The following is a 561,852-nucleotide window of genomic DNA, read 5'->3' on the forward strand; positions in this document are numbered from 1 at the left end:
CACACACACACACACACACACATTATTGTGTTTATGAATAACTTAAGACAACAAAACTAATATTTGTTCCTCCTCCTATTTTTCCTACAACAACCCTAGGAGGTTGGTTGGGCTGAGGAAAAGTGACTGGCCCAAAATTATCCAGCCAAGTGCTGAAGGCTGGACTAGAATTCACACTCTCCTGGTTTCCAGCATGGTACCTTAAGCACCAGACCAAACTGGATCTCTATATACTCCCCAAAGCCATAAAACCTGGGCACTTCAGAAGAATTGAGAAATATGCAATTTGAGAAACGTAAGTATGAATGTAGAGACCGCTGCTTTTAGCATTATCAAGCCTTTGTGTAACATCTGTTTTTTAGTTTGTTTTTGATATCTGACTCCTGGTTATTTTTAAACTGCTCTTTTATTGAAATAATACAACTTCAAGGATGAGAAAACTACAAAACAGAAAAAAGTAAAGCCTGAAGCAAATGAAACGATTAACTGTAGTCAGTATTTGTACCCAGAAAATATGTCATGTAAACTTAATAAAAACATTAGCATAGGTAAGAAATTGTCTGGATTTTAACACAGCGGTCACTAACTACAATGTCTTAAAGAATCTTTGCAACTGTTAATTTTTCAACTTATGTTGTGGTCCCCAAAACACTCAAGTCAGCATGGAGCTGGCAAGAAACCAGTTCTTGAATTTTGGAAAGAATCATCCAATACCCTTGGCTTTTTTTGCCTCCCCCATCCCCTCCCACAAACCACAAGTACTGTAGGCAAAGGGAAAGGCATTTTATTAAGACTATATATAGGGCACAGAGACAAAGGATACATTTGATATATGTATCAGAAGGCAACAAATCAAATAATAAAAGATATTGATTAGATAGTAGAAAAGACAGACACCCTTAAGATACGTTGCACCTCCTTTTGACGACTTCCAATGCAGCCCCATTGTTTGATTGATGTCCCTGAAAGGGCTAGTTTTTGAACATCAAAGGAAATGGCTTTGGCTCAAAGGAAAAGCATGGTTTCCTAAACTTCAAAAGGAGGCACAGGTGTCAGTGCTCAAATGCTAATATTATTAAAATGGTAATGATGATGCCTAAAATTCCACGTAACAAATCGCCCATTTGGTTTTCAAATTAATAACAGTGTGCTGACCCGTTGTAGCATTTAGTATGCAAGTGAGCAATTAACATCTGAAACTGCATGGGATCCATAGCTGGAGCATTTCTGTAGGGCAGAACCCAGAGAAGAATAGCAACAATGGGTAGCATATATTGAGGGGCACACCGAAGAAGACAATATCCCAAGCAGAGCCAGGGCAATCACAGTCATTACCATCAACAGTAAATGTTTCATTCACCCCAATGTGTCATCCACGTACCAAGTGGGTTTAAAAAAAAATCCCTGGTTTTTTTTTTAATCAGGATAGGAACTATCTTATCTCATTTATGTTGCTGGGTAATTAAGCCTTCATGAAACATATATCATCTCTGATTAATGTTTCCCCCAGTAACTGGTCTAAGACCTGCCTTTTTTGCAATACATTTTCCAGAGAAATTTCCATCCTGAAGTAGCTTACAGCTCTTTGAAGTGTCATTAATGAAGACTTCAAAAGCAATAGATACATTTGCAACAAGATTGTTTATATAGTAAAACCCTGCCTACCAAAGAAGAGGATTAAGCAAAATTGTATGATGTACCCACCAATTAGTACTAAAGAACACAAGAAAAAAATGGGAAGGGGGGGTTTGACTCAGCGCAGTTCTACAAGTTTTATTTTGCAGATCAGCATTTGTGATCGCATGAAGTTTGAGTTAACAAGAGCATTTCTCTCCCAGCTTATCCCACCCCAGTTGCTGCTTTTAAAAAAATGGCAAATAGAGCAAAAGTGCAACAGAAATCATGGTTGCTTAAAAGAAGTCCACAAAGTTTCATCAAGTAGTTCATCAAGTAAGTTCTGAGAGTTGTGCAAAATCAGCAACAGTCTATTCCTAAGTCTGGGAATCCAGGAACTTTTTCCTTCCACATGTACAATATTTTGGAGTAGCCAGCAATATATGGGTGATCTTCCCAGGTTGGATTGAGAGTCCTGTTATGGAACTTTTTAAGGCACAGGAAAACTCCCAGCTGGAATAGATGGATCTGGCACTCAGAGGAACCGATACAGGATAATGTAGCGCAGGGTTGAAATGAAGGGTCCTTGGTGTTCTCTGAGCTTGGTTGTTTTCTTCTTGCAGATGTTTCAACATGCAAGCTAGGTAACCTCATCAGTGCTGAGAGAGCACCAAGGACCCCTCAGAGGAATTGGGACCCCTACAACCATTGCCTTCCAGAGCTCTCTGCTACTGCTGCTTCTGCAAGGATAGAAACTTTGGCATCCTCCTCACCCCAACCACAGATGCACTGACAGGGCAGAGAGTCTCCTCTCCTTTTTGTGAGTCCTCGCCCTAGAAAAAATTCTTGGGATTTTCCACATAAGCTGCAGAGGCAAGCCAGACTACAATAGTTTGGGTATCACAATATCTTTCACATGTAGTTGCTGAGCCAAAAAACAAAAAAATAACATGAGGCAATTGGTCACCCATGAGGAACCATTCAAATAAACATCATAGAGACGTTGCAAGTAGTCCCAGCATCTGAAAGAAACTCCTGATAAGCAGGAGAGTGGGAATTTGAAACAAGTGCAAAGACTGAAACACAAAGTTGTTGAGCAAGCCTGACCATCAAAATGATTCCCTTTAGTAATATAAGGTAAAATGACTGGGTTCGCATGAGCAAATAGATCACCTGAGATGGTGAAGTATCCCCTCAGTTTTCATAAGGAACCAGGACCAAAACATACTTAGAATCAATGAAGATATTAAAAGATTTGTTTCTGGCAGTACAAGATTGAATTTAGGCAATAAGTTCAGGGCTCTCAAGGAAGGTAGCAAGGGTTCTATCTATCTAGCGGGTTTATAAAAAAAAACAAACCACAGACCCTGTTAAACAGACTCCCTCAACCACAAAAGACTTATCAGAAAAGAGTTCAAAGTCAGGAGTTTGCAAGGCCACACAAGTAAGAACTGAGGTTTTCTCTACTGGGTTTATGGTCTGCCAAGAATCGTGGGTAAAGTCACCTGTAGACTTGGGAAGCAGAGGTAGCTGTGGTGGTGCAGTGGTTAGAATGCAGTATTGCAGGCTAATTCTGCCGACTGCCTGCAGTTCGATCCTGACTAGCTCAAGATTGACTCAGCCTTCCATCCTTCCAAGGTCAGTAAAATGAGGAGCCAGATTGTTGGGGGCGATATGCTGACTTTGTGAACTGCATAACGAGGGCTGTAAGTCACTGTGGTATATAATCTTAAGTGCTATTGCTATTGTGGGATTCAAAATTGTACATCGCTACAAAGTCAAGTTTGGAGCAGCAAGAAGTTTTGCTTCATAAGTGACTAAACACTGATCCTTAAAGGCTGGAGTTGGTCATTCCAAGGGAATGGCAGAAACCTCATGAGGAACAAAATAGTCAGTGTCCCAAGGGTGCTTTTTCTAAAAGGCAACTAGACGTTCTTGGTTTTTTTTCCTTTGAAAACAATTTTCTTCTCCTGAAGATGCTTCTTGGCTGAGAAGCAAAATGTTTTCAAAGGAAAAAAATAAATAAAAATAAATTCCAATTTTCTTGGAAAAAGTACCTTTGGGAGAACTATGACTTGGATGATTGGGAATCTCCATAGACAAAACAGTCAATAGAAAATCCATAACCAAATCTTTAGATATTTTTGAACAAGGACAGTAGCAACCAAGGCTCTCAAAGCATCCTATTGACCATGAATGATAGGGTCTGGGGTGTCTAGTGGACCACAGGTTACTTTTTAGCAGTCAGTGACATAAAGATTTCAGTAGCTTGCCAAAGACTGGTATCCAAGGCTTATAGAAGCTTCGATTCCCAAGTAAGGTTCTCACTGGGTGCTTGGCAGAAGACAGTGACAATTGAAAAATAGCATTCATCTTGGCAGGAAAAAGAGTGCATAATAAGGCCCAGTGACTTTAGGTTATGAAATGAAGGAGTCAAGTATTTGGAGTACTTTGGTAGGCTTCATCAGGTTTTAAAAATGTAAAAGTAAAGGACTGACCTCAGATTGATTCATGAACATTTCGAACCTGAGAAGTAATAAAAAAAAAATTCTACCGGCAATCTAAAGAAAGAAGCTAATAGATAAGCCTTATGGTAAGCAAAGGTTTAGGCTATCTAGGGTACTGTGGATACTAGATTCTGTCAACACCCTTCTTCCCCCATCCAAATTATCATTTTTAATCTTTGTAATTTAAAATCAGTTTCCTCTGGGTGCACAGCTAGTAAGGAACAAGATGCTCCATTATCAAGCACTTACTTGTAAACTTTATCCATGGATTGTGCTAAGATAAGGCTCATCTCTATCAAGAATGTTCAATAGGCAAGTTTTCAGCTTTTAAAACAACTTCATAAGCGGGTTCCTTCCCTTCCCACATATTCATCTGGCACAGTGTTGTGTGGTTCTTGCTGGCAGCTGCTATATTGAAGCCATAATTAGATGGAATTGGTCCCTGGCCTTAAGCTCTGGTAGTCTTTTTTTTTTAAATAAAAAAAACATGGCCTGGAAACAAAGTCATAGTTCTGTATGATGGTAATTCAACAGAAATCAATTTTTCGGTCTCAAAAATGCAAGGATAAGGCAATTTAAATTTGTAGAAACACTTGGTGAAATCTTTGTGCAAACTCAAAGAATTAAATTTGTTGAGCATGAGACGTGAAAACAACTAGAAAATCTCAGGAAGTTATGAAACACAGCATGTAAAGTATTGCAAAAGTCCTGAAAAAAGAGGGGGAAGCATGTCAGCCGCCAAAATTTTGGGTGAAGAGCATTGTGTCGTCCCCCCCCTTCATTCTCCTCCTCCTCCATTTGCTCTGATCTTCAACCATGTAACAAGCAGGCAAGAAGATAGACATGGTGAGAGTATGAAGAGGGAAGCCAAGGTGAAGCTGAGGGAAATGGGAGAAACATTTCAAAAAGTGAAGAATAGATGGCAGAAAATCTGAACAACAGAAACCTCTTAACTTTCTTCTAACATGCACTCAACTTACACAAATCACAATGCACAAAATATACACAAGACTCTTACACACCAGAATGAATGGTGGATGCAGATGTGGCCAGATCCTGCATTCACTTTCCAAACACTATTTTATTACTACAGAGATTTAGCTTTTAATGGGACAGACTTGCATAATGTTTAAACTTCCTCTCTGCACAGATCTACACCTTCAAATGCTTACCAAGAGAAAATACTGACACATTCTTTCTATCACCATTAACACTGACAATGTAGCATCTCAAACCCCCCTCCCCCCTCAAAGAAACTCTCCACTTCCCTGCTTGTTCTTGCATACAATCTGTCAATCTGTCTTCAGCCGGGAGGAAAAGATGCTTAATCCTGGTGTACAGGTGGGAAGGTTCTTGTGAAATTCAATCAAACCATTCAACAGGGAGACAGGTAACAAAAACTAAAAAATATTGTTCTATTATTTACATACTAAATAAACTAAAGGCTGATTATGCTGATTGTAATGGCGTGGTGGTAGTATTTGTCTAGGTACCAAATGTTCTATTAGCTTGGATGGTTTCAAATTACAATCTTGCAATAATCTTAATCTTTCCAATTGGCATATTATTCTGCCCTGAGCAATATTTAGAAGGAAAGAAATTACAAATGTCAGTGGCAAATTAATTCACACACACACACACACCTGCTATGGCTTTAAGATCTTTTTTTTATTTTTAGCACTAAGCTGTGCATGCTTAAAAGCCTTTCACATTTTGCATCATGAGTTTCAAAAGCACTCTGAACAATGTTGTGGGTTTTTTTGTTCCTCGTTTGATTTTCTGGTATTTCTGTGAATACTCAAATAGGGTTAACTTTGGTTCTTGGCTAAATTACAAGAACCAAAGCTAACACAGCCTCAAGAAGGCAGCCTTGAGACAGTGTTACAATCGATTTCTGGATTGCAGGGATAAATATCATCTGAAAGTTGTGTCCAGCAGCCCATTTTTATTTCTTTTTTAATTCTTCTCACCAAAAAACTTTCAGAAGTTTCATTGTCAAGTTAAAAGTTCCCCATTTTGACCAATTTTATTTACCATATTTATCTATAAATCTCTGCCAGTTTCTGTTTAGCTTTGTTTCTTATTATTAAACCAGGAGTTTTCCTAATTCTCCAACTTGCAAGACTTTTACTATATCAGGTTGTTGTATGATTCTCAGAGGGAACAGCCCTGCTGCTACTGTGGCAGCGCTGTCCGCTTTCAATTGTGCTAGCTTTTCATGTTGTTTTTGTGATCTCAAGAGTTGTAGTCTAGTTGATTTTCTCCCAAAGCAGGGAGACCCTGGGGCTTACCCCCACCCAACCATGTCCATAACACTATTCCTTGAACCTTTGATCTGTCCAACTACAGCTGATCACAACTCCTTCTCCAATGGGAGAAGGGGAGAGCATCTGCATAACAAAAGACTTGAAGGCTACAGGTCATCCTCTTCCCTTCGGAAGTAGATAGGCATGGCAGATCAAGGGAAAGGGCAATAGGCATCATATTTTGAACCATCATCTGGGCAACTTGCCAGTCAATCATATCAGTCCACTGAACTCAAAAGTCCATTTGAGGGGGGAATGGTTCTGCTTAATTTGCATTTAGACTGCCCCACCCCCCGTAGTTGCAAATCAAAGGCGCCCCACTTTGGTCACTTCTCTCGTGAAAGGTGTCCAAATGTATCTTGTCCACTTCCCTATGCACAGAGGGACTATTTTCTTTTTGGCTAATCTGTGCTGAATGGACAGGGTTCCCTAGTCCCACAAATAGACAGGCTCCCCGAAGATGTGCTCCTCCCCATCCCATATCCTTACCTTTGCGTTCTCTCCCAGGGAATTACCAGTTAACTGCTTACCGTCTCCTGTCTCATTGATTGTCTGCCTTCTCCAAAGATATGGAGATAAACTTACCCTGTGCCAACTGTGGGTGCTCTGTGACTGAGGTGGGCCGGTCTGAGCCCTCAAAGGAGCCACACTGCAATTCTGGACAAGCCCCCAAATTGTCCAAAAAACTCAGGCATCTGAGTTAGCACAGAGCTGGAAAGAACATAGTGTTTGTTTGTTTGTTTGTTTGTTTGTTTGTTTGTTTGTTTGTTTGTTTGTTTAACAAATTTATATATCTTCCCAACTCACACTCAATGACTGAATTTGTTTCGATTAATGACTGCAGCATTTACTTAATCACCACCGCAAAAAAGGCCATAAAATCAAGTTGGTCATATGACTGACCTGTTTTACAACCATTATGGCATACAACTGTAAACAGGCTCCATTATAGTCATATGTCAAGGACTAAAAGGGTAATGATTTTCTCTGTCCAGCCATGGTCGACTGTAGGGGGAGGTGCTCATCTCCATTTGTCCAAAGACATTTCTGTGGTCATGTGGATGTGGACATTTCTGTGGTCATGACACCATGCTGAAGTGCAGAGAACGTTGTTGCCTTCTCACTGAAGTGGTACCTATTTATCTATTTGCATTTGCAGGTTTTCAGACTGCTGGAGGGGCTGGAGTTGGGGCAAGTAACAAGAGCTCATCCTATCTCACGGTGTTCAGGTCTCAAACCCAGCTGTCAGCTTTCTAGCTGACAAGCTCCGCATGGTATGTCAAGGACTATCTGTAATAAAATCAGTGAATTGTTTTTATGGACAGTTTTTGGCAGTTTGCGAAAATTGAAAGCAATTTAATGTCACCAACAAATCAGAAAGTTTTTATGTTCACAAATCTTAGTTTTTTTCAGGCTATGAGTAAAATCTATAGTATTTGATACAAGAATTTCATATTCTATATTGTAAACGAAGTAGGAACACATCAACAACATCCCATGAAAATATATGTATATTTACTGTGCATATAACATGATTATGTAATGAGGCCATAGCATGTGAAACAAATATGCAATGGCATTTTTTTTTTTTTAAATTTGATTTATATGCCGCCCTTCTCCGAAGACTCAGGGCGGCTTACAATGTGCTCAGCAATAGCCTTCATCCTTTTGTATATTTATACAAAGTCAGCTTATTGCCCCCACAAACTGGGTCCTCATTTCACCTACCTTAGAAAGGATGGAAGGCTGAGTCAACCTTGAACCTTGGCGAGATTCGAACCCTGCAGTAATTGCAGGCAGCTGGTCTTAATAAGCTTAATAACAGGGTGCCTTAAACCCCTGTACTACCAAGGCTCTTAGACATTTGAGTGATGTCATGCATGTGCTGTGGATTAAGGCCCCTTCCACCAAATTATCATGGTTTATATCATTCTTCATGTGCTAATTGCTGCAAGTTTGATAAAAGTCAGGTAAGTGTAGGATGAATTTTTTAAAAAATTAAGACGATTTGTTTTGAAAAATGTAGTCAGTAGAAATACATTAATCTCTAACTTTATAGCATTTTCTATTTTTCTATTCCTTGTTTAGGACAAAGGCTTTAAATACATTATTAATTTCTCGGGATCAGAAAGAAATGGTAATTGTCCTGATAACTAAAGAATCTAATGCATGTTTAGTTAATATCAATTGCGCTTTGAATTCCTACTATTATTACTTGTTTTAACCAAAAAAAGTATCAAAATTATGTGCTTTAACTGGTCCAGGGAAGCAAAAGATGCCCTTCTAACATTTATTTATTTATTTATTTTTCAGATTTCTATACCACCCTTGTCCTTTCAGACTCAGGGCGGTGAACAGCCAAAATAAAACATTTGTACACAAAAGTTAAAACCGATTAAAAATAATTAAATAAAGTTTGGCCCATAATTTAAAACATTTCAATTAAAATCAATATCAAATTTTAAAAACCAACCATAAAATCAGGACAGCTCGGCTAACTGAAAAAAGTAGGTTTTAAGGGCCCGACGAAAAGTCCAGAGGTCTGGGATCACTCGTATCTCTGGGGGTAGATTGTTCCAGAGGGTAGGTGCCACCACAGAGAAGGCTCTCCCCCTGGGGGTCACCAGCCGGCATTGTCTGGCCGACGGCACCCTGAAGAGGCCCTCTCTGTGGGAGTGAACTAGGCGGTGGGAGGCAATTGGTGGCAGAAGACGGTCCCGTTAGTACCCCGGCCCTAAGCCTTGGAGCGCTTTAAAGGTGATCACCAACACCTTGAAGCACACCCGGAAGTCCACCGGAAGCCAATGCAGCTCGCGCAGGAGAGGAGTCATGTGGGAGCGCCCCGTCACTCCCATAATCCCCTGCAAGGCCGCATTCTGCACCAGTTGGAGCCTCCGGGTGCACCCCATGTAGAGAGTGTTACAATAGTCCAGACGAGAAGTGACGAGTGCTTGAGTGACCATGTGTAGGGAGTCCCGATCCAGAAAGGGGCACAACTGGCGTATCAGGCGGACCTGATAGAAAGCCCCCCTGGCCACGGCCGTCATATGCTCTTCTAAAGACAGCCGTGCGTCCAGGAGGATGCCCAGGTTGCGGGCCCTTTCCATGGGGGCCAATGATTCTCCCCCAATAACCAGTGATGACGCCAGCTGGCTATACCGGGATGCTGGCAGCCACAGCCACTTGGTCTTGGAAGGGTTGAGTGGAAGCCTGTTTCTCCCCATCCAGACCCGCACGGCCTCCAGGCACTGGGACATCACTTCCAAGGCATCGTTGGGATGGTCTGGGGTGGAGATGTACAGCTGAGTATCATCAGCGTACTGATGGAACTCCACCCCAAAACCACTGATGATCTCACCCAGCGGCTTCACATAAATGTTGAACAGGAGGGGCGAGAGGACCGACCCTTGTGGCACCCCACAAACAAGGCGCCTCGGGGTCGACCGCTGCCCCCGTCAACACAGATTGCGATTGGTCGGAGAGATAGGAGGAGAACCACCGCAAGACGATGCCCCCCACTCCCAGTCCATTGTTAGGGTTAGATGGGAAAATTGGCATAATTATTTTAAGGAGACACATCTTTATGTATTTTTTAACCTGTTTGCGCAATTAAAGGAATTACATTGAAATTCAATTAAGTTTTAGCTGGCCTCACCCTGTTTTCTTAATGGTTATACCTCACGACAGCAATTTTGTGGAAGTGCTGCTGACAGTGCAAATACACCCACATGCACCAACAGCTTACTTGCTTTTGTAGTACACTATATCTGGTATGAGTAGAGGACCCCCAAGGGTTACCTCTTAACATGGTAAAATAATTCAGTAATTCTGGTGACTCTGGGGGTAAATGGGCAATACAGATAGTTCTCGACTTACCACCATTCATTTAATGAACATTCCAAGTTATAACAGCACTGAAAAAAGTGACTTTTGATCGTTTATCACACTTACGGTTGTTGCAGCATCCCCATGGTCACGTGATCAAAATTTGGATGCTTGGCAGCCGGTTCGTATTTATGACAATTGCAGCGTCCTTGGTTTGTGACCCCTTTGGTGACCTTCTGACAAGCGAAGACAATGGGAAAGCCAGATTCACTTTACAATCATTTACTAATTTAACAACTGCAGTGATTCACTTAATTATGTGGCAAGAAAGGTTGTAAAATTCACTTAACTGTCTTGCTTATTGACCAAAACTTTGGAACAATTGTGGCCGTAAGACAAGGACTACCTGTAATATTTTCTGTATTTTCCTCCTCCCCATTTTTTAAAGTGAATAAATCATTAATTAAAATTTGCCTGGAAGCAATGCTAGAGAAAAATTTACTTGCTTTCTAAACTACTTTTAATTTTATGTACCTCTGTCAGGTGTCTCTTTGTCCTCAATGCAAAGCTATAAAGTCTGAGTATTGTCTTTTTTCATAAAGGAGTTGCTCTGTTGATTAATGATGAACTTACTGAGCTATCAACTAATAATCCAGTTTACCCCCATCCCACACAATGGTCTGGTAAGTACCGGCTGAATCACTCACTGATCATGCTGGGTAAAGGGCAGTCTGGATGAATGCTTTTGTTTGTTTGCTCAAGCAACATGCAATGATTAGAGCTTCCTTGTTGGCAAAAACCCAGATGATACATGCAGCTCCACTGTTTCAGGGTTCAGTGGAATGTACAGTATGCTTAATTGTGGCAAATATTGTGTGGGAAGTTAATAAAAGATAAGGCAAGGTTTGCTAAAACAGTTCTTAAAAATATGCAAGTCGGTAAGTTTCCTGTTGTAATGATCTACTATTAAATAAACTCTCTTGCTGTTCTTCCATTTCTTTCACATTTTTGGGGTTTTTTGATGGAAGACACCTGCCTTCTTCATCTGCAAATATGCTAAACCAAATATGAACCTACATGTTTTGATTAGCTAATTTATAGGTGGTAAATGAAGTGGCTGAATCAACATAACCTGGTTAATAAAATGAAAATTTAGTGTAGCATTGACATACTGCCACTGCATCCCCCACCTCTGGATTATTTTGTCCTGGTTTGTTCATAAACATCAAGTCACCGTTGGCATTTTTAAGAAATACAGTATTAGCCCAAGCTGATGTTCACCAGAAAGTTGTGACAAGATATTTTGAGATGTTTTCGCGTTCATCTTTCATCTTTTTTTAGATTTTGATTTTTAAAAACAAAATGGAAACTAGCATGTTGCAAAGCAAAACACCAAGCTGGACTCACTACTGCTGCTAAATGGACTCACAGAGCAGGGGTGGGTTCTACTTACTTTACTACCGGTTCGCAACAGGGCCGTGCATGCGCAGAAGCATTCTGATGATGTCGGGGTCAGTGGGCGGAGCCTCCCGCCAGTTTTACTACCCGTTCTATAGAACCGGTGCGAACCGGGGGCAACCCACCACGGTCACAGAGGCTGTAAACAGCCAGCCCTTCATCAATTTCATCTGTTGCAGTTAACAGACCTTCTGGAAGCATCCAATATGTTCACCTCAGGAGAAACTCTTTGGTTGTATCTCAAAGATGCTTTTTCAAGAGGCAACTGGACTTTCTTGTTTTTCTTTGAAGACGTTTTGCTTCTCATTCAAGAAGCTTCTTCAGCTCTTGGTTGTATCTCACTTCCAGAAAGGGAGGGAAGTCAAGGCCAGGCAATGTTGCTGCTTCATCATCATTGTGGATTTGTGGTACTAGCTTCCCTTTAGAATTAAGGCTTGCCCCCATTTGTTACAATCCTCTGGGGCTCTTTGAAGAGCACTGATGGCTAATGAGCTCTCACCATCTTTAATTTTTACCAATAGTATCAATCACTCTGTACTGTGGAAGTTTTACCTGCTGATTCTCTAATCAGTAAAATAAATAACTTTCAATGTCTCTGAGTCTCATGTAGACTCCAAAAACAAAAGTGCTGAGTGGCTGCAGCCTAATACTTTCCCTTCTAACATAGAATAATTTTGTGACTGGACATCCCTATTATGGCAAACGTTGTGTCCATTAATACTCCCGTGGTGGTTTTAAGAAAATGCTCACATTTGGTTTTCAGGTTCCGTTAAGTGTCATAAAAATCTGTAATTTTCCTCCAGTATGTCTTTTTATGCACTTTTTAAAGGTTAGGAACAAGTGTCATTAAGTCAAACTGGGATTGCATTTTCTTAAGTGTTTACAAGGCAGAAGATATTTATTGGTTAGCTGGAAGTGACCAGTGTGGTTTAATTGCTGTAGCGGTGTGTGTGTGTGTTTTATTGCTCATGAACCCTGGATTGTTTGTCCCAGGTCTAGTTTCTCTAATGGTGGCAGGCAGGCAGGATATGAGAGAGGATAAAAACTTGCTTCATTCTACAAAGGGTGATTGATCTTTTTGCAGAAACAGAGAGACATGATTAGATTACTTTTAAAAGGAGCCTGCAGAGATGATTAACTTTGCTTGTGAAAAAAGGCACGTAATGTGCTCCACAAAGAGATGGCTACTGTCACAGGACTGTACAACTGTTTACTGGGAATACAGTATTATTCTAGTATGTTTTACTAGACTGAACCCATATGATATCTCAGTCTCTCTCTTAACATTATAAAGTTAAGTGCAACTTGCCTTTCTCATTCAGTTTTCCCAGTAGAAATCACATGGATCTGATAGGTAGTTCCTGAAAAGGGATATTCAGCCAGGAACCCAAGAAGCAAGAGTGCCTCTGAGAGTGTGCAGGCTGCATGCCTCCATTCTGAACAGCCACAACCATTCCCATCATACCAGAATGCTTTTCACAGTAAAGAATCTATGGATGTCAATTTGAAGGAATATAAAGCAGATCAATGTGTGTGTGTGTGTGAGAGAGAGACAGACAGACAGACATGGAGAGGGAGAGGGAGATAGATTTTATAGTATCTAATACCACTAGATGGCACCCACTGGCAATTTTTAAAGATTTAGCCAAACTGTCACAAGATTTTGGCCATGTAATTATATTTTTTTGAATTTTTTCTCCTTGCTTGCAAATTTTGCTGACCTCTTTTATAAAGGAACATATGTTTGGCTTATGATGAAATCAATGATTATTTCTTGTATTGTAATCTAATCCAACTTCCCAAGTTTTTAAATGCAACTCCAATATATTTCTTTTTAAAAGGGGAGAGGAGAGCCATTCCTCACAGCACAGTATGTAGACAGGCAACTACTCGTATCCTTGATCCCATCTTCCTAAAAGATTGGCTGAATGATGTATGCAACCTGTAGGTAACCACCAAAATACTTTGGCTAAGATAGCTAGCTTTGTGCACCCCTGAGGGCTGGGGGGAAAAAAAAGTTGAACAGCAATATAAAATTGGTGCATGCTTAAAAGCTTCTTATTCCCGCTGCTTGAATGCAATGAATACAGGTGGTCCTCAACTTAAAACAGTTTATTTAGTAACTGTTCAAAGTTAAAATGGTGCTGAAAAAAGTGACTTATGACCATTTTTCACCTTTGCAGCATCCCCATGGTCATGTGATCAAAATTCAGATGCTCGGCAGCTGGTTCATACTTGCGGTGTCCCAAGGTCACGTGCTCACCTTTTGCAACCTTTTGACAAGCAAAGTCAATGGGGAAGCCAGATTCACTTAACAACCGTGTTACTAACTTGCAGAACTGCAGTGATTCACTTAACAGCTGTGGCAAGAAATGTTGTAAAATGGAGCAAATTTCATTTAACAACTAAACTGAAATTTTGGGCTCATTTGTGATCGTAAGTTGAGGACTACCTACATTATGTACTTCAAATGTGTTGTTTGATACGGGCAATGCTACAAATGAGAGTTCTCCAAGTTCACTGCAATCCCTACCTAGGCCTGATGCAATTTGGATCTACATCTCTTATCTAAAATGAGATTCTTGTTGGGAAATATTCCAGGCCTGCAGCCATCTGTATGACTAGAGAGGATCTCTCTAGATTAGAACCACCTGCAAGTACAGAATGCAGAAAACTTTCCATTGCAGCAAATGTACAACAGAGGATGGCAGTCGTGTTCTTCGCAATCCTTGCTACAAATTACAAGAGACAACTTTACGAACACTTTCCAATATTTTATTACAATCTCAATCCAGAAAATATCATTAGTTCATGAGATATATACATTCTTACATGGAACGCTCTCCCCCCACTTTTTAAGCAGGTAAATCGTATTTCATATACATGATATACATCAAACATTGAAAAATAAATTCAGGGATTCCAAGGCTATTTGTGTTTCCCCAGACAGTCCCCCAGGCTTTCATGCATACATTTGCTTTTCTTGGTCATACATCAGCCGTGAGCAACAAATACATACAAACCCTCCCAAATGTACTGGCCAAGTGGAGAGATCGGCAAGAAATGCTACCAGGAATTACTTTCTTAGTTCAGTAATCTGCAGTTATTAAGAGTCTGTGCTGCCCATTTCAAAACATGGCGTTAACTTTGTCTACTATCAGTGAGACACAATTAGGTTACACAGAACACAGCTCAGTAAAATGTCAGGGTTTTTAGTTGGTTACATTAATGCAACTCCCTTGCGCTACTGTCATAATGCTGTTTAGTATTTAGAAGTAAACTGATTTTGCAAGTTAAGATGGTAGCAAAATGTTAATTACTGAGTTAAGTGCAATAATGTCATTTTTTCCCATTCTAATCGTGTTCCAGACGTCATTTAAAAGTGGTAACACAAACACCACTTGCCTTTAAAAATGTAAGCACTTAAAGGAAAAAGAAAATCTAGGTTTTTTTCTTTAAAAAAAACCTTGTCGAAAGTTCTTTAACTTAAAAAAAAATCGGCTCATTTTTACTGAATGAGTGTCAGTTTATAGAAAGTATTAAATGATAAGTTCTGAATTGTACAAAAATGGCACACAAGTTTGGAAACAAAGAATGGTTTGATTCTCTGTCCAAAACTGATTGTTAGCCTACCTGGGAAGAGCACTTTTAAAAAATATTAAGGATTTCCCCCCCCCTTGGGTAACTACCTCAAAAATGGTTGTACTGGCACAGATGGTATATCTGGAGAATAATCTGGCTCGTTTAGTGTTCCACTAAAGATCACTTTAGCTGTTCCACAGATTAATCAAAGTTCAACATATCCACATCAGTATTCATATAGCTTCTGTGTCTATTCTGAGAGTGGCCAAATACAACCAACAAAGGAAGAAGCTATTGAAAGCAGCCAGAAAGTAATAATCAGAGGACAACATATGTAATTTTGGGCAGTGGCCATCTCACAGATTTGTTCGGGCATGCACATGGCCTCTTTCCTTTCCTTACACTATGTCCAACGGCAACACAAATTGTATTATAAAGCTAAGTTGCTCCTGGGAATGAAAGAGAAGGGTATGTTTTCCTTGCTTTTTGTTGCTTCTTTCAGACTTCTCCTGCCTCGTGTCCTTTGAAATCCTCAAATCAGGTTCCAATACATAGTGAATTAAATACATAGTGAATTAAATGGAGCCAAATTAGCTGCAGCTAGTCAGAGGAACAGAGGTAGCAATATTGGTTCTCTATCCTTAAATCAAAGTAAGTATCTTATTAACAAGAAATACCTTTCAAATGCTATTCAGGCTTTTGCCAAAAGACTGATTGGGGATAGACAAGCTTCACATTTCAGGATGGACTGCAATTCCCATCCATCTCCTATTTTTTGTCATGGTAGCAGTTGAGGAGACTTATAGTCCAAAACACCTGAAAAGTTCCGAATTGCTCATCCTCTGTGGAGACCATAATGTACTGCGGTTCTGTTGCACCATCTCTGCATCGGCCATTCTCTTGTGCAACTCAGAACAATTAACCAACCCAGCAGAAGCTGCTCTGAAAAGAAGAAAGACCCACAGACAAATCCAAGTGTCAGTTGCTCTTAATTTGAAGACAGTTCTTCTTGTGACTGGCTTCCGTTGGAACACATTTATTTCCCACTGTATGCAAGTACCAAGAATTCGTTCACTTGGAAAATTTTATTTTTATATCTTGGGTTTTAGAATAGTCTAGATTCCAGAATTATTATGTGAGAAGAGAATACACATTTTTATGCTGAAGCAATTTATATGCAAAATTACATCATACAACACTGGATGACAAAATACTTGGCATGAGACACAAATGGCAAGACAGGACTAAGCACCTTGATCCTATCTTTTACCAGATCTGAAGGTTTTTTTTAAATATATAAAAGTGTGACTCAGGATCAACCACACCGTAAAAGGCATCTGTGGATGGTCACAAAAACTTCTGTCCCAGAGCAGTATTTCATGTTTTTATATTCTTATCAGGAGTGGAATAATTTCTCTCTCATCAAATTTAAAATAAAATAAAAAAAACCTGTTTACGAAATATAATCATTATCCAACAAAAAAAAAATCATCATCCATAAGAAATGCTCCAGTGCATTGATAGAGTTCAGTAAAGAAATCCGTTTGGTAATGCACACCTCCTTTGTTGGGTAGCTGAATGGATCTAGAGATTTGCTGTTTTCTGCCTTGAACAGTTCTCCAACACAGCTGATTCTTCAGTTCTCCGAAGCAAATGCTATTCAGTCCAAAGCATTGTCTATAGAATGGAGTCTTATATACATTTTCAACAAAACTGTTCCAGTTTTTTCATTTGAAATTATAACAGGCACATTAAAAAAAAAAATACAAGCAGTCTGCTTCCTCCAAAGATCTTTTTTACTTAAAAAAAAAAGCCTGTAAAAATATTCTGCACAACCATCTATATCCATCTAAGAAGGGAAATATACATGTGTAAGAGTTTTATCTGTATATCTGTTATATTTGCAAAACTATCAGTCCTCCTCGGCTGGCCTTTTTACCTCCAGATGCTCTGCTTTGCTGATACAACTGCAAGACACAAAAAAATAAATGAAGCGATCCCATTATTAAAATTGAATGTTTGAGAAACAAAAGGATGATATGTCATTCCATGCAACTGCAGATTTAATGAAAAATAGTGATACTCTTTATGACGATTCCTTCAGAAATAAACTCCAGATTTGGAAGTTGTCACATATTTTAATGATATTTTAAATATATATATACAGTATTTCCGACTAGCACATATGTGTGAGGGGAACCTTTACCTTTACTTACATATTTTAAATAATCCGATATGCAGAAAGTAACTCTTGTTTAGCAACACTTTCTATCTACTGCAAGCCAAAATTGGGATTTCATTATTATGGGCTCCTGGACTTAAAAACAACCTCGAGATTCAACATCCTCCAGCAAAAGAAAAACAGTTTGAGGAAACTAATTTGATTTAACAAAGTAGAACCAAAAGAAAGAGAGAAATACGGAAGACCTGGCTTCTTTATCCTCTTCTTTCTAGGATCATGGTTGAGGGATATACTCAAAGCATTCTAATGAAGGTTCCTGGGATTAAAAATATGATAGCAGAATAATTATTGCAGATTTAAATAAAAGGGCCTTGCACAGGAGAAATAAACAGTACAATATCAGTTTATAGTAATATATTCTCAAAGCATCAGAGACAATTTCACCAATTAAGACCAATTAGGTTTTCCAAGATTAAAATCTGGAGTTTGAGCCTGAACCCTGCTCTGAGTTTATCTAACTCAATGTCATGGAGTAGGAGGTTTTTTTGAGAAGTTACCTTTTTCAGTTGCAACGATTATTCACTATGAACCAGACTGTTTAAAATTATGGTAACTTTCCTTCGAAGTACAACTAGCATTTTTAAAATCAGTGGAATATATTTCCTCAGATGTTTAAACTGTTTTTAAGGACTTTGAATTAAATCCCTTCCTTTCATTTCCTATTCTTTCATTACTTATTTTTTAAAAAGCACTTCAGAAAACATATACAGGCAATCCTTGACTTACAACCATTCGCTTAGTGACCATTTGAAGTTACGATGGTACTGAAAAAAATGATTTATGACTGTTTTTCACACAACCATTGCAGCATCCCCATGGTCACGTGACCAAAAGTTGGACGCTTGGCAAATGACTCATATTTATGATGGTTGCAGTGCCCTGGGGTCATGTGATTACCTTTTCTGACCTTATGACAAGCAAGGTCAGTGGGGAAGCCAGATTTACTTAACAACTGTGTTACTAACTTAACGACTACTGTGATTAAACAACTGTGACACAGCAAGTATGGTCTTAAATGGGGCAAAACTCACTTAACAATGTCTCACATAACAACATAAATTTTGGCTCAATTGTGCCCATAAGTCAGGGGCCATTGTACTACTCTGGTGTACTTTAAAAAAATCAGGACTCGTGTTCTTAACCCATGATATTAAAGTGCTTCTCAAGGAAATACACGGAAGTGGAATAAGAAGGAAAGGCTGTAATACATTTACAAGATATGGCCAATACTGTAAAACAAAAAAAATATACAAACACTCTTTTGCCATCCATTTTTAAAAGTGCAAACACATAAACGAAATCTCGCATACTGAAGGAATTTCGTAGAAAGATCCCAGATGAACAATAAGCACATGTAGGGCAATGACTTTGTTAGTGAATCTGTAAAGCATCCTGAACTAGTGATTGCACAATCTCTCCCCCACACCCAAATCAATTGAACGGACAATGCTAAACTGGCAACTGCTCAAGCAACTCTTCAAACATGATGCAGTTTGAATAACCATAAACAGAATGTTATTAGTAAACATCCGTCCTGCTCAGCTGCCCCCCACCCCCACCCCTTGCCAGGTGTGATGGCTGGCTTTGATAACCATAGAAAGACAAAGCCATTCAAGCTCTAAAGAGGAGAAAAGTGAGAGGCTAAAGCATTTGCAATTTTCTTGTAGCCGGAAGCTACCCCCACCAATGTAAGAACATTAGGTCTGGAGACCTGCTTGACAAGACCAGGCATTAAGAACAAAAGAGACCTTCAAACATACACACCCTCGGGGTTCAAGCTGGACACCAGGGGATTCTGGAGGTTCCGTGGATTGCCGAGGAAATGCTTGGCTGTAGGTCTGGGAGGTGAGTTTCGGTCGAGTTCCAACCAATCTAAGAAAAATGATAGTTTAATAGAGCTTCCTTGAACCCAAAGGTGCATTTCTTTGATCAGATTCGCTTAGCGACCATCTGATTCACTTAAGAACTACAAGGATTCACTTATCACACCTGTAGCAAAAACAGTCATAAAATGGGGCAAATCTCACTTAACAACTGCCTTGTTTAGCAACAGAAATTTTGGGCTCAATTGTGGTTCGAAAGTCGAGGGTTACCTGTAATTTACTTCTGAACCTGAATTTGAAGCCTGATAATTAGGAAGGCAAATATAATCCACAATATCTTTTGCACTTGATGGGTTACGCCAAGATAGAGTCAGGGAAATCAGTAGATCAGCAGGTTTCACAACAGCTTTGGCTCAGATAGACAATACCAATTTTTCAGGAAGTTTAACTCAGGTTAAGTGACAGCTAGTCTTTATGGTGATTGTTTATTTAAACTGAGATTTTTGAAGGCTACGCATCAGGGTTATTATCACAATATTCTTCACTGTTTCTTCTAAAGCAGAGATGAGAAGTTAACACAGATCATATCTCCATAATATTTACTCTAAATTCTAGTCAAGCACAGATCCTGTGTCCAAATGGACACACCCTATGCAGTTTTCTTGGAAGGCTAAGTATGGATTTTTAAAATGTTCCTGGTCTAAACTGCAGTCTCGGAATTCCTGATAGTCTCCTATTCAAGAACTACTGTATTTTTTGGAGTATAAGACGGAGTTTTTAGTTTTTGGGGAGGAAAATAGGAAAAAAAAAATTCTGCCTATCAGGTATTCATCTGGCTAGCGTCCTTAGTCTGGTCAGCTTCAGCACATTAGTTTGCTGGTTTTGAGTGCGTGCAAGCCAGGTTGGGGATAAAAAACAGCTTCTAAAGCACAATTGATCTTCAGAGAGAGAAGCAATGAGAAAAAGCAGGTGAAGCGCGGAAGATGGCTTCACTCACTAGCGCATTAGGGCTGAAAAAAGCTTCGAAAAAGCTATATTCAGAGTATAAGACGCACCCAAATTTTCAGCTTCTTTTAGGGGAGAAAAAAAGTGTGTCTTATACTCCGAAAAATATGGTAAGTACATTTAGCCTTGTTTAACTTCCAAGCCTAGATAAATAACAGTAGTCAAGTTCTGACACCTGCTGAGACCAATCTGAAAAGTAAAAAAGTACTGTAGAAGTAAGAAAGGACACATATTTCAAATACCACTACCAAGACTACAATGTTCCACACTTATGTCTGTCTGCTGCACAGAAAAATTAAAATCTGTATAAATATCATGCCCATTCCCCCAAAAACAAAACACATCTGAAAATGGACTAGGTTGGATGTAAGGTAACTAGGGTTGAATCTCCTCTTCTTGAATTGTTATGCTTAACTCAGAACCTCCATGGTGCACTATCTTGTTTCAATTTTCTGCAGTTTTAGTCCAGTCAATAATGCACTAAATACTCAATAGGGCTAAGCCTCCACATCTATCCAGAATTTTTTTAAAAAGATGGCCAATTAATTGTTCTTTCACATGCTCCATATATTCAGGGTATACCAAAAGCCCAATCACAATATGTTTTATAGATTTAAAAAAAATCTGCAGAGAAAATGTTACTGTACTTCAAAGGTTATGCATTGAGTGTAATGGATTTAACAAGTAAGGAAGTATTTAGAATAAAATAGCAGCCAATTTGAGCATTTAATGAAACTTATAGTTGGTACATTTGTATACAAAAAGGATTTGTTTTTGCTAGTTAGTTACTTCTCTGAAATATGTTTTCACCTTAAGTTTGAATAGAAGTTACTCTCATTCCACTATTTAACTACCATTTCTATGGATTCTATTTACAGCTATCAAAAATGGTTTGATGGAAACACTAATGATAATACTCTTTTTTCTCACATCCTAGTGTTTTCTAGATATATTGGCTAATGCTTCTCATAATGCCTAGCGACATGGCCACTACCTGTATAATCTATAAAGTACCTCTGAAGGGGTACCAGATTGGGAAAGCCTTAAAACAATTCTCCTGTCTCCCTCCTTTTTCCTGCCCACTGAGTTATATTCTGACCTCCATTTCTCTGGTGAGTTGCCAACTCTTGGCTAATTTGATCCAGCTGCGATTCTGCCTCTGATCTGGCCTGTGGAGTAGTCACCATGGCTCCTGTCTGCTGGATGAATTGTTGTAAATTACATTGCCTGAGTTCCTTATTCAATTCCTCCAGCTCTTGGTTCTGGGCCTGAAAGACAGAGGAGGAACAGGCAGAATAAATTCCAAATCTCGTCTTTATTTGAAATAATAATCTGAAATTGCAGGGAATAAAAGTTTTTTTTAAAACTTCATCTAACCTCCATCCAAAGTTTAACTCTTTTCTCTTTGTTCCTCAAATATGTAGTAGAAATCAATCAGAATTTTCAAGGCAAATGGTAAATGCTATCTAGACACGCCCATCTGATCCTTCAAAAATGGAGGAGACAATTGTCTCTTTTGTTATGGAGACAATTAAATTGGCAGCCCATTGTCTGGTATTACCTGTGATGGTGTTTATTTTTTTTTTTTTTTTTTTTTTTTTTTATTGAAAAAGTTTTAAAAACAAACATATTTTCCCCCACAAGCCCCACCCCCAACCCCCCCAACCCCCCCTCCCTCTCCCCGACTTCCCAGAGCAGAACACAAGGTATTTCTATTGATCTTTAACAATAATCTAAATTGCATAACCAATCAATAAACTAACACCCCTATAAAAAAAAATTCTTAACCCCCCATATATAAAATTCTATTTCTTAAAACATAATACATCTAATATCACTTATATAACACTTATACAAATAAGGAAAATCATTCATAAGCTATTTGATATTTTTTGGTCTGATACTTATTTTGTATATAATCAATCCATCTTCTCCAGTCCTGTGTGTACCTTTCTTGTGTGTGATCCTTCAAATATGCTGAAATTTTAGCCATTTCAGCTAAATTAGTTACTTTCAATGTCCAATCTTCAATAGTAGGCAAAAAGTCCTTCTTCCAATGTTGTGCTACCAGCAATCTTGCTGCTGTTATCAAGTTCAAAATCAATTTAGTCTCTGCAACTGTACAATCCATAGTTATACCCAGTAAGAACAACTGTGGAGTAAATTTCAATCTCTTTTTAAGAATATTCTGCATCACCCACCAAATCTTTATCCAAAATGCTCTGATTTTTCTACAAGTCCACCATATATGATAATAGGTTGCATCATCGCAGTCACATCTCCAACATTTAGCTTGCACATTAGAATACATACATGATAATTTTTTAGGATCTAAGTGCCATCTATAAAACATTTTATAAAAATTTTCTCTTAAATTTTGTGCTTGTGTAAATTTCACATTTCTAATCCAAATCTTTTCCCAAGTTTCCATCATTACTGGCTCTTGAAAATTTTGTGCCCATTTAATCATACAGTCTTTAACCAACTCAGTCTCAGAATCTATTTCCAATAAAGCACTATACAACCTTTTAATATGCATTTGTTTTTGATCTCTAATTTGTTTAACCAGATTCTCCTCATTTTGCACAAAGCCAGTTTTTTGATCTTCCTTCCATCTAGCTTGAAGTTGACCATACTGAAACCATGTATAAATTATACCTTCTTCTCTCAGTGTATCTAAAGATTTCAAATACATTACCCCCCTTTCCATAATAAGAAGCTCTTTATAAGTAATCACCTCCTGTTTTTGTTCTATACTTATATTTTCTATTGCATGTCTAGGATTTGCCCATAAAGGTATCTTATAATTTAACTTGTATTGATATTTTTTCCAAACCCTTAACAAAGCATTTCTTAATATATGAACCTTAAATACTTTATCCACTTTTTTATCATATAACAAATAGGCATGCCATCCATATAACAAATCATAGCCTTCTAAATTCAAAATTCTCCCCTCAGTTAAGTTAAACCAATCACTGATTTGTGATAAAACCGCTGCTTCATAATATAGTCTTAAATTAGGCATTTTAAGACCCCCTCTTTCCCGTGTATCTTGTATAATTTTCATTTTTATTCTGGGTTTTTTCCCAGCCCAAATAAAAATATTAACACCTTTCTGCCATTCTCTCAGATTTTCATCTTTCTTAAGCACAGGTATCATTTGGAACAAAAATAAAAATCTTGGTAAAACATTCATTTTAATTGCTGCAATTCTTCCCAATAAAGACAACTGTAACTTTTTCCAATTTTCCATATCCTTCTGTACCTTCTGCCAAAGTACCTCATAGTTATTTTTATATAATTTTGTATTTGAAGCTGCTATGTATACCCCTAGATATTTAACCTTTTTAACTATTTCAAAATCTGTTAATCTTGCTAATTTATCTCTTTCAAATGTAGTCATATTTTTAACTATCATCTTTGTCTTATGTGAATTAACTTTAAATCCTGATACTTTCCCATATTGATCAATTATATCCAATATATATGGAGCCGACTCTATAGGTTGAGATAAAGTAATAACCAAATCATCTGCAAAGGCTCTTAATCTATAATCTTGTTGTCTAATTACAATACCCTTCAATTTTTCTGAATCACGTATCTTATTCAATAGTACCTCCAAAGTCAAAATAAATAATAGTGGAGACAGTGGACACCCCTGTCTTGTTCCTTTCTCAATTTTAAAAGCCTCTGTTAGACCTCCATTAACTATGATTTGTGCCGTTTGCTGCTGGTATATCGCTCTAATTGATTGTGTAAAATATTCCCCAAAGTGCATTTTCTCTATTATTTTAAACAAAAATTGCCAGTTCAAACGATCAAATGCCTTTTCTGCATCCAAAAATATAAACGCTGCAGGGACTTGATTATTTTTTTCCAAATATTCCAGTAAGTTTACAATTTGTCTAACATTATATCTCATTTGTCTACCTTTTATAAACCCTGATTGATCATTATGAATTATTTGTTGCATAACTGGCATTAGTCTATTAGCTAATATTTTAGCAAATATCTTATAATCAGTATTCAGAAGTGAAATTGGCCTAAAATTCTCCGGTTTAATGGAATTTTGATCCTCCTTTGGAATTAGTGAAACAAAGGCTGTTTTCCAAGAAGGTGGTACTCCTCCTCCTAATTGTATTTTATTAAATAAAATTTTTAGTGGTTCTAACATTTCGGATTGTAAATGTTTATAATAAACAGCTGTTAGTCCATCTGTTCCCGGAGCCTTACCTATTTTTAATTGTTTAATTGCCCCAACAATTTCCTCAGAAGTTATTGGCTGATTCAATCTCTCTCTCTGTTCCAACGTTAATTCAGGAGTCTCCATCTTTAAATATCTATCAATATCAACATCTTGAATTGCATCTTTAGCATATAATTTTGTATAAAACTCCAAAAAAGCCTTTTTTATTAAATTCTGTTGATAAATCTCTTTACCTCTAAATTCTATCTTATCTATAATACGTGATTTCTGTTTTTTCCTAATCGTGTAAGCCAACCATCTCCCAGGTTTATTAGCATTACAAAATGTGTTATGTCTGGCATATTGTATGCTGGTTGCTACTTGCCCCGCCATTAACATATTAAATTGCTCTCTTAAAATATTAATCATATCTTTTGCCTTTTTATCTCCCGGGTTAGTTATAAGCAATTGTTCTTTCTTTTTAATTTCCTCCTCTATCTCTTTCCGTCTATTTTGTTGTTTTAATCTATATTTATTATTCAAAAAGATTAATGTTCCTCTCATATAAGCCTTACACGCATCCCATACCATCTCCATCGAAGTTCCTTTGTTCATGTTATTAATAAAAAATTCTTTCATTTGTTTTTTAAGCTCACACAAATTATCTTCGTATCTAAATAAATTCTCATTTAACCTCCAAGACCTCCTTTCCCCTCTCTCCTGCTCTAGTTCCACCCAAACCGGGCTATGATCAGTTAAAGTTCTTGGACATATCTTCGTACTCTTCACCCTGGAAAAAAGATCATTTGTCGTTAATATAAAATCAATCCTCGAAAAAGATTGATGCCTATCTGAGAAAAAAGTAAAATCGCTCTCCAATACGTTCCTTTCTCTCCAAATGTCTCTAAGCTCCATATCCTCCAGAATATCAAAAAAAGATTTAGGCAACTTGGCACGCATGGAGATCTTGGAAAGACTTTTTTTATCTTTTTGGGTATCTAATACCCCATTCCAATCACCCATTAATAATAAAGATCTATAATCCCATTGTAATATTTTGGTATGTAAAAGTTTATAAAATTTATCTTGTTGTTGATTAGGTGCGTATACTCCAATTACAAGCAGCTTCCCACTCTGTGTTGTTAATTCAATTGCAATATATCTACCTTGAGTGTCAGCCTCAATTAAATTGGCCACTAAGCCTCTTTTGACGTATATTACTAGGCCATTTTTCTTTTCTGGTGCTGATGCCACAAAATATGTACCTAATTTCGAATTTATCAAGTACTTTTGATCTGAAGATTTGATATGCGTTTCTTGCAAACAAATAACATCGTTCTGAAATTGCTTCAAATAATGAAATATTTTCTTTCTTTTTTGTGGAGAATTTAAACCGTTAACATTCCAAGATAGAAATTTATTTGCCATCTCTGGGCGTTCCAAGCTTTGAGAGCATCAGCTGAACCTCCTCCGCCATTTTAGACTTCGGCCTAGCTCCTCCCACTGCTTGTGTTTTTTGGGCTTGTTGAGATGGATCTTTTCTCTTTGTTCCTCAAATATGTAGTAGAAATCAATCAGAATTTTCAAGGCAAATGGTAAATGCTATCTAGACACGCCCATCTGATCCTTCAAAAATGGAGGAGACAATTGTCTCTTTTGTTATGGAGACAATTAAATTGGCAGCCCATTGTCTGGTATTACCTGTGATGGTGTTTATTGAGGGAGCTGGATAGATGTAGAAATCCATCAATACTTCAAGGCAACTTATTATAATATGTAAGATATCAAAATGCTCATAATCTCAAAATCAGCTCTCCTCCAGTCAAATTCGTTTTGGCAAAGGCAGCAAAGATAGTCTTGTCCATCTCACACTACATCACACTGGTCAGTCTTCGCGTGTTTTCCTCATTTCAGGGATTTGATTAAGATCAGCTGCTGTAAAACTATCTTTATTTACAAAGTGGAAAAGAGAGGGCCTATATCTATTTTATCATGTACGTAGATAATTCAGTGGACAATGCTAATATTCTACCGTAAAGGAGGAGAAATGCAGGGAGGAGGGCGTATCAGTGCATATAAAAACATGTTTTACAGACAGACGCTGTTTCTAATGTAGTCCCTATGTTAAAAGAAAGACAGAGAGAATCTAGGAATCTGATAACCAGCAACATTTCAGTAGGAGTAGGCAACAGATTAAGAAAGTATTTAGACAAAAATATCTTTGCTTCATAACTGTGCATCCAGTGGAACTAAGCACCCAGAACATGAATAATACTCTAAATAATGTTAAATAAATTACGGGCTTATTATATAGCTGTGCAAAGAATGAAATATGATGCAGGGTTGCAGATAATTTCAGTTTAGAAAGTTTAGAAAGTCTCATCTTTTGCTTTTCTCATCCATTCATAAGTAGTGAAGATCTTTACTACTTTACTTTAGATAGAGGACATAATCAATTAGTATAGATGCCACACTGGATGAATCTTGGAAGAAGTGAGGAAGTAGACAATAGCTAGAAATCATGTGTGTGTTCCTATGGAGTTCTCATTTAGTCAGCCTCCAATCAAAAAAGGCCAACAAGATAGCATATGTATGCTAGTCATATTTTGAGGAGTGAATATAAATTGTATGATGCAAGAAGAAAAAAAAATGTTTATTCTGGGAATAAAGAACTGTCTTGAATCTCCCAATAACCTAGTACAATATGTAGTTACACTTTCCTTTCAGCAAGAATAGAAATTTTCAGATGTTTCTTTGATCACAAAATAGCAAACAAAACTTATATCAAAGAAAACATATTATGGGATGTGGCAGATTTAGAATACATCCAATGCTTTAATCTTCATATTTACTGAAAAATAAATTCATTTATAAGACTTCGTTTATGCCTGGCCGGGCTACTACCAGTATACTTCAGGCATTATATTCTTACATGTCCATTATGCCATAAAATAAAAAGCAACATGATCTTTCAAAACAAAGAACTGTGAAGATAAGAGGTTTATATAATTTACAGAATTTCTGGTCAGTATAAACAATGAATGTGCTGATTGGAAATATTGGGCACTGTAGTGCCTCCATATCAGAACCATAGGAAAGGCAAAATTAGCTTACCTCATGCAATTAATGATAATTAGCCATCCCCCCTCTGCTCAAATCTCATAGGACATGAAAGTAGGTAAAATTGTTTTAACAGTCACCTAACTTTTAATTATAAGATAGCTTCATGATGACATGGAGCATATGTAAAAGGTGGAGAGAGAAGAAATTAATATCCAGCTTAAATTAAAAATGCAGTTTAGTTATTATGTTGATTTGCAACCTTTTTGTTTGGATCACATTATCTCATGCTTGAACATAATTTGAAGGTGGTTCCCAAAGAGATCTACTGTAAGTTTTTAATTCTGCTTTTGTAGCACTATCATGGAGAAAACACATGTACAGAGCAGAGATGCAGTGTGGAGTATCTGTTGCCAAACAGTCATTAGAAGCAAGCAAAATCAGAGAAGCATATCATGAACATATATGGTGGAGAACAATCCTTTGTACTCACACATGGCTTGCTAAGAAAAGGATCATTAGCTCTAAGCACAAACCTGCAGATTGTACTCTGCTTCCTCCAAGGCCTTCCCCACTGTATCCAGGCTGCTTTCAAGCTGGGCAGTTTGCTTGGCCTTGGCTTCCAGATCTCTCTTTATTTTAGCTGCTATCCCCTCTAGCTCAGTAGGATTCTGGGTAGATGTTTCCTTGGTCTTCTTGGCTCTCTCAGCCATTTCCCACTGGATTTCTCTTTCCAAGGTCTCTGTTTTTACCATAAGCTCATGGATTTTTTTGGTGTACTCCTCCATAGTGGCTCTCAGGCTGTGCACTTTCTCCCGCCGCTCCCTTTCATGCTCCTTTTCTGATTGTAGCTCATTCTGCCAAAATTCTTCCTCACTCAGCTGGCTCTCATTTTGGTGGATCAGCTGTTCCAGATGCAAAATCTCATCCTCCCGATAAGAACCTTGACTGCATTCCCAATGCCTGATGTCCATTTCCAAGGCATCACCTTGCATCTCCAGGGTGCAGAGATGCTCCTGTTGGTGTAGGACAGTCTTGAATAGCTCCTCTTTAGAAAGTATCCCCCCTCTGGCTCCATCTCTAACACACATCGGGTCCTTTCTGGGCTGTCTCAGCTTGTTTTTGGCACAGGCATCACTTGAATTCATAGGACCCAAGTTGAAGGTTAAAGATTTTTTGGGTTGCCTGGTTCTAGGTACTTCTGTACTGAGTGGTCTAGGTTTAATAGGCAAGCTAGCTCTGACAAACGTCCTCTCAGGTATCTGGGCAGCATTGTCTGAAGAAGGCCTCTCTATGAGGCTGGGGCCAGTACGTTGCAATATAAATTGCACATCCTGAGCATACTGGCCACATTTTGATAGAGACTCTACAGGACATTCATGTGGGAGAAGCTGTCTCTCCTTCTCACGTAGTCTTTGGATGAGAACATAGCGGCCTGTTTGACCTGAGAAAACAAGACAGATATTATGAGGATAAGATTTCCTCCCTACAAAAACACCAGTAAACTTCCTTTCTCCTATCCAGCTATATCAGGCTCACATTCCACAGTAATTTTCCTTGCCAGCCAACACCCATTACCACCTGAAGGTAAAAAGCTTTGGAGAATGGGGCAGCTGATTCCCAAAGCGACATAATTAAGCCTGTGAATAGTTAAGTAATAAGTAGAATTGCCAATGGTCTTTTTTTCCTTCTTTAATTGCATCTATATACCTAAAAAGAAGAAAACTAAGATCATGGCTCCCAGCCCTCTCAATTCCTGGCAAATAAATGGGGAAGAAATGGAGGTAGTGACAGATTTTATTTTCCTGGGCACCAAGATCACCACTACAGTGTTGGGGACTACAGCCAAGAAATTAAAAGGCGCTTGCTCCTGAGGAGGAAAGCTATGGCAAAGTTAGACAGCATACTAAGAAGCAGAGACATCACCCTGCCAACAAAAGTGCGTATAGTCAAGGCTATGGTTTTCCCAGTTGCAATGTATGGTTGTGAAAGCTGGACCATAAGAAAGGCTGAGCGCCCAAAAACTGAGGCCTTTGAACTATGGTGCTGGAGAAGACTCCTGCGAGTCCCTTGGACTGCAAGGCGATCAAACCAGTCAATTCTACTTACCTTCCCAAGCCTCCTTTTGGCGTGTGCTGCTAAACCCTGCTGCACAGCTGATCATCGGAAATACCAGTCGGAAGAACCGGTAGCTTTTTTTTTACTACTGGTTCGCCCGAACCAGTAGTTTTTATCACTACCGGTTTGCCCAAACCGGAGCAAACTGGTAGCATTTTATCTCTGGATTGTAGGGATGCTATACTATCAGGTCAGAACTACCATTTGTTCAGTGCCATCATATGTTGGAACTGTCACTGAAGAAGTAGTTCACCTGTATTTCCACTCAACATTTAATCTCTATTTTCTTCAATAGAGTCCTTTTTTCTTTCTTTCTGTAGTCGTTCTATAGCAGTATTTGCACTCAAGTTTCCTTTCCTTTTATGCCCTTTCCCCTCCCCCTATCTTCTTTTGACTGTATGAATAGCAGTCTGTCCCAAATTCAACATCACCTTCTCTCAACATTTCATTATAATCAACCAATTCCATTTTTTTTCAAGATTCTTTCCTTTACCGTCTGAATACATGAAAGGACATATGTTTAAACTATGTATTTAAAACAAACAGCTTTTAAAACAAACAGCCCTTCTTCCAACCAGTTATTCATAATCATTCCCATTCATGCCTGGTCACTTTCCCTCCCTTGTACTTTCCTTTTATTTCCAGACTTCTATTCATGCCATTTAACAAAAATCCATCCCACCCTACCTCAACTGCATTCATTCAAAATGTTATATTCCCAAACTTCAATCTTAATTTGTAACATAACTTAAACACTATTACCAACCCTTGAATTCCTACCTATATATTTACCTAAACCAATCTAGATAAGTCATATCCTGTACTTTCTGATACTGAATTTTGCCCTTTCATTAGTAATTAAATTTACATCCTTACTTCCAGGCATCTATTCATGAATTTCATTCCACAATTTCAGAAAATACCTTCATGCAAATCTATTCTGTCCTTTCTTAATTTCATTAAAAATAAATCATTTGTGAATTCAGGATTTTTTATCTTTCATTTCTTTTACATTCCACGTAGTAAACATCTGCATATCACAGTCATTGCTTACTGACCTCTGATATGGTTTTCTTGGTTTTGACATAATGCTTTTTAGTAAGATAAAGGAGCTGTAGTCTACGTGACCAGCTTTTGTTACAGCCATACCACATGCTGTGTTCCATGTTTGTATTATGAACAGTATCAGTCAGTTCTGGCATATTTTGGCCAGCATGCTATGAACACAACCAAAGTCCAGTTTTACCCTAGACTTGGCATGATCACCCCGTTCAATGCAAAGTAGAATTCCAATCTAAAGACTATCTTGTAAGCCAATACAAAGTTTTCCCCTTTGATTTTTTTTCCTGCTGCCACATGGTCACATGAGTGCAAACAATGTAAGGAAGGTGCAATGTAAGGGAGGAGAAAAAGGATTTCACAGCATAAAAGGATATTCTTAGTTTGTGAAAACAAACCTTTATTAGTAAAATCTGTTAAAGATGGAGCAGATGAACCAGTAGAAATGAGTATTTGAAATAATTTTGCAAAACTCAGCAACAATAATTTCTAACAGTGTTTTTCAACTTTGGCAACTTTAAAATGTGTGGACTTCAACTCCCAGAATTCCACAGCCATAATTGTGGGAGTGGGGATCCATATGTCTTAAAATCGCCATGGTTGAAAAATGCTGCTTTAGAAGAAAGAAATGTCGACAAAATCTACACCACATTGTGAAAAAGCATCTATCTAATCATTCAAACTGTTGTATTTATGCAATTGTCAATTGTTTACACAAACAATTTCCTCTTCCCTAAGACATGGATATCACATGAACAAAGCACTATTTTTCTAATCATTTTTAAAAAGAGTTTTGGACAGGAGATTATTCTGCAATTCTATATACACTTATGTTGGAAGTAAATCTCCTCAGTGGTAGATGTTTCTAAGTAAACATGCTTAGGCCTGGACTGCATAAATCCTTTTAGACATCATGCATATAAAAACTACTTACCAATGGCCCGTGCCAGTGCTATGACAACTTCCTGACACGTTGTCTGATCTGAAACACCACATACAATCCGCTGGACTCCATCTACCCAGACTTTCAACTCCATCACAAAAAGGTAGAGAGGATTAAACTTTCTGGATCATTTCTGTGATTTGTTCCTACAACAACAATTAAAAACACAAACAGAAATGTAAGCACAATATGTTTTTTAATTTTATTTACATGTAAGCAGTATGGAGCAAGGAAACATAGAAGTGATGCTTTGGAATGCTTGAACATGTCTTCTTTCCACACTTCACATTTCTAGCTCTTTTGCTCTAAGAGTTTTAGTTCAGATGAAAGGATTAGCCATAAACAAACAAAACTTTTCAGTTTCAATGCTTCATATTCTATCCACTACTCCAAAATGTTACATAATATAAATATGAATGTTCAATAAGCCAGCAACGCCTGACTTGAATCTTTAGAAACCAATCCAATTATGTTACTAACTACAATTAGGCTATTTTTGCTTGTGTATGATTTCTCAAATACAAAACAGTATTGGGGCCTTAAATCAATGAAAAGTAACAGGACTGGTACAATGTAATTCTATTTTTTTTTAGCCATTAGCTCATTGCAATAATGAGCAATACATGTTGCCTGCATGCTACCTGTAAGCAAAAAACTGCTGAAATGAAATAAATTGCTCAGTTTAAGAGGCAGCTGGTAAGCTGTGGAGGTGTAGTCAACTAAACATATATGGGTATATAGTGGCTTTAACTTCTACTGCACATACACATATAATACAGCATAAACCACTAATGCCATAGACCTAGAATACGCCAGGCAGCAAAAATACCTGTACATTAGGTGACATGCTATTAATTGCCAGAAATAGGTTTTGCGTAAATATGAGCTATTATTAGCAGAGAGATTAGTAAAAACTACTAATGTCACTTCCATTCTCTTTAAACATCAAATAAAATGATTTTATCCCTAGCATTAATGCCGTGCTTTTCACATTTACTTAAAGCTTTGGAAGAAAAATGAGTAATTCAGTTGTTTTTTCAATTCCAGAGAAACTGGATTGGGTTGGAGAATGAAACAGATCCATTCTAATAACTTATAACAACTTATAAAGAGCTAAAAATTAGTACAAAACACTTCACAAAGCATTTCTGTGAGTTCTCCATTTCTTTCTTCCAATTTTAATTAAATGTAATTGGCTTAGTTTTCCGGTATCTCAAATAACAAAAACAAACATTGCATAGAATTAATGTTGAATAATGCAAATATGATATAAATGAATCAACCATCAAAACTGAAAATTATGAAGACTTGGAATTTCTGGGCTGATCATCAACTTGTTGGAATTTAGCCCTGACCAAAAAACAATACCGCACCTGAAAAATGCTTCTCCCAACTAGAACAACATGAAGCAAATACATGACCTGAAAAAGGAGAAAACAAATGAAACAAAAACAATAGTCAACAACTTAATAGCCGGCAATCAACACCACAATACACAACTAAAAAGCCACACACAACCAGGCATCATATAAATACCACACACAGAATTGTTGAAAGCACACACTCTGCTAGAGAGACATTTGCTCCAGCATGAGTCCGAAAGCTCAGAAGCCTAAACCTCTGGCCCCAGTGACCAACTCAGATTGGATCCATTATCCTGGGACACATATATTTGCCTTCATTTGTAATAGAAGAACAAAACAGATCCATACACACAATGTCTGCAACCTGTTGAAAATGCCTTTTAAAAAGTATTATTTATCTATCTCAGCTTTTTCTCACCTACTTCAAGAACCAGGTTTTAAGCCCTGTGTCTTATTTTGTTGATAAAATGGGCAATTTTTAATAGGCAAATGGAAGCCAGCATAACATAATCCTCCTTTAAGGATTTTTAGTGGCTAAGAACAAATAAATGTAATTAGGTGTAGATATTTGTATAGAGAGGGAAAAAGGAAATATTGGGGTACAACATACTTTAAATTTGGGGCATCTTAAAATACTCCACTTTAAATTTAAAATGCTCTGTTTTGAATTTAAAACAGCTATTGTGATCTTGCCAGAAGTATTTTGATATTATTGATATTCCTGGAGGCTGGATACAGATAGAATTAGAATGAACTAAGAACTGAAGGATGAAGTTACTGGTAATTCATCAGAAAATCTTGTTCCATGACTTCAGGACTTCTAAAAAGTACATTTTTTAAAGAATGGTTGTCAATTTTTGTTGGCAATGTGAGAAATTCAAAGGCTCTCTGACTTATCATCTGATCTGTTCTATTCTGGTTCTTTTTTGGTTTCAGGTCCTCACTTCTGTAAATACAATTATGGCAAAAAAAAAAAAATCTTAACTGTCATGTAAATGTCATGCTTCAAAAATGTAAATGTCATGCTTCAAAAATACATACTTTGCCACTGTATGCTACTGTGTATCGCGTGGCTATCAAACATGAGTATTATGTTATTGTTGCTTTATTGGCTGTTGTCCTGATAGTTTTATCTTTGAAATTTTATTTTATTTTGGTTTAACTTGTTTATAAACTGCCATGAATCTATATGATTTAGAAGCACGTCTATTGTGAATCGATAAATAAGAGTTGAAGATCTATTCTGAGGTCATATTGTTTTCTTAAGCTTTGAGCCCTTTCTGTTTTGGCTGCCGTACAAGTCAAATAAAGAAAGAAATGTTTGCCCCTAGCCAAGTCAGAATACTCCATTGGAATGTTTTCATGGGGATGTTTTGTTCTGGGTGTAAAGTGAAACGTATTTCTTATTTTTGCACACTTATATTCGCATGGATATTTCCAAAATCATCCTTTTTCAGGGACATTTCTTTAAATATCATGTGTATGGGAGAGTCCCTCAAACAGAGGAACATTTTACCAGAATACATCGCTGTTATCTAATGGATGAGAAGATTCATTTCAATTTCAGGATGCTGATATGTGGGGTTGAGCAAAGTCCAAAGGCACAGCCTAATAGGAAACAATCAGGCTTGGCCAACATACTTTGGACTCAAATGAATAATAAACAAGAAGCAGCAAATATAGAAGCATTTCCAATGACAACAAACTAAAACAAAAAATTATGTAATAAATATGTATAGAATATTATATTTTATAGGAAGCATCAATATCATTTTAGAACAAAACAAATGTTACTCAATCAGTAGCAGAAAATCCTTAAACTGAACTAAAATATTAACAAAACAACAACAATTTTTTTCCCCTCAGCATTCTCTTGAACCTGAATTTAATGAATAGGGTGTATTATATAATTTTTAAAAAATTAAAATCATAGCAATTCACTTCAGAATTACATACTATTTTCCTCTACAAGCTATTGGCTATGAACTATTAAAGATCACAGACATTCTTTTCCTGTCCACTTAATAATCCACCCAGCCATTCCTCATGAAAAATCCCCATTCCCAGTTGATCTGCCTCTATAAACTGTTGTAAAGAACTTCTTGACTTTTGACTTATAATCTTATTATATATTATATTCTTATTTATGGTGCCAAATATAACCTCTCCCCACCCACTCATGAAGGCACTGTGCAGAAAGCTGAGCCAATCTCTTCTGAACAATAAATGGAAAGATACTATAAATAAATACCTCTATTAACATCAAGTTGTTAATGAAGCCACTTTTGGACTTCTTGAACTACGAGATATATTATTTTGATTTTGGGATTTGATGATTAGAATTGTATGAGATTATAGAAATAATATAGACTACTGATAATTTTAGAGTAAAATCTGGATATATTCTTTATCTATACCAAAAAAAGTTGAAAGGCATTCTTCCTTTACTTTTTTTTTGCACGTTTTTGTTGCTTTTTATCTCTTTTTTTCTTATTTACTTTTTATTCATGTTTTTGATACTTAATAAATTATACCTGAAAAACCTATCATAAACTAAGATAACAGAGAAGTGTTCTTAGATAATTACTTTGAATTGAGAAGTTATTTTCTTCTGCCACTTTAAAAAAATGTTATCTGTACCATGCCACAAAACATTATAAAGTTGCATCTTCCAAAATTTAATAATTTGTCAGAGCTCTAATTTGAATCTCTAGTATGTTCCTCCGGTACTGGAAAAAATATTAATTCACAAATTTGTGGTCATTTTTCCAATCATGTCTTATTGATAAATATGACTGCTCTGTGTTAACAGTACAATTCAATGGAATTGACACTGTACTGTATTTTTCGGACTATAAGACGCACTCCCCCCCCCAAAAAAGTGGGTGGAAATATCTGTGTGTCTTATAGAGTGAATATTGAAGGGGGGGAGGAGAGGATACCGATCAACTGTTCTAGCTGGCGGGGATCGCCACCATCATTGCCTATCACTGCCGTCCATTTGCCGATGATTGGCAGCAAATGAGTGGTAGCAAACGGGCCACAGTGATCCCCACCGCCTAGAATAGCTGATCGGCGGTATTCCAGGAGGTAAATCCAATTACCAATCAGGTCCAGTGTTCTCCAGCGGCGGCAGTGGCTCAGCTCAGTTGACCAGTGGTAGGCGCAACAGAGAGGAGCCCTGCCGAACTACGGGCTGGGGCTGCGATAATGTGCTGAAACTGACCAGTCTGTTTGCTGCAAGGACGCCAGTCAGATGAATACCGGATGGATGCCGGTATTACTTTACTGTACTTTAAATATAATAAAAGAAAAATGATTTAAGCTTTTCAAGAGATTTTGTATAAATGTCATCACCAGGGAGGAGGAACCTCAGAAGTTTCAACTCAATCCATAGAGCTAGAGCCTAGAATAACCCAGCCTAGCACCTCCCATTGTCACATTATGGAGAAGTACCCTTTTACAATTGTTGAAAGACAGAAAGCTTAGCAAATCTACATATTCACTTCTTGAGAGAGATAAAGATACAGTTGGGGGAGGTGGTGGAAGAAGAGAAATATTGAGTGCATAAATAGCAGGAACCTGCAGGTGTTTTAGCATCCAATCCAATATATGCCATATATATATACAAGTAACAGTGATTGCCTGTGTGTCTAGTATATATACCACTATGCAATTAAGGGCTTTTGTGCTTCTATATAGTCCCCTCTCCTAAAATGAATTACAATAACTGAAAAGGGTGGGGGGGAGGGGCTTTATTACTTCGTTTTATGAATGTTCCATAGTATCAGAAGCTTTTGTCTCTAAATCGCTTATTTACCGCCTGTAAGATTATCTGCACATTATCTAATGTGCAGCTAAGTTGAACTCAGCTACCAAAGTTTAGCTAGTCAGAAGATATCTTTTGCTGAAGACATAATTAGAAGCTCATATTTTAGGTGAGGTAAAGATTACTTTCCAGTTGCAAAATAGCTTTGCCATTCCTCAAAAATGTTTTGATTCCACAAATGTTTCAGTAAGAATCTCTAAGCATCATCCCTCCTTCCCTCCCATCCATTCAAATAAAAATAGTTGCACAGTTACACATTATATTGCAGAATCATTACTCACAAAAGCAACTGAAATGTTTTAGAAGTAGGGAAGGCATAAGCAATTTATTGGACCTGTTCCAAAGGGATCACACATCTTTCTGTCACCAGAGACTATACAAAAGTTTTTAACTTTTCTTTAGATCAGAGAGAGAACTATGAAGGATTTGATCCACATACAACTATTAGCATCTCTTCCCACTCTGCATTCCCAAGCAGACTCAAAAGGCTTAAAGAAGTTGTCTCTGCCTTCCTTTTCCACTGTATTCCCCCACCCCCCAATTACTCATTTCTTCTCTCTTCCATGCTCAGGAGGGTAGAATGTTCATTTCTTCCAGCAAAGTGCAGATATCAGGAGGGGAGGAAATTTCCATTTCTTTCTTGGCTGGATCTGAAGGGGATTATACCCTCATGGCCTTTTCTAATCCTTTCTCCACTGTCCCTGGTAGCGTGGTCCTGTAATGCCACCTTTCCACTCCCCAATCAGATCCTTATTCCCTCAGAACTGTTAACAGATGCCACGGCCAGAACATGCAGCTTGTCAGGAGGTATAAGTTGTGAGGATACTGCAGCTGCAATTACTGAAAGAGGAAGAGACATATACATCCTATTACCTCCCAGGATCTTTCTGAGGTCTGGGTAACTTTCCAAGTGAATGAAATATTTGCCTCTTCTGTGCTGGGTCAACAATATACACAGCTTTGAATACTTTTTTCCTCCATCAAAACAGGGAGTGATACAGCGGAAGTATTTCAGATACAAAGATGACATTCCAATATTAGGAGGGTAGAGGAAAACAGGATGTATCTTCAGTGTGGGCAGAAGCTACACATAAAACAGGATCAGACCAGCGTGTGTTAATGTAAGAAACTGTTCGGTTCATTTGGCATCCAGGTATGTCCGGGGAAGAAGTTCTGTAGAAAGCCACATGTGGATTTCAACAGCAAAGGGAGGGCCTTCCAGAAATGCCAGTTCCTAAAAACCTAAGGAGGAGGCCTAGCATGATCTACATGCTCTTTGAAATGGTGCTGAGTGGTCTGAAGTTCTGGAGAAAATGGGAAGTCGCTGGGATGGGAAGCATTAAGTAGCAGGTTCAGGCAGTGATTGTGGGTGTGCTGAAATGATGACATCTGATTAAAGATATGACCTGAATTATTTAGTGATCTTAGCCTCAATAAACTATTAGGTCAATTGATAGTTAACCTAGCAATACATGTAGCATTTGTCCTCTCTGTTTACCATCCCACTGTGTATGATGGACACTGAATAGGTGACATTGTACATCCAAGAGATGATATAGAGATTTCCAACAATGTGCTGCAAAGTGTGTGAGCTTCTATCAGAAATCAGATGATTAAGCAAGCTGTGTTTCTGGTAAACTTGTCAAACAAATAGACAAGATGTCTCAGAAGTAAAAGGGAAGTTACAATAAAGAATCAAATAGGCCAGCTTAGAGCCAGGTCAGGCACTGCTAAATGATCCAGGCCCCAGACACAGTAATAAAAGTTTAAGGAAAATGTGTCCCAAGGTCCCTGATGAGATGAATTTGAGATAGATGGAGCCACTTAAGATGTCCCAAATACCAGCTTCAGGGGAACGGCCCAGAGTTACCTTATTTTTTACCTTTGATAAAAATAAACAAAGAAACAAACCTAACAATCAGGCACCTCAGGCTTACATGCAGCTGGATCTAGGATCTCCTCCCAGCCCTCTTCAATTAATATTGAATAAACTTCAATGAATTGAAATAATACAATTTATCAAGATTTATAACAACCTAATAAAGAAAAAGAAACCAAAAACAAACACCTCCCTACTCCTTAGAACCTGGACCAGTTGATGACGTATTTAGATTTCTGGACTAGGATATGACTGCCTACTTTGGACTCTGGCTCTTTGGAACTCAACAGTGGGTAACCTCCCCAAAGATTTGGGAATTTGCTCCTATATATGCACACAAATGACTAGCCTGCTGCTGCCTGTTTTTGCTAAACCCTAAGTAATGCTCCTTGCAAACTACTATTTGGTATTTCTGCACACGTGGCCCGGGAGAGGATACTGAAGAGAGGAGAGCCAACATCACTCCAGTTAGTTTGTGGGTAAGAGGCATGGTGTGGTAGAAAGAAGAATCAATATCACTTTAATGTGAGACCACAGTAAGACATGGAAAAGAAGATGGTTCCTCCAAAGTGTCCAGCTGGCTAGCTGTCAAGGAAGAGATAACAGGTTTTTCCCATCAGATGACAGATATATATTGTTTGTTTTGATGCAGTTCTCTTTGTTCCCAACAAAAGAAGAGGGGGAAGATGTAGGACTCCTAAATATCATTTATTTGAGCTGGCACAAATGGTCTCATGGATGCGGAGTATAGATTAGAGATGTTAGAGAAGAAATGTCCTCTCCAGCTCCAAGCATCTCGCATAGGCAAGAATGGGAGGGAGGGAGGGAGGGAGGGAGGGGAGAGAAGGGGAGGGAGAGAAGGAGTAGGACAAAATGAGCCTTGGTAGTACAGGGGTTTAAGGCACCCTGTTATTAAGCTGGTTATTAAGACCAGCTGCCTGCAATTACTGCAGGGTTCGAATCTCGCCAAGGCTCAAGGTTGACTCAGCCTTCCATCCTTTCTAAGGTAGGTAAATTGAGGACCCAGTTGTGGGGGCAATAAGCTGACTTTGTATAAATATACAAAAGGATGAAGGCTATTGCTGAGCACATTGTAAGCCGCCCTGAGTCTTCGGAGAAGGGCGGCATATAAATCAAATCAAAAAAAAAAAAAAAAGGTTTGGGGAAGTTTATGGAACGAAAAATATGATCTTATGTGACAAAATATTAATCTGTTGTGGAACTAGAAATGTAGAATATATAAAAGGGGGGGGAAAAGGAAAAGGAATTGTGCTTGCTGAACAGCTAGTTGACTGGCCCATCTCGAGTGCACCAATAAGGCATTTGTGACCTGATTCATAAACAACAGGTTTGCAAGAGGATCTATTAATAGTTGCTTAATCTCAGGCTATTCTCTTGTAGTAATGGGAGCAGTATTCTGACAACCTCTCTTCATTTCACCAACAACAATCAGACTTCCTCACTTTGCAAACTAAAAAAGCTTAGATAAATTTATTACATAGAATTAGGAAGCCCCTACAAGAAATGCTCAAACTAAAATAACAACCCAAAAAAAAAAAAAAAAAACCACCACCCCATTCTTTTTTTTTATAGTTTCAAGGTTTAGTTCCAAAGTTTGAACTTGTGTATCCTTCCCATTTTTCTAAACCAACAATTGTGTCACTATTCACTTTGTGATTTTGAAGGTTTCTGTGATCTGCTCCATGGTTAGAAAATGACTTACTTTTGGCAGCAGAATCAGAAACTTTCACCTTACTAGCCTCTACAGAAATCATTGGATTAAAACTTATATAGATTATGATTACTGAAAATGTGGATGGTAGCTGATTGATCACTGATGTTTTATCTGGAAACCTCAAGCTATTAAGCAAGAAGTGAAACAGAAAAATATAAGCTCACTTTGCTTTGCTTCATTCTGTAAGCACAGCAATGGAAGCCTAGTAAAGATTATATTGTTTTTATCACAGTGATGCTAATTTACACTAGTGGCCAAAATTGTGGAAACCTTTTGGGAAAAGTGTATTTTCTAAAACTAGCTAATAACACCACTTTTTTGGAGTAGTACCATAAAATTATATATCAATGGAAAGATAATTTAATCAAGAATGTAATGCAGTGGTGGGATTCAAAAATTTTTACTACTGGTTCTGTGGGCGTGGCTTGGTGGGCGTGGCATGGCATAGCTTGGTGGGCGTGGCAGGGGAAGGATACTGTAAAATCTCCATTCCCTCCCCACTCCAGGGGAAGGTTACTGCAAAATCCCCATTTCCTCCAGGTCAGCTGGGACCTGGGAGGCAGAGAATAGATGAGGGTGGGGCCAGTCAGAAGTGGTATTTACTGGTTCTCTGAACTACTAAAAATTTCCACTACCAGTTGTCCAGATCTGGTCAGAACCTGCTGAATATCACCTCTGATGTAATGCAATAACTTTTATGAAGGATTTGCTATTAGAACAGCAGTTACAGTATATAGAAGAAAAGTGAAATACGTAGAAAAAACAAGATACACAAAAATTATCACCATAGAAAAAACGAGATATACAAAAATTATCACGTCAGTTAATAGTTGGGTAACGTTGAGCATGAATTATGGCCTTACAATGTCTTCCCATGGAGTGAACCAAGTCTTTTAGTTCTGCAGCTGTTATAATGTGAAACCAATATTGAATGATTGCTTCTATTAACTGGGTTTTATTGCTGGATCGCTTCTGACTAACAAGTTTATTTAGTCGTCTCCACAGATTTTCAATTGGGTTAAGGTCTGGGCTATTCCCAGGCCATTCCAGCAGTAGAATATGATTATCTTGAAACTCAAAAAAAAAAAAAAGTGGTGGTGTTAGCCATCAAACCTCAAAAATATACTTTTCCCAAAATGTTTCCACAATTTTGGCCACTACTGTATAATCTATAATCCAGGCCTCCATTATATCTACACACAGGTTCTATAATTAAGGTAATCCATGCAAATGATTCACTTCACTTTAAGATAACATTGTAAGGGATAAAAACCCAGCCTTCTACAAATCAGCACTAATGGGAGATAAGAAGCTCTCTTTGTATGTGTACCTACAGCATCTAGTGTTTACCATTGTTACTTATGGTAATTATGCCTTCTAGGTCCTTTCCCAAAGTCAAATCTCAATCTAATTTCATTATGTGATTTATAAACATGAAGAAAATTGTGCACTTAATGAGTTACCAACAATAAATAGTAGATTGGGAAAGGTAAGGAAGGAAGAAGACAGCAAAGCAAGGCAAGGTAATGTTTAATCATGTGTACAACTAGGAATCTATACATATTCAGATTGAGCTCCCACACACACCACAATGCCCTCCAAGAGTGTGAAAATGCTGGCATTTCTTAGATGGGAAAGCCAACATGAGAACCACCTCTGTATTATTTCCAAGAAACAATGTCTATGTAGTTGCGATCAAGTTGAAGGGATCTTCACTAATCAGCTTCTGCAACTCAGGCCTCTCTTCAAGGGGCTCATTAATCTACTAGCCAAGTATTTACAGAATTTATATATAACAGCTCAGGGAGTACACCAAAAGCATCATTGTGGTATAGAGGTTAAAGTGTTGGACCAGGAGCAGAGCGCACCAAATACTAATTTAGTATCAGCCATGGAAGTTTACTAGGCAACTTTGTGCTAGTTACTCATTTTCAACAATACTAAAATTTCTACTTCCTTATCGATTCAAATGCAAAGTGCACCTTTCTAATTTAGTAAATAACAAAGGAAAACAAAAGGCTGTATTTTGAGCATGTTAATTATTCAAACAACAAACTGACAGAGAATATTTCAATTATAAACCTTTTTCTTTTCTCTAGTCTGCCACAACTAAGCCAACACTTAAATCAGTTATTTTTTGGTCCACTTCATAGTTCTAAGCATTATGTGGCACGTCCTACAAAGAATGCTACATTTCCTGAAAGCAAAACAGCAAATAAAAAAGGCACGCAGTTATTACGAACCATTCAATGCTTCTCTCTTTCTAAGGAAGAAGGAAAGTCAGAAATAAATGGTGGAGTGGGGGCAGGGGAGGAAGCACCATTAAAGAACACAAGCTGCTGCTAACTGCAGCTGTGTTCAACCAGCTATTTTTACATACTTACATTATCAAATTTGTTCCAAACATTTCAAACAGGAAAAATTATCTCGACTTACTGCTTCGTTGCTGTCCTGCCCTAGTCACTCATTTACCCGTGGCAATCATTAACCAGCCTTCTTTTGCAGTACTATTTCCATACAAAATGTAGGAAAAACAGAACGAACTACATTTACTTTTAACATGCAATTGTTTTCACTAAGAATGAAAAGGGAAAAAAACTCCTTCCAAACAACCTGTGTGATCAAAATTGCTCTTTCCTTGTAGGTAATATCACAATGCTCCTTTATTCCCTGCTCTGCTTCCTGTTGGCTCGGCCCATGTGATATACACACAAAAACTATTTCAAGCATTTCAAGAAATTTATTTTTTATCTGGGGTTTTGGTGGAAAATTCCACTCACCAGGTCCATAATTGCCCAGGGTTCCAATCTTCTAACTCAGTTCAAGCTACCAATTGAGTCATTCTTAAAAAGAAAAGAGGCACAACAGCACTTGGAAAGCGGGCAGTTGTATGACTGAACAGATGAATTTGTTCAAAATGAGTTCTGCAGACCGTGTTATTCCCATATGAACAATATTTATCCTCTCTACAGATTTAAGGAGTGAAGAAGGAAGCTTAAAGACAGCAGCCAAGGAAAGATAACAAAACAGGCAACATTGCTCAATAGCAATGATTGTTTGATAAATAACACATCTCTGCTATAAGACCAACTAGACCAGTGAGAGCAAACCTTTTCTGCGCTGAGTGCCAAAAAGGGAGCGTGCACGCACTCGTCTGGGTGCTTTACGTGCGCTTGTCGAGGCCGCAACCAAGAAGAGGAGCTGCCCAGGCACTTACGCGCACCTGAAAATGAACTTCTGGTTTCTGGCATGTGCATGTGCGCTAACCTTTCAGGTTTCTGGCATGCATGCACACATGATGATCAGCTGGCCAGTGCGCATGCTCATGCAGGAAAACTGAAGACCAGCTCTTCCAGTTTCCGGCACTGCTCTATGCAAAAGGCCAGCTGATCGTCACGCGCACATGCGCGCCAGAAACCCAGAAGAGGAACGAGTGATGCTGCGTGTTCCAGGCAACATAGCTCCGGGTGCCACTTTGGGCACGTATGCCATAGATTCACCATCACGGAACTAGACTGCCCTTCAGAGAAACAAAAATGGAAGACAGTGGTCCCAACAGAGTATGAATGGGATCGATATGCCATTAGGTGTTGGAACAGTCACATTAATAGCAATAGAATAGAACTGTTGTATTAATAGCAATATAATTGTAATACTGTGACCAACATGGAGAGAGAGAGAGGAGGATGGGAATGGAAGAAACTCAAATTGCCGTCAGAGGATTAGAGCTAATTTAGTCTAGAGATTAAGACACCAAGCTAGAAAACGTGAGACTGTGAGTTCAAGTCCCGCCTTTATCTATGAAAGCCAGCTGTGTGACTTTGGGCCAGTCACTCTCTCCTAGCCCAACCCACCTCACAGGGTTGTTGTTGGAAAAATAAGTGGAAGGTATGTATGTTCACTGCTTTGAACATACAGTGAACACTGTTAAAAAAAAAGGTTGGGATATCAATAAATAAATTAGCACTGAGAAGTGTTCTAGCAACACTGCATACCTATAGCAGTTACCGTAAGAAAATCTCCTGAAATTGCATTTTTTATTTCCAAAACTACCCTGACTCCCATTAATTAGTCAGTTTCCAATAAATGAACCATTCCCACAGGTAAGATATTAAGAATGTAATAACAATGTCACTATTCAACATATCGGAGAAGGAAACACCTCTAAAATAACAGCTGTTATTCTCAAGTTTATGTTCTGTCAGTTCCAGTATCTGACTTAGTCCCAAATATACTGAGTTATATGACCATATGAACTCAACTTTATCTTCTTAAAAACTTCAGATAGTAATGATGCCAAATATGTGGAAGAAGACAAATTTAGACTCATGTTGAGTAGAAACAGAACAGTGAAAGAACTGACTTTTCCCCAACCTTATTTTTAAGATATATGATCTCAAAGTTTCTGGAGTCAAAGTTCAAATGGCTGTAATCAGGCACCACACCCTTCCCTCAATCAGCTGATCCATTAACAAGTCAACTGGAGTTGCAAGATAGCATTAGATTTTGGTTTTTTGTATGTCTGAATCTGTAACCTCAAATCCTTCTCTAAAAAGCCCTGAAGAAAGATACACGTAGTCCTCGAGTTATTAATGTAATGGAGCCTGCCCATTCCATTCTTAAACCGAGGATTAGTGGGAGTGAATCTCGTACGTTGAACAGGATCACTCCCTTTCGCCCATGCATTTGCTAATTGAATGCACAGTTCGTTAAGTACACATGAGGTATTTCAGGGTAGGGAATGCCATGGGAGGGGGGGCCTCTCCAACCACCTAAAATACCTCATGCTCCCCACAACTGCTTCCCCCCCCCCAACCTGCCATGCCAGGTTACTTACCTTGCCAAGATCTAGCAAGCTGTCTGCTCTCTAGCCTCTCAGACACGTGCGCCCCTCTGTAGCTCGTTTAGGCCTGCACAGGCCTCACCCAGCACTTTGCAGGCCAAAATGGAGGTTTGGAGGGGCAAAAACACTGTTTTGGTTGGCAAAGTGCAGGACAAATGTTGCAGAGCCTCTGTGGTTGTTTGTAAGGGCAAATAACTGCTGTGGTACTCCAAAATTTGTAGTTTCAGGGCTTGTTCGTAAATAACAGGGGGCACTTATTGCGTAACTTCAAATGTTCACTAAACCCGGGGATTACCTGTACCTTCCTTACCTAGGGCAATATGGTACTCTTCAAATGATTGTGACTAGATCTTCTATTACCCAGATAGTTAGGGCATACTAAAATCTAGCTGCAAGCTACTGATTTTCATGAATCAGCAAAATGAGTTTTTGGATGGATTTCTAGTTGACACACGAACATTCCACTGAGCTTCTCTAGAGGAAAACAACTTTTTATGCCATAGACAGTGAATGTACTGAAGATACTATCAACCAGAAGTATCAGGAAAAGATTCAAAAGAAAATGACATACTAGACCAGCGGTGTCAAACTCAATTTCATTGAGGGCCGCATCAAGGTTGTATTTGACCTCGGAGGGCTGGGGTAGGTGTGTGTGGCCGGGGCAGATGTGGCCATGGTGGGTGTTTGACACAGGCTCAAGATGCATTTTTTTCTCTTCTTTCTTACAGTTCTTTACTATAGCCATTTATAAATAGAAATTATAGATTGTTGATTATAAATTAAATGGACCTACAGTATGTAAAATCTGGCATTAAACTGTAGTATTAACATAGGATGTTGCTTGTTTTCTATCCAGATCAGGCACTTACTTGAGGCCACATAATTGTAATCCGGTTCAATCCAGTCCTCCTGCAGCACTCTGCTGGCCAAAAACGGGCTGTGCAGAGCAGTGTTGGGTTGCTCCCAGTTCACACCAGTTCGCAAGAACTGATAGTAAAAATCTGTAGTAGTTCGGAGAACCGGTAATAACATTGGCTGGCTACGCCCCCGAACCAGTCCCCGGCACAGTTGCCGCTCACTTACCTCGCCCACTTCATCAGAGGCTTTTAAAAGTAAAAAAAAATGCTTTCAAAAGTTAAAAAAAAAAGCCTCTGATGATCGCGCGGCTCAGCTGGGATCGTCAGAGGCTTTTAAAAGCAGTTTTTCTACAACCTCTTCAGCTGAAGAGGTTGTAGGAAAAAAATGTCTTTAAAAGCCTCTGGTGAGCCCAGCTGAGTTGCCTGATTGTCAGAGGCTTTTAAAAGCATTTTTTTCTGCAACCTCTTAAGGTTGTAGAAAAAATGCTTTTAAAAGTTAAAAAAAAAAAAAAAGTTGGCCACGCCCACCCAGTCACATTACCCCCCCCAAGCCATGCCCACAAATTAAGCCATGCCCACAGAACCGGTAGTAAAAAAATTTAGAACCCACCCCTGGTGCAGACACACCGCACAACCCGTTTTTGGCCTCCTTGGCCTCCTGAAGCACTCTGCTGGCTGAAAACAGGCCGCACAAAGGCCCTACATGGCCTGTTTTTCGCCTCTCCGGCCTCCAGCAGCACTCTGCCAGCTGAAAACATTTTTGGCTGGCAGAGTGCTGCTGGAGGCCGGGGAGGCCAAAAACAGGCTGTGTGGGGGCTGTGCAGGACCTCTATGTGGCTCATTTTTGGTCAGCAGAGTGCTGCTGGAGCGGGGAAGCTAAAAATGGACTGCACGGAAGCCTCGCAGGGCCTGTTTCTGGAGGCTGGGGAAGCCGAAAGTGGACTTCAGGGGGGCACACGGGGGGCGGGCTGGTCCTTTGAGATTTCAAGGCCAGCCCTGCAGGCCAGATTTAAGCAACCCAGCCACAGGCCTTGAGTTTGACACCACTGCACTAGAGTGTTTATGGAGGTTCTCAATCATCCAGGTCATGGTTGTCCCAAAGGTGCATTTCAAAAAGGTATTAGAAAATGAATATTATCAACAAAAAGAAGATTCAAAACTTTCTGATATATTCTGTACCATCAAACCACTATAGCATATGGAGACATTTTCTATTGATAAAGGAGAATGTTTGTAGCTCAGAATTGAAATGAGGGGTCCCCTTGGTGTTTTCTGAGCTCGGTGTTTTGTTTTGTTTTTTTACTTTTTGCAGATGTTTTATCACCAAAACTGATGATGTTACCTAGTTTGAATAATCTGCAAGAAAATAACCAGGTTCAGAGGGCACCAAGAATCCACATGTAGTATTGTTGTGAATGTTACTATGGTATTGTAGGATGAAAAAGCCCGTATGCCATACTGGTCACCCACCTCATCCCTTGACATCCATATGTTCTATCAAGATGGTTACTGAGGAAGAAAAATCTTTCCTGTTAAATGTAATAAAGAAGCAAAGGCAAGCAAATAAATGACTGGTCAAATATTTTTTCCAGTTTTTTAGAGCTTGACAACTTTGTTCTAAATTATGCTGAGAAATGGAAGAAGTTCAAACTTTATATTTTCCACTTTTTTCTGGACATTGGACACACAATTGAGAAATCCTTCCCAGCAGGGAATTACATTATGAGAAAGCATTACCTGTGGATTTTTTGCCCCACAATCACAATTTTGTAGTCTAAGTGCAGAAAACTGGCCCAGGCTAAAAATAAATACATAAAGGGCACAACAATGCTAGGTTTATTTTGAGGCCTCATTCTGAGGAAGTAATTTTCACACAGAGAGGTGTGTGTGTGTGTTACAAAACAAACAAAAAATCAAGGAGAATTTAGGGAATATGTTTACATTTAAAACATGAATCTGAGGGGATCCAATTGTTTTCAGTTTGGCACACAAATTGGTGTAAAAGAATTTTTAAAATATGACTAAAAGGAGAGCTGGAAACAATTTTTAAAAAGTAACTTAACAAAAGAAATTTCCAAGGATATGGAGTTGGTTTTGTAAGGTGTATTTGTAAGCTTGCCAAATCAGCAAGCAAACACATTCCAAAGACTCATAACTAGAAAAGACGCTGATAACAATGTCAATTAGCAGCCAGATTAAATGCAACCATTCGGGAAAATTTTTAAGACTCCACATTAGCAAAAAAATTGAAATATGCTGTAGTTGTGTAATCTACAGCTGCAACTACCACTTGGGGAACAAGTGGCATTTAAATTAAGGGTAATTTTCCTACTCTTAGAACCAACTATTAAAAGTTGCAGCCAGTTTGCTAAATGAGCAGGAAAGGGAGCCGGCAAGAAGCCTTAGGGCCGTGATGGTGAACCTATGGCACGCGTGCCACAGGTGGCATGTGGAGCTGTATCAGTGGGCACGCGAGCTCAGCTCCGCCAGCTGATTTTTGGGCCTTCCGGGCCCATTGGAAGTTGGCAAATGGGCCATTTCTGGCCTCTGGAGGGCCTCCGGGGGAGTGGGGAAGGCCATTTTCGCCCTCCCCAGGCTCCTAGAAAGGCTCTGGAGCCTGGGAAGAGTGAAAAACGGGCATACCGGGCCCACTGGGCCATCACGTGCCAAAAATGGGTGGACATGTGGGGGGGGGAATCACATGCGCATGCATGGGGGGCATTGAATTATGGGTGTGGGCACACGTGCGGGCGACTCCCCCTGTGCTCCCCCCACTTTTGGCACGCGACGGCAAAAAGATTAGCCATCACTGCCTTAGGGCAAACCTTTTCAGCACCGTGTGTGCATGTGTGCCTGCGTGCCGGATGAGCAGATGATCTTCTGGTTTCCGGCATGCCACCTGGTCTTCTGGTTTCGGGTGCGCATGCGCACGACAAGACCAGCTGTCCAGTGCGGATGTGCTGGCTCTGTCTGGCCTTTTGGGGGTTCTTATGCCTCCCTGCCTGTCCCCTTGGTCCCCATCGGGATGACGGGATATTCCCACCAACAACCTGGTTCTGCAGGCCTGGACAAGGAGAGAAAGTTGGGCAGGGAATGTCATCTCCCTTCGCTGGAAAGCCGGAGCCCCTTCCCGGCCTTGGACAGAAGGGGTGTCAGTGTTCCTGGGGCTTGGGTTGGGAGACCAGCAGGTAGGAGAGCTTTGTTCCAACTCTGGCCAGGATGAAGCGCCGCCCCCAACCTGCTACCAAGAACAAGCCAGCCCAGCCCCCCCTTCCCAGCTGCTTCTCAGCCGGCATGCCTCTTACCCTTTGGCGGTGCCTTCCTGCTTCCCGGCTGGTGCCTGTTACCCCTCACTGGCGCCTTCCCGCTTCTCAGACGGCACACCTCTTAGCCCTTGGCGGTGCCTTCCCTTTTTCCGGCTGACACGCCGCTTACCTCTCGGCAACGTCTCCATGCATGAGCAGCTGTGCTCTCCTCTGGCCCTCCTGGGGCAGCTGGCCTCCCCGATGGGGGCTCCTCCTTTTCCTCCTAGCTGCTGCAGCATCCTGGTCAGAAGCAGCAGTGGGAGAACTGCCGCCAACCCCTTGCCCCTGGCGGCGGCAGCAGCAGCGGGCGGGGCAGCCAGCCAGCCAGAAAATGCTGCCCTGTGGACTCGAGCCAGCCAGGCACTCCGGACCGCGGACGTGTGTTGGTGCTGCGGGCTGGAGGGCTGGGGCTGCACAAGCCCGTTCAGGTGGGGAGGGAGAGAAGCCCTGGCCCGCCCATCCTGGCTGGCAGCTCTGCTCCCCTTGCTCTTCCAGGCTCCAGCGTGCTAGCCACCTGGTCTTCACGCACGTGCGAGCGCCAAAGCCGGAAGAGCAGCCGCCCAGTGCACATGCGCACGCCAGGAAGATGATCTGCTGGTTTCCAGCGGGCGCATGTGCACTGGCCAGCTGATCTTCGTGTGCACATGTGTGCCAGAATGTGGAAAATCATCTTCCTGTAGCCGCATGTGCACTGGGTGGCTGCTCTTTCGGTTTCCAGCGCTTCTGGTCATGTGAAGACCAGCTGGCCAGCGCGCTGGAACCTAGAAGAGTAATGGGGAATGTCTCACGTGCCCAGAGAGATGGTTCTGCATGGCACTTCTGGCACATCTGTCACCATCACGGCCTTAGGGCATGTGTATAACAGCAGATTTGGAATGGACATCTGGTAGCAACTACTATATCTACGTTATCTGCACAGTAATTTAAATTAATATTATTAATCAAATACAGCAAATCAGATTAATTTACTTAGGTACAGTGCGATCAACTTGATCCATTAAGACAAAAGTGCACAAACATAAGGTCTCGGGGCATTATTTGCTTCCAAAAATCTCTGTGTAGTTTCTAATAACCCTTCTAAAATTAATTCCAAAAGGTGATTTTTAATGTTCAAGAGTTATTAAAAATTAGAAAGTATAATATTAACTGTAGTAGTAGTAGTAAATTAATCCAGTGCCATTATACCATTACATTTAAAATTAAATCCATTTAAATGTGTTTCCTAATGTCACCCGGGAAATCTTTTTTTGGCCGATCCTTGTTCTGAGACAAAACAGCAATTCAAAATACATAACTTCCATTCCATTATATATTTCTATTGCCTATAAAACAGGTTCGGTTAGAGAATAATTTATCCTGCTGCTTATAAAGCAATGGGAGATATAATAATTTATCCTGCTTTTTGACTACATGGCACAAAATAATACTCCCCCCACCAATATATAAATGGTTGGCTTTGTCCAAACATCTTCTACCAAGCTATTTTTTTTTCTTTTCTTACTTCTTTGCAATCAAAATCAGCAGAACAATTAGAATACAAAGCCTATTAATCCTTGTGCAAGAGAGTGCAGGGCTTATGTTCAATGTTTATATCATTCACGGGGGTTTAATTAAGTGACTCCCAAGTGGTAGGAAGAGCCATGCCAACATTCCCCACATGTACATTATGTTGTGATTTTTAGCAGCAGTTCACATCAACACTTCCACGATACCAGGAAGTATAACTCAAACCAGATGAGCAAGTGTATTTACATTTAAACAAGTTCTTATAAAGATAAAAGCCTGCAACACTGCTTCAAAGAACAGGTATTTCCAGTTGCTGGGAAACATCAAGTCATCTCAGACTGGGGTTACAGCACTTTTTTTAAAATAACCAGATCACAGGTAACAAAAACCACTTTATCTCAACTGTCAGGCTTTCTTTATTCTCATCCCCAATTTCAGAGAGACTCACTCATTATACAGGATACTCACCCCAGCCCCCACTTCTTTTAAAAGCCTTGTTTCAAGTAAACTGAATCTGCTCGTTTGTCTCCTCAGAATGATAAATTCCTCTTCTATTCTTCATGCCAGTTCCAGTTAGCGGTTCATTTAAAATACATTCTCAAGGATTCCTTTAACAGGATCAGATTTAGAAGAAAATAATGGAATAACTTTCTCTTTGCAACTCAGAAATAAAAAGAGAGGAGGATATGTGATACAAGTCAGGATGATAGTTATCAATAGTATGAAATAGCTTTTCTGAATACTGCAATTGTCTTCTAACACTTCTCCCATAACTTATCAAGAGGCAATTATCAGCAAAACAGGCAATGGAAAGGGAAGGGAAAGAGAAGTAATGATTAATATCAATTCTTTAATAATCTAACAAATTTATACTGCCTGCAAAATCTGGGAGAAAACAATCTCTTAAATACTGTAGATATTTAAATTATAAAGCTTAGTAACTAAATAAAACCAAAAACAAGATAACACTTTCAGGAGATCTGGTTTAGAATCCAATTTAAGGATGCTAAGGAAATGCTGGCAGATATGGCCTCTATGATAGATACCAAAAAACATGGACTCATTCTACAGAAAGAAACAATATGACTTTAGAAACAAAGCATAGATTCTGTCTTCAAAGGCTAAAGATGTGGAGAATCAAGAAAGAGTAAACAATATTATCTTTCCAGAACTTTCAAGCAACCTGGATCTTGAAGGGAGGTATAATCATTTGAACATGGGCACTATTCTAACAATGGCTTTCATTTCTTCCAGAATCCCCTTCATCAGATAAAAAATCTGGAAAACACTTAGTTCATGAGGAAGCTTCTAAGGGCAGTGGGAAACGTAAATGCCAGACTTTTTCTGGGAGTACCAGGGCACACTGTGACATTGATAAAGAACAGAATAAACTATCACTGGGGATTTCCCTTTCATCTTACTGTTTTACAGAACAAAGTTTACACTGCTTAAAAGATAGAATTGTGCAACCTGCTGGTCTTAATACTGATATTCCAAAACATTTGGCACAAGAAGATGTTAATATAGATCAGCAAAGAACTCTGGTTAATGAATGAAAATTGTAATACTGCTTCATAATATTTGCAATATTTCCTTATGCCCTAAAATACTTTTTTTTAGTGTTACTTTTGTAGGACAGATATATGATGCCAGAAATCTTGTTTTATCGAACAATTTTCATTAGCAGATCTTTCCAAAGGATAGAGCATTTTTGTCCTGTCATTCAATGTTTGACTTTAATGGATGCGGTTTTAATAGAAATGTCACTTCATTAGTTAGCAAGGCCACCCATAAAGACCCAGCAAATAATATTCAATATTTACTAAAGAAGGGTAGCAATTTAAACAAACAAGATTGCCTTCAGAAAAATTATTTACTTTTGCTTTTTGCCAAAACAGGTTGTGTTATTAAAACATACACACATTTCAGATATCAGCAATGTGAAACTTGTTATAATCATCTTCATGTCAGCATCCACTGCTCTTCTGCAGCAGATGGTATATTTTGGCCCAATCTACAAGCACTGTCTCTCTACAAACACACACACACACCATCTTTATTCTTAAAATGTTGATCTAATAATACTTCTAGCACAACAAAAAAAGGCCAGATCCTATACATTTGCTAAGTACTGTATAACTAACAGGGCTGCCCATAGTTTCAATAGAAACTGTAAATTTTTACTCACTTCCCAGGCCAGCAAGCATTCCAAATTGCTGATGTATGAGATAAAAGTGGGAGAAGGAAGGTTTCGTTATTTGATTTGATTTTGCAGAAGTAAAGGGTCTAATACAGGTAGTCCTCGACTTACAACAGTTCATTTAATGACCGTTCAAAGTTTACAACAGCACTGAAAAAAATGTCAGTCATATACTTACGACTGTTTTTCATAATTACGACCTTTGCAGGATCCCCATGATCATGTGATCAAAATTCAGATGTTTGGCAACTGGTTCATATTGATGACAGTTACAGTGTCCCAGGTTCATGCAATCCCCTTTTGCAAACTTCTAACAAGCAAAATCAATGGGGAAGTCAGATTCATTTAACAACCAGGTTACTAAATTATCAACTGCAGTGATTTACTTAACAACTGTGGCAAGAAAGGCCATAAAATGGAGCAAAACTCACTTAATAAATGTCTCATTTAACAACAAAAATTTTGGGCTCAACTGTGGTTGTAAGTCGAGGACTACCAGAAGAAAATGCCAGCATTGGGAAAAAAAACAAGATGAAGTCAATTTCATTCCATTTATTTTTGCAATTCATTTTTAAACTGAATATTGTTCAGATTATTATGATGCTGTAAAACATTTTATGTGTTATAAAAACACTTTAAAATGCTATTCGTATCTGATAGGATTTAAACCTTTGTTTTAAAGTTCCAAGCAAATTCACATGTAAGTCAAAAGACTAGTTTAGAATCCCAATCTGGGGACTCAAAACAGTAAGTGCCACTTTAACATCAGTAGTACATAATTTAATCCAAAAGCTTTTTGTTTATTATCCTGGAGAAAAATCCATCTATGTGGTCACTAAGAGTAGACACTGACTTGATGGTACACAATTATCATTTTTTTTGCTTAAAAATGTTGTCAGGTACAGACACTTCAGATAGGAACATCTGAGGCATGTAGAGCAGATGGACTAATGAGATCATACTGTTTGGCTTAAATTAACATTTGGCTTATAATCAAGTGGAAAAACAAGGTGTATGTCTGTACAGCACATATACAAAGTACAGTAGAACCTCTGCTCACGAATGCTTCTGACCACAACCAAATTGGGTTCTGACCAAAAAATTCATACACAATTTTTTTTTCCCCACGGCCGATTTCCCCTTCTGCACCATTTTTTTGTAAGCGCCAAATCTCCAAAATTAGGTTCGGGTTTTTCAAGGGCTTCGGATCACAAACCCAAACTCTGGCTCAGATACGTAGACGACACCTTGGTAATCTGGCCACATGGGAAAGAAAAACTGGACAACTTCCTCACACACCTCAACAGCCTACACCCCAAAATAAAGTTCACCATGGAAACAGAAGCTAACAACCAACTTCCCTTCCTGGATGTCTTAGTCTACAAGAAATCCAATGGCTCCCTAGGACACACCATCTACCAGAAGAAAACACACAAACTGCTATCTGCACGCACACTCACACCACCACCCAGCACAGATCAACTCCGTAGCCAAGACACTCATCTCCAGAACAAAATGCTTAGCTGATGAACAACACCTAAAAACTGAACTACATACTCTCACTAACGTACTAACATCCAACGGATTCCAAAGAAACAAAATAATCAACCTAATCCAAAAAGAGACACCCACTAAAATCCAAGACAAAGAACAAGAAAACGGCAAAGCCCTCCTCCCATACATAAAAGGCACCACAGACAGAATCAGCAAGATCCTCCACAAACACAATATCAAGACAGCATTCTGCACAAACCGAAAAATATCCACCATCCTAAGAAACCCCAAAAACAAAATCGAGTTAGAAAATCAAGGAGTATATGAAATCCCATGCACCGCCTGCATACATCAGACAAACCAACAGAAGAATAAATGCACGCATTGAAGAACACAAAAACTCAGTCAGAAAAGAGGAACCAACTTCTTCCCTAGTCCAACACCTTAAAGCCACAGGACATGAAATTGATTTTAAAAAAACCAGAACTATCACCAAAACTGAACACTTTAACAACAGAACAATCAGAGAAGCCATTGAGCTAGAAAAATGTCCCCACAGCATGAATAAAAGAGATGATACCTCCCGCCTACCAGCCATTTGGAAACCCACCCTTATTCACAAACGAATCCCAAACACAAAGAATAACATCAGACCCACACTCATGAAAACCACACAGGACGTCACCTTCACATATCCACGCAAAAAGCAAGCCCAAATCCACACCGATGATGAGGCACGACCACAAGCCAGAAGCCAGACCACAGCTGCATCATTAACCACTTTAAACCCCTCCTATCCATACATGAAGCAAACTGACACACACCATGAAGATGTAGCACAACCATGAACGCGGAGCCAAACAAAAGCAACGCAGGCCACGAGTTCAAATCCTCCTGCAACTCAGACCAACCTGAGCACAGCCAAGCCCCCACCCTATCAGAACACACCCCCACCCAATCAGAGCACAGCCAACCCCCCACCCAATCAGAGCACAGCCATGCTCCCACCCAATCAGTTCATACCCCCACTGGCAGTTAAAAAGAAGAAACAACCATGATCACACATTGCTCTTAGAAGCACAAGGCCGAAGACAGCAGCCTGAAGATGACGAAATTAAATAATTTGATACCTGCTGCACCCATTTTCCATATAGCTGTGTGAACTGTAACTAAACCACGCATACTTCCCCAAATATTTACCTATCCCTAAACCTACATATGACTCAGGTGTATTTGTTGTTGTAATTAAAATTGTATTTAAGAAAAATGAATTTGCAATACATAGAAACTGTGAAAGTTTAGTAACCCGAAATTTATTTTGCATGTTTAGCTTTCATTTCTAAAATACATTTATGAATATACACATTTTGACTGAAACATTCTGAATTTCATAAAGGAAGGATACAACTCATTCTGCCAATTTCATTCAAGGAGTGAAATGGGTTAGAAAATATGTTAGGAAATCTTTGTTGAAGTTGGTGGTTAGCAGGAGTACAGAATCTTTTTCTAGTTTCTTAAAATGTAAATGGCAATTATGTAGCCATACCGAGGGAGCTCTGGCTTGATTATTTTAAATGCACTTCTTGAAAGAGACTGGGAGAAACCTGTAATTTTCATGCTGTAAATGATTAGCTGCTAAATTGACTTTCAGCGCATCCACCACATGTGCTCCTCAATCCACCTCCTCTGTCTTTGTAATATTTATTGAACAACTTCAAACGATTTTGCTGTTACTTTCATTCTCTTTTCAAGAAAAGAGGAACCCTGCAAAAATCCTTCAAACAGTTTTGAATCAAGTATCAATGAAAGTTGATTCCTGACTATTTCTATCATGATTGTCCAATAATATCACACTAAAATGCTGTTGTGAAGTGCTTTAAAACTTTAAAGAGAAAGCTCAAGCATGATGATGAGAGGGTAAAAGTATATGGTTCTAATAACTAATCTATTACCACAAAAGAAAAAGTTAAGATAAAAAACTGAACATACTTATGTGACATTTTGCTTTGCCAATATTCAAGCCGGAGACATGTTGCTTTGCCAATATTCAAGCCGGAGAGCCACTTTGGTATACTACAGGTAGTCCTCAACTTATGACCACAATTGAACTCAAAATTTCTATTGTTAAATGAGTTTTTGTTAAGTCAGTTTTGCCCCATTTTATGACCTTTCTTACATCAGTTGTTAAGTGAATCGCTGCAGTTGATAAATTAGTAACCCGGTTGTTAAGTGAATCTGGCTTCCCCATTGACTTTGCTTGTCAGGTGGTTGCAAAAAGTGATCACATGATCTTGGGACACAGCAACAGTTATGAATATGAACCAGTTGCCAAGCATCTGAATTTTGATTATCGGGATGCTGTAAAGGTCATAACTGAAAAAAGTCATGTCATTTTTTTCAGTGCTGTTGTAACTGAATGGTCACTAAATGAACTATTATAAGTTGAGGACTATCTGTAGTTAGAAACAAGTAGAACCTGAGATCTAGTCCTGCCGCAGGGATGCAGATGACTTTGAGCCAGCTAATCTCATATAGGAAGAAGACATTGGCAAACAACATCTGAAAAAGTTGCCAAGAAAACTGTTGGGAGCCAAGATTCCCTTGGAGAAACAAAAATCACATCAAATCTTACTATCTTGTAAAGTTGTCTAGAGTTGACTACAAACAGATTAGAAAAATCAAATATGTTATTAGCCTTCTCAAGAATATCCTTGTTCAGTTAAGCTAGGTTTTGAGGTGAGAAATAGATCTGTGTTTTTTATGCATCACATGCTCAAGTATTACTGGTACCAGAGATTTTTGTAAGTGGAAAGAGAAGGATGAAGCAACCTAATAATAACCCCAAAGAGATAGCTATATTGCAACAAGGTGTTGTGAACTTTAAAAAAGTAACAAATGCAACACAGCTAGCAGGCATATAATGAGTGCTGGATGTCTATTCCATATGATTAAATACTATCCATCATAACATTTCCAGATATATATTCCCTAGGGACTGTCATAGGCAGTGTGACTGCAGGAATTAAAAAAAATAAAATTAAATGAGGACATGTGCAATAATTTTATTATATAAATTATTGTTGTATAAAAGTGAAAGGGACCAGGTTCTAAAATAATGTGCTTATTCTTTTTATTATACCCAGAAGGAATAACTCTGGCTTCATATCAATTTTTTGTTCAATAAATTCCTCCAATTTTTTAATTTTTGTCCAATATTCCTTGGCTTTGGGACATGTCCATCATAAGTGGTAGTAGGTTCCTTATTGATGGTTACATTTCCAGAAATTTGGTGGTCTATAGAAACATTTTGGCCAATCTTGCCGGAGGTAAATGCAATCTATAAAACATTTTGTAGATGTTCTCCTTATATGCGGTCGACATCATCATTTTATAATTTTTTCCCCAAAATTTTTCCCAATGCTCCAATTCAATATTATACCCGAATTTTTTAGCCCCAATTAATGTAAAATAATATGATTTACATTCAGATGCTTGATAACTGATTCACATTTATGACGGTTGCAATGTTCCAGGGTCATGTGATCTCCTTCTTTGACCTTCTGACAAGCACTGTCAATGGGGAATCCAGATTCACTTAATAACCATGTTATTAATTTAACAACTGCAGTGATTCACTTAACAACTGTGACAAGAAAAATTGTAAAATGAGGCAAAACTCACTTAACAAATTTCTCATTTAACAACATAGATTTTGGGCTCAATTGTGATCATTAGTTGAGGACTACCTGTACTGGATTTTACAGAACTCTTCTTTGGCAATAAGTATTAAAGCCAAATTAAAACAGCTATTCCACACACACACACACACTCACACTCACATACAGCAGCAATGTAATGAAAGAAAGCGAATGAAGGATCTAAGTAATGACATATGAATTCAATTTGTATATTCATTCTCTCTCTGGGTGTAAACATTTTAGATTTAAAACATCTTGTCTTTTAAAATTCAGGCTACAGATGCTGTAATGTTACATTCTAATTAGAAACAGCATAGACTAAATGGACAAATATCCTCATTCAAATTTGTTTAGGCTGTATTACATGCCACACTTAACCTGATATTATATGGTATGCTTTAAGACAAAAGACAGATAAATGTAATAGGCCTATATTAAGCAGATCAAATGAACTGCAGATTTGCTGCAGCAATGTTACAGATACCAGAAAGTCCTCAATCAAAAAAATTCCAACATGCTCTTTATGCAAGTGTATATATGGTACACAGCATTATTCATAGTACAGAGAAATCAACATATTCCTGCTACAATATGCTCATTCTTCCAACTCTGTTCACCCTCTACTTTACCTAATTTATTCATGCTGAAAATTACTCTACATGCCCAACATCTTTCCCCTACAATGATTTCATCTCTGTAAACAAAAGAGCTCCTCAACAAGATTTCAGGAAAGTTCAATGCCGGTGAAGTTATTGTGCCAGGCTCCTAATCAGTTTTGACTTTTTAAAAAGTGAAGTATGTGTTTCTGTTCATTTATTGAAGATGTTTTCTTAATCATTAAATCATTAAAGCTGGTATCTGCACCAGCTCATTATTTGCCAAATCAACTAACCAATTTTACATAGGCTTCTAAGACAGCCAAAGTGATTGCTAACAATTTACAATGACACAATTGTTTCTCCAATTACATGAGTTTAAATTTTTAAAACGGATGGAAAATCATGTTAAACTTAATTACTATTTGTGTGGAATGGGCTTAGAAGGCACTGGTGAAACTGGGATAAAACATGTTAGACAAGATATATATATATATATATGGGTACACAGCATGCTAATCTTTTTCCTTCATGGTTTATTGGATAAGCTATAATAGGCTTAGTTCATTAAATACCCTACGGTAAACTTTAACATAATTATGTCAGAACAGCCATTAAATGAAATCATCTTGCAACATTATGTGCTCAAATGGGTTTTAGTTCCCAATTACCACTTTTAACACATGGTTTCAAAATTCATCTGAAAAACTGAACTCTTCCCTCCTTCATCATCACTCTTTTAGCTTATTCAAAATGGAAACAAGTGGCAAAAAGTATAAGAAGTTTTTATTCAACCACCACAACAGGAATGGAGCATAATGCTAATGCTTTTCTAATATTATTGCCATTATTGCAATCTCTATTAAGATGGTTTTAGAAGTATCCTATTAAGACAGAAACGGTGTAGCCCACATTATTTTGGTAAAAGGATAAGATAATCCTACACCTTTTTCCCCTAGGAATTATTGGTTTATTTTGTTACATTTATATACCATCTTTCCTTCAAGAACTCAAGGTGATACAAATAATACTCCTTCCTCCAATTTTCCCCCACAACAAACTTGGGAGATATGTAAGTTAAACCGAGGGACTATGACTAGTCCAAAGTAAATTAATGAGTTTGGTATCAGAGCTGGATTTGCACTGTGGGTCCTTCTGGTGCTAGCCCAATACTGTATGTAGACATTAAATAATTTCTAATATATTTAAATATCTAAGAAAAGAGATATTGTAAGGTCCTAAGATATGTTAGCAAGCATTTCACAGAAGCATCTACAATGGTTGTACTGTATTTATCAGTGCTTATCCGCAGTAAGAAGCATGTATTTCCTTATGGACTCATATCTAATCGATAGAATACCTTTGAATTGTTTTTGTCAGCATCTAAAGTATGAAAAAATCAATAAACCACAAATAAAGAAACACAAATCAATAGTATCAATATCAGTAATTCAGTTTCAATTCAGTAATTCATTCAACAACTCTCAATAGGCATCATGATTTAAACAAGACATAAAACATCTTCAGTGAGACAACTGGTAAAAATTCATTCTCGCTGGTCACTCAGTAATCAGCTAAGAAGTATTCTACTTTATGTCATTTAAATCCTACCAATTTACCTTTTTTTAAAAAAAAATGTGAAATTTTAATCAATCCAGAATAATTTATTTTATTTAACTTCAAATCAGTTGACTAATTCTTCAAATAGCACAAATCCTAAATCAGATAAGTTTTAATTTACCTAAAAGATGTACTTATTATTTATTTGGCTACACTTATTTGTTCCTCCAATTGTTGACCAACTCTTGAGTCTCACAAACTTATCATACATAAATAAGACTAAAATCCAAAATGTACAACCTAATTAAATAGCAAAAACTAACAAAATAACAGCAACCTAGTCCTATACCAATGAAATACATATACCCAGAAGGACTCTTTTTCAATTGATCTCCCATGCAAAAAGTCTGATATAACTAGTTTTTAATTTCCTTTCGGTTTCTCAATTATGTCAAGGCGGGTAGAATTTCTGAGAGGATGCCACTGCAGAGAAGTGAGGTAGTGATTAAACAAGGCCTGCCTCTGAATCAATCACCTATCTTTAAAGAGGGAAGTTGGAGGTTGGAAGAACGACCAGAACCAGGTAGTCCTGAATATATCCATATTTAGAACTATGAAGGGCTTTGAAGATCACAATCAACATCTTCAATTGTATCTGGAGTTGTATACCCACAAGGGCTCCTCATATATTCCACCTACTACAGCACGGGTGTCAAACTTGCATCGTCACGTTGTCATCACGTGATGTATCATACAGTACTCCCCTTTGCTAAAACGGGGGTGGGCATGGCCAACACATGATGCCTCCGACCTGCAGACTGCATGTTTGACACCCCTGTGCTATAGTGTCCTTTGTCCATAAAGGGATGTAGCTGCCTTGGGGTGGGGTGAGGTGAGGAACTTCTGTGTGTGTGTATGTCCCTCTCTCTCCCTCCCTCCACTCCCCATGTCTGTCTCTCCCTCCCTCCCTTCTTCCCTCTCTTTCTCTCTGGAGGCTGGGGAGGATAACAGTACTACTTCAATACCACTCTGCCGCCCATAAACAGGCCCGTTTTTCGCCTCCTGAGCCCTCCACGCGTCCCGTTTTTGGCCATGGCCTCGGCCTCCAGAAGGCGGGTGGGGGCTGGTGGGTAGGTGGGACGATGTGGGAGGGGCATCCTCATGGTCCCGCACAGGCCAGATGAATGGCTTCAGTGGGCCATATCCGGCCCACGGGCCGTAGTTTGAGGACCCTTGAGCTAGAAAGAGCAATGGAAGTTTTGCTTTACTCAGGGCAGGAATCTTCATAATATTCTGTCCCCAATGGCTGTCCAACTTTTGTTCCAAAACCTCAAGTGATGGAGCACCCGTAACTCCAGGAAATAGTTTGTACTATTGCTAAATAGGTCATATATTGTGTATGGTTGTTTAACCACATGTTAATTCATCTGACAGTGGTATCGCACATCTCACATTCTTCTGTATATCAAACCCTTTTCTGATTTGTTTTAACTTATTTTATTTGTCTTTTGAAAAATGAGATCTGTGTGTGTCTGTGTAAGGTCAGGGAACAGAAATGTAATGGAAACAGATGTTGCCAGTCTGTTGAACCATATTATCAGTTTGCTAAAGGGCTTCTTTACCGTACCAGGAAAAATAACAGCAACCCTCTGTAAAATGAATAAATGTATGGACACAATTTTTAAGTTCTAATATGGATAACGTAATAAATAAAATATAGAAACCACTTAAAAACATCAGTTAAAAATAGTCTTTTTTACTGTGCTTTAGGCAGATCATTATTAGTGGTCCATGGGATTTAAAATTCTGAGTTTAGTGGTCCCTGAGGTCCGAAAGGTTGGTGACCCCTGCTTTAGCAAACTGCTAACATGGTTCAATTGACTGGCAACAACATTGTCTGTTTCCATTACATTTCTGTTCCTTGACCTTACAGATATATAATTATTTGAAAGACAAGAAATAAAATAAGTTGAAAACAAATTGGAAAAGAGTTTGATATACAGAAGAATGTAAGATGTGTGACACCACTGTCAGCAGTAGTGTCTTCTAAGGAAGAAGAATGCCATACTCCAGAGGAAACGTTGTGCACTGCTCTCTCAAATTTGTAATTTGGATTGTAAAATAATATATTCTGTTATCAAACAAATCTGTGTTACAGCAGCAATGAGTATATTGTTGAAAGAGCTGAAGGAACAGGTTAGGGATACATCACCATGGTGAAAATATGTGTAGTTGCTAGGAGTGATAACTATTTGATGGCATGTAATTACCATCAAACAAATGTGTATTAAGTGGAAGAAAACTGCACAATCACATACTGGAGGAAGTAACAAGTGGATATTATGAATCAAGATTTTTCTGGCGCAATAGAGAATTCAAGGAGCTAGTTTTGTGTTCTTATGTATGACTAATTCCTGCAGTAATTCTAGCAATCATGATGTCCTTGCAGTTTAGATAAACAGGGCCATTCTCTACCGACCGAATGTTAAGAGCAGTTAAAGATGTATAATCTTTATCTCTGAGTTCTTGAAAGGTTATGACTGGCTAGCAAATAATGCTGGAACTACAGGATAATCCTGATCCTTCTTCGTAGATCTAAAGATCGAAGAGAAGAGAAGAGAAGAGAAGAGAAGAGAAGAGAAGAGAAGAGAAGAGAAGAGAAGAGAAGAGAAGCACCAACATTAAAGCCTCTTTCAACATTGCCTTCATTCTCTGCATACAGGTAGTCCTTAGTTAACAACCATTCAAAGTTAGGCTGGCAATGAACGAGTGGTATTTATGCCCTGTCCTTAAAGTTCTGGCCATCCCAGTACCCCTATGGCCATGTGATTGTGATCAGGCTTTTGGCAATTGGCTTGTATTTACAACAATTACAGTGTCCCACCTATGTACCCTCTTGCACTCTGCAGCAGCCCTCTCCTGCCTAGCCATAATCATGCCGCACCCAGACAGCACTCCAGACTAGCCCTCCCCCATCCATCCACGCTTGTGTTGTCACACACACACACACACACACACACACACACACACACACACACACACACACACACACAGCTGCACTCACTCACATGCCAGCCTGCTTGGGACCCATCCAGGATTTCCTGCCAGCTTTTCCATTGGCTTTCCTTGTTGGAAGTCGGAAGATGCAAGTTGCTATTATCTTCATTTAATAACCCATGATCCTTGCTGAACAGTGGCAACAGGGACTGCTGGAATTGTAATCGCTAAGTAATGTGGTCACATGATTTTAGACTTTAGAACTGCATTGCTTAGTGATGGAAATTCTGGTTCCAATTGCTGAAGTTAAGCAAGGTCTACCTGTACATTTAGGTTATTTAATTGTAATTAAATATAAATAAGATACTAGAAGGATGGAGTACGTCTGCCCAATCATGTATTACAGCACAACCAGACATACTCTGCTATCTCCAAAACAGCAGCTTTATTACATCTAATCAAAATGGCTAAATTACAATAATAGCATCGTGAAAGTTCCTATAATTTTAAACAACTTTCTAAGTAAAACCAAGAACCTTATTTTCATAAAATCTGAGGAGGGATTATACATTTTGAAGGATACAAAAAGCCTTCCCAGTCATTAAGCCATTATGAACAGTTTGGCTTGATTTTTTTTTAAAACTATTGGAGCACCTAAAGTTACAAATTAACTTTTTCTGATATACTGTTACAATAGTTCCTATTTTCTGCCAGGCAATGAGTCTGTAAGCTATTTCATTCATTCTTTCAATTCATGTAGTCACCCATCTCACATATGTGACTGTAGGCAAAACATTGTATATAAAATACACAATGTAAAAATTAAAATCCATTGTAGACAAACATTATGAGAAACAACCACCAACAAAGCCAAAAGATGGCCTCCATCACATACCCAAAGCCCCAGGCCATGTTTTGAGAGCCCAATGAAAGGCCAACAGAGTCGAGGCCAGCCTTATCTCAGGTGGAATTATATTCCATAGGTGGGTGCTGTTCTGAACTAGGCTCCCTTAAAACGCGGGAAGCAGGAATTGGTCCCGGCAAAACCTCTTTTATTTACACGACTGTGAATTACTTTCATTCACAGTCAGCAAGGTTTGTCCAAACAGTTTTTCAAAGGAATATTTCTCAACACACCTTATCTCGTTTGGCAAGCTGCCACATAACTTGTTTCCAAACACAAAGTAAGGCAAAACTTGGCACAGAGTCTCTTAAGAGTCACGAACAGAACTTTCCACTCTTGAAACTACCGAACAAACGAATTGTTCCCTGCAAAAGCCTCCCCCCCCCGTTTGCTCTTTTGTTTCCTATGGGAGGGGCCAATCATCTCCAAGGTATGGCTTTACTCCTAAGTCACCCCTACTTTCTGAGTTGTTCTTGTCTTCTGGCAGCTCTGCGCATGCGCACACTGGGAATGGGTCCAGCTGTTCCTCTGCCTCGTTGCTGTCTATCTCCCTCTCTGCCTCCGATGCAGAGCCCTCGTCTGATTTTTCCCCAGCCCCCAGGATTGGCCCATGTTCCTCCCCAACTTCCTCACTGTCTAACTCTGCTGCCAGCTCTGCTGGCTGCCGGCGGGCCACAACAGGTGCCATGGCAATAAAGGCTTTCCTTCCAGTACCCATAGGTAACCTGGTCCCAAACCATAAAGGGGGAAGATAAAGGAATGGATCCAGTGCCTTCCGAAGAGGGGAGCACCATAATTTTCTGCCTGAAAATCCTTGCCCAGAAAAGCAATGTTGGAAATAACAGATTTTAACCCCACCACTATGGACTTGAAGATCTAGGAAGAAAGTTCAAGACTTTAGGGGATGTTTTCCTTTATTTTCCCAATCCATGGAAGAGAACTAGAAGGGAAAATATTGCTAATGGATGGCTGCAGAAATGGCATCAGTGAATAATACTTGACTTCTAAAACTATGGTCAGAATTACTTCAATAATGGTCTGTAAAAGCTTATGCACTGTAGAAGAATGTGGAAGTATTATCTTTTCATCAAGTTAAACCACTTCTAACATTGGCTTTGCCTTGTGATATTTTCTGAAACATCTACACCCTTCTGAACCTGTTACTGCCCAAGTACACGTTGGCTTTCTCCTCAGGGATCAGTGCCAACTGATCTGGTTCAATCTGGCTCTGAGGCTGTTAAGTGAACATTGACATGAACAAATGTCTTCCTCCGTCCTATCCAGTTTAACTGTGGAAAAATATCAAACATGCTCTGCATCTCTTCTACGGTATTTCCAAATTCAAGGATTTGCAAATGAATGTTTAACAGCTTATCCTCTGGAAAATAGAAAGATCATTATCAGTGACTAAGTATAAAATATAATTAATAGTTAGGATTAGATAACCTACTAAAATGCAATGGTGAAAAGACTGAGGCAGAAATCAGATGTTACTTAGATTCTGAAATGAAAAGAAATATACACCCATACTATATGTCCCTCGCTGCAGCTCAAGGTCCATCCACATCACCTTCAGAGCCAGTAATGTGTACAGTATTTGTTTCGAATCAGGTCCCAATTACTTCCAACTATTGCCTCTACAGTAATATGCTGTATGTATATTTACTATCACAAGCTGTTTGCTGTGGACATTCAGTCACAACATTCAGTCACAACAAAAGAAAGGGATGATAATGTTAGCAGCTGCAATCTGCAATTAGGTGATAAAAACCAATCCAGTTTTCATTAGCATATGATAGCCAGCACCAGCACATGAAGGTCTGTTGAATTTGTAGGATGGGAAAAAATGTAAAAGGCTACAGTCATGAATATAGAACGCAAAATAACAAGGTTGGAAAGGACTTGGGGGTTTTCTAGTCCAACCCTCTGCTCAAGCAGGAGACCTTACATCACACTGGACAAATGGTCAACACCAGCTTGATGGTGCATAATAAATCAATAAAACCTATATGCTAAGATAATCTTAGAGTTTATCCATACTAGATTTACTTGTATGTATGATATTGAAAGTGAAATAAACAGAGATCTCCTTGTGTAGAATTTTGAATGACGAGTTCCAAGAAAACATCCTCATACTTGCCTCACCTAGATGGAAACGCCTGCTTTCTTACTATCTGAAATTAGCAAAATTATATCTTGAGAAGAGGATCAATTTTCAAGCTTTAGCTGCTAAGCTTTGGAAAGAAATAGCAGCATATCATGGGAGTGAATTTATTTTCTACAGAGGAAAAAAATGCCTATTTACTTTAAAGGGCGTAGAAAGAAAATTCCAACTTCTCAGAAACCCACTGAAATAAAAATATATTTAGCGGATTATTCACACAGATATGCTAAAGGAGATAAATATAAATAATAAAAGAGGTATTATGTATTTTCCCCAAATGCTATATATCAGTAATACTGAAAGATGCAAAAGTTTCTGTTTCAAATGTAGACACTGAAAATATTAATGGAAGAGCCACTGTGGTCTAGTGGTTAAGGCACCAAACTAGAAAATGAGAGATTATAGTCCCATTTCAGGCATAAAAGCCAGCTGGACAACTTTGGGCCAATCACTCTCCTAGGCCCAACTCACCTCACAGAGTTGTTCTTGGTGGGAAAACAGGAGGAAGAAAGAGTGTTAGGTACGTTTGCGATTTTGAGTTATTTATGAAAATAATGAAGATGGGAAAAACGTAAAACAAAAATAAATATTAAATTATTTATTTATTTACCGTATTTTTCGGAGTATAAAACGCACCGGAGTATAAGATGCACCTACCTTTTTTGGTTGTTTTTTTTTTTTAAAAGTTTTTCTTTTATTTTTTAGACAAACACACATACAAACGTACAATGTATTTTCTTTGAACAGAGTGTTTGGCTGGTTCACAAATTTAAACAGTGTTTAGTCATTTCAATTAAATTTACAATTTCTATATTTCCTTTTTGCCATATTTATTCCTCATCTATTTTTTTAAAAAAACCAATATCACCCTTCATTCTCATCTCTAAACTTAAACAAATTCAATTTTTCCCTTCTATTCTATATTATACCCCTTCCTATTGTCATCTATTTTTATATCCATCCTCACATTGGTTAATTATTTAATATTACAATTGTTTAATACAAATTCAACATTTTTATATAAATCAGTTATAACTATGTTTTTTGTATATTAATCAATATGAACATGAATATTCCAATTATTTCCATGCAATCCAATTTCTTACAAATCAATTAATTATATTTACCAATAATAATAAACCAAATAATTTTCCTCATATATTCCTCCAAACCACAACTTAACCATTTCTGCTTTCAACACAATATACAATTAATAGTATCTCAATTATTACAAATCCCTAGTTAAATAGAGCTTTTTTTCTTTTGTGTTTTAAAATCTTGAACTCTCCTCTTTTGCCCTAAATTTCCCATTGTTTGCACCTACCTTTTTTGGCGAGAAAAAAGAAAAAGAAATCTCTCTCTGCCTCATTTTGTCACGTTGCAGCAAAGAACCTGCTTTACTTTCAGTTTCGCTTTTTCAGCATAGCTAGGGGGGAAAAAATCTGCTCCAGCACTTTTTGCAGCAAGCAGGAGAGCCCTGCGCAAAACAGCTGACAGCAAATCAGCTCAGAGTCGGGAGGCTGATCTAATCAACTTGTGCTAATTAACCTATGCTGAAGCTGAAAGGGGATGTTTTTTCTTGCTGTTTGCTTGCAAGAAGGTAACTGCTGCGAGGCACAGGCCAAAGGGTGGAGGCCAGTGGGTGGGCAGGGCTACATTCGGTGTATAAGGCGCACCTAAATTTTCACCCCCTTTTGGGGGGTAAAAAGGTGTGTTTTATACTCCGAAAAATACGGTATTAAGCAAGTGGCACCAGGATTCGGAGCAATGAAAGGTGTAGGTAGTCCTCCATGTATGACAGTTGAGCCCAAAATTTCTATTGCTAAGCAAGGCAGTTGTTAAATTAATTGTGCCTCATTTTACAACCTTTTTACCACAGTTGTTAAGTGAATCCCTGCAGCTGCTAAGTGAATCATGCACTCATTAAGCAAATTTGCCTTCCCCCATTGACTTTGCTTGTACAAAGCCAGCTGGGAAGCTTACAAATGATGATCACATGACTGAGGAACAGTGCAACTGCCATAAATACATGCCAATTGCCAAGCATGCAAATTTTGACCATGTAACTATGGGGATGATGTAATGGTTATAAGTGTGAAAAACCAGCCGTAAGTCACTTTTTTCAGTTCTAACTTCAAATGATCAAAAACAAATGGTTGTAAGTCAAGTACTACCTTTTGTTAGAAACAACAAAAAGATGCCAGAAGGTGGCAAAGACAAACCGTTTGTGTTTTGCTACTGAGAAAATGTGTGTCATACAGTGGACAAGAATCTAGTTTACCTCAAAGAAGCCTTTATCTTTATATTGGAAGTCATGTGCTTGACAAGGCATTGCGATAAATTCCCATCCCACTCATAAAAGTTAATAATAAATGAAACAAATTTAAATGCCACAGTGTTTTCTAGCTGTGTATAAAAGCAACTTTCCTCTAGATCAGTTATTTTTTGACAAAAATTTTGATGACAGAACTACTTTTTAATGGCTTAGTGACAAACTATGATTGGTCAACTGAAAAATGTTGAATACTTTTCCATTGTGCATTCAGTATACTGCTAGTAACACTTAAAACGATTTAGCTTTTTTTCTATGCTGTATTTATGATTTAGAATGAAACTAAAATAATCTGACTTTAGCAGCATTGACGTTTTGGAGAAGCAGACTACTATCAACTAGGCCACTATTAATTTTATTTCCCAACCAGGATTCTACCTTGACTTGCCATTACTTAAAGAATATTATATTGTCTTTAAACATTTTACATGTGAGCTTTTGTGAGTCTCTACACAGCACATAAACAGAAAGACAAAGGAGGACAATCCCATTTTTTTCTCACACCTCCACATATCACAGATGTTTTTCAGTGCAGCAATATCAGCAACAGCAAGTCAAGACAACTGTGTAAGATACAGATTAGTAAACTAATACTTTCTAAGCTGTAAACATGTGGCACTGAAAATACAAAATACTTTCTGGCAAATGCAATTCATGGGAAAATGTGTATATTTATATCATACTCAATTCTAGAACGGTAATTAGTCACTGTGGATAAATAAGTGTATGTAAAGTGCAAATGGCTGGGTGGAAACACAAAATCTAAAATGACTTCTTTAAAAACATACCAGCCATCAACCTACAACAGTGGCCTCCAACCTTTTGGGCACCAGGGACCAATTCCATGGAGAGGGGTTTTTCTGCAGACCAGAGGGGATGTGGTGTTGTGTGCTGCCTGCATCCCATGGATAGGGCTTCACTGGTTTGCGTTGCCCAGTTTCTGGCATGCCGCGGACTAGGGGGTTGGGGACCCCTGCCTTACAAGTGCATAATAGTTTCAAAGACATAGTTGAGCACAGATAATAGCAAACCTGCACAACAGAGTAGAATTCCATCAAGTAAAAGGGTTTTGATATGTGAAATGCAAAGCTGGTTTTATTGATATTTCTCATGGGATAGCCACACATTTTTCATCCAACTTGGAAGAAAAATTGCCAGGATAGCAATGAAGAAACTGTATATTGTACTATCAATAAAGCTTCTAACATTCTGATTCTGATCTCTTCAGGCCTTATATTACCCTCCTTTAATATCATTTCATTTCATGAACAGAGTAACTTTCAATATTTAACTTTATGGTGAATTACACAGTTTCATGATATTTTTAAAAGGTCTTAAAAGAACTTTTGTTAGTAACATAGAATAATATTTGAATATGAAATCAGACTTTTTGTCCACATTCAGCACATAATGATTCTTCAACAATATTGTTGAACAACACTTAAACATTTGCCATTTCATCTATTTAATTGTGTTCTGCCTGGAAAAATCAGATCAATTAAATGGCATTAAATTGAGAAAAATGAAAATGTTTTCTTTAAATAAAGAAAAGCAGGATAACTGCATTAGAAAATGAAAAACCAAGACTGTCAAATTGTTCAGGCAGTGATTAACATCATCTAAACTAAGGCTTCCCAAACCTTTTCCTTCATTATTCAGTACTGCTTATCAGAAAGTCCTTTATACCACTTATCAGAGAGTCTTTATTTCAATGTCCCTCTTGTGATTGGGTAAGGGGTTTGTGTGCCATTAACCAAAGAAAAACCACTTTTACCCAATTTGGCAATTTATGCAGGTTTGGAAAGCAGTGATCTAAACAATATCCACCTAAATCAATGTAAGAATTTTTCATAGGCCATCAAGATTTATGATACTTCAGTTATTGTGAACAAAAATCACTTCTTTTTAACAAGCATAAGCAATCATTGCCTAACACAAAATACCTTTGATGTGGAGCTGTACCATCTCTAGTCTGCCTAGCATTAACTCAGTTCGGAGCAAAAGGCTCAATGCAACCAATATATAAAAAGTTAATACAGGTAGTCGTTGGGTTAGGACAACAATTGGAACCAGCACTCCTGTTGCTTAGCAATGCTGTCGTAAAGTGCAATGTCCCATGACTGCTTAGCAGCAGCAATCCTGGAAGTCCCAATTTCCATCATAATTCCAGGACCTTGAAGGTTGTTAAGGAGAAGAGATGGGAATCTCAGCCAAGAGCTGTGGTGGTGCAGTGGTTAGAGCGCAGTACTGCAGGTTACTTCTGCTGACTGCCAAATTACCAGCAGTTTGGCAGTTTGAATCTCACCGGGCTCAAGGTTGACTCAGCCTTCCAGCCTTCCAAGGTCGGTAAAATGAGGACTCGGATTGTTGGGGGCAATATGTTGACTCTGTAAACCGCTCAGAAAGGGCTGTAAAGCACTGTGAAGTGATATATAAGTCTAAGTGCTATTGCTATTACAAGGAACATAGAGAGTGCAAGGGGTACTGCAGGATGTGCGTACTGTGGGCAGGTGCTATGGAATGCTATGGTGGGGTGCTACATAGTGTAGGGGGCCATGAGTATTATGGAGCATGTGGGGCCATGAGTACTACGGAGCAGGGGCCAGAAGCAGGGGCCACAGGTGGGTGCCACAGGTGAGCCATCGGGGGCTACTGAGAGAGCAGGGGCAGGGTGGGTGCTATGGAGTATGAGGTGGCACAACTCAGAGTGCAAGCAGGCAGGGGATGTTACAAAGTATAAGATCCCAAGGATTGTGTACCTTGTAGCAGAGCTAAAACTGAAATTTGGCATCCTTTCCAAGGTATATAAATTCAAATATAAATAAATAAATAAACTGTACAAAAGTTCTGGGACAGTTTTCTGTATGTTTGTACTAAGTATGTTTTATACTGCCACCCATTGGCGTGCATGATCTTGGAGTGTTAAGATTCTACACTGAATGGCTGTTACATTTTTGGGATAAATCATATTACTGTGATATTGAACGATATCTAACATCCCTTTTACTCTTATTTTTTGATCAAGCTTCACAGTTTTGATCTAATCAGGATGGATTTCTGGTCAATTTTCCTCTTAAAGATGAACTAAACTAAATAATGCTACAGTAGTTTATGTGCAATGTATTTTTATAAAAGCTACACAATCTTAGCTGATTATTAGGAAGTCCAAAGGCTGTAGAACAGATTGAGAAGTTGAAGAAGCATCCCAGAAGGTGGTAGCAACAAAACCTTGTCCACATTATTGCCAAGTAAATTACGTGGGCATGTGCTACATAGTCAAAAGAAATTGAAGCTTGACAGAAAGGAATCTTTATCTTTATGGTAATATTTTCAATAACATCAGCAGTGCTGATATAATTATCCTGAATCAGTGCAAGCATCTTATAACCACTAACATCATCATTTAGAAAATGTAGAAAACTAATCTCCATCATCACTGGGTTAATTTTTATACTGTTTGTCTTACTTCCTAATTAAACTTACTTCCTTCTACTATCTTTTCTCCTTTGGATGTCTTATTTCTTTTATACTTCATCCCCGTATCACCCTGAGCATCTGCATTAGAGTGATTATAGTTCGCAGCATATGGTGCTCTCTCTATTTTGCTTTTTTGAGTTTCTCAGTTTGACATCAGTAACTGGGCTCACATATTGCATTAAATTATGCCGTATTATCATGCTTTATTATTTAGCACTATATATGAACATCAATTTACACATTCAATAAAGCAATAACTAAAATGTAAACTTAGCAAGATGTTAAGTAACGCATGTAATGTCTACAAGTGATGTCCTCTTCTAAATAACTTTACAGATACATTTTTCCCACATAGCCAATCAGACTGCATACGGCTTTTTTCTGTATCCTTTCTATCTTAGCAATCAAAACAATTTCCAATTCAATCCTTAGGGATAACTCTTTTTGCACCAGGTATTTCCCATTGTCTACTGATATTCTATCTAATCATCAAAACTATTAAATCACAACTTAATTTTTTCCCCATTTTTATACAAGACCACCATAAGAGCAGGGGTATCAAACTGGATTTCATTGAGGGCCACATCAGGGTTGTGTTTGACCTTGGGGCCAGGGTGGGTATGGCCAGTTGGCATCACTCGTGTTGGGGTTGTCTGTAGATGCCCAAGCACTCTGCCAGCGAAAATGAGCTCCCGAGCTCCGTTTTTGACTGTAATGGCCTCCTGCAACCCTCTGCCAGTGAAAACGGAGCTCGGGAGGGATGCATGTGGCCCTCCCAAGCTTCGTTTTTGCTGACAGAGGCACTGTGGGCTGGTCCTTCGCTGTTTCCAGGGCAGCCCACGGGCCAGATCTAAGCACCCCTCGGGCTGGATCCAGCCCCCAGGCCTTGAGTTTAACACCCCTGTATAAGAGGCTTGCAGTCATCAGTAAATATATCTTTTCTCTAAACAAGGAAGTTAAAACTGTCCTTTTCAACAACAAATGATGTTTTAAAGGGAATTATGTCTGAAAGAGTTTGATGCAAAGCAAAATCAATAGTTTATCCTGGAAGTTTATCCTGGCTTTCAATCTTTAATTTAGCAACTAGTATTTGATTTCCAGGACAGAGCTAGATTTCTCCTTTAATACCAACATTTGCAAACTTTGTGCCAGGCAAATAAGTCATCATGGCATCTGACTGCTCTTCCATTACAAGCTGAAGTGTATCAGCCTTTAATAGGCAACACCCAGTACTATCACCCCATTTCCAGAGGCAGAGTTCTGGTAAATAAATTGTCTGTTTATTCCCCAAAGATCAATCTTCAAGATTATTTTTAAGAAGAGAGAAATTATTTTGAAGATTGACCTTCTTCCCCCACCCCACCCCCAAAAAAGCATCCTTTATTAAGACAACAGAGGAGCTATCACTCTGGGAAAAGATCTTTACTGTCACTCTGTGACACAAACATATACACAAAAACACTGACTATTTTATCTTATTTTTCAATTCCAGCTTGGTGTCATTTGTAAGTTTGAGGAAGAAATATTCTATTTTCTGCAGTGTTTTTTTTAATTATACAATAGTTGTCTGGAGATAGAATCCTGTGGTAAATCATATCTTTCCAGGTTCGTAAGAAAACACTGAAAATACCTTTTGGACATGTCTGTCAACCGCTAGCTGACATTTAAACAGCTTTTTGACAAAAATGTGGTGGAAAGTCACATTTAAAAAAACGTGCTGCAATAAACTTTCCCAGCCTGAGGATTTCTAGACTTGTGGATTCTGAATCCCCAAATTATGTAACCAGCATGGCTATTGCTAAATATTTTCATGTCTCATGTACACATAGATTGGAGAAGATGGGAAGACATTTTCATAGTCTTATCTACAAAATTATTGTTTGAAGCAAGAGAAAAGATTAAGCTAGCAAATATAGCTTTTTAGAAATACTGGGTGTTTTTTTTTTGTAATTGCAGCATTCTAAATGCTTACATTTGAAATTGACAATCAATGCATTCAGCTAAGATATATTGCAGTTTGTTAGATACTGGCTTTGGGTCCTTTGTTACCAAATGCCTAATGATAAGCTTAACATTAATTTATGTTCAAAAGATATACGGGTTGAGGTCACATATTACACTAAGCTACTCGTTTTACTTGTTTATTAAATAAATCACAACTGGGTACACACAGCACATAAGCCAATGCTAAATACTCTGAACCTCACTATGATTTATAAATCCGACTGTCAGGATAATCCTCACAACACGTAAATGAAGTGGGTCATTTTCAATTAAAATCAAGTCAAACCAAATTCATCCTCTCCTGGGGTTGTCATTTGTATAGATTTTCACAAGAATTGCAAATTTTGCACAATTTAAATTTTCTGCAGGGGCAGATAACTCTAAATATGACTGTCTAAACTCAAAATCTGATGCAAATTGCCCTTTTTCCCTCACTTGCTGTGAGAAAGCCCTGCTCTATGCTTGTGATCCACATGCAGTGGAATCCTGGGAAAAAAGATTATGTATGATTCACTGCATGTAAATAACAAGCATAGAACAGGGCTTTCTCACAGCAAGTAGGAAATGAAAAAATGTATGAGAACAATCAATATTTCTGGATGGAATTTCAATCCATTAGCAGCAGCACAGTCATTCACAAAATACGATATGTCAGTTGATATACTGGACTAACAATTTGAAAAGTGTAAGACAACTATTTGGTCAGATAAGAAAATTGGTCAACGATCAGAGAAGTTTAAAAAAATCCAGTCAAGTAAATTTAAAGAACTCATTCACTTATTTTGTAATGAATGGGCATGTGCTTTTCTAATCTTTCCAAACCATACTCCTAATCAACAAAATTAGCTGTCTCTTTATCTGCTTTAAGATGCATAATTAGCCATTATACAGGATCTGATATTTAAATGAAAATTAAAATGAAAATTAAATGTAAATTATGTGTGTAAAATATTTATCCTGTCTTTTTTCAGATGGCAAATACTCCTTCCTCCTCCTACTTTCCCCACAATAACAACAACCCTGTGAGGTGGGTTGGACTGAGACAGAGTGACTGGCCCAAAATTACCCAGCTGGTTTTGTATGCCTAAAATGGGACTGGAATTCAGTCCTCTAGTTTCTAAGCTAGCGCTTAACCATTACACCAAACAGGCCAGCACCTTCACCACACATTAGCATAAAGCAGTTTATGACATCATACAAAGTGTCATAAAACATTTCCTGTGCTGTTTGTACTAAACCATTCAACATGGGTTATATTCAAGGCAGACACATCTCTGAATATATCCCAACTTTTCCAATGAAGACAGTACATTAGAAATTGGGTCATTGTTGAAGGCACTGAGGAATCTAGTAAGTAAGTATCTCTGAAAGGATGACCCAATGGTCAGAGGTTCCTACTTAAATAGTAAGGAGTTAGTGATAAGCCATCTGATCATGCTGTAAAAGCAAAAAGCAGTCTGATATTACTTGATAAAATTAACTTCTTTACCAACCAATTATCTTTGGTTACCAAGATAACCAAAACGTTATCTTTAAAGAAGAAAACAAAACCTAACTCCTCCAGCTTATTTTTGCTTATAAAACATATTTTAATTACTTTTGTTTACAGCAACAAACCACTGGCAGCTTAGAGTATGATTCAAACAGAACATGGCCTACAACCTAGTCACATCCCTTTGCACTACAGTATCTTATCTTCAAACCCAAAAATGAATCACAGAATTTTATTTGTATTTAATATCCACTGCTACATCTTGCACTAAGTCTTTCACTGACCAAAAATATTCCTTAGCAACAGTAACATTGCTTCTGCCAGGCTGATTATAATTAGAATCCAGTAAATCTGAGCAATTCAGACTAATCCTGATAATGTTCATTATTAGTTTAACTTTTCTTTAAAAGAGGACGATCAACTTGAATAAGATTACAATTAATGTCAGTAACAGGAATTTGGAAACAAGAGTTTAGAGGATTTCAGTCCTCAGGCACATGATTCAATAGTGTTACCTAATATGGAATATCACTATAGAAAACAGGCAAATATAGGCAAATCCTAAGTGAACAGCCAGATCCGCATAACATACAGCAAAATGACTTAGGCCTCCAATACTTAGGATAGTTTTCTGACATGGAAAATCTTGAAAGAAGATACACACAGTAATTTCTAAAATGCAGCATATATCCTACAAAAGGATAGGGTTCAGTGCCACATTAGGAAAAGTGCAGGCAAATCAACTCCCATCTGAAATGACAGATACTACAGAATTGCCAGCACCTAAAAGATACATTCTTTGCATTGACAGGCAATTTTTCATGTCTACAAATCAGAGCAAGTAGAAAGCAACTGGCACTTCTGCACTGGTTGCAAAGAGATTCAGTTAAAGAGATGCTAAGAACTGTATAAAGTCACATAATAAAAAGCTTATTTTCTTCACCTCCTTAACTTTAGATGGAGCCATGGGAAGACTGAAATCATGTTGCCAGGGTGAGAGCAAATATATTAGCACCATGAAAGCTAAGTCTGCTGCACTGCTGGTGCCACCTGGGCCCACTCATTTCATCATTTACCAATCACTTGCTGAGTACTGAAAGGTAACAATAAAATATTTCTAATTTAGAGCAATTTGAGCAGAAACAAACAAGTACCATAATTGTATCTCTAAAACCTGGCACTTTCAAAAACAGGGGGTAAAAAAAAACGCTACTATCAGTATAACTATTTTACTTGGGGAAAAAGTACATAGGATTGTAATTTTAGACCCTGGTGCTATGCATGTTTGTTTTTATTAAAACTATAATTTCAATTCACATGCTTCTACATACTAGATTACAATAGCTGTTGATACATGCTCTTAAGCCTTAGGGATAGGGTGGGCCAATATCTAAATGGAAGAGTTCAAGGAAGAGGCCACATGCTGACAAATCAAGGGTAACAAGGTATGTACAATGTGTGTTTGTGTTTGAACAATTTGAACCTCATCTGGTTGTGTATGGGCACTAGAGGTTAAAATTTTCATTGCTACACTCAACCTTTAATTCCAATAATTTACTTTCAATAATTTACTTTTTCCCCCCTCAAGGTTTTGATTCAGAGAGAAAACCTCACACTATTGCCAAATAATGCAAGAGGAACTCCAGATAACCCGATGTCATATGTTGCTATAATCATCTAAAATACTAACAAACAATAATGACAGAAAAGTGACTCTGCCCTCCAAAAATATTCGCTAAAATTACCAGGATCTGCAACTCTGACAAGGGGGAGAGGAGGGAGGGGGGGGAGAGAGAATGAAGCAGGAAGAACAGGCTAAGCCACTCATAGAGGACTTAGGAGAGAGGCAGATTGCCAAGCGGCCCCACCCTCCCTCAGAAAGGGACGACAAAATAATAATAACAATAAAAATTAAAAAGCATTAATTTGTCAACTAGCTGAACCCTAACTTGTGGAAGGGCAAGCCTATCCCGGAAGTCAGGTCTGTTAACAGCAGTGAGTCCGACCCTATATTCAAAGACATGGGAAGGAGAAAGGTTATCAGGCTAAGACGATGCGAGTCCAAATTCTACTTGGCGGATCCCTTGAGAAGACCTTGGAGATAAAGCGCAGTCCCATCCTATCCTACTCAGATGGAAGTCCGCACTGACTTCCAGGGATTTTACTCACAGGTGCGTGTTCCGGATTACAAGCCCAGGAGTTTGGGACTGCAAAAGTAAGGACAAAAAAAATAAATAAAAATGCAGACCTGGCGAAATAGGAAGGGGGGAAAACGAGACTTCGGAATCTATTTGTCCGGTGCACTTCAGGTCCTTACCTGGACGAATCAATCCTTCAGCAAAGCAGATTCTCTTCCTCGCGCGGCTTCTTTCCTCCTCCTCCTCCTCCTCCTCCTCGCTCTCTCGGAACGGCCACTCTCCTCCACTGCGCAAGGTCACAGGCTCCGCTCTACTAGGCGAGAGATACTTCGCGTTTCTTTCCTGCTGCTTCTCCGCCGAGGGAGCCCCCGCCAGTTGCAAGTTCGTTGCGCGCCTCCTTCAAGGCGGAGTAGCGGCTGGGCAGCGGAGCGATCGGCTTTTCCTTCCCTGCCCCGCAACCTGCAGCCTCTCCTCGCCTCGCCACAACCGGTCCGGGGAACAAGAGTTCTTCTCTTCGTCTGGTCGGTGAGGCCCCGCCTTCCGTCCCGGACTAAGCTCCGCCCCGAATGCTGCTCTCCGCCAGCAGGTATGGGCAGAGCTACAATGGAACAGGGAAGCCAGAAGGACAGCCCGGCGGACCAACCACCGTTTGCTTCCACTGCCCTACCGGCCGGGACCTGGGCGAAGTTTGGAGGGGAACAAAAGCTTTTTTTAAAAAAAAAATGTTTATGGAACTTGTTAAAGGCGCTCGGTTTAAGCCCATCTCTTTACCTGCCTGTTTTCTTAACCGTCGTAAAAAGCATGGCTTTCAGGACCCGCTTCCTTTCATGGGCCAATTACACGGTTCTAATAGGAGCATTTAAAACACAAGTTAGGACAACTCCACAAGCTCATGTCTAGCTAGAATTCCTGGCACAATTCAGCCAAATCCCAAGAGGGTGCCTTTCAAATTGTTTGAGAATCCAGCAAGGCAAGGCAATAATAACCTCCCCCAGACTTTTAACCAATAATATTGCCGTTTCTCTTTTCACACAGCATTTACAGTACAAAAAGGTACTTGCCTGTATAACCTTGTTAGTCCCATGCAGGGATTTGAGTTGCTTGGCAAATATAACATATGGGAGATCAAGGGTGACATTTCACACAAGAATGCAGGCTATAATGTTGGTGGCATCTCTGTTTTTGAGGTTGCAAAATGATTTCCATGATTCTAAATTTTAGCTGTTAGATCCTTAGTGACAAAATGATTGGCTGGTTCACATATTGCTTACGTGTGGTTACTGAATCATGGTTTATTAATTGATTCAATCTCCTAGTTTGTATGATCCAGTGAAGTATTAATTATGCAGGCTGGATTAATGTAATGTGCTAAACTCGAATATGGCTAGTTATGGCTCAGTATGCCATAAAAATGAGTGATAATTGGATTTTCTGTGAAGTGCCATTTTGGACACCATCTTTTCCAGCTAAAAAGTTTAGCTTTTCCAGTCAAAGCTAAACTTTTTGCAACCCTTTAAGGGACCCTCCTCCCCCCACATACTCTCAATTTCCAATTGTCCCACTGGCTTCTGTTTAAATCTTCTTTGATTCTAAAATCTGTGCCTCCTTCAAATCATTGTCCAACTCAATATGAAAAAAATCCAGCAGCTCTGAAATGCAATCCTCTCCAGTATATTTTCACTATGCTTGATCAACTGCATGCTAAAATGGCCTTCAGAAGGTGTTCCTATTGAAGTTCTTGGCACAAAGATGATGCCATTGTGTGTTTTGGGTGAAGGAAGTGGCCCTGACTCAGAACGGACGTTGTGCTCCTGAACGTCCATTTTCGGGGCGCTGCGACTCCAATCCATGGATGGTAGTATCTCCTAGTTGCTGGGCAGAACTGAGTGCTAATCACTTCCCTTAGTTAGGCCACTCCCACGTCCACCAATCAGCATCAGTCTTTCCTCACGAAGGCGCAGGAACAAGGTCAACAATGAAAACCACAACAAAGCAAAATATACAATAACAGAACAGGAAGCCGAATGGGTGGGTATGGATTGGAGTCGCAGCGCCCCGAAAATGGACGTTCAGGAGCACAACGTCCGTTTTCCATTGCGCTGCTCCTCCAATCCATGGATGGGATGTACCCAAGTTCAGTTGCCCCGGGGGGGAGGCTGACTGGAATTTTCTGTCTGGGACGTGGCCACTTGTTGTAGGACTCTACGGCCAAAGGATGCATCCGACGAGGCGTATTGATCAATTTTATAATGTCGGATAAAGGATGACTCAGACGCCCAAGAAGCAGCTCTACAGATGTCAGACACCGATGCATTGGTAGACCAAGCCGCTGATGCAGCCGCACTTCGAGTTGAATGAGCGTAAATCTTTGATGGTCGAGGACGTGTTCTTGCATCGTAGGCCGTCGTGATGCAAGCCCTAATCCACCTGGCAATAGTATTAGATGACACCTTCCTCCCCATCGAGGATGGAGTGAAAGACACAAGCAAGGATTCCGACTGTCGAAAGGACTCAGTACGTTTGATGTAACGCCGGAGGGCACGTCTAACGTCCAAGGTGTGCCATAAAGATTCCGACTGATGGCGAGGATTCGGGCAAAAATTAGGCAGGACTAATTCTTGAGCGCGGTGAAATCTTGAGTTTATCTTTGGTAAGAAAGATGGGTCCAAACGCAGAACCACTCTATCGCTATGAAAAATACAAAGATCCTTGCGAACAGACAAGGCAGAGAGTTCAGAAACACGTCTGGCTGATGTAATAGCCAGTAGAAAGGTGACCTTAAGCGTCAGAAATTTCAGAGACACTGAGGCTAGGGGTTCGAAGGGCGAAGTGGTAAGCGCTTGGAGTACTAAGGGGAGATCCCAAGATGGGTATCTGTGTATTACAGGCGGAGAGATGTTGGAGGCTCCATGTAAAAAACTCTTGATCCTAGGATTGTGAGAGAGAGCCCGGTGTTTCTCGCATGAGATGACGGTGGATAAGGCTGCCACTTGTCGACGAAGAGTGGCGGGAGCTAACCCCTTAGCTAATCCCTCATGTAGAAAAGCTAGTACATCTGGGATATCCGCCGATGTTGGGTCCACGTGATGGGACAAACACCAGGACGAAAAAGCACGCCAAGAGGCTTCATAAATTCTAGTGGTAGAGGGCCGTCTGGCCGCTTGAATCACCCTAATCACATCTGATGATAATCTGTCCTTTTGTAGCTGGAGCCGCTCAAGCGCCAGGCGGCCAATCGGAGCCAACCTGGATCGGGGTGGAAGATGGCTCCCTGGCAGAGCAAGTCCTTCTCTAGCGGCAGCGGCCACGGAGGAGCTGTAGATAGGCCCATTAAGTCCGCATACCAGGGCCGACGAGGCCACTGAGGTGCAATCAGAATCAACTCGGCTCCCTCCGATAACATCTTCCGAATTAGGCGTGGAATCAACGGTAGAGGGGGGAAAGCATAGAGGAGGTCGTGAGGCCAACGACAGCGCAGAGCGTCGTAACCTTCCGCTCCCCTGGTTGGGTAACGTGTGTAGAACCTCGGTAGCTGGGCATTCAGGGGCGTGGCAAAGAGGTCCACCTGCGGAGGCCCGAAGTGACGTACAATCTGCTGGAAGAGGGCAGGTTTGAGGGACCACTCCGCAGGGTCTATGTGTTCCCTGCTGAGCCAGTCCGCCATGATGTTGTCCTGACCGGAGATGTGGTCCGCCACTAGAGAAGCAGTGTGCCGTTCCGCCCAAGCTAACAGACTTTCCGACTCCACCATCAAGGACTTGGACCGTGTGCCTCCCTCCCGATTTATGTGTGCCTTGGTGGTAACATTGTCCGTCCGGACTAGCACATGTCTCCCCTCTAAGTCGCGGACAAAGTGACGTAACGCGAGACGAACAGCCCTCAACTCCAGCCAATTGATGCTGTTCGCCCGTTCCGCTGGAGACCACTGACCTTGAATCACTGCATTCTGCAGATGTGCGCCCCAGCCCGAGAGACTGGCGTCTGTAATCAGGACCACTCGATCCGTCTCGAGAAAGAAACATCCCTTTTGAAGTGCAGGGGACCTCCACCAAGTGAGCGATAGACGTATCTGAGGAGGTAAGACAATTTGATGCGACGATGTGCTGCGGCGCGCTCTCTGAAAGGGAAGCAACAGCCATTGGAGGGGCCGGGAGTGTCTGCGTGCCCACGGAACGACATGAATGCAGGATATCAACTTTCCCAACAATTGAGTCAACTGAAGGAGGGAAACCTTCCTCTGAGATTGAATGACCTGCACCGTAGATTTGATGTCGTGAACTCGATCTGGAGACAGAAACACCTGTCCTCGCTGAGAATCGATCACCGCTCCCAAGTGCTGAAGTCTCGTCGTAGGTGTCAGATGGCTTTTTTGCCAGTTGATGGTGAAACCATGGTCCCTGAACGTCTGGAGGACCACCTCCATGTCCTTGCGTGCCTGCGTCTGTGATGCTGACATTACTAGTAGATCGTCTAGGTAACAGCTGAGACGTATGGACCGCGACCTGATGGAAGCCGCGACCACCGTCACTAGTTTCGTGAAAGTCCTGGGGGCCGAGGACAGTCCGAAAGGCATCGCCCGATACTGAAAATGCATGTTGTTGTATTCGAAGCGGAGATAGCGACGATGCAACGGGTGTATAGGCACATGCAGGTATGCTTCTCGCAGATCTACAGATTGGAGATAGTCCCCTTGTCTGATGGACGCCAGGATTGAAGTGAGGGAATGCATCTTGAATCTGCGATACAAGATGTACTGATTGAGCCGTTTTAGATTCAAGATGCCCCTGTGGCCCCCCGATGACTTGGGCACCAGAAATAAGGTAGCGTAGAATCCAGTTCTCTCCTGGCCTTTTGGGACTGGCTCCACTGCGTTGATGGAGAGGAGGTGTGAGATTTCTGCTTCCATGAGTTCTCTCTGGACTTTGCAATGAGGAATGGGGCAGCGGCGAAAGGTGGTGGGCGGAAACGTATGGAACTCTAATCTCAAGCCGTGATGAATGGTTGTTAGGATCCAAGAGTCGGTGGTTGAGAGGCCCCATTGGAGGGAGAATTGCTGGAGCCGACCTCCAATGGTGCCTTGTAGCAACAAGTCATTTTCCCCTGCGTGGAGGTCGATAGGAGGAGCCTCGGACTGGACGCCTCGATTGGTATTGGCTCCGGCCCCTGTCTCGAAATGGCTGTCTCTCCGAAGACCGGTCAGGTGCCTGGGAATAGGAGCGCTGGTAGTATGAGCCTCCGGAACCGGAAGATCGAAAGGACTGACGCGGAGCATAAGGCGCGTATCTCCGGTCAGAGCGGCGAAAGGAAGATGGTAACACTTTGCGTTTGTCTTTATCCTCTATCAAAATTGGATCCAGACAAGGACCAAACAGAGACGGAGCTGTAAAGGGCGCTGACGCCAATTTCCATTTGGCTTTGTTATCTGCACGCCAATTGCGCAGCCAGAAAAGGCGTCTGTTGGTAACTGTTGCAGCCATCGCTCTAGAAGCAAATTTTGTTGCCGTCAAAGAGGCATCTGCGGAATATTCCGTTGCTGCCACCAGCTTGTTAATATCCTGGTGCAGCCTGGTATCAGAAGGGGGAAGCCTCTCTTGCAGCTGGCGGAGCCATATCAGCGAGGCCCTATTGAAAAATGATGTAGCCGTGGCCGCTTTTATAGCCCAAGCCACCGCTTGGTGTGCCTTACGAAACCCCATCTCCATTTTGCGGTCCTCCGCCCTAAGGCCATCCACCACGTCAGCTGTCAGCAGAGAAGAAGTAGATAGGGCTGCGACCGGAGCGTCTACAGAAGGTACTGCAAGAAGCTCCTCTAGTTGTGACTCAGCAGAATAAAGGCGTTTGTCCAGGCCACTCGGAGCTGTCAGGGAACCTGGTTGGCCAAAAGCAGATTTAACAACGTTAGAAAATAAGGGAGGACATGGAATCAGATCCTGGTCTTGTGGAGACACTTGGAAAAGAGTATCGTGAGGGTGCTGCAGATCAGCTGGTTTGTCTGCGGACCCTTCAGTAATACCAAATCCTGTAGCCATCTTAGCTTTATGCAATAAAGATTTGAAGACAGAAGGTCTAAACAAATTTGTGAAGGAGGGCTTCTCAGGGGGGAGATCCTCATCCTCTGAGAATTCGACATCCTCTGGACAAATTTCGCCCTCTTCTGACTCGTCTGAAGAAGATTGGACTGGTCGCTGTTTACTGGTACTAGGCACAGCCTCATTGTCAGGGACCTGGGTTTGAGAAGGCTGGCATGGAATATTGGATCTAGCCGTCTCGTGTTGCATGCCCGCTGCCAGGATCTTAGCCAGGGCATCCGATAACATGGCTTGAAAGTTCACAGGAGTGTCAGGAACCTCAGGGCGGAGCCCCGCCGCTGTAGGTGTAAAGGTAGCCTCTGGTATCCGCCTGCAGGCCAAGGATGCATCAGAATGGCTAGAAACATCTGGTAGTGACATTGATACCCCTCTGGAGCGGTGTAGATTTGAAGTTGTGAGCCCTGCTGATGGTTCTGCAGGGGCACCGGCTTGTAGGGTACCAGAAGGTTCTGTAAGGCCCTCAGAAGTGGCAACTTGTCTTGACAGAGCCGCCTGATGTTGTTGGGCCCTCTCGAACTGCTTTTCTAAAGCTTCATGGCGTCTCTGTTCCGCTTTATTGACATTAGCAGATTTAGAAGCCAAACCAGATTTATGTCTCCTGGACTTTGCTTTCTTCTTTCCTGCCTTGAGATGGGCGGCAGGGTAATTGCAGGCGCCCTCTGAGTCCGAAGACAAAGGTATGTCTGCCATGGTATATGAGGGCAGGGTACAGGGCGAGCAGAGTCACAAAGGGAACACAATAGTGCAACACCGAGGCCCCTTCAAGGGAATGCCCACAGTGAGGACTTCGCTTAGTAGGGGTTAACTTAGGCCCAGAAGACGCCGGGCTCAGAACCCAATGAGGCAGGCAGGCAAGTATTTAAGTGCAGCAAAAAAGGCCCCCCAAGGTCACTGCTTTTGATTTAATGTCCCTTTTTTCCTCTTCTTTTTTTTTTTTTTTTTTTTCAAACTGCACTCAAAATGGCGGCCGCCACGCCGACAAAACTTGAAACAAAATGGCGGCCGGCCACAGACTGCGTCCCTGTGAGGCGTCCAGTTAAGCTCTGAGGGGAAGGAGGCTTGTAACTCACGCCCTGCTTGGATGCGTAGAAGTTCAAAACGCCACCGAAGGTCTTCTCCCGGCAAGCGCTTGCTTCCGAAGCCGCTGTGCCCTCTTCGCGCCTCACAGCTGACTAAAGATCATCGGAGGCCGCCCGATTGCAAAGGCAGGCGCTCCGGCGCTGCTGAAGGTGTTGATTGAAGCGACGGCAGCTTTACCGGCTCCCCGGTAGGCTAGCGCGTCGCCAGCAGCTAGTAAAGCGCGGATCCGCCCAGCCGGGTCGGAATCCGGCGTGCTGAAGCCCCGATCGGTGGGGAGATAGGCCGGACGGCTTGGAGCCCCAAGCTCGCCCTCAGCACACAGCACCAGAGGTTTCTTCACACAGAAACTCAAATTAGATGAAGAGAACAGGAAAAAAATAATAAAATAAAATAATAAAAGGGAAGGATTAAAATTCAATTGAAGAGCACTCAAATTGCCAAGTTCTCACAGCAACTGAGTGAGAAAGACTGATGCTGATTGGTGGACGTGGGAGTGGCCTAACTAAGGGAAGTGATTAGCACTCAGTTCTGCCCAGCAACTAGGAGATACTACCATCCATGGATTGGAGGAGCAGCGCAATGGAAAAAGTTTGAATGCAAAAAAGAAAATGCCATTCTTCCACTACTAAACTAAAGCTGAGAACCAAGACTTCCAAGGCCAGAAAGAAATGGTTATGGTACGGTAAGTTCATCAGTGCTCCAAGCATCTTTGTGAATTATTTTTCTCAAGGTAAGAACTAGCAAACACAGACAGTAATCTCTCTGGCCAAAGCAACAAAGCATCAATCCTGTTTACCTCATTATCCTAAAACAAGAAAAGAACCAAATAATTTTCTGCTGCAGCAAACAAACTCATAACCTGCAGTTTTTTGGAAGAGCTAAGGATGGAGCCCTAGTTGGCCTTAGAAAAGCTCTGTTGGCTCAATTAGTCTTCTGTTTTCCACTTGCTTAACAGATGCCACCCCTCTCTGGAGTCCCTTTGATTTGTATTCTCCTGGCTGTTAATGTAAAAATTTTAGAAATCTTGCCCATCCAAAATAATATGCCTCTCCATTGCGTGAGCCAGAGTTTTGAATGTCAAATGCACTAACCTCAACTCCAATTCATGGGGTTCATACTAGGATTAATGCCCCTGAGTTGAGTGGTTCATCAAATGAGTTACCCAATCAGTTAAGCTGGCATTTGTCACAATGTGGTCCTTGACCAACTGCCCGCAATACAGAGTCCCATGCCACAATTATCATTTCCTGTAGTTTTGCAAGGCCCATGAGCAATTTCCTACTGGATGTCAGGACTCCCATAATGTGCTCCTGAGCCTAAGCAAAACAAAATTCTCTTCTGCTTAGTGGTGTTTAGAACCCCCAGGTACAAAATCTGTCCTAAGGAAGGTAAGAAATGTTCTCAAATTCCATAATTCCATCCTCATTTGTACAAGGGCTGAACAGTCTGACTGATGCACAATAATGAACAAATTGTCAAGGTATCCATAAAATATGTCCAAATACTGCCATTAATTTTGTGAACTATCTGGATACCAGTGTAAGAGGAAATGGAAGGGGCCTGGATTTAAGGAAACATGAAGAAGCTGAAGTGCTTTGATCTGATGAAAAGACAAAGGTGCACCTTGGACAGTTCCATTGATGTAAGAAAATTGTTCAAAATGGTAGCTTCATTTGTAGTCCAGTGCCTTTAGGTTTAAAATGGCTCTTCAGATCCCGCTCCTTTTTGGAACTATGGTATGAACATATTGAAAAATAGGCAATCTAACCTCTTGAAAACTATAATTTGCTCTACAATATTGTTTATTCTTAAAGATGGAGTTTTCCTTCTAACATTTTGTGATGCTTCTCTGCTTTCTTGGAAATGGGCTACAAAAGAAACTGTCTCATGAATTTTTGGTCCTCCATATTCCCTGTCCTTGTTCAATTTTTGGTTTGTTTTCTTCCAAAAGCAGGATCTGAAATATTCTGAAGTTGATGGTGTAGGGAAGTAAGGAAAAAAAAAAGTCTTTTTGCATAATTTGACAATGCTCCTTCATCTGGATCTAGCCCCAAAGTTAGACAAGTTGTCATGCCATGTTGTGATAAAATACTATCCATAGTTATATCTGAAGTCAACCAAAGTCTCTGGAATTTGATGAATTGAGCCAGAATCCTTATTTTCTTCTCCCACAGGCTCACGCTCACATAATTACACCATTCTTATTACTCTACAAATTTTTCACTACTGATAGTATGAACTTAATCAGTCTGTCTGAAATTTTTTATGTAATTATGCTATTAAAATGAATTTATTCTGATGAGATTAAAACCTCATAATATATATATAAGAAGTTTTTATTCTCCCTTTGTACTGAACCATTTTTACATAAGAACTGTAATGTGAAAATTAAAATTCCCAAATAAAAATACAATCTCTTGACTCTCCTCCCCTTTATTGCAACTTCTGTCTGCCCTTTTTATGGCACAAATATTTGCTTACTTTCAATTTTGTTTAATATAGCTTATCAGCCTTTTAAAAGCCTAACCCAAAAAAATGCAAGAGAATAGATCAGACGCTACTATGAAAATAGTGTTATTCCTTTGGAAACCCCTTTGGGGAAAAAAATCTACTGTATATTATAGGTTTAAAATATCAGGTATAACACAATATTTTGAAGCATTTTGAATGCAAGTATACCATCTATTTCTTTCCTGAAAGACGTTTATTGAGTTTTAGCAATTGCTTGCAGAAAAAAAGAGTCAAATAAAATTTTGCACCTATCTTCATTTTATTTCGGAAAAGTAAAGAAATTAGCACCCCATTCATGAACAGATGGCAATTACTCATTTTCTTAACTTTATATTAAACAAAGCAACTATAGATCAATGACTAGTGTTAAATAACTAAGATAAAGAATCCTGCTGGAAACCATATGGAATTGTAACTAGAGCTGATAAGACCAGACAGATAGTAAAGGTTATGTAACTCTACAAACATCAGATTCTAGAAGGAAACAACCTGTTATACCATATGATCAGCTGATTTCTTTATTTTTGGTTGAGTCAAATGTATTAATTGATCCATAATTTATTAAAGTCATTAACAAAACAGAAGAAATAAATTAGTGGAACTAATTAAATCATCTGTTCAATTACTATCCTGATATTATATGTGCCACATTTTGGGATTCATTGTCACTTTTAGAATAATGGTAGTGTAGGGCATCAGTAACTGGTGATCTTTAAAGGTACAGCTGCAATATGTGTCCATAGCAAGCCATAACAACAAAACAAATGACAACATGGATCTGGTGATGCCACAGCACAAACCCTAGTCTTGTCTACTTGCATGTCAACATCTAGCCAAAGTTCATAAATCAGGGTTTGCATCATGACATGTTTTGTCAGTTGGCTCCCCTTGCTACCCTCCCTCCCAGATTCTTACTCTTGTTTATGCTATTTATTTTACTTCAGTAGTGCTCTTCCTACTAAAGAAATTCAAAATGTTATATAAAAAGAACAACAAGGAATAAAAATTATTTATCATAAAACAAGACAATGAACCAAGAACACAAACTATTAAAACATTAATATGTTAATTTTAATGTTTGGGAAAATGGCCTTTCATTACATTCACAGTATTGTTGACTTGTTTAGCCCTTTAATTTTACAAATTGAGTTTTATATTCCTCCCTCAAATCTGTTATTTATATTACAGGGAAAATAAAAAGTTAATTGAATGCATATTTTCCCATACAAGTCAAATGCATGTTTTGGGGAAGAGTGATTGTGGGAAAATGAGAGATTAGCCAAGCAAATGACTATTATTTCATTTTGATTTTCATTACTTGACATAAATATTTCACCATAAAAATAGTATCATTTTTTTGTATCAAATAATATCAAATCTTTGTTAAATAAAATCTTTTTCTTAAAATATTAAAATCTTCTATACAGTGTCAATAGGTTTTACCCATCCTTCCCAGAAAGCTTTGATCTTGAAGAGCAGGAGTTAATATTGTGCCTCTGGGCACCTGTTCTTTTAGACACCTCCTTTGGCACTTCCCAGGATCATTGCCCCATCTGACTTTAATTTCCTTTTGTAGAAACATTTCATTAATAAAAGAAATAGGAAATTGGTATACAGAAAAGCAAACATAAGCACCTACAAATTTCTGTTTGCTTTTACAAGGATAAGTTTAAGCTCCACGAGCATATTTAGAAATCACTTAGCACAAATGATTGGCAACAGTCGTTCAGTGTTTTGTCTGGGTATGTGCCAGCTGTGAGATAAAAGTTAAGTAAGCAAGGTACACAGCATCAGAGATACTAGAGGGAGTGGTGGCAGCAGCGTCCTCAGTTGCCTTTCTGAAACATGCATGTTTGTGAACTTTGACTATACTTTATGTGTAGGCAACTCCCATTTATAATATAGGTAATCATTTTATGAGGGCATGCCAATGACATCCTCTTGAAATTTCAGAAGTACTTACCAACACAAATAGGTTGCCTTTATCTGTTGTAAAATAAGTGGAAGAAACAGTAGAAGATGCTAATGATGGATTTCTTGCATTACATTATAAACTAGAAAAAATTGAAAGTTTATACATTTATGAATTTCTGGTCCAATGCCCTGTCACCTGAATGCTGAGTTAAAATTTATAATTTTGTAATGCTGAGCAAATACATTCAAAGGAAATTAAGATTTAAGCCATATCTGACAACCCATTCCCTGTTGGGTCACTTTTTCAGAGATATTTCGTTAATTAAACAGTGGAACAGAATGACCACAAGTGGGCAAAGAATCAGTGGGAGCAGGAGCAACTTCTGAATTCCTGCTGGCTTCCCCATTGAGTTTCTTTTTAAGAAAGGAAGCCTTCCTCTCTCCTCCCTCCTTTCAGCCTTCCTTTCCTCTCTCCTTCCTCTGCTGCTTCCTTCCCTCTCCCTTTCCTTTCCTTCCTTTCATTATCTTCCTTCCTTCCTCCCTCTTCCTTCCTTTCATCCTTCTTTCCTTCTCGTCTTCCTTCCTTCCCTGCCTCTTTCTCTCTCCTTCCCCTTCCTTCCTCCCTTTCATTATCTTCCTTCATTTTTTTTTCTTTCCTCCTTTCCTCCTGCCCTCAAATTACTATTCCAAACAACCCCGGTAAGGTTGAATAAAGAGTTTTTTACAAATTTGGATAGGAGTATATCTAAATTTATCTGGCAGGGAAAGAGGCCGCGGATTAGACTTAAAATGTTACAAGAACCCAAAAATAGAGGAGGATTTGGACTCCCAAATTGGGAGCTCTATCACCAAGCAGCGAACTTGATTTGGGTGAAAGAATGGATGGTCCTACAAAAGAGACGACTTTTGACATTTGAGGGAGCCGGTCTTCAACATGGCTGGCACTATTTTCTATGGCCGGGAGCATCCGGCCGTCCTAGACACTTTGATGATCACTATTTACGTAGGACGCTTGGGTACACTTGGGAAAAGGTTAGAAGAAGAGTATATTCAAAAGTTCCATGTTGGATTTCAGCGCAGGAAGCTCAGGTTTACCCGACATTGTATAAAGGGGAGAAAACCTTGACGTATGAAGGTTTCTTGGATGTTCAGGGTAATCCGAAGTCACGAGAATTATTAACTCTTCAAGGATATAAGATAGACTGGTGGTCTTATTCTCAAGTGCACTCCAGGTATAAAAAAGATTTACATAGTGAAGGAATCTACCGTAAAAGACAAGAATTGGATAAGATCTTATTAGAAGGAGGGAAAGGGATATTATCTAAATGTTATGCATATTTATTGTCTCTGCAGATAGGACAGGATGTAGTGAAGGATTGTATGATAGCATGGGGGCGAAATTTTGGATATCCCCTTGACTTCCAGCAATGGGAACAGATTTGGTTGAAAAATATGAAATTAACCATGGCCTCCTCATATAAAGAAAACATATATAAAATGGTCTACCGGTGGCATCTCCCCCTGGCGAGATTAGCTAAAATGTTTCCCGGGACATCTGCCTGCTGTTGGAAGTGCGGTTACAGTAATGGAACTTATTTTCACCAATGGTGGACCTGCCCGCAGGCGGTTAAATATTGGAAAAAAATACGGCAATGGATTTTGGAAATTACACAGATTAATTTGGAATTAAGACCTGAGACTTTCCTATTGGGGGCAAAACCTTTGAATGTTAAATCAGATATATGGTTCTTGTTAACTCATATTTTCACTGCAGCAAGATTAGCGTATGCGCAGGAGTGGAAAAATCAATACTTACCGATAGATTTGAAAATAATATATAAAATCAATGAGTGTGCGGAATCAGATAGATTAACTAGATTGATCAATGGTAAAAAAGATTCAGAATTTTATAACAGTTGGAAAGTATGGTACGATTGGGTCCAGAAAAGGTGGGATAGAATAGATATATGATGATGTATATATATATGGTGGCAAATATGTATGTATAAAGGAATGATTTTATACTTATGGACAATGTAATCATATTATACCATGGTGGCAGGATTGTATATTTTATTTGTGTATTAGTGTATAGAATATATTAATAAAAATTATTAAAAAAAAAATTACTGCAGGCTTCTCCATTTACTTTGCTTATGGAAAGGTTACCATGAGAAAATCAGTGGGGAAGGCAGCAGAAGTTGCCAGTTTAAAGCCAACAGGCAGGTAATGGTTGCTGCTGGGTGGGGGAGGCAACAAGTAGGTATTGTGGAGGTGTGGCTCAAGTATGGTCCATGGAGGTATATGAGAGAAGCTGTGGGGTTGGGAAGGGTGTGTGGGTCTGCACCAGAGATGCTGCATAGGAAGATATAGGTTGTGAAGGATGCCTGGGTGTGTGTGAGAGATGCTGCATGAGTTGGATGGAGCATGCAGGGAGTGGCAGAAGTTAAGAAGGCTGCGTGGGGTCACGAGGGTGCATGAGAAGTGCTGGTCTAGTAGGACTCATGGAGGCAGTTTGGGTCAGGAAGATGTAATTGCAGCTACAGCCCAGCAGAACAGCAGGAGCCATAGCACTGAAGCAGCCACAACTTCCCCAAATTTCATTCCCTCAAGAGTTATGAGTCCTGGATTTTGGATACATGCTATAAGTTAGCCCATTGAGGTACTTGGTTCAAAAACTGTTGTACTGTGATGCACTGTTTTATTCAGTTAAAGGTCATCACAAGAGTTTTACTAAAAAAACAAATAAATAAATATATTTCTTAACTCATTACTTTTTGTTCTTTAAATGACTATGTCTTATTTTCTTGGAAGTAATATACAAAGCTGTTTTAGGAATAGGACTTGAAGAGCCACTTCAATGAGAAATGTCAACATGTCAAAATAATTAAATCATACGATCTTATAAGAACTGGATTCTTTAATTATAAGCCATAACTGCTGTATTTTTAAAGAAAAAAAATCCCTGTTGCACATCGATTTTGATGATAAATTAAAAGAAAATATAACAAGGAGCTTCTGTTGAGAACTAGTTAAACATACTTCATAAAAATAATTAAAAGCCTGTGTTTTTCTGACGATAGGGCCACACCATCAAACTATCACTTTTCTTGGCAGTAATCAACATGGGGGCTTGAAAAAACAATCTCTGTTTGGAGACCTGCCAAGAATGAAATATGTCTGCTTAATGTTTTCTAAACTCCAGTCATTTGCTAAAGCCTTTGCAGATTAGAAACTTTAAGAAGCTGGGCACTGAATCAAAAGCTTTTCAATTGGCCCTAATTTTCAGGTGCTCTAGAATCCAAATTTTACAGATTATATAAAGGCAGAACCACTAGAAGGGCAAAATGAACAGGAAAATATTAGATTATCCCATTAGAGCAAAGGACTGAAATATTTCCAAGACATGGGCACTACTGTAGATAAGTAGGCCCCCTGCCAGAAAACTCTTTATCACTCATTTGTTCAGAAAACTGGTGTAGAAGGAGCCTTCAAATCACAAAGACTGCATGTTGAGAAGAATCCATTATCATTCGCATTGCAAAAGCAAGCACCAGTGGTTGACAGCAGAGCTAAGTATTTGATTTAAAACATAATGAAATTTGAGATTGTAGTTCCAAATGTATTTATGTGGTAAACCCAATAATAAATTAAATAAATGTAGTATGTGCTACCCTTTAATGTTACAGGCAGATTTACCATCTGGGGTATGCAATTGTAGAGCTGATCCTACATGCAAGTGTTGGTGTTAGTTTCTATATGCCAACTTTATCACAAGGAACTGCATAGTATTATTAACTACAAACTACAACGCCTAATACTATTAAACATTGTTCCATACAGAATATAAATCTGTAAGACCAGACAATAAACAATTTTATCTATTAGGTCTTCACATAGCATGCCATGACATATCTGGGAGGTCATAAAGAAGATTAAAGGCAGTAAAGAATGGAAGTTTGACCTACTGATCTCCAGCACAGATAACACTGGAGGGAACTTCTATTGCAGTAAAAGGCATTGTGCTCTTGAGCATGATACAAAGAGAGGAACTCGTACTTTCCCTGGAAACAATCCTAAAATAAATCCATCAGTCAGTCAGAAAATAACTTCTCTGAGGCATATTATTAGCCTCACACCAAACAAGTTTGGACCTGGCCATTAGTTGGAGAAAATACTAGACAAGAGATACAAAAAGCAGCACTTAACTCCTCGAGGTAAGAGCATAATATGATTTAGGAAATAAAAGAATAGCATGAAGGCAAGGTAATTTTCCATTGACTATAGCTATCTCTAGTTGATGTAATCTGAAAAAAGCAAAATGTGGTCATTTTTTAATGATATTTCTAATAGTTCAGTATTCTGCATATTTCATTTGATTAGTTAAGCAAGTTTTTCTGGAAACTTTGCACATGATGCAAATGCAATAAGGTTTTGGCACTTAATTAGAATAAACTTCCTTGTTATATGGGAACTATCAAATGCATATATTATCTTTCAGGATGTATTTCATTAATTGAAATAAAATCTTAATTGCAAAAAATTGCATATGATATGTCATTCAACAACTTTAATTGCTTCTTTATTTTTATTTGTTTTTATAATGATCAAGGATAAGCAGTACAGTAAAGACGGTATAATTTTGGAAGCACTTATTTCTAAAATGCAGTAAAAAAATTCAAACATGCTGTTAGAATATACAATTGAGATTCAGCAAGACAATTGTGTATGATTTCTCAGTTCATAGTATCATAGGGATGGAAGGGACTCTGGAGATCTTCTATTTCAACCCATGATCAAAGCAGGAGATTTATACCATCCCAATCAAAGTTTGCACCAGGCTACATTTTTAAGGTTTTATCAGAGTATCATAGTAAACTTTAAACTCATCCATGTGATACAGCAGTGACATTTTTCTGTTAAAACTGATTGTGCAATTATGTCCATCCCTTGTAACATTGCTGGAAGATATCTTCAGGAAAGCATATTCAGCCAGATATCATTCAATATTGGGGGGGAAAAATCATACTCTATTGGGGTCATTGCCAGCAGAATTCAAAAGCTAACAAGAGCTCTGACTTGGTCTGCAAAACGAGTAAGGAACTGCCAGTGGAAAAGAAAAGCAGAGTTAACTGCCTTAAATTACCAAGAACCTGATTATGAGATTATGTATGTGTGTATTTTGATCATCAGTCTGGCTATTTTCCATCACTACATAAGTATAAGAATTAGAAAAAAAATGCCTTGTACTCCAATAACAGGGATGCCACAAACCCTAATTCCCTAGCAGTTTTTTCCATTTATCCTATGAGTTAGATAGGCACATCAGATGATTTTTCTAAGAATACAATGCATTTGTCTACCTGACACCCTGAGCCACATCGCTTTTTAAGTTATTTATTTATTTATTGGTTCGATTTATATGCCGCCCTTCTCCGGAGACTCAGGGCGGCTTACAATGCGTTAAGCAATAGCCTTCATACTTTTGTATATACCTGCTTAGTAGGGCTTTCGGGGGCCCCTAAGCGGTATTCTTTTTTATACAAAGTCAGCTTATTGCCCCCACAATCCAGGTCCTCATTTTACCTACCTCGGAAGGATGGAAGGCTGAGTCAACCTTGAGCCTGGTGAGATTTGAACTCACAGTAATTGCAGGCAGCTGGCAGCTAAGTGCTACTTAACAGCACTTTAGTCCGCTGCGCCACCAAGGCTCTAACCCATGCTGCCAGTTATGGGTTGAACCCATAGAGAAAATCCTGAAAATTGGTCTAATTCAATGAACCAAGATTCAGTTAATCAGGAAAAAGTGTGTCATGTGAAGACAGTGTGTTAGCCAATTAAGATTGCTACAGATTTCTGCCTGCTTGAATAAGAGATCAATTTAAGTTTGGTAATTTTTTAATTTATGATAAGGATGAACGTTCCACTCACTGTGTGGTAAGCCCTTACCTAAGATGAAAGATATACAAAAACAGACCTGTTGTTAGGAATCAGCATGTTGGAAGCATTATGAAAAAGGCCTATTAAATTCCACTATTCCTTTCTTTCCTTTGTTATTGTGTTAAGTAGCAGCAGTATTTTTTTTAATTTACTAGCATGAATTCCAGCTGGGCCTGCCTGCTATCTAATTCTCCTACAATGTCTCACAACTCATTTAGTTAATAGTTTTGCACAGCAACAATCCTTCAAGACTACGGATACATCAACAGTTATAATATGTGCAGTAATAACACATGCTCTCTCACAAGTGGCTTTTTTTTTGTTGGACATGTTTCAACAATATAATGGGGATGGTGGTAAGGACAATTATACCAACTTGTTTTTTTCTGCAACTTTCACCAGCTCTTGTATTTTTTCCATTCCCAGGTGAAGAAGAAGGATATTGTCACTCTGACACTTCTGGTACCTGTGGGAATTTCCAGCGTGATCAAGGGAATTTTCTTTGGGCTAAACTACTGAGATGATGAAACCTTTCCCTATGATATACCATATTGGCACCTAGCTTGAATGAAAAAGATGGAATGGGAACAAGCTAAGGAGAATGCACACATCCATTTGTGCATTTGTAAGCTTGCACTGGAATAGGAATTCCCTCTCTCAAACAGTATCTACTCTTGTACTAATCGCCCCATGCATAGTTTAGTTTAGTTTTAGTTTTTAGTTTTTTATTATATTTGTATACTGCCCTTCTCCTGAAGGACTCAGGGCGGTGAACAGCCATGATAAAAAAACATACAAGACAAAATTTAAAAAACATATAAAAACAATTCAATCTTTGGCCAAAATTAAAACTTCCAATTAAAACCATTTTAAACCACTTTTAAAACCCAATTTAAAATAATTTATCCCGTCAGACCAGCTTGCTGAAATAATAGGGTCTTCAGAGCACGATGGAAGGCACGGAGGTCGGGGATCCTTCATATGTCCGGGGGCAATTCATTCCATAGGGCAGGAGCCCGCACAGAGAAGGCTCTCCTCCTGGGGGTCGCCAATAGGATTTCAGGAGAGAGAAAAATGGAAAGGGAGAAAGGTGGGAGACTTACTATCTTCACCTCCAGTCTATAGGGCTATAACTGTTGTGCTGAAAAACCAAATGGTTTGTTGTATGATGAATTGCTTACTGGGATTTTTAAGAATATGTTTCCATCTTAGCTGCCTTGAAAAGTTTTGCATCCTAAAAGAAGTACTAATTGTTACTATTATTTTTACTGCTAATAACAATAATTCAGTTACTCTGTCTCTTACACACCAATACAATGCACACACTAATTTATAGCACTATTCTACATTTGTAAACACTCAGTTGAAAAGTTCAAACAGGTTGAGTCCTGGTTTAAATTAAATTCTGCTGACCTGTGAGAGTAACTCTGCCTGAACAACTCTGTGAATCGTTACCTGATTTGATGTCTACAACTTCAAAGCCTTGTGACCTTTTAGACTGCATGTGAAACCCCCCCACCCCCCAAGTTGCTTTTCTTTTTTATCCCATGACCTTCACAACCTGATGAACTATACCAGTTAGCCATCCTTTTTCACCTCCCTGGCCTAATAACTGAGTCAACGAACAAATCTCTTGGAAAAGGACTTCATATCTCCTGCTATATTTGAGCTAGTTAAGTGTGACTGAAAGCACCATAGATATTTTCAGAGACAGGAAGACACTGGAACTCCAACTAATCTCAGTTGGAAATATTTGTTTAGCACCTGCAATCAAACAATCTTATCTATAAATAGGTTCTTTGGTGCATTTTCATGTACCCAATGAAGGATTGAGGGGCATAGCACTATTATTGGAACATGTTAATAATATGGTATACTAATTACTGAAAGTATATTTTTGCAAAGGTATAAATTAAATTAAATTAAATCATGAAACATATGACAACAGTTTTGAATATCTACTTGCTATAGTGTTGAATATACAGTAAAAATAAGAAACAGAATCTCACATTACTGCTTTTTTATTACTTCTGCTTATGTATTAGAATAAAAAAGGAATACAGTACATTGAGCAATTTGAAGCCTAGTTCATAGGAGTTACCATCTGAGGACAACACATTAACTGGATTCACATCAGTGGTGGGTTGCTTCCGGTTCTGTCCAATTCTTGAGAACCGATAGTAAAAGCGGTGGGAGGCTCTGCCCACCTGCCCGGACATCATAAGGTACAATGTATCCCATTGCAAACCGGTAGTAAAGGTAAGTAAAACCCACCCGTGATTCACATAATGTGCTAGCCACTAATTTGCTTGATCATATTTTACTGAATAAAAGCAATTGTTTGGTTTATATAACAAATTAAACAAAACCAAATTGGCCACATTATTATTTAATGCCATTTATGAATCCAGTCATTATGCTGGAACAGAGTCTAGGCCTTGTAAATTTTAAATCTACCAATATTTAACATGTAGGGCTGCACTTTAGGTTAATGGTTTGGTTCATGCATCATGTTAAGCCAAAAACCAGAGTTTAAAAATGGAATAGTTATGTTCTTACAGCATGCTAAATCAGAGCCAAACAGAAAACATTGAAACTTAGCAGAATGGGTGAATCAGATTTATAAGTAAGGAATGTAAAGCTCACAATGTTCAATGAAGCTTGCTTCCACTTCTATATAGTAGTTTAAAACCAATTGGTGAAGGAAAACAAAGCTGAAGCAACTCAGCTGATTAACATTTATGCTTCATCTGTAGCCCACCAGTGTTTGTTCTTCACGAATACTAACATCAAGCCTCTTTTGCTCTGTGATATAGCAATATTTATTATACTACTCAGTATGGGAATAAAAACAACTTTTAGGGTCTCTGCTTGCAAGGAAGCTGATGACTTGGCCATCTGGATTTCTCAAGCAGTTAGCAATACAATCATATTACTTTAGTTAAGAGTTTAAAATATTTTCTAAGAGAAGCTTCCCCCTTCCCAAGGATATTCAGAATAGTAACCCACTAAACTTAATAACTAGATTCAAAAGCAAACACATTGGCTGTTGACAATTATTCTTTCTTGTCTAGTGCCAGTGTTTGAAGTGTATTAAGGCTATTGTAAAATAACTAGCTATCTTTTTCAAAAATGAAGATAATATTTTATAAGTCTGTTTTGTCCCTCAACCAAAAACTTTCTCTGATAGCCAAATGGTTGGCTACTGTCAAATTCCAAAATCCTCATGGCATCAAGTAGGCAACAGGGATGACTAAACAAAGAACTCTGATCCACATCTTGACTTTGCTCAGAGTTTACTAGATTATGTTACAGAAACCATTTTTCTGATGCTCAATGGTCTAACTAATCTTATTTCCAGAATTGTGATAAACTGCTGAGGGATAAACCACCTACCTGACACGGCCATCAAGGCCATGCCACCTACCATGCTACATTTGTAAAGTGCCACTTTCAGGCAGTGTGAAATCTTAAACGAGTAGATGTTTTTCCTATCATCACATAAATCCCAACCTGGACTAGCAGTAGAAACCGGGAACACAGCAGGCATCTTTATGGGAAGCCCTGCACATTTGATTGACTCAGTTAAATCTGTTAAGGTTTATTTCTAAAGTGCTTTGAATGGACTAAACATATCATTCACAAAGTATACTTATTTATTCGTTTGTTTGTTTATTTAATATGCTGCCCATCCTACTGTCTGAAGTGACTCTGGGAGGCTATGAACCAAAGCTTTATTTAGCCAAAGTATTTAGCTATGAAATGAACTTAAAGGAGGATCAATAAATTGGCAAATTCCCAGTAGTTTTTCATAAAATGTAGATTATAAGTACAGGTAGTCCTCAACCTACAACCACAATCGAGCCCAAAATTTCTGTTGCTAAGCAAGACAGTTGTTAAGTGAATTTTGCTCCATTTCATAACCTTTCTTGCCACAGCTGTTAAGTGAATCATTGCAATTAAGTTAGTAATACAGTTGTTAAGTGAATCTGGTTTTCCCATTGACTTTGCTCATCAAAAGTTCATAAAAGGTGATCACATGACCCCCCAGACACTATAACATCATAAATACACACCAGTTTCCAAGCGTCTGAATTTTGATCACATAACCATGTTGATGCTGCCATGGTTGTAAGTGTGAAAAGTGGTCATAAGTCATTTTTTTCAGTGCTGTTGTAACTTTGAACAGTCACTAAACGAATTGTTGTAAATTGAGGACTATCTATCCTGTATAGGTCCTATAGGTCTTATATATTACATCATCAAAGTTATTCTCTTCCTCAGATGAGTATAAAATATCATTGGGTTGTTAAAAAAGAGAAAAGAGAAACAAAGTGGATTATAAAGTTGTAAAAATTATCAGGCATATTATCACTTTTTTTTTTTTAAGTAGCCATTTCGTCTAGATATATTGCCTTCTATCTTTAAAAAATATGCAAGTATAATAATATGGAACAGAGATACTGGAAGTTCTTCTATAAAAGATAGGTGAAATTATTAAAACCACTTCATTTTAGATTTGATAAATAAATATTATTTAGTAAAAGGTCAATTTATTTCCATACAATTAATATGATATCTCATTTAGCAGATTTTGTTCTGAGGATCATTATTTATTATACAGTTCAATATTACTGTGTTTCCCTGAAGCTTAAGACATATCCGGATAATAAGCCCAATACTTAGACGCATGCGCAGCTGCCGTGCAAACAACACAATGTGAGGAGGCGAGGCCAGAGGGGGTGGTGGAAAGGGAGGGGAACATGACCCACATGCCCCACATGCCCCTGCTATCCATGCGGAATGGCCTTTTCAGTGAGCCGGATGCACCGCTGCCACTCGGGAGAAGAAGAGAGAAAGGAGGCGCTGCAAGAGAGCCCATTTCTGATGTTCTTCTCCTCCAGGGCGGCAGCAGTGCATTCAGCTCCCCAAATCTGGCTTGCTGATCTCGGCCGGTGAGGAGGAGTGGCAGGTGGGGAGGGGTGGGCAAGGAAGGAAATGGAATTGTGTGTTTTGGCACTCCTCTTTCCACCTACAGTCTGACGAAGTGTGTGAGCAGGTTAGTGAGTCTTCAGTAGGATTCTACTTTTTTTCTTTTTTTTCATATAAAGTGCACTGTGAACAGAACATGGTCAGACTGCTCTCCCCTGTCTTAACTTTGGCTGCCTCTGCCACATGCAGAGGAACATGTCGAATTTGTCTTCTCGCCAAAAGACCCAGACTTTTCTTTTTACAAGGAGAACTCTGTTCTTGCAAAGGTACCATGACTTTAACTCTTGAAGCCCCTCACTGGAAGTGTTTTCTTGGATGGCGTAATCCCCCGTCTCTGCGGCGGGCTTTCACTGCGGCCCTTGGACTTGGAACTCTGATTGGGAGCACCTGGCCCATCTCTCTCTCTCGCATCGCCTTTCCAGGAAACGGGCCTCCATCCCGGACCGCCGTGCCTGCCAAGCGGGCCCTTTGTCTCCACGCAGGCTGCGAGCCGCTGGGGGGGCTGTGTGGAGACACGTGAGGGGGGCCTCTTCTTTTCTCACAAAGCCACACTACTCCAGATGATCCCGAAAGAAAGACGCCGGATCCTTGAAATAGGGCCTGTGCGTGGCAGAGGCAGCCAAAGTTTAGACAGAGGAGAGCAGTCTGACCCCCCTCCCCTTATGCGTCATGGATAGCATATCTATTGGATGAATCCAGTTAACCTGAATACCATACTCAAATAGCACTAATTAATTGTTTCTTCTCAGACTGAGGTAGCAAGTCGGGTGCCACTGAGTTTAGCTCTGTGGCTGGCATTCTTCGTTTCATTAATTGCTTGAATAAAGAAGTGCAAGGAAGGCTTACTAAATTTGCAAATGATACAATATTGGGTGGATAGATAATATTTTTGAAGACAGGAACAAAACACATGGATTGATTAGAGAAGTGGGCTGAAAATAACATTTAATCAAGATTTATGCAAAATTCTTCATTAAAGAAAAGGGAGTCAAATTCAGAGGTATAGTAGAGGAGATTGATAGCATATGTGAAAAACTCATGAAACTGTAAAGATAACACACTAAATATGAGCAGGGTGAAATGGCTGTTAAAATGGCATACATATTAGAAGATCAATTTTCAAATCGTAGGATTTTATATTCAACTGCAATGTGTATAGGTCAGATTTCAGTTAAAGACATGGCACAATTCTGCACAACCGATTTTAAGAAGGATTCAGAGCACTAGACCAATAATGAAGATGACTAGTAGGCTGGAAATTAGTTCTTAAAAGGAGTGGCAATATTTCTTGAGAAAAGACAACGAGGATAGGTGATAGTATTTTTTAGCACTTGAAATACCGATGCATAGAAAGTCAATACCTGCTCTTTATCATTCCAGTGTAGGATAGGAAATAATGTCTTTGAGTTACACAAGATAGATTTCAATTGAATATTAGGAAAAGCCTGTAAATAATAAGTAGTTCAATAGGATATCTAATTATCAAGGGAGGTGATAAGTTGCCCTTTGCTGGATGGATTCAATCAGAAGCCAGACACTAATCTATCTGGGATGCTTGTGTTTGGATTTCTGCACAGAGCTGGGTATTAATATTCAGTAACCTAAATTGCTCCTTCAAATTATATGACTGTGATATTTATGGAGCCAGCTCTTTGGTGGCTGTTCAAAATATTTGATTATTATTAATGTAATCTATTAATATATCCAATATTTTGGGAGAGTTGTTCCATAAGCAGGAGAAGGAGGTGGGGAAAACTAGCAGAATTTTGAAAAGGGAATTAACATCAAAAACAAAACAGTATGAGTTCAAGCAGAGATTGACTGTGTAGTGTGGTAGAAACAAGAACCTTAGAACTCATCAAGACATTTTTTAATATAAAAAAGAACTACACATTTAGGATTTCAATTATCTTAAAAGAAGATCAGTGATATTCACAAACCTTATGCACAACACAGGTCTATCTTGAACTTACAACATTCAAGACAGAAATCTAAACTGATTAATAAACTAAAATAATAGGAAAATGCAAACAGTTTTCAAAAGACCATGGCATAGTTTTTCTTTTCAGCCCTAACAAAGTATTTGGTTGGCTCTGGCAAATACAGTATAACAAAAATTCCCCAAAACTATACTATAGAAAGGATTATTGGCAGACATACCGGTAGTATGTTTACTAAACTTTAATAAAACTGAAGTTGGAAAACTTTTGCAAAATAATATTAGTACTAATAAAACTATAAAAAACTCACAGAGACAGTACTAAATTGGGTGGCAATTTATGAAAGGGAGAGATATCTATGTCTTGGTTCCATCCTATATAGATTACTGCAACACAGATTTTTTACGCCTATCCTTGAAAAATATCTTGCAGTTGTAACAAGCTTATCAGGCTGCTAGTCAAACTGGCTATCAGCTAACAAGTGCATGATGTCATGATCACATTAAAGTTGGAATAGATGCGCTGGTTACCAACTTTTCCAAACCCATACAAGGTGTAAATATTTAATTTTATAGCTTTATTTGACAGTGAGGTTGTATGTGACATTATAAGACCAATATCTACCTGAAGTATCCTGTTGATGTCACTTTCATTCACAGAATTCCTGTTTGTCAGGCATGAGGGGGGTTTCTCTTGTTTCACTTCTAAATTACAGAATGTGAATGGAAAAAACTCTCAGTTTTTCAGAAAGAAGTTAAGCTGTATCTACTTAAGTCTTTTTAAAGTGTTAATAGTGTTTCAATATTAGGTTTTTCTTCCTTATTTTTATCATACCACAAAAAAAGAGAAATGTTCTTTTTTATAAAGGTAAATAGCTACAAAAAACAAAGTATGAAATTGGATACTACTTGTAACTATATGCTAGATAACACACTGGGAAATCCATGCCTCCATCTAGTAATGAAATGAAAAGTAGTATTTACATTATAATCTAGAAAAACACAAATTCTTTTTTTTCAACATGATGACTAAGATATATTAAATAATTATTATTTGTTTATTATTATGATTAATTTTAATTAATGTAAACATTATTGTTTTATTTGTAGGTTACTATAAAAAGAAATGATACATCACAGGATGAAAAGAATACTTACTAAATAATAATGGAAATCTTCTTATACTGCTCAGTTTATAATAAAAGGGAAGGTAGAAGGAAAAGAAGTAAGAGACACATATCAGCAAATGAAGTAAAGGAAAAATTGTATAAGATGCTGGTAATGCATGGCCAGTTCTCCTCGTGTATTTCTTTTTCCTCACAAAAGCATAACAAGGAGATTAATTTGGATTAAAGCTGTTCCCCTGGGGAAAGATAATTAGCACTCAATTCCATGGCATTTCTCTAATATAAATCAACACCTCAACATAAACAATAGAAATTTACAATCTGATACATACAGGGATGCACATTCTAAAAATATTTAGCAGAAAAACTAATTTAAAAATTGCTAATTCTGTGTTTTGTTAAATCAACACATAGAACAGTCTACACACTCCTATAAAATTCCTTATAAAATACAGGGAGTCTTCGGCTCACAATCATTTGCTTAGTGACCATTTGAAGTTACAATGGCACTGAAAAATGTGACTTATGACTGGTTTTCACATTTACGACTGTTGCAGCATCCCCATAATCACGTAACCAAAATTCAGACGCATGGCAACTGGCATGTATTTATGACAGTTGTACTGTCCTGGGGTCATGTAATCACCATTTGTAGCCTTCCCAGCTAGCTTCCAACAAGCAAAGTCAACAGAGAAAGCCAGATTCACTTCACGATCGCATGGTTCACTTAACAGCTGCAATTATTTGCTTGACTGTGGAAAAAAAGGTCATAAAATGGGGCAAAACTCACTTAATAACTGTCTTGCATAGCAATGGAAATGTGGGGCTTAATTATGGTCATAAGTTTATCTGTAACAAATTATGTCATTTTGATGTCATCTATGGGCACTGTTTCTCTCACCTTTACCCTCCTCCCAAGTTTTTTAGTCCAACATTATACATTTATTTTCTCTAAAGTATCTTCTTTTTTCAGAGCTTCAGGATCACCTTTTAAAAACTGCTGCAGAAGGTTGAAAAAATGAACCTTCTAACTTAATAATAATAATAATAGGAGGCTCCAGCAGAAAAACGGAAAATCATGGATCAATTACTACAAAGACAGGTTGTCAGTTCCAGCTGATTAGCTGCTACCTTGATTAAATGGTAACAATCTTTCAGCACTCTCACACTTTCATTATCCTAGTTCTATTAAGTGAGCACAGTATTTTTAAAGGGCATCTTTTAAAAAAGGTGAAGAGAAAAATGTGATTTAAGAGTCCGTTTAAAGAAGTAGAATTTAGCTAAGCTGATACATTAATAGAACTCCCAACTCTGCATTACAAGCAACACACATACTCAAATTTGCACCAAAAAGATGGAATAGAAATGGGTAGGTGAAGGAAGGGGATGAGGAAATTCTGTACTACAACTACAGGTAGTCCTCAACTGATAACCACATTGAGCCCAAAATTTACATTGTTAAGTGCGAAATTTATTAAGTGAGTTTTACCCCATTTTACAACTTTTCTTGCCACATTTTCATTGCCACATTTGCTAAGTGAATCACTGCAATACTTAAACTAGTAATGCAGTTGTTACTAATTTGGTTCCCCGTTGACTTTGCTTGCCAGACGGTCACAAAAGAGGATCACATGACCCAGGGGCACGGCAACTGTCATAAATGTGACTCAGTTGTCAAACATCCAAATGTAAATTACATGACCATGGCAATGCTGCAACGGTCATAAGTGTGAAAAATGGTCATAAGTCACTTTTTTCAGTACCGATGTAACTTTGAACAGTCACTAAATGAACTGTTGTAAGTCAAGGACTACCTGTATAGCATTTGAGAAGTTGAAGAGCTTATTGTTCTAAATACACATGATGGAAGACAAAGAAAATACTTATTTTTGCATCCTTTTCCAAAAATGAGATTTTTTATTCCAAGCAGGAGCGCAAGGATAAATTTTTTATGCATTTTTGCTTCTCTTATAAGCCTCTGGAAACTGTGCAAATAGCTACCATTTAACTTATACAACTTTAGGCACATTTGCGTGTAGGAGGAGAGAGGCTAAAGATGCCTGTGACAGCTTGAAACACAATAGATAAAGAAAATTCAGAATGCAAAAGTTCATTTTGCAACAATTTTGCAGATTGCATACTCTCCTCTGGACATTTATTGCTGATAAAAAACATTGAGCAAACACATTTCCAGTTACAACTACCAAATTTTGAACAAGAAAATGTAACTATCTAGTGTGTAAATTTGTGTAAATGTCTCTAAAGAGGTACATTTGCAAAGAAAGTACTGTAAAAAATTGTTGCAAAAAGACATGCATGAACAAATATGTGAAGAAGTGGATAACCTGGATTTGTCATGAACACTTTTGCATTTGAAACGGAAGTTACTCATGAAAATTTCATTTAACATTATATAATACAGAAATATATAATACTAAAGATTGAGAAGGCAGTAGTTTCAAGATAAAAAAAAAAGTTTATGATATGCTATACCAGTTAATAATATCTTAATTCTAATTTATGTAATCTGTTGAAGAGAGAAGAATTTTGTTTAAATTGCAATAGTGCTTTGCCATTGTTCATTCTACAATTCTATATATGCTACATAGTCCTGAAATAATGAATTAAAAGGAAGCTAATGTTTGACTCTGAATCAATAAACACAGCATTTGTTTTGTGAGGCAAAACCCTCAAGCTGAGACATCTGTGGAACTATATTACTATATGCCACTAAATATTATAGTGGAAAATAATAATAATAATAATTACTAACAGTTTATTCATTAAACATGAAACTCAGTCAACTGAACATTTAAAAATGTATCACAAATATCAATGACTGGCGCTGATGGTTGATATGGGTTGCTTCCAGCATCCTAGGTATCAACCAAGTATATTCTTAAAAGTATTGTTGTTGTTATTGTTAATAATAATAATAATAATAATTTTAAGAAGATACTTGATTGATATAAAATATTTTATTATTTACATTCTGCCTAATAGTTTATGCATCCAGTTAATACAACAATTTTATTGTATTATACAGATTGAATGTTTTCTAACTATTTTTGGGCTTTAACTTTTTCAGAACTTGAAAATGTTATTTACTGAATGTAAATGTACTGCAAGGAACATCTATAGAATTTAAGATACTAGTTTGCAAAAAAACCTTGTGGTGCAAAGAAAACTCTTTGAAGAATTGGCTAATTTTTAAATATTCTTTTACTCAAACTCGAATATCATTTCTAACATATGCTTTTCTCCAGCTTCAATGATCCTTTAAAAATCTTGGTTTTCAATTATACAAGCCTCTACCTATTCCACAGGCTCTCATTGACAATTATACCCTTATTTTATGCATTATTCTAACCTAATCAATTTTACCACAAATTTAGAAGTTGTTGATGGAAGATAATTTTCTACCACCCGTACTATTATTGGACCAATAACTTGTATGTGTCATATTAGGTAGAGTGAAACATTGCAAATAACAATGCCATATTGATTTATGGCATTTCATATATACTACAGGGAAAGACAAATGGCAAAACCTGCTGTGACACATTTTATTTAGAAGGGATTTTCTTCACATGTATCTAACTATGGCACAAGTCTGGACCGGTAACTTTATTTACTGCTGCATCCTCATTCCATTGCTTTCATGTGGTCCTTGCTCATAAGTGAGTTGGCCTTAAATTGTCTGTGTGCTTCCCAAATTAGTGTTTTCCTTCTAATACTCCATAATTTTTGCTGGGAATATAATCTGACATGGTTCGCAGGCTATTCCAGTGGCAGTACTGTCAGATGGCTCACCAGGCATTATATCAAGTTGGCACTTATTGTAATGGTACATGGGAAAGACCTTGGGAGAAGGGCCAAAAAGATGCTGCCTTGAAAATGGTCAGATAAATCATAGTCTGAAGCTGGATAAAGGGAAAAGCAAGAGGCTCAGAAGGGATCCTCCCTAGTTTCTTGAACTGTAAAAGAGAATTGTTGTTTCAAACTTGCAAGATTCTGTTAATGTAGCTTTACAATAAAGTAGAATTCGCTTATCATTTTTCTTGTCTGGTCTGACCAATAAGGGGGACACCCATTAATCACTTTAAGATGTGGGGGCATTCTCCTTTCCTCCTTGGGTATTTTCTTTGTCCTGTACCCGTAAATGCCATCAGCTATTGAGGAATGAATAACAGGCTCCTTATTCAAAGTTCTTTTGAATAGCAGCTGATGGACAGTGGTAATACAAAGAACTGTGTGGTGAAACAGCAGAGAGAGTTTCTTCTGGAATGGCACAGAAGAATGCACAGCCAGCTTGTAATAAAACTCATTTATGAATCCACAATTTAATTGTGGTTAACTTTGTTTGCATCATTGAACCTGATTGGCCCAGAGGAAGATACGTTCTGTTGGGTTTCATGTGTGACATCAGCTGCAAACCCAGGCTCAGGGTGAAGGTGTGTGGCAACTGTTAGCTGAGAATCTCTAGTGGCTTTTCAGGGGTGTTGCTTCTTAGATTGCCAGGTGTGAGATGTTGTTTGTGAAGTTGGGCTATAGAGATTAGATGGGTTTATTGCTTGTGTACCACTTCCCCTATGGCATAGCAATCTCCCTACCAGAGTTAGTAGAGTTTGTGGCTGGGTTTGGCCACATTGCCTAGGTTTATGGCCCTAAGGGAGTAAAACCTGCATGAACTGGGCAGTGGCTTGGGAGTTCATGACCATCATGGACCTGACATAAGTTATCCCTGGTCTGACTCATATTGGAGGCTATACATTACACCTGTTTTTTTAATAGCAGAGCAATACCAACCTGCTCTGGAATTGGGAGACGTTACCATCAGTTCTTTGTCATGGACAGATCACTGCCTGTTGATTCTAGACTTATTTGATGCCTCAACTCTTCACAGGGAGGCTGAAGCTATTTGAACAATACTTTCCAGGCACCTGATGGACCTTACTGGGTTCCAGAGACAGGGTGGGGTTGCAGCTGAGATTCTGGTAGAGGGTTTGACCAAGGCTTTCTTCACCACTTGAGAAGTCACTGGCCTTGGATCAGATCAAACTAATGAGGACTCTCTATGCATATGGAGGGTACTCTGGTTTTCAGAGGAAATCCAGATGATGAAAGATACAAGGGACATCTAGAACATCCTGGAGGAAGAGTAAACCTGGCTGAACAAGTAACAGCCTTTCCTCATGATTATAACGGCAGATAATTGTAGTTATTTCTTCACCCTTATTGTGTCTTTGGACAGCTGCTGTATCTCTTTTAGTGTAACTGAATCCCACCTGACTATGGGAATACAGTACAAGTGGCTTACAATCACAACTGAGCCCAAAATTTATGTTGCTAAGTGAAAACTTCATTAAGTGAGTTTTACCCCCATTTTAGGACTTTTCTTGCCACATTTGTTAAGTGAATCATTGCAGTTCTTAAATTAGTAACACGGTTACTAAGTGAATCTGGCTTCCCCATTGACTTTACTTGTCAAAAGATTGCAAAAAGGGATCACATGATCCCAGGACACTGTAGCCATCATAAATATGAATCAGAATGTCAAGCATCCAAATGTAAATCACATAACCATGGGGATGGTACAATGGTCATAAGTGTGAAAAATGGCCATACAACATTTTTGTTGTAACTTTGAATGGTCACTAAACGAACTGTTGTAAATCAAGGAATACCTTATAGCTGCAGGGCTGTTGTGAGGATTATTTTAGTCATTTGCTTAGATTTGTTTGGAATTGGATTCCAGTTGCACAGGTCCTATAGATTTGTCTGAAGTACACTTTTACCTGATTATCTGAGAAGAATTTGAGCTCAGAAAATTTGACAATTGGCTCTCAATCTAGCTGTAGCATTGGCCTTTGACAGGTTTGTCTTCTGCATCATTTCTCCTATACTGGACCAGGAGGCCTTGCTCAGAGGGACTCATGACTTAATCATCTCTTCTTTGGATTACTGTAATGTGCTGTACTTATGCCCTTGAGGGGTACTCGGAAGCAATAGTTGGCAGGTTTTGTACTTCTCATTATGCTCATGTAACACTGCTGTTTTGTAAACTGGGAAGCCCAGCTCCCAGTAGGCTTCCAAGTATGATTCAAGGGCTATTCATCAGGCTGTCTTTCTATCACTGTCTCAGGTTGCTCCCTCAGATTTAGGTGTGAGGGCCTGCTCTGGATCCCTTCCATCAAACAATGCCACCTTGTTGAGTCCTACAGACATGCCTTCTCTATGGCTGCATCTGCCCAGTGGAACAGTTTCCTTCCAGAGATCCAGATGGCCCTGTCCCTGTTAGCTTTTTATAAGGCATTGAAAATGTAGCTGGTATTTGGGCCAGGAAATTAAATGAGTTCTGTTGGTGATGTGGCTTTTGGTTCTGAGGGCTATTATTTTAACCAAAGTGTCATATATTATAGATTCTTATTATGGTTTTAATTTTTGTACATTGCCCAGAGTTGCTGCTGTGAAATGTATCGCTTTATAAATAATATAAAATAAATAAGGAGAAATTCTATACAGATCAGGCATGTGCCATTGTACACTACTTCAAAAATAATTAAGATGCTTCACAATATGTTGCAGCACAAACATACAAAAGTACCTTACTGCAAAAGGGCCACCTTTCCCAAAATCATTCAGCACCATCAACACAATTCTAGAAAAAATGTAGTTGGCATTAAGGATTTAAACTGATGCCAAATTCATGTCCTCTCCTGATTGGAGCACCGAACTGGAGGCACTGAATTTGTAACAATGCATAGCATTTACTGATACAGAGTAAATTGAACACTTTTAAGTGTGAGGAGATATAAGTTTAATATCTAAGTGAATAACCCTACTGGGTGACTTTGAGCCGGTTATGGTAGGTTTAACCTACTTCATAGGATTTCCGTGATGGACAAAACAAGGCTAGAAAAATAGGTATGCTGTTTAACCGATGAGAGGTGAAGTATAAATTTGATAAATGAACTAAAGTTGCCTGAAGCAAAATTTAGGTCACACTTATACAGCAGGATGCATGCTGATTGAATGAATATTCTGCTTAAGGAACCAAACTATTCATATGTATTTTTATTCATGTAAAACAAGGTAAGAGATGAGGAATCATCCTCATTCCTTTGCCTCCAAGGCTTTTTTTCATAGTCAAGCCCTCAGAGCCTGTGTCACTAATTATAGGTTGTAATTGTACACAGGAACAGAAAGAAGGGAAGCATCTCCTCCTCTATGTGCTCCCCATCCATTACTTTAAAAACGGGAAATCATTCAACCTGGTCTTCTTTGGCCTTAAAGGGTCCACGTTTTCCTGAAAATGCGTTTCTCTTCCTGTGTACCATTATAACCTAGAATTAATTGCATAGGCTCCGAGGGCTTTTCAGCATTTCAGGGATTGGGGATGCATTTCAAAAGCTTCCCACTTTCAGCATACTTTTGGAAAGCAAGTTCGAGGAGCACTTGTAGCATTGCTTCCACAGTGGTTGCCCGTGGGCTGCCTGTGCTCCAAGATTGTCACCTAAACTAAGAGCTTTTAGTTCCTTTCTGTTTTAACTCTGCTTTAACAAACCCCCCCGACTGCTCACTGAGAACCAAACTAAGATGCCCCACTTGAATGAGCCAAAAGGCTACAGTCTTGAAAGTAAGGGGCAAGTCACTCTTCTCACAGGCTTTGGAAATTACTTTACTTTGGAAAGTCATTCTTCTCACAGGCTGTGAGGGACAGGTGCAATTCCCAAGAGTGCTGCGCCTCATTCGAAAAAGGGAGGGAGGAAGTGCAAACCCACCCACCCACCCACCCTCGCATTAAACAGAAAGATTGTGGACCCCCGAACCTCACACTGAGTCGTTTTGCACACGGGACACCTGTTATTTCCCACGCCGACGTTTGACTAGAAAGGAAGCCAAAGGCTGATGCATACCTGGATGAAACTCCTGCTGCTGCTGCGGCTGTCGCTGTTGCCGCCGTGTGTGCGTTTTTGGTTTTTCCTCTGCCCGCGTGAGCCCTTCTCCGAAAGGCCAGGAAAGTATGGCTGAGCCGCCTCTGGTTGCCACGGCCACATAAAGCTTTCAAAAAAGGAGCCGGGGACCAATCAGGCCTCGGGGCTAAAACAGCACAGCCCCGGGTCACGTGACAACGGGAGTGAAAAGCATGGCCAGAATCACCAGGACCGAGGCGAGCGGTCTTTGTACCACTTACACCGTTTTCCCGCCCACCCCGCTTTCTCCCTCTCCCCCCATCCCACCCTTCATTGCCGGCCTTTTCTTTAAGCTTGTCCCACAGACATGCGGGGGATGGGGAGATTACAGAGCCCAGGGGAAGAGTCGAGTCAATAGAAGGAACTGGCTTTGTGCAGCTTCCAAAACTCCGATTTTCAACTTTGGGACGGGTTACTGCTGCCCCAAACAGCTGCTTTCATGCGGAAAGTTTACTGACTAAGCTAAGCTAAGACCCAGAGATGAAAGGCCTGTCACTCAAGCTCCCCCCACCCCACCTCCCCAGAGACAAATCCTAGATGCCATCGGTGCTATAGGTCAAAGCCTGCTCCAGCTGCGTTTCAACTTTTGCATGAGCTCCCATTTCCAATGACAGCAGCACACAATTTCGAAGCTTGTCTAGGTTATTCATAGATTCTTACCCTTTCTGAAAATAATAGATGTACGCTCCAGCAAAAAAGACGGGGAGGTGGGGAAGCAGATAACTTTCAAATGATATAAATTTAAACGTTGAAAAATGGCAAGGCACTGTGAGGAAGAAAAAGAAGTTGTGGCTGCCACAAATTTGCCAAAGGATGAGTAGGGCAAAAAAATGACACTTAAGAACACAAATAGCTGCTCTTTCATGAACTTTTTGCTGCTATGCCATCATAGCATCATGGGTTTTTTTTTGCTGCAATGGCCACACGTTCTTGTCAAAGACTACCATAAACGAATTCTCTAGACAGCACCAATTTCCGAGGCTTGTGATTGAAGTTCCTTCACTGGAGATTGTACTCCGAATAGTAATTTCCCCCTGATGCAAACTGGAGGAACAAAAAGTGGCTTAGAGCAAGAAGTGAACACCAGGAGATTAGCAACAATTGAAACATAAATATTCATATTCTACATAAAAACCATTCTGTTTGCACTTTTAGCTAAAGGTTGGGGAGCATAATATTTATTGAAATGCTGTTTTTTTAATTCTGCAGCAATATAGTATCTCAAAAGAGGGAGGGGGGAAACCTTCAAGAAGAAGTATGTGCTAGGTACACAAATTATATGAAAAAGGCCTAATTTCTCCTAATGGGAGCCAAGAAAAAACACTGATTTATATTGAGCACGCCCACAGTAGTTATTATTAACCATATTGACTAATTTGCTTAACTTCTGTATTTTGTTGAATAAATCAGAAGTGAATACATAAGCCATTGATTACACAGGATATTAAGCCAAAACAAAACAACAGGCCAGCATAATAAGATATACAATGTCTTTACACATGTCTTCTTTGAACAAAATGCAAAACTGCACAATACTGTACATTTCCGCTCCAATATAAAATTGTACCTACCTTGTTTTTCAGAGTACTTTATTTATCAATTTGTTTATCAATATTTTTTTAAAATTGCTCATCTCCCTCACAGATGCATACATTCCATCACACATGACCTGGGAAAAGTAGATTTGAGGTTTTCTCCTACTATCATATTTGGGATGGAATCCATCCATTGGAACTAGATGTAAGAAGATTTATATGAGGTAATTGGAAGAACTTATTTATAGAATGCATAATTAACAGAAATGGCTGTCAACAGTTAGCCGATGACTTTCAATTTAGATAATTTTAAAAGGAGACTAAACAATGGTAGAAAGTTGATGGCTGCATACTACCTCTTGAATTAAAGGCAGCATGACTAAATATCAGTTGCTAGGGAACCGAAGTGAGGGAGGACCATTATCCTTAAATGTGAATTTGTTTGTGAATTTCTTGGATGCATCTGTTTGGCTTCTACGTGAGAGAATGTAGAGATAAAATCTAGTAAGGTACCCAACTCCCCATAAGATTCAGTAAATATGGAGCACGCTCACTAGCTCTGAAATGAAAAATTATCAGTGAAACATAATTAGGGATGGGGGAGACAAGTAGAAAGTCCTCCTTAGAGAAAAACATGGAATAGAAATACCATAGACCTTTCTCTTGGGAGAATCCACTGCAATATTCTGCTGAAGACATTCCTTGAATTACAGTCAGCATATTATAAATGCAGTTCATGCACAGTTACTGATGGTTAATGGTAATGGTCAGATACAAAACCCTCTAAATGTTATTAAATTCTTTGGTTTTGCAGAAATCTCTGCCAAAGTACATAATATCCATCATGGGTTTGCAGCAGTGGTGAAATCCAAAATTTTTTACTACCGTTTCTGGGGGCGTGGCTTGGTTGGCTTGGTGGGCCAACCCACCTCACAAGGTTGCTGTTGTGGAGAAAATTGGAGGAGGAAGGTGTGTTGGATATGTTCACTGCCTTGACTTATTTTTTAAACAATAATAAAGGCAGGATATAAATAAATAAAATAATAATAAAAATAAATATTTAGTATCAGGTACTTTCTTGAAAGTACTAGGTGTTTTGATCAGATGAGATGTTCAAACAAAAATTATTTATTTATTCATTCCATTGTCTTGCCTTCCCAATGACAAGATTTTCAATTACTTTACATTGACAATAATGTAGTTGCTGTTGCTTTGCATTTCTAAGCCATCAGGTTACCCTTGCATTCATAAACAATCAACTGCCACATAAAACAACCCAAAAGCTATTATACATTCTCCTGAGTTGACAAAATTCCGGTGTCATATTCCACCCATCAGAAACTATGTCACGCTAATTTTTTCCTTGATTTGCCTGTATGTGTGGTCTGAGATGAAATAACAAGAGAATAAATTATCTTATATGAGCCAAGGTGTGGAATGTAAGAGAATCACGTAATAAGCAAACATCAAGGGACAAGGGAGCATAGTTTTAGAAATGACTCAAGCTATCACTTAAAAACAAAACAGAATTTCTGTGTTAGTGTAAAGGCTAGAGAACCAGGAACTGGGTGGGGTTACACTAGTCCTCTAAAATGGCTCAAGGTTTAGTAATGAAAGAAAGAACAGCTACTGTACCTCAACCCTTGAGATCCTTTGCTGGGCAAATCCCTTTGATTTTGACACTTTGCTCAAATTCCCATCTCTCAGCAGAATTACCTCAAACATAATGTTCCATCTCTCAGCAGAATTACCTCAAAGAAAGATCCTGACAAAATTAAATGTATTACCAGAAGGTCTTCAGTCATTCTCACCACATTTATCTGGATATTGTTCCCTCCTACTCTCTTGGCATGCCATGTATGGTGTGGCCCTTTGTATCCATGTGGTCACTGAGAGTTGACAACAACTTGATGACACATAATCAATAGCACTGTTGAGCAATCAGTAAATACTGGCTATGTGAAGAGGCAACATCATCATGAACAACATCAGCTGGACCCATATCTTAAATGTCAACTCATATAGGCACTCTTAGTTTAGATTGATACAAATTGTACATTATCCAAGGATATATAGGTAGATGATTATCTGGTTACATCCATGAAGCAAACCTAGTATGAGGTTATTTTTGGGGGTGGGTGGGTGTTTGATGTCTATGTGTTTTGTTTCCATAGGTTTTAAAGTGGTTAAAAAGGACTATTATTAAATATTCCATATTTCACCAAATTCTAGAGATAGTCCTATCAAAGGAAAAAGAATAATTTAAAGTATAACGTTTATAGTCAAGAGAAATTTAGATTTTCTCTCAGCAATCAACTCTCATTCTGCAGTCTTTTAAATGTGACAAACATGGTAGAAAGTTATAATGTTATAATAGAAAATGGTTAGAAGATAATCCTATGAAGCCCTTTTAGCTCTCAGTTGAATTGCATTGAGGGCAGAATTGGTTTTGATTATTATCAATATCTTCAACTTCTCGTGAGAAATACGATAAAAATTGATATGTTGTAAGTCTGTCCCATTTTTCAATATTTTCCTTCCTCTTTGACCTAGAGATCCAAACAGTAGAAAAGATGTCCCTGTACTGGGTAGATCTGTCCAAATTATACTGAAATTTATATTTCAAAACTATGCTCCATTCAAATAGTGTTGTACTCAAATCTAACAAATGGAAAGGCTATCTACACTTCAAACAATAATAGAAAATCAGAAATGGTCTTGGAGCTGTGGTATCTTAGTAAATCCATCACTAATGTTATGATTGAAAGAAGAATATAGTAATGAATCAAGAAAACAGAAAAGGCATTGTTGCCTCACTACTCAGCAGTAAAACACCATAATACATGTATGAGTAGGTGTGAGGCTGAACAGCAAGTGGTCATTATGATGCAAAGCAATGGGATGGAAAGGATGATTATTCAGTAATCTAGCCTTGGTTGTTTTGCTACTCAATAATCATCTCTTCATGTGGTTAGAAATATACATATCTAATGAACTGAATGTATATTAAATGAGAAATGCAATCAAATTACAAGTACATGTATAAATATACATCTATATTATGTTTAATTAATGCAGTGGAAAGGTGCTGACAATTGAATGTTTTAGCTCCACAAGCTGGAGCTTTTACAGCTCCTACTAACATTTATTTTATGGAGGCTTTGCCTTTTGTCTCCCTGATTACAAAACAAACTGGAGAGACTCTAGATTGCATTACATTGCTTTAGAGTACAGTTGATCTGTTTTGTTTCAGTTTGTAGGTCTGAAAGCATTTAGTTGGCTTGTACAGCTCTTAGGTGGACTAAACAGAGTCTTGAGGAGATTGACATTTGCTACCACTCATTGCTGAATGTAATATGCTGAATAAACAACCTGAATAAACTTTGTTTTTACAGCAGAGTAGAACTCAAAGATAGTACAAAGTATTCTCTCATTTACCTTGTATCTGATGAAATGATCCATAGTCCATTAACATTTGTACCATAATAAACTTACTTGGCATGTTATCCCCAAACCATTTGTTGCTTCACTATTTTGTATTACTGTTAGTATTTCTGTAATTTATTAGCATGGAGAAAGCAGAACTGCTTAATTCATTCTTTGCATCTGTCTACTGTCCCTGTCCTAATGTTTCCTCTATTTGTATCTATTTTATGTATTCAATTCGTGCTTATACTTATATATATTACTCAATATATTCTTGACAAATAAAATAAATAAATAAATAAATAATTTTTTTTAAAAAGGAAACCATAGTCCAACCTACCAAAAGCAGAATTATAAGAGGCAAAACAAGAATGCGAGTCAAACTAGGCAAGAAAATTGTAAGAGAACACCCATTCACTTTAGATGAGTTCAAATTGCCAGAGACAGATGGATTATATCCCAGAGTTCTAAAAGAGCTGACAGACATGATCACTCAACCACTGAATATAATCTTTCAGAGGTCCTGGAAGATCTACCAGAGGACTGGAAAAGAGCTGATGTGGTTCCAAGCTACAAAAAAGGGTAAAAAGGGAATCCGGGAAACTGCAGACCAATCAGCCTCAATACCTGGGAAGGTCCTGAAAAAAATAATCAAGCAGCGCATTTGTGAGCATCTAGGAATGAACAAGACAATTAATTGAAGCCAGCCTGGATGTGTCAAAACAGATCATGTCAGACAGAAACCTTATTGCCTTCTTTGACAAAGTGACTGAATTAGTGGATAAGGGAAAGCTGTGGACAAAGTTTACTTAGGTATCAGTAAAGCATTTGACAAAGTAAACCAAGGCCTACTTCTTGGTAAGATAGAACAATGTTGGGTAGACAGTACCACCACCAGATGGATTCGCAGTAGCTGACCAACTATATGCAGTGGGTTAGGACAAGAGTTAGCATTAGGATGGAATTACATCTACATGGAGGAAATGCAGTGGGGTACTGCAAGGTTGTATCTTAATCCCAGTACTCTTCAACGCCTTCATAAATGATCTGGATGAGGTGATAGAAGAAGAACTCATCAAATTTGCAGATGACACCAAACTCGGAGAATATCTAAGATGAGAGACTCAAGATTCAAAAGAACCTTGACAGATTTGAACAACTTTAGGACAACCATGACCTGGATGATTGAAAATCTCTATAGACATGTTTGTGTGAAGTAATTCAACATTGTACCATCCGCTTAATATTAGATTATTTCTACATTCTACATGATGCAGTGTTTTTATACAGTGTATCTGTTCAGCCCCATTGACTTTGCTTGTCAGAAGCCAGCTGGGAAAGTTACAAATGGTGATCATAGGACCCCAGGACAACGTAACTGTCATAAATTCATGCCAGTTGCCAAGTGCCTGAATTTTGATCATGTGACCATGGGGATACTGCAATGGTTGTAATTATGAAAACTAAATCATAACTCACTTTTCTTCAGTACCGTTGTAACTTTGAACAGTCATTAAATGAGTGGTTGTAAATCGAGGACTACCTGTAGTCCCAAAAGGAGATTACAATATTCCCTAATCAAGAGCCTGAGGGAAGACCTACCGTAAGTCTTCAAGCCTTCCTTAAAGAAGGTACTAGCTACAGTAAAAGTGCTACTCCTTAAGGTTTCATACCATCATTCAATATAAAAGATTGCTATTCCCATTTAATTCAGTATCAGATCTGTTTAGCTATTGAAATTGTGAGTTGAGTACCACTCCATTCTACCATGTACCTCCTGTGTTAACGCTCACATCCAAGTGAATCTCATTCTGTATTTGGGGGCTGCTTATCTTTCCGAATACAGCTCTTTTTTGTTCAGAGTAAAAGGGTCTCTTTCCCTGAAACAGCTGTCATCATAATTGCAAGTGAGCAGAAAGGCAGATAAAGCAAACAGCTATATATAGCTACAAATTGTCTCAGTTAAGATAAAAAATGTTGTTTTGAATCGCATCCATAGGAACACGGACACTCTGCTGAAAAGTACAAAGACACTGCAGCTAAAAGATAGGAAAAAGAAAATGCAGGCCACAACCTTAGGTTGGATAGATCCAGGATTGGGAAAATAATATTAAGTACGAATGTCTTTTTTCCACTTTCCCCTCCAAATAAATACAATGAGGTGTATTATTCACAGCACGAGCTCACACCTGTGCACTATTATCAAGGCTTTCTATAGGAATGTAAATATTCTGCTTTAACCTTTATAGAAACAACAGATTTTTCATTATAGAAGAATCACCAAAAAGCATCCAGCAAACAAAACATTTAGAAATAAATCGTAGTACATCAGAGTTTGGGTTGTGAAAGAAACCTGAAACCAGAGCACTACTCCACTATATTAAAAGTTTGTCTGGGCTGGTTTATTCCATCTCCCTGATGGTTGCCTGTTCAAAATAACTATTTCTATTTATCCTAGCTGATGTACCTTTCAGTTTTCTTCTGTATCATCTTAACATTTATGCAACAGGCACAACAAAGTAGGAGGCTGTCTGCCATTGAGTCATTCACTCGGCCCACAGTCTGCAATGGAAATTTCTACAAATGCTGCATCCTTACATGATGCTAAAAATTAGTTTAGCAAGGATCAGCCTGTGCAGTAAAGAAATAAGAACTTCAGAAGTATCTGCTTCTACTTTTCATTAAATACTGATGTGCTACCAAGTCAGTACTGTCTCATAGTTACCATATATATGATGACAATCTCTTGTCTTCATGATGATCTCTTCCCAACCTGGCCTGCAACTCTACCCATGGTGCACTCCTTACAGCCTAACTGAGACCATCCATCTTGCTGTTATCCTCTTCTTCTCTTTCCTTCCTTCTTTCTTAGAGTAAACTTTTCAAGAGAGCTAGATTTTTTTCATGTGTCTAAAATATGACAATCTGAGCTGGTCATTTGTGCCTCAATTAATAGGAAACCAAAGGAAGTGTGAAATAAAAACGAAGAAGCTGTTAAGAGTAAATGTGAAAATAGGCTGGCAAAAAATGGAATAGAGGAAAACTAACTGGATACTCGGGGGGAAAATAGTAGAAATTGCCAAGAAGAGAATAGAAACCAAGAAAGGCAAAGATCTCAGGAAGGAACTGAACAAAGAATTCCAAAAGATCTACCAATTCAGAAGGCAGGTCTAGCCTCAACATAGTATGCTAAAGGACAAATTCATAGTAACTTATTCAAAGAAGACCAAACAAGATGAAGGAGTAGCAATATCCAAGATTCTTTAGGAAATACAGTCTACTTATAATCACTTCCAATAATTGTATTGGAAGATAAAGTTGCATCAGCTACCAAGTTAGTAGGCTACAGCAATTGATGGAATATCTAAAATAATCTGGCAAGCAACAAAAGAAGGCACTATATCATTAATTACTTTTGATTTTCTATCTATGTAGTTTTCTTAGGTAAAGCACAGTACAGGTAATCCTTGACTTACAACCACAATTGAGCCCAAAATTGACGTTGATAAGCGAGACATTTGTTAAGTGGGTTTTGCCCCATTTTATGACCTTTCTTGCCACAGTTGTTAAGTGAATGACTGCTGGTGTTAAGTTAATATCACAGATATTAAGTGAATCTGGTTTCCCCATTAACTTTGCTTGAGAGTCGGTCACAAAAGGTGATCTCATGATCCTGGGAACTGAAACTTTCATAAATATGAGTCAGTTGCCAACTGCCTGAATTTTGATCATGTGATCATGTGGGTGTTGCAATAGTCGTAAGTGTGAAAAATGGTCATAAGTCACTTTTTTCAGTCACATAATTTTGAACAATCACTAAATAAACTGTTGGAAGTCGAGGACTAGTAGTAGTGTCTGAGGGAGATGGGCAGTTCAAAAATGTAAAAAATAAATAAATAAAAAGTAGTTTACCATTGCTTTCTGCTACACAACATGAAATGATCCCTTTGCCATTGTCACTACATATCAGTGCTTAGACAACTTCCTTATAAGATATGATTGCTAAAACAAAGCAATTTCATCATTTCAGCTGTGATTTTCCATGTCGGTACTATGCATTTTTGAAAAAGAAACACTACTGTACTGAATTGTTAACTAGTTAAAAGTAGTTAACAGACATTTACATTTTTATACATTTAGGATTGGCAGCTTCTTGCATCAATATTTTATCAGGCAGGATACTAAGAGATTATGTAAGGTAGAGGCATTTTCTTTTGCCTGAGAAATCTATGGAGGTTTCAGTATACATTGGCATTTGACCTGACCAAGAGGCCTAGTAAGTTTAATTCTATATCCATATTTTTTCCTACTGTACAGAACTTATTTTGTTGTAATTTCTCAGCTACCAGAATTAGAGAATTCCACTGATTTGAAGGTGTTGATTATTTATGTTATTTTTCTTAGCATGTGTCCCACATGATTGCTGGGTCTGCTTGTGTGGTTTTTTTTGGGGGGGGGGTTGCACTGTGCTCATCTAATTTTCACAGTGCAGCTATCTATACATGCTGCATGAGGGATTGATTGATTTGCTTGGCTTGTTGCAAAACCTGATCTAATTAGGACTGAGAGGGTGTTACTGGCCCAAAGTCACCAAGTTGGCTTTTGTATCTAACAGAGGACTAAAAAAACCTAGGTCTCCCTACTCCTAGTCCAGCACTAACCATTGCATCTTGCTCACTGTTTTTGTAATGTTATTAGTACAAGCATAGCATCAAAAATGAAAGTTCCAGAAAATCAAAAAGATCACAACAGGATACTGAAGGTATTAATAATAAAACTGAAAGTGTCTCAATCACATTCCACCCTGAATAATTCAATCTATAGACAGGACTAGTGGTGGGATTCAATTTTTTTTACTACCAGTTCTTTGGGCGTGGCTTGGTGAGCGTGGCAGGGGAAGGATACTGTAAAATCTCCATTCCCTCCCCACTCCAGGGGAAGGTTACTGCAAAATCCCCATTTCTTCCCGATCAGCTGGGACTCGGGAGACAGAGAATAGATGGGGGCGGGGCTAGTCAGAGGTGGTATTTACCGGTTCTCCGAACTATTCAAAATTTCCTCTACCGGTTCTCCAGAACTGGTCAGAACCTGCTGAATACCACCTCTGGACAGGACTTTAAAAAAGCAAGGATTATATACAGCAAGCGCCGATAGAAAAAATATTTTAATGGCGCTGTAACCTTCACTCTTACAGCTGGGATATAGGATACTGAGCCAAGTCCCTACTCTGTGCATGAACCTACCTTAAAGTATCTTGAGTAAATAGCTCCCTAGTTTCTGTTTGAAGATTTCCAAAGAGCAGTGAATATCACCTTTATATAATGGGTTCTACTATCAACCTCTTCCCATCGGACCAGAATTTGCCTTTCTAATTTAAGACCATTATTCCCTGCACAGGGGACAATATAGGACAGGTTGTTAATTATTTTTGTGCTTCAAAAAGTATACATATTTTTGTATATAATGTATTGGGAACACTGTCTATGAAAACCAATGCTATACAGTACTAAATTCATTGGTTTATAACATGCTACCGTAGATGATTCTGCTGGGGTTTTTTTCCTGTCACTGACTGATAGTGTTATTTCAATGGAAATTATTCAGCTAAACTGAATAATTAGGTGCTAGATTTCCATTATTAAGAAAACACAAGACAAAGGTATCTTAAATGACAGTGGTAATTTAACTGATTAGCAGACTTTTATAGCAGATGTCCCTTTTATCTCTCCCAAGCTTATTAGTCAGAGATAATTCAGAGAATAAGGTTTGCATCTAAGCAACTAACTCAGTAGTGAAAACAAAATTTGAATAGTTACTCTTAATATACATATGTTTAACTGTCCTACCAGCCAAATATCCAATCTGTAGCATATGATGGATTGCTAGCAAACTACCTTTCTTATAATTGAAACAGTTTGCATGGCTAATTGCTTGGAAGTTATATCTATTTAGCAAAGGAAATTTGCACATTGTTCACAAGTTTATAATCAACCAATACAGATGTGGAATCTCTGGTAAAGTATTATAGATAAAGACTACTTGACTTGTGAGAAGCCACAGCCATAATTAAGACAGTTATCTTGTCAACAATAAACTGCCGTTGCTTTCTTGGGAAGTTTTTTCAACTTTCCAGTATAGCCGGCAGCCTAAAATTTCCTAATAGTTTCTCATCCAACTGCTAACTGGGTCTGACTTTTGCTTGAGATCAATCAAGGTCATTAGATACTATAATTTTGTCAAACTGGAGTGTTCGCAAACAGTGAAAACTTAAGTAAAAAAAAACCCTTATACTTTCTTTAAAAAAAACAACAACAATGGTACAAACCATTCAGTGCATTGGTATATCCAGTTGCAAGAAGGTTAGAACACAATTGACACAAAGTGAAGTGTATTAGAAATGCCTTTTTTTTAAATCATCTATCAAAAACAAGCTACACAGCTATACCAACTCTTCCAAAACAGCTCCAGTAGAAGACACTGAACACTGCAAGGTTCTTCTGCATTCAAATGGAGTTTGAAACAATATGTTAAAATGGGATAAAATATTAAACGGATACTGCAATTGTTTAAACATTTATATTGTATATGTAAGAAGACTAAGCAAAAAATGTAATTGGGAACTCTAAAAGTCAGAACACAAGGATGAAAGAACAAATCTGTGCATGACACAAGTTGAACTGTGCAAACTTTTGATTGGAAAACACCTTTTTCATTACAGTTTGTTTTGACTTATTTTATCCAAGCAGGGCAGAATTTTTTAAAATTCTGCATCAAAACCCAAAGCCTTGCCCACAAATAAATATCTACATATGTCTTATGAAGGCATTTTTTTAAAAAAAATTCAGCAAACCCATTTTAGCTTACCACAACAAAATGAATCAAAATATGACATAAAACTTGGATTTTGTGTTCTTATTTTCTAAATATCACTCCACATGTTTTGTTATTTTATGCACATTTAAAATATACGGAAGGAAAGAATAATGCTGCTGTTCATTTAATTTCCAGCTAAGAGAAGATTACTTTTATAAGCAATTCATAAGTTTTTGTTTATATCGGATGAGCAAGAGTAAAATAGCTTTACTTACACGAAAAGCACTGAGTGTTTTTTCCTCTGCAGTCATAAGATAACAAAATGTCTGGATAATGTTAAAAAGGAACAAAACACATCACTCTTTCTCCAGGGGTAAAGTGCTAAGTGACGAAGGAAAATATAAGCCTATATTACACATCACCTTAATTGCCATTACTGAAATTGAATAGAATCATGGGAAGTGGATTGCAGCCAGAGTGAAACTGAAATCTTTGGACTGCGATAAGAGTTAAGTAGCCAAATTTAACTTCACAGTTCTATCTCACTATTAAAAAACAACAACGCTGTATTGTCTAATTACAACCAGCAGTGAATACCTGTAGAGAATAATGAATAGAACAACACATTAAGCCATAATGTGTTTTATGTTGTTTGGACTTAGTATATTGCATAAGCAAAGGTAGCAAATGTGTGAACCCAGCCATTGTGGTTTGAATAGCGTACAGATGAATGAGCACTGCTATTCTAGATAATTCTTAATTATTTTAATTTCTATTTACCTTTCAGTCTATACGAAAGAGTGTTCAATTAGAATTGGATGCTTGTGTGTGCATGTGTGTGTTTGTATGCATGTAAGAAAGACATTCTGAATTCCAAGCAAAAACAACTCCTGCCCCCAATTTAGTGGTCTCCAGATCCGTGAGTAATTTGCGTATCTGCAGACTCTGCATCAATTCATTTAAACATGCAATCTGGCATTTTCCTCCCTCCCTCCCTCTCTCTTTGCCTGATGAAGAGTTCTTGAAACTTGAAAGCTTCCAGCAATTTTCTACAGAAGCAATTGGCTTATAAAGATATCGCCTCTCTTGGTGTTGTGTTTGGAATAGAGTATGCATATCTGCTTCCATATTCTTTAGCATTTATTTGCAACAAGGAAAAAAGAAAATAACACTGATATTTTTAGAAGGCTAAATGCCAGCTTTCTTGGCTCATTATATAGAAGAGATGAAGAATGTGCTGTACAAATGTACTGTAATTACTCACCTCCTACAAATCTAACATCACATTTGTCTTATTTAAATAAATAACAATACACCCAAGAGTTAAGATTCCCCATTAAGATTGCATTGAATTCCTAGGCACTGCGTAACCAACTCAAATTATTAATGTGGAAATCTGTGATCGTTAAAGGCACACTTAATGCTCCATTGTTGTAAACACAAAAGGGGATAAAGTAGCATTCAAGTCAGATGTGAAGCAAATGACAACTTGCTGCAAATATGCTTTGTTGTATTTTCTTTTCTAAGATTAAAGGAAAGAGGTATAAAGAGGCAAAGTTAAACCTTAACATTAGATCAACAGGCCTTCATTCAGCTAAGAAGATAAAGATCAGAAAATACTAAATAAAAGAAGAATAAAGTAGAAGGAGTCTTGGGGATTATCTTTACCCATACAAATTCTGGAAAACAGCCTAAGGTATTCTGATGGGCAATTTCTGAAACGTGTAGGTTTACCTCGTATTAAGCCATAACCTGGTTGTTTGATTTTGGCTAAGGTGATACATGAACTCACACATTGTGGTTTGTATTCTGGGAACCTATCCAATTGTGGTTTAGTAAAGAGATCATTGTTGAACCATATAGCATGACATGAAAATTAATTGAAACCTGAACCAGCAATTTGTGATGTCATTTCAAAATCAAACTCTTTTCTTTTCCTGGTACTACACTGTATCTGGACATTTACAGACCACATAAACCAGAGGAATGAAAGGTTAAAACTCTCTGGAATCAAGTCACAAATTTAATTAAGTACCTGGATGCAGTCCATATGGTATCCTTAGCAGTTATTTTATATGGAAATAGTTTGCCAACACCCCAGGCATCTGCAGGAGGTGGTTGCAATAGCAGAATCAATGCATAACAGTATGCATATAAAGGGTTTCAATCACACTGTTGCAACCATCATCTTGATTTTTCACACATGCGCGCACACACACACACACACACACACACACACACACACACCCCTAATGGACACCCTACCATCATCATCTTCCTAGATGTTTTTTTTTCTTTTCAGTTTCTCAATGTAACAGAAACCAGCTGGCTATCTCTTTTCAAAGTGCTACCTGGATCTGACCCTCATTAACTTTTTTCAAGATTAGCCAAGACCACGCGGTAGCAAGTAGCAAATTTCATAGCAGAGGAACAGATGGCAAGAAAAAACTTACAAACCAATAAATCTGTGCCGTGGCTAGATGATTGAAATTAGGCTGTTTCTATACTGACAAAGTCCAATTTCAAGCAAATATGAAGTGAATGGCACACAGTTTTGCATATTCTACAAACATTGCAAGGTATGCCAAGATATGTATGTATGTATGTATGTATGCCATCTTTATTATTTTTATAAACAACTCAAGGTGGCAAATATATCTAATACTCCTCCCTCCTCCTATTTTTCCCACAACAAAGTTGTGAGGCAGGTTGGGCTGAGCGAGACAAAGTAACTGTCCCAAAATCAATCAGCTGGCTCTTATACCTAAGGCAGAATTGCTAGCCTGGTGCCTTAACGACTAGGCCAAACTGGCATCCTCTATAATAAAGTTGTAACAAAAATATTTTTATTCATGTATTAGGTGATTTTACTTTGTACCACTCAAGTCATCATGTTGCCTCCTCTGTTTTCCCCACAACAACAACCCTTTGAGATAGATTGATGCTGAGAATGACAGGACTAGAATTCACAGATTCTTAGTTTCAAGTCCTTCATTTTAACCTCTGCATCAAACTAGCTCCTAGAAGCATGGCAATTTTTTGACCATGCTCTGTTCATTTCCCACAAAGTCCCCCACGAAGAAGGACTTCTGTCTTTCTGTAAGTGTTCAAAGGAAGAAATAATACAATGTATGTTGTGGCCCACCAGCGGCCACAGACAGTGAGGTAGTTGGGGAGGAACATGGGCCAGTCCTGGAGTCTAGGGAAGGCTCGAACGATGGCTCTGAGTTGGAGGCAGAGAGGGGGTCAAGGCCATCTGGTAGTTCTTTGCTGCCTCCAGAGTCTCTGGAATCTTACATCAGCGAGGCAAAAGAACAGCATGAGCCTGTTCCCAGTGTGCACATGCACAGAGCTGCCAGGAGACAGGAACAATTAAGAAAACAGGGTTGACTTGGGAGTAAGGCTTGGAGATGATTGGCCCCTCCCATAAGGCATAAAAGAGAAGCAAAAGGAACGTGAGCTTTTGCAGGAAGCAATTAGTTCATCTGGTCGGTAAAAGCTGTGGAAAAGTTCCATTTGACTCTGTGCTACGTTTGGCCTTTCCCTGCATGTGGCAATTAGTTCTCTGGCAGCATTCCAAGGGAGATAAGGTGAGTGTTTGTAAACACTCCCCTGCAAGACTGTTTGATAAGCCTTTCGACTGGGAATGACAATAAGTCACAGACATCTGAATTAAAGAGGTTTGCCGGGACTACGTTTGTGCTGTATACTGCCTAAGGAAGCCTAGGTCAGAACAATGTAGTAATAGACTGAGCAGGGGATAATCAGGGAAAGTGAAAAAACCAAAGCCACCCAAGGCCATAAACCGTTTGCAGGATGCAAAAACACAAAGAAGCATAAAGGAAAGGATCCTTAAAAAGAAACACAAGACGTTCCAAGAAAGAAGATAAAGCTTCCTATTAGAAACAAGTCATACTGAACACCATGAGAAGTGAAGAGATGAAAGACAATATGTGGACAGTAAAAGAGAAGCAAAGGACAAAGGGATTCCTGAAACAAAATCACCGGAGAGTCAACTCAATCTGTGAGAAATTAACTGAGAACACAATCACAGAAATTCTCGAATGGTCTTTTCTATCACAGCCCCTATAGATGCATCAAGCCAACAGCCGAGGTGTCTAGAAATTCTGGAAGTTGTCCTCTTAACATAACTTGAAGGCATAGAACTAAACAAAAGATGCTCCAGGGCAAAAAACAAAAAATGTGCAAGAGAATTATCAACTCCATTGAAAGGAAAAGAGAACTGTGTATCCAAGTGAGAACTCTTTAGTAATACTATAGTGCTTGCAAACGTTTTAATGAAGTACTGAAGTAGAAGCCAGATTGAAAGTGGTCGAATAAAGAATTAGAAGGGGTGGGTTCTAGAGGTTTGCAATAAAATGCAGATAGGGAAGGCTGGTGGTAATTAGAGGACGAGGAAGAGGCAGTAAATTGTGATAATATGAAAATATGGGAAACATTGTAACATTGTGGCTTGCACGTTTAACTAATGGTAATTGACCTAGAAGTCTGAGTCTGGACAACCTCTTTAACCACAGTAAAGCCATTTTAAGCCACATGAGGGGGGAACAGGATAACAGTACATATTATTCACTTTGACAAGCAAAGGGAACAGCAGCATGTTATACGAATGCATCTAGTAGAATGCCTGAATATAGAAAGGATAGAGTCTAAACTGGGTAATAGGGAGAGATGGTAAATCAGTATATGTCATATTGGCACAGCATTCATTATATGAACTAATGAGGAAACGGTTAAATAAGTGTAGGAATAATTCGTTTTTAAAAATAAATTTAGTCTGATTTTATTAAATTTGCAACATTGGCTGCAGACCTATACCGCTACTTCGAACAACTAACTCTCAGTAATGTGTTACCTTGGCTGCTTTATCAATATGACATGCTCCCTTGCAAGCTCAGCAAAAGTATTTGGGAATCTAGCCCAGTAGCATTTGAAGGCTGTTCCAAGCTTGTTCTTAAACCATCTTTGATTAAGCAAAAATGGTCTAACTGAAAAATTCCATCCATTCCTTCCATGTAGGAAGAACCTCATTTTAGTAGCCTTGATATGCTCCTCTTATTCTGAGAAAGATAGTTTAACACTTTCTTTCTTGTATTATTTTAAGGCCTGCTACCTTCTTCTGCCCTTTGTGATCCCTCAGACATCCGGAGTCCTTGGTGTGAATGGGAGGTGGGAAGTGGGTAAGTTCTGACATTATGAAAGTGAGAAAGACGTTTCTGGAAACACATTTTAAGGTCGCTGAGAGTCAATACCAACTTCATAGTCCTCAATCCATCAGTCATGTGTTTGTTACACATTGTATTGTGCCTCTTTTGCCTACCAAGTTAAAAAGCCTCAGGCTGAACTCTATCCTCACAAGGAAGTATTTTCATTATTTTGGTTGCCATGCTTTACACTTTTTCCATCACTTTGACTGATTGGAACAAAGACAGTACTCCAAATATTGCCGCTCCATAGATTTATGCAATGTCATTGCTATCCTGATTGTATTATTTTCCATGCTTCCATGTATTAATTCTAAGCATGGGATTTGCCAATTTTTATAGCAGCTGCAACTTGTGTTGATGTTTTTATTTTGAAATATATCATAGCCACAAAGATCCCATTAATGAATGGGAAGGCTGGATCTTCTGCCTCAAAATGTATCAGCCATTCCTACCAGTTAGAGAAGCTCTTTTGAAGTTCTTTGGAATCCCTGACTGGATAAACTTTACCTCATCCCCAAATATTTATAAAGAAACCCATATATTACTTTCTAAAATGTTTCTATAGTATAATGAATTCTTACAGTACTTACCATACCTTTAGTACATTATTACACTTTACTAAAATAGTTATAAACACATTAAAATACGAAAGCCTCTTTCTTTTCTAGGATACCTCCCCTCACTGGATTAAGACATTCACATTTACCACGCATTTGGTCAAACTTTACACGTGTGAATGAGCCCACAGGTATAGCAGTCGCATCTTTTTAATGCTCACGGTACCATTTCATCATATATGAAACTGAGGGCACTTGCATGCCCACTGCATGCAAACCTAGGTCTTGAGGGATGACCCAAATGAAGCAAATGATTGTCTCTATGTTTCATGAATCTGGAAACCAGGATGGTTATGTGTAGGACAACAATATGAGCAAGAACTAATAACTCCCCAGTGTCACTTACTTACCAATGGTTCAATCAGCCCAACAGCTCAAGAGTTAATTCCTCCTGTGGGTTTTGCTTCCCAGGAGGGCCTAAACCCCTTCTAATAGGGTACTTCCCGTCTCCTTCCTTGCTACAGATTTCATTGGTCCCCCTTCCCTTTTCTTACGTTACCATGGTGACCTCAACAAAGACCTTCCTAGGACTCTGGGACAGAGACACAAGCAATGGGACTTGCATCACAAAGCCTCTAGTGCATCCCCTGCAAGTGGCTACAGCGGCCATAAAATGTGAGTTAAAGGGCAGGGAATAAAAGGAACACTTTATTTGGGAGAAGCACAAACCCAGAGGTTATTTGGGGGTTTGGGTCCTATGGCAAACAATGGGGATGGGAAGGAAGATTCCATACAAACTATTTTTTTAACAGATTTTATTTCTATTACTATAACAAGATGAGTATCTCGAGACATTTAAAAAAATGATGTATCAGAGAGTCTGCCTTTGCAACAATTATGTGAAGGTAATCCTTGTTTTTCACTTGCTACCTACAGGAAATGAAAATGGGAGACAACTTAGTTCAGCAATTATCAGATTGCAGCCTAAAGAGATTTTTGAATATGCTTAGTTACGGTGATTATGCTGTACATCAACTCATTGGTTTACTCTGGCATTTTAAAGCATGTGTAAGATGCGTCTGGTATTGTTAGGGCTCCCAAAGCAATAGCTGAAAACTAACTACTGAAAATTCATGGAATATATCTGGGATTGCCAGTGTTCCTACACAAAGTCAAAGATATTGTACCTTATCATGTAGTTAAGAACTTTATAGCACTTTACATTTTTATTATAGCACACATGGTCAGGCAGCCTTTTGGCTTAAGCAACTACACTTTTGCAGATGGGGTTGAAGAGTGAGTGGGTTGGGGTTAAAATGGTGGGAGATAAGTTGGCAAGGCTAGAATTTGAAGGCTTGTTGAGTCCAGCAAACAATCAAAATTTAAACTTGTATTTCGTAGCAGAAATCCTGGGAAATCCTGCCTCAGTTTTCACAGATTTTCTGTTATATTTTGGTTGCTTTTCTGGCCTCTGAGAAAAAACCCAAAAGTGTGGCGTTAAAGAGGTTGCACTTTATCCACCCCTGTCATAAATGTATAACTTAACAGGCACAGGAAGAGATAGAATGTGAGATAATAATGCACACAGCATGTTGGAATGCAATAAATAGTGAAGTCAGAAGGATATCAAATGCAGATAGAGGTAGTTCCAAGTGCCGAAAAGGTCATGCTCATTGGGGCTGCACTCCAGAAAAGCCAAAATTCTGGGTTCTAGCACGCATGCACACCCAACAATCAGCTGGACGGCGCGCATGTGCAGGCCGGTTTTCAGCACTGCCGTGTGCATGAAGGGATCACACTCTGGAAAGGACAAACTTCTGAGTACTGACGCGCATGGGCACCCGACAATCAGCTGGCCGGTGCACATGCGCACACTGTTTTTTGGCACTGCCCTGCGTGCAAAGGACAGTTGATCATCGCGCACGCATGCGCATCAGAAACCCAGAAAACAGACAGGCAAGGCTGCACGTGCCAAATGACATGGCTTTGTGTGCCACTTTGGGCATGCGTGCCATAGGTTCGCCATCAGGGATATATATAGATAGATGATAGATGATAGATGATAGATGATAGATGATAGATAGACAGACAGACAGACAGACAGATAGCATTCACAGCACCTATAAGATATTTTGTTGTCGTTGTTCACTTCACTACCATTATTTGTTCATAACTGCTTCTATGAGTTCGTCAGCTTGTCCTTCTGACATCAATGATAATATTTGCCCATCTTATTTCTTGACAGCTTCTTTTCTGATAGCTTTCGATTGTTCTAGGTTATGGGATCTTCACCAATGACTCTTGGTTTTGTATTACATGCCCCAAACATTTAAGTTTTAGTTTTATTCTTAATGCTTCCAATGGTTTTACTTACACTAGTAATGAATTGTGAGCGTGGTCCAAATATTCTTAACTATTTTCTCCAGCACCACAATTCAGAAGCTTCCATTTTTCTTCTTTCAGGTTTTCAAATACATCAGATTTCACAGCTATTACAACTAAAAAAATCATTGCCTTGTCTGTACCTTGGTCCATGTGATTTCTCTGTAGGTTAATATTTTATCTAAATGTCTCATAATAGATGTCTTTTTATTTCATGGCTATTGACAGACTCTCTGTGAATTTTTGAACCTAGGAACATAAAATCTTCTGCTCCTTCATCTGTTTGTATTGGCGTTGCCTGTAGATACAACATTAGGTTGTTATTGTTTTTAATTCTAAACAGCCCTGGTTTTGAACATTTTTTTTTTCACATTTAGTAAGGGATTTCTTGGGTTTTCCTCTCTTTACATTATGAAAGCAGTATTATCAACATATCTGAGCTGGTTGATATGTCTCTCAGCAGTTTAAGTCCAGTTCCATTACTTATAGGCTAGTGCTTGTCAATATATATATATATATATATATATATATATATATATATATATATATATATATATATTCTGCATATACATTTTAAAAGATATCCATGTAGAACTGTAGCACACTCCCAGTTTTGAATCATTTTGTTGATTCCTATTTTCTTCTAAATATTGGTTCCTGGTCAATATATTATTTAATAGTCATTTAAGGTAGCCAAATATCCTGATGTTTTTAAGAGCTAGTAAAAGGTTGTTCTACTTTTGTCAATATATAATATGTCTAGCCCTATTTTTGATAATGTTATAAACAGAAAAATATCTAAGAGCAAAGTTGCCTGTTCTGTTTCCCATCAGATGTTAGCAATTTAATTCCAGGATTTCTATCTTTTCTGACTCTAGCTTATATATTTGGAAATCTCATTCTATTATTATTATTATTATTATTATTATTATTATTATTATTATTATTATTATTATTATTATTATTATTATTATAATAAATTTTATACCGCCCTTCTCCCGAAGAACTCAGGGCGGTGTACAGCCATATTAAAACAACATATACCCACAAAATTTAAAAACAGTTTAAAATAGATTTAAAAATTTGGCCCATTATATTAAAAACTACAAACACCCAATTAAAATTCATTTTCTAAGCCAGCCCGGCCTGTTGGAACAAAAGAGTCTTAAGGGCACGGTGAAAGGTACGTAGGTTGGGGATCATGCGAATCTTTGGGGGCAATTCATTCCAGAGGGCAGGTGCCCCCACAGAGAAGGCTCTCCCCCTGGGTGTCGCCAGTCAACATTGTTTGGCCGACGGCACCCTGAGGAGTCCCTCTCTGTGGGAGCGTATTGGCCAGTGGGAGGCTATCGGTGGCAGAAGGCGGTCTTGTACATACCCAGGTCCTAAGCCATGGAGCGCTTTAAAAGTGGTGACCAACACCTTTAATATTCAAGTAACTCCTTGAATTCTATGTGTTACTGAATCTTTATTGCAAAATCTTGAGCTATTTAATTGTGGTAAATACTGTTAAACCTCTTCAGGAAGTCTAGCTCATATATTGGGGAAAGAGTTGGACTAGAATCTTCCAAAGGCCCTTCCCACCCTGTGATTCTATGATTCTATGATTCTATGTTTCCCAGTGAAATCAATTCTGACATAGAATTTTCCAACCCACTCTGTGAAACGTGGGAAAGAAATACGGTATATGTAAATAATAATAAAATTGGGAATGGGATCATATGATTTTTTTAAAAAAAGGAATCCATAATCAGAAAATTGGCAGCTACCTACAAATGTTCAGAGAACCTTCTTCTTGCCAAGCTTACATTAAGGGTGTATTCTGATTTTTGTTTGACTTTCCTGGATTTCTTCCCAAAGATTATGCAAACCCAGAGTACAGTATTTTATTTTTAATTAATTAATTTAATTTTTATAGCTGCCCATCTCAGCTAAGGGTCTCTGAGTGGGCAGATAGTTTTAAAACAATTACAAACAGTACAGAATAAATAGATTGCAGCCGCCAAGAAAATTATCATCATAATTGTCAATAAAGCCAAGAAATGGGATTTTTTAACCTTACAAAAAAGGCCAACAGGACTGGGGCCATCCTTCTATGAAGGAAGGATGTTGCAAAGGACAGGGGCTACTCCAGAAAAGGCATGTCTTCAGTCCCTTTCAATTGACGTTCTTTGGATGATGGGACCTGCAGCATGCTCAATCTGTTGGATGGGATGGGATGGGGAAAACCTATTGAGAAAAGACAGTTCCTTGCATAATCCAAAACAGTTGAGGGGCACTCGGTTGAAGAAGGTCAGAATACCTGGATTGATAGCAAGTCATACATTTCATGCCTCTTTTTTTATCCAAGGGAAAGAGGGGCAAGCCCTCCTTGGAAGGCTGAAGAACAACTTCAAAAAGAAGAAGATGGAGATGATACTAACAAACATGGCGTACAGTGGGAGGAAAACAAGAAACCCTACATCACCAGGGTCAGCATGATGTTCTACCCTGGGACTGGAAGCCGAAGTGATGAAAACTTCTCTGTTGCTTCTTCGCAGTCCAAACTCTTTAAACAGAAGTAAGCTGTCAGATGTAAATGCCTTATTCTCTAATGTGTAAATAGTATATGAACGGGGTATCAGGGGTTAACTTATTCTCCACTTCTTAATGTATTCATAATTCACCACTCCCACATATAGCTCCACCCATCGTATATATAAGGAGCTACATGCACCCTTTTCCTCGCTTCTATCTGTGAATATTCAGTGAATATAGAATGCCTATTGTAAATAAAAGGAAATATATTTAAACCTTTAACTCTTACTAATCTTATTGAGTCTGATCCTGAAAATATTGCAATAAGCTGGTAGCAGAGGATGGTTAATTGACTCAATAAAAACTTAAAAATGTCTAAGAAAGATAGGCCCAACACCAGGGCCTACAGCAAAGAAATGGAAACAGAACAAGAAATAATCAACGAATCCACAAACGCAATTTCGAGAGAATCCGAAGAATACACCACTGAAGACGAAGAAATAATAGATGAAAATGATGACCAGGAGGAAATCGAGATAGAGAATAACGAACTCAGGTCAGAGATATTAAAATTATTAAAGAGCCAGAAGAATGATGAAAGCCTCATCGCGAACCTCCAAGATATGCTGAAGAACAGCGGAGCAGCGAGAGAGAAAAACATCACTAATGAAAAGTCTAAAGACCCAAAAATAGTGAGTGATATGACTGCAGAGAAAATCATTGCGAAGAAGAAAAACAGTGATCCCGCGCGAAATTTTGAATGGCAGCCATCTTGGTTTCAACAGGCCTCCAAGATGAGCGAAGCAGAGCCAATCAAAAAGCTCAATTCAAAATTTCTGGCGCGAAAAACATTACCAGACAACAAAAATGAAAAAGAAGATTCAAACACCTCAGAAGAATCAGAATCAGAAAGTGAAGGTGATTCAACAAACTACCAAATAAAATCAGCAATGAAAACGCTTTTTGCCGCATTTGGGCCAAAACTAAAAATTACTAAAAAGCTAACGAAGAAGTGAGCGAGCAAGCCAATGCCTCAAGACCTGCCCGCTCCCATCCTGACTACGAGAGAGCTGACGCCCGAACCCAGAGAGCCTTGCCGATACCGCCCTACGCCACAGACCGAAGCAAGCACCAACGCCCTCAAAAGAAGAGGAAGAACAGCCGCCGTCGTCAGGACTCCCAAAATCGAACCAGAGACCGATTCGTCCAAGGAGGAGCAGAACGAGCGAGCCGCAATGGGGAGAACCTTCCACGACGACTCCAAAGAAGAAATGGACAACGCGCATGCGCAAGACTACGCAGACGGCCCGGGAAGACATGAACTGACGAGAAGACCGCGCAGACTCGTTGCGAGCATCCCCACGCCGTTTTGCAATTTTCTGCATTTACGAGACCACGGACTACCTCAGGTTGTAAGTAATGGACCCAATAATGTCGGAAATTTACCCAGTGACTTCCCGAAGCTAAGGGTTGATGGCATTAACTTGCAAGAATGGTATCAACAGCTCCAGGTTGTCTTTATGAAGGAAAGCTTACTATTTTTTATCACTAGTCCCCCAAAAAGACCTTGGACTCTAAAAATAGATTGTTTACACCATAGAGCATTTTTCTTAATAATATCTAGTGTGTCTCCTGCAATGTATCACAGCATTAAGCCAAATCTGACTGTTTCAGAAATTATTCAATGCATGTTTAATTTGTTTCACAGTGATAGTGTAGCTACCACCACAAGGATGTCTAAAGATTTCTTTTCATCTAGGATAAAACCAGGGGTTTCCATAAGTGAGCATTTAATATCTTTAAACAAAATAAGAGCTGAGCTGCATTTGAGGGGGGAGGTGATTTCAGACCAAACAATGAAAAGTGTTATTATCAACTCACTTGATCCATCATGGGACAATTTTATGTCACATTTAGACACAATCAATCTAGGATACTTATCCATAGAAAGTCTATCCAATAAATTGATAGCAGAAGACAATTCAAGAAGAAATCGTTCTAACAATCACACAGAACACAAACCATATAGGAAAGTAGCTTTCCAAGAAAAATATAATGAAACATTTAAATGTCACAATTGTGGATCCAGGGAACACAATAGAAGAGATTGCCCCAAGATTTCAAAGGAAAGACATAGGTCAGAATATAGGAACAAATACAATTATAGACAGTCTTCCATAGATAGACATAGATATAGAAGCCCACCAAATTACAAAGAGAATAGAGGGGGCAGAGATAATTCAAAGGATAGAAAATCTGGCTCACTGAATGGGTTAAATAAACAAGACAACACTAACATACAGCAAAATGAGAACAATAATTGGCTTATTGATTCTGGAGCAACTAATCACACCACTAATAACAAAAATATATTGTCTTCATTTACAGAAGATAAATTTATAATAAAGGTAGCTAACCAAGAAAAGGTTCAAGTATTAGGTAGAGGGAATGTAACCCTGCCTGGTCTAGGAAAAATAGAGGGGGTATTGCTAATACCTGAAATACCTCATAACATACTAAGTGCCATAAAACTAAGTAGAGATTCTGACATTAACATTGTTTTTTCAAAAGGAAAAGCGACTTTAGAGAAGAATAAAATAAATATAGGCACTGTGATGATTAAAGGAGGCCTACCTTATCTGATAACAAAGGAAAAATGGCTGCATAACATTGATTCAAATATGGGAGATTGTATTGAAGTAGATGATGAAAATATTAGCAACAGTGATAATGATGAATGTAAAATATCTCATGATCACATAGATGCACACAATAAAAAAAAAACCAAAAATAGGTAAGCCAATTCATGATGAGTGTGCTCACATCTTACATAGGAAGTTAGGACATGCCAATTTTCCTGTAGTACAAAAAATGACTGAACACGCAGAAGGTGTTAAAATAAAAAATTGTGAAAACTATTTGGAATGCTCAGTATGTAAATCTACAAAACTAAAAACTAGTCCCAGGCCAAGAAAATCTACTAGATCAACTAACAAAATTTTTGATTTAGTACACATGGACTTAGTTGGTCCATTAACTCCATCAATCACTTATAGAAAACGTTACTTCTTGACAATAGTAGACGATTATAGCCGCTATGGATTTGTTTATACATTAAAACACAAAGATGAAACCTTTCAAAAATTTAAAGAATTTTACAAACGCATAGAAACACAACACAATATCAAAATAAAACAAATCATGACAGATAGGGGATGTGAATTCATGTCTAAAGAATTCTCCCAATGGTTAAAAGACAAAGGAATGTTACATTATACATCTAGTCCATTTTCTGCGTTCCAGAACGGGATTGCAGAGAGGAAGAATTCAACATTACAAACCATGATTAGATGCACATTGGAAGATGCTGGCTTAAGCAAACAATTCTGGTCAGAAGCCTTACATTATTCAAATTACACACAAAATAGAACCTGGTCCAGCATTGTAAATAAGACACCATATGAAGTGATGTATAATAGGAAACCAAAATTAGCACACATGCACATATTCGGAGTCACTGCAGACGTACACATACCTAAGCAATTAAGAAGAAAGGGAGAAAACGTATCCAGAAGACTCAGATTTATGGGATATGAGACTGGCACTAAAGGGTACAGATTCATTGATAATAATAACAAATTTATAGTCTCCAGAACAGCTGTGTTCCATGAACAGGCCAACTGGTCTAAATTACATCTTAATGAAATATTTCCAAATAAATACAAAGATACAAAATCTCATGAGAAAGGGACCATAGAAAAGCAAAATATCAACAAATATAAAAACAAAACCAAAACTTGGACAAATAGCCAACACAAAATAAAGACAGACACACTAACAAAAAAGGAAGCAAGATATTTGCATGATAACGATAGTAAACCTGAAAAAACTATTAGAAACACCAGAAATCAAATGCCAAATAAATACAAGGATTATATAATGCACATGGATGGTGAGCCAACAACACCCAATACATATGAGGAAGTGTTAAAACTCCCTCGTGAAGAAAAAGAAAAATGGGAATTAGCGATGAAAAAGGAGATGGAAAGTTTACAAGGATTAAATGTATTTACACCTGCAATTGCACCTAAAGATAAAACAATTATTGGTACCAGGTGGATATATAAAATTAAGAACTTAGAGGGAGGCAATACTCTATACAAAGCCAGACTAGTTGCACAAGGTTATGCACAGAAATATCCGGAGGACTATACTGACACGTATTCCCCCACAGTAAGAACAGAGAGTGTCAAAACAGCTCTAGTGGTAGCATCAGCACTCAATCTTGATGTATTTCAATATGACATACAGACTGCGTATCTACACGCAAAACTAGATAAGGAAATATACGTAAGAGCTCCTCACAGTCAATACACAAACAAAAATGAGATTTGGTTGTTAAACAAGAGTTTATACGGGTTAAAACAATCTGGTAAACGATGGTATGATTGTTTAGTAAAAGTACTTAAAACCATGGACTTCAACGCTACCACTGCTGATAACTGTTTCTTTGTCAAAAAGGGTGATGATTACATTGAATTTGTATTGATTTATGTGGATGACATTTTATACATAGGAAAACATAAAGAGAGAAGAGAAACTTTTGTAACTAAGCTAAATGAACATTTCTCGTTAAAATCCCTAGGCAAAGTAAACAAATATCTTGGTGTTCAAATTAATAAGACTAGAAGGGGATTCAAACTTACTCAGAGAGATAAGATCATAGAACTTTTAAATAAATGCAATTTAAACAATGCCAAACCTTGTGATACTCCTATGCAAACTGATTTTCTAAGAAATACTGATGAATCTTCCCCCGAATTCAAGGATAACACATTTTATAGATCAATCATAGGTTCACTTCTTTATATATCTAATTGGACAAGACCAGATATCGCCTTACCACTCAATTTATTATCCAGACATGTCAGCAAACCAACAATGTATCACTGGGAAGCTGTTAAAAGAATTTTAAGATATCTGAAAAGTACACTAGATTTTTGTTTAATGTTAGAACCTAATGACAATAAAGAACCAAAGCTTACATGTTACGCAGATGCGGACTGGGCTGGAGACACCTCATGTAGAAAAAGTACATCTGGTTATATATTCCTCTTAAATGACTGTCCAGTTTACTGGTACACTGGTAAACAGGAACTAGTGGCCACTTCAATGACAGAAGCGGAATATGTTTGTTTATCCAAAGCTGCAAATAACCTTGTATGGTTTAATGATTTAATTTCAGATGTTTGGAAAAAACCTGCTTTGCCTTTTGTTATGCATGAAGACAATAAAGCAGCCATTGAAATATCTAGATCTGATGCTATTGGACAAAGGTCCAGACACATAGATATAAAATTTAAACATGTGAGACAGTTATCTCAGGATGGATTTATCAAAGCAGTGCATTGTGATACTTCAGAACAATTAGCTGACATATTGACAAAGCCTTTACCTTCTAAGCAACATAAATATTTAACTTCTAAGTTGTATGTTTTGTATTGTCCTGAATCTGAATGTAATTGGTGTTGCATAACGAATCGGCATTTAGAGGGGGATTTGTCAGATGTAAATGCCTTATTCTCTAATGTGTAAATAGTATATGAACGGGGTATCAGGGGTTAACTTATTCTCCACTTCTTAATGTATTCATAATTCACCACTCCCACATATAGCTCCACCCATTGTATATATAAGGAGCTACATGCACCCTTTTCCTCGCTTCTATCTGTGAATATTCAGTGAATATAGAATGCCTATTGTAAATAAAAGGAAATATATTTAAACCTTTAACTCTTACTAATCTTATTGAGTCTGATCCTGAAAATATTGCAACATAAACATTGTCCACATACCAATTCTTTCAGAACATTCATAGCACTAACACGGTTTCTAAGCAGTAATGTTGAAATCAGCAGGGATCTTTTGGCACCAGCAAGCTCATCTTATCATCATCCATGTGGTTTCACATATTGCACTAAGCTGTGTCATACTTTGTTGAGTAAACCACTGTTGGATAATATAATATCGCATTCACCCAGAAACAGGTTTACCATCTACAGAGGCCATATTCACACAGTAACCCATGTTGCAAAATTAAACCATGTTATAACCTGGCTAGGGCTATCAACTCTGGGCTGCAAAGAACTGGAGTACTATTATTGAGCATTTGGATTTTTGCAGTGTATATCTATTAGCACAAAGTAAGGTAAAGGTTAAAGGTTTCCCTCACACATATGTGCTGGTTATTCCCAACCCTAGGGGCAGTGCTCATCTCAACTCTAGGGGGCAGTGGTCATGTGGCTGGCATGACTAAATGCCAAAGACACACAGAACGCTGTTACCTTCCCACCAAAGGTGGTCCCTATTTTTTTACTTGCATTTTTTACGAGCTTTCGAACTGCTAGGTTGGCAGAAGCTGGGACAAGTAATGGGAGCTCACCCTGTTACGCGGCACTAGGGATTCGAACTGCTGAACTGCCAACCTTTTGATTGACAAGCTCAGCGTCTTAGCCACTAAGCCACCACGTCCCTTAGAACAAAGCACAGAATAGTTTATGGACTATGGAGTGGGATTGGTTGGACCCAGAGCAATGCAAGTGGAATATTGTTTCGGATATGGAATAAGCTGTAGTTTATCTCACTATAGAAATCTATTTCTTCCTCTGGGTAAGAAAAAGTCCTTTGAATTGCTGGTAAATGTTTATTTTATAGTTTGTATAAAAGTTATAGGATCTTACTTGCCATTTTAAAAAGAAGTACATAGTATGCCATTTTTGTGCAAAAGGAATAATTTGTGGACCTTAATTTCTTTTCTTTGTTGTGGGCTAAGTTGAGAAAAAAAGTTTGTTCTTCTGAAGGAGGGCTGCAGGAGAATAGGACTGGCAAAACTTCAGATGACCAGCAGAGGGATCAATCTTTCTGTATTGCTCTTCTGCCATTTAGAGACTGTCCAGATTTTGGTTGTCCTAGATCTGGTTGTCCTAGGGCAGGGGTCAGCAACCTGCAGCTCTGGAGCCTCATGTGGCTCTTTCACCCCTCTGCTGCGGCTCCCTGTCACTCAAAATATGCATCACAACTGCCAATGTGCGACACCCGCCGGTACGTGATTTATTGAGCTTTTCAACCCCTGGTAGGCCAACCATGGATAAATCCAAGAAAATAAAAGTTTCAGAAGAAAACAGAACATTTAATTCAACTACATATGCTAGTTTGGTGGCCACTCAAGAAATAGTCAGGCACAGGAAGGGTTTTGTGGCTCCCAGTGTTTTCTTTTCTGTGGAAAACAGGTCCAAATGGCTCTTTGAATGTTTAAGGTTGCAGACCTCTGTCCTAGGGAAATCAGCTAATTCTTCCCTTTTTAATTCTCTCACACACACTCCTGCTATGTCTTTTGATCCAGCAGCCAAAGTTATATACCTTCTCTTCCCTGCTTATTCTTTTTCCCCATGGCAACCAAAATATATCAAGATGAAACATAATCACTAGACGGGAGATTGATGAGATCATGTGGAAGGAATGGGAGACAGGTGGAGACAGGTAGAGGAAGTGTGGAGCCTTGAGGAGCCCAGAAACTGTAGAACTATTGCTTGTTGGAGCCCGAGAAGCTGACCCTGGTGGGAGGCTGGAGGAAAGAGAAATAGCAGGCTGTTGAAGAGGGCTAAGAATAGCTGGCAAGCTATAATTAATCCAACATATGGGAGGCCAGGAAGAAATGTCTTGATGCATGTACAGGAACATACAGAGAAAAGATATGGATATATACACAAATACACATATACACATTAGTTGGGAGGAGACATGACCAACAATAAGAGTTCACCATGCCAACATGGAATTAGGGGTGCACCCCACCCCCTAAACTAAGCTGTCTAGCTTGCTTAATGAGACAATACACTACCAACTTATCCAGCCCTTCCTGCTTTTTACCTGAGATAACAGATTAACAGATTAACAGAGTTGGAAGGGACCTTATAGGTTATCTAGTCCAACCCCCCACTCAAGCAGAAGACCTTACACCATTTTTGACAAATGGCAGTCCAATCTTTTCTTGAAAGTCTTAAGTGATGAAGCTCCCACAACTTCCAAAGGCAAGTTATTCCATTGGATGATTGTTCTCACTATCAGAAAGTTCCTCCTCATTTCTAGGTTGAATCTCTCCTTGGTCAGTTTCCATCCATTATTCCTTGTCTGGCCTTCAGGTGCTTTGGAAAACAGCTTGATCCCCTCCTCTCTGTGGCAGCCCCTCAAGTATTGGAAGACGGCTATCATGTCTCTCCTGGTCCTTCTCTTCACTAGACTAGCCATGCTCAGTTCATGTAACCATTCTTCATATGTTTTAGTCTCCAGTCCCCTAATCATCCTGGTTGCTCTCCTCTGCTCTTTTTCTAGAGTCTCAACATCTTTTTTATAGTGTGGTGACCAAAACTGAATGCAGTACTCTAGGTGTGGTCTTACTAGGGCTTTATAGACTGGTATCAGTATGCCACTTGATCTTGATTGTATCCCTCTGTTAATGCAATTTAGGATTGCATTGGCTTTTTTAGCTGCAGCTTCACACTACTGGCTCATATTTAGCACAGTCATTGCTATTAAGGCCTGGTTTCCCCCAGTTTATATGTGTGCTTTTGGTTTTTCTTACCTAAGACTTTACTTTTCTCTACATTGAATTTCATTTTGTTAGATAGGGCCCGGTGTTCAAGTCTGTCAAGATCCATCTGGGTCTTGAGTCCATCTTCTAGAGTGTTAGCTATTCCTGCCAGCTTAGTATCATCTGCAAATTTGCTGAGTTCCCCTTCTATTCCCTCATCTAAATCGTTTATGAAGATATTGAAGAGTACTGGACCTAAGATGGAACCTTGTGGCACCCCTCTGCTTACTTCTCTCCATGTAGACTTAGATCCATTAAGAACTACTCGTTGAGTACAATTTGTCAGCCAGTTGTGAATCCATCTGGTGGTGAAGCTATCTTTTTTCTAGTTTACGAAGATCTGACCTCAGAAGATCAGAAGCTAATTCTATCGTATAAACTTGAAATAACTTGTGTGAGTGGGCTTATGTGATTCAAATAGCCTCAGACAAATCTTTGGCCCGATTAAGTGGCAGCACCAGATAGACGTGTGAATGTATGCACTCTTGCTAATCAGGCTGGTTGATTAGTGTGTTGTGTGAATTGGGCCAACTACAGGTTGGCTTCCGGCTTCCTGCTTAACAGAAGTCTTTCTGACTCTTGAAGAGCATGTTCCCTCAGAGATGATCTCTCAGGAGCTCTGCTGCAGTACGTGGGTCCGGCCTGAAACTGGTGGTTGTCTGGGTCAGGCCAGCTCTTCTTCTAAGCCTTCCTCCTGTAGGGATCTGGTAGTTGCAGAGAAAAAAAGGGTCCCCTGGGACTGTAATTCAGCCAGTTCTATCTGGTTCTGCCGAACTGGTAGTGGCGGCTGTGGGAGTCTCCGCCCACCCACCTGGACGTCATCACGTCCCGTTTTTGATGCTCTGCGTATGCACAGAAGGTTCTGCGCATGCGCTCACATTTGCGAACTGGTAGCGAAGATAAGTTATTACCACCCCTGCTGTACATGTAGGGGACTGAGGGTACCTGATGACCAAGCTGACCATAAAGGGGGGGAGGGGAGAAGTAGGATCAGACCTGATTAGTACTGGGATAGGAGGAATATTCAAGATAGGATAGGAAACCCCAAGACTGTTATTTAGGCTCGGGAATAAAAGATCCCATGAAATAATGTTGCCAAAAAGATTGGCAGGGAATCTACTTTTTTTTTTTTTTTTTTGCCTAGAGCTAATTGCTACTTTAAGCTGCAGAATTTACCGTATTTTTCAGAGTACACCTAAAAGAGGGTGGAAATGTTGGTGCGTCTTATACATTTTTGGCCTCCTGAAGCCCCGCCCTGCTCATCCCATTTTTGTGAAAAATGGCCCTGTTTTTTGCCAAAATGGGGGCATTTTGCCCTCCCCCAGCCCCCAGGAGCACTCTGCAGGCCTCCCAAACCCTCTGTGCACCCCGTTTTTTGAAAAAACGGACAAAAAAACGGGCCAATTTTTGTGGAAAATGGGGCACACAGAGGGGTTGGGAGGCCTGCAGATTGCTCCTGGGGGCTGGGGAGGGCAAAAACCTTTTTTTCCTTATTTACTTCTTCAAAATCTTGGTGCGTCTTATACACCAGTGCGTTTTATAGTCCAAAAAATACAGTAGTTTAATTTTGTTTAACTTTTGCTTCAAAACGTTTTATAGATCATTTTGGGAAGACAGTTGTTGGGGGTATTTGTTTTTTTTTTTTAATGTCAGATAAATTTAAAGAATCCTCAGAATCAAAAATTTGAAAGGTAGACTGGGGTTTCCGGGTCCATTGGGAACACTGAGATCGGATTTTTTTTTTTTTTTTATTTGATTTATATGCCGCCCTTCTCCGAAGACTCAGGGCGGCTTACAATGTGCTCAGCAATAGCCTTCATCCTTTTGTATATTTATACAAAGTCAGCTTATTGCCCCCACAAACTGGGTCCTCATTTCACCTACCTTAGAAAGGATGGAAGGCTGAGTCAACCTTGAGCCTTGGCGAGATTCGAACCCTGCAGTAATTGCAGGCAGCTGGTCTTAATAACCAGCTTAATAACAGGGTGCCTTAAACCCCTGTACTACCAAGGCTCTTGGTAGTACAGGTGCCTTAAACCCCTGTACTACCAAGGATTTATAGGGTAACTTCTTTCTTGCATTTACTGTATTTGCCTCTCTTTCCTCCAAAAACCTCAAGGCGCTGTGGTTTCGCTCACTTCTCCTTTTATTCTCACAACAAACCAGTGAGTGGCTTAAAGTCATCAAATGAGTTTATGGAAACTTGAATTATGAGGATTCGATCCTTTGTTTTTGACTTTCCAGAAAGTACTGCAATTCTGCCCATTACTGCAATATTAACAATGACCAGGGAACAACTGAATTTTAGTAAAGATTCAGGACAAGCAAATTTATTAAAATGATAAAATAGTGTCCCATGGAAAAAAGAAAGAAAATGCAGTACGATAAACCATCCAGGCAGCCTACCCTAATTGTCCTGGATTGTCTGTTTCCAGGTAAATCCAGGCGGGCACTCGGTTTATCTATTTTATGACCATTTTCCTGCAACACAGAGATAAAACAGGGCAGTAACTAAGAGCTGCCTTGGGAAGTTTCCACCTGATGCTAGGGAACAGTAACTGAGTTCACATAGCAATGATAAACTTGTCTTTTTGGCTGGCTGATTACAGAGAGCAGGTGAGAAACTAGCGTAACAATATTTCTTTCCTTCTCTGGGTATAAAAGGCCTGCAAAAAGGGATCACTCTTTCAATATTGAAAATAAACCAGGCAAAAAGGGGGACAAAAGAAAACTAAACAATGGTTAAATTAGGTGGAGAAATATGTAAATAAATGGGAAAATATACATTGTGGAAAGGAAACTAGGTACCTGTTTATGTTAAAAGTAAATAAAATATTTAGATTAAGAGAATATAAATATATGATTTACTAGGAATATATGTATAAGAGATAGATTAAGATAAGAAAGGGAAAATGTATAAATATAGATTACTGATGCGAAGATGTTGAAAAGAAGATGTAAATATCTATTTTTGTTTGTTTGTTTGTAGGTTTGTTTGTTTGTTTGCTCGTATTAAAAAAAATGTTCAATAAACCTAATAGAACAAGCAGGGGGAAAAAAGAAAGAAAATAAATCAGGCTAGAATTGACTGTACCATCTAATTTCCATTTGCAGAAAAGTATGCATTAGCCATACCCTCAAACATTCTGGGCTAGAGATGATGCAGGGGAAATGACCATTGGCTTCAGGCAATGAACCGTCATTTGATAAAATTGGTCATAAATGTTTAAAGATGGTGGAGAATGGCACACCTACGGTATGCTGGAGATGACGGTGTTCTCTTGTCCTGGATTTGTAATATAATAAATCCTTCCTGGGGCATCAGGATGTTATGAATTAGCCTTGCCACTAGCATCTACTCAGAGAAAGGATATGCCCACCTGTCTGCAAGAAGAACCTGTGGTTTATGAACGAGAAGGAATGTCCCTTCATGCTTCTTCCAATTATTTGAAGCAGCAATACCCTATTATCTATTTCTACTCTGACAAGTGATTATGGTAGCTAGTCTACTCCTAAGCCAAAGAGCTCCTCCTTGAGGGTGGCAGCATGGTAACCATTGGGCTCTCTTTCCTTAACAGAGAATCCAATTTTCTGCTTCAGGATTCCAAATTGCTGGAAAACTACCGTTCGCTGGTCCTTTTACTGCATCAGAAAGATCTCGAAATCCAAGGATTGAAGAATGCTGCCCAAAACTATCCAGCTGACCGACTGAGTTACATTTTACAGGAAATTGTGAAGTCGAAACATAAAGGACTGGGGAAGAAGTGAGTTACAGAAGGTTGAGTTTTCCTAAAACCTGGACTTTGTCCAGCCCCAAAGCACAGAGCTGCATGAAAACTTGTCTTGCAGAATTACAGGTAGTCCTTGACTTACGACCACAGTTGATCCCAACATTTCTGTTGCTAAGCAAGGCAATTATTAAGTGGATTTCGCACTATTTTATTATGAACTTTTTTTTTTGCCACAGTTGTTAAGTGAATTGCTGCAGATGTTAAGGGAATCATGCAGTTGTTAAGTGAATCTGGCTTCCCTCATTGACTTTGCTTGCTGGGAAGCCTGCTGGGAAGGTCACAAATGGCGATCTCCCAGTGCAATGATCATAAATGCCAGTTGCCAAGAGCCCAAATTTTGACCACATGACCATGGGATGCTGCATCATCAGCATCAGGTTGTGAGTGTGAAAACGGTCATAAGTAACCTTTTTCGCTGCTGTTGTAACTACAAATGGCCACTAAATAAATGGTTGCAAATTGAGGACTACTTGTATAGATTACCAGAAAGCCATGTCACTGTCATTATCAAGAGCAATAGTGATAGGGGTGGGAATTACAGAGTGGTGATGATGTAAGGCTGGGCCCAGGGGAAGTAACACTGGGTCATAAAATGCTGCTTGGATGGTTTGTATCTGCGCCATAAGTCAACAGGAGGGAGCAGGGCTGGCCTCTGTGCCTTGTGAACTTTCTCCCTATAGAACAGTGTTTCTCAACCTTGGAAGCTTGAAGATGGGTGGACTTCAACTCCCAGAATCCCCAAGCCAGCAGTGCTGGCTGGGGGATTCTGGGAGTTGAAGTCCACCCATCTTCAAGCTTCCAAGGTTGAGAAACACTGCTATAGAAGTTGTCCAAGAGCATAACAATGCTTACATAGCTTATCTCAGGCAAGGTCTCATTTAATTTTGTTTCACATACTAGTCACCTAGGTATCTTCAATGGGCACAGTCACCTCTTCACAATTGGTCCTAACAATTGATACTAGAGACGTGTAGTAGTGGTGGGTTTCAAAATTTTTTACTACTGGTTCTATGGGTGTGGCTTGGTGGGCGTGGCATGGCTTGGTGGGTGTGGCAGGGCAAGGATACTGTAAAATCTCCATTCCCACCCCACTCCAGGAGAAGGATACTGCAAACTCTCCATTCCCTCCCAATCAGCTGGGACTTGGGAGGCAGAGAATAGATGGGGGTGGGGCCAGTCAGAATTTTTATTACTGGTTCTCCGAACTACTCAAAATTTCCGCTACCGGTTCTCCAGAACTGGTCAGAATCTGCTGAAACCCATCACTGACGTGCAGGCTGGGGAATTGAATATATCTGGAGGACGTGTTTGGAGATGGCTGCACTAGGTGAATCAGAAGAATGCCTGCTGGAGAAAAATCCTTCCTTGAAATTCCTAATTATTCCTACTCAGTGGGAATAATTAGATGTGGAAAGTTTGTCCAGCTCAGACGAGTATCCCCCATTTGTTAGGATTTTGATAAATGTTTGACCCACTGATAAAAATGGGTGATAAACACTGTTATGTTTCTGCTACAGAGAACTTTAGGTTTGTGTACGGTTGTCATTTCATATGACTGTTTACAAAAGCAATGAGGATGCTATTTGTAGGAAAAACCCCATTTCATTCATATATATACCATATGTGTGCGTGTGTGTATCCATCCATCCCGTAATATATTTGAGTTATATTTAGGCAAATTGAATAATTGTGATGCACGCAACCATAGAAAGTGCACTGTAAGAGACGATTTCTAATTTTCAAACAGCGATTGTGTAAATAATATTTAATCTATTGCCTAATAAATTGATTCTGGAAAATGATTTTGTAAAATATTCTGGCTTGGCCTTCTAGTACGATTAATCTGCTTGCCTTTCTCAAATGCCACTTAGGACTTGGTTCTAAGTTGTGCATTTTACATCTGGCAGCTAAGTAAGATTTTATGCAGCCTAGGGGCTACAGCATATTGCAAAAAATCCTGCAAGAGATGACATTAATCTTGCAGAGTTGACGTCACAAAGAAGTAAGCCATATTCAATACCTGAACAAGGTTTCCAAGCCTCTCAGAAAGCATTATTTTTTTTCCTAATGTGACATGCTCATCGGTATTAAATTTTAATCCCCCCCCCCTCACCTTTACGAGTCACAAGTAACTGTTTAGCATATAATTGTTATTCGGAGCCTTCACCATTCTAAACAAAAGTACATGAATGACATCTCAAGTGGATACGAGCTGATCACCGTTGGCCATCAAGCAAGCATGATTAATGGATGTAGTTACCACAGTCACTGACTGTTCTATCACAACAGTACACGGTTAAAGGGGAGAGTTGTCACTGTTAACAGTATAACAAACCAGTTGATTGAAGAGCTCTGTGTTTTCTTTCTTTGAAAAGAATACACAATAGATGTTATCTATTAGAAGAACTACACACCTTCCACAGTAGAAAAACTTGTGAGATGTGGAATTCTTTTCGGATGAGATGGAGCTGTTAAAGAGATAATATAAATGTACATGGGGTATACCGGTGCACTGTATTTATTTCCACCAACATTTGTGTTGTGCCGAAATCTGCTGAGCCTAGACCAGGGGTGAAATCCAACAGGTTCTGGAAAAACCGGTAGCAGAAATTTTGAGTAGTTCGGAGAACCGGCAAATACCACCTCTGGCTGGCCCCAGAGTGGGGTGGGAATGGAGATTTTGCAATATCCTTCCCCCTGGAGTGGGGTGGGAATGGAGATTTTGCAGTATCCTTCCCCTGCCACACCTACCAAGCCACATTCACCAAGCCACACCATACCCAAAAAGCCACACCCACAGAACCGGTAGTAAAAAAAATGTGGATTTCACCACTGGCCTAGACATAATCTTGAAGACTTTCTCTTGAAAGTGTACAGGCATGAGGGAGAAGAAACCTTCATGACTAGAAAGCAGGAAACAGGAGGATGAAGAAAAATGTTCTGTACAAAACAATGTGGCAAAAGAGGAAAATCTGAGATATTGTTAGTGTACATACATAAAAAAAATACTCCACACTTTCTAGGGGTACAATTTGTAGCAGCCTTGTGGTCCTGTGTCTGCTGTCATTGTCCACTGAGCCTCAGAAAACGGTTGCCAGCTTATATTTATTTATTTGTATTTTATTTATTTGTTTTGTCAAGCATGTATTACATAGCAGCTATAAGCATAAACATGATTATGAATACAGGATAAGGATATGAGTAAATGGGGACAGTAGGACAGGGACGGTAGGCACGTAGGTGCGCTTATGCACGTTCCTTACAGACCTCTTAGGAATGAGATGAGGTTGACAGTAGACAGTCTAAGGTTAAAGTTTTGGGGGTTTGGGGAAGAAACCAGGTAGAGTCAGGTAGTGCATTCCAGGCATTGACCACTCTGTTGCTGAAGTCGTATTTCCTGCAATCAAGTTTGGAACAGTTTACCTTAAGTTTGTATCTATTGTGTGCTCATGTATTGTTGTGGTTGAAGCTGAAGTAGTCATTGACAGGTAGGACATTGTAGCAGATAATTTTATGTACTACACTTTGGCCAGACGAAGGCGGCGTAGTTCTAAGTTGTCTAAGCCCAAAATTTCAAGTCTGGTGGCATAAGGTATTCTGTTGTGAGCAGAGGAGTGGAGGACTCTTCTCGTGAAATATCTCTGGACACACTCAATTGTATTAATGTCCGATATGCAGTGCGGGTTCCAGACAGATGAGCTGTATTCGAGAATTGGTCTAGCAAATGTTTTGTATGCTCTAGTTATATGTTATATGTAACAATCTAGTTACAAGTAACAATTAAAACTCACAGCAGCCCATCTCTGTTGGCTAGGTTTCCATAGCAAAACAGTGGATTTAATTTGCATTCCATTTCTTTTGCTAATATATTTCTTTTGCTTTAAAAATGGGTATCTCTTCCCATTCTATGTAATTCAGGCAAAGAAGTCTGGCCTTGTCAAATATAGCTTGAGCTAGAGAGAATCCTTTATTATTTACAAAGGATGATTTATTATTAGGCTCATTCGGAGATTTGGAAATAACCTCAATGAAGTTTGAAATGACATTGTTCTAGCAGTAAGCACCACTGAACATTATAATTTGTTTCTTGTCTTCATTGATTTAATGGTGATAATTACAGCTTTGCCCTTTTTAAACAAAACATCTTTATTTGCAGGCTCCCATAAGGTGTCCAGAGCAGTTACCTAAACCTAGGCATAATACATTTTCAATTTTACCCACTAAAATTCCAGAATTTATTCCAGAAGAAGGAGAAATTCTCCAACACGTTCACAAGAGCAGTTTCCCTTTACTGAGAAAATAATGTAGGCTCAACTAATGGCTTTTCCTTATTACTTCTGAGAATTTGAACATCAGATGTGATACGTTATATAGGTCTATAAATCAGAGCCATCTTTGAACTGGGCAAAGTTTATTCCTATAAACAAAGCACAAAATTCTTAGTCCATCTAGTATATCTAGGCTATACAATGTTGTAATGAAGGAGTGAGATCCCAGAATGCTTATATGTTACTGGGATAAAGGAAATATTGAGTGTAAAGAAGCTAGATGCCGTCTTCTTGAAAGCTATCATTTGCTTACAGTGTTTTATTTATGTTGCCTCTTCTGAAGATGGCTTGCTGGGGTTTCTTCTAATGGTTTTCCCACAACAATTTTGTGAGATTTTGGCCTAACAGATTGAAAGTTACCAGATTATCTCAGTTATGGAACTGGGACTTAAACCTGACTTTCTCCAGCCTGAATCCAATGCCTTAACATTTATACTGGCTTTCAATTGCTAATCCTAATTTGCAATGTATCTTTTTAGTGATTTCAATTCTTGATTGCATTTTGGTCTTTCATTGTCTGTAGATTGCTAATTCTGGGATAAAGGGAAATCAAACTTGGTCTATTCCCCCCTCCCTTTGTCACTCCAGTAGATCTCCTGGATTCTCTAGAACAGGATTTCTCCATTTCAGTAACTTTAAAATGTGTGAACTTCAACTCCCAGAATTCCCCAGTGATATTAAAGTTGCTGAGTTGGAGAAACCCTGCTCTGGAGGGTCCCATAATTTCATGGCATGTTTTTCAGGGACAGCAGACAAGAGCAACGAGGATGGTTTCCATCTTATTTAACCTATTAAAAAGCTGTGCCAGATCCAAAAGAACCAGAAGGACCCCTTTGCGGGATCAAATGTGGAGTTCAGCTCAATGTTGGCACCTATTTTAGTGTTACGAATCAGGAGCTTTGGGAAATTCTATTTAATCCCAGGTGATGTGGGCTATGGCACCGACTTCACCATTGGCCATTCTCTATCCTCCCGTACTTAGTCATATTTTTTTTTTAATAATGGAAGAATAACTCCATATGGTTTACACAAACTCTTGTGGTTTCCCTTCCCCCAATCGGTTCACAAGTATGCAATCATGTGTGATCCCTGAGAACGTTGAGCTCTACCCAAGAAAGCTAGAAGGAAATGATTCAAGGACGTATATCTATGATGAAGTAGGTCTAGGGAGATTCTTTGATGAAGTAGTTTTATTACAGATGTTACTAAAGCTGTAACTAGAGCTGACAAACAAGAAGGGCCAACTACAAGCTCAAAGACATGTGGATATGGATAAGAGAGCTTTTCCACACTGTAGCGTTCAAGTCCCTATCTCCTCTGCATAAACAGGTGACAATGAAGCTTGCTTAATCCTGTCTCCATTTTGGCCACAGTGAAGGCAAAGCCTTCTGGTTAAACTGTTGTTAGCACAGACCTTGATTGATGGATTCTCCTGCTGCTTTTTCCCCTCCCAACGACAGCAGGAAAGCAACAGATTGCTTTCCCTCCTGTGGGCAGGTCCCCTAGCTACTTACTGGTGATAAACATACACCGTTTTACAGTTCTCCTTTGCCCATTGAAATGGAAGAGAAAATCGGGCAGAACTCTTGTTCATTTCAAGCAGCTAAAAAAACCAACAGTGGCCACCAAAACAAATGGCCCTCCTTCCATGCTGAGTCTGTTGAAAAAAAAAATAAACAGATGCTCAACTTTTCTCTTCTACTGAACCCCAGTGGGGAATAAGCTCAAGGTCTAGCTAGCTTTTCATGGCAAACAGTATGCGATAGCTCAAAAGTAGAGAGAGGGTGTGCCTGCCACAGCACACACCAGCCAACTAGAATCAAGGGATTTGTGCAAGATGAATGAATCCCATCAGGCTTGTACCAGCGGGAAGTCAGGGAAGGGGAGAGAATTTTTTTTGATGTGGAGCAAGAAAACTCTGGTGGAGTTTGCCTTCTTAACAGTCTTGGGACAGGCTGAGGCTTGAGGGAGAAGGGCGGTCTAGTAACATGAAATAAAAGAAATTAAAAAAGTATCTTGTATAAAATATTTATATAAATATTAAAAATTAAAAAATCATCCACTCCTGCTACCTAAAGCTGTAGGTGGTCTATCCTTGTGCAAACAGGAAATATGGATCAGCCCATAATTAGTCCAGCATTCAAATCTTATGTTTCATTTTTTCCCCCTAGTGCCGTGATGGTGATCCTATGGCACACGTGCCACAGGTGGCACGTGAAGCCATATCTGTGGGCCCATGAGCATTGCCCTAGCTCAGCTCCAGCATACATGTGTGCACCGGCCAGCTGATTTTTGGACCTTTCGGGCCCACTGGAAGTCAGGAAATGGGCCATTTCCGGCCTCCGGAGGACCTGTGGGTGAGGGGATGGGAAGGCTGTTTTTGCCCTCTCCAGGCTCCTAGAAAGCCTCTGGAGCCTGGGGAGGGCGAAAAGCAGGCCTACCAGGCCATCGCCTGCCAAAAGTGGGGGGAACGCGGGGGGGTCATGGTGCATGCATGGGGGTGGGGTGCATTGAATTATGGGGGTGGGCATACATGCACATGACCCTCCCACACTCCCCCCACACTTTTGGCACGCAACGGCAAAAAGGTTAGCCATCACTGCCCTAGTGGATTAAAAACCAATCATTTCTTCACCAAAAACAATATCTCTGGATTGTTATATAATGGATCCACTTAATCTCAGCTTTCATGATCCTTCTAGCCCTCAGAATCCAGGGGAAATCATATTTATAGGATAGGACAGCTTCCTCCAGCTGGTTACTCGATTTCTAATGGACCTTCTTTATAAATACCTTCTTTATGTTCGCTATAATGGTGATGAGTGCAATGTTGGAAGACCTCAAGGACAGCTTAGGGATAGATGGCTACAGTATGTGGTTGCTTGGAGTAAAAAATGATTTCATGGCACTTTCTTTATTTTAGTGCCCTCCAGATGTGTGGAATCACATGCACATCTGGTTTATCTCCCTTGAGAGCAGTGTTTCTCAACCTTGGAAGCTTGAAGATGAATTCCCAGAATTCTGGGAGTTGAAGTCCACCCATCTTCAAGCTACCAAGGTTGAGAAACACTCCTTGAGAACAATAGCAATGTTCTCAAGAAGTTTTAGTGTCTGTGTTACCAAGAACAGACCAAAGAACAAATGAAATTACTAATTTTACGTTAAGCAAAAACATTGTTTTTTATTCCAGAATAGTTGTATAAAGAAATATATCATTTTTAGGAGCCCTCACGAAGAAGCCCTTCAAAAAGAAGTAGATCAATTGAACACTGACCTGAAAGCTGTTAAGGAGGATTATGTACAGGTAAATCAGCATCTAGCAATATTTGCCTGAAGATTGACATCGTGGATATAGCTGTACTTTAAACGGGAATTTGAACACAGGTTTCCTTGAGCCAAGTTCAGCACACTACACTTTTTTTTTTCCCCTAACATTTTCATACCCGTGCAGGATCTGCTTTGTTTTTGGATCAATTAAATGTTAATCCATTTGTTGCAACAGCCTACGTCTGACATTTTGGGCTGGGAGAGAGTGACTAGACCAAAGTCACCCAGCCATTTTTCATACCAAAAGTGGAACTAGAATTCACAGTCTCCTGTTTTTTTCCCTGGCGCCTTAACCACTTACACTAAAATGGCTCCCTCAACCTTAATCACTACAGTACACTATTGCAGAATATTTTGATTTTGACATTTTGATCAATGTCCACATGTTCTCATTTGCTTTGGTCTGTCTTTTTGAAAAGGAGATAGAAGATCTGAAAAATGAACTCTTAAACTTGAAATTGCACATCAAGAATTTGCGGCAGAAAATAAAGACTCTGGGAGTAACGTTAGATGATGAAAATGATACTGATTCTGACATCTCTCTGGTTGAACAGAAGAAACTAGCATGTGAGAGCTTTGAGGTAGGAGCCAAAAGGCTTTACCTAACAAATAATGTCTGTATGCATTCTCTTTATTTCAATTTTATTTTTTTAATCATTAAATAATATTTTAATTATGATTTGTTTCTTTTATCAATTTCTGATTTTGTTTGGAGGAGAAATAGCTTTCAAATGGATTGAAATGTCCTGTAGAATACTAACTGCTTATGAAATCTATCCAGGATTCTCCTCATGATACCTTTGGCTCCCTATCCTGCCTAAACTTGTAATACTTTTTAAAAAAACATTTTAATGAACACAGGTTTCCTTGATTCACGTCCAGGACCTTAATCACTACACTTTTTTTTTTCTTCCTAGCATCTATTGTTTAATCTTTCTCAAGCTTATGTGTAAATAGCACTTCCAGTGGCAACCATTGCACATCTGGAATTGTGCTTAAGAATGCTTAAGACATGCTGCCAAAATGACAGATGTGCCCCCAGTTTCCAGGTCTCTATAGTCAAAGGTTTCTACAGAAGACACACACACACACACACACACACACACACACACACACACACACACTCCAAACTCTAATGTGCTACTTTAATCCAGTAGTGTCAATCCATCTATTAACTTTTTCTCCAAATTTTTGCTCCCAAAACATGCTCTAGAAATTTGAAGTTTTACTCATCTCAGAGCAATTCTAAAAGGATGAGAAAAACTGCTGTTGCGTAAATAAAGGTCGGCTAATGAAATTTTGGAAGAAACCCAGTGTCTGCTTCTAGGTAGGGATTGGGTCAATAGTGAAGCTTGCCTATCAAACATATCTCCTTCCTGAACATGTTTTTAATTATTATAACAATTGTAGAAAAAATATTATATTTGGAAAGAGAATTCTATTTGTCAGGAAAAAATATGACAATTATTTATGAAGTCAAGTTCAAACATGTAAAGTAAAATAGTTTCAGATTTTTACCTTTAGTTGAACAAGTAATCTGAGCATTGGGAACCAACTGGTTTATGCCATCGTGCTACGAATACCTTATTCATTTAATGGAATGTAAATGTATACGTTCTGTCAAACGCTAAAATGGAAGAGTGAAACAGTAAGCAATGAAAGAGAAAGAGGAAAATATTAAGAGATGAAACCGCAGAAATAAATACTGTGTATTTCTCATTCATCAGGATCCAAATAAGGAGATGATGATGACAGATAGACAGGCAGGCAGGCAGGCAGGCAGGCAGGCAGGCAGACATGATAGAAGATGGATTGGGGTCCCCAACCCCTGGGCTGCAGCCCATTACCTGGCCATGGCCTATTCAGAACTGGGCCCTGCGAGTGATGGGTCGATGTGCACATGTGTGCACAGCTCAATTTGCGCAAGCAGTAGGCTGGTGCACGAGCACACACCTGCAGCTCAACTCAACAGAGAGAGAGAGAGAGAATGGGAGGGGTAGAGGAGAAAGAGAGAGATAAATTGCAGGTGGACTCATTTGGCTATTCATTTGTGTGGTAAGGAAGGAAAATCAAAAATCTCTCTGAGAACTCCTCAGTACTCAGAGCAATAGAAGAAACAGATTGACCTTCAGATGAATGGAGTCAATTCTTGTTTGAGAAATGTATAAATATCCATCAGTGGTAACAACTGTCTCACCTTATCTGCATGTGAAAGCTAAGCAGTCAGGCCTGGTTAGTATTAGGTGGGAGAGCCCCGGGGATGTAGGCTAGACTGGAAATTCAAAAACTTACCTCTGAAAAGGCAATGGCAAACCATTTCTATTGTCTTGTCAAGAAACAGACATGCCCATGAATCATCAACCACTATATACAACCGGAAAGTAGTCTTACTTTTTACTGTTGAAAACGGCTGGGAGGGAAAGGAAAGGAAAAGATTGTGGCAAAAAGGCTAGTAATGACATGATGAAGCAGAGCTCTTGGGCAGAATACTGTATTTTATTGTAATTTTCTACCCTATTTTCAGTGCTGGCAGAAATACAGAAATGATCCAACAAAAAACAAAACAAATAGAACAAACCATCACAGCTCAATATTGCTAAAAAATCTCATGATATTAAGCTGGAAAATATGGTGGTGTTAAGACACATAAGTTATTCCCTCCTCAAATTTATTTTCCCAAGAAAAATACACTATCAGCTTAATAGCAGCATTTAACCAGCTTAATTAGGCAACTTGGCTTTTCCCTATCAAATAGGGAAATAAACATTTGGAAGATGCATAACTCCTCTTTCCTCCTCCTCCTCCTCCTCTTCTTCTTGAAAGTTTAATTCAAGATCAAGCCACTTTGCCAATCAACACATCAGTCCTATTAAGGCATTGCCAGAAGTGAAAAATCTTGCAGAGAAATACACAGAATTCCAGGCCTGGCTTACTGTCCAAGAAATCACTAGTTAGTAAACGCTAGAGGAAAATCCAATGCTACTTCTTCTGCCCAAGTCTTTTCTTTGCCCCTACTCCAAGCATTCGGAGAGTGATTGGAGAAGAACCACCTCAGTCTTCTGCTTGGATGCAGGTAAGTAGTAGACTTTCCTGCTCCTGCTTCTTTTTCCACAAGCAGCTTGAATAAGGATTGCTGAAGGCAGCTGGCTGTGGTCGAGTTAATTGGCATTGGAGGGAAAGTCAAGAAAGGTTCATAGGGAAGAAGGAGGCTTGGAGACGTGTGATTGCCCCCTGCTGCTAGATTGCTAGACAGACAGAAGGAAAATGAAATTACAGAGACAAAGACAAAAAAGGAAGATTTTAGTCAGTTTTGGAGGAAAGTTCTCCAAGGTTTAAGGAAGGCTGGGAGTGGTGAAAGAATGATGCCACTATTTTGAGCCTACTTCTAGAAGATCTAGGTGGCCAGAAGAAGGAATTCTAAAGAGGAACTGCTGACATTTTGAAGGAAATAAGTACTGTACATCTGATGGTTTTTGACAGAGCAAGCATCCATTGAGTGCTGAATCTTGATTATTTTCAATTATAAAGGCACACAGGAAATGTTCATTCTTGTGCACATGTAACAGCAGTTGAAGCACAGAGGGGGTGTTAGAAAAGGAGATCTTGAAAAATAGCAGAGGAATTCGAAGATTACGTTTTGTGATGGCTAACTGTGGAGCTTTGAAGTACTGTAGAAAGGAACACAGCTTTTCAGGGTCAATCAGAATTACTGTTTTAAATGAACTGAACAGAGATAGTGAGAAGTAGAGAAATGCTTTACTAAACCTAATTTTCTTGGAGAGAGATGGCTGGTAATTTAGGGTTGGTTTTTTGTTTTTTTTTTACAATTCAGTAAATAGACTTGCAATGAAGTATTACATTGAAAACATGTCCATCTTTTAGGAATACCACTGAAGGAGTATTCACTGACTGTTGACCGTTCCATGACTTTCTAGCTTCCCAATGAAGCCTGCATATACCGTACTTAAATCCCAAAATCTCAAAAAAGTCAAGTCAAGCAAAGATGCATGTCCCAACAGGCAGACTATCAGCAACAATTTGGGAACAATTTTACCATCATCTTCTAGATATGATTCATTATGAACAGGATGGTCTCCATTCTTCTGAGCTTTTCTTCACTAAATGTAGTTCTGCCATCTTTCTGGTATTTCTGGCACCATTTTGGAACAAAGAGAGACCATTCCTTTGGAAAAGGAACCTTGTTTCAAAATATTTTCCCAAATATTCCTCTTTCTTCTTATATCAGTGACTCATGTTGATACATTTCAACTTTTTCTATCTCACTGGTCATTTGAATGGATTCTTGCCCAATCCCATTCTCTGTTGGCAGCCAGATCTCCAAGTTGATTTCTGCTCTGAGACGTGGATCAGCCTGAATAACAGCTGACCAGCAGTTAGAAGTCAGATTTTATAGAGCAGCAGAAAACAGAACTCTCTACAGCTTCTTTCCTTCCTTAAATACCCTTCTGGAACTGCTGGAGCTTGGTAGATGGCTTTTCCAGCAGGAATGTGGGAGGGGAGGTCCTTCCCTGCATGAAATATGTCCTGGAGCTGCAAGCCAGAACAAGGATACCTCTGATCAGGGGTGAAATGCTCCCAGTTTGGACCGGATCGTCTGATCCAGTAGCAATGGAGGCGGGTGGTTCGGAGAACCGGTAGCAAAAATCCCTGCCCCCCCCCCACCATTGCCCAGCTGGGCCACGCAATCATCAGAGGCTTTTTTTTTATTTTTAAAAGCATTTATTCTACAACCTCTTTGGTTGAAAAAATGCTTTTAAAAGTAAAAAAAAAGCCTCTGATGATCGGGCGGCTCAGCTGGGATCCTCAGAGGCTTTAAAAAAAGAAAAAGAAAGCCTCTGCCGATCAGGCAAGTCAGGTGGGATCCTCAGAGGCTTAAAAAAAAAAAAGAAAGCCTCTGCCGATCAGGCAAGTCAGCTGGGATCCTCAGAGGCTTTTTTTTTTTAAAAAAGAAAGCCTCTGCCAATCAGGCAAGTCAGCTGGGATCCTCAGAGGCTTTAAAAAAAGAAAAAGAAAGCCTCTGCCGATCAGGCAAGTCAGCTGGGATCATCAGAGGCTTTAAAAGCATTTTTTTTAACAACCTCTTCAGCCAAAGAGGTTGTAGAAAAAATGATTTTAAAAGTAAAAAAAAAAAAAGTTGGCCATGCCCACTAAGTCATATTACCCCACCACCACCAAGCCACGCCCACAGAACTGGTAGTAACAAATTTTACATTTCATCACTGCCTCTGATTCACAATGGGACTGCCACTTCAGTTTTCTGTTGCACGCAGACAAGTGACCATTTCAACAGAGCTCCAGGAAGAAGCTCTGTGTAAGAATAGATAAACACATCACTAGATTCTGATCCTCGGTCATCCATATAAAGTTGGGTCCAGAAAAATGGAATGTAGCTGTCTGAGCAAAATGTAACCTTTTTTTTTGTGTGTGTGTGTCCAAAATATTTCTGAATTGAATTGGGTTGTAAAGAATAACTTATATATGCTTGACAAATTAATAAATAAAATTAAAATAAAATAAATAAATTCTGCATCTGCAAGGCATATGATTCAAAAGGGAATGGAATAGAGAGCTACTCAGCTCAGCAAACCACAGCTCATAAGACTTGGAGACAAAGCACCTCATGTTCTGGGATCTGATGAAATCATTATTCTCTTGACACATCAATTTAACATGCCTAATAAGGGTAGTGAGAGGAGGTGGGTGGCAGATTCTGTTCCTGCTGCAAACAAACAGAAACCATTAGTCAGGAAATCCAAACAGGAAATCAGAATGTTAATGTATTAGAGGTGGTTTTTTCTGTTGATTACAAGATTTATTAGATGACTTTTTTTTTTAAAAAAAAGGGGGGGTAACAGTCACAAAATTCAAGCTGTTCTTTAATTAATTATATTTACTCATTCATTATTGTCCTTTCAACAAAAAAAGGTACCTCTTGTTCAACCTTTAACAGATTGCATTTCCTTGAGTGAAAAAAAACCTTTGATTTTTCTTTTCTCGTATATCTTTGAACCTTGAATTTTCATCTTTCATTTCTGGAGCGCCTGCATTTTGGGGGTCTATAAATTGCATTAAGTCAAAAACTATTTCCTTGCTTTGGGCAGAGCATCTACTCATTATCATCCACTAAAGTTCCCTTCCCCCACTCCCTCGTCTCCCCACCTCTGAAAGGATAAAATACAGCTCTAGTATACTAAAAGGCTGCCAGTTCCTGTTTTAGTGCAATCAATGAATCCAGCCATCATAGTTTATTCAACACACCCTGGTTTAAACAAACCATGAATGAACACCTTATGTAAACTAGCCAGCATAGGAGAGGCTGACTTGCTTTGCAGAACAGAGATTCACTTCCCAGCATCTCATGTCAAAAGATTCTCAAGACTCCAAGACCAGAGAAGTCACTTTCTGGAAAGGGACAGCTTTACCAGCCAGAACAGTTTGCATCGGAAGGGATGGACTGACTGCACATAGGGTGGTTGTTGTTAGTTGTGAAGTCGTGTCCAACCCATCGTGACCCCATGGACAACGTTCCTCCAGGCTTTTCTGTCCTCTACTATCCTCTGGAGTCCATTTAAGCTCACGCCGACTGCTTCAGTGACTCCATCCAGCCATCTCGTTCTCTGTCGTCCCCTTCTTCTTTTGTCCTCAATCTTTCCCAGCATTAGGCTCTTCTCCAGGGAGTCCTTCCTTCTCATTAGGTGGCCAAAGTATTTGAGTTTCATCTTCAGGATCTGGCCTTCTAAAGAGCAGTCAGGGTTGATCTCCTTTAGGACTGACCAGTTTGATCGCCTTGCAGTCCAAGGGACTCGCAGGAGTATTCTGCAGCACCGTAGTTCAAAGGCCTCAATTCTTTGGTGCTCAGCCTTCCTTATGGTCCACCTTTCACAGCCATACATTGCAATTGGGAATACCATAGCCTTGACTATACACACTTTTGTTGGCAGGGTGAAGTCTGTGCTGCACTTAGGATAACATCATGTATATAGCCAAGTTGGGTTGCACATGACATGTTCTGCTTGGCTTTTCTTATGATAATGCATCTTTGTTCACTTTAGAAGCAAGTGTGTTTCTACTACAGGTGGTCTTCGACTTATAATCATTCATTTAGTGATCATCTGAAATTACAACAGCATTGAGAAAAGTTACTTATGGATGTTTTTCACACCACTGTTGCAGCATCCCTATGGTCACATGATCAAAATTTGGGCGCTTGGCAACTGGCATGTATTTTTGACAATTGCAATGTCCTGGGGTCATGTGATCACTCTTTGCAACCTTCCCAGCTGGCTTCTGACAAGCAAAGTCAATGGGGGAAGTCAGATTCACTTAACGACTGTGGCAAAAATTAATTTTACAACTGCCTTGGTTAGCAGTGGAAATTTGGGGCTCAGTTGTGGATATAAATCAAGGACTTTACCTGTACTAAATTCACCTTGTTTAAATTGTTGCGTTCTTCATTGCCTCTACTTCTTTAAGTGAATTCTTATTTATTTATTTCTCTCTCCCTCCACCCTTTTGTTTAATCATTCTCTGGTTGGCTATTAATGTTGCTGAATTTTCTTTGGTTCCCACAATGATTAAAAATTAAGCAGCTGGATTAAAGTTCCATCCATCAGTGCTAAAGGCCAGGGTGCAGTTGCAAGCTATGACCACTAGAGGACATACATTGCTTGTCAAATTTGGATCCTCCCTTTCTAGTATAAAGTGAACAATACTGAAGCATTTGCATGCACACACATCATCCGTGGGTGCTCTCATATGATCTGTACCTTGCATCATTACAAATGTTGCATAGCCAAGTAATTTTGTTCTGTTTAAACAAGCTCCCAAAGGAAATGAATCCAGTTATAAAACCAGTGGAGCAATTCACCAGATTTTATAATTCGGTTACATTTGCAACGTCTTAATTTACCCCTAAGTCTTTTTTGCTACTTTCTGTCTCTTACTAAAACCTCTCACCCCATTCCTACCTCTTTTGAAGAACTCAGGTGAACTGTTACAATGCCCATGAAGGCACAAAGAGGCAGAAGCCACTAAACAGCTGAATCCCCCAACACATGCAGTCTTTCATTTCAACCAACTCAAGAGCTGTTTCTGGGAAATAGGCATACTCTTAGAGCTGTGGTAGTATAGTGGTTAGAATGCAATATTGCAGGCTAATTCTGCTGACTGCTAGCAGTTCGATTCTCACCGGCTCAAGATTGACTTGGTCTTCCATCCTTCCGAGGTCGGTAAAATGAGGACCCAGATTGTTTGTGGCAATATGTTGAGTCTAAACCGCTTAGAAGGGGTTGTAAAGCACTGTGAAATGGTAAATAAGTCTAATTGCTCTTGCTATTGCTCTTCCATTTTTCAACCCAACAATTCAACTAGTTTGATCTATCCTCCGTGCATTTGCCTAATCCTGTTTTATCTAGCTAGAAAATGGTGACCATCACATTGAAATATGGTTGTGCTTCATCTAGTATTCTGTAATCTAGTATTCTTCACTACAATTCAAAGGCTTCAATTTTTCTTTGTTGAGTCTTTCTGATGATTTAGCATTCACTGACATTGACAGTGAGGAAACTGTAGCTTTGACTATAAAGTTTAATTCATATCTGTTGAGCTTGGGGATCTCACAACATCCATAATAATCATTAATTTGATTTTAAAAATCAATTTTAAATATAATAATAGTTAAATGTTAAGTGAGAACCAGTGTGGTGTAGTGGTTAAGGTAATCTAGTTGGAAACTGGAAGGCCATGAGTTCTGCCCTAGGCACAAAGTCAGCTGGATGACCTTGGACCAGTCATTCTCTCTTAGCCCTAGGAAATAGGCAATGGCAAACCATTCTGAAAAGGTTTGTCAAGAAAACGGCAGAGACTGTCCAGGCAAGAACTGGACAAAGACTCAAAGGAAAAAAAAGGTTTAAGTAAGTTCAAAATCCATCTAGAGAAGGAAAGTATGGGAAAAGAATGAAAGAGAGGAAGCTATCTAACCATTTTCTTTTTCTTTCTTTCATTACAATATCAAATTCCCCCTCCCAAAAGAAACAATTTTAAATGCTTAAAAAATATTCATTGCAAATGATCAGTTGGATAATTTGGATAATGGAGCTGGACTGCTTTGGGTGTGGGTGACATGATTGTGCTATTGTTGGTTTTGTTGTGAACCACCTACCATTATTGTATGCAAGAGATTGTTATAAGTTTAACAAATACAGGTGCAATTAAGCAGAACTAAAACAATTGTTTTCATATGTGTGCCAAATTACTCGTATACTCTTATTGTGGTGCACAAATTGTACTTGGTCTGGAAAAAGCTGTACAAAGCAACTACTTTCGGCACACAGCATGTCAGAAATCTGATCAATAAATCAATAAATCTGATCTATTTATTGAAAGAGTAATAAGTGTTTCAACAAGAATAGAAATTTTTTTTATTCCAGGGTGCTTTACATTCTGATTTATTAGTACACTTGTGTACAGGTAGTCCTTGACTTATGACCACAACTGAGCCCAAAATTTCTGTTGCTAAGTGAGACGTTTGTTAAGTGAATTTTGCCGTCTTTTATGACCTTTTGTGCCACAGTTGTTAAACGAATCACTGCAGTTGTTAAGTTAGTAACACAGTTTTTAAGTGAGCCTGGCTTCCCCTTTGACTTTGCTTGTCAGAAGGTCACAAAAAGTGATCAGATGACCCTGGGACACTGCAACTGTTATAAATAAGAGTCGGTTGCTAAATATCTAATTTTTGATCACGTGACTATGTGGATACTGCAGCGGCCGTAAGTGTGAAAAACGGTCCTAAGTTGCTTTTTTCACTATCGTTGTAACTTTGAATAGCCACTAAGTGAACTGTTGTAAGTCAAGGACTACCTGTATCACGGAGGCCATTACAATTGCAATGTCTCATCTATATATCAAGGGGATCTGGATGGAGTTTGCTCCTGCTTCACAGAGACAGGGGAAACTTAATGAATCACAGTCTTCTCCACCCAGCATGGGAATCAGCTTTGCCCTTAATAAAGTGTATCTGTGTCTTAATTAAAATAATATAGTTCACCCTATAGGAAATAAGATGCTGGATTCTTTTTTTAGAATTTCTTTTCTATGCTGCCTGCTGCTGGAAGTTAGCACAGAATGCCAGTCAAGCTGTCTTTAAAAAATTAAAGCCCTGATAAAAAATACTAAGAGTAAATTAAGAATAAAATGTGAAGACATGCATTCCAACACCTTTGCTATGTAGCTCTAAAGAGAAGGCATTCCTTAATTTGAAAGCCACCCATAAGGATGAAACTACAGGTGGTCTACATTGAACAACTGTTCCTTCGGTGGCCACTTGATGTTACAATGGATGGCACTGATGGGCCTTTGTAGTTGTGGCTGTTGCAATGTCCTCTGGTCACCTGATCACCATTTGCAAACTTCACTGCCAGCTTCCCACAAATAAAATCAACGGGGAAGCTATCAGGAGGTTGCAAATGGGGGATCAGGCGACCGTGGGAATCTGTGACGGCTGGAATTTGCCCAGGGGCGAGTTTCAAAACCCGTCGCTACCAGTTTGCTTGTGGATGTGGGCGTGTTCATGCGCGCTCACGCCGCTTCTGCGCATGTGCAAAAGTGTCTGGGCGGGTGGGTGGAGCCTCCTGCCACTGCTGCTACCAGTTCGCCCAATCCAGGGTGAACCGGTAGCAATCCACCACTGAATTTGGCTAAGAATGACAACTGTCATAAGTGTGTGCGTGGTCTTGTGATTGCATGCATTACAACAGTGGTGGAATTCAATTTTTTTTACTACTGGTTCTGTGGGCCTGGCTTGGTGGGAGTGGCTTGGTGAGTGTGGCAGGGGAAGGATACTGCAAAATCTCCATTTCCACCCCACTCCAGGGGGAAGGATCAGGGGTAAAATGCTCCTAGTTTGGACCAAATCGCCCGATTTGGTAGCGATGGAGGCGGGTGGTTCGGAGAACCAGTAGCAAATTACCTGTAAGGCAGCCTTCAAAAAGCTTATCCTTCATAGAAGATGTGATGGCTTTTAGATAATAAGGCCCTGAGCTTTTCTTCATTTCTGTTTAAAAATGAAAAAAAAAAATAGTAAGCAGTACTTTTTTTTCCCAGTTCTGGGGCTCAATAAGAAGCATTAGTTGTAACTAATGTTTCCTTTCTTGCACAGCTGTGGTCGGAGGTAGGAGAGAAGGCCTTAACAGACCCGAGTCATATAAGGCTTAGGAGAATTCCAAAACACACCAGCTTCGTGGATTCCTTTCCTAAGGTCAGTGACTTCTTCAGTGGGGATGGGGTAGTAAATTGAGCGAGGTTTGAAGAAAGGAGAAGTTTGGGGGTAAAAAGATTCATAGGGGCCGACAATTGGGAAAACAAATATCACAACTGATTCTGAAGCAATAATTTTATTAGGTCAGCCAAAAGTCGAAAAAGATACTTGCAGGCTCTTGAATGTCCAGATACTCTTCATAAGACAAAGTGGTTAAAAACGTAGCACAAATGGAAAAGGAAAAATATGTGGTTGGTAATCAACTCCGCAAACAGTGCCATCTGTAGTCCTCCAGGAGCCTCTGAGTTCTGTGTCAAAATCTGATGGCTGCCCAATCTGTCTTTTTTAGAAAAAAAAATGCTAAAAATTCAGTGAATGCTGAATTTTTAGCCTTTTTCCCCTGAAATTCTCTCCTTTCGGTGCTTCTGCCCTTGTGGCTGTGTCTCTAGCCTTCCAGCTGGTCAGAGGAGTAAGCTTCATTTTCCAATCTACGAAAAAGATTGGCCCAATCTTTGTTTATAGATCTATGAAATATATGTTGTGCAGTGGTGGGTTTCAGCAGGCTCTGCTCCCCTGGCCGGATGTCATCATGGACACTCTGCACGTGTGCAGAAGCGCCAGGCGCAAGCAAAGCAAGTACGCGCACATGTGCGCTCACAGTTCCGTACCAGTAGCGAAGGTAAATGGAACCCATACTGTTGTTGTGGCTTCTCTCCAATCATCATTTGTCAAATGTTAGGCCTGGAGTGAGATTTTTTAAATCGGAGTGATGTTTCTCCATGCAAATTTTTGTTATGGGGGTTGTTTTAGTTGCAAAAGTTATTAAAGTATATTCTGGACACTTTCCTGTAACCTGTTGTTACAGGATTACAGATTGTGAAATAGGGTTGCCAGGTCTGCTTCCAAAAAATAGCGGACAAGCGGGGGGGGGGTTGGGTTGGGTTTAAGTAGTAAATTTTTTTTAAAAAAAAATTACAATTAAATTATATATTTTCTTACAAACATTTTAACACGTATTAAAATAATCACTTCAAACTTTACTTAAAATTCAAAACATCAAATATATTATAATAATATGTAAAATATTAAGTTACATTTTAATTTCATCATAAAGCTTTTGAATAAAAAAAATGTCCACTATTTTGTGAAAAAAAAATAGTGAACATAATGTGAAAAAAGCGGACTGCCTGCTCAAATAGTGGACACCTGGCAACATTATTGTGAAAATGTGATAATTCTACCAGGAGGTCTAGTCTGTTGCTATTTAGCTAATACCTATTATATTCCCTTCTACCATTTATTATTCTTCATTCTGATACTGAAAGCATTTTCCTCTGTTAACACTGAATTTGCTGAGGGTTAGGGTTAGGGTGCATACTTATTGCTTATCATTATTCTAACATGCCATTGTCTTCTTTTTGTTTCAGATTCAAGATGATTCCCTTATCAGTGAAGAAAGAGAAGAATTAATCAACAGAATAACTTCTGATGACTTAAACTCACCACCCACTGTTGATGCTTTAGGAAGGGGGTCACCGGAGAGGTAACAGAAACTCACAAGCTTTCAGAGATAAGGGATGAAAGATATAACCATGGAATTAAGCCTGAAAGGAAGTTGTATCAAAGTGTTTGTTTAAGAAAGTACCCAATAGAAATGGGGAATCATTTAGATGGCCTTCTCGTATTGAACTTCTGGGTTTTGCCATAGGAAAACCAAGACTTATTTTCTGGCTGTGTATATAAGCACACATATCACTTGCAAGATTATAATTTACAAGACTGTGTGTAAAAGTCAGGTGGAAATGTTTACTCACAAGTAGATAGTATGTCGGTTACGCTTTAGTCACACAATCGACATGGTAGTTTTGGAGAACTTTATGTCATAAAGAAACTTGGCCTCCTACCTGCTTATTTGTTATTGGTGGAGTAGTAATTGCTCAATGCCTTGTCTAGTCCAGAAAGCTTCTTTTTTCAATGACCCAAATGGTTAGATTCCCTTCTTTTTATATTTCTTCTCTCTCAATTTTTCTTCTTTCCTTCTCTTTCTCTCATGCACACACAGCCTTCACTTCCACTCTTCTCCCGATATGGAAAGCTAATCAGATATAAATTTGAGGGGGTGGGGAAATCAGAAACAGTTCTACAGGAAGAGGTGAAATAAAGTTGACTGTCTCTAAAGAGACTGTGGCTTTATATTTGTGCAACACAAAAATTGCTTATTCTGGCTAGGATGCTGTTTCCCCAACCCAATTCTTTTAAAGCGGATCTATTAGTTCAGACTAAAATGATTATATTTCTTTGGGTTGAATCTTCTGCTGATGAAAGGCTCTTGAATATAATGAAGGCGAGCAAAAAGAAAAACAGTTTTTCTCTTTCTCCTGTTGTTCCTCTCAACCTATCCTCACCCCACCCTAAAATTTTTCAAAGAATCTTTCAACTTTTGAATCAGATTATGAGGTACAAAAGGCTGCAAAGGAAAGACAAGTTGTTGACACTTGCCTGATGAAAATCTCTATTAGATTCAAAGACCATCACTTGAGGAAGAGCTTACCTTTACAAAGCTCTTCCAGATAAGTCAATAATGTTATTCCAATATTATAAAGTGTCCGATGTGTTTGGCTCAATGAGCAGACTGAAAAACTTGAGACAGTGCTATGAGCTTTCACGCAATATGGTTGCTTAGAGGAACAAAAGTCACATCCTCTGGGATACATCTTTTCCCTCTACTACCTTCAGGAAGGATTAGGAGAGAGTAATGTCTAGTCTTAAAGCCTATTCATGGAGATTGGCAGATTTTTGATATGGCCTGGCCTGGCCGAGGACCTTAAAGAAGACAACTGAGATCAGGTACATCTACATGGAGGACACAAGTCAGAAATGGTCTCTGGAAGAGTAAAGTATCATCAAGACCTAGGAGAGCTCAGTAGAGAAAACAATGGGATTGAATGTCTATGGAGATTCTCAGTCATCCAGGTCATGGTTGTCCTAAAGGTGCTTTTTCAAGAGGCAACTAGAATTTCTGGTTTTTTCTTTGAAGACGTTTCACTTCTCATCCAAGAAGCTTCTTCAGCTCTGCCTGGACAGTGGGGAATGGAGAGGGAAAATCATTTTACAGAACCCAGATAGATCACTCTAAAGAAGGCTGGCTTCCAAGTTCACCATGAATTTGGCAAGTCCCACAGCACAAAGGGAAGGATCTCTCCTCCTGTCCCCACCCTCATCCCCATTCCAGTTGTAGGAGGCATGATGTAATTGAAGTTTTTCTTTAAGGCAACTTGATGTCAAGTTTCTATTAATATTAATACTCTATATTAATATTGGCTTTCTATCTGTCTTGTGAGTGGATAGAAATCTATTGCCCTCTCATTTTTGCTTTATATGCAAGATAAGCATAGAGTATCCATACAGAACTCTCTCTAACCCCACAGCTCAGTAATAGAGAGCAAACTACCTTCTGAACTATCCTCGCAAGCTATCGTCACTTCTTTGAAATCAGATTTTGCCTTATCTGAGAGCAAGATGGCGGAATCTTCTTCCAGCCTACCTTCCTTGGAGGACAAAGGCCCAGAAAAGAAAGGTAGGTGCAAATTTTCCAGTGGGACTTCTGTTGCCTGGCTGAGTCATACATGCATCACACACACAATCACAAAAACCTCTGGTTTGTAATCCAGGTTAATGCCTTGATTTGTTTCATCTCTGGTAAATAAACTACTGCCATCAGTAAAGATGAAATATTCATGTCTTAACTTGGGCCCTGCTAAGCCCTAGTTTTAAACATAAAACTGGAGAATGGGAAATGTCCCTCCTATCCCAATTGGGGTTATGAAATAATTTTTTCCAGCCTTACTCACTTTCATGCAAAAAAGGGAAGTCAGTTTTGTAGAATATACAACCCATATAGGTGTGAATAACAACAAAGTTGGGAAGGACTTGGAGGTCTTCTGGGCCAATCCCCTACTCAAGCAGGAGACCCTATACCAGAGGTTATTTAAGTTGCCTCCACAACTTCTGGAAGTTAGTTGTTCTACTGATCAATTGTTCTAACTTTCAGGAAATTTTTCCTTAAAAAAAGAGTGAAAAAGTAAACATCCCTGATCATCCCCACAAGCTGGTATTGAATGCGTACAGGTATATTAACTATTAACATAGTAATAGAAGAGTGAATGTTATCCTGTGTGGTTTATTTTGTTCGTTGTTTTGTTAGTCACTTTGTTTTTGTTCTTTTAAATTTTGCTGGTAATTGACTGAATAAATATTATTAACTGATATAATTCAGGGTATTCCCAAAGAAAAAAGTCTCTTGTCCCATCTAAAAGTAAGAAACTTGAAAAGAGAGCGGAGATGATTGGAATCACCTTAAGACTTCTCAAGAACAAATTTCATTTCCTTGTTTCCCCACTTCCATATTATATTGTGGAAATAACTGTGGTATAATATATCCTAATTTCAGTGGAAAGTTTAAAAAATTACCTTTTAACTTTATGATTAATAATCTAGTTAAGCATGGCCTGGATGGCATGTCTATTCAATACTTCCATACTTGGACTGAAAATCCTACTCAAAAATGTTAATGATTCTTTTTCTAACTGCAGTTGAAGTGTCAAATAGAGTATCGTTGGATTCAGTCATGGGCCTGACATGCTTCATAATTTTTATAAATGACTTAGGCAAAGAGATGGAATACATCCTTGTCAGATTTGCAGTTGAAAGTTTTCTTGAGCTGTTGGAGAATTGGACTGAAAGGAACAATATATTTTAATCAAGATTTATATTTTTTGCTTAAAAACCTAAGGGCCACTATCTTGAATCGGGCAGATTGATAGACAAAGATATCAAGGGAAAACAAATCCTTCCCTGTCGATTTTTCAAACTTGTTTGTTCTGTTAATTTGTTTCCAGGGCGATTTTCCGACCACTTTCTAACACTAAAGATATATTTTCATTTGCCAGTGTTGTATAATAAGAAATCTTGTAAGACATTAGCAAAGTCTTACGTTATGCTAATTGATATATTTTAGGAAATAAGGATAATATACTAACAGCAGGATTTGCTATGAAATATTGTTAAACAATCTGTTTAATTTGTTCAAAAAAATTTGACTTAAGAAATTGCCTAAACTGTCATTGCTTAAAAATGGTGATTATGCACCAGTTTGACACAATGTAGAAGGCATACTATGCTCCTCCTTTTTGCTTTCGGTGCATCTATTGGTGCTGAATTCCTTTGCACTCCCCACTTCACAGCGTTTAATATTTTTCCCCAACTCCTATGTTTTGTATCTTCAACTTCCCCACACAATTCCCTTCTCCCTTGGGGAGGTCAATAATTTCCTTGCATGCTCTACACCAGGGGTGTCAAACTCAAGGCCCATGGGGTGCTTAGATCTGGCCTGCGGGGCCACCCTGAAAACAGCGAAGGACTGGCCCATGGTGCCTCTGCCAGCAAAAATGGAGCTCAGGAGGGCCACGCACAGCCTTCCCAGGCTCCATTTTTGGCCACGATGGCCTCCTGCAGCCCTCTGCTAGCAAAAACGGAGCTTGGGGAGGCTTCAGGAGGCCATCGTGGCCAAAAATGTGGCCCAGGAGCCCATTTTCACTGGCAGAGCACATGGGCCACCATAGGCGCCCCCAACACAAGTGACATCATCCTGGCCACACCCACCCTGCCCTTCCGAGGTTAAACACAACTCTGATGCAGCCCTCAATGAAATAGAGTTTGACACCACTGCTCTACACTGTCTGGTAAGATGACCCTTTTTTATTTTGATTTTCTCCTATTAATGTTAATTTCCCTGTTTCCTTTACTGATTCTTTTCAATTACCAGCCTGGACATTGAAAAGAATGCCATATCCTAGCAACCAAATTAATTTGCTTCCAGGGTAATGGTACCAATTTTCATGAGATATAGTTATTTTTCAATCCTGCTGTACTCTTCCAGATTACCCTACCATTTAGAATATTCCATCTAGTTTTTTTAAATTGATATAGCAAATAATGCATCTTCTTTCAGAGCAGATGAAGAAGGTGGAAGGAAAAATAAAACCCTTAGATTTCTCTCTCTCTCCTACACCCTCCAAACTGTAATTAGATGAAATTACATGAAAAGTGATAACTCAGTTATGCAGACTACCATCAATGTAGAAATCAAATCTTTCTAGTCAAGATTCATTATTCACTATTCAATGCAAAGCAAAAATATATTTTCCCCCCTGAAGTTTTACTGGCAAAGATAAATGGGTCACACAAGGACAGTGTTTTTGCTTTCCCATAGATTTGGTTTCCGCCCTGTATCCTTCTAAGCTCACTCAGCTTGGTCTTTCTCTTGGACGGCTGTCAGAGGAGGAACTATGTCCCCACTTGGTGCACTCTCCCTTTCTACAGGAATGCAAGAGGTGAGTCCACAGAGTTCAGCTCTCATGGGGGTATTTCTATTATTATTGCCTCATCAGAGTAAGGAGGATTTTTTTATCCATTTATCAATAATATTGATAAAGTTGAGAACTGGTTGGTGTTGCAGCGAGAATGGCTGAAAATAGCAGAGCTCTGGCAAGCTCCGTGAAAACCAGCCAGTATCTGCTTGCTGAAAGACCCTACAGGGTCAAAACTGCCCTGGAGGGGTGGTGAAAGAAGGAGAGGTGCTTCATCAACCACGAGGAGGCTGAATTTCCTTGTTAGGTCCAAAGAAAGCTCTCCTGAATGGCAGCAGGGACGACGGCCATTTTTGGCAAGTCACAAGCTGTGACAACTGGGACAATAAGATTTGTGCTGGAACGGTTTGTGGACAGAGTATTGAAACTGGATGAGACAACTTCCAACTTTTATTCTAGAGACCTAACCAAAGTAAAAGAATTTAAAAAATAATCTCCAAACATCAAGAAAGCGGCGATTGGATTCATGGAGAAAAAGAAAGATTAAAGACCTAGATGAGAAAGAAATATCTAATAGAATTATTAAAATGTATTAATAATTGACTTCTCTGGAGTTTTAAGATATTGGGATACTGGAATATTAGAAGTATATTGAGTAATTTTTAATATATTAAACTGGTACAAAATGACTCAACAGGAGACAATAAAGTTCTATGAAGAAATGTTAGTGATGCTTAAAAGTATTTATGAAAATGTGACAAAGAATCATAGGGAGATGATGGGATTGTTCAAAGATAAAGTATAGTGTGAGTATAGAAGATCCTCAACAAATGGTAGGAAAATATGAACATAATATTCAGAAGACAGATGAGAAATTTGAAGGAGCGATGGAGGAGACAAATCAAAATAAATTACAAGAAGACAACAACACTGAAGAGACAGTCACAATAAGTACTAAGAATGAAATAGATAATTCCTTAAGAGTTTACAATAGAACAGAGAGAAAAAAGGAAGATTTCTAAACTTAATGAAAGGGTTATGGAAGGTTATCCAAATGATGCAGCAGAAGGGGACAAGGGGTAAGGCAGAGGGAACATTCAGGTAGTGCAAAAGTGTTGGGAAGAAATATAGGCTACCAAGAGAGAAATGTAAAAGTCACCAAAAAGTCAATAAATGAGGAAATTCTAAAAAGGCTAAGAGATTGATAGATAGAGATAAAATATTTTGTAATATGGTGATTGTACTAAAAACTAATAGAAAAAAGTAGAAAGTATAAATTGGAAAAACAGTAGCACATATATGAATATATAATAGAATTTATTATAACTACAAATATACTAAGGCTAGGAGGTGGAAGACTATGATTAGGTATATTTAAATGTATTATTATTATTAACAGTGTGTAAAAAATATATTGAAATTTATAGCTTTTAAGGACTATAAATTCAGGGGGCTTAGAGATATAATCTCGGGACTGATCAAACTTTATCAATAATTGGTTTTATTGGTGTTTATAGAAAATTGAAATATTGGAATTATGGGGGAACAGTGAGTAATATCTAAAATATTAAATATTATTGATTCAGCAGGGGTCAACAAATACATTGTATGAAGAGATGTTATTGATGTTTAAATATATTTATGGAGAAAGTGATAAAGAATCATAAAGAGAGAATGGTATTGTTTAAAGGCAAAGAGGAGAAGCTAGAAGAACCCCAACAAATGGGGTGGGGAAAACCCGAGTACAAATTGGGGAAATAATGTTATATATATATATTGATACATAAAGAATCTATTATAATTACAGGGAGCATATTAAGGTTAGAAGTTGGAAGACAAAGATTATGTATATCTAATTGTATTATTATTGTTAGCACTGTGTAAAAACATATATTGACCCAAGTCAATACACTATCCACAAAATATGTTGGTTGTTAAAGGAAAACTATAAATAAAATATATACAAAAAAAAACAACGCACAATAATGTTGATAATGTTGATAATATGGCATTCAAAGAATATAGAATTCCCTGGATATGGTCCTTGCAGCATATCTCTGTACAGTTATGCAATAAAACCTTTGAGTTCTGCTTCACAACGCTCCATTCCATTTGCAAGTCATCCCCGAGGCCCTTTAAAGCCAACTCATATTGACTTTGTATTATACTCCTTGCTATTAGCAGATTGAAAATATATTTGGCATTTTTGCTCACATAGTTCATCACCATCTTGCTTATGCAAACAGCTACTGTTGCTGTTGTGGCTTCGTTGCCTGAGCCTGGGCTATCGACAGATGCAGACTCTGAGAGTGAGGGAGAGGAGTTGGCAAGGCCTCCCTCTCCAGGACCCTCCTCTCTGGCAATGCCTCCGGAGGACACCAAAGGCCAAAAGATAGGCTCAGAGCCAAGCACGTCCCCGCAGCCACAGGTGGACAGCGACAAAGAAGATAAGTGCTGGCTGGACCCTCGGCAGAGGCGCAGGGAGAAGCGTGCGCAGCAGAGGGGAAGGTGTGCCAGAGATTAGCTGAGTCACTGGACCACACACCACAGGGTATAAATGTGGGTGTGGTGGCCGGTTCAGTTTGTGACGAGCAAAAACTGGAAATAATCCATGATCTCCGTGTTACTGGACTTTGCCTGCTTTATCGGAGTGCATTTGGATTAATCCTTGTATTGTTGAAACTCTACCTGTTTTATCGGAATGCTTGCAGTCTAATCTTTGTTTTGTGTGAGTAAAGTCTGAATTGGCAGCTAGCCACTGGGTTGCTGCCAGCTTTATCTTCAAAGAGTTTTGTCATTTGGCTTATTAACTCTGGGCCATCTGTGGGGGTGCGTGTGTGGTACAGGGACAGAACAGTTGCATTGAAACTTTGCTTTGCCATGTTCTGAGTGTTATGAGTGCCAGTGGGCTTCCATCAATGCTACTACTTCTTCCTGGACTTACTCTGGGCTTCATTGCCTCTTCCCCCAAGTTCAAATCCTGTGATCTTCTCTCTCAGCTAGGTTAACCAAACTCATTTGGTTGGGACTCTGAATTAAAGATGTACTGTAGTCTACCGGTCATGTTTTGGTAAGGGCCTTAATTTATACCATTGTCTGTGCAGCATTCCACAACTAGTAGTAATCACAATTGGGCCCCAAACGCTGATCTTCTGAGAAAAGTTTTGATTTTCTGCAATGTACTTCGATTCTCCCAGTACGGTCTCTCCCACTATAGCACTTGGCTTGCTTTGTTCTTTGTTTAATTAACTTTTTAAATCAAGCTTTACTGATTGCTCTGGAAGGTCTGTCACAACATAAAGGCCAGCAGTGTAATCAGCCATGTGGAATTGGTTTTTAATAAAAGTTTTTGAATATCCAACCCATTTATATTTGCTTCATGTCAGGGATGGATTCTACTGGTTCGCAACAGGATCGTGCGCAGTGCTTCTGCGCGTGCGCAGATCACCCATGATGACATCATGGCGAGTGGGCGGAGCCTCCCACCGGTTTTACTACTGATTCTATAGAACCGGACCGAACCGGGAGCAACCCACCACTGCTTCACGTCCTTTGTTCTCTTCTTTTAGATGCCATACTGAAACCAGCTCTCTAAGGATCATCAGTGTGCATCATAAAGGCAAATTTATCAGAATCTTCAACTGCTTATTGACTAAAGAGGTCGACCTAAGTGGCTACATCATCCAGCAGTGGGTTGGAGGATATCCAGTCTCTATCTACCATTTCCCAAAGAATGTTATTCTGCCTGCCCAGCACCACATCACTGTAAGTAACAGAGACCCTTCTCATTTGCCAATGCTACACATGATGGGACATCACTCTCAGGACATGTAAATAGGACCCTATATGTGTGGGAAAACATGCAGGGCATCTGGGTTCAGCACTTGCTGCCGAAAGCCTAATTACTCAAACCACAGAATCTTTTGCACAATCAGCCCCCATTGTTTTCTTTCTTACCCATTAATACAAACAATAAGCCCTTTCAGATAAAGGGTGTATTAAATTACCAATAAAAAAATCCCCAATGTGTGGCTATTTTGTGTTTGCATCAGAAGTGATGAGAAAGTATGAGATGGTAACAAGTGAAAAATGATAAAACTCTGCGCCCAACATAAAATATTATGAATGAGGCAGAGTGATTGCACAATGAAAGCTTTTTTTGGAAGCAAGCGGTGATTCTAATCGTTCTAAAAAGTGATTCATACAATCAGATGCCTTTCCCCACAATGACCTTAGCAAACCCAGCATTGCTGTGGCCACCAAAGGAGATGCTGATGTAATGATGCCATGTCCTGGCACTCTTTGCACTCTTGTTGGTACTGGCAGATTTTTTTCTAATATGGAAATCCAGTGAGTTGAGGATGCAGACATCACATGGTTTACGACTAAAACAAGACTTAGTGGACCAGGGACCAGGATAAAATTGGGGCTATCAGAGCATTCTGATGACCCTGAAAGTATTAGCGAAGAAAGATGTCCCTTGCTTGCTCACTGTCTGAATAGGACAGAGCCTGCCCTGATAGTTTGAAGGAAATGTGGAAACTGAGTATAACAGTCTTTCCAGTTGCTTCTTTTTATTGCTGAGTTGAAGCCTCTGCTGTGGCTCCGTTTCCTCTCCTCTTGGTTCTTGCTGTTTCCTTGTAAAAGAAGAACCCTGCTGGACCACATCAAAAGCCCATCTAATCCAATCTTTTGCTTCCCACAATGGCCTACCAATTGACCCAAAGCACCCTTTTATTCCTGTTAACATATGGAGTCTTGCTGCCTTTGACAGGAACATAATCAGGGCCAATAGCTACTTTCTGTCTTATCCTCTGTGAAAGTGTTTCTTTCCCATTTTAAGACATTTAAGTTGGTGGTCATCATCATATCTAGCAGCAAATGAAGTCCACATTTATCTTAGCCATGAGAGAGCAAAAGTGCTAGAATGTGTTGAGAGAGAGGATTGCATTAGAATCATATGCACAGGAGGTGCACTGAATATGTCTTTTACAAGCCCACCTCTCCTTGGAGCTTGGCAATGTTTTCTCTTCCCCATCAGTAAATGATGTATGCTTCCATAGCATATCTTGGCCCATGGATGTTCCAAGCCAGCAGGAGGCAGTACAGGATCACAACTGATGCTCAAGTTCTAAATATTCCAGTCAAAATGTATACTGCTTGTATAGCATGATACTAAAGTGCAGATTAGGTGCACTTTAGTGCAAAGATAGACTTTAAAATTCCTTGGCAATGAGATTAGCTTTAAGATTATGGAAAAAGTATGGGAGATAGCTTTGGTTTCCATGGTCTTTGCAGATTTTTTTTTTTAATCTACCAGGCAACTTGCATACATTAATCGTTGTGTACTTATTCACATGCATTGTTTAATAGGTTTGGGCTGCGGGGGCCAACTTGGCTCATGAACCACCTTCATTTTCCACCACAAAGTTCTTCAGAGCAGGGCCTGAATGCCTTACCACTCTTAGTGATCGTAATGGCCAGGTGAGCTGTCTTGGCTAATAGTAGGAAAGTGGCTGGCGGGTTGGTTGGTTGGTTGGTTGATTTTATTTATTTATTTATTGTTTAAATTTATATAAATTTAGTTAGTTGGTTTCTGATTGTTAAAATGGAAGCTGCTCCACTTTCTCCTGAGGCTTAAGAAACAAATCAGGGCAAGCCCAGAAGCTCAATAAAAGATTATTGTGGCATATCATGACGATAGCGGTGCTTCCAGGACCCTCCACTGGCTTGTAGAAAAGTTTATAATGAGTCACATGGCTATTATTTGGCCATCTCTGTAAGGCTGATGGCGAGAGAAGACCCAAATCTGTGCCCTACTGGCAAATGATAGCTTTCTCTGAAGCTGGGCAGGCCTTGGAACATTTGGTAGAAATCTGATATATATTTTCTTTATGGGGAAAGTAGCTAAAGAGGTTGATACCTAAACCAGCGTTCCCCTCCCTGAAACAGTTAGAAATGGTTAATCATTCTCTTCCCTGAGAAAGCATGACAAGGCCATAGCTGGGACTGGTTTATTTTTTAAGAAAATGGTGCATTGGCTCTTTTCTATTTCTTCTCCCATCACTGTTTTAGTTACATGGGTAGGCTGGGAGAATCAGATTGACATAGTTTAGAGGAGGCCTCAAGAGTCACTGGCCTTGTGCAGCATTTCTAGTTTGTGGCATTTCCCTTGGTGACACAGGGAAAGCATTTTTGGGCCATGTTACAGTCCTTACCATATCTGGAACAGCTTCACCAGCACTAGTTGCAGAAGATAAGTTGGACAGACATTATCAGTTGTGTCCTGGATTACGGAACCCAGCAGAGTAGAGAAAGGATAGATGGGGTCCCGGAACAGTCAGGATCTGGCATCCTTTGTGGGTCAATGCCACAATAACATACCACAGGAACTGATTTCTGCAGCTTGGGAATGGAGGATGGAAATTGTGAATCCAAATTCCCTGATATTTTGTTGGAAAGATGAAGCAATCCAGCCTTGGATAGCATTGAATAGAAAGAACCAATATAACAGAGTCTGACTTGTCTTTCGCTGTGGCATATCATTAGGGTTCATGTGGTCCAATGGTGAAATGTAAAATTTGTTACTACTGGATCTGTGGGCACGGCTTGGTGGGGGGGTAATGTGACTGGGTGTGCATGGCCAACTTTTTTTTTTTTTTTTTACTTTTAAAACCATTTTTTCTACAACCTCTTCGGCTGTTCCGAAGCAGCTCCATCTCTGCTGGTACTGTGAATGATTGTTGGAACAAAATATGTACCTATATAAACTAGGTGCTCTGGGGAAAAAGCAGAAGAAAAATTGAGGTGAGAGTATTCATAAACAACGAAGAGTCCCAAGAGACTTTATATATTCAGTATATTTCATTGCAATGTTTCTGTATTTTTATTTTGATATCTTACCTTTGAATCTGTTAGGAAAAGGTATTGTGCAAGTGTAAACATTAAAAGCAGCAGAGATATTACCCTGGCCTCTCCCTTGCTTTTTCTCAAGATGGTGTCACAATACGTAAATCCTCACCAATTTACAGCAGCAGCAGCAGCTTACAGTGATAACGTGGAACTTTCCATCGACAAGTTTCCCATTTGGGATGGCAGAGAAGAAATGAATGAAGTCTTGTACTCCAAGATTTCATTCCGCCCAAGGTACAGCAAAGAAAATGCTACTCTCTTTGCAAAGGGAAGGTATTGGTACGATTTGGAAGTGCTCAAAATTATGTCACATTGTGATACAGCACAGTAAAAGGCACTGCAGCAGGTGTTAATTTAATCCGGTTTAACACAGGATTTTCAGACAGCCCATCTCTGAGAAATTATCGTCCAGACCAACCTTGCATCCATCCAATGAAAAGAACTAAACCTGCTTTGAAGCTGGTCATTCCATTATTGAGTTCTCTTACTTTTATAGGAAATTCGAATAATTTGGGTTTCCCTGAAATGTTATAGATTGGCTTAGTGTATTGTGCAAACTTAACCAATTGCAATTTATGTAATAAACCATGCTATTTAACACTTATTCATTTTTAATGGAAAAGTAAGAAACTTTCTATAGAATGTTCTTTTTTTTTTTTAGGCACTCAATACAACTTTCCATAGATTCTTCACCAAGTTTCAATATGTCGTGTGACCGGTCCATCGGAAACAACAGGAAAACAAATGGGGAATGTAACAATTTTTTTTGTGTGTTTTCTTAAAAAAAAAACACCTCTCTTCCTTTCCTATCAGGTGTGGCGATGGTAGGCATATCAAAAAGACCATTTAGCACACAGACTCCAAAATTATTTTGCAACAAATGGAACAACTTATCCTTTCATAAGCAGCCACACTTAATAACTACTAATTTCATGAAGATATATGTGATGAAGCTTAATGTCTTTTTGTGGTGGTGTGTTCAGAAAACCTGAAAAAAAATGAATTGGGAAAGAACAGACAGAATCCAAATATTTATTTTATTTTTAATAAACAATTCCCTAATGAGAAACCACTTTTATTTTTAAAACGCAATTTTCCTAATTTATTCTCCCCTACACTTCTAAAAAAAACTGATGTAATTTTCTCAATTTCAGTCAAACAAAACAAAAATAGAATACAGCCCATCACAAGAATCCCTGTCCTTCTAGAACTAATATCTTACTCTTCATTTATTCTTTACTCTGTTAGCTATCCTTTAGCCAATTAATTGTCCATGAAATGACTTGTCAATTTTTTTAAAAGTCCAAATATATGATGACAGCTGGATCACCTCTTATCTACTCTGTTCTGATCCTTCTTCATGGGAGAAAATTTCTGGTCAGTGTTAGACATGTTAGGACCATCTTTGAGCTCTGATTTTTTTTAAAATGCACATATATAGTCATGCATTCAGAGGTCAGAAAGAGAAACATATTCCATTAAAATATTTCTGATCAACTGCTATATTATAGGGTCAGAAGTATTTGTGGATAGGCTTATCCACTCTAGCCATACAGATATCATTAGATTCTACCAAAAGTTGAGGACAAATTTTCTCCCTTCAACACATTGTGGTTCCAATATATGAAATTCCCCTTCCCCATTACCAAGAACTGTTCGCTTTATCTTTTTTTAAAATGGAATATAAATGTGTAAATGTATAAATTATAAAACCCAATTGATATTGTGCACACGAATACATTTATCCGTATCAGTAATGCTAAATTAGGGCTGCCCTTTTTTTTATTAGTATTAGGCACAGGTGTACATTTGAGCTTTGAGCAGCACACTTACAGCCATCCTCCAAAACATTAAGAGGATAACCCTTTATCTGTTTAATAATGTCACTCTTTGGTCACATTCAACTTTACAATTTGGTAGCATCATTTCTGGAGATTCTAGGAGGGGCACAAAACGTTTTCCTGTCCTGGGGTCAGAAATATTCTAGTATCTTAGATACTTCCAAAGTAGGGAAATGATTTAAATTTTTCTTGTAGCTTGGGGGGGGGGGGTGAGGGAAAGCTCTTCAGAAAGGAGAACTAGCTTTAGGGTTCATAACAATATTTTTATTGATTTTAGCAGATAAAGAAAGCTCTTCGGACAGTGAAGAAGATTTTTCAGTCATGGTTTTCAGTCATGGAAACCGGCACATCAGGAACCAGTAATGAGAGTAAGTAAAGTCCATTGCTATCAGTTGCATAGAGAGAGCATCTTCCTCCTCAAACTTGAGACTTTGGAACAAATAAGACAAGGAGGAAAGAGATAATAGTGGGTTCCATATTAGGAAAATAACTTTTTCCCCAGGTAGCTGCTGATCTTTAAGGACTCTGGGAAGGTTTCTCACACATAAAGAGCTTTTGTGCAAGAGATGTAATTATTTTAGCCAGCAAAATTTTGCTTCCATGTTAGTTTTCTCTGGCTTGGGTGTTTGACTGTACTTTAGAATAGTTGTTACCTTTTCATTCAAAAGAACTCTACAATGTGCATCTTTGCACATCATTGATTTGATAGAAATAAAATATTAAGCATAAAGCAAGTGGAACCTAGGAGACAAAACAGCCATTCAAATACGCATTTGTGTAAGAATTCCCACCAGTGTCCCTCTTTGTATTAGGACAGCTGCTTCTCGTGCGATTTGGAGACTCTGGCATTTGCACAGCCAGTTCAGCTGGAAGGCCAGTAACTTGAGGAAAAGCATACTAGGAAAGTTTCTATTTCCATTATCTTCTAATATATCTTCTGATCCTTCAGACGCAGGAACATCTACCTCATAAAAAAAAGTTGTGCAATTTGAAACAAGCTTTTGCTGATGCTTGTTCTAATTCCCAGCTTTACTGTAGCACTGATTCAGGGTAATCATTTGATATCATAGGCAAGAAAGAAGAATGAGAAAAACATGAGAGCGGGGAACCCTCAGACTTTCTGGAACTGTGCCACCTCAATAAGTCCGTTCCAGCTGAAAAACTCTCTTCTTGGTGATGACTTATTAACTAAAAAATCTTGTTTCCTTTCCTGTGGCTTGCTCTTAGGCAAAGTTTATCAACTTACATAACAATCTGAAAGTGCACAGCTAATCTTATTAACAAAAAAAAAAAAAGGCTTAAAAGACTTTTTGGCCTAAACCACTTTGTGAAGAAATAAAATGTTAACAACACTACCTGATGGTAGTGTCTGATTATATTCAGGTGCAGGTAGTCCTCAAGTAATGACCACAATTGAGCCCAAAGTTTATGTTGCTAAGTGAAACATTTGTCAGTTTGCCCCATTTTACGACTTTTCTTGCCACGGCTGTTAATTGAATCATTGCAGTTGTTAAATTAGTCACCTGGTTGTTAAGTGAATTTCGCTTTCCCATTAACTTTGTCAAAAAGTCACAAAAGTTGATCATGTGACCCTGCGACACTGCAACCGTCATAAATATGAGCCAGTTGCCAAGTGTCTGAATTTTGATCACCTGACCACGGGGATGTTGCAACGGTCAAGTGAAAAACGGTCACAAGTCACTTTTTTCAGCGCCGTTGTAACTTTCAATGGTCACTAAATGAACTGTTGTAAGTCGAGGACTACCTCTACATTGTTCAGTAAAATGAGTTAGGGCAGAATAAACCTGGTGCTCCTTGTGTGTGCTAAGGCCAGATTTAACGGTGCAGAATAAAAAGAAAAAATGAACACAAATATAGCCGTGGTGGTGCTGTACACTGAAGGCTTAGATTTAACTTTCAGGCTTTGAGTAATGTCTTTTATTGAAGAAATGCTAACTGACTTTACATTCCATCACTTTTGCAGCTGTGCAAGTCAGATTGAACATATAAAATGCCTTTTGCATTTAATGTCTTAAAATGGGACTGAGTGGAGAGAGAGGTTATGCTGCTTCAGGCTTTATCTTAAGAGCAGAAAAAAAGGAAGGATGACGTGAGTCTGCTTTTCCCCACTCACGTGCACAGTCATATATTTTGCCAGCATTGTAAATTGTCAAATTACGAAAGGAAAAATAGCATTTGAGTTAAGGGTGTGGCAGAGGCAAGAACATTTTCAGCTTAGTATCTTTTCCCAACTCTTACCTTGATGGCTACAAAGCAACAGCGACAATTAAGAGCAAAATATTTCTGTATAGTTCTACAAGGAGAGTGCTGCACTTTGTGAAGTCCAACAGCAGCACTCAAAGACCTATATGGCCATTATATCATGGACTACAACTCCCTTTTTCATTTTTCAGACATTCAAGGCACCGCTCGACACAACAATTCCCACAGTGTCTCTGATAGGAATAGTGTTCGCTCAAAATATGGTTTCAACTATATGATGTATCTTCCTGCTACAACTGATCTGCATCTAAGAAGATGCTGCAATGCTAAATAGCAAGCTAATGAATAGGAGTGAAGATGAGTGTGTGGATTCTTCAAATATAAAGCAGGCATCATAATTTGTCTGAAAAGGTACACTTACTTTTGTGAGTTGCACTTCCAGTTCTGAGGCAAGTATGGTATTAATATGTGTTTAGCTACTTTGGAAGGAAGAATCATCTTAAAAATTATGAGAAGTGTTTTAGCATGAGATCAGAAGAAGAATCCCGATTCATTGTGAACTTTGTGAACTCTTGCTGTTGATCAACCAAAATGGTGAAGGGTTGAGCTGAAGGAAGGAATGTCCCTGCTAAACTGAGAAGTTGGCAAATAATATGGCGTCTAATAAGGGTCAGATTCTCCAACTGTGATTGATGGCTTCTCCCCCCAGCATCTTCACAGAAATATTTTTTCCCTATATATCACTTTTCTAACAACCAAATTTAGTAAAGAAAAAAAAGAAAAGAAAAAGAAAGAAAAAGAAAATGGGAAGGTTCTTATGGAAGGTCAGGAGGTCTGGAAGGCTTTGGCACCTTTCCCCTTGGTGCTTTTTCACAATTAATATGAGAGAAGTCAACTTTTTTTGCATTGGTAAACAGGAATTGGCAGTTCTACAGTATGTTTAAACATAAAAAAATGAATTCAATTTAATGAAAGCCACTTTTCTTTTCCAATCAAGCCCTAACTTTGCAATCATAACTGAAATTCTGCATTTCCCTATGCATAATGATATGAGCAAGTGAATGGGTTACTACTTGATAGGTTTATTCACTATCTTCATATAAGACTGGAAATAACACTGAGTATTCTGTGGGTTGGAATCAGTGGGAAATTTAGGGAAAACACACAGCAATTCCAAGGTTTTGAGGTTGGTTGGAGTCTCCTTGATTTCAGTATATAAATCCGAATCCAACTTACAAAATATTTTTGCTATATTAAGTTCTTTATAGAGATAGTGTATATGAACATATCAAAGGCTAGATTGCTTCCTTGCTCATATTTTGAATATGTAGAAAAGGCAGACTTTCAATACTACAAAAACTGGATTGAAGAAGAAAATTAATTTATAGGATATGCCTATTCTTAAGGCTGATGTTCCCACATATCATTTTATGAATTTGGGTACAGGTTTCCTATAAACCTATATTCCAGATATGGAATTCAGCAGGACCCCACTATGGCATGAATAGAAGCACAGTTTTGGAGCATCTAACCCTTTTCATGGTTTACAAATATTTAAAAGTTTCAACATAACAACATACTGAAAATTTTATGTAAACATCATTGATACCATTATGCATTTTTAAAAAATCTGAACAAAAACAAGCTTATAGCTTGGATTGTTGCATAATTTTTATCTTTGTAAACTTCACTCCAAAATTATCTAATATTAATTTTGAAAACTACAATACAATACTTGGTTTCAAAATAGTCACAATAATAATTATCTATACATACTTGAGTTCCAATTCACACAAACTTTTGTTTTTTTTGTTAGCAGATACAGTTTGTAGGACTTGTGTGGAGAAATATACAGTATGAACTATGGCAAGTAACAAATCCCATGAATATGGCAGCATTTGCTCCAAATGCCACAATCACAAAACAGGGCCACCTACTAGCCATATGTGGGAGTCCCTGATTCTCATAACAACATGACCCACGTTACAAATCAAAGATCAAGTGATAACTGTACCCATCTATGTGCCAACAGATAGGCAAGACTGCTGGAATAGCATTGCACATCTTACCTGAATGTTGACACTTATGAACAATGCACTTTACTCTTTCAATCTAAAAATGTTCTACAATTTAGGGAAATTTGAACTGAAAATACATTTGTTGTAAAGACATGAAGAGGTTCAGGTAAAGGAGGAATTATTAAGAACCACCCATGTCTGATATAATATGTGGGTATATACTGGTCACCTGACTTGAAGAAAATACAGTCTCGAGGTATGCCACATATTTCTTTCAAGCACAAATAAATTAAAATGATTTGGTCAATTGGTCCTACATTTCTTGCTATTTGGTAATTCCATGCTGAAAATGGTAACCAAGCAACATAGTTTGTTTACGTTAGTTGAAGTAGAAACCAGTACCTGAAACCAATGAGTCTGCTGCTCAAGGAACATGAAAAAAAAAACCCATATCCTTCAGACTAAGCCAAGTGCAGCTGCCTATGTTCCCAGTCTTTTAATCCCTAGGAGAGAAGGCTGACACTTTGGAGCTGCAGCTGGTTACCTGAGGGAACCAGTTGTATCATCCTCCCACTAGCTGAGTCAAGGAAACCACCCTTGCTCCTGAGGCCACTCAAACAGCTGTTCTAAACACCAGTGATGTAGTCATCAGAAGGAGCTACAGTGGGCACAAGTCCTTTCTTCATTCCTTTCAAAGCCTGCTAAAAAGAAAAGTTGCTGGGGTGGGGGTGGGGAGAATGACTGATTCTCTCTTCACAGCAGCAGTTTAATTGGAGAGAAATCAAGTTGTTTCTTTCAACTGCTCTGCTTGCGTAGGGGCACTGTCATCCTCAGCGATGAATCAGGCTGCTGAATCAGAGAAGCTGGCCTGTGTTGCTCATGGGAAAATGAGAAATCAAGTACAGCCAAGACCTGGCAACAAGGTATGCACAGCTGTTTGAGGCATTTCCTACAACTGGGGAGTCTTGCTTTGAGCAATCACTGAGATATCCGGCCTTTTTGACAAGCTCTGCAGGGCAGCTTTGGCGCTCAGAGGGTGGCCCATGTTCAGCACTGCAAATCTGTCTGGCATACTTGTGTATGAATGACTGGCAGGTATATGATGGTTGATTGTCTTAGGTAGGCTTCTATCCATAGTGGCTCTAAAGAGAAGAAATTCAACAAATTAGAAAGTAGGTTTATTGGACCAAACAAGAACAGATATCCTTCTATTCTTCTAAGTATCTCCAATGCTTTGGTCATTAACTGGGCTCCTACTGAAGACTATTTCTAGACTGTTGCTTCCATTAAGTCATGGCAGAGTATTGTCACATTGAATACTTTTCCGCCACACTATAATGAATTGCTGGTTGGTAGTGGCAAAGAATCAAGGTGGCAATAATGTTATAAATTAAAAATGTTATCAGGGAGAGGAACAAAGTGACACATGTAGATTGTTAGTTATGGGAAAAATATTTGTTGAATATGAGGTATCACATTCAAATGTTTTTAAATTCTCTTGTGCTTAGGCATAGCTTAAATTATATTTTAACTATAAGAAAGAATAGATAACTCCTTTCTAAAACTCCAGAAATTAAAAATTTCAGCAGGCTCATCTTCTACAGTGAGCACATTTGCATGTGAGCATGTGAACAAGGACCAAGTGAATCTACTCAAAGACCAGCAATGGCTATTGGAAGGTTGCACACCTAGCCTCCCAGGAGCTAAATGGAGAAGGGTAGAAAAAATGATCACTTCTCTGCCCTGGCTGTGTCTCACAGCTACAGAAGCAAGAACAGGTAACTTCTGTCTCTTTCAATGGATGAGAGACCAAGGGATAGCAGGCAGCAACAGCAACACTTTCAGCAAGAGAAGATCAACTTAGCTTGCAACTTAATAAATAAATATATGTGTGATAATGATTAAGATTTTGGACTAAGGGTGGGATTCTCAGCTCCAAGTCAAATCTCAGTTAAGGATTCTTATTTGGTGACTTCAGGCTGGTTGTTATCTTTTAGCCAGACTTTATAAACGTATCCTTTGACTTGTGACCATTTCAGTTGTAAGTTGTGACTATCATTAAGCAGGCCACCTAATTTTACGATCTTGGTCATAAATGAATGCTGCAGTCATAAAGTAAACCCATTATTTACTATAGGGTGTTTTTTTTGCTGGAATTTAGAAGTAAATATCAGTTTCTGGCAAAAATATTGTAAATTGTAATCATATGATTGCAGGGCATTTCAAACGGCCATAAACGCAGGCCAGTTTCAGAATGCCCAAAATGTGGTCATATGATGGAGGAGGGGGAAACAGCCTAGAATTTTAAATGTAGGTTATAAGTAATCTTTTTAAGGACCCATCATAACTTTGAATGGTTGCTAAACGACCTCTCATAAGTTGAGGACCAGCTGTAGGATGTAATAATAACATTGCCCCAAATTAACACTGGGTCACTAGATTTTTGGCCACTGTGATAGCATTAGGCTAGTGGTTTAAGCAAGCTCAAATATACCTAACCTGGCCCAATATCATAATATGAACCGGCCTTTATTCCATACTTTGGGGGTAAGATCCAAACCTATTTGTTGGTCCAAATGCTGCTGGTCCTGAAATGGGTCTCCTAATCTGTTTGCTGCCACAAACTGTTTGCCTCTGTGTGAAGAGTGCTGCATTAGAGGGTGCATCTGGTTTCCTATGGAGATTCAGAACAGCAGTCCTTTCAGCCATATGCTGCACTTCATCCCTGTTCACAACTAATGGAGGCTGCAGCTTTAACACAGCTTTTTTTGAATTAGGTATTTTCAGGTGTCTAGCTCTCATAAGTCCAGCTGTCACACCCATGGATCCAGGTGAAGGGCATTTTGGAGGAGAAGGTTGGAGAGAGCGCTTTACAATGCTCGGTAATGTATTTGCGAGGCTATGTGATGAATCTGAAATGTAAGGGAAAAGCACACCATCAGTGTAGCAACAAAGTATTTCATCCAAAAGATTGCTGGGTTCTATAAGAGGAATTTACCCGGATGGAATGGTCTGAATTCCCAACTTTAATAATTTCAAAATTCTAAACTGATAATTTTATACATCACATTCAATTTCAGTGCAATATCTGTCTTTTCTGAATATTTTAGATAGCCTAATAATAAAGAATATTTAGATTTGCAGTTCTGAAAATAGTTTTTTTAGAATCTGTACTGAATAGCTTCTTCTACCACATTTTTAGCAGGTGCTAAGCAGAACTTGAGAACCAATTTTATGTAGAGTGGTTAAGGCCATCAGGTCAGAAACTGGGAGACCATGAGTTCTAGTATCACCTTAAGCAAAAAAAGCCATATGGGTAAACCTTGGGCTAATCCCTTTCTGTAATCCCACTTCGGGAAAAACTGCAGGGACTTGTCCAAGCATTCTCTGAGAATCACACACAGTTCAAAGAAAAACAATAGCAGAATTTAAAAATCTTTAAGCTAGAATTTGAGTAACAATTTTCTATGTAATTCCACTATGATTAAAAGACTATATATATATATATATATCTGTTCAGATTCTCAATGTATCTCTCAGCTCTTTTCCTAAACAGTTTGAACACCGTGCTAAGCCATTTAACAACTGCAAACCATGAACTACAGTACTGTAGTTGAGTTTACACAGCAAAGAGTTGGCTCAACTTAGTGGCTTGCCTGTTAAACCGTTTTGGTAACATCTAAATTATTTGCATCCAAAGATGCTGATCAATACCTGTAGTGAGACAGGAGAATGCAGAAGTTGCTGCTATTGTTTCTAACACACTATAAATTCCATATCTATTTTTTTTCTCACTCTCTCATAGTGAGCTAAGAGTACCATCTCCTTTTCCCCAGGATTTGCTTGCTTTAATGATACTGCATGCTAATCTTTAAATATTATATACAAATGACACTCCAGTTTGCCCTATTAGTTCTATACCTGATGACACCTGAGAAAGATGGGAACAACAAGAAGCTTCTGATGTGGTAATTTGTGTGATGTCCCCCTGAAAGGCTTCTTTAAAATCTTCATCACAGCTGTCACTCAGGCTGCAGCCTTTTTCTTTCTCTTCCCCTTCTTCATCATTGTGTGTTATTTTCAACAGCTGGGGAGATTTCACTCTTTGGAAGGCTTGCAAGTGCCTGCCAGAGATTTACTTTTTAATTAGGTGCCATCCTGCCCAAATTTTATAACATGCTGTACATTAATATTTGCACATACCATATCCAACTTATATATCTTTAAACTGAAATAATTACCAGAAGCCCCCCCCCAAAATAAATCCACAGTAAAGCTTTTGTAATGAACTTTGCCCCATGCTATGCTCTAAAAAAATAACCCCAAACCCAGATTTTATGGTATTTCCCGGAAAATAGTCTAATTCAGTCTTTAGCAAATCTCTCTTGAGAAAATAATTGCCATAAAAAAACTTTAGGATTTATTTCTGATATCGTTTTTGTTTTTCTTCTAATCTGACATCAGTACAGTCCCCTCACCCACCCACTTTATTCTTCTTAAGAAAACTAGCCCTAAAATCCTAAATATGGGAATTTTGTAACCACTGATGTTAGCACAGTAATTCCTCATAGTGAGCATGATGGAATGCTGTAACATTAAATAAACCAGAATATGCAGACTGGTTATTATCATGAATTTTCTCTTCCAAATAATTAAACAGTTGACTGATTCTACCACCAATACAGAGAGGACAATAGCTTAAAAGTGGGAAATCAGACATGATAGCAAAAGCATGAACTGAAGTGGGTGTTTTTATTTTTGAATAAACAATTATCTATGTAGAAATTCTTAAGAGTTTTTATTTGATTTCTCCTCCTTTGTAAATTATACACTGAATGAAAATAGGAGGAAATATAAACAGTTCCTGAGCATGGCCACAAGATGGCTGACATGCTTATGACAATGAAAACAAGAGAAAAGCTCAACTTATTTTTTCCAGAAGTGATAACCTAGAATAGTTATTAAAGGAAAGATTTTTCACCCTGAAAAACTGTGTATATGTTGAATGAAACCAGAAAAAGCAGTATAAAAAATTCCCTACCAAAACATTCCTAATGTTTGTCTTTCCGTAGGCTTTAGAGTGTCGCAATACAATCTGTTCATCAACAAGTGGAGATTATATTCACTTGCTGATTTATCTTGGGAAACTCTAAAAAATTCTGCTTAATAATGGACTAAATTTTGGCTCTTACTGGTAATGATGTTCTTGCAAGGCTTTCAGCTCAGCAAAGATGTCTCTCTCATTTACACTGCCAGTTTCTTCAAAATCATAATTATATTCTGCCAGATGACACGGTGGCTGGAACAGGTTTGTTACTGCAGACTACAATATTAGAGAAATGATATAAAAATATATCTGCATTCACTGAAAAAAAATAATTTTGCCAAGGATTATTTTTGAAATCTTAATTTCTTTCATAATCTCCCCATCGTGGCCAATGTTTATTATACCAACAGGGACCTGCTGTTGTGCCACAGTTTCTGGAGGTAACAGGGGCAGCCTGCATATTATTGCAAACATGCAAGATCAGGCAATGTTGCCACCCAGTTCCATTTATTATTTGTCTCCTGGGGAAGGCTTAGGTGTGTTTTTCTCTACATCAGATTTGTTCCTTCCCTTGAAATGTCCCTAACAGCTTTCCCACTTTACTTTCACAAGTATGAATCTCCATGGTGAGTGAGAAGGTTTGCCAGAAACCCATTCATGATCAAAAGAAAAAGGCTGATAATTTAATTAGCAACATACCCTAACAAGAAGCAGAAAACTTTATGTGGGCTTTTCAGCAGACTGAGAAACATAGGCTTATTCTTCTTACATGACAACTCCCTTCTAACATTCCCTCCCTTCAAAAATGTACTTATAAAGAAACTTACACCTAATTTTTGTCTTCTTGCATGAAGAGCTTTGATGGGGTTCCCACATATAACTCTACTGACACCTGTTAAAAACAAAATTTAAAAAGTGTCGTAATTTATACTTTCATATACTTAAAAAACTATTTTCTTTACCTGAAATTTCATATACAAGCTTATATGCAATTATATTTCCTCCATATTTAGAAAGAGATATTCAGAAAAAATAAACCAACTTTCTATTTTGGTCAGTTGTTATTCTAACCCACAGGAAAAAAACACATTTGTGAGCTGAGGTGGGATTAGTAGGAATGGGCAAAGTGCTCAAGAACATCTTTCCTCATTCAGTTTAAGGTAAGCATAATAGTTAAATTGACTTTGGAAAAAAAGTGACAAATGTCATTATCTCGTCAGGAAAAAATCTGAGAACAGCCAGCTACAACAAAGAGATTACTTGATCGAACACCATCTCTAATGTTAACATAAAACTGAACCACTATTTTTAACACATATGTTCATTTCCCAATTTGAGTTACAGAAAAATTTCTGCAAAAGAAAGCCAATGGAAATGTTTATGTAAATACATTTACCATAAGCAACGATGCCCTTGAAGTGATGTCCCGGTGCCTGGAGGCCGTACGGATCTGGATGGGGAGAAACAGGCTCAGGCTCAACCCATCCAAGACCGAGTGGCTGTGGTTTCCGACGTCCCGATATAGTCAGCTGGTGCCATCGCTGACTATTGGGGGCGAAGCATTGGCCCCCACCGAAGGGGCTCGCAACTTGGGTGTCCTCCTGGATTCACGGCTGTCTTTAGAAGAGCACTTGACGGCCGTGACCGGGAGGATTTTTCATCAGGTTCGCCTGATCCGCCAGTTGCGTCCCTTTCTGGATCGGGACTCATTACGCACGGTCACTCATGCCCTCGTCACCTCCCGTCTGGACTATTGTAACACTCTCTACATGGGGCTCCCCTTGAGGAGCACTCGGAGGCTCCAACAGGCACAGAGTGCGGCCGCACGGGTGGTGATGGGAGCGACGTGGCACTCCCATGTAACACCTCTCCTGCGCGAGCTGCACTGGCTCCCGGTGGTCTTCCGAGTGCGCTTCAAGGTTTTGGTTATCACCTTCAGAGCGCTCCATGGCTTAGGACCTGGCTATTTGCGGGACCGCCTGCTACCACCAATAGCCTCCCACCGACCAGTACGCTCCCATAGAGAGGGGCTCCTCCGGGTGCCGTCGGCCAAACAATGTCGACTGGCGGCCCCCAGGGGGAGAGCCTTCTCTGTGGGGGCACCTACTATCTGGAACAAGCTCCCCCCGGAGATACGGAGGATTCCGGATCTGCGTACCTTCCGTCGCGCGCTTAAGACATTCCTATTTCATCAAGCTGGCCTGACCTAAACTTTTCCTCTTTTAAATGGGAATTTTAAATTTGGTTTTAAATTATTGGGGTTTTAAAATGGTTCAGCCAAATTTATTTAATTTGTTTTATCTCTATTTTAAATTTTGTATCTATATGTTTTATTTTATGGCTGTTCACCGCCCTGAGTCCTTCAGGAGTAGGGCGGTATACAAATTTAATAAAATGATAAAAAAAAAATGATAAGCAGATAAATGGACATATCATCCAAACATTTTTATAGGAGAGAGAAAATCTTGGTTTTGTTTGCTTCCACATGTTCTGTTAAGGAGAGGCTAGAGGATAGGAAATGTGCAAGAAAAGCACAAGGTGTTCCATTACCATGGGTCAGGTCACTTGAATCATCATCAGGCAATATCTCATCACAGATGGTGGATTCCAGGAGAGTGCTACAACCAGAAAGCAAATGAGCACTGGGAGATCTCTGGAGAGTCTGAGGTCTGGAACCTAGCAAAAAGTGAGTTGCAGCAGGCCGCAGAGCAGAGCCCAGCCTTCTTGTTAGGAGTCCTAACTGAGAATCTAAACCGAAGAAGGGTAGGGGTCGGGAGAAGAATGATAACATGATACTGTAACATGAATATGCTATAAGTGTCCACTTGAGAGAAGCACAGAAAACAAATGATATGTCTGTAAATTAAAGTAATATTCCCACTAAAGTAATATTTCCGTACTGTTCCCAAAAAAACCCTACCATTTCCCCCAAAATAAGACATCCCCTGATAATAAGCCCAATTGGGCTTTTGAGCTCATGGCAATAAGGCCAAGCACTTATTTCGAAGTTCAAAAAAATATAAGACAGGGTCTTATTTTCGGGAAAACATGGTACATGGATTCATCCATGACTACACTAAACATTAGAAACTTTGTAGGCTAACATCAGGAACACTCTGCCATATTAATCACAATTCTTTTTTATTATTATTATTATTAATTTTATTTCTATACCGCCCTTCTCCCGAAGGACTCAGGGCGGTGCAAATGAATTGTGTCAGTGATTATTCAGGTCAGAATGCAACAGAGTGCAATCGTTCACAAAGACCACTGCAATGTAAGGATTTTGAAAACAGAAAAACATGCATACATATACGTGCGATACCTGAAATACTAAATAAGGAGTTCATCCCTGAATTGCATTACCATGCTTTCATCCTGTGACCTCGAGCTGAGAAATCATGGTAGCATGTCACACTATGCCCCACAGTTTCCCTTAATGTGCAGGATGGGGACTGTGCTGTACTATCTGTATTGCTTCTCCACAAGACACTATATAAGGGCAATAACTTGCCATTTTCTCTGCCTGAAATTTGAATGTCACTTCCTATAGGAAAAACTGCCACCAATCACTTAGGGGATACATGCTGGGATTGTCCCATCCTGGGATCTGGCCTTTTCATCCATTCAGCTATTTTGCTACTGATCTCCCAAAAGGACTGTTAACTTATCAACCTAAAAACCAGTAGATGGCAACAAAGAATTCTCTTTTAACTGCAAGATAGTGGTTGCCTCCATTTGTGCAATATAGATGTAAGTGTGATGTAAGTGTTCTTGGAGCCAGAGTTCAAGGTTGGGGTTTTTGTGTGTCTGTGTGAGAGATGTTCAGCTTATGACAAATACTGTCATAATTTCTCCAAAATGACTAACCTCTCAACCAATTGATTAACCATTTGATGACATCAAAGTCAAGAGCTTTTTGTCTCTCTTGGCTGCAATCTAGTGGTAATTTGGATTTGTGCGGCCAGGATGCAGTTGCTGCTAAATACTGTTGAAGAACCAGAGTTTGAGAAATAATTTTGTTTCTGGTATCAAATTAAGATATACATATTCAGAAGGACAAAAGAGAAAAATGTCTGCCTATGTTAAGCCCTATCTGTACCAGGTTCCAATCTCTGGAGGACAGAACTTTTTAAAGGAACTTTCCAAAAAGAGGAGGAGGCAGGACTTCCCTAAGAACAGCAATTGCTGTTGCTGGGAAAAGAATTCAATTACATTTTCCATTTATGTGCCTTAAGCAGGGTATAGGCTAGTAAATTTCAGGTCTTCCAACATTCTAAGAATCTAGGGGTGATTAACCTAGCAATGGTATCAGAAGCCAGGCTTCTGCTCTTCCTTACAGCCAAAAGCAAAGATGGGATGAAAGTGGTCAGTCCTACCCCTGTTGGGACAATCGTAGTCAAGCAGATAGCTACCCCTACCGATGTCACCTTACATCTTGGATCAGCTTTAGCCTCCCTAAGCAGCAGGCAGATAGCCTATCCGTATGAGATGGAAACTCCATTATGAGGACATATCTTCAGCAAACTGTAAGATATGGAATGTCTTCATGCCATGATATGTCAGCTCTGTGGATAGCAGAAGGTGCTACTGCATGAGGCAAATGTATCTATTGTCGTATCTTTATTGATTGTTTAAACCAAAATAAAGATAGTTTCATAGCCCTGCTGCCTCCCTAGAGTTCCTCATGCCAGAAGGGGAAAAAGAAAAAGCATGTATTTTAAGATCAGTGGGATACAAAATAGTTTACACAATGTAAGCACATGTGTTTCAAGGGCTTCGTTTCAAATAAAGAAATCTTTCAAGTGGCACTCTAGGCAACTTGACTGGATTTTTGTCTTGTGTCCTGTTTTTAATGCCCTTCTTTACCTATATAGCAATTACTACTGGCTGGATTGGGTGATATTTGGGAATGGAATACTGGGAGTACTAAAATGTTTACTGGAGCTTTGTCAAAGGGTTCCCTTGCTCACCTGCCCCTCATTTCTTTATGCATTCAGACAATACTTCAATTAAGTCTGCTATTAAAGCAGCTATGCACATACATACAGATGAAGGTCATTGGTGAATATCTTCAAAGCAGATGCCCAAAGTCTTCTTGAATATGTCCCTGCTTAACATTTCAACAAATGTGCTTTGTGAAGCACTCATCAAATGCTTTTCATAGTCTTACTGGCTGTATCTGACTGCTTGCAAATAAAATTCTGTATTTGTTTGCCAAGGTTCTAATGTATATACTACAGGGTGAGTTTAAGAAACTGATTGCCTCTGTCTGTCTGGTTGCTTGTTTGTATGCAGAGCATTGGTTGTGTTTTGTTAATGGGCTGTTAGTAGATTTATTTAAATGGTTGCATTGCTGGCAAATATGCAGTCGCAGGTGGCATGATGTCTTACTGTTTTAATATTAATCAATGCTATTCATGCAGTCATATAGCACTAGGATCTTTTCGCAGCCACCAGCAGCCACAATCCACCAGTAATGCTTGGAAGCATTTAAGGAAACATTATAGAATCTATAGGGTTTCCTTACAGTATAGTTGAAGACTGGAAATGAAATTATGCTTGGTGCCAATGAGACTAGGAAGGTGGGAGATGCTAATTAACCGCTAACTAACAAATGCTGAGAACGGATTTGCTTTTTGTCTTATACACAGTATACATCTTCTAACACAGTAAGAATAAAAAGTTATTTGTTCTATTAGAGTTGCCTCTGATTTATATGCTTATGTGTTTGCCTAAAAATCAGGGTGGAGACGGGGTGATGCAAGGGATTACATATCATTAAAAGAAAAAAGTAAATGTTTGCCTACACATCCCGTAGTACCAAATATCCCACAGATTGGTTGGCCAGTAGCATTATGCGTGGATTGCTATCCCACCCTTTTTTGTAGCTTTTGGGTGAAAACCAAAGCATCCTAGAACATTTTGAATTCTGTCCCAATGGAATCCTCAAGCTGATCTGGTTTTGCTTTGCCAGAACGAAGCTAATTCAAAACATTCTGCAAAGCTTTCCAGGTGGGATTGTTTTTTCTAAGTTCAAAACAAAACAAATTGTCTCTATCACACTTAGTCCTTTGTAAGAGCTACAGAACTTATTATAAAAGAACAACAACATTTTCCTCAAAAATAATAGCACAAGATCAGGATTCATTGTAAGCAATTTAATTAAAGAGTTACAACAGTCCTCATTAGAAGTCTACTGCTCTAAGCTATTCGGTTAAAGGTCAAAAGCCACCTCAAGATGGTCTTAAGCAACAAGAAAGGATGGTGGCAACAGACCCATGTCTTTTAAAACAAGCTTGAACTGAACAGTTATGAAATGAAAAGCAGTTTGAGAGATGTTGAAATCTTGGCCTGTCTGTTGCTCCCAATCTTCAGCCTCAAATTAGCAAAATGTATACAAAAGAATTTGGGGATTTTGAAGAAAAAAATAGCATGTTGAGAAAGAATCCAGTATCTTCCCATCAGTTCCACTCCTCCACTTGAAAGGATAGTAGAGATTTCAGTCCTGGTGAACAATTATTTGGTTAATGATTATATAATAGGATAGATTTTTATTCTCTGTGTTTGTTATAAGGCAGTCGCCAAGAATGTTATAGTTATTTCCAAGCATTAATCCATATGAGGGGCAGACAGTGGAATTAACTAAATATAACCCTTGAAACAATTTGCATTCTGTCCTAAATGCAATTGGAAAAATATAAAATAGTTTATCCAGTGAGATGCCCCAGAAAATAAAGAGTGAGTTATTAGACTTAATCAGCCTATGAAGAAGTCGATTTAAGATGCTAAGATCCAAGGAGTAGCTGAATTTAAAAGATATGCTACCCATCAGTTTATGACTGGTTTGAGGGAAAATCGTATATAAGCAGCCAAGATGGCGGTGGCAGCCCCAGTGGGAAATCATCAGGAGATTTCAGACGAAAAATAATATGATACGGAAGACTCTTCTATCTTAAAAGAGCAGATTGAAAAGAAAAAAAAGTTGATATTATTGAAATCAGATTGATGGGAAATCACATTTGGGAATGTGTGAGATCTCACCACAGCATACAAGATCACTTCCTGAGGAGACTGGTGGCTCGTGAGGCTGCTCTCAAGCAAGAGGCATATGGGGCGTATGCTCATACAAGTAATTTTCATTTAGTGATTGCCTCACTTAGTGACCATTCACAGTTATGACAGTGATGAAAAAATAACTTTGTGATTCATATGCCCCTCATATGGATTAATACTTGGAAATAACTATAACATTATTGGTGACTGCCTCATAACAAACACAGAGAATGCAATCCTTGCATCTATGACCTTCACAGGTCTGTAAAGCAAAGGAAAGCTGAAGTAAGATCATAAGCATAGTCATGGTTTCACTTAATGACCTGTGATCAGTTAGTGAGGTCACTAAATGAGGACTATCCATACTAATTATTATATGAAAAAACAGTTCTGTTCCACTCCAGTCCTACAGGGACATTCCTACTATGAATTTGGGGGAAAATAGTTTGTTAGAAATTATAGAAATGTCAGTGATTTCTTTTTCTCCTTAAAGGCCCCTAGAACAATTTTGTAACAGCGAAAGTACTATATATACTCACAGATAAGACAAGAAATTTTATGGCAAAATAAAAAAAACTATTAGGTTCAGCTTATCTGCGGATGGGCTTATCCAGAAGTATGTACAGTATTGTAATACTTTTTAAAAGTTCACATATACAGCATACTTATGGATAAACCAGGGGTGAAATGCTCCCGGTTCGGACTGGATCGCCCGATCCGGTAGCGCTGGAGGCGGGTGGTTCGGAGAACCGGTAGCAAAAATCCCTGCCCCCCCCATGCCCAGCTGAGCTGCGTGATCATCAGAGGCTTTTTTAAAAAAAATTTAAAAGCATTTTTTCTACAACCTCTTTGGCTGAAGAGGTTGTAGAAAAAATGCTTTCAAAAGCCTCTGACAATCCCAGCTGAGTTGCCTGATCGGCAGAGGCTTTCTTTCTTTTAAAAGGCTCTGACGATCCCAGCTGAGTTGCCTGATCGGCAGAGGCTTTCTTTCTTTTAAAAGGCTCTGACGGTCCCAGCTGAGTTGCCTGATCGGCAGAGGCTTTTTTTCTTTTAAAAGCCTCTGACAATCCCAGCTGAGTTGCCTGATCGGCAGAGGCTTTTTTTCTTTTAAAAGCCTCTGACAATCCCAGCTGAGTTGCCTGATCGGCAGAGGCTTTTTTCTTTTAAAAGCCTCTGACAATCCCAGCTGAGTTGCCTGATCGGCAGAGGCTTTTTTTCTTTTAAAAGCCTCTGACAATCCCAGCTGAGTTGCCTGATCGGCAGAGGCTTTTTTCTTTTAAAAGCCTCTGACGATCCCAGCTGAGTTGCCTGATCGGCAGAGGCTTTCTTTCTTTTAAAAGCCTCTGCCGATCAGGCAAGTCAGCTGGGATCGTCAGAGCCTTTTAAAAGAACAAAGCCTCTGCCGATCAGGCAAGTCAGCTGGGATTGTCAGAGGCTTTTAAAAGCATTTTTTCTACAACCTCTTTGGCCAAAGAGGTTGTAGAAAAAATGGTTTTAAAAGTAAAAAAAAAAAAAGTTGGCCACGCCCACCATCACAATACCCCCCCTCCCTACCAAGCCACACTCACAGAACCGGTAGTAACAAATTTTAGATTTCACCACTGGGATAAGCCCCTCAGATAGACCAACACCTCAATTTTTAACAACAATACTATGAAAAATTAGGATCAGCTTATCTGCAGTGGCACATTTTTCATGGTATTTTGCTTAAAAATTGAAGTGTTGGCTTATATGAGGATGGGTTTATATGTGACTATATACGGTATATTTGAATGTTTACCTGTGCTTTATTCCTCATATAATTAGAAAATATTATTTTTAATTATCTATGGTCATCCTTACTGCCTAGTAACATGCCACCCAAGCAAATTTAAATTATGCAAATTTATTACATTTATAGCACATCTTTTCCCTGAGACTTCAAAATAGTTTATATGGGCATATCTCCTAACACAATATTAATTCTATAAGATGTGATAGGCTGAGAAACAGATACCAGCTGAAAAGTACCCAAGGAGATTTATGGCTGAACGGCAATATGAACCTAATCTGGTCCAAGTCCAATACTACTTTGGCATTTCCCCCTGAAAAATATAAAATTAATGGGTTTTTTTCCTCTGTGATTCTTATAAAATAGCAGAATGGCCTGGAGATATCTCTATTCCACGGTATCTATAAGTTATACATGTAGGTCTACATGTTGGTGTTTTGTTTTTTTATTTTTGCATAATTTATATTTTAATACTTAAAAGCACAGTTCTACTGCTACCGTGTTTAGCTTTACCCAACATCTGTTCTTTATGCATCCAAATGATACTTAATTTTATTTCATGCTACCCACGGTCACTTTGTGTGAAATGGGCGGCCATACAGATAGGACAAATAAGTAAACATATCCCATTGTTGGTAATGATAATCAGTTTTGTATGTATGTACAGATATTCTTTTCTCTTATTGGTAATCAAACAAAGTCTTATAAAATAATTTAGCACACCTGAACCTGAAGCTTCCTCAATTAAACTTCCTTCTTTGATTGATTCCTTGACAATAAGCCAGTCCTTATTCATTTTGCATGGAAAAGGAATAGCAGTTTGATTTGCTGGTATTTCATCCAAACATTTTAAATGAGGGATGAGTTTTTTCACTTCAACTCTGTAATTGTAATCTGGGTCCTAGAAAAAAGCCCCAGAGAAAAGAATTCCTTTTAGTTATTTTGATCACCTTTATAGGAAACAATCTGAGGAACAGGTAAAATGGGAAAATAACTATAAATGTAACAATAGCTAAACTTCTTATAAGATTAGCACTTTTTATGATAATAAATAAAATCCAGGCACTATTTAGTTACAGATACCCTAAACATGCATCTCATGTAAATACATTTCAACTCACTTATTTAATCACTTTAATCACTTATTCGGGTAACTATTAAACAAATTGCTTTTGGGAAATACTGTCCGTAAAACTTTTGTCAACTTTTTAATATCTATTTTTCTTCTCCCTCAGATTTTTCTACTGCCTCTTTATTCCCATCTTCACCACATAATATATTACTGTTAAATTTGTTTTATCTTCCAATTAACACATTTAGATAAGATAGTGTCTGCTACCAGAGGTCTATGTCATTTATCATCTAGATTGGTCTGGGTTTCTGCCTCCCAATTGTCTGGCAATGACCACAAGAAAAACCTGCATCTTTTAAAAAAGGCAAATTAGCCTGATTAATCTTGAGACTCTGCAGATCATCTTTACCCACAACCACAGTTTGCTGACAAATAAACAAAACAGCCATGCAATTGCCCCTTCAGTGACTATTATCATTATCCAATATTTGGCCCTAATATTAGATGAAACCAATTTAATGACTTGTATGAACAGAAACCATTCTAGTTACTGTGGTAAGAAGCCCACTCCAAGGATGACCATGAATTCAAAGATGCTTAAGCCTTAATTTAAATAAATTGCAGCCATCTTTTTTGTCTGTCCTTCCTAGAAAATCCTTTTGCTAGCCCTCACAATTCTTTTTTTTTTAAAGAAAATCCCTTTCCCTGATCTAAAAAATCCAATCCTTGATCTAAAGTGTGGGAGCTTCTCTTTCTAAGTTTCCCTCTGTAACATTTTCTTATAACAAAAGTCAGCAATAAAGGACAATCTACGTGTCTTCTCTTATCCCTAATGTGAGAATCAAAAGAGGCCCCTAACACACAGAGTCCAGTTCCCCTGTTGTGCTTCAACCACAATGTAGACTAAGAGTAAGTATTTGGAGTACTGAAGAAAGCACTTCTGCAAAATTTTCCTCTTTAATTGCTCACACTGAATAAAAGGTAATCAACATTATTTATTTTTTGTTTTTTAAATCTTGTTTATAATTATTATTTTTTTCAAACTAAGTAGCTACTTACCACCTTAAAAAGCTAAAAAGACAGTATAAAATATTTTAAATCAATATGCAAATTTCTTTTTCTTTCTTTCTTTCTTTCTTTCTTTCTTTCTTTCTTTCTTTTTCTCTTTCTTTCTTTCTTTCTTTCAGTTTTTGGTAGTTTCTGGTCCCTACAGCTGCTATTTAGCTTTCTAGCAAAAGCCAGAAGCGGCAAGATGATTGTTATTCATTCATCAAGATAGTTCTAGCTTTCTGAGGGGACTAACTGTACAAAAATATAAAATGTGTGAAGGTGAGAATGGCCAAATATAAAATGTGTGAAGGTGAGAATGGCCAAAGAGTGACATATCTCTTGAAGGGGATGAAGCTATAGAAGCAAGTTCTCTTTGTGAGAATCACATTTAGTTACTTGAGCAAGTACACTGTATTTCTGTTTCAGGTAGAAGGACATAAAACAAATATTTCAAATTAAAAGAGAGATCTTGATTAAAACACTGTAATATAAATAGAAGATGACAGACTCCATTTCTTTGGAAATGTCCAAATAAAAGCTGAGTAAGGGCAGTGGTGGAGCAGATTTCCTCAATTAACAGTTACTTGGACTAGACCTTTGAGGTTCCTTCAATTTCACAATGTCTAAAAATGCCTGCTATCATCTAGTATTTTCAGATGGTTTCAACTAAAACTTTTTCTGATTTCAAGCCAGTGGTAAAATATGTTTTAGTGAGTCATGCTTTGAGTAGGGGTTAGATTAGATGGCATCTAAAATAACTTTCAACTCTATGATCTTATGTGGAAATTGTAATTCCAAACATTGGAGTATACCAGGTCAGGAATAAAGTTTTCTAAGATAAGAAAAACAATACTAACAATAAAAATTGATAAAAGCCCAACTCAAAATCCAATAAACAATTATAATTATTAATCTTTCTAAAATACAGAACTCATAAACCAGATATTAAATTGGCTGAAAAGAGCCATGTATTTGTTAGACATAAGAAAGATAGAAAATGAACCCAGATTGTTTATTTTATAGTGAATAAATATATGAAGTAGTTTTATTTAACAACAAAAAACAAAAAGAGAAAAGGAGAAAACCCCCAAAGCAATGCAACAACGATGTATGATGCGTGTGTGAGTGTATGTGTGTATGTATATTATCAGTTTAACACAATGCTTTCACAAAAGAAGATATTTCATTATAATTGTCCAGACACAATTTTTATCTATTAACAATTTCTTCAAAAGTCATAAATACGCACACATATATAAAGACACACACACATGAAAATACTGGGCCTTGTATTATTGATATGAATAGATAGTAGGCTCACATGGAAGATCCTAATATAGCTTAGTCTCAGGCAATTTAGAGGTGTTAAGGTAATAACATGAAATTAACTGGGGCCATTATTTAAGTGAAATAACATTACAATTACATGCTTTATACAAATATAGCTGAAGTTTACCATGTTTATTATTGTTTTTTACTACTGTTTTAATTTTTTACAGGGAGTTTAATATAATAGAGTAAAAAAAAAATAATCACCTTAATTCTGAGTTTCTAAATATCAGTAGTCATCAAAAGCCATTCCAACAGCATCTATTTTAATAAATCTAACTGGATATTAAAGAAAAAGTAATCTTATCTACATCACATTTGTAATGTGCTACTTGCCTATTCATTTGGAAGGAATAGCAGTTCTTCCTGGGAAAGAATTGACAATGGCCAGGCACATCTAGCAAACCCACTGAAATTGATGAAAAAGGATTCTGGCCGCAACTGCCATTTGGCTTTTAAGAGCAATGATTAATACAGAAAAAAATGAGTTGCAAAGTGATTTAGGAGGATTGCATTGACTGCAAGATATAACCTCAACCCAGCTTCAAATTAGAACCCTCAACCAAAACTCTATATCATCTTTTTATTATATTTCAGTTTGTTCTGCTTGATTGCATTACGTACTCTGCATACAAAAATACATGCTGCTTTGCTTCAGGCATGGCAGTCTCCCCTTAGCATTGCAAACTCTTGAGAATTCCAGAAGTCATTTGCAAGGCCACAAAAGAACTTCAGTAGTAGAAATGAAGAAAATTGTTTTAAAAAGGGTAATTTTTAGTATACATATCTCTCCTTGCTGTTTCAAAATATATTGCTCAAACAAAATAAAGGGAACACAAGCAGAAGACATCCGAGATCTGAATGAATGAAATAGCCTTATTAAATACTTTGTTCTTTACATACAGTAGTTTATACACTGCTCAAACAACTAAAGGGAACACAAAACTACTGTATGTAACGAACAAACTATTTAATAAGGCTATTTCATTCATTCAGATCTCGGATGTCTTCTGCTTGTGTTCCCTTTATTTTTTTGAGCAGTGTATAATCTTACTAAATGACCACAAGCTGTATTGATTTCACTGAACTGTACTGTACTGTACTGTACTGATTTCACTAGGGTTTCTCCTAGCAACTATGCTGTTACTGCAGTGTTCTGTCTTCAGAATGCTGAATAAAGTGCTGGAAATCTCCAAGATTAATGATTTGAAGTATAAGTCTTCTTCTCTGTATTAAGAGTTATAGTATGCCACTTACCTATTCATCCAGGTTGGGAAACAGTTCCTCCAAGGCAAAATTCACAAAGATAACTTTGCTGCATTAAACCACAGCTCTCATTAATGATTGCATTGAGATAAATCAGCAAGATACATATTAGATTACATGTAGCATATTAGCACACACCTCTGAAGATTGCGGGCTTGGCTTCAAGCAAATAAGATTTCCCTCTATTGTAAGATTGGTCAGCTTAGTACAGAGCCGCAAGTATTGAATCTGACTAAGATCTTCAATGTTGTTTCCTTCTAAATCTAGAATTTCAAGGTTCTCCAGCAGGCTAATCTGACTTAGATCACCAATATTGTTGTAGGCTATGTAGAGTTCCTAAAGAAAATTGAAGGACTCTTTCAATATTAAGGAGAAATGTGATATATTAAATAAAAATAATAAGTCATAAACAATTAAGACATAATAGTAAAAGGAAGTCTCCCAGACTTTCTTATAAATAAGCAGCATGAGCTTCATTTGCTTGTTTGTTGTCATAGGCTTTTACTCCTAGCATACAGTATATGGCTAATAAACATAAAATCTGCAATATGCCATGGTTTCTTTAGTATTATGCAACAGATAATAGGAAAAATAGGAACTATGGTCTATGCCCAGTATTGCAAAATTTAGAAGATTAAAAACAAACCATGATTTAAAATTTTGGTTTATTAAGAAAATGAGACTATTTCTGGTTTGCCAATAAAAAAACTAGAAACCATCCCTGTTTTTAAAATACATCTTCTAGAACAGGGGTGTCAAACTGGTAGCCTACAGGTCGGACACATCATGTGCAGATCACACCCACTCTGGCTCCGCAAAGGCAAAAAAGTTGTGATATGTCACGTGACGCGATCGAGTTTGACACCCATATTCTAGAATGAGAGATCAAGTTGAAGCAATTTTTGATTCATAGAATAAGCCACAGGTTTGGCTTTTTTTTCACTTTAAATTTATTGTGACTTGGCTACTGAATTAACAAATTCTGGTTCTGTTATGGCTCATAGAATCTCTAAGAGTCAGACACAACTGAATGGATATTATCGATATCATCATCATCATTGTCATCATCAATAATACTTAAACTTATAGATTGCCCAACAGTGCTTTACAGCCCTCTCTAAGAGGTTTACAGAGTCAGCATATTACCCCCAACAATCTGGGTCCTCATTTTACCCACCTCGGAAGGATGGAAGGCTGAATCAATCTTGAGCCCAGTCAAGATTGAACTCCAGGCTGCGGGCAGAGCTTGCCTGCAATGCTGCATTCAAACATTGTGCCACCAGGGCTCCTTAATGATAATTATGGAAAATCTTCAGGCCAAGTTCTTTTCCTTGTGATTTCACAAATACATTTGTATGTAGTTTTCTTAGCACCAAGAAGGAAGTATTTGCCATTGTCTTCATTGGAGACATTACTTCAACTTCCCATCTGACAGTTACGATACTTCTTTTTAAGTAAAATGCCATTGGACAAGGCAGGGCCGTCTTAACAGCATTATGGGCCCTGGGCAAAGCAGTGTACTGGAGCCCCTATGACAACTACTCACAGGAATAAAAATGTAAATGGTCGATAAAATTAAATATATATTTGCATGTTAGCATTAATAAAAAAATACAGTAAAATGTAATAAATATGTTGCTGTATTTATATGATACAAGGTGCATTGAAGGGTTAACATACACAGATTAGTATGGGGCCCCTATGCTCGTGGAGCCCACGGGCAAGTGCCCATCAGGCCCATGCGTTAAGACAGCCCTGGGACAAGGCAGTATTTTACGAATCAGATTTTACCTATATGTATACGTTTTTTAAAATGCAATAATTTTTTTTTAAAATACAGCCAATCCCTGGATTAAGGACACCCTCGTATAAGGAGAATGAGCCTACTGTAGGAAAATTCAAGTTAAACACACAAAAGTTTAAGTTCATTACACAATGCTACTTATGCAGCATTATCCAGCATTAACACAATAATTACACAATACTACTTATGCAGCATTATCCAGCATTAACACAATAATTGTGTTACGCCTTAACACACAAATTTGAGTTAAGGATGGACCTTGGGAATGGAATTTGGTCTTAAACTGGACGCTACTGTAAATTAACATGGATTTGAGACCTAATTTCTTTCAAAGTAGTAAGGGCTGTGCACTATGTAAACGTCAAGCAAAACGATATATTAAGTCTTTGACTCTCCTACCTTCAAAGAGCAACAGGAAGAGATCCCATCTAAATCTGGGAGCCCACAGCGAGCCATCCATAGGACTTGAAGACGAGGCAGTGCTGTTCCAAGGTCCCTTAAAAGAACAAACACCAGGATTCACCATTATCTATCAAAGGAGTAGGTTCATCTTTAGAAGTTAATGAAAATATGCTGTTTAACATCAAAGAAAGAAACAAAAAACTCAAAGCCACCAAGAGCCTTGGTGGCGCAGTGGTTAGAGTGCAGTACTGCAGGCTACTTCTGCTGACTGCCGACTGCCTGCAATTTGGCAGTTCAAATCCCACCACGCTCAAGGTTGACTCAGCCTTCCATCCTTCCAAGGTGGGTAAAATGAGGACCCAAATTGTTGGGGGCAATATGCTGACTCTGTAAACCGCTTAGAGAGGGCTGTAAAGCACTGTAAAGCAGTATATAAGTCTAAGTGCTATTGCTATTGCTATTTCAGTGTTTATCAGCTGGCCAAAACTTGAAATACTTTAAAAAAAAAAATCTAATCTGGAGAGTTAAAAAGAAAAGGTCAAAGAAAAAAAATGGAGTGTCTTTAGTAAAGGAGAATATTTGTAACTCAGGATTGAAATGAGGGTGTTTTCTGAGTTTAATTGTTGATGATGTTACCTAGTTTGGGTAATGAAACATCTGGAATGTCCCTATCAGGACAGTTTTGCTTAGTTTGAACTATGCATTGGCACTAGTTTCAACTGACACTAACAAATCACAACAATTATGCAACTGTATATATGTATTCATGTAGAAATAAAAGGGCACTGTCAAAGAGATAATTATGTAAAATGTGACAAACAAAGAACAAATGAACATTTCAATATTACAAGATGAAAGAGCCATTAGCCTTTCAATAATCTGGAATAAAGAAGTTTAAGCAATTCCATCTTAACAAATTCATTCTAAGTGTCCTCAATTTATGACCATTCATCCAGCCACCATGCAAAGTTATGATGGTGCTAAATGAAGGGACTACAACCTGTGCCTGAGGATATGGCCACAAAAGTATTCCTGCACTCATGTGATCAGACTTTGGGCCCTAGGTAGATGGGGTTGGGAATATGGCAGTCACTTACCTTATTGAAGCTTAGAACTGAGAAAGACCAAGGCTGGAATGGCTTGGCTTGGGGTGGATCCTTGGTTAACAACTAATTGCATTCACTTAATGATGTCAATGAGGAATGCTCTTGATGCAAATTCCATATTTGGAACTCTGTCCCCTTTGTGCATGGAAAAAGTTTCTTGGAGGATAACTTCCTCCCCTAGCATGTTGACACCAAAACTGAGCACGTCATAAAGCAACCGTTATTCTCATCAAGTTCAGGTATTTTCCAGGCCAAACCATTTCAGGCAAGTATAGATTACTTTGGAAACTTGGGAAGAGCAGAAATCTAGATAGTCTAACAGTATGGCAGGGCTCAGTATGAAATGTATAATTTATAATGGGAGTAGCTATACAAATTAAGTAAATATTAAAACAATTAGTAAACTGTGGCATCAAATATTTTGTTTGTCCTTGATCTTCTTTGGAACAGGTATCAAATCTTTAATTTTTTTTTCCAATCAAATTTTTAAAATTTGACATGGTACCTGTATCATGTACAGTTTGTGCATACCGTATCAAGTTTTGTACTGAATTAAAAACTCCCAGGGTATCAATATCATTAGAATTACTGTATTGTTAACAACCAGCAACAATACAAAAAAAAAAAAATCAGGTGGCAAGAAATGAGGTAAAATAAACAACTTTTCTAGCAATGAAAGACAGATGCAAACTTGCAATGATCTCAATGAATTTCACCTCCATGTAAGCAAGTACAGGGCAGAGCTGTGTTAAGAGAAAGTTAGGATTATGCTTTCCTATGTGGTTATTTTTATAGCCTGAAAGTATTTTTAAACTAGTTTACAGAGTAGTAGCCTACACAGGGAAGCAGAAAGAAATTTTAGAAGAAGGCACTGTAAAACCATGTCCACATTGTTGCCAAAGAAATAACACAGACATACACCCTTAGCCATTAGAAGTCAAGCCCAACTTGAGGCAGACTTTACTTTTATGTACTAAAAGTACTAAGTACTAAGTATTTAGTACTAAGAGTACTAAATCTGGAACATAAAAGTTGATTACATCAGGAAATTGGTTGCAATGACAATACATCATTTTTACTGCATATATATGCAGTAAATATTACATGGATTTTGTTTACTATGGTATCAAAACAATGGAATCTTTTACTGAATTCATAACTAAAACAAGTGTGTTTTATAAAACATAAAATCCCAACATTTAACAATTGCTGAACTCTGGAAAAACAGAACGGGTTCTGACCTTTATCTATATAACATCTTTAATTTGAAGGGGAATACTATCATATCCATCCTTGGTTTTATTATACTCAGAGTTATATATTCCTAATTTCCCCAGTCCCTCTTTGTAGTATGTAATATCCCCAATCATCTTCATCGTTCTCAAAACCTATACTAGTTTGCCTGCATATTTGTTAAAATGTGATATCCAGAACTGGACCCAGTATTCAATTTAGGACCTAATTACCTTTGGTTTAGAAGCTAAACTTCTGTTAATATAGTAAAATATAAAAATATATTTTACACTTTTGCAGCACATAATATTGCTGACTCATAGTCTTTTTGAAATCAACTACTTGGTACTATTTCAAGATTTTTTTCACAAGTACTATTACAAAGCTAATGTTCTTAATTCTATTTCTATTCATTTGACATCTGATTTCTAAATGAAGAATTCTTTGTCTCTGTTAAATTTCATTCTATTTGGAATCAATTTCTCCAACCTATCAAGAGCATTTTGAATTTTATTTCTATTGCTCTAGAAATGAGCAATTCCACCCAATTTTGTGTCATCTACAAATTTATAAGCAATCCGGATATCTCTTCATCCAAATTTCAGGCTCATCTGAGTTCTGCAAAGTCAGCAAGGAGCCACATCTCTGCTCAGTTTATTATTCTTACCTCACAGATGTAAGTATACTTCCATTCAGTTTTAGTTGTTTCAGATTAGGGAGGTAAGAACCTGTAAAATCAGGAAAGAAAAATGAATATAAGCAAATATATATGTTGTAATCCTCTCAAACATCTAATTTCAATTATTTTAATTTCACAGTTTGTACATTTGTTTACCATGACATTTGACTGATTTCTGATGTCTAATTTTTTTGACAAAAACATTTCTTACCAAAGTTGCCTAGAAATGATGCATTCTATGTCCGACTATATTTTAGGCCACTAGTAACTGACATAAAATATAACATTTTCCCAGGGCCGGATTTAGATGAAAAGAGGCCCTAGGCTATTCCACTTATGAGGCCCTTTCACCTCCCATTTTTAAGTTTGTAAATTACATTTTTATGTTTGTTTATTAGTCATATGCGTAGAATTTCTCCTTATTTTCGGTTCAGTGTTTTAGTGTTCACTGTTTTTAGAATAGTGTAATTTTAATTTTGCTAACAATTTGAATGTAGGCCCCTCTTGATCTTGAGGCCCTAGGCTGAAGCCTAGTTAGCCTATAGGAAAATCCGGCCCTGCATTTTCCCATTACTGAACTTGTTTTACAACTCTTTTTAGGATGGTTGTAAAGCACGTCACCATGGTTTTAAACAATTCACATGGTCATTAAGTGAACCCTGTAGTTTTTAGGCAAATCCAGCATATCAACTGAGTGGATTTTTTGCCGTATTCTGTGGAAAATGAGAAAAAAGTCACAAATTGTATTTATATGACTGAGGACACTGATCATAACTGATAATAAATGTGAGTCAATCGCTGACTTATATACCGCTTCACAGCTCTCTCTAAATGGCTTAGAGAGTCAGCATATTGCCCCCAACAAACTGGGTCCTCATTTTACTAACCTTGGAAGGATGAGTCAATCTTGAGCTGGTCGGGATCAAACTCCTCGAGTGAGAAGTAAGTTAGCCTGCAGTATTACATTCCAACCATTGCACCACCACAGCTCAATATAGCTTAAAACTCCACTGTAAATTGTTGTTAAATGAGCAGTCATTAAGCAAAGACTACTCGTAGGTATAACTGCTATTGTGCTATTTTGTATAAAGAGAAGGAAGGTGGACATAATAGTTCTTAAACATGCAACTTGGCTAACTGCCATGCTGGCTTGGAATCTTCTCAGCACATCCCTTGAGCCCCATGTTGCGAACAGATATTTGAGGATTATGGCTTATAAGTAGTAGTTTCATTAGTATTATCTAAACATTGAAATTGTTTAATAACTCTCCTTTTAATGGTAATACTATGCCAAATCCACTAAAAGTGGCAACTGGGAATTATATTATATTATATTGATGCTGCATTATAATTGTTGAAAGACATCTATAGTTAACTTTTAAAAAAAATTAAATCTGGGATTTAGAGATGCCCTCCCCCCATGATCAAAGTAACTTTTTCCGATATAAAAGTACTTTTTGCTAGAAAGCGTGATGTACACAACAAAATTAATTCATTGGCTTAAAGTCTCTGAATCTTTAAACATTTTAGAATGTTCCAGAATTTTCAGAAAAAGAGTAGTAACTGAATTACTAATTAAACTAACAATTAAAAATATAGATTTTTCAGAAATTTCATCACCCTTCTAATTTTGCTCTTCTAACCCACACAGTTGACTCCCTCCTTTCTTTTCCTTTCCATTTCTCCCTCAGTGTCATCTCTGTGGTGTTCTTATTGTCTCAATTTGTATTCCCTCAAGAAAACTGCATCCCACCTTAATGTGCCACTTGCTACTCATATCTTTCTGTTTTTTTCCTATAAAACCATACCTTGATATAGGCTATATTATTTTCAGACAAGAAAGTAAGCGTAATGCATAAATTGTAGATCACTACCCAAAGAAACTTATTCATTAGCTATGTTTATACTGCCAGCATAATGGCCCTTATAGAATACTTTATTTCTCCAAGTGCAATTAGACACACAAGGAATTTGTCTCCAGTGCAGTAGTTCTCAGTGTACATGCAAAACAACGGAATAATAATAATCATAATAATGATACCAAGAAGAGAAGGTAGAAGAAAAGATGAAAAGGATAATAGTAATACAGCCATTCTACATGGGTAAATATACATAAAACAGTACTGTGGGAATTAGGTATTCAGTAAAGTGATGGCATGAGGCAAAAAAACTGTCTCTGTGTCTAGTTATTTTGGCATGCAATGCCCTATAGCGGCATCCCAAAGGGAGGAATTGAAACAGTTTATGTGCAGGAAGTGAGGGTCTGTAGATATTTTCTCAGCCCTCCTTCTGAGCCTAACTATCTGTTGAAGTCTGTATCTGTCCTGTTTGGTTGCTGTACAATTACAAAAATAGAAATACAAAAATACAATTACAAACAATTACAAAAATAGAAACAACAACAATTCTTCTGCAGAAGTGTATCAACAGCTCCTGGGGCAGTCTGAGCTTTCTGAGTTGATGCAGGAGGAACATTCTTTGTTGTGCCTTTTTAATGATGGTTTGTTCTAATGTTAGGTGTTCATTTCAAATCCTGGGAGAGTATAGAATCCAAAAACTTGAAGAACCCTACTGTTGATAATGTGCTGTTGAATATAGTAAGGGGTGGTAAAATAGAAGAGCTCCTCCTAAAATCCACTCTCATTTCTACAGTTTTAAGCATGTTCAGCTCCAGATTGTTCTGGCTGCACCACAGGGCATCTATATGCAGACTCATCATTGTCTTGAATGAGACCAATGACTGTTGTATTATCTGCAAACTTTAAAACTTTAACAGATGGATCCATAGAGATGTAGTCATTGGTATATAGAGAAAAGCGTAACAGAGAGACCACACAGCCTTCAGGGATGCCTGTGCTAATTGTTCGGGTATTCAATGTGATTTTCTCTAGCTGTTCACCTGTTGCTTTCTATCTGTCAGAAAGTTTATAATCTACCTATAAGTAAGGACAGGAACAGCCATCTGAATCAATAATCTGACAGGTGGTGTATATCTAATTTTAATGCTCGCTTCTGGGTTATTTTATAGAGAATTTTGTTTAAGAACTTTTCTTGTCAACTAATTCCATTATATTTACAGTATCTGCTTGCTTTCTTGATACCAGCTAGTTTATATAAAAAATAGAAGTGCTGTTTGTTTGCTCTGTTTCAAGTACACACAATCAACAAATGAGCAAGCTCTTCAGGGTACACCCCCAGAAATTCAGTATGTAAAAGGATAGACTCACTTCAGTCCACTCACTGACAAACTTATATGGACAGACAGCATTTCAAATTCCCCCTCAGACATGAGGAAATTTAACTGTAGAATTCCTCTGACAAGTCCTATTTGCCTTACGCTTGTTGGCACAGTGAACTTTTAATATCAAATAAGCAACTGTTTTGCAGATTAAGGCATCTTTAACAATTCCTCAAATTATCTTCATAATTGAAAAGAACTTGGTAAAGACATTTAATCTACTTTTGATCTATTTTTAAATATTTTGTTTTAGTAGATTATACTGTTTCAATATGTAGTAAACTATGGATCACATATAACAAATCAAACAATTTACAATTAAAATAAAAACATCATTACAGACAGTTTATCTTAAAACAGTAATTCTCAAATTATAGCCCACAAAACACAGATGATCTGCAGGTCAACACCAGGTGGTTGACCAGATTGATTGTGAATCAGCTGGTTTGCAAAAACAGATGAATGGCTGAAAAATAACTGGTTCATTAAAATATACGCTGCTACTTGTATTATCATTTGTGAGTATTAATATTCAGAAAGATTACAATAGGTACAAGCCTTGAGGGCAACTATGAGTCCACATATGCTGGGCTAAGCAACATAATCTCACACAATAAATCCAAAAAGTGGAAATAATAACAATGAATATTTAAAAATAAAATTTCATTGGTTGGAAATCCACTTGCTCCTGACCACTTCATAGTGAAGAAAATTCTGGACTAGCAAGTTTGTATAGAGACTGGTTGTTAAGATATTGCATAAAATAAAATACATAAAATAAATTATATTCTTTTTTACAAAAAAATAAACCAAGTGGTTACTAAAGGCTCTATATTGTATCATTTTTGTTATACAATTTAGTTTTTTTTCCTCCAAGTTTTTATTTTTTTAAAATTTATGCATATCATTATGTGGATGGTGTGGTGTTTGAGTATCATACATGTCAATACAGATAAACATATTCATAATTATTACATTCCATTTTCCTTATTCCATATTATTTATCCCTATCTTTTACACAATTTTTTTATTTTCATATAAATATTAACGTATGCAATAACATCTAAACCGATATGCTTTAACGTCCACCGTATTATCTTTTGTTATAATTTCAATAGTATAACTTCAAGTAGAAAAAAATACGAAATTGCCCATCTGTTTTCTTTTCTCCTGCACACCATTTCACCCAATTTTACAAAAACAATCCATCTACTTTCCTCTTCTTTCTCCTCCTTCTCTTCCCCTTCTCCCCTCGCTTTCTCTCTACTTCCCTCCTTCCTTCTCCTCTGTTTCCCTCTACTTCCCTCTCCTTCTCCTCTCTCTTCCTCTCCGCTTCCCTCTACTTCCCTTTCTACTCTTTTCTTCCCCTCCACTTCCCTCTCTCCTTTCCCCTCTCTACCCTTACTCTTTCTCCCCTCCTCTCCTACTCCCTTCCACTCCACTCCATTTCCCTCTTCTTTTCTTTGTTGTATATAATATTCCTAATACCTACCGGATATGGGTATTTTCCAATTAATATCTCTTTCAACTATAACTATACAACTTCTTAAAGTTACATTCAAAAATAAAAGAAACAGACTTAATCACTTAAACATATGTTACTACTACTAATAATCATCATAATTATAATATCATAATATTGATTAATCTTCATGTTAATAATTTTACACACATCATCATTCTAATCATGTTATATAATTTAGTTTAAAAGGGTCTTTAAAATGGAAGTCTGAAACATTCTGGGGGAAAAATATAAGAATTCAGAAAATCTGAAGGGAGAATGCTTTTTCACAGAACTTCAGTGGGTCATTCTTTTGTACAAGTATTTGCTTATTATTGTCATTGTAATTACACTTATGATAGGATTATATGAGCCCTTTCTAGGACATAACCAATACTAGGGGAAAATGTTCCATTGAGTCGGTTCTAAAAAAATGAATTTATAAAACAAATTTCAAATATTTTCCTTTACTTGATAGATGTATTTTTTTATTTCTAGAAATGATCAAGTTCACTTTCTATCATTACACTTTTTTTACCCAGATAAGACAACAGCTTCAGACATAAAATCAATTTAATGAATTTTCCAAAGGCAATATTAAATACAACTATTGGTTCATTAATGGCTCTTACATGTTAGTTTTATTTATAACCCATCTTTTTATTTTTATAATAACTCAAGGTGACAAACACACTTAATATGCTTCCTCCCCCTATTTTCCCCACAACTATCCTGTGAGGTAAGTTGGGCTGAGAGAAAATGATGGATGAGTTTCCCAATGTTATTTTTAAGGGAATACTTTTTAAAATTAATGCTTTTAATATTGAGATATATTCTTTATGCTCATTGAAAGGTTTGAATAATCTTAGACAGAATAAAAATTTCTCTCACCAAAATTTCCCAGACTATTCTCTCTGGTGTTTACACGCATCTCGAGGGCCTTCAGTTGCCACAGATCATCTAGCCCTGTCAATGCTTTCTGCAATAATAAACAAAAAGATAAATATATACTATGGGTCCACTATCACAGTACTTCAAGAAACAACTCTCATCCTAAAATTTATTCGGAAACAGAAAATTTAGGAAGTCAAATATTAGTTTTGAATTCTAATTCCTGCATTAACTTTTAATATAACACAAGAAGGCAGATATGTCTATGTAATACCAAATATATTATTAAAATAAACAACTGCTCTATAGTCATGCTGCTTGGGTAACGGCTAGGTTTCCTAGCAATATGAGAATTTAAAAATACAGAATAAAATTAATAACAAAATATATACAAAATTATTTACAATTAAAAACCTGGCAAAAGAAATGCTACTATTTCACCAGTAATAGAAATAAAAGCTACTTCTTTAATTATAATAATTGCTAATAGGAGTATCTAGGACAAAAAATAATATTGAAGCAAGTTGGGTGGAGAAAGAAACATTCAACTCTAAACACTGCATATCCGATGTTAAATAGAATTGTTACTATATTTTATGTATTTTATATATATGTATGTATATAAAGTCAATAAAATATTTAAAGATTAAAGAAACATTCAACTCTTTCTTTTCCCCATTATTTATGTACATAACTAAAAGGAATATTTATCCACACATATGTACACTTTGCTAAAATTCTAACAGCAAAACCATGTATGAAAATAATAATAATAAAATATATAAAACATAGAAATTATACTGCTGAGTTCTTAGAATGTAATAACCTCACAACTATTTTGCAACAGCTTTTTTTAAAAAAATGCTCCACTAATGGGCTGCAACCCGTTTGAAACCGGGCTGTAAGAAGCAGGCGAGGTTGCACATAGCTCCACTTGTGTGAGTAGTGGGTCTCGCACTCATATGCAAAGCTCCATTTGCATGAGGGTTGAGTGCTCGTACCTGCCGCTCACGCAAATGGAGCTGTGCACACAAGCATGTGCGCCTGCTGCTTGCACGGAACCATCCGGCCTCCCCCCAGCTGGTCCACCAAGTCAGAAAGGTTGGGACTATGCTAGAACTTACTGCGAACTTTTCAAGTTATGTGAATTTTTGAATTGCTAATTCATTTTCTAGGCAGATGTGTAGGCCATGAAATTTTCTACTTCATGCAAAAAAGAAAAAGTATTTAATTATACATATTCTGACAGCCGCTAGAATTTCCTTTGCCCAGTATTGGAAAGAAAAACAAATACCACCTCAAGAACATGTTATTCGAAAAATATTGGAGTGCGCCGAAATGAACAAATTGACTTCAGAAATTAATGACAGAGAAGATTCGGAATTTTATAGCGTGTGGGACATGTGGTACGAATGGATGGGGAAAAGAAATAAAGAAGGAAATAGAGATTAAATATTAATTAATTAACAAAATCTATATGAATAGTATTATATTTAGTCTTAGAGAGTTGAGCACTATTATCTTTAAGTGTTTTGAAATTAAATCTAGCTTTAAGAAACAATATCAAATAAAAGACAAGTAATAATGCATGTAGATGTACATATGTATATAATTGCACCAATCAACCGAAAATGTACCGAATGTATCACTATATGTTATAATAAAAATCAAATAAATAAAAAAAAAAAGAAATTTTCTACTTCAGTAAAGTTTGGCAGTTTCAAAGTTGTATGATATTTATCTTTCAGGTGTTTGCTCTAAAAAGAAGTGTACTTGAAATTGTAATTATACTGCCCGTTGCTCAACATTTCCAACATCCCAATAAAAATATTTTTTTCTCCACACATCAATGATTTTATTTTCTTTAATTGCAGCATTCAGATCTTATATATTAGATTTATTTTTTTCTTCATATTAAATAATAGAGCCTAGACAGTTGTGCAGATTAAGAATACTGGAGTAAATATGCTAATTTTTATCATACTTATTTGCATAGGACTTTTTTTTTCTGGAAAACACGTCAGTTTCTTGCAATTGCTTGAAACAGTCTTACACACTGTCCAAATATTTACATAACTAAATAAGTAATTAATCTCTCCCAAATATTTCATATGCTATACAAAAGCCAATAAATTATTTTATACATCTGCACTGAAAGCATAATAAGCATATTTCCTGAAAAGTTAATCCTACTGTCAGATAACTCTATTTCACATTGTTGTGTAAGCCGGTATTTATAATGTCAAGCCATGATATAAAAAAATCCCTATACAGCCTATGGACAATCATTGGAAATAGGGAAAACATTTTTTACTGTTACATGGATAAGGCAATAATAAGACAATCTGTAAGGTTAAAATCTCTATTTTTGCTATTCCTCAGTCAAACATTTATTTATTTTATTTTATTTTGTCGCATTTCTATGCCGCCCAACTCCCAAGGGACTCTGGGCGGTTTACAACAGAGAATAAAACAATGCAACAAAACATCTTGTCCAGTTTAAACTTTGTTTTGAAGAAATGCACTCAGCATTAGAAATCATGACACACTTATGTAAGACATCTTTAGTGTTTTAGCAGTAGCCACAAAAAAACATCCAACGCAAACCAGCAAGGGAGAAAACATGAATATTCAGGGATTAACAGGTCTGGGATAGAAAATAATTGAAAACTGGAGTTGTATTACCATGTGGAACTGGTGCATAATTCAGGGTCTTCCTCAATACTCGACTCCCTTTGGCCAGGAGGGTCTTTGCACATAAATCATCTTGTGCTTATTTTACCCATGTAACATCTCTATTTTGTGAGCTGCATGGTTACCAATGGGGCTTGGGATGCAAAAAGATTCCACCTCCATTCCATGTGTATCTTGCTCTCTTCCTTGCCATCTTTATTAATTTTAAATCAATTTAAAATATTTATTATTTCAATATTTTAATGGTTTATCTTGTTGCTTTTGCTTGGTTATAAGCCCCCTAGAGTCAGCGCTAGGTGAGATGGGTGGCATATACATTTAATAAATAAATACAATATATTGATTTTCACCTCTTAAACCCTTCACAGTTTAGGATCCAAGTACTTATGGGACTACCACTTCCTTATTCTTTCTATCTGGCATGGTTGGCTTTCTCCAACTCTCATCCATACAGCAATGCCTTCTTGCATGTCCAAGGAAACAGACCTTTTCTCTGTGGCCGTGTCTGCCCTATGGAACAGCATTCCTCTAAAACTCACTACTTTTGCAAATCTTTAAAGATCTAGCTTTTCCAGCAAACTTTGGAGAGCAGGATTGGTTATGAACTATTTCTTGCTATTAAATTGAATTTGTGTCTAACTGTTGTTCAGTTTGTTTTGTTCTTCCCCAATTAATTTCCAGTGTTTATTCTTATGTTTTAATTCTAGTACAGTGGTTCTCAACCTGTGGGTCGGGACCCCTTTGGGGGTCAAACAACCCTTTCACAGGGGTCGCCTAAGACCATTGGAAAACACATATTTTCAATGGTTTTAGGAATAATTTTATGGTTGGGAGTCACCACAACATGAGGAACTGTATTAAAGGGTCGCGGTATTAGGAAGGTTGAGAACCACTGTTCTAGTACATAATACATACCTAAAGTTCCCTTTGTGATTAAGTAGCATACACATTAATTAAATGCACAAATAAATACATACAATCTCACTTCATCCCTGGAATTGGCAACTGGGTGTTGGCAACAGCAACTGATAGTGCTGTCATCTAATTCTTTCAGAATGAAGCAGGAAAAGTATATAATGCTTTTCGATCATTAGCGTGACTAATATATTTTACCTAGAGAGCATCCTATCAAGGATTTATATTGTCAGCACACTCAGAGTGTACCACAACTCCTAAAATGAAATCTAGTTCCAGAGGCCAGCATTGATCTTCATGATTTGGGTTCAAATCAACCAACATGATCCAGCTCTGTGTTACATTCCAGTTAAAACCTGTTTCCAGCATCCAACATTTCCACTTCAGTTTTCAGCAGCAATAACAACGATCAATCAATATGATAACAACAGGCTTTATTTCTTAATTGCGTTTCTGTTACTGGCCCCCAACTATTTATCTTATAGCACATGGCCTTCATCTGTTACTGGATAATCTGTCCTTGATTTCTTACAACTTCCCATCACTGTGCAATTAAAATCACAGTTGCACTGCCGCCATGCTGTCTAATTGTGACTTGTGGATTGCATATGCCGAGCTAAATAGCGCGCTTCTTTTTTTCCAGAAAGCTTCACCAATTATCTATTTTTGTACTTGTTCAGTTTGCCTGTGGCCTCCCTGTCAAATTCATTTACTTTTATTACCTAAAAATAAGTCCCTGCCAAGTGGGAAAAGGAAGTGATTTTAAATAATGGATATGGCTTGCCAATAAAAATGTTGTTTTTCCTTACTGATGATTGCAGAACAAAGTTAACTGTATATACCCATGCTTCCAACAGCAAAATAGGCAAATGACATTGACAGAAAAACATTAATATTTTTCATTGAGGGAGAAAAGAACAGAAGAGAAAAGAACCCCTTCATGGGTTCTGTTGTAGGAAAAGAAATTAGAGAGGAGGTATGCTAACCTTTTCTAAAAGAAAAGGCAGGATATGTTCTACATTTTTCAAATAAAATAATATATCATTAGATGATAGAAAAAATGCCATGACTGAGCTCCATGGACGACAGGAAGCTATAAGACTGAACAGATTCTGATAACTGGAGCCTTGATAGTACAGTGGTTTAATGCACCCTGTTATTAACACAGCTGCCTGCAATTTCTGCTGGTTCGAATCTCTCCAAGGCTCAAGGTTGACTCAGCCTTCCATCCTTTCTAAGGTAGGTGAAATGAGGACCCAGTTTGTGGGGGCAATAAACTGACTTTGTATAAAATATACAAAAGAATGAAGGCTATTGCTTAACGCATTGTAAGCCGCCCTGAGTCTCCGGAAAAGGGCGGCATATAAATCAAATTTAAACAAAAAAACAAAAAAAACCTGGAAATCCTAACAATGTCATACTTTTCACAGAACGTTTAGAACTGCTCAGCAAATCACTGATGTCCCAATTTAGCTACTGTTATGTGGATGGTCTGAATGCTGAGCATTTGGTTCATAATGGCATTGTTTTTGTCCCAGAAAATACAAGAAAAGATATGAAAGCAGAAGGAAACAGTGGTAGAACAATGCAGCTAGGTGAGTGATGAGTTGGAAGGTTACATGCATGACATCTGACATTTGATTTAGAACACAACTCAGTAAATAATTGTAGTAGCTATGGGCATAGGAGGCAGAATGTAATGGAAATTCTGAACAACATTCCCCACATTCTAGATCCCTTAAATTGCACTTTTTAAAACCAGAAGTTTATGTTAAATATATTTGCTTTAGAAATTGGAATAATATAAAAAGGTTGCCAGTTTAATAAAGATGTTGACTATATCATTTCATTTATTTTAGCATTTTTCTCACCTGCATTCCTTTTGGCTTCCTAAGCAACAAGTTTTTTTACTTTTCATCAACAGACACAAGAGGAAAAAGTTTTCATCTATATCAAACTTCACTTTTTCAAAATAAAGAAAATTTTCCCAATTATATGCCTTAAAAAAGAAGACAAAGGATTTCTCAAACTCCTTTCCCACAGAGAAAACTACATATTGGCTTGTTATGTCTGATTCACAACAAAGTACAAGCTATCAACTAAGTACCCTACTGCCAAGGACATGAACTGCACCTTAGGCTTTTTCAGGCTTTAATTAGTTAACCAAATAAAAAATGCATGATATAATAGAATAAAAAAAAATCATGATGAACTTTAGCCTCATTCTCATCAAAGAGAATGCAGCACTATTGTTTTACCAACGTAAAACATTTAAATATTAAAAGAATGTGAATGTTTATAAATTTGTTGAACAGAGACGATCGCCCACAAGAGAAGTTCTGAAAGAACACCAAATGAGCTCAAAAACATTGCAGCAACTTTGAACATCAGAAAAAGAAAATAGAATATCTATATAACACCTTCTAATAAAATTATCATAAAGTGCATGACCACTTAATCCATTACAACACAAACAGCACAAGCCATGAAAAGGATAACCTTACCATACATCAAAATCATCTCAGAAACAACCAACAGTCATTTATAACCACATGGCATCACTGTAGCACACAAAGCAACTAAAGCCCTCCAAAACATCTTAAGTAACCCAAAAGACCCAGGATTCCCAGAAGGAAAAACAGGAGTCAGGTACAATATATACTGTAAGGACTGTAACAGCCATTATGTAGGATAAACAGGCAGAACTCTAGCAGAGGGCATCAATGAATACCAATTAGCGGTTTAGAAGACATGATGAAAACTCCCTAATCACACAACACATAAACTCAGTTAATCATAATTTCAATTGGGAAACTGTGAGCAACCTAGACCAAGTTAAGTTCAAAAACACTAGAGAATTCCTGAAAGCTTAGTACTTAGACAAATTAGCCATCAACTGGGACATAGAGATAAACAATATCTACATATCATTCAAAAGAGCCAATCAAAAAACTAAAAAAAAAAGAAACAAAAAGACCAAAATACCGCCTCTTCAACAATCAATACCCAGACAGGCAAAGATTGACACTGGCCTGATTAACTACCAGGCCAACAATAAAGCATAAACAATACCCCAATCAAGGAACTACCAATTCAGACAAACAAATGAACAGTAAACAACAGCCCAATCAAGGAATTACCAAGAACAATCCCACCAAGATTATAACATACACTTGCATATAAACAGAAAGCAAACATCCACCCCTCCTAGCACTGATGATATTGCTTAGTTGGGCAATGAAACATCTGCAAGAAAAGTGTCTATGGACATTCTCAGTCGTCCAGGTCATGATTGTCTCAAAGGTGCTTTTTCAGTAGGCAACTGGACTTTTTGATTTTTCTTTGAAGACATGTCGCTTCTTTTCCAAGAAGCAAGAACCTATCCAGAGCTTAAAAAGCTTCTTGGATGAGAAGCGAAATATCTTCAAAGAAAAACCAAGAAAGTCCAATTGCTTCTTGAAAAAGCACATTTGGGACAATCTGCAAGCAAACAACCAAGCTCAGAGAGAACAAAAATCCTACTGAGGAAATGTTAATTATCTTTTCTGTTCAATCTGAGATCCTCAACATCATCCTAAAATGTGTTCTGGAGACTGAGGAGACTCCAGAACTTTTTAGCATTGGAGTCCGACAAAGAAAAAGATCACCTCGTCTTCTAACTTGCTAGCAAGAATGAGCTGCATAGAATTATACAGGGAATGCTTCTGTGGGCAGAGATGAAGTTAGATCTTGCCCAGTATTCTGGAGTGTTCTTATTTAAACACATGTGGATGAGGAAATTAGCAACAGAACATAAAGCCAACATGAAATTATTTCTTAAAAGCTGTTAAGGAGTACAAAGCATTTTTAAAAAGAGTAACTAGTAGAACTACTCGGATATTCCAGATCAGTTATTTTAAAATAGGTTAATCCTACTAGCATGGTAAACAAATCATAAACATAAACCATTGGTGTATCATATTTACAAATTTAATTATATTAAAATATTCCCTAATTTGAGTCTTTAATAACTAAATAGAAATTAGTGTAATATAAAATAGGCCTCATGTGATTTCCAATCACACAGTCTGAACAAATGTATGGTTATGAAAAAAGCAAATTATTCAAAACAATATTCAGTGGCTCCATCTAACTGTAATATTTTCAGATAGCCAAAGTAGTGAAATGGACATTAATGTATCGAATATAGATACAATAACATAGTATATACTCACCAGCTTGTGGGGAGAAAGATATTCATCCACAAGGAGCTCTTCATCTTCTTTAATAGATGGATTCGGGTTCAGGAGACCTTGCCAGCCAAGATCTGTAACCCTAACTGTTGCTGAACCTGGTCTTGAGGTTCTATCTAGTTTCCAGTTTATCTTCATTTCAGAATGCCCTAAATGTTAAACATAAGAATGCAAACTAATTATTTGAGTCCTGAGTCCATGCATCATAATCTAAAACAATGTAGGATTATGCTAAATGTTCATGAAGATTGAAAAATATAAAATATTTATTAATCAGAATGATATGCTTAATTTTATATGCATATAGGTTTTATATATAACTAACAAGTGTGAAAAAGATTGTGCAACTTTGTTTATATTTGATACTATCTGTTTTTAATTAACAGACATAACAAAATAGTTAAAATGTTGGCCAGGAAATCAAGTTCAAATCCCTATTCACAGTTGCTGAGTAGAACATAGTAACTGGCAAAACCTATCTCACAAAACTGTTGAGGGTAAAATAAGAGATAAAATTAAGAAGAAATTCTTATGTCTATCGACTGGATTCTTAGACAAAAAAATGGGATATACCTGTAACAAATTATTGTCTTTTGATAATACTGGAATTCAAATCAATCAGCTAAGCAATATAACTTTAACAATCTGTTAAATCGATTGACACTCAAAAAATTAATAATCAGTACTGGGTACTGAATCAATCTAATTCTTATTGCCCAGTGATTTGAATGTCAGGAAATTCCAGAGAATCTTTTCTATCTTTTGATGCTGGCTAAAATGTTAAATATCCAAAGCCCTTAAGGGCAAAAGATTTATATGTTTAGAAGAGTATCCAAAACCTTTAAAATAAATCAATAAATAAAATAAATAAAATAAAATAAATAAATAAATATCTTCTTAAAAGCCACCTTTAGATCCACCACACTGGCCATTTTCATCCTATCTCCAACATTTTCTTTTCCAGGGTTCACTTCTTCTCCACTTTTCCTAGCGCGAATATAAAGCTGCTAGGCGAACTCATTCACTGGTGCCTGTAGTTTTAGGGCCCTCTAGATCTACAAATTCTGCATTTTTAAAAATTATTACTGTAATTCTGGACAGGGTTGTACTCTCCCAGATAGAGTTGGTATGCAACTTGGGGTCCTTCTGATCTCATAGCTCCTGCCTGAGCAGGTGGGCAGTGTGGCAAAAAGGGTTTTTGGTACAAATTCATTCTGTGCACCAGCTGGGCTTGTTATTGGATTAGGAGGCACTGCTCATGATCACTCGTGTCTTTAAATTATTCTCTGATTGCACTAATCCAGTGTACATGGATTTCCCCTAAAACATTTGAAAGATTCATTAGTCCAGAATATAGCAATGAATGAATGTAGTTTAGGGCATAAACGCTGCTACTATAAGTATAGGATAATCTCATATTCATGCTATAAGAATAGTACTGGCTTCAAGAAACTGTCACTTTTAAAGCTCTACAAGGCATAAGACCAGGTTATTTGCAGGACCATCTGCCTCCAGTAATGCTTGCTTTTTCCCCTAGATTTGGCAAGATGGGCATGCTTCACCTTTTGCAATAGTTTTTGCAAAACATTGCATCTAATGTGACCAAGGAAGTGTGCCTCTTCTGTCATATGTGCTCTATGGAACAGTCTCTATCCTGAGATTTGGATGGCTCCAATTCTGTTGATTTTCTGAAAGACTGTGAAGACCTGGTTTTTCTTTCAGAAGCTGGGGCTGGAACATTAATGCAGCCTTGTATGGGTGTCTTCCTTTGGGTGAGCAAGTGGTTGTAAGATGCCTTGATCATTTTTGAAATAATTTTTTAACAAAAATATTAAAGTATATTAAAATAAAAATATTTAATAAAAATATTAAAGAATGTTTCTGTGTGTTCTTAGTTAAGATAGGACACCATTTGTCTGCTTAAATATGCCAAATATGGATATTTAAATAAGCCATGATATGCACAATACATTTTATGATAAAGATCTGAAAAGAATGTTAACAATAAAATTCGACGCATTTTTCAAAAATATCCATTTTAAAACAAGACAAAAATAACACACAAACAAGATTTTTCTTCTAAGGTTCAACATTTTTAGACATTTTATATCCTTAAGTTATCTGACTTCATATGAATCTTGCATATTTAAATTTGATGACACTATAGAAGTTTGGAAATAATCAAAACACTATTAATTTCATTTGTTTTGGCTCAAAATTCAATAGGTTTTGATAGTGATAAGGATTAATGGTAATAAGATAGAAAAATAAGTCATTATGGAAATGCACACTGTATGAATTATTATAAAACAAACTATGTGCTGGATACTATAGCTATTATATACTGATATTCATGTATAGCTCACAGCAGGTGGCATCATCTAATTGGTCTTAGCAGAACTTGGAAAAAAAGCTAAGCAAGTCAGACCTGGTTAATACAGTTCAGCTGGCATCCTACTTTAGTACAACTCTCACTTTCTGAACTATGCTAAGAGTAGCCAAAGAGTTAATTTAAACAAATGTCATATATCCATATTGATACAACCAGACTTCAAATTAGGGAAAGTATATCTGATATTTAAACATGGAAACAAAATTAATTTGATTCTAATTATATTTAAACTCTAAATTGACAAATTTATTATTAATAATTAAAGTTATGTGCTACCCAAGTTTCAATGATACTGGGCAGATCATACTCTTAACAAATTATATGTTATTCATAAAATCAATGGTCATGACTTTAAATAAAATACTGTAACAATCATCAAAACAAACCAAATTTGTAAGAATTTTCTGTTGCATCGAACAGAGGAAATAATATACTATTCAAGCTTTCATCTACTTCAAAGAGTAATTATACTGTTCTGATTCTCTAACACTGCCCTTCAACTACAATTGGGGTGGAGATTTCTGAATGCTTGTATATCAGAGTTCTCTGGGTGATGTGGAAAAAATAGCCAGTTCCATATTTATACAACAAAAATAAAATGTGTTGTATTACAAAGTTTTTATAGTAGTGAACTGAAAGGCAATGCAAGCTAGTATTCACTAATACATAACAGCTGTATTAAGTACTACGCCCAGTAGCTCCTTTCCAACATTTAGGGGAACAACACAATTACAAAACTTGGAAACAAATTAAAAAGAAGGATGCCTGGTAATCCGATCTTCTTGATAACAAGTATACTTCTATTAAAGAACAGCAAAATCCTACAATGTAGCAACGTAGTGGCAATAATGCACAACTCTTTTTAATAGAATTACTTGAACTGTAAACTAATACAATACAGTATTGGTGCAAAGTGCCAATCACTGAAGATGCATGAATATTCAATATTTTTTCTGCAATGTTTTGAAAATGTTTGAGATATTCAAATTTTAAATTTTTGCTTCTAAACTCTTATTTCCGACCCAGAAACATCTGTTTTATTTGTTCTATAATTATTTTTTATTTAAACTATTATGTCCCATTTTTCAAAGACAAGGCTGCAAAAGCAGACCAGTGATACAAATATTTCAGGGTAAAAGTTGACAACAAAAATAATTAAACTTGTGCCCACTTAAAAGTAGGCGAACGGAGCTTTGCTCTCCTGTCTTGGAAGACAATTCCATTATTAAGGTGCCATACAATGTGCAAATATCTTGTCCTCAACAGTCACAATCCGGCCAGCCAAAAGTGACAAAGCCCAAGATATAAGCATTACTGTATCACAGCATTTCAAATCAATGGGACTTTTCAGGCTGTCCTCAAAAATAATTCCATATAGAAGTACTGTTAAGATTAACTTGCAAGTGCTGAATGCTTGAACAATCAAGACAGAGCTTTACAAGGGATATACTATCAAACATACTGAGATTCTACCAATTGAAAATGTGATCAAATATAAGTATGGAATGCAGACGTAATATCTGTAGATTAGAGAAGTGAGTTTGAAGCAGAATCTATAGTGCATTCTTCTGAATGTCTTTAAGAACTATGAATACCATTTTAGCTTTAGTTTGTAAAAGTACCCTATCTTTCAGAAAACAAGATTTATTATTATGTCATCAAGAAACTATGTAAATTAGTTCCTAATGGAAAAATCGTTCTTGTCTACAGTATTCATGTATAAGCTTACATCACATAAAACCTGATCTTGTTATATAAAACTTAGTTGTAGATGAACTAAAAGCTAAGAGCACAGAGATATAGCTATCATTGTAAACATCAGTAAACAATTCATTTTACTTCCTGGACAATAACATAATATTTGTTTATGAATAATAATGAAAAGGTCAGTTTAAAAATTTTAAGTACAGTATTGAGTTTTCATTAAGTGTACCTTCATATAAAAAGCTATTTTAAAGCAGTATGTATTTGTCATTTAAATGTACCAATTGACTTCAGATAATCAATAATCTTTGATTATGGTCTTTTTCTTTCAGATAAAAGGGGGAACTATACCTTCAGCTAGGTCCCTAATTTTGAGACAAATGGAAAAGAACAATTATCACTCTAGAAAGATTGCATGGTGAAAAGAGTGTATGTTCATCCCTGAGTCTTTCTCCACCTCTTAGTGGAGAAAGCTGCATTTTACGAAGATCGGAGAGATAAAAACAACAAATGATAAACAATGTAGACCCAATCTGGTATACAAAAAAGGTAATACTGTACATGGCTATTTGCATCAACCCAATTTGTCATGGCTTTCAGCAGCTGCCTAGGCCAATCTTGGTATCCGTAAGGAGATTTTTATTATTAAAGGCAAGCACGAAATAAATTTTCTAGGATAAATTTTCTCTCTTCTTCTAGGATTGGAGCTAAATATTTTACACAGGTTGCTAAAGAGAAAATAGAAAAAAAAAATCCTCACAACTCCCTTAGAACAAGGGTGCATGCAAAGGTCATACAAAACCTTCTGTACCAACCATCATGAACAGCTGGGGGTATCTGCTGTATTCTTAATTGTGTCAAGGAATTCTTGCCAAATAAGCTAGGGAACACATTTCAAATAATGTTCATATTTGTTTTTAATTATTGAAGACCAGAGACACTATGTTCTCTGGATTTTATATTTTTGTCTTTATGCAGAATTATCAAGTAAAGAGAAAAAAAAATAAAGAAAAACCATACGATGGAATCAAATGGACCAAACTTTCAAATCACTGCATATTCATTGATCTATTGAGATAAAGTAGTAATAGTCACTACTTTCTTATTGCACTTTGCATCTGTGATGATATATCCATGTCCCTGGAAATAAACCTACTGAAAACAATAAATCACACATTAAATAACTATGCATAAAACTGCATAATAAATAAAAATAAATAAAGTTGGAGGGAGAGCGCCACCCAGTAATTTAGAAAATGAAATACATTTAAAATGTTTAAATAATATTTATAAAAATAATATTCAAATAATAATTAATACCCCCCCCCACCAGTGAAGAGGTCCCTTGATGTGGTTATTGGGCTTGTGTTTTCTGAGGAAGATGAGAACAATGCCAGAGGTTCAACTGTACAGGGCAGGTCTCATCAAAGGAGTCAGACGAAGAGTGTCTCTCCAATAAACAATATGGTGAGACATAATCTACCATACTGCATTGATTATTGCCCAGGTCAACAAGGACCATGCTAGGGCCTGGAATTCCTGAACATTTGGTAGTAAATGGGCTACAGGACTCAGGCTTGTTGGCTGAGTAACCAAGGCCAGTAGCTGCAAAACTTCTGGAATTAAAATTGTTTACCCATCGAAGTGTACAAAGATTGAAAACAAAAAAGACAATTATCTGTTATTACTAAACAGGCCACAATACAGCCAGCCAAAGGTCAATAAAAGAAGGTATCTGAAAAGAATGCAGTTCTGGAAAGAACAACATCCAGAATCAGAAATAACAGATGAGGCTATAAGGTCAATACTGGTTTTATAATATAAAATAAAGTATTTACGGAAGCAGAATTGAAAGTACTGCAAAGATCTACACAGGGTAAAAAACAAACAAATCCCAAAAGAACAACACAGAACTCTTGCTAGAAGTACTCAGTATGTAAAGGCAAGCTGGGGGAATCAGCAGTAGAAGAAGCCAGCATCACTACTGAATCATTTTCATTCCCAAACCAAGAACTCTCTTCTCTGCCTTCTCCTCAGAAAGAGCCAAGCACTCTAATTAAAAAAAGAAAAGGAACTAAAACGAAGAATAACTGATCATCTAGAAAAAGCACAAGGACAACAGAATAAAGTTACCTGAATTTCAGCTTGTTCTGAAGAAACAGCTAGCACAAATATTAAATGATGCCAATATTGTAATATCAAATATAAACACCAGCTCACTACAAGAAACCAACTAATGTAGAGCATATCTGCAGTTATACTGAATACCTGGGATGCAAATTCAACAAAGGAGAAAAATAGCCAAACAGTGCACCATCAGAATGAAAAATCAGGCTGGAAAATAAGATCCGCAAGCTAAGATTAGATACAAGCTAAAACAAATGAATGAAAAGAAACTGAAGAAAAGACCAAATAATACCCAATCAATAAATAGGAAACAGGTAAGATTAGAGAAGCACTGGAAATAACAAAGCAACAAATAAGAGCTGTAGCCAAGAAAATCAGATAAAAAGCCTGAACTGCACACTATAGGTAGAATTTCCAATTTTAGTCGAACCAGAATTATTTCTACCAATCCATCAATGGAGAGACTGCAGTGAACCAGTCAACACCTGACAAAGAAGAAACAGTGCAATTATGCACAGAGCTATGAGATAACACAAAAAATATAACAAAAATGCATCTTAACTAAAGGAGATAAATAAGAATTTAAAAAGCAGAAATGGTAGAAGGGGCAAGGAATATCAATAACAGATAACAGATTAACAGAGTTGGAAGGGACTTTGTAGGTCATCTAGTCCAACACCCCCCTCCACCCAAAGAATTGGTCAGGACCAGATGAATTGATCAAGAATTGGTCAGGACCAGATGAAGATGGACTGCATGTTTTTTGGTTAAAACATCTAACTGGTCTATGCCAGTGCATAGTAATTTAACAATGTACTGCAGGGAGGTAAAATTTAAAATTGATTAACATCTGATAACATCTGGTAAAACCTAATAAAAGATCCAAAAAAAGGGCAGCACCAGGCAACTATGTACCAATTTATTTATTTATTTTATTAAATTTCTATACCGCCCTTCTCCTGAAGGACTCAGGGCGGTGTGCAGCCAAAAATAAAACCATGACAGTATAAAAATTAAAAACAATTTAAAACAATTAAATCAATTGGCTGAAAATTCTAATAAAACAACCCATTAAAATAGTAAAAATATTATTATTATTTAGGCCAGTCCTGCTTGTTGGAATAGTAATGTTTTTAGGGCCCGACGAAAGGTATGCAGGTCGGGAATCCTACGAATCTCCGGGGGCAGCTCATTCCAGAGGGTGGGGGCCCCCACAGAGAATGCTCTCCCCCTGGGGGTTGTCAGCCAACATTGTCTAGCTGACAGCACCCAGAGGAGCCCCTCTCTGTGGGAGCGTACCGGTCGATCGGAGGCTATCGGTGGCAGAAGGCGATCTCGTAGATACCCAGGGCCCATGCCATGGACCGCTTTAAAGGTGGCAACTAACACCTTGAATTGCACCCGGAAGACCACCGGGAGCCAGTGCAGCTCGCGCAGGAGCGGTGTTACATGGGAGCGCCAAGTCGCTCCCATAATTACCCACGCGGCCACATTCTGGACCAGTTGGAGCCTCTGGGTGCTCTTCAAGGGGAGCCCATGTAGAGAGAATTACAATAGTCCAGACGGGAAGTGACGAGGGCGTGAATGACTGTGCGTAAGGAATCCCGATCCAGAAAGGGACGCAAGTGGTAAATCAGGCGAACCTGATAAAAAGCCCCCCTGGCCACAGCCGTCAGATGGTCTTCTAAGGACAGCTGCGAGTCCAGGAGGACGCCCAAGTTGCGAGCCCTCTCTGAGGGGGTCAAGATCTCACCCCTAATAGTCAGTGATGGAGTCAACTGACTATGACGGGATGCTGGAAACCACAGCCACTTGGTCTTGGAAGGGTTAAGTCTGAGCTTGTTCCTCCCCATCCAGATCCGTACGGCTTCCAGGCACCAGGACATCACTTCAAAGGCCTCATTGGGGTGGCCCGGGGTGGAAATGTACAGCTGAGTATCATCAGCGTACTGATGGAAATCCACCCCGAAGCCATGGATGATCTCACCCAGCAGCTTCACATAAATGTTGAACAGGCGGGGCGATGGGACCGACCCCCGTGGCACCCCACAAACTAGGCACCTTGGGGTCAACCTCTGCCCCCCTGCCAACAGACTGCGTACGGCCGGAGAGGAAGGAGGCGAACCACCGTATAATGATGCCCCCCACTCCTAACCCCTCCAGCCGGCACAGCATGATACCATGATCGATGGTATCAAAAGCCGCTGAGAGATCTAACAGGACCAGGACAGAGGAACAACCCCTGTCCCGAGCCCTCCAGAGATCATCAACCAATGCGACCAATGCCGTTTCTGTGCTATACCCAGGCCTGAAACCCAACTGGAACAGATCCAGATAATCCGCTGATTATATGCTTACCTACAACTTTCAAATTGCAAACTGGTGTGGTAGCTGTTGCAGTCTAAGAGCATCTAGTTAAAAACAAGCTCTTTTCACCTGAACAGAAAGGAAACTGCTCAATAGCACAGGAACAAAATAAACAAAAAATCAGCTCCTAATTGACAAGATAATTTTGGAAAACTGCAAGAGAAGGAAGACCAACTTGAAGGTAGCTTAGATTGGTTATAAAAAGGCATTCAACTCCCTCCCATATGATAATAAAATGTCTAGAAATAACAGAAATCAGTAGAAACATCAGAAGTTTTGTGCAAAGATCATTGGCATAACAGAAGATGCAGTTGCTGGTCAATGGTGATAGACTGGGAAAGGTTTATATCGAGAGAGGAATCTTTCAAGGAGGCTCACTATCACCACTACCGTTTGTCATTGCACTGATTCCTTTGTCAAAATACCAAACAAGTCAGACCATAGCTATCAAACATGAAAAATTCCATACAGACCACCTAGGCATTTGGCCTTCTTTGGAGGCCTTCCTCCAGGTACCCTCACGAAGGTGTTTTATACATTTTTATGCTACATTTTTGTATCTTTAAAATTGTTATTGTATCACTATTTACTTGTCATGCCATCCACCATGTCTGTTTCCAACAGCAACTCCACTTGCAGTATACAAATTTGAGCTATTTATCTTCTATTTATCTTCTTGAAATGGGACTGACGTTCTCCTGTGTTAAGTAAAGGGAAAATTGAACAATAATTACTTAATGTAGATTCAAAATTTTATTGCAGTATATTTTACATAGGCCTAGATACTTTATAGATTTATTGTAGATATAGAATTCTATTTATAATTTCCAGTGGAAATTTCTACTTTCTACTAAAGAAAACATATCTGCATATTTGTTAAATATGAATAGAATAATAGAACAGTCAGTAAGTGCTAGCTAATATGCTGTATACTATCAGTTTTATCTATTATTTGTGCAGTTCACTTTAGGTAAATATTTTATGTTCAGGGTACAGATTACTGAAAAGAATGTAACTTCCATGCTTTGAAGTATCATATATATCCATCCTATATCCATATGGATTTAAAATGCAGTCCATCCCATTGCAATAGTGCTGATTTTTAAGTGAGGACTGGAATTGCAGTAGAATTTTGCTCACGGTGGCTCAAAAATAAATTCCCCCCTTTTTAGTAGTTATTCCTAAAAGGGTTATTCTTGAATAAACCTTTTTGGGCTTTGAGTTTTAAGTCAAGGGAGCTACCGGTGGCTACTTGACCATGGCATTCATTGTTTCCTAAGTCAAAGCACATCGTAGAGTAACATCCAAGTAATAACGAGAAGTTTATTTATTAAATTTGTTTGTCGCCCATCCCGCTGCAAGGCGACTTAAAAACAGCGGGAGGCTATAGAATGCGCTTCCCCATCAATTGAAAAAGCGGCAAAAAGAGCAAATATAATACTCGGGCTTGAATTAAAGAGAAAAAAAAAACCTCAGTCAATTTTTTAAAAATGTTTGACAATCCCTTTCCTACCTGCTTCTAATTCCTTCCAACTGCCGGCAGAAGAAAAAAGACACCACCGCACGTCAAAAGAAAAAGGGAAAATGAACCCCTCACCGAGTCACGCCTGGGGACTCCCTCGTCCTTGGTCCTTTCGGCCCTCCCAGGCCTCTTCCAAGGATTAGCGTGTGTACGCAAGGCCTCAAGTTACCTTGGCAACCGCCTGATTTGAATACACTTGCTACATAGTCATGAGCCCGGAACGCTCGAAGCCAATCGCCAGCCTGCGGGAAGATGGGCGTGGCGTACCTCTGCGACAAGTGCCAGCCTCTGCGACAGGGGCCGCCCCTCAAGTTTTACGGGAGGCACCAATCGCCGAGAGAAGAGCGTTGTCCGCTGAAAGTCGAGTGTCTTAAGCGCGAGGGAGCCGAACCGTGTCAGTCGGCCGGTCGGTTTCCCGCCTTCTTTGTGGAGTCTTTCTGGTTGAGCGTGAAGGCCGCCTAGCATGTGTGTTCTGACTTATAAGCAATACCGGCTTAAAATAAGCAAGGGGTTGGCGGTAGTTGCAATGGTCTCCAAAGAACATCTCGGATTATGTATTTGTTCCGAAAGTCAGTCTGACGGGAGAGTCGTCGTCTCGCCGCCTATCCTTCTCCCCAGTTGAAAGCATATTTAATAAAAGGAGCTCGAGCGGCCCACATCACACACATCCCTCCTAGTCTGCATGTCTGGCTCATAGTATTTTATTGCTTTATTACAACAAAAGAGCAATGTAATTGTTTTAAAAGCTTCATATTAAACGCTGGGTAATTCTCATTATTTTTGCATTACACTGAAGGAGTGAGGAAAAACGAGGAGCTGGCTGGCAGGTTTTTTTGTTCAAATTTCCCTTTTCTACTTCATGAAATATTGGAAGGGAAAACATCTGAAGGAGACTTTAGAGATAAACAGCTGGAGGGGAAGACCATTTTCAGCTTTGATCACAATTTTCTGAAATTTGATTTTTTTAAAAGGCATTAAGAGAAATTTACATGTGTAATAGACCTTAGATACACAGGTCTACATCTACACATTCTTACATACTATACATTTCTGTCTGTCTGTCTGTCCATCCATGCATCCATCAGAATTGTTTCCAAGCTATAGTGGAGTCTTCTGGGATGTATGTTGTACAACTCTTTCAGAATGTTTATAAACACAATGTTGAAATTTTCTTTCTTCTCTCACTCACTCTTGTAGCTATCAAAGACACAGCTGTAACTTGCTGGCACAATTTCCCAAAGGAGTCATTTATGCTCAGAATTATTGTCATTGGGTAGTACAAAAGGGAGATGCCAAAGCTTGTAGATCTGCAGGCAATGCAGTTATATGATGTGGAACATATTCCCTGCTGAGATGCAACAAAGGACAAAAAAAAATTATGTTCAGCAGTTGGAGTGCTGGATCAGTTTTGCAAGACATTAAATACCTACTTGATTACTTGAAAATAGTAAGATAATAAGATAGCCTCACACTTTCAATGCTTCATGTTCTGTAGCTATTTTTGGATTTATTTTCACTTTTTGCCAGCCCTGGGTTTGTCATAACAAAATCTATTGTTACTTTTTGTGTGTACATGCTGCTATTTTGGCTACCTAAATATCTACTCATAGAATTAGCTTGCTACTAAACTTTGGATTGATGATGGAGTCTTATTCCTTGTATTGGTAGTATAAACAAAATCAGAAACATATTTAGAAACACTCCTGATTTTAAATCAAATTCTTGAGCTCTAGCAGTATTCTAAATAGCATTATTTTTATTTATGATCATTGACCAATCAGTACTTCTTATACCCTTTTTAGGTGTCTACTAAATTATTATGTAAATAACAATAATTCAGTATTTTTTTCAGATATTTTATCACAAAGCAAAATGAGAAGGCTGCCATTGGCAAGTTTTGGCCATCCTTAGGAAGGAAAGAAACAGATTTGGCCAACAGAACATCCTACTGGAAAAAACTTCCAGCATCATCTTTATGGGAAGGAGTGGGAATGTTTTAATGGATCAGCCTTTCTATACTTGGTATAAGTTGATTTGCCACTCTCTTTAAAAATGCAATTTCTTTATTTACCTTAACAAGTTTTACAAAAAAATACAAAATGCAAAAAAAGGAAAATACATGAAAACTACAAAAATGTAATTACTCAATATAACAAGAATAAAACAAATGAAACAAAAATGGGGGAAACTAAATATGTCATATAGAGTTCTAAATGTACCTTAGGGGGGATTTTAAATGATTTTCTACCTTTACAAAATATAAAGCCTATGATATAGAAAAATATATTGAGCCATTTTTGATTAGCAGATAAAACTGCCTTTTCAAAACCAGGTAAGCTTCTTGAATCTAATAGCACTATTTTTCCAATCTACAAATAATTATCTTAGCAATGCCCCAGGAAAATGTCAAATTGGGAAGGCTATAAAATGGATTTCTGTCATTTGAATTTTCTACCAAAATATCTTTGATGCCTTCTAATGCTGTAAATAAATATACCATAGACACACTTCTTTGGATAAAACTAATGTACTCTTATATTCAGACTTTATTTAATTCTAGACTGAGGATTGATCCTTTGATAGATGTTGACTTAATGTGATCAATGTAACAAAAAAAAATATGTTCAGACAATTTTTCTATTATGTTAAGGTAAAATTATAGTATAGGACTATAGATGATGCCTCAGTCCAAGAAAAATAAATGCTGCTAAAATATGGCTATCTACTTACTTGTACTTATACCTTTTATAACTATGATCCATGTGAGTGTGTGTATTTCTGTGTTGTGTATCTCTCTGTGTGTATAATCGAGGATACACTATTTTATGGCATGCTTTAAGTAAAGCAACAAAAAATTTAATCATAGTACTGATAATGCTAACGTTTTAAGGTAATTCCTTATATCTTGGTAGAACTTGCAATAGAGAGGTACATGAGCAATGGTTTCAATCTCCAAATCATAAGGGCAAATTTGTTCCAAATAAGGGAAGTTTGAAATGTCCATCTAATAAGGACCACTGATAATAATTCTGCATGCCTTAAAGAAAATCATTCAGGCTGGGAAAGATGAGAAATGATAAATATTTGACCAGCACCTAAGGTTCTCTTCAAACCCAGATTGTTATATGGCACCTGTTAAATTTCTTTTTAATAGTAATTTTATTAAAAATCAGAATTAAAAAGATAAAAACTAATACAAACAAAAAAGAAAGGAATTAAAAAAACAGAAAGTGCAGAAAACAGAAAAACAGAAAAAGAAAATATACATACAATACCCACACACATACAGAAATTACTTTCCCCTTCATCACAAGTATAATTACTTTTGTAATTTTTTCCCATATCTCATCTCTTACTGTATTTATAAACAAATTCTTAAAACCACATTCAGTCCTGAACAGGAAAAGTCCATTAAAGTTTATCAGAGATAATAATGTATCTATTTTAGCTTTGTTCAAATAAATCAATTTTCTTTTTTGCCTAACAATCTTAACCTTTAGTCCTTTCAAATAATATCAAAAATATTTTGCTCCATTCTGTATTAGAAGGTCAAGTTTAAGTGTTCTTTAATTGCAATCTTTAGTTCCTTCTGCTTCCCTGTAATATCAAACCTTTGAAGACCTTGTTTCTGTAATATCCAACCTTAAAAGTCCCATCCTATCTTAAAGAGAATTCAAAACAAAAGCATGTGCTCACAGGAAGTATAATTAATTTTAAAATCAAATCCATGTGGACCCTTAGTTTGTAAGTTTCCAGAATCGAAGTTCTAATCACCCTTTTGCTTTTTATTCCAAAAGAAATGTTTTAAGTTGAATTTGTAATTTGTATTTTTTTTTACTCCATCTTTATTATTTTTATAATTAACTAAAGGCAGCAAGCGTATCTCATACTCCTTTGTCCTATTTTCCCCACAGCAATAAATCTGTGAGGCGAGTTGGGCTGAGAGAGGGGAACTGGGCTCAAGGCCACACAACTGGCTTTCATGACTAAGGCAGGAGTAGAACTCACCTGGTGCTGTACAATGTATTGATGCAAAGGTTCCTAATAGCTGAAAATGAATTAACAAGCAATATCCAGAAGTAAACAGAAAAGCAAATATCAAACTTAGTGTCCTTTCTGAAGCTGCCAACCGCAGTTTCAGCAAGAGGTTTATTCCCTTGTCTCCCAGAACTTTAAACACACAGATCTTGTGGTTTCCTCACTTGGAGCAACTGTCTGGAGCACTTTTTAGAGGTCTGAAATTCTTTCCTTGTCTAGAGAGGAATTACAAAGAGCTGGTCTACTCACTTGCTTTCCCTTCTGTCACTTTCTTCAGTTTGCCATTTCTTCCCTGGAAGTTTCTGCATCTTGTTAATTTCCATATTCCATCAACTATCCTTTGATTATCTGAACTTTTCAGACATGGTAGGCCAATGAGGAAACCTGACCAGATGAGCTAATTCCACGTGTAAAGCTACATTAACAGAATCTAAAAGTACAACCCCCCTCAATATTATTATAGCTAAGAAACCAGCGAGGGTCTCTTCTGAGACTCTTGCCCACCCTCGCCCACTATTCAACAATGGATTTTACTGTCGCTTATCTAACTGTTCCCTTGGCAGCATCCCAATCTCCCAAGGTCTTTCCCACATATCATCACAGGAGCAGGTACAATATTTATTTCATATACTATGTGAAACTCATAATTTCATTCCAGTACATGTGGATACCAAGTCAGAAACGTCATATATTTTTGTCTGGTTGCATTTAAATCAAACAGTCTTGTTTCTTTATATAGTAGTGGCATAATTCAGTTAATTGTCCTTGGATTGCCATAAACTGCTCCACAATCCTTTCTGCCAGTAGGAATGATTCAACAATTTATTGCTGGAAAACTATATACAATGTTCTGTGCTGTTTAAAAAGATAGTAACAATTGCTGATAAATTACAGGGCCACATCATCATCAGATTAGTGTCTTAACACATGTTTTTATTAAAGAAAGTGATCTGATCATCAGCTGAATTGAAAAAGTCATTGTCATGTACAAGAACCTGGATAATCAAAATCTCAAAACATGGTTCATATTTTTCACAGCAAGTGTGTAATATCAAGTGCTTAATTCTTTGCAAGTGGCTACATGCAAAACCTGTTCTAGATATTAAGGTTTTAAGTCATGTGAACATTTTACAGCAGGATAGACAACAAAAAGCTTCAAAAGAAAGCTAAACCTGAATATCAGAAATATTACATATAGAACCAAATGTATTCCAGCAGATATGCAATGTGGTTCCTCTTTCTTTCTTGGTCACCAAAAGGCAAAATAAATAGATTTATCAAGTCTAATGCATATTTGGTAGGTGCAATGAATGTTTTATCAGTTGAGGGAAGAATAAATAAGTACCAGTTCAGTTTCAGTTCTTTATGGGAGACAGATTATGAATCATTCATCTGAATGTGATTAATTTTGTATAATACATAACTTTATGTACTTAATTTTTATTAGTGATTGGACTTTTAGCTTGATCCTTATCTCAGGTATATCCTTGTAAAGGCTCTTATTGACAAGAACCCGTCTTCTAAATGATGCAAAGCCACCAATCTCAGTTTTACTCACCATAGCAACCAATATCAACATTATTCTATTTCATGGGCCGGGTTGCTATAGCAAAGTGCTTGTGTCATATTCTTAGGTGATAAAAGGAAGGACTTTACTTTTCACTAAAACACAGATCTCAAAATGATCAAGTTTGATCCCAGAAATAGTTCAATTTTAAACTACTTAAAACAACTTGTAAAGAATTGCCAGAAAAGTTTTACTGACTAATTTCTTCATGTGAAGATCTTTGCTGTTAGCCTATAACCAAGTGCTCTTTCGGCTACAAATTCTGCTTCTTTAATGGACACTATGGTTCAAACATAGTGTTAATTTATCACATGGTTTGCTTATTTGTGGTTTAGCATGCTGGGGAAACACATACACTGACTTAGCAGGTATGGTTTACAGCAGGGTGATGAAAGCTATAGCTATTGTTCTACAGTTCTGACTTTTTAAAGAGAAAAAACAACTAGATTTCTATATGTGCACTTATGGCCCATTAAGAGTGGCTTGAGATTGCTGCTCTGAAATATGCATGCTGCTTAAGCCCTAGCAATATGAGACTGCTGGAACGTTTTTTCTTTAATCTATTCCTCCTTCTCAGGACTGCTGTGATGCCTGCAAATCAGCCAAAGGCCAGCTTTGGGGCAGCTTGTTTTTTGTTTCTGTCCTGATCATTTTCCTTTCTGTTCAGTTAATATAATACTAGAGCTATTAGAATGTGCTTACTTCATTTTCAGACGGCACTGGAGAGTTTCTATATCTTGCTCAAAAGATACAGTTAGGACAGGGTTAGACTAGAGAGCAACAAGATGGTGTACGTAAAAGAACACCCTCTGAATGTTGCTCACCGAATATAGTGTAGCATCTCTTGCCACTAAGCTCTGAATGACTTTGCTTACATGCTATTTTAAACCATAACTTATTGAGTAAACTATAAATGGCTAGGTGTGCAGAATAGACTAAGCGGTAGTGCTCAAATCAAACAAATTACATTATGGTTTAAGACCCCACCCAGTAAACTTTTGGTTGAAATTTGGCCTTAGTTCCTAAGATTGGAAGTCTGGGCACTGCGTTGCAGTGGTTTTGCTCCTTCCTGAATGGGCAGATTCAGTATAGAGGAGGAGAATTAACTCATTGATTACTCCAAAATGGGATGGCACAAGGTTCCTCTCTGCTGCTAATGAATATAGAAGCTGACGGGAGAAGTAATCTATTAGATTGGTATAATCAGAACCCCTGACCTGCATCTCCATCTCAGTCCGGACATGCATTGGGAATTCTAACCCAGTGCCTGGAGACTGTAAATATCTTTATGGAGAGAAAGAAACTGAGGCTGAATCTCAGCAAGTCTGAGCTACTACTCCTAGCCATCTGGGTCTGAGTTTACTCCAATGGTGACTTTGGATGGGATAGCACTCTCAATGAAGGAGCCAGTCTGTGACTTGGTGGTCCTTCTAGACTCATGGCTAGATAAGACAGTTGGAGGTTGTTGTTAGAGGGGCCTGGCCCAGAATTGCGTGGTGTGCTGGCTGTGGACTTTCCTGGAGTCCTGGAAATGACTGACATTTGTCATCTTCCAATTACTGCAATATACTCTACGTGACCTGTTTTTGAAGGGTATTCGAAAGATGCATTGGCTCCAGATGCAGTAGCTTGCTTGTGGATGGATACCATTACTTATACATAATATCAATGTTGAGGGTTCTGCATTGCAAATCAATGGAAAACTAGATACCATTCAAAGTGGTGGGTTTGACCTAAAGCTCTACATTGTTTGGCACCTAAGTACCCAAAGGACTATCTGCTTCCAATGGATCCTACCCACCCTGTTTGGACTACCTGGTAAGAATACTAAGGGTTCCTTCTACATGAGACATTTAGGTGAGAGCAAGTAATGTAGGTTTTTCTGTAATACATCTTCCTTATTATCATTGGACTCCAGCTACCAGACCTGGATGACATCTTCAAATCTCGCTGTTTGAGGAAATTGTGTTACATTTTCAGAGACTCTTCCCATCCTGCTTACAATCTTTTTGGACTGTTGCCTTCTGGTAGAAGATACAGAACAATTAAAACTTGGACCACACATTTTCTGAATAGTTTTTTATCCCAGAGCTATAATTGCACTCAACAATGAACTACAGGGCCACCATCAGTGAGCTGTTGGACAGTATTACTTGGTCTGTTGTGTGGATGTTTGGGTGGTTTAGGGGTGGGGAATTTGTGGTGGGTGGGGGTGTGTCCGGGGATTGTTATGTGTGTTGGGCCTGGTCTTTGGGTGTTAGGTGAATTTCGTTGTATGGGTATACTGTGTATTACTGGTGTTAATATATTGCTATATTTGCTTTTATTTTGATATTTTATGACAACTTTGTTTCTATTGTACACAATTCTATGTAGAGTACAGTGGTATAAAAATATAGTAAATATACATTTTTATAGAAATTTGGGCATATCACAATGCTAAGCACTCATATTTTATATAATAAAAACTTAAATGTTGGATTTAAAGGAGCATTCTGTTTATAGCTATTGTACTTTGATCTTGTTTTGATTCTTTGCAATGTTTTTACAGTATTTGATTTCACAGCAGGAAGTTTGTTTCTCCTCGCTTATATTGTAGTGTCTGGATAAAGTCTGCAAAGCAGATAATTTACACTTTACTTCAGGTTATGCACAGTATATACCATTTTTAAAAAATAGCTTAAATCAGAATAACATAAAAAAATCTTCCCAGAAAAATTTACCCTAATAACCAGAATTCTAGAGTTATATATTTGATCCCACACTGGCCATTTAATTCCAAGTCAATATTCAAAGCCAAATGTTTATGAAATTGTTATATTTATAAATGTAACAACGTCCCTCACTTTGAAGAACGTTTAACTTTTTAAGAACCATTGTTTGCAATGTTTTCTTACTAATCTAATTAATAGAACCCGCTAGTAAGGAGGGTGCAAATTTACAATCTTCTACCATGGCTACCGGCACTCTAGTTGCCTGCCCAGGATAATGCGGCTCACACAACCGTAGGAGGGGATAATGGGATTTGTACTTAAATTCTGGAGAGCGCCAGGTTGGGGAAAACTGCCATTCCTTTGTGCGCTTTCCTATTCATCCTGCCTTCCGCCTTTTCCAACCAGGCTAGCGCGGATTCCCCACATCCTACCGACTTCACAGCCTGCATTTCTCTGTGCAGGGAATGAAAGAATGAGAGAGAAAGAGGCTCCAACAGTAGGAGCAGCAGCGGCAGGACACAGCGGCACAGCCAAGCTACGCACAAAAAGGGGTCCTAAAAAAAGAGGAAGGAAATGGTGGTGGGGGGAGTGCTGCTGAGGGAGGCCTCGCTCACAAGAGAACTAAACCTGGATGGAATATTTACCTCGGGAGGAAGGGAGGGCGCGCATCTCCTCATCCCGGCAGAGGAGGAGGAGGCTTTATTTGCCTGGAGGAAGCAGCAGACTCTAAAAATAAGCCACGCGAGAGGCGATTCCCTTCTCCCAGCACGCTACACCCATTTCCTCCCTCCCTCCCTCTTCCTCCTCCTCCGGCCCCTCGCCGCTCTCCAAAAGCCCAGGCCGGAGTCGCGGCAGCAACACAGCAGCGGGCGGGGCCAAGGGAGAAGGTTGCTCTGGGAGTGATTGACGTGTCTCGCAGCCGACCACGAGGTCGGAGGAGTGGGGGAGCCGCGGCCTGGAGCCCGAAGGTTGAGCGGGAGCGCCTATCAGCTGCTCCGGGAGGTTGCGAGCGACGAGTGGGCGGCGAGCGGCGTTTGGGCGTGTGCCGCCCGCTGCCTGGGGCTGGCTTTGCGCGCACACATTGTCCAAGCCGCCGTCACGGCAGCACCCGGGCGGAGCGGGTGCCTCAGTGTTGGGTGCCAATGCGGGGAGGGCGTTGCAAACACGGGGCTCCTCCGCCGCCTAGGTGGAAAGTTCGCCGCTGCATCGGACCCACGGAGCCTTGACTAAGAGAGCAGCCGGTCTTTCTGCGGAGGGGGACGCGGAGTCTCGCGAAGGCGCTTTGCTCTTTCCAGGCACCACGCAAACTTTGCATTTCCTCGCACGCTTCCAATTTTTTTTTTTTAACCCTCTAGGAAAAAGGCAGCTTTGCTTTTCTGGTTTGCAAGGAAAACCTCGCAGGCTATAAAGTAGTAAGTAGAGCTTTCTCCTCCAATTCTTAAATGCTGTTTTTGGGTTTAGAAGCACGTTCGCCTTGAAGGTTGATTCGGCTCACCTGTGTAAGTAACGCCTTAGCAGCCCTCGGGAAGGCGGCCACGAAGCGCCTGCGGATCTGTGGGCGTTCAGCTTTCAACCGTTTGGGAATATTGAAGGTGCGGGCTGTAATAGCCAGAGGTCCTGCAGTGGTTCACTCGGCGCGCCCCAGGGCAACCGTGTACACGGAGCTGTTAGTGGCAGCGCTTGGCTTTTACGAGCCAAAATGGGGGAGGAACAAGGCGGGTTGCGGGTTGTACAACATCTCTTTCCCTGGATCTTGGCTGAAGTCGGTTGTAACCCGAATCTCCGAAGTGGGGGTGTAAAGGCCAGCCTCTCCCCCCCCCCCAGGTTATATCAGCATCATCCTCGCCACCCTCATTTCTAAGTAGGAGAGATTCGGCGGGTTATCGGTTGGGGAGGTGGCGCTTCCCTCGGCCAAAAGCAACGTGGGAGGCGGTCTTCGGCGTACGAGAAGGGAAGGCGCGGCGATTGCGTCTGTCAGGGGGAAACAGCCTCGTGCGCGAGAAGACAAGCTATTATGGGGTGTGTCCGATTGTCAAGTCGAGGGACGTTAAGGGAGGCGGCAGTGAGGCTGAAAGGGTGCCTTGGGATGCTGCCAAGCGGGTGGGCTTCATTCTGAAGCTTTGGGCTTCTCCTTGTTAATCGTCCCCTTGTGAAATCCAAAGGCTAAAGTGCAATTCCACGCAGGGACGGCTCTACGCCCTGGGTGGAACGCTGTGCAAAGGGGTGAGGCGTGTCCAAGGATGATGTGTGACAACACGCTCTCCGGTCTTCCCCCCCCTCCCCGCGATTTCCCGGTCTAGCAGCCGCCGCCGCCTCACAGACGCTAATATTAGGCGGTGTACCGGCATATCTTGACGCTTGGAACTTCACCGGCTCGGCGTTTTTCTAGAGCTTGGGAATTTTTGCTGCCCTGGAGAATCGGGTGGGTTTTGGGGGCTCAGAAAGGGAGGGTTGACCCACCACCTGCTTGCCCGTCTCTGTTCCCAGCTATATTGTGACTGTGCTTTCTGTAAACACTTCCTGTCAGCGCCAGAGAGGGGTGGGGGGTGGCGGCTGATTAATAGGCGTGCCAGTGATTGCATCTTCTAGAAGCCGCCGATGCTCATGGTGATATTTTCTGTATCCCCCGGTTTTCCTCTTCCAGTGATGTTTTCTTTGAGCCATTTGCCAAAGCTTGTAGGTAGTTGTGGGTTTTGATTGCACTTTTTTTCCCCCTGCCATGCAGTTTAGGGAGTGGTCTGAGAGAATAGTGAAGTAAGTTTGGTTCACAGCTTCAGATGCAGCGGGCAGATTAAGGTCCTTGTTAGGACGTGTACACACATGAATAATCTGCATTATATAGTTTTGGAAGACTCTGAAAGGAAAAGGCCCTGAGCTGCAGTGTTTAATGTGGACTGGTCCTTTCTGCCCCTTTGGGATTCTTAATCCTTTCCTCTGATCTTCTGTTACTTCCCAGCCTATAGTAGCCTTTTGTTATGATTGGGTACTGATTGAGGAGGGGTTAACATGGCTTCCTTCCTTGCTAGTGGATGCCACTCCCAGGTTTGCAAACTGTCACTTGAAGAAAATAGGTCCTGGGAATGCCTCCTCTCCGTTAATGGGAGAAAAATCTCCAGCTGCTTAATTTCCCAGGGGCTTCAATAATTTTGTGTTTCATGCCTGTGAATGTTGTCTTCCCTGTATCGTGTAAGATGGCTTGTTTTATGGGTGCATGTGTGTGTGTGTGTGTGTGTGTTTGTTGTATTTTAAAACAGGTTGGTAGTACTTGAGTATTTTAAGCATGTTTTCATCTTGAGCTAAACTGGAGGGAATAAACACAGTTGGGAAGCAGGTGGGAGAGGCTCACATCCTGTTGCTTAAAGACAAGTCATTGTTGGTCCTCTGACCAAGCATGCACTGACTCCAAGCATTGGCTCTGTCTCCTAAATTAGAGCCCACCTGCGAGCCCCACCCCTGGAAACAGGTTTCTTCTCCACTTATGTCATGATGTTCCCCGTGAACACTTAGCTGTGTAGTAGACCATCAGTCAGATGAAATTCTGGAAAGAGCTTCCTCTGGGAATGTTAAATGAGCCATCATTGAACAGCAATGTTGGATAAAGGCTCAGGAAAAATGAAGCTACATCCCAAATATGCATTTTTTTTTCTTTTTCTTCCTAGTTTCCACCCCACCCCACAAGTACAGGGATTGAATGATCAGCTTGTCACTTGAATCTGACATCATGGGCTAAGACTGGTCCAGAGTCACCCAGTCGGATTTTATGCCTAATGTGGGACTAGAACTCACAGTGTCCTGGGTTCTAGCCTAGTGCCTTAATCACTAGACCAGACTGGCTCTTATATCCCTAAGTGTGCAAATACATGCTCATATTCCCACAGTTCTCTTTAGATTGAGTCCCTGTGTGCATCCACTAAGTGCAAGAAATGAGTTTGTGAATGGCAAATCCATTTAATTAATTTGTGAACACCATCTTCCTGTTGGTATCATTTAGAAATAATTATTAAAGAATGAAAAACATGTTGAAAATCAGTTGAAAATAAGGTGTTCTTTGGTAACTGAATAAATTGGTCATTATTTTGCTACAATTTGCTACAATTTCATGTTGACAAACTCCTTGGCATCATGAAGGATATAGGAACTTGGCTGGAAGAGTCTTCCTTCTGTATAAAAAGCATAGCTTTGCACTGCATTTTAAATCCTATTCTTTAATACCAATTGGTAATTGAAGTTTCTTGATGATGAAAGAAGGTATATCCATAGTTGTAGTTGAACTGAATCCTGACTTGAATTGCCTAGATAGTGAACATTTTTCATTACTGTGATAAAATGTAGCTAAAACTATTGTTACTAATTTTATTTTTGTGTTGCTCTTCCTCCTCCAAAAGCATATATTGATATTTGAACTTAAGATAGAAAGCCTGTTCATTTTAACAGAAAAGCAATGAAAGGATTTTTTTTTAAAAAAAGTGGAGTGGTGTAAACATTTACTTCTCATAACTATATGGTGGATGTTATAGGGAGCTCCATCCTAATATTATGTATGAATTGTTTTATTGGAAGTTAGTGTGAGTGATTAGACTTCAGATGGATATGAATTCCTTAGGCACTAAAATACTAGTATATTTATTTGATGTTTTTAATGTTTCAAAAATTTTAGTGTTTTAATTGTAATATATGTTTTGAATTGTAAGCTGCCCAGAATCATTGGCTGAGATGGGCGGCTATAGAAATTAAATAACTAAATGGAAAGTTTGAATAATGAAAATGTCTTCAAAAGAAATGCTAGGAAATGAATAGATTGAACAGAAGAATAAATGTGGCTACATATTTACTGAGTTTTTAAAAATATAAAAGTGGAGTTCATGTGTGCTCCTAAGCCCTAAATTGACTATTGAGCTTAGGCTAAATAATAAAACTCAGCCTAATAACTAAACTAAAATGTTCTTAATTAGCTGAGCTTTTATGGAAGTGAGAAACCATAAAAGAAAAGAGCATGGACATCAGAGAGGTCATTCCATGGATACTATAGGGGATGAAATATCATGTAGAACTTTTCAATCAACTTCCCTTTGGAATAATTGGTTAAAATATTGGTGGCAATATTTTACACACAATTATTACCCTGCAGAAAAAGTTTACATTGATTAAGCTATCATGGATCAGATGAAAAGTTTACCTAGTTTACTGTTCTATCCCTACAGTTGCCAGATAATTTTATATGAAGAGTTGTGAAGCAGGTATGGTTATAACAGAACCTGTATGATTTATAATCTCCTGTCACAGGTATAGAAGCCACACAGTTTCCAATATTGGTGGTACTACACAACTTGTAATGAATTCCAAAATTTTGCTTCCTGTATGTGGAGGTATTCTTTTGTCTATTGTGAGTTTCTCGCCTTTCAGCTTCATTGAAGTTACAATGGCACTAAAAAAAGTGACATAACCATTTTTTACAGTTAACGGCCATTTCAGCATCCCCATGGTCACATGATAAAAATTTATATGCTTGGCAACTGACTCTTATTTAGGATGGTTGCAGAGTCCTGGGGTCATATGATCATCTATATCTATAACCTTCTGACGAGGAGTCAGTAGGGAAGCCAAATTCACTTAACTATGGCAAAAAAAGGTGGTAAAATGGGGCAAGACCCACAAATGTCTCACTTAGCAACAAAAATTTTGGACGCAATTCTGGTCATAAATCGAGGACTATCTGTATGCCATTTTCAAAATAGCTGCACATGGATTTGATGCTTTCATCAGATTCATCCACTGTTATCCTCAGAACCTGATCAGTCAGCAATCAAACTCTGTGTGTGTGTGTAATTTTTTTACCACATTGGACAAGCTTGTTTGTACTGAATTGGTTGTGCCATTTTAAGACAATTAAAAGTAGTCATCAACATACAACCATTTATTTAGTGACCCTTCAAAGTGATGACTGTGTTGAAAAAAGTGACAACCAATCCTTACACTTGCGACCGTTGTAGTATCCCTAGTATCCCTGCAGTCACCTCATCAAACTTCAGGTACTTGGAGCCAGCATGTATTTACAATGGTTGCAGTGTCCCAGGATCCTATGATTGCAATTTGTGATCATCTTAGTGGGCGTCCAAGAAGCAAAAACAATGGGAAAAGCTGGATTTCTTTAATGAACATGTGATTCATTTAACGAGCATGATGATATTCTTAATGACTGCAGCAAAAAAAATTGGGCGTGGCTCACTGATTACCTTGCTTAGCAATGGAGGCTCTAGACCCAGGATGTCAAACTCGATTTCCTTGAGGGCCGCATCAGGGTTGTATTTGACCCCGGAGGGCTGGGGGTGTGTGGCCGGGGGTGGTGGTGGTCAGCTCGACATCACTCGTGTTGGGGGTGCCTGTGGCGGCCTGAGCGCTTTGCCAGAGAAAACAGGCTCCCGAGCTCCAATTTTGGCTGCGACGGCCTCCTGCAACCCTCTCCCAGTGAAAATGGAGCTCGGGAGGGCCAAATGCGGCCCTCCTGCGCTCTGTTTTTGCTGGCAAAGGCACTGCAAGCCAGTCCTTTGCTGTTTCCAGGGTGGCTCCACGGGCCAGATCTAAGCACCCTGTGGGCCGGATGTGGCCCCTGGGCCTTGAGTTTGACACCACTGCTCTAGATCCAATGTGGTTATAAGTTGAGGACTACCTTACATGTTAAAGAAATAGAAAGCGCTTTCAGTTACTTTTGTTTTTATTTTCTCAAACAATTTGGCATCAGCAAACGTATCCATTTCCTTACTCAACCTTTAACTCCAGATCATTTAAGAACAATAGATGTATGCTACATACCCTCTTATCAACCATTCGTTTATTATCCAAGCCTTGGATAACTAGACTATATCAAGAACCTTGTAATAATCAAATAATTTTTTATAATCTATGTTTACATTCTTTTTAACATTCTTAAAGAGCTGTATCAAGATTGTAATGGTCTGCTTGTCCAGGAGTTGCAAAGAAAACATATACTGCATCATGTTGATTATTCATTATCAGAACTTGCTTTTCTGTATATTTCAGTTGGAAAAAGAAGTTTAGATTATGTTATATTAAACATTGTATGTCCTTGTAGCATAAAGCCAAATCTTAAGGACATATCACATTTTTGTTAGATGAGCAATTTCATTTCATGCATATATTCTGGATTTAGCAATTTGTTTTCTGTAAGAGCTAGACATTTATCTCTTGTTATTACTAACATTACTAACTCGGGATCCCTCAAAATATCTGTTCAGGCATGGATAACTCTAATAGCAGTTACAAAAATGTTATCCAGCTTTTCTGTAACATCCAGCACCTCTGTAGCTGTTTTCCTATTTTCAATATATTGAAATATGGCTCTTAGCATTACTTCAGATTTTGTTCTCAAAATTTATTTTATTTATCTTATTAATTTTTGGATTTTCCTTGTTTAACTTTTATGGTTTTTTTTCTTTAAACAAAAGGACACGGAAGATGGTAATAATTTAGATAATTTTATTCATTTTCTAAAAGAACATATCTTTTCACTTTATCCTTCAGCTGCCCTCATCTTCATCTTGCCATGCTTATTTTCACAATTACTATTTTGTAAATGTATGACAAAGGAACAACTGAGGAGGGACATTCCCCAAAGACAGGAGGGGAATCATGGGAAGTGGAGTGAGGAAAAAGTTGGAGCTGGTAGGAAATTACCCATTCCGCACCGTTTGAAGAAGCATCCAAGCTGTATTCTGTAGGAAGTACAGAAACCCAAGTAGCATCATGAAGACAAGCATGCAGTGCCACTTGCAGCCTGGTGTTATTCTTGTGTAAGTGGTAGTTGCTACTGAAATTGCAGTGGTTCCTGCATATTTCTGGAGTGATTTGGGCAGTGGACTTTTTCATTTCCATTACTGCAACTTGGAATCATGCAAGCTAGAATCAATAATCTATAGTCAAAAATATCCTCAGTAAAATGTTTTTCCAGTCTTAAAAATAAAGCAAAACCAAATATTGGAGATTGAAAAAGCACATGGCAAAAGTAAATATTCCACCAGGCTGCATGCAGCTGTCTTGTTTACAAAGAGGATGGGGCAGGATGTAGCATTTGTACAAACCCAGCTTTTCATTTGCTTGATAATACTTCAGTTATGCAAAGTTTTAGGCTTAAATCAAACCTATTTTGTTGAAGACCAACAAACAAAAAAAGAGAAGAGCTTAAAACTTACCTATGTATAAACCACTTATTGTCTGAGCAATATTATATAGCAACCTTCCACAACCTTACTCCTAGTTATGTTGGACTACAACTTCCACATAACTAACTGAGGGTTATGGGAGTTATAATATCAACAGATCTGAAAGAAACCAGATTGGGAGAAGATAATTATGATATTCATATTAAAGGCAACAGGCAAGGAACAATTCTATAGGGTATATAAAGCTTCATTTTGAAAAGATTAAGTATCTCTCAGTATGCCAAGGAATATAGGATTTTTATAATGATACTGTCAAAACACTGAGAATCATATGCAGATACTTGCAACCAAATATAATACTTAGGAAATGTCGGGGGTGGCTATTCAAGAAAATCAATAATCCACATTAATTGAAAGCATAATTCCAGAAAAAGTTTAAAAAACAACAACTCAATATTCAATAATCTGAACAGAATAATAAGAACTGGGCAACACCGACCCTTACATAATTATTTTAATAAATGCTAGAATGGACATTTAATTTGCTTTCTCGGCATGATCAGATACCTCACACAATAGAAACAAAACAGGTTAAAATGTGATTTTTAGAATATTTGAGAACACTGTTTTAGATCAATCAGGAATCCAGGATACCCCGCACATGAAATTTTTCCAACAGTTCAGGAATAGGCCAGGCCCCCATAACACTGACTCTGAATAAGAGTTGAGTTATTTCTGTATTTCTGGTTCTACAAGTAGGACTGGATCAAAGAGGCTAATTCTCTTTACTGCAGTTTTACAAAGCTTGTGTTATTCCACTTATGTCAGTTCTCTCACCTACCTTCTGATCCTCAACTTCAACTTCAGAGTTTTTAAAAGAGGAAAGATGACTGACTTGGTGACTTTGTAGTGGTTCTCATAGGAATTGCTCAGATTCCCCCTTTTTTTAATGCATATGATCAGAGAGATTCCAGCCAGGCATTAAACTAACAATGTGGGTGAGGAGTATTAGCCATTTATTTTGTTCCCCCTAAGTGGCCTGGATGAAGAGGACCAGCAAAATTTAATGCAGGACCATGAGTGACTACTACTTTTTTTTTTTTTTGCACTCTGCTTCAGTTATTTGAAGTTAACAGGAATGGAGATAATCACAGGTATGCTTCAAAGAGCTTTTAGAGTTAGAGAATAAAAATGCTGGGGGTGCAAATAAGCCTTCAGGTATAAACTGCTGAATAACTACTAAACAATATTCAGTTCAAAATGTAGTGCAAGATTTTTAGAATCTGCCAGCTTTTATATGTGGAGGCTAAATACAGAATTCCTCACCATTGACCATGCTGAGTGTAGGAGAGCTGTTACACTCCCAACCCATCAGGGGAACAGCATGATGGGCAGGATTAATGTATTGTGCAGCTGGGAGGCAGAATTGAAACGATGACTATGCACTTTTGATAGTGAAGTAGCACTGCTGAACAATATCCTTGTATTCTGTGACCCATCTGAAACATAACAAACGTAAAACAAGCAATATTTATAACTCAGTAGAATCAAGAAATACTGTGCACAGGTAGTCCTTGACTTACAACAGTTTGTTTAGTGACTTTGAAGTTACAACAGCACTGAAAAAAGTGACTTATGACCGTTTTTCACACTTACAACCATTGCAGCAACCCCGTGGTCACGTGATCAAAATTCAGATGCTTGGCAGCTGACTCATATTTATGACAGTTGCAGTGTCCCAGGGTCACAATCCCCTTTTGCAACCTTTTGACGAACAAAGTCAGTGAGGGAGCCAGATTCACTTAACAACCATGTTACTAACTTAACAACTGCAATGATTCACTTAACAACTATGGCATGAAAGGTTGTAAAATGGGGCCAAATTCACTTAACAAATGTCTCGCTTAGGAAGAGAAATTTTGGGCTCAATTGTGGTAATAACTCGACTACCTGTAGTTGTGTAGCAACTGTACCTGTATCCCTCAATAGCTACTTTTGATCCAGTTCCAGAGTTCCAACAGCTGCACACGTCACATAGTCACATGACTTCATTTTGAGTACTTGGAAGTCTGCTCATCTTTGTGGCCAGTTGCAGTGTTTTGTGGTGATGTGATCACAAATTTCGATGTTTTTGCTTTTCAGTTGGTTTTCGGCAAAAAATGTTCCTAGGAATAAATTGATCTGCTTAATGACTGCAGCATTTGCTTAATGACTGCCACAAAAAAAAAGTCATAAAATCAGATCTGGTCATGTGGGTGTTTTGACGTATGACCGCCATGACTTACATTGGAAATTCCAGGCTCCATTATGGTAGTTAGTGGAGGACTACTTATAATTTTGTTTTTAAAAGCAGAAAAAGTGATGAGATTTTAAAAGACAATTTCATGAAACACTAGGAAAGAAAGAACTTCTGGGAAATTGATTTAATGTGGGTTATGATATAAATGAATAAATGATATAATTGAATGATGGTTATGATATAAATGAGTAAAAGGAAACACACTGGTTATTTGACATTATTTTAATGTTTGCACTGAAAATAATGGAAACTATTCATTGTGGTTTACTGTTTAGAAGCAAAGCAAAATAATAATATATATGTGCTTTTGAATCAATGTTGACTACTAGCAACTGCCTGGTCTAGTCCCTATAGTTTTCTTAGCAAGATTTCAGAAATGGTTTGCTATTGCCTGTTTTCCTAGGACAGAGAGAGTGATTGGCTTACAGTCACCGGCAGCTTTCATGCCTAAAGTGGGACTAGAATTCACAGTCTCCCGATTTCTAGCTTTAACCACTACATCATCCTGACTCTCTCTAAAAATGGATGCAGTAAATTAGAATATGTTTCTGACATTTAATCATCTCTACTTTATCATAATGCCATACTAATACATGAATCACTGCACCCAGTTAATATTTCCTGTTTCTATTCTATCATATAACCATAGTTTGAAAGGTTGTTGGTTTTAGAATTGTAACAAATATGTTTATTTCACACTATAATTGCAGTGCTGTGTAAAATTCCTGGAAATAAGAACATTCAAAGATAGCAGCCATACATGTGGGTAGTCATATTCAAATTTGGCTCTGTGAGAATTCATATTTTCAAGAAGCTCAGTTTGGTGGTAGCATCTTCTTAACCTTGGTTGCTCTGAAAAAACTACACAGGGGTTAACCTGATTAGTGCTCAGGTGGTATACCATTCAGACAGTCTAGGTAAAAGTAACGGTTTCCCCGTACATGCATGTTAGTTGTTTCTGGCTCTAGGGGTGGTGCTCATCTCCGTTTCTAAGCCGAAGAGTCAGCACTGTCCGAAGACATCTCCATGATCATGTGGTCAGCATGACTCAACACTGAAGGCGCATGGAACGCTGTTACCTTCCCACCAAAGTGGTCCCTATTTTTCTACTTTCATTTTTTATGTGCTTTCGAACTGCTAGGTTGGCAGAAGCTGGGACAAGTAACGGGAGCTCATCCCATTACACGGCGCTAGGGATTTGAACTGCTGAACTGCCGACCTTCTGATCGACAAGCTCAGCGTCTTAGCCACTGAGCCACCACATCCCCTCAGAAAGACTAGGCTAGGCTAAAAAGGAAAAGGAAAAAGAAAAAATCCTGACCTTTTTGAAAGAAAATAGCCACTTATTATATCAAGTAAGCTACATGTAAGTGTCCATGACTTCACCAAGAACTGAGCTAACTTGGAGAGCTTACTACACTTACAAGAACGCAGTGGTGTTTGTTTACTCAAATCAGTCATGAAAATTGTGAGGAAGGAAAGAAGGGAAAGGAAGAACTGATTGAGACAGGAAATGGACGTTGTCTTACCTGAACGTCCCTTTTCTGGGCGCTGCGTACACTATCCATGCATGGGGTTAATCCTTCAGTGCTTGGCAAACAACTGAGTGCAAACAAAAGGCTTTTGTTCCCCTTTCCGGCTTCCAAGCCACGCCTCTGGTCCCATGATCCCCCAGTCTGAACGAAGGCGCAGCAGACAAGAAACCACACCAAGAGTAACTTATAGAACTCAACTTTATTAACTCAAATAACTAAGGAAACTAAACTGGTCTCAGCCATAACAGTGGCAGGCAGCCCTAATGGGCGGGTTATGGATAGTGTACGCAGCGCCCAGAAAAGGGACGTTCAGGTAAGACAACGTCCATTTTCCTGTGCGCTGCTCCCACTATCCATGCATGGGATATACCCAAGCTTAAACTCCCTGGGTGGGGAGCTGACTGCCTCCAGAGTCCTCCTCTGTCAGTACTTTCTGCAGAATTCTGCGGCCAAAGGATGCCTCGGCCGAGTTGTACGCATCAATCTTGTAGTGGCGGATGAACGGTGTGAGGGATGACCACGTCGCAGCTCTGCAGATGTCCACGACTGAGGCTTGGGTGGCCCAGGCCGCCGTGGTGGCCGCGCTACGAGTCGAGTGCGGTAGGATCTTGCTGGGGGCCGGTTTGGCGCTCAGGTCATATGCCAGGGCGATGCAGGCCTTGATCCATCTGCTGACTGTGGCTGCTGATATTTTCTGACCCATGGACTTCGGGTTGAAGGAGACCAGGAGTCCCTCCGTACGGCGGAAAGGAGTAGTCCGTCGGATGTAAGTGCGGATGGCGCGTCGCACGTCTAGGGTGTGCCACCTCTTTTCTCTGGGATCACGAGGTGAGGGGCAGAAATCCGGCAGGATGAGCTCCTGGGCTCGGTGGAACCACGAGTTGACCTTCGGGATGAAAGCAGGATCCAGGCGTAGGGTCACCGTGGAGTCGTGGAAGATGCACAAGTCTTTGCGGACTGACAGAGCCGCTAGTTCTGAGACTCTCCTTGCTGAGGTGATCGCCAGCAGGAAGGTCACCTTAAACGATAGGTACTTAAGAGATGTTGAGTCTAGGGGCTCAAAGGGGGGCCCGGTCAATGCCCGCAAAACAAGAGGTAGATCCCATGAGGGATAACGGTGAACTGTGGGGGGCCGCAGGTTGGTGGCCCCATGAAGAAACCCCTTGATGCGCGGATGGTGCGCGAGGGATTGGTACGGAGGGCAAGTAATGACTGTTGACAATGCTGCCGTCTGTCTCCGTAGGGTTGCAGGGGCCAAGCCCTTGTCTAGGCCAGCTTGTAGGAACCGCAGAATGTCCCGAATAGCGGCTGACGTGGGGTCGATGTGCTGGTGGGCGCTCCAGCGACAGAACGCCTGCCATGATGACTCGTAGATGCGGGTTGTAGCTGGACGTCTGGCCGCCTGGATAGTGGCAACCACCTCGTCTGGTAGGCTGTCCTTCTTCAGGATGACCCGTTCAAATGCCAGACGGCTAATTGCAGCCACTGGGGCTCTGGGTGCGTGACTGCTCCTTGGCACAGGACGAGCTGCTGTGGTGGGATCACCCATGGCTGTTCTACGGACAGTGCTACTAGGTCGGCGAACCATGGTCTCCGGGGCCAGTTCGGGGCTACCAGGAGCAGGTCGGCTTTTTCTGCCAGCAGCTTCCGAATGAGACGCGGGAGCAGTGGGACCGGTGGGAATGCGTACAGGAGACCCTCGGGCCATGTGCAGCGCAGTGCATCGTGGTCCTCCGCTTGTGGTGTCGGATACCGTGATATGAAGCGGGGGAGCTGAGCATTGGTCGGGGTTGCGAAGAGATCTACGACCGGGTTTCCGAAGCGGGAAGCGAGTTCTTGAAACAGCTGAGGGTGGAGCTGCCATTCCGCTTGATCTATTGTTTCGCGGCTGAGCCAGTCCGCCCTCACATTGGTTGCTCCGGAGATGTGATCTGCTCTGATCGAGAGCAGGTGTCTCTCTGCCCAGCTGAACAGCTCCTCGGCCTCCTTCATCAGTGTACGGGACCTCGTGCCCCCCTCCCTGTTGACGTGCGCCTTGGCCGAGATGTTGTCGGTCAGGACTAAGATGTGATGCCCCTGCACCGTCGGCTGGAAGTTGCGCAGTGCCAGTCTGATCGCCCGAAGCTCTAGGAGGTTGATGCTGCATTGCTGTTCTTCCTGCGACCACTGTCCTTGCGTGACCAGGTTGTGGAGATGGGCTCCCCACCCCCGGAGGCTGGCGTCGGTGGTGAGTATCAGACGGTCTGGCTCTAGGAAGCTGGAGCCCTTTAGGAGCGACTGCGATGTCCACCACCTGAGGGACCTGCGGGCCTGCAGGGTGAGGCGTACTTCCTTCTTGGAGTTGGCCCTTCCCGTTCGCTGGAAGGGGAGGAGGAACCACTGCAGGGGTCTCGAATGTCTGCGTGCCCACGGTACGATGCCGAAGCAGGATACCATCTTCCCGAGGAGGGTTGAGAGGTGGATCAGGGCAACTCTCCTCCTCGTCAGGGTCTGCAGAGTTAAAGTTCGGATGCTTTGGACTCTGTCCGGTGATAAAAATACCTGGCCGCTGGCCGAATCTATCAGTGCCCCCAGGTGAAGAAGCCTGGTGGTGGGCAGGAGGTGACTCTTTGCGAAGTTTATGGTGAAGCCGTGATCCTGGAAGACCTTGATCACCATCTTCATGTCTCTGTAAGCTTGGCCGGGCGTGGACGACAGGACCAGAATGTCGTCCAGATAACAGAGCACCCGGATCGGGACGGCTCGGAGCTTGGCCGCCACCACCGCTACCAGCTTGGTAAAGGTGCGGGGAGCTGAGGAAAGTCCGAATGGCATCGCGCGATATTGGTAGTGACGGCCCGCGTATTCGAACCTCAGGTACTGACGGTGATGCGGGTGAATTGGCACGTGCAGATAGGCCTCCCGGAGGTCGACTGATTGAAGGAAGTCGCCCTGTCTCACTCCCGCTAAGATGGACTTGAGGGAGTGCATCTTGAACCTGCGGTATTGTACCGACAGGTTCAGGCGCTTTAGATTCAGTATGCCCCTCCAGCCCCCGGAATTCTTGGGAACCAAGAAGAGGGTCGAGTAGAATCCTGAGCCCCGCTGGCTGTGCGGGACCGGCTCTATGGCCTCGACCTCCAGGAGGTGGGCAATCTCCTGCGACATCAGGTCCTGAAGTTCCGAGGATCGAGGGGTTGGACAACGGACGAACCGGTGGGGCGGCTGGCCGGAGAATTCGATGGACAGTCCGGAAGAGGTCGTATGCCTTACCCAGGAGTCTGAAGTCGAACTGGCCCATTGTTGATGGAAGAGGATGAGCCGTCCCCCTATGGGCCCCGTGGGCCTGGAGTCATTTCCCCCTTCTGGCGGGCTTAGGGCCGGCTCCACGGAAGTTGCGTTTAGGCTGCTGGTGTCTTCCCCGGTCTCGGAACTGTTGTCTGTCGTTGAATCTGTCTCCTCCCTGGTAATGGGAGCGGTGTAAGGAGGACCCCCTGGGTCCGGTGCCTGCACGAAAGGGCTGTTGGAGCGGGTAAGGCGTGTACCTGCGCTCCTGGCGCCTGTAGGTTGATGGGAGGATCTTCCTCTTGTCCTTCCCTTCAATCAGTAGGGGTTCCAGCGAGGCACCAAACAGCTCTGGTGCTTTATATGGGGACGCCGCCAACTTCCACTTGGCCTTGAAGTCGGCTTTCCATGGTCGAAGCCAGAATAGCCTCCTAGCAGTAAGAGTAGAGGCCAGCGCCCTTGAGGCGAACTTGGCTGAGTTCAGGGAGCTGTCAGCAGTGTATTCGGTGGCAGCTATTATCTTATTTAGATCTTGATGCAGTCTAGTGTCCTCAGGCGGGAGCTTGTCCTGCATGTGACGAAGCCAAATGAGCGAGGCTCTGTTGAAGAAGGAGGAAGCTGTCGCGGATCTGATTGCCCAGCCAACGGCCTGGTGTGCCTTACGGAAGGCCCCCTCCATTCTCTTTTCTTCTGCTTTGAGAGTGTCTAACGGGTCGGTGGACACCAGGGAGCTAGAAGTTAACGCCGCCACCGGCTGGTCTACTGAGGGGAGCGCCAGGAGATCCTCCAGCTCCGGGGCTGAGCAGTAGAGTTTTTTATCCAGGCTGCTGGGTGTTGCCAGGGAGGCCGGTTGCACCCAGGGATTCTGGATCACATCCGTAAACAACTGAGGACAAGGAATGTAATCTTTTTGCGGCTTTGCCGACTTGAAAAGCGCGTCATGGGGGCCTGCCGCCTGCGGGGTGGTGGATGCGACGTCCCCTGGAACCCCGAGGTTGGTTGTGATCCTCGCCTTGTGGAGCAGGGACTTGAAAAGGGCCGGGCGGAAGAGGCCTGTAAAGGCGGGGGTGTCCGGTGCCAGGCCCTCGTCCTCAGACAACTCCATCTCCTCCGGTCCCTCCTCTGCTTGGTCTGATTCCTCAGACGAAGAGTCTTGCCCTCGTTGCTGGGGTGGGTGGGACTGAGGGTGATGTTGGCGTGCCTGGACCGGTGCGGCTTGCACGGGTGCCTGGGGCGCCTGCTGTAAGGTTGCCGTGAAGAAAGACGAAAGGGCAGCCGAGAACATAGCCTGGAAGTCCATAGGTGGCACCATCCCTGGCCCTCTTTGGGTTTGCTGGTCTACCCCTGAGGGCGTAGAACTTGCTTCCCTGGCGCGAAGGAGCTGTGCAGATGATGTAGTCATTGAGGGGTCCGGGCCGGTTCCCGGGCCTGTCTCAGGACGGGGAGAAATGCGGTCCGGCCTGGGCACCTCTGGGGTTCTTGGTGTTACCGCAATGTCGGCCAGCGATGTAATTCCCAGCTCTGTCTCCCTTGGGATGACAAGTGCTGGTTCCAAGGGCCCAGGCTCTCTGGGAGAGGGTCCGGCAGCCGCCCTGTGGGCCTTCTCCCACTGTCGCTCCAGCGCATTGTGCCTCCTTAATGCGTCTTTATCTCGGATGGGTAGGCAGCCATCTGATGCAGCCCTGCTGGTTGAGCTCTCGTGCCTTTTTTTAGATTTCTTTTTCCCCCCTTTTGAGCTTCTGCGTGGGGGGGTTAGCTCCAGCTCCATATCTGAGGATGGGGGGGAGCGAGACATGGCTGCAGGTTGTGGGATGATTGGGCAGATCGCTTGCCCTGCTTTTCCCAAAGGCGCTCTGGTTGCGCTGACCTCTCCCCAGCTGATTGCCCCCTCCAGGGGCGGAGTGGTGGTGGGGGGTCTGTAGCCGGCTCCCTGCTGTTGGGGGGAGACACAGGCTTGATCCTTCTGCCAAATATGGCGGCCCGAGGGTCCGTCAAAATGGCGCTGGCACGTGGTGCGCTAATCCACTCTGCCAGGCTCCTGCAGCGGACTCACAATGGCGGCCCGAGGGTCCGACCAAACGCCGCGCTTTCCCCCTGTTGCGATGCTTCTGTAGTGCAGGGGGGGGCTGCTGAGGCTCCTGGCGCTCCTCTCCGCTTCCGGCTCTCGTTGATCGCTCCGGTGAAGCGTGGCGCAGAAGGGAGCGTTCCGAGTTGGCGCCACGTGTTCTGAGCCTCCCGACCCGCTGCCCAGCTGATGAGCGCGCGACGCTTGAAATGGAGGTAAAGGCGGCGCGCGTTGGCTGAGCGGGCGTGAGGACTCCGAAAGGAGAGCCCGCCGGTCAGCTGTAGTAGCGTGGTCGAGGCAGCGGCAGCAACGGCGGGGAGAGAGCGGCCGTTTGAAATTTCGCCCCTCCCGATGGAGCAGCGTGGGAGGCTGGGCTCCGCTCCCCCCCCTTTCTGTAACGCTGCAGCCGCAATGCAAGGTAAAGGAGCCGAAAAAACAAACTAATCAAAATCAACTAAAAAGCCTAGACGCCCTAAGGAAAGGGAAAGCCTAATAACTTAATGAAATAAAGGGAAAAAGAAAGGGAGAAAGGTCCCCACAGATGTACAATACCTTAGACTGTGGAGCTCCCAAAATCACTGCAGTGTTTGCCAGCAACTGAGTGAAGACTGGGGGATCATGGGACCAGAGGCGTGGCTTGGAAGCCGGAAAGGGGAACAAAAGCCTTTTGTTTGCACTCAGTTGTTTGCCAAGCACTGAAGGATTAACCCCATGCATGGATAGTGGGAGCAGCGCACAGGAAAAGAGATATTATGGATAGAGAAAAGTTCCATCTGGTTTTAGATTTCTGGATATCCAATTCTCTTCTGTGTGAACGTGTCTATGATATCATCCGTCTGAGTACTTGGGAGGAGAGATTCCAAAGATAGCTTTTTCTGGCAGCATCAGGTTACATCTGAAAGCAGTAGCTTTCCTTAGGAAAGAACAATGTTTCTAAAAACTGCTAAATGCATTAGCACCCAGAAATCAATGGCCTGGATTTCTGAAAATTAATGTTTATCCAGCCAGCCATTTCCATCTGAGTGTCTTGTCTTATCCCTAGAAACATGACTTACCAACAAAGCTTCTTCAGCTAAGACATCTTGTCATGTAGTCACACATGCCAAATCACATTTCCTAGTGCAGGACAGTTCGCCTGCAATCACCCTTCTGTTTGTTCCCAGGATTATCTGTGTCCCACTTCTTTTCTGCATAAGTTCATTGTGGCTTCTGATAATCGCCCAACAATACCCTATCAGATCCAGAACTTTATGGCCATTGTAGGTTTCTCTGCAGTTTCTTGGAGTCTTATTATTACATTGTAAAGGGGGAAACTCAAAGGCAACATTGCTAACCATGTAAGAAAATTATGGAAGCAAGAATATTTAATGTAGAAATAACTTCAAGAGTGAGGCTACTATATTCACATATACTAGCTAGCAGAAAAGCAAAGATTTGCACTTACTTTTAATGTACCTCTGGTAAAATAAGGAATTAAGAAGATTAGAGATGGATGGGGCACTGGTACTGTATAGATTTATATGTAAAGATTGAGACAGGAGAAATCTCAGGCAGCCATAAATAAAAAAAGTAAAATGGTGACCTCAGCCCATGTAGTTTTCTCAAAATAATTACATATTTTGTCCTTGCCTCCTTCTGAAATGTTTGTTGACTTCCTACTCTAGCTATAAGAGTGCTTCTAATAATAAGAGCAGTTGTGCAAATTGTCTGTGGAAAAGCCTTTTCTAATTGTTGGCTCTCTTAGAATATACTAAATCATGAGGAGTAGTTAGTACTGTCTTTGCAGTAAATTTGTTATGTGGCAATGGCTACATGTGTTACACAGAAAACCCTGAAGTTGTGTTTGTACTAGAGAAAGCCTTCAAACTATGCAGAAGGAAAGTCCCTCTTTGTGTTTGCTCAGCAGGCTTAATTAAGTTGCGAGATTTGCATGCCGTGCCCAACCCTTAAATCAATTAATGCTGGTGTTAGAGTGGGGTAGTTTCAGTCAAAATAATTCCAGAGTTTTGTTAGGCTAAGTTTCCTCCTCCATGTTATCCAAATGAACACAAGGTAAGTTTAGGGACTGGTTCTCTCTTTTACTTATTATCTTTTTTCTTTTCTTTTCACACATACATTCAGTGATGGTCAGGAGTTGCAATATCTGTGGTGCCATCAGTCTAGATAAGGACAGTACACCTATGGAATTGATAAGCTATTATCCCTTCTGAATTACTTATTTAAAATGATTTTTTAAAAATTTATTTTATTTTATAATAATTTATTTTATTCTGATTGGCTCCACCTATGCCGTGATGGCAAACCTATGACACGGGTGCCACAAGTGGCATGTGGAGCCATATTGGTGGGCATGCGAGTGTTGCCCTAGCTCAGCTCCAGCGCGCATGCGCGCCCTGGCCAACTAATTTTCAGGCCTTCTAGTCCCACTGGAAATTGGAAAACTGGCTGTTTCCGGCCTCCGGAAGGCCTCCGGGGGGATGGGGAAGGCTGTTTTTGCCCTCCCCAGGCTCCTAGAAAGCCTCTGGAGCCTGGGGAGGTGGAAAAACGGGCCTACTGGGCCAACCGGGCCATCGCGTGCCAAAAGCAGGGGGAAGTGTGAGGGGGTCACGTGCGCATGCGCGGGAGGGCGGGGTGTATTGAATTATGGATGTGGGCACACGCACCCATGCCCCCCCCGCTCCCCCCTGCTTTTGGCATGCGATGGCAAAAAGGTTAGCCATCACTGAGCAAAGCATCTGATATGACTGGATGTTGAGTTGCATTGTCCTCATTAGCATCTCTGCTAAGGTAGCTGTAACCTGATAATCAACAGAGTTTGGTAGTATGTTCCATAATGATGGTAGTAATTTAAGATAAGGTGAACACTAGATATAAGCATCTTTATGTTGCTATGAGCGTTATTTTATTGAAAATGTAATTATATACTGCAAATACTGCCTCGAACTATAGTTCTATCTAATGAATTAAATTCTACTCAAATGAATAAATGAGGCAAATTGTGTTCTAGGCACTAGGGCTGTTGAGCACTTCAGCAATCATTTGGAAAAGAAGCTTCAGAGTTCAAATGTTACACCTCTCCACAACTCTTTAAAGCAACTGCATCTTTTCCCATGGTTGAAAGAATGGCTTACCTCCATAACTGATATATAAATCATGGCAGAGCTTTCAAAACACCATCTCAATCCTCAAGCAAGTTGATGGCATGAGATTGGGTGGGTCTGGAGTCAGTCTCATATTAATACAAAGTCTTCTTGGGATGGTACCAAAGTCTAAATGATGAAGTACATGTTGTAAGCGTAGCATTATTGGTTCTTCTTCGAAGGTTCCTGAAACTATTTCTAACAGCTGTCTGCTCTGTAGAGATTGGCAAGTGATAACAGCCTTATTTTCATTTTGTAAAAAGCTTGTGCTGCTGCTTTTTGCACATCTGGTTGCTGTTATTTAATGCTAGAAAGACTAAAGAAACCTTAGACAGGATTGAAACAGGACCCCTTCAGTGCAATATCTGGAAAAAGGCTTTAACATTTAGTTTTTTAAAAAATCATATGAATCTTTTCCTTATTTTAATTATAGAGTTGAAGATGCAAAGAAGTGATAGGTTACTGAAGTAACTACAAACTACAATTGCATTCTAATTTAAAATTATTTTCTTAATTGATTGATTGATAAATCTGAATAATATAAGTTACAACAGATTTGAGTTGTTTTAAGATAATGGATAGTATACATTTAATATTTACTCAATTATTCTTACTTTCATTCATGATTTTTTTCTGCACGTAATATATTTGAATCAGTACTGTTTATTTTAATACACATAGACATTAGAATAACCACAGTGCAAAATACAAAAGACCAAACGTTTCAGTTAAATTTGTTTTCCTCCTGGTTTCCACAAAATGTCTTTTAAAAAAGCAGACTTTTTCTGACTCCTTCAAAATTCTAAAAATGTTACATCTCTACCTTAGATTAGCTTTCAGTATTTTAGGCTGGTTTTCATTATGTGTCAAACTATTTTTTTTTGTTCTCTTCTAGATTGTAAATCTGCAATCATAAATGTCCACTTAATATATAGAATATACCCAAGCTGACAGCTAGCATCTCTTATCTGCATACCATACTTCTATGTATGTTTGCCTCTGTACTGTTTCAGTTCTTTTCAGATATTTTAAAACTTCTTAAAAAAATCTTGCTGTTTAAAGTAATGGGTCATGGAATGGGAAAAAACTGTCTTATGAGTCTGCTAACCATGTGCAAATATCTATGGTAGAAAAAAAGCAACTTTTCAACCATAGTGTTGCTCAATCTTGCTTAAAAGTTAGAATATGAATGCACTGGTAAACTGGATTCACAAATTGTGCTTAGCAATAATATTTTTGTTTGGTATTGTTTGAGTTCATTGTTTGAACCTGACCACTGGTTTATCCATGTTTGCAAATCATGAGTTGTAATTTACTGTGTTGTGAAAATAGCCTATTGGGATACCTAATAAATTAGTACAGTTCGGTAGCCATTAGTAGGTTCATTATTATTTTCTCTTTCTTCCTTAGAAAAAGTTCATTCTGTTCTTCCTTCACTTTTCTTTGTGTTTACTTTTTCACTCTATAAAATGGTATAAAATACATAGAGATAAGTTACCTTGATTACAGCTCTGTCCATACTTCTGTTATATTGACCACTAAGGGGATCATTGGTTTCATCCTATTTGGGATTCATCAAACCTGGGTGATTATCTGCTATTCAGTTGGTGTTGACTTTTAGTGACTAAAAGTCAACACCAACTTCAAATTGGAGACAGATATCCCACCTTAGCAATGGCTTGGTCAAGTTAAATCTGGTTCCAATTAGGATCCAGTTACATATTTTATGGAGCAAAGAGACTGTCTTGTGAAGGATATCCATTTTCCCCAGTGTGTCATATTGCCTTAGCAGGAACTGTGTCTCTTTGTGTGAAAGCAGTGATATAATTGTGAGCTTAAATGGACTCCAGAGGATGGTAGAGGACAGGAAGGTCTGGAGGAATGTTGTCTATGGGGTCGCGATGAGTCGGACACGACTTTGCAACTAACAACAATTGAGATAATGGACGTGTTAAACATCCTATATAAGAAAATCTTCCCCTGCCCTGATCTAGGTGATAGAAATGTATAGTATCGTAATCCCTGAATATTCTGTAATATTGTAACTAGAATTTATTTGAGTAGGGTAGGCTATATGAATTCCTAATACGGTACTAGGTGTTTTGTGCATCTGAAATACAAAAATTAATCTGTTTTTTTAATTTTGTAGACCATATGAAATATGTTCTCATGTTGTTAAAGAGGGCTTAGGACTTGAGTACTAGGAATGATTAATTGAAGACAAGAAAACCAGTATAGCAATTGGCATAGATTAGGTTGTTCTGTTGTTTCATTCTTCAGATAATGATCTTCCATGAAATGTTATACACAAGATGACTGTTAATTTCCTAAATGCTGGAGTAAGTTTTATTGAAATGCCTATTGCAGCTTATTTAGAAACCTGCTTTTTAAATTGGCACAATATTGCTGTTTTCTGCCAAGCACACCACAATTTAGTCTGTTCTCATCTTAAGTGAGACTTAATTGAAACATAGTGTGGCTTCATAAAGGGATGAACTTCCAAAATGCAGAATATGGTTTTCTGTGTTACATTTACAAGAAGAGCACAGCACAGTACTGTAATAGTACTAGCATAATGCAGTTACAGCTTCCTTGTAGGTTTTCCCCGTCAGGATGAGTAGGTTGTGGTGAGAGGGCATTTTGATGAATATGTGGTCAATCAGCAAGTTGGATTCTGACTGCAGAGTTTCTGTGATAAGGGAAAGCTCTAGTTTGGTTTGATTCAAAACATTTTTAGTTCAGAAGCGTGCAAGGTTGAAATGGGAAAATCCCAGGAGTACAATTATGGAAGAATACATTCCATTGTGTTCTTTAGTTTAGCGTTAGCCTGTGTGAACGAAGGAAAGCAATTCCCTGGACTTATTCAAAACCCTACTTTTTTCTTCCCAAGCCATTGGAGAGAAATGACATGAAGAGGCTCAGGACTATGTTAGCAGGATAGCTCCAATTCCAGTACAGAATGGACCAATCTTGATGTGGGGACACAGGTAGTCAGAAGAAAAATGAAGTTAAAAAATGGACCAAATTCAGCAAAGGGTATGTGTGGAAAAACAAAATCCCCCAATTCATTTGTACCAGAAAGGCTGTTACTGCCAAATACTGCTTCTTTAGTCTCTCTTCTCTCCCAGTTAGATAACCCAAGTGGGAGCTGCTGTTAAGAGAGTGGAGAACATTCCAGAAACTTTGCTCTGTGTGCTTTCCTTACCTTGTTTATTTACTCAAAATATGATTTTACAATATTAAGGAAATTTTTAAAAGTTGGGAGACATAGGATTCTGTTTGCCATTATGAATATAAGTCATTACTTAGATTGTAAGCAGTTGTGTTAAGTGAAATTTTAAGTATTAAGAGATTTCAATGTGTATAAATTATGTATATAACTTATGAATGCTTCATATTATCCAAAGGGTACCCTGTTGTAGTTAAGATCTTTTGTATATTAGACTGAAAGCTGTTTCTGGGGTTGAAAGGATTAGATCATTTGTCACTATTGATTCATAGCGGACATTGGTATTGATGCCTAGTTTATTCGGGTTGCTTGTTTGGTTGTAGAATTTGTATATTGATATTTCAGTAAAATAGTTTTTAAAATAGTAGATGTCCAATCAGAAATGCCTACTTAAAAAAATAAAATATTAGCTAGTACAGAACCTTTATATCAGGGGTATCTGCGAAGGGAAAAAACATTGCAATATGTCACATGACAGCAACATGACGTGGTAGTTTGACACCCATGCTTTACATCATTTGTAATTTTTTATGCAAAATGTTAGGCTCTGGGATTTTTTTTCTGATAGAAGCCAGATTGTTTTGATATTATTTAATTATTTATTTATATAGAACCAAACAGTGAATACAAGAGATAAAAAAAAGAACATGAAATAAAACAAGGAAATAATTGGGGAAAATGAGATTGAGAAATACTGAAGCTGATTAATGGAAATATCTTCCTCCTTGGTATATACTTAGCACATCATTTTCCTGTAGAATGCTCAAAAATAAATGCAAATCTTTAGAGCTTCACATTTCCTTCAGGTTTTTAAATACTCTAATCAAAGTAGATGATGCAGAAAATAAAATAAAAATGATATAAATCAAATTCTTCTGGCCAGAATTTATTCATAATAGAAAGTATATTCAGATCTTGCATCAAAGGTGCAAATATATATCCTTTCCCCAGGGGTGAAATCCAGCAAGTTCTGACAGGTTCTGAAGAATAACTATAATTGGAAGCATTTATGCAACTTGCTAAGCTATATTTTATAAACTATTATGGCTGAATTCACTGAATTTGTTCAGCCAAATCTCACCGAATCCCATTCTTGCTTTAGTTTCTTTAAACAGAATTACAGCATACAAAACTTAAATCCCAAATCTTTGATATCAAACTGGGTACTTAAAATTCTGACATTTCAGAGATTTCTTCTACAGTTTCTGAAAATACGGAGTCTGATAGAGGAAAATCTTTAAATACATGAGACATGTATAAACTATGGAGTAGCTGGGGTGGGTGATGAACTCAGGAAGTATCTGTGGTATTTATATCAAAAATAGCAACGCAAGGAAGGAGGAGAAATTTGACAAAAACATGGTGATTGGTAACTTAAAATAATTTATCTCAACATTGTTAAAGGCTGGTTTAACACCTTCTACTTGTCCACAATTTATTTTTGTTGTTGTTGTTACTGTTGTTTATTATGGCATCACAGTTACGCTATTAAAATTTTTCTAATTATCAAATTATCTAATGCCTATGTTTACATGCTTAATCCAGTACAAATATAATTTTCTCAACCTTTTTGCTTCAATTGCCTCTGTTATATCTGCTTTAGGACATATAGTTGAAATTCGAACAATCCAGAGCTTTTTTGAAATCTGTTTTTCTAAACCAGAATGCCAAATTTGTAAAAATGTTAATATTGTCAAGTTTATAAGCTTCAATATTTCTAATCTTGACATAGGGCAGCTCAACAAATACGTAGCTGGAATGAGTGAAAAGTTAAACGTAGGCTTTTAATCCGTGAATAAATGCTCTATTCTGTTCCAAATCATGTATTGACAATATAGTAAGCAGAGAGTATAATGATATAAGTTTCAGTTCTGCTGTTTTTGAGTGATGAAGAAGCAAGCAAACAAGGAAACACTATTTCTCAACATAGTATACATATAATCTTGCCTAGAGGCTCTCTTTGTCCTCTTCCTTGCTTGGAATGCAGGTATAGGTGAGTACATACACACACATGAATCCTTTCATCTAAGGTAGAATGTAATCTTAAACTTCTTTGTGGAATGTGGACAGCATCAGCTTTAATTTGGTCTTTAGGTAATCATATAACCTAGGCAGGCTTTAAGGATTGTTTAAGCTCATTTGAAAGTCTATCTCCCTCAGGGTTAACAATTCCTGTAGGCGCAGATCTGCAATGCTTTCAAACCATTGCAGTGCAGTGTGGCAATATTTAAATTCCTAGTTCAAGATTACTCATGGATCTATGTATTTCTCATGGATTAGCCAAGATTGAACAGAGGGAAACAGTCAGCACAAATCTGAATTTTCTCTGATCGTGGACTTTCTTGTTGAATTGTGGATTCCAGATGGAAGCAAAAGGATGTAGTCTAATAATTTTTGGAGTCTGCTTCAGCAAACTGCTTTTGTGTATGTTTATAAATAAATAATTAAACTATTAAAAGCATTTGCCAACCCAATTACTTTAGGAAGGTTTCTTGCTGCTTACTTGCATGAAATTCTACTGGAGGAGACCAGCCAGCCTCACATTTTGGCACTGAATATGATTGAATTGCTCATTATGACTCCACATGAGATACTTGTTTTGGAATTGTTCTTCCAACTCCAGAGTAATGATTGAGATGTGGGGGCTGAACTTCTTTATAGGTATACTATTTTAAAAAAAATAGTATTCTGTTTTTGAATGTGTGAGGAGTGCCATGTGTATTTAGTTTTAATTCAGAAATCAGGGTTAATGGACACACACTTTTTCTGAGGTTTTTGTTGTTTGGAAGTTATAAAACCATTCTTTTGTGTGTTTACCATTTGACCCATAAAGTTGGAAAAAAGAGTGAAAGGTATTGCAGGTAGGATTACTATACATTAAGTGGGAGTGAATTGTATCAAAGGTGTAGGGAGTTTTGTATGTTAAAGTTTTATTGAAATGGCTTTACTGTGCCTTAGGTTTTAATGTGTTTATTTTGAACAAAATTTGGAATGGCGTTGGTGTTCATTTTAATAAGTGTGCTGTCTCTTTCTTTTCTCTCTATCTTGTTTTCCATTATGACTCAAGAGCTACAATTAATTCTGAGTTATTTTATTCCTTTTAAAGCCTGCTTATTATGCATGTTCCTACAAGTTATATGCACCCACATTGTATTTAAAGATAGTCATTGTAAAACTATAAGCTTGATTCCAAACCTACACAAAAACTTCATTGTGAATGCAAGTGACTTGGGTACAGTAGTGTTTTACCCTGAATTGCTGATTTCTCTCTGGCATTGTATTTCTTTCCCCATCCCATCTCCATCACTTTCCATGGTATTGTTCTCTGGAGATTTTTAAGGGCATAGGAATAATATAAGCTAAAGTTGTCTCTTACTGGCAAGCATGTCACGCTACAAAACACTAGATCCAACCCCTAATAAATAAAATGAAAATTCATACAGCATCACTCTTGATGTCTCAATAACCAGTTATGTATTTGCATAGATTAATCTGTTTGTGCCTATTGTGGGAACACATTTCATTTTATTTAGTCATTCTTTATGATCTGAAAAGTGAAATAAACATTTAATTACATTTAATGGAGAATCTCTTGCTTCATTTTATAAAACCACGATGGTGAAATAGATACATCTAGTCAATAAAGTTTATGTCCTGGTTCTTAAAAAAAATCTTCAAAAAGATTTTATATAGTTAGTCTAAACATATAATTACAGTAATTTTTAAATTATCCAAGCACCTTTGATAATGCTTTCCTGTAGCTATCCCATGTTACTTGAAAATGTGGGTGTATCTTTTTTGGTGGGGAGAGTTGTTGCTTACAGAAGATTCTCAAAACCATCCTCTTAATCTCCTTTGAGAATATTTAAAGCTGACCTACAGTCACTCTGGTCTTTGGGCTGTCTAGTTTCATATTACTTACTTGCCTCTGCAGAATTTCTTGATGTTCCTAAATAGGGATATTTATATAATGGTAAATGTATTTCGTTTCAGTCATACAATGAATGACCATGCTCCTGAAGTTCTACAACAAGAGGCAAATTTTGAACATTTTGGTTGCTGTTAAAATCTGAAGAGCTCCCACAGTGATATACAATGTTGGGTAAAGTAAAACTGGTGTATATCGCCCCATCCACATAGTCTGTATGCCCACCTCTTCGGGTTCTCAACATCTTCTGTTCCTTTCTGCTGCCGCCTCCTCTCTTCAGCCACTGCTGATATCCCATTGTGACATAGCTAACTCTTCAGTCTTCCCAGAATTTCTCCTTCTCCTGATTCTATTCACCATCATTGTACAGTTGCCCTGGCCCTCTGTTTCTTACCCCAGTGATCTCAAAAACTGGCTCTCAGGGTAGATATCTCTAATTCTTTGTCTCCCCTTCTTGCCAGCAACTTCCATTCCCTCAGCAACCATCACTAACAAAATCCTTCAACTTGATTCCCTCCCCCCGTTTTTGTGGTCCCTCTCCCTGGCTCATTTCTGCCCAGTTAATTATATTTTGGTATGTATCCTAATACAAGTGCCCTGTTTCATTCTGTTTACCAAGAAAAATATCTGAAATACTCATGTTTAAATTTGAGCATGGAGTGGACCACTGAAACACCTATATACTGCATGGATTGTAATTAGAACATCATGCACATTATTGTTTCTAGATGAGGTTTCATCATTTGGTCACCCTGCCTGGTAGACAGAATTTTAGAATCCAGGTAACATGTGTAGGCAGTTCCCCAATTGTTTTCATATTACTTCATCCCTCACTTTTTTCTTTTTAGAGTAAATATGTTGGGAGAAAAGGGTTTTGGGTAAAATGCAGTTGGATTAATAAATTCTAGGAACTCTGCTCCTGGAAACACTATTTTCAAAGATCTTTTACCACGTTCTGCTTCATCCTAGCAGTTGGTCATGCCTAGGGGTGAACCTGAGACTCTTTGCATGGCAGAATATCTTACTTTACTGCTAAGGGGACTGACCAAGTTTTCTGTGAAAGCAGATTTACAAAATCTGTCAAAATGGACTCCAGCCATGCCACAGACAATACCAGTAAGGAGTTGTAACCATCCAGTTCACCCAATAAGTCTACTTCTGAAGATTCTTTACAAAGAGGGAATGACCAGAAAGAAACAGAGGTCACTGGGGAATATGGAAAACAGTAGAGACCTTTCCTAGATGGTCTCTCTTCTGGATGCTATGTTTTTTCTTTTAACCAATGTAATTTCCTTTGTTCCTTCTTTCCCCTATGATTTTTTTTCATTCAAGTTCTTTCTCCTTCCACTCAAGGGAGAAACCCAGAGCCTCTTCACCCTCAAAACACTTTTTTTAGTTCTGTTCTTTCAAAAGTTCTGGATGTTGGAATTGAACATAAAAATGAATGTGAACTAAAAAAAAAAGTTAAAGGCATCTTTGCTCTTGGTTACTGAACAGAAGTGGCTTGCCATTGCTTTTTCCAGTACATTCTTTTGATTTCCTTCGATAGCCCATAGGACTGGAGTTCTGTTGTGTTAATCAGGCCCAATGTAGCCCAGTGCTTCCACCTGTTGAGTTTTTTTTTTAAAAAAAACCACATGCATGTTTTTAAAAAACAGAAAAATGGCCACAAAGTAATAGACTGACAAAATGGAAGACTACTAACATTTATTTGTTTATCTGCTTGTTTGTAAAATTTATTGGATGCCCATCTTACCATGAGGTAACCCTGGGAGGCAGCATAGATATTTATGATGATCTGTTGTTGAATTAGGCCTCTCTTCCAAATTCTGGTTTAGCAGCATATATTTGGGTGATGTTTCTGAGTGATGTCGTAATCTTGGGCATTATGAAAATAGCATACATGCAGAAAGGGATTATAACAGTCTGGGTAACAAATTTGTGTACAAGTGCATTTTTCAAAGTTAAAATATGTATATAGTAGAAAATATCTTAGTCAGTGATGATAGAGGACAATAAATTAAAGAGGCAGATTATAAATCCATTGTAGCAAGTCAGTGCTGGTTGAAAGCACCTCAGCCAAAGATGGTTATGAAGTGTCTGCTTAGAACAAAACCAATTTTACTTTTGGGGTTAATATTTTTATATTGCTTTTTCATAATTAGCATTCCATTCTACTTATTTGGGAAAACAGACTCAGTCACTTACAAAGTAGATTTTAAAACTGCAGCAAACAGATAAATGGAAAAACAAAAGGAATAATACAAAGGGGGCAGAACTTGCTCAGCCTTAAAATTTAGATTAAAATATAATAGAGTAGAACATCTAAATCCCTGGGCAAACTTGTGTCTTCACCTGACAGGGGAAATGACTTGATATAGAGTTATTTTACTTTACATGAATGTTCTAGAATCTGGAACTCTAAATTAAAAAAAAATAACCTTAGCAAGTTCTGTTGGAGAAGAACAGAACACATCTAAGGAAGAACATAGCATTTCAGCAGAGTCACGCGGGAAGTTCATATCGGCATTCAAGATATATAATAGCTAATACACTAGTACACATGTCTTCTTAGAGCACTTTTCTTACATATTGTTTGATGCAGTATTTAATCTGAGGTACACAGATATATATATATTTCAAGTTTCAAGTCCAAGTTTCCACAAAGTAGAAATATCTCTCCTGTTTGCTTAACTTGGAGGTCTGAATCCCAAACTGAACAGCAGTTGAACATAATTTAAATTGCCTCTTCCAACTTTATGCTGCTTTATGTTTCTATGTTCCATAATTATTTACCCTGTTTTTCGATAAAAGTAGTATAGCTGTAAAAATACGGTACATTTGCAGCAGAACCAACAAAGGATTTCATGGCATTTTAAAAGTGTGACATATTTAATATGGCATAAAACTTCATGAATTTTATTCCCATGTAGTTCACAATATCTAGAGTATAATGAATTATTTATTTTCAAGGGTAATTGTTCTAAAATTACACCATATCTTCCTAGAGCATTTGGAAATATAGAGGAATTATTTTTCTGACTCCAGTTAGAGTGTGTGTCCGTGTCTGTGTGTGTGGTGCTGACTCACAGAATTGAGCAGAGTGAAGTCCCGTGATCGATTTCCATTCTGAGTGTGCTGGCTGGCTTTATACAGTAGTCTTTCTGGAGCCAAATTGAGGTACAGATGTTCTGCTGGCTATGGGAAGAATGGATCAGCATGTAAACAAATACAATCCAGAAGCTGAATAATGGTGCCTGCCTATTTATAGAATGTGAAAATCTAAGTTCACCTTCTAAGTACAAGATATCAGATTCTGCTTAATGGATTGCCTGGTTAATTAACCTGAGTCTTTGTCAATACACCGCTAGGAGAGAGGTAGCATCTTTGAAAGTACACTGAACTGGGGAGTTATTCTTGTCGTTTATAGACTTTTTACTCCGTTTTATTTATTCTAGAGTTTTTAGCCAAGCCAGAGGGAAGAAAAGAGTAATTGGCTAAGGGACATCCCAAAGTTTACAAGACTTTTTAAAAATCCTCTTGCCAAGACAAAGGTGAACTTTTTCAACCTGGTTTCTTCCAGATGTTTTAGACTAGAGTATAAATCCCAGCAGGTGCAAATATTCATCATTCTTGCTAGGGATTGTAATTCCAATGCATTTGAATGATGTTATTTGGGGAAACAGTTCCCCTTTATAAAAAAATAAGCCTATTTTTATTTTTTATTTATATTCTGCCTTTAGTATTTTTATAAATAAGGTGGTGAACATATCCAACACATCTTCCTCCTCTTATTTTCCCCACGACAACAACCCTCTGAGGTAGGTGGTGCTGAGATAGAGTGATTGACCCGAAGTGACCTGGCATGGCTTCCATGGCTAAAGCGGGACTAGAATTCAGAGTCTCCTGCTTTCTATCTTGGCGCCTTAACCTCTAGATCAAACTTAATTAATTTCTTATGGGCTCCTTTTCCTGCACCCTAATTAATGTTTTAATTAATGCAAGATATTTTCTTATTCAGAAAACATTATGGTTGTGTGTTTCTATAGTTATACTTCAATATGGAAAGGGAATAGACATTACTGGAATTATTCACTTACTGTGTGGCACCAATTTATCCAATTGTTGTTTGAAAAGGAAATGTTAACAGGTTAACAGCCAACTGTTAAACCTAGCAGTGGCATTTGCAGTGGATGGGTGATGTAGTGGTCAGACTGCTGTCAGGAGCATTAGGATGGAGGTCCAGCTCTAGAAATTGAAGTGTGACAATTGGTGGAGTGGTAATGTCTCCTTTTTAACTGACTTGGTCACATGCTTCCTGGTCTGCTTCTTAGAAACTCAGCTGACCTGCTGTTGCTATGCTAGCCCCCCCCTTCTCCTAATGTTTGTGTTGTATCTTCAGGATAATTGGTAGGAGGGGCTGAACTGTGTGGGAGGTTATTTAGCCACTCTGGGGTGGTAACAAGCTGCCACTCTTCTTGGGAGGCCGTACTATGAAGTGGTTGACCAACTGCTGAGAAGCTGCTCTGAAGCACCAGAAGCCAAGCAGTGGCCATGCTCAAGTGATACTGATGGCTTTCATATTGAACAAAGCCAATAGTTCCCTTTCTCTGTTGTTGTTATCTCATTTTAAGGGATTAAGTTATCGTGAGTGAAATCAGATTAGCGCCAGGAATTGAATCTTTCTATCTCCGGAGGCATAGGAACCCAACACAAAGAGAGAATTTTCAGGTCATATGAATTCTTCTCCATCCTTGTGAATTAAATCCGCCTGAAGACTCTTCAGCCTTCTGTTCTTGTATTCTCTTTTGAAGCTATTTGCTTTCCCAAGGAAAGAAATGCCACTTCATCGCCTTTTTTAAAATTAAAAGTAATTGTGTGATCAAAACTTGCTTTCCAGTTAATTCTCAGATCCAAAGAAACTCTTATTAGCATTAAGATGATTATGAAACTATCTCCAAACTGCTGAAATAATGCAGTTATCCTATTGCTAAATTCTCCCTGTTTCCAATGGACAAGTTAGCATTGTTTGATGCTCAGTGTCTCATGGTTTCATTCAATCCTTTGCATGAGTTAAAATGTAGGGCATGGTGCTTGAAAGTCAGACAGGATGAAGAAGGTCAGTTTTTATCCATGGTCAGTTTTCAGGTGCCATGCACCTGGGAGGACTCTTTTTGGAAGAGTACAGGCACTCCTATCCACCAGTCAGTTTTCAAGTGCCACAGACTCTGGGAGGACTCCCTAAACAGAGTATGGGCATTCCCTTTTCTATTTTGACTTCGCAGGGACTAGGCTAGCAATTGCCCAGACAGAAGCCCACTCATTCAGCCTTTCACAGCCTGCTGGGACCTACAGAACCCTGTCAATCTACCTTGTTTTCCAATGTCTCCCAATCATGGCTCAACACGAGGCTCAACATAGGAGTGGGGGTGTGGTTGAGGATGACATGGGGTGTAGATTCTGGGCAGCAACACACACTCATTCACTGGGCACACAAAGACAAATTGTGAGGTAGTCACCAACTGGGTCATCCAATTCAAGCTGCTTGGTCCCAATCAAAAACTCCCTTCACTATGTGCCATGGCAGAGCTCAAGGCAGCAGCCTCCAGACAATATGGTCTGAGGCTGGTTGGATGAAATTTCACATCGGCCAAGTTACTCTCTTGCTGATCAAGAATCTTAGTGGTTGCCAATTGTTAGAAGAAAAGATTCTGGGTTAGAATTCAAGCGGGGTCACTACTAAACATGCAAGGCAACTGCTTGAAAAGGAAGATTTATTCAATGGCTTAACATAGAGAATAGCAGTTGAAGATAGGCTATCAAATTAATACATGAGACTGCTAGTACTTATAGTAACGATGGACTTTAAACGTGAAGTAATAGACTTTGATGAGAAACATGAATAAATAAAGGAATTCCTACCTGGAGGTGTGTGAAATCCGGGGAGGAAAATCATTTCTTGCCCTGTGTTGATCTTTGCCTAGATTTGGATTTTTGTGATGGGTCTAACATCAGGGTGCAGCTATTTCCCTTATCTGGAGGGCATTCTGTTTTATGTTTGGTGCCGAAGAGGCGCATTTAATCAATTGCAGCCCAAGTGTCAAATGTGGTGAGAGAAAGTTTAAGTGGCTTGTTTTGTATCTTTATTTTGAGGTGTGCCTGCAGATCAGAGGTGGGCGGGGCTGCTCTGTGACCTAGACAAAGGGGAGGGGGCTCCACAGGGATTTTTATCTTTCAGCACTACTAAAAGCTGTTTAATGTTGGTTGTGTTATGACATTAGTGTGCATCCAAGATTGTGTGCTGGTATTTATAAGACCCAAAGCAAAAGGTGGGACACGTAATCCATTCCATAATAATGTACTTTTTGTTTCTCATTTGTAATAGTCTGTCTTTTTGTGGTTCGTCTTGTGTTTCAAAGGGATCTCACGGCAGCCCAAGTGGGTGGAAAATACATCAAAGAATTTCTAATTGTACCATGGAATGTAGTTATGTTGTGGTCCAAAAAACCAGTTTATTATGTGTGTGAAATATGCCTAATGATGGGGAAATAGCTTTTTCTGATTACCTCTTTAAAAGTTCACTTTACTTTGTTGCAGTAAACTGCTAAAAGCCAGCTGCAGTGAGAATTGCCTTAGTTACAGGAACTTTAACGTCTCTTCTTCTCCCCCAACCATCAACTGCTTGGTTACCAACTCATCTGCAACTCTATCTATCTTTCTGGGATTCTTCTCTCTGCAGTCTTTTCCAGGTAGTGGAAGGCAGATTTAGCCCCTCCAAGAAGAGACCCATAGGAGAAAATGACCAGATTCAGAAGCAAGTAATCCATCTGTTAACACAATTCAACCCTATAATCAACTTACAATGCTCAAAATGAATTTGGAAAGTACTGATCCAAACCAGTCATATATCTGTTCTTATCTGTTCTTCCAAATTATGAACTAACACTCCAAGCAACAGCGTGGCAGAGGCACATAAGCAATCATTTTAACAAACTTAATTTGCTAAATAAGCAACTTTGGAAAGTTTTTTTTCTTACTCATTTCTGTTCCTTCTGCAATAAGCTATGGATGTAATGGGAGTAATTGGGAAACAGTGGCCCTCTTTTCAGAATGAACTATGTCCCTCTCTTTAATTTATTTCCTTTATTATCTAAGAGAATCTTGGTCTCCTAGAAAAGCAAACTAGTTTCCTATACTCTGTTCAAATGGGACCTTTTCATGAAAACATTGCTGTGGATACAGGCAGTATTTTGGCTCTGTCTCCATTTTTTTTTGTTTTGTAGTCACAAAATGCAGGTAACTATAGTAGTGTAGAAGAATGAGCCCTATATAAATAAAACACTGTGCTAGTTGTCTCTGATGTTGACCGGTACTTACTCAAAATGGAAGAGTATAGCTAAGTATTAATAAATTAAAAAGCTAATAAATATATTTATTAAACAAAAAGCAAAGTATTGATTAATAATTTATTTATTTATTTATTTATTTATTGCGATTTATATGCCGCCTTTCTCCCTAGGGACTCAAGGCGGCTTACAAAATGACAACATCAATACAAATCACAATACAATACCAAATTAAAATCAGTAACCCAATTAAAAAACGATTTAAAATTATACCAGTGTACCCCCAAACGGATCAGTTTAATTGGCGGAAGAGCCACATCTTCAGCTCGCGACGGAAGGAAAGAAGGTCGGGGGCTGTCCTGAGCTCAGTGGGCAATCCATTCCAGAGGGTCGGGGCTCCCACAAAGAACGCCCTCCCCCTGGGGGTCGTCAGCCGACATTGTTTGGCCGACGGCACCCTGAGGAGGCCGACTCTGTGAGAGCGCACAGGACGATGGGAGAACGACTGGAGATGGTCCTGCAAGTACCCCGGGCCTAAGCCATGAAGGGCTTTATAGGTGAGCACCAGCACCTTGAAACGTATCCGGAGTGCCACTGGTAGCCAGTGCAGCTCACGCAGGAGAGGTGTTACACGGGAGTATCTAGACGCTCCCGTAACTACCCGCGCGTTGAGTTAATTGATACTCAATACTCAATACTCAATACTGAATTGATAATTGAGTATTATCAAGTGTTATTATTAAATTGTCTCACTTACTTTGGCCATGTCATGTGGGGGAATTCCCTGGAGAAAGCAATTATATTTGGAAGAGTTAGCGATAAAAGGAAACCAGACCATCAAAGAACATGGTGGCTGGACACCATCATAGCTGACACCAACCAGAGCATAGAAACACTCAAAGAAGTAGTGCAGATCAGAAGATGTGGTGAGACCTGGCCCATAGAATCACCAAGAGTCGGACATGACTGAATGGATATCATCATCATCATGTAAAATTCATAGATTTTTTTCCCAAGATTCATGTATGTCATCTAAAACACTCGTATATTCGGTTTTGAGGAAAATGTATTGTTGTCATTACTACTACTATTATTAAAATTGCTAATCCTCCTAATTCAAAGACTTCTCTGGGCAGATTACATCTAACTTGTTCTGGCAGGATTTTCTTAGTCATGAAAATGTCAATTGGGAAATGTAACATTCCCATTCTAACTATGATTTGGAAACTGGGAATTATGACAACAAAGAAAAAGGTGAAAGGAACAGATAAAGAGAGCAATAAAAGTCTTATTTTTAAACAAAGCCTTAGACAATATGATTTATACCCAGGCCGCTTTTAGAGTCAGTCTTCTATTCTTGAAGTTCTTCAATTCTCGGAGCGGGTATTGGGGAGGACAGGTTGAAGCATAAATGGACAGCCCATCTTTACACCTACAACTGCAATTCAGGTGAAAAATATGGCTGTGTGGGAGCAAGGCTATTTTAAGAAGCACACACACTGGTTCTGCAAATCTGTAATTTGAGCAAATTGTAAGCTCTCCATAGACACATGTAACAGTTCTTAAATCAGGGGTGAAATCCAGCTGGTTCTGACAGGTTCTGGAGAACCGGTAGCGGAAATTTTGAGCAGTTCGGAGAACTGGCAAATACCACCTCTGGCTGGCCCCAGAGTGGGGTGGGAATGGAGATTTTGCGGTATCCTTCCCCTGCCACGCAGACCAAGCCACATCATGCCCACCAAGCCACGCCCATAGAACCAGTATTTAAAAAAATTGGATTTCACCATTGTCTTAAATGCTTATTCAGGTATAAAATAATATTCTGAAGTCCTACTGGGTGTAGTGTATATCAAGAAAGTAAAAAGGGAAAACAGAAAACACCTGGCTGATGATATTTTCAGGATTTCCTAAGAGTGTTTGACATTAATACCCCTGGATATAGTTTCTTTAGCTATTCTTTATTATGCTTTAAATTGCAAACTACAGATAGTCCTTGACTTACAACAGTTTATTTAGTGACTGTTCAAAGTTACAATGGCACTGAAAAAAGTTACTTCTGACCATTTTTCACACTTCTAAGTGTTGCAGCATCCCCACGGTCACAGGATCAAAATTCAGACGCTTGGCAACTGGTTCATACTTACGACGGTGCTGTGTCCTGGGGTCATGTCATCTGCTTTTGTGACCTTCTGACAAGCAAAGTCAATGGGGAAGCCAGATTCACCTAACAACCATGTTACTAACTTATCAACTGCAGTGATTCACTTAACAACTGTGGCAAGAAAAGTCTTAAAATGGGGCAAAACTCACTTAACAAATGTTTCACTTAGCAACATAATTTTGGGGTTCAATTGTGGTCGTAACTCAAGGACTACCTGTACTATTCTTTTCTAGCTTTACCTTTATGCCAGGTCTCTTCATATAGCATACAGCACAAAATAAATATATGTATGGTGGGTGGGTGGGAGACGAGAGGAGAGGGAGAGCACAATTTTGGTGCCATCGGGATGCATCATAAAATTTCTGTCATTATAGCAATGCTTTTGGAGTTCCTTTGATTGTGGAAATTGCTGCTAGCTGTATCTGTGATTGCTTCTCACATTCACATATATGAAAGGAGAAAAAAGTGTTTAGAACAATTTGTTAATAGTCCACAAATTTACTTTTTAAAAGTCTTTTTTTTTTACATTTAAAATGTCTAGGAAATTCATCCAATTGTTTGTTTCCAGAATTGGAAAATATTATTTATGAGCAGAGAGAAATGGGAGATAAACTCCAGCATGAAAAGAGGAGCAGGCATTTGTATTTCACTTGCAGCAGTTTCGTATTTACAAGTATTTTTATCCTTTATCTTAGTTGCATCAGCCACGTAAATTTAAGTAAGGCATAGGTGCACGAGGACGACGACTTCATAGCTCATCCTGGCACTCTGTTTACTGTACCAGGCCAGCAATAGATTTTAAATACTGATTAACTGGCCCTGAATAATGAATAGCTCCTTTCCCCACATCGTGCACCTTTTGCCTGCCTTGTATTATTTTACACAATGCTTTTCAGAGGGCTCTGTTCCCTCTTAGAGCTTTTGGATAATGTGGTTACCCTGTCTATATAATGAAAAGAATCTAAGGATGTACTTATCTGCAGCTACAGCTCTGACTTCCAGTGCCTTTCCTGTAGTTATTTCTGGGTGCTTTTTTTGTAAGGTAGCATGAATGACAATCACTTGGGATACGGAGAGAAACACTTTGCCCGATCTTTATGATCTTCATATTCTTTTATTTTATTTTTTATTCCAGGCACTTGTGTCGTGAGCAGACCCTGAGCTGGGGTAGTCCAGAAGATGACAGAGTATAAACTGGTGGTGGTTGGAGCAGGAGGCGTTGGGAAAAGTGCATTGACTATTCAGCTGATTCAGAATCATTTTGTTGATGAATATGATCCTACCATAGAGGTGAGGAACCCGCTATTTTCTTCACAAAGTTGTCTCCTTCTCTCTTAGCCTTAATATTTGTATGTACACAATCCATGCTTATAATTTGAATTTAATCATTCTTTCCACCATAAATGTAAATGAAGAATGAGAAACGAACTGATGTTTTCTTTCCTAATGAGATAATAGGTGATCCAAAGAAAAATAAACCACAATAGAAGATACACCATTAAATCTATAACCTGATTGTCTCCATGTGCTTTGGATTACAGTTGCCATTTCAGAGTCATGCTGGTTGTGGGTAATGGGAAATTGCAGTCTAGCTCCTCTGAAAGGCACTAGCTTTGGCATTCTATCATTTTGCTGGGAGCATCATTTATCATCCTTGTATTTTTTATTTTTTATTTTTTATTTTTTTTTTGTTAATGGTTAAGATGGTCCTATGGACTTTGGAAATCCAAGCCAGCTCTGTTATATAATTTATGTCTTATGTTGTACTAATCTACATGGTCTGTTAAGTATGAATTGGATTATCTTGAAATTCCATTACATGACTTTGCAAAGGAATGTTCTGCTGTCAAGGAAATGTTTAAATTTCCTCCACCACATGCACTCTCCCTCCCTCCCTCCCTCTCTCTCACACACACACACATATTTTATAAAATAGGGATTATGAGCTATACCTGCATTTTAGGACTGATTTGTGATAGGTCAGGAAAGCTGAGCAGTCTGCCTATATATAATATTAATACATACAACTGGCTTCTTTTTTGGAAATGTAAATAGTTTAAAAATAGAATTGTAGTTTTCAAGTCAGCCACATTTATTTTTCACCAAGAAGAGTGCATCTTCTAAATGACTTTTACTAGAGTCCAAACACAAAAAAGGAACTTGTTGCCAGCTAGTTCGATACTTTCAGTCTGATAGAGGCAAATCATAGTGCTTTATTTATGGGTTTTCTTCTAAGTAAGTATGCATAAAATTGCAGTTATATCCCCAAATCCTATATAGCTTTCTCAGAAGTAACTGCAGCCTATTTAGTGGATCTTAATTCAGTATACAAGCTATGTAATGCACCCTTTTTTCTTTAAGTGAAATCCATGCACCCAGTTGGTAAATATTTGTGTGGCTTTAAGGAAAACTGTAGAGTTGCATACCCATTGACAGTTGTTAGTGACTTAAGCCTTCCTTGATCAGCTGTTTTATCCATTAGAATGAATAATGGGCAGCTTTGCAAAACAATAGCATATAATTTTACCCTCCTTTTGAGATGACAACAGTGGTGTGCCATCAGCATGAGAGAACTTGCAGTATTCTAGAAGAAAGAAACTGGGTTGGCATAGTCACCTATTGTGTGGATATTCTAGCATGCCTATGTGATTATGAGCGACGGTGGCACAGTGGTTAGAGTGCACTACTGCAGGCTACTTCTGCTGCCTGCCGACTGCCTGCAATTTGGCAGTTCAAATCTCACCAGGCTCAAGGTTGACTCAGCCTTCCATCCTTCCGAGGTGGGTAAAATGAGGACCCAAATTGTTGGGGGCAATATGCTGACTCTGTAAACTGCTTACAGAGGGCTGTAAAGCACTGTAAAGCGGTATATAAGTCTTAAGTTCTATTGCTATTGCTATTACTTTTTCCTAACGGGAAAGTAAGAGAAAGATGCTGAAAGGGAATAAATACATTATCTAAGAGCTCCAGGATCTGGATCAGTGGTGGGATTCAACAATGTTTACTACCAGTTCTGTGGGTGTGGCTTGGTGGGCATGGCATGGTTTGGTGGCGTGGCTTGGCTTGGTGGGCGTGGCAGGGGAAGGATACTGTAAAATCTCCATTCCCACCCTACTCCAGGGGAAGATTACTGCAAAATCCCCATTTCTTCCCAATCAGCTGGGAGGCAGAGAATAGATGGGGGCAGGGTCAGTCAGAGGTGGTAATAAACCGGTTCTCCAAACTACTCAACATTTCCGCTACCGGTTCTCCAGAACTAGTTAGAACCTGCTGAAACCCACTCTGATCTGGATGTTTCAAACTTCTCACTCTGCCCACACCATCAACAAATCCTGGGGTTTCCATGCTGACTTCCCCTCTCACTTTGTGATTCTTTTAGAAAATGCTGGAATAAGATAGTACTGATACATTATATACTTTCTCCCTCCCCCCCTCCCAAACTGGGCAAGACCAAGGAAATGGGAAGTGTAAGATTTCAGTAAGATATGGGTAAATACAAAGTCTTGGAAACAATCATAGGAATTTCCTAGCCTTATTTATAGTGAGTTAATTAAGCATTCTGAAATGCTTCTTCCTGAACTTCTTTCCACCTGGACTAAGTTTATGAGATAAACTGTCTACTGACTCCTGTGCTGCTATCTGGTGTTTGTATATGTGGAGGAGCAAGGAAGGGTTGCAGCCATCTATAGAAATCCTATAGCTTTGTCTCACCAGACATCCAACCCTACAAAGTGGAATAGGGGACTTGTTGGTGGACTAGATTGGTGGACTAGAAATAGAGTCTCTATTCTTAGAGAATCTCAGAACAATTATATTGGTATCTATGCTAATGTTGTCTGGTTCAGGATTCCAGGGTTACCATGGCAACCCTGGGGCTTTCTCAGAACATCATCGATCCCAGACTCTTTGCAGGGCGTAGTTTAGGCCCGTGATGGGGAACCTATGGTACACATGCCAGAGGTGGCACGCAGAGCCTTCTCTGTGGGCATGTGCGCCATTGCCAGCTGCTCTTCCGGGTTCCATCACACGCATGCGCGCCAGTCAGCTGCTCTCTTCCAGGTTCTGACCCTCCAGTGCACTCTAGTTTCAGCACTTGGTGCTAAAAAGATTAGCCATCACTGGTTTAGGCCTTTAAAAATATCATCACAGACCAAACATAGAAATTAAAACAGCACAATGCATACCTATCCAATAAAAAACCTATTCATGCCTGAAGTAGGTATACCCAAGGAAGCAATCAGGTTCAAAAACTTCTACTTGCCTATAGGTTCAAATTTAGTAGTAAATTTGGCTCCATTTCTAGAAACTTCTCAATCCTTGTCATTTAATATAAGTAGTGTGCAACTACTACTCGGCTGTTCACCACCCTGAGTCCCTTCGGGGAGAAGGGCGGGATATAAATTTAATAAAATAAATAAATAAATAAATAAACTATCCTATGAGAGTGGTCTGAACAGTTTGTAAACAGAGGGGAGATTAACACTGCCCTCCAAAACTGATATAGAGCGTTCCAAAAGTATGTAAACTACCATACCAGTTTTAAAGTCTGAGCAGATAACGTGAATGCTCTTGGAAAGGAATGCCATTTTATTCGCCCAGCAATCCCATTCAAATGACCTAATATCAAGACCCTCCTGTGAGATGGGACTGATAAATGATAACAATATTGGGGGAATTTAAAAAGAATTGTGTGTGAGCTTACTGCAGTAGTGATGGCAAGTGTTGATTCTCTCTTGGTAAATCAAAATCTAAATTCCATGCTTGAACTTTTTCTGGGCTTCATTGAAGCTTAGCATGGATGCAGACAGGGATCATCTATTATTTCAACAAGACTGATGCCTGTCTTTCAAAACTAATTATGCTCAAGATTTGCCTGCCCCCTCCCCTCATTTGTTTAAGCCAGTACTTCAACCAGCAGAGTCATAATTGAGTCTTGACTGAAATATAGCCAGGTTGTAGCAGAAGAAGTGTGTTAGAGACAGAACAGGGAACTCAAGGTAAAGACCTCAAAAATTTAGATTGCTTCTAACACAGAAATGTGTTTGTAAGTGCAACATATCTCACAATAGAACTGCATTTTGCAGGTGTACTTCTTGATCTGATTTGGGATAGGGTGGATTGGCAGGGTAGGGTTCGTGCATGTCATCTCTTGTCATGAATGGCTCACTTCTTGATAAGATGTGAGCTGGCTATGGCTGATCTCTGATGTAAACTAGAAATCCAAATTTGAGCTTATCAGGTGCCATATGAGCAGAGTTTATAGGTTCAGTGTCAATTGCTGTGATCCAAAAAAGCAGAAAGATGAGATGGGGAGTCACTTGTGCTTTAGATTTTTTTTTTCTCCCAATGGAGATTTTAGGGTCTAATGCAGACCTGGGCATTTGATGTCTCCCCTCCCCCCGGACACATCTGGCCTTTTAACTGTCCCTATTTGGCCTGCATGAGGTCAGCCAGAAATTCAAAATCAAATGGAAATAAGTGTATTCCATGCACACAATACAGTTGCCTTGCTTTTATTTTGAGGTGACTGCTATTCTTTTTTTCCATTTGCATGTGTGCGTGCGTGCAGCCCTCTTATTTCAAGTTTCCACAATAGTCCCATGTGACCCTTGAGGAAAATTAATTGCCCAACACTGGTCTAATGAGACAATGGCAAACAAAGGACAAATGCAAAGGGGACCATGACCTTGGGGCCAGCAGAAAGTGGAACTTGGGCTCCCCCATGTCAGTACTTCATCACATACCTTCATTTTCTTTCTTTCTTTTTTCTTTTTGCATTAAAAAGTAGGGTGTAGAGAACCAGAGAATGACTGAGGGCATAAGAGTCAAAAGAACCGTTAACTGGCCAGGTCCTCCTCTGCTGCCTTCGTTGAGTCAGCTCTGAGGCTGATGAGTTTCTTTCTTGTGCCTTCTTGGTTGCAGTGATAGAAGAGGTAGTGGAGGGGGAGACCTTTGTGGGTTCAAGTCAGCTGCTGAAGTGGGGAAGGTACAGCATGTAAATCTTCCCCTCTCTTTCTCCAGGCTACCTTCGGTTGCTGCAGCCTGAGGAGCAGCCTTGGTGCGTCAGGCCTCCCACTGTTTGAGAGATTTGTCTGAGAGCTTGGTGATGGTTACCTCAGATGTTCTCTTGTCTTTTTATTGACTGAATTCTTCTTTTCTCAAGTGATAGTCGGGGCCCCTTTTGCAGACTGGGATGGTATGGCCCAGGCATCCAGATCTGCAGCAGAGCTTGTCTGTGTGTGAGGCAGGATTGTGATGGTGGTAGCTTTTCAAAATGCAGCTGCATGTGACAAATAATTCTGCGCAAGATCTGCTATATTTAGAACGTGAACAAGAGGTGGATAATATGTAACTGCAGCAGGAAAAGTAATACTAGAAAGATTATCCCCCCCCCCTTTTTTTTTGGCAACCTTTAGCATTGTAGTTAGTCTTCATTTGAGGCTGAGGCTGTTTTGAGGGAGTTTTTTGACCAATTTTCTGTCAAATGCACAGGTTAGAGCCATCATTCTTTTATCCCTGTGCACTTAATGGGAATTCTATTTTTATTTGTTACATCTATTTCTACCCACTAGTTCCTTGGGTAGAGTATACAAAGTGTTCCTTACCCCCTTCCAGCTTCTCCGTGGAAACCTGACAACTTCACAACTCCCTCTTATCGGAGAATCCTCCTTATTCTCTTGTAGTTAGTTTCATATGCTTGAAGAGAAACACCCAACATGATTCTTCTGGTTTGTAAAAGTAGCTCACCCTTCCACCTCAAAGAGCGCCCCAAGGAAAGCCAATGGTATTATGACCTTGTAATACTTTTTGATAGCTAAACCAGATCATTACAGAAATACGGAAAAGGGGGATTTTTGAGGGGAAATAGCACACATATTGTGTTGGAACCTGCATCCTGATGGGATGATGTCACCCTGTGTGAATTCATCCCAAGAGAGCTTGATGACTTCATCCTTGTTTGTATATCAACTGGGCCTTATTGTTGTGAAACCCAGATCTCCCTCTGAGTAGGTTCTAAAAGGAACAGTAGGACATTCTTCAACTGTTTTGTTGTTTATGGAAGCCTTGAACTTTTTGATATCTTGACATCACTTTACAAATAGGTATTTAGAGGAAAGTGTCATTGTGCTTGGGTATGGTTCTTAGCTACAAGGTTGTGTTTCATGCCTGCTTTTTTACTTTGGGGCATCTTTCAGCATTCTCTGGTGTCTTTTTCAAATTTACCTACAAAGAAAGAGGTGGAAAGGTTACATTTACAACATCCCACTGTGCATTCTTCTGTCTTTGATGGAGGCAGCTAGGCTGGTGAAAGGGATAGGCTGCCTGGAGAAGAACTCTCCGTCCCCCTCTCTCCCTTCCCCTCTCTCTCCCTTCCCCTCTCCCTTCCTCTCTCTCTTTCTCTCTCTCTTTCTCTCTGTGTGTATGCTCACACACTTGCACATCCTGCGGGCTCTGCTTTGTGGCTTGTCTGGTTTTGTCATTTTGAAGTGCAAAACAGTAGCCTGTATTGTTCTCAGGAAGGTCAGTTGGGAGCAGTGTAATAAAATCTGATCAGCGAAATTAAATGAGAAAATTGGGGAGGGGGCCTGAATGGCTTTTGTTTGGGGCTTGACTCAGTTGAATCTGGCTCTCTTCCCTTCTTCTGTTCACAATTGCCAGGCTGAAGCTACCATCTTCAAGGGCCAGTGCTGTGGGTCAGTTTTCCAGATGTTTCCAGTTTTCTCCTGTTGTTTAGCAGATGAGGTCAAAAAAAGATTTTTTTTTCCTATTGCGACAAAGTGGAGGTAATAATGTAGGCTGGTGCAGATCAACTTGTCTAGTAGGTATTTTTGCTTTTAATTCAATCTCCTTATTTTCCAAGCCTGTAATAGAGGTAGAGAATACTATTATCTCAGTTTAAAAATTTTCTAAAAATTTCAATGTAGTTTCCCCCCCCAAAAAAAGCTGGTGCTCTTGAGAAGTGTTGGATTTTAATACACCAATTCACAGCCCGCATTGCTTTTGGGAATTGTAGGTGGTGGAGTTCAAGACAGCTGGAAGGCAGTCCAGCTGGAAGGAGAATCTGTCTTAATTGTTCACCTAGGACAAGGGTGTCAAACTCGCAGCATCACTTGGTCATCATGTAATGTATAACGATGGTTTTTCCTTTTGCGGAGCTGTGGTGGGCATGGCCTGCGCATGACGCATCCGGCCTGCGGGCCACCAGTTTGACACCCCTGATCTAAGACATGTGGAATTCTATAATTTTAAAGGGGCACACCTGCTACTACAAATACAGCGTAGACTATTTTGATTTCTTGAGTTTGTATTGAGCTAATGAAACAGCAATACGCCTCTCCTGTGTAAAATTGTTCTTCCTCACACTGGATGGCAGTACCGTATTTTTCGGAGTATAAGACGCACTTTATTCCCCCCCCCCAAAAAGAGGCTGAAAATTTGGGTGCGTCTTATACTCCGAATGTAGCTTTTTCAAAGCTTTTTTCAGCCCTAATGAGATGCTAGCGAGCAAAGCGATCTCCCTCCGACTCTCAGCTGGGCTTTAGAAGCTTTTTTTCAGCCCTAAGTGAAGCGATCTCCCCTGCTTTGCCTGCTTTTCTCATTGCTGCTCCCTCTCAGTTGTGCTTTAGAAGCTGTTTTTTATCCCCAAGCAGGGGATAAAAAGTGTGCGGGCTCAAAACTGGCAAACTAATGTGCTGAAGCTGACCAGACCAAGGACGCTAGCCAGATGAATACCTGGTAGGCAGATTTTTTCCCCTTATTATCCTCCCCCAAAATTAAGCTGCCTCTTATACTTCAGTGTGTTTTATACTCCAGCAAGGTAATTACCTTCCTTTCATCTGGAATCACATAATGTTTTTTCTTTTTGTTTTAAAACAAGATTTCTCAGCAAATGTTTTCTGATTTACAAAGTGTCAAAGCAGAAAAAAAAAACATAGTTTATGACTAGAAACTGAATGTGAAGCTATGCTATTATTATATGATTAGTTGAAATGGATATGGGTTTTTTTAAAATAAATTTTATTAGTTAAAAAGTACAAACAAACATAAATACAACAATACAACATACAAAACAAACAAACATCAATCAAGTCTTACGACTTGCTCTTAAAGTTGTCACATCAGTAGACTGTTTTCCCTTATTTATCTATCTGTATATATTTACGTATTTACGTGTGAAGCATTAATGTACGTTCCATCTTTAAATTGTTACACTCTTTAATTGGTACTCAAAATTTTGTCTCAAAATTGACCTTATTCTTTAGTGTCCCTACAAATGTATTTCTAACTTTTTCTCCAACCAGTTTTACCATTTTTACCATGCTAAGTAGTACTCTGTGTCATCTTTCTCTTGTAGCTCTTTTGTAAGTTTATCCATGAAATGGATATGGTTTAATGATTACAAGCTGTGTTTTGAACACAGGAAATAAAAAAAAAAGACCGGACAGTTTTGTAGAAAAATGTTTTTTAAAGTTCAAGCATGAGAATTTAGTAATAAAACTTTCCCGTTTTTCAAATTTACAAGCTGATATAAATAAGAATGCATACAGGTAATCCTCGACATATGACCACAATTGAGCCCAAAATTTCTCTTACTAAGAGAGACATTTGTTAAGTGAGTTTTGCCCCATTTTACAACCTTGCTTGCTACAGTTGTTAAAAGAATCACTGTAGATGTTAAGTTAATAACACGGTTGTTAAGTGAATCTATTGGCTTCGCTCATCAGAAGGTCACAAAAGGTGATCACACGATCCCAGGACACTGCAGCCGTCATAAATATGAGTCAGTTGCCAAGCATTTGAATTTTGATCACATGACCCTGGGGATGCTGCAACGGTTGTGTGAAAACCGGTTATAAGTCACTTTTTTCCGTGTCATTGTAACTTTGAACGGTCACTAAATGAACTGTTATAAGTCGAGGACTATCTGTATATAACTGAGAAATGAGGCTGTCTCCTATAAATTGATGATCTGCTAATGAGGCATATCTGGGAATTATTGTATCATGCATTGGATGAATCAGTGTTTCAGATGCATGGCAAGAGACCCAAGAATTTATTTAATAACTAAAGAAAAAAAAATGGACTGTTTTCTAGTGATCTATTTTTTAATCCCTTTGTATGAGATGAAAAGTTTTAAAATATTCACTTGAGTCTTTTAAAGGCTAATAGCTGCCCTTGCAGTTTTTGTTTCTAAATGATTGAAAGCTACACACATAGGCTGCTTTAATTGAAAAATCCTCTGTGACATTTATATTTGATCTATTGTTAAAATGTTCACATACTGTCATTAACTGACAATGAACCAAATGTGAGTATATCTGTAGAAGCTGGGAAGTAGCTTCACAGATACATTCAGTTGTTAATGGAAGTCCTTACCTTGACTTAATATATATTTAATTGCGAAATTTGGGGCACTCATCCCCCCACTCCATTCTTCTGTTTGCCAGTATGGGGATGTTTCCAGATATCAAACCCCAACTTTCCCCAATTATTTTTGATTGTTCTTATTTGATGTAAGCCACTCAAAGTCACTTTGGAGCCTCTAAATCTCATACATAAATAAAAAATAGTTCTAATGCCACTGTTGTCTCCACCAGACTGCTTCACAGAATTCCCCTTGGATGCAATTTGTTTTTTTTTAATATTCAATATTTCCTCTGTCTAGATTCGTCTTAGAAAAAAATATTGGCCCACACCATCTTATGTCATTATTCATCATGCTTATCTAATAAATGTCTTTGATATACAAATGATATCTCTTTTTTAGATCTGTTCTTGCCATATTAATTTTGATGCTTTCAAATATCACACCTAAGTTTTTGATGTGTAACGGAAGTACATGTGACTGAGAATTTGCTATTTGTTTTTTTGAGGAAAATGGAACCAAATTTGCTTGGCCACTTCATATTCCTTCTACAGCAAACCACAGAGAAGCAGGCAGCACTGTAAACGAAGGTGGATACAGGGCAACCATTTTTATCATTCCTCTGCCAAGCGATAAAGAGAGGTTGCTAATACATGATTGATAGAGACATAAAATGCCTTTTCCCCATAAAAGAATCAGGTAGTAGTCATCTTAAAAACAGTATCCAACTGAGCAGCAGCTCCGTTGTTCTGTGTCCCAGATTCTCCTTTGGAATTTGTTTACCAAGGGGTACTACAAATCCATGGGAACTCTGGTTATTGTAGTTCCAGTGTGCCTAGATAAAAGATCTCAGTTTTGAATAGGCTACAGAAAAGTATATTTGAAATCTAAAGTATTTTTAGCTCTTGGATTTAAGCCATATGGATTACAAAAGTTTCCTGCTTTCTGTTTCTAAAAGGAACTTGGAGGTCAGTTCTTAACAGTTTTCTTAGAAGTCATTTATTGTCCCTGGCCCTTGGCCTGTTTGTTTTTTAACATAAGAACAGTAGCAACTTTTTGTATAATATGGTGTACAGTACTATAATACAAGTTTGACAAAATCAAACCAGAGGGATCCTTGAGTTTGCCTACATTGTGTTCCTCATCAAATTCCAAGAACCTTGACATTTTTCCTTCTGTTTTACATTAACCTTCATTTGACATGTCATCTGAAGGAAGATGAATTAATAATTCTAAATTGTGGTTAAATTACAATGAGAACGGGACATTTTATTCTCCTCCTTGGGATGATGTTGAGGAGTAGCATGCAAAGATGGCACTAGGGTTTCATTTTGTTCTTTTAAACAATCGTTTGTAATAACATCGGAACGCTTGACTTCTTCTGGAAGGTCAAGATGATCTAATGGGGCTCTCATTTTATCCCCGCCACAGCCATTCATTTGGTTGTGTAGTTGCCCTACATTGTTGCCAGATCAGAAAGACTAAGGCAACTTACATAGTGGTGAAATCCTCCTTGGATCACCACTGGTTCGCTTCCCACGCATGCGTGGTGCACGCCAAATGCGTGCTGCATGCACACAGGCGCAGCGTGCACCAAAAGTACACTATATGCACATGCGCAATGCGCACCAAATGTGCTTTGCCTGGAAAAAGAAGACTTCATAGGTAAGTAGAACAGCGAGGGGAAGAGGAACAGCAGAATTTCCTGCTTTCTAGTGAAGCTAAACCGCGCAGCACAGCTGATCGTCAGAAATACCGGTTCGGATGAATGGGTAACTATTTTTAACTACCGGTTCCAGCAAACCGGTAGCTTTTTTTTACTACTGGTTCACCTGAATTGGTAGTTTTTATCACTACCGATTCGCCCGAACTGGAGCAAACCGGTAGCATTTCACCCCTGAACTTACATTTAAAACACAGTGCAAACAGTCAAAATGCAAAAAGTATGGCAATGATATCATGCAGTGGGGGAAGCATATAAAGCTCAGTTTCAGCCAACCCTCATCAGTCATTGCTCCAATTCACAAAACACCTCAGCCCAAGGCTCATTGGAAAAACAGGTTTTCAATGCATTTCTAAAGCAGGCCAGGGTTGTACTCGTTGCTAAAGCACTGAAGTTAACTTGTGTAAGATGTATTGAACAATTAAGATATTTAAGATCTTTTTTTCAAGCAAGTTAAGTAGCAAATTCCGCAGGACAGCATTGTTGCAGGTGAAACCCAATGAAAATTCACACGAACAAAATGGAAGGTTGGATTACACTTTGCATTATTCCCACGGGGGATTCAAGTTTAGGGAAATAGGCAGCGTGCATAAAGTAGACCATGCTGGCAGTCAAAGAGAGTGTCATTGTGACATTGTCTTCATCTCATTCCCAGCTCATAAATAAGCTAGGCTTAAGCTGTCCTTAATTGCACCAGTCTTGAAGGGTATTTTTTCTTTTATTCCAGCACAATCTAAAGGATTCCTCAGGGTGGATAAAATCTAAAACACACTACATGGGAGGGAAATCAGGTAACCGAGCTTGGAAATAGAAAGGATCATCAGTAGGGATGCTTCACACCAATAGTTTTCTGTTGATGCAAAGTGGATGAATAGCAACATAATATAGAGAAAAGACCCAGAGGAAAAAGCATATGTTAGAGACAGGGGACACTATGATTAGGTGTTTTACATGCTTTGCTAGGAAATATGTAGTAAAAATTAAAGTAAGGCATTGAGAAAATCCCCCTATTGAGAATTGTAATGATTAGGTATTTTTAATTTTAAAAAAAGCCAAGTGAGATTTGTGTGTAGTTAACATTTTTAACATTTTACAATGGCAGGTTACATTTTTGTCTCTTAATTCTGGACTTTCAGTATTTAGCCTTTTACTTACAACTTCTTTTTCAGAAAGTGAATGTCACCATTTCATTTTCTTAGAACATCTGGAAAAAAAACCCCCTGTAGTTAATTTTTTAAATAAATTATTAGAAATGAAAAAACCATTAAATATTAAAGATGCTGTTAAAATTTTAAAATGAAAAGTAAAGCAAGTGATATGGGTATATGTTTTATTTAAGAATAGAGAAAAGCTTTTTGAATTAGAATACTTCTAGCCCAGAAGAATAGAAATAGGTCTATGCTGATTTTTTTCCCCCATAGTAATAATTTTATCTTGGTGGACAATATTATGGCTAGGTGGGGAAGACATGGTTATATTGCTCATGAACTCCACCCAGTGTTTGCTCACGTTCATATTTACTCTCCGGCTTATATGTGCACAGGTCAAAGAAGATGACTGTGATTCTCCTTTGGCACAGCTACTTTTAAAAGGATAAGTACATACTAACTAAAGTAAAGAAAATAGGTTTGCAAAGCCTGAACAGCGTGGTGTCAAAAGACATACCTTGTCTGTCAGGGGAGAATACTGGCGCTTCTAAAACACAAGCTGCTGCTTTGACACCAGTCGTATGAACACTTATCCTTTCTCTGAAGTGCACCTTGAGAAATGTAGGTGGAGAGTGCAACCTCTCCATTTTCCTCAAAACAGGAAAGAAAAAAGTCTTTGAAATGTTACTGCCCTCTATCAATTATAACTGGAGGGGGACAGAATAAAAGTGGTTCCTTGGCCATCGAAAATTTGTGTACCCTTGCCTCTGGTTCTCGGTGTGGTTCAGATTGCTGGCTCTAGCAAACCCAGAGTAATGCGTCCCAGGGTATGAACTATGGATTATAAGCAACTAGTTTGTTTTGATATTGTCCTCCCAAAGGGCTGTGCCAAGCCAGAATTCTCCAGAGGAACATTTATAGGCAGACGGATGTTATACAAAGCAGGTGCAGATTGGGAGACACAGAAAAGACCTATGGGGGATGCAAATGAAAGGGAGAATGGGCTGGGGAGAAGGTAGTTGAGACGTGGTCAAGAAGCAAAGCATGTGAAAGAAAAGAAGAGAGGCTTGCAGGAATAGAGAGCAGCAACGTCAGAACCAAGGAGATGGCAATGGTGCAAAAACTTGCAAAAAGGGAAATGAATGGTGAATAGCTAAGTTTGTGAGAAGCAAAAAGAGGAGCAGTCAGGGATAACAACCATAAGCAAATATGGCTGACACCGCCCCTAATCAATCTTACTTCTCTCCTGACTGCAGGATTCGTACAGAAAGCAAGTAGTCATCGATGGGGAGACCTGCTTACTGGACATCTTGGACACTGCTGGCCAAGAGGAATACAGTGCCATGCGAGACCAATACATGAGGACAGGAGAAGGCTTCCTCTGTGTCTTCGCTATTAACAACACCAAGTCCTTTGAAGATATTCATCAATATAGGTGAGTAGAATAACCTTCACCTGTACTGTCTGCGAAGGACAGTATGTATCCTGTTTTATTCCGGACATCTGGAATAAGGGGATACGTGGCTAACCCTTTTTTTCATCCCATCCTAAAAAAAATAAAAAGCCTCTCCTCTTGGTCTGATCAAAGCAGAAAGTTTCCAACAGCATTTCTGCTGAGATGCCATCCAAGCAAATTGCTGGTCAATCAGGAAAAGTCCCAAGGTGGGAGCCTTCAAATGTTTGCTGTGACTAGCTGGAGGCATCCTCTCTTGTTTGTTCCTTTTGTCCTTAATTAAGGGTGCTGTGCTGTACGTGTTAAGAGAAGGAAACCTGTATCGATTGCATGTGAAGGGCAAAGAGAGAGAGAGACAGATGGATAGGTTGATTGAGGCTTTGCTAATATTTTTCCTAGCAATGTGTGCGCTTTTGCTGATGCTGTTTTTAGAAGTCATCAATCGAGTAACTGAGTGCCAGGGGCGCTGACATCCTATGGCCCCCACCCATCTTCACTGTCAATAGAGATGCCCCCCCCCAATCCCCCTCTCCTGTGCCTGATTTTTCCTATAGGTTGTGTTTTAGGACTGACTAAACCAGAACATCCACAAGCTTCCTTTCCTGTATGTAATTCAGCAGATACGAAATCCTGCACCTAGTAATGCATTCCATTTTAGTTAGGAATCCTACTTCTTTCTTGATTCCTCTAGACTTCTTAAAGATCTTGTACTGAAACATGTTTGTTCGTTGCTTAATGGCCATTGCATTCATGGGTACGAAAAAAGAATACCATTCCTCGGAGACATCATTAAAACGCAGAGGGATCTAACTCTGCAAGTTTATCAGAAAAGGATGGATTCTCAAAGGGTCTAAAAAAAAAAGCCTTGGTAAGATGTAGGAAGAATTTAAGTTCTGCTGTTCGTCACCGTGTTTCTAAATTAATGTAAAAAAATAAATGGGTGTTCCACTGGAGGCCTACAGAGGGAGCCTGTTTTTCTTTTCCTGTATCTGTTTTCCTGTACTGCTCTCTAGTGAATTCTTTCCCCATCATACTTAGTCAGCATGGCCATTCTGAATAGTCAGTTTTCACCTATGAGCAATTAGGGTGCAATTGGGATAGCTGTCATACAGAATTCCCAAATTGCTGCATACAAAATATATTTCCTCAAGTAAGACAGGGAATGCACATTACTTTACCCTGATAATAGGATTTTAGTAGTCTTAAATAAAACAAATAGTATATGTTTTTCTGTGGCTCACTGCTAAGAAGAGAAAAATATCTACATACTGTACATGAGGAAGAAGCAGGGGTGAAATGCTCCCAATTCGGACTGAATCAGGTGATCCGGTAGCGATTGTGGCAGGTGGTTCGGAGAACCGGTAGCAATGGTGGCGCAAGGCTCCGCCCACCAGCCCGGGTGTCGTTACTTCCTACTTTTAAAAGGTAAAAAAAGTCTCTTGACGATCACAGCTGTGCCGCACGATTGTCAGAGCCTTTTTTAACCTTTTAAAAGCATTTTTTACAACCTATTTGCCCAAATAGGTTGTAAAAAATTGCTTTAAAAAAAGTAAAAAAAAAAAAGTTGGCCACACCTACCCAGTCACATACCCCCCTCCCCCACCAAGCCACGCTCACAGAACCGGTAGTAACAAATTTTACATTTCACCAGTGGGGAGAAGTATGTTACAAGTATTCCTCAAATGACGATGGTAATTGGGACTAGCATTTCTGTCACTAAATAATGTGATTGTAAAGCATGACATTGGGTGACTGCATTACTCAGTGATGGCAATCCTGACACTCCCCATTGATATTGATAACTGAATCCCAAAGATTGTTAGGGAAGGACTCACCCCGATCCCACTCCCAACTTATTCCCCCCACTTCGCCCCCAGCCTTGGTAATGTAAGGACTCTTCTTCAACTCCCCCTCCCATCTATTCTCCCCCCCCCCATCTCTGCCCTTTTGGCTGCCCTGTTCTCCAGCACCTCTGCTGTCCTTCCCACCCTACACTCTGTTGTCCCTACCATCCCCAGGTGACTTTTGCTGCCATCCTGCTGCTGCTGCTGAAATGCTCCTGACCTGGATTTATGTGTGGCTGTGCCAAACCGTCTCCCTGAGGCTGCTTGTGCCATTATCCAAGTTGCGCAATCCATTTTTGTGAGCACAGGGCCAGTGAGTGCATGGTGGCAGGGTCAGCAGAGCACAGGCAGGTTGGGGAGGGGGGCTTGGGGCTGTAGCAGCACTGGGGCTGAAGTAGAGCTCCGGAGGGGAGGTGTATGTGGCAAATGACTGAGACTGATGAAGGCCTGGAGCCTCTGTTTCAACCCCAGTGCTGCTGCCATTGAAGATTGCTGCTTGCAGGGCAGCCGGAAGCAGGCGGATGGGGGCGTTGAAGTGCCCCTGTGGTAGGTGGGCTGACAAGTGTCTAAATTTTGATCATATGACCAGAGGGGCACTACAACAGCCATAACTTCAGAGACTTGGCCTAAGTACCGTTTGTTCAGGGCTATCCTTAGGTAGGCACGATCACTGAATGAATGGTGGTAACTGGAGAATTACCTATAGTCATAGCTTTCCTTGAAGAAAAACTGCTCAAATCACCTAGAAAATCTACAAGCTTAATGGAAATTAATTGGCTCTGATAAGCCTGAGTGCTTATCGCTTGGGTCCTTGCTTCACTTATTGTGAAGCAAGGAGCCCAGTGATGGCTCGTTTGAGTAAAAGAGGCCAGGCTTGTTCCTTGGGGAACAAGGGAACCTTTCCCTGCACCTGTAAGGCAGCCAGGTTGGTTGGCGATCTGGATTCCAGGCTGGCTGAAGCTGTAATTGAGTTCCGACAAAGGATTTGTGCTCTATTCCTTGTTCCGGGAGGCCTGATCACTGTTCAATTCAAATGTTGTTGTAAGAGGAGGTCATCTGTAAAGAAGGTATGATTGTGGGTATGATGAGAGAGAAGAGACCAGGAAAAAAAACAGAATAGCAAAGATACATGGCGTGTCTGTCCAGATTATGGTGCAGGAGGAAAAGGGCCATGACTCAGGGCTGCTTCTGTGTGATGAGGTTAGACAGCTGGACACCTTCCCCCCTCCCCCATTACAATAAAAGCATCTTGGGAGCAGCATGTGTAGAACTGAAAAAAAGATGGCTAACGAGATCATGATTCAGGGAAGAAAGAAAGGAGGATCTCCCTCCTATGGTGGAATACTTTTGAACTATGTGATAGCAGAGGGGGAAAAATTAAATCTTCCACACTCAGAGCTTCTGGATCAGCAAATTCTGCTAGAAATGTCAAGGTTGAATTATGATAACCGCAGCCCTTAACTGACATGTTTTCAGAAGTTGCAATTGCTGAACTTGCTTTGTCAGGGAAATCACAATGTTAAGAATCTATCAATTTCCACAAAGAGATTAGCTATTACCAGGAAATTATCAGTAACCACCAGTTGATTACATCAACCTAGTTTCTGCTATTTTGTGACCTGCACTGCTGCTTGTGATGGATAGAAGGTTTGGTCGTTATCAGTTGTTGTGGGAAATGTTAATTAAGAGTAAAAAATCGGAGCATTTCAAATGCACATGAACAACAAGAAGGGGAATTTATCATGCTTAGTGGATGTGGTGTAAAGCTAGAAAATTTTGGATTCAAATATATAGACTGATTCAGGGGATTTTAAAGTTTGATATACAATTAAGGCCAGAGGTCAGTCTTTTGGGACTGATGAATAAACAGTTGAGAAAAAAATCATGGGATTTTCTTTTTGTATGTGATACCTGCAGCAAGATTGTTTTATGCACAAAGATGGAAAGATTCAGTATTACCCACAGTGGAGGAATGGCCAATGAAAGTGGTGAAACTTGCTGAAATGGCTTAAATAGATTTCTTTTATTAGGGAAATGACAGTTACTGTTTATTGCTGACTGGAAATCCCTTGTGCACTTTTTATGGAAAACATTAAAAAGTGAGGTTGTGATTTATGGATTTGATAATTAGACAGAAGACAGACATGTAATTTTAAAGAAAGAGGTAAATTTATAATTGTACTTGTAACTGCAGTAAAGAAGATCAGAAACCACTTCTGGAAATCTTTTTTCTTTCTTTTCTCTCTTTTCTTTTTTCTTCTTTTCTTGCATTTTAGCTTTCTCTTTGATTTCTTTCTTTTTTCTTTTTTTTCTTCCTTCCTGACCTTAGTTTGTATTATTTTTCTTCTTTTTAAAACTTTTGATAACATTATTAAAATAAAGAGTAGAAAATCAGAGAACTTCTCTGTCCCGTGTGGCTGTTCCTTTTGAGGTTAGTGATAGTTTAGGACTTTTTGCTACATTGTCAAGCAGGTATCTTTGTTCTGCCTTCTCTGCCACATATTTGCAGATTACACATGATTTTGCATACAGTGTGATGGCAAGCCTAGTTAGTATGAGAGATTCTGTATAAGACTCTGAGGCTTTTGGTGTTTCAAACACAATAGCTTTTTGTAGGGTTACAAATACATCAGGGTATATATTTTCATAGTTTGAATCTGTTCATGGAGTTGCACAATCTGAAATTCGTTCTGCCTCATGTAATTGTGAAAGATAGCAGTGCTTAAGGTACCATAGGAATCTGGGCTATTGTTTTTCTGTAGCAAATTAACAAAATTATATCTCTGAGATGTCTTAAGGTTTGCAAGGAATTTTTAAAGTCTCCTGCAAAAGTAAAACAAAATTCCTGGGGATACAAATGAGAATTTTAGGATACTCCCGTTTTTATTTGTCCTGAAAGCTTACCTTTCTGTTCCCTTTGCAATGATCTTCTGGGAGCTTTATGTTCCTGATGTGCAAAAATTCTGAAGGACAGCTTGTGGCCTTGATGCCTATAAAGTCTGCCTTTCCAATTCTTCCTGTTACAGGATTTGCCCCAACACCTCCCTATCTGCATAAATGAATACTCTGCTTAATTAGATTGTATCAGCTGTGTTTTCTTTAAGATGCCAGCTTCTTCCAGGAACAGGAAAACTGGTCTTTTAACAATGAACAAATCTTAAATGTGAACACTCTGACCTCAGTAATTCCCTACCTGGTTTACTTGAATTGGAGAATTTGGCTTTACTGGAGGAATGAAGCAGGGATTGAGACTAATCCCATGTACTTAGGTTCTGAGGCAAACAGAGGAGGAATGTGGTGTATTTTGGCCTAAAAGCTGTACTGACAAACGCATCAATGATTGCACGCAAGGCAATGAAGGGATGATAATGCCTCAACTCGACCTCTCTGTGGGTTAGATTTATCATACTCTTATGCCATTAAGCTCTTAAAAATCATGGCCCATGTATAGAAATGTTGGCTTTCGTTAATTTGTCCCAGTTTTGTTTTCTGTGTTTCAGAGAGCAGATCAAGAGAGTGAAGGACTCCGATGATGTGCCCATGGTGTTGGTGGGGAATAAATGTGACCTTCCTGCCCGGACTGTGGAAACACGGCAAGCCCAGGAGCTGGCTCGGAGCTATGGGATTCCATACATAGAGACGTCAGCCAAAACTAGACAGGTATACTGAGGTTGGAGTGGAGGGGGGGAGGAAAGTGCAAACAATGCAGACTCACTTTTTCTACCTTCACTCTAGAAAAGAATCTACTCCATACTTGCAAGATGTAATCTTCAGGGTGTTTCTGTGGTGAAAACCAAGCTATCTTCCAGAAGTTCCAAAAGTTGAACTTTTCATTGTTGTCCTTGTAAGTCAAGGGAAACTTTTTGGCTCCTCTGCATTGCTTCTGCAACCAGCTGAAGTTTTGTTGTATTGAATTGTTGGCCCTGGATTTGAATTGTGCAGTAATAAAAAGCAAAGAAACTTACCAAAGCTTGGTTTAAATTCCACCTTTGCTGACTATCCCTTCTGAAAAATGTCCAACTCATGCCCCTTCAAGGAAATTACATACCTTTCTGAATTGTGTAAACAGATGGCTGTTCAGCTTACTTTCTCTGGTTATATAAGCCTATTGTGGTTGCCTGACTTAACTGGACTGGAGCTGGCCCTTAGCTCCATTTAGCCAATAATGTGTATTTACTGTTGGGTTACTAGGGTTCCAGCTGGTAATTATTGAGCAGGTTGTGTAGTTTCTGCTAATGGTTCCTGAGCACTAGGCAACAAAAGTGAAAATTTCAGCAAGTTTGGACTAAGAGTGGCTTTGTTCCATTAAGGTGATGCTGGGACATGACTGGCAGGTAACCAGGTTTAGCAGTTGTCAGTAGCAGTAACAAAGGCAATTGTTCAGCCAACAGTGATGGGGGTATTCTATACTCTGCCATTTGTCCAAACTGTTCTGCCCAAGTGCATGTATTTGTGCCAATTGAAACAATCAACTCTGGGTCTATGGTTTGGATTCAAAATAGGGACACTTGGTAAACAGTCACACCGTTGTCACATCTATCAATTCTGCCAGTTATTTCTATAACGTCTACCAGCTCACAATTACATGGTTTTGTTTTTCGTATTTTGAGGAGAAGGAGGACAGCTTCTACGTCTTTGAACCAGATCCTAGTTTAGCTCTAGTAATGCATTCAGAACTCAGCAGCAGTAGAAAACATATGTTTAACTACTCTTGGAAATGTCCTTTCCGTTTGCTTATACACACAAATTACATGATGTTCAAAACACTTCATTGACTTGTTGCAGGGAGTCGAAGATGCCTTCTATACTTTAGTGCGAGAGATCCGGCAGCACAAATTACGTAAATTGAATCCCCCAGATGAAAGTGGTCCAGGCTGCATGAACTGCAAGTGTGTAATATCATGACCAAGGTGAGTCACTGAGAGAAAAGGAGCAGTTTTGTTAGAGAAAAAGGCTGCTCAGATTATATACCGAAAAACTGTTTCCCTTGGACTCATGCATGGTCCCAACCCCTGCCTTTCTCAGTGTTATGAGTCTGATCCCCTTCAAGAAGACAGAATGTGTCTTGTCACTGGTTGCAAAACTGGCCACTTCCTCAAAAGGAAGTCTATTTTTACTACACTTCTTGAGCGGGAAATGTTTTGAATTAGAATACTGTCACGAATGAGGAGACATTGTCCATTTTTTTCTTTATCCATGGGACTGATTTGAAACAAAGTGCCTGCATCTGTATTTGCTTCTCTTCTAACCTGGATACCCCACTTTATTTGCCTCTGTTTTTCTTATCTCCTCCTGCTTTCCAAGTTTGACCACGTATGATTTCTGTTGCTTTTCTTAGGCGAGGTTCGCACTGCTACCCTCCCATATCTTAGTCCTGTCTTCCTCTGTGGATAGGTGTCATATATATCTTCTATAGCTAGGGCTCAGGCTACAGTTCCCATCATCCTAACTAGCATTGATGATTCTGAAGGGGAATGATGATGGTTGTAGTTCCAGGTTTTGAATGGACACCTTAGATAATACATTGTGCTTCTTGTTTGGATGCTGCATGAAGTCACCTTTAAAGAGCCAAAGTTTGTCCTGGATTTAATAATAACAGAACAAAATGTATGTGTTGGTGGTCAGAATCTATTTGAGATATTTTATAGGGAGGAATTAATGCCTAACAGCACTCAAAATCCAGATATTTAAAATTCAAGCTCTGAGACCTGTGGTTGAAATACAAATAGATAACATATTGGAATGATTCCACCCCCCCCCCTCCAGTGTATTTGTTATTTAGGAGAAAACTAAGAGAAGAAAATGGCATTTGGAGATACATTGTACATAGTTTATAGAATTAGAAGAAAAACTCTTCATTGCCAGAGCACTCTTTTTTTATTCAGGAGTCAGGTGCCAATACACACGCACACACACACACGCACACACACACACACACACACACACACACACACACACACACACACACACACACACACAAATTGTGATGGCTCAGTGGTTAAAGGTGCCCAGCTTGTCATCTGGCAGTCAAGATTCAAGAGCCACGTTTCTGTTCCTGGGGATCCTGTTACTTGCCCCAGCCAGCTCCTACCCACCTAGTAGTTCGAAAACATGCAAATGTGAGTAGATAAATAGATACTATTTCGGTGGGAAGGTAACAGCATTTTGTATGATTTTGGTGTATAGCCATGGTGGCCACATGATTGTGGAAATGTTGTTGGAGAACGTTGGCATATACAGAGCCATAGATACATCCTCCTAAATTTCTGAACATGACTATTAAGACTATTCTGTATAGCCTTGAATCTCAGTGGAGAGAGGATAGCAGATGAGCAGGAATCAGAGCAATTTCTTCCTTCTATGGTTATATTATTTTATGTGTTCCTTTATAAAAAGAACACTTCCTTCAAAAAAAAAAAATACAATTGAGAAGTGAATGGATGTAAAGTTTCATCAATTGAGATTCCCCAGAAGGCCTAGTTTCTTAAATGTACCTAGCGCAGCTGCTATTGTTAAAAGTGTGTGTGTGTGTGTGTTTGTATGTGTCCAGATGTGCAAATAATCCAGATGTCTCAGTATTTCCTGTAGGCTGTGATGTGAGATGGGGTGGGTGGGGGTAACTTCCTGTGCTCTCACTGCTGAAACTGCAGATTAATCCCAAATGCTTTTTAAAATGCTTGGCCTAAGAGAGAGGCTACTGCCAAAGGCTGAGGGGAGGAGAAAAGCCAGTGTCGGCCAAGTGTGTCTTCATTCCTACATCCTTTGCAAATACTCACACTGTGTCCTGAAGGCAGAGCCCTGGCCTGCCTGAAATCTTTCTTTTCGCTGAGGGGAACATAACTTGGCAATATTTATCTAGGTGTGGTTTGCGCTCCCTTAAGGAGAGGGATGGGAGTTGGTTTTCCCTTAACTAGTTATAATATAAGTGGGATCTGATTTTATGTCAAACAGGATCTTTCTAAGAAGACCCTCTCTCTCTCTCTCTAAGGCTTGGAGAATTATGCCAAGGTGGAGATAAGGCAAAAAGCACAGCACATAGTAAACACAAAGGAGGTTATGGAGTTCTTCATTTTCCTCTCTGTTCACACTGCTTTTGTATCTGCTCTTACTTTCTCATTGTTTTATACATGTATATGTATTTTATTTATATAACACATTTAGAAACGTACCTACATTGTTTTTATAAATAACTTGAGGAGGCAAATATACCTTCCTCCTTCTGTTTTTTTACCACAATAACATCCCTGTCAGATGAATTGGGCTGAGAGAGCGTGTCTGGCCCAAAGTCACCCAGCTGGCTTTTATGGCGGTAGGACTAGAGTTCACAGTCTCCTGTTTTTTAGCCTGGTGTTTGAACCTCTATACCAAACTGGGTCTCGTGTTCTTTAGGGTGAAACCACTTGAAGGAGACATTATCATTTTAACGGTCTTTGCCTTAGTGTTTGAGCCATTTCTGTTCACATGAGCTTGTGAAGAGTTGGGCACAGGGCACATTCAGGCACCCGATACCCATGTGTGCTGTGAGAAGAGTATGCTTTGAGCTTAGCAGCAGCACAGGTGACTCAGGCCTAAGAGGAGTGCCTTATTATGTTAGTTTGCCTTGAGGAAGTACAGTACTCAGCTATAGGTATGCATATTTTACATTTCTCTGGGACTGACTCAACTGTATGCTGTACTTGAGCTCTTCTCCCATTTCATAGCTCTGAAAAGTATGCCATTGCAACAATATAAAGGATTAAATTGGGTTTACTTCTCTTCTGTCATGTTCTGATCTTACACTAAATAATAACAACAACAAAAAGTTAAACTAAGCATGTACATACTAGTCTCTGTACTACTGAACCCAAATCAAATACATTTATTTTATTTATATCCTGCCTTTATTATTTTTATAAACAACTCAAGGTGGCATATGTAATGTTCCTTTCTCCTATTTTTTCCCGACAACAACAACCTTGTTAGGTAGATTGGGCTGAGATGGGTGAGTGACCCAAAGACACCCAACCAGCTTTCATGCCTATCTAAGGCAGGACTAGAACTCATGGTCTCCTGGTTACTAGCCTGGTGCCTTAATCACTGTACCAATTTGGTTGATGATCCTATTCACTGTTATTGTATCAAATCACCAATGGGTGGGAGAGAAACAGCTATTCTTATTTTTGAATTTATGGTGGATGAAAGTAAGCGTGTACCTATGACATTTCACAGAGCAGGGCTGGCATGTAAATAGAAGTTTGAGAGCCTTTGTGCTCTGCATAATTAATAAATAGTGAGACCAGCAGGTCTGCCCATGTGAAAGAGTTCTTATATCTAAAACAGAAGAAGATAATAGAGATTGGGCTGCATCTACAATATTGTACTATAAGCAAATGAGCATATACTACAAATCCAATGAATTCATTTCCCTAACCTGGGAACTCAAGAATATGAAGGCTTGGACTTCTGGCTAATGTTGCAGCGAGATTGGACATGAGGAGCAGGGCTCCTTGCTCCTGGGCCAAGTTCTCCCTGTTGGTGGGCTCCGAAAAGAGCTAAAGTGGGGCGGCGAAACAAAGAGGGGCATCCTGTGAGACCACAGAGAGTTACAACTCTTCTGCTGGAGCTGGGGTTTCTTTTCCTCTCAGCCACGACGAGGAGAAGAGGCGGCCTAAAGATGGCTGCCACGAAGCTGGGGCAGCTGAGGAACACCTAAGACTGGTGCTGGAGCAGAGTTAGTGAACAGTGTCTGGAACTGGGTGAGAGGATTCTTTTCTATTTAAAATCTAGCCCCAAAAGGAAAAAATCCAGGAAAAGAGAGGGTCACAACTATTTGTTAAAGCAGCGACTAAGCACTTTGAGAAAAACTTCAGAATTGAAAGAAAAGAATCAAAGAGAGAAAAGCAAAAAAAAAAAAACACAAACTTTTAAAAATATAGAAAATTGGACTTTTAAATTGAGCAGGCGTTGTTTTGGGAAGGCATTTTAAAAATACTGGAACTATTTACCTAAAAAACTAACTTTGTTTCTATATTTTGACTGAGTATTTGACTAAAACTGGTTAACATTGAAATCTAAACTGAGAGTGCCATCTGTTGATGAAAGGAAAGTATAACATATTCTTAAATCCTTGAAAATTTTGACAAGGATATGTTTTATGCACCTACGACGTCACTACTGGAGATTTAAATATGAGAATAAGGCAGATATATTCATTAAAGAGACCCCTGAATGCCATAATATAAGATTGAACACATAAAGGGGATTTAAGGACGTTCTGGAAAGCTTCTGCAACTATTTAAAGGAACAGATTGATTAACTATGGAATACAAAAAAATTGTGAACATTGAATTTTTGGGGGGAGTGACTTTAAGCTTGAATATAAGGTTTTTGAATCACTGGACAAGAACGGGACTTATTAAAATAAAATGAGATGCTCCATCAAGAAAGAATGAGTGGAATTTGGGAAGAAATGGCATCGATGTTTCAAAGCATCAAGGACATTCTGATAAGAAACCACAAGGAGATTAAGAAATTAATGCATGGCATAGACAAAAAACTGGGAAATATTATACAAAGGACAATGAGTGACCAAGACACCCAGGAAAAGGAGGAGCCAATTGAAAGAGCAGATGAAAAAGCAGAACAGATTAACCAGCAAACAAAACAAAATGACAAGGAGACAATAACAAAAACAACAATGACTGATGAAATAAACCAAGGGGAAAACATTTTAAGAGATTTATAAAGGGAACTGAAGATGCAGGAAGACATTTTTGAAAGGGAGATAGGGGCATGGGTAGATATTTTGAAAGCTAGGCAATGGAAAAGGGCAGAAATGGGAGAAATGTTTAAAATGAATAGTCGGGACGTAGATGCAGATAAGGATAAGATCCAAGAGAGGAATATGGGAGGCAAGTTAAAAAACAAACAAAGCTTTAAAGCAGTCAAGAGATGACCGATAGAAAGGATTTGTTTTTAAATATAATGGTGGTTTGATTAAAAGTTAGAATGGGGATAGAAATAAGAGAGGGGGGGAATATTAGTATACACATTTTTATACAATAAGACAAAAGTAATAAGAGGGAAGATTAGAAAGTGAATGATAGTATTATGTATGCTTAAACAATATTGTGATTGGCATTGGAATAACGTATTGAAACATTGAATAACGAAATAAGGAAAGTATAATTTAATACAAAGATGTGTATTAACACAAAAACTACATAAGCTTGAGGAATGTAACAAATATTAATATCACTGTTTTTATTTGTACTAAAATGTATGATACCCAGGTGCCATACTGTTCACACATTGATACGGATATATTGTAAAATAAAATTAAAAAAACTTGAAACTAAAAAAAAAAAGAATATGAAGGCTTATAATTCCCACTCTCCGTTATCGCCATGTTTTGTAAATCAAAACATTGATGTAATCACAGCATCATCTTGAGGTTAGTAAATAGTACTACAGTCACTTTTTACTTAAACAATGAACTACATTGGTAAGTAAATTTCCACAGTGTCAGCAAAGGACAGTTTTCTTTTTTTTCCGGCTCAGCAGTGATCAAGGAAGTGGTATCTTAATGAGATCCATTGTTTGCATATGGTTAAGCTATCACAATTAATGACTGTTAATTAGTGTAACAGTTTGGAACCAGGTGCAGGGGACAGAATGTATCTGCCCTCGGGGTGGGAGGGATTGCCACTCTCGAATTGGCCTTTTTAGTCACACCAGATGCTGTTTTAGGACCTCTTTCCAGAGCACGATACCATAGTCTCTTGAGACTGAAGGATGCCAGTGAATGAGTTTGGAACACTCAGAGGCAATTGTAGTCCTCACCCCCGCTCACCCCACATTGGAGACCTTTTACCCATTCACCAGTAGGTGAGTGAAAAGGTAGACTTGACAGCCTGAAGAAGGCTTGAATGAAAACCAAATGTAGGACTTTCATAGTTACTAGATAAGTTCAGCGGATGCAAAATATAGTTGGCACTGTAAGTTGCCACTGGCTCTCGTTTTGCAACTCCATAAATGTACTGCTCTGTGAAATGCTACTGTAGGAGAGCATAATGCTTCTATTCTAAGCATTTACCACTTGCTGCTGAGCTACCGCTTCTGCATACCATGTTAAGTGCAACACTGCCTGGGGGTCTGTTATCCACAATCAAACTATTGAGGTCAGTTCTTGAACAAGAGCAGCAAACAAATCAGAACTGCCATCCTGTGAAGCAAACAACACACTGGTGTATAGATTTATCCCCCACTCCCACTCCCAGTTAACAAAATTCTGAAGTCCAAGCTTTTTCCCTTTTAGGAATGTGTGACTGGGATTAACCATGAAATAATTTCAGGACCATATTAAATAAATATATATACACACCATCCTTGGCATTTTAAATTGATCCCTCTGATTACTTTTTTCCCCTGTATTAATAGTTTTATTAGTTCGTATACTGTATTGATCTGTTTTAATTTTTGTACTCTGATGTTGTTGAATTGTATAAATAAGTAACTTTTTGTAAAGGCCTTTCAGCTTATTTTACTCATTGCTTTTTTCTGTTTGCAGTGGACCAGACTGTGATTTGGAAGGCTTTCTACTATGTGTAGCACGGAGATGGAGGCGATGTGAAAATAGAATCAAATGGATTCGGGGAAAGGAGAGATGGGGTGGTGTCTGCAGCCCCCCCCCCCAAGTGCTCCACATGGACAATTTTAAAAATTCACCAAGGCCTGCAAGGAACTTTTTTATTGTTTAAACCCCCTTTTTTTTTGCCTCCCCCCCTCTTCCTGGCAGTGTGTACAAAGCCACATAAGGAATTGCAGTAAGTTATTATTTGGTGGTCTTGACACTGGTTTTGCCATCTCTGTCATTGTTCCAAGGGATTGATTGACAGTGTCTGAAAGGAAGCTCATGCAGGGAAAGACCCATCTTGTTTCTTCAATCAGCTTGAGCTCAGCTCACCAAGGCCAAAGCCTGGATGCATCTGCAGGTGGACTGGTTTCCCACTTTGGTGCTGCAAGGCATGTAAGGCAGGGAGCAAACTCTAATTCACAGCTTGGAGGGCTCCATCTGAAAGGCAGCTAGCTGTTGTCAGCAGAAGATCAAGGCTCTTTGGAAGGTACTGCCAAGAAGATTCACGTGCCTGTCATTCCACTTGAGGGGGGGGAGTGTAGTGGGAAAATATGCTCTTGTTTTCAAGAAGTGGGTAGGAAAGGCATAAAAATAATTATATCTATAACTAGTTCCACATGTCTCCGCCCATTGATTTATCTCTGTGTAAACAGGGAAGGTAATAATGCCTCTCTTATTTTGGGCTAATATTGTCTCCCCTGTGCTAGAACAACCAAGTGGTTCTTGCAGAGAGTAGAAGGTCAGTCTGGTGGACATTCTCTTCAGGCCTGGACAGTATCCTCAAGAGTATTTGAGAAGGGGTGGAGGGAAAGAAGGGTGCCAGTTTTTAGATGTATACCTTTTTTCTTCTTCCTTTTTATGGTGTTGGGAGAACCTGTAAATGTATAGATTGACTCTACCTGAACCTGCTGATGGAGATTGGAGGATCTTGGATTTTCCAACTCTGAATTCAGTGAGCCCAACCTTTGCTCATTCCCTGCTGCATCAAAAGGAAACAGTCCCTCCGTATATGTTTAGGAGACACGGGAAACTTTTTGTATTTTATTTTCCACAACCTTTGTGTCTTACAGGCTGATTGGGAAGAATTATCCAGTGGGCAAGAAAGGTTGACTTGTATGTAGGCTTTCCTGTTTGTTGTTGGCATGGTCTCTCTCTCCCCACCCCACCTCACCAGCCTCCCCAAGATTTTTATGCTTGTTGCCTGTGTCAAGGCTGTCTTCCCTGGTGTGCTTATTGCAAAATTTGTGTACTACTTGGAGGTGGAGCTGGTCTTTGGAGACATGGGAGCCTGTTTCCGTGTTCCTGCTCCATTCTCCACTCTCCCTTGTAGCTGCTGTGCCTACGTAATTGCATGCACAGCTCCGAATCCTGCTGTCAGGGAGCAGTTCCTCTGTATGTCTGTGACTGTACTTGCTGTAATTCAAAGCTCTTCTGGTAAGATATCACAACCAGATCCCTCATCACTGGCTGAATTAAAGAAAACCAGCCTAATAATTAGATAACAAGCATGATTTTTTAAAACTGTTGGGAGTATTAAAGAGAACCCAAACCTAGCCTTAAATGTCATTAAAAGCGATTTTGTTCTCAAAAGTGTTGGTGTGTATACTGTACCTTTTGGGGTTTATATTCCTTTTATTCAAACTCCCTGTACTATATCTCAGGATGAAAATAGTTATCGATATTTAAACCCCAAGAAACGGTTTCGTTGACCACACATTTTTGCCACTGGAATATATATCTTAAAAAGTAAAAATTGGTTCATTTCTGTTAATTGCTTAAAATACCTGTTTCATTTCTGGATGACTTTACTATTTGATCAGTCTTTCTCAACACTCTGGATCCAGGCTGCCTTAATAGCAGAATGGCTCATTGTAGATGTTGACCAGATATTGGGAGAGGCCTCTGCGTTTATTATAATGTCGGTATCAAGATGAAACATTGAAAATGGCACCACAGCATCAGATCTACAGGCAGCTTATTCAAAAAGCTTATCTCTTGGGGTTTTTTTCACCGTTCCGAGAACTGAGTTCCCATAATGGGATTGCAATTGAGTTTGATCCATTGATTTCCATCTATATAATTCAAAAGAACAATTAACTGACTTGAGATGCTTTCTAATTTGTTATAGTACCTTAGCAGGGCAAGGTGAATTCTAACAGAAATTGATAACTGCACTTCTACCCAAAGGTAGCTGCCCAGGAATGTCCTAAGGGAGTAACTATAAAGCACCAGGATTTCTTTCTTCGCTGTTCTCCTTTGTTAAAATAGCCCATCTTTTCATGGGTTATGAGCTATACGGAGAATTTGGCCAAAGTAGAAAGGCAGCCACTTCACAAATTCTACTCTTGGCTTCGGTTTCATTGCTGCTTGTAATGGCTAACAAACTTTAAGCATCTGTTTACATGAAAAAAGGAATGTTCCTGAATTAAGGCATTGAGATCTAATTAATAAACCAGATCAAGTCCAACATGTTGTTGCTGTTAAACAGTCTCCTGTTAACTATGCATAATTAATTATCTGCCATAATGCAACCTCAAAAGGGATTTTTCAGCACACAACTTTTCTCAGAACTATAATTATTGGTGTCTCCACTATTGCTCATTCCTGGTTTATCCACTGTACATTTGGGCAGATAGTAACATGAAAAAACAAGCTCAGTTCAAAACTAAAGTAGGGTTTGGATCTTCCCCTTGTGTATTTTAAAACCACAGTATTTTTTTTAATGCTTAATTAAGGCATAGCCATTTAGCATAGAATTAACAGCCTCAAAAGTCTATACCATTAAAATTCAGCAGGCAAGGAAATTCTGTCTTGAGAAATTGGAATGCTGTTAGTTCATTTATTTCTGCCACTGCTGTGCCCGTGTAATTGAAGAACTTTGGTTATTTTTTAATACTGCATTTTTTTAAAAAAAAATGGCATTAAGGGTGAGGCAGTTAATGAGAAATAGAATTAAGTAGTGGCTTTAACTAGTATAGCTGATTTTAAACTGTAGCACTTGGAGGGTCATGGTACCTATTCCTTAGGAGAAAAATACTGTAGTTCTAATAGGCTATTATGTTATGCTATGTTTTATACATCATATTCTTTACATCTAGGTCCTAGGATAACCAAACTTAATTTTGTTTTGGAAGGCCCAATGCTTTCCCACCAAAATATCCATTAAATATGTCCACCACTTTTCCCCTGCATAAAAGGCTACATCAGGCTCCTTCCCTCTCTTATTTTTCAAGCAATCTGCCCTCCTACCTCTGGTCTTCTTGCTGCGTACTTGGCCATCTGCAACACCACCCCCCAACCATATTTTTCAATCTGTTAGTTCATGAAAATACTGGAGCTGGATACTTTTAAAAACACAATGATAACTTTTGTAAACAAACTGCATTGTTACACAACAATCATCCATATTTGGGGATCTCTGCTATGTTTCTGAAAAGGTAAATCAGTTGAATTGTACATATAGTCCCAAAAACCTAAGTCTTTCACCTGCATAAAACATGTGCACAAAAAACATTGGGGGGAGGGGGAGCAGCACATGTGGGTATTGTAAAAGCATGTTAGTGAGAAAAATGGGAGTGTCTGGAGTTAAATACATTTGCCTGTATCATAAACACACACTATCCAGGCTTATCCGCAATATTTTAACTTCTAAAAATGGAAGGGGTGGGTTGATAAGTTAAAAAAATAGGCACGCCACATTTTGGCTACCAAAGTTTGGCAATTAAATGCAGAAAATACATAAAGTGACTCAAAAGAAAATCATGAATCTTATCTTTCAAAAATATATGAAATTTGAGATATTTACAGGTGAATGAAGCAGCAAATATTTAACTGGGAAATTGACTTTATCAAGGTTTTTCTCCCTAACATAGGCTCATGTTACTTTTCTACATTTTAACTTCTACTCTCTGTAGTTTCAGGAAGTAGCTTATTCTTTTTAAATATGTTTTTGCTAAACATGCCCTCATTTTTATCTTCTGTAAGTTAAGGCCATGTATCGATATAGTTGTGATTTTACACAGCAAGTTCAGTGGATATAAAAAGTCTACCCATCGTTATTAAAATGCCATGTTTTGAGATGTAAAAAAAATCAGACCAAGATAAATCACATTTTCCCCACTTTTAATATAACATAATGTACAATTAAATTGAGAAACAAACTGAAATATTTTAGGGGGAAAAATAATAAAAAGTTTAATTTGGTTGCATGAAGATGCACACCCTTAAACTAATAACTTTATTGCAACACCTTTTGATTTTATTGACAGCATTCAGTCTTTTGGGTAAGAGCCAGTGGTGGGTTACCCCGGGTTCTCACTGGTTCTATAGAACCGGTAGTAAAACCGATGGGAGTCTCCGTCCACCGACCCCAATGTCATCAAAATGCGCTTGCGCGTGGCCCTGCTACGAACCAGTAGTAAAGGTAAGTAGAACCCAGCCCTGGTAAGAGCCTATCAACATGGCACATCTTGCCTTGGGAATCTTCGACCATTCTTCCTTGCAAAAGCGCTCCGAATCTATCAGATTGCGAGAACATTTCCTGTGCACAGGCCTTCTTCACGTCAGATTTTCAATTGGATTCAGGTCTGGGCTCTGACTGAGCCATTCCAAAATTTCGATCTTCTGGTAAAGTTATTCTTTTGATTTGGAGGCATGCATTCGGTCATTTGTCGTCTTGAAGTGTACAATTCATCTTCATCTTCTGCAGAGGCCTGAAGATGTGTGTCTTCAGGCCTTTGACAATTTTGTGTCAAAACTGATTGATATTTGGAACTATTCATAATTCCCTCCACCTTGACCAAAGCCCCATTTCCAGCTGAAGAAAAGCAGCCCCAAGGCATAATACTGCCATCACTATGCTTCACTGTGGGGATGGTATACTTTTGATGATGTGCAAGTGTTGTTTTTACACCAAATATAGGTTTTAGAATCATGGCCAGAAAGTCCAACTGCATCAGACTAGAGCACATTTCCTCACATGATTTTTGTCATCCTTGATGCAGGTTTTTGCAAAACGTAGCCAAGCTCGGATTTTTTTTTTCTTTGCAAGAAAAGGCTTCCATCTTGCCACCATACCCCAAGCCTAGACATATGAAGAGTACTGAGAATGTTGTCACATGTAGTAGACAACCAGTACTTGCCAGAAATTCCTGCAGTTCTAATATTGCTATAGGTCTCTTGGCAGCCTCAAGGACCATTTTCTTCTTGTATTTTTAAATCAGTTTTGGAGGGACATCCAGTTCTTGGTAATGTCTGCTGTGCCATAGTCTCCCGCCTTGTTGATAACTCTCTTCGCTGTGTTCCGTGGTATATTCAAAGCCTTGGAGATTTTTTTGTTCCTTTTTCCTAACCGATACCTTTCAATGAGATCCCTTTGATGGGCTTGATCAGTCATTTTAATTGATGGCAGGTGTGTACTACTATTTTTAACATCAGTTTGGAATGTGATTGGTTAATTCTGAACACAGGTACATCCCTACTTATAAGGGGGTGCCCACACTTATGCAACGCTTTATTTCCCTCCCTAAAAGATTTGAGTTTCAATTGAGTTATACAGTTTACTTTAAAGGTGGAGAAACATCTGAAGTGATTTATCTTGGTCTGATTTTTTTTCCCCATTTCAAAAACCTGGCATTTTTAGAGGAATTTGTATACATTATAGCCACTCTAGGCACTTGTTTACATACCATACTCTGCCATTTATGTCTGTGCCCACAAAAAGTTGCCGACAAGAATAGAAGCAGCATTAAGCCAAACTATACATGTTGAGTATGCAATTGTATGCAGAAGCTGAGTATTCCCAAACAATGGTTTGAAACGCACAGCTCCAGCAGACCATAAAATACTGGCAGGAAACAGAGAGGAAAGTATTACAATGGCTTTCACAGCTCCCAGACTTGAATTTTATTGAAAACCTGTGGGCAGATCTCAAGCATTCAGTCAATGGAAGGAAACCCAAAAATATTTCTGAGCTAGAAGAGTGGAGGAAAATTAGAGGCTTTTAGGTGGCTACAGGAAATGCTGGAAAATTTATTTCTGTCAAAAAGAGGTGAAGTGGGATCAAGGTGGTGCCTTGATCTTGAATCATATGGCTAATAGACCAAGTTGGCAGAAAAGTAGATTTACCACTGCAACATCCAGGGATTGGATTAGCTTCTGTTCACTTAGAGATTTATTGAAAAAAAAAATGATCCCAGGTACCTAAACATTTGCATACAATTGTAAAATGTATTGCACGGAAAGGATTTCAGACTAACTTTTACATGGCAGCTGTATTATACAGGGGTCTCAAAACGTTTTCAAGCTGGGGAACCTGCCCATGGAAATGTACAACCATTATTGCCCACTAACAGACAATTATCTAAAAATATTCCATGAAGTATCCTGATCAGGTTTCTGTTCTTTCTCACAGAGCTGTCCATTTAAGAGTGGAATTCATCATTTTTGTCATATATTTGTCAGGTGCCTTTCCTGCTGCTGTGGCTGACTAAGTTTAGGCTGAACTTGGTAGTGAAACCCGAGTTTCTAGTTGGAAATCAACATTATCGTTCATGGTTCCCCATCTGGTGAGGAAGAAAGCAAAGATTTTGCTGCCATTCAATGATGGCATGGGAATTTTGCAGTTGTCACATGAATGATACAACTCTGGCCTTTGCAGAAAGTGTCACAATCGAACTATTATCTTACTACAGAATAAACCTGGAAACATGAACATTGTGCTGACAAACATGTTTCATTTTACAATTTCCAAGAAAATGTTTAAACACAACTATACCTGCAAGCAATGATCCAACGGTTTCCAATCTTTCCTTGAAGTGTCAGTTTGTCTACAGTGTGGTTATAGTGGATTGTCCCATGGCTAAATTGTCACGACCCAAACTCTTGTTAAACCAAACCAACAAGATGAGCAGGAACGGATCACACTTGGACTGCCATCCCTCCGGCGATGGCATCTGGAGAAGTAGTTTAGCTCACCTTTGCCCAAAAACTGAGCACACCAGGGGACAGACTGGCAACTTGCCAAACATTCCCAGAGAGCAAGTAAAGAATCCACACGCAGCAATTTGTTCCAAAGTCTGACTGTTATTACAACCATGTAAAACACAGCTCTTCAACATCTGTACAATCCTTTCGGATTTTTTAAAAATATTTTTGCTTTATCTTCCCCCAAGCACAGACATAAAAGAGAACGACAGGAAGACTACATCACACAGAATTACCAAGGAAGCTCTCTGAGGTGTCAAGAGTAGCTGTTAACATGGGACATTTTAGGGCGACGGTGGCAGCAGACCTATCAAAGAGCCCAAATGGGGCCATCTACTGAACCACAGGGTGTTCCAACTTTCAGCAGTGGGAAAGCGTCCAGAATCCAGAGCTGAATCCCTGCCTCGTGCCTGTGCTATTCTGATCCAAAAGTTGGAGCTGGTCTGTCAAGATAACATTAGATTTTAAAATGAAATACATCTTAGCTCTACTTAGGGAATCGGGGATTCCCTGATGTTTTCCTGAGTTTCTGAAGGAATACTGTTTCTCCTACTAAGGAACATTTAGTTCTAAAACTGGTCAAAGCTTGCTTCCATGCAGGAGCTCAGCTGGCTTTGCTCCAAGAGCTTGCTACACCTCCTCAAAGTGGAGATGATGCCTTCCCCATCTTAATAGTGTAATAGCCTGGGGGATAACAGCATCAAATCCAAACCTCAACAGGATTATTCTGATCCAAACCAAACCAGGCATTACTGAAGTCTAGACAGAAATCCATGAAACTCCTTTAATATAGTAACCTAGTTTGTGGAAGGATATTATGGAAGTAAAAGGCTTCCACATCTTTAATGCTGCCAGAATACCTTTTCTATCCCAACTAGCCTCTAGCAATGAAAATCCCTAAAGCAGGGCTTGCATATTAAACCTTGTGATCTCACTGGAGTGCCTGGGTTGGTTCTTAACATCCTAATCAGAGTGTTTAATCCTCAGTCTTAGGCACTCCAGCTGGATTCCTTAGCACAAGAGCACACTTGAGATTTACTGAACATTTCCCTGGGATGTTTGACTGTGTTGTGGTGAAACACTTTCAAGATTTGCTCTATCCTGTAACCCACAAGTTAAAAGATGGTTCGAAAACTACGAAGTTCGACTGCTCCCCTCATATCACTTGGAATATCACCCCAGCTTTGGATACGGTTCCAATGTTGTTCTCGTGGGACATTCTTGTTGGTTTAAAGTGACATAAACATGGCATTAGGTCCAGTAGTGCTTTTTTCCCCCTTTTGCAAAGACTGCTTTCAAATTATCTTTGAAACAAATGGAGAAACGAGGAGGAAGAAGAGGAGGTGAAAGAGCAATAAATGGAATGGGCATTCAGAGGATTTAGAAAATAACTAGGCATTACTCTTGATTTCCAAAACACTTTAGATTTCCATTTCATTCATAGAAAGGAAATCTTTTTTGGCCCAGAAATTATACTGGGAAGCCTTAAGCACTAGCTTCCAGTTCTACTTTGGTGGCTGCACTACTAAAAAAGCTACATCTTAAAGCACATCTAAAACTATAGTTTATTCAGATTTTAAACATCTGCTCAACTGTAATCATATGAATATCTTTTCATAATACAGTATGCAGCGTGATACATGCCTACATGTAAAGCTATATTTGAATTGCTAACATAAATAAGACAGGTACAATTTTAAATAATATGCACATGGATGAGTAACCTGTCTCACCCTCTAGGCAGTAACTACTTTCATTTAGGAAACAAATTTTCTTCTGTAACTTTACACAAGATTAATACCATTACACAAGATTAACCTCTGCATGGCCAAATAGGTTTGTGTATTATGTGTGTTGTTCTCTGGATTCAAAGTATTGTCTTCCCTAATATTAAAGAGGATACATTATTGCCTTGAGAATAAGGATGTTCCTTTCTTGGACTTCATTCCACTTAAAAGACATGCTGATGAAATTAAATTTTGTGGGTAAATTGTTTTGGCATCTGGATTGGCTTCAAAGAGACTACTCAATCAAAAAATGCTTTATCTTTTGGAGGTACATAAGCAGATTATTTGTCTTCCGGTCATAGTCCATGCTTTCAAAGAATAGGAGCTTCTGGATCTCTTTCAGCTACAGTTCAACATTTTAGTAGGGTGCTTCGCCCTGGAGTTTCAAGTCTTTGGTCTCTTTTGCAAACAAAAACAAACAAAAAACCCCTCCTCAAAAACAAAAGACATCCAGCCAGAAATATGTGGAAGCTTTTGTTTTTGTGTTCTGAAGGACATCAATATTTTCCTATGAAATAGCATTTGGAGAAGAGCTGATTTTTCTGACCATTAAATACTCCTTTTTGTACTTGGGAAAATATAGCTCTAATTAGCCAATGAGTCAGCCAGTACTAAGGCAACTATGCAGAATGGGAAGTGTGTTAACATTGCAGCTATATGTTGAATAAGGCCTGTGATATGGATGGTGATGGGCAGTTTTGTTTTTTAAACAGCACAATTTCCTATCAGATGCCTCTCTACTGGAGACACAAGCTTTGCCCCTGGCCCCACAATTCAGCAACAGTCTTGCTCAAGTACAGTGGGGAGTGGCGCCAATGTCCTTCTCCTATGTCTGTGGGAAGAAAATTAGGAGACTATAGCAACTGAAGGGCCATAAGAAGGCCCTTAAAAGTGAATCTCCACCAGTCTGGGGCTGAAAAAGGTAATCAGTTTCTATTTGGGAGCAAGTGAAAAAGGTCCAGAATGCAAAGCTACCTTCCTGTGTTTCTCTGGTATAAAATTTGCTTACGGACAAAAGTGAGAGGCCACCAAGGCAGCTGGCAAGCAAAGGGTGACAGAAGTGAATTGCTCGATTGCCAGATTTGAAGTACTGAGGTGCATCTCCTCTCCTTCTGCAACAGACAGACAGACACAGAACAGCATAAGGGAAAAGGCCCAACCAAATGGGCGTTGCTGCTTTAAAAGAAGACACTCGGGTGTCTTCTACACAGAGGAATGCAACTTGCCCTTTCTGCAATTCTAAACCTCATCCTGTTCCAGAAATTGGGCATCAGGTTACGAGTGCGACATTTGAGCCCGTTGGGAAATCTAGACCAACATTTCTTTAACTTGGACATCAGCTAAGCTAAAAAAAAAAAAGCAACAACTAAAAAACCAAAAAGAAAAAATAACCTCAGCAAAGAACATTTTCTAGTCTGGTGCTGCCTGGGTAGGTATAGGGCAGAACACAAGATAAAATATATGCATAAATTAAAAATATTCAATTGTCCAAGCTCAAATGGAGGAAGGTCTGCTCCTTCCCCTAGATAACATTGTACTCTTTACATGTTCTTGAAGTACATTTCCCATCATCCGAAACCTAAGGACATGCAAATTGGAGCCCAGAATCTGGATGGGCATGGAATTGCCACCTCTCTTTACAATAAACACTAGGCTCCCTTTCTTGGCATCTTAAAGTAACACTACACTTTGCTTATTAGAATTCCTTGAATTGTCCATTAGTTATTCTTGCAGTGGGAAACGTGCGTCACAGATTTAAGGCATGAAGGTATTTAATGTGCATCCAATGCTGCAAAACGTAACTGATGTAAAAAAAAAAAAAAAAAAAGCATGCACTGCAGAATTACAATAGTCTGAATGTGTTATCACACCTTATTAAAAACAAAAGGAAGCATAATTATAGGAAAACTGAAAACCCGGAGTACAAAATATTTCTCATCAAAGGGAAAAAAACAAAAACAAAGAGAATCCCATCTTTTGCTTCTGTTAAATTTAACGGCTACCAATGCAGCCATGAATTTTGCATGCTCTGAGGAAAATCTCAACTGGATTAGGTCAAATAAAAGCTTTGAATCTTTACCCTTGTGAAAATAATGCATCTCCGTTTCTCCAGGATGTAGTTCCATTTGGAACTGCATCCTGGAGAAACGGAGATGTATTACTTTCACAACTGTGTAGCAGCTAGGAAAGTTATAAACTTGATCAAAGACCACTTTGAGGAACTGTCTTAGCTACCAATATTTTTCTTCTTCTAATATCAGGGCAAGAACTGTTTATTAATCAACACAATACTCACCTAAAGTAAAAGAGTATTTCCAAAGGGATGGCAATGGCATGAGGGCAAGTAAAATGTCACAACTTCCTTAGGATGTGAAAGTTGCATTGTAGTGCAATCAGAACACTTCTTGCATTCCAAACTAATACTTCCTGTTATGGATCCTTAGAGCAGGGGTCTCCTACCTTGGCAACTTTAAGACTTGTGGACTTCAACTCCCAGAATTCCTCAGCCAGCAAAGCTGAATTCCGGGATTGAAGTCCACAAGTCTTAAAGTTGCCAAGGTTGGAGACCCCTACCTTAGAGGATCCATGCTCATAAACAAGTTGAGAATTGAGCAAACTTAAAACACCGGATAGCATATTGCAAACCATCTACCTCACTATCTGGATTCTCTCTGAAGCTACACGTGTCTGTAACATATTGAAAAGTTCAACTGAACGGAGTGCTGGAGATCTCCTTCCTCTTTAATAAATGTCATCACTGTACACAAGGAGGTATGGTGGAACGAGAGGAACCAAAGCTTTAAAAAGGCATGTCAAATTGTCTGATTTCAGTGAAAGGACACACATATGATGTGTGCTTGATATGCATAGATGCTATGAAAATTAACTTCCCTGGCATATACAGTATGCACAGGCTCATATGTAATAGTATATTAGCTACAGTACTAAATTGAAACAAAAACAACATTACTATTGCTACTGGGGGGGTGGGGGAGAGTATTACTGGCCCAAATTTGGAACTGACTGGTTTCTTCTTCCTAAAGTAACTCCATTTGGACTCGCTGCTCTTCTGAATTATGTCTTTCATTTGTCAGCTACAAGGGTTTGGAAACACTGATGTTTTTAGAAAGTTAAATCTGTTAAAAATGTTTACCTAGCGAGGAAATAATGAGACATATAATTCAAATACTTTGGAAAACAACCCAAATCTTGTCAGAAGCTCTCTGCAGCCTTTAGCTGCCAGCCTAGCCTGGCCTGTGAACTTTAACCTGAATTCCTGAATACATTTTGATGAATGAAGTGATCACCTTCCTAATTTTGCTTCAGGCTCTGCCTTCCTTTCCAAACTCTTATGGAAACCATTATGTGACCCAAATTTCCGCTTTCTCGGTAATTCTAGAATGTGACTGATTTAGACATTTGCCCCATGGGGGAACAGCTTGAAGAGAACGTATTCTCTGAATGTGCTTTGAAAATCTTGGGTGGTACTTTTGGTTTCTGAAATGCAGGTGAACCACCTGGAACATTTTTCAACTTCTGAACACAATCACCGGCTACCTCAGCTTCCCCAGGGACAAGGTTGTATTTTTTGCCATCTGCCGTATGACAGTGGCTGGTTTCTGGCAAAGGGAGAGCCACCTGCTTTTTGCTCAAGCAGTCTTGCTCCGTGGCGTAAGCCAAATGAAGAGGGGTGGTGGTTTTAATAATTCTGAAGGGGCTGTGCTGATCCTGCAACACAGGAGACGAAGTAGGCCGGGCTTGGAGGCTTCCAGGCAGCAAGAGGGCATCACAGCCAGGCTCAGAAAGGACCGGCACGCTGCCTCCCCCAGACAATCGTTTGGAATGTGGCAGCATGGGGAATGAGGTGAGCTGGCCATCAATTTTTGGCAGTTCTGCCAAATCTGTCACTTCTTGGGTTTGCCTTTGGAGATTGTCTATCTCCCCAAGTGAGGCAGACTTGGGTATAGAAGACTTTAATACTGGTGTGCAGAGTTCAGTTTGTGGTATTGAATCTGCCAATTTCTTAGAAGCGGGCACCTGTTTTTCTTCCTCTTCATTTTCAGACAGGTTATCGTACTGAGATACGTTAGAAGGCCGTCGCTGGCCATCTTGGAAGGGAGGAGAGAGAGCAGCAGCTGTCCTCTCTCTACATGGCACTACTAGATTTCCTGGCACGCCGTGCGGTATAAAGAGGCCGTGTCCTGCTGCAGAAGATGCCTCTATACATGGGGGATGCTGTAAATCATCTTTAAGCAAGGCAGCACCTTCAGATGCTAAATCTTCAGAGGAGCAGGTTGTGCTCTCTTGCTCAAGAGCAGCTGCATTTTGCACAGAGGGTGCTGAGTCCAAGTGATGCAGTGACTCCGATCTTGTTAACGAAGTTGTACTGTCGTGGCTGATAGACAGGTCAGCTTCCAAGGGCTGACCCTGCAAGTCGGACTCCCAGGCAGAATTGTTTGTTGTCTGAGCTTGTAGCACAGGGGGAATAATGTGGTCCCTGTCATCTAAAGGAATGTGTTTGTTTTCCTGTAAGCTGCACTTCTCAGAGTTACTGCTTTTTAATGAATTATCCTTCCCACTGTCTGAAGCCACATGTTGATCTCCCACCACTGTCTGAATGTTATCAAGTATTATAGGATTCTCCACTGAAGATATTTTATCAGCACTTTCTTCCCTTTGGTACTCCTCAGTTTCAAAGATTTCATTTGGTGGAAGTCTTTGGAAAGGATTGTTATGCATATCCGCCAGTTTGTTCTGCAAGGCTGTTCCATTGTGCTCTGGAGAAGCTCTTTCCTGTATTGCCATATTTGAGTTATCAATTCCTTCATTCAGGCAATGAGGATTTTTATCTGGAGAAGATTGTATTATGACATCTTTATCATTGTTGAAGTCACTGACGACCGTTTTCTGACCATTATTGGCTATGCTGGATTTCATTGAGAGTAGATTTAGAGAAAGTTCCATCCCCAGGGGTGTTTTTGGGAATTCTTCAGATTTTGCTGCAACAAAAAGGTACAAAGGTACAGACATGCATTAGTCTAAATCCAAGGACAAACATGAAATGTAGTGACCTGGATTTTATTTTGTTTAAGTAATGAAAAGCAAATTAAGCAGCATTAGCAATTTTCTAGGGACAACAACCACTGGGATTAGGAAGAGGAATATGAAAATTGTCTCAAGTTTTCTTGAACACTTAAAAAGGTATCATACATAGGACTCCTGGAGAAGAAATGGCAGAGCTGATGAGTGTGACTAAGAACAAGAAACTGATAAGTAGATTGGCTCCTTCAACCCTCTTTGGAGAGGATGCAAGATTTTTTTAATTTTTTAAAATCTCGCTTTTATTATTATTTTTATATAAATAACTCGAGGTGACCAACATATTCATTACTCCTTCCTCCTCCTATTTTTCCCCACAACACAGATTACATTAGGTTGGGCTAAAAAGGAGTGACTGGCTCAAATTTACTGAATGCCTAAGACATTGTTCATGTTCTCCCTACAGTTGCTCCTCACAAGGAATTTGCAAGAGAGAAGAGCTGGGAGATGGGGGAATTTGTCATTCTTGCTCCAGCCACAGTGGAGACTTCAAAGGACTCTAAATTTGCACATTTTTTATTTTGTTAACCACCTTTTGAAATTGCCTATTAAGTCCTTTAAAGAAATTAGACATCTTCAAAATCATAACGCTGGAAACACTGGGTGACTGCTTAATCCTTAATATAAGAGAATGAAATCATATTTTTATAAGTTTTAAGAATTCAAAATAAACAGCAAAAAACACAATAAGGTTTTGGCTGTAGAAAATTTTAAATGAATTAAGGGTTCAGAACAAGTGGGAATATGATTTTGAATATTAAGACTTTGAAATTAATTTTAAAAAATAAATGTATTTTTGTAGGATAAACAAAATATTTTCAATTTTGGAGACGTAACAATCTAAGCAACTTATAACGGCATTCAGAGATATTGCTGAGGTATGGCAATGGGACTTTGAATAAATACTGTCAGCTATGTTGTTTTTATGAATACCCTGTTCCCAGAAGAAAAAAGAACATGCTATTAAAACTTATCTGACATGATTATGGAGAACAACATGAACAAATATTTATCACTGGATATAAAAAAAAAATTGAATGAGGGTATGAAAATTAAGAAGAAAATAAAAATGTCAAATCAAGAGGGACATTGGAATAGTTTCTTCCTGCACACAGACCAGCTGCAGCTGCATATGTAAATCACAAGACAGTGTGTGATGGTCAATCAATCAATCTCAACAAGGAAACCTCTCCAAGAAAGCATATATGCTAATGTCCCTTCAGTGCTCACACTCCTTTCCATTTCTGACAGGTAGATTTTCAGTGCAATTGTCTTCAGCATTAACTTTTAATTTTCTCTTTATTGATTACTGCTGTTTTATGGTGTTTGGCCTGGACAGTTTTAATTGTAATGGAAAAGAAACCAGTCACAAACTAAGCCACATAGTTTAGTATAATCTATATCCTAACTGGCAGAAGAAGCACAAGAATTTAGACTAAAGTTTCCATCTGCTCTGAACCTGGGATCTTCAAAATGGAACACAGGTATTTCACTCTTGAGTATGATCCCACCTGTAAGAAATCCAGCTCTCTTTTTTCTCCAACAGGTGATTGTGAAAATGTAGCTTTTGAAAAGGTGCTGTATTTAGCAAAGAATTTTTGAGTGCAAATTCATATAATGATGCAAAAGATATTGTGGATTAATATTATGATGAAACTGGAATTTTTGTTGGGTTTTATGGACAAGGAACTAGAAAATAAATATGGGAAACGTATTGTATGTGCGACAAGATTATTGTAGACACAAAGATGGAAAAATAATGGAATATCCACAGAAAATTGGATTGTAAAAATTGATGGAGCTTGTGGAAATGATGAAGCTGACCAGTTTAGTCAAGGAAAAAACTATACAGACTTTTCAGAAAGACTGGAAGCCTTAACTGGATTTTTTGGTGAAAGAAGAAAAGACTGAATTTTTGATTTATGGATGTAGAAATTAAAAAGAGTGAAAGAAGGGGAAAGAACAAGGTGGCAACACCTCAACAGAAAGAAGGGTGGAAGCATAATTCTGTGTTTTCTTTTTTTCATTTTCTTATTTTCTATATATTTATTTTTCCTTGCTCTTTTAGGGCTTTTAATTTTATTCACTTTTATTGTTCTGAAAAACTATAATAAAAAAGAAGGAAAGAATGCTGTACTTGTGATCATAGTTCCCTACTCAGCTAAACTAATTTTGTCAATGCTGCTCTGTTAGACATGGCATTCAAGCAAGTTAAGCTGCTCTCTATTTATCTTAACAGGAATTAACTTGTTAATTATCTCGAGGATTATCTCGACCCCTACCAGTCAGGATTCAGGCCTGGATTTGGGACAGAAACGGCATTGGTTGTACTTTTGGATAATCTCTGGAGGGAGTGGGATGGGGGTAGTGCATCCATCCTTACTCTATTTGACCTCTTGGCAGCTTTCGATACCATCAACCATGGTATTCTCCTGGAGCGGCGATGGGAGTGGGAGGCCTTGTGCTATCCTGGCTCACTTCCTTCCTCTGCGGCCGCTCTCAGTCAGTGCTGATAGAAGGGGAGAGATCCAGCTCTTGCCCACTGCTATGTGTGATGCCACAGGGCTCAGTACTCTCTCCACTCCTGTTCAACATTTATATGAAGCCGCTGGGTGAGATCATCCGTCACTATGGACTGAGGTATCACCAATATGCTGATGATACTCAGCTGTATATCTCAGCCCGTGGTGAATTAAGTGATGCCGTGTCCTCCCTCTCGCAGTGCCTGGAGGCTGTTAGGGGTTGGATGGGGAGCAATGGGTTGAAACTAAACCCTGGCAAGACTGAGTGGCTCTGGGTTGGGGTTCATTGGCTCAGGGAGACTTGCCATCTTTGGTCTTGGATGGGGTGGCACCACCCCAAACAGGCCCTGTATGTAATCTGGGGGTTCTCCCGGACTCCTGCTCAAAGAGCAGATGACGGTTGCGGCCAGGAAGACCTTCATGCAACTGCAAGTTGTGTGCCAGTTACGCCCTTTCCTGGACCGGCAATCCCTACTCACAGTCACTCATGCCTTAGTCACTTCCTGTCTTGACTATTGCAATGCACTCTATATGGAGCTGCCCTTGAAGAGCATCCGGAAGCTCCAGTTGGTGCAAAATGCAGCAGTCCGCACGGTTTTGTGCAGACCCCGGGGTGCACATATATCACTTCTCCTGCGGGAGCTGCACTGGCTGCCAATTTGCTTCCGGGTGCAATTCAAGCCCTTCATGGCTTAGGACCAAGTTATCTGAGGGACCATCTCTTGCCGGTCACATCTACTTGACCCATTAGAGCGGGGAGGCAGGGAATGCTGCGGGTCCCATCCCCGAGGGAGATCACACCTGGTGGAACTCAGAAGAAGGGCCTTCTCTGTGGTGGCTCCCAGTCCCTGGAACATCATTCCCCCAGAGATTAGAACAGCCCCCACCCTAATTCTCTTCCGGAAGGTGCTGAAGACCTGGTTCTGCCAGCGGCCCTGGGGAACCCAGAATGGGATGGAGCCCATTAAATGGCTCGTGTGATCGGCTGTCGCTGGGGCGGGAGGTGGGGATCAGGGGTGATTTTATTACATTAATTTATTTTATTTATTTATTTATTTTATTTTTTATTTTATATTGGATTTCTATACCGCCCTTCTCCCTGAGGACTCAGGGCGGTGTACAGCCAGATTAAAAAACATGCAGAACAAATATTAAAAACAATTAAAAGATATATAAATTTGGCCCAATTAAAACTCATTTACCAATTAAAAATGTTTAAAACATTTAAAAACAGTTAAAAATTTCATCTTAAGCCAGCCCGGCTTGTTTAAATAAATGGGTTTTAAGGGCGCGACGGAAGGCACTGAGGTCTTGGATTCTCCTTATCTCTGGTTTTGATTTTTTATGAGTTTTACTGTTTTTTAAATGTGGTTTTTTATATTCTGTAAGCCGCCTTGAGTCGCCATGGGCGAATAAGCGGCAATATAAAACTAATAAACAAACAAACAAACAAACAAACAAACATACAAACAAACCTTCTATTCATAACAATGCTTTTTTTTAAAAAAAAATGCATAATTGTTCAACTTTGACTTACCTGGAGGTGGAAGATCAAATTTCATTTTACGCAGTTCTGCCATGGATGCTTGTAAATGCTCAATTACAATATCATCTTCAAACTGCAGAGAAGCAGCAATTTTTTCTTGCAGAAATTCCCGCAGATCTTCGAGGCTCATTTTCAACAAGCGTTCTAAGCAGGTAACAGAAACATCAGTTCGATAAAGACGCTGCCATTATCCTGATACAATTTCTACTGAATGACTACTCAGTGCAACAGGTGAAAGATGTTGTTTAAATGAAGTAAAATTATGATTATCTGTTTATATACTCATTTTCTGCCTTTGCGATCAAATGAATGTCTTCACATCCATCCTGGCAAGAATGTACAGATGTGTAACTTCAAGACTGTGAACTTTATATCAATTAAATCCTTTTACATGAATAAATCCATTACCAGCATTTCCAATTAAATACAGGATGATTCTAATGTTCTACCACAAGGGGGAGTAAAGCTACATTCTGCAACTTGATGCAATCTTCAGTGAAGTTCAACTACAGATAGTCCTCGACTTACAGTTGTTAATTGAATTTTGCCCCATTTTACGTCCTTTCTTGCCACAGTGGTTAAGTGAATTACTGCAGTTGTTAAGTTAGTAACACGGTTGTTAAATGAATCTGGCTTCTCCATGGACTTTGCTTGTCAGAAGGGTGCAAAAGAGGATCACGTGACTCTGGGATACTGCAACCGTCATAAATGTGAGTCAGTTGTCAAGCATCTTAATTCTGATCACGTGGCCATGGGAATGCTGCAACAATTGTAAGTGTGAAAAACAGTCATAAATCACTTTTTTCAGTGCTGCTATAACTTCGAATGGTTATTAAACGAACTGTTGTAAATTGAGGACTACCTGTACTTGCAAGGCAATTTGGCCAAGCACATCTTCATGATTTAAAGAAGACTATTTTGCATTCAAAAATGTGTGAGTTAAACAAATCTTGATTTTAGATTTCATCTCTCAGGAATATTCTGTATGCAGTGATCTGTTACGTTTTACAAGATAGAGATTTGGGATTATACGTTTGTTATACACAGTCATAGGAAGGCTACATATAAACACTGATTACTAGTATATGTTTTATTTCACAAGGTCCAAGTATTCTTGGGCTAATGGCCTATTCTCACTTCTGAAATTTTCTAATCTATCTTTACAAGAACATAGGCTGGATTCTGGTCTGTTATATGCATCTTTCTAGGGGGGGTGGAAGTCATACATTTGTTTTAAAAAAAGGCAACTGAGGCTACAGTGAATAGGTGGGTTGCACAAGTAGGCAGGATTTGTATTTCTGGTTTAGGAGTTCTATGTTTTATTTAGAGGGTATCACCACACTTATGTTTTTTTTCTTTTTACAAAATACAGTACAGACATAAATTATGTCTGTCTCAAGAAGTTTTGATCTGCAATAAAAGATTTTGAGAGGGAGAGGTGATCACATTTGCAATGCCAAGAGAGGTTTGCCTGCCCTTTAGATATAGAAAGCTGCCAATCTGAAGTTCAAAAAGTAAACTGCAAATGCTTCAGATGCTATGAGACTCATTCTTCTGTTTTGTAATATCAGATTAAGATGGTTTCTCTCGCTGGAATTTGTCAGAAAAGCCTATCTAGCATTTGTCCCTTTTCTAGCTTCTTCAACCCCCACAAAGCCCACAATAAACAAAAAAGAGGCACAAGCTGAACCTGTCTTTTATAACTCCCCTCAGGAAGATTTAGTTTTCCATACAAAGTTGCCTCTTGACCTATGGGAATAATAAGTGTGTGAATCTTAAGGCAGACTTTTTTTTGTTATACGTATTTTGTGTACTGTCTTCATTTGTGGAGACCATTTGATAATTTTTACTGATTATCTAGACCGGTGATGGTGAACCTATGGCATGTGTGTCACAGGTGGCACGCCTAGCCGTATCAATGGGCACGTCAGCTCAACTCTGGCGCGCATGTGCGCACCTGCCAGCTGATTTTCGGGCTTTCTGGGCCCACCAGAAGTAGGGAAACAGGCTGTTTCCTGCCTCCGGAGGGCCTGGGGGGCAGGGAAATGCCCGAGAGAAGCAAGAATACACTGTCTCCAGAACAATTCCAGTTTTGCTAAAATTCTATTGTAATAGCAAGGACCCACGTGAGTAGATTTCAGTTGTCATGCAGGCAAACAAAATAAAATCCGAACTCTGCCATCCTGTATATGGGACAATGAAAACAGAGTTTTCTGAACACTTCTGCAGCAGCCTTGTCTTTAAAAGATGCTTCTCCTTTATAAATGTTGTATCAAGTGGTGTTTTTTTTTTAAAAAAAATCATTGAATAATCAAACCAACTTCTTACTTTTATGCAGTTTGAGAATGGTGTATGCCATAGCTGTAAGAACCCGCTCTCCTTCCAGGATGTAAATATCCCACAGCCGCAGAGTTAGCGTAAACGGAGTCTGAGTAGTGTTAAAAAATAAAAAGTGTGACATACTGGCAATATGCAAACCACAATGTATCTATAGAGCAGCAGGTCTCATCAAAATAACGTTTTCAAGCTAAACTCAAGACTAAAACTCAAGTTCATTTTGTGACATATTTTTATAAAAATTCAATAAGGGAAGGTAAATAACAGTATTCTCCATCTGGGAATATAATCTTAAAAATCAAATCAGACCAATCAGAAATCCCATATAATATGGAATTGTTTGTTTATCAGTCAGAAATTAGACTAGATTTTAATACTAAAATAACAGATTGCATTAATTTTACATTAATATTATATAGAATTTTTCTTTTTTCCTTGGTTTCTTTACCCCTTAGTTTATTTTAATCACTGTAATGCATGTAGTTTGTTTTTTTACTGTTTCTTATACCTTACTAATAAAATTATCATTCTATATCAAATGAAAATAATTACAAGCAGAAAGACACAATGTAAATTAGTATTGTAATGACATTGGAGGAAGCATCTGAAATGTTTGCTCCCCCAATCCCGTACCCGGTCAATGAAGCACTGTAAGAACCACTTAGTTGTATAAATTCCTGTCAACATCTGCTCCTTATCCTAAAAAGGAAGGAGGGAGGGAGAGAAAGAGAGAGAGAGAGAGAGAGAGAGAGACCATATTTTTTTAAAAATCTCATTTTATAAGACAAGCAAATTAGAGATCTGTGAACTATAATTCACATGCTTTCCGGCTCTCAAGATCATCTCCTCATAGATACTGGTGGTTTTCTTTCCTAAATTAAACTAACTACCATGCAATAAGCAGCATTTTATTTCACTGGTTACTCATTCGAATTCTCTTCCATATCTATTTTCTCAGTGGAGAACTATTATAGTTCCCTTTCCCTCTTTTTTTCAGTACAATTGTGAGCATATTAAAGAGGTTCATTCAAGATGTCTTTGTAATTGTGGCAGAGTGTATATTTTATCCTTTGTCATGGAGTGTTTTGCATGTATTACCTAAAGAACATTGAGGTTGTTAATTATTATTTAAAAAACCCACTTCTCATCTTGGTCTCCTTTCTCAAAGGGATGGGGGGGGGAGTGGGGGAGACTGCTATCCCTGGAGATACAACTCAGATACAAGGATCAGGAGGTAGTGCCACGGAATGTATTTCTCCAGACTATTTGCCACAAGGCAAAGGGGGTTAAGAGATCCTTGTCTGTCTCATGCACAGGATTAATGAGCACACAGTTGATGGCAAGTGAGCAAGAAGCTCCTGGGAGAAGTGGTATGATTTTCAGGCTACAAATTTATCCCTGCTGCTACAAATATATTTCTAATAATATACCGTATTTTTCGGAGTATAAGACGCACCTTTTTATCCCAAAAAAGAGGGTGAAAATCTGGGTCCGTCCTGTAGTCCGAATGTAGCCCCGCCCACCTGCTGGCCCCCACCCTTTGGACATTTTTGGCCTCCATGCATCGCATTTTCGGGCGATTCCAGGTGGCGGGGATCTGGGTCAGGCCCAGCCTGAGGAACAAGCCTCTTCGGGGTGGTCTGGGAGGGAGAAATCTGTTTGGCGTCTTTGGCAAACAAGCCAGGCCCCACGGTTCATGGCTGGTCCTCCCTCTGGCTGCCCAGCTGGCAGCTCAGGGCAGACAATGGCCACAATGACTTCAGTCCCCAGCAATGTGAGGAGCCGCTGCTGCTGCCACCACCTAAGCCCTCTCTGCATCTGGGAGCCCCTAAAGCAAAACGTTCTAGCATAGCAAGGAATGGGGGTGGGAGGTTGATCGGTCGTTTGAAGGGGAGGGGGAAAATGCACCCAGATAAATTCTCCACCGTCAAGCGAGTCTCGGAGGATGTGGCTGACTACTTCTACAAGAGATATGGAGGAGGACCCAGGCTGACAGGTGTGAGGGGGCGCTTTCCTGGATGAGGCCAGCTTTGGCCCTGGCTTCCTCCTTGGTGTGATCCCCTCTGTTTTGGAGGTGGGGGGGAGGAGCAAGGAAGGAAAGGCGAAGGAATACCAGGCAGTTGGAACTGCTTATAGTATGCTCTTGCAGAGAAGGGAGGGAGCCTTCCAACTCTGCAGGAGGTGTGATCTCTCACACTGTCGCAAAATTGGTGTTGCACCTCACTGGTGTGTTGCCACATTTGTCAGTTTCCTCCCCACCCCCCACCCCGTTGCACTTCCCCAGCACTGTTTTCGGAGCTGCCTCTGGAGAGGCGAGGTGCGACCCCAGGAATCCACGCTGGCAAAAGTGGCGCCCGCCCCTAAAAGCTCAGGGAAATTGCCTTTTGCCTTCCTTCCCAGGGTGGGAGCTCTTTGCTGGGTCTCATCCACAGGGTTAGGGCAGTGGGATGGCAGAAGCTCCCCCCTTGCCGAACAGCCAAAGAGGGGGCCCTGCCACTGCCTTTCAGCCTCCCGGTGTCCTTCCCTTTCCTCACTGAAAGCTCTCTGCAAGGACTGCATGGTGGAGAGGTACCGGGTGCTGCAGCTGAAGAGCCGGCTTAGCGAATACTACAAAGCCGTCTGCAACCTCCTCAAAACAGCTTGATGGTGGAGATCTTATCCCGGGCAGCCTGAGGGGAGGGGCAGAGGACCAGACCATCAGCACCCGCAGCTCCTCCGCCTCTCCTCCTCCAACACCGACCATAGCACGTGCAAAGTTAAAACTGTGCATCTCCCCACCCCTCTTCAAACGACCGATCAACCCCACCACCCCCATTCCCTGCTATGCTATGCAAAGCGCTTTCCTCCCCGAATCCAAAAGCACGGTGTGCCACCTGAAAATGCTTTCCTCCCTGGTTCCCCGAAGCACATTAGAGGGCAACCAGCCGCCGCCTGAAACATGGCTCTGCAAATTGCATTGGGCCAACAGGTGGCGGTGGCTTGAAAGGAGGGATGTTTTGCTTTAGGGGTTCCCAGGCGCGGAGAGGGCTTAGGCAGTGGCGGCAGCTCCTCACATTGCTGGGGAGTGAAGTCATTGTGGCCATTGTCTGCCCTGAGCTGCCACAAACCATGGGGCCCGCCTTGTTCACCGAAGCCGCCCAGCAGATTCCTCCCCAGACCACCCTGAAGAGGCTCGTTCCTGTGCCCCGACCCTCCCCTGCAGAGCATGCAAGGGTCTCTTCGGGGAAAGTGAGTAGTCCCTGTGGATTGCAGGAGCACCCCGATAAGTTTTCCGGAAAAGAACTTCTCAGTAATCGGCGCCCTCTTTCCCAGCCGAGTCTCTAAGGCACCTCTCGCTTGCAGGAGGAGGAGGAGGGCAGCGTAAAGCAGCACCACCTTAAATGCTCGTAGGCAAAGGTAGAATTCTTTTTTTCTCATTTTCCTCCCCCAAAATTAAAGTGCGACTTATACTCCAGTGCGTTTTATACTCCAAAAAATACGATTATTTAGAGATGACACCTTTTCTGGTATTTGATGCAATGAAAACTCTAAAAAAAAAGTAATGCATGGCAAACAAAAAAAATATTTCAAAAATGTATGGGCAGAAACCAACACATCCTGATATTACTGCTGTTCCCTTGACAAAAGAAAGCATTACCAAGTGTTTCTTCAACTTTGGGAAAAGCTTGTTTAGGATTGCTTCGTGGTGAGCTTGGAATCTCTGCAACTTTGGAAACCCAGGAATGAAAAATCCTTTAGCAAAAAGGAAACAAAAGTACTAACAATGTATTAAAGAAATACAGCAGAGCGTCTTACATCATTGCACAAGTAGTACTTGAATTTCCTAAGACTTCCAAGGAATTCTAGCCTGTTTGTGAAAATGCATTTTTATATTTATATTTATATTATATCTTCATTTGTGAGTTTTGCATTTGGACAAGATCAGGAATTTATGTGTACATAGATCTGTGTATACAGTTGTCCTCTGTATTATACACAGTCAAAGCAACCTTGCCTAACTTATTGATGATAGTATGGAAACCTGGGAGGGATTTACCTAATGCATAATAAACAACTTTTCATTCCATCAGGCAAACTCAGGAATCGTTCTCGAAGTTTGCCTGATGCGTGGAGAAAAAGGTGTTTTGTGTACATCAGAATCCCTATCCCCATTCTGGTATTCATATTTAAAATACAGCCTCTGACTGGCACTACAGCACTACGAAATTGCAAAAGAGCATTGAAGTTCAAAGGTTAATTGACTCCAAGAAGAGCTTATTTGTACATCATGCTTAAACTCAACAGTAATAAATGCAGACATGAAGAAGACTACAAGAAGCACATAAAAAGGAAGGATCTAGACTTTCAACCAGACTGAACCCAAATATGAGATCATCTAAAACACAATAAAAGAACAAGCGAATAAATGAAGGTGTTTGCCACTGAAACCTTACCATGCATTGCATGCCGCTGGTTGGTAAGCAGTTGTGCCAGGGCCCAAAAGGCATCCTCTTCATTCAAATACATCAACAAGATAGCTGCAATCTGACTCATGCCCTGGCAGTAACTCACTTCCTGGATGATTACACAAGATGAGCAATTTACAGGGTACAGTGTATTGCACATACAAGCACAAAATGAAAGTTCCCTAAATTCACAACATAACACTAGCATTTTACTTCATTTTTTTCAGACAAAAGCATGATTTGTTGACTCACAGAAAATTTCATTTTAATGGCAAAGTTCACTAATAGACAATGGGTGTGGCCTGAAAGAGGATATAGGAAAGATGCCTTTAAGAAATAGGGCTGGGTGACTTGGTTTAACTCAATCAGTGGTTATGATGATGCACTTACAAATTCTTGTAAGATTTTTATGCATCTGAACCAAAGCTGCTAGGAAGAGTCCATTTCAGCCATTCAGTGCAATTTCTCCACTTCCACTTTTGGGTTGGAGCTCTTCAACCCAGAAGTGTTTCCTGCCTCACTCTCTGTCCAGCAACTTGTCAATGTTCAAGCACTCCTCTTTGCCTTTCTCTTTAATAACACTTATTGCTACTTTAAGAGGTTCCCCCAAATTCTCTGGAAGGCTCAAAGAATCCTGAATAATTTTATCACATTATTTTCAATAATGAAAATAAGAAGTATAGGTAGAACCAAATATATACCGAAAAAGAGAGGGCAAAGAAAACACTGTCCCTTTAGTCACATCCCGGGGACTTCATAGTGTCAGAAGGAAGAGGCCAGATGTTGTCTTTCTTAAAAGCTGAATCTACAGATGATATATGGAAAGAACCATTCGGGTTAAAGAGTAGCTGGTTCTTGTCTTCCGTCACCTTCAGTACGGCAAAGTAACAATTGGATGAATCCTAGGAGGCCCTAGGATTTAAAACACTCCTTTTGGGAAAACATTTTCAAAGGTCTGAAGAGTTTTTTTAACCCCTGGAAATGGGCTCCTCCTCCCTTTTTCATTGGGTGAAAGGTAGGAAAACTTTGGAGAGAGATTTCTTCAAAATGCTAGGGAAAGATCTGAGGAAAGCACCTGGATGTGTTTGTTTTCCAGCAAGGGACAGAATTAGTTGGGACTCAAGGCTAAATGTGAAATTATTCATCCTTGATGCAGAAATTCAGTCTGAAATATTTTGTAAACATTTCGACATCTACATGAGGGAAACAATGCTATATTTAGATCCTAGGGGAGTCTGTAATATAAAATTAGCCTTAAGACATAAAAAGAACTATTGTCACTTCTCACATTTTCATGAACTGAATGAAATTATGTAACATGACATTGCATTGCAACATAAAATAAGGAAAAAGCTCAAAAAAGCCAGTCTAATTTTTTTGTATAGGAAGAAACACCATCTCGGTAAAAACATTAAAAAAATGTGTTTCCTGTTCCTTGGATCACCTAGATTAATATAATTAATTAATTCCATTAATTAAATTAAGTAATTCCTGTTGGCACATCGAGGCAGCGAATTCTGTATGTAATTTAAAGACACTATCATTTCTGTGCCCTTTGACTAGAAATAAGACAAGGGACTATAACAAATTGAGTCCTGGACCATGAGGTTATCACTGAACAAAGTAAAAAAGACCATGCAGAGAATTTAACCAACATACTCATCTGACTAAAGTCACAACTATTTAGAAAGAATTATACCATTCCTTTGCATAAATAAACAGAGGTTATATAAATGATTGCAATTTTAAGAGATCTCATCTTCATTAATTAGTCTGTACCAGAAGTGATTCCTTTTCTTATTTTTAGACCAAGCATCATGGATTATCTACACAGTAGTTGGAACAAAGGTGGAAATGATTTTGTGCGTCTGTGTCTTTCATAAAAGTGTACATTGGTTTTAGATAAGATTCTTTTTTATATATATTTAATCTGCTTAATATCATTGTGAAAGTCTGCTTTGCCCTCTTAATCTAATCTTAATCTTTATTGTCAAATAAAAAAACATGTCAGATTCTTGTAATGTTCAATTTCTTACCGTGTTGTAAACAGAGTAAGCTGACAGGACATGGAACAAAGCTTGCTGTCTATATTAAAAAAAACACAAGAATATCAAGAGGGTGTCTTACCATTAGTTTTTTGGCACTTTTATAAACCAGCTAATCTGTTCTCTACTAAAAGCACTTCAGAAATATTTTAGGATTTTAGAATAAAATAAGAACCAATATTTCCTCCTCAATTGATAGATTTATCAAATATAGATCTGGTGCTCTTAAGAATCCTTCAGCAAAAAGGACTCTGTGTTATCACCCGTTAACGCCAAACACTATAAAGAGGATGATGTGATCTGCCAGTTTCTGCCTTCCATCCTCTGATGAAATTAGGAAATCAATATCCTAAACTGACCAAGAAAATTCTCTGTTCCACAGATAGAAGTTTCACCAGCCACAAAAGATTAAATTGAGATAAACCAACATTTATTTTCTACAAATACAAAACAAACAAACAGAAACAATCAGAGATAAATAAATGAGATCCCTATATGAGAAGCTTACTTTACTCCATAGCGGTCCCGAAACATGATGTGGTTTCGAAAAGTGCGATTGACATCCAGATCTATTTGTTTGATTTCTGATGAGAAGCTTCTGGCTTGTTCTTTCATTTTCTGGGCAAATCAGGATGAATTATAGTATTAGAACTTTAAAATCAGAAGTAAAAAACTTTTCCGGCCCTTGGGCTAGATTGCTTCTGGAGCAACTTTTCAAAACCTTTCTATTTGCCTGCCTGGAGGACCTTCATTCTCCAAAACCAGAGATATATGACTCTACAAGGTTCAGCTTCCCATAGTAAGAGAGTGTGGTCAGTACCTCTTTTTTTTTTGTAATTAAAGAGAGAGACACAGAGAGACCTGGCCTTGGAAAAAGACTTCTGTCTCCAGTGCTCTGAACTAGAGAGAATTCAGGAATTGGTCACTAAACCTAGCACTTCATGTCTTTATGTTTTCATGTGTTTTTCTACATTATTATTATTATTCATTAGGCTGTTTTTATAAGGATTATTAATGATTATGTATGTCACATTACATTGTATGGCAAGTATATGGCTATATAAAAAAGGAAGGAAGGAAGGAAGGAAGGAAGGAAGGAAGGAAGGAAGGAAGTTCTTTATTATTCAATTGTAAAAAGCTATAGATAAAATAGGTTTTAGTTGCAATAAAATAAATTTTACAATCCAGCAAGAAAATTTGCTGACATAGTCTTTTTTGTTTGTAAGTTGGTTAACAAAATTCTGATTTATAAATAGATAATTGGATAGAGTGTTCTCTTGCCCTATGTGGCAGGCATGATTTAAATACATTTATACACATGCAAAACGCACAGATGATTAATATATCCAAAGTAATATGCACATAAGGCTAGAGACATGTGGCCTTACTAAATTACTTCTATACTCAAAAGTAAATGGAGATGTTTTCAGCATATGCTACTAATTAAATAACTAACTGAAGTAAATTGGTTGAGAAAGCCCCATCTCAAAAAGCAATTTAAGTAGAGGTGGTAGATTTCTGGGCATAAAGCGACTTTAAACCAGTCAACAAACAAGAGAGAAAGGGAAAAGATAATCATCCTCCTCCCCATTACAACATGCTTCTGGGGAATTCTGGGATATATATAAATATATTTGCCATAAAACATACAAGACACTTTTCCTTTTAATACTTCAGATCACACGAACACCAAACATTTTGTATTACTGAACACCAAAATTGTGTTACAATAACAGTATTTTAATGGCTGATTAATTCCTGATTATCTACACTCAAGAGAAAGGTGAATTATATAGAAGTCAATATTTCTGGAGACCAGACATGATCCTGATTCCCAACATACCTGCTTTTTTTCCTCTTAGCTGACCACAGATTTAAAAAAAAGATATTTCACTGCTGGAAATACCAAGCAGATACTCTGACTGGAAAAACTGTACAGGTAGTCCTCAACTTACAATCATTCATTTAGCGATCTTTCAAAGTTACAATAGCACTGAAAAAAGTAAGTTATGACCAGTTTTCACAGGACCATTACAGCTGCATTGTCCTGGGCTCATGTGATCACCATTTCTAACCTTCCCAGCTAGCTTCTGACAAGCCAAGTCAATGGGGAAAGCCAGATTTGCTTAACAACTGCGCAATTCACTTAACAAGTGCAGTGAGTCACTTAAAAGGTGTGGCAAAAGTGGTAAAACGGGGTGCAACTCACTTAACAATGGAAATTTTGAGCTCACTTGTGGTCGTAAATTGAAGACTACCTGTAATCAAGGAATACTCGAGTTCCCAAAAGGGTTGCCAAGAGAAAAGAAATGAACAATAAAATGTAGAAAGGCCCACTGATTTCAAAGAAAGCCTATGTTCTATGTTCCCCTAAACAAAAAGCTTTTCTCTAACTCCAACTTTGTTCCATATAAATATCAAGTGGCAAAAAGGATAGGAAGGATTATGAATAGCCGATTCTCAGGATTTATGTTCATCTACAGTCTATTATACTATAAGTCCTTTAGTTATTGCAGATTCCCCAGGAGCTTAGTTCAACAGCTTGTGACTTCTATTTATTCTGCTCGCTTGCTATGAGACATGGCCAAATAGTAACATCCTGTAAGGAGGTTGCAATGGGCAAGATAAATAGAGAGAAACAGGTTCTTAATCTGTGTCACTATCTGGTTTAATCTATCCCACTTCCTTTAACTTGTCACACCATGCTGAATTGGCTATGTTTTACAAAGAAACAAGCCATTTACTTAATTTTAAAATGTCAGTGTATCATCCTTCCAAACCTGGTTAGCGTGAATGTTAAGGGCATGAGAATTACCTTTATTTTCAATAGCAGTATAACTATTAAAAATAATATAGGGTTGCAAAATATGATTAAATTGGCACTCCACTGAAGGATCATTTCTTTTTACCCCTTCACTGGCATGGCAGCTCTGACCCAATCCAGGGGAATGCACTGTCCAAACTGGACTAATAAAATGCCAGTTACATGAGGCTGTCTTTGATTAAGAATCTTAATCCCCAGTTCATTAGCCAGGCAAATCCTATTACACCACTTGTGTTAAAAATGCATCAATTGTGTTTCTGAATCAAATTCAAATAGCTGATTTTGACTTTTAAAGTCAAATCTTAAAAGACTTTTAAAGATGTAAATGTTTGCCTATACCCTTAAACTCTAGACCCGTGATGGCAAACCTATGGCACACGTGCCAGAGGTGGCCCACAGAGCCGTCTCTGTGGGCACGCACACTGTTGCCAGCTGCTCTTCCAGGTTCTGGCGCACACATGCTGAAGTGCCGAAACTGGAGCATGCGTGCCAGAACCCCAAAGAGAGCAGCTGGTTGGTGCGCATGCATGCTGGACCAGTTATCCGGCATGCATGCACACGACGGAACCCAGAAGAGCAGCTGGCTGCCACATACGTGCACACCAGCCAGCTGCTCTTTTCCAGGTTCTGGCGTGCACGCACACATACACGCATGAGCTACAGTTTCGGCACGATGCTGAAAAGGTTAGCCATCACTGCTCTGGACCATGTCAAAATTACTGATTTTTTTTTTTAAAGGACTAATTTACTTGGCTTTTAGCGGAAAATATTTATTATATATACCGTACTGCCTTTGCTGATAATCCATTCCTTCATTGTTTAAAGTTAACTGTTTATATTGATGTGGAACTGTATGCTTTATAATTGAAAGGCATTTTGGAAAGATGGCAACCTTGAAAACTAGTCATGTATATTTATTAAAGAAACCAATCAATAAATAATGCAATCTCATTAAGTGTAGCTTTTAAAGTCAATTCCTGTTATCTGTGCTGGTGTATCTACTCAAGCAGATTTGTAAGTAGTTCCTGAAGGCTTGCGGTAAACACAAACTCTTAAACTTCAGATTCTATTCCAGATTACCACCACCATGCCTAAATCAATATTGATTACAGGTCTATTTTAATTTATTTTATGAGTTGACTCTGTTTGTGTTCCTAAAGAAATGCTTCGTTTTTTTCAAGTACAGACCTGCAAATGGTGACTTTAGTTTTGAAGGAAGAACTCTTGTTACTTTTAGTTAACAAAGAAAGCAAGAGTGCTCAAATATATCCCAACAGACAGGAAATTTGAATGATCCTCTTGCATCCCTGTCTGTCTTACACAGTGGCAAAAAGAATCAGAACACAAAATACAAGCTGAGTTGACACAGCCTTGTAGATGGCCCTCACTCTGTCAAGGACCTTGGAGTACTGGTATCTAATGATCTAAGTGCCAAAGCCCACTGTAACATCGCCAAAAAGGAATTAAGAGTTGTAAACCTAATCTTGCATGCTTCTTCTACTAACCAGAGCATGCAAAACATTTGCTAGACCAATTCTCGAATACAGCTCATCTGTCTGGAACCTGCACTGCATATCAGACATTAATACAATTGAGCGTGTCCAGAAATATTTCACAAGAAGAGTCCTCCACTCCTCTGCTCACAACAAAATACCTTATGCCAACAGACTTGAAATTCTAGGCTTAGAAAACTTAGAACTACACCGCCTTCGGTATGACCTAAGTGTAGCTCATAAAATTATCTGCTACAATGTCCTACCTATCAATGACTACTTCAGCTTCAATACACAAGCACACAATAGATACAAACTTAAAAGTGAACCACTCCAAACTTGATTGCAGTTTCATCCCAAAACCCCCAAAATTTTAACCTAAGACTGTCTACTGTTGACCTCACCCCATTCCTAAGAGGTCTGTAAGGGGTGTGCATAAGAGCATCAGCGTGCCTACCTGTCCTAATGTTCCCTTTATTTGTATTCATTTTATGTATTCAATTCATGCTTATACTTATATATATTATCTAATACGTACTTGACAAATAAATAAATAAATCCCTGATCTGCCTGCTTTCGTAACAAAATCTTTTGGTGGTGGTGTGGGTATTTCTATCATAGCTGGATTTTGACAGTTCCGCAGGATTTGCAAAAGGACTGCTCATCAAAGTATTTGATATTCCAAGCAGAAACCTAGAGTAGCAATTGATACTGATTAGGAAGCAGAGCAAAAGCTTCTTTGGGGAGACAGGTGTTCAGTGATAGGTGATAGGCAATCATAGTTCTCCACAGAGAAATCCTGAAAGGGCAGATATCGATCTAATGCTTCTAAAAGCTACACACTGCAAAAAATGTTACTATTTGTCTGACATGTGAAATTGAAATGGACACGGGTTTTTTTTTCTCCCTCAATATAAATGCTTATAAATACTGAAAAGCAGAGTTAAGAGGAATATGTCTCTAGGCTTCCAGACAAAGGAGAATATTTTTTATGGTGAGGTTATCTATTGGTCATCAATAGTTCACCACTGTAACAAATAAATTGTTAACTGACTTCATCCTTAGATAAAGCTTGACTTTCTTATTAGATTGTGGCATGGGGGCTCCTGCAGTAAGGTTAACAAGACTATTTGTAAACCACTAGGTTATCAAGTTGTAATTCTACACCCCATTTCAGCCACAGAATTACATTTGTGAAGAGTGGCAGAACTGAGATATTAACATGTAATTGACTAAAGTTACTGCTGTCAATTACCTTTAATGGCCAAAGGTTTTCCCACATGCTCTAATGAGAATCAAAACCATTCCTAGCAGGAAGCATGGCTTCTGTCCCTTTGAAATTGTGTTAAGCTGGCCAATGTAAGGCATAAATTGCCTAATCAACTAAAAAAGGGAGACATCACTAGTCTGATAAGTGATTTCAATCTATTTCTACAGAAGTGAAAGTGTCATTCTAGCCTTCTACATTGTAGATGCCATACCCTGAAGCTTACTGAACACGCCCCTATCTGTGAATACCAGAGAAAGGATTACCTGCCACCTCACTGAATGAGAATATACCAAATATTGTTGACAAACAACAACACTGTGAAGTGCAAGCATCAGACTGCTGGGACAAACTTATCGCACTACTGGAGAAGTTCTCTCCCAGAGGATTTGCTGCCTGGCCTCACTTGACCCAGCAAGAATCTGATTAATTTGACTTGGACTATTTGAAGTATGGCTATGGCACTCTGTTCCAGCATGATATTGTTCTGCATTGCAAAACTTTTAAACATGTTAAATTACTTACCCAAACTTATCTGTATGTGTGTTTTGGGGGACGTGGGGGAGATACTTGGGTTAAGAGATTAATAGAAGAACTCATTTATCAACTAGAATGTAACTGCAACATTTCCCTTTTCTCCCCATCCTTTGATCTAAAATCCTCTTGGACTACAGTAGTTTTAACAGATATAATCTCCACCATCAGCAGTCTATGGATTACTGAAATGAATACATAAAAGTCCCTGGCTGCTTCTTTCTTTGTAGAAATAAAACACACTAAATCTTACTTCGGGGGTGGAAGGTGACTTGTAGAGTTAGATGGTTATAGTCAGTGGTGGGTTGCCCCCGGTTCGGACCGGTTCGCAAGAACCGGTAGTAAAACCGGCAAGAGGCTCTGTCCACGGACCCGGACGTCATCAGGAAGCTTCTGCGCATGCGGGCGCATTGCGAACAGGTAGTAAAGGTAAGTAGAACCCATCCCTGGTTATAGTCCAATGTCTTCCTAGTCCAGGAACTCATCTCGGAGCAAATTCTTAATCTGGATAGTTTTGCCTATTGGGCACAGAGAGCCACTTCCATCCTTTACAACATTTCCAAACTAGAAACTTGAAATTCTGGATTCTACTTGAAACTTGAAATTCAATCTTCCCCAGGTTGGGCATTTGAGAAATCTAACAGCCTTTTCATAATTTCATAATTTTAATTTTTGCTAATTGTGAACTTGTTTGTAAGGCCACCACTGATTCCACAGAAAGCCTTTGGGGTGAAGTCTCTCCTTTATCTCATTTTAGAAAGCCCTGGGTTTGTTCATGGCTGCCAAGGGCAGTGACTGAGCTACTCTTCAAGAACAATGTTGCTGTTATGTGAACAGAAATTCCTGTCCTGTTCACATTGGAGGTACCGTTTCTTTAAGGCACTTCTGGGTTGAAAGGATTAGCCACTGACATCACTTCTGCCCAGGAGACACGGGGGAGGGGGGGAGTGTATGTCCACGTCAAGGAGCTGGAATAAATGATGGGAGCTCACCTCGCCATGCAGCAGCACTTGTACTCGGGTCTTGAATGCAGGCTTGCTAACCTCCAACCCAGTGTCCTAATTACATGAGCCACCACATTCCCATGTGAACAAGAATGGGAATGTAGAACACAATGCTTAAATGTTGAAGGGCGTTTACGTTTTTCCATGAGGCAATAACATAATTACAAATAGTTTGGGGGGACGTTTATGGCTAAAAACACTTTCCCCTAATCTTGGGGAAAGGGAAAAAATAAATACTGGTTTATCATATGTGCAGGTAACCTGAGGCTGGATATTTATTTGGTGTACTTTATATTGCTATAATGGATTATAAGATACTTTACCTCATACTTCCCTTCATTCTCCATCTTAATCTTTTCAATATCCAGTAAGAGTGACCAGACTTGACCTCGTACTTGGAGGGGAATCCCTTTATAAACTCTGCGGAACATCTATAAATATATATATATTAAAAAAAGTGTGATCATGGTCCAATCATCAAGAGCTAACCAAAAACTACTTTCTTCTGAATTTCCTTTGGCAGATGCAACCCGGCATGATTAACATATTATGCATAGAAAAAAAATCTGTGTCTTAACATTTGAAGCACAGATTAACAGACATTTTCACTTCAAATATTCTGAGTAGTTTATCAGATGACTCAAAGTTTGGGTGGAAATCCTGTCCAAAAGATGAGAGTTTCAGGCAATACGTATGTTTATTTACATTTAATTAATGTAATTTGGGTATATTTTGTCACAAAGTACATCTTGATGAGTCATTGGCAACAGAAGCTAGTGTTGATACAATATGAAAGCACCTGCTGATGCATCAGAGACTCCCCCAATCCCAAAACCGAACATAAAGATTTATTTCATTCACTTTCAAAGAGAAATTTGTCATTTAAACCAATGGCTAAGATCCTAACTTCACCTCTTAGAATTAACGTATAGAATTCAAGGTTGTTTTATCATTCATTGATCCTAGGCAGTATTTTATACTTGGAATAATTAAATAATTTTCTCTTTATGAATTGAAATATAATCCAACCTGATCTACATCTCCCTATCTGCAGATTAAACTGCATCCTTAAAATAAGCTTTTAAATCTGATAATTTTTAAATTTTATTTTGTGAGGGAGCAAATGCAAACACACACAGCCTGGAAATGGAGTGATTTACCCCTCCACAGTTATTGAAAAGGATATTTTACTTTATATTAGTCAATACTGATAGGTTGCCATGCATTAATTTTTGAACTGGTCTTTATCAATAGAGTGGAATATGCACTAAGAATCAATATGATTTTCTATGGGCAAGGTTCCATTGTTGTTTTAAATACTGAGTCATTAATGAGATCTTTTTTATTGTTTTCTTACATACACATACACACACACACACATATACATATACATACATATACATACACACATACATATACTGGTACATACATACATACACATAAACACACACACACACATATCTCATATAATATGTTACCATTGTGTTTGTTTTCATTGCTTTATTTTTTTTTCTTTTTCAAAATATATATGTATTTTATATTTTTCTTGTTTTATAATCTACCGTAATATAATTTTAAAGATCATTTTATTTTCTGATTCAGGCATCAAGATATCTAAAACTTATCTTGCAGGCTTTGTACCTTGTCTGCAATGTCTCTGTCACTAGAAGAAAATGCAGTAAAACAAAGGGGAGTCCAACTTCCATTAGCAAAATTAAAAAATAATATACAAAGTGTTGTTCTAAATTGGAATAGCTGGATTAGCTTTTGAGTTATTCACTAATAATTCAGTGCTATTTGGGGGGGGGGGAGAACTGCACATAATGTAGAATTTAAAGCTAAAATGCCTTATCTTGTTTGTCCACATAGAAACAATGCGGAATCAAATTTTCAACAGATGTGGTTATCTGACTTTGATATATTGAATGTTGAATGTAGAAGAATGAAGTTGGACTGAGCAAGGAATGGAACAGGCAAAATATAGCCAAAGAGCAGTGAATAAGCTCATAAACTCATTGATCAAATTGTCAACTTTCCAAGGAGTTTAATAAATTGGAACAAGTTCAGAAAAAAATTAACTCAATCACTTCTTTCTGCACACTAGGACGTTTTCTCGGATGGACATTTACAACAAATGATTGAAATTTAATTACGGCACAAAATTAATTGGTGGAATACAGAGGGGGGAGGGAGGGAGAGAGAGGGAGGAAGGGACGAGAACGAAGAAGAAGAAGAAGAAGAAGAAGAAGAAGAAGAAGAAGAAGAAGAAGAAGAAGAAGAAGAAGAAGAAGGGGAGGAGGAGAAGAAAGGGAGCGAGGGAGGGAGGGACAAACATAGAGAGTAATAATATACAATGCATACATCTCTTTTTTTATGTGGATTCTTTTAATTAGATTTCCACTTCAGGCTTGAGAAGGTCAGGTAGGAGACCAAACACACTGTGCATATATATATTTTCACTATAAAGTACACAATTATTATAAAATGTTCAGACTATTACAGTTTAACTATGAAGTAACAGTAAATGTAGAAATTATAGAATACAATATAAGAAACTGTGACCACAAAAAGAAAAGGAAGAAAAAACTGAAGCATCCTAGACTTCCTTGAGAAACAAGTACAAAATCTAGACTGCAACTCAAATACAGTAAGTGAAGTATAATGAACTTTTCTAATGTTCCCCTAGTCGAGAAAGCTGGAACTTCTCTATTATACAGAAAGTAACCTCTCTGATATTTACTTTCGTTCAGAAGAACAATTGCTTCTCTTGTAATGATTGTCTTTCCCACTTCTTCATCTGTACCATCATATTTGAATGTTCAGATGATTCCAGAAAAACAGAACAACATGCCTACAACTTGGAAATAATTCTCAATATGTAATTATGTTAAATTGCATATATTTCTTCTCCATCATTACAATAGGCTTGGCTTAGTCTTATTTTATTCTAATTCATTTCAGTGTCCTAAATTTCTTGAAAGAAACATCTTAAATACAGTTCACATTTTAACTAAAACCTCCTGTTCTGATCCTTCCATGTGGATTTCTTTTAGCTGAGATTTCTATTGTGTACCTGCTTATCTCACTCATAAGATTTTGGTATAAATAAGTCTATTTTTAATTCTGTTTTCCCATATATTTCTTCAAGATCTTTTCACGGAGAGTAAATGAAAGAGCTGCACCAGCCTTTTCATTAGTAGTTCTAGGAGTTGTTCAACAAGAACTTTCAATATTCCTTGAAATAAAGGAACAAGCAAAAAAAAAAAAAAAGTAATATTATTAAAATGTGTCACTGTTTTTACCTTTTCACTGTTTCTGTATTTTCCCCACTTTCTTAACATCTTCAGCCATTTGTCCACTCTTTCAATCTCCTGAGCTTTTTGCTATAAAAGTGTTTTTAAAATGAAGGAGAATTTAGGAAGAAAAGAAAGATGGAAATATAATATCCAGGTTAATAAGACTATGGACTCATATGGTGTTTACAAGATAAACAAACAGTAGTTTTATACTGAACATCTAAGGAATTATTCAATTTCATTTATTCTCTGTTCTTAAAAAAAAGTAGCAATTTAGTTTATAGTCTTTATTGGTTCATTATCTTGAGCCTTTTCCTAAATGACAACTGTACACTGTTGATCAACTGGGAAGCGCCATATTATTGGGCTCTGAAACCAGAGCTCTGAGGAGCAAAAATGTTACCCTAACAGCTAAATGAGATGCGACAGTAATGCATGAGGCATTATTTTACAGAATATAAAGCTTGTAGAATTTACCTTTTCTTCCAGAGCACTATGAATTGGTAACTCATGCTCACTGAAAAAGTAAAAGAAAGAGTCAGATTGAATTAATGTGTGATATAAGAATGCATAAGGAAAGGCAGAGATCTTAAATTATGCCCAAAAGAGATGGTCAATGATTAACTAATATATTAGCTTATATTTTTTCATTAACTTGGGTCTTTAATTAAAACTCGGAACAAACACCTAACTGAGTTACATATGAAAGAAGCAATATATAACATATTATAATAATACAACATAAAACATTAGAGATCTAGTCTGATGTAGGGGTTAAGGTGCCCACCTAGAAACCAGGAATCTCTTGAGTTCTAGCCCCACCTTAGACATGAAAGCCACCTAGCTGACTTTGGGCCAATCACTCTTTCTCTCAGCCCAACTCAAGCCAGAGGGTTGCTGTGGGAATGGAAGGCAGGAATATTATATACTCTGTTTCCCTCAAAATAAGACATCCCTGATAATAAGCCCAATTGGACTTCTGAGCACATGGCAATAATGCCAAGCGCTTATATTAGGGTTCAATAAAATATAAGACAGAGTCTTATTTTCGGGAAAACACGGTATTTAAAAAAGGAAGGTTAAAACAACATGTCTTCTGTTTTCAATGGTAAAAATATTGAAGTCTGCTCAAGCAGCAAACATTTACTTCCTCTCCAAAATCTTCAAAGTATGTGCTCTAGTGGCTCAATCAGGGGATACATGAAGTTTGTGGAGCAAGGGGAAAGAGATAATACACATGCTGTTTTGCTGACACAAGCAGTTCTGCCAGCAAGAGACCTAAACTGGATTATACTCTATAACAGTATAATTTCTACAACAGGGATCACCAAATGAAAAGATTGGGATATTTCCAAATGCAAAAACCCACATCTCTGGATTGCCAGAGAAATCTGGAACATTTCTGAATGCCCTTAAAGGGTTTTTCATGGTTTCAGGAATTCTGATTATGCCAGCAGTTTTTGACATTTCTGCATGCTTAATTCTGAAAGATCAAGCTTTGTCAGAACTTTTTTAGGATATGATGGCTGAAACTCTTATATACAAGATTACAACTGACTTGCTCATGTAGTAGTAAGTACATTCATGACAATGATAAGTGAAGACCGATCTAAGGCATGGAGTAGCCTCAAAACAACCATGTCAATAAAACATACTTCGTTTTAGCAAAGTATTAAGGGGATCACAAAAAACTTACTGCAAAAACCCAAATCTGTCTGTAACTTTGTAAAGAGCAAAGTCAGCATCTTCCCATGGATCAATCTGAGTTCCATCTTGCCTTCCCTGTAAAAAAGGAAAGTGTAAAAGAGCCTAACAATATGAAGTTTTGTCATACTGGTATTATTTTAAAAAGCTATATATGGTAATATGAATATTATGAATATGAATAGTATGAATGTATGTGTGTATATTTATGTGTTCACACACACGTGTGTGTGTATGTTTATGTAGTTATATGTATATATGTTTATACTGTATATATAAAAATAAAACCAGTTCTGATGGATTTTAACTCATGTAAAATTGATAGATAGATAGATAGATAGATAGATAGATAGATAGATAGATAGATAGATAGATAGATAGATACAGATAGATAGATAGATTTGTACATGATCAGATGATATGTGATATCACTTATTTTTGCATAGTGGCATTACTGTATCATGGATGAGTGCACTACATAAAATGCCTTCTGGTCACGTGCCTGCAGATTTGCAACATGCAATCCTTCACCAGTACCTTTCACTATAAAGCTTTTAAATTTAAATCTTTTAAAGTTACACTTTCATGCTTCCATATATAGACAGCTCCCAAATAAATCATTTTTTGCAAACTGGCTTTTTCAACAGATTGCCACTAATAAAACATTGCCTCAATGGAGAGAAACAGCTGTCATAAAAGCAGTTTCAAGGAATGATCCATATTGTCATTGCATTGTCAATTACATTCTTATGAACAGCTGGATGGGTAGCTAAATACTGAGAATCCTGCTTGGGACATATGGTCAAGCTCCCTGAAATTCTTTATTAGAATTAGCAAATTAATGGACAAAATAAATCCTATACCTTCTCATACTTAGCAATGATTTCTGCCCTTTCTTCTGCTATTAAAGCATCTATATCTTTCTTCATGTCAAAAGCTGCAAGAAAAACAAATATTGAGCAAAATGTAGACAATATATATAGCAAACAATTGGGTTTGTTTGGGAGGTGGTAGGTTGTTGGGTTATTTTGTAAAAATAATCATATAAAAACCATAGTATAAATCAGTTTTTGAATCTTTGTTGGAATGCACAATTAACATTGGAAATACCAATTCAATTGAAACAATTTTATTTTAACTATTTCAATTTTTTTAAAACTATAGGAATATGCTAATTCTGCTACACAGTGTATCATTCCAGATTAGTTCTGGGCCGCAATTCACAGTGGATGTTAGAATTTTGTTAACCTAAGCCTCTATTTATGCTCAGTGGGGCTTGCTTTCAAGTAAAAAGTTAGCAGAAAATTAAAAATAGCCTCAATGTAAAATGTCTAACAGGTATCTTGTTTCAAGGCTTTTCAGAAAAGCCTGGGGTAAGTTTGTTAAAATTCTTCCTGTGGAGATCTAGGCTTAAAGAACCTCTTCTAAATGCCAACTTTCTTAGACTACATAAAATCTTTCTAATTTGATAGGCTTCTAGAGAATTATTCCTATTTCCAATTTTATACTGCATGTTACTGATGCATTTTAAATGGATATATTCTATACTGAATTTAATTGTTTCTAAACTGTTTCAAGAACCTGAAAAAGGCCGTGAGAATACAAGCCATCTTGACCTCATGTGCAAACAATCATAGAGGAAGGGGGTTCCCACAGAAAATAGAAAATTTCCCACAGTTTTGCTCTATGTTGGGCTCAGAAGATAAGCAGAGTGATCCTTCATCAGTACTTGAATAGGAGACCTCCAGAGAATATCAAGGCAATAAGCTAAACTAGAAAATTGAAAAATCATTCTGCAAGAAAGTAATAGCAAACAATTTCCATATTACAGCCAAAAGACACTAAGCGGACATAGTTACTCAAATTCAGTTTGAAGACTTAATCTTACCACAGGCCAGGAGGATCACAATCTATCTTAATAATTATCCCCTACTTGTCAGTTGCATTTATTTTGTTCTGTCCAAGCATAATTTTACATCAAATACAGAAAATAAAATAAATGAACTTTGCACACCAAAAGATGATAGCTCTTACCTATGATGGCTGGTATGTCTTACACTGCACCTGTTGAGGCTCTGGATGGCCTCTCCCTCTTGATGCTACCAACAGGAAACATTCCAAATGCACAACATGTGCCTGCAAAACTGCTCCTCCGTTTGCTGCTGATGGTTTCAAGCAGTCTTTAGTTTGGTCATTCTCACTCTTTATCATACATTCCACAATCTTGAAATCTTATCTTCATTTGGTTTCTCTACAACAGGGTAAGACATTGGTCATTTGAAAGAAATACTTCTGGGGAGTCCTCCAAAAATGACATGCTGAGTGGCAAGGCATCTTTTTTCTCCTGACAACAAACAGATGAATTTGCTGCCAAAGCCAACTTTTTGGTGGAGCACTCCCCAGATTCAAACAGGAGCAATTAAGAATTACCTAAGACGACTCTCTGATGATCATGGACTTGTATGGGAACAGGACCTTGATGGGTGCAATTCCTGGTAGGAGTGGCCAGAGAATTGGGTCCCCATCTTTTCCTTTTGGCTGCTTGCTATTCTTAAACATGCCTCAGTTTTAGCTACATGTTTTCAAAGTTTTAACTATACTTTTTCTTTTATCTTGATTCTTAATTTTAAATATTGATTGACCAGTCAAATGCTGAACTATTTTAACCCTTTGTTGAATTTTAACATGATTTTTTTTTATCATTTTACTACTTTATTTTGTTATTGCAGAGCAATTTCACTTTCTTCATATGGACGTTGATGGCAATTTTCTGGGTAGTAAAAGTGATCTAATTTGATTTACATTTTCATCCAACTTTTACCACACATATTCTACATTTTATTAATTTGTACAAGCCCTGGTCATTTTTTAATTTTTTTTTGGATGGAATCTTTCCTTTTTTCCCATCCATTTTTATTGTGGGAAACACCATCTTAACATTTAAAAGTAAAAATTCCTAGTAACTCCTGTTTGAGTCTGGGGAGCATGCTGCCAAAGAGCCAGCCTTGGAGGCAATATCAACTGTTTGTCGGCAGAGAAGAAAAACCACTGTGCTGCTCAGCATGCCATCCTTAGAGGACTCAAATTAATTTGTTTATTAAATTAAATATATTTATTTTGCTGATTTTCTGCAATTCTGGAAACAATCAGTTAGAATTCAGAAAGTACTGGTAGTTATCTTTCCGCAATATGGAATGACAAATCATTATTTAGCACCAATTCTTTTTGCCCACAACAGAATCACAAATATAGAAATCGGAGGATACTGTACGATGGAATTGCATGCTATGATAGTCAGACAAATCAGGAAGTAGAAATGTAATTCAGAAAAAGAAGAGTATAGGACAAAAAAGTTGATCATAACTATATCCTTTGCTAGACAATTTTCTCTCTAGCTTATATTTCAGTAGTAAAACTGAAGTCAGCTAAAAGAAGGACAATTGGATGACCAGCTCTAAATTCAAGTCACTTTTTTTTTTCATTTTTACTTGCACCAACTCACCCACCAGTGAACTTTTAGTTGGCAATGCAATGCTTAACTGGTTGTGAAAAAATGTAATAGGAGTTGGATCTAATTAGTTCTCAAATGGGAAACCCACAGAAAATCCCAAGGCTACAGAATGAATGGAGGAGTTGAAGAAATAGCTCGTAAGAATGTGGCAGCAAATAAGTTCAATGTTGTTGCCGAGAAAACGACATGGTCACACCTGTGAAGTAACCAGAACTCAAAGGCAACACAAAGGAGCTTTTATGGATACACACAAGATTAAGTTTTAATAACTCACAATATTCTGATTACAATTTATATAATCTCTTTCCAATTTAGCACCTTCCATTTGTACCAGACTAGATGTTCCACAAGACCTATGTAGCCTAGCTAGCAATGATAGAAGCATTAAGCAGACAAATGACTGGACAAAGCTGATTTATATTATAGGTCTATAAAAAAGTTTTGCTCCCTTATAGATTTTCTGAAAATCTGCCTATCTGAATATTATCAGAGCTGCATAGAGACCCTATTTTGGTGTTACTTGTTTGCTACTAATATCAGTAGGATATATTCAGAAAATCCAAATGGGAAACATACATTTTCAAAAAACAGGGGGGGGGAAGCATCACCCAATTCTTTTCTGCTGGAGATTGCTCAGAGCAATTTTCTAATCATGAGCCTCGGATCAAGAGAAAGCCAATGTTCAACTCTTAAAATGGAAAGTTTGGGTGAAAAGTTATTAACTATTCACCTTAATATACTTTGAATAGTATATTCACCATCTGTACCGAATTGTTCATCCCAAGGATTTATTAGGCTTGAAAATCCTGAACCAGCATCCCCTCAGGTACTGCTTGTAAAAGAATAAAACCATTCTACGGCTTAAAGAAAGAAGCAATTGCATGTTATTGTTGGAACGATGGAATGCCTACAGTGTTCTCTTGTCAAATATTAAAGTGGCATCTAAATTTAACAGAACAACAGAATAAAAAAAAACATGGAAGGGACCATGAAGGTCTTCTAGTCCAACTCCCTGCTCAGGCAGGAAACCCCATACCATTTCAGACAAATGGCTGTCTAAAGTCCTCCACAACTTCTGTTAGCACTATTAATGAATAGCATTAACAGCTGCAACAGCTAAAACTACTATCATCAGCCTAGACTGCACTGAAGACAGATAGCTCTCCTCCAGACATTCTTACAACCTGAGTTGGAAGCTTTAGGATCAATATGATATTTAGCATAAGCTTTAACATACACACACAAATACACACACTGCCCCCAAAAGCTATGAAAGCACTCATCTCTCTCTCCCTCCCTCCCTCCCTCTCTCTCTCACACTCTCTTTTTGCAGTTTTACAATCAGCTGTAATTAGCACTGCATCTGAGACCTACAGTACTGTACGTAAGAAAATAACCTGAAGATATTTTGAATTTAAAGAACATTGGAAGAGTTAGGTGAGGTATTTAGTTCAGTCCTAAAACAGGCAGTAGGGATGACCTCTGGAATTGCTACCACAAGGAGAACACCAAGGAGTTTATTTTTTCAGTTGTTTGTTTAGGAAGTAACAAGGGCAAGGGTGCTCTGTCTTTTTCCAGGGTATTATGTTAAGAAGATATTCAAACCTCATGAAATTTAAATTTATTAGGTTATCCATTGGACCATTTAATAATAGTCATGAGGCAGTTCTGAGATATATCTCCCAAGGAAGATTCCTGCATCTGTTTGTTCCACTACTTGTAAATTGGATCCCTGTCAGAAGCTTATTTTATACTATCACTGGATCTGGCTGATTTTAACAACTGCTGGGCATTGTTGACGTGCTTGAGGGAGCTACGTTGACAGCTCTGCTCCTCCATCCTGGGTGCTACCAGAAGATGCTACTGTACTTGAGAGACTTTTATTTGATTATTAGGAATTATATTGTGGGGGTCCTGCAAGGTGTCAAACTTGATTTCATTGAGGGCAGCATCAGGGTTGTGTCTGAACTCGGGGGGCTGGGGTGGGCGTGGCCACAGTGGCCATGGCCAGCTTGACATCACTCATGTCAGGGGCACCTCCTAAATTCAGGAGGGCCCTCCTGAGCTCCATTTTCACTGGGAGAGGGTTGTAGGAGGCCGTGGCAACTGAAAACAGAGCTTAGGAGCCCATTTTCGCTAGCAGAAGCACCGTCAGCCGGTCCTTCGCTGTTTCCAGGACGGCCCCGCGGCCCAGTTCTAAGTACCCCGCAGGCTGGATCCAGCCCCCAGGCCTTGAGTTTGACACCCCTGTTCTAAAGCATATATTATATTACTAAGAAAAATTTATCATTTGCCTATGTACAACTATAGATATGGATATGCTGATGATATTCAGGTATACTTCTCTTTCAGAGGAATTCAAGATTGGATATCTCTATAACGTCTGCTCTGAGAAACGGTTTGTCAGAGAATAAAATGAAACTTAACATGGATAAGATGGAAAATGTTTTACTACAGGAAGTATACTGGTTCAAAAAATCCTAGTCTCTTATTGTAACTCCCTCTTCCATGAGCAAAAGATTCCAAAATATTTTTGGAAATGTTGTTATCAGCCATAAGTTGACAGATAAACTGGAGGATATTTTAGTAGTGAACTGTCCAAGGATATGAAGAGTGGATATTCCCTTTGCTGTTTGTTGACTACAGTAGCTTCCATAAAAACTGTATGCAGTTTAAAATAGAGATATGAGAATGGACGTTGACTTACCTCTGAACGTCCCTTTTCAGTACGCTGCGACTCCAATCCATTGATTGGGGAAGCTCTCATCACGTTGCTGGGGAACTGAGTGCAGAATTCTCCTTGGCTGACCACGCCCCTTCTGTGTCACTCCCATCAGTCTTTCCTCACGAAGTTACAGGAGGTCCAATTTCAACCAGAATCTCAAGGAAACAAAAACAGAAACACGGAAGGTAACTTTGGAACACGAAGCCCAAACAACGGGTGGGTATGGATTGGAGTCGCAGCGTACTGAAAAGGGACGTTCAGAGGTAAGTCAACGTCCATTTTCCAGCACGCTGCTCCTCCAATCCATTGATTGGGATATACCCAAGTTATAGATCCTGGGTGGGAGGCTGAGTGCGTCCCAAGTCTCGGGACTCGACCACTCTTTGTAAAACTCTACGGCCAAAGGAGGCCTCCGCCGCAGCAAATGAGTCAATCTTGTAGTGTCTAATAAATGTCGAAACTGACGTCCAGGATGCAGCATGACATATATCAAGAACTGATGCCTGAGTCGCCCAGGCTGCTGATGCCGCCGCACTGCGGGTGGAATGGGCACAAATACCCTTCGGAACGGTTCTGCCCTTGCTACTATATGCCGTCGAGATGCAGGCTTTGATCCAACGACCTACAGAAGTTGGCGTCACCTTCTTCCCCATAGAGGAAGGGTGGAATGAAACGAGCAAGGCTTCGGTACGACGAAACGAAGCCGTTCTCCTGACGTATCTGCGGAGAGCCCGTCGAACGTCTAGAGTATGCCAGTTTCTCTCCCTTGGGTTCCGAGGATCCGGGCAAAAGTTCGGCAGAATGAGCTCCTGGGCCCGGTGGAACCAGGAGTTCACCTTCGGTGAGAAAGAAGGGTCCAACCTCAACACTACTCTATCCGGATAAAACTGGCAAAGATCACTGCGAACCGACAAGGCGGTCAGTTCAGAAATCCGTCTCGCCGATGTTATTGCTATTAGAAATGTAATTTTGAAGGTTAAGAATTTCAGCGGAACAGACGCCAGCGGCTCAAAGGGGGGTGAAGTAAGTGCTTGGAGCACTAGAGTTAAGTCCCAAGTAGGGAAACGGTGGACTACCGGCGGAGACATATTAGAAGCACCGTGTAAAAAACTCCGGATGCGCGGGTTCTGCGTCAATGAACGATGAGGTTCACACACAAGGACAGTTGCAAGTGCCGCCACTTGGCGTCTCAATGTGGCAGGCTTCAGGCCTTTAGCCAAACCACTCACGAGGAAGTCCAACACATCTGGGATGTCGGCCGAAGTCGGATCTACATGGTGTCTCGAACACCAAATTGAGAAAGCCTTCCAAGAAGCTTGGTATATACGAGTTGTCGAAGGACGTCTGGCTGATTGGATAACCTCAATGGCCGAGTCCGAAAGTCGGTCCTTCTTCAGCAGTCGCCTCTCAAGTGCCAGACGGTCAATCGGAGCCACTGGGGCTCTGGATGGACGATGACCCCCTGGCGGAGAGAGACGACATGCTGAGGTATTGTCCATGGAGGGGAGATGGAAAGGCTCAGTAGGTCCGCGTACCACGGTCTGCGCGGCCAACAAGGAGCTACCAATAAGATTTCTGCCTGTTCTAGTAACACTTTCCGGATTACTTGAGCTATCAAAGGAAGCGGAGGAAATGCGTACAGGAGGCCGTCCGGCCACTGGCATCTCAGGGCGTTGCAACCCTCCGCCCCTTGGCACTGATAGCGGGTGAAATACCTTGGTAGTTGTGCGTTGCTGGGAGTGGCGAATAAGTCTACGAGTGGCTTTCCAAAACGCCGAACTATTCCTTGGAAGATGTCCGGATGGAGTTGCCACTCGGCCGGGTCGATGCGTTCCCGGCTGAGCCAGTCCGCCTGCACGTTGGAAATACCGGAAATATGATCTGCTCTTAGAGACGCTGTGTGGCGTTCCGCCCATGTCAGCAGCAATTCCGACTCGATCATGAGGCTCCGGGACCGAGTGCCCCCCTCTCGATTCACGTGAGCCTTGGTTGTCATGTTGTCCGTCCGGATCAACACGTGACGGCCCTCCAAGACTGGACGGAAATGCCGGAGAGCAAGGCGAACAGCTCTCAACTCCAGCCAATTGATGCTGTTCGCCCTCTCCGCCGGAGACCAACGCCCTTGGACTACGTGATCCAGAAGATGAGCCCCCCAGCCCACCAGACTGGCATCCGATGTTAAAACCAGTCGGTCGACTTCGAGGAAGACACAGCCCCGGAGAAGTGCGGGGGACGTCCACCACAGCAGTGACGACCGAAGTTGAGGTGTAAGGCGAACTAACGACGGAGAAGTGCTGCGATTGGCTTTCTGAAATGGGAGCAGATACCATTGTAACGGTCTCGTATGTCTGCGTGCCCAGGGAACGATATTGATGTAGGACACCATTTTCCCTAAGACTTGAGACAGGCGCCGAATTGGGACAGTCCGGTTGGTCGAAATTTGAGCGATTGTTGCCTTGATGTCTTTGACTCGATCCGGCGACAGGAAGACCTGGCCCTTGGATGTATCTATCACCGCCCCCAGATGAAGAATCCTTGTCGTTGGAACCAGATGACTTTTCTTGTGATTTATTGTGAATCCATGATTCTGAAAGACTCTTAGCACTGTCTCTATGTCGCTTGACGCTTGATGCGGAGACGATGATAGGACAAGGATGTCGTCTAGGTAACACAGAAGACGAATTGGTAGAGCCCTCAGAGATGCGGCTACCACGGAGACAAGTTTCGTAAAGGTTCTGGGGGCGGAGGAGAGACCAAAGGGCATTGCACAGTATTGATAATGGCGAGAGTTGTATTCGAATCGCAGGAACCTGCGATGCGCCCGGTGGATCGGAACGTGTAAATAGGCCTCCCTCAAATCCACTGACTGCAGAAGATCGTTTGGCCGGATGCATGCCAGAATCGACGAGAGGGACTGCATCTTGAACCTGCGATACAGGATGTACTTGTTCAAGTGCTTCAGGTTCAAAACACCTCTGTGCCCTCCCGAAGATTTGGGGACCAGGAATAAGATGGAATAGAACCCCTTCGTCCTTTGGGCCTCGGGCACTGGTTCTATGGCTTTGATGTTTAAGAGATGAGTAATCTCCGCCTCCATTAGTTCTCTTTGGTGTAAGATTGGAGATACTGGGCAGCGACGAAACCGGCTGGGAGGGACCCCGACGAATTCGAGACAAAGGCCGTAACGAATGGTTTGACGGATCCACTCTTCGGTCGTTGAAATTTGCCATTGGTGATGAAACAGCTGGAGACGACCACCAATGGCATCTGGATGTTGTGAGTCATTTGCCACGTTTGTTGGGACGGGCTCCACCACCTCTGAAAGGACGCTTGGAAGAAGGTTGCGAGCGTTGTCGGTCCCGAAAGGACTGTCGATCCTGGAAACGGTCACCTCCGTGACCAAATGGTCGTTGGGTATAGGATCCACTGGGAGCCGAATAGGTCCGAAATGTTTGTCGATTACTGTACGGTGTATATTTGCGTTCTGGTCTGCGAAAGGAAGAAGGAAGAACTTTACGTTTTTCTTTATCTTCCACCAAGAGAGGGTCCAATGCAGCACCAAACAAGGCCGGAGCTTTAAAGGTTGATGAAGCTAGCTTCCACTTAGACTTTGAATCGGCTTTCCAATTTCGGAGCCAAAACAGACGTCTGTTCGTAACTGTAGAAGCCATAGCGCGGGCTGCGAATTTTGCGGCGTTTAAAGACGCATCCGCCGAATATTCCGTAGCGGCCACTATCTTGTTAATATCCTGATGTACGCGTTTGTCGGCGGTGGGGAGACGCTCTTGTAACTGCTTGAGCCAAATCAACGTTGCTCTATTGAAAAAAGATGTCGCTGTTGCAGCTTTTATTGCCCAAGTAGCCGCCTGATGGGCCTTACGAAATCCCATTTCCGTCTTTCTTTCATCGGCCTTCAAACCGTCCATAGCATCAGCTGATACTATTGAGGGCGAAGAAAGGTTGGCCACTGGTGCATCTACCGTTGGTAAGGCCAGGATATCGTCCAACTCCGTCGCCGCGCAGTAAAGCCGTTTGTCAAGGTTACTAGGAGCTGTTAAGGAACCTGGCTGGCCGAAGGCGCTCTGGATAACGTCCGCAAAAAGTGGTGGACAAGGAATAGCGTCCTTCTCCTGCTTAGCCACCTGAAACAAGGCATCATGCGTGGACAAGGATTGAACAGCTGTGCCCGATGGAGGGGCTGTCAGCAGTCCAAATTGAGTGGTCACCTTGGCTTTGTGTAAAAGCGATTTAAAAACTGAAGGACGAAACAGTCCTGTAAATGATGGCTTCTCCGGTGGCAGGCCTTCGTCCTCGGAGAACTCTGAGTCCTCTGGACAATTCTCCTCCTGGTCAGATGCCTCCGAGGAAACATATTCTACTTGAGATAAGTCCTTTGCTTTACGTTGAGGAGGAATTTGAGTTAGAGGCTTAGACGAACTAGGAGTAGTTTGAAGAGCGCCCATGCCTTGTTGTAACCCGGCCGCCAAGATCTTGGCCAACGCATCGGACAACATTGATTGTAAATCTACTCGGCCAGTGTGTTCCTCTGGTCTCAGGCCAGCTGCTGTCGGGGTGAAGGTGGCCGACGGACCTGGTCTGGAACTCTCTGGTTGGGCCGCTTGATGAATCAAGGACACGTTAGGCAAAGACAGAGAAACCCCACGCGCTGCTTCTAAATTGGAAGAAGTAGATGGGCGATGTTCAGTAGCCTTAAGGGTCTCCGAGGAAACCGAAGAAGCACTGGAATGGACCTGGTCAACATCAGATCCTGCAGAGGTCATGGGACAGGTGTTCTGGTCCCTTGCCTTCTTTGCTCTAGCGAATTGTTTTTCAAGTGCCTTGTGACGCTGTAACTCGGATCTATGTCGACTTTCAAGTTGCGCGGAATGAGATGATTTGGAAGAAGTAATATGTTTGGTTTTGGAGCGTTTCTTCCCCCCTTTGCGTTGGTTTGCCTCAATAGGCTGAACAGCATCCTGATCCATGTCGGATGACAGGTCCAAATCCGCCATTATGATGTTATGTGCCGGAGAGCCTCCAAGCAGCAATGATCAAATTAGCCAGCAATGAGCAGTTCAAAAAAAAAAGACCCTGGGCCAGTAATCAGAAATTTCCCCTTCGTTGGGAAAAGGTCTTTAAGCCCTGCGTCTAAATAACCTCCAGGTCTTATTAGTCTGGACTTAGATGTGTGCCAGAACATTCAATCCCCAATGCGCCGTTAGTGACTCACGTTCAAAATGGCGGCCGCGCAAATGCTGTGCTCCAAAATGGCGACCGCAGGGAAGGCAACCCATTCACAGCCTCCCTGGTCGCTGACGAATTGTGTGCCGATAGACAAGGACTGCCGTGGGCTTCGGCTCCGCGGCTTGCATTCAAGGCGCCAAATTCAATTTGCTGAAGGCGGCAGCCAAACACCCGGCACGAAGGATGGCGGCGACTCAAAATGGCGCCCGGCAGTCTCTGATCGTGACGAGATGAAATTAACGGCTTGGGGTTGCCTGGACTTCAGAGCCTGTCGGAAGCCTGGACAGACGCTCCGGAGCCGCCCAAAACGTCGGAGCTGAGGCGCTCGTGGAGATCCCAGCTCACCAGGAATCCAGCGAAGCGCCGGCGGCTAGCGGTGATCGCGGATCCGCCCAGCCGGGTCGGAATCCGGATAGCTGCCTTGCTGGTAGATTGACAGGAAGGGGCGAAACGGCCTGGAGCCCCAGGCGCGTTATCGCTCCCCCAGCAGCTTCACCAATCTCACGATGCAGCTCCAAGAACACAGAAAGGGTGAAAAAAATAACAAACTAAAATAAAAAATTAATCAATGAAACAGTCAAGGAGTATGAAGTATCTTTGAAGAGCTATATAAAACACAAGTTCCCTCAGTCACTGAGTGAGAAAGACTGATGGGAGTGACACAGAAGGGGCGTGGTCAGCCAAGGAGAATTCTGCACTCAGTTCCCCAGCAACGTGATGAGAGCTTCCCCAATCAATGGATTGGAGGAGCAGCGTGCTGGAAAAGTTGAAAAGCTACTAGAGAGATAAGCTAACTTAAAAAGCAACTACACTTCTCAGTGTTGACTTAATTTTCTTCTACAACATCTGCTATTTTTAGACTTTACAGGGCATAATTAAGACAAACAACATTTGTTTTGTTTTAACTTGGAATTCATCCGCCAGATAATGGAAGCACAAGTCATTTTTTTTCTTTCCTTGACTTAGATAAAAACAACTCAAAAATATTTTTATTTAATTTGCACTAATCTACACAAACCACACTGCAAAAAGCAGAAAAGTAACGGAATATTTTTGAATCCCACAACTATTTTTTTAAACTTTTCTCTTAAAATTTTAAGTCAATTAAATATAAGGCCAATATGAGATTCCCCAATTAATATTATCGGTATTACATTTTGATTACACTTTGCTAATATGCAGTAATACAATTTGTTGTTGGTTTTGTTTGGTCCTACTTAAATGGCCTGAATGCCCTAAGTGTAAGATATTTTGTTCCTTGCTGATTATCTAATATTGTGTCATTTCTAAACGGCTGTTATATGTTATTAGTTACATTTTTTTTCTTCCATTCAATAACATCCGATACTCAGAGGCTGCCTGGACAAGTCCTGCAGTTTTCTTGGCAAGCTTTTTCAGAAGTAGTTTACCATTGCTCCCTACAATATGTAATAGCACGTTATGACTACAAGGAGAAAATTCCTTCCTCAGTTAGACTAAGTATATATTTGCCTAAACCAGAATACAACCCTCTTTTCAACAAGCCCAATCATGTATATAATATAAAAGCATAATTGATTTAGCTTCCAAAATTAAATAAAGAACATAGCCAGCTTCAATTCAAACTCCAAGACAAATGCATCTGAAATCCCTACAGATGCTATCCAATGTATTATAGAGGGATTAAAGTGTTTGATTTGGATCAAGGAAACCAAATTCAAGTCCCTGAGAATTCTAGTGCTCACTGGAGGTCTTTAGCCTATTCACTTTCTTTCAACACAGGATTGTTGAAGTGGGGTGGATCCCATAGATGAGGTCTTGAGTCTGAGCAAATTAAACAACTTTGTAATCTTTTGATATCTGAAAGTCCACATCTCTGTGAGATTAAGGGCCAATTTCTAAAATTCTGTTTTCACTCTGTCATTATAGTGTACTGAATGTAGATTAATGAAAGAAAAAATGAATTTCATCAACTGCAGATGCAGGCTGCAGCATAACAAAATTGACAAAAGTGAAGCGGGTCTGAATACTTTCTGAATGCACTGTGTGTGTGTACGTGTGTGTGTGTACACATACATACATACAGATACACATATATATATACACATATATATTAATCACAGTCCATTTTGCATACATAGCAGAAAATAAGAGTCTTGAGAGTTAACAAGGTTGATACTATATCAAGGATCATAGGAAAAGTCGTTGAGTAAGATGCTGTTTTATTCAGCTCATGCCAATTGGCCAGGGAAGAAGGTAAGTTGAATAAATAAAATGTTAATATATTTTAAAGTAGTTCCTTCTGTTTTGAAACAGTGGATGACTACCTCTCTTTCTCTTCATATTATTATCAGACTACAAGCCAGGTTCTATTGTCTTCATCTCATTTTGAAAGAAACACGGATAAGGACAGAATGCCAGATGGAAGAACAGAACAATAGAGGTGGATACAATATACCACTCAGACAGGCAACCGATCCAGGTCACACATAGCCAGCAGATGAGACAGATCAATCAAAATAGAGACAGCACCATGCCCAACAATCGATTAATTGATACTTCCCAGGAAGCATTCATATTCGTCCATTCACCAATCAGTATTCTTGAATTCAAATTTTATACAGACTACAAATAGTTGCAAGGCAACTCCCATTTCTGAACCAATGCAATCAGGAAGCCTCGCTGGGTTATAGAATAAAACATCTGCAGAAAATCTGAAACCTAGAATATAAGTAAAGACAAAACTGTATAACCAACTTGGGCTATTCTACAGTGTTCCAAGAAATCCATAGTGCTTACTTTTTTCACTTAAACAATCTTACCAGAAATATGGATGGAAAGCGCTATATGCAATGTCAAAGCTGATGCAGTAAGGTTGTAAATCAAGTAGGACTTATTGTTTATGTAAAATATTTTATGGCATTTTCAATTTTGTCAGTGGGTCAATGTAATACATACTGTAATACTTGGAGAAAATTGCTCAAATTAAAAGGGTCAAAAGGTTCCAGCTTCTTGACCATTGTTGTTATACAAAGCAGGGGGGAATAATAGTTTGGCCAAAGAGGGATTTAATCAACCATCCTCCCACCTTTTCCTTTATAATTAAGCACACAGAAAAATACAATCTTCATAAAAAGAAATTCCGATTTTGAAACATGGGGAAAACATGCATCTTACAGTCTGGAAACCAAGCAACATTCTTCCTGATCACAATTTAAGTTAAATTTCACTCCCACCCTCCTCTGTTTTACTAATCAAATAAAATTAGCCCCTTTCAACCTAGAAGGCAATTGTTTGTAATGTACTAAAACTATCTGAATGCCCATCCCAGCTGCACCCAAGACATTATTCTTAAATTAAACATGAAAATACATTTTTTAGTTGAAGAGAGTAACTAAAAGTGCTGTCCATTTCAGAAGAAGGAAAAGGAAAGTAAATTGCTTTTCTCTTTGCTTTTCTCCTGAACTACTTTAGAAAGATTATTTATTGAAGAATTTCCAGGGGCAGAACAATCACCTGGCTTAAAGCTGTAACAATGACATTAATTAGTATTTCTAACTTGGATAATTCTAAGTGCTGCCAACCTTCAAGAACTTCTGTTTCTAAATAAATTGTAGCAATGAGGCTTACTGATTTTGCCAACTGCCATGTATCTCAAGACAGATCTAGAACCATCTGCCTCTACTCTGGGAGCCACCTAACTCACGTATCCACAGAGAGATATCTTATGGGCCTTGTTTAAGGTGACATGGCCCTCCTGGGAAAGGAGGACTTGGAGGTTTATTTTCAAGGCCATAAAGAAGAATTTGCAGGGCATCTGATGGACAAAGCTGCTCAGATTCATTTCAAACTTGATTCTAGCTTTAATACAGATCCTGTAGAGGAGGCCTGGGTATAGTCTTGCTTTATTATCTGGGAAAGGTTTGATCCAATTGGACCTGAGGAAGTGGACAAAATCCTACGGTCTGTAAGCTCAGATTCCCTTAAGTTTTTGAGAAAAACAATTTTATTTTATTTTATTTTATTTGCATTTCTTCTTGAGAAACTGACCAAACAGTTCATCAGCTTAGTTTTTCAAATCCCAATGCAAGATCCACAATATGGCCATGACACACATTTAGGGAAGAATCATTAATACAGTTCCATAAATGCTTTTCTAAAGTCAATGTAGAGTTACGTTTAAGAGAGGTTTCAGTACACTATGAAAGTCTCTACAATGTAACTGTTTCTGTCTTTATCGTAACTTCTGTAGACATTAGGATGCTAAGAGCATACAGGCCACCATACAAGGAACATTATCAGTCAGTTGGTGTAACCACCACCAACTGGCTAACAGTGCAAAAACTAATTAAATCAGTGTCTCACTCTCCAGGGTCATCATGAGTATCAGAGCAAAAAAATCCACTTAGCCTCACTTTTACCAAAGTAAAATAAAGTGAACTATGTATTTGATGGAAACACTGAGATTTGGAGCTTGTTGTGAAAGGGTCCAAAAAGCCTCTGTGAAAGTACTATCAGAAGATGTTTTTTAAAAAATATCTTTACATCTATAGCACACAAGTGAAGCCAGTGCTATAATCTGGTACAGTTGCTGCCCCAGCTGTTCTATTTGGCTATTCTGTTTCTGTCTATTGGGACTAAATGAGGAGCCTATAATTGCAGGGTGTTTTCCTTTTCTTAGGAGATGGTATTTGATGCTGCAGGAATCCAGAGAGCTCTGCCTTCACTCCTTCTCCTTCTCTGTTTCTTTCTGTTCCATCTGCAGCTTCAGTTTCATAGTCACATGGATACTTAAGGAATTTCAATCCTTAATATGAGCACCAGGAAGCAGCAGAGTAGTGTGACACACCTTAGCAGACAATTACTCTATTGCCATTTAACATCAATTAAATCAATTTCCACATCAGTCTTGTGGAAGTATGTTAGGCTGCAAATAGCGTCTGGCCCAAGTTCACCCAATGAAGCTCACATTGGAGCAGAGCTCTGAAACCAGGTTTCACCCTCTGACCTTCTTACCACTATCAACCTTAGACTCTCCCATTCACTACCTTCTGAATTTCTTTTCCGTCTAATTTTGGTGCTCACAATCCTATGTATATTTACACACTATGTGGTCCTTCAAGCATCTGATGCAGTGGGATTCTTCTCCCAAAACATTTATACATGTTTCCTTTAAGATATTGCAAGAATATTTGCTTATTTGAGATATTTATCTGTTGTAACATGTTCATCACATGAAAAATAAAAAAGCTAAGAACTTTGTTAATTCAGAACTGAAAACAGCTTTTTAAAAATTAAGTCGCCATGTATGTACTGTAGTTCAAATATATGAACCACAACTGCAGAACCAAGGTACTCAAAACACTATTTGTGAACCTATTTCTAAATTTACTTTCACTACAGAGATCTGGGCTGCTGTAGCTTCCCCTCATTTGTCCTCTATCCAGCAATCAACCCCGACCCTTAGACTGCCATGATGTATGTCACAGTGTACTTTTTCCATTTCACATACAACTATTCCTGTAACCCACAAATATAAGAATAGGACTCACTTATTAGAAACAAAGTATTATTAGAAATTTTTGAGTTAAAAATACACACTGTGAAGTTCATATTAAGCTCTAAAAATTATTTGGGCTCCTGGAAAAGGTTTGAGCAGGCAAACAAAGTTTGTAACTTTCCTTCCCACTGAATGGCAAAATTGTAAGTTGCCAACATTCAAACTCCTTTATTTCAGAAACCATCTGACCCTAAAGAGTCCAAAAACAGCAATACTTCTTCAAGCTATTTTCTGTCACAATATTGCAAGCCCCAGGAGACTGGCCTGCAGTTTCTTCTGCCATAAGTTGCACAATGGTGCAGGCTGTAAGAAGCTGTTCAGTCTGAAGGTCTTTAGTGCAAGTAGTACAGTAATTCTTAAGACTCCATGGGCTTGCAAAATTAAATAGTTCTTGGAATCCTAATTATTGATCGTAAATTTGTAACACAAAAATAAGCCACCCCTTAAGCAAACCATATCTGCCTGGTGGCACAGTGGACTAAACTACTGTTAAAATAGTATTTAGCTGCCAGCTGCCTGCAATTACTGCAAGTTCAATTCTCACCAGGCTCAAGGCTGACTCAGCCTTCCATCCTTCCGAGGTAGGTAAAATGAGGACCCGGTTTGTGGGGGCAGTAAGCTGACTTTGTATAAAATAGAACACCGCTGGGGGGGGGGGGGCAAAAAAAGCCCTACTAAGCAGGTGTATACAAAAGTATGAAGGCTATTGCTTAAAAGCATTGTAAGCCGCCCTGAGTCTCCGGAGAAGGGCGGCATATAAATCAAACAAACAAACAAACAAACAAACAAACAAACAAACAAACAAATATCCAAACAATATTCCAAAGCCTCAAAATAGGCTGCCAATTCAGCAGCAGTGAATTTTTTCCAAGTCAGCTAACCAATGGTTTGACTATCTTTAACATAAACCATAAACTTTTCTCAAGTCATTGGAATAGCACAATGAATCTTATAATGTATCGAGAGTCTGTTTGGTATAGTGGTTAAGGCATCAGACTAGAAACCAGGAAGCCATGAGTTCCAATTCCAGTTCCACAGACACAAACTCAGCCGGGTGACCTTCTCAGCCCTAGGAAGGAAGCAATGTCAAAGTACTTCTGAAAAATCTTACCAAAAAAATCCAGGCGGTCATTGGGAATCAAAAACTGACTCAAAGGCTAAAGCATCATCAGTTCAAGCTTTTAAAGCAACTTTATTATTCCAGAATAAGTTTTTATTTTTTATAATGGACACACTACTACAAAAATATACAAGCACTTAATAATAGAAGCAATTAAGTTTTGCAAAGTTTTGGTTTGAAGCACAAGTATTTCCTGTAAAGCAACCACAAAATAGTAAAAATAGGTACTTAAAAGCAGTATAAAGATATATATCATAAACAAGTATGGAAAGAAAGGTGCATATTGTGACTGCATGAATAGACTCTGTAATCGTTGGGCTAATTTTGAACAGAGATTTAATCTGATCCATTATTTACAAGATAAGTTTAGAATTTAAATATGCTGTGCACAAACTAGGTATTTCCCAACATGGGGACTCCCACCCAGGTTTGCTAACTTTCTCATGTAAGCCAGCTGATACCTTGCTGAGCTGACCACCTCTCCCTCAAGCTATTCTATAGGGAACTGTGAAAACGAGCAGGAGTACTCCACTACCATCTTAGTTCTTTATCTCCACATTAAGAAGCAAAGAGTAAAACTTTAAAAAATAATTATAGGCAGGCCATTATGCAAGAGAATGCCCACGAAATACCAAAAGAAGCATTAAGGAAGTTACTAGAGAGAAAAGAGAAATTAGAAGGCAGAAGTTCTCTTCAATTGAAAACTATCCACCCATCAACTCCAGGGAAAATACTGCATCATTGTTGTCACTTGTTTCTTCTGAAGAAGGCGCCACCAATTCACTTGTGAAATTATGCATTTTTGCTTGCCTTGGTCGTCAGAAACCTCACCGCATCACAGAGATACACACAAGAATGACATAAATTTCAGATCAAAATATCTCTGGTAGAATGGGAGATATGCAATTTCCCACCATCTGATTTATATCCTTCAGCAACATTGCAATTCCTCTTCCGTTTTTAAAAATGAATCTGGAAGATGCAGCAATTCAACCAATGAGAAAACAGAAGGCCAATTTAAATGTAACTGATCAGAGATATTGAGGTCTTTTTCATTCCTCCACTGATGGGGAAGAGGGATTGAAACCAGAGTTTCAGAGCCACCAACTCTGGTAATACATTAACACTACAAGTTAGTATGTTAGAATGAGGAGAAGAGGTCTGGCAAATAAGCACTCTTCTGTAGCTACTATTCAGTTGTGAGATAAAGTTTAAAGGTTTTTGGAAATAATACCGAAATAGAAAATAATTGCGTTTTCTTTTTGAGATATTGCTTTGCTCAATAAAATGTTTTTCTGAAGCAACGTAAAAATAAAATTCTGAACATAGTATCAAAACAATTCTAAGGGGAAAACTTTTTTACGATTTTAAGTTATTGAACTGATACTAAATTATTTCTGTCTTGCTTACAAATTTTTGCCGAGAGTGTAGATTTTTAACTGAAGATGGGATAGATGTGGAAAGTAATCATTTTAAACCAGATTTAATGGAAGTAGTTTTAAGCTACTATAAAAACCTCTATTTCTCTTTTAGCTTATCATTCATATTAACCAGCATAAAAATTCTTATAATGATGGTGAATGGAACAACCACTGGAGTAGAGAAGCCATTCTTGCAGCCAAGTGAATCATGCTGCAGTAATGTGGGTGGAAAAAATCCCAGGCTTAACATCTAAAGACATGCAGCCTTTTATGGTATTTTTAGAGTAAAAGCTGATCAAGTAAGTTTAGCCCTCAGCTGATTACTGTACCAATGTAAACACAGAATTATAAAAATGGGTACACTGGAAGGGTTTTTTTTTTTTTTTTTTTTGTTTCTAAAAGTTAGAAATAATTTGGGAAGATTTCCAACAACTAGAGGGAGGCTTTCTTCCCTATAGATCTACATAATATTTTTTCTTCATTTACATAGACCTAGAATTTGGGCACAAGTTTGATTAGTAGGTTAGATTTATATCCAACCTTTTTCTCCTTCCTCCAATCTCTTTTTTCTATGAAGTAAGTCACAGCTAAAGGCTCACAATGAAGAATGATCTTGGCTATTGCTGGAGAGACATAGCTTCAATATTTTACCTATCAGAGCCCCCAATGTGGTATCTCTGCCGTACACTGAAACATAAGCAGAAGTAGAATGTATGTAAATGATCAGCCATCTCCAATGTTTTGAGCGGGAAAAAATGTTTGTCAACTCCCAGAGATATATCATGAAAAATCATGATTTTAGGATTTTAGGATATCCCAGAGTACCTAAATCCTGCTGAGAACATTTTCCTGCTGGTGGAGGCTTATCATTAACTTCAAAGTAGGATATTTGGATCATTGCTAGTTCTGTTGTAAACATTTCATGGAACCACAGCTCATAACCAAGTTCAAGAACAGAGAGTAAATGCAGTTGCCTTCAACACAGGAGAATATTGGTGCACATTCTATTAGAGGAAGAGTGTTTTGTTTTTCCCAAACTTCAAATTTTTCTTTTCTTTTAAAAATAACTTTTATAAAGATTTTTACAGAAGTAAAAGATAAACCCAAAACAATATATGGTAACATTAAAGAAAAGAAACAGAAAGTGTGAAAGCAAAAGAAATTTTAAAAAATAACTTATGACTTTTATAGCCGTTACAAACAAACTTATTCTCTGTTCTCCCTCTTTAAAGTTATATCATAATTCCCATATTCAACTCTTTTTTTAAAAAAATTACGGAACTACTTGTTCATTTTTTCCATTTTCTGCAAAAAGTCCATAAGAGGTTTCCAGTTGTAAAACTACTTGTTATCTTATCCCAGACCATGCATGTCAATTTTGCCATTTCTGCAAATTCTGTCCTCTTCACAATCCTCTATTGTGGGTATTTCAGTATTTTTCCATCTTTGTTCTTATAATTTGTTGCAGTTGCCATTTACAAATCCACAGGTCTTTTCTAATTGATTATGCATGAATCCCAGTTTAAAAAAAAGTTCTGGTTTCATCTTAATATTGATCTTTTAAAAATTTTGAATCATGATAGGTATTTGTGTCCAATATTATTTTGCTTTTTCGCAAGACCATCATTCATGGTAAATGATCCTTCGTATTTTCCACATTTCCAACATTGATTAGAAGTACCTTTAAACATATTCAGTGCTCTCTGGGCAGAAAAATAGGATACAAATCACATACATGAGTATACAACTGTTTTAAACAAAAAAACTGAAATCAATTATTACAGGTCAGCGGGGGCATTGAATCTGGATGGTGGCAAGGGAGATACAGCCAGGCATTTTTGCACGTATGGACATCATTTGGCGGACCAACAGCATGTTATCGAAATACAGTACAATTCCAAACTACTAAACAAATGTGCTCTATAAAAAATCTAAAATGGTGACAACAGAATAATAATACATTACAGGTACTCTCAGCATTTATCTAGTAGCCTGCTGCTCAAGGCTATCAAAATATGTTGCTTTGGACAATAGACTGGAACCTTTCCATCTAGAGACAGACTGTTGATATCCAGAGGCAATGTCTTTCTATAATTATGGGATGGTGGAAGAGTCACTGACAATCAATACAGAGGCAGTATATAGGTACTGAATAAAGGTAACTGACTTGAATTGTGAATTCATTACTGGAATTTCAGAGGAGAAATTTGTTCTACTTTTTACCAAATACGATGTAGTTTAATTTGAACTTTTTTGCAGCCAGTTCTTCACTATTACCTTTGTTTTGTAATGTCAAATGTTCCCAATGACAACCATGGAACTTTTCTTTATCTATTATTTCTTTATCTATTAAAAGCACAAACAAAACAGAGCATGAATTAACTAGTCAATTATGGCTATAAATATTTGTAAGTGTAAATATCAAACCTGACTTGAATATAGAACAGCAATAACCAGTGACAATTAGTTTACTGTATTGAGTTTCAGTCCAAAATAAGAATATAAAAATTATATAGATAGTCCTCGACTTACAACCATTCATTTAGTGACCTTTTGAAATTACAGTGGCACTGAAAAAAGTGACTTATGCCAGTTTTCACACTGGCAACCAGGGTGGATTTGATTTAAATCAAACTGATTTAAATCACGATTTAAATCACTAGTCAGTAAGGCTTGATTTAAATCATAGTTTTCTACATAAAGACTAATTCTTGTTGGTATAACTTTAATATGCAAGTAGATGAAGATTTTTAGAATAACAACTTTTCATATTAGTTTTTTTATCCCCAGTTTAATAGGTTAATCATTCATATTTGGACAACTTTTCTGTTGTACTTAGGAAGGAGAAAAATAATCATTACCTTAATAATAACAATTTAAATAGATTTATTCAACTGAAACAATAACATTACAGCATATGTTATTTGCTTAAACAAACATCCATGTTTGTTAACTAATTTGGCTAGACAATATATATATATATATATATTTTAAGAAATTTAGACTGTCAGCCCAGCCTACACATGAAAAACTTAAATACTGTCCTCTGTAGCTCACTCGTCATCTTCATCTTCTTCTTTGTTCATAATCTGGAAAAGAAAAACAAGCTTTCCTGCTTTATCGGGTCCCAAACGATTTCTCAATTTAGAATGAATGAGTCCAAAGGAAGAGAATATTCTTTCAACGCCTGCAGAAGAAGCTACTGCTGTTAAAAGTGAAATCATTACTTGAACAGTCTCTAAATCCAAGTGCTTAAGTGACTTCCACCAGTTCACTGGTGTGACTTTCTTTAAAATATCTTCAGCAAACATATATTTCTTGAATGGTTCCCCCTTAGCTTTGAAGTTTATTATAGTTGGCATTACAGATGGATGATTGCTGGATACCCATGTCATAGCTAACTCCTTTTCCTCAGCACTTAAGTTTTGACCCTGATACTGGATATTGACAATATTTGCCAAAAAATGAGCTGGAGACAGTACTTTCGTTTTTTTAATGCCTGTAATTTAATTCTGTCCATGTGTAGTTCTGTTTTTAAGTGTTCACTCAGTTCCTTCCAAATTTCAACAGCATCAGCAATAAAACAGCTATTTTTCTGTATTTTGTTTAAAGCTTCAGAGATGGATTTCAGGATGCTCAGCATATGTTCAACATTGCTCTTAAGCCCAATGTTGAGGATTTTGGCCATGACAGTGCCATCTATTTTATCTCGATTTTCTTCACAAACTGTCATCAGAATAGGCCAGTTCTTGATATACTGCTCAAAACAGTCCACCACAGAGTTCCATCTAACATCTTGTGGGAGTGTTAGCTTGGTTCCACCCATCCTTTTCAGAGCTGCTGCAGCAAAATGATTGTTGTGGAAGTATTTAGCAATTTCAAAAACATTAGTCTTTATTTCTGGAACACTTAAGTCTTTGGCTAAGAGGTGCAGCAAATGAGCACTGCAACCATATGTTATTAGCTTTGTATTCCCTTCCTGCTCTTCTAAATTTCTTCTCATCTTGGATACATTTGCAGCATTGTCTGTGACCAAACTGCGTACTAGACATTTGAATTTTTGTTCACATGTTATTATAGCTTTTACTGCAACTTCTTGTAAGTATTCTGCTGTGTGTACATTTCCTGACGTATCAATTGTTTGTGCAAGGAAGACTTTCCCTTCTTCTGTTGTTATACAAGCACATACAATAGGATCATTGTGGACATTACTCCACCCATCAATACTTAGGTTAACAATTCTACCCTCCAGAGCTGTTGCACATTGCTCCATTTCTCTGTCATACACTTTATCCAGCAGTTTCCCTGAAACAGTCCCTCAGTGACTGAACCATATTAATGAAATGTGGGTTCTCAGTCAGACGGAAAGAAGAGTTCGTTGCATAAACAAACTGGGCAATTTTTTCATCAATTAACTCTTTTTCTAATCTGCTAGTTTTTATCACAAATTTATCTATGGTGGTTCCAGGAGGGAAGGGTTTTTTCTTTCTTTTAGGTGATAGTGATATGTGGCTGTGGGTGTCTGATGATAATGTTGCTAATGAAGCACTATCCTGGATGGATAACTCTGAAACTGTAGAACAGGAGGATGGTGATCTTGAAGGTGGATAGTTTCCAGAATCCATGAATTCCCCTAAACAAAAAAGTCAATGCTGTTATTTTATTGTTTATATAATTTCTGCTTATTGTACACAGCACTGCCCCAAAAGGAATATTTGCTTTTCTTCATAACTGTACCAAATGACAGTAACATGCAGTAATAGTAAGAAATATAATTTTGCTCAAACATGACAGTTCAAGGCAATCTTTAGAAATATGATTCAATAAAAATGTTTACCAACCTGAAGATCCTGCCTGTTCAAATGTGTTTCTTTGGTCATCTTCATCACAGCACTTCTCATGATGTTGCCTCATTCGGGCCACCAGGCCTTGCATTTCTTTGTTGCAGTGTTTGCAGGTTGCACGCATGCCTGCCTTACCGATAGGTAAAGGAACTTCATTAAAATATTGCCAAACTGGGTCTCTTTTACAGCCTGCTGCCATTATAGGTTTTTTCCTCCAAGGAAAGAATGTGATAAACCTCAGGTCATACACACAAAAAGATCCAAAGACTTGTCTGTCTGTGGCTGTGTAGTATAGTGCTCAGAAAGTTTCACTTTCATTTTGTACTGCTTGTCTGCTTGCCCCTTCCTCCTCACACTTAGTTTCACTTTCTTCTTGTGCAGATCTATTCCACTCCAAACAATCAGAAAAATATTGTTTCTATTCTATTCACTGAACCTCTTGAAATTTAGCACTGAAGGGGTTGATTCTGTATTCATAGGTTTGTAGAACAATAGGATTAAGGTGTTTTTCTCAACTCTGTTCATGTTATAACATTTTTGCTGTGAAGAAGAGGCATGTGATCTCTGCTGAGTCAAATTCAGTTTTGAGAACTGCAAAAGTAAACCAAGCATCTGTGATAATATCTTGTAGGCAGAGAAACTGCCCAATAATCTTACAAAAACCTCTGGAAGAACATTACATTGTGAATGGATTAATGGAATTTATTTACCAAAAAAATTAAACATATACAGCCTTATTCTACATAATTAAAAAACTAATCTTTATTTCATGATGGCATAACCTTTGGATGGTAATATATTTTCCTCAAAAAGCATTTTATTTAAAAAAATCCAATTTAAATAAAAAAAATCTGATTTTTTTGATTTTTTAAAAAAAATCATTGATTTTTATCCACCCTGCTGGCAACCAAGCATCTACATGTCATATGATCAAAATTCAGGCACTTGGCAACTAGCATGTATTTATGACAGTTGCACTGTCCCAGGGTCATGTGATCACCATTTGTAACCTTCTCAGCTGGCTTCCAACAAGCAAAGTCAATGAGGAAATCTAGATTTGCTTAATGATTACAGTGCCCGCAATGATTCACTTAAAAACTGTAGCAAAAACATTGTTAAATGGGCCAAAACTATCTTAACAACTGTCTTGCTTAGCAACTGAAATTTTGGGCTCAATTGTGGTCATAAGCTGAGGACTACTTGTATATTTCTATTGCTACTATATAGCATTTCATTACCTTTTCTACTTGCAATTTAAATGCATTGAGGAAAACATTTAAAAAGTCAGAGAAGCAACTGAATTTGGGACTCACCATTTCCCTCAAATATTATTTACTTATATATTTTAATTAGCTCCCAATAATACATAGATGTGCTATCTTAGCAGATACATACTGACCCTTAGCTGATTTTTTTTTTCAGGAAACCATTCACGAAGTTCATGAAGTGAAGTGATCTGAAGTGATCATAAAAGCCCTGAAAGGCCAATGGTATCAGCAAACACAAAACAAAGATGACTCAGACACAGATGACAGTTGTACAATATTGTTTCCAACAATTCTGAATCTTCACTTTGCCTTCAGTGCATGAGCAAAGACTCAGAAGCTGCTGAATAAATAGCTGGCAAGTTAATTTAAGATAATTTCTGATATTGTGTCATATTATCTGGTTCATGGAGGAAGGGTAAGAAAAGAGGCATGGTATAATCAACAGTATCAAAGCTGGCAACCTGGTAATTAGGCTGTCTTAAATAAAAAACAAAGCTAAAAAGTGATCTCAAGAACCATATTTTAGATGGCTTAAAATGAAGAAGCGTAGGTCTACATTGTGCACGTCTTCCCAATCTGCTTCTTCAAAATACTGTAAACAGCACTGCAAAATAATTTAACGAAAACATTTTGTCGCTATAAGAGGCTACTGACTATCTGCATAAACACTAAGACATAGCATTGCAGTCAATTTACAGATGTCAAATTTATGCACTCAGACACAGCTAATGGTCCATAGGCATTTCCTTCAGTTTTCAATTACAATATTGATACATATAAACCTAAACTCCATTTTTGAAATAAAATAAGCTTGGTTAATGATTAATCATCCTGACTTATCCCAATAAACTATTTGGACCACAGCTTAAGACAAATGGGTGATTAGTTAGAAATGGAAGCAGGAAGTTCTAAACCTAGGATGTCTCATCTTCCCAGCTGGCTGGGAAATTCTGGGAATTGAAGTCAGAAATCTTAAAGTTGCCAAGGTTGAACGCTGACATTATAAATTATTCATCATGGTTTCTCCAGAGTAGGAAAGCGGAGAGGATGAACACAAAAGTCCAAGTGCAGAGTATTGTGATTTAGTGTTAAGTATGAATCAGGCAAACTGCAGAAACAACCTTATTTGTAAAAGGTAACATTAACTTTGAGATGGATAATATTTTAGACTATCTTCTTGCCTTCATAGCTTCCATAACTGGAAAAAACAGTAGCAGGATGGAACCTACGCAACCCTGCGGCTGTAGAGAAACATAGACAGAAAAGCTCTGTTTCTGGCCTTGCTATTTACAGCCAAGCTTACTGTTGACCAAGGACCTCTCTAGTTTCCTGTGGGAACTTAGCCCTGTGTTATACTGGCTGGATTTTCCACGACGTCGTCACTTCGCCTAATAGTCAATACCATAAAAAGCTAATCACAGACTGTATAAGCAGATAACTTAGTGATTCAGAAGCCCAGACAACTACTAAGGCAAGAAAGGTTTATGATGATTACCCGAATTAAACATGTTAGAATTTTATTTATAATTCTGTCTCTATAAAATGACTGAGTTATCTATTATATTATCTTTTCAATTTTTCCATTTTCAAAAAGGATATAAGCAAAGTTCTGAAATTAGATACTAATTTGGTAATTTATTTTTCAGTATAGCTACTTAAATAGGGCAACTATTCTAACACAGAAACCATGCCTATCCAAAACTCAGTGAAGTAGACAAAAATCTCTGCACAATAACTCTCATAATTCACTACCACTCGTTATGCTGACTAAGATTAACATGAGGGGATGTCCATGCCAACAAAGAGTGGCAATTTAAGACACCCTTAAGAAGCACATCCTATTACACTGCAAATAAACTCAGTGCTGAAGTTTTGCTCCTCCTTCTCCTGGAAGATTTCCAAAATAGTTAACATACTCCAGTTTAAACATGTGTTTGTGATAAATCAGATACCTATGCACACTCACCAATCTTCTCAACTATTAACATTGTGCACACAAGAAAGTCAGCCTCTATGCAATTACTGTAAGCCAATGCCAATGTTCATTTCAAACCCTTTGGTTGCTTGATGTTGCCTCATGAATAGTCCTAGGTTCCTTTGTTTAGTGGAACACTTTCACTCCACTTCTCACATTTCAATATATGTATAGGGTGGAAAGTAAAAAATCTGGGAGGTTAGAATAATTCATTTATCTCACAGTGACTCCCCCTCTTCCTCAAACTCCCTTTGGGTGTGTGACAATAAGTTATATTTAACTTATTCAGGGAAATTCTCTCTAGCAGAATGTGCTTTATTCTGTGTATTTATAGTTCCTGTTGTATGTGGCTTTTTAGATGTTGATTGGGATGTGTTGATGGCTGGCTTTTAAGTCGTTGGCTGCTGTTTGTTTATACTGCCCAGCCCTTGCTTTCCAAATATGGTACTTGATAGGCTGGTAAATCAGCACTCCTGACTTATCAAGAACTAAAGGAGGAATGCAAATCCATGACTTTAACCCGCAAATGGTCCTAGATCCTAGATAATATGGAAGAAAATTTAAAATATGCTAAAATTTAAACACAAGATGTCTAAAAGGTTAGGTAGACTAAATACATGAAATTACAGTAAATGAAACAAATGCAAACCACTCCACACAGCAGCATGAACCGTTTGGTCTTACTCAGAGACTCAATATGCAAAGCATCTTGCGCTCCGGGGCAGACAGATCTTCCATCTGAAACTTTTAAAACCAGGACATCCTGTTAGTGGGGTCTATTTATTCATAGTCTCTGAGCTGTGTGAAAAATGAGAGCTGACAGAAGAGCAATACAAGCAGTTTGTGTGCTGCATGCTAGAACTGCATGTGCCGGCTTTATACCATAATTGAGAGATCAAAGGAATTTTCTTCCTAAAGAATATTACAGTTTTGGAACATACTTAACGCACTTGCGTTGTCGTTCCCTCTTTTTCTCATTTGTTATATGCCAATAATATGGAAAACACACACATACAAATATTTTCCCTATTACTCTGTTTTAATTATGTCTAAATGTTGAGTTTGTAATCCAAAGGCAAGAGATTCCCACCCCCGCCTGCTTGACTACAAAAGATGATAGTATCCAGCTGTAATGCTGGCAAATCAGTTTCAGAACCTATGGCTGATTCCAGAACAGCCAGTTCAAACTATTTCAGCTGTTATACATAGCAAGCACAAAGAGAGCAACAGGACAACTAAAATAACAGTAGTTCTATGACAGGAAGGTACATTTCTGTTTGATATAGCCAAGCTACAAGTTCCTACAAGTTGTCGTCTAAATGAATATAAGTCTGCATAATACTAAATAAATAAACTGAAGTGCCATTTTCACACTAACTTTCTCTAAGTAATAATTATATTTGTGACATTTACCTTGATTCTTGGCCCTGATTTGTCAAGAGGCCCAAAGGATCTTTTGAATGTGTTCTTTCAAAAAAGGATGCTCCTTTGCTAAAGAGACGAGGGCCTGAGTGTGAATAAGAATCAGAAATCATTCATTGGAGAAAGTATACTTTAAAGTATCCTTTAAAAATCCAATTAATTAAACATTATTTAATCTAATTAATTGTTTTCATTGTTTTATTTTATTTTTTTAGTTTTAACTGCAATATATATATATATATATATTGAATTGTGAGCCGTTTGCTAAGATGGACAGCTACAGAACTCAAATAAAAAAATAGACAAGACAGACAGACAAAATATAGGGGTAAATATGTGAAAACATCAAATCAGAGTCAAGGCAATGTTCATAATGCAAATAAATAAATAAGCAAAGAAAAACTTCAGTTTAGGGCAGGGGTGTTAAACTCAAGGCCTGGGGGCTGAATCTGGCCCGCAGGGCCACCCTGGAAACAGCGAAAGACTGACCTGCGCTGCCTCTGCCAGTGAAAACAGCTGAGGCAGGAGGCCGTCAAGCCATAAACGGAGCTCACGAGGGCCATGGGCGGCTCTCCTGAGCTCTGTTTTCACTGGCAGAGGGTTACAGGAAGCCATCGTGGCTGAAAATGGAGCTCCGGACCCATTTTCTCTCACAGAGCGCTAGGGCCACCATAGATGCCCCTGACACGAGTGACGTCGAGCTCGCCATGCCCATCCTGGCCACACCCATTCTGGCCCCCAAGGTCAGACACAACCCTGATGTGGCCCTCAATGAAATCATTGACATATGAAATTGAATTAAGAATAGAGGTAATTATAATATAAATAAGGATGTAATTTAAGATAGAGATATATAGAATTTGAACTTTTGTAAATATGTTTGTTATGATAGAGATACCGATATAGAAAAGCTGTTACTGTATTAGTGGAAAAATTTTGTTACATTGTTTTTCTATGTTTTTTTTCTTTTTTCTCTGTGTTGTACTTTTGTACTGTGTTTTAAATGTTGAAATTTCAATAAATACTATTTTAATAAAAGAAAAAAGAAAAAACAAATCAAGTTTGACACCCCTCCATTCTTAAATCCTTTAGCCTGATAGAGTCAAGTGTGGAAGTAAAACCAGTCTGTGAAAACCCCAAACATTATTATAAGATTCCACTTTGAGACTACTAAAAATTATGAAGTGTTTTTTTAGTAAATCTTAATGGATAATAATGTAAATCAATTTTTTTTTAAAAGCAACTAAAATGACAAATCGGAAACCATAAAATATCCCAACCACTAAGAGATTTTACTTGCTTTTTAAACGCATGGTAATTATTTATCCTAATGAATATAGTAGATAAAATGATCTCCACCCAACAAATACTAAAAATATAATTTTTAAATCACTGCTGTACAATTGATATATTCCCCTCTTGCACCATCCTCTTTAATAAACATAAATTTATTTAATATGAAAGAATATTGCAAATCCAATAATCTGTAAGTGCATGTTTATAAATGTTCTCATATTCCACATTTTTGTTTAACTAAATACATAGATCTCTAGTTTAAGCATATTTGTGTAGCAAGTTTCATTTCCAGGTGTTAAATGCTTTAAATAAATCTTTCAGATTACACAATCTGTTTTGAATCTTAGCATTCCCATTATTGAGAGACTTTGTAGAATCTATTCTAGAATGTTTACAACACTTTAAGTAAAATGTGCTTTATTTATAGGGTTGACTTAGACAAACATACATCAGTTACAACAATTCTATAAAGGTACTGGTTTTGAATAATTAACAAAGAACCATCAAAGCTGATAGAGATAAGAAAGCAGAGAACAATCCCCTACCAAAGGCTGTTATTTCCTTAAGAGAGGTGATTGAAACCAAACAAAATGGATTTGATGGGGGGCAGAATGGTTTGTAGATAGTATTCACAGGCCACATTTTATTTCTAACCCAAGATTACATCAAACAAATAATGAATCAAGTAGAACATACAATCACCTAAGTGGAGAAATTTACTAAAAGGCATCCTGGTTTGATAACATTTTTTAAAAATAACTACTTGTTTTTACTGGTTCAAGGTATGGCTGTCATTTATTTATTCTTAACAAATAACTGGACTGGATCTTCATTTGTAGTTACTATACCAGAGATCATCTGATATAGATTTTTTTTAATTACTGTCTTCCATATAATTATAAAAGCAAAAAGATGAAATGGTATCGGAGATGCCATGGAAGCAAATGTGTATGTGTTGTTATAAAAACCCTCCCAACGAAGACCTACTTAACAGAAAAACAGACAAAGGTCACTCTTTCGAAGACGGCAAAGTCCACATTTTGGATAGAGAGGATCATTGGTTTGAAAGCAAGGTAAAAGAGGCCATTTATGCTAACATTGAGCAGCCCTCTCTCAACAGAGAGGGAAAGATAAGACACCACCTATCTTCAGTCTACGTTCCAAGAAGATTCCACAACCAACTGCACTCTGATTCAGGTGCTCCTAAGGGGAAAGATAAGCTCCCAACTGGCCTCAAGAGCTCGCAGGGAGAGTGCTAACAACCAAGGAAACAACCAAAGAAATACAATCCATCCTTTCTCCCCCTCCCAACTATCTAGTGAGAACCTATCCTTCCAATCCTCCACCATCCAGTCTCAAACTGTCCTTCCATTCCCCACCACCATCATAACTGATGAAGTTTCTTGAATGAGAAATGAAATGTTTTGTTCTTCTTCCTCAAGGAAAAAACAGTCCTCTTGCCTTTTGAAAAATGACCTTTGAGATAACTATGACCTGGATGACTGAGAATCTCCACAGACACTTCACATGATCTTGATTTTATCCTCTGTTAATGCAGCCTAGGACTGTGTTGGCTTTTTGGGCTGCTGCGGCACATTCCTGGCTCATATTTATGTGATTGTCCATTAAGGATCTTGATCCTTTGACGGGATGGTTCCATGTGAGCGGCGGACATTTATACAGGCAACAAGTGCGCACAACTTCTGCTCATATAATCGTGCGCTCGTGCATGTGCCCACCACTTGCATAAGTGGAGCTGCACACATGTGCTTGCTGACCTGCTGCTTGCACTGCCCAGTTCCAAAAGGGCCATGACACGGTACCAAATCACAGCCAAGGAGTTGGAGACCACGGATGTAGAGAAAAGTAAGGTTTTACATTTAGGAAAGAAAAGCCAAGTGTGGAATAGGTGATACCTGGCCCAACAGTAGTAACTTATTAATGATCTTAATGGCGCTATTAATTAATATTAATGGCTCAACAGTAGTAACTTATTAATGATCTTATATCAAAACATAGAATTTATTTATTGGATTTGTGTGCTATCAGTTTTATTGAACTGATGGCAGTTTATAACAATTAAACCATTAAACCAACATCCGGTGACTATAAGAAACCTAAAATATTTCCACATCTCTCTCTCTTGTACAGAATTTAACTGAATGCACATCTAGGTAGTCAACTAAGGCTGTGGCATATTAGTCAATAATCAAACTATTTACTTTATAGCTCTTAATAATGTTTCTTATATTTTCTTCTCCACAAATAGTATCTGCATAACACATGTCTTCCATGAGTCAAGCACTGGATCCCTTTGTTCTTAATGGCTAGCAGACTGTTCTGTTAGCAGAAGGATATTTTCTCACATCCTCGGGGAGGCCAAAAAAGATAACCATTTCTGTTTGACTTAATACCAGCCCTTCACAAATAGATTGTCTCTGCAATTTTTTCCCCTAAAATTCATTGGATCAAAGAGCTGTTCATTCTATACAAGTCATATTGTAATCATCATAGCAAATCTAGAAAGCTATATCTTCAGTAAACACTTTGACCATTAATCACAAATATTTATTATACCACTTCATATACTTCCCTGTAAAAAAAGTCAGGGAAAGTGGACCCTAAGCCTAGGAACCATATACAATTTTGTAATTCCTATCAATTAGGTTCTAAAGCGTTTTTGTTCAGCCAGCCATGAGGAAGTCTCTAAGAGACATGGACAGAGCATGATATATAGTAAGGTATTTTACTACATAAAACTTATAGCACCAAAAAACACACTGACGTCTTGGTTGGAAGTCATTGCACTTAATTAATTTCTATCTGACTTAACTAGACAAAATGTTAAAAATGATTGTGTTTTTTCTGCTTTCAGGGCCATTTATTATGTAAACAAAACTCTAGCCACAGTAAATAAATTACAAATTATACAAAATTAATCAGTTCTGCTTTTTTTAAAAAAGGGAGGCATAATGCAGCCTACCAAGACTAATAAACCCAAAAATCAACTATGGGTAGGTGAGACCGTGCAGAAAAGTTCCATTTTACTTAATTCAGTAAGGTTTTTCATCTCTTTACCATAGTACTGAAAAGTACAATCATGCTCATAGGACATTATCCAGATATCATAGGAAGTTATCCAAGTAAAAGATAAAAATTCTGAAAATTTATTTTCTCTGTTGTTATTAGAACACAGTTAGTGTTCTTACACAGGTAGAACTAGCAGTGAACTAAAATCCAATTTATGACCCAAAAATACATGGATTGCTTTTGTACTGAATGCAGTATAATTAAAGACGATCTTTATAGAAACATGCATTATCAAGAGAAACAAGACGAAATAACAAAGTAGAGATACTACTTTTTGCAGCGCTCTGTTTTTAAAATAAAATAAATAATAATGTATTTGTCATAATTCATAAATATAAACATATGTATATAACAAATCTAAGGAAATACAGAACTGAGTTAAAAATAAAAATTAGAATTAAAGTTTAAAAATTTTACCAATATCTTCTCTATATTAGGATATGTTTGAGTTTTCCAACCTCCAAACAATTTTAGACAATCTCTAGAAAATAAACATGTATATTTGGATAAGCTATTACTTATTCCAAATTTCACAACCTAGCATGGTTCCACCCATTTGGTCTCTTTCTTGCTCTCTCTGTTTTTCAAATCACACGTGGGCAGAAAGTAATCTCCAATTCTGTGCAGAAAACATACAGTTGTGAATGCTAAACTATACAATCATAAGTATTTATTATTGTTTTATTAAATTTATTACAAATGCCCACTCCAAAGATTCCGAATAGCTTATAATATCCAGAGATACAATTAAAACAGTTAAAATCGTGAAACAAACCATGGCAGCCCAGACCAACAAAGTACCCGTATCATCAAACAAACATGACAAGAGGCAAATGTATTAGTACTACAAAGCCAGGTCTTAACGGCCTTCTGGAACTCCAGGGAATGGGAATCTCTGAGGGGACTGTTTTGGAAGACAGGTCAGTGACAGAAGGCATGCTTTCATCAGTGACAAGATGACATTTAATTGAATGGACCTGGAGCGGACCCATTCTACCTAAATGTACCAAGTGGGCAAAAACAGTTGGTTATCAGTTCCTCAGATAATCATGCCCTATGCCCGTGATGACGAACCTATGGCAGGTGTGCCAGAGGTGGCACGCAGCGTCTTCTCTAATGGCATGTGAGCCGTCGCCCCAGTTCAGCTCTGCTGCATATGCACGCATGCCTCCCGCCGGCCAGTTGGTCTTTGGGTCTGCCATGCATGCGCTGGGGGGTGGGGCACATGGGGGGGCCAGGAACATGGGGGGGCACATGCACATGCATGGGTGTGCGTGCATCCATGGGGTGGGGACATGCGCACATGCGCAGGGGCATGCGGGGTGTCATGCACACATGCGTGGGGGTGGGGCGCATGCAGGGGGCTGCATGCACAAGGGCAGGGCACATGCACAGGGGGGGTGCATGCATTGCATTTTGGGGGTTTGGGCATGCTTTGGGCACTTGGTCCAGAAAAGGTTAGCCATCACTGTTCTATGCCATGAAAGGCTTTACAGATAACATCCAGCACCTTGAAATGCACCCAGAGGCCAACTAACAGTCAATGTAGCTTACATAGCAGCAATGACAGAAGTATAATGAGGTGCCCATTACTGCTCATGCTGCTACATTCTGAACCAGCTGTAGCTTCTGGATGGTCTTCAAGGGCAGCCCCATGTTGAGCATATTGCAGTAGTCCAAATGTGAGGTGACCAGGGTGTGACTGATCATGTGAAAGACCTCTCTGCTAAGGAAAGAGCACAACTAGGGCACAAGATGAATCTCTGTAAAGGTCCTGGCCACTGCTACCACCTGCTCATCAAGAAACAGTTGTGAATCCAGTAGGATCCCCAAGTTGGGCACCAGTCTCAAATGGGAAAATGAAATTCCACCCAATAAAAAGGTGAAAACGTTGACCAAAATGTGCTTTTTTTCAAGAGGCAACTGGACTTTCTGTTTTTTCTTTGAAGGCATTTCACTTCTCATCCAAGAGCTGAAAAAACTTCTTGGATGAGAAGCAAAATGTCTATAAAGAAAAAACGAGAATATCCAGTTGTCTCTTGAAAAAAGCACATTTGGGACAACCATGACTTGGATGACTGAGAATCTCCATAAACATGTAAAAATGTTGAGGCAAAAAGTCACAGCTACTCAAATCTTTTCAGAATTGAGCTGCACTTTGTTCCCCCAAAGCTGTACTTGGAAATGGAAGTGGATGAGCAATATAATCTTTCTTCACCTGTTTTAATCAGATTTACGCAGCGATCAAAATCAAATGAACTATTTTCAACAAATGGACTAGACTTAGTCAATTCATTATATCCATCTAAATCCTTCAAGTTGTTGCTTTCAATTATTTTTATAGCTACACAATGAGTGAAGACAACTGGAACATTACATACAGTACGAGGGAACAATGAGGATCAATTTCAGACATTAATCCCAGGGATCTATCATAAGGTCAATCACACAGCCACTTCACTTTTGAATAAACAACTGTAGGGGCTGATATATTTTTTTTGATAGTGCTTAGAAAATCTTTCATTCTCATGTGTACACATTTATTTGTATGCATGTGCCCAGCTGTCTTTTCCACTGTTTTTATAAAACTAGACAGATGACATTTCATGCAAATAATACATACATTCACATTTTGAAAGTCAGGCAGCCATTCTAATGGTCCACAGGTGAAAGGTTATTAAAAAAAAGAGTTTGTTTGTGCTATCAGAGCCCAATGAAAAATATTATCTAAATTTAACCATTTATATTTACAAAGTTATATCACTTACTGGTATTTTTTCTTATAACTATCAAACTCTGTGATGATTTCAGTATTGAAAAATCAATAGAAAAATTACATACACTCACGATCTGTGCACTATACAATCAGGGTCTTAAATTAGAATTAGACAAATAATCCTTTTTCTTGTTCTATATGGTAGCTTTCTTTAAACTAATGTCTGCCAGAAGCATTAGATCACAATACTTATTTTATTTATTTATTTATTTATTTTATTTTATTTCTATACCACCCTTCTCCTGCGGGACTCAGGGTGGTGTACAGCCGAGATAAAACATTGCATATAAATTTTAAAAACAGTTTAAAAAACAATTAAATAATTTCGGCCCAAGATTTAAAACAACCCAATTAAAACCGAATTCAATTAAAGCTGAGAGGATGGGATCAAGCCAGCCTGGCTAGATGGAATAAGTGTGTTTTCAGGGCCCGACGAAAAGTCCGGAGGTCTGATATCGTGCGTATCTCAGGGGGTAGGTCATTCCAGAGGGCAGGTGCTGCCACAGAGAAGGCTCTCCCCTGGGGGTCGCCAGCCAGCACTGTCTGGCTGACGGCACGCTGAGGAGGCCCTCTCTGTGCGAGCGAACCAGTCGGTGGGAGGCTATTGGCAGCAGAAGGCGGTCTCGCAGATACCCCGGCCCTAAGCCATGAAGCGCTTTAAAGGTGGTCACCAACACCTTGAAGCGCACCTGGAAGACCACAGGAAGCCAGTGCAGCTCACGCAGGAGAGGTGTCATATGTGAGCGCGCCATCGCTCCCATAATCCCCCGCGCGGCCGCATTCTGGACTAACTGCAGCCTCCGGGTGCACCCCAAGGGGAGCCCCATGTAGAGAGCATTGCAGTAGTCCAGGCGGGAAGTGACGAAAGCTTGAGTCCCGATCCAGAAAGGGGCACAACTGGCGTATCAGGCGAACCTGATAAAAAGCCCCCCTGGCCACGGCCATCATGTGCTCTTCTAAAGACAGCCGTGCATCCAGGAGGACGCCTAAGTTGCGAGCCCTCTCCGTGGGGGCCAGTGATTCGCCCCAATAGCCAGCGATGGCACCAGCTGGTTATATTGGGATGCCGGAAGCCACAGCCACTCGGTCTTGGAAGGGTTGAATCGGAGCCTGTTTCTCCCCATCCAGGCCCGCACGGCGTCCAGACACTGGGACATCACTTCAAGGGCATCGTTGGGGTGGCCTGGGGTGAAGATGTACAGCTGAGTGTCGTCAGCGTACTGATGGAACTCCACCCCAAAGCCATGAATGATCTCACCCAGCAGCTTTACAAAAATGTTGAACAAAAGGGGTGAGAGGACCAACCCATGTGGCACCCCACAAGCAAGGCCCCTCGGGGTTGACCGCTGCCCCCGTCAACACAGATTGCGACCGGTCAGAGAGGTAGGAGGAGAACCACCGCAGAACGGTGCCCCCCACCCCCAGCCCCTTCAACCGGTGCAACATGATACCATGGTTGATGGTATCAAAAGCTGCTGAGAGATCTAACAGGACCAGGATAGAGGAACAACCCCTATCCCGAGCCCTCCAGAGATCATCCGCCAACGCGACCAATGCCGTTTCCGTGCTGTGCCCAGGCCGGAAGCCGGACTGGAGTGGGTCTAGATAGATAGCTTCATCTAGGTACTGGGGAAGCTGCCGCACCACCACACTCTCAATAACCTTCGCAACGAAGCGAAGGTTGGAGACTGGACGATAGTTAGCCAAAACAGCCGGATCCAGAGAGGGCTTCTTGAGGAGGGGCTTCACCACCGCTTCTTTCAAAGCGGCTGGCAGGACCCCCTCACTCAGAGAAGCGTTAACAATCCTCTGGAGCCAGCCTCGTGTAACCTCCCAGGAAGCCAGTACCAACCAGGAGGGACATGGGTCCAATAAACATGTGGTCACATTCAGCCGTCCCAGGATCCTGTCCACGTCCTCGGGAGCTACAGGATCAAACTCCTCCCAGATAACACTCTCAAGACCTGCCTCAGTCATCCTGTCCGGACTTACCCAGTCAGAGGCCAGGCCTTCCCGAATCTGAGCGATCTTGTCATACAGATACTGCACAAAATCCTCAGCTCGACCCTGCAAGGGATCATCCCACGCTTCCAGATGGAGGAGGGAGCGGGTCACCCTAAACAGGGCAGCTGGGCAATTATCTGATGACACAATAAGAGCGGCAAAATAGCTGGATTTCGCTGCTTTTATCGCCACTAGGTAGGTCTTAATATGAGACCTCACCAGTGTTCGGTCGGATTCGGAGCGGCTGGTCCTCCAACTACTCTCCAGCCGCCTTTTCCGGCGCTTCATCTCCCTCAGCTCCTTATGACAGCTAGTTTAGAATGTGCCTATAAATCTGCCTCAATCATTCTGAGTTGGGTGACAGGAGTTAGGACAATACAACATTCATGTATTGAAAAACATTTGGAGGAACATACTAACATGTATATAAAGAATGGGCCTCTATTAGTTGTGAACAAATTATTTATATTTAAATTATTTTGAGCTCAGAATGTGCCATTTCAGGCTTGGAATACTTCTATTCTGAGTTCAAAACATTTTGAATTTAATTTATACACACCTCTTTTCTGTCTACTTACAGTGAACCTGAGAATATACAGTGAACCTTACGTAGTACCTGAGAATATGGAACAATTCTTCTTAAAGATTTCACAATTTATTTCCAACAGCAAAGTGTATAAGAGTCTATAGCAACTTCCTGCTACCTAGTCTCATAAATATGAAATACAAACTAAAGTGTTTGCAAAACTATTTGTAAAAACTTTTTATTGGCATCCTAAATATTATATTTTTCCTCCGGATCTTTTGAAGCATGATAAGCAAGCTATCACTAATAGGAATCTAGTGCTATCTAGTGATATTATTCAGCTATGAATATATATGGTTAAAGGGCTTATTGGGAAGATTTTGAGAGAGAGTCTTGCATTTTTCTGTCCATTTTGTCTGTTCAGTACTGTACTTAATAGGTGGTAATATAATATAAATATCCTCTGAAGTCTGTGTCTGTCTTGTTGAATTGCAAAACCAAACCAGTTATAAAGGTACAGATGACAGACTCAATAATTCCTCTGTAGAACTGGATCAGCAGCTCCTTGGGCAGTTTGAGCTTCCTGAGTTGGTGCAGAAAGAACATTCTTTGTTGTGCTTTTTTGATGATGTTTTTGATGTTAGGTGTCCATTTTAGGTCTTGAGCTATGATAGAACCTAGAAATTTGAAGATCTCTACTCTTGATACTGTGTGTCTAGTATTGTAAGAGGTGGTAGTATGGGAGGGTTTCTCCTAAAGTCTACCACCATTTCTACGGTTTTGAGTGTGTTCAGTTCCAGATTGTTCCGGTCGCACCACAAGGCTAGTTGTTTAATCTCCCATCTGTATGCGGATTCATCATTGTCTCAAATGAGACCAATCACTGTTGTATCTTCTGCAAACTTCAGTAGTTTAACAAATGGATTGTTTGAGATGCAGTCATTGGTATATAGAGAGAAGTGGAGAGAACACACATCCTTGGGGGGCCCTGTGCTAATTGTACACGTATCTGATGTGATTCTGCTCCACCTGCTGCTTCCTGAGAAGCATGAGAATGAACTATAGAGAATGAACTATATTATTAGCCTCTTTATTCTTGTAATAGCTCTCTTAATATTCAACTCTTTTCTAAACTCACTTTCAAAGTCTTTTGTTTCTTAACTGCCATTATTTCCAGTTTTCTTCCTAAAGACAGTGGGAAACATCTAGAAACATTTATTATCAAACTATGGTATTAAAACCTCAAGGGGATCCAGAAGAATTAATATTCTTACTTTCATGCTTGTTCCTATAACAAATCATTCCCCAGAGTAATCAAAGCAATTCAGAACCAAAGGTGAAATCCTGGCTGAAATGGTTTTGAAACAGAATCTGTGCTAGAATATACATTTTTTAAAAGGAAACCACTGTATAAAGAATTCTCTTTTCCCAAACCCAAATATATTAATAATGGTGTATTATTCCATATGCAGTAGAAATACTTTCACTTCTTCTATTTAAAGTTTGACGGTAGTGAGTTTTGGCGTGCTCAGCACAAAAAATGAAGTCAAATACTTAAACATTCCAGTTGTCATGCCAATAACTATGGAGAACATGCCTCAGTTTAAAGACCTCATTTTCCTGGCGGCAACGAAGGAAAAATGTTGGCTTGGAACTAGATTAGCAGACCTTGTTTCAAAAGAACATGCACACAACTCTTAGAACTCTTTCACAAGTTGAACAATTTGCATGAACTCAGAAATCTGGCTTCATTTCACAGGAAGAAACCTGGCAGATGAAAACATCACTTGCTTAAGGCTTCATTCTGTGCCTTTTCACAGGTATTACTAATTCTCGTTAAACCTATCTCATTGCCTGTAACCCACTCAGGCCAAAGCCAACAGGTGTACTTGGACATAATCAATGCTAAGCCTGTTGAATAGCTTAGTAGAGAATTTGGGAGGAATTGGGAGTATGTGAGGTACGCAGAGATAAATTCTACTTTCCTAAAGTTGTACGTTCCAAAAGCTAACCTAAATATTTACAGGTTGTCATAGACAATACAATGACAATCACAAATGGATCAGTGGTGGATTGCCCCCGGTTCGCACCGGTTCTATAGAACCGGTAGTAAAACCAGCGGGAGGCCCCGCCCACCGACCCCGACGTCATCAAAACGCTTCTGTGCATGCACAGAAGAGCGTGTGCGCGCATGGCCCCGCTGCAAACTGGTAGTAAAGGTAAGTAGAACCCACCCCAGAAATGTATGCAATATAGAGGAAAAAGAATAAGTATTCTTTTCCCATAAGATCTACTTACATCGTCTCAGGAAATCTTTCTAGTTATTTATTTTCATACAACTCCATAACTGCAGTTGCCTGTAAAGATTCCTCACTACTTCTAAATATCTTAAGAAGTTTCTAGGAAATAGAAATGTTTTTCCCAATCTAGGAGAGAATACCAACTGAGTTCTTCCCTTGGCAGAATTCCGTATGCTATGGAAACATTCAGATTCCCTACCCTGATCCAACCACTCCCTTAGCTGATTGTTCAAAAACTGCAGTTGGTCCAAGAGTATTATCTAAATAAGCCAGCAACTGGTTCCAATGATAATTTGTCATGTTAGTCTTTGCTACTTGAAAGAGGGATAGGAATTGGGCTATAATCAGCGGAATAAAAAAGTGACACCGTTATTTTTAGTGTGCTATCTCGCTTCTCAAACATCTATTGGGATATAAAAGCAGATTTACAATGCTGCAACAATGTAAATTCCAAGGGAAAATATGAGGAAACTCCTACCATGAGCTTTTTCAGATTGGAAGGTGTGGGCAGCAAGACTTGTATTGCAGTAAACAGCACTAGCAACACTTCCATTTCGTTTTTGAAAATAATTTTTTTTTTTGAAAAATAAAGTCCAAAAATATCACCCAGAAAAATCTGAAAGAAATGTTCAAGCATACTGACAATAAATTAAAAGACCAGGGAGATTATATGCTAATACTAAGGTTTATTCATTATGATAACGCTAATGGTTTTGCTGCTGTTTTTTCTTCATTTTCTACACAAAGTAGCTGGGCTGGCACCACACTTCAATGCCATCTCTGCTTAGTACCAAATGTGATTGAAAACAGGGAAATGAATTAATGTCTGCTTGCCAGCAGTGGAGGCGGATCCTCTTTTTTTGGCTGAGCTGATGGTCTCAACAATACTCTCTCTTAGCAATATGGTAACCAAACTTAAATCTCTTCGCAAAGGGCAATCTCCAAAATAATATTGCAAATTTATTCCTAGAATATAAGTATGAGGAAAGTTCTCACCTCAACCAAGAGAGAGATAAGGATCCAAAATCACCCTGTGGTCATTGACCATGGAACACCATGATTTGTGGATTTAATTCACAAAATGAAAGAGAATTAACCTGGCTTCAAGGAGGTGGGGAGAGAATGTTCCATAAGCCAAATACCACAACAAAGAAGACCCACCAAATGTAATTCCCTAGCAGACAGATGTATGAAAGCTGATGGCTGCACCAGAATCTTTACAATAAACAAGACGTTAACCATGCAAATTAAATTTAGAAAAATAGAGTGGTTCAGAAATTGAAGCGAGTGAATTAAGGATGTATACTGTTTCTATATCTGTTTTAACCTTGCTAATTAGCAATAGCACTCAGACTTATATACCACTTCATAGTGCTTTACAGCCCTCTCTAAGCAGATTACACAGTCAGTTTATTGGCCCCAACAATCTGGGTCCTCATTTTACAACCTCGGAAGGATGGAAGGCTGAGTCAACCTTGAGCTGGCCAGGATCGAACTGCCGAACTTCTGGCAGTCGGCAGAATTAGCCTGCAACACCGCATTCTAACCAAGATTGGAATAGATGACAGCTGGAATCAAAACTGGAGATCAAAAACACTATTTGTGATGACATCACTTTGTTATATGAAATTTTATTTTAAAAAAGAGGAAAAATTCATTATCAAAATAAAACTGGAAAGTGAAAAAAAATCTGGGTTAACATTAAATATTAAAAACTAAAAGTTAATTTCACTAATGTGATTAATTCTGGTGAGGAAATGTTACAAAGGGTAAAGATACTTCTGCAACAGGAATATCGTTAAAACAATAGTTTTTCCAATAATAAAGTAGGTTATGAAAGCTGGACGTTAAAAACAAGAAAAAGAAAATAAGTGCTTTTGAATTAGTAGATAGAAATACCATAAGAGTTTCATGAACTATAGGAAGACCTAGTCAAAATCAGATCTGGACTTCTTGAAGACAGATTACTCTTTTGAGACAATGGTCACCAACCAGAAACTCAAATATTTGGGGCATGTGATGTCTGTTGATGGGGAACTAGAAAAACTCTGCTTGATTTAGAAGAGGGAAACAAAAAGGATAAGGTATATAAATTGATTTTTAAAAATTGCTAAAATATCTCTGGAAGAGCTAGAATATATACCAAAAATTGTTGAGACCAATATTTCTTAATACATGACATGAATGGGACCTAATATACTATTTAATCTTAAATTTATTAGTGTTATATTTTATAATCTGCATCCTGATTTTTTTTTTCAGTAAATGACACATACTTCTTAACTGGTGGGATATAGGCCACAGCATGTTGGTTGGCAAGGCAGTCTCTAAATTAGAGATCCAAGCTTGCCCAGAACAGTACAAGCATGATTTGGGGAAAAATTGAGCTTTCACTGTGCTTTTGATTTATTGGGCAATGGCATGACTGCATGAAGCCTAGATACAAATAAGTTGATAACTTCGCCTACTCCTTTTTTTGTGTCAAGCCATAGCAGCTCTTTCCAACAAAAAGGCTAGATTCTCACAAAGTTCTACTTAACTAGATTTATTGGGCTAAATCTAAAAGGGGGCTTAGGTGACAGAGTCTTGGAAGCTGGATATATATATCTCAACAGCTCATTTCTAATAAGTTAAAACATAGATTGCTTGATTCTCTTGTAGGCCGGGTCTTGAAGCAGTGAGGACGTTGGTTGTCCCAAAGGTGCTTTTTTCAAGAGACAACTAGACTGCCTTGTTTTTCTTTGAATATATTTTGCTTCTCATCCAAGAAGCTTCTTCAACTTTGACTGGATGGTGGGGAATGGAAGGATTGGAATCCTAACCCTGACCCTGACCCATTAACCCAAGCCTTCCATTCCTCCACCATCCAGTCAGACCTAAAGAAGCTTCTTGGATGAAAAGCGAAACGTCTTCAAAGAAAAATAAGAAAGTCTAGTTGGCTCTTGAAAAAGCACCTTTGGGACAACCATGACCTGGATGACTGAGAATCTCCATAGACATTTGGGGAGGTTGGTGTTTGTTTCCTTGATATAGAAGAAGTATATAGAAGTTTTGACTTGTAATATTTTGCTAACCATAATCCTCTTTCCCAGGTTCTGAGAAGTCTATTGCATTTCTCAAACGAAGATGGTTTTAATGCTACATGGAAAGCTCTGATGGATAGTAGAGACAAATATCTATGATTCATCTGGAGGTACCCATGTATATTGAAGATTGCAACCTGGAATGTAGAAACAAATAAAGAAATGATTCAACAAATAAATAAATAAATAAATAAATAAATAAAGAACACTGTATATCTTTGACAATAAAAGAATAACAGATTTGAAAGAAAGTGGGCTGATCTTATGGAGTCTAATGAATACATGTAGTAAATATGGTAAAGAATGGACAATGAGAAAATTAAAAAAGCATTTTATTCTCAAAGCAAAGTGGGAAAATTCTCATTAAGAACTATTCCTACTTCTTTAAAATCCTCATTTTCCTTATTTCAAATTAAGAAAGCTGCTCTTACTTCTGCATAATGAAATTGTTCAACTTTAAAAAAACAGAGTAATATAGATACAATAAAGACTTAGTTGGAGCTTAAATCCTGGCAAATACAGGAATACATCCATGTACAGATTCTTGGCAACAACACAGAAATGGCTTTCCATTCTGCCTTTGGGATTTTTTTCTACTTCTTAGTCTAGTCTAACCAAAGATTTCCAGGTAGTCTCCCAACCAAGTACTAATCAGAACCAACCCTGTTTAACTTTCTTAAGATCTAGTCAGACCAGTTAGTTACCTGCTGCTACCAGTGTTGTAAGTGTAATTAGGGTGCACATTTTCCAAGAGGCAACTATCAACTGCCAAAAGGTTTGAACAGTAATAGTTCTTCAGAGGAATTTGAACTATCTGTTTTCATCAAGTCACTGACCTAGAGTGGAGGAGAGAGGAAACAGGTGCCCTCGATCAACTCAGCAAGATGACCAGCAGTATTTAGTGCCATTAAAAATAAACAGTTCTGCTCTAGCTCGGTGGTATACCAGCTTGAAATTGGTAAATGTTCTATACAAAGATATTTTTCACAGAAATATTTCTCCTATTCATTTAATTTCTTGCAGATCCAGGATCAAGAATCCAAGACAAGGTTTCTGAAGTTTAGTTTTCTGATCCTATTCCCATAAATAATAAATTCAACAAATTCAAATAATAGTTTGTTTTACATCCAGTTATGAGAAAGGAATTTAAATGTGGAAGAAAACGGCTCAGTAGCATTGTCAGTGACACACATATGACCCACTTGTAACTAATTGTAAACCTTACATAAGGTAACAGAGTTATCAAGAACCAAACTACATGCCAAATTCTATCATATAATTCTTGATATGGTTTATATATAATAAAACTAAGATAAATGAGGTAATTTAGTCCGGACTTAAGCATAAATAAATCTGGAACCAACAAAATATAATTTTCTGCATTAGCAATCACTAAAGGCAGTAGAAAGTTTTGTTTTCATGCCTGTTCTCTTTCTGACACAGAAGAGAAAGAAGCTTGGAACTATTTTGGGACAAAAAACTGTCAACTGAGCAATAGGAAAAGGAAATTCCCCAGCTGGCTGGACTGCACACCTTGTCCGTTCCTGACTAGAGCTTCCAGATCCTTTTTTTATTACTAAAAAAAAAAAAAGAATTGGTAGAAATTGATATATAGGATATCTTTGAGTAAAAAGAGTACAGTACAAATGTAATACAGTAAATATTGAACATCTAATAAAGGACTTTATTTTTTTCTATTAAATTCTCATTTCAATTGATGCTTCAGACACCCCAGATTATTTATCTGTTGAATGTGTATACTTACAAATCCAAACAGAGTTATAAAGGCTTACAATTAAAGTAAACATAACAGCAGCATTCATAAGAAGCATACAATTTATGATAAATATTAAAATAGAAACTGCTATAATGAAAATTATAAAGATTTTAATTTACATATTTATTGGTTCGATTTATATGTCGCCCTTTTCCGGAGACTCAGGGCGGCTTACAATGCGTTAAGCAATAGCCTTCATACTTTTGTATATACCTGCTTAGAGGGCTTTCGCCACCCCCCAAGCGGTGTTCTTTTTTATACAAAGTCAGCTTATTGCCCCCACAAACCGGGTCCTCATTTTACCTACCTCAATAAAAATATAAGCAGCGAACTAATCCATCAATGAATAATAATAAATGTTTCCTATTCAAAAATTCAATATCTCCATCAATATGATCATCAACCCTTAAAGGCCCTGCAGAACAATTCTATTTTCACGGCTTCTGAGAAGATCTGTACTGTGGGGGAAAGTTTAATATCTAACAAAAAAAATATTTTGCAAAGGTAGTGCCATTGCAGAAAATTATCATATCATTTCATCCCCTTAAGAAAATACAGAGCAACCAGGAGCCTCTCCATACTTGTTCGTAATAGACAGATCAATTAATGAAGAAGATGGATATGGAAAACTGGGTTCCAAACCACAAACGGCTTTCTATGTCTAAACAACCGCTCTGAATTGTATTTAGTAACCTTTTGATAGCCAGTAGACCACAGCGATGATCGACTGCTATTAATATTTATCAGCAAACAGGCCATAGCATTCTGGAACAACTGAACCTTCTGAATGTCTTCGAAGGTAGCACCACATAAAACACATTTTAATAGTCCAGGGATTTGATAGTAAGAGTTTGAGTTATTACAGTGAGGTTCTTTCATTCCATAAAAGGATACAACTGGGGCAATGATCAGGATTGAGCAACAATACACTGCTCCTTCCACTGGCTATAGATTCTATTTTTCTTTTCAGCAGGAACCTTAAGTCCAGGAACCTTGAGTCCAGTCTTCTATAATGAACCTGCTCTGTGAGGTTTAATGCCTTCCTCTCAGGAGATAATACTGGAGCAGAGTTCCTAGATAACAAACAATGACTTCCTCCTTCTTGAGGTCAGTTTCTGCTTGTTTTGTCCCATCCTAATCCTGATGGCCTTCAGACACTGGAACAATATGTGGATGATGCCTAACTTTACCAGAATGGCAATGTAAAGCTAGATATGATCTGTATACATGTAGTCCTCCATTTAAAATAGTTCATTTAGTGACAGTTGAAAGTTATAACAGTACTGAAAAAAGTGACGTATCACCATTGTTCACACTTATGACCTTTGTAGCAGCCCCATGACCATGTTATCAAAATTTAGATGTTTGACAACTGATTCATAGTTATGACTGTTGCTGTGTCCCAAGGACATGTGATTACCTTTTGCAAGTTTTTGACAAGCAAAATCAATAAGGAAGCCACATTCACTTAACCGCCGTGTTATTAACTTATCAATTGTAGTGATTCACTTAACAACTGTGGCAAGAAAGATCATAAAATGAGGCAAAACTCACTTAACAAGTGTTTCACTTAACAACAGAAATTTTGGGCTCAATTGTGGTCCTAAATTGAGGACTACCTGTATTGATAGTGCCTCATCTTAAACTGATATACGATCTCAACAATTTTATATAGATGTTAAATAACATGGGAGAAGACTGAAATCTATGCATCCCACAAGTAAGTGATCACTGGAAACCCTCTCTACCCCCTAATCAATGAATGAAATCATCTCCTAATAAAAGAAAGGAAACACTGTAATACAGTGCCTCCATCTCCACTCTTTGCAATTAATCAAAAAAGATATTTTGATCAATCTCACAGAAATGCAGCTGAAAGATCCAAAAGAACCAGGAAACAGCTGCTAGACTCATTCAAACCCTGAACAGAAGTAATCCACTAGTGCAATCTTGACCACGTCTGAATCCTGAAAACCCACTTTTTATAAAGCTGTCTTCATATTAACCTCTTAACGGTTTTCCACAAGAATGGGAAGTTAGACATTAGGAGATAGCTGTCATAACTGAACAGATCGAAGGAGAAACTTGTAAGGGGTGCATACTGCAACTTTCTTCAAGCTGAAGGCATCAACCCTTCTCACAATGATACATTATCCATTTTCTTAATCCAACCAATGACATTCCAGGTAAAGTCACTAGCTTCTCAACATGAAAATGAATTTACTTTATTTCTTCCAAGACAAATATGAGATCATGCATGACCACTGGATAAGCCAAGGCCATGATCCCTTCGGATTGTTTTGATACAGAAGAGAATTATGAGGTATCATCAAACACTAAAAATTATATCACAAGACAAGATGTATTCATATACAGATGCCAAATAAATAGTAGTAAAGGATTGGCTCAGAGAGTCCTGAACATATTTTTATAATCAGTGATTTACATATTACACCACCTCACCAATTTCCTGTGACAAATATATTTTGGTAGTAATATATTTCATGTAATTATGTAAGTGTTAGCATCAGGTTGATGTAAAAATTAACACCTTGTATAAAAGTTAAACAAGCATGCTTGTTTACTTAATATAGCAATTGTGTAAGCCTAACATTAAATTCTGTCTCAGTAGCAGATAAAGCTTGAGCAGTTACCTTGTTTTTGTCATGTGTGATTGTCAGAATATACACTAAATTCAATATTTGACTGGCTGGGATTGATTATTTAATTAATGATCTAATTATATTATTGTTGCTCAAGACTACAATACTAGATTCTAGGAATAAATACTAGTATTTATTCTTTTGCAGCAATTGAGACTTAGTGGCTTTTTACCCATCAGATTAGCATAATTTGAACAACATGCTTTTAAATGCATAGCCATGAGAAATAGAATACTTCTGATTATAAGGAGCATCTTACAGAACAGTAATAGTAAGCAAAATAAGCAGATATTCTGAAAGAGAAAGAAGCCAGCCCAAATTCACAGGTCCTTAAAAGTCCTATTTCCTATCCTTTTTATAAACAACTTTCTGACAAAGTACAAATATCTTACAAGGTAAAAAGTTAGGTAAAAAGAGTGAATGTATTAAGTACAGTTCTAGATAGTTTTTTAAAAATGTATACTAATATACATCTGTCTTCCCTAACTTAAAAATCTTCATATGCTGGATTTCAACTCCCCAAATCATCAGTATAAAGTGAGAATTCTGGAAATTCAATAAACGTATACCAGGGTAGGGGAGGCTACTACTGATATTCATTCAGATATCAGTCTCATTGAGCTGAATAGCCTCTCTCTTAAGCATACAGTTTTCGATCACATGGCTTTGTTTTTAGAAGAGATGCAGTTTCACAACAGAATACTTATAAATTCAAATTAAATGTTAAATTCTCCCTACATTTCAGTAGAAATCATTTTCTTTCTCCAAAAATTCTGAATCTGTCCAATGAAGCACATTATTTCTATTCACAGGAAGGCGATATTATGTTACATAAGATGTGAAAGAAGTAAAAACTGATAAATTCACAGTAATATCAACAGGTGCATAAAATATATCATTTAGGCTTTTTAATTTCCCCCTCCATTATTATTCACACCCAAACCCACCTCAAACATATCCCAAGATAGGCTATTTTCCTTCTTTCTCCAATTTTTCAGGCTTGCCAATGCAGTATACAGAAGTATTGACCGAAACTGTTGTACAACTCCAGCATTTTCTGTGCTCAACATCTGAGTCCCAAGCTTATTATAGGATTGAGAGGATACTGAACCACATCAAATAGTAACTAGGAACAACCACACCCTTCTTATATCTCGCTGCAACAAAACAAACATCAGTACCCTATCCCATTTCCAGCCAAACAGGTTCACAAGTAACGTTGCTTCATGTAATCATTATCAGCAACAGCAACACCATCAATCTTTATGGAACATTAATATAACATTTTTTTAAAAATCCAACACTATAAAACAAATTCTCTTCTATGTGAAATGAGGAACCTTATATTGAAGCCTATCAATTGAATTCATTCATTTTAAATACTAAAGAAGTGAGAAGAATAAACAGGTATTCTCCATTTCACAACACATTTGCTGGAAGCTTACTGACTGTATCAAATCAGAGGGATATGGCCCTGAGGACAAACCTTATAATAGCCCTTCCTAAGGAACACCCTGCCTTAGGGGATTGGCCCAGCACTCTTCTTTCTAATTGGTGTTTCAAAGATGATAAAGACTACATTATTTAATCGGGTGCTTGGTGGTTGACTTTAGAGTATTTAAAAAGATTTATAGCAATTTTACAACTCTTGCTTTGGTGGCATATAATTATTGTGCTGGAGTTCACTGCCTTTGATGTGGTGGTGCCTGTTTTTAATTTTGTAAAATCCCTGGAGACGTATGAGCTGGGTGGTATATACATTTTTGTAAGTAAATACACATATTGTTAAGGATTTCTCAAGCTGGTATAGTCACAGATACAGCAGGTTTAAAAAACAATGGAAGAATACAGTTCCCTGTATGTAGCTCTATAATTCCTACATTCAACATTTTATCTCTCTCCCCTTTCACATCTGCTCTCATATTTTTGCCATTCTACATAGTACTTATTATTGCTGAGCTCTTCTTGGAATTTCTGGTGTTCAATAAAATTACTATCGTAGTACAGTACTAATTTTGGTTTTGATTTTTTGGTAAATACTTCTTGAAAGATCTGAGTTATTCTTCCATATACACATATTGTACATGTTATAGAAAAATAAATACAATTTTATAGCAAGCATACTACATGTAATTAAAAATGTTACTGGAAAGCAGAAGTTGAGTCAATCTCTACACTGTTCCCACATTCCCTGAAGGATTTTTTCTTTGTTTTTGGACTGCTACTTAAGAGAGTTACTCTGATAAGACCTCTACCAGGGATCATCTATGTTGGGATTTTTTAAACTTTGTTCTTTGGGTTCCTAAGACTCTGCAAAGGCTCAAGTGGGGTCTTCAAGAGACTTAAGATATTCATGCTGGTATGAGCAGCACTCCAAAGTCATGGCTTTGCTGATGGTTTTGCACTCAGCTTCAGAGAACCTGGGATAATTTGTGGATTTTCAGTAATCAACATGGAAGGACATTTTAGTCACTTGCTAAATAATTTCCTACCACCACCCAATACAGCAACTTTGATACCTGCTTAGTCCCCTGACATTAAGTTGTACTCAGTCGGCATGCTTTGTCTATAAAAGCTTGTTCTATTTGTGGGCAGTTTCAAGCTTCACCTGATGCTGCATCAGTTCAGTTGCAACATCCTGTTCAGAAACACACAAAACCACAGATGTTCGTAGGCAGAAAGCAAAGAGTCAAGCAAAATGCATATTAGGGAACATTTCTTGACAGACTCCAGTGTTTCGAATGAGGACACAATTATTGGTGGATTGGAAAAACTGTTTACTAAATAAAACAAAGGGCAACTTCAAACATATGAACACCTGCAAAAATGTATGCATACAAAATTCAGCAGCAAATTTCTATTTATACACTACCCATTATTTATTCAAAATATTGTGTGTGTGTGTGTGTGTGTCCTATAGGAAATATATTCAAGAATAGGAGCATATAAATCTATATTTTGATATGTATGCCTATGTGAGTTTTACACTAATAAAGCACAGATCTCACATTCTGTATGTAATAGATCTATCACATAGATCACATATGATCTATTCAGATATGATCAGATTTCACAATTACACAATTAGACTAGATATCTGGTTATGTACTGCTCTGGATTTGTACATTGTCATAGTTAATATTAACAGTGCAATCTTCTATATGTTGATACAGAACTGAATCTGAATTCAATAGCATTTACCGTATTTTTCGGTGTATAAGACACACTTCCCCTCCCCCCAAAAAAGTGGGTGGAAATGTCTATGCATCTTATACAGCGAATGTTGCTGAAGCCCCGCCCGCCCACCGGCCCCCTCTGCACAACCCATTTTCAGCCTCCGCGCATCTCGTTTTTGGCCCATTCCAGGCGGCAGTGATAGGCGGCAGGAGCATGACCAATGTTTCCTGGTAGTTTACAAAAATAAAAAGCACAAAAACAAGTTACAAACCATGAATACTAAAATACTAAAAAACTTCAATAATTAAAACCCTATTGCAATAATGTAGATATTTGTTAAAGCTTTCTAAAAGCCAACCAAAATATTAGATTCCTTAATTCATTAAGAAATGGACATCTACACAGAAGGCTCAGCCTCAATTTGGCATGGGGCAATCTTGTGGTAATTATTAGCACATCACCTTGGATAACCTTAATGAGTGGAGTGGGGAGAGAATCACCAAGGATTTCTCAGATGATCTGGGCTTTGAAGGTAATATACAGCACTTTGTATCAAGTCCAGAAAGTGGCATTAAGTATGTGTTCAGCACAGATGTCACCATGCATTTCCTCTAAGGTCCTGATCAACTTGAGAGAGAGAGAAAAAAAAGTTTGATTCAGAATGAGAAACTCATTAAGATATATCTATTTCAGGGTGGCTTCATCTTATAACATTTGATGAAAAGCAGGTTTACTTTTCTACCAGCTTGCATGACTTCAAAAAAGGGGTTGGACTCATGCTTCATGGGAATCAATGGCTATCAACATTGATGGCAATAACTGCCTCAGAAGGCCACTGTTGATAGGCTTCTAGGGGTTTCCTTGCACAGTTGGTTGGCCACTATGAGAACAGACTTTTGAGCTAGATGGGACAGGGGTTTGATCCAGCAAGGCACTGCCTGTGTTCTTATGTACATTCAGATATGTCATAGCAGTAAGCAAGGGTGTCAAATTCAACTTAGGGTGCTTAGATTGGGCCCATGGGGTCGCCCTGGAAACAGCGAAGGACCGGCCCACAGTGCCTCTGCCAGCAAAAATGGAGTATGGGAGGCTCTGTTTTTGGCCACGATGGCCTCCTGCAGTCCTCTGCCAGAGAAAACGGAGCTCAGGGGGACATACATGGCCCCACCGAGCTTCATTTTTGCTGGCAGAGGGCTGCAGGAGGCCGTCGTGGCCAAAAGCGGAGCTTGGGAGCCCATTTTCGCTGGCAGAGCACTCGGGCCACCACAGGCACCCCAGACACAAGTGACATCAAGCTGGCCACGCCTATCCCAGCCCCCCAAGGTCAAACGCAACCCTGATGTGGCCCTCAATGAAATTTAGTTTAACACCCCTGCAGTACAGTATATATAATTGTCCTAACATCAGAGCTCATAAAACACACTGGCTCTAGTCCCATCTTTGCCATGAAAACCAGCTGGATAACTTTGGGCCCGTCTCTCTCAGCGCAACCCACCTTACAGTTTTGTTGATGTTGAGAAAATAGGAGAAGGAAGGAGTATTAGGTATGTTCACCACCTTGAGTTAAACCAATAGTAAAGGTAGGATTTTTAAAAAATCAAATAAAATGAGTGTTCAAAAGTCAGGTTTTAACCGCATGAATGGAATATCTATTTCATACAATCCATTTATCAGATAAAGGTATTTATCTCCTGAATAGCACTTATCAGGCTAACTTAGTTCTTATCTAAGAAATGAGTATTTATGATCTACGCAAAGGAAACTTAAATTTCTTAAGAAAAGGCATTTCTGCAAGCCCAGGATCTCTTTGCTATACATTAAAGCACACTTCTTTTTTTCAGGATTCCACATAAGTTTGAAAAAAGCTGCTATTACATTAAGGTTCTACTCCTGAAAGTTAATGTGATTCTTAGAGCAGTGGCAACATTTTTCTGACTACAGTAGAAGCCTGAAAAAGATACTACAGGTAGTCCCGACTTACAACCACAACTGGGCCCAAAATTTCTGTTCTTAAGCAAGAGATTTGTTGACTGAGTTTTGTCCCATTTCATGACCTTTCTTGCAGTGAATCACTGCAGTTGTTAAATTAGTAACACAAGTGCTAAGTGAATCTGGCTTCCCCATTGACTTTGCTTGTCAGAAGGTCACAAAAGGTGATCACATGACCTCGAGACACTACAACTGTCATAAATATGAGTTAAGCATCTCAATTTTGATCACGTGAACGTGGAGATCCAGCAATGGTCATAAAATATGAAAAACGGTCATAAGCCACTTTTTCAGTGATTTTGTAACTTTGAACGGTCACTAAATGAACTGTTGTAAGTCAAGGACTACCTGTAGTTGCTTTAAGAACAGCAGTGTAATACTGTGTCCTCATGAGGTCTAAAACATTTTTTAAAATAATTTTTAAGCCAGTACAAGTTAAGCCAGTGAAGCCTTCAAAATTATTATAGAATTTAAGTAATTTTTAACTTTATAAATGATCTGAATTATGGATAAATAAGGAAATGGTGAAGGTTGTTGACAATAAACATTTATCTGAAGTTGTTTTTAAAAGAGATTGTGAAAAACTACAAAATGAGTCTTCCAAACTATGTAGCTCAGTGTAAGCAAATGTAAAGTAATGCAGACTGAGACAAACGTATTTGCTAATATGATTTGACAAAACACTTTCCAACTAGGATAAGAATCTTGGAGCATAGAAAAAAGCTAAAGGATAACTCTGAAATTATAGAGATCTTCTGTACAGAAGGCAAATTTCATGTGTGGGAAGCTTAGGAGATGACGTAAAAATAAAACTGTAGTTTCAGAATGACTTTACAATATGTTGTACGTTTTCATCAGAATACCATGCACAAGTTATCACAGCTTAAAAATAGAGATGTTAAAACTGAAAAAAGACAGAAGTAACCAAACAAAGCAATACACTATGAAAGCTCTTCTATGAGGGGAGATCATCAGTTTCTGATCTGAGGGAAAAGAGGTGCTCAAAGAGGGAAGTATAATTTAAGTTTATAAACTGAGATGCCTATTTTTACATTTTGTAGACATAAAAGTATATCAACAGACAATTTTGACAAAGAATGCTTACATTGAAATAAGCATTCTTATTCCCCAAATAAAATCATTTGGTCCTATTTGGACATTCTGTAGTCTGCTCAAATTAGGCAATAAAAGGATAGCTTCTTTAGCTACAAGTTTGGATATCACAACACCATAAAGTTAATTTAGCCTGACCCAAAAGATAAAATCTGATCTTATAGTATGTGCTTCAGCATGCCGTTCTTTCCTAGTGGCTAATACAGTAGGACAGAAAGCCCATACTTACAAAAATAATTGGACTTTAAGAAGGAAATAATTATGCTGACATCAGACAGCCCATGAGAGCAAATTTACAGCTAGCGAAAGTTGCCATTGACCATCCCCCAAAAGGGGGAAAAAAATCACAGAAAGTAGAATCTATATTTCTAACCAGAAGTTGAAAATTGAGTCAGAGTTACTCTAAATAAATCACTGAAATAGTGCATTACTTTTCTGAAAATATGTTTTAGCAAATACAAAAGAATAACATTTATTGTATCAAGGCCCCAGCAAAGTTTCTAAAATATTAATTTTCCTGTAAGCATTCAATTCAGTATGTTTTTTTATCTAAAGGCTACCTTTATATAGATCAATTTCTAGATTACTTGCAGCTCTAATGTATGAAAATCTTAAGTTACCTCCTTTCAAATAAACATACATTATATTAGAGCGTATGATCATAAATTACACATACACTGAAAATTTATTTTATTTATTTTATTTATTTATTTATTTTATTAAATTTCTATACCACCCTTCTCCCGAAGGACTCAGGGCGGTGAACAGCCACAAGATAAAACACATAAATACAAAAAATTTAAAATAAATTAAAAACGAATTAAATAATTTGGCTGAATTTAAAATACCCCATAATTTAAAACAAATTAAAATTTACATTTAAAAAGGGGAGAAGATTTAGGCCAGGCCAGCTTGATGAAATAAAAAAGTCTTAAGCGCGCGACAGAAGGTGCGCAGATCCGGGATCCTCCGTATCTCCGGGGGGAGCTCGTTCCAGATCGTAGGTGCCCCCACAGAGAAGGCTCTCCCATTAGGGGCCGCCAGTCGACATTGTTTCGCCGACGGCACCCGGAGGAGTCCCTCTCTATGGGAGCGTACTGGCCAGTGGGAGGCTATTGGTGGTAGCAGGCGGTCCCGTAGATAACCAGGTCCTAAGCCATGGAGCGCTTTAAAGGTGATAACCAGAATCTTGAAGCGCACTCGGAAGACCACCGGGAGCCAGTGCAGCTCGTGCAGGAGAGGTGTTACATGGGAACTCCACGTTGCTCCCATAACCACCCGCACGGCCGCACTCTGCACCAGTTGGAGCCTCCGAGTGCACCTCAAGGGGAGCCCCATGTAGAGAGCGTTACAATAGTCCAGACGAGAGGTGACAAGGGCATGAGTGACTGTGGGTAGAGAGTCCCAATCTAGAAAGGGACGCAACTGGCGGATCAGGCGAACCTGATGAAAAATCCTCCCGGTCACGGCCATCAAGTGCTCTTCTAAAGACAGCCGTGAATCCAGGAGGACGCCCAAGTTGTGAGCCCTTTCCGTGGTGGCCAATGATTCGCCCCCAATAGTCAGCGATGGCGCCAGCTGACTATATCAGGACGTCGGAAACCACAGCCACTCAGTCTTGGATGGGTTGAGCCTCAGCCTGTTTCTCCCCATCCAGATTGAAGACATTTGCTCTTTTTATATTCATTGTTGTTAGCTCTGAGAACAGGTTTCACTTGTCAGTGTGAAGAGAATAGGAATTAATTAATTACACTTGAAAAAATGGCTTAGATGGGATGAGCACTCATAAAAATCAAATTAATCAATAAATATGATAGCAATAGCGCTTAGACTTATATACCACTTCATAGAGCTTTACAACCCTGCCTAAATGGTTTAGAGAGTCAGCATATTGCCTCCAATAATCTGGATCCTCATTTTACTGACTTCAGAAGGATGGAAGGCTGAGTCAACCTTGAGCCAGTCAGAATTGAACTCTATGTGCTTTAAAATGGAGGTGAGAGGGAAACAAAGCAATTTGAAATGATTAGAAGTAAGCCAGTAACACTCTCTATCCAACCTCCTGCACAGAGTTCTCCAAAATTAATCTCTAAAAATTAATCTAGACGACTTGGCCTCCATCCTCAATGATAAGAAAATTAAGAGTGCCTTAGTGCTCTTGCTAATATTGTAGGATTTATTGGTTTAATTGTTTTACACTGTCATTTTCATTTTAAAGATTTAGCAGAAAGAGTTCTTTGGAGGAAAAATATCTCAGGATGCAATGTATTTTTAAACAAGAAAACAGGGAATTAACTACATTTAATATGGCTAACAAGAGAAATTAAAAACATCCACAATACTTTCAATATCAGATTTTTCTACTTTCTAGAGCTTCTTTAATATGAAACATAAAATTTGAAATTTAGTGTATCAAATGAATCTTTGCATGAATCAACAATTTTTAAGCAGTCATCTTTTAAACACTAATATAAAGGGATTATAGCAGTATCTATAATGATTTGACTTTACTGTAAGCCAATCATGTAGGACTGAAGGATATGCTATATGTTCATCACTTTTTCCATTCTATACATACCATCATAATTTGGCCATCCATAATTCATGACCTCTGAAATTTGAACTAAGGATTTATAGTCAAAAGGACAGTTATTAGTTTCCAATCACTTCATAGTCTACAATAAATAAGAGCTTGAAGATAGCATACAAATCCTTTTTTATAATAATATTTTTAAAATGTCTATTAGTAGTACTGTTTTTATTTCTACAAATTTCCAAGAAAGCAAAAAAATCAATTTAATTATATATCTGAAAACAATAAGAAATTAAAATACACTGCTACATGTATTTTGCCCAACCAACATAAAATCACATAAAACGAACATCAAACCCACTTATGGCTACCATAAACATATTAAATATTCAAGGTTCCTGAAGAAATGGAGACTATTACTTTGAGATCCACTATAAGAAGAAAATCATAATAATCTCTTTTAGTGACTAAGTATATTAAGAGGGTATTCTTAACTAATCAGAGACAATAGTAATTTTTTAAAGAAAGAAAATATCAAGTCATCTATTGTCCTGCTAACTAGTTCTAGAGTTTCATTCAAACATGTATTTTATTCTGATAATAAAATGAGAAAATGAGTTTGTTTATGAATGTGTGTAACTGTAGATCAATGAGACAGATTCATTTAATCAAAGAACCATGAGACAATCAATGCAGATAAACTTTAAACTCCTGGAAATCTCAATTAAATTCACTAGAATTCCTATATTTGAGCATAAATCACCTGTGATAGAATGATTAATAATTGCATTTCTCCACTTTATCAGCAAATCTCTGAATAGACTGCATACAATATTTACCTGGTACAACTGAAGAAATGAGTTTTACACATTTATTTTTATATTAAACCTGAAATCCTAAAAATCCAAATGTATGGAATATTTTTTTATGCTATCATCTTAACAGGTTATTAGAACTAGCAATATTTAGCAAATTCAACTCATCAGCTTTCTAATTATTCAATTCTGCCATCTCTTATACCAACTGAAAGACAGAGCAAGTGGACCATTAGTTCAACGACTGACATAAGTCTATCTCAACAATCCTAATTGTTCTGTTTCTCTGCAATGTTCTAAAGAATAGCTTCACAATATTAAGTACAAAAAGAAAAAAAGGTAGATTTGGTGGTTTGGTGGTTTGGTAGTCAGGAATTTTCCATGGGAAAAAATATTTAAAAAGCACTAAAGAGAGCAAAAAACCCCCACAAAACCACAGGTTATATAAGAGCAGATTTAGTAGTAAATAAACTATAATAGAATCAGAAATGAGCCCAACAAAATTGGCCTGATTTTTACCATACAGAACCTCTAATCAATCCTTTCATGCTTTGGTATTCCATATACAACTATCATATAGAGAATAATTTCATCTTTCATATACATATTTGCTGGGTCTCTTGCGCTGGATACCACATGCCTCATAGACATTTTTCCTGGTATAAAGCCAAGAAACTTCTAAAACAAGGGAAGTCTGTATGTGCTAAAGGGAATAACTGTTCAACAGAGGGTAGTACTGTGATTTCATACACACACAATACACACACTTCACTATATTCAGGTATTTACTTTGAATTAACATGTAATATTAATGGTTCTAAAAGACCTAGAAGGAAGATTTTCAGTGATTCCATTCAAGAGTAAAAGCCTTCCTTTCTGCTCTTATTTCTAGCAGTGAGCCAGTGTTTTGTATCTTAATCTTCCTCTCTTTTTACAAAATCATCAACTGTGACAAATAATTACTAATTACTACTGAAACAGTAGTGCTACTGGAGCAAGGAAAAATTCATAACTCTGACTCTTGTTTCTTATGGATAAATTCAAAGAAAAAAATATGATTATTAATTCAACTGAAGCACACCATTGCCCTCCCATTGTAATGAACTGTATTGGATTGGATCACAATTTACATATTTCAGACAATAAAATAATGTAAACCATCTGATCTCGTTAGCAGCACAATATATCAAAGACACATGGTTTAAAGAACCTATCAATTCAATGGGGTCTTATATTGTATTACATCATATTTTAGTTTAGTGTGGTCCAACCATTGTGAAAAGTAAGCATAGTTTAGTATAATTAATGCAACAGGCCACTATGTGGTTTTTTTTTTTCAAAACATTGGTAAAATAAATGGCTTAATGGAAAATGTTAATCTATACTTTATTTAAGCTATCTCCCTTAACACATAATAGACATTAGCCAATGTATACTTCCTATACCTTGGAATTTAGAAATAGTCAAATTTTCACACTACTAAATTGGGACAATTATAAATTCTTAAATTGCTTTTAGTAATAGATGTAAAACAGCTTCTTTTTACAGCTAATGCTTATACTAAAAGTTGAACTTATACAGATTCTACTTGCTGAAAAGAGCTTTAAGCAATTTGTTTCTTAACATCAGAACATAAAAAGGCAAATAATCTCCATTTGAATTTGAGTTTAGCTTCACTCGGGAAGTATTTTCATGTTGCTCAAACAGAACTAGCAAGCACTTTTGGGTGTTTAATTTAGGACTTCATTGGTGTCTTATAGAATATTACCAATCTTCTCATATTCATTCACTTAATTGTTTCTTGTTCTTGTAACACAAGCTGTTAAATGAGTTAAGAATAAAGAAAACAAAACAAATATGTCCAGGAGTACCCATTTAGGAATTTACAGTTGCCATGAAAAATTATCTCCCCATCTAATTTAGTACCTACACAATAGGATGGACAGTATGATGATAAACAGTGGCAAATCAGAAAGCTATATCATACCAATAGTAGAAACTAAAACTTTTATCTTTACTAAAAAATTGTTTGCTGAGGAAGAGCCAGACTGGACTTATATGAGAAAGGACTCAAGAGAAGGCCAGACTGGACTTAAATGAGAAAGGACATGAGCTTGATGCAGTTACAGATCACAAATTCCTAGGCTAACCTCTCTGTTGTTTTTCTCCATCATCCTGAACTATTTTTTGGCATTTGCTTCATTGCAGGCCTTGGGGGTTTTATTAAAAAAACGAAGTAGAATACTCTAGCCAGAGTCTGCCTACAACTGCAATGCACTGCAGACAGAATCGTTTTAGATTTGAAATGATTTTACAATTGTGCTGGCCATTGGAAAATGTATTTATCAGGAGCTCTCCTAAAATTAATAGATATGCAACTGTAAAGCTGCAATAATAATATATGTTTTTGCTTTCCCAAAATGTGAGAAAACAGTGTTCCAGTAATGCAACAGAAACAAGATTAATTTGGTCTAATTACAGAGCAAGAAACTTGCATAACATCTTTGGAAGATCTTAAAGGTTGGTTTAAGTCCTGAAATGTAAAGAAACAAATCTTGTGGGGGGGTCACACAAAATCATGTTTCATGCATGTAAAACTGCAAAGAGGTTATAATTTCAACATCACTATTAATTTCATTCGACACAGTAATAAAGTCAGTGTGAAAGTATTCTTAAGTAGTGTCTCCTATTTTACAAAAACAATTTTTAAAAAGGCAAAACAGTTAAAGCCAGAAGTAAAAAGTAAAGGTGAGGAGGGGTTATAATAAAGAAAACTTTCACCAATAATATAAATTCAATAATACAATACCTACTAATAAAATAACTTCTGGTATTGAGAGATGGCTAGCTTTCACTAGCAGGTACGATTCAGAAAGGAATTTCACTGCTTCTATTTCACATGCTTTGCTTCCTAGCATTGCAATCCTTTATTGTGAATAATAATTTTTACTTGTGTGCCCCCATTTACTCATAAAAGTAACCTAGTAAATGATGTCCCGTCACAAATACTTGATTTTGAAGCTTCAAAGCAAAATCAAGACTATACTCTTCTTTGCATATACAGAATTTAGCAGCTTGACTAAAAAGAGAAAAATCCAGTGGTCTAGTTGGAATGTTATTACATCATGTCTGTTTTCTTGCTTATAAAAATTCAAACTTAGTGATATTAAGAATCACTGCAGTCTCAACTGCCACACATTACATCTTTCTATAAAATATGAATAGCTAGTTTAACAATTCCAGGATTACTTTACATATGAAGTTATCATTTTTCCTTATATCCTGACTATTGTATATGCAAAAATTTTAGTATGAAATAGACTGTACAGAAAAAGTATTCAAGCCATTTCTACAAAGTAACAGTTATATTATAATAATTAGCCTATAATAAGTAGCCCAAAGTCATTCAATGAGTTGCTATGACTAAGGGCGCCAGAGCTCCTGAGTCCTAGTCAATACATTGATCATTACATTACACTACACTGTTGCTGTTAGTTGCGAAGTTGTGTCCAACTCATCGCGACCCCATGGACAACGTTCCTCCTTCTTGTCCTCTACCATCCTCTGGAGTCCATTTAAACTCACGCCTACTGCTTCAGTGACTCCATCCAGCCACCTCATTCTCTGTCATCTCCTTCATCTTTTGCCCTCAATATTTCCCAGCATTAGGCTCTTCTCCAGTGAGTCCTTCCTTCTCATTAAGTGGCCAAAATATTTGAGTTTCATCTTCAGGATCTGACCTTCTAAAGAGCAGTCACAGTTGATCTCCTCTAGAACTGATCGCCTTGTAGGCAGGAGCCTTCTCCAGCACCATAGTTCAAAGGCCTCAATTCTTTGGCGCTCAGCCTTTCTTATGGTCCAACTTATGGTCCAACTTTCACAGCCATACATTGCAATTGGGAAAACCATAGCCTTGACTATACGCACTTTTGTTGGCAGGGTGATGCCTCTGCTTTTTAGTATGCTGTCTCGATTTGCCATAGCTTTCCTCCCCAAGATCAAGCATCTTTTAATTTCTTGGCTGCAGTCCCCATCTGCGGTGATCTTGGAGCCCAGGAAAATAAAATCTGTCACTACCACTATTTCTTCCCCATCTATTTGCCAGGAATTGAGAGGGCTGGATGCCATGATCTTAGTTTTCTTAATGTTGAGTTTCAAGCCAACTTTTGCACTCTCCTTCTTCACCCACATCAAGAGGCTCTTTAGTTCCTCTTCGCTTTCTGCCATTAGAGTGCTATCATCTGCATATCTGAGGTTGTTCATATTTCTCCTGGCAATCTTAACTCCAACTTTTGATTCATCTAGCCTTTCTCATGATGTGCTCTGCATGTAAGTTAAATAGGCAGGGCGACAGTATACACTACACTACACACACCTATAATATAATATAAAATTATGCAAAAGGCTCTTGATCTAAAGATCATCTCAAAAATATGTAAATTTGATAAAATGTAGCTAATAAGATTTATCCTACACCTTCAAAAAAATTTAACCTGAATCAACATTTCTTAATTGTAGAGGAGATAACTTAATGAAGGAATGCATGGATGGTTAATATGACTTAGACCTGAAAGAGAGGAGGACATGAAAAACCTGAGGTGACTTCACTTTCTTTGGTTAAGAAGGGGAAGGAAATAAACTCTGTCAGACTTTCAAGGTTACAGTATGTTATTGTATCCTACAACAATAAACTATAATTCCAGTGGTCCTTATCTGATTTCTAATCCAATGTGATACTAATGGATGAGAAAACCAAGAAGCCATTGAAAAGATGTCCAACATTCCCTAAATACTATTTAATGTATTATAGTATTTCATTCACACAACTCTTAGATCAGAAATTCATCATTGCTTATTAAATTTCCATGATGTGGGAACACATAAATTGAACCAAAAACACAATAAAAAGAATGTGACTTAGTCTCAATATACAGAAGTTTGCCTACATTTGCACGTTTTTAGTTTTGAGTCAATTTAGCCCATCCTGCTCTATACAATTGAAATTGTTTTAGAACACAGTATAAATTGCTCTGTATTAAAAAAAATAGGATTGTTTTTGCTTATCTTTTCTATACTGCTGCTACTACAAAAGAAAAGTAATTGCATCATGCAAGTTCAGTTACATAGCAAGTTCAAATAATCACTTGTAATTCAACCAAACTCAAAGCCTACTATTAGTCAGAGGAAGAACTAAAAAACCCATAAGCATGAGAATAGACAATGAGCTGTTTTAAAGTTTCCACTGTGTATGTGTTCATACTGACCATTTTTGTTTGTTTTTTTGGCACAGAGACAAACACCTGGACCAAGCCCATCTAATAATTGCAAGAGGTTTAGATTACTTAATGCTAATCATGGTCTCTGTAAAAAGATGACAAACAGCAGTGTTCACGTGCCTGTGAGGTGGCTCTGTGAACTTTGTCAGGATCCTGGGTGTTGCTATTAAATTATTTCCTGGGTCGCTGGAAGGAACATAAATCATTCCTTTTCTTCCCTTCCCTTTATAGTCGGAAAAAGCCTGTTACTCTCAAGATCATGTTTTCTTTCAAGAATCAACATCAGCACCTTGTGATGCTCGTTGATTTCCCCTACACAAATCCCAGTACTTCCCATCTCCAAGAAGAAGAGCTCTCTCTTCTAAAGATCTCACATTGCACAAACTTAACTATTGTACTCATAAAAGTTCCTCCAGTTGAGCTTCATGAAGAGATCAGAAATGCAACTCTCCTCGGCATCCTCTCTTTCTGTCTCTCAGTCTCTCTCTCCCTCTCAGTCTTTCTCTTTCTCTTTCTTTCTGTCTGTCTCCCTCTCTCTCTCTCTCATACATCCGGTGTCCCCAGGCTTGGCATGAATATTTATCTCCATCGGGTTACCTACCATTCCTACTTATTTCCTTTCTCCACTTTCCCGTCTTCCCAGCCCAAACCAAAGGGGACCTGCCCAGAATCCCACAAAGGCTTCCAGAGTAGCTCCCCGTGGCACACACAATGGCAAAGCACACCGCCCCCCTTCCCCGACCCAACTGCCACCCACAGCAAACGAATTCCATCCTCCAGCCACTGAACACAACACACGGACACACACACACACACACACACACACACCCCTCCTGCCCTCTCCTAGACAGACACGGTCCCCAATTCCGCCTACATCAGGCTCGCAGCCACATACGCCCTTTTCACCGTAACACAAGAGCCTTCCAACTCTTCCCAGCGCCTCAGAGCAGCCCGCCCGCCCGCCCGCCGGTCCCCCCCACCACCCTCAGCCGATTCCCTCAACCCGCCCGGCCCCGCTCCCTCCTTTCCACACGCGCCACCCAAGAAACGGGCCATCCCGTCTGGGCTTCTCCCTCGCGCTCTCCCTCCGCGTGCTTGTGTGCGCGCGCGCGGCCAGGCACTTCCATCCCGGCGGGGACCGCAGCTGCGAGGCTGCCCCTCTCGACCCTCCTCCGGCACAGCTTCCTCCCGAGCCCCCTGCGGAGCGCCACAAACGCTTCTCCCCCGAGCCTCTCAGACAGGGAAGGAGGCTACCTCTGCCTTTTTCCCGGGCGGCCGCCACCACCGCCGCCGCCGCACCGACCCTCCACCGGCGCCGGCTCTCCCCCTCCTCAGGCTCACCTCAGACCGAGAGAGGGGTCCGCGCTGCTCCGTCTGCCGTGCCTTCCTCCTCCTCCTCCTCCTCTTCGCCGCTCTTCCATCCTCCGCCGCCGCCGAGGTCGCCAGAAGAAGAGTAATGAACGGCGCCAACCGCCGCCGCCGCCGCCGCCTCGCCCAATGCAAAGCGAGCCCCGATCAGGAGCAACCCGCTGCTGTCCGCGGCGCTTCGAGTTTCTCCTCCCGGAGGCGCGCTTGGCAAGACCGCGCCACGCATGCGCTGTTGAAGGGTCATGGGAAGTGTAGTTTCCCCCTATCCCGCTTTCTGGCGAGGCTGCGTTCCCAGCCCTTTTTCTTCCCTCCTTTGCTCGCTTTATAGTTGAGGAAGCGAAATTTGGGACAACCATTCACTGAACTCGGGAACAGGTCGAGGAGACAGCATCAGCCATGATTTGGATAAGTTCTTCAGTATTGCTATATAGGGCCAGACAAAAAGAGCCGAAACAAGGAAGGGGAATTAGCTCAAATGGTAGAGCGCTCGCTTAGCATGCGAGAGGTAGCGGGATCGATGCCCGCATTCTCCAATATTTTTTCCCCCCTATTTTTTTATCAACGTTACAATTAATGTTAAACTAAATTCTGTTAAACGATCCAATATTTTAAACGATCCTAAATTTCACAAGTCACATTCATTTACTGGAAAGAAATCTTCATGAAAAATATGTGGTACTCCTCATGCCTGTGGGTTTAGAGAACTGGTATTCCGATTTGTCTTTCCTTCACAATAAAATACAAGTTGTTGTAACTTTTTCTTATTACTTTACTCCCGTCATGTGCATTAATTATTACTTCACTAGATGGGATCTTCTACATTTACATACAAAAATGTTCTGTTTAATAAACCAATAAGCAAGTATTACATTCAGGTTGATTGCAAAGAACACGTAAAGCGAAAATGAAAAAAAAATATTGTATAAGAAGACAAAAATAATAGTTTCCTCTTTAATATTTTAACTAATCAGTTTTAACTAAAATTAACTAATTTATAATAAAATTATAAATTAGCTGTTTCTTAACAGCAAGGATGTAATCATCTGACAAACTACTATTATTGGGTCTAGATAATAAGATCAATTAAATATTAAGTTAGAGAAATATGCGTTGCATTCAAGAATGAAAATGTAATATTTTCTTCAACTGCCAATAGCTCTAAGCCCAACGTTCCTTTTTTATTTCCTAAAATAATTATTCCTCCTTAAACAGAGGTTGGTTATGATTTCTCAAGCCCCTCAGATGTGCATAGGCTGCCCCCTAGCGGGTAGCATAAAATCGTTTTAGGAAAGATGGAGGGTGAGGGCTGCACACGTACAAAACAAAACCGCTTCACCACCTTGGTTTGTAGGACGTGCTGCAGTCAGACCTTGTGGAAATCAATGAGGCCACGTAACGCAAACAGGTAGACAAACCTCTCTTGTAATAAAACACCAGGGTTTCACTCTGCTGCATTGTTCAAGCAAATGTCGGATCTCTAATGGCGCACAATAATGCCAGATAATTCTTTTTGGAGTAGTGAATCAAAGAGGTTTATCCATGCAAAGAAGACCCTGAGGACACAGATAAACCTCCAAGTGCTTCAACGACCCTCTAAAAAGAATGCAAATGACCAGCTGTCTGCAAGGAATATAAATCTTTCCATTCCCCACCATCCTGTCAGAGCTGAAGAAGCTTCTTGGATGAGGAGCGAAATGTCCTCAAAGAAAAAATAAGTCCAGTTGCCTCCAGAAAAAGCACCTTGGGACAACCATGACTTGGATGACTGAGAATCTCTATAGACTTTAATGCAAAAAAGACGTAATCGCAATCTTTCCTAGCACATTCACCCTGGAGTTATACCTCATGGATATGCAGACCCTAAAGCATGCACTAATATAGACGGGGAGAAGCCGAAGGTAGGGAGGATTTATAGTATTCTCAGAGGAATTTCTGATGTTCAGTGGACCAGTAGAAGTGGTAACATAACTATTCTCCCTCCCCCACCTCATTTTAATATTAAAATTAAGAAGCGGGGAGGATATCCAAAAGATATTCCCAAGGGCAGAATTGTTTTTAGTCTTAAATCTTTTGCATCACCAGAAAGCCTGAAATCCTCCCACCTCTCATGTAAATAATAGGCCTTGAAAGGAACCCATTCAAGTGATGTGATAAAACCAAGCTTTCTTATCAAGTTCTCGTAGTCTCATCTTTCCTTCCTTCCTTCTTTTCTTTCTTCCTCGCTCCCTTCTTCCCTCGCTCCCTTCCTGATCTTACATTGGCATATAGGTATTTTTTTACTATTTCCCCACTTATTTTCCATAATCAAGACTCATGATATTTGTTGATAAATGATCTTGGAATTAGGGTACGTCCCAATCAGAAAAGCAGCCTGAAACAAGTCATCATGTTAGTGAATTTATTCAGCCGATAATGTGGAAGGTCCAGTATTGTGTTCAATATGAATAAAGAAACACAATCCAAGACCCTTAGCAGTCTGCATCCTCTTAAAAACTTCGAGTGTACTTCCCAGGGATTTTAAAAAGTTATTAGCAAATTATAATATTTGACATAAAAGAAGAAAAATATTAGAAATAGGATTGGAGAGTATATATAAGAATTGCACTGAGATTTGAGATGAAATAAATCCAAATTAGCTTTTGTTCTGGCCCCACCCACTACATTTTTGATGCCTGTTACAAGGTGGTCATGTTTTTAGCATCTTTTGCCTGGAATTGGATGGATAGAACTCTGTCTTTGATTCTATATTGTATGCAATTTTAACTGCATAGGACATATGACAATTTGACTAGTCTACTATTTACATGATGGATCAATACAATGCATGTCAAAAAATTAAATGCTAAATTAATTTTTGACAAAATGGATAAAGAAAAATTCTTCCTCAGTATCAAACTCACAATATTTTATTTGTAAGTTGAGGGAAACTAGTCTGATTTTTTTTAAAAAGGTGAGATTCATCACTTTATTATTTAACTACAGGTCAAAGGAGAAGATATAATGCATGCTCACATGCTTAATATTTTCTGTGGCATTCAAATAATAATGATTTATTAAATTTAGCCCCAATTAGATGTACTCAAATGAAATTCTTATTGTAAAAAGAGCTGTGATATTTCATGATGTAATCAGATAGGACTGCCATCGGTCAACAAGCATCTCCATAAATATTGGCATATTAATATGTAAATTTGGTTAAATTATTTTTACATAATTTGCATGACTTCTGTCACTTGGCTCCAACATTTAACTCTACTTTTAGTTGGGTTTTTTAGAGCTTTCAGTTGTGTATATTACTTTTTTAAAACACAAAATCCTTTACCCTACCTTACATAGAAAAAATAAAAACACTTAAAATTGCCATCTAAAGGTAAGTAAAGAGCTCAAAACACCTGGACAAAAATGTATCAGATTAAAAATAGAACAAATAGCTACAGAACTGCAATATTTCATATGGATAATACCCTATGTACTATAGAAAAGTGCAAAACCAAACTTTAAAAAAAGTAATTTTCTATTCCTGCTTTGGTGTATATATTTCTTATTGCAGAAAAACCATCTAATTGAGTTGGATTGTTCAGCAAATAGCATGGAAGTCTATGCAAAAGAAGTGGATTTTCTTGTGTTTTGTTGTACAGTATCAATTTCCATTATATTATTCTATAATTTGAGAATTCTGGAACATGTTCACACTCGTACTTTGGTTCTAATCATTGCTGTGGAGTAGGAAAGGAGAGTGAAGAGGAAAAAAATCAGAGAGAAAGACTACTTGTCAAAATGAGGATGAATCTTTCTCTGGCACTGTTAGCTTCCTAGTGACACATACTAGTCCTGTCACATTAATAAACTTCTAACCAGCTCAGTAGTCCTGAACTTTCTTCTGCATATTGTTTTCCTGCTATGCCAGCAAGTTTAATAAACCTCAGTATAATAACATCCTGAGCCCTACACCTAATAAAATATGTGCCTGCTTCCCCATTCTGTTTTTCATTTTGGCTACCTCACAAAAATGTGTGATTTGAAAGTGTTTAGCTCAGCAGATTCTTTGACCCAGTTTAGCCCTATGGAATCTAATCTCAAATTATCTTCCCATAAACTGTAGACCAGAGCCAAACTTCACAGAGTCATAGACATAATCCACCTTCTTTGCTGTTCAACATTGCCATTATCCATCAGGCTTGTAACAATGCAGGTAAATATAGAATGTGTACATTGAAGATACACACTTGGTATAATTCCAGAAATTCCTTGGCCAAATGCCTACATTCTCAAACAATATGTATGTGTATGGTAATTCATATTTTTATTATGATCAATAGTTTGTATTTCTGTAGGGAAAAAAGCAATACTCCAGATAAAATACAAATATTCAGTGAAATACAAGGGAAATAATATGTATCCCTTCTCTTAAAGTCCCACTACATTTTCTGTTGTCTTTTTTTGCCTTCAGACCGAGGTACCAAGCTGCTATATTGGTGATGCAATGAGAGGCTGACTGGTACACTTCTGGTACAGCCATGCTGCTGTAGGCAAGTGCCTATACCACTATCTGTGGAAAAGCCCCCCAAAATCACTTTGATTTTTGATGTTCACAGTATTTCTGAAAGCTTTCAGAATTTCAAAATCATAGACCTGCTTGGTCTTTTAGGCTCCTAGTAGGCTTATAGTTATCCGAATCCTTTAAAAAACTTGCAATTAATTTAAAAGGTGCTTCTGATTAACTAGATAACTTTAAAATATTTGTTTTAATTCATTAAATATTAATGTGGATTTTAAAAAATACTATATGTCTCTGTGCCGGTTATGCCACCTTCTTATATTCAAACTTCCCTTTAATGATAATGGTCAGAAGAGGAATCCTCTATTTTACAGACAGTTGTGAGTACTAAAGGCCTAAATAAGACTTAAAACTGTTTTTATTCATCCACAAAAATAGTTTGTGTGTGTGTATTCACTTAAGTATATTCACTTCCAGGTGGACTTTATCTGTAGTTTTAATTACCTAATCCTAGAAAGAAGGGCCATCTGAAAGCCCTAAAATTAATTATTAATACAACCCTCCATTTTACTGAATTAACCTCCAATAATCCAAGATATTTACTGAATATCTATTCTTTAAAGTAAATCATGTTTTGAGCACTTTTGCAATAACAAAAGTCATACTAAGTTTTATTTGGAGTGAATTTTTGAAATTTGCACCTTAAGTGTCAGAAACCTCTGACTTGCTTACATTTTTAGTAGAATGCAACCTTTTATTTTATCAATTTTTGAAAAAAATTGAAAAGCCCTAGAACAAAGAATTCCAACCAGGTTGGTTTTTGGTGTTTATCTTATGTAAATATTTTGTGGAATAGAAGAAACATTCTGACAAGATTTCCTCAGCTGTTTGTATTTTGAAACCAAAGTACAGCCACCAGTCAAGAGACCACCCTCAGAAATGTTTAATGCATCCACAACTATTCAAAATACGCTCCCTAGTTCTGCAATAGCATTTTGCAATGTATTAATCATAATTTATTTATTTTATTTATTTATTTGTCAAGTATGTATAATATAATATAATATAATATAATATAATATAATATAATATAATATAATATAATATAATATAATATAATATAATATAATATAATAATATAATATAAATATATATATATATATATATATATATATAGAGAGAGAGAGAGAGAGAGAGAGAGAGAGAGAGAGGAGAGGCGATAGACATCACGATCTCCGGAACGTTTAAAAGTTTAAAATTTTTTATTTTAAAACTTGTGCAAAGCTTTCGTCGGCCCCTACCGACTTCGTCAGAGTATAAAATCCCCATTGAGGAGCTGCTTGCTTTTATGTGATGCTGATCAATTTAGTCATTGCGCGTGTAACAGGTCCACACCCTTGCCTTCCCCCTGTAATTATCTTTTTTTCTGCCTTAGTCATGCTGACCGATGACAATGCACTTTCCCCTGCCTCCTTCCCCATTGTGTGTTGCCTCTTTCTCTCCCTGGGGGGTAACGCAGTGTTATCAGGCATTGCTTTGAAGGTATTACTCCCGGCTCCCTCTCCCTCATTGTTATGCCTTTCCCTTTTAGGCACACACGTTGCCTCCTCTAAACCCATTTGTTTTACCCATGATCTTGTGATGGGTCTGCGTTGTTCTTCCTTACCCCCCCTATCTTCCTCATTCTGCTGTTTCCCTAACCTACTCTCTTGCCCTCTATCAGGGTTTATCACATCTTCATTGGGCCACTCTCCATGCCTAAAGGAGGAGATTTGTCCCCGATCTCCATTCAGTCTTAGTGATCAGTCCTCCTTAAGTCTTTCCTGGTGCCATAAAGCCTGGTATGCCGGTGGTATGTCAATATGTCTATTGAGGGAGTTGTTGTTAAGAGAACCAGCCTTCTTTCAAGAGGCGCCCTCCTTTTGTTTCGTCGTGGGCAACGACTTCGGTCTCTTGGAAGTTGAACTCGTGACCATGCTCCTCCATATACATCCAAATCTGGGAGCGCTGTTCCTTACGTCTGATTGCTAGTTTGTGCTCATGCACCCTCATTTTCAGTCGTTTTGATATTTCTCCTATGTAATGACCTGCGCAATTGCTGCAGTTAATATGATAGATTATTGAGGAAGTCTCCTCCTTCGGCAAAGCTTCTTTTGGGCGCATTACTCTCTTCCTCAGTGTTTGGTCAGGTCTGTGTGCCACTCTAACCCCATGTGGTGCAAGGATGCATGCCACAGTTTCGGACACCCCCTGTATGTATGGGAGCACCCTCCACGTTGTTGTTCCGCATGTGCCTTCCATGGGCTGCTGGGCCCTGGGTGTAATACATCGATGGATAAAATCCCTCGGATAACCATTGAGAGCGCAGACCCGGTAAAGATGCGCACGTTCTTTTGCTTTGGCTGCCCGTGTGCTGCAATGGGTATCTATCCTGCCAAATAATGTCCGAATGCAGCTAACTTTGTGCGCATTAGGGTGTGCACGCGCAATGACTAAATTGATCAGCATCACATAAAAGCAAGCAGCTCCTCAATGGGGATTTTATACTCTGACGAAGTCGGTAGGGGCCGACGAAAGCTTAGCACAAGTTTTAAAATAAAAAATTTTAAACTTTTAAACGTTCCGGAGATCGTGATGTCTATCGCCTCTTCTATAACTATACCTGGAACTCACATCTTTAGGACAATTCTTAATATATATATATATATGAATATGAAAACAAATATACACACACATACACACATATATACATATATATATACATACATACATACATACAAAAGTATAAGCATGAATTGAATACATAAAATGAATAAAATTAAAGAGAACATTAGGACAGGGACAGTAGGCATACTGGTGCTCTTATGCTAATAAGGCTAATCTTTGGATATGCTAGAATTGATTGCCACTCATTCAACTGAGATTGTTTTTGCTGTTGTAGAAATCAGACATGGATTATTTAATGACGAGAATATGTGTTTTTCTTTCGCTATGAACATGGCCTTAGCTGAATGTTAAAATCAAACATGCCACTGGCAAGTTTCAAATTATATTCAGTAACAGGGGTGTAATCTACTTACCTTCCCAACTGGTTCGGAAGTGCACCCGCCGCCTGCGTGTGTCACATGCACGCACGGATCCTCTGCGCATGTGCAAACCCTTCTGCACATGCGCAGATGGTAAAAAACAGGTTGCTTTCTGGTTAAAACTAGGAAGTAACGACGACCGGGTGGGTGGGCGGAGCCTCACGCCGCCATCACTACTGGTTCTCCGAACCACCAGCCGCAATCGCTACTGGTTGGCTGAATCGGTCCAAACCAGGAACATTTCACCCCTGCTCAGCAAGTTGCAAGTACAGTATTATGTTCTAATACTTTACAGTGATTATATGGGCCAGTTAATAGAACAGGCATGAAGTAAACTGTGCGTTTAGCTTCCATCTTTCTCCCAACTAGAAAACATTTCCATGTAGTCTTTAATATCTATTGTAGTGTTTCTCAATCTTAGCAACTTTTAAGACATGTAGCTTTCAACTCACCGAATTCCCTAGCCAGTATGCAGAGATAGATACAGATATGTTAGTATGAATATATAATAACCCTGGAATGAGAAAGAATGGTGATTTAACGAGATGATGGGAAGAAGTTTATTTCAGAATTAGCAGCCAGTAACAATATATCAGATTTAATAAATAAAGCTACCTTAACACTGTTGTCTTTGTAGCCTCTTAGTCTCCCCTTGTTAAATGTTTTGTTAAACTTTTCTTTCTATAAATCAATTATTTTGTTTTATACATAGCCTATATAGCGATTTTTGTTTCCTTTCTTGATCATTTATATTTCCTCCATTTTCTATAATATTTTAGTGAGGCTTCTTGCAGTATGTTATAAAATCAAAGCAAGAATGCTTTGCAAAAATCCATTCAGAACTCTTTCCTCTGTGTACAAATGTAATATAAATCTTAGGAGAGTAGATATGTCAAACAATTTATTAGTGATAAACATACAGTATATAGACATTTTAAGACAAAATGTTTTGGTTACTCTACTGGCTTTAGTGCTCTGAAACAGGATGGAACACTATGATAATTGCAAATGTTATAGCAAAATAAATATACAGTAACTAACTGTATCTGTTTCCTAGGTAAATATTATTCTTTACAGTGAAACATACTATGCCATTTTTAATTGGTGAGTGCACTGGTTATATTCACTGTTCAATCAAGCAGTTTGATCTGTATGAGCACAGACAAATCAGGTGAGCTGTTATCGAAATACAGTACTTCATACTTCAATTGATTTAACCGATGTTACTTCTGTTTAACAATATTTGTTATACTATAAACCGCTTTAACATGCAAGTGTACCTTTGACAAGCCAGTGCCACAAGATTTCCTGGCTTCCTGAAATTGTGAATGTGGTCTTTTAACTAGCAGTCTAAATTGGGTATGGCAAGCTGAACCACAGATGCAAACAAGCCAAGGTCTCTAGATAATTTTTAGCATAGTCGTAATAGCCGATCACATCTCATATTTCTTTAAAACCAATCAGACTTGTCATTGAAATGGGGAGGGGGCAATGGGTAGAATGGGATTCCCTAGCTGACTCCGTGGCAGATTCCCCCCAACCCATTTTAAACATCTGTCCTGCATAGGAGTGTTTGAGTGGCATTCGCAGTGGGGGTAAAGCTGCTTCAGAATTAAGGGTCTACATAGCATTCCATATCAGATTTAATGCATTTAGGGAGCTTTAGCACCGTCACCTTTCTAGTTCCCTTGGTTTCTCCCTTTCAATGCAATTATCATCACGCATTTGTGTCTTGATTAAATTCTGTATTCAAGTTCGGGAAACTCAATGCATTAAAAAAAAGAGTACATCATCTCCAAATTTCATCAGATCCTTTTCAATAAATACTCCTTAAATTAGTGGCCCCCGATGCATTCCAAGTTTCATGAGGTTTTCTTTTGCATTTGGCATCACCGAAGCATATTCCAAACACTGCCGGTTGCACGGAAACCAGACAGTAGGAAGTTGTCGTCTGACGTTTATTGCCAGCTTTCTTTTCCATGAAATCTGTGGGCGGTGAGTATGGCCTGGCAAATCAGTCTCTCAGGGTTCAGAAAATGTGGTCTGTCTGGAGATGTGATGACTGATTGACTGCAGAAAATGAGCCGCAGTGAACCGAGCCGGCCTTCTACAAAGAAAAGGGGGTATTGAAAGGGAAAAAAAGGAAGTGGAGGCTGCTTGGAGGAAATAATGATCGCCCTTTTTGGAAAGCTCCAGAGTTGCTTCGTTCTGCCTCGTGGAGCCCAGGCGTTTCCTCTTGTTAGCAGGTGCAGCCTTCATGCGTGGGGTTTTCCCAAGGGATGTAAGTGGGAGACGTTCTCTTGGCCCTGCCAGGCAAACAAATGAGGGCGCAGTTAATGTGGAGCCAGAAGGCAAAGGCAAGCGCCCACGTTCCACAGAACCAATGCATGGCCGGGCCTTGCTTGGCCTTGAATGTGACTGAGGACTCGCAAATGGGCCGTTTTGTGGCTCACTAGCCATACTGCTTTAGAGCAAAATCCAACCAAAACAGAACTCTTCCTTCGCCTGTTTCCTTCCTCGGATTTTTACATACTGCTCTTCCACGAAATATCCAGGGTGGTTTCCAAAAATCAGCTGTCCAAAGCTGAGGAAAAAAGATATATTGAATATTGTTCATTCCCAACTTCTTTGATTCTTGGAAGTAATTCTTGGAGATCATTTGAGGTACCTAAGCCTTCTTCAAATTTCCACAGTGGTGTGTTTCCCAGATTGAATTTCCAGCATAACCAACAGGGGCTGAGGCAGGGGTGAAATGTTACCGGTTCGGTCTGGTTCACCTGAACCAGTAATAAAAAATGCTACTGGTTCGCCGAACCAGTAGTAAAAAATGTTTTTAAAAAAGTTCCGACGATCAGCTGAGCAACCCACGATTGTCAGAACTTTTTTTTTTTTACTTTTTTAGCATTTTTTAACTACCGGTTCTCCAGAACCAGTAGTTAAAAATGCATGAAAAAGTTTTTTTAAAAAGTTCCGACGATCACGGATCACTCAGCTGATCATCGGAACTTTTTTTTTTACTTTTTAGTCATTTTTTTACTACCGGCTTGGGCGAATAGGTAGTAAAACATGCTTTAAAAAAGTAAAAAAAAAAAATTTCCGACGATTACAGCTGTGCCACACGATCATCGGAGCCTTTTTTTTTACTTTTTTAAAGCATTTTTTAAATACCTATTCACCCAAGCCAGTAGTAAAAAAATGCTTTTAAAAAAGTTTTTAAAAGGCTCCAATGATCACAGCTGTGGCGCGCGATCGCTGGAACCTTTTTTTTTTTACGGGGGTGGGGGGGATCCATTTTTGCTAGGCCAAAAATGGGGGGTGTAGGCAAAAAACAGAGAGAGAGAGAGAAAGAAAGAAGGGAGGAAGGGAGGGAGGGAAGGAAGGAAAAAGGAGAGGAAGGAAGGACTACAAACCTGGCAGTAGTAGTAGATTATCTTCAGAGGATAATCTAGGGCTGGAAGGGACCTGGAGGTCATGTAGTCCAACCCTGCTCCAGCAGGACATTGTTAGTGAGTTTCTGTCTTTTGATCCCCTAGTCACATTGTTACATAGCCACATCCACCCAGTCACATGACCCTCACCAAGCCACACCCACCAAGCCACGCCTACAGAACCGGTAGGAAAGAAATTTAGATTTCACTACTGGGCTATAAATTCCCCTTTCAGCATCCTTCTCCATGTTTACCTTTGTTCATAGTTCTTACCACTACAAGAAATTCCAATTTCTTCCTGTTTACACTCAAGTGGCTTCTACTTATTACCCTCCTAGGCCAGCTGGTTTAGGTTTCCAAAGACTTTGGTAGGACCACCATTTTCCCAAAATGAGTTGAGTTTTGGTTTTGCTTGTTTCAACTCATAACTTGTGCAATGCACATTCCCAACCACTGAAGTTAAAACACAAAAGATACTGGTTACCAGAAGTGGAAGGTACAGAATTTCATAATCATTTCCAGTGCATATGCTAGAGCTGAACAATGGTTCTTAAATGTGCTCAGGTTACTGGAAGTAGAAGAACGCAACATGCAGGCTCTAGGGAAAAACAATTAAGACAGGAGATAGGATCAATTATTAGTCACAAACCTGTTCAACGACTGGGTATTTTAAAAAAAAGTATGCATTTCAGAAACTGAATACAAGTAGTCCTTGACTTGACTTACAGCCATTTGTTTAATGACTGTTCGAAGTTACAACGGCACTGCAAAAAATGACTTACAACCAACGGCCAGAACATACCCATGATCACACGTTCAAACTTTTGGATGCTTGGCAGCCAGCATATATTTACGACTATTGCAGCATCCCAGGATCATGTGATCTCTATTTGTGACTTTCTCAACCAGCTTTTGATAAGCAGTCAGTGGGGGAAGTATGACTCACTCAATCACTGCAGTGATTCGCTTAACAGCCATGGCTAAAAAAGAAGAAAAGTCAGGCATGACTTACTTAACCATCTTGCTTAGCATCACAAATCTTAGCATCACAAACATCTGGCACACCAGTCTGGTCTTAAATTGAGGACTACTTGCACAGCCCCTCCCATACTATGTGCTGTCTAACCATATGGGATTATAATTTGGATAATCCATTTTGTGTCCTTCGCATCTGGAAAACATCACACGGAGGAAAAGCTATTATTTGCAGTGCTTGAAGAAAACTGGTACAAACGGTTACATCTGGCAGTTTTCAAGTAGATGGAAATTGGTAAGAAAGACACAGATGAATAACCACTGAGGTTACCAGGAGACGGCATTTAGTCTTATATTACTTTAATGGCTCAATTAAAGTAATATATCACTCTTAGACTTTATTGAAGCTGCCAGAATGTGGAACTAGTAAAGTTATTGTCCATGTAGTACTGACGGAGAAGCCATGTTCGGATTTATTAGATTGCGGAGCAATGTCTAAAGATATTTCGGCTTTTGACATTGGGATTTCTGATCAGCCCTTTCTTTTTTATTTTCTTTTAAATATTTTTGCACAATGCCTATTTTACAATTGAATTTTAGTTATGCCTTGTTCGTAGCCTGCCTTTTTACTCTCTCCACAAAACAGTGTGAGAGGAGCTCGCTGAGAAAGGGGAGTTTTAAAATTTCGCAAAAGGGCTTTTTACTCCCCTTTGATGTGAGGAAATAAAAAGGCTTGGTCGAATCTCGAACAAAAAAAAAAAACAAAAACCATTATCCTCCGCCTCTGCTGCGAAAAGGGCGTCGTGAACCTTCCATAGGAACTAACTAGTTGCCGTGGAAAATTCGCTACGGGCCTCATCGGGATTATGAGCAAACCCGAACGCAACGGCATACGCCTTGGTTGGCGAGGGGGCGGAGCAATGATGACAGTCGGTTTCCCTCTCTTCCAATTGGCCGCGTGAGAAGAGGGCGTGGCCGAAGCGGAGAAGATATTTTAGCGTAAGAGGGTGGGGCTGAAGGCGAGGGTGGCCTGTTTAGTCGTTTCTCGTCCTCCGACTGTCCGGTAAGAGAGACCTGTCGTGGCTCTTCCTATTGCTTAACCAGGTGTGATAGGGGCGGGGTGGCGTAGTGCTGGCCGTGGCGTTCGTGTTAGTCGGGTTAAAAATAGGTAATTTGGGTTGGGGGGGGACGGACAGAAGGAAAAAAGGTGGAGAGGGGGGGGGGTCACAGCCAACTGCGAATTGTGTGTCGTTGGCAACGTAGTAAGAAAATCGCGGCACTTTCTGGTTTTCGTTCCTGGTCCCCAAATTACTACTTGGGGTAATTTGAAGGCCCCACCCGCTTGAAAGCTGTGCTGGGGGGGTATTCGTGGCCATGGGTGAATGGGCTCACGCCCTTTTCGTTGGGAAAACTCGGCTCGTTTGCAGTGACGAGTTGCTCCCTTCAAAGTAGATGACTTGACGAAACGGAGCCCCCGAGGAAAGCGAATCGTTTACCGGTGACTCAGAGCTTCGCCCTGAATAGTAGCTTTAAGTACGGTACTACTTTTCGGTTGAGGGAGAAAGACCGCAAGCGGTGTGTCGTTATTTTATGTGCTGTGTTTAAAAGTTTGTCTTGTCATTTTAGGAACCCCCGGCGCCATTCCAGGTTAGAGACGCCGTTTTGATTCCTCTGCCTGGGAAGGCAATTGCAGCACAGCCGCCTTTGCTGCCATGTGAATTTAATTCACTTTTACCTTCCCGAATCATGGCTTAAGCGCACGTGGTTTGCCAAAATCCAGTGACTGGAAGCCAGGACATTTTTAGGTTTAGAAGGGTGTCAGAGGAAAAGTGGCCTCTGCTAAAAAGTTTCCCTTCTTTAAAGTTACAAGTAAAGACACCCCATTTAATCTCCCTCCTGGTTTTTTCCTTAATTTATAATTTGGGGTTTTACTTGTGTTTCTAAGATGTTGCTATGTATAACTATTGTTTGGTTATCTGTAAGCCATTAAGTCTTTTCTGATGGGGTGAATGTAAATTAGATTAATAATTGTACAGAAAATCTTAACTCTTTGCCCTCTAATACTCATCTGATTTTTTTTTCTGAGCCAGATCCCTCTGAAGTTTTGGCACTACATTTTGTATAATTCTTTGGTCATTTGACCAGAAGGACTAATGAATGAGATATAAGAAAGTTATAGTCCAATTCAGTTGTAGGGCACTAAGTTTGGTGTGGTGTTTACTTGAATAAAAAAAATTTCAATAATTTGTTAGGAATGTTCATTTGCCAATAGCAGGCTGCTTTTTGTCCTTTTATGTATGAGGGTGGTTTTAATTTGTGGAAGGCATTTTTCACTGCCTGCAACCATTTCCCAATTCTTGCTTTTGTTTGTCTTCTTTCTGACTCCTTTCCCCCCTCCCCCCAGTTTAGAAGAAACATTTAACTGAAGTTGCAAAATAAAATGCTCACTTTTCTTTCTACCTAGATTGTGTACATTTCAAAATAATTTAGAAGAAACACTTCTGACCCTGCCATAATGCTTTGCTCTTTATAATGTTCATTAAAGCAGTCCATCTTTTTTCAGTTTATGTGCTAAAATTGATGCTAGTGCTGCTTGAAGGAGTTAGCTTGTTAAAGTTAATGTAACTTTTAAAGTGGCAGCATTATATGGCTCAATCAGGCACCTGGGGAAAAAAACAGCTGCTTTATGAATAGTGGAGAAGTAATATGGGCAAAAGCAATTTATCCAAATTTTTGAAGCATGCAGCACCTTTAATTTTAAATGTTAATACTCACATGGCTAATTGGCACTTTGGTGGTACATAATGCCTTTGGCAAGAGAAAGGAAAGGAAGTTTTTGAAACATAAGCTGTGATCCAGAGTTTTCACTTTAAACTTCAGGTGTGATTATATTGCCATTAAATAACCATATCTGGAACATTAAATCTAACATACTATAACAACAGTTTTATGAATTCTCTTGAACTTTTCATGGTGAATAGGCAAGAAATAAATTGACAGGATCAGTTTCTAAGGACCTCCTTGATTATATAGTTTTAAATATGACAATAAGCAAATCGCCATCTCAGCTGACAGTTTATTTTGATTGATGACTGGTAACTTGTTCTACTTGCTTTGCCTAGAGCATACTTGGACAATGTTTGTGGGCCAGAGGACATACTATTTAACTCTTAAGATGAATATGAAGATGTATATGATCTATTAAATCAGATTAATTGATACAGCAGATGATAGGTTTATAGCCTTGAGATCCCAAGGATAATCTCTACTACTACTTTTGCTTATTTTTGTGTCATTATTTTTTCCTCTGGATAGACATGCTTCCAAACAAACCGTAGTATTGTGTGGCAACTTCATTTTTATCTGTGAAGGTTTAGGAGCATTCTTAGAAATAAATATGAGGCTAAAGGCTGGCATAGTGCTTTATTGGATGCCAGCTTCCTACTGATAATTTAATAAAAGAATCAAAAGGAAACGACCGTAGAATGAGGCAAAGAGTAGAATTCAGTCTTTCTGAACCTGCCATAGAATTACAGATGACAAGATGACAATTTCCAGACAGTGTAAACATACCTAAATGGCATTGAGTTGAAAAAGCTGTGGGATGACAAAGGTTATGATTTTTTTTATTATCCGCAGGAGCATTACAGTGAAAAACACAATTGGAAGTTACGTTGTCTTAACTATGAATAGAGCAGCATTCATAAAGGCTTATTTGGACTAACCATTGAGCAGCCACAGACAGTGAGGGTAGTAAAGTCTCCTTTTCACTGAACTGAATTTCTTGGACTTAATGGATATTATGCCTCATAATTTTATTAGAAGCAGTGTGGAGGTGGATTGAGATTGCTTTCTTCTGGAATATTTTTTAAATTACCGGTACCCAATTGGATAATTCCCAGTTTGGTGTAGTGGTTAAGGCTGGAAACCAGGAGATGTGATTTTTAATCCAGCCTTAGGTATGAAACCTGGCTGGGTGACTTTGGGCCAATCAATCTCTCTCAGCCCAATTCACCTACCAGGTGGTGGTTGTGGGGAAAATAGGAGGAGAAAGGAAAAGCAGGTATGTTCACTGCCTTGAGTTGTTTATAAAAATAATTTTTAAAAAACTAGCCAGGCCTAACCCTGCTTATTTTCAAAGTCTAAACAAGATCAGTCTGGCTGCTTCCTGCAGAGAGAGTCCCAAATAGAATACATTTTCCCAAGAATTACTTGATATTATGAAGTATTTTTTTGCCCATAACGAAAGGCAATTTCTGAACCATGCTCTCTTCCCTCAGGATGGGATAATGGCTTGCATATCTGAAAGTGATTGGCAAAGCAATTATGTAGTATTTGGAATAAAAAAGGGGAAAAAATAATGGGAGGATTTGAGTTGCACAATTCTTAAGAGTATGTTGTCATCCCCAGAAATAAATTGCTACATTTCAGTGATTACCTATAGAGAAATAACAGACTACCTTATCTAATACTCCCATATCTTTGGCTTTAAGCTGGCAGTGTGGAGCAATTTTCAGCCAAGGATGGACACTATATGTCAGTGATGGTATGGTCAAGGCAAACTAGATCAAACATACACTGTCCTTCTACCTTGTTTAAGCTTTAAGATAGTGATGGGGAGAGTCCTTTCGCAGAAGTCTTAGGAATTTTTTTTTCTATAGTTAATAGTGAGATTGCAAGGTTGATTTAAAAGCTCCAGGGCTTCCATTTGCTTTAGCAGTCCAGAAAAGACGAAGATACTGAGCACAAATGCTCAGTCAGTAGATGCAACTCAATGGGGCGGGGCGGGGGGGGGATGACACCCAAGAACAGGAATTACATAGGAATTGTGGCCAAGCACAGCTTATCTTCCAGGAAAAATGGGAGTGAGTAGCACTGAAACAATACCATGCAGAACTCCTGTTTTAAGCTCCCAACACACACGAAACAGAGGATAAAGTTTTCTCTGTACAGACCTGTCTGCCTGAAGGCTGGGAGGTTTCATGTATCACAGTTTAACATCTGGAAAAAATAATAATCCAGAAATAGGTTTTTGTTGCCCTAGGAATTTCAAGCTTTGAAATTTAAAGTGAGTGAGGTTGACAATCTATGTATTCAGAATGAACAGACTTATTTGCACACTGCATAAAGCTCCTCATCCCTTCAGCAGTTATAATTATGGTAAATTCACTGTTAGAACATCACTTCTATGTGGGCAAGATTATTTATAGAATGGATTGGTAGTTAGGATAGATATTTAGGCCGGGTTTATTAGAACTGATCAATTACATATTTCCTGGAAGGTTATTCAATGTGAATAATCGTTGGAATAACCTCTGTAAGTCACTTCAACCTAAATAACTCAGTTTATGCCAAGATTAAGTTATAAATGTGTTAAGGAAAGATGTTACATACTAAGTGAGTGTCTAGAGTCCGCAGGACCTACAATAACTCATGCATGTATTCCTGCAGAAATTAAGTTTACTTGATTGCAATTGTAACTCTTGGAGAGATTGTGAATAATATTAGAGGCCTGGGCAACACTGTTGGTTTAGAACCGAAATATATATAGCATCGGAATATAAGAAGTTCGTTAGGTCCTACTAGTCTAGATGTGGGGAAATTTCTTGGACCTACTAAGGAAGATGACCAACCAGATAAGAAATCACCAAAGTAAAGGGGGCAGTTTTTTTAGGAGTGTTGAGGCTTGTGGTGAAATATCCCCCAAACCCCTGAAAATCACAGAAATGAGCAAAAAGGTAGCAGCTTTTCTCAAATCTGACTCAGCAATTTTCTATAATTTTCACGAGAATATTCTTGAGCTCTATTTAAAAGTACCACAATTATATCATGACATTTGGCAAGCAATGCACATGCTTTGCCCCTGGATTGTAGTTCCTTCTTTCTGGTAAACTATGCTGCTTCTTGAGTGTAACATTTCATAATTTATCTATGTGTGCTGCAAAATTATTGCAGCAGTTCTTGTTCAAAGGAGTCGTTTCTAAAGTTCCAAATGACTTCAGACAGAGGTATTTATTTAGCTCTTGAGCAAGGTTGCTGTCTATGAAGAAATTCTGTCTTGAAGTGACTAGCATGGCTGTAATTGCAAAAGACCAAAAATGTAACTGCACTAGTTTGCATCCAGTCATGCAATTCAAGTGGGCTATTTTTTTAACCTGAGGATGTATTTTTCTCATCTCTGTAGTTAAGACCTAAGAAATGGACCTTGACTTGCAGTGCCAAGAATTTGATGCATCAAAATGGAAAGAACTTGTTGAATCCATGAAACAGCACAAAACAATTAGGTAAGTTAACAGCATTTAGTGAATTGTAAAAGCTTTTTGAAGGCATTGTTTGACAATTCTAACATTTCCCTTCATGATTTGAATTGGGAGAAAATTAATAATGGATTAGCACAGAAATTCTTCTGAAATGTCACTCACATGAAGGATGGTATTTTTCCCCCTCACTTTCCCCCTCCAATGTTTTGCTTTCCCATATAACCTGTTTCTCACTTTAGTGTGGACTTCAACTCCCAGAATTCCCTAGCCAGCAGCATTGAAAAACACTGCACATAGTGGTTTCTCTTTCTCACTCCAGTTCATGTATTTTCCAGATGCATTTGCTCATAAATCCTCTTTAGCCATCTTGGACAAATTGCTCACTATAGTAGAAAATTGTACTGAAAGCATTTGATATTGGTTTGTGGGGCGGGGGTGGGTGGGTGGGAAGGGTGGGGAGAATCATGTAAGTGTATGTTGAATCATGTAAGCAATCGTATGTTGCTCCAGGACATTCTTAAATACTTGAGATACATGCTACGCTGCATCTGTTAGATTTTATTCAAGCGTTTTAAAACTGTACTAATAAGCTTAGCCTAGGAGGGTGCTGTAGATGACAGATAATTCATCTGACTAAATTAGAGCTAATGTCTAAATCTATTTCCCCCCTAAATTTTTAGATTGGATGACTGCGGTCTGGGAATTAGCCATTGTGAAGATCTTTCTGTTCTTCTGACTACCAACCAAGAACTAACTGAATTGAATCTAAGCAACAATGAACTGGGAGATGCTGGTGTAGATACTCTATGCAAAGGATTGTTAAACCCCAATTGCAAACTTCAAAAACTCTGGTAAATATTCCTAGAATTCGTAATAGCTTTAGTAGCGTTGGATTATACTTTCCACAAATGGAAACCTTCATAGAGTTATTGCCTTCCATGTTAGTCTCTTCCAAATGTGGCTATACAAGTAGCCAGGCATAAATTCTGCCAGTTAGAATAGCACTTGAGAGTGGAATTTCTGAGGCTATGTGATGCAGTCATAAAGTGTACAGGTAGTCCTTGACTTACAACAGTTATTTAGTGACCTTTCAAAGTTACAACAGAACTTAAAGAAGTGACTTATGACCATTTTTCCACACTTATGACCGTTGCAGCATCCCCATAGTCACATGATCAAAATTTGGATGCTTGGCAATTGATTCATATTTATGACGTTTGCAGTGTCTAGGGATCATGTGATCCCCTTTGATGACCTTCTAACAAGCAAAATCAATAGGGAAGCCAGATTCACTTAGCAACCATGTTACTAACTTAACAACTGCAATGATTCACTTAACAACTGTGGCAGTACAGGTCTTAAAATGTGGCAAAACTCACTTAAGAAAGGTGTCACTTAACAACATAAATTTTGGGCTCAGTTGTGATCGTAAAGCTAGGACTACCTGTAAGGTAATGTGACTCTATCACTTAGTGACAGCAGTCTGGGCACTCTCTGCTTCTGCCATTAACTGAATCCCATTGGCCCTTAGTCAAGGACCTCTCCACCATCAAGCCATTCCCAGCTTGGTCCCTCCCAACCTGAGCGTCAGAAAGTAAGGGACTGCCTCCTCTACCTCCTCATCAACCCCCCCAATAGCCTCTTTCCCCACCATCTCTGCCTGTTTGGCTACTTGCCTACCAGTTTCCCTTGCCACCACCAAGACTGCCACTACTGTACCAGGCAAGGCCTTCTTTGTACTTCCTCCTTTTACTCCAGGGCTGCCGGGTCTCCATTCGTATCCTGGCCAGAATCTCCTTTTGCGCCAACGCAGTTGGGCGATAAGGAGAAACAAAAGAAAGCCCTGACTGGCACAAAAATGGAGGCCCAGGACAAAGTGAAAGAGAGTTCCAAGTGGTACTGGCACAAAAGGTGCTGTGGACAAGGCCTCAACTGGTAAAGAACTGATGTGCGGCAGCAGGCAAGGCTCGGTGATGTGGGCAGGTGGTGGGTGTCCAAAAGGCAGCTGTAAATCCAGGTGGACGTGACACTCGTTCACATGACTGCAGAGGTCCCGCAGGGGCTAAAACCTCAAAAACTATACGCCTTCAGCAACTTCATAATTTCAAATGGTCGCTGAATGAGTTGATGTTAAATAACTACTGTTTCTGAAAACAGCCAGTATAGGTGATTTACAGTCAACTACATTCAAATGATTTTTCAGTTTGGGTTGATAAGATAATGACTTTACACTCCTTTTCCCTGTGAATACATTTGTTTCCACAATAATCCCATATAATAAATTAATAAATATAATAAATCTCTGAACACATGTTCTTTTGTGTTGAATAATGCTAAGAGAAGAATATGGAAGTTTGAATTCTCACCTCTCTAAAAGAGCATTGATTTCAATTAGCAAGGAGAATATTGGTATTTAATTGGAAAGAATGAGGGCTGTTGTTTAGATGCACCTTGACACAGATAGATAAAATGTGTAATTATTTGAGAAGTCACATATACATTGATTCAGCTGACAAATAAAAACTAGCATAGTGTGATCAATTGGTTCTATGCCACTTGGTCAATGTCAACTCTTATCAACCACATAAGTAGAGTTTGTCCAGAAAGGAACAGCACACAATATACCATTTAGAAAACTGCTGCTTGTTACATGTGTCTGAAGCTCATATCTTTACATGGCTTTATGGTCACATAGCTGTAATATTGCTGATAATATACACTACAGTGGCCATGGGCACTTCGACCCGCTCTTTGAAACAGCTCCGGCCCCCACTCAGGCGGATCTGTGAAGAAAGTGCAGGCAGACCAGAGGCCTGAGGCAGGGAGGTGGGAAGACTGCTTCCCTGGGGAATATGTTGTTGTCCCTCCAGCTGCCAGGGGTAGGGAGGCTCTCCTGTTACTGGATTTGCCCTTCCCTTTCTCTGGCTTTCCCAAGCTTCCCCCTCCCTCCCAATCCTGTCCCCTTTGCAACTTCCTCCCCAAAATTGCCAGAGACTTTCTTTAGGGGTGGGGGAGGAAGGATGGCCCATCCATGCATATCGCACCTTTTCCCTGGAGCTGGTTCCAGACAGGAAGACGTGGGAAAAGCTTTGGATGGCAGAAGGGTACCAGACTGGAACCCTGATCCAAATGTAAAATGGGGAGCAATGGTGGGGCACTGCAGAGCTGGGAGTGAGGAGAATTCCTGGAGTGCACTGGGGAGAGATCACTCACAGATAAGTGGCAACCGCACTTTGGAAGAGGACCAGCCAGGGTGGCTTCTTCCAAGAAAAAGCCCTCAAGCTAGCTGTGCGCAGCCACGTTCAGGACAACTGCAGGGTGCTGAAGATGGGTGCCAGGGCTCCCATGCTGAGTGGGTCGGATAGGCTACTCAGCCAAGGCACCTACATATCTGCTGGGGGGCCCTCAAGAACCGCAGAAGCCTTGCCACACCATGTGGGCTGTGGGGAGAGAGCCTTTGAAGTCCTCTTCTGGACTGATGTAATGTATAGGCTAACTGGAAATAAATAGGACTTGGAGGTGATGTCTTCAGCTGTGGGACTAAGGAGTGCAGAAGCTTGGCTGTTTCTCCTGAAAAAAAAGAAGTTGCCTTGTACCAGGGTGGGCCAGTGGCTTCCTCAGTTTTGTATAGATACTGATCCTTGTCCCCTTCCCTCCAAACTCCTGCAATACCACTACCACCCCGTGATTTCCAACTGCTTTAGATTGTAACTTATTTAGTTTTGAACCAGAATGGACAAGTTCTGAAAATTGAGGTCCAACATAATTAAAGAACGTCAGGTTGATGAAATCAACAATTATTGGCAATTGAATCTCAACAGTCTAGGGATTCAAACGGGTTTCCAGCTTTGTTAGTAAATACCAAAATTACTTCCTGTATGCAAGACAACTGAGCATTTTGCTGTATATATATATAATTGTTTGCCACTTTTGAGATGGCGCATAAGATACATGATGCATCAACATTATTTCTGGAGTTTATTGCCAGTCATTGAACTCAAGAAACAGAAAGAGCCACCCTGCTGGAATAGAGGAGTGATACTGGGAGAAATTTAATCTGCCTTAATGTCTTTTAAGCCACTCTTGACATGGGCACTCTTAGGAATGAGGATTTGTGGCCTTCAAAAATATGTTTCATTTGACTGTCATGTTCCAGCCAGCATGACCACAGCATTCAGTGAGATGATTCTTGCTATCCTCTCCTACTCTCAAGCATTAATGTAATTTATACAATTTTATTATTCCAGGTTACGAAACTGCAACTTAACTAAAGCTTGTTGTGAGAAGCTTCGTTCTGTAGTTACTAAATCATCTCTGACAGAGCTACACCTGGGAGATAATAGTTTGGGCACATCAGGTGGAAAAGCATTGTGCCAAGGACTTGTGGATTCCAACTGCCAACTAGAATCGCTACAGTAAGTATTTCAAGTTCTTCAGTACATATAAGACAGCAAATATGTTTTAGTTAGAAGTTTCTCACATTAGAAAACTTCTTTTTCACCCATCTTGTAAGGACCATCAACACAGAATTGGATAAACCAGCAAAAATTAGGAGAGAATATGGTATAGTGGTTAAGGTACGGAGGCTGAGGTACTAAGATTGAGGAGATCAGTCATGAAATTATATCAAATGAGGGATCCAAAGTCATGGTCTTTCACCCAGACTAAGCTAGAGGTTACATGAGTCTCAGGGAAGATGGACTTGGCATCTTACATTGATTCGTCCTTGTAACACTCTCTACTCATTTTAGGTACCAAGTCTTTGACTTTTTAGCGGCCCTGGTTTCTGGTTGTTACCATTTAATACCTAGTGTGTTTATAGTAAGTTTCTGTCTTGGAAATCTCAGAGATTTCCCAATTTTATTTACTGATGAGGTTGTGCATCTGTATACAGATTTGTTTGTAATAATGGCAGGGGATGCTTCAGGACTCTTAATTCTTGCTTGATGAGCAAGAAACATTTATGATTGGGGTGGCCTTCGTACAGATTATCTGGTGTGCCAGTTGTGCCCTTTCCTGAATCGAGATGCCTTAACACATCTTGTAGTTGTTATGACTTAATTTAATTTAGGCAGTTGCAACATTTAATTGGGTCTGTGAAGACCACTTGGAAACTACAGGTTGAATATAGTGCACCAGTGCAAGTAGATTATGGGCATACCTTGTTTTGACCATGTTACCCCTCTGCTCTGTATTGGTTATCAGGCTTTATGGCTTGGGGCCCTGATAACTGCACAACATCCTTCCTCTGGTTGTTTCTGCCCATTCCATAAGATCTGGCAGAATCAGCATGCTCTAGATTTCCATTAGTGAAGCAGTGCCATTTCGTTGGGATATTGGAGACATGTTTACTCTGTGCCATTTCTGCTTTCTGGGACCACCTCCCCCCCCCCAATGCACATGGTCCCAATCCTGTTGTGTTTTTGGAAAGGCTTGATGACCTGAGTTTTCAGCAAATCCTTGGCAGGGTGGTTTGTGACTCCAGTTGTTGGACTATGATGTGTAACTGGTTTTATTAATTTTCCTGACTTGGGTTTTGACACTCTAATTGTTATTTGATTGTTTGTAAACTGGATATATAAACTTGCTTTCTTGCTTTAATCTTATTTATGCTTTGTTGGCTGCTTAGAGTTGGTGTTATGCTAGCGGTTAATTAAATAAATGAATAAGAAAACTAAACAAAATTGGACTGGAAAGCTCTGTCATAGGTTATAATATGTATACAGTCCATCCTCTGGACCTTTCCCAAACCTATAATATGTCTTTACTATTACCTTTTGAAAGTCAACTCACTCCTCTCTCTTATAGATTACAATTCTGTGACCTCACAAAGGAAAACATAGACGCTCTCTGCTCTGTACTGTGTGTCAAATCATCCCTGCAAATGCTCAACCTGAGTAATAACAAGCTAGGAGATGAAGCAGTGAAAAACCTCTGCCAAGCCTTGGTGAAGGGCTCTTCTAACCTGCAATCCCTACAGTAAGATACAGTTCATATTTGTCTGGAGTTCTCGCTTTTGGGGTATGTCACGGCTGAGAATTTTCTTAAAAAGTGAGTGTCTACCTTAAAGGATAATCCACGCAAGATGGATTGTACCAGAGTGAATATTTAAAACAGTTTGAGCTTGGAATAGCTATTTCAGTTATTCTGTGCCCTGAATAAAACAAATTTATTACCCTGAGGAAAGATGGCTGGCCAAGAGTTACTCTAAGGTAAGATGGGCAGCCAATACATTTTACAAATAAATAAATAAATAAATTGTGTTTCAGGGTTTTATCCAAACTCAGGACAAAAGGAGTTTTTATTTCACATCTTTCTAAGTAATTCATCAAAAGTTAGAAAGATTAGCAAAGTGCAATTAGCCAAATCAGCAGATCCACAAGTATTGTAAGCAGGTTGTCAAATGAAAACTGTGCTTGTATATTCCATAGGTAATCCCTGTTGCTAAGCTATTACACTTTATCTTGCAATTATATTACAAACTGCAACTTGTATCTACTGTATGCATTAGGAAGAAATACCAAACTTATAATTTAAATATATATTTTCCTGTTGTTTTAGGTTATTTATAGGTTGTGTTAAAATGACCCCATTGTTCTTGCAACTTTGCTGGACTATGTTTTGTGCGGACTGGTTGCAACAAAGTACTTAACAATTTTTTTGTCTACTGTGTGTAACCATGTGTGTGTATGTGTCTGTTTTAAAAGCTTGTTAACGTTTTACAATCCTATTTGCCAGTTTTGTAAATTAGATATAAATAGCATTGATCATTGACTAAACCCCCTTCTTTGTGGCCCTATGATGAAACACAAAGCAGGGGATTTGTTTAGAGTTCCCATTGTGTCAAAATGTGTGAAATACGACAATTGAAGCTGCTTTCTTCCAAGCTCAGAACAATTTTCTTTATATGCACACTCTTAGAAATTTAAAGCCATGTGTTCTGTAGCTGTAAGATGCCCATCTCTAACACTGTGATTATTGTAGGCAGAATTGCTGAAATAACAAAATCCTTTTGTCAGTTTTCTAGTGAAATCCAGTGCAGCTTTGGAATTGTTTTTTGTTTATTTGCAGATTAGAGAGCTGTGAGATCACACGTGCTAGTTGCGAGGACCTCAGTAGTTTCCTCAGTAATACCCCATCCTTGACAGAATTATGCATAGGAGACAACAGTATTGGGGATCCAGGACTAGCTATCCTCTGCCAAGGCGTCCAAACTCCAAATTGCAAAGTAGAGAAACTATGGTAAGTGACTCCCTAAACATTGGCAGTCTTAGAATCTTGTATCAAATGTTCTTTGGTAACAAAGTTAATCAGGTTTTTACAGTGGCTTGTTATGTACCAGGGGATAACTAGGTTGTTACAGCCAAATCCAGAATGGAAATCTGCTTAGTAATACCTCTATTTTATTTCAAATGGAAAATGGGGTTGATTTACTGAATTTTTTAATATTTAAAACTACACCTATATACTTTTCCTAATATGTTAAAAATATATTACAGTATACATTTTCAGATATTATGATTTAGTACCATAAGTCTTGGCAGCATACTTTTTTCTCCCAGTGCAAGTGAGAATAATTGTGTAAGTAGGTGTTTTTGGTATTCCTCTCTGTGGGGGAGGGAACTCGGCGTGTAGTTTCTGCAATAATTATGTCTGTAAAGTATATTTGTAAAGGAATGTAACATTTACCATAGATGAGTCACAAATCCATTTTCATCCATGTTTCTATAAATGGCCATCTAGCCTAGTAATGGCCAATTCTTTTCTGTTAAAGATAACCTCTGATTCTAGAGTAATATCAGAGATGCTACCACCAAATGGCTGCCATCAAATGGGGGTCCCATTCACATCAAAGACTAAGGCGGGGGGGCACACAATCTTCAGGGCTCAAGTATGTTGAGAAATAGACTTGGTCTTGATCTGTTTCCATTGGCCAAGGGAGAATTTTGATTCTGGATCATACGTTTATTTCAATATTTTTTATGCATTACTACTTACTACAAGTGAATAGTATGTAGTTTAAGGAGCAGGTTTATGAAGATGTAAATAAATGTTTCAAATGAGGGAACCATGGGTCTCCCATCTTATTGTTGGTGAAAATCTAAAGGCAATGATTTGGTGATTATTTCAGGTTGTGGGAATGCAATATCACTGCTGCTGGTTGTAAGGAACTTGCCACAATCATTGGCACCAAAGAGACACTCAAGGAGATGAGCCTGCTGGGAAATCCTGTGAAAAATGAAGGAGTAGAATTTTTATGTCAAGGGCTGAAGGATCCAAAAACAAAACTCCAATCTCTATGGTTAGTGCATATTTTCTTTTTGCTGCAATCAGCAATGCCGCTTAACAGGGTATGTCTAGAATGGAGGGGCAATGTAGCTTCAAGGGATTGCTTAAATGACATTCCTGCCACGCTTCTGATTCCAAGAATCTGTAAGGTAACCCATCCCCACAAATATATCTATGCTGTGAGGTAGAAGCTCTTTAAACCTCCCTTAATTTTCTGATCGTATCTTTGCTTTTCTGTTACTTGCAATATTTACCACTGAAGCCCTAGGCCAGTGTTGGCGAACCTTTTTGGCACCGAGTGCCAAAATGGGAGTGTGCGCATGTATGCTGGAAACCGTAAGAGTGCACCGGGAAAATGATCATACAGTTTTTGGTGCGCACAGCGGCCAGCTGGTCTTCACGAGCACATGTGTGCCAGAAACCAGAAGACCAGGTGGCTGGTGCTCATACGTACGCTGGAAGCAGGAAGAGCAGCTGCCCGGTGCACGCATGCGCACCGGGCAGCTGCTCTTCCAGTTTCTGGCACTTCCGCACATGTGAAGACCAGCTGTCTGGAACCTGGAAGAGCAATAGGCGACGGCTTGCATGCCCGGAGAGATGGCTCTGCATGCCACTTCCGGCATGGGTGCCATAGGTTCGCCATCACGGCCCTAAGCCAAATGGATATGAAAATGAGAGTTCTGTGTGGAAGCAAGGAAAGAATCATGTGGGTAAATAGAACTAGGGTTGTTGGGTCTTCAGCATATAGGCCGGAACAAAACTAGCTGCTAATAATAATTTGGCAGAAGAGAAAGCAAACAGAATCTGGGGAAAGATTTGTATTGCAAAGTTTTAAGAGATGCACTTATTTGCCTGCTACAGGTTAAGAGATTGTGAGTTGACTGCGGCTTGCTGCAACAGTATTAGCTCTGCTTTGAGCGTGAACAGTGTCCTAAAAGAGCTGCAATTGGGTGGCAATGACATTGGCGATACAGGAGTGATTGAAATCTGTGAAGGTGTGATGAGTCCAAATTGCAACCTTGAATCCCTCTGGTGAGTGACAGTGTAAACTTCTCTTATCTTTTCTGTATACTGCTTTCTGTGAGATTCTTCTAACCCTGTTTTTTAAACTTGGCAACTTTAGTTGTTAAGTTGTATGGACTTCAACTCTCATGCTGGGTGGGGAATTCTGGAGTTAAAGTCTATACATCTTAGAATTGCCCAAGTGTGAAAAACCCTGATCTACCTTTTTTCCTTTTCCTGGAATTTGCGGTGAATATTTTCCATCCACCCAGCATCTGAGGGCAACATTCTTCACCTAGAATAACAACATGAATAGCCTTTGGGTGTATTAGTCCAGGAAGCATCTTCCTATGAAAAGTTGGCCTACACCAGGGTGAAATGCTCCCGATTCGGACTGGATCGCCTGATCCGGTAGCAATGGCAGCGGGTGGTTCGGAGAACTGGTAGCAAAAATCCCTGCCCCCCCCCCCCCCGCCCATGCCCAGCTGAGCCACACGATCATCACAGGCTTTTTTTTTTTACTTTTAAAAGCATTTTTTCTACAACCTCTTCAGCCAAACCTTTTCGAGGTTGTAGAAAAAATGCTTTTAAAAGAAAAAAAAAAAGCCTCTGATGATTGCGCAGTTCAGCTGGGATCGTCAGAGCCTTTTAAAAGCATTTTTTCTACAAGCTCTTCGGCCAAACCTCTTCGAGGTTGTAGAAAAAATGCTTTTAAAGGGTAAAAAAAAGCCTCTGATGATCCCAGCTGAGCAGCGCGATCGTCAGAGGCTTTTAAAAGTAAAAAAAGAGATTGTGTGCCAAAGCTAATCACCCCCTCCTCGTGCGCTCTTCTACTTACTGCATGCCTCTTTTTGGCGTGCACTATGTGCATGCACCTCACATTGGTACGTGGTGCGCACTATGCATGCTCAGCCAGCGAAACCGGTTCAGATTTCACCATTGGCCTACACTAAAGCATTAGGATTCTTTTAGTAAAAAGGGGGCTTATACTCAAAATCTGAATGAATGAAGAGGAATAGGACTGGACACTAGATTTTGGTGTCATTTTAAATGCCTGATCTTCATCAGGTTCCCATGACTCTCACACTTATCATAATCCTGCAATTTTGAGGACTAGACAGTTATTATTGATGGTACAGGATATCAGATTATGCATTTTAGTAATTGCATTTCAGGGTTTTTTAAATATATATTTATATAAACATATTCAACTGTGTTTTATATACTAATTGCTATTTTTCTAGATACATTAGCCAACCTGGAAGCCTTTAAAAAAAGCATAACCTCCTTAATGCAAATATAAAGTAGAGATTGTTTCTAAAGATAGGTGTGCCAATCACAGTTGTCTTCACCAAAGCAAAACTGATACCTTTGCGGAGATCAAATGGTTTCATTGATTTTGTGCTGACTGAAGTTTATTTAAGGGTATTGGCCACAGTATTTAGGTATATTAGCTGCTTTTCAAGCCCTCCTCTCCCTCCCCCCAGTGGTTTATTGAAGGATAACTAATACATTACATGTAGTCCTCAATTTACAACAGTTCATTAAGTGACTGTTCAAAGTTACACCAGCACTGAAAAAAGTGACATGGCTGTTTTTCACACTTACGACTGTTTCAGCAGCCCCATGGTCAGGTGATCAAAATTCAGACACTTGGCAACTGGCTCATATTTATGACGGTTGCAGTTTCCTAGGGTCATGTAAACCCCTTTTGCAGTCTTCTGACAAGCAAAGTCAATGGGGAAGCTAAATTCACTTAACAACAGGGGTGAAATACTCCCAGTTCGGACTGGATCGCCCAATCCGGTAGCAATGGCGGCTGGTGGTTCGGAGAACCGGTAGCAAAAATCCCTGTGCCCTCCCCCCCATGCCCAGCTGAGCCACGCAACCATCAGAGGCTTTTTTTTTTACTTTTAAAAGCATTTTTTCTACAACCTCTTCGGCCGAAAAAGTGCTTTTAAAAGTAAAAAAAAAAAGTCTCTGAGGATCCCAGCTGAGTTTCCTGATTGTCAGAGGCTTTTAAAAGCATTTTTTTACAACCTCTTCGGCCAAAGAAGATGTAGAAAAAATGCTTTTAAAAGTTTTTTTTTTAAAAAAGTTGGTTACACCCACCCAGTCACATTTTCCCCCACCAAGCCATGCCCACAGAACCGGTAGTAACAAATTTTACACTTCACCACTGCTTAACAACCATGTTACTAACAATATAACTTCTGGCAGTATCTTAAAAAACTAAAAGCTTACTGTTCCCTGAAATCAATGAAACATTTTTGAGGGTCGGAACAGTTGCTGTTTGCAAATAGAGGCTATAGATAGCTCTAACTACATAGTTAGGGCAGTTTCTAAGTATTTATACAAATGGAAGATGGTGGTTTTTTCATTGTTCCAGTTTTTTTGCAAATGTTATTTGGTGTTATTCTGACTTCTTCCTAGGCTGGGGCAGTCGAGTCTTACAGCAGTTTGCTGTGATGCACTTGCCAAACTTATAGTTGAGAAACCTTCTCTACGGGAACTGGATGTGAGCTACAGCCAAATAGGGGATGAGGGTGTGTTGAAGTTGTGTGAAGCGGTGAAAAACCCAAACTGTAACCTGAAATATCTAATGTAAGTATCTCTTGGTTAGCATGTAAAAATGAGGAAAAAGGGGTCGTTTAAGAGTGATTTTAGAAAAATGGAAAGGATTCGGTCTATAATTGTGTTCTGATTAAAAACTACATCCAATTTTAGTAGAGCTTCCTAAACTGCTCTCCGCCAAATGCCTTTGTTGTATTTGCAGTCAGTCTGTACTTATTTCCAGGATGATCAATCACCATTTTAAATATTTCAGAAGCATTTCATTGAGCTGCTGAATCGACTGACTGAATTGGGCATGTTTTTCTAGAGTAGCCTTGCTCCAAGGATTCTTCAAATGTTCTTGATATTCCTTCAAAACGATTTGCCCTCAAATGTGTATCTTTAGAACCATGGTTCTGGTTGATTGAATCTTAAATGTTAGAAAGAGCGTTATTTCAATTTTTTGGGGTAGCCAGAACATCTTCCTCTATGGGAAGTAGCCTCACTTATGGAAATTAGATTTTGTGTTTATTAGACATGTGATTACCAACTTCGAGTGATTTTGTGCTTGTCTGAAGTTTCTAGTATAGTTCTAGTATTGAATTCTCATCTGTAATCTATAGTATTAATAACCTGAATGAAATTCTTTTGCAGCTTGTATGACACTTATTGGACTTCCAAAGCAAACAAGGTGGTGAAGGCTCTGGAAGGGCTGAAGTCTGACTTTCAAGTGGTTACATGAGTGGGGTAGCTTTGCTTGGGACCATTTCTTGTCTTCTGTTGATCTTTGTTTTATAAACCAAGTTACTAGCCCAGTGATTATTTTTTTTAAATTTCAGAGTTATGGACATGATGTGATGTACCCAAAAATTCCATTCCATGTTAGGAATATGATAAAATGCTGAGGTAGTTCTGGAGAAAGCTTTTAGGTCTATATCAAATTAAAATATATGTGTAAAACCAGATTGGTGGGCTTTTTACCATTTGGAAAATAAGAGAAAAGAAGAGTAGAACAAAGTAAAACAAATCTCTTGCCCACTGTTATAAAGCAATAATGTAGATTGTGTTAATTTTTCTCAGGGTAGGGAATAAAATTCTTTAGATAAGATTGACAACATTGCTCACCTCGATAGCCAACAAAATGTAAATGCAGTTATTTCAGATTTTCTGCTGAAAGTATAAATGATCTTATCTCTCTCAGCCTATGTAGCTTTATTAAATAATAAAGTTTGTTTGCAAATATATATTTAGAATTTTGTCTTTTGTTCAAAGAGACTAAACATTTACATTAATTTCCTTTTATATATTCATGGATCAATAAAAATTGTGTTTGTTACTACCTTAATTTTTTAAAAGCCTGTACAATGCAAATGCTTTGGTTTTTTTCTTCCCTGCCTAATTTTAATTAACCATAATACGTACCTATCTGGTGAAATATCCTATGCCCAGGGGTCAGCAACCTGCAGCTCTGGAGCTGCATGTGTCTCTTTCACCCCTCTACTGCGGCTCCCTGTCATTCAAAATATGCGTCACAACCGCCAATGTGCAACACCCACTGGCAAACGATTTATTGAACTTTTTAACTCCCGGTAGGCCAACCATGGATAAATCCAAGAAAAGAAAAGTTTCAGAAGAAAACAAAACGTTTAATTCAACTACATATGCTAGTTTTATGGCCGCTCAAGAAATAGTCAGGCACGGGAAGGGTTTTGTGGCTCCCGGTGTTTTCTGTGGGAAATGGGTCCAAATGGCTCTTTGAGTGCTTAAGGTTGCAGACCCCTGTCCTACCCTGTTTCCCCTAAAATAAGACATCCCCTGATAATAAGCCCAATCGGGCTTATGAGCGCATGCAATAAAATAAGGCCCCCTCCCCGAAAATAAGCCCTCCCCAAAAATATTTAAACACATGCACAGCCGGTCCCCACCATTTCCTCTGGTTTCCTCCATGCACCCCAAAATAATACCTCCCCGAAAATAAGGCCAGGCACTTATTTCGGGGGTTCCAAAAAATATAAGACAGGGTCTTATTTTCAGGGAAACGGTATTCTAATTACTTCCACTGAATATTTTCTCTGAGAAAATAGAGAGTTTAAGTGATGGGCAATGTGCTGGATGCGTTTCTGTTCTTATTCGAATATGATATTCTGATCCAGTAGATAACTAATCTATGTTAAACTTCAGTATGCCTTCCTAAAGTTTATTATGTTTGATATACTATTCACACTTATTGGTACCATTTAATAATCACATTATTTTTGTTTCAATAGCTTTTGAATTATTGTTGGAAGAATTTAAGCAACAGCCCTGTATTGTGGTTACCTGTGACTTCAGTATTTAGCTGCTGCCTTCTAGACTTGATAGGTTGCAGAAGATTATAGGGAATGGACTTCAAAGATAGTTCAGAAACATTTGGTGGAACAAACTGGAGCTGTTCATCTGAGAGGGACTAGAAATGTAGCAAGCAAGTTTCATCCTGAAGCTTTTGCAGGCTTACACGTACCTTGTCAAAACACAAATCCAGATTGTTACAACCCTGAGCTATCTGATTTGTGGTATCAAACTACCTGCTTTACTTCTTAAATTAGAACTCAGGCATATGGACTGTAGGCAGTCATCTTTTGTTGGGACCCAGGCCCAAGTAGGTAGTAATCGACACAAACAGTTCCAAAACGCACTGTAAGCCGCCCTGAGTCTCCGGAGAAGGGCGGCATATAAATAAATAAATAAAAAAAAGGACTTTATTAGAACAGCTGAGAATTAACTCATTCTCAGCGTAGTCCAAACTAAATTGAAACAAACTCTTCATAACACAAATTCTTCAGTCTAATCACCAACCTTGGTATAATTAGGCAAACTGCCAAAGACTTCTCTTGGCAAAAGTTCAGAAGCAGAAGATGCCGACGAGATAAGTGCAGCAAAAGTATCAACGTTGTTTTCCGACAAAGAGCTCAAGAGCCGTTGCTGGTCTTTTAAGCCTTATGGGAGGGGCCAATCATCTCTTGGCCCTACTCCCGAGTTGTTCTCTTTGCTTTAGCTGCTCTTGCCTTCTGGCAGCTCTTCTCATACGTGCACTAGGAACAGGCTCCTCCTGTTCCTCTACCTCTCTACTGTCAGCCTCTGGAGGCTCCAGAGTCGGCACATCGCTCCCCGATGGCCCTGGCCCCATCTCTGCCTTTGACGCAGAACCCTCATCCAGGCCTTCCCCAGCCTCCAGGACTGGCCCATGTTCTTCCTCAGCCTCATCACTGTCCGACTCCGCTGCCAGCTCTGCAGGCTGCTGGCAAAACATAACATCTTTACTAATCTTGATTTTTACCAAATCGGCCTGCTATTTGTAGATTCAGTTTGGAAACAATGTATCCTTAGTAAGACCACACCTAGAATACTGCATCTAGTTTTGGTCACCACAGTATAAAAAAGATGTTGAGACTACAGAAAAAGTGCAGAAAAGAGCAACCAGGATGATTAGGGGACTGGAGACTAAAACATGAAGAACGGTTACAGGAACTGGGCATGGCTAGTCTAGTGAAGAGAAGGACCAAGGGAGACAGGATAGCAGTGTTCTAATATTTGAGGGGCTGCCACAGAGGTGGGGGGTTGTCAATCTATTTTCTAAAGCACCTGTAGGCCAGACAAGGAATATGGGATGGAAACTGATCAAGGAGAGATTCAACAGAAATAAGGATTCAATAGAAATGTAGAAATGAGGAGAAATTTTCTGATAGAACAATCAACCAAAGGAACAGCTTGCCTTCAGAAGTTGTGGGAGCTTCATTACTGGAAGCTTTCAAAAAGAGATTGGACTACCATTTGTCAGAAATGGTGTAGGGTCTTCTGCCTGGGTAAGGGGTTGGAGTAGAAGACCTACAAGGTCCCTTCCAACTCTATTAATCTGTTAATAATTAAACTCAGGTATCCGTGAGTGATCTTACGAAGTCCACTTCAAACAATTTGCCAGGGTTGTAAAAATATCTGTGTATTAACACAATACATAAAACAGAACACATAGACATTCCTTCCGAATGACCAACTTGAGCAAGATTCAAAATTATTGTCCTCTACTTGCAGTTCTTAGAGCCAGCTATTACAATATTTTCAGTGTCCAGGAAAATGCTAGAACTGTAAAACCCCATTAGGACAATCAACAGGTGGATGTGCGAAGGATTCTTAAAACAATCACTAACTTGTTTTAAAAGAGAAAGAGAGGAAGGGGGTTAGCTAAGCATATTTTCAGTATGGTCCTTGGACAATTTCTTCATTGCCATCAAATTTCTCCATCTGCAGAATATTTTGGTGTGTTTACAGAAGTAGTTTCCAAAGTAGTTAAAACCAAAAAGCAAACAAGCTGCAATGTTAGCATGTTTTTTTCCCCTGTAACTAAGTCTTCCTTATGAAGACTTCCTTGTTCCATTCCTTAGCTCTCTGGTTACCCACACTTGAGAAAAATGGCGGCTTTCCTTTAGCTTGCCAGGAGGAAGTTGAAAGAAGCTTGTTCTATCAGCTCGTAGAAAGTAAAATGCAAATAGGGCTACATCAGATTTCCAGTAACCATTCTAAATGTGTGTCATCTTTCATGACTCATCTCCCTCAAAGGAACAGCTCAATTTGTATATTAAATCATGATAGAATGAGCTGGAATGGCTCTTGGAGCTCTTCTAATCTAGCCCCCTGATCAGGAGAACCTATACCATTTTAGATGAGTGACTGTCTAGAGTCTAGACTCTTCTTAAAAACATCCAGTGATGGAGCGCCCACAATTTCTAGAGGCAAGCTGTTCTACTGGTTAATTGTCCTCACTGTTAGGAAGTTTCTCCTTAATTCCAGGTTGCTTCTCTCTTTGATTAGTTTCCAACCATTGTTTCTTGTCCTGCCCTCTGGTGCTTTGGAGAATAATTTTTTTTAAATGTTTAATTACAGTCATTATTCTACTTAAAACATTCTGCATGCCTCACCCATGTCTCAGCATTCCCACCATAGTATCATGGGAACTAATGATAGTTGTAGTCTACCATAGTACAGTTCAGTGGTAGGGAACTAAATTGTGCTGCAGTCCAACCTTTCTGGAGAGTAGCAGATTGAAGAAGTCTATTTCCATTTGTATCTTTGGGGAGACAGACAGTTAACTGGATTTCCTAGGCTGCTTTATCTCCAGGCAGTACTGGCGCAGCTTCAATCAGCGTCTCCAACCCCAAAAGTAGAGATCAATTGTGCTGGTTTTGTGGAGATACAAACCTGTGTCAGAATACACTAATTGGACATTAGCTATGTTTCTGTGTTTGTCAAGTAGCAAAGGTTGAGGGGCTACATAAGACCAAAAAAAAAGTGTTTTTTTCCCCTTAAGGTAGTAGTAGTCAATTGCTCCAAATCCTGACTATGAGCCATACAGGAAGGTTTGTCCCTGTGAAAACTCTGGTCTCCTACATTTTGCTCAGGAAAATGGAGGTAAAAGGTGGTACGTTTTTCCACTTCAGTAAATGAAACCTAGTCAGTTATTAGGAGGCAGAGCTTGTTTTTCTGCTGCAGTGTGCCAATCCTCAGTTTGCTACAAGTTTTGAGCTGGCTTTTTTTTTTTAAATCTAAAAATGCCAAAGGTTGATTTTTTTCCAGCAATGTTCTAAAAAGTTACCAGAATTAAAGTATGGAAGGCTGAATCTGGCTGAGTAAGAAACGAAAGGCTGACTGCACTCCTGGGGTACTTAATACTTGTCAAGATTTTCCGAGAAGAATGCATGTGTAAAAGTACACAACATTTTGACCTGCTGTGTGGGAAACTCAACAAGCTTTGGAAAAGCACATTTCAGAGGAAGAATTTGGAGAGCAACATGTCCCTTACTTTAGGAACTATATTTCAAGGATTGACCAATAAGACAGAATAACGACACTTCTTAAAAAGACAAATTGAGTTCTCTCTTTTTTAATAGTTTATTTATATATTTTCTCTTTACATACCATAAGTGCTTAGTGAACAGTGTATTGACTGGGTCAATTTGCTTACATAATAATACTTTTTCAGTTCCAGTTCCTATCTCTATTATCCAACCATTGATAAAACAAGTCCCAAGTTCTCAAATATTCTGTGTCTTCTTTTTCTTTTATCTCCAGTGTTAGTTGAGTTGTCATTTTTCTGAACTGTTTTTTAAGTGGCCTCCTGCAGACCCTCCTTTTTTTAGCAGCATGACTCCCCCAAAAGAAGCTTTACATAATATTGTAGGTGCAATTGTTTATATGGACAAGAGCATCTAGTTATTTTATTTTAAAAAGAAAGATAAAATATTGTATTAGGGCAATCGTGGTTATCCTGCTTTTCTACTTAGCTGTTCAAGTACTGAGCAGTTTTGATGGACATTTGTTGCCATTGGTAGACCATCTTACCTATTTTGATGATTAGCTATCTTTGCCAACAAAATTCCTAGGACACTATACAGATCAGAGATGAAGAACTCTATAGATCACAGGCAAAATGGAGCTCACCGGGACACTTCATCCTTGAGCAAAGCTTCTTCTCCACAGGTGCCTTCCTCTCTTGTTATTGCCAGCTTCCTAAGTGTTCTTTGCTTCCAACTTGTTCTTTCCCTTTTGTAAAAAAAATGATGTGGGGTAGAAGCAAAGCCAGCTATGACTGACCCCACAACTACTTCTGCAGGAGTGATCCATTTCTCATTATTCCTCCTAACGGGAATGTTGGAACACAACTGAAGTTACTAGGATTTCTGAAAACTGCTTTATATTTTCCCTGACTGTATTTTAGGGAAATCCAAGATTTTATGCAGGCAAATCTAGATCTGGGGGTGAGAGTTGAGAGTGATCTTGCACCAGTCCAAAGTCAGTCAAGAAATTATAAGAAACACATATTTGGGTAATGAGATCCCAGGAGAAAAATTATTTGCCAACAAAAATCTGACTCCCAAATCGTTCTTTACTGTCCTGACTCAGGCATGTTTCTTGATTTCAAGGAGCCATTTATGAACATTTATGTTGCACTCACTTGGTCTTTCAGCGTATGTGAGGGCTGGGGATCTTTTCCTAACCCTGCTATAAGTCAGATGATCATCCTGCTGCTGGAACTCTATGATAGAAGCTGATTGCTGCCTAGCTGTCCAAAACTCCAGCTGTCCCATTTTGGGAATCAGTCAATGTAGAATTCATCCAATCTAGAACTAAGGAGAAATTTCCTGACAGAACAATTAATCAGTGAAATGACTTGCCTCCAGAAGTTGTAGATGCTCCAACACTGGAGGTTTTAAAAAATAGGGTGGACAATCATTTGTCTGAAATAGTATAGGGCTGTGATGGTAAACCTATGGCACATGTGCCAGAGGTGGCACGTGCACCATCACCCCAGGTCAGACCTCTGTGGCGCTTCTTTCATGAGCTTGTGTTTCCCTGCAAACGATGAAACAGAAGCTCATGAAAGAAAAAGATCTTACCTCTTGCCACACTGCCAGTGTTGGGATGCCCCGCCTTCTGCCGGCAAGCTGATCTTCAGGTCTCTGTTGCGCATGTGCACATGTCTGTGCGTTCACATGCGTGCACACACCTTTCAGTTTGGGCATAAACACGCAATTTGGGCACGCAGTGTCTAAAAGGTTTGCCATCACTGGTATAGGGTCTTCTACTTGAGCAGGAATTTGGACCAGAGGATCTCCAAGATCCCTTACATCTCTGTTACTCTGTTAATTTACCGGGCCTGGTAGCTCAGCAGACTAAAAGCATTGTGATTAACACCAGCTGTCAGATGCATTTATCCTAGTGCTGACACCAGCTGTGTGCAATTACTGTAAGTTCAAATCTCACCAGGCTCAAGGTTGACTCAGCCTTCCATCCTTTCTAAGGTAGGTTAAATGAGGACCCAGTTTGTGGGGGCAATAAGCTGACTTTGTATAAATATACAAAAGTATGAAGGCTATTGCTTAATGCATTGTAAGCTGCCCTGAGTCTCCGGAGAAGGGCGGCATATAAATCAAATTTAAAAAAAAATTGCCTACAGGAGGATGAGCTGACATGCAGTGACAAATTAGTGGTTAGGGGATTATTTCTTTCCTTTCCTTTCCTTCCCTTCCACCCTCTTTCTTTCTTCCAAGTAAAATTCATTTTCGAGAGAATGACTGAAATAAGAGAGCTGGATCAGTTGACTTCAAGACTTTTCACAACCTTGTGCACATACAAAGAAATGAATTGGGATATCATTGGTCATTGCAAAAGCAGAATAGTTTTTGGCTTCCTTGATCTAAGTGGGTTGGACTTAGTCATAATTCCAGTGTCATAATTCTCAGTCATGGTAGATTTCCGACATATCTGGAGGGCACCAGTTTGCCAAATCATAGCAAAGATAAAGATGAAAGGAAAAGCAATAGCAGCTTGGTAGCTTCAAACCATTTCTGTGTCCTTAATTGAAGTGTCTTGTTGGTTTTCAGTACAGGAAATGTCAGCGAAGGAGTGAAATGTAAAGAGAAGATTCCTGTTACATTATATGAGAATTTAATTTCTAGTTGTACTCAGAAGACCCCCTTTTAGCTCTACAAATAATGGAATTAATCTGTCCCATGCCCACTTCTTTGTAGCACTTGAAAAGTTCTACTCAACCTTGACTGATTCTAGATCAAAGAATTTATCAGGGTTGGAGCCTATTAGTAGTTGGATGAAAAATGACCAAGAGATTAAGGCTGTAGGTCTAAACTAACCAGCAAGTAGGGGGGGGAAATTTCTGCCAAAAAAAGGGTCAGACCACTTTCATATTGTTGCCAAGTGAACAAGTCCAGGGATTCTCTATTTTTACAACAGTCACTCACAGTTCTGATTTTTAGCTGCGGATGGAACCATACCTCCATCTGATGGAGAGTCAAGGTAGGTGCCTGCCTTGGAAGAACTATGGGATAGGACATAATTCAGTTGAACATAAATTGGTTTTATTTACAGATGACACCCTGCTGTTTATTTCTAAAAATACCATATTCCCACAGGGACAAAAGTAAATAGAATGCATAATAAAATGTCGGCTATAATCCACTCCCAGTTATTTCAGCCATTAAGGATGAAGATACTGGCATTTGGGACTTCAACCAGTAAGAATTACTGATTATCATCTCTACACACTCTATATGCAGAATATGATGCACTCATTAAGTTGAACAAAGGGCTCAAAGTTCTAAGGTTGTCAAGGCCAGGCCCCACGCCTTTATTTGTCCAGCAGAAAGCCTTAAAAGGCAAATCTTGGCTTGGAATCCATCATTTTTGTTCCCTGACAGCTCCCCCAAGTCACCCTGCTTGCATTATTAGGTCAACAAAAGTATGCAGGTCTCTGGTGGGAATTTATAATCTCACAGAATCATAGGGCTGCAACCCCAGAGAACTTCTGATCCAACTCCCTGTCCAAGGCAAAAATCCTTATGTCATCCTGGATAAATGAATGTTTAATTTTTTCTTGAAAACCTCCACTGATGGGGCACCAACTCTGGAAGGCAAGCTATTCCATTGGTTAATATCTTTCAATGTCAGGAAATTTCTCCTTAGCTCCAGGTAGGATTTGGAAGCTTTAAGGCACTTCCATCATTGTGTCTTGTCCTTCTCTCAGGTGTTTTGGAGAATAATTCACCCCCATCATCTCTCTGACTGCCCTTCAAGTACTAGAAGTCAACTATCATGCAACCCCTAATCTTTTTCTTTGTTGGACTAGACATACTTAGTTCCTTTAACCATTCATCAGGTAGTTTAGCCTCCAGACCTCTGATTGTCTTTGTTGCTCTTCTCTGCACTCTTTCCAGGAACTCAGCATCTGTTTTGTATTGTGGCAACCAGAACTGAACACAATATTCCAAATGTGGTTCTTTCCAAAGTCCCAGATAAAACAATTGTGGACAAGAGGGGTATCTACAAAATGGCAGTTCAAGAGGGGTATCTACAAAATGGCAGTTCACAACATCTACAGAAATGTCTTGATATCCCCATCCTTTTACAGGACACAGCTGGAGAGGTTTTTGTGTCACCAAAGTGCCTTCCTGTCTCTTAGAGACAGAGGTAGGGCACCCAAAAGTTAAAACCACCTCTTTGCCAAAAACTTATTGGAGAAAAGGATGGATTCTAATTTCTCTGTGTGCTATTCGGTGCTTGGGTATGCCTTTCTTCTCTATCTCAAGTGTGCATGGCTGAATTGTAACATTTAAGATACAAATGGCTAGCTAAACACATGTAAGGCTATGATACATACAAGCTCAGTATTTCAGGATGGAATGTGGATATTGGCTGAGGTATAGAGCACATACATGCAGAGAGTCCAGCCATTCCCAGACATCATTGTACAAGACTCCTGTCTCAAACTATGCTGAAAAGCTCTTGGTGAATTGTAAGAAATCTTCTGCTGGATAGACCAATATAAATAAGGCATCCAAGAAGCTTCTTCAGCGAAATGTCTTCAAAGAAAAACCAGAAAGTCTAGTTGCCTCTTGAAAAAAGCACCTTTGGGACAACCATGACCTGGATGACTGAGAATTTCCATAGACATGAAGTCTATGGATATATTTGGACTATAAGTCTCATGATTACTGACTAGCTTTTGGGCATATTGGCTGATCATTCTGGCAGCAAATTTTAAAAGTAAAAACAGCTCCAGTGCTTTTTGGAAAGCTAGAAGGACAGAGGCCTGCTGAACATTAAGGGGAAGAGTGTTCCATAGGGCTGAAAGAGAAAGAGAAAAGACACAATTCCTAACTCCCATAAGGTGACAAGGTTTTAGGGAAAGGACCAGGAGCATGCCCATCCTATCTTACCTGGTAGCAGGGGTGAAATCCAGCAGGTTCTGACAGGTTCTGGAGAACCGGTAGCAGAAATTTTGATTAGTTCGGAGAACTGGCAAATACCACCTCTAGCTGGCCCCAGGATGGGGTGGGAATAGAGATTTTGCAATATCCTTCCCCTGCCATGCCCACCTAGCCGTGCCCACCAAGCCACACCACACCACACCACGCCCACCAAACCACACCCACAGAACTGGTAGTAAAAAAAATTGAATTTCACCACTGCCTGGTAGGATAGGTAGATGTCCTTAGAGAAAGGCAGATAACCTATGCCAAATAGAGCTTTAATTATGTTGGAAGACTATACCGATGCCTGGAAAGCATCAATCTCTTGTGCCTTCTTCCACTTCCAGAAGCAGAAACCTTCAGAATCCACATGTTTGTAACAATTACTACTATCAATGAAACATCCCTGTTCTTCCTTGCTGAAGATGTCATTTGAGACTGCACTGTCCTCATTTCCATCTATGCCTACCAGCCATCAGCAGCTTTTTGTTCAGGCCTTACTAGAGAAATCTGAGCCTGACAATATGAATGATCACTGGGATTACATGATGTAGTCTGTCCAATAGCCTGTTTCCAAGTGACCCCATTGTTCATTTAGATCAAGGACTTAGTTGTGATGGGCATCTGGTTCAGCTTTTCCATTTGTGTTAGGAGTGACAATGGCACTCAGAACAAGCCCTGTTAAACAGAGCTGCTTGATCAGCGATATACTTCTTTATATCACCTAAAGCCTCTGATTTGCTTTCTTCATCCCTGCAGGAATTTCTGTGAAGGAAAGCATCCTTTGATTAAAACTAGTCAGTATCTTAATTTGAGCTGTGGTAGGATTTAGCGGCTGCGGCTAAAAGTGGAGCCAGGATCACAGTGAAATATCTGTTTCCATTGCATTGTGCAAGGGCAATTTCTCAAGAGTACAAAAGATCAATTGTATGGAAAGAATCTACGAAAGGCAATCAGGCTAAAAATAAACATATTGTATTTGAATTTAGACTTCAGTGACCCTTGAATTGCTAGGCTAAAGATGGAAGCAGAACCTATGTAAATAAGAGAAAACCAGAGCAAATGATGAATCAGTTGGACTCTGGATTTTTTTCCCCTGCTGCCAAATTCAAAGTTAAATTTTGTTCAAGGCTAAATATCAGGGAAGTGCTAGGTGACTCCTCTCTTTATAGTGAAAGCCAGTACTGTGGCAAGAACTGTCCTATTTTTTTAATGATTCCTGCCCAATAAGGTAGAAAATAAACATTTTTTTAAATGAAAAACATTCTTGCTTTTTTTATTTTTATCCCACCATTTTATTATTTTCAAGAAATAACTCAAACTGGCAAGTCTGATACTTCTTTCTCCTCCTATTTTCCTCACATAACAACCCTATTGGGTCAAGATTAAATGGCCCAAAGTCACCGAGCCAGATTTTACACCTAGGGCAGGACTAGAACTCACAGTCTCTCACTTTCTAGCTTGGTGCCTTAGCCACTAGACTAAATTGGCTTATAGATGTAAGAGTAGGGTATTTGCATTTATCTTACTTCCAAGATTGAGGACAAGTGTGTGGTTCTATGTATGTCTGCCTTTCACCATCAACAATCTCTGCAGCAGCCTACAGCTTCTCAGTCTTATCAATTAAATCTTGTGTGAAGTCCTCATGAAGTAATATCTTCTCTGGCATATTTTCAAATTGGGGAGCAAAGCCATCAGGGAGCCTTCTGAGTGAGACACAGTGTTGGAACAGAAAACAAAAGCAATAGTATTCTGTGCCAGCTGACATCACTAAAGAAAAATGCACAAAAGGAAATGTGACAAGAATTTTAGAATTCTAAAGCTTCCTGGGAAGGAGAGAGAAAACAGCAGCTTGTGCATAGGAAAAAAAATTCAGGAACTGATAGACATGCTATAAGACCAAACCATATAAATTAATGTTAATGTGACATTAATCCATTAATTAGTTAATATGACTCAAATTAAATCACCAGCATCAAGGGAATTGCAACCAATTATAACCAATCCTTAATAAATACTCTCCCACTTGTCCAGTGTATTCAAAGCAATGCATTTCAACCTATTTTATGAATTGATACATACAAAAATCCTTCTACTGATTTACTAGGACATGATATTTCAATTCATTAGTCCAGCGGTCATGTAAGTAAATAATAGTGATTTAATCGACTTTCTAACCATAGTAGGGGAATCATGTTCATCTGTGATAGCTAAAAAAAAGTTTTGTGAGCTAGAAGTCATTTCGTCAGATGCAGCTAGACAGATATAGGATTAAAATTTGGGTGATTTGAGAGGAAGTGGTGAGGAAAGGGAAGACAAGATCATTAGGCAGATGCAGATTATGTGTGAGACAGATTACAAGTACCTTATCAGTAAAAAACGGATGTCCTACACTATGCAAAGAATTCAAATTAATACAGTTCAATGTGGAATGTATAAGGACATATTAGTTCAATATCCATTTACTATGAGCAGAATTGTTTTTTCCCGTATCTTTTAGTAAATCAGTATCTCTAATTAGCTCCTGTTTTGTTTATGGAAGAATGTTTTCAGATGCTTTTTAAAAGGAATGTTTATAGACTCTTATATAATTCTTCAGATTTTGCTCACCAACATCCTGGTGTCCAGAAGTTAAATCATTGTGAGAAGACATTTGGATCTACCAGAGCAGTTAATACCATTTCTACATTGGAAGGGTGGGGTGGAGGGGAGGAGGTGGTATCTCCAATGGGGTGACATGCAGAGAAAGTAGAAACTATGGGCTCTTTGTTAAAGAACATTGTACTCTGTGACCTGAATTGCTCCCACCACTTTGCTTGAGCTTTTATGGTGAGGTTGTTTTTCAGGCAAGTATAAAACCAGGTTAAGGAAATCTGCTACAACGTACGTCAACACAATGGACAATAGGATATTTAGAATATTGTCAAGATAATAACATCCTTGAGTCAAGCTCGGCTCCTGATGGTTTCTTGGAAAAGCAATGACAGAAGTGATTCATCCTTCCTGCCTTTTGCTTTCCTCTTCTTCAGTCTGCAGCCCTGGGATCTGTGGATAGTCTCCTATTCATTTAAGTACAAGCAGGTCAGATGCTGCTGAGCTTTATTTTGAGATGATCATTAAAGTTGCTTAAAAGCTGCCACTTACAGCATGCTTAAGCATTGTGTAAACAGCCTGCATGAGAATAAGTGATCCTCTGAGAATATCAGCCTAGTATATTAGATTATTATTATTGATTAAAGTTTGCCTGGGATTGTGTGTTACTAATCAATTACATCTGCTTGTTTGGGTTGTTATTCTTGCAGACCTCCAGTTCTTTACTTTCAACTCAAGTCAGAATCTATAAACTGAGAGCACTGGATTCATGTTGGCTTTCAACAGAGTCACAAGCAGGACAATGAGACACCCCTGCCTCCTCACCTAAACTCTAAGTCCCATCCCCACCTCCACCTTAGTCACAAGAATGTGTAAGTTATGACAACTTGCGGCAGAATGGCAAAGCAAGGCATACGATCAGAGGCGTGGTAGGCTATGCAAAGTTTACATTCCCACAGAAACTGAAAAGAATGTCTCAAGTGGCCAAACCCAAGCTAAAAGTATCGCACTGAGTAAATTTCGCTGGAAGTCTCATTAAAGAGAGCAACATAAAAATCTACTACTGAGTTGTATGTCTTGGACAGAGATGTTCACAGGGTGTGATCAAAAAAGTCAACATGGCAGCCATGACAGTGTGATTGAAGCAGTGGTGGGTTGCTCCCGGTTTGCAAGAACCAATAGTAAAAATTTGTAGTAGTTCAGAGAACCAGTAATAACATTGGCTGGCCACGCCCCTGAACCGGTCCCCGGCCCAGTCGCCGTTTGCTTACCCTACCCACCTCATCAGAGGCTTTTCTTTTTTTAACTTTTTTTTTTAACTTTTAAAAGCATTTTTTCTACAACCTCTTTGGCCGAAAAAATGCTTTTAAAAGTAAAAAAAAAAAGCCTCTGATGATCGTGCGGCTCAGCTGGGATCGTCAGAGGCTTTTAAAAGCATTTTTTCTGCAACTTCTTAAGGAAGGTTGTAGAAAAAATGCTTTTAAAAGTAAAAAAAAATGGCCACGCCCACCCAGTTACATTACCCCCACCAAGCCATGCCCACAAAATAAACCACGCCCATAGAACCGGTAGTAAAAAATTTAGAACCCACCCCTGTATTGAAGCACCACCTTTATTTGACTTTCCTACGGATGTTCCAGGTCTTGGAGCAATGGAAAAGTACAACAGGCAGCTTGTTGAACATAAGATATAGAAAAGATATAGTTTAGTTGCACTCCTTTAAATGAGGAAGGACATCCAGTGAGAGAAAAATCTTTTCTGGCAGAGGGGTATTCATAATGAGCATTCTCTGCGTTCCTGGTTCTGTTGAAAGCATGAGAAGGGAAAAAAACTATGAAGCAAGTTTTCACAATGAAGCAACTCTTCTAGCTGATTCGCACATACCTGAGATGCACTTGTCCAGCAGCAGCTTCATGTGGTATTTCAGTCAGCTGTCAGTGACTCAGTGACTCAGTGACATGAGTGAAATTATAATCATATGATTGTAAACCCATGAGGTAGGAATGAGATACTTTTGAACAGGCCTATATAGCAGGGGATGGATTGATCATCATTTATAAACTGGCCATATTGAATTTTCAGAGGGGGTGGATTTTTCTACAGTTCTAGTGCACATAATGATTTATTTTCTACCAGGGATGATGAGGAAGATATTCACATATTACACCAAAATTGATTCCAGCAGCAGATTGTTAGTCTGTATCAGGGGTGAAATCCAAAATTTTTTCCTACTGGTTCTGTGGGCATGGCTTGGTGGGCGTGGCAAGGGAAGGATATTGCAAAATCTCCATTCCCACCCCATTCCAGGGGAAGGATATTACAAAATCTTCATTCCCACCCCACTCTGGGGCCAGCCAGAGGTGGTATTTGCCAGTTCTCCGAACTACTCAAAATTTCCGCTACCAGTTCTCCAGAACCTGTTAGAACCTGCTGGATTTCACCCCTGGTCTGTATAGACTGGGTTTGTGGAAGGAGTTTGACAGTGCCTTCTTCCTAAGGTTGAGAGAGAGTGACAGTACTAAACTCCGGTGTCTCAATGCCTTCATCACTACAGGACACAACACCAGTCCTCTCAAATTAGCTGGTTACAGAATTTACATCCACACTGACTTCTTTCCATTATTGCTTCTGCTCAGTCAAGCCTCCTTTCAAGGTTAATTTTAAGGTGTTTTCACTTTTAGTTATTCCTAAGAGAACAGGGATTTTGATATCAACAAAACAGTTGCTTTGCAGCCTGTTTGGAATCATGGAGTAGAAGAACCTGACAGTAATCTCTCCCAAAGAGTCTGGCAAGCTTTATGAAATTTACTCAGTGCAGTACATTTAGCTTGGATTTGGCCACTTGAGACACTCTTTTCAGTTTCTGTGGGAATGTAAACTTTGCATAGCCTACCGCGCCTCTGATCGTATGCCTTGCTTTGCCATTCTGCCGCAAGTTGTCATGACTTACACATTCTCGTGACTAAGGTAGAGGTGGGGATAGGACTTAGAGCTTAAACGTGAGGAGGCAGGGGTGTCTCACTGTCCTGCTTGTGACTCTGTTGAAAGCCAACATGAACCCAGTGCTCTCAGTTTATAGATTCTGACTTGAAACTATTTTGATTCCACCTCTTTTTCTATAGCAGCCATCCCTGGACAGTTGCTCTCCATATGGTAAAAATTCTGGTATGACCTGATGCCTGAAACTCAAAGGACATTTTTATATCTGTGGCCTGTTTCCTAGCTTCTCGTAGACTTTTATCAGAGCCCAGAAACAATCTTTCACAGCCGCAGTAGCTACCTTCTTGGCTGTCTCTTTCTCTCCAAAACTGCTTCAAGAGAACAAAAGATTTTTTTCCTAGAGAGGGAGGAGTGGTGTGATCTCCTTGGCTACATGTTAAGGAAGATCTTGCTTGAGAAAGATAGGGTAAATTGTCTGGAGAGCAGCTGTCAATCTGCCATTCTAAATCCAACGCAATAGGTTGCTTCTTCCTTGTCTAAATCAGGCTTCGTGTCAAGATTCCATGTCTCCATTTTGAGCTCCTTACTAGCTCAGTGAGGGAAATTTCAAAAAGGACATGAGCCCTTACCTTGGTGCAAAAAGTGCAGGACATATATGAGTTCCCATTGTTAACATCTCCTTTATTGCAATAGGTTTGCAGGAATTGCTGAGATTTTGGTTGACAGCATTAGGGAGAAGGCAGATAACCTTCTCCCTAATGCAGAGAGATGTCAAGCAGGGAATATACTGCCAGTCAGAATTGTCAGTCTGAATTTATTACAGATTCTGGTTTCCTACTCCTTTGGCCTGCATGGTGCCACAGCTTGCTGTGTCTAAAAATGGAATGGATTGAAAAAATACCCCAACAAGATTCTGAATAAAATCTTACCTTAATTCCAGTCTGATTTGCTGGGCAAGTGCCAGCTCAGATCTCTGACAGGAAGTAGCAGGGAAAGACAAGAAATAGTTACAGTGAGGGAAATTAACCAGGGGAACATCTTGCCTTCAAAGGTTGTAACTGCTTCATCACTGGGGGGTTTTAAGAAAAGACTGGACAGTCATTTGTCTGAAATGGTAGAGGGCAGTGATGGCTAACCTTTTCCGGACTGAGCGCCCAAAGCGTGCACATGTGCGCGCATGCCCAAACCCCCAAAATGCAATGTGCATGCACCCTGAGCATGCGCCCCGCCCCTGTGCATGCACGCGTGGCCCCATATGCGCCCTGCCCCCATGCATGCACCCCCCCTGAACATGCCCCACCCATGCGCATGCCCAGCAGAGACCTGAAGACCAGCTGGCCGGAGGGAGGCGTGCACGCATGCCCAGCAGAGCTGAACTGGGATGACAGTTTGTGTGCCATCAGCGAGGGCGCTGCATGCCACCTCTGGCATGCGTGCCATAGGTTTGCTTTCATGAGTATAAGGTCTCCTGCTTGAGTGGGGGACTGGCTCGAAGACCTCCAATGTCCCTTCCAGCTCTGTTCTGATTGAACTTACATGCTGTGTATGTGTGTGTGAAGCATGCATATGTATTTACATATGTTTAATCACACCTTCTGCATCCTGACCCATTCCCCTTTCTACTGATTCCCATGGTTCTTGTGCCATTCCATCCTGGAACTTTGCTATGGCAGCAATACAACTGGAACTGGATGGCATTTGAAAGAGTAGGGCTGGTCACGTGCTACAGGCTTCGAGCCAAGCTGCGCTGTCACTGGGCCTATTGACAAAATATGGGCATTGTGGCAGTGAAGAACTTTAGCTTGAGGAAACTGCCAAGAGCTGCTCCCCGTGCGCGTCCCGTCCCCCCCTTCAATATTCTGGCTTTATCATGAATGAACTGGAAGCCGCTGCTTCTGAGAGGATACACAAATAGGCAAGATCTCCAAACTGAAGGGTGGGAAGAATCTTGCCTACAGCTTTAGAAGAGAAATGAAATGTACGGAAAGCCGGTTACATCAGGTTCATTAGAGCTGGTGGGAAAAATAGTGAGGCTGGCTACCAGCCATATTTTCTGGTTTAAAAAGGGTGACACAGTCCGTAGAGGCTTTAAGTGGTAGTTACTCAGAGCGGAGTTCACTGGATTTTTTTTTTTATTTAAAAAAATGCATTTATACTTATAATGAAATGTAACAAACAACACCCCCTCCCCCGCACTGCTTCTGATGTGCCCTTCTTTCTTCTCCTCTTCCAGCCTAAAGTGAAGTTCTTGACAATGCCATCTCCATGTGGATCTATTCATACATGGCAAATGCTATGGTGCATTTAGCCTGATAGTTATCTCCACATTTATGCCATAATTCATTTAATAGGGAATTCTTGTTTTCTTTTCTTTTTTGCTATTCAATGTCTGGCTTCATTCCAAGTGATGATTATTCATTCGTTCATTCATTCATTCATTCATTCATTCATTCATTCTCCATCTTTATTACTTTATAGGTAACTTCAGTATCTTCCAGAGCTATTTCTTTGCTCTGAAGCATGGCTACTGAGTTCAGACATAAAAGAGAAGTGTATGGTTTCCTGTGATAGGTGAAATGCAAATCTATGTATCCTATGTGGAAAAAAACAAGAATGAAGCCTGGTAGGGCTTTTTAAAATGCTTTAATTGCAAATTCTAATGACCAACAGCTTTAACTAATAAGATGAAAGGCAGAAAAGATGGAAGGCCTGAGAAAAAAAATTAAGACCCTTCAAAAGAGGAATTTGGGTAGCAGTCAGTAATAAAGGCCATTGTGTTTGCTACTCCAAAACCTAATCCAGCAGTTTAAAAGATGGACTCTGTAAACACAAAGATTGCTTGTTCATCTAATTCAGGTTATTTGATGCTCCCTGAAAAGCCAAACTGAATATAGAACTATGCATTGCAGTTAAAAGTTAACAACTTCATTCAGTCAACATATAGGCTTCTAAGAGCGGTGAACTTGGCAAAGGAAAGAATTTATTCTTGCTGAAATTAACAGGAGATAATAAATGTTTTTCCCATGCATTAATTAACATGTCTCAGCTCTAAAAGTTGAATTCAGTGTCTATAAAATGGGATTCTGGCTACAAAATGAAGAGATTATCTATGAAGAATGGATTTGAACAAGAAACGTGTACCACATTGAGTATACTAAATAGGTTTATAAAGATAATATGTGTAGATACCTTAAATGTTCAGAACATGGGAGGAACCATAGACCCAGCAGTAATTAATCTGGTGTGAGGACACATTAATCTTATCCTTAATTTAGACATGAAATGGAAATCACAAAGCACTTACATGGGAATTTTTTTTTCTGCATTTTCACTTTCTGATACTCAAGATTATCCCCCCCTCGGGCTACTTTAGGTTCCTCTTGGATAAAATATAGGGCTAGTGCCCACACAGTGATTGAATTTTTCCCTTGTAAGAAAATTAGAAGTTTCAATGTGGGAAACTGACTGAAATTGCAGAGGTTGTGATCTCCTCAAAATAGATTTTGCATATTCATGTATATTTGAATCCTTAATGTATCTGGTTTTTATTCATGGATAGCCAATTTGGCTGAAAAGTAATTTACTCTATTAGGGAAACTAACAACAATAAAAATTTGTGATGACACAGTTGTGTGTCTTTCTACTAAAGCATACTTTTTAATCTTTGGTTTTGGTTCTTCAATCTCTTCCCTTTTCTCTTCTCTCCTCTTCCCCCTCTTCCCCTTTCCTTTTTTCCAAATAATCCACCTCCTTCCTCCTTGTTTAAATGGTTGAAATACTTTGCTTCATCCAGAATGCTCCCCCGGGGGCTCAGGATCCTGGAGACATGGGCAGATGTCCCTGAAGAGAAGATCAATGTGGATGCCCCTGAAGAGAATCCCCAATCTCACCAAATTAATTTCACCAAATCACCAGATGATAGCCCAATTAGAAGGTGATTCATCAAATCTAGATACTTGATGACTAAGTAGCCACCTGCAAAGACCAGTATCTTACAGAACTACTGTCAGGATAATATCACATCATCTTGTAGCAGGGGATTTTATTTATTTATTTTATTCAGGAAGATTTAGAATACATTCAGACAGTTGGTTGAATGTGATTTCCTCCAGGCAGTGAGGTAGCACAAAAATATGCCAGCAAGAATTGTTCAGTACCTATTTGTATCTGATTATAGCTTCTTACCATTATTAATTGGTTTATTTATTTAGTGTATGGCAAATACATGGACTTATCGTGGTTCAAATGTTTATGTCCAGTCCACCCAGCCATTCAAGGACCGGGTGGTCTATGTTGAAAAAAATCAGACATTGGGTCGGTGTAAGCTCTTGATGGACACTTGGACATGTGATGGATATTAATTGGTAATAAGGCTGGTTATACTGTAGTGCTATCCATTGGGACACATGATAAGAAACAACTGATATATTTCCGGTTGTCAGGAAAGTGGGGTGGTGCTGGAGCTGAGACAAATTCAGAAAGAGCCCTAGTTTGCCCATCTATTAGGGGCTTCTTGAAATGGATGGGGCTTCCCCATACTGTAGGAGAACAGAGACTCTCCAATCCCTCACTTCATGTTCTTCCTTTCTACTGCGCACTGTTACCTCCAGCTTATTTCTTCTGCTTTGTTGCTCTCATATCTTCCACTTGCTTCTGTCTCTCACACTTTCTTTCCAGCACTTACTCTATGGCTCTCACTCTTCTCTCACCCTCTCATTCTGCCTAAAACCTCTGTGTGTGTGTGTGAGAGAGAGAGGGGGGGAGGGAGAGAGGGAGGAAGAGAGAGACCCCTGCCAAACCCCTGCACTTTACATACATCTAACCATCTTACACATGATCACAGAATAAGGTACCTGCTTTGCAAACTATTAACCATTTATATGGGCATTGATCCCTTGTGCTGGCACTTAGGTACTACATACTGAGCATGAGAAAAGATGCAACTTTAAATGGTATCTGTTGGTATCAGATGCTTTATTTAGCATTTGAAATGTGGATTTACAGGCAGCTGTTACGTATAACAGGGAGTGGGGAGGGACTGAGGAACTGCAAAGGGAAGCAGGAACAAAGATCACCTCTTTTCTTCCATGAAAATTTCCTGAGCAGACCTTTACTAGGTTAGCCTGGTAAAGAGAAAAGGAATTGCACCCAACACATTGTATACATTTAAGCTGAAGAAAACTGCGTGCAGCTGAATAATTTTGGACTCTGGGCTTAGGGGTTATTTATTTATTTATTTTATTCGGCTTATATGCCGCCCTATCTCACAATGGACTCAGGGCGGTTCACAACAATAAAACACAAGCCACAATATAAAATAAAGACTAAAATCTAAAAAAATTTAAAATTAACCCTTAAAACCAATTAAAACCCCATCATCAGTCCAGGTCAAGGGATTTGAAAAGCCAAGTTTTTAATTCCCGGCGGAAGGTGCGAAGGTCAGGAGCTAATCGGAGCTCCAAGGGGAGTTGATTCCAGAGGGTGGGCGCACCGACCGAGAAGGCTCTACCCCTGGGGGCCGCCAACCGCCACTGTCTAGCCGACGGCACCCTGAGTAGGCCCTCTATGGGCGTGAACCGGGCGATGGGATATCGTTGCTGGCTGTAAGAGGTCCGCCAAATATCCTGGTCCTAAGCCATATATAACAGGGGTTTCACTTTTAAAACTTCACAATGCTTCTGTGGAATCATTTTCTCTCCCTCACTATAATTTCATTGATTTGCATTTTTTTTTCATACCACAAAAAGTCAAGAGTTTCTCAAAATAATTTAACTGATTCTAAAATCTTGAAGCATGGTTTTGTTCGTATTTAAAACTAATGTGTGTTATGAACAGCCTGTTTACCACCATCACTCCTGTCATTCTTTGGACATTGATCTTGTTAGTCAAAGCTGAATTATTGGATAGGAAAATAAACTGAACTGGCAGTAATTTAGATTCTTCCATGTCAGCTATTCTTTCTCTTAATACGCTAATCAGACATCCAAAGTGATTTAGCTGCAAGGATTAAAATGGCAACATTTATAGTTTGAAATGATCCAGTCCAAAATGGCTGTCAATGAAGGAATGGCAAAATTCAAGAATAAATAGAAAAAGAGGAGGTTTTTTGTGATTTCCAGAGCCTCCTCTGCATTGTTAGAATTCAGCTTCTGATCACTTTGAGGTGCAAAATAAACAATTGAGAGTAAACCTAAAACATGTAAGTTTACAGAAAAATCTCCCAGTCCTCAAATCCTGGACCTCTGCTGATCAGTATTATTCACTCTATCTCTTGAAACTCTTATTGATTCCCACCCCCTCCATTAAACCTATAGCTTTCTGCAAAGGAGAAGTTATCAGCCGGGGAGTTGATGGTCATTTTGAAGAGTGGAATCCCTGGGCCCTCCCTGCCTCCCTCCACCTTTGTGCCCTGCAATTTTGATGGTGGCTCTGGAAGAAGTTATGGAGGGCACTTTTGGTTTTCAGTACAAGAGTGTTTATGGATGGCAGAGGAAATGGCTGAGAGAGTTTCTACTGCAGCAATGTTCATGCTGCTGTATAATACAAGCCTTATTGTCAAGTCCCATTCTTTGAATATTTAATTCAAAAAAGGACCAATTTTTAATTCAGAAAAGGACCATAATTATGCAAAATTGCAGGAGAAGCTGGGAATCATGTCAAGGGTAAAAAGGTAGCAACTGACCATCTTCCAGATATGCAGTATGCCAGCTTTTCAAAATGCAGCACCTTTCTGGATTTAATTTCAAGTTAAACCCTTCATCCACAATTGTTTTAATTTACCTCCCATAATATTTCACTGACTCCATGAGTCTTGGTAAGAACTGAATGATGATCCCTTTTGCTTTTTACTATCAAGAAATACCTGTATCCATGACAAATTATAGAGCCTTATTGCATTGAAAGGCAACCCCCCCCCCAAAAAAAATTATTACTCCTAGAGAAGGGGGAGACAAAAGATAACAACCATAGAAATTTGCTTAGAGTTCTAAACAATAATTAATTCTGGTTTACTAAACAAGGTCACTAAGCTATACATTCTATTTTATAAACCACAATGTTGGATTTACATATTAATATCAACCCATACTATGTAAACCCATACTAAACAAAGTTGCTTAGCACAAGGTGTCAGATAAGCTGTGTGTCAGGCCTAGAAGCCATCTTTTTCGTTGGATCTTCAGGCCTGCCACATTTACTACTGTGGGAAACTGGGAGGGGGAATCTTTCGTTGGGTCTGTTACTTGGAACCCTGACACTGTGGTTATCTGTAATGAACTGCAAATATGTTCATGGCATTTGTGTGTTAACATCGCAATACATACTGGCATTCTTTCTACGTCACCGAAGATGCTCATACAAGTCAAGCACACTGCCATAGGAAAGGGGAAATAGAATTCAAGACTTAATGAGGACAAAGTAATAATCAAATTTTACAACAAGAAGAAGACTTTAAAAAGTTTATTTGTCCAATACAAGTTAAGCAGAAAGCACACCAAAGAATAGTTAGGAGATACATTTTCTAGATACCCTCACAAAACTTATACTCATTGGAGTTTTCACATACATAGTTCAATGTATTCTTTGCACAAGAAACATCCACTTAACTGTTGGAAAGGTGGCAGGGTTTTAAACAAGGAGCAGCATGCCCCCAACAAGGCACCAGCCTGCCACTACTGCCTAAGTGTCCCTCAGCTCCTCCCTGTTTTTGTTTGCCCCTACTTTTCTCCTTTTAGCAAGAAGCAGCTGCTAGAGGAATTCAAGGCACTCATCCCATTTCTATCAGCCTGGGGAACTTCTTAGAGAAGAACAATGCAATACAACATGACTGTTACTGAATGTTTAGCATATCCTGGATTGAAACTGTGAAATAAACTAACAGGAAATAGCAAGACTTGCATGCTCCAGTTTGAGATGTATCTGTATTGCCTTGTTCTACCAACATACCAGAAAATGAAAGCTATTGCATGACAAGAGAAACTGGGTTGTAGAAGCTCTTCTGAGTTCTTTCAGCCCAGTATGGATTAGTGTTAAGTTTACCAGTCTTTTTCTGAACTGACTGACATACATTTGTCATATAACTATGACCTTTGCTCAAACAGGTTTCAGCAAAAATTCAGAGTGTAATCAATTTCCCCTTAACAAAAAGAGAGAGAATTGGAACTTCCCCCTTAACTGGTAGCTTATATAATGCATTGTCAATAAAATATGTTAGTTAAAAAAATAGATACCCACAGTTAACACTTCTTGCTTCTGAAATAAGGGATGGTTCACATTAACACTCAAGGTTTCCCTCATAATACCTTCTAGATTTAAAACATTTGATATTGCACTGTTATATTATCCATCAGCTATCAATTTGCATTCCAGAGACTTATGAAACTGTAAAAAAGTAAACAGCCATTTTGTGCAGTCTTCAGCATTGCATCCGAGTAGTTGGAATTTGCAAAACCTTCATTACAACTACAGTAGCCTAAGCACAGTGGAATTTCTGCCCAGCTGCCTTCCTTATACAGTACAGTGACTGATTGTCCAGTCTTCAACCTTCACACTTTGAGTTTCCTCTTCTGCTCAAAGTAGGCATCAAATCTGGAGAGTGCATAGTCCTAAGTGGGGGGGAAAATACTACAGTTGAAAAGACTGAAGCTCTTATAATGTGTCCCAATTTCAGGGAACAAGCATTATACTAGAATTTCATGCAGATCTATTTGTATGACGGCACTTGGTTCTCTTTTACAAGTAAGTGTGAGCATTCTAAGTGATGCTAAGAAATCACTTAGGATGGGAATGCAATACTTTTTCAGGTATCAATTCTTATTTAATGATCCTTGCTGCAACCTGGATTTAAAATTGAATTTATGTGCCCAGTATAAGTATAAACTAGTTTTTGAAAATAAGTTAAAAGGACAGCTAAGGACAATCAAAATGATACAGTTAACTGACATTTAATGTAGTATCATTAAAGCAGTCAAAGCCAAGTTGCTGGTGATAGCAAGTACCATGGTTTTTTAATGACAAGGTGACCGTTCATTAAATCCTTGATGAGACAAACACTCACAATTGTTAATAACTGATTTTCAGTTAAATTAAATGCTGAAAACATAAGAGTTTTGGAGGTGATTTAGATTAGTCTGAGACAAGTAGAGAGACTGGACTCTTCAGATGTTACAAAACTAATTCCTAGCATTCCTCATCATTGGTCATGCTGAGGGGGCTTAAAAGTTATGCAAAACTTACAAAGCTCCAATTTCTCAACTCTTTCTTACACAGGCATAAGAACTTGGCTGTGAAGGACGCAGATGTTTAAAAATGTGAGACTTTTTAAAAGGCATACCATGTATCCAAACTCAATAGATGATATCTTTGCCTGTATAATGGACCACAGACCCCAGAAGATATGAGATGCAAGAGCAAACCTGTCAAAGAAAACTATAATTGAATACTGTCACAGTATGTTTTGATACCAAACACAAATCCACCCTTGCTTCTCTTGACTAGAATATAAAAGGGAGATGGACATGTCCTCCAACTGAACTCATTACCTCTCCTGGCATGATACATGATGTGGGATGGTGGAAGCCCCCATACAGGGAGGACTATGTGTTCTCTTCTCTAACCTAAAATGTATAATAGAAACAGGCTGCTCGTGTTCTGAAAAGTGAAAGAAAATGGTTTCTTTCCAATAGATATCTGGGCATGAACAGCTTTATAGAGAAGGTAACTCTCAGGTATCCTGGACTCTTAATAATTTGAAAGGCTATTTTATGTGGTCTCTAAATTTATATAGTGAAATTTATAAGAGTGGGTGTTATCAGCCACAAGCACCCATATAATTTATCTGAGAGATTGTGTCTTCCTATTCATTCATGAATGTATTTGCCGCCTATCTCATATCAAACGACACTGGGTGGCTTAAAGCATAAAAATATTAAGAAACATTAAAATAATCAAGTATAAGATAACAAAGCAGAGACAATTCTGTTTTCCTCCTTTTATATCCTTCCAAATACCCCAGTTAAAAATCTTGTTTTTAGGGGGTTATTTATTTATTTCCACTTTTATCATTTTATAAATAACTCAAGGTGGCAAATAAACACAACTTCCTCCTCCTATTTTTCCCACAATCACCATCCTGTCAGGTGAGTTGGGCTGAGAGAGAGAGTGACGGCTCAAAGTAAGTATGCACAGTTTCAAATAAAGCATTCCACTGATGTTCCATGCTATTTTTTTTTTCTAAAAAAGGCTATCAAGCCTAGGTAGGCAACAAAGGTACTCTTGGAAATAAAAATAATACTGCAGGATGGAATTTTGATTTTTTAGCTCATTCACTTTCCATCTAATTTTTAATCAGAGTAAAATAAGTAGTGGAGGCACCTTGATTAACATCAAGGAGATATTCAAGAAACCAGATTACATATCCTCAACTAGCAAGTATTAAATGTGTCTTTAATTGTGGAAGCTTTCTCTGTCATGTTTCTATGCTTACTGATAAAACTAGATTTTTTCCTCAGAGCAGGTGGTAATGAAATCATCCAGCTTAGAAAAATAATTACAATCTAAATAATCAGCAACCTTATCTGTAAGTACTAATTCAGATTAGATACCAAACTAAACTCTGAAGAATGTCATACAGTCATGGCCGTAAATGTTGGCACCCCTGAAATTTTTCCAGAAAATGAAGTATTTCTCACAGAAAAGTATTGCAGTAACACATGTTTTGCTATACACATGTTTATTCCCTTTGTGTGTATTGGAACAAAACCAAAAAAGGGAGGAAAAAAAGCAAATTGGACATGTCACACAAAACTCCAAAAATGGGCTGGACAAAATCATTGGCACCCTTTGCTTAATATTTGATTGCACACCCTTTGGAATAAATAACTGAAATCAGTCGCTTCCGATAACCATCAATAAGCTTCTTACACCTCTCACCCAGAATTTTGGACCACTCTTCCTTTGCAAACTGCTCCAGGTCTCTCTTATTGGAAGGGCGCCTCTTCCCAACAGCAATTTTAAGATCTCTCCACAGGTGTTCAATGGGATTGAGAGCTGGACTCATTGCTGGCCACTTCAGAACTCTCCAGCGCTTTGTTGCCATCCATTTCTGGGTGCTTTTTGACATATGTTTGGGGTCACTGTCCTGCTGGAAGACCCAAGATCTCCAACGCAAACCCAGCTTTCTGACACTGGAATCTACAGTGCAACCCAAAATCTGTTGGTAATTCTCAGATTTCATGATGCCTTGCACACATTCAAGGCACCCAGTGCCAGAGGCAGCAAAACAACCCCAAAACAACAGTGAACCTCCACCATATTTCACTATAGGTACTGTGTTCTTTTCTTTGTAGGCCTCACTCCATTTGCGGTAAACAGTAGAATGATGTGCTTTACCAAAAAGCTCTATCTTGGTCTCATCTGTCCACAAGACGTTTGCCCAGAAGGATTTTGGCTTACTCATGTACATGTTGGCAAACTGTAGTCTTGCTTTTTTATGTCTCTGTGTCAGCAGTGGGGTCTCCTGCCATAGCGTTTCATTTCATTTAAATGTCGATGGATAGTTCGCGCTGACACTGATGCTCCCTGAGCCTGCAGGACAGCTTGAATTGCTTTGGAACTTGTTTGGGGCTGCTTATCCACCATCCGGACTATCCTGCGTTGGCACCTTTCATCAATTTTTCTCTTCCGTCCACGCCCAGGGAGATTAGCTACAGTGCCATGGGTTGCAAACTTCTTGATAATGTTGTGCACTGTGGACAAAGGCAAATCTAGATCTCTGGAGATGGACTTGGTTCTCTTCTCCTCTTTCTGTTGTCCATGCTTAGTGAGGCACACAGAGACACACAATGCAAAGACTAAGTGAACTTCTCTCCTTTTTATCTGCTTTCAGGTGTGAGTTTTATATTGCCCACACCTGTTACTTGCCCCAGGTGAGTTTAAAGGAGCATCACATGCTTGAAACAATCTTATTTATCCACAATTTTGAAAGGGTGCCAATGATTTTGTCCAGCCCATTTTTGGAGTTTTGTGTGACATTATGTCCAATTTGCTTTTTTTCCTCCCTTTTTTGGTTTTGTTCCAATACACACAAAGGGAATAAACATGTGTATAGCAAAACATGTGTTACTGCAATACTTTTCTGTGAGAAATACTTCATTTTCTGGAAAAATTTCAGGGGTGCCCACATTTACGGCCATGACTGTATATAATCTACTTATATTAACTGAAAATCATTTTTTCTGAACAGGATTACATATAATTTTGAATGAAGAGAGAGGCTACCTGTTTATTTCAACCAACATATCTTCTTCTATTTTGGACTTATCTTCATGGCTCAGATTTTCAAATCCACTTTGAGATGCAGCTAGATAACTGGTTATGAAATGGAGCTAAAAGCACAAAAGTGTTGTCAGAACAGCAATGGATTTGCTTGTTAACATGTTAACATAATTAGAACTTCAGTTAAAATCAAAGCACTTAAAAAAACGAGCAACAGTATTCATTTTCATTCTAGATCTAATAATTTGTATTCCAATTCATTCAACAAATTATTAGAGATGGGAAAACTGTGCCTCCCTCCAATATATTACTGAACTTTAACACCTAGTATCTCTCACTAGCTGGATGAATTAAATAAAATTTAGAAAATGTGTTCTAGGTATATTTTATTATTAAGAAAACTAACTTTCCTACTACTAGGGTCATAGGATAAAAATACAGAAGTCACCCATTATAGACAGTTACTACAGAATTGGGGATTCTGTAATCTTCTAGATGATACTTGAGCTATCATTCTATAGCCAATATAACCAATGGTGAAGGATTCTGAGAATTTTAGTTCTGTAATTTGATTTGTGGAGGACAATAGTTCTCCATTCCTATGTGATTAAGAATTCAATTTGGCAAGATTTAACCTGAGAATGCAGATTAAAGCTGAGTATGTACGATTTAGAAATGAAGTTCAATTTGAAAGTAAAGGACATTATAACTTAAAACAGTTATTTTTACTGCTTACCTGTTGCTTCTTTGTGGGATAGTTCATGAAGTTCGCTTTGAAGAATGGGTATTTTTCATGCACATAGTCATACATCCATTCACAGAAATGATTAGCAATATCAAACCCTCTAGAGTGAAAACATTATCAATATGTAAGAAATACATTCAGCTCCAAAATTTATATTCTTAAGAATTTGGGGATTATATAAAGAGCTGTGCTGGATGAAACTTAAGTTCTATCTTGTTAGTGGCCTACATATAGCATCCATCAATTTGTGACATCACAAAACAATGTGAACTGCTGTGATCAGATGAGCTTTCTCTCTCAAATTATTTGATGGGGCAAGATCCTCTTATATTTGTTGACAAGGTTGGAAAGATACTTTAGAAATAAGTGGGAATGACAACTGTTACAAACACTATATATACTTTTGAAGGTTAGTCAGGATCTTTTAAACCAGGGCTGTCAAACTCCCGGCCCACGGGCCAGATGCGTCACGCTGGCTACACCCATGCCCGGTTTGGTGAAGGGGGAAGTGTCATGATACGTCACGTGATGCTGTGATGACACAAGCTTGACACCTCTGCTTTAAACCCTTTGTAACACTTTAACAGGGTTTCTCTTTTTTCCTTACTAGCCTTGTTTAATTACTATTGCTCCTTTCATCATCTACCATATATATTTTATTCCTCTCTCTTTGTTCTTGCCAGCTATTCTTTCCTTTCTCTCTCCATCTCCATTCGTTTTTTTAAAAAAAATTATTTACTACTGCCTCTGCTGGAAGGCGAGAGAGGAATTTGGAAGAGGGCACTTGAGTGTTTGGCTTGTGGCAGTGGTTCATGTAAGAGAAAATTAGCAGTATATGAAAAGAATCAATTTATTTTAAAAATGTGATACCAGTTAAAATTGTCTATAAATAAAATTTAATTCAATTTTTGGTCTCCTTTTTTGAATGTGCTTCTGGCAGGTATATAGAACATATACAGACATTTATTGGGATGAGAAGAATTCCTAGGACTGGGCTGAGTTGAGAATAGGTTGTACCTGATTTGTACCTGTTTTTACAATCCCCCCCCCACCATCTGCTCTTTTTTTTAGGGGGATTGCCTTAAATTCCAAGTTATCCTTCCTTGGGGGTAAATTCAGTAGCTCTGAAGAACTTAAGCTCAACTGACTGTATAGTCCACTATTACATTGACCTCACCAACCAGCAGGGTTGAAATCTCATTGTTAAAGGCTAATGAAGTTCATAAATGATGTTAAAACTAACTCAGTCTATTAAATACTCTATTCTAATTTATCTACTCTGACTCGCAAGTACATAACATGTTTCATTATTCAATTCTCAAAAGTATACATCTTTTAAGAGTTACATTTTTAACCAGAAAAAAACACATATAAATCTTTTTCTGCCTGAAGATTAAATTACTCCTGCTATCCTGTTTTTGAAAAATTTTCCGATGACCAAATGACATAAGGATCCATCTTTATTAGCAATTCTTAGATGCTATACGGTAGTATCAAGTAACTGAAGACTCAGCAAAATGGAGCTGCCACCCCAGGAAGTCAGATTGTCCCAGGATCAGTACTATAAACTCTAATTCCCAACCCAGATACATATTCATATACATATGTCATTTAGTCATTGGAAAAAAACTTAATTTGACAGCAAAAATCAACATGATCAGACTATGCAGGCAACAAAGCTGATACAACAATCAATTAGTTTAATGTCCTATAAATCTCAGAGGCTATGCCTTATTCTCTAAACAATGCAAATACATTTGCAAACTTGTCAGTTTAGGTATCAATTTGACCATGAAACACTATCACTACTAATCAGGCTAATTATTGAGAAAGATGAATAGAAAGAATTGCTATTATTTGCTATTTAACTTATAAAGTAGCTTTATTTTAAAATTTGTTACAAACTGGGGTGGGCTGCTTGGGGTTTGGGAGAACCTTTAGCTAAGATTCTGCAGTTCGGAGAACCCCCCAATCCCACTCCTGGCTGGTCCCCCCCACCCCCCCACCCCCCCGTGCAGGGCGTGTGCGAAGGCTCAAGGAGGGCAAAAAATGGGCCTAGTTCAGGAAGGCCGCTCCAGAACCTGGGGAGGCCGTTTTCACCCTCCTGGAGGCTCGAGGAAAGCCTCCGGAGCCCAGGGAGGGCAAAAAGGCTCCCCCACCTCCCCGTGGTGCAGGAGGCCAACTAGGCCATGCCCACCATGGCCACCCAGAACCCGGCAGAGAACCACTTGCTAAAATTTTTAAAGCCCATCCTGGTTACAAACATTTGAAATAGATTTATTTTATATGTAAATTTTATTAAACTAGTTTTAGCATAAATTATTACTCCAATTTTTTTTTGCAAAACACCTTATGTTCAGATACTATATTCAATATCTTTTTTAGGCAAACACTGGTAATCCTGATGGATTAACAGCAAACAGACTATGTATGCAAAAAGCAGTTCATACAACTAATCTGACATTTCTTAAGCTTGTATTTTTATTCATTCAAGGAGAAATCCAACATTTACCTATAATTGTAACTGCTGTATTCAAAGTCAATAAGCATTAGCTTTTGTTTTTCAGAATCTTCTCTGCCATCAAGAAGCAAGATATTTCCTGGGGATATGGTGAAGCAAGAGGTATAAAATGATTTGTGCAAGCTTTCTAAGGGAATTTCAGATCATTACATTGGAAACGGCTCCATAGCTTACATGACAGCTCAACTACCTTGATTTTTTAACTTTAGAGCTACAAATGTTCCATTAGCAAAATGTATGTATATAGAATGTGTACATAGAGATGGTGGGGAACACATAAAGGCAGGGGAGGCAGCCACTTTGGGCAGGGTTACTTTACATGGGCTATAAAAATCCACACAGCACTAAATGGCAAGAAAGATACAATAAAAGCAATTCTAATTCTTCACTGCCGTTTTGTGATCACCAGAGTTTCCCCATTTTCTTTGCCCACCCTTAACTGCTGCACCTTGGATGAGGATAAAGTTCTGTATCTTTTCATAGAAGGCTGCATCTGAGAGATCTGTTCTGAAGCAGAGGACTCATGCCCTGTGCAGATATCTTGGGCAGGTGCACTCAACTGGAGTCCATCTCAAGAATAAGAATGCCATTAGTAAATAGTGTGTGTGTTATTTAAATGATGGTAGAAAGAAGGTATTTATTAGGGCATGGTTAGAGTGAGGCCTAAACAATCCTGCAATCTTAATGACTTTAATCAAAATGAAGTCCAAGATATTTTCACACACCAAAGCTCGTTTCTATACTTCCTTAACTCTTAAAATTTTCATCCTAAGAATGGATTTCTATCTTAGGAACTGGCTACAAATAGACTAGATTTTAATCTTTTCCTAATCCTGTTATACAATACTGCAAGAATATTTCTTAGTATTTACCTCCATGAGGTAAACAGAACATGTTCACCAAATAGAACATGTCCTAAATTTTATCAGATGTCTAGATATGAACATTTACTTTGCTATAAACTTAACTTATTAAGACAATAACAACTGTAAAAAATGCAAAGACAATATTATTGTACCTTCTTGGCAGTCATTATGACAAAACACAACTGGAGATGGAGTAGCTTCAAGTAAAGATCTAAGGGGAAAAAATCCAAATATTTTTTTTACTTAAGGACATAAATACAGGAAGACAACAGGACTTTCTACATTCATCTCCTGAATATGTTTCTACCGTTTTATACAAACCTAATCAAGAAAACTGTTTTTGAAGATATTTCCTTCCTACTTTGTATTTCCTCAAAGTACAAAACAACAGCTTGACGTACTGCATTCTTAAAAACCTGCTGGCTTCACTCTCCCTTTTCCCATGATGACACAGTACATGAAGGCAATGAGAGCTATTTGGAGGTCTTGGGAGAGTCAATTATTCCCTCCCTTTCTTCAAATCAACAATTGAACAAATATTCTGAGAGAATCTTAGGACATCACTTGCCATAATTTAACTGTAAACATGATCCGAGCTCTGCTCCCTGCAAGCCACCCCCTCCCCCCTGTGCTTCATGGTCTAATAGCTGCATTATGCATAACTAGCACAATAACTTCTAATTAGAACAAGCAAAAGAGGTATGTTGTAATATGATTTGTAGATGCACCATTTAGGGAATGAGGTCGAAAGAGCTACGTTCACAATTGAACAACATTTGCTGACATTTCATGTCATGCAAATGTATAATGGGGAGAGGAAAGAATTTACTTTCAATTTATTTTAATAGGCTGCCATGGATACTTGCTTTGCTCTCTCCATATTAATGGGATATGTCACTGAAACAGTACACTGGATATGCAGTGGAAGTCCTTTCTCTACAGCTTAAATAGGCCATTCTACAGTATAGGATTTCTCCCTCTCTCCCTGATCCAGAGGTAGGTTTAGAAGATTCTGATGGTGCTTTCCATGGGAGAAAATAGCCCCATCTCCAGTTTTAGAATGATGAGCCAAAGAGAGTTCGAAGGAAGCACACCTGAGAAAGTTAGGATACTGGCGATTGCTGTCCTTTGGAGCAGGTGTCCATGCACCACTCACCAGTATCACCTGAAGCCAGCTGCCTCTTTAACAGATAGCCACGTGACAAAAGGAAAATATGCATCTGAGTTAAGGAGATACTATGCACTTTTTAATTAAATAGTCTATTTCCTCATTTGTGTGAGGTGGAGTAATATAAAAAGAAAAGTAGTTTAGCTGAGACTAAAGAAGCCCCTGAAGAACCAACAAGCACATTTAAAGTTCAGAGCAAGGCAGGACCAGATTTTGTGTTGGAATGATCTCCTCCCACAGGAAAGACTATGGTAATCTTCTAGCCCTACCTCTACAATAAATAAAAAGAAAATATTCTATTGTGGAATGCAGTGTCTAGACCAGTGATGGCTAACCTTTTTGCCATCACGTGCTAAAAGCAGGGGGAGTGCAAGGGGATCGCGCGCGTGTGTGCCCACACCCATAATTCTATGCACCCCACCCTCCCGCGCATGCGTGCATGACCCCCCCGCTCTCCCCGTTTTTGGCATGCAATGGCACGGTGGGCCCATTTTTCGCCCTCCCCAGGCTCCAGAGCCTTTCTAGGAGCCTGGGGAGGGTGAAAACGGCCTTCCCCACCCCCCGGAGGCCCTCCAGAGGCCAGAAACGGCCCATTTGCCGACTTCTGGTGGGACCGGAAGGCCTGTTTTTTGGTCTCCCCAGGCTCCAGGGCCTTTCTAGGAGCCTGGGGAGGACAAAAATGGCCTTCCCCACCCCCCGAGGCCCTTTGGAGGCTGGAAACAGCCTGTTTCCCTACTTTTGGTGGGCCCAGAAGGCCCGAAAATGGAACTGAGCTCGCGTGCCCACCAATATGGCTCCACGTGCCACCTGTGGCACGCGTGCCATAGGTTCGCCATCACGGGTCTAGACAATGAGAAAACACTGATACAAATAGCTACAATATATTCTTAGACAGCTAGATATAAATGTACTAAACATAGAGGCATTAAAAAGTAAGTCATAAAAGCTTTACCTTTTACAACATAGTAATTAAATCAATTACACAGAAAAATTATGAACTAACAAACTATTAAGAATTGGACTGATACCTTAAGTTTTTCATTTCTTGAGGCAAGTTGTAGCTGAGAATCTTATTCAGTTTTCTCACACGTGACTCTCTTGTAAACTTGATTCTCATGACTTGGTTCAAGTACCTGTATGAAGATTTTATTGTATAGTTAGCATTCTAGGCAAACATGTACAACCCTTTGCCCACAATCATATTCTGAAAGAAAAATGTACTGAATTTTTTAGACACTTTCCCCCCACAAGAGGGTGAAAATTTGAGTGCATCTTATACACCAAATGTAGCCACGCCCACCCACTGGCCCCCACCCTTTGGCCTCTGCCTCCCAGCAATTTACCACCTTGCAGCAAGCAGCAAACAGCCCATTTCAGCTTCAGCACAGCCTGATTAGCACAAGCAGTTGATTGTTGGTTCGGCCTCCCGACCCTGTTTCAGGTTGCAGAGATTGCCATTGCCTATTGCTGCGCGGGCCTCTGCTGTTTGTTGCAAAGAGGTAAATTGCTGGGAGGCTTTTTTTTTCTTGTGCTAATCAGACTGTGCTGAAAATGAAAATGAAACTAAAGCGGGTTGTTTCCCGTTTGCTGCAACAAGGCAAATTGCTGGGAGGCAGAGGCTGATTTTTTTTTTCTTGGTTTCCTCCCCAAAAAAAGATTGGTTATACTCCGAAAAATACATTAATTAAACATTTTTAAGACATTTGTGTGCCTCAAATTAGATAAACTTTCTCACAAAATGAAAAATGCTATTTTAATTCAACCCAAAGCAAAGGCACCATGTCCCACATGTTCTTTCAAAGTACTCTGATTAACCGGTAGAAACTATTTTGTTCTTCACAATTTTGACCTCTGCCTATCTTCCATCCCTATCTTTTTGACATCTCTCAGTGATACATCCCCCTGGGTTATGCCCCTTTCCCCAGTCATCTCAGATCTACCATATCCCAGTGTGGCATATCTTACTTCTCCCTTCCTCCCTCATCCACTGCTGATGTCCTTGGCTTCTTTCTACCCTTACATTCCCTACAAACCTATCTGCATGGTACAACTGTGTTTTGATCCATTACTGAAACAAAACAGTGCTGTTTTGTCTGGATCTAGACAAGACATGCTTCAGTTCTGGCACTGGACCACCTGAAACCATCTGTTCCACACAAAACCATTCTGCATATCCTTCCTGGATCCGGCTTAATTACTCTGTATGTAGAATAGTTCTACTTTTAAGATGCTTAACTGTCATATTAAAATAAAAATACAGCACTTCTATTGCTTACTTCTCCATGGTTCCAAAGAGCCACTTAGGTTCTTTATTAAATGGCATTTTCATCCCATGAAATTTAGCCATTTTTTCAGCTATTTCTGCTGATATATCTGGCACACTTAGTTCCTCGGTATCCAACTTTCTGCTCTGAAATATATACAGCAAAAAGGACATAAGACATGAGAAATAAAGAATCTACCAGGTAAATTACAAATGTACAAATAAGGGAATTCAAATGAGAACCTAATGTATTTTTATTTTTCAGTGCTGTAATTTACTTAACAGTGACATTCTCTGTTCTGCTACTATAAAGCAGAATACCCTATCACTGTGATGGTGAACCTATGGCACACGTCGTGCATGCATGGGGCGCATGTGGGGCTGTGCGTGCATGTGCAGGAGGGCCGGGCACTTGTGGAGGGGGGGCGCATTGCATTTTGGGGGTTTGGTGCTTTGAACACTCAGTCCGGAAAAGGTTAGGCATCACTGCCCTATCATGTGTTTCATTAACTGAAAGTGGCAAAAAATTAATACAGAAAATCCGAGATCAAGTTTGCATTGTCTATATATTGCCCAATCTAACAATAAAACAAACCTATTATTATGTCTTAGCAAATATATAACTTTTGTCTTTATTTGTGCTACACTGTCAAATTCAGTTTCAACTACCACCACCAGCTTATATCTAGTACATACAGGAATGAATTCCTCCAGACGGCCTTGTGGGAAGATTCCATAGAGTTTTGGTCCAAGAGCTCTCTCTGCAAGAATGGCAAACATAACACTCTCCAGAACAACAGCTTCTGCACCCTACAAAAGAAGAGATAACTAAAGCTGTATGAATATAATCAATGTAAATCAAAACCTCAACATTTATACTGCAGAATAAATACAAATTAAATTGCAGAATAATCATGTTGCAAAATAAATGTAATTTATGCCTAGTGTAAACTTCCAAAACTTTCAGAGGGACACTTATAGACCCCTTTACAATTAGTGAGGCATTTCTTCTTGTTTCTTATCCTAAATATAGGAAAGGATAATTTAATTGTACTTAACCAAATTTCATATTGGTGTTTTTGGCTGTTCATTTACAAACTGGCTTTTTATAAATGAAGTTCAATGAAAATGAGAAAAAGTATCCTCTTCAAAATAGGATAAGTAGGAAATGTAACACTTCCCTTAGAGAAGAGGTAGCAATACACCTATCTCATATAGTTATGTTAACTAGGTAGTTTTATATTTTTGGATTACAATTTCTATTAACCTTAACTAGCATGGGAATGATTGCAGTTATAATCTAAAACATATGGAAGGCTTCAGTTTTGAAAATTAGTCATGTAATATCCTGGACACTGGAATGCAACAAGGGGGCTGAAGGAAAGATCAATGTAGATTCTGGTGAGAAACTCTCTTCTCTCTAGCAGTGAGACCTGAGAGAGCAGTCAACTTTCTGTTAGGTATTGAATAAGTATGTGCATTAGGATAACAATGCACTATTCAGTCCTGAATTATGAAGCTTAGTCTTACAACCATGTTGCTAACTTATCAATTATAGTGATTCACTTAATAACTTTGGCAAGAAAGATCATAAAATTGGGCACAACTCACTGAACAACTGTGTTTAGAAACAGAAATTTTGGGCTCAATTGTGGTTGTAAGTCAAGGACTACTTGTATGTAAATTCTTAGGAACACATACACTAAACTTCGTGAATAACAAAAACCTTGAAACAATCATACATAATATTGCTCATTATACATATACAATACAGTACCTTTTTTTGCTGGTATTTCCAGTAATGCTAAAAACTGAAACCTTAATAAAGATACTCTTTATGTTTTGCTAATTTGAAGAGGCATCTGAAAACATTCGTATTTTAGCTTTTAAATCTAATTTTAAATAGAAATACTTCAGTAACATACACTCCTTTCAATTAATTTGTTTTTATCTTAACAATGATTAATCACGTTTAAAAAAAACTAAGGCTATAGTACTAATGATTTACTCAGAGTTATTTGAAAGAGATTAGAGTACACCTTTTAGGGACTGCTGGAAGAACTGTTAATTTTTAACTTTAAAGTTATTGGCCTAATTCAAACAGAGATTTCAAGGTTATTCTTTCCTTTTTAGTTAGCACTTGTTAGAAATTATCACTATTGCTGGATATATTCAACCAAACAAGCTTATATGGAGCCTTAATATGGGCTGTGCCAATTAGCTCTTCTCCAGAAAGACACAGTAATTTATCATATGGTCCAAATGCATTGCATTCAAGGTACTTCTACATAAAACCTTTTGTGAAGGTTTGTTTACAGTTATGAGTTGCTCAGACATGTCCATTCAGATAAAGAAAACAGAACAGTATTTCAAATGAGACAAAACAGACATGAAAACAGTATTGCTATGATAGAAAATTTTCTGATTTTTTAAAACTATGCAGCCTTTCATCGAAATAAATGGATTTGCTAATATAGACTAAAATAATTGTTTTATACAGCTAACTACTGTTGAATGAATAGTTACAAGTTTATATTAAATTTTCAATAGAATTGTCACAGGATTCACCTTTTGACGTGTACACTCACCTGCCAACTAAAGATAAATGCGATGTAGCTAATGAAAATTCCCTTAAATTATCTAGGAAGTCACACTAGTCCCGATTAACTAGACAGGTCCACAGAAGTTCAGCCATCTGTGTTTTATATCTATGCCCCTCCTGGTTGGTAAAGGCCTCCTGAAGGTGACATATGGTTGGCTTCAGTGGCTAATGCTGGGTTGAGTTGTTATCTGTTTTAAAAGAGGCAGTTATCCACACTGTCTTCACGAAGCCATCACTGGACTGAGGAGATAGGCAGGTGGGGGTAGTTAAAGAGAAGGCAATCCCTTAATTTAACAAGGCTTGGGCTGGGAGAAACCATGGCTTGGATCAGGGTGGGTCCTCACCTAAGGACATGTGGGATTTGGTTAACAGCAGCAACTGCCAGGATTGCTATCACTAAGTGAAGGAGTCATGTGACATCAAGCTGTAAAATCATATCGCTTGATGACAGACATTCGAGTCCCAATTACTGTTAACTGAGGATTACCTGTAATGTTGTTAAGGTTATGTCCAGTGTTGGGGTCCAGATGAAGAAGAATACACTTCAGTTCAACCCTAGTAAAACTGAATAGATGAGCTTGTTGAGACCCACTGCCCCCAGCTCTGGAGACTTTCCATTCTTATCTCTGAATGCGGCAGCACTAGGCAAAGCTGATGAGTCATTTGAGAGTCCTCCTAGACCAGTGGGTCTCAACCTTCCTAATGCCGCGACCCTTTAATACAGTTCCTCATGTGGTGGTGACCCCCAACCATAAAATTATTCCTAAAACCATTGAAAATATGTGTTTTCCGATGGTCTTAGGCGACCCCTGTGAAAGGGTCGTTCAACCCCCAAAGGGGTCCCGACCCACAGGTTGAGAACCACTGTCCTAGACTCACAGCTCCTGCTCAAATTGCTAGTGGCAACTGTGGCTAAAAGGGATTTTATACAGGTTCATCTTGTACACAAATTTACACCATTGACCAGGAGGCCCTTTTCACAATAGCTCCAGTGAGCTGGCCCATACCATTCAAGTGCTGGGTGTCACTTACAACCAGGATGTTCTTATCTCCAGCTGTTTCTGCTTGCCCACCAAGAACTAACAGGTCCCTTCAATCAGAAAAATTGGAAGTTGTGTTTTTTGCTGATGTAGCACTTGCCTTATGGATACCTTTGATCCTGGTGATCAAAGGTATCTCCAGCCCTCTTGTCCTTACATAAGACATTCAAAAACTGGATAATTCTTCAGACATTTAGGTCAAGGAGTTAAACCAATACTGTAGGTGTATCTATCTCATTTATAAATTGAAAATAGAACAAGTTTTAAATCCTCAGTCATGTATTCTTATGAAGACTATTTTGGATCATTATTTTGAAATGTTCATTTTATAAATTATGCTTCTGTTTTTAGAGTCATATTATGAGATAGGCAATTGTATACATTGTACAAATTAAATATTTCCTTTTAGCATGTGAATTTGTATACGTCTACATAATTAAGGCTTCCCATGAATTTGGAGAAAACACTATCTTGAAGAGGTGGTGATGGTTTCTTCTATTTTCGTACTTGATAGGATACAAACAGGAGCTCAGTACTAGATTGGAACTGTCACATCTCTTGTTTTTGCTACTAAATGCTTCACGAGTCAAAGTTTTCTTAATACTACTGGATAAGGTAGCCTTTAGAGTGCCTGAAGGCATTTTGGCTCAATATACTTGCTTACATGAGCATCTGTAGTTTTCCCCATGACTGCTACAGCTGGTTTTTATTGACTACAGCCGGCTGGTGTTACTTTTGAAATACAGTTCAAGGTTACAGTTCTCTTCCCCCCTCACTTTTCTCCAAATAAAATCATTTAATGTGTGTGGTTTTAATCCCAGTCTAAACATATGATTTTATATATTCTGTATATACTACGAACATTATTTGCTTCATCTGATTTGAGGCATTGATCCTCCTCAGCTGATATGAATATATTATCAATCTTAATTCTAGGATGTCATCCTTATATATTACTGTCACGTCAGAATCTTTCTCAACAGTTTGTTCTTTTCTCCAAAACGGACGTTGGCTTACCTGAACGTCCCTTCTAGGCGCGCCTCTGGAGAATCCAAAAGTGTGGGTTCTTCTTAGTCTGTTAGCCAGAGACTGAGTGAATATGCCTTTAAATTTTGTTGACTCTGCCTCCACTGCCTGGCTGAGGCTCAGTTTTGTTCACGAAAGAGGAGACAGGAAGAAGATCAAGCAGAGCCATCCGGAACCGAAGAGCAGAAGCCAGCCAGGGCAGGTTGGATTCTCCAGCAGCGTGCCTAGAAAGGACGTTCAGGTAAGCCAACGTCCGTTCTCCAGCGCGCTGCTTGGAGAATCCAAAAGCGTGGGATATACCCAAGCAAGTACTAGGTAGGTAGGGAGGCTGAATGCTCCTGGGTGGCCTTTGTAGAATGGACCGATTGTAACACTCGCCGTCCGAAGGACGCCTCGCTGAGGCAAAGGAGTTAACCTTGTAATGGCGTATGAATGGCGTAAGCGAAGTCCAGGTAGCCGCCCTGCAGATGTCGGTCACAGAAGCTTGAGTGGCCCAAGCAGCAGTGGTGGAAGCACTCCTCATTGAGTGTGGCAGGATCCATCCGGGCAGGGGCCTGTGCTTGAGTGCGTATTGCATTTGCACGCTTTAATCCAGTGGCCGATCGTAGATGAGGATATTTTCCGGCCCAATAATGCAGGAAGAAAGGAGACGAAGAGCACCTCAGATCTTCGGAAAGGTGCAGTCCGCTTAATATACCTGCAGAGGGCCCTCCTGACGTCCAAGGTATGCCACTGGGCTTCTAGTCGGTGCCTTGGGCCCGGGCAAAAATCAGGCAGCACTAGCTCCTGTGTGTGATGGTATAACGAGTTGACCTTGGGCAAAAAGGAAGGATCCATCTGCAGGACCACTCTGTTCAGATGGAAGATACAGAGATCGCTCCGAACAGACAAGGAAGCAATCTTGGAAACTCTTCGGGCAGAAGTGATCGCCACCAAGAAGGCGACTTTCAGAGTAAGAAATCGGAGGCTGATGGATCCCAAAGGTTCGAAGGGAGGCAACATGAACGCTTGGAGTACCAGGGAAAGGTCCCACGTTGGGTAGCGGTGGACAATGGGGGGACATAAGTTGGCAGCTCCTCGCAAAAAACTACGAATCTTCGGGTACTGTGTAAGAGGATAAGTCAGTGAGACCAGTAGAACGGTGTGCAGGGCTGCTATTTGCCTGCAAAGTGTGTTTGGGGCGAGACCTTTGTCGAAGCCGTCTTGGAGGAACTCTAGGATGTCAAACACAGAAGCTGAGGTTGTATCAACATGCTTCCGGGAACACCCTAGGCAAAACGACCTCCACGTGGTGTTGTAGATCCAGTTGGTGGATTCTTGCCTAGAAGCTTGAATGGTGGAGATCACCTGCCCTGAAAGGTTGTCCTTCCTCAGGAGGATCCTCTCAAATGCCAGACTGTCAACTGGAGCCAGTGGGGCTCTGGATGCCAAATGACCCCCCTGGCTGAGAGAAATCCTGTCCTGGGGGATCCTCCAGGGACGGGTGACAGACAGGCTCACTAGTTCCGCATACCATGGTCGGCGCAGCCAATGGGGGGCGACCAGAAGAATGTCTGCACCCTCCATCAGGATCTTGCGCACCGCCCTCGGGATGAGCAGGAGGGGTGGGAATGCATAGAGGAGACCCTGCGGCCAAGGACTCCGGAGTGCGTTAACCCCTTCTGATTCTGGGCACGGGAACCAGGAGAAGAACCAGGGAAGCTGAGTGTTGTTGAAATGGGCAAAGAGATCTACAATCAGAAGTCCAAACCGGTGCGACAGCTCCCTGAATAGAGTGGGATGCAGACGCCACTCCGCCGGATCTATCCGCGTCCAGCTCATCCAATCCGCCTGGATATTGGTCGACCCGGAGATGTGTTGTGCTGTGATCGAGTGTGCCTCTCCACCCAGGACAGCATCTTTGCGGCCTCGTCCATGAGTGGCTTGGAATGAGTGCTGCCCTCATGGTTCACGTGTGCTTTCGTGGTTATGTTGTCTGTTAAAATTAGCACATGCTGACCTGCCACGTCTGAGCGAAAGTGCCGGAGGGCTAGATGGACTGCCCTCAGCTCCAACCAGTTGATATCGTTCTGGAGCTCCGACGACAACCAGCGACCCTGAGCCACTCTGGAGAGGAGATGGGCGCCCCAACCCATCAGACTCGCATCCGTTGTCACAGTGACCCTCTGTGGCTCCTGGAATATGCACCCCTTTGTCGTGGCCGTGGAAGTCCACCAAGTGAGAGACAGGCGGACCGATTGTGGCAGCCTCACATTGGCTCTGGAGTTGCTGTGAAGAGATTTCTGGTACGGGAGCGGGTACCATTGTAAAGGATGGGCGTGGAGATGAGCCCACAGTACAATTGACATGCACGAGATCATCTTCCCGAGCAGTTGAGATAATAGAAACAGGGGAACAGATCCGGATGCAATGATCTGAGATATTAAGGTCAGAATGCTGAGGCGACAATCCGGAGACAAGAAGACTGTCCTTGGACAAGTCTATCACCGCACCTAGATGGAGAATGCGAGTGGTGGGTCGTAGGTGACTTTTCTCCAAATTCAGGGAGAACCCGTGAAGTTGCAAGGTCCGGCGTACCATCGTCAGGTCTTGTATGGCTTGTGCATGAGATGATGACAGGATGAGAATATCGTCCAAATAGCAAAGGACTCTGATGGGAATGAGTTGGAGGGTGGCAGCCACTGCTGCCAGAAGTTTTGTGAAGGTCCTGGGGGCCAATGAGAGGCCGAATGGCATGGCCCAATATTGAAAATGCCAATTGGCATACGTGAATCACAGGAACCTTCGATGGGATGTATTGGCACATGAAGGTAGGCCTCCTTGAGGTCTATGGAAGTCATCAAGTCCGCCTTTCGAATGCAACCCAAGATCAATCTGAGTGAATGTATCTTGAATTGGTGTAGACCACCCGCTTGTTTAGTTCCTTTACATCCAATATCCCCCTCCAGCCCCCGGAACCCTTTGGAACGAGGAAAAAGATGGGGTAAAAATCTGTACCATGATGTTCTATGGGAACCGGCTCTATGGTGCAGATGTCCAGGAGAAGCTGGATTTCCGCGTCCATCAACCGTCTTTTGTCCGGGTGGGTTGAAACCGGATACTCGATGTAGCGGTTGGGAGGGCTGTAGGAAAATTCCAAGGTGAGGCCCAGCCTCAGTGATTGTAAGACCCATGCATCTGTCGTAGACTGCTCCCATTGGGGAAGGAAGTGCTGGAGTCAGCCGCCAATGGGGCAGGTGGTTTGGCAGTCACTTGCCATGTCGGAAGGGCTGAGTGCCCGATCCTCTAAACGGACATTTGGCCTGGGGCTGGTGTCTACCCCAATCTCTAAAGGAGGTCCAGTCAGATGGACGGTCAGACCCTTGAAAATAAGGCCTGTAGGATTGGGACCCGCTGGGTCCCAGCTCAGTCCGAAAGGCCTGCCTCGGCACGTATGGAGTATACCTACGGTCAGCCCGTCTGTAGGAAGATGGCATAATTTTCCTTTTATCCTTATCTTCCACAAATATAGGGTCCAAGGCGTCTCCAAAGAGGTTGGAACCCTTGTAGGGTCCTGATGGAAGGCGCCACTTGGATTTTGCATCTGCCCTCCAGTGGCGCAACCAAAGGAGGCAACGAGATGTTACGGTGGAGACGAAGGCGCGTGAAGCGAATTTCACCGCAGAGAGGCGATAGCCGATTATTCGGTGGCTGCAACCAATTTGTTGATATCTTGGTGCAGCCTGGCGTCTTCCGGGGGAAGGCGTTCTTGCAGTTGGTGGAGCCAAATCAATGACACTCGATTGAAGAATGATGCCGAAGTAGCCGCTCTAATGGCCCAGGCGGTTGCCTGGTGAGTCTTGCGGAAGGTGAATTCAGCCTTACGGTTCTCTGTCCTCAGGCCATCTGCAGTATCATTGGTCAGGATAGTGGAAGAGGTTAGGTTGGCCACAGGCACATATACCAATGGCAGCTGAAGCAAATCCTGAATACTTTGGGCAGAGCAATATAGCTTTTTGTCGTGACCATTAGGTGCCGTTAGAGAACCGGGCTGGCTCCATGGCCGTTGAATCACTTCTGAGAAAAGTTGAGGACAGGGAATAAATTCCTGCTCTGTCTTGGGAACTGTAAATAACACATTGTGGGGATTAGACGCCTCTTGATGATCAGATTGCGCTTCGGAGGCAGCCAAACAAGTCAAGACTTTAGCCTTATGCAATAAGGTCTTAAAGAGGGAAGTATGGAAAAGGCTTGTAAAGGACGGTCTGTCTGGCTCCAGACTGTCGTCATTGGAAAACTCCATAGCCCCACGGTCATCATCATCGAGCAAGGAATCCTCACTGTGGACCGAATCCTGATGAGAAAATCCTTCAGGGTCCAGCCTGCCGGACAGCTGGGGGATGGCTGAAGGGCCATTGACACAGAGGGAAACTGGATGCTTTGATGATGTCCAGTAGACAGGATTTTAGAAATTGTTTCAGATACTAAGGCCTGAATGCTACAGGACAGAGCCGGGTTCAATCCTTCCCCAGCGCGGAGCCCCATGGTTGTGGGATTGAAAGTTGCTGTTGGCACTGGAGAGAACGGCAGAGGATGGTTAGGAGCCACCACTGTAGGCTCTGTAGATGCGGCTGCTTGAGAAGTGTGTTGACCGCCAGTATCTGAAGACTGGAGGGGAGCAACAGAAGAAGATGTGCCCTGAACAGCTGTTGTCAGAGGGCAAGTGATGAGGCCAGTATCTGGAATGACTGTGGAGACAATAGCGGTCCCTTGATGGCTCGAAGCATTGGACCTCTTGCGAGCCAAGGCAAACTGCCTTTCCAAGGCTCGATGTCTCGTTAGCATCCTTGGCCTCCGCTGAAAATTGGCCGGATCCCCGGGAAGAGGTGGGCTTGTGAACGCTAGGAGCGTGCTTGGAGCCCTTTTTTGTTCCTTTGCGTGCTGTCTTGGCATGCTCTGGAACTCTTGGGGGACTGTAGGTGTGCTCAAGATCTGAGGAAAGCTCAAAATCAGCCATTGAGGAATGATGTATTGGATATATATCCTCTTATTATTATTATTATTATTATTTGTTCCTTTATTTTTTATTATTATTTTTTTAAATGGAGATCAGGTAACGCACAGCCAGCTCTGAATAATTGAAGCAATTCAACGAAAGGAAGGCTCTGGCACTAACAGCAAAGTGTCCCTAGAGCCCTCAGAGATGGTAAGTACAAGATAATAGGCAGCGGAGAAATGGCCGCTACAGTCCTCAGTTAGTGACAGGCGCAGGAAGAATACCGTGCCCCCGGTACTGCTTCGCTAATTGCCCCCAGAGAATGGCACAAGGGCTATGTCGCTCCTCCTTGCACCAGCGACTCAGACAGCAGATAGAATAATGGTGCGAGGGAAACTTCTTCCTCAGCGCCTTCGCAGCTATCCGTTGGAAAAACAAAATAGCGCTAGGGCAGGAAAGGCTCTGCAGCACCTCCACGGTCCTGTCAATGAGCCGAAAAGCGTGCAAACACTAACGAGCGTTCCAAGCGCAGCGAAGCCAATGCAATATTTAGAGTTTGCCGCGGTAGGTCTGGGCAGGAATTCCGAAGCCACCTCGCACGTCCGTGGAACTGAAGGGGGTGGCGGCGGTCTTGCCGGCAAGCCAGGGAACCAGCACGCTCACTGGCGGCACTTCAAGGGCAAGCGGAGATGTCTGACCGGACAGAGCCCCACGGTGCTGCTACAGAAGGAATGGGCGGTGGGAGCCGGCCTGGAGCCCCAGGGATAACTCCCCGACCGACCGCAGCGGAGGAGGGTCAATTCCAAAGTCCAAACTCCTCAACCCCAATACGATGCAGCTCCAATAATATTGAAATGAAAAGGCAACAAAGATTGAAGAATCCAAAATCGTGGGTAAAATTCTATTTAAATTGTTCTCGAAGAGAAAATCCAGTCTCTATAGCCTGAGTGAAAACTGAGCCTCAGCCAGGCAGTGGAGGCAGAGTCAACAAAATTTAAAGGCATATTCACTCAGTCTCTGGCTAACAGACTAAGAAGAACCCATGCTTTTGGATACTCCAAGCAGCACGCTGGAGAACATCTTTTCTACCCTAGCTCCTGTTTTGTACTAGTAAAGATAAAGAATGGAGGTTTTGGAAGCACCATTTCTCCCATGTCTCAAATTGATTCTCATCTTCTGGTTTAAAGGAATAAATTTTGGTTAAGTTTTGTATCAACTGAAAGCAGATTTTGTGACAAATTATTGAAGAGAAATATACCATAGATGAGTCTATGCCAAAGGAAGTTAGTTTAGCTCTGTTACTCTTACAGATGTACTTTTTTAAGCTCTTCCTCCCTCCAACAGAGAAGGCATATTCAAACAGTTGTGGAGACAGGGATAAAAGACAAGCAGATAGCAATTATCCTGCATGTACTGTACTAATCAGATATGGAAATTCAGCAAAGACAGTACTTACTTGTAAATCATTCTCCTTTTGAGCCTGTCCAGATCCTCCTTTATTACAGGACCTCTATGAATGAGAAAAGCCAACATTTCCAATGAGACATTGAAAACTAATATGAATCAATCTGTAGCCACCATAATAAGGAGAGCCAGGAAGGCCAGCTATATTTAGAATGTATATTCAACAATTATCTTACAAAATATCAGAAATTTTGATGGAACTCCTCTCATTAACATGAGGTATCACTTCAAATTATTCAAAAAGGATGTGCCATTGAACTCCACTGTGTAAATCTGCCTAGGATAACAGACAGACAAGACCATTATATACTATATGTAGTCATCTATTTGTCTGCCAAATATTCCAGGTACACAAGAACATCCTGATTTTGGAATATAAATGAGGGTTCAGCACTAACTAGGTTTACTAACATATATAAAGCTAGCATCACAGTATAAACCAATTATTACAGGAGCAACTACTAGATACAAAATCTAGCGGAAGCATTATCTAGTTGTATAGGTAAAGAAGGCACTCACTTATCCCAGTAACCATTTGTTGACAGATGTCTTTTACACTGTAAAGTAACAATATTTTAATACATTGTATATATGATCACCAGTCATGTTTCAAGGCAATTTAAGCAAATCAAAGTAAATATCAAGGAATTTCAGAGTTGGTGGACAGCAGTTGTTTCTTAACATCTATATTTAAACATGTTCTAATGTTTCTGGTTTTGTATTAATATCTGGTTCAATGGCACATGCTTTCATTGTAACTAGCTTTAAATTCCAGCAAAAATGCAAGCTTTGTAATCCATTAAGGCTTTCAAAGCTATGAAACACATAGGCCTGTTCCATTTCCCAGTTCCATTGAATATATCATATATGGCATTTTAATGTAATTTCCAATGTTGTACTTCTAATAACACATGTTTAAAACCAAACTACATTTAAAGACTCCTACAGAAAGCCTTTCACCAAAATTATTTAAAGGTGATAATGGAACTGAGCAGTTTTTATTTTGCATCATACTTCTACCATATAACAAATGAATAATCAATTCAAGAGTTGTGCTACAAAATTGCTCAATTGCTTCAATATGAAAACTTTTGTCTACAATAAAGTATTTCCATTAAAATACTATATTAGCAGATACTCATACATTTTTCTATAAAATTATATTTAATTAAAGCAGAGATTATTGTGAATATTCACAAAGGCAAGCTTAGAACTGCATATTAAATAGAAAAGTTATGCAAACATTATGTCACTGCCACTAACTGACAAATCACTGACTGTCTACTTGTTAAATAACAATCAAAGTTATATATTAACCAGAGGTATTTCTGGCTTATTGCTCCTTTTTGATAGTACAATCCATCAGAAGCAAACTGGATTAGAGAGGCTTTCCTCAGAATTTTAACAGGTGTTTATTTTAACTTGCAGATAGTCTTTGATAATTGGGACCAAATTTTCCATTACTAGGCAAGGTGATTGCTAAATGAGTTTTGAACGATTTTACAACCTATTTTGCCATGATCCTTAAGCAAATCACTGTAATTGTTAAATGAATCATTCGAATCTGGTCCCCTATTGAAATTGGTTGGGAAGGTAGCAAATGAAGATCACATAACCCTGGGATGCTGCAACTGTTGTAAATATGTTCAGTTGCTAAGCACCTGAATTTGGATCACGGGGAAGCTGCAAGAGTCATAAATATGAGGACTGGTCATAAGTCACTTTTTTGGTGTGATTGTAACATTTGTCTCTAAACAAATGATTGTAAGTCAAAGATTACCTCTACCTGGATCATGCAAATATGGAAACTGGCTAGTATTTTTGTATTTGCCACTTTCAAATAACATGACTGAGTTTTAATTTAAAGAAAAAAGGGGGAGAATATAATATCCAAAAGTTTTCATTAAGAGAATTGTACAATAGTCTTGTATACTGTAAGCTACAAATAATGCCTAACACAGACATTCTAAAATCAATGGGACTTGCTTCTAAAAATGTAATCTAAAATTAAGGTGTTTCAAAATTGCTTCTTAGTATATTTGAAAAGAATGAAAAACCATTAAGCTGAATAGTTCTACATCACTTTACGTTACAGCAGTCATATGCCGATATTATATCGATGCCCTGGGTTAATATAAAATTGATTTGTTGAAGATTTGCTTCAGGAATTCCTGAAACAAAAATAATCAGACCAACAGAATCACATTGCAGTTTACATATTGTGTGCATAAAAGTAGCCTGATTTCTCAACTTCCAAGAATTTTAAAAAGCATTACTGTACAGTTCATGAAAAAAACTGTTGCAAGATGCTTCTTATGGTCTGATGTACTAGTGCAAATGCCTGAGATGTGTACCTATGTAGTATAAGTATATATTTAGGAATCCATGCTTTCTGCTTGGGTATATGAGCTGCTTAACAGATTTTCATAAAGTCAACCAATTTGCATGTGAACTTGCTAAAATGAATATATTGCTTGCTAACTACCATACAGCTACAGGTAGTCCTTGACTTACAACCAAAATAGGAAATGAAATTTCTCTTGGTAACTGTTGAAGCAGTTGTTAAGTGAGTCATGCCCGATTTTATGACTTTTTTGCCACGGCTATTAAGCAAATCACTGCAGTTAAGTGAATCAGGTGTCATTAAGCAAATCCAGCTTCCTCCATTGACTTTGCTTGTTAGAAGTTAGCTGGGAAGGCTGCAAATGGCAATCACATGACAACCCTCGTAAATATGTCAATTGCCAAGCAACTGAACGTTGATCATGTGATTGTGAGGATGCTGTGACGAGTGTGAGTACCAGTTATAAGTCACTCTTTTCAGTGCCATTGTGATTCTGAATAATCACTTAAATGAATGATTATAAATCTATGATTACTTAAATTAGAAACCTTTGGTTTGATAAGTTTTGTAGCATCCAGTGAGTTTCCTTCAATCATTAATGAAATAAATTTAAGGACTTAAAACTTTTGGAATAAACAGCAAATGGGTGATTAGAACTCTGACTTTCAGAAAGTTACAAATTTAAGGATTCAGATGGATTTGAAATAAAAATTTGGAATTAATTATAAGAATACTTTCCATGAGAAAATGCTATTCTTTTGAATTCTTAAAAAAAAGATAGGATTGGAATTTGACGGGTGCAAACTAAAAGGAACAGAAGGTACTAAAGATTACAATTAAACGAGAAGAACATTTAAATTTGATTTACTATTACAGAATGGCGCAAAATACTTGAACACTGGATGCACTGAAGAATGTTTGGGAACAAAGGACACAGAAGTGAATTTTAAGAGTGTTTGCCATTATAGACAAAAGATGTTATGGAATAGGAACAAGTTTTACTAGGCAAGACTAAGATTGTTCTGAAAGTGCATTTAAAAATGACACAATACAAGAATGATATGGAAGAAGATGCTATATTGGACATACAAATGAAAGTCGCTTATGTCTTAATATTTAAAGGGGAATATACAAATACCAAACCAAGTGGCTTGGATTTAGGACCTTTCCCATATTGGGTTTATAAATGAGATGGTGTTAAACTCTGAAGGATTTTATGAAAAGAAAGGGGAAAAAATGAAACAAATCAAGTTCTAGGACACCTTTTAAACGTATTAAAGCTTAATCTATTTTAAAATAGGTGTGTTGTCATCTCTGGTAATCCTTAATGGATTCTTACTGACCAGGACTGAATGAGGAGGTTTTAAGAATTTGTTTATAGATAAGAGATGAGTTACTGGAAGAAGAGATCATTTGTATTTTAAGAGAAGAGAAGGGTAAAGTCATTTCTTTATATATTTCTTTTCTTTTTTAAAGTATTTTTTTCTTTTCTGCACATTTTCTTTTTTTTTCTTGTAGTTTGTATTAGTTTTTTTCTTTTTAATTGTAATGTTTAATTACTATAAAAAAATCAAGCTCTTCTTAGAAAATGAATATAGAAAAAAACACTTATAATGCAATGCCTTCCTTAGCAATTCAACCATTTGTCTCTGTAAAAAAACTGGGATAGAAAACTTTGTAGAGAGATGTCTGGGAGCTATCACTTACTGGTAAATAAGTATTTATATGGCATCATATCCTTCATGGCAGCCATTTTATTGAGAGCACTTACACCAATCTCTCAAATTATAAGCATACATAGAGAGAAACTGCTCACTTCTTTATTAAAAATAACATTTTCTGTTCACTAAAAAATCAGGTGGAAGGCGTTAAAATACCGGTTTAATTATTGGTCAGCATATTTATCTTGTAAAGCAGGGCTCTCTAACCTTGGCAACTTGAAGACTTCTGGACTTTAACTCCCAGAATTCCCCAGCGGGCATGGCTGGATGAAGAATTCTGGGAGTTGAAGTCCACAAGTCTTCAAGTTGCCAAGTTTGGAGACCTGTTGTGGAGCACTCAAAGAAACTCCACAGGATATTTATTTATCAAATTTATTTATCAAATATGGGTAGAGTTGCATTGAATATCTAAAGTGAATTTTTATATCTCACAGTTAGTATCTTATTCTGTGGTCTTGATATAAACTGCACATGGGGAACTTCTGATGTTGGGATTTATTAGTAATACAGGCCTTTTTAAATCCCAAGAACATCCCTAATCCTTTTTACTTCTGATAAAGTTACCATTCTTTTAAGGGAGCAGAACGACGGAATGGTGCAATCCATTTACAGTTTCCATTTAACTGTGCAGATATTACAAAAATATCTATAAAAAGTAAGCTTTTTCATCATAGTCTCATACTCTGAGCCCAAAGGAAATGAAACCAGCAGAGAATGCTCCAACTTCAGAGATCTCATACTATACCGTGAATCGTGTCTGTCACCTGGAAACCAGAGTGCTCTAGGCACGATCGCATGGACAAGCCTGCAGCAGAGAACACATGCACATACAACTAAAATGGTACATTACCCTCAGATGACCCTTAACGCCACCCAACAAAACAAGTGTCCCCTTATCAGGAATTCTATATGCCAATAAATGGGCATTTGTAGTTATTCCTTGCTACCAGGTAATTCAAAGCAAAAATTTCAACAGTGAAGGAGCATTACACTTACAGAATTCCACATATTTACTGAGTTACAAACAAATAAAAAGTAGGAAGTAGGTATGTAATACCAAGCAATTGCAGTCAATCTATATGTGATTAGTGAACATTAAATAGTCTTAAATGCTTTCTATTTTATTAAAACTGAGACAGGCTGGTAATAACAACAGAATTCTAATATCTGGTTGCTAAAATAGGGCGTGAGCCATCCCCCCCCCCCCAATATTCTCTTTATTTGGCTAAAATGGGATTTTGCCACAAGTAAACAATACACAACGCAATTTGTACATTTTTGCAGTAGTGAGTAATTCTATTTATTTCAATTGCTTTAATAACTGCCTTTCAGATGTATACACCAACTAATAATATTGTTCTATTAATCTCAGACAAGCTGACAAAATTTTTACAACTTACCTCCTAGCCTCATATTACACAGCATAGTGGCACAAAATAAAAGTTGGCTGAGGAATATCCCAAGACTTTTCTGCATTTTCTTGTAGCCAACTTAAAGCAATATAATTGAACAGTATGTATGCACTGACATTTGTGTCTTCCTGTATTTATGATAAGCAAACTGGACTACGTTGGGAAGTAAACAGCAGGGCACTTTTTTTTTTTTTTTTAAATGTCATTTCAGTTGGAATATGAAGGGTAAGTAAGGTATCTTCCAATTAGCACTTTTCAAATTTGGAATAAAAGAGCTGAAGAGTTAGTTTGGTCCTGAGAATTGATATGAATCTGAAAATGGGAATAATTGTTTTCTGAATGCAGCTGTAATATAAGCTTTACTTCTAACTAAAAAGTTAGAAATTCATTTGAATTAAATACAAGGTGACATTCTTAACTCTTCAGTCTTTATCCATAAAAATTAGAGTTAAGAATCTAAAAGAAAAAGTTGTGAATATGCACAATAAGATTACCATCAGCTTCAGTTTTATTTTTATGACTTTATTGATTTTTAAGATCAAAGTGTGACACAAGAAAAAAAACAGTTTGCTTATGCATTAAAAATAGTTTAGAAAGAGACAAATGTTTATACTGAGACCCTCAATATAATCTGAAAGTTTTACCTTAGGACTGTCTCTGCTTACTTAAACCTTAGTGAACTGCACCAACAAAAACAGTCATTTCACTGCCACTATGGAAATAAAGGAAGTTAGATATCTTCAAAAATCTTAAATACCAAGTAAAAAAAAAATAGGATAATACTCAAATGAGCAGCCAAACTAGGACTGAATCCAAAGATTCTGAATTATTTTCTTCATAAAAAGGCAGAAAATATATTATAAAAAGTTATTTTTGGGGAAACTTAAATACAATCCAATCCAATTTATGATTCTGTAAGACTAATATTCAGAGTACTATAATTACAGTACTTATGTCAAAATGCATGCTAATATATATTAAAGTTCTGAAAACTCCACTATATTTTCAAATGAAAATGAGCATATCACAACCAGGCACTAATTTGTATTTACTCTGCAGACAACTTTTTTAAAAAAATGTAATCTTATACACTGAATAATAGCACGATGATTTAATTCATTTGTAAATTAACGTAAAATACTAAACAGCTATTTTGAATTGTAGTTCTAGCACCAATATTTTAGGTCACAGCAATAAATCAGCAGAAGCAAAGATCTATTTCTTTGGTTATTGCCTTGCAAGATTTCAACTTGTTACTTTTTAGTTTGCAGTACATAATCCAAGCTTCAAAACATATAGTTATAATAAATTATGCTCAGGATTACTCTCACTATACACTCAAGTGGCATTTAATATTGAATTTCAATATATTTGGAGTTCAGGGGTATTCTAGTTATAAGAAATTGAATACAGTACTATCATGAGTACTCTTTTAAGAACCAGATCAAAAGTTTGCACTAAGGATTCTTAATGAAAGGAAAGCTATATTATGGTACATTAATTTATCAAGCTTTAAACACAATTTCTACATCTTCTGTCACTACTGAACAATGTTGTAATGGAACACATCTTTACAGCCTTGGGACGATACATTACAGGAACTATTATTTCAATCAAAGTCAGATTATCTAATCTGTAAATCTATCCTAGAATAGGATAGGCCTAGAATATTTTAGGCATTATTATTGTCTTGCTGAACCATTCTAGACTATAAATGTATATGTTTAGAAAGTAAACAACAGTAGTACTCAATTATGAATAATGTTAACCTTATAGATTTTTCTGTTAGTTAAACAACTGGAAATTTAGGATTGCAACAATGTCTATAAATAAATAAATAACAAGCAATGGCTTCGGGCCAACTTCAAACCTAATTTCAGAGTATTAGAAATGTTAAAACTGGTAATAAATACTTCATGGTTATTTGTAACATTTCTGCCTCTCTTTTTCCCACTGGATCAATTCTGGGCATCTCACTTAAAAGCAGTACTTGGGAACACATTCCTTGGCTTGATTGGGATTTATGTTAAATAATTAGAACATATTTCTTGTGTAAATTCTGTGATATAGCACCACCTTTACACAAAAATGCAGCAGGACTTGCACTCATTGTTGGTGCAATGTCTATATAAAATGGAATTTCATGGATTTAATAAGGGAGCCTTAAGAACATAAGCAGATTTTAGCAATCTCAGGGTACTCCAGATTCACTCTATGGAGCCTCAATGAACTGAACTCCTATTTGGGCTGTAAGAATCAGAATCTAAACTTAGCATAGATAAATTAAGTCATTGGTATACATATTCTGATAACTGCTGGGATTAACTACAGGTGATCCTTGTCTTACGACTATTTGTTTAGTGACCGTCAAAGTTAGAACAACACTGAAAAAGTGACATGACCATTTTTCACACTTATGACTAATACCGTATTCCCCGTGTTATGTGATCCAAATTTGGGATCTTGGCAACTGGCATATACTTACGATATGATAGTTGCACTTTCCTGGGTCATGTGATCAAATTTTATAACCTTCTCAGCCAGCTTTTGACAAGCAAAGTCAATGGGAAAAGCCAGATTCACTTAATGACTGCATGATTAACTTAACAACAGCAATCATTTGCTTAATAACTGGCAAAAATATTGTAAAATGAGACAAAACTCACTTAACAACTGTCTCGCTTAACTACAGAAATTTTGAGCTCAATTGTGGTCGTAATTTGAGGACTATCTGTATTGCATATACTGTACATAATTTGTTAAACTTATCTTATATTTTCTCTAGCAATAGCAATAGCACTTAGACTTATATACCGCTTCATAATGCTTTACAGCCCTCTCTAAGCAGTTTACAGAGCCAGCATATTGCCCCTAACAATCTGGGTCCTCATTTTACCCACCTCGGAAGGATGGAAGGCTGAGTCAACCTTGATCCTGGTGAGATTTGAACTGCTGAACTGCAGCTAGCAATCAACTGAAGTAGCCTGCAGTACTGCACTCTAACCACTTCTAACCTAGAAGGTCAAAGTGATGGAAATAAATCTCCCTTCTTCAATTCTTCCCCAAAAGCAAGCCTGTGAGATATATGGGATTTACAGAGAACAACTGTCTCAAAATTGCCCAGTTAGCTTTCATAAGTGGAGGTGGATTTGACTCTAGTCACCTCAATCCTGGTCCAAAACCAATTACACTAGAGAGGATCACCTATGAAAACTACCTGGAAACTGCAGTCAATTCAACTTCTAGCCGTTTGGCTACTAAGTGGAAATATGCTACTGATAAATAATTGCACTACCTTCTGTTCATTCCTACTTCTAGTTAAAAGTGTAAAGAACATACGCTCCAAGTGCCTGGTATAACACCTGCTGCTGTATTTACTTGATGGTACCTTCAGAATCTTTTCCAGATGCCATAACCACCTGAGGTAAAGTAGACATACTAACAGCATTTCCATGGAGAAGGAAGGGAAGAGACTAGCACCAATCCTGTTACCTTTTCAGGCATTTTTTAAAAATTATCCGATATTTGTTTAAATCTAAATTTAATCTCTTAAAATGTTCATTAACATATTTATATATTCACGCTATTTACATGTTTGATTGTATCTTAGATTTTTTTAAAATTACTTTTAGCTGGCACTAAATTCTTAGCATGAGAAATATAATTGTATTTTTATTATTTTTTGCCAAATGCCTGAAAGCATAGTTAGTGGCTGACAAGCAAATCAATGAACAGTAAAAAAAGAATCATTATTCCAAAAGCCAAGTCTTTCGATGAAGGGAATGGGGAGGCCATCTCCTGTGTGTTATACAGAATCTGCTTTCTTTTATTATTTCTAGGCTAATCCATATCGCTATATGATAGATATAATATTAAAAGGAATTAATATTAACACCTGCAAGTAGAAACATGGGAAAGGAGAAACTTATATAAAATGTAATGTTGCTTAAGCAACAATAAACGCTTGGTATGGGTTTCCTGCAAGAGTCGTTTTGGAAAAAAATGTGTAAGTCACTATTACTCAAGGCTAATGATTCAGTTCAGAGACAGGGAGTGAACAGTTATAACCAATGTTATTTCTCAATTCAGATCTGCATAATGATGAGCCAATAATAAGTGCTTAAAACAAGAATTCTATATGCATTGTTGACAAAAACTAATAGATATTTTGTATTTCAAACACATTTGAGATTTACATTAAAACCCATATATTTTAATGCAATAAACAAACATAGGTGTAACAGCTGAAATGTATATTATTCATATATACAACATGAAATCATTTCCCCCATTGTTCTAACAATACTCACCATTTGCAGAATTGCACCATATAAACGAAGAAGAACAGTGCGTGGTTCATCTGCAACAGTCTCTATAGTGTCAGGCAAAGAACACTGGAATAGCATGTTGCTGAGGCCTCCTCTACAAAAAGAAATCATTTTTTTATTTAGCACAAGAGAGTGTCAGTATTCAAGTAAGATTTGGACTATATGATTCTGAACAAGTGTGAAAAATGGACTCATACTCTGGATTCAAATTCAAATTTGCTGTGCCTAGGTTCACGTAGCTTTCTGCATGAAGACCTTTTGGAGGCAGAAAAAATCAAGTTCAATTAGTGGCCTCCATTTTGAACCCCAAATCATATTTCTTGCTTGACTCTTCCAGTTTTCTTTTTTTGAGTATGGATAGGTCAGTGCACACACACAAAGGGGAGAATTCCCATTTTGTTACTAAGTTTATCTCCATGACAGCCATTTATGCTTAGTCATACCCAAAACAGCCATTTTGTGATTATGCTTGTGGCATCTTTATTTCAGAATATTAAATAAAATAATTGGCCTTGTTTAGTAAATATATTTAAACAATATTCATATTCGGTTATCATTGCACAGAATTGATTTGGTCTCATAATAATTATATTCCAATAAAAACATTTTATATGAACATATAATTATGTACTATATTTACTGTGGTCCTGTTATTCAAACTTACATGTTAGAAAGACATTAATAGCAGCATAGTGGCATTAGCATAATAATATATGTCTGTTGTATAGACTATTAAAAATAGATTTTACAATTAAAAAACTGATCAGGTACATGATTTATCTTCCCATTTCTTAGTACAGGAAGTCCTCAAGTTACGACAATAATGGAGCCTGCCTATTGTAGTCATACATCATGATGGTTGTAAATCGAATCACCCATGCAACTGATCTGAATTTCCAACCTTTTTTGTGGTAGCCATAAAGTGACTATCATGGTCTTTAATTGAACGCAGCGGTCATTACACAAACTAATGGTTCACTATGGGCCAGTTTTGCTGAAAACAGGAAGTAAATGCTGGTTTTCAGCAAGACCAGCATAAAATGCAGTTATGTAACAGTAAGATCCTGCAAACAGTCATAAATGTAGGCCAGCTGCCAAGCACCCAGGGGTGGAGAGAAAGTGGTCACTGAAACTTCAAATCCAGGTAGTAAGTCTGTCATATCTCTGAATAGTCTCTAAGTGACCAGTAATAAGCCATCCCCAACCCTTGTTTTTTTTTTTTTAATCCCTTCTCCCCCATTTCTCCCTCAGACTAGAGCCATTTCAAAATGCAGTGCCATAGTGTAGATTTCTGGATCAACATCTGGCTCAGAAATGTTCTGGGAATCAAGATGGCAAGCAACTAAAATCTAGGGACTATCCAGAAAACAAGCAGTTCTGCATAAGAGCAGTGCTTGGGATAGGGATAATCTGTAGCAATCATATAATAATTTTTAAAATTCAAATTTAGCATCTGACACACAGGAAAAAATCCACTGTTCATTTTTTTTCATTTCGTCTTGATAGATTTTATGATCTTGTAGAGGAAACACAGCCTGGTATCTGGCTTTGTCCACTCTATTCTGGCCCTGCCTAGTTTTTGAGTACAACCTTTGCCACCTAAAAAAGCCATTGGATAATTTATCCCACACCCAACCTAATATCACTAATAGCCCCACAGACTATTAGCAATAACATCTATGTTTGCCCCCAAAGTAGCACTATTTTTTCTTTCTAGATTTTCATGACAGAAGACAGCTTTTGCAGGTAGCATTCCAAAGATTTCTTTTTTCTGAAAAGCAGAAGTGAGCAGCCTTTCTTTGAGTTTCTTTGTACAAATAGAGTGCTTTTCTTTTGTAACTTCAGCAATGTTTAAATATTAAACCCAACTGGTACTGCAGAAGCTAGGACATAATAGCTGTGTTTCTTAGTTTTCTAAGGAAGAAAGAGAAAGCAGCTATCTCGAATCCCAAAAGCAGTTGGCTTTCTCCAATAAGGAAAGCCCTGCCTGTAATTCTCAAATATAAAGAAAATTAAACAATTTGTTTCATGTTGACACTCTATTGTTGCTCTTACTTGAATAATCTCAAATTAGACAGTCTTAAAGAAATTTGACTTGAAAGAAAAATGTACAGGTAGTCCTCGCTTAGTGATCACAATTGGGACCATCTTCTCAGCTGCTAAGCAGAAAATTATGTACCAGTAGCTGTACATGACAGGCAACATTTTCCATTTGGTGATTAAGCGAATCACCACTTATGATTTTACTTCCATATTTTCGCAGGCTGGTTGGGCATGCAAATTTTATTTTATTTTAATTTAATTTATTAAATTTCTATACCACCTATTTCACCTTAGTGACTCTGGACAGTTTACAACAAGATTAACATCTGACTAAAAGCAGTTAGAAAACACAATTAAGAACAAGGTTGAAAATGGTGATCATGTGACAGCAGGACACTGAACTAATCATAAACTTGAGAATTGGTCACAGAGCTTTTTTATATACATACACTGTTGTAATATCAAATGGTTACTAAACTATGCAAAGCATGGCTCATTATGCAAACAGATGGAGATAAAATCTTTTTCTCTGCCTGCACAGACGGAGAGATGCATAGAGAGGAGGATTTCAGGGCAGTGACTGTTTGGATTTCAGCAGGTGAGCTGAAATCTTTCGGTAGATAATTCTTCCAGAGACAGGAAGAATTATTTCAGCAGGGGTCAGCACTTTGCAGCTTCCCTACCAGCTTCCCCATTGACTTTCTGGAGAAGTTGGCAAAGATTGCATATGGTGATCACATGATTATGGAGTGTACCTGTCATAGGTGCAAACAGATTGCCAAACATCCAGATTGCAATCATGTAACCTTAGGGGTGCTTTACAAGATATAATGCACCCTTTCTGAAGTTGTTAATTTGACCAGTTGTTAAGAGAAAATTACCTATAGTATATACTTGAAAAGTTCTTAAAAATTTAGAGATATTCAGAGATGTATCTGCCTTGAGAGTAGCCCATGGTGAACTATATAGTACAGTCCAACAATAAAAAATTAACTTCAGGAAATGTTTTATGACATTTTGTGTTATCCCATAAATGCTTTAGGATAAGTTTTTTAATTTTTTAAAACTGGCCAAATTTCAATGCCACAAGAGTCACTGCTTAATTTTGGATGCATTTGAGGTACTTTAGTTCAAAACATTTTGCCCTGTGATGCACCTTTTCACTCAGTAAAGGTTACAGACTCTTGATGTCTATCAATTAGCTAACCATTTTATAAATACCAAAACTAGTTATTAGAATCATCACCTTTCTTGACCATACCTGTATGAAAGAAAACTACGGAATTTCCCATATGACATAATCCATACCATCTTCCCTTCAGGGAATCCTCTCTATTGATCAGCCTTAAACATAAGTTCATTTAAAGTTGATATTCTGTATAAACTTTGCAGTTTTTTATAGCTTAGAACTCAATTTAGCTATCCTACAATTTTGTTCTAGCCACTTACTTTTTAATCTGCCAATGAAACTAGTACCTTTGACAGCATACAGGTTGTACCAGTGATGATTTTATGCAATCCTATTGTTTAAATGTTAAAATTAGTCACTGAGTGCTATCATTAGTCTCAAGGATATAAAGGTATAAAGTGATCACTTCACCCATTCATTTGATATTTCTATATTTTGCTTCACTCTCTAAAAAGTTAGTACTTTTTCAAATATCAAGTATTAAAGGCTGCCAACAGCAGGACTGCTCTCTCCAATGCATAAATCTAATCTGTGGGGTAATTTAATATCCCAGACAACATCCACAACTGTAGGAATGAATATACTAATTACATAGTCCATCATTGAAAGTTTTAAGAATGCATTGTTTTGTTTTGTCTGTGCATTAAAGAGACAAGCTTCTTAAATTCCAGTAGGAACTATGTAAATTTAGGTGCAACAAAGCAGATGTCCGAGTAGGGGCTGGGCAGCCATCTGTCATATATGCTTTAATTTGCTTTTCTAGAATGAGAGGGGCTGGATTTGACAGGCTAAGCAATCTCTTCCAGCTATGCTGGAAAAAAATCTGCTTTTATTAGGAAAAAAGATGTTTTAGCAGAATAAATTTCACCAAATTTCCACTCAACTCTTTCCTGTTGGCGAAGAAGGCTGCTCTAAATTAACAAAGTTGCCACTCAAAGAAAAAAGAGATTAGACCAAAGTTCAACATTTCTCTCTGGTGCACAAACATAATTTACGAGTAGATATTCTAAAAAACAAAACAAAAACAAACTACACACTTCACATAATTCTGAAAACATACGTAAGTTTAATAGCAATACATCAAATTAACAAAACTTTTTAATCTTTACTTTCCTAGCAGTATATGCAAGGCAGTTAGTGCTGGAATGAGTCAGAGGAAGGCACCTAACATTTTACAGGAACTTGCAGTCAAGAAATGACTCTTAATGGTAAGCAATCTTATTTAAAAAAGGACAGAAGCAATACAAGTCTTCACTGTCCAGAAACCACCCCATATGACCCAAACTTTAAAATGCCACCTCTATGAATTTATCTCTAAAACATTTTATGCTACACACACTTGAGACAGTGGCTAATAGTGACTGTTAAAAGTAATCAACCAATTTTATGGGGCATTTCAAGGGTTTAACAACAAAACAAAATGTATTGAAGCCTCATTAAGATTGTTAAGAATCTGAAGTCATAAAGGTTTTTCCTCATATATGCAGGGTTTCATAATAGAAAACATTTTACCAAGCATGCAATACATCCATGATCAAAAGTGACAGTCATACATTTTTAAATATTTGAAGTAATCATGTCTTTACTAGACAGAAAAAAGCATTGCAATGTGTCAGAAAGTTATTGCAAATAGATATATACTCAAAAAGAGCTTATGATTATCTTCTATGTATCACAAATTTTCTCCAGTATTACCGTAGCTAATCTAGAGAGAAGACATAGGCTAAATCTAATAACGACTTTTAAGAAAACTTTATAGATTAATGCAATACCTGAATTTAAATTACCTTGCAAGTCAGAATAAAAAATACTGCTTGAAGCTGGTCTGTCGATCATTATTCATTCTATGGTCTGGCAGGAAGTCTAAATGGGCAGTCTTTCTACATTCTATCCTCTACAGTATAATAGTAAGTGTGAAGTCAAAATTAGAAATAATTCAGGTGGTTCTCCAATTACTTTCTTTGGGTTTCTCTAAATGTTTTTAGAAGAAAGCAAAAAAAAGTAACCTGGCTCCAGCATTAAAACCAAGATTGTTTTAGGTGTAACGTTACCTTGGGGTGACTCATAATTGCTTGAAAGATTATGTGAGAATCATGTAACCACTGCTTGTGAAAGAAGCTACCGTTTACAAACATGGATTAAATTGCTGTCCAAATTCTGCAGCCTAAAGAACTGTCTCCAAAAGCCGCGTCACTCCCACACTTCCCTGTCCCCCTTTCCATTAATCTTTTCCAGGATGCCTTTTTTTGTGGCCCTATAACCGCCCAAAACCCACCCCAATTCTTCCTATCTGGGGAGACAGGGGAGTATGGGCTTGACGGCCTTTGGAGATCTTTTAATGCCCTTCGTAAAGAAGGAGCGAAGAACACTTAGACGCCATCTGGTTATTTCCGCCATTTGAGCACAAAAGACACAAGGTAGATCTAACTAACAGCTCCACCCCTCACTTCCCTCAGTTTTGCTGAACGAAACCCCGCGGGCCCCCCTCCCCGTTTTAACGGTGAAGAGATTTTTATTTCTCTCTCTCTCTCTCTGGGCCAGCCGCCCCAAAAGCCGTGGCTAAGGCAACGCACTCCAAACGTGCGGGGAATGTCATAAAGGAGAAGCCCAGCCGACTACCGCCTCAGTGGGAAGGGGCCGAGCCTCCTCCCACCCAACGGCTGTTAGCGGCCCGTGCCCTACCCCCCCCCCCGCCCCGATACTAGCGAGATGCTAACCTGATGGGCGTGATGCGCAGCTGGTCCTCCCGCAGCCCCCGCCACGCCCCCCGCAAGAACTCCCGGCACCACAGATACGCCTTGCGCCGGGTGCGGGGATCGGGCTGCTCCTCCGCCGGCGGGGATGGAGGGGTGGGCGGCAGAACGAGAGGCGGCTGCTGCTGCTGCTGCTGCTGCTGCTGTTGGTGGCCCTGGCCCCGGAGCCCCAGCTCCTTCGCTTCGGCATCGGCGTTGGAAGACGGGGGCGAGGAGGGCGATTGAGTGAGGGCGGGGGGTAACACCGGGCCCGGGGCGCATCCCAGCAGGAAACCCAGAGGGGAAGAAGGATCGGCCTCGCCGCCGTTACAGAACTTGGTCTTCATGACGACCGCACGGATAGGAGAGCAAAAGAGAAAAGACCGGAGGCTCGCGCACACCCAAAACACGCCGACCGTTCCAGCCGGAATCCCCCGCAGAAAGGTCTACAGCGCGCGCGACCGCCTCCACCTAGTACTTATAGGCGCTCCGCACGAGGACGCCGGTGCACGAGATCACCTCATCTAAAAAGCAGCCCCCCCCGCCCTCCCGGCCTCTTTGTCTGTGTTGATTGGCTGCAGGCCCGATCCAACCGCAAGGTTGCGGTCGCGACGCTCCCTGATTGGTCCAGAGGGAAGAAGCGGCGCGGAAAGACCATTGGCTGCCTTCCTCGTTGCTCTGGTTATCCGAGGGGGTCTAAAGGCTTACGCGTATCCCAAAGACACAAACGTAGAGAATGTAGCGGGGAGAGGAGGGGGGGGGAGGCGGAGGCGAAGTGATGTGGGTATTTTTTCTATTCCGCCTGCGCCACAAGCGGCGCCTCAGCGACTTCGCATTCCGCCTGCCCGCTTCTCGTCCCTCGCCCCCGTAGTAGCTCAGGCTACTCCTCCATCTTTCATCGGCGTCTCCCAAACTCCATCACTCCCCTCACCCGCTCCACCGTTTGTGTGAATCCTCCACAACACACCCCCAACCACCCCGCTCGCTTCACGTTTTTAAGGTTGACTCCATTTTCTTTTCCATTTCATTCTTTCAACCTCTTTTCTTTTTTTTCCCTTGCAGGCGCGTGGAGTGCTGTAGATTGCGGGGAGGGCAAAGGGGGTCGAAAGCTAACCGGAGAGGGTGCGAAGCGAGGGCGGGGACAGGGGCAAGGAAGAAGTCGCCCGGGCAGAAACTGGTGCTATGCGGTGGAAACCGACCGAGGCTGGGAAGCCCGCGCGGGAAAAGCCCAAAAGGCCGCCGCCTTTGTTCCCTCCTTCCCTCTGCAAGAAGGTGGAATTTGCCGCACTGGACTCTGCAGGGCTTGTCTGGGGCGGTGGGGGGAGGGAGGTGGGGGTGAAACAACGTCTCCTTCCTTTCAAGGCGACGGCCGGTATCGCCTCTGCTCTGAAGCCAAGTGCAGTCCGCATCATCAGGCCAAGGACACCGGGTTGAAGTACAGTACACGGCGTGCTCTGCTCCAGAGAAGGAAGGGGGAGGAGAAGCAAGGCGGTTGCCACCCTCTTGCGATTTAAAAAAGCGGAAAGTTACAACTCGTGGACTGGAAATAAATTGAGCCTATTTCAGTGCGGGAAAGGAGCAAAGAGAGAGAGAGAGAGAGAGAAAACCACCCCGTAGCAGCGTGGGGTTGAAGTAACAGCAGTTATGTTTGTACTTTGCTGTAGGTTTTACTTGCGCTCCGTTCTTTGTGCTTTTTCTGTGGAGCAAAAGGGAGGCATGCACAACCGTCGGGATTTTAAGTCCTGTGCGCCCATCTTCGAGTGGGCAGGAAAGAATTCCTGCTTGAAATTGACTGCCCCTTGTCCAACCTGCATTGCCGGTGTCCCTAATCATGGGCAACGGCTTGACTTTTCTCCAGGTTGACTGATGAGGAAAGCTGACAGGTTTTATGCCTCTTGAGATTGCCCTTGTCAGATTAAGGAAGAAAAGATTGATAACAACGAAGTTGTTTTAAGACCGTCTTGCTCGTGGATAGGGGATGAGATGAACAACATCAAGTGGGAATATGGGAGAAGATGTTTTTAGGGCATGTTTAAGGCATCAGTTACCATAAGTTGGGAAAGATTCAGTATTGGAAACCTATCCCACAAATGCCACTTTTTTTTTGTCTTCAGTATCGAGCAATTTGTAGATGTGGGTGATTCACCTCATAATCATATGATAACTATGTCTCATTTTTCCAAGAGAGTAAGAAAGGCGTATTTCCCAATACTAGTTCCCGTTACATAAGGAACAATCATCAAAGACATAATTTCCAAAATAATCTTTGTATCTTGAATTGTGTCACTTCTGCACTCCAGTTAAGGCTAAATTGTGAGTTATATTTGATGTCATCTAAGGAAACAAACTGAAGTTTCCTTGATTTCATCCAGACATTACCCCAAATTAATTGGAATAAATAGAAAACAAATACAATGCCGCTTCTATTTTTTGCTTCTAATGCCTTATTTGTTCATTTACATCTTGTTTATTCCATGCTTTAAAGTTGCAGAGCAGGTTATACAATATTCTGTAATGGGATGAATGACAATGCACAAATGCATAGTCTAGCAGTTGTGAGAAAAATTAAAGATCATGTGTGAATTATGATTTATTGTGGGAGAGAAACCACAATATAGTATTGTAACTATGGGAAAGTTAGAATTGGGCTGCTGATACAGTTCTACAGTGGAATTATTGAGTCTGTCATAACCTCCTCTATAACTATCTGGTTTGGTTCTGCAATCCAACAAGACAGACACAGACTTCAGAGGATAATTAGAACTGCAGAAAAAACAATTGCTACCAACCTGCCTTCCATTGAGGACCTGTATACTACACTAGTCAAAAAGAGGGCTGTGAAAATATTTACAGATCCCTCGCATCCTGGACATCAATTGTTTCAACTCCTACCCTCAAAACGACGCTATAGAGCACTGCACACCAGAACAACTAGACACAAGAACAGTTTTTTCCCGAACGCCATCACTCTGCTAAACAAATAATTCCCTCAACACTGTCAAACTATTCATTAAGTCTGCTTTACTATTAATCTTCTCATCGTTCCCACCACCTATCTCCTTTCACTTATGACTGTATGGCTGTATCCTTATGATTTATATTGATTGTTTCCTGGTATGATTAGATTGCTTATTTGTGTCCTATGACTATCATTAAGTGTTTTACCTTATGATTCTTGATGAATGTATATTTTATTTTTATGTACACTGAGAGCATATGCACCAAAGACAAATTCCTTGTGTGTCCAATCACACTTGGCCAATAAAGAATTCTATTCTATTCTATTCTATTCTATTCTATTCTATTCTATTCTATTCTAGGATGAATGACAATGCACCAATGCATAGTCTAGCAGTTGTGAGAAAAATTAAAGATCATGTGTGAATTATGATTAGTTGTGGGAGAGAAACCACAAAATATAGTATTGTAACTATGGGAAAATTTGAGGTGCTTTGAATTCCCTTTAAAAAGTCCAGTAAATATGCTTATATCCATAATTACTTAGCTACATATGCAAGCATTAAAAATTAGTTTAAAAAACATTAAACAGCAGCACACATTTCCTATCTACAGTTCGTTCCCCACACATAAAAAAAGTTGCAAAACTGGTTCCACAATTTTAAAGATACCCAATGCAAAACAGTTGAATAGTACTAAAGTGGAAAATACATGGATTGATATATGAAAGCTTATGTGATTATTGCTTAAAGATAACAGAAATTGCAGCCAAACTCCATCATTCGGTATTATCTAGGGAGGGAGGATTAGATTCAAGACGGTGGATAAATGTGTTGAGTGAGTGAGTCTGAACCTGCAAAACAGAAATACAGTAATTCAAAGACCAATTGGTCCTCCATCCTAGCCAGTGGTCGGTTGCTCCCGGTTTGCACTGGTTCTCAAGAACCGGTAGTAAAAAAATTTAATAGTTCGGAGAACCGGTAATAAGATTGGCTGGCCACGCCCCAGAACTGGTTCCGGCCCGCTCGCTGTTCGCTTACCCCGCCCATTCCCAATCTATGCTGCCTCCTGAGTCCCAGCTGATGGCTAGAGGAAAAAAAACTGTTTAAACTCTTGCGCGGGGCTTCAAATGGCTGCCCTACAGCTGATCAGTGTTAAAACAAATGACTAGACCAGTGCCTGCAAAAATAGAAAAAACAGCCCCTTTCAGCTTCAGCATAGGTTAATTACCACAAGTTGATTAGATCAGCCTCCCGACTCTCAGCTGATTTGCTCTCAGCTGTTTTGCTCAGGGCTCTGTTCTGTTGCTAGCTGCAGATTGCTGGAGCAGATTTTTTTCCCCCTAGCTATGCTGAAAAAACGAAATTGAAAGTAAAGCAGGGTCTTTGCTGCAACGTGACAAAATGAGGCAGAGAGAGATTTCTTTTTCCTCACCAAAAAAGGTAGGTGCAAAACTGCAAACAATGGGAAATTTAGGGCAAAAGAGGAGAGTTCAAGATTTTAAAACACAAAAGAAAAAAAGCTCTATTTAACTAGGGAATTGTAATAATTGAGATACTATTAATTGTATATCAGATACAAATCTGATTCTGAAATTGCGCAATAAACTGTCTCTGGGTGACCAGGAATGTTGTTTGGTCTCATCATTCCATAACAAATTGATTCGTAAGAAATTGGATTGCATGGAAATAATTGGAATATTCATGTTCATATTGATTAATATATAAAAAAGATAGTTATATAACTAATTGATTTATATTAAAATGTTGAATTTGTATTAAACAACTGTAATATTACATAATTAACCAATGTGAGGATGGATATAAAAATAGATGACAATGGGAAGGGGTATAATATAGAATAGAAGGGAAAAATTGAATTTGATTAAGATTAGAGATGAGGATGAAGGGTAATATTGGTTTTTTACAAAAATAGATGAGGAATAAATATGGCAAAAAGGAAATATAGAAATTGTAAATTTAATTGAAATGACTAAACACTTTAAATTTGTGAACCGGCCAAATACTCTGTTCAAAGAAAATACATTGTATGTTTGTATGTATGTTTCTAATTATTGTTATTTATTCATATTTGTTCTCTTTTATTCTTTGAAGTTTAACAATTCATTCTTTATTTTAATATCTTTATATTTGTTTGGGGTTGGCTTTCTTCCCTTTCATCTTTTTTATTGTACAGCAATCTTTCTCCTCAAACCCTCCACCTCTCTCTTTTCTTTCCTTCTTACTTTCTCTTCCTCCCCCTCTTCTTCTTCTCCCTGCTTCCTCTTCCTTTCTCCTTCTCCTCCTCTCTTCCTCCCTCTCTTACCCTCCCTCCTACTCTAATTTCCCTTCCCTTCCTTCATCCCTCTCTATTGCTGTATCCATTTATGCATTATGCATATGGACAGAGGGCTGAAAAAGTTATTTCTGACTGGTCCTCGCACTTTTGACCAGTCCTCGAACTTACGACTGTCCTCACATTTTACGTTTTTGCCCTATCTTGTCACCATGGTGAAGAAAAGCAGTTGTGAAATGAGTGACACGGTTGTTAAGAATGCTGCACAGGCATAAATGTGAGGATGGTCATAAGTGTGAGGATCAGTCAAAAGTGCGAGGACCTATCAGAAATGACTTTTTTCAGCCCTCTGAATAGTCCCTATACACATAGCCATGGCCACCCGGTCACATGACCAGCTAGCCACGCCCACCCAGTTACATGACCTCCAAGCCATGCCCACAAAATAAGCCACGCCCACAGAACCGGTAGGCAAAAAATTTAGAACCCACTCCTGATCCTAGCATATTCAAGTAGATTTTTTGGGTGGCAGTATGGAAGTAATTTGTCATTGTCTTCTTCCAGCATATTTTCTGGACTTCCCAGTCCATCTTTTAACTTCATAATCTCTGATAGTCTTCCATCTAATCAGGTTGGTGGTCTTCTGCCCACTGAGGCAACTTCTTCTTCTTTTTTTTAATTAAAAAGTTTTACAAATCAACTTCTGAGGGTTCTGAAGAGGATTAATAAATATGCTTCCAGTTCTCACTTTATTTCTGAGCAAAAGGAAGATGTTTTGGAAATCAGGAAGAGCTTGCAAACAATAGTTTCAAAGCAATACCTTGTCCATCTGTGCCTTTATGCACAGTAGTAAGGACTATTGTTAGCACTGGAAGTGAAATTAGCACTGTGCTCAGGAAATCTCTCTGAGAAAATGTGCTCATTTTCGTTTCATTGGAAACAGCTAGCTTTCAACCCTTAGCATATTAATCTTCCTTTATTTTAAAAAACTTGTTTCCTATGTACTTTGTATAAAGAAGCTGAAGTTTGTACTTTGGAATGTTCATTTCCAGTTCCTTTGCATGTTTACAATTACTGTTACATTGATTTATACTCAAACCCCATCCTGAAGAAGCCATGTCAATTATTTATCAATTTTGTGTTCTAGTTTTATAGACTACTTCAATTGTGAACATGTAATATGGAATAAAAAGCAAATCATTTACAAATAGAATACTGGGAATATCCATTCTATTATTTGGCAAATCCTGATCATCATCATCCACTGTCTGACAGAACTGTAGCACAATAAGACTTGCTATGACAACCTCATTAATTATTTTACCAGAAAATACCGGTATATCTTGAAAGAGATAATATCTCAGTCATAAAAATTGTTTTGAGGGCTGCATAAATCCCAATTTTTATTCAAGTTATTTTATGTCATACTCTCCCAGGTAAAAATGCTCTGAATGAATTCATGTTCAGAATAGACCCTTTGCGGATCTTTGAAACAAATGATAAGATAGCTATACATTTTTATTATTGGTGAGCAAAATATTTCCAAGTTATGCATGTTATTACCATACAATATGGTTGTTAAAAAATAATGCTATTTATGAAGAATATGTATATTTGAGTTGAAGTAATATTAAATATACTTTTAGCAGAATAAGAGTTCCTGCTTCGTCTCTTCAACTCAGTTTTCTAATTTTAATTTGGTTCACCTAGTGTACTTCTGGACCCTGCTCAGGAATGGGAGAGGCTGGGTTGGCCGGCCCTAATGAGATGAAAAGAGCTAAGTCTCCATCTCACTTACCTGTAAGGTTAAAGGAGAGAATGCAGGCAACCTTTTTAGAGAAGGAAGTGAGCCCTGCTGGAAGTGGGAGGAAAAAATAGTAATTTATCTAATTGGGTAAGCACAAGTAAAATGAACTAAGCCAGTGATAGCTAACCCTTTCCGGACCGAGTACCCAAAGTGTATGCATGCATGCACGTGCACCCGAACCCCCCAAATGCAATGCACGCACGGCCCCTGTGCATGCACCCCATCCCCAGTGCATTTGTATGCCACTGCATGCGCTGTGCATGTGAGTGTGGCCCCCTGCATGCACCCATGCCTGCATATGCACCCCTCCACGCATGCATGGCAGAGACCCGCTGGCTGGTGGGAGGCACGTGCACATGCATGGCAGAGCTGAGCTGGGGCGACGACTTGCGTGGCCACAGAGAGGGCGCTGCGTGCCACCTCTGGCATGTGTGCCATAGGTTCGCCATCACGGAACTAAACATTTAGCTCCCTGTAATTTGTCAAATGGCTATTTGTGCCTTCCTGCTTAACTCTCACTTTCTTTTATCCTTCCTTCTGACATCCAAAAAGAGAAGAAATAAACCAATTGAAATGTCCCAAAAAAATCTGAAAAGAAGGGTCATCCGCAGCTGCTGTTTCTTGCATGTGTCTTGCCTCTTATTGCTCCTGATTGTTCCCATGACTTATAAACACATTAAGGCTGTTCACGCTTTGAAAAATGATTTGGTCAAACTGCTTTGGTCTTTGCACACAGCATATCTCTGCAGACTTTACTTTTTTTTCGCCAGGCTTCCAAATGGGCCTGGAAAACAGTTGCTGCTACTTTAGGAATAGTGTGTTAACTTAAATGAGTGGATTTCTTACATGAGCAGCATCTTTCTTTTTCAAGTTCTTAAATAAAATCTGGTTGCTTTAATGAAAAAGCAGAGCAGTGTTACGTTCCAGTAACATCTAAGGCAGAGGTGTCAAACTCGTGGCCCGCGGGCCAGATGCGTCATGTGCTGGTTCCGCCCCTGCCTAGTTTAGCGAAGGGAAAAAGTCCCAATACATCACGTGACGACGCCATGATGACACGAGTTTGACACCCCGATCTAAGGTAATTCTCTGAAATAATTTCAAAACTAAGCCATAGCCTTTGTAGATATGCCCTGTTGCCTATCTAGAAGTGTATTCTGCAGACTCTAGTCTAGGCGGTAACATAGTGTACCTTTTTAAATTAATTTTTAAAATATTGGCTTTTAACCCATCTCCTAGTTGGGATCATATGTATCTGAAATAACAGCTCTGTAGGATGTTGCTTTTTTTTTTTTTTTTTAAGAACAGATGGCTCCCTTGTTTACTGATACAGGTACAAGGAGCAAAGGGCTACACCTGTCCCAGGTACAGAGAGACATGAGATAAAAGGCACTGATGTCGTCAGTTCCAGAAAACTACGTTCCCTGGATACACTGTCTCTGCCTCTAGTTACATAAGAAGTAACTCAGCCTGCGTGGAAGGAGATCTTTGCCACTGTGGGTTTTCTGGCTGATGGAGACAGTACCTTGGCAGGCCAAGATGTTCTCCTGCAAGGTCCCAGGAGTGGCCAAGAATGATAATAGGGCAAAGAGAATTTTCTATGTATCACACACACACACACTTTTTTTTTTTTTGGTGGCTCTGTGTGTCCAAATTCCTTCCATGACCTGCATAATTCCCTCATTCATAATAAGGTCAATTGTTCTTCCATTGGCAAATTGTACATGGAGGATTCCTACAGCTACATATGCATTTTCCGTATGGATGCCTTGACATGAAAAAAAATTAAAATCCCAGTTCAAGTTGGAATCTTCACTAGTAGTTATTGTCAACATGCATAAAAATCAAAGGAAATCCTGCTCACAAATCAACTCTGTCTTCAATATTACCAATTACTTGTCATTGCACATATTTAAAACTATAAAAATATGACTACTTTAAGGCTTAGAATGCAAACTTTTGTCTGCTAAAGGTTTGAGGTTTAATCCAATCTATTGTTCTAGAAACCCACTTTTAATCAGGGTAAACAAAAGTGCCCTAAATGATCAAATGAGGTAACAGAATAACAGAGTTGGAAGGGACCTTAGAGGTCTTCTAGTCCAACCCTTGATCAAGCAGGAAACCCTATATTTGTGATGGCGAACCTATGGCACACGTGCTGGAAGTGGCACACAGAGCCATCTCTCCGGGCATGCCAGCCATCGCCCATTGCTCTTCCAGGTTCCGGCGTGCACATGCTCGCCAGCCAGCTGGTCTTCGCGTGTGCAGGAGCACCAGAAACCGGAAGAGCAGCTCCCTGGCACACATGCTGAGCAGGCCAGCTGGGCTTTGCGTGTGCATGCATGGCAGAAACCAGAAGACCAGATGACCAGCTGCTCTTCCGGTTTCTGGTGCTCCCCCGCGCATGTGCGCGCCGCACTCCCGTTTTGGCACTTGGTGAACATTGCTCTATATCATTTCAGACAAATCGTCCTACCTCTTTTTAAAAACTGCCAGTGTTAGTATCACACTTTATGCTAAGTCATGATTTCTTTATTTATGGTTAACCGAACACAGCACAGCTGAATTCATGAAACCCTTGGGATAAAGTTTACAAATCACACTTTGGGTTTATGAAGCAACATTGAAGCTTAGTTATGTTAACTCAGCTAATATTTTCTCTTTGCTACCTGTAATGTATCTGTTCTGCTATCTTCTATGTCATTACCTTGTTCACTTTTTTTACTATATTATGCATTGGTTTTATCTTGCTGGTTGTTGACACTGACAATAGTTTGGAGTCAGACAGGACCTAAATCTAATTAAAGAAATAAATATACAGACAGTTTCATAGACTGGGTATATAGCAAGCACATACACATTCACCATTTCATGGCAGTTCAGAATCTAAACCCAAGATAGGAAATGTAGCTGCTACTCTTAATTTCTCTCCTAATGCATAGGAGGTCTTAGCAAAAGAAGAGCTAATGTTCAGTTGCTTTTACCACTTCCCATAAATAAAGTGAAATGGGGAAGAGAAATTTTAACGATTTTGAAGACCCCCCCTCTTCCCTCAGGCATCTCCTCTTGTTGGATATTTTTGATGGGATACTAGGAAATAGATATCGATAGGAAATCAACCTTTTTGATAGCATTGAGTTTGGGCCTGATGAGAGAGCTTTTACAAATATTTGCGTGCTGTTTTCAGGAAAAAAAGAAGAAAACATGCTATCTCAGGACTCATAAAAATATAGGCTGGCACCAGTGAAGGGAGTTTGGCTTGAATTGGGAATGAAGTAGATCTTCCCCATTCCCCAAAAATGGCAAGCAACAGCAGACTGGAGTTGACAACTTTCCTCCACTGTTCTTTTACTTTTCAATAACATTTTTCATTTGAATTGTTTAGTTAGAGACACGTTTGTGACCTTTGGGCCATTATAGCATTCATTTCGTTATGTTTATTTTTAAAATATTGCTTCCTTTTCCACTATATTTGTTATTTGTTTGCAAGATCTCTTATTGGATGTACTTTGGTCTATATTTTTAAACAAGAGTAGTGCTTCTCAAACGTAACAACTTTACAATGTGTGCACCAACTCCCATAATTGGATGCCTGGCTGGGGTATTCTGAGGAGTTGATTTTATTTTGTTTATCTATTTATTGATTTAAAGCCGGGATGTCAAACTCAAGGCCCGCAGGCCAGATCCGGCCCATGGGGTGCATAGATCTGGCCTGTGGGGCCACCCTGGAAACAGTGAAGGCCTGGCTCGTGGTGCCTCGGCCTGGCCCAGGCCGACCAGGTGCTGATCTATAATCTGGTGGTGGCTGGCAGAGTGCTGGAGGAGGCTGTCGCAGGTGCCCCTCCGGTGCTCTGTTTTTACTGGCAGAATGCTAGCAAAACAAACTACTAGCAAAAGAGGCATTTGATCACAAGGCAAGAAGGCATCGAGAAATGTTTCCCCTTTTGCATTTGAGCATCCAAGAAGGGACAGGAAAGGAGAAAGGGAAAGAGGAAAGACAAAGAAAAAGATGGGAAGATGGGAAGAGAGCAAGGAAGGAAAAAGAAGGAAAGAGGGAAAGAAGGAGAAAGAAAGAAAGGAAACTGAAGCTGGAAGGAAAAAAGAGAAAAAGGGAAGGAAGGAAGGAAGGAAGGAAGGAAGGAAGGAAGGAAGGAAGGAAGGAAGGAAGGAAGGAAGATAGGAAGATTATAATGAGAGGGAGGGAGGGTTTGAGGGAAGTCCTGCCTTAGCACTTGGCCACCAGCAGCCCTGTTACCCTTTTGCCATTCTCCTGACCTCTCCTGGTGGTTTCCCATCCTATCACTGCTTTAGTTATAAAGCTGGGTCTCCTCACATGGCGTGAGAATGGGCCTCCCGCTGACCTACACATTTTGCCCTCCCACACACACCATGAGCAACCTGGCCAAGGAGAGTGAGCACAGCCGCAGCCGCCTTGAGGAGGAGGTAAGTGCAGCGGGACACCTTCTTGGGGAAGCAGGGCTGGGCTGGACTGTGAGGTCCTGGTTCCCTGGGAGTTCGAGGGCCGGGCTGGGCGCTTGCCCTCTGCTGCCTAGGGCTCTGGACAGCTTGCGCTGCTGTCTGGGGGTCCTCCGTGTGGCTTGAGAGGGATGGTGAGGCTCCTCTGGTGGACAAGGGTTGGCTCTCTCCTTGGTCTCGCCTTTGTCCGCTGGAGACAATGGATCCCGTCAGCCCTGCCCAGGCCACCACAGGCACCCCTGAACAAGTGACGTCGAGTTTGCCATGCCCACCCCGGCCATGCCCACCCTCACCAACCCTGGGCAGTTCTGGGCACAACCACGAGATTGATTCCCCCCCTTTTTCCCCCTAGCATTTTCCTAGCATTTTCTTGCAAGTTGAAAGTCTTTTTTTTAAAATCAATTGAATATTGATCCATTGGTTGCAAAAGAAATTGACTGACTAGTTTGTTGCCTGAGCTGATGTCATAGCTGAGAGAGAATGACTGATCCCCAGTCAGCTTTTATGCCTGAGGCAGAATTCTGCCTCCTAGCTTCTAGCCTGTTGCCTTAACCGCTAGACCCGTGATGGCAAACCTATGGCACACTTGCCACAGGTGGCACGCGTAGCCATATTGGGCATGCAAGCTCAGCTCTGGAGCACATGTGTGTGCTGGCCAGCTGATTTTTGGGTCTTCTGGGCCCACCAGAAGTAGGGAAACAGGCTGTCTCCTGCCTCCGGAGGACCTCGGGGGTGGGTGGGAGTGGGGAAGGCCCATTTTTCTCTCTCCCTAGCCTCCAGAGTCTTTCTAGAAGTCTGGGGAGGGCGAAAACGGCCTTCCCCACACTGCCCGGTGGGACTGGAAGTTGGCAAACGGGCCGTTTTTGGCCTCCAGACGGCCTCCAGGGGGTTGGGGAAGGCTGTTTTCGCCCACCCCAGACTCCTAGAAAGGCTCTGGAGGCTGGGGACAGCAAAAAATGGGCCTACTGTGCCATTGCATGCCAGGAGCGGGGGAGCCGGGGAGGGTCACACGTGCTTGCGAAGGGGCAGTGCACATAGAATTATGGATGTGGGCACATATGCGCGCGAACTCCTCTGCTCCTGGCACATGATGGCAAAAAGGTTAATCATCACTGTGCTAGACCAAGCTGGTTCTCAAAAGATGAAACCACAAGTATGTACAATAAAAATATTAAAAACAAAAATATTAAATATTTCTTAAAGTTGCTAAATTTGAGAAACACTGGTATAGAGCAAATGATTGCATCTTTTTTTGTCCTATATTTTGTCTGAAGTTGGGCAGGACCTTAAATAAATAAATACATTTATTTAGCATTAGAGGAGCTGATTTCTTGCTGTAGTCATGATAATCTGATTTAAGTGAATTTGTAAAGCCAAACCATACTTTTTAATTAGGCTTGGCAAATGGAATGGCTATCTGTGGGTGAGAATGGGAAAATGTGTACGGTTTGTCTGCTTTACAACTGAAGGGCTACAGCAGGGCTATTTAACCTTGCAATTCTCTACCTCCCAGCTGAAATTAACATTTTGCAAATAAGATGTTGGGCTGAACTCAAGTGTTATTTTTTTTAAAAAAAAGTTGCCCGAGTGAACGCTCTTAAATTGTGAACCAAATACAAGACGGCATCCATTCAGCAAGCTTTTGATCCCAACAACCGCAAGCCGCAGACCACTGTTTTTTCTTATTAACAAAGAAGCACAATGGAAAAAAGATTGCATTTGTCTATGATGTTGGCACTCATGGCTTTGGACCAATATTCACATTCACATACAAGGAGTGTTCCAATGTTATTAGTAGAGATTGGACATACTGTTATACAGTTAACACACCACTCCCTTGTTTGATCCTGCCACATAAAAAACAGTAAAGATAAAAGTCTCCTTCAAGTCAACTATAAGTTACTTCATCAACACATACAATGTTATTTTGTTGGCATTCGGAAACAGAAGTGTCTTCTTCCAATACGTTTTTCTTATTGGAAAACATGCTTGTGGCTTCCCAGTCCCTCACATTCAACCACTAAGCAGCTGCAACTCTGATTAGCTTTTCAGACTGCCATGTTGATTAGTGTTGTCACCTGGCAGAGAAATTTTGCTACAACGTATCTCAGTTATACCTATCTAACTTTACTATTCAGAATTCTTGCATCAGTGAAACATTGTGAATAGAATAGAATAGAATAGAATAGAATAGAATAGAATAGAATAGAATAGAATAGAATAGAATAGAATTCTTTATTGGCCAAGTGTGATTGGACACACAAGGAATTTGTCTTTGGTGCATACGTTCTCAGTGTACATAAAAAGACAAGACACATTCGTCAAGAATCATAAGGTACAACACTTAATGTTAGTCATAGGGTACAAATAAGCAATCAGAAAACAATATTAATATAAATCGTAAGGATACAAGCTACAAAGTTACAGTCATACGGTCATATGTGGGAGGAGATGGGTGATAGGAATGATGAGAAGACTAATAGTAATAGTAATGCAACCTTAATGAATAGTTTGACAGTGTTGAGGGAATATATATCTGGATATGCCAGCATAATATACCAACCCCACAGCTGCTCGATTGGATACCCCCCCTAATTTCCGTCTTGTTTGATGGCCTGCAATATTTGGTTATAGGGATTAAGATATTTTACACTGGGGTTGTTCTGAAAGAGACACACATACTATTGTCCGATCCAGACTTTGTGTTTGATTTGCTTAAGCATTTGTATCTTTCAAAAGCCCCCATATAAAATGGCAAGACAGCTTGCAATAAATATCAGGGTGTTGTAAGACCAGTATCTAAAAGAATAGCATAAAAGAATCCAAATCCAGGGAACACAAACATAAATAAAAATATTTTTTTAAAAAACCTATTGATTAGGACTTGAATAAAACAACTGCTGGACATGAGAACAAAAGTAAGTTCATTAGATGTCACTGTAATGTAAATAATTAAGACTGACATTCATTTGCTCTACTTCTCACTGACATTTTTTATCTTGGCTCTTGGCTTGTCAAGAGGATCAAAGCTGGTGTCGGAGACAATACGTGGAAATGTACTCAACCAAAACCTAGACCTGACCTTTATCTTTTCCTCAATTAGAACAGAATCAAAGCTTTCTAAATGGAATACATTTTCCCCCCAAAATGATTTAATAATTCCTCTAAAACCTATAATGATTTATAGTGCTTTTTCCTGATCCTTTATTATATAGCAGATTTGAAGCCCTTTGTCATTAAAATAGACTTTACATTTCTCATGTAACAAATCTGAGCTGATTTATTCTTCTATGCCTGCCTGTTTCTGAATGTGCAACACATGCTGCTGCTCTCCCTATCCAGTAAAACGACTGAAATGTGCTTTGTTAATCAATGGCTGCCATTACCTATATTATTGTAATTCACTGAGGCCTGGCCTTTCTTTGGAAAAAGGAGACAGATCTTATAGTTTTCTATAATGCGCAGTCCTTGGTGCTCTCTGAGCTTGCCCTCTGTTATTTGCTTGCTATGATGTTTCCTTAACTAGGTAACATCAGCAGTGCTAGTGAGTGTTTGTGAATAGGCCGTTTTTCTCCCTATTTACATACAGTAATTTGCCCTGCCAGTATTGGTGAGTGTGCAATTTTCTTCTTGATAGTTCCTTGATTAGGGTATTGTTTTCTGCTTGTTCGTCTGATGTTAATCCCTGTTTATCTAATATAGGCTCCTGGAGCAAACACTAGAGTATTCTGGTCTTTTTGTTTCCTTCATTTTTTTCCCATTATCACTTCTGGATGGTGTGTAAATGTGGTTAATCTCTATTTATCTATTGATGGCTGATTTATCTGAATGCCTAGCTTTCAGGTATTCCCTAGCATTTTTGGATTTAGTTTGGATGCTCTCAGTTTCCCAGTTGAAACTATAATTGAGTCTATCCAGATGTTGTGAGATGACAGAGTTTCATTGTGACTTCTGACTGCCGGTTGATTTTCATGGATCTGCTAGTCTTTTGCCTGTCTGTCCTATATAGTGGCTGTAACAGTTGTATGCCATTGATGACTCCTGTTTTTAATTCTTTGGCTACTGGGACTTTTATGAAGTTTTGCGGGCCTTTAGTAGGTTTATGTGCTATGGTGATGCCATGTGGTTGTAATGCTCTGTTGGTTTTTTTCTGAGATTTTTGATGTATGGCAGTGATATTCTTTTCATAGCTTGTGTTGGTTATGCTGTAGTGGGTAGAGTGGTCAGGAAATTTTTGATAAATTTGTGTGGGCATCCATTTTGTTGTAAGAGGCTGTTTAGATATACAACCTGCTATATACTATACAACATACTACTGTGTTTCCCCGAAAATAAGACTCTGTCTTATATTTTTCTGAACCCTGAAATAAGTGCTTGGCCTTATTGCCATGTGCTCAAAAGCCCGATTGGGCTTATTATCAGGGGATGTCTTATTTTGGGAGAAACAGGGTATGCAACATCTTTGAGAGAACCAAGGACTCTACCTTGAAGTACTTATATTCTTTTCTGAAATGTTTCCAATAATAGTTCCCTACTAATACCCTAGCATTTTTATAATATAATTCAGGCATCACTCAAATGACATAAGATCTATTGTCAGTACAAAAACTGCCTTTTCAGCACAACAATGATTGGATTACTGCAGAAGTCACTAGTAGGGCTTCTATCCAAGTAGCCTTGCATAAGAGTAACCTTTATAAAAGAGACCAAGCCAAGGAGTTAGCAAAATTATTGTTTCAATTCAGGTTTTTTATTCAATATATTCTCAATATATTAAAGAGAAATTGGTGATATATAAAAATTCCACAAAAAGGAAAGCATCAAACTAATCTTATGTAGATCGTATTTCTATATTCCTCTCAACTACTTAATGCATAGTTTCTTAAAGTGAGTTGTAACTGATGGGAGGAACAGAGAGTTGTAGTACTCATTCAATTGATATTATACTCCAGATAGAAAATGGGGGATGGAGGAAAAAAGAATCCCTAATGTACAATGTATACATATGAAAGATGCTGTTTAGAATACTGTATATCTTGATCCTTGGCAATAATATGCCAAAGTGGAAATTTAAAAACTGAAAGTAGGTTTTCATTTTTTTATTTGAATCTTGAGATCCATTATTCATACTCTTGTAATGAAAAAAAAAAGATGTCTACACCAGGGGTCCCCAACCTCTGGGCTGCAGCCCACTAGTGGGCCATGAGCTATTTGCAACTAGGCCACGGAAATGGCGAGTGAGCATGTATGCACAAGTGCATCCCCACTTGCGTGAGCAGCAGAGAGGCATGTGCACATGTGCTCCATTTGCGTGAGAGGTGGACACACATGCATGCCATTCATGCAAATGAGCAGCACATGCATGCACGCTTGCCGGCTACTCGTGCAGAGCCATCCCCCCTTCCCCCCCCCATAGTCTGCAAGGCCAGAAAGGTTGGGGAACTCTGCTCTACACCAAGGAATTTATGTTGAGAAAATTTGTTCTCATAGCTTTGGTATATAATATTCCATTTCAGCTTACTTTTCCTAACTACAGCAGTATAGTTTAGAGTGGTACTAAAATGATACATTTGCACTTGTTGTTAAAGAAATGCTTGCATTGCTCTTTCAAGTTAGCCAGTGGTTTATTATGGGGAACCCAGTTGATCTGATTTCCATTTGTATTTTAAAACAGCCGGCATATAATGACCCTCCCATGAGATTATGCTGTCAGAATCTCAGAAGGGTTAAACAAGGAATGGAATAATGAAGAAGTCATGGACTTCCCTGGAGGGGTCAAGGCAGGGAGGAAGGAACAAGTGACAAAACATGCATCATAATGTCAGAAACTCAAAAGTCCACCCCTTACATCTTGGCATGTGACATCATTACCCATGTATGAAAGGATGGCATCTATGTTACGAAAATGCAATGCATGTTTTGTCATTTTGGAATTATCACAGTTAAGAGTAGATGCCTATAAATTAAAACTGCATATTCTGGGTATCCCTCCAGGGCAGTGGTGAAATCCAAATTTTTTAACTATTGGTTCTGTGGGCGTGGCTTGGTAGGCGTGGTGTGGCTTGGTGGGCATGGCTTGGTGGGCATGGCAGGGGAAGGATACTGCAAAATCCCATTCCCACCCCACTCCAGGGGAAGGATACTGCAAAATTCCCATTCCCACCTCACTCTGGGGCCAGCCAGAGGTGGCATTTGCCGGTTCTCTGAACTACTCAAAATTTCCGCTACTGGTTCTCCAGAACCTGTCAAAACCAGCTGGATTTCACCCCTGCTCCAGGGATTAGGAAGCTTTGAGGTTGTTAGTCTTTTATCAGTATTAAAGACTTGACTGTTCCATTAGGCATTATGGTCATATGTTTAAGTGAACTTGATGGTTAATATTGGTTAATGTTATTCTCTATGAATTGGATTGCATTGCCTTGGGCATTTGAATTTTGTTAAAAGTGTTTTTTTAAACCCTTGTATGCCTCCCATTATCGTTTCTGGGAAATGGGCAGCCTTATAAATTGTTTTAATAAATAAATAGGTTTTAAAAAATAAAATTCTGTTCTTCTACCAGGTTTCTGCTGACTGATATTAAAACTAGAGACCTCAAGTCACTGATTGAAAGTCACAGCTCTTTGATATAGAGGTTTATTACAAAAATTAAGGAATTCATTAAGAAGAAATCCAGCAACTGCCAAGTTAAAATGCAAGGCCTTTTATAATAAAATTAAGGCTCAAATCTTGCTCCCTTTTCTCCTCCTGCATGACCCAACAGGCTGGGAGGGTCAGATGCTTTTGGGCGGGAGAAGCAATAGTTTCTTGTGTTTTATTGTAATGGGTCAACCTTGTCAGAATTAATCTTCACACTTAAATTGACTTTATACCAGCTTAATTGTCATTGCCTTGTACTTTGTTGAAAAAATTAGAAATTCTTCCCTCATAGCTCCTGGACAGCCAAAGCTGAATCATGTAAACTTAAAGTATTTCTTTATATAGCACACAGTAGACTTAAACTATTGATCTTGTGGTTTGCATTTGTCTGGTATACTGGCACCTGCTAGGACGGTGTTTCTAAACTTGGCAACTTTTAAGATGTGTGAATTTTAACTCCCAGAATTACCCTTGATACTTAGTTATTATTGGCATCTCAGTATTTAATGCCATTCTTGTATCAGACAATGAAATACACAGAAAATTGACATATTTATATTTTTAAATATTATTTTACTCAGACTGCTGCAAGATCCAGAAAGCCTGTGGTATGCTTAGGTGGCTCATCTTTTGACTTGGCTTAATGTTGTGATCAAAGGCTTCTTTTCTTCGGAATTCCATTCTTGAGCTGTTGCACTTCCTGTAGAAATTGCACATTTAATTTTTTGTCTGTGTTGTGAGATCTCCTTCTCTTATGTAGTTAAACAGAATGGGACTGCTTACAGTTTGTCAGTTTTGCCCCCCACCCAATACTTCAGTGTTAGCTACCACATGATCAGATTTAAGATTTCCATTAACTTTATTATGCTTGTTAGTATATACAGTATGATGAAATCCATGGAGGATAAAGCTGTTTCTGGCTGCTAGTTATGCGGTATATGCTCATCCCAGGATCAGAAACACTGTATGTATGTATGTATGTATGTATGTATGTATGTATGTATGTATGTATTTATTTATTTATTTGTCAAGCACAGGAAAATCAGAAATCAAGGCAGCTCAAATGAATATAAAGGTTTATTGCAAGCTTATGCTCTCTACAAGAATCTGAACTACAGTACTTGCCGGCAAAGCAAATTGGCAGTAGATAAGAGTCAATGGAATTGGGCTGCACTTAAATCTCTTGTGAGATGTTTGATTGATCTGCATAAGAATAGTATAGCAAACAGGATTGTTCTTTCATGTGATTCAGATAAATCCCTATCTATCTATCTATCTATCTATCTATCTATCTATCTATCTATCTATCATCTATTTATCTTTCTATATTGAAATAAATTAATTTATCACTGTGTGAAAGTAGCCAATTAATTAATTAGCCGACAATAGTAGATTTCAGATCCTATATTATGTCAGATGCTTGGTGAGCGTGTCAACACAGCAAGTGAAAGACTGGGGGAAGGAGCTCTGTGTCAAATTGAAGGAAATAATGAGAAGGCAGCTCTTTATAAGCATGGTTCCAGAATTGTCTACACGTTTTTCTTTCCTTCCTATTTAGGTTGCTTTCAAATTAGCCAGTTTGTTTGGAATTGCCATCTTTTCTTTATTCCATGTTTATGGAATGTCCAAATGAGATCATTGCCAATTCATCATTAGATGAAACTGTTCTTTAATTCTGCTTTCAACTTCATGTGGAAAAATAATATATCAGCAGATTTTAAAGATGCTAATATGGAATTGTGGAGTCAATTTTTTGTGCAGGAACTTCTTTGAGCTTCTTTAGTAACTGCAAACACAGAGAACTGAATTAAAATCCTATCCTGGGAGATATCGGCTTGCTGAGTTTAGGGTAGTTTTCTTTGTAAAGTCAGTTGGTAAGAAAACTTTCAAATATTCTATGCACACCAGCCAAGGCATTCCCTCATGTTTATTGTGCAGCATGAAGAAAATTGATATTCTGACTGTAGGAATATTTCTAATAACTTGCAACATAACTAGAGCAACATATTTGCACTGTTAGGCTACAGATGAAAGCTGCCACAGCTTGATGTGTAATGAGGGCAGCTACTGTAATTGAGAATCAGAAAAAAACCCTATGTATATTTGTTTAGTTTGTTGAAAACTAACCTTATCTTGCAGCCAGGGTTATAAGTCATAGGGACATATTTGAACCAGCTTCTGCAGCAGCCAATCTTACAGATCTCGAGGGAAAGTCCAGTTTAAGGTACACATTGGGAAACATCTCAATAGAAATGAGTTCATCCCAAGAACAATTTGTGAAATGTGGAAATCATTGTTGCAATATATCCAAGTTAGTCACAGCAGTATTGCCCTGTAGGTCCTGCATATTGTGAGAACAACAAATATAAATATATTTATAGACATTAGCGGCTAATTTTTTAAAATAAAAACTATTGCACATGTTACTTTTGTGGCACAATCTTCTGAGACTTCAGTGAGAAAAGGGAGATCTAGAAGTGACAATCTACATTATCTCACAGAACATGATGTTAGTGTACAAATTATGTTTCTTGGACTTGTCCCATAAAAATTGTTCAGAAGTCTTGTATATCTTAAATATATATTTGCTAAGACCCTATTAAATTCCAGAAAATATATTGTAAACTTCTATACATTGAAGAAAGACAGAGTACATTACCTCTTATCCATTCAGTCTTTGATTATTGGGAGTCATTCATAAGGGAGAAATAGAACAAGATGTAAAGCACTTCATACATACAACCTACTTGTGCTGGATGTGGCTAAGTATCAATAGTAATATCATTATTGTATTATGTGTGTGTGTGTGTGTGTGTGTGTGTATTGCTTAGGCAGTGGTGGGATTCAATCAGTGTAACAACCGGTTAGCTGAGCGCATGCTCTGCGCATGCAGAGTGCATTCGAAAACAGCTCTAACACTTATCTTCTACTGCAGCCCCAGTGAGTAAAACAGCTGAGGTGTGGCAATCCGCACTGCCGCGCCTATCAGCTGGGCTTCTAACAAAAGAAATATAGGTCGGTATAGTGCAGGGGTGGGCGGGCCCAGCTGATTGTTGGAGCGAACCGTTTCGCTCTCAGCTGATCGTCACAGCTACCGGTTCGCCCAAACCAATCCAAACTGGCTGAATCCCATCCCAGTAGCTTATTATTAGGTTATTGAGGTTCAATGTGGAAAATTCTGAAATAATTTCAAAACTGCTTTTTATCCCATCCAGAATATAATATAGCAGAAACCCTATGCTAAGGGATTTTGTCGGGTTACTATATGAGATAATGTTCCATTAGCTTCTAAATTTACAAAAACTTTAATCAAAAAGGGATCCTTTTAATCTCTTTGTTTCAGGGCCCAATTCGTTCAGATTTCCTTCTTTTTTAATTTTCTTCCTTCGTTCTTTCTCTCAGCAACTTCTAGCTATTAAAATAATACATCCTACTGTATATTAACATTTAAAAAGGATTTGAAACGGGGGGGGGGCAGTGGTGGGTTGCCCCCAGTTCGCACCGGTTCTATAGAACCGGTAGTAAAACCGGTGGGAGGCTCCGCCCACTGGCCTTGACATCATCAAAACGCTTCTGTGCATGCGCAGAAGAGCGTGTGCACGGTCCCATTGCGAACCGGTAGTAAAGGTAATTGGAACCTACTCCTGGGGGGGACGGGACAGACAACCAGTTTATGAAAGTAGCTACCATAGTAGCAGCTTACCATTTTGTCTCCCCTCTGTGCCCTCAAGTTGCCTTGGGCTATAACTCCCAGGATTCTCTCTTAACAGTCATTGCTGCAGGGAATTCCCAGGATCTGAAACCCTCAGTCCATTTCAGGTTGGGATGGCAGTTTGATGCTGATGAGACACTATGATTTGGATATCTCAAGGCCAATTCCACAAATGATACTGCAGTTTTTGGAGCTTATTTATTAGAGTTTGCAAGTTAATAGCTCAATTCTAATTTGTTGCATTTTGGCTTCAGTACAGTGTGAAACTTGGACGCGAGACCCAGAAATGTGTCAGGCAAGCAAGACTGTTTTTTTCCCCAAGAATAAAATCTAATTCTCCTAATTAAAACAAACCCCTGAGTGATTCATTCTTGACAAAAAAAAAAGTGCCTCTGTTTTTACAGAGCAATGAGCATCACAAAGAGTAAAGCAGGTCTTTTTTACATAAATGCACCTGTGGTTCAATTTCTTTATAAATCTACTTTTTCCATGCAGATATATCTATACATGCTACCTGAATTAACCCTAAAGAGGCATAATGCCAAATCTTGAGATTATAAAATCAAGTAATGCTATAAAATTAAAATGTAAATAAATATTGTACTCTGAAAATATTTTGAACCAGGTGAACTTACAGTTCCGGCCTGTTTTTCATTAACCTGTTATTTGGGAAGCCAAATGAGTAACATAGGAGATGTTGCAAAATGACCCCTGTATTAATCACCATTAGACCTTAGGTAAATATTGGCTTAGGCTAGAGGGAGAACTGCTGTTTAAAAGGTTACAGGGTTGAAACACACTGCCTTACACACCATCCTTGCCTTGATGCTGAAGCAAAGTCAACAACATTTTTTTTTTTTTTGCTGAATTGTAAACACAATCTTAATCATTTAACCCAGCTGCTGCTGATGCTCCTGTTTTACCTTCATAGAGAAAATGGCCTAAGGAGAAGAGAAAGAATGCACACTACCCCCAGATGTTGCCAAACTGGGTAATCCACTTACCTGCATTCATGAAAACCCCAGTAAATAGCAATAGCACTTAGACTTAGATCGCTTCACAGTGATCTCCAGCCCTCTCTAAGTGATTTAAAAATATCAGCATATTGCCCCCAACCATCTGGGCCCTCATTTTCCCGACCTTGGAAGGATGGAAGGCTGAGTCAACCTTGAGCCGGTCAGGATCAAACTACTGACAGTCAGCAAAATTAGCTTGCAATACTGCATTCTAACCACTGCGTCACCACGGCTCTAAAGTTGGTAACTGCTCTGCACTCAGAGAAAGGCAAAGTACTCATATTTTTCTATGAATGTAACATAGACAATGGCATACCAATGTTGGAAGAAATGTCCACCTGGGTTCAGTTCCAAGTGGGGAAAAAGACACTGGAAACATGGAGACTGCTTGGAAAGATGGTTTAATGGTGGACAGGAATCACATGGCTTGATTTCCTGAACAGGAGCACATGGTTGAGCTCCTGAGCAGAATCACATGGCTTGAGTTCCTGAGTAGAAAACAAAAGAAGCCCCAGATGCTGGGAGTGCCTTGGTTTTATGCCCTCTGTTGGGCCCCACCTCTGAGTTTCTTGTTCCTGTATAAGAAATGTATCCTGATTGGTTGTCAAACTCCCAGGTGGTCTAGGGGTCTCAGCTAGCTTTGTAGGTTGTCTTTCAAGCTTACTTGAGTCTTGCCATGTGGTGAGTTTCTGTTGCTAAATGGGTCCTATTGTGTTGCAGATGATGGCCCATAGACAAAAGTGGGGTGAAATGAGTGAGCTTGGCCTTAATGGTGCATTGACAAAAGTGGGGGAGGGGAGCAGGAAGCTGCTTTAAACATGTTTAAAACATGTTTCTCCATTTCTCATCCAGGGAATATAATATTCTGCCTTTTTTAAAATATTTCCTAAAATATTTCATTCTTCTAGGAGAGGGGTGAGTGCTAACTTCCTACACCAATTCATAAAATGGTTGCAATACAGAGCCTTCCCTTCCCTTTCCATTGTATCTAATTCCCAATGGTCTAAACAGCTTAGACCCACCAACCATATCAGATTAAAAAGACAATCATTATCAACAAGAAATAAAAGGACAAGATAGAGGTGCACCCCCTGGATGGGGACAGACCAGGGGTGGATTCTAAATTTTTTTACTACTGGTTCTGTGGGTGTGGCTTATTTTGTGGGCGTGGTGTGATGGTCATGTGACAATTCTTTAGGATTTAGCAGAGGTACTGGTCTACCAGGCTTTTAACTGCTTGCAGAGCTGTACCAGTCTACTGATTTGTTTTTGGAGGCACTAGTCTATCCGTTTATTTTTGCAGGCACCAGTCTACTCATTTGTTTTTGGAGGCACCGTTCAACTGATCAGCTGCAGGGCGGCCCTTTGAAGCCCCTTAGCAAGAGTTTAAACAGTTTTTTTCCTTATAGCCCATCAGCTGGGACTCAGGAGGCAGCAATAGATTGGGGGTGGGACCAAATAAAAGGTACGAATAACACGGGAGGGAGGCAGAGAGGGCAGAACCAGTTCAGTGATGTCATATCGTCACCGCTACCGGCTTGGGGGAACCAGGCAGAACCGGGAGGAACCCACCACTGGGACAGACTGTTCTCCCATTCCCAAATGCTTTCCAACCGCAGCCTATTTTATGGACTTTGAAAGCCCAGTAAGAGGTAGAAACCTGGACATCCAAAGGCAGGCTGTTGCTCAGAAAGGAAACTGTCACAAAGGTCAATTAGGGGCCCCTGTAGATGGCACTTCCTTGGAAAGGGACTTTCAGCAGGTCTCACTGGATAAATAGATTCAGTCTTCAGGCCCCGAGTCATTCCCTCAATCCCTGTCCCAACACAAGATCTGCTTTCATTTCCTTCTTCTCAGTTTTCTTCCTGCTCTGTGGAAACACCTCAGTACAGGGGGAAAAAGAGCAAACTCTACTCTCTACTCTTCCTAAAGTGCTCAGTAACAAGCTAAGCAGGGAATATTTAAACCTTTTGTAGCTGAAAGCAAACCCTTTTTTTTTCTCTTGATATAAAAAGAGAAATCTATACATTTACTCTGGTTGTAAATGCTTCTGCTTGTCTGGAAGTCTTTGATGTTTGCAAGATGGGTTGGCAGTTGGGAGGCTGTGTGAGGACAGCGTACAGTTGTACAATATTTGCGACTGACGGTTTATAAATTATGTCTGCTTCCTTTTTAACTAGAAAAGCAGAACTTACACCTGTCTCCGAAACTTATGCGTGGGAGGAGGGGGCAGAAGTGATAATTTTACATCCTCCAGAATATTCTCTCTCTCTCTCTCTCTCTCTCTCTCTCTCTCTCTCACACACACACACACACACACACACACACACACACACACACACGAGAGAGAGAGAGAGAGAGGGGAGAGTGAGAGTGAGAGAGTGAGTGGAAGACTCCTTTGCAGATGAAGCATGTATTCTACTATCTGAGCTGAAAGAGCATCTGGATACCTCAGAGGGCCCTACAATAGTAGAAACGTTAGTAATAATTCTTAAAATAGTATTGTCTTAAGCATTTGATATATGCACTGGGACTCAGCACAAAAGGTACAGCAGGAACTATATACAATATGTATATGTCTTCTGTTGATGACTGATATTTGAACATTTTCATTTCTTGAACAAAGCTGATGTGGTAAAATGGGTGCAATAAACTTCATTGCTTCTACAGAATAGACCTTGGGAATCTTCTAGTCCCACCCTTTGCTCAAGCAGGAAACCTTATACCATCTCAGACAGAGGACTGTCCAGTCTCTTCTTAAAAACCTCCAGTGATGAAGCACCTACAACTTCTGAAGGCAAGACGTTCCACTGGTTAACTGTTAGGAAGAAAATTAAAAAGAAAACTTTAAAAAAAATTAAACTGGAGATGCCATATCTTTGTGAAAAAAATATGAACGTTGTCTGAAAATGGAAACTGTTATACAGTTTTTCACTGAAGTGAAGTGCCAAGGAGAAAGCATTGTTTACAGAGTGTGGGAAAAACCACAGACCATTAAGTCTCTAATAGGGTTTTTTTAGGGCATTCACAAAGAGAACTATACACACACAAATAGGTGAAAGGTGATAGATGAAGAGAGGAAGGGAGAGAGAGATGCATACATATGCACCTAAAAGAGAGCTGCAGTGCAAAAATATTGAATAGCTGTTGAAAAAGCATTCAGAAACAGAATATGTTTTTGTAACAATGAAACCAAAATGATTTTATATCAGTTCAGGAAAGCTCAGTGCAAAATTAAGCTATTTTGCCCTCCCTAGACTCCAAGAAAGCCTCTGGAGCCTGGGAAAATGGGCCTACCAGGCCCACCGTGCATTGCATGCCAAAAATGGGGGGGGGAGCTCGGTGGGGTTGCGTGGGCATGCGCAGGGGGGCAGGGCGCATTGAATTATGGGTGTGGGCACACACGCGCATGACCCTCCCATGCTCCCCCCACTTTTGGCACGCGACGGCAAAAAGGTTAGCCATCACTGCTCTATTGTAAGTTATCTAGATATATATTTATTACATCACACTGTAGCAGAGTGTTATCAAGCCATCCCTGAGTTATTTGAAAAGTATCCTGCCTTTTCCTGATCCCTATGCTGCATGTGTTGCCTATTTTAGTTTATACCCAAAGATATGTTAAACAATGTGATTTTGCTCCTCTCCTTTTCCAATGTCACCCTTGGTGGGCAACCACCTGTCAATCACGCCACTGCCATGACAAGCAAGAGAGCACATCTATCAGAACTGCCTTCCTCTGCAAGCTCACTTAACAAAGAGGTGGCCCTGTAGCTGCATCCAGCCCATTCACTAAGGTGAAGCTGAGAAAAGAATAGCAGTGGGAAAGAATGTCCCGGGGTGGCATATATCTGTACAAGCCTAAAAGTACAGGTAGTGTTTGTCTTATGACCACAACTGGGACCACAATTTCCATTGCTAAGCAAAGCAGTTGTTAAGTGAATTGGACCTGATTTTATTACTTTTGTTTTGCTAGAGCTGTTAAGCAAATTATGTGGTTGTTAAGAAAATCTGGTTTTCTCATTGACTTTGCTTGCTGGAAACTAGCTGGGACGATTGCAAAGGGCGATCACATAACCCTAGGATGCTGCAAATACCGTACATGCGGGTTGCCAAGCAGCCGGATTTTGATCACATGACCATGTGATACCGTGACACTTGTAAGTGCAAAAACTGGGTGCAAGTCCCTTTTCCCCCCAATGCAGCTGTAACTTCAAATGGTTCCTAAATAAATGGCTATAAATTGAGGACTACCTGTAGTCAGACTGATCTCAAACTTTAGGGGTGACCTGATAGCAATGTTCCAATGTCTCAGGGGCTGCCACAAAGAAGAGGGAGTCAAGCTGTTCTCTAAAGCACCTGAAGGCAGGACAAGAAATAATGGATGGAAACTAATCAAGGAGAGAAGCAATTTATTTACCCCATCTCCCCCAAAATAAGATCCCCTGATAATAAGCCCAATCGGACTTTTGAGTGCATGGCAATAAGGCCAAGCACAGTAGAACTAAGGAGAAATTTCCTGACAGTTAGAACAATTAATCAATGGAAATGACTTGACTCCAGAAATTGTGACTGCTCCAACACTGTAAGTTTTAAAGAAGAGATTGAACAACCATTTGTCTGAAATGGTAAAGAGTTTCCTGTTTGAACAGGGGATTGGATTAGAACACCTCCAAGGTCCCTACCAACTCTGTTGTTCTGTTATCCTGTTTGTCTGGATTGCATTGTTTGTCTGACTGTATTGCTAACAGAATGGTGAGCAGGCACATCAGATTTTACTCTTGTCAAAACCACTATGGGTGGCTGTCGACTTACAGAGAAAAACAACATTTCAGTAATGGAAGAACTACAAATGACTTAAGACCGACTTATGGATGGGTTGAAGATGAGATGAAGCAATGGCCTAGGGACATGGCAGAAAAGGATGTTGCCTATGAATTTATGGTTAGTTGCAAATGAGCCCCTAGGTTTACTGACAAAGTTACTCAACTCCCTAACCTACACAGGTATATTCTTGCATAGGTTAGGGAATTGTAACTTTAGGCACTCGGCTAATAATCAGATTTATTTATCATGCAATATGTATTGTATTGTAGTGCTAGGGCAAGCACAATCTATTGCAGATAAAGAAAGCTAAATAAATTGGGTGGGGAGGTGGAGAGAAGGAATAATCCCATTCACTTTCACTTTGGCATCACCAATTGCTAGGAAATGTCCTCACCAGAGTCTATAAAGGAATTGAATCCTTGATAGCAAGAAAGGAAAAAAAAAGGGGGGGGGTTTCCCTTGTGTTATTATTATGGTGAACAGCACCTATAGAATCAGACTCCAGCAATCTAAGGAATAAGAGCCATCTTATGCCAAACATCTTAATGGCTGTCAAAGTTGTGGCCTACGGGCTGGATGTGTCACGCCCTGGCCACGCCCATGCCCAGTTTAGTGAAGGGGGGAAAAGTCCTGATATGTCATGTGACGATGCTGTGACAACATGAGTTTGACACCCCTGACCTATATTTATTTTATTAGTCCAATTTATATGACGCCCTTCTCCGTAGACTCAGGGTGTCTTACAATGTATTATAGCAATAGGCTGCATACTTTTATGTATATACCTGCTTATTAGGGTTTTCGGGGCCCCCTAAGCGGTGTTGTTCTATACAAAGATGGCTTATTGCCCCCACAATCCGGGTCCTCAATTTACCTACCTCAAAAGGATGGAAGGCTGAGTCAACTTTGAGCCTGGTGAGATTTGAACTCACACTAATTGCAGGCAGCTGGCAGCTAAGTGCTAGCACTTAACAGCACTTAGTCCGCTGCACCACTGAGGCTCTATATGGTCCATCTTCCCTTAATCTAGGTGGTCTCCAGGTTTCCTTTTCTGCAGCCAGATGTTCTGCAACTGCCAGAGAGACTTTCTCTGAGTCTGCTTTCTGTTAATGACACTAGAAAAGCTGGGGGCCTGTAAAAGAGGAATTAAATTAGGAGGGGTTTAGGTAAGGAGCACTTTTTATATTTTTAAGAACAATTTTACTTGGTTATTTTAGAGTTACAAAGCAATGACACATGTAATACCTTAAAAGAGAAATCCCTGTAAATCCTTTTAAGTCCTGAGCCTATCATTATTTAGCTGCACCATTGATTTTCTTCAAGCTAGTGTACAGTATACGATGAATTGGATCTATTCTTTCAGAGGCATTCTGCCAGAATTCTTGTACTGGTGGGAAGGAGGGAGAGGTGGTCTTTGTTATTTCCCTCCTTTGGCAGGCCTCTCCCCCACTGCCTGGAGAGTTGCCACCATCTGTAAAAGAGGTGGTCTCTCCCTCAGTTTTTTATTTTGTGAGTGGAAAAAATGGCTAGATGAAAAGCAATTGATGCTGCCAGAAGAGGTTCTCTTGTTTGTGGGAAACTTTTGCAGGATCAGATTCAATGGCCAAAGATGTTAATTTGAGTCAACTTCGATGCTGTGCAGGCACGGCCAAACTCATGAGCAGTATATACAATTAACAGATTTAACACAGAGATGCATACACTTATAAGCTAGACTATTGGTTAATTATTTCAAAGGAAATCCTTGTGTAAAAGCACATGGGCAATGTGAGGCAATCCTGGATCACCCCAGATAGATTTTGCCTCATCATTAAAGGAAGAGGAAACAGGATGCTGGAGATCTGAATTGAACTTCTTCAACTTAATCAAATAGAACAGGGCATAAATTCTGTGCCTTGAACCGAGAGTGCTCAGGAACAGTGGAATAATTTGTTATCTGCTTATTTCCATGGCATCCTCCCTATAGTAGGAAACCGTGAGTCCAGTTGGCCTTGTTTCATCTCCTGTGTTGTATGGAAATGCTGCCGATTAGGCACTTGTTTTAATTACATTTCAGATATATTTTTTTCTCAATCAGAAGAAAAGAAGAGTAAACAGTGAGAACAGCACTTATGATACCTCTGCATACAGCAAATTCTGATTTAGTAGCTGAATGTCAACAGCATTTTCTAACAGCTCTCCTCTCTCCCACTCTTAGGCCATACTTCAAGGCCTTAAGGACCTGGCCCAGCCCCCAGATTAGTCTGCATGAGGCTTTCTTGTTGGATGAGGTATTTTTTAATATATATAATTTTTATTGAAAGATAATTTTACTCAAGATTAAAACAACTTCAGAAACAAACAGAAAAAAAGAAAAAAGGAAAAGATATCAAAGAATACAAGGAAAAGTGAAGGAAAGCAAAAGAGAAAGGAAGGAAGGAAGGAAGGAAGGAAGGAAGGAAGGAAGGAAGGAAGGAAGGAAATATAAGAAAGAAAAAGAAAGAAAGAAAGGGTGTTTGAGTAGGATAGCTGTATACATCTATTAAATAAAACAAACAAACAAATACATGGTATCTAAAGAAGTGAATTCTAATTTTCTTTGCAGAAATTATAGATATGATAGTTACCATCTCTACCCTCCCTAACAACACATCTTGGTTCCCTTCTTCCCAGTTCATTTTTTAATCAGTGAATTCCTTGTTGGAAGAGTTTTTGTGCATATTGTGGGTTGAGTGGTTAGATGCCATCTTGGTTATTTATATCATATTGGGCTTTTATGCTATTTTGTTTTCCATCAATATTGTGAGCTGCTCAGAGTTCTTTTGGAATCGGGCAGTACCTAAATCTAATGAAATACAATACATACTTGCATGCATACATACATACATACATACTCTAATGTCTTATTGCTTGGAAACTCTGGGAGTTGCAGTGCCAATGTAAGTGAAAAATACCAAACGTGATGGCAATCTAATAATATGTCCATCATACACAGGGTTTCCTCAGTTATTTTAAAGAAAATAAACTTTAAAATGTTCTAAAGGCCAGGACATTTATGAAAGATGAAGTTTCTTAACATATTAACCCCATTCATGTTTGAAATGTGATTCTAAGTCAAGTCCCTATGATCAACTGAATTTCCCCCACCTCAGGCTACATAGGAAATATCCCAAACATCCCAACCTAATGAGGAAAGTGTCTAATGCATTGGACTGGGGCAAAAGGAGTGAAGAGCTTTCTCCATTACCATCTTTTATCTGTAAACTTCCTCCTTTTTATTTTATACATGAATTGATAAAAAGCAGATTTGCCTGCCTCCTATTGTGTTGCTTGGTTTTTTTAAATGTGTGGACTGGGATTGTCTGACAGATGACTAGTATAAAATGATCCACACTACACTGTACTAATAACAGAGAATATTTTTAGCTCAGGGTTGAAATGAAGGTTCCTTGGTGCTTTCTGAGCTTGGTTGTTTTCTTGCAGATGTTCATTACCCAAACTAGGTAAGATCATCAGCGCACTCTAGACTGTGTTTGGAGGTGGGGAATGAAGTGAGTAAGTGTGCGTGGGTGTGTACATTCTGTGGCAGCATAGCACTCCTCAGGCTGCTGAGTGCAGGAATGGTTAGGAGAGGTTGTTGGGGTCTGTGGGTGGATAAGGGTAGCTGGATTGGTTCTATGGTCTGAGAGAATGGGGGTTAGATTGTAACAGAGTTGGAGGGACAGCGAACAGGCCACGCTATCAAGGTCACAATGGATAGAGGAAGCAGTGGCAAAAAACTGAGGGCAGGCTGCTCATGTAGCTGCTGAGACCATTGACTCAAAATAGTCCCACTTTACAGTTTTCAATATTCATCTCTGATGCCAGGTCACCAGAACCTAGATGGACCTGAGCTCTGATTACTGCTATTGAATGTTGAGTCAGTATGTAATAGAAATTGAAGATGAGGTGCTAACTTGGTATGTATATATAATGGGGGGGAATTGGGGGATCATGGTGGGGGGAGGGAGTTCCCTTCTCAGAAATGCATTCAATTGGCTTCCCAGCTCAGCATCAATCTTGTGCACAGGATAGAAGGTGGAGTGATAATTAATGCCCAGTTGCGGAAGTTATGCTCTTAAGGAGTTGTTTCGGTTTGTTCTGTTGTACAATCCTCCCTGCTGCTCAACAACCCTGCCTGAAGGACATGATAGCAATGTTCCAATATTTGAGGGGCTGCCACAAAGAAGAACGGGTCAACCTATTCTCCAAAGGACCTGAAGGCAGGACAAGAAACAATGGATGGAAAGTAATAAAGGAGAGAGCCAACTTAGAACTAAGGAGAAATTTTCTGACAGTTAGAACAATTGATCAGTGGAACGATTTGCCTCCAGATGTTGTGGATGCTCCAACACTGGAGATTTTTAAGAGGAGACTGAACAACCATTTGTCTGAAATGATATAGGGTCTTCTCAGTGATAGGCTGCAACCGGTTTAACAATCAGTTCGGTACGCGCTGATTGCAGCGTTCAAAATACAGCAATTTGAAACTCAGCTGCTTACCTTCTAAGTGTGGAAATCAGCTGTGCCACGCAAATCTGCCGAGCCAGAAAGAAGGAAATATAGGACAGGCTAGGGTGGGTGCAGATGGGCGGGGTCAGCTGATAGTTGGAACTACTGGTTCACCTGAACTGGTCCGAAGTGGCAGCAGCTCACCACTGGGTCTTCTGCTTGAGCAAAGGGTTGAACTAAATGAACTCCAAGATTCCTTCCAACTCTGTTATTCTATTATTTTGTTTGAATGACTATATTCAGGTTGATGGGAGAGCTCCCAAGTTCATGAGGAGTTTAATCTGTGAGTTTTGAAACTTTAATTCAGTCGTATTGTCTTCATGTTAAATAAGGGGGATCATTTGAAGGCATTGAAGAAAAAAATATACATTTTAGTAATTAGCCTCCAAATGAATCCAGATTAACTTTAAAATATTGGGTTGGGAAGCAAAAATTGTGCTATGCTGTTTAGAAACTGTTCAAAGAGGGTTTCCTGGAATGTGTTCTGACCCCTCACTAGCCTTGAGGAGGCCATGTTGTGAGCTTGCCACTTCCCACACTGCTTGTTTTAGCAGCTCTTGCTCAAGGTCCTTATCTGGAAGTCTTGTTTGTGCAGCTTGTTTGGAGCCAAATCCCTCAGTGCCAATTCCTCCACATTAGTGTAGCTCATCTGAGCACAATGCTCTTTTGCACAATTTTCAGGTTTGCTGCTCAGAGGCCACCACCTTGTCAGAATCCATTGTTTTCAGAATGCTTCTAATTAAAACTGCCAGCCAATGGCCTGGGGTTTCTGAAAGGTGCATTTCCACTTCAGGAAAAGCTGGAAAGGAGATTTGAAAACTGGCTGAGGTTTTGCTTAACCAAGGTCTTCAGAACACAAGCTGTCTTCTATTTTTTTTTAACTATTCTTCCCTTTTCTTCCTCCTGGACCCCACCTGTTTCCTGGTGCATTCCCCCTAGATGGCCTAATATAGAATTTTCCAAGATATGATGATATGTCATTAAGTCGTTTTTTACTCTTAGGGACTACCTAGATGGTTCTTCCAAGAGGATCTTCGAGCAGAAGGAAAAAGAGTGTCTCTTGTCACAATGAATGGTCGTAGAGATCAAGAGCAACCTGATTTGAGAACGGACCTGCCTGAACTCTACAATTTGTCCTTCAACACGTTGGTGCCTTTGTAAAGCTATTTTACTTTCCCTGAAGACTGACGGAAACTCATCCAGTGCAGTAAAACCTGTTGATCCAAAGGTTCCTAATCTCTGAAAAGGAGTCAAAAAGCAATTTCCAGAAGTGATTAGAAAAAGAAGTATGCCGGCCCAGAGTCCTTTAAGGCACCAACCGTGGTTTGAGCAAAGGTGGCTTTTCCTTTGTTTCCAGAGCTCTCGAAGCCTGCCAGAGACTGCCTTGCGGTCTCCTTTCAAAGAGCAACTGTTTGGCACACTTGTAGTGATCTCAAGTCCTTTCCTTGTCCAAAGAGGAATTTTGAAGAGCCAGTCTACTTGCTGGCTCTTCGTTCTGCCACTGTTGGAACCGGAACCATCTTCGATTCACCATTTATTCCCCAGACAGAAGTTCTTCCCTCTCAAAACCCTAGCAAAAGAAAACTTAGGAAGTTATATATATATTCCCCACAACAACAATCCTATGAGATGCGTGAGCTGAGAAAGAATGACTGGCCCAAAGTCACCCAGCTGCCTTTCATGCCTAAGGCACAGACTAGCAGGATATTCAATAGCATAATCCAGGGGTGGGCAATTGTGGCCCTTTTACAACCTGTGGACTTCAACTCCCAGAATTCCTGAGACAGCCAAGCTGGCTCAGGAATTCTGGGAGTTGAAGTCCACAGGTTGTAAAAGGGCCACAATTGCCCACCCCTGTGCAGTTTCTAGGCCAGCACCTTCACCACCACACCAAACTGGATTGGTCCCATTTTGGCAGTAGACCATGTTTGTACTTCTGAAAGGCTATTCAAAGCAAACTAACTAACCAAATGCCTCTGATGGGAAATCTGGCAATTCTCTTAATTGATGCCAATAGTTGTGGAGTCATAGAACATTTATTTCATGGTTTATTTATTTACTTCTGCTGTTTATATGCTGCTGAACTCCAAAAAGGCTCTGGAGGGTTTATGATGATATAAAGTAAAACAGAAAAAGAAAGAAACAACCAACTCTTAAAGCCGGCAAAAATCCATCTCCTAGTCTCTGAGGAAAATACTTTCAACAGTGATACAAACTTTAAAAAATTATTATTTATTAATCAAATTTATGTAACTATCCATCTCACCATAAGTGCCTCTGGGCAGCACACAGTAATCAGATTAAAAGCATAGATATAAAAACAACATACATATTTTTTTTAAAAAAATCTACATTAAGAAATAAATAATATAAAAAGCAAATACTGTACACACACTTGTTAGGAGGAGGACCATATCTTTGTTCCCCAAAGGCTTTCTGGAACAGTGGAGCCTGTCAGCTGTCTAGAATGCTAAGAGGATTGGTGTTGACCTGGCCTCAAGTGGAGCACAATGCCAAAGGAAAGACTCCTGGAAAAGCATACCTTTGGAGTACCAAAGGACTTGAGTCTTATAGGGCTTTAAAGGACAACCAGTGATTGAAGGGATCTGGAAACCAGTTTGCACTCACTGCAATTCTTGCTCTAGTTATGTTACTTGAGCAAACCAAGTGAACCCCTTAATTAATTGAATGGCTGCACTCTAGACCAGGTGAAATTTCCAAGAAGTCTTCAAGGGTAGCAGGTTTCGGAGCTAGTTGGAATTATGCAATTGGCCAAGGTTGAGTGACTATGAATGGGCCTCTGATTCAGGGATGATTCAGGGATGGCCATAAATGTCACACAAGGCAGAGCTGTGCAAAGGCACAACTAATAGAACTCTCTCCTCCCCTCACTCATAGTTTCATGATACCATCTACCACTTCAGTGGGATCTTTGCGGGTCCAAGGGCCTCTCTGTAAATAATGCTAGAGTCTAGAGGCTAATATTGTTATTCACCATGACAGTGTATTCTACTTATTTATGCAGCTTTGCAAAAAGTCACGTGGGAAAAAGAGAGAAGGGTTTGGCATCACACTGGTGGCCATAAATCAAATATCTTTTTCCTGAAACAGGTTCTTTCTTTTCCAAACGGACAATCCTGGAGCTTCCCCAGGATACTGAATCTTCTTGTGGAGAAATTTCATTCTGGCCAGTTATCGTAACTCATTTTAATGAAAAGAAAGATTGGGAACAAGTAAAGTTAGATAAAATAAAACTGCCCCCAGAAAGATTTACAGTGATAAATCAGGGATTTATCCATTCATCCATTTCAGGGATGAAATGCTACCGGTCCAGGCAGTTCACCCTAACTAGTAGTAAAAAATGCTAGTGGTTCGCTGAACCGGTAGTAAAAAAGTGTAAAAAAAAAAGTTCAGATGATCAGGTGAGTGACGCGCGATCGTTGGAACATTTTTTTTTTTAAGCATTTTTATACTACCGGTTCGGGCAACTAGGTAGTAAAAAATGCTTTTAAAAAGTTTTTTAAAAAAAGGTTCCAATGATCGCATGGCACAGCTGTGATTGTCGGAACCTTTTTTTCATTTTTTAAAAGCATTTTTTACTACCTATTTGCCCGAACTGGTAGTAAAAAATGCTTTAAAAAAGTTTTTAAAAAGGTTCCCAAGATCACATGCCACAGCTGATCTACCCTCCTTGCTGTTCTACTTACCTTCCCAAGCCTCCTTTTGGCATGTACTGTGCATGCGTGTGCAGTGCCCGTCTGGTGCAAACTGCGCATGTGTGGCCAACAAACCGGTAGCAAGCCAGTTCAGATTTCACCATTGGATAAGATCTGAAAAATGAAACGTAAGGATGAATTGTCATATTTACAAAATGCATCTAGCCTGCTGAATGGTTATAATGACAGCATGCCTGTTGTGTGCACTCAGCCCACAGTATCTTGCTTTTGCAACAAAGCCTGGAGAATGTCAAGGTTATAGTGGCAAAGGAAGCAAAAACAAAGGTGATCCTTGAAGCCAGAAGTTTGCTCATCTGTTCAAGCTTTCATGAATAGAAAATGATGTGTAATGAATGTTAAACATAACATTGGAACATGGATTACAGATTTATTTATTTATTTATTTATTTATTTATTTATTTATTTATTTATTTAATTTTTATACCGCCCCCTCTCCCGAAGGACTCGGGGCGGTGAACAGCCAAAAATTAAAAACACACAATACAAACATTAAAATACTATAAAACGAAATTAAATTTATCTTTGGCTTCCCCAATTTAAAACCCCTTACCCATAAAATTCCCCAATTAAAAATTTTTTAACCCAGTTTTATGCTAAGGAAAACATTTTATTCCATTGCAATCCATTAAGGGTGTGGTTATTAGTTGTGAAACTCCTTAAGAGTGGCAGATGTAAAATGGGAAGTATTAAGTGAATTCTTTTAACAAATCCAGAGAGTTTTCTCATGACAAAGTTCCAATAACAACTATTGACTTGCTTCACATACTGATGCCAGAACAAGGCACTTTGGTTGTTTGATATAATACTGTCTGAAGGCCCTAACAAGAAGCCATAGAGCTTCTGATGTTTTGAAATGTTTGTGTGGATATACAAAAAAAAGGGGGGGGCAGGGAGAGATAAGCAGTAAAGCAGGAAATAAGGGCCTCTTTGAATTAAACAGATTCTTTACATGATTGCCCTCTTTGCCAATGACCTCCTCTCTGTGCAACATTTATTCTTGTTTCATTGTGCAAGACTTAGCTCCAGTGCAAAACACTGGGATGTCAGGATGCACATCTAGATTGAGTAGGAAAAGTCATCAGGAGTTATTTGGTGCAAAACTAGCATGTCTTCAGTTGTTATGCAGCCTATCACCAACCACACGTCGATACTAATATACTCTCATTCCTCAAATCTCTAACCTGTCAGAATTCCAGGGATACAAGTACATTCTTAGTAAGGCTAACTTACAGAAAAACAAAGAAACAAATTAAGTAGTCCAGTATAAGCTGAAGGTTTTCTTCATATCTGCTGCACAAGTTATTGCTATCCTATCAAATTTCAAAGAGCAGCCCCAGAAAACAGGTTTAGCTTTCTGCCTACACAAAGGACTGGGCGACCAGCACGTCTGGAGGTGGGATAGAAATAATCACCTGCACCTGTCATTTATACCACCTTCTTTCACCCAAGGCAGGGGTGAAATCCAGCAGGTTCTGACAGGTTCTGGAGAACTGGTAGCGGAAATTTTGAGTAGTTCGGAGAACCAGAAAATGTCACCTCTGGTTGACCCCAGAGTGGATAGGAATGGAGATTTTGTAATATCCTTCCCCCAGGAATGGGGATTTTGTAGTATCCTTCCCCTGGTGTGGGGTGGGAGTGGAGATTTTGCAGTATCCTTCCTCTGTCTCGCCCACCAAGCCATGCCCACCAAGCCACACCATGCCCACTAAGCCACACCCACAGAACCTGTAGTAAAAAAAAAATTGGATTTCACCACTGACCCAAGGCTTTCCAGATGCCATGGGGCAACCCCCCAATTTGTAATAAACTCATGACATTTTTCATTTTAGCATGGATCCAATTTTTTTAAAAAAAGGCAAGCACCCCCTTTCCCCCAAATTGCACAATTTGAAACACAGCACAGGTAAATATTTGATGGACTTGCCAAGATCAGCAAAGGATTTTATCCCTTGCATGTGAAAAAGTAGCCGCCTGCATTTCAGTGTGCTGGGTTCCTCTCGTCCTTTAGTGTTTAGTCTGCCATTTCAAGGTCTCCACTTCCTAGCAGGCACTTATCTCTTTCCCTCTGTTTTGCCTCTTTCAGACTTTGCTTTCCTGTCTCTTAACATCGTCCTTGGCTGCTTTCTACTCCAGTTGTCATTATTTTGCTCTCCTCTATCCCTCAAATCTCCTTTCTTTCTCCTCCTTATGTCAACAGTTATTCAACAGTAGATGCATGTCAAGAAAATGTACAAGATAACATGATACTGAATATAAATCTCTTGCACTAGGACCAACAACATTGATAAGTGCTGAACTAGAGATCTGTTGGTTGACTTTTTTTTTTCTCCAATTGCTAGACTACATTGTTCTATATTCTTTGGAGATGTAAGAAAAATATGGCCATTTAGGAATTACAGTACTGGAGGCTAGATGAACAATTGGGATTTTCACTTTCTATATTGAAAAATAATCTGAACAAAGTCAAAAATGAGTGGACAGTGACTGGACACTATATTCCTTGTGAATTCCACCTTTGAAGGGATGGACTTGCTCTACAATAGAGTGGATGGTGGCAATGTACTGAACAGGTCCTGCTCAGAAGTGTGGAAGGATGCCACAGGAAGGTTTTGGGTGAAGGAGCTAGAGACCTTCTCATGAGGGCCAGAAAGTTCAGTCCATGTGCAAGCACATGCCTCATTGCATCTTTATTTAAGAAAATAAAAGAAAATGGTATTTTCTTTTTCTTGTTATTTTATTAACATTCTTGATCAAAGTCTTTCTCATACTTCTATGCTTGTTGAGGAAGATTGTACCATCTTTCTTACATGACTGGTTGACTTACAGATCTCCTGCTCCCCCATCTTTCTGTTTATCATGATAGCTTGTTTTGAAAGTCACTTGTTTTTTCCCCTTTTTTGAAATATTGGGATATACGGTAAGTAGATACTATACTTTGTCATGTTCTTTATGGGTTATAGCATCAATTGCTGGTCATATGCTGTTTGAGCAGCATTACTGATCAATTCCACCATATAGGATCATGTTCTGAATAATGTATATTATAGTCATCTGAATTAATGTGGCTTTTTCCTGATCCACTTATATTCACTTATTCTTGAGACTTTCAGTTTGGGAAACTTTATTTCCATTTTAATAATTTTAATGTTTTCTTTAGTTCATGTTCTTTGCGTTCCATGTCCTGTTTATACATGTCCTTGCAAAGAGGGAGTGAAAGTCTCGCCCACCCATATGCTTTGATTTCAACGTGGATTCCCCCTGCTCCCCCCCCTATTTTTTGCTGGCTATTGGGAAAGAAGAAGTCCAATTAGAATGAAATGAGGGGGGACAAACATCAGGTGGTTTGTCTCAAAGGTATTTCTTTTGTGATAAGACAAAATACTGTCTGTTCTTCTTTAGGCCTATTTAAATATCAGTGTCTTACTTTCCCTGTGAGCACTAGAGTGCACCAAGGAAAGTGCTTGAATCAACCTCTTTTATTCAGGATACTCCTGCCTATTGCCAAGAACAGAAACCTGTTCCACAGATAATTCTGTTCCAGCAATTTTCATTGCATGGATGAGTAGAGAGGCCAGCATTCTTGGCAAAAACAACACCAATTGTGCTGAAAGATCCCTGAAAGAAGCATTGTTTTGGAGCACCTTTGCTCCAAACTTTGTGCCTTTGGTTTACAAACTCATCATGATGGCTGGGGAGGGGGAGGGGAGGATGGGAGTTGTAGCCCATCATTCCTGAAAGGGTTTGAAGGATAATAGGGTGCGGCTATCTGCCTTACAACTAGTCTTACTGAGTTTGGTAAGTGAAAGGGAGCTGGGAACACAGAACAATTTACTGAACTTAGAAATGGCTGCATCTAGTGAAGGGACAAACATCTATGCTCCTTTTGCTGTGGGAATGGGCAGCCTTCAGTGAGCGATCTGTAAGATCAGAGCTCATATTTAACTTCCTTTCAGTGTCCTTTAAGAGTCAAAGCTAGCTTCATAACAGTTTGTCCTTCAAACCTAGACCTCTACACAGCCCTTAAAGTATAATAATGTACAAGTGGAAGACAAAACAATGTTATTTTGGAGACAGTTTTTGTTTGCTATGACGGTTAAAGTACCATGATAGAAACCAAGAGCCCATGATTTCTAGTCCTACCTTAAGGACAAGGCCAGCTAGGTGACCTAGGAAGGTGGCAATAGCAAACCACTTCTGAAAATCTTGCCAAGAAAATTGCAGGGACTTGTCCAGGAAGATCAAAGGATAGGAAGCTCAAAGGCAACCCTGTCCCCCAAAGCCCCCCCCCCCAAATTAGACCATAAATACAAATTATGACCTGAACCCTATATGAAAAATTCTGATGTTCTGCTCAAAAAGATAGATTATTAGAGATTTTAGTTGTTTTTGTACATTTTATTTACTAAGAAGTAATAAATGGAGTGGAGATAAACAGGCAAGAAATCTATTCCTGCTAACTTCAGGAAGAAGTATCTGCTGCCTTCAGATGTTTCAGTTTTTGCATATTTTTATTTCCTTCTCTGTTTTTTTGGAATGACTTTCACATTCTAGAGTATTTCAAAACCATTAATTTTCAGAGAAGAAATATTTGCCTGGCCATCCAGGGCCATTAACATACAAAAGCAGAAGGCGGCATATGAATCAGTGGTGGGATTCAGCCGGTTTGGGACGGTTCGGGCGATTGGGTTGTTAAATTGCTGGCTGGCCCCGCCCTTCCCCGCCTCTTCCAGGAGTCCCCAAGCGCCCCATTTTGGCTCCCAGGTAAGTGCAGGGAGGTCTAGGCCCAAAAGTTTATTGTTTTCAACACTGTAAGACTGAGTTTAAAATAGAATTTTGTACAAATAATTAACATGTAATTATTAACATGTACAAACTGTTATTGAAATTTGAAATAGCAGAAGAACAAATGAAAAATGAATGAGAAGGTAGGCTAAAACTTTTGGTTATAATACACAGAAGAAACATGGTTTAGGGTTTTGATAATTAGCAGGATGGATTATAGAAAGAAGAAAGATGTGTTTAATCATAGAGTAAGAGGTCACTTTATAATTGTAAAGAAAGTTGGAAACTACTGTATTTCTCAGAGTATAAGACACACTTTCCCACCCCCTCTCTAAAAGTGGGTGGAAATGTCTGTGTGTCTTATACAGTGAATGTTGCCGAAGCCCCGCCCACGCGCCAGCCCCCACCCTTCAGCTGTTTTCAGCCTCCGCACGTTCACGTTTTCAGCCTCCGCATGCTCCATTATAGACCCATTCCAGGCTGCAGGGATCACCACAGCACATCGCTGCTGATAGCCGCCATCTAGAACCGGCGAAAAACGCAATGTGTGGAGGCCAAAAATGGGGCGTGCAGAGGCCAAAAATGCAATGTGCAGAAGTGGCAATGGGCTGTGGCGATCCCTGCAGCCTGGAACAGTTGATTGGCGGTATTCCGGGAGGCCAATCCAACCGCCAATCAGCTGCTCATGCTGAATCAGGCTGCAATAACGAGCTGAAGCTGACCAGGCTGTTTGCTGCAAGGACGCTAGCCAGATAAATACTGATGGATGCTGGTATGCAGTGGCAGAATTTTTTTTCTTGTTTTCCTCTCCCAAAACTAATGTGTGTTTTATACTCTGAAGCGTCTTATACTCCAAAAAATACGGTATATCTTTTTTCCCCCCTTTCTTTTCCTTTTTTCCCTTTCTTGCACTTTTAACTGATTTTTTTCATTTTCTTTTCTTTCTTGCTCTGTATTAGTTTTTTATTCATTTTTATTTTCCTTTTAAAAAATATTTAATAAAAATTAGAGAAAGTTATAAATGGATAAATAAGGGTCCAGATAAAATTGGAATATTGAAACTTTACAATAAGTTTTTGGAATTAATTATAAAATACAAATAGCTTCTCATGAGAAATAAATCCTCTTTTGGTTTTTATAAGACATAGCATAGATAATTAATATAATTTAAAGACAATAGAGGGGACTAAAGATTTTAGGTACAAAAAAATATACAAACCTGTAAGATGATGCAAAACATAATGACAATAAAAATACTGAAGGAGACTTTTGAAGAATGAAATCAGAAAATAGTAGCTGTGATATCAACATTGTCAGTAACTATGTCTGCTTCTATGGAGAGCCTCTGTCCAAAATATATTATTAAAGAAATGTCAGATGTAGAACAAATTTTATCTGACAAAATAGAAATGTTATCAAAAATGGATTTACAACTGACAGGCCAAGAGAATGATTTAGAAAATTGAATAAAAATATATGTAAAAATAAAAAGGAAGGAATTTTTTGAGATGTCTTAGTAAAAGCAATTTTACTACACAACTCTTCTTCCTCTTCTACCCAACAACCATCTCTTCGTTTCTAGCTTTGTGCTAAACTGCCACTAATTATGCATGCAGGTAATCAAATGCTGTTGTTTCCATACAGTATATACTGATGTTGCTAGACAAATAAATGAACAACAAGCCTATAGAGTTTGAACTTTTTTATTCAAGCTTGAACATGCAAAATCCTTTTTTAACCTATTTAACCTACTGCAAACATTAAGTAATCCAGTACTTTGGGGATGTTGGCTACTACTTACTGTCTTTGCTGTTGTTTGGTGTATTTGTCCTGTGACAGAACAATCACAACATGAATTCCCCCCCATCCCCGCTTCATCTTTCATTAATATTTGGGTCCATTTTAGAGAATGAATGTAATTGTTGCTAGCACTTTATCCAGAGAGGGGGGTATTTTTGTCTCTACTTACTTTGCTGTGCAATTAATCTATTCATCTTTAAAGTACTGTACCATGGTTTCTTTGCTCTTTCAGCAACATTAAGATTAACAACATGAACAGAAATAGTCCATCAACAAATACCCTGCATTCTCTAAAGTGTGTGTATTATGCACTATTATTTCAAAAGTCAGTATCAACCTGCAGGCACTTGCTGGATTAGGTATTGCTGGGATACATAGCAAGCACTAAGCCAAAGTTCAAGCCATGCAGCTTTTAATGGACAATCCAATTTTGGCATAGAACTTCTTTCAAGAGTCCTGTGGAGGATCAGAGTCTAAGGTCAGCCTATCATAAAAAAAGAACTTAAATATGCTCAGGTAATTCTCTGTTGCCCTTTGAATGGACACATGTACAGCTTGGCAGAACTCCAGTTCTCAGTTTTCTCCTTTCTCCCTTCTTATCAATTAGATCTGGGAGCAGACATGACAACTCAGCTTGGTTAGGATGAACTTTGGTTACAGAATGACCTGTTTACTCTGACAGTGGGAATCTCTATCAAAGTCAGCCTCCAAAATCAGTATCTTACATCATTGAACTCAATGACCTGGTAGGTTAAGAAAAGTTCTTTAACCAAGATGGATACATATATATTCTTCCCAAGAATATCTCCTGCATAGAACACACCTCATCTTCAAAATGAGCCTTTAATATACTACCAGTGCCTGCACACAAATCAGTAGTTGTAGGTCAGCATTTCCTGACCCAATGCCTTCCAGATATGTTAGATTGCAAGTTTTATAATACCCAGCCAGCATGCATACTTAAACACATCTGAAAGCACAATGGTAATAGTCTGTTAACCTAGGCATCAGAGTCTTGTTTTTCATTTCTGCAGATACCAGATCTGGGCTGTAAAATTCTAGGTGACAATTGGGTGGCAGCAAAATGACACATTGTCATGATTACAAACCATTAGGAAGGATAATTAAAAATCTCCCCAAAAGACACTTCCTTCCTCTATAGGGGATTCCTCTATAAAAGATAAATACAATTAGTTGTCACTGTCATATTGAGCCTGTTGATACATTCTGTTTGTCTATTTGCCAGTCTACCTACCCACCCATTAATTTATTGCATAAGTAAAGGAAAATACATGGAAGTTACTAAATGGAATTATTGCATGGACATGTTTGCAGAGTAATATTAGAATAAAATGCAAACAATATAGTATTAAAAGAAACAATTCACTTATCTTTATATATTAACTTGGATTAGACCAGACCAAGAGATAGCTTCACAATAAATTAACTTTAGCTTTTCCAAAACTGTTATATTCAATTGTTATTAAAATCAAATCACAGATTGGCTGAAAGAGCTATATAGTGATAGCAGTATAATTACAACTGTAATTAAAGAATATTGAATCCTTATTTTAATAGAACCTGAACCAGATGGGACATTCTCCTACTCAAATCCTTCTACTCAAATTTATCACTTCAATCAACTCTAAGGAAATAGAAAGTCCTCTTGAACCTCCTCACTCAAAAACCTGTACCAGTCTTAACAAAATTTGTGCCAATTCAGAATTACAAGAGGTGGTTATGTAATCACAAAGGCTTGCTTTTGGAGAAGTTTTGATGAGAATTTTCCTTCTAAAATTAATGAAATAAAATTTCAAGTATGAAAATGAATTTGTTCATGGAAGAGAAATTTAGGAAAAGGACGATAAGTCATAAATATTCCAAATAAAAACAATATGGCTAGCTAGCCAAATTGGTCACTTATTCCCTCCTTGAATTAAGCCTTGGCATGAAGTTCGCTCTTTGTTCTTGGTTATTCCTGAGTTTTGAGAAGAAAGATCTCAAGTACCTTCTTGTCCATTGTCCTAAATGGGGTTGAAGGGAGAAATGTTGGATATGTCAGCTGGGATCTAAAAAAAAATCAGCCCAACTGGTAGCAATTCAACATAGTCTCTTTTAGTGAGAAACTGAAGGAAGAAGGAGTCTAAGTCAGGGGTGTCAAACTCAATTTCATTGAGGGCCGCATCAGGGCTGTGGTTGACCTTGGGCTGGGGGGTCATGACCGACTGGGGGTGTGTGGCCAACTGGGTGGGCATGGCCATCTTGACGCTATTCCCCAAACTGCTGGCATGTTTCCTCTTCGCATTGGGTAGAGCGGGCCGAAGCTACGCTGACCTGATCTTTCCTCTTTACATTGGGTAGAGCGGGCCGAAGCTACGCTGGCCTGGGCCGAAGTTACACTGTCCCGATCTTTTCTCTTCACATTGGGTAGACCAGGACGACCCTGCAGGCCGGATCCAACCCCATTGCGGGCCGCATCAGGCCTGCGGGCCTTGAGTTTGACACCCCTGGTTTAAGTTATTCTCTTTCCCAGTTTATAATTTATTTATTTACTTTAATTTATTTAATTTTTATGCCTCTATATGCACCCGTGTAAGGTGAATATATATATATATATATTTTAAATTTTTTATTAATTTAAGAAACCACATAATACATTTATAAATGCAATTAAAACAATTTACAACAAACATCATCTTTATAACATCTACCTATAATATCTGAATTGTTACAATATCAATATCCTATATTCTTCAATATACAATATTTCTCTCACCTTATATAATGATATTATTTTATTGATATCTCGTGTCTCTTTCTTAAATTTCATTTGATTTAAAAATTTATTTTACTCTATTGATATCTTTTCTTTTATTCAATTTTTCTTTCTTTCTTCTTCTCTTTTTTTTTCACTTCCCTCTAACCATTTATACCATTTTTGCCAGACCAGATAATATTCAGATTCTTCTTTTCCTTGGATCTCCTTGGTAAGTTTATCCATCTCAGCGCATTCCATAATTTTGGATATTAATTTCTCTTGAGTCGGGACCTCTTCTTGTTTCCGATTTTGTGCGTATATAATTCTTGCTGCAGTCAAAATGTGTGTTATTAAATATATTATTTCTTTTTCATATTTGCTTGTAGGTATTCGTAATAAATAAGTTTCTGGCTTTAATGGCACCTTTTGAGTTATTATTTGTTCCAGTTGCAGTTTTATATTGTTCCAGAATTTTTTAGCTTTGGGACATGACCACCATATATGATAGTATGTCCCTTTATGCGCTTTACATTTCCAACAGAGTGGAGATGTGCCAGGAAACATTTTAGAAATTCGCGCCGGTGGTAGATGCCACCTATAGAACAATTTATAAGCATTTTCTTTGTATGGTACAGATAATGTTAATTTATTAATATTTTTCCACAAATTTTCCCACTTATTTAATTCTATTGCATACCCAAAATTCATCGCCCATGTGATCATATTCTCTTTAACTACTTCCTCTGCTAGTTTATATTCCAATAGAAAATTATAAATTTTGGTTATTAATTTCTCATTGGGGCCTAATAAAATTTTATCTTTCCCAGTTTATAATGAAGATGGCCTATGATCAGTAGTGAAATCCAAATTTTTTTTACTACCAGTTCTGTGGGCGTGGCATGGTGGGTGTGGCAGGGAAAGGATATTGCAAAATCTCCATTCCCACCCCACTCTGGGGCCAGCCAGAGGTGGTATTTGCTGGTTTTCCAAACTATTCAAAATTTCCGCTACTGGTTCTCCAGAACCTGTCAGAACCCGTTGGATTTCACCCCTGCCTATGATATCCAGAACAGGAGTTCATATGGCAGAATGAAATGGTAATATTATTCAGAAAGGATATTGCTAAATATTTGTTCAGTTACCCATGTTTTCCCAAAAATAAGACCCTGTCTTATTTGAACCCTGAAATAAGCACTTGGCCTTATTGCCATGCGCTCAAAAGCCCAATTGGGCTTATTATTAGGGGATGTCTTATTTTGGGGGAAACAGGGTATAACTTAGTAAGTGACCGAAATACAGCAATTGGAATAACTAGTTATCAAGAAGATATCAGAATTATATGAATGCATGAACCTACTACAAATGCAATTAAGGAAAACAAGAGATCTTTTAAGTAGATTTCTTTAAAGCAGCGGGACAAAATGAAATTTAAATGCTAATAGCACTGTGTACATGAATATTGAATAAAATCATGTGATCTAGAGTTGTCTGGGAAATTTTGGGAGTTGGTCTGAACGTTTGAAAAAATAGCCAGGGTTGAGAAACACTGCTCTGGAGACTGGAAAAATCTCTAGACAGAGGAAGAGACGTCTTTAGTCTGAAGTCTTATTGATCTTTCCATAGGAATAAATCCCATGGCATTTCATAAAGCCCTCCTTCTAAAGAGGCCTGTACAGAAAGGAGTGCTCATTGGAACTGGTTTTTGACTAGTTTAGATAACAGCCTGCGCCAAATTTTAGCAGCATACCTGTCAACTCACACCTTCCTGAATGAATGCTTCACGGCCAACCACTCTTTATATATACTGCTGATCACTCCCCAAGCCATCGTCTGGTTTGTGTCATGACAATCAAATTATCAAACATTGGCACTTCCAGTCTGGAGTGGCATATAACTACTGCTTGCTTCTACCTGCTGGCACTGCCATCTATCTGGGATTGAGGAACAAACTTGGAATTTTATAAGATTACCCTTTTCAGGCAAGATGACCAACCTGGCACTATGATTGTCCTAGTCAAGCTGAGACCACTGGGAATTCCTTTTAATTCCAGCTATATGAAAAATTACAATCTGGTTTATATGGGCTTTACTAAAAAAAAAAAAATTAAAATCAAATATAAATCAAATGTGGCTTTAAGATTGGCATAATGGAAAGGCTCTTGGGATATATTTTTTTTCCTTTTCTGGTCTTGCTTCCTCATATGCTAAATGACAGAATTGTAATGTAAATCCTTATTGCTAGGGTTCAGCTATCACTTTTTTGGATGATATTTTGGGAGCAAATTGTCAATATTTTTGGTTTGCATCAGACAAATATCAAGTGAAATGTAAAATTTGTTACTACCGGTTCTGTGGGCGTGGCTTGGTATGTGGGTGGGGGGTTAATGTGACTGGGTGGGTGTGGCCAACTTTTTTTTTTCTTTTAAACTTTTCAAAGCATTTTTTCTCATGCTTTGAAAAGCCTCTGCCAATCAGGCAACTCAGCTGGGATCGTCAGAGAGGCATTTTAAAAAATACCTCTCTGCTGATGAGGCAACTCAGCTGGGAGTTGCCAGAGACTTTTCAAAGCATTTTTTTTACCACCTCTTTGGCCAAAAGGTTGCAGAAAAAAATGCTTTGAAAAGCCTCTGATGATCCCAGCTGAGCCGCGCGATCATCAAGGGCTTTTTTTTTTACTTTTAAAAGCATTTTTTCTTCGGAAGAGGTTGTAGAAAAAATGCTTTTAAAAGTAAAAAAAAAAGCCTCTGATGATCGTGCATCTCAGCTGGGCATGGGGGGGGGCAGGGATATTTGCTACCGGTTCTCTGAACCACCCGCTGCCATTGCTACTGGATCGGGTGATCCAGTCCGAACCAGGATTTCACCCGACAAATATCCATTATAAATAAAAACTCTGTTTAGTTCCTTCTTGCTGTTTTAATTGAGGAAACAATTTTGGGGACCTTCAGTTGGGAGGGCACCCTAAGAAGGTTGGGAAAGTTAGTATGAAAATATCTGGAAAATGAATATTATTACGGTGTATTAAATATTCAAAGCAGCGTTCAAGTGGTTCATAATAAAATAAAATCACAACATGAACATGAAACTATTGATTAAAAAAACAAAATTACAAGGAAATGATCATACTATGATGATTTGTTCTTTTGTAATTTGACAAATAATAAGCAGGTGGAAGGTGATAGAGGAAACAGATCTAGAGTTGAGTCATGGTACCAGAAATAAGGAAATTCATTCTTTCTTCTTGAACAACTTGGTGTAAATTTCTTCCCACCCTTGCTGCAGTTTGCCCTTTTACATAAAATTTACATATACCATATCTATGCAGATTAAATTCTCCATAGTTGTATAATAATTATACCATAGTAATATTGCATTATTTAAATGTTTAATCTAAAGAACCAGGCTAGGAATGGAGCATCATGAAGATAATACAGGCAGTCCTCGACTTATAACAGTTATTTAGTGACCATTCACAGTTAACAATGGCACTGAAAAAAGTGACTTATGAGTTTTTCACACAACTGTTGCATCATCCCCATGGTCACATGATCAAATTTCAGACACTTGATAACTGACTCATATTTATGAGGGTTGCAGTGTTCCCGGGGTCACATGATCATCTTTTTGCGACTTCTGACAAGTAAAGTTGATGGGGAAGCCAGATTCACTTAACTGTGTTACCAGCTTAACAACTGCAGTGATTCACTTAACAGCTGTGGCAAGAAAAGTCATAAAATGGTGCAAAACCTACTTAACAAATGTTTCAGTTAGCCAGGGAAATTTTGGGCTCAATTGTAGTTGTAAGTTGAGGACTACCTGTATATCTATGGTTGCTTAGAGTCAACATCTTTCTGGGACATAATAAAAAAACATTAATAAGGAAAACATGGAGAAGAAAGACTTCAGCTTCATTCTGTATGATCCAAATGCTTTTGTTTTTCCATTATTTTAAAATCCAATCATAGCTTTCTGTTGCTTTATATTAATCAATTTTGGCAACAAAAATATACATATGTATATCACCTAAAGATTATCACAGTGGAATAGACCTTGTAAATTTCCCCGATAAAGCAACTTCTGTGTTCAGTTCCCAACATTAAAAATAATTTTACTAAATTAGCAATTGGTAGAAAGGAAGGGAAGAAAGAAAGAAGGGAGGGAGGGAGGGATTGAGGAAGGAAGGAAGGGAGAGAGGGAGGGAGGGAGGGATTCACATGCTTCCTATCCCCATTAGCATTTGTCTTGCTACCATTAAATTCCTCTCCTCTAATACACAAAACATGCCACCATATTTTGACATCGGTAATCTTTCTTTTCAATATATGTGCAATATATTTCTTTATATATGTGCCCTATAAAAGGTATATTCAAAACAGTTTATTCAATGATTATCATAACATGCACAGTAATGAAAAAAATAATTTGTCTTCACAAAAAAACTCAAGGACTTCCAGTGGAAGAATAACAAAGCTAAATACATATCCGTGGAGGACAGAGATGACAACTGGTGGCAAAGACCAGTTTGTTGGAACCTGTCCATCAAGATGGGAGAGTGCACACATATTATAGTTGATTAATCATCAACTCACAACCAGGGTAGAGCCTTTTAAAGGACCCTAAGTACTCTAGCTTCACTTCTAATCACTTTTGGAATTTGCTCATCTAACTATCTTTAAAATGATTAAGATCTTTGGGATGGCAAGTTTGAAAAGCCACCTGGAGAATGACTTCATTTCTGAATAAAAGAAAAATTAAGTATAAGAACTTAAAAGAATTTGAAGTAAATGGCAAAAAGTTAAATAAGATTTTGAACCAAGAAAATTATAAACAAATTAAAAGTCCAAATTTGGAATATTGAAAGTTTTGCTGTTTTGGATTTTGGAACTACAGTAACTGCTTTTCATGGGAACCATAATTACTTTGCCTGCTGTAGGTCATTATTTATATGGGACACTAGAGGGGACCAAAGATTTCAGGCAAAAATAAAAATGCCTTTGGTTTTAATTAGAATTGGAATTTACAAAATAAAAACCACTGTAACACTTGACTTATTGAAGGAGATCATTGAAGAATGGGCCCAGAAATTAGTACCCAAAATATCAACAATGTCAGTAATGAAGTCTACTTCTATAGATAGACTATGTTTAATGGATATCCATAAAGGAATAACAGATGTGAAACAAATCTTGCTTGATGCAGATATAGTGCAATCAGAAATATTGGATTAAAAAAAGGGTAGATTGCAAGATTGAAAAGGTATTTAATGTGGAAATACAAGTGACAAGCCAAGAGAATGAACTGGATATGGATCCTTTATTAGATATGTAAAAGAAACTGGCTGAAGTTTTAAGAATTAAAGGGGAAATGCAAATGACAAAAGTTAAAACAAAGATAATGATCTGGATTACGTCTTTTTATTAGATTTACAGAAGATGCTTAATATAAGAAGACTATGTGATGGGATAAAGAACATGAGATTTTGTTTATGACTTATGCAAAGAAAAGATACCTGTTTGTAACTTTATGGGGGGTAAAGAGCTGCCGAACATGTTTATTTTTTTTCTCTTTATTTCCTTCCCTTTTTATTTTGTTTGCACTTTATTTTTCTTTCCTTGAATTTGGTTTGTATTAGGTTGTACTCTTCAGTAAAAATTATGTATTAAAAAAGAAAGTTAACAGCTGGCTAAAGTAAATAGCTTGACCTTCAGAAGTAATAATAAATTCAGAAATCATTTTGGATTGTAAACCTGATTTGTAGGAGAGGAACAGTATAAATCTATTTATTATTATTAGGTGGATCCTTGTATATGTAAGGGGCCATTCATCTCTTGTCTCTGTTATATCTTGTCTGAGCTTTCATTGTTCACTCTTACTCAGCCAATTTTAAGACATTGGCAGTAGTAGCTGGTAACTCCAAGGAACTTACAGCTCCCCTTTCCTGGGTTCCATCTCACATTTCTCCTACCTGCTCCATTGCATTTCCTCTCTTAGGAAACCTTTCTACTGTTGTGTTAGTTAAATGGATCAGTTTTGAAGCAATCTGGCTGATGGAAACAAATGTGGTTGCTTTAATTTATGCCAATGGCTGAGAATGCTGGCAGTAGTGATCCAAAACATCTGGGGGTACCGACATGCTCAAATACCTTGTTTACTCACATTTGGCTCCTCTGGCAACAGGATGCTGGAAAAATCATGGACAAGAGACTCATTCAAAATGAATACTTAACAGAAATGAAGTGAAATTATTTCACAATTGATATGCAGAATTCGGGTAATGTAGAATGACATACTCAAACTACTAGAAGTAGGATCTGAATCCTGTGATTCTTCTTGCCTCTTCAACTTTCCTCAGATTAATTCCACATTCACATTTCCTCTGAAATCACCTCCCACCCCAAGAAAAAGATGCTTTCCTATTTATAAACTACTAGAAGTTTAAGCACGTGATGTGTTATGGGGATCCAGGGCAGAGGAGGGAGATCATTCGTGCCTGAAAAGCCATCATTTTCTCACTCAAATCTGTTTTTCATGCAAATACAATTGTTCTAGAAAGTGGGATACAAATATTTAAAAATATCCTTCCTTTGCCCCCCACAGAGAGGGCTCGCAATCTGGGTGTCCTCCTGGACGCACGGCTGTCTTTAGAAGAGCATATGACGGCCATGGCCAGGGGGGCCTTTTATCAGGTTCGCCTGATCCGCCAGTTGCAGCCCTTTCTGGACCGGGACGCCTTGCGCACGGTCACTCATGCCCTTGTCACCTCCCGGCTGGACTATTGTAATGCTCTCTACATGGGGCTCCCCTTGAAGAGCACTCGGAGGCTCCAACTGGTCCAGAATGCGGCCGCGCGGGTGGTTATGGGCGCAACTCGTTGTGCCCGCGTGACACCCCTCCTGCGCGAGCTGCACTGGCTCCCAGTGGTCTTCCGGGTGCGATTCAAGGTGTTGGTTACCACCTTTAAAGCGCTCCATGGCATAGGACCCGGGTACCTTCGAGACCGTCTTCTGCCACCAATAGCCTCCCACCGACCAGTCCGCTCCCACAGAGAGGGTCTCCTCAGGGTGCCATCAGCCAAGTTATGTCGGCTGGCGACACCCAGGGGGAGGGCCTTTTCTGTGGGAGCCCCAGCCCTGTGGAATGAACTGCCCCCGGAAATACGCAAGATCTCCGACCTCCGAGTGTTTCGTTGCGCACTGAAGACCCTGTTGTTCCGCCAGGCAGGGCTATCAACTTAATAATTTTAATTGGGGTATTTTAAATGTTTGGGGTTTTAAATCGGCCAAATCTATGTAATTATTTTAATTTTTAATTATTGTTGTGTGTTGTGTTTTTAAATTGGCTGTACACCGCCCTGAGTCCTTCGGGAGAAGGGCGGTATAGAAATAAAATTATTTATTTATTTATTTATTTATTTATTTATTTATTTATTTATTTAAATCTATTTCAAAGTCTAAAATATTTCATGTAAAAATAAAGAATAATTTTTCATTTGCAGCATGCTTCTACAGGTTGTGACCTATAGATATTTTCAGGAGAAGTTAGATTATCTCTCCCCATCCAATCAAATTTGAACTTTGCCAGGTTCTCCTGAGAGTCAGAAATTAAGCAAAGCTAACCTGGCTTTTTAATCAATCGATTAAAAAAACCGCTCAATAGTAAGCAGTTGAGAAATAGGTTACAGCTGTAGAGTATTAGCACCATCTACAGGGGATTAAAACTAATATATTATCAATTTGTTAATCCTATTTTTATTTCATATTTATTTCATTATTACGAATGTAATCTGAATATGGCATTCTCTGACACAGACTTCTTATGAACACCATGGTACAGGGGTGAAATCCAGCAAGTTCTGATAGGTTCTGGAGAACCAGTAGGGGAAATTTTGAATAGTTTGGAGAACCGGCAAATACCACCTCTGGCTGGTCCCAGAGTGAGTTGGGAATGGAGATTTTGCAATTTCCTTCCCCCAGGAGTGGGGAGGGAATGGGGATTTTCCAGTATCCTTCCCCTGCCGCGCCCAAGTCACACCCACCAAGCAACATCATGCCCACCAAGCCACGCCCACAGAAGCAGTGGATTTCACCACTGCCATGGTACCCTTGGTGTAAGAGTACTGCTTTTAATTGCCTTGCATTTCCATTTAGCTTGACTTACTAGGAGCTAGTTAAAAACAGAAGACAACCTCAACAGCTTGGGCTGATTTTTGTAAATAAATCCAAAATGTTAGAAATGACTGGTGGAAAGTTGCTGGAAATATGGGGCAAATTTCTCCATTCCTTGAGCAAATCACATTCTTAGCTTTTTAAAGTGTTTTTTTTTATATCACCCCCACAGGTTATTTGGACAAATTACTGGAATGTCAGATATTATCTAATATTCATCCATATGTTGCTGTTTGTGCATATTAATACTTTCCATCTGCAATTCGTTATTGTTTATAAATCTTTGCAACAAAATGTTGATTTCTGGGAGAATCTTTGAGAAATTTAGCAAAAGGACTGAGGGAGGCCTGTGGCCAATGTTCCTTGTGCATCTACTTCACAGAAATGCAGTTTTTCCACTGTGTAATTCATATGATTAATGTTACTTCTACAACCTTTTAAAAAGGTTTACAATTGTTATTTTTAATTCTGAAATAATGAAACCATTATAATTATAATTATTTATTACTTTTAATTGGTTTTTAAATTGATGTATATATATTATGTTTTAATTGGTTGTACACCGCCCTGAGTCCTTTGGGAGGAGGGCGGAATAGAAATTAAATAAATAAATAAATAAATAAATAATTTCAATGATTTGTGAGATTTAGTGTAGATTTTATTTACTTTTTTCTAGAAAGCTTTTCAGTGGTGTCTACAAAATACTTCAAATGATCAAGCCACAATCATGCTACAGGACTTTTGATATGGTTGGCAAATGATTTATTCTTTCACTGTTTTCTAATCCCTAATAGTACGCTCTTAATATTAATGCTGTTATAACTATGTATGCCACGAGTTTATGAGGGAATTTAAAGCATAGATTTAGTTGTGGTACTTCACAAAGTTTGCTTTCATCCAATAGATAAATATCTTTTAATTGATTTTTCTACATATAGTCACAATTTTCCACCTGACATTTTCATGTCTAAAGCTTCAGGAGAACAGCATAGTCATCTTCTGTAATGGTATGTAGGAAAGATCTTAGAGGAGAGAGAAGGAAAGCTGCAAACTGGCAATTGGCATATAAAAGATATCTCAGCCCACAGAAAGGAGGATGTAGGAAAAATTTCAGAAGGGACACCAACCCCTCCTAGTTTTAGTGACAGTAAAACAAAAGGGAAGGGAGAAATACTTGTTATGTAACCTTACAATAAAGATATAGAATTAGCACTCTGGGTTTGTTTCTCTGATCTGGACTACCTTGCAACGCTAACATCTTCATCATCTCCTCCATGACAGTCCTTCATTTATTTAGGGCACATACCTGTATAAACATAGTCCACAAAACCTTCAGGCTAAACATATCATATCCTTGAACTCATTCTTTGTAGGATTTGGATTTAAACCCACCACACCAGTAACTTAATTACCATGGCTATAACCAGTGGTGGGATTCTGCCGGTTATAGGCGGTTCGGCCGAACCGTTTGTTAAATTGCTGGCTCGCCCCACCCCTTACCCCGCCCCTCCGCACCACTATTTATTGCCAATCAATAGTGGTGGGCAAGGGGCGGGCAAGCCAGCAATTTAACAAACGGTTCGGTGGTTTTTTGTAATTTTATTGGCCCGCGGAGCTTCAGCATAGGTTAATTAGCCCATTGATTAGATCGGCCTCCTGACTCTCAGCTGATTTGCTCAGGGCTCTGCTGCTTGCTTGCAAAGAGTTCTGGGGCAGATTTTTTTCCCCCCTAGCTATGCTGAAAAACGAAACTGAAAGTAAAGCAGGCTGTTGGCTTTGCTGTTTGCTGCAAAGTTGGAAAATTAGGCAGGCAGATTTCTTTTCTTTTTCCTCACCAAAAAAGGTAGGTGCAAACGATGGGAAATTTAGGAAAAAGAGGAGAGTTCAAGATTTTAAAACAGAAAAGAAAAAAAGCTCTATTTAACTAGGGAATTATAATAATTGATACTATTAATTGTATATTGTGTTGAAAGCAGAAATGGTTAAGTTGTGGTTTGGAGGAATATATGGGAGAAATTATTTGGTTTATTATTATTGGTAAATATAATTAATTGATTTGTAAGAAATTGGATTGCATGGAAATAATTGGAATATTCATGTTCATATTGATTAATATACAAAAAAGATAGTTATATAACTAATTGATTTATATTAAAATGTTGAATTTATATTAAACAACTGTAATATTACACAATTAACCAATGTGAGGATGGATATAAAAATAGATGACAATGGGAAGGGGTATAATATAGAAGGGGAAAATCGAATTTGATTAAGGTTAGAGATGAGGATGAAGGGTAATATTGGTTTTTTTAAAAAATAGATAAGGAATAAATATGGCAAAAAGGAAATATAGAAATTGTAAATTTAATTGAAATGACTAAACACTGTTTAAATTTGTGAACTGACCAAATACTCTGTTCAAAGAAAATACATTGTATGTTTGTATGTGTGTTTCTAATTATTGCTATTTATTCATATTTGTTTTCTTTTATTCTTTAAAGTTTAACAATTCATTCTTTATCTTAATATCTTTATATTTGTTTGGTGTTGCCTTTTTTCCCTTTCATCTTTTTACTGTACAGCAATTTTTCTCCTCACACCTACCACCTCTCTTTTCTTTCCTTCTTACTTTCTTCCCCCCGCTTCTTCTCCTCCCTACTTCCGCTTCCTTTCTCCTTCTCCTCCTCTCTTCCTCCCTCTCTTACCCTCACTCCTACTCTGATTTCCCTTCCCTTCCTTCCTCCCTTCTCTTCCTTCCCTCTCTCTCCTTCTTTCTTCCATCTCTCTTCTCCTTCCTTCATCCCTCTCTATTGCTGTATCCTTTTGTGCATATGGAGGACTGAAAAAGTTATTTTTGACTGGTCCTTGCACTTTTGACCACTCCTCGAACTTACGGCTGTCCTCAAATTTTATGTTTTTCGCCCTATCTTGCCACAATGGTGAAGAGAAGTAGTTGTGAAATGAGTGACACGGTTGTTAAGAATGCTACAATGGGCATAAATGATGACCAGTCATAAAGGTGAGGACCAGTCAAAAGTGCGAAGACCTGTCAGAAATCATTTTTTTTAGCCCTCTGGGTAGTCCTTTTGTGCATCTGGACTACTCAGAGGGCTGAAAAGGTTATTTTTGACAGGTCCTCGCACTTTTGACCAGTCCTCGAACTTATGACTGTCCTCACATTTTATGTTTTGTGCCCTATCTTGTCACCGTGGTGAAGATAAGTAGTGGTGAAATGACTGACACAGTTGTTAAGAATGCCGCAACGGGCATAAATGTGAGGAAGGTCATAAGTGCGAGGACCGGTCAAAAATGTGAGGACCAGTCAGAAATGACTTTTTTCAGCCCTCTGAATAGTCCCTATGTGTATATGGACTAGTCAGAAGGCTGAAAAAGTTATTTTTGACCGGTCCTCGCACTTTTGACCAGTCCTTGAACTTACGACTGTCCTCACATTTTACGTTTTGCGCCCTATCTTGTCACCGTGGTGAAGAGAAGTAGTGGTGAAATGACTGACACGGTTGTTAAGAATGCCACAACGGGCATAAATGTGAGGATGGTCATAAGTGTGAGGACCAGTCAGAAATGACTTTTTTCAGCCCTCTGAGTAGTCTGTCTGTCTGTCTGTCTGTCTGTCTCTCTCTCTTTCTTTCTTAAATTTTTATACCGCTCTTCTCCTGCTGGACTCAGAGTGGTGAACAGCCAAAAATAAAAAACATCGCATACAAAATTTAAATTTTTTTAAAAAGAATTAGACAGAATTAGGGCCTGGTGGCTCAGCAGACTAAAAGCATTGTGATTAACACCAGCTGTCTGCAATTACTGTAAGTTCGAATCTCACCAGGCTCAAGGTTGACTCAGCCTTCCATCCTTTCTAAGGTAGGTTAAATGAGGACCCAGTTTGTGGGGACAATAAGCTGACTTTGTATATATATATACAAAAGTATGAAAGCTATTGGTGATGAAGGTGGTTGGTCACCACCTTTAAAGCGCTCCTTGGCATCGGGACCTGGGTATTTGCTAGACCGCCTTCTGCTGCCGATAAACCTCCCACTGACCAGTACGCTCCCACAGAGAGGGACTCCTCAGAGTGCCATCAGCCAGGCAATGTCGGCTGGCGACCCCCAGGGGGAGGGCCTTCTCTGTGGCAGCACCTGCCCTCTGGAACAATTTGCCCCCGGAGATACAAAGGATACCAGATCTCCGGGCCTTTCGCCATGCCCTAAAAACTTTTCTTTTCCATCAAGCAGGGCTGGCGTGAAACCCCCCCCCCTTTTTAGCTCTTTTTAGCTTTTTAAGTGTAAATTGGGTTTTAGTTGGATTGTTTTAAATTGTGGGCCAAAGCTGTATAATTCTTTTAATTGATTTTAAATTTTGTATTGGTATGTTTTTTATCCTTGGCTGTGCACCGCCCCGAGTCCAATAGGAGAAGGGCGATATATAAATTGAATAAATAATAATAATAATAATATTGCTTAACGCATTGTAAGCTGCCCTGAGTCTCCGGAGAAGGGCGGCATATAAATCAAATTAAAAAAAACAAATTTGGCCTAATTAAATTTAAAACACCCAAACTAAAATCAATTTACAATTAAAAATATCAAAAAATATCTAAGTGGGGGATTACGCCAGCCCAGCTTGATGAAATAAAAAAGTTTTAAGGGCACGGCGATAAGCACGGAGATCTGCTATCTTACTTATCTCCGGGGGCAGGTCGTTCCAGAGGGCAGGTGCTGCCACAAAGAAGGCCCTCCCCCTGGGGGTCGCCAGCTGACATTGTCTGGCCGACGGCACCCTGAGGAGTCCCTCTCTTTGGGAGCGTACAAGCCGGTGGGAGGCTATCGGTGGCACAAGGCGGTCCCGTAAGTACCCAGGCCATTATGCACATAGCCACCCCTACCCGGTCACATGACCAGCTAGCCACGTCCACCCGGTCACAGACCAGCTAGCCACGTCCACCCAGTCACATGACCAATCCACATCCACCAACTATGCCACGCCCACAGAACCAGTTGTTTAAAAAATTGAATCCCACCACTGGCTATAACTCAGGGTAGATCTCAACCTTTACCTTTTCATGATAAAGATCCCAGGTCAGGATGAAATTCTTGAGACCTCGATGGATCAATCATCTGACCAACTGGCTGACTGGGTTCACATACTGGTAGGATACACAGAACACACCACATAAATAACAACAACATACTTTGAATTTCTACCAAAAAGATTCCAAGAAAATGAACCCCGAACACATAAAGAAATTGCTATATAAATGCTACAATATTATTTAAGTAGCCCAAATTGTGAACTCCAAATGTATTATTACATAGCACTAATTCTAAAAATAGGATCAAAGCATAACTATTTTTATAACTTTTAGACCACTAATGTGCCACATCAATATGCTTATATAGCCCAGACAGCTACAATTTTCTTAACCGAATAGTTAATTATGGGTTTTGTTGTCTATAGCTCTCAGATTTCCTACTGATCTCATCCAAGTACTAACCAAGTCTAGTCTTTCAAATTTACACGCAAGAGCAAGTGATTCTATACAAGTCTAGAGATTCTTGCATTTAATAACTCTTCATTTGTCACAATTGATTTGG

At 39.1% G+C, this 561,852-nt stretch overlaps 7 protein-coding genes, 3 long non-coding RNA genes and 1 other non-coding gene across 29 annotated transcripts; 6 read left to right on the forward strand and 5 right to left on the reverse strand.

Annotated features, from left to right (window-relative positions):
• Window positions 1–3,559: 3,559 nt before the first annotated feature.
• On the forward strand, window positions 3,560–11,246 carry LOC148116507 (uncharacterized). The gene is made up of 2 exons (XR_015730346.1): window positions 3,560–7,701; window positions 8,741–11,246. It is a non-coding gene; the product is annotated as an uncharacterized LOC148116507 (long non-coding RNA).
• A 3,217-nt stretch (window positions 11,247–14,463) lies between these two features.
• Window positions 14,464–123,744, reverse strand: RASSF7 (Ras association domain family member 7). Of its 7 annotated transcripts, XM_060687753.2 has the most exons (8): window positions 111,617–111,778; window positions 103,196–103,275; window positions 78,285–78,782; window positions 31,723–31,877; window positions 28,148–29,055; window positions 21,462–21,630; window positions 19,299–19,406; window positions 14,464–17,259 (listed from the first exon to the last, which is right to left on the reverse strand). In XM_060687753.2, the coding sequence occupies exons 4-8, from the start codon at window positions 31,823–31,825 to the stop codon at window positions 17,228–17,230; spliced, it is 1,320 nt and encodes a 439-aa protein (XP_060543736.1). In that variant the 5' UTR covers window positions 31,826–31,877; window positions 78,285–78,782; window positions 103,196–103,275; window positions 111,617–111,778; the 3' UTR covers window positions 14,464–17,227. The 7 variants fall into 7 exon arrangements, with proteins under 7 accessions (XP_060543736.1, XP_034272677.1, XP_060543737.1 ...); XM_034416786.3 differs by lacking the exon at window positions 78,285–78,782 and having other exon boundaries at window positions 111,617–111,909; XM_060687754.2 differs by lacking the exon at window positions 21,462–21,630 and having other exon boundaries at window positions 111,617–111,797.
• Window positions 75,722–78,867, forward strand: LOC117665182 (uncharacterized). The gene is made up of 3 exons (XR_004591270.2): window positions 75,722–75,829; window positions 76,925–77,067; window positions 77,556–78,867. It is a non-coding gene; the product is annotated as an uncharacterized LOC117665182 (long non-coding RNA).
• Window positions 123,745–127,371: 3,627 nt separating the features above from the next.
• Window positions 127,372–183,244, forward strand: LMNTD2 (lamin tail domain containing 2). The gene is made up of 18 exons (XM_034416784.3): window positions 127,372–127,471; window positions 128,573–128,648; window positions 129,344–129,423; window positions 129,757–129,907; window positions 133,965–134,174; window positions 146,360–146,545; window positions 154,123–154,204; window positions 154,647–154,808; window positions 165,404–165,502; window positions 166,930–167,045; window positions 168,931–169,079; window positions 171,774–171,894; window positions 175,440–175,635; window positions 177,244–177,354; window positions 178,865–179,016; window positions 179,444–179,535; window positions 180,901–180,991; window positions 183,038–183,244. The coding sequence occupies exons 1-17, from the start codon at window positions 127,372–127,374 to the stop codon at window positions 180,984–180,986; spliced, it is 2,169 nt and encodes a 722-aa protein (XP_034272675.2). The 3' UTR covers window positions 180,987–180,991; window positions 183,038–183,244.
• A 1,251-nt stretch (window positions 183,245–184,495) lies between these two features.
• Window positions 184,496–241,312, reverse strand: LRRC56 (leucine rich repeat containing 56). 3 transcript variants are annotated; one of them, XM_034416783.3, is made up of 15 exons: window positions 241,226–241,312; window positions 232,338–233,610; window positions 231,331–231,438; window positions 222,133–222,299; window positions 214,310–214,397; window positions 208,668–208,728; window positions 205,659–205,755; window positions 203,594–203,791; window positions 199,462–199,639; window positions 192,462–192,659; window positions 190,739–190,803; window positions 190,057–190,187; window positions 188,786–188,988; window positions 187,425–187,776; window positions 184,496–186,006 (listed from the first exon to the last, which is right to left on the reverse strand). In XM_034416783.3, the coding sequence occupies exons 3-15, from the start codon at window positions 231,347–231,349 to the stop codon at window positions 185,814–185,816; spliced, it is 1,950 nt and encodes a 649-aa protein (XP_034272674.1). In that variant the 5' UTR covers window positions 231,350–231,438; window positions 232,338–233,610; window positions 241,226–241,312; the 3' UTR covers window positions 184,496–185,813. The 3 variants fall into 3 exon arrangements, with proteins under 3 accessions (XP_034272674.1, XP_034272673.1, XP_060543738.1); XM_034416782.3 differs by having other exon boundaries at window positions 232,254–233,610; XM_060687755.2 differs by lacking the exons at window positions 208,668–208,728; window positions 214,310–214,397; window positions 222,133–222,299; ... (1 more) ...; window positions 232,338–233,610; window positions 241,226–241,312 and adding an exon at window positions 204,633–204,743 and having other exon boundaries at window positions 205,659–205,746.
• Window positions 241,310–307,463, forward strand: HRAS (HRas proto-oncogene, GTPase). 4 transcript variants are annotated; one of them, XM_034416779.3, is made up of 6 exons: window positions 241,310–241,993; window positions 278,861–279,015; window positions 292,219–292,397; window positions 297,760–297,919; window positions 299,045–299,169; window positions 305,808–307,463. In XM_034416779.3, exons 2-5 carry the CDS (start codon window positions 278,905–278,907, stop codon window positions 299,162–299,164), a joined length of 570 nt encoding a protein of 189 aa, XP_034272670.1. In that variant the 5' UTR covers window positions 241,310–241,993; window positions 278,861–278,904; the 3' UTR covers window positions 299,165–299,169; window positions 305,808–307,463. The 4 variants fall into 4 exon arrangements, with proteins under 4 accessions (XP_034272670.1, XP_087736910.1, XP_087736919.1 ...); XM_087880784.1 differs by lacking the exon at window positions 241,310–241,993 and adding an exon at window positions 263,952–264,097; XM_087880793.1 differs by lacking the exon at window positions 241,310–241,993 and adding an exon at window positions 268,284–268,392.
• Window positions 307,464–314,404: 6,941 nt separating this feature from the next.
• LOC117665175 (uncharacterized) lies at window positions 314,405–410,045 on the reverse strand. 2 transcript variants are annotated; one of them, XM_034416777.3, is made up of 15 exons: window positions 409,590–410,045; window positions 346,796–347,012; window positions 345,625–345,698; window positions 344,754–344,839; window positions 343,535–343,574; window positions 343,064–343,144; window positions 340,085–340,192; window positions 333,148–333,257; window positions 332,631–332,679; window positions 330,583–330,703; window positions 329,787–329,881; window positions 326,783–326,848; window positions 326,141–326,240; window positions 323,804–323,956; window positions 314,405–319,644 (listed from the first exon to the last, which is right to left on the reverse strand). In XM_034416777.3, the coding sequence occupies exons 3-15, from the start codon at window positions 345,688–345,690 to the stop codon at window positions 318,041–318,043; spliced, it is 2,679 nt and encodes an 892-aa protein (XP_034272668.1). In that variant the 5' UTR covers window positions 345,691–345,698; window positions 346,796–347,012; window positions 409,590–410,045; the 3' UTR covers window positions 314,405–318,040. The 2 variants fall into 2 exon arrangements, with proteins under 2 accessions (XP_034272668.1, XP_034272669.1); XM_034416778.3 differs by lacking the exon at window positions 409,590–410,045 and adding an exon at window positions 373,822–373,915.
• A 31-nt stretch (window positions 410,046–410,076) lies between these two features.
• TRNAA-AGC (transfer RNA alanine (anticodon AGC)) lies at window positions 410,077–410,149 on the forward strand. Its single transcript has one exon. It is a non-coding gene; the product is annotated as a tRNA-Ala (tRNA).
• Window positions 410,150–418,090: 7,941 nt separating this feature from the next.
• On the reverse strand, window positions 418,091–420,783 carry LOC132710624 (uncharacterized). Its single transcript, XR_009621306.2, has 2 exons — window positions 420,611–420,783; window positions 418,091–419,506 (listed from the first exon to the last, which is right to left on the reverse strand). It is a non-coding gene; the product is annotated as an uncharacterized LOC132710624 (long non-coding RNA).
• A 1,834-nt stretch (window positions 420,784–422,617) lies between these two features.
• Window positions 422,618–440,951, forward strand: LOC117665174 (ribonuclease inhibitor-like). Of its 3 annotated transcripts, none has more exons than XM_087880827.1 (10): window positions 422,618–422,771; window positions 427,788–427,887; window positions 428,544–428,714; window positions 432,111–432,278; window positions 433,672–433,842; window positions 434,935–435,105; window positions 435,995–436,165; window positions 437,014–437,184; window positions 439,588–439,758; window positions 440,362–440,951. In XM_087880827.1, exons 2-10 carry the CDS (start codon window positions 427,802–427,804, stop codon window positions 440,447–440,449), a joined length of 1,368 nt encoding a protein of 455 aa, XP_087736953.1. In that variant the 5' UTR covers window positions 422,618–422,771; window positions 427,788–427,801; the 3' UTR covers window positions 440,450–440,951. The 3 variants fall into 3 exon arrangements, with proteins under 3 accessions (XP_087736953.1, XP_034272667.1, XP_034272666.1); XM_034416776.3 differs by having other exon boundaries at window positions 422,618–422,707; XM_034416775.2 differs by having other exon boundaries at window positions 422,618–422,666.
• A 22,529-nt stretch (window positions 440,952–463,480) lies between these two features.
• CHKA (choline kinase alpha) lies at window positions 463,481–505,157 on the reverse strand. Of its 5 annotated transcripts, none has more exons than XM_087880840.1 (13): window positions 502,589–502,680; window positions 501,803–501,909; window positions 496,766–496,877; window positions 486,971–487,024; window positions 476,568–476,681; window positions 475,885–476,018; window positions 474,637–474,741; window positions 472,593–472,651; window positions 471,566–471,653; window positions 469,045–469,153; window positions 468,312–468,418; window positions 465,367–465,448; window positions 463,481–464,638 (listed from the first exon to the last, which is right to left on the reverse strand). In XM_087880840.1, the coding sequence occupies exons 3-13, from the start codon at window positions 496,859–496,861 to the stop codon at window positions 464,579–464,581; spliced, it is 1,008 nt and encodes a 335-aa protein (XP_087736966.1). In that variant the 5' UTR covers window positions 496,862–496,877; window positions 501,803–501,909; window positions 502,589–502,680; the 3' UTR covers window positions 463,481–464,578. The 5 variants fall into 5 exon arrangements, with proteins under 5 accessions (XP_087736966.1, XP_087736970.1, XP_034272662.2 ...); XM_087880844.1 differs by lacking the exon at window positions 502,589–502,680 and adding an exon at window positions 502,067–502,570; XM_034416771.3 differs by lacking the exons at window positions 501,803–501,909; window positions 502,589–502,680 and adding an exon at window positions 502,733–505,157.
• Between the last annotated feature and the right edge of the window lie 56,695 nt (window positions 505,158–561,852).

This window comes from Pantherophis guttatus, chromosome 1 (genome assembly GCF_059756535.1).
Source record: "Pantherophis guttatus breed Tessera chromosome 1, ASM5975653v1, whole genome shotgun sequence".
Lineage (NCBI taxonomy): Eukaryota > Metazoa > Chordata > Lepidosauria > Squamata > Colubridae > Pantherophis > Pantherophis guttatus.

What these genes read in the sequence shown, in the direction of transcription:
- CHKA (XM_034416771.3), bottom strand. Translation starts at nt 503,094, where the DNA reads ATGAAGACCAAGTTCTGTAACGGCGGCGAGGCCGATCCTTCTTCCCCT. An exon ending in CTCTTTGGAACCATGGAGAA is followed by an intron (nt 474,742 to 475,884) that starts GTAAGCAATAGA and finishes ATCTTCATACAG; the next exon opens with GTACTTGAACCAAGTCATGA. An exon ending in ATCCCACAAAGAAGCAACAG is followed by an intron (nt 468,419 to 469,044) that starts GTAAGCAGTAAA and finishes TTGTGCTTTTAG; the next exon opens with CTCCATTTCATAACCAGTTA.
- HRAS (XM_034416779.3), top strand. Translation starts at nt 278,905, where the DNA reads ATGACAGAGTATAAACTGGTGGTGGTTGGAGCAGGAGGCGTTGGGAAA. An exon ending in AATATGATCCTACCATAGAG is followed by an intron (nt 279,016 to 292,218) that starts GTGAGGAACCCG and finishes TCCTGACTGCAG; the next exon opens with GATTCGTACAGAAAGCAAGT. An exon ending in GAAGATATTCATCAATATAG is followed by an intron (nt 292,398 to 297,759) that starts GTGAGTAGAATA and finishes TCTGTGTTTCAG; the next exon opens with AGAGCAGATCAAGAGAGTGA.
- LMNTD2 (XM_034416784.3), top strand. Translation starts at nt 127,372, where the DNA reads ATGAGAAGTGAAGAGATGAAAGACAATATGTGGACAGTAAAAGAGAAG. An exon ending in GAATGGGAGGTGGGAAGTGG is followed by an intron (nt 128,649 to 129,343) that starts GTAAGTTCTGAC and finishes TTTCTTTTCTAG; the next exon opens with GATACCTCCCCTCACTGGAT. An exon ending in AAGATTTCATTCCGCCCAAG is followed by an intron (nt 179,017 to 179,443) that starts GTACAGCAAAGA and finishes TTTTTTTTTTAG; the next exon opens with GCACTCAATACAACTTTCCA.
- RASSF7 (XM_034416789.3), bottom strand. Translation starts at nt 31,825, where the DNA reads ATGGAGTTGAAAGTCTGGGTAGATGGAGTCCAGCGGATTGTATGTGGT. An exon ending in AAGCAGAGTACAATCTGCAG is followed by an intron (nt 21,631 to 28,147) that starts GTTTGTGCTTAG and finishes TCTGTCTTTCAG; the next exon opens with GCCCAGAACCAAGAGCTGGA. An exon ending in AACTCACCAGAGAAATGGAG is followed by an intron (nt 19,407 to 21,461) that starts GTCAGAATATAA and finishes CATTTTTCTTAG; the next exon opens with ATTGGTTGGAACTCGACCGA.
- LRRC56 (XM_034416783.3), bottom strand. An exon ending in CAAGAAGACAAAAATTAGGT is followed by an intron (nt 190,188 to 190,738) that starts GTAAGTTTCTTT and finishes CTAATATTGTAG; the next exon opens with TCTGCAGTAACAAACCTGTT. An exon ending in GCATTTGGACCAACAAATAG is followed by an intron (nt 186,007 to 187,424) that starts GTTTGGATCTTA and finishes TCTTCTCTTTAG; the next exon opens with AGCCACTATGGATAGAAGCC.
- LOC117665175 (XM_034416777.3), bottom strand. Translation starts at nt 345,690, where the DNA reads ATGAAGAAAGATATAGATGCTTTAATAGCAGAAGAAAGGGCAGAAATC. An exon ending in TCATTGCTAAGTATGAGAAG is followed by an intron (nt 344,840 to 345,624) that starts GTATAGGATTTA and finishes CCTTTTTTACAG; the next exon opens with GGAAGGCAAGATGGAACTCA. An exon ending in ATTTGATCTTCCACCTCCAG is followed by an intron (nt 319,645 to 323,803) that starts GTAAGTCAAAGT and finishes TTTTTGTTGCAG; the next exon opens with CAAAATCTGAAGAATTCCCA.
- LOC117665174 (XM_087880827.1), top strand. Translation starts at nt 427,802, where the DNA reads ATGGACCTTGACTTGCAGTGCCAAGAATTTGATGCATCAAAATGGAAA. An exon ending in TGCAAACTTCAAAAACTCTG is followed by an intron (nt 428,715 to 432,110) that starts GTAAATATTCCT and finishes TTATTATTCCAG; the next exon opens with GTTACGAAACTGCAACTTAA. An exon ending in TGTAACCTGAAATATCTAAT is followed by an intron (nt 439,759 to 440,361) that starts GTAAGTATCTCT and finishes ATTCTTTTGCAG; the next exon opens with CTTGTATGACACTTATTGGA.